The sequence below is a fragment of the Pelodiscus sinensis genome, chromosome 28 (genome assembly GCF_052426305.1).
Source record: "Pelodiscus sinensis isolate ZL-2025 chromosome 28, ASM5242630v1, whole genome shotgun sequence".
NCBI lineage: Eukaryota > Metazoa > Chordata > Testudines > Trionychidae > Pelodiscus > Pelodiscus sinensis.
This window is the reverse complement of record NC_143079.1, coordinates 5,637,195-6,194,031: the sequence shown is the minus strand read 5'-3', so window position 1 is coordinate 6,194,031 and position 556,837 is coordinate 5,637,195. Positions and strand designations below refer to the sequence as shown.

General features: G+C 56.1%; 15 protein-coding genes and 1 pseudogene across 39 annotated transcripts in view; 7 read left to right on the top strand and 9 right to left on the bottom strand.

Annotated features, from left to right (window-relative positions):
- LOC102446965 (uncharacterized) overlaps positions 1-27,357 on the top strand; it is a 30,948-nt gene extending 3,591 nt beyond the window's left edge. Inside the window, exons 3-32 of the mRNA XM_075910692.2 lie at positions 1-315; positions 640-718; positions 2,065-2,213; positions 2,539-2,634; positions 5,039-5,092; positions 5,965-6,036; positions 6,124-6,150; positions 6,575-6,619; positions 7,061-7,114; positions 7,324-7,386; positions 8,334-8,399; positions 9,214-9,276; positions 9,847-9,879; positions 10,693-10,755; positions 10,846-10,908; positions 11,385-11,447; positions 13,185-13,247; positions 13,933-13,983; positions 14,469-14,504; positions 14,821-14,883; positions 15,664-15,726; positions 16,145-16,180; positions 16,807-16,843; positions 17,749-18,248; positions 18,720-18,819; positions 20,987-21,655; positions 22,491-22,593; positions 23,242-23,501; positions 24,652-24,681; positions 25,915-27,357. The exon at positions 1-315 is cut by the window's left edge and continues 2 nt beyond it. Of these exons, the coding sequence (XP_075766807.2) occupies positions 1-315; positions 640-718; positions 2,065-2,213; positions 2,539-2,634; positions 5,039-5,092; positions 5,965-6,036; positions 6,124-6,150; positions 6,575-6,619; positions 7,061-7,114; positions 7,324-7,386; positions 8,334-8,399; positions 9,214-9,276; positions 9,847-9,879; positions 10,693-10,755; positions 10,846-10,908; positions 11,385-11,447; positions 13,185-13,247; positions 13,933-13,983; positions 14,469-14,504; positions 14,821-14,883; positions 15,664-15,726; positions 16,145-16,180; positions 16,807-16,843; positions 17,749-18,248; positions 18,720-18,819; positions 20,987-21,655; positions 22,491-22,593; positions 23,242-23,501; positions 24,652-24,681; positions 25,915-26,174 (3,576 nt within the window). The 3' untranslated portion in view covers positions 26,175-27,357. The remainder of the gene's footprint in view (positions 316-639; positions 719-2,064; positions 2,214-2,538; positions 2,635-5,038; positions 5,093-5,964; positions 6,037-6,123; positions 6,151-6,574; positions 6,620-7,060; positions 7,115-7,323; positions 7,387-8,333; positions 8,400-9,213; positions 9,277-9,846; positions 9,880-10,692; positions 10,756-10,845; positions 10,909-11,384; positions 11,448-13,184; positions 13,248-13,932; positions 13,984-14,468; positions 14,505-14,820; positions 14,884-15,663; positions 15,727-16,144; positions 16,181-16,806; positions 16,844-17,748; positions 18,249-18,719; positions 18,820-20,986; positions 21,656-22,490; positions 22,594-23,241; positions 23,502-24,651; positions 24,682-25,914) is intronic.
- Positions 27,358-34,694: 7,337 nt separating this feature from the next.
- On the bottom strand, positions 34,695-40,857 carry LOC102460880 (surfactant protein C-like). The gene is made up of 6 exons (XM_075910817.2): positions 40,788-40,857; positions 39,772-40,074; positions 38,992-39,129; positions 37,820-37,933; positions 35,950-36,068; positions 34,695-34,796 (listed from the first exon to the last, which is right to left on the bottom strand). Exons 1-5 carry the CDS (start codon positions 40,827-40,829, stop codon positions 35,964-35,966), a joined length of 702 nt encoding a protein of 233 aa, XP_075766932.2. The 5' UTR covers positions 40,830-40,857; the 3' UTR covers positions 34,695-34,796; positions 35,950-35,963.
- A 7,413-nt stretch (positions 40,858-48,270) lies between these two features.
- SFTPC (surfactant protein C) lies at positions 48,271-53,421 on the bottom strand. The gene is made up of 6 exons (XM_075910818.2): positions 53,070-53,421; positions 52,722-52,868; positions 51,401-51,541; positions 50,762-50,872; positions 49,844-49,970; positions 48,271-48,551 (listed from the first exon to the last, which is right to left on the bottom strand). The coding sequence occupies exons 1-5, from the start codon at positions 53,250-53,252 to the stop codon at positions 49,854-49,856; spliced, it is 699 nt and encodes a 232-aa protein (XP_075766933.2). The 5' UTR covers positions 53,253-53,421; the 3' UTR covers positions 48,271-48,551; positions 49,844-49,853.
- A 2,287-nt stretch (positions 53,422-55,708) lies between these two features.
- Positions 55,709-67,451, top strand: LGI3 (leucine rich repeat LGI family member 3). Its single transcript, XM_075910816.2, has 8 exons — positions 55,709-56,359; positions 59,473-59,544; positions 59,815-59,886; positions 60,112-60,183; positions 61,266-61,337; positions 61,799-61,968; positions 62,115-62,279; positions 63,889-67,451. Exons 1-8 carry the CDS (start codon positions 56,148-56,150, stop codon positions 64,704-64,706), a joined length of 1,653 nt encoding a protein of 550 aa, XP_075766931.1. The 5' UTR covers positions 55,709-56,147; the 3' UTR covers positions 64,707-67,451.
- Positions 67,452-75,942: 8,491 nt separating this feature from the next.
- Positions 75,943-88,658, top strand: REEP4 (receptor accessory protein 4). 2 transcript variants are annotated; one of them, XM_075910654.2, is made up of 9 exons: positions 75,943-76,213; positions 81,369-81,441; positions 83,264-83,340; positions 83,808-83,928; positions 84,611-84,724; positions 85,592-85,724; positions 86,789-86,973; positions 87,209-87,282; positions 88,119-88,658. In XM_075910654.2, exons 1-8 carry the CDS (start codon positions 76,182-76,184, stop codon positions 87,272-87,274), a joined length of 801 nt encoding a protein of 266 aa, XP_075766769.2. In that variant the 5' UTR covers positions 75,943-76,181; the 3' UTR covers positions 87,275-87,282; positions 88,119-88,658. The 2 variants fall into 2 exon arrangements, with proteins under 2 accessions (XP_075766769.2, XP_089629893.1); XM_089773767.1 differs by lacking the exon at positions 75,943-76,213 and having other exon boundaries at positions 76,761-81,441.
- A 9,113-nt stretch (positions 88,659-97,771) lies between these two features.
- HR (HR lysine demethylase and nuclear receptor corepressor) lies at positions 97,772-151,853 on the top strand. Of its 6 annotated transcripts, none has more exons than XM_089773745.1 (20): positions 97,772-98,159; positions 99,771-99,943; positions 123,447-124,454; positions 129,512-130,481; positions 134,734-134,929; positions 138,832-139,061; positions 139,309-139,458; positions 140,389-140,484; positions 141,463-141,584; positions 142,063-142,144; positions 142,525-142,685; positions 143,784-143,990; positions 144,265-144,436; positions 145,094-145,169; positions 147,344-147,474; positions 147,973-148,092; positions 148,372-148,511; positions 149,737-149,913; positions 150,354-150,476; positions 151,127-151,853. In XM_089773745.1, the coding sequence occupies exons 3-20, from the start codon at positions 123,498-123,500 to the stop codon at positions 151,187-151,189; spliced, it is 4,173 nt and encodes a 1,390-aa protein (XP_089629871.1). In that variant the 5' UTR covers positions 97,772-98,159; positions 99,771-99,943; positions 123,447-123,497; the 3' UTR covers positions 151,190-151,853. The 6 variants fall into 6 exon arrangements, with proteins under 6 accessions (XP_089629871.1, XP_089629870.1, XP_089629872.1 ...); XM_089773744.1 differs by having other exon boundaries at positions 99,756-99,943; XM_089773746.1 differs by lacking the exon at positions 97,772-98,159 and adding an exon at positions 98,617-98,634 and having other exon boundaries at positions 99,756-99,943.
- A 3,351-nt stretch (positions 151,854-155,204) lies between these two features.
- On the top strand, positions 155,205-162,960 carry NUDT18 (nudix hydrolase 18). Its single transcript, XM_075911047.2, has 4 exons — positions 155,205-155,282; positions 156,161-156,321; positions 159,555-159,768; positions 160,414-162,960. Exons 2-4 carry the CDS (start codon positions 156,163-156,165, stop codon positions 161,019-161,021), a joined length of 981 nt encoding a protein of 326 aa, XP_075767162.2. The 5' UTR covers positions 155,205-155,282; positions 156,161-156,162; the 3' UTR covers positions 161,022-162,960.
- Positions 162,961-164,166: 1,206 nt separating this feature from the next.
- On the bottom strand, positions 164,167-186,217 carry FHIP2B (FHF complex subunit HOOK interacting protein 2B). 2 transcript variants are annotated; one of them, XR_016347995.1, is made up of 18 exons: positions 186,063-186,217; positions 185,283-185,361; positions 182,485-182,654; positions 179,169-179,273; positions 178,117-178,239; positions 176,371-176,616; positions 175,680-175,876; positions 175,193-175,301; positions 173,337-173,413; positions 171,584-171,779; positions 169,848-170,017; positions 169,628-169,765; positions 168,576-168,666; positions 168,036-168,179; positions 167,276-167,416; positions 167,006-167,106; positions 165,262-166,619; positions 164,167-165,126 (listed from the first exon to the last, which is right to left on the bottom strand). XR_016347995.1 is itself a non-coding variant. In XM_089773732.1 (17 exons), exons 1-17 carry the CDS (start codon positions 186,105-186,107, stop codon positions 166,514-166,516), a joined length of 2,238 nt encoding a protein of 745 aa, XP_089629858.1. In that variant the 5' UTR covers positions 186,108-186,217; the 3' UTR covers positions 164,167-166,513. The 2 variants fall into 2 exon arrangements, 1 of the variants encoding a protein (XP_089629858.1); XM_089773732.1 differs by having other exon boundaries at positions 164,167-166,619.
- A 473-nt stretch (positions 186,218-186,690) lies between these two features.
- Positions 186,691-216,868, bottom strand: LOC102461513 (actin filament-associated protein 1-like 2). 4 transcript variants are annotated; one of them, XM_075911028.2, is made up of 17 exons: positions 215,666-216,530; positions 203,081-203,209; positions 201,608-201,811; positions 200,785-200,861; positions 198,688-198,778; positions 197,975-198,183; positions 196,359-196,538; positions 195,056-195,151; positions 194,491-194,590; positions 193,177-193,388; positions 192,798-192,919; positions 192,239-192,359; positions 192,026-192,104; positions 191,523-191,672; positions 190,732-190,883; positions 189,340-189,450; positions 186,691-189,220 (listed from the first exon to the last, which is right to left on the bottom strand). In XM_075911028.2, the coding sequence occupies exons 1-17, from the start codon at positions 215,787-215,789 to the stop codon at positions 189,194-189,196; spliced, it is 2,184 nt and encodes a 727-aa protein (XP_075767143.2). In that variant the 5' UTR covers positions 215,790-216,530; the 3' UTR covers positions 186,691-189,193. The 4 variants fall into 4 exon arrangements, with proteins under 4 accessions (XP_075767143.2, XP_075767142.2, XP_075767144.2 ...); XM_075911027.2 differs by having other exon boundaries at positions 186,692-189,220; positions 192,026-192,107; positions 215,666-216,529; XM_075911029.2 differs by lacking the exon at positions 215,666-216,530 and adding an exon at positions 216,736-216,868 and having other exon boundaries at positions 186,695-189,220; positions 192,026-192,107.
- A 180-nt stretch (positions 216,869-217,048) lies between these two features.
- On the bottom strand, positions 217,049-218,643 carry LOC149521324 (histone H2A.V pseudogene; annotated as a pseudogene).
- Positions 218,644-218,787: 144 nt separating this feature from the next.
- DMTN (dematin actin binding protein) lies at positions 218,788-267,166 on the bottom strand. 8 transcript variants are annotated; one of them, XM_075911039.2, is made up of 16 exons: positions 260,759-261,239; positions 237,216-237,279; positions 235,950-236,004; positions 232,663-232,737; positions 231,838-231,993; positions 231,653-231,697; positions 231,463-231,571; positions 231,038-231,094; positions 230,768-230,920; positions 230,331-230,440; positions 229,325-229,430; positions 228,892-228,956; positions 228,152-228,201; positions 225,189-225,255; positions 224,887-224,967; positions 218,788-221,279 (listed from the first exon to the last, which is right to left on the bottom strand). In XM_075911039.2, exons 3-16 carry the CDS (start codon positions 235,965-235,967, stop codon positions 221,166-221,168), a joined length of 1,206 nt encoding a protein of 401 aa, XP_075767154.2. In that variant the 5' UTR covers positions 235,968-236,004; positions 237,216-237,279; positions 260,759-261,239; the 3' UTR covers positions 218,788-221,165. The 8 variants fall into 8 exon arrangements, with proteins under 8 accessions (XP_075767154.2, XP_075767155.2, XP_075767153.1 ...); XM_075911040.2 differs by lacking the exon at positions 228,892-228,956 and having other exon boundaries at positions 260,759-261,242; XM_075911035.2 differs by lacking the exons at positions 218,788-221,279; positions 224,887-224,967; positions 225,189-225,255; positions 260,759-261,239 and adding exons at positions 226,076-226,881; positions 267,062-267,166 and having other exon boundaries at positions 228,153-228,201.
- Positions 267,167-277,236: 10,070 nt separating this feature from the next.
- FGF17 (fibroblast growth factor 17) lies at positions 277,237-302,807 on the bottom strand. 4 transcript variants are annotated; one of them, XM_014579751.4, is made up of 6 exons: positions 302,631-302,806; positions 297,271-298,072; positions 297,084-297,120; positions 288,115-288,292; positions 281,894-282,000; positions 277,237-279,777 (listed from the first exon to the last, which is right to left on the bottom strand). In XM_014579751.4, exons 2-6 carry the CDS (start codon positions 297,300-297,302, stop codon positions 279,481-279,483), a joined length of 651 nt encoding a protein of 216 aa, XP_014435237.1. In that variant the 5' UTR covers positions 297,303-298,072; positions 302,631-302,806; the 3' UTR covers positions 277,237-279,480. The 4 variants fall into 4 exon arrangements, with proteins under 4 accessions (XP_014435237.1, XP_014435238.1, XP_075767075.2 ...); XM_014579752.4 differs by having other exon boundaries at positions 288,115-288,259; XM_075910960.2 differs by lacking the exon at positions 297,271-298,072 and having other exon boundaries at positions 302,631-302,807.
- An 11,987-nt stretch (positions 302,808-314,794) lies between these two features.
- On the bottom strand, positions 314,795-328,578 carry NPM2 (nucleophosmin/nucleoplasmin 2). Of its 4 annotated transcripts, none has more exons than XM_006135545.5 (9): positions 325,698-328,578; positions 324,117-324,202; positions 323,397-323,516; positions 321,398-321,491; positions 320,050-320,186; positions 319,313-319,341; positions 317,559-317,595; positions 316,623-316,694; positions 314,795-314,899 (listed from the first exon to the last, which is right to left on the bottom strand). In XM_006135545.5, the coding sequence occupies exons 1-8, from the start codon at positions 325,942-325,944 to the stop codon at positions 316,650-316,652; spliced, it is 795 nt and encodes a 264-aa protein (XP_006135607.3). In that variant the 5' UTR covers positions 325,945-328,578; the 3' UTR covers positions 314,795-314,899; positions 316,623-316,649. The 4 variants fall into 4 exon arrangements, with proteins under 4 accessions (XP_006135607.3, XP_014435242.3, XP_014435243.3 ...); XM_014579756.4 differs by having other exon boundaries at positions 319,313-319,338; XM_014579757.4 differs by lacking the exon at positions 319,313-319,341.
- Positions 328,579-330,950: 2,372 nt separating this feature from the next.
- Positions 330,951-337,292, top strand: PBDC1 (polysaccharide biosynthesis domain containing 1). Of its 2 annotated transcripts, XM_075910828.2 has the most exons (7): positions 330,951-331,038; positions 332,250-332,315; positions 333,474-333,497; positions 333,572-333,631; positions 335,310-335,450; positions 335,825-335,936; positions 336,894-337,292. In XM_075910828.2, exons 1-7 carry the CDS (start codon positions 331,006-331,008, stop codon positions 337,013-337,015), a joined length of 558 nt encoding a protein of 185 aa, XP_075766943.1. In that variant the 5' UTR covers positions 330,951-331,005; the 3' UTR covers positions 337,016-337,292. The 2 variants fall into 2 exon arrangements, with proteins under 2 accessions (XP_075766943.1, XP_075766944.1); XM_075910829.2 differs by lacking the exon at positions 333,474-333,497.
- A 644-nt stretch (positions 337,293-337,936) lies between these two features.
- Positions 337,937-424,033, bottom strand: XPO7 (exportin 7). Its single transcript, XM_089773813.1, has 28 exons — positions 423,797-424,033; positions 382,929-383,075; positions 379,573-379,666; positions 376,614-376,780; positions 373,963-374,055; positions 371,713-371,817; positions 369,121-369,286; positions 368,139-368,212; positions 364,161-364,280; positions 362,626-362,766; positions 361,019-361,197; positions 360,002-360,195; positions 358,413-358,518; positions 356,992-357,127; positions 355,603-355,676; positions 354,473-354,553; positions 353,246-353,309; positions 351,954-352,062; positions 351,393-351,499; positions 350,826-350,914; positions 349,440-349,547; positions 347,926-348,008; positions 346,927-347,141; positions 344,882-345,020; positions 343,331-343,491; positions 341,384-341,482; positions 340,958-341,085; positions 337,937-339,463 (listed from the first exon to the last, which is right to left on the bottom strand). Exons 1-28 carry the CDS (start codon positions 424,016-424,018, stop codon positions 339,370-339,372), a joined length of 3,495 nt encoding a protein of 1,164 aa, XP_089629939.1. The 5' UTR covers positions 424,019-424,033; the 3' UTR covers positions 337,937-339,369.
- Positions 424,034-451,127: 27,094 nt separating this feature from the next.
- On the top strand, positions 451,128-471,566 carry DOK2 (docking protein 2). The gene is made up of 5 exons (XM_075910677.2): positions 451,128-451,373; positions 460,643-460,939; positions 461,817-461,913; positions 468,233-468,414; positions 470,227-471,566. Exons 1-5 carry the CDS (start codon positions 451,311-451,313, stop codon positions 471,160-471,162), a joined length of 1,575 nt encoding a protein of 524 aa, XP_075766792.2. The 5' UTR covers positions 451,128-451,310; the 3' UTR covers positions 471,163-471,566.
- The last annotated feature ends 85,271 nt before the right edge of the window (positions 471,567-556,837 follow it).

Genomic DNA, 556,837 nt, shown 5'->3' with positions numbered 1-556,837 from the left:
ACATGCCCCGTGCACCTGCTTGTCGGCCTGGACGTCACCGATTACCAACAGTCCGGCCTGCACCAGTACCTGGAAGGCATCGTCCGGGAGCTGTTCTCCCTGAGCCGGGTCAGCTGCACCCTGCTCAACATCACCCTAAGCATCCAGAGCATGGATCAGAGTGGCCAGGTCCTCTTCCAAAGCAGCCTGGCCAGGTACCAGCCCGAGGCCTTGCAGCAGCTGCGCAGGGCACACGCCTTCCGGCGCACCTACCTGAACCAGCCCGCCCTGGCAAGATTCCTGGAGACCAGCAGACGCCTGCCGGAGACTCACCAGGTAGAGCCGGAGCTGGGCCCCGCGCCGCATGGGCACATCCTGCAGGGCCAGGACACCCTCGGCGGGCTCCCTTCCTCGGCCAGTCCAACCCCCTTGCGGCTGGTCCCCTGCTCAGAGTCCTTTGTCCCATCCTGGGAGCTCAGGAGAGGGTTCACCTGGTCGGTACCTGGGGCATTGGGTTCCAGCGGGTACGTGCAGCAGAACCAGCTGCTGGGTGGGGCTGGGGGGTCCCACGCTGGGGCACAGCAGCTGGCTCTGCCTTGGGTCCTGCTTCCTCCACCGCGGCCCGGAGGCTGATGTGTCCCAAACGTCCCTGTGGCCCAGGTGCTGCTCCTGTTCACGGATGGGCTGGACGATGACGTGAGGAGGCTGGAGGAGACGTCGGCTGCTCTGTGGGCGCAAGGTGTGTGGGTGGATGACACGACTGCCTGGCGCCCGGTGGGCAGATCTGCAGGGGAAGAGGTTTTCAGAAAGTTAGCCTGGGGGGCAGCCAGGCCTCAGGAGGGGACTCGGCACAGGGGCACTGATGGCATGTGGGGATCGCAGGACCATGGTGTCTGTTCCTCCCTCATCCCGGGGACTTGCGTTCTTCTCTCCATCGCACCTGGCTCCTTGGTGCCACGTTTTACCCAGGCCCCATGGCACTGAGCCCTCCCCTCTGAGGATCTCAAAGCACTCTGCAAACATTTAAGTACTCCTTCACACCATGCACAGTCAATCTGTGGAACTCCTTGCCAGAGGATGTTGTGAAGACCAAGACGGTAACGGGGTTCAAAAAAGAGCCGGATTAATTCATGGAGAATTGGTCCATCCATGGCTATTAGTCAGGCTGGGCAGGAATGGTGCCCCTAGCCTCAGTTTGCCAGAGGCTGGGAATGGGCGACAGGGGAGGGATCACTCGATGATTCCCTGTTCTGTTCATTCCCTCTGGGGCACCTGGCATTGGCCGCTTGGCTAGATGGACCTTTGGTCTCACCCAGTCTGGCCGTTTATGTCCTTCCCTTCCCTGTGAGGCGGGCTGTGTTATTGCCTGCACCCCATGGATGGAGAAACTCCGGCATGGACAGATTAAGGGACAGATGCAGACAGGCGGGTATGCGCCCCATGGCGTCAAGTCACCTCACTCGGCAGTTTTCAAACTTTTTTTCTCACGACCCAGTTGAAGAAAATTGTCGATGCCAGTGACGCAACCGAGCTATTTCTTTTGATTCGAGTACGAGCTCCGGGGCGGGGCCGGGAAGGAGGGGTTTGGGGCTCAGGACTGGGGATTGGGGTGCTGGGTTGGGCCCTGGCTCACCTCCAGCTGCGGGGATTGTGAGGCTGCATCCCGCCTGCCCTGGCGCCTCGGCGTGCGCGGCGCCCTGGCAGCAGCTCTGAGTCCTGGGCAGAGAGGTGCAAGCGGCTCTTATGCTGCTTTTGCACACAGGCACCGTCCTCCCCCGCTCTCATGGGCCGGGAACCGGCCAATGGGAGTGTGGAGCCGGTGCTCAGCGGGAGGGCCATGCATGGACCCCTCCCCGTCTAGGGGCTGGACCGGCTGCTGCCCACTTCTGGGGTGGAGTGCGGTTCAGGGTGCCAGGACAGACAGGGCACCTGCCTTAGTCACCTGGTCCCCCTATAACAAAGCCACCCAGGGCCTGGCATTGCACGCCCCAGAACTTTGAAAACTACGGCCCTACCTCCTCCCCCCGCCGCACTTTGTAGCCCACGTGCCCCCCTGAGCCCGGCTCTGCCCCATTCCCGTCCTAGGCCGGCTCCACGCCCTGGTGACCCTGGCGATGAACAATGCGACCCGTGTGGAGGAGCTGCAGCTCCTTGAGTTCGGGCGCCCGCTGGGGCAGATCCAGCAGCTGCGCATGGAGAACCCGGAGAGCAGCAGCCTCTTGGCTCAGGAGCTGGTAAGGAAGGGTCCCTTGCCAGCAGGTTGGACTCCACCCTGGCAGGGAGCTGGGATACTGAGCCACTGGGTGCCGGCGTCTGACCCTTCCGGCAGAGGGTGGTCGTGACAAGACGGCCCGGGGGGGTGTTCCTGGGGACGGGCACTGACCGACTGGCCTCGGCCGCACGGCAGCTGCTCTGTAGCCAGAGGAGCCTGTCCTCCTAGCACCTGTGGTGGGTCAGACTGCAGCCCCACTGAGCCTCGCACCGGGCCCCTGGGGACGCCTGCCCCCACCACAGTGCCCCGCCCAGGCTGTGCTGCTGATTGTCTCGGTCCCGCTGCAGCTGGCTGTGTCGGAGCGGAAATGCTGCCACCCCTGCTCTTGCACCTGCATGGGACTGCCAGGCCTGCAAGGCCCCGCGGGCGCTCCAGGGTACAAGGTAAAACGCTCGCCGGGGGGCGCCAGCCCTGGGGGCGGGGGGCAGGCAGGGCTGCCACATTCAGCCTCAGGGGGCGTTCCTGTCTAGTGCTTTGCACCGGGCTCCAGCCGGAGTGGGAGGCTGTGTGGAGAACTTGGGGTTCGGCATGGAGGGGTGCCGCACTGAGGACCCAGCTCACCAGGTTCTGTGACAAAGCCATGCTCCTGCTACCCTTTTCCACCCCTGTGCGGAACGCATTTTTATGTGCCCTGAGGCATGCGCGGATGCGCACCACCGGGAGGAGCACAACACCCAGCAGGGGGCGCTCTGCTAGTCAGCTGGGTGGGGCTGGAATTTCTCCAGAGCGGCCGCCCAAGCGCCCAGCTTGCCGGGAACACTGCTGCAAAGCCCCGCACGGCACGTGCCGCCCCTGGGTAGCAAGTGACCCCTGCAGATGAAGCTCGCCATGACTGGGTGCAAACGGCTCTGCCCAGCTGGCTGGCACAGCTGCGCCTGTGCAGCGGCACCCACAGCGCGGCCAGTGCAAAACCAGCCTGTGCCGACGAGCCCTGGGAAAGGGCATGTTCCCCGCGACGTGCCGTTTGCGCTTACTCACTGGGCTGAGGAGTCAGGATGAGGCCAGCTGTTTGCACATCTGGATCCGCAGCAGAGCCCGGGGGAGTGATCTAGGGGCGCGAGAGCATTTTTGTTTGCTGTGTTTCTGAGCAGAGATTATGATGTTCTCTTTCCCTTCCAGTCAGGAGAAATCTCCTGGTGTATCCAACCCACTTTCCTATTGGTCTGACCCAGCTGGGCCCTTGTCAACTTGGCCTCTGCGGTTTTTGAGCTCTGCTAGCTGGGGTGGTGTCAACTGGAGTCACCAGACACTGGAGCTGGTCTTGAACCACACAGCTGTAGCGATAAATACTTAGTACTCCCCAGCCAGGCCTTTCTTCTGGAGATCTCAAATCACTTTACAAACAGGATGGTTTCACTAATGGAGAAACTGAGGCACAGAGACAAAATACAGGACTATGCAGCACTTTAAAGACTAACAAGATGGTTTATTAGGTGATGAGCTTTCGTGGGCCAGACCCACTTCTTCAGATCAAATAGTGGAAGAAAATAGTCACAACCATATATACCAAAGGATACAATTAAAAAAAAGTGAACACATATGAAAAGGGAGATGCGGGGGGGGGGGGGGGAGGTAAATGTCTGTGAGCTAATGGTATTAGAGGTGATAATTGGGGAAGCTACCTTCCTAATGGGTAAGATAGTTGGTGTTTTTGTTGAGACCGAAACATAGAGTGTCGAATTTTAGCATGAATGACAGTTCAGAGGATTCCCTTTCAAGTGCAGATTTAAAAGGCTTCTGAAGCAGGATGCAGGTAATTAAGTTGTTGAGACAGTGTCCTTTCTGGTTAAAATGGCAAGAAACTGTTTTTTCTTTGTGATCCTGTCTAATATCTGTTTTGTGGGCGTTGATCCTTTGGCAAAGTGTCTGAGACATTTGTCCAATGTACAAAGCAGACGGACACTTTCAGCACATGACAGCATAAATTATATTTCTGGATGTGCAGGAATATGTATTCTTGATCTTATAACTCACTTGGTTAGGTCCAATAATGGTGTCAGCAGAGTGAATATGTGGACAAAGCTGGCAGCGGGGTTTGTTGCAAGGGAAGGTACCAGGGTTGGTATTAGTGTGGTATGTCCTGTGGTTGTTGGTATTTGATCTGAGGAAGTGGGTCTGGCCCACGAAAGCTCATCATCTAATAAACCATCTTGTTAGTCTTTAAAGTGCTGCATAGTCCTGTGTTTTGTTTCAGCTACCCCAGACTAACACGGCTACATTTCTATCACTGAGGCACAGAGATTTGCCTACGGCTACTACACTGCACTCTGTCCTAGGCTTCCGAAGCACTTTGCTCTAACCATTAGACGGCACTCCCTCAGAGCTGAGGATATAGAATTTTGGAATCCTAGGGCTAGCAGAGAGCTCAGGAGGTCACTGAGCCCAACCCTTTGCCCAAAGCAGGGCCAGTCCCAACTAAATCAGTCCATATAAACCTCCCTGACTCCCACAGCCTTGGATCGAGAGAACGCCCCTCCAGGGTCAAGCCTAAAACTGGGACTCTGACTCCCAAACCGTGGAGCTGAGAAGGGAACCCCCCAACTCCTGATTTAAAGACCCTTTACTCCATCCACTAGACCACACTTCCCTCTTCGTCCCCCCATCCTACAGGCCACGACTCCCGGCTCCCAGCCCTGTGCACAGTCCACTGCCCCACTCTTGTCCCCTGAGTTGACTCCCCCATTAGGCCGTTGCACACAGAACAGCTGGTGCTTCACCCAGAGTCCTCCCTGCCACCCCAACTCCTGGGCTGCCTTCTGCTCAAACCTTCTGCTCTCTTGGCCCTAGGGGAAGAAGGGAGCCAGGGGGCTGGTTGGAGACCACGGGCACTACGGACACAGCGTGAGTAGAACTCGTCTGTCTCTGACATGCGCCCGGGAGAGGCGGCTCCCTGATGCCAGGCTGGGCCCCACTTTGTAGAAAGGGGGGGTGCCTGGGACGTGCCCCCCACACCCAGATCAGGGTTGATAGCCCCTTTCCGGGGTGGGAAGGCCGCCGGGCGTGGCTGTTGGCATCTACTGGGTTGCAGAGCCCGGGCCACAGAGATCCGGTCCTCTCCTGGCATCGTGTATCGGAACAGCCCAGCGGCGGGGCTCTGCCTGGCTTTGCCTGGCCTGCTGCAGACCCCAGAGCGTGCCCCCCTCGATCACAGCTTGGTGGCAGGGGAGCTTTGGAAACCAGCGCGACCAGAAAGCCGAGGAGCAGGCGGGAGTCTCCCATGGGCTGGGCATGGCCTTCGAAACCGGCTGCCTCTGCCATCCGGCGCAGCCCGGAGGCCTGGGTGCCAGCGATCAGCCAGAGCCCAGGGCGGGTCTGTGTCCTGGAGATTGGGTGGCTGTTTCCCAAATCCGAGTGATGGGTTCCCCCCACTTTCCACGCTCACTCTGCCCCACGGGCCCCACTGCCCCAGGCTCACACCAGCCTCAGAAGCCCGCTGCCCCATGGCCCTGGACCGCCCCAGCTCAGCCCGTTGAGCACTCTGCCCTATGGCATGGGCCAGCCCAGGCTCTAACAGCATCCACCCCGATACCCGGCCTGGGTTCCCCTTGGCTTAGCTCTCTCCCATCGTCACTCCTGCACCCTCGCCCTTTCCCCAGCTAGACCCAGCTGGCTCTGGGCGACTCCCAGCCCCCCCCGCTCCGTGCTGCTTACGTCCCAAGCCCCCTTTGCCATGGCAGCACTTGAAGGCCTCTCCTTTCCAATCCCGCTTTCAGGGGGAGCAGGGGCCGCGGGGGCTCCACGGAAGCTGGGGGACCCAGGGATGCCCAGGCCAGTGCGGAGCCAAGGTAAGATGCCGGACCATCCTTGGCAGCTGCTTTCCCTTTGGTTAGAGATTCCTCCGTCTCACTGGCTTCCTCTCTCTCTCGCTTCAGGGACTGATGGGATACCCTGGAGAGCAGGTACAGAGGCCTCGGGGTGCGCAGAACCGAACAGGCAGCTGCCATGGATGCCACAGAGCCAGGCCAGGGCTCGGCTTTGTGGCACATCTGCCCAGGACCAAGTCTTGCCAGCCACACTCCCACCCGGAGCGGCTCCCCGCACCCACTCCGACCCGGCCCCCCGGGTGCGCGCCCCTGGGGCCAGGCGGAAAAGCTGGGCCGTGGCCGGAGCTCGTGGCTGCACGGAGTGAATGGGAAAGAGGAGGGGCCGGGCAAGGAACCGTGGGAGGGGAGGAGACTCGGGTCGTGGCTGGAATGGGCAGGGACCACGAGGCACCCTCTCTGCTAAGATGCCAGCGGCTGGGAAGGCCTGACCCCCAGAGAGGGCTGCGTCTGGGCCACCTGTCCTGGGTAGTGTCCAGGGCTAATGCCGATCTCTTTCCAGGGAGCTCCTGGGGACGCCGGATATGACGGCGTCGCTGGGGAGGAGGTGAGCTGCTTCGGGGACTGATGTCCCGCAGCCAAGCCGGGCAGCCCCAGGTCCCTGCACCACCCTGATCCTGGGGCCAGGCTTGCTGTGCGCTCCCTAAAACAATCCCCTCCCCCCCCCCGTGTCACCCACCAACACCTGGGGAAGTGACCGTCCTCTGCCCCCCGGAGCGAACGCCACTGCTGGAGCAAAACGCCCCCCCCCCCCAGAGCCTCTGGCTCCTGCCCTGTCCTCTGGCAGACTCCTGGCCTCTGGGGGTTGGGCACCGGGGGAAGCGGCAGCGCCCAGCGCCGGCTCGGTTTGGCGCGTCCCCTATCGGGCGGCAGAGAATCGGCCCCTGGAGCCCGATTGTCCATTTCAGCACCCCCGGAGCACAGCGGGCAGCAGCCACGACTGAAGGGCAGCGGGGTTCACCCCTCTCCCGGGTTCTCTCCTTCCCAGGGGGAAGCTGGCCCGCTTGGGAATCCAGGGACGAAAGGATCCCGCGGGAGACAGGTGAGTGGGCAGCGCGGCAGGGCGGGCCAAGAAGGAGGAGGAGGTCCCAGGCCCCTGTGCCTCACGCCCCCTGCCCCCTGCTCTCGGGCCCCTGGTCCTGCCACCCCCCATCTCCTTGTGGGGAAAGTCCCCTTGGGAAAGAGCCGCTCGCCTCTGGGTTCTGTCTGCTGGCACCACCCTGCTAATCCCTTCCTCCCGCCTTGATCCAGGGACGGAAAGGCTCCCAGGGTGGCCATGGTGACGCGGGGCCTCCAGGATCCCCCGGCGATGCTGTAAGTTTGGGGGAAAAGGGGGGTTGGCCATTACAGGTTCTGTGGGCGGTGACTCCTGTCCGCTCCCTGGCCCCCTGGGTGTAACGAGTTTGGTGGGTCTCAGTCACCTGGCGTTTGACACTTGCTGGCCACCTCCAGGGAGGCGCTCAGGGCTGGTCTGGCTGCAGAGGAGACGGGGCGGTTTCCAGAGTCCTGCTGGGAATCAGCAGAACTCCAGGCCTCCCGCCGCAAGGGCAGTGAATCTGGCTCCTTCCACCCGTGCTGGTTCGCCCACGTTGCCTCGCTCTGCGGAGTGAGAGGCCTGCGGAGGGCCTAGCTGGGACCTGGGGTGGGCGAAGGCACCGACCCGGAGCCAAGAGGGCAGCTCCGTCATGCTGGGCACCCTGCCATTGGCAGCCAGCCCTTGCCTTGGCCAATGGGCAACCATGGCTAGCGCGTGGGCGGCGTGGGTGGCCCTCCCTCGTCACAATCGATCACGTGCGCTAACGCTGACCCCCAGGATTCGGTTCAATTCGCTCAGCCCCGGCTTGCTGGCGATTTCCAAACCAGCAGAAACGCTTTAATCGTTCCTCGCCGGATAGGACCCCCGTCCACGTCAACTCACAGTCAAAAGAAACATCGACATCGGTTGTACAATAGCAACGCCCTTGGCTGGCCTCCTCCCCGCCTCCGCTCCCACCCTGCGGCCCATCCCTACTCCTCTCCTTCCCTCCCCGCCCTTCCAGAGCATCATAAACCGGCTGCTTCCCCCCTCCCCACGCCTCCCCCGCCCTCGCCGCCTGAACGTTGCGAATCAGCCACTTCGTGGGGCGCCGGAGGGCTGGGGGGAGGAGGGGAGGATGGGGAAGGGGACAGAGGGGGTGTGCACAAAGCGGAAGGGGAGAACCGAATGCTGAGGTGATCGGGTGGGATGGGTGCGCTCGCCCCCTCTCACTCCTGCTCCGCAGGGAAATCCTGGGAGAAGCAACCCAGAGCGCGGCGCTCCCGGCAGGAAAGGAGAACGAGGCAGCCAGGTAACGGCAGGGAACCCGTCCCGACCCCCCTCCTCCGCTGCCCCGTTCGCTGCACCTCCCGAGAACCACAGGGCGGCATCTGGGCCACTCTCGGCTCAGAGCCCAGCCAGAGGTACCGACTGGAGCAGGAGGCAGGGCAGTGAGCTGGCCCGGCTAGCAACGGCTGAACCCTGGTCGCATGGCAGGGAGCCCATCACAGGCCCGGGGCCGGAGTCTCTCTGCCTCTCCCGTTTGCTGGCCCAGGGGGACTCCTCCAGCTCCAGGGATCCGGCCCGCTAATGGCCGGTCATCGGAAACCGTCTGGAGCTTTTGCTCAGAGCAGAAATGTCCTCGCTGGCTGAGCCCCACAATCTCCCTGGTGCCCGGCATTCCCCTTCCCTTCCCGCCCTGCCCCTGCCCGTTGGCGCGCCGGGGAGCGGATTGTTCTGCGGGGAGGGGGCAGTGCCCGTGGGTGGGTTTGCAGGGGGCGAGGCGGGGGAGCGAGGGCTTAAGGCGATCAGCGTGTTCGGGGAGAAGGGACGCCGGGTCATCACGGCGAGGTCTGTGCTGCCTCCGCCGTTAAGGCGTGCTCCCGGGAAGGCGCGTGCGGGGCCCCCTGGCTCGCCGCCCACTGTGGAGCCGGGCGGGGACTCGGCACGGGTGTAAATGGCGGCACGATGGAGAATCGGGCCCCTGGTGAGGGGGCGGGGAGGGAGCTTGCAGCAAGCGCTCCCGGTGCCTGCAGGAGGGATGTGCGCGCGAGGGCGCAGCGCGGGGCAATCCGCCTTTCCTCACAGCTTGTTCGGCGTCTCCGTCTGTTCCCTCTGCTGCACAGGGGGCGCCGGGACCGGAGGGCAGCCCAGGGCCGCCTGGCTCACAGGGGCCGACTGCAGACCCGGTACGTTGCGCTCCCCTCCAGTGCGGGGGGGATGCCCACGGTCTGTCCTAGGCCCCGAACTTCCCAGCAGCGCCCCTGTCCCCAAACCTGTCACCGAGGCCTCAGCCCCTAGGCGGGGAAGGTGGGAAGAGCCGTTGGCTCCTTCCCTAGCGCGTGTCTGGCATCTGGGCCCCTCCACCCAGCGCCTCGTCCCGTTTCCATGGGGCAGGGAGGCCCATGCGACAAAGCCATGACAGTCCTGGGCTGGGTCTGAGCCCCAATCTAGGGCCTGCTGGGGTTTCACCTCAGAGAGCCCATCCCTGGCTTCACCGGGGCCAGACACCCTCTGGCCCCACGGAGCCCTGTCCTGCGCTGAGACCTCCATTCCCAAGCAGGGCAGGGCGGGGCAAAGGGCACCCCCTCCCCGAGAACTCCCCCCTCACCCAGCCCCCCAGAGTCTGCCTCTGGGGTCAGAAGTGGCTTTGGAAACCATCTCTCTCTCGTTTCTGCCTGAGGCCCCTGGGCCGAGCACAGTGAGGGCTCAAGGGGGGGGGGGACCATGTAGTAAAGAAACGTCTGTTTTCTCCCCAGAGCACGTGTCTGAAGGGGCAGAAAGGAGCCCAGGTGGGAACCGATAGCGAAACATCCCTGCTACCCCCCAGAGGGAGGGTGTGAAAGGGTTCACTCGCCGCTGCAGCGCCTCCTGCTGGCTCTCCTGGGAATTAGCTCTGCAAGCCAGTGCGCCCACTTCTGGGTCGCGCCACAGTCGCCTCTGCTCCAGGAGCCACGGCCCTCCCGCGACCAGGAGTCCTGTTCATGACGCAGCCCTCGGGCCGTGTCTCCGCCCTTCCGCCCAGCCACTTCCCCTCAGGGACAACTGGCGGGGCAGGGGAGACCTGGGCCCACCCACTGCTCCGGGTCCCAGCCCAGGGCCCTGGAGATGGCCACCACTTGCTGTGTCCCCTCTAACACCTCTGTTCATTACCCCAGGCCACTTCCTAGCTCCCAGCATCCTCTCCAGCCTGACCTGAGCCTGGGAATCCCTGCAGCTCCTCCCCAGCCCGCATTAGCAGCACCGCTCTGTTCCAGACGCTGGCCCATCTTCCTCCCCCTAAGCACCTGAGCATCCCTCCCAGAGCGCCAGGCACCTCCTGAAGCTGCTCTGCCCTGCAGCTCTTCTTATAGAGGCCTGCCGGGCCCTGATTGGCTGATCTTCTCAGCCCTTCTCCGATTGGCTGCCTGTTGTGCCGCCTCCCTAGTGTTCTGTTAACCCCTCAGAGCCCAGTATGGGGCAGGTGCTTCATCACGGAAAGAAATATCCTTAGTGTACAGGTGGGGAAACTGGCCAAGGCCACAGCGAGGCCGTGGGATCGCTGGGGACGTCTGAGTCCGATCCCGCAGCTGCCTCCAGACCGACCCTTCCTGGTCTCTCCATAGGGCTGGAGGGGCGGCGCCGGTCCCCCAGGCGCCGCCGGGGAGAAGGGCTACCAAGGTGCACAGGTGAGGCCAGCTGGATCCGCCCGTGGGCACGTACCGCCGGCAGTCCGCATGGGTCCCGCACTGCATCTCCCTCTGCTATTTGTGTTCCAGGGGCTGCGAGGTCCCCGAGGGACGAAGGGCGCGGCAGGACACCCGGGGTGCCGGGGAGCTCAGGTGCCGGCTCTGGACTCCCCTACCCCCACACTTTACAGTTGGCCGGAGAAGAGATGAGGACTGTGAAACCGGGCGGAGGTTCTCCTCCGGTGCCGGCATCCAGCCATCCCCCGGCCCGGCAGCCGCCCCACAGTGCTGGGGGCAGAGTGTGGTGTCAATGGTTCCCCTTTAATTGCTCACGTTGTCCCGGGGATCTTTGCTGCAGGCTCCGGGCATTTGCTCTGCCAGTGAAAAGCCTCCACGCCACAGGGCCCCGGCCCTGCTGGAAAATGGTCCCCGTTGGTAAGGACTTCGGTCTGCCCTGCCCAGGCAGCATGGCTCCACCTAGACCCCTAGCCATGGGTCCTTCTTGCCTCTCCCCCAGCAGGCGGGCTGAGCTGAGCGAGTTGCTGGCCATTGCCCGGGGACGTTCGATTTAGCTCCTAGGGAGCTGGTGCCGGTGGGCGTTTGCGGAGCTCCCTTTGTCTTTTGCCTAGGGGCTTTCCGGAGACGTGGGGCCCCCCGGGATCACCGGCCCCGCTGGCCCCAAGGGCGTGAAGGTCAGTGAGATCGTGGTGCGTTGCATATCAAGGGGCAGCCTGCAGGTTCTCGGCACCGGGGGCGGCAGCTCCGTCTGCAAGGGCTGCAGAGCCCTGCATGATCCCATGGTCCAACGAGGGCATGTTGGGGGTGGGGTGGCCTGGCGGGGACCCCCCGACCCTGCACCCCGTCTACAGCCAGATGAGACTCCGCCAGCCAGTAGAATAGGGAGGGGTTATTGCTTCTGTGAGTAGGGTTACCAGGTAGACTCCCCCAAAATACCGGACACACTTGATCATGGGCGAGGGGGGGAAGGGACCAGCCGGGAGGGAGGCGGGGCTGGTGGCAGAGGTCGGGGGCCACAGGGCTGGCTGGGAGGAAGGGGGGCGGGAGGCGGGGCTGGAGGGGGTGTCAGGGACCGCGGTGCTGGGTGGGAGGAAGGGGGGTTGCGGGGGGGGGGGCGGGAGGCGGGGCTGGTGGGGGGGGTCGGGGGCCGCGGGGCTGGCGGGGGGAGTGGGCGGGGGCTGCAGGGCTAGCCGGGAGGAAGGGGGGTGGGAGGAGGGGGGCCGGAGGAAGGGGGGCGGGAAGCAGAGCTAGGGGGGCCCAGGGGAGCTGGATGGGAGGAGGGGGGCCGGAGGAAGGGGGGTGGGAAGCAGAGCTAGGGGGGCCCAGGGGAGCTGGATGGGAGGAGGGGGGCCGGAGGAAGGGGGGTGGGAAGCAGAGCTAGGGGGGCCCAGGGGAGCTGGATGGGAGGAGGGGGGCCGGAGGAAGGGGGGCGGGAAGCAGAGCTAGGGGGGCCCAGGGGAGCTGGATGGGAGGAGGGGGGCCGGAGGAAGGGGGGCGGGAAGCAGAGCTAGGGGGGCCCAGGGGAGCTGGATGGGAGGAGGGGGGCCGGAGGAAGGGGGGCGGGAAGCAGAGCTGGCGGGGGGGGGGGTACAACCACTGGCAGCAGCCCGAGTCCAACGGGCCGCGCTCCCTCTAGTTGCTAGTAGAAGCCGGGTGGGGGCGGGAGGAGGGGCTGGGAGCCACGTCCCCCCACCCTGCCCCACCCGGCTTTTGCGTGCGACCACAGGGCTCCCAGCGCCAATGGCGGCCCCGCCTCCCAGTCGCTCCCCCGCCCCCGCCAGGCTTCCGTCCGGCGCCCAGCCGGGAATTCAGAAAATACCGACATTGCACATTGCACCTGTCCGGTATTTTGTGAAGTTTTCTACCGGCCAGAGGGTGCAAATACCGGACTGTCCACTAGAAAACCGGACACTCGGCGACCCTATCTGCGAGGCACAGCCCAGCCCGGGTTCGATGTGGGCATCCGAGTGAGGGGCCAGGTAGCCTCAGACCCCTGGGGGGGGGGTCCACAGGCCCTCGAGCCCCCAGTACTCAGCTTAGTCTCTTCTCTTCATGTTTTCCCAGCCAAGACAAGCCTCGTCCTCAAACCATCCCCTTCCTTTGTTCAAACTCCTTCCCTCTCCGGGGAGAACCGGTTGGGCCATGGTCTACACATGGGGGTCCTCAGGGCGACCCCCCGCTGGGCAGTGCTTACAGACAGAGGCCAGTAGGGGTCATCCACAGCCGACAGCCCAAGCATAGTGACCAGCGTGTGGGCCGTACCCCCACTACATCACAGGGGGACATTAATTAGCTCAGGGTTTGGGGGGGAGCCCCTGAACTTCTCATCCCCACCCACGTTTTCCTGGGCACAGCATTCCCTGTTGGTCTGTTAGCACTTCCCCGGAGCTGGCAGCTTCTTTCTCTTCCAGGGGGAGGCCGGAGAAAGAGGCGAGAAGGGGGACGTAGGATCTCTGGGGCTCAAGGGGGCGCTGGTGAGTTGCAAGTGAGGAATGCTGGCCTTGCTCCGGCACAGGTGTTTCTCCTGGTGCCGGTCTTGGGAGAATGGAGCTCCTGGCCGGAGGCTGCAGCAGATGGGAGCTGAGCCATGTTCCCGCTACTCTTTTCCATCCTTGTGCGGAATAAATTTTATGTGCACCTAGTGCGAATGTGCACTACCTAGTGGAAGCAAAACCTAGCAGTGGGCCTCTGCTAATCAGCTGGGCGGCATTTGACTCTCTCCTGGGAGGCCGCACAAGCACCCAACTCACAGGAAACACCGGAGTGAATGTTCCCATCCCTGCCTTCTCAGCTGTTCCCCTTTCAGCCCCCAGTGGCTGTGGGAGCCCCTCCAAAATGCATTGCAGCCGCCCAGCGCCCATGTGGAGGGACCTAGGACCTGAGTGTTGGGTGAAATGCTCCTGTCTCTTAACGTGGCTCGGCTTGGGAGAGAAAATTCTCCTCCACCCCTGGCTGGGTGCCTGGGAAAGCATCTGTTATGTGGCCATACTGCCCTCTCAATTGTCCCCAGGCAGCCCCCAGCAGCGGGAAATTCCCAGGCCAGGTACTTTCCCGCTAGGAGGGGGAGAGAGAGCAGGCCCAGGGAGCAAGCCGGCGAGCCAGTAAGGGTCAGAGGCTCTGGATATGGGTAGGTCCCACCGTATTTATGTGTTTTCCTAGGGGGACAATGGATGTGATAGACGAGGCGCTCCAGGGAGGCAGGGCCCAAAGGTAATCGGTGCCACTGGCAACTCAGGAACATTCCCCCCCACCGACACCCCATGCACTTTGCACTTTCACTGCGGAGCCTGATTCAGGTTTCACCGACGCGGGTGTAGATCCGCAGCTGCTCCACTGAGCTCATGAAAGCAGCGCAAAGGAGCAGCCCCTGCAGTTGGGCGCGGGGCCCAGAGCTGCTGCTGGGCGCGGGCGAGCCCTGGGAGGCGGCTGCATTTCGGCGTGAGCGGGGGAAGCTGTTCCGGAGCGCGGCGTGTGCGGCGCTTCGGGATTCTACCAGAGCGAGGGCGGAAGGGGCCTTATTGCAAAGCCTCGGGCGGGTGACCTCGCGTTCCTCGTGGTTCTTCTCCTCCCGCCCTGCTGAGTTCAAACCTCTCCCTCGCGACCCAGCTCTCTCGGCTGCTCGGGGGTCCCAGGGCCCCGGCAGCTTCCCCTCCGGTCCCTGGAGGCGTTCACCTCTCTCCTGCTTTCTTGTGTAGGGCGCCGGAGGAGGCCGCGGAGAGCCTGGAGCTCAGGTGAGCGGAGAGCCGGAGGTGCCCTCTTTGCTCGAGGGCTGCTGCCATCAGCCCGCGGCTACGGCCGGGAGGGGCCGGCTGAGCACTGCCACTTGGCGGTGACGGCGGCAGGACGAGGGGGCAGCACCCAGGTCCAGCTGGGACTCGCCGTCCCTCGACCCCGGCGGTGGAGGCCTGGGGGCTGGCGGGGTTGCTACGCAGGCTCTCAGAGGGCAGGCTGGGAGGCACCGGTGTAGGCGGGGTGTGAGGGATGTGTCCCTCCCCCCACCCCCCGACTGCTGCCTCACCCTGCCTGTCCCTTTCCTTCTGTTCCCAGGGGCAAAGAGGCACCAAGGGGCCCCGGGGGGACAAAGGCGGGAAAGGCCGGCGCGGGTCCAGGGTGAGTACGGTGCGGCCGTGGCCCCCCCCCAGTCAGGCTCCCTTCCGGCGCCCGGCGGCCACGCCACAGAAATGCCCATCTCTCCTCTGCCCCCTCGCCCCGCTCCCGAGGCCTCGTGCCCTCCCACGGTCTTGTTCAAAGCCGGCTTTGCCAGCAAACCCAGCTGGACTTAGGTGAGCAGCCCCCCCAGGAAAGCACCTCTGTCCCCCCCCCCCAACGCACCAGTCCCCTGCTCCCAGTATAGCCCTCTGCCCTGGTCTGTAGGTGCCCATGAGCAGCCTGGGCTCTGGAGCGGGGGAGGGGGACGAGTGGCCTCTCACCGTGGATCTAGCGCCTCCTGCTGGCTGAGTTTAGCGCCGGGGTCTCATTCGTTAAAGAACATAAGAACGGCCAGACTGGGTCAGACCAATGGTCCATCCAGCCCAGTGTCCCGTCAGCCGACAGTGGCCAACAGCAGATGCCCCAGAGGGGGGGAACCCAACAGGGAATCCTCACCTCCACCTCACCCACCTCCAGAGAAACAGAGGCTAGGGGCACCATTTTTACCCATCCTGGCTAATAGCCATTGATGGACCGAACCTCCATGAATCTAGCTCTTTTTTGAACCCTGTTAAAGTCCTGGTCTTCACCACATCCTCTGGCAAGGAGTTCCACAGGTTGACTGTGCGCTGAGTGAAGGAAAACTTCCTTTTGTTCTTTCCCTGCCTGGGGGCAGTTTTTCCTGTCCCCTGCCTTGCTGCCTGGCAGGTTCGCATTCTCTTACTGCCCACCACCTTTCAGGGGCCAGCGGGGAGAAAAGGAGACCACGGGGCGCGGGGCAGCGTGGGACCACCAGGAGAGATGGTAGGATCCCGCCGCACGGAGTTCTTGTGGGGGATGGCGTGTGGAGGTGGGTCTGGGGGTACCACGAGCCAGCAGCTGTGGCTGGGCTTTTAAAAGGCCTGGCTGATTTATTTCTGGCTATTGATAGCCCTGCTTTTCCTGCTGAGACAAGGGTCACCAATCCTCATGCTTCTGGGCATAAAGGGATCACGGTCAGGAAGAAACCCACGTGCCACCTGGCCCAGTTAGGTGCATCAGAGATCTGTTTCTCTGGGGAACTGGATAGAGGCCTTTGCGGGGGGGGGGGGGGGGAGATTGGCCCTGGTGGGAGTGGGGTGTGCGGTGACCCTACCACTCTGAGTGTCCCCCCTCCCCTGAGGCTTTCTCAGGAAGGTTTCTCACTGACTTTTCATTCTCTACTTTTCCTTTCTGCTCCGAGGGTCTGCGGGGGTTACCTGGCGTGCCCCTCTTTAAGGTAAGGGGTTCTCTCGCTATGCAGTCATAGCTTTGAATCAGCACCAGCTGCCCCCCGACTCCCCTGGCCCGCCCCCCGACTCCCCTGAGGACCCGTGAGATGTCCCGCTAGGAGAAGCTGTGGATGGCGCTGGCCTCTGAGAGGCAGGAGGATGCAACAGGGTTCCACCCACCCCACTGCTTGTGTGCTGAGTGTTTGCGGCTGCATCTTTCATCAGCTCCTCCGGCCCGGGGCAAGCTGGTTTTGGGGGGCTGGATTTGCCAAGAATCGCCCTGGGTGGATCTCAGCCTGAGGCGGCAGGCAGCTGGGTCAGTCTGAATGGGCACATGCAGGCGGCGCTAGGTGTCTAGGCAGAATTTGGGTAAGTGCCCCTAGGATACAAGATCTTACGGGAACGGCTCCCTCCCCTTCGGCAGGAGGCGCTTGCAAAAGACCTCAACACCCTTACAGAGAAACCTGGGGCTAGCTGGGTCTATTGCATCACTTCCCCGGGGGTCAGTCCCTCCGGGCCCACAGGCCTCCCTGCGTCCCTGGGGAGGCGGGGGGAGCAGGGAGCCCAATTGGCCTGGAAAGAAAAGACCAGGAACAAAGCTAGAACTGACCCGGCTTCCTGCTCTCCCTTCCAGCCCTGTGAACTCATTGCTTCTTTCCGAGCCAGCTGCGGTAAGCGTGCCCTTCTGAATGCTTCGGGAGCGTTGGCAGGGCCGGACGAGGAGGTCTGCTCCAGAGAGCACAGCGAAACCAGCAGCACGAACCCTACGGCCTGAGACACACAGTTTGCCTGTGGCAGGGACAGACAGACTGGATGGATGTATATAGCAGGGACAGACGGACGTGCTGGGTGTGTGGGTGGATGGACGGATGTGGCAGGGACAGATGGATGTGCTGGGTGCGTGGGTGGATGGATGGATGTGGCAGGGACAGACGGACGTGCTGGGTGCATGGGTGGATGGATGGATGTGGCAGGGACAGACGGACGTGCTGGGTGCGTGAGTGGATGGATGTATGTAGCAGGGATAGACGGACATGCTGCATGCATGGGTGGGTGGATGGATAGATGGATGGATGGAGAGATGTAGCAGGAACTGACAGACTTGCCAGGTGGGTGGAGGAATGGACAGGTGGATGTGGCAGGGACAGATGGATGTGGCAATTCAGAGAGTGATTTCCAGAACACGCTGCAGGGACAATGTATTCTGAGTGGCTAGAATTTCATCTAATTCCACCTCATTGTGGAGCATCTTTTCCAATCGTTTTACGGCCAAACACTGAGTGATGGACGGACGGGCAGATGTAGCAGGGACAGACAGATGTGCTGGGTGGGTGGATGGATGGACGGATGGATGTGGCAGGGATTGAGGGACATGCTGTATGGGTGGACGGACATGGGAGGGACAGACGGACGTGCTGGGAGGGTGGAGGTGGCAGGGACATTATGGGATGTAAAGGCAGGTTCACCCTGACCCCAGCCTGGCTTGCTCTCTGAACGGGCAGGGCTCTGTACCGCTCCAACGTGCAGCGCCAGGGACGGACGTCCCGGTGTCTCTGCTTTTTCCTTCTCCGTGCAGACCGCGACGCCCAGGCCTGCCCGCTCTTCCCCACCGAGCTGGCCCTGGTGGTGGAGCGCTCCGCCGACGTCACCCCCGCCGAGTTCGGCCGCATGAAAGACATCCTGGCCTCGCTCCTCCAGGACCTGAGCCTCTCCCAGGGCAACTGCCCTGCCGGGGCCCGCGTGGCCGTGCTCTCCTACGCCTCCGCCCCCACCTACCTGCTGCGTTTCGCGGAGGTGCAGAGCAAGGGGCCGCTCCTGCGGCTGGTGAGGAGCCTGTCCCACGTGCGCTCCACCCAGAGGGGCCGCCTGGCCACCGCCATGAGCTTCGTGGGCCGCCACACCTTCAAGAGGGTGAGGCCGGCCCTGCTGGGCAGCAAGGTGGCCGTGTTCCTGACCAGCGGCCGGGGCCAGGCCCTGGAGGGCATCGGCAAGGTTGCCCTGGAATATGTAGCTCTGGGCATCATCCCGGTGGTGGTAACCTTCAACTCCCTGCCCGTGGTGGAGCAGGCGTTCCAGGTGAGCCGGCTGGGCCCAGGTAGGAACCTACAACCTGCCTCGTCCAGGCCATAATGTGTCATCCACCCACCCCTCCTGCATTAGGCAACTTATGGGAGCCCCTACCCCCACCCCGCAGAGAGGACCCAGCGTGAAGTCCTCTTGGGTGGCTGGGCCATGGGAGGATAACAACCTACTACAGCTACCAGCTCTGTAGCTCCCCAGGTGGGAGAGTGATGCACTGCAGTGCGGAAGGCCCCGGATTCCTGCTGGCAGCTTAGGGAAATGGGAGGTTAGAGGCCTGTCACCTCTAAAACTGCACCCCCTTGTGCCGATGGCTTTTGGCCACCGTGTGACGCACTGGCTTTGCGCATCTCCACGGATGTTTGGAGGTGTGTCCGCGGCCTGGTAAAGCGTGGGGTTCCTGGGCCAGGCAGTCGCGGGGCCAAATCACCCCTCATTTACACCCTGTCCATCTGCCTCTCCTGCCAGATGGACGAGAAGTTCAGAGTGGTCCAGCTGCCGGTGGCAGACTCATCCCGGGATGCGGAGGCGCTTCGGGAAGCCGTGTTCCTCTGCACACTCTGCTTTGGTGAGGGCTTCACTACTCCCTGGGGGTCTTGGCTAAGAATCTGCCCACGCTGCAAGGAAAGAACCGTGGCAGGCCAGGGTCAGCCGTGTCGGGCTCACAGGGGTAGGCCTTGGGTTAGCTGCTACCCTAGTAATCAGTAGGAAACGGAGCCCAGAGTCACCTCAGTGGCCTTTCAGGCTACGTCTACTCTGCAGGCTTCTTGCACAAGAAGCTTTTTGCGGAAGGGATCTACCACAAAAACTTCTTGAGCAAAAGCGCATCCACACTGCAAAAGCGCATCAGAAAAGCGATGTGCTTTTGCGCAAGAGAGCGTCCGGACTGCATGGACACACTCTCGCAAGCAGGAGCAGCCCGAGGCCGGCTGCAGCAGCTGGTGCCTCAGGTGGGCCGCGCGATCCGCGCCCCCGCCTGCATGGCCGTCAATGGCCGTAACATCATCATCGGGCGCCCGGGCCAGCGATGCTCTAGGCAACTGCCTAGTTCACCTAGGCTCATGGGCCACCCCTGCTCGCAAGAAAGCTCTGATGGCCATTCACAGAACAGCCACCAGGGCACCTGTGCATCTTCCGATAGTCTGGTTTTGTGCAAAACCCCCGTTTCCCATCCACACGCACCTTTTTGTGCAATAACTCTTGCGCAACAAGGCGTTAATCCTCGTAGAAAGAGGAATACCTACACCGCAGAAAGCCCTCTGCGCAGTCGATTCTCTGCACATTTTCTTGCGCAAACAAGTGCTTGAGGTGTGGACGCTCCGCGAGTTTTTTTGCGCCAAAACATCTGGTTTTGCGCAATGACTCTGCGGTGTAGACTTAGCCTCAGCGGGAGCTGGTCTGCTCCCTGGGATTCACGTCCCCTGCCCCACGATCATATTAGTCTCTTTGGCTACGTCTAGACTACATGGCTCCGTATAAATAAAATAGTTTATTTAAATGAAGCGGAGATTATTTAAATCCCTGCTTCTTTGACTTTGCCAAATAAACTATTTTACGTGGCTCCATCAAGAGAGCCGTGTAGTCTAGATGTACCTTCCGTGTTACAAGTTGTGACTTAGTGTGGGTACCTTGCTGGTTGCTATGCTGGGGCTGTGGGTGACCCCCACTGGCTGCTGCCTGTAGCACGGCCCAGCAGGACAGGGGATGAGTCACTAGGCAAAAAGGGTCTCTCAACCTGTCCGACCAGCTACCCCCCAGGGAGAGAAACAAAGGAAGGTGCAATGCCGCTCCTGGCTGAGGGGCAGGGCTGGAAGTGAGGGTATGTCTACACTACCCCGCTAGTTCGAACTAGGAGGGTAATGTAGGCATACCGAACTTGCTAATGAAGCCCGGGATTTGAATTTCCCGGGCTTCATTAGCATAAAGCCGGCGCCGCCATTTTTAAAAGCCGGCTAGTGCGAACCCTGTGCCGCGCGGCTACACGTGGCACGGGCTAGATAGTTCGGATTAGGCTTCCTAATCCGAACTATCTGTACGCCTCGTGGAACGAAGCCTAATCCGAACTATCTAGTCCGTGCCGTGTGTAGCCGCGCGGCACGGGGTTCGCACTAGCCGGCTTTTAAAAATGGCGGCGCCGGCTTTATGCTAATGAAGCCCGGGAAATTCAAATCCCGGGCTTCATTAGCAAGTTCGGTATGCATACATTACCCCCCTAGTTCGAACTAGGGGGGTAGTGTAGACATACCCTGAGTGAGTTAGTTTCTGTCTGGGATCATGGAGGAGACAGCCTAGGGAAAGCAGCTGGGATTTAGGGGCCCAGTCTCCCCCATCTCAAGGGGGACTGAGGCATCCTAGCCCCAGTTCCTGTAACCAGATTACACCTGTGCTGTGCTGTATCCTGGAGGAGCAATAAACTCCCTCTATTCTACTGGCTGGTGGAGTCTGTCCGTGCCATTACGGGGGTGCAGGAGACGGAAAAACCCCGACGCGCCGTCACACGAGTCCAGGAAAGTTAAGCAGCTTGCTTACGGGATCCCACAGAGTCTGTAGAAGAGCCAGGGACTGAACCCAGAGCTCTGGAGACCTCGCCCAGGGCTGTGCCCCACAAGGCCGTTCTGCCTTCCCTCCCTTTAGCCCGTTCCCACAACCGATGGTCCCCCGCTTGTGGGCGTGTCTCAGCGATGGCTTCAGGAAAGCCACATGCTCACTTTCTGTCCCCCTGCCCTGCCCCCCAGATCTGTGCAACCCTGGCAACTGCAGGAAGGAGTCCCCGCTGGGCCTGGACCTGGATTTGGCTCTGCTGGTGGATAACTCCCCCCTCGGCCTGCCCGCCGGGAGCATGGGGCGGGTTTCCCATCTCTTCAGCAGCGTCCTGAGCCAGCTGACGGTCTCCTCCCGCCCCGAGCAGCCTGAGGGTGGGACCCGTGTCTGTCTGGTGCTGACAGGGCCTTCCCGGGCTCCCCGCGCGCTGCGAGAGGACTTGTGGGAGTTTCCCTTCACCCACCATGGCTCCAGGGAGAGGATCGAAGAGCACCTGCAGCTCTCCCTGGTTGTCAGGGAGGCAGCGGTGCCGGCCAGCCAAGCTGTGGCCTGGACCCTGCGCCGGGCGTTCCGGGAGAGCCCTTCGCACCGGCTCCGGGTGCTCTTTGCCATGGTTACCGGGGAAACCGACCTGTGGGACCAGGAGATGCTGCCGGAGCTGTCCCGCTTTGCCCAGTGCGGGGTGTTTGCCATGTTCGTCCTAGCCCTGGGCCAGGAGGGGGCTGGCCGGCAGGACGGGATCGGACCGGAACCGCTGGCTCTGCCGGCGTGGAGATACCACTTCCTGCGGCTTGGCTCAGTCCAGGAGCCGGAAATGGAGTATGCCGAGAGGATGCTTCTGGGCTTCCTGAGGAACCTTCTGGGTGAGTGACAGCTGGGGCTTGGAGATGGGGAGTTCCCATCTGCCATGGAGACCACGCACCCCTTCCTCCGCCAGCCACGGTCCAGACTGTGGCAGTCACGGGCAAAGGGCAACGATCCATCGGCGACCTCCTGCCCCACAGCGTGTGCCTTGAGCTGAGGGAGTAACCTCTGCTAGCTGGTGGCAGTAGTAGGCAATTATCTTCTGTATGAAACAGCCACTAGAGGGGGCTGTGACGCACTTAGTCAGCGTGAGACTAGGACGCGGGGGGGGGGGGGGACTGTCTGCTCTGTAACCCGGGTTCCCCTACGCTGGGGTGTGTGATTCCTACTGACTCACCCACATGTGGATTGGCCCAGACACCTAGTCCCAGCCTGAGCAGGTAACAAGGCTCTTCCCAGGGGAGAGACAAAGGAAGGGAGGTGGAGACGGCACCTGGCTGGGGGCAGGGCCTGGGAGCTGGGCAGCTTTTGGCTGGGATGACATGAAGAGAGGAGACTAAGCTGAGTACTGAGCGGTCAGGGGTCTGTGGGCCCCCACCCCAAGGGGTCTGGGGCGTCCTGGCCCTGGCTCCTGTAACCGCATTACGTCTGTGCCGTGCCGTATCCCGGAGAAGCAGTAAACCCTCGATTCTACTGGCTGGCAGAGTCTCCGCTTGCTGCGGACGGGGGTGCAGGATCGGGGGGCTCCCCAATGCGCCGTCACAGAGACACGGGGCTTTCTGAGCACTCCCAGGACTGAGGCTAGAGGCAGCGAGTCGCACAGGTGGGGCTGGCCAGGCTGGGAGACGGAGCGGAGGCCCCGCTCATTGCTGACCTGTTTGTTGTGCTTTACAGTGGAAAGCCGACGGCATCCCCCGGAACACGCCGCGTGGTGTCAGACGGAGCTCTCCCCCACCCGGCCTCATGCCACGCCTCCACCGCCCACCCGCCCAGACAGGTGCGTGGCACATGGTGATCCTGCCTCTTCCTACGTGGCAGGAACGCGGCAGGGGACTGCACCCCGGCTCAGCCACCCTACGGCTGCGTTCCAGGCTGGGCCCCCTGCCCTCCATCTCACGCGTGGCAGCTGGATGCAGCTGCCCAGTGGCATGCTTACTTCCTCTGCCGCTGGCGGAAACGTGGTTCTCCGGGTAGGGCCGCTAGTCCCCAGCCAGCAGGGCGCTCTCCCCAGATCTGGCTCCCAGAACCGGGGATGTAAGCAAGTGCACAGACTGGAATAAGAGCAAGGCTTGAAACATCACCAGGGACCTGGGAGAGGGGAGGCTGGGAGGACACAGGCAGGGAGGGGAGTGATACTGCATGCCGGGCTCCTGGGATTGTTTCGTTAATACTGTGAGGCCACCAGGGTTACTGGAGGCGGCCAGACGCCTGCCCAGCGCTAATGCGTCACATCACGTTGGTTCTCTCTGTCTGGGAGACAGCGCCTGCCCCTACAGGGTCTCAGCATTTACACAGCACTCTCCAATCCGGATGTGGGCCCAGAAGCATCGTCCGCACTCCTGACCCGGCCTTCCAGAGTCGCCGTTTTCAGGAGCCTCGCCAGCCAACCTGGGCCTGCCAGTGAAGAGCGGATTGTTCTTTGCAGGGTCCGCACACCCAGCACTGAGCCTCCAGGCGGGACGGAGACATCCACCCCCAGTCCCAGCGAGGGGAGAGGTGTTGTGGAGAGCAGAGATCCATGCATCCTGGACAAAGACCGCGGCGTGAAGTGCACCAACTACTCCTTGCTGTGGTACTACCGCGTGGACACGGGTTCCTGCGAGCGCTTCTGGTACGGTGGCTGCAGAGGCAACGCCAACCGGTTCAACAGCGAGCAGGACTGCATCCGGGTGTGCATTGACCGAAGTACGTGGTATCCGGAGGGGAGCGTGGCCCTGTCTTGGGGAGATGGCACCAATTCAGTTCACTTTCTCGCCTGTAAGGCCAGGCCAGAGGTTGGGCAAAGGCAGTGCGGGATCGCGGGGGATTGGATCGCTCTGCTTCCTTGGCTATGCAGCCTGTTATCTCGCCTTGCGGCTGTCTTGCCAAGCCTAATTTCCAGAATCCATTGCGGCGGCGGCTCAGCTGTTTTCAGCATTCCGCCCATGACAGGTTCTTCTCCAAGAGCTTTGACTGAATTCTGGCTCCACCCAGGAACACGGTTCGGGACTGTCCTCGCTGTAGTCAGCAGCTTTGCTTCTCAGCCACGGTGCTAATGACTTCATGTGCTCTTCCTCCAAGCAGAGAGATGTGGTGAAGAGCAGGACTTCAATGGGGTTCAAAAAGAACTAGATCCATTCCTGGGGGTGGGGTCCATCACTTCTTACTAGCCAGGATGGGGAGGCATGGTGTCTCTAGCCTCTGTTTGTCAGAGGCTGGGATTGGGTGACAGGAGACAGATTACCTGATGATTCCCTGTTCGGTTCACTCTCTCTGGGGCACCTGGCATTGGCCACTGGTGGAAGACAGGACGGTGGGCTAGTTGGACCTTTGGTCTGATCCATGATGGCCGTTTTTATGTTCTTCGTCCTGGCTGATACTTTCACAGGGAGTTTGCTGTGGCTGGGGCTTGGCCTCACCTGGGTCAGGTGTATCCCCACCTCCTCGGTGAAGGGACGGAGTCTCAGGGGTCACATGGTGGGAGGGTGTGACTCAGAATTGGGCCTGCTAAGGACGATAAGGGGAACGTGAGTTCAGCTACCTCCTCCCATCACAGGACCACTTGGAATCTTTCCCTTCACCTGGAGAGGCGGAGCTCCCGCGGGTGCACTCCTCCTTAAAGGGCCAGGTCACCCTTTGAGAGAGGTCCTGGTGCAGAACCCTGTTGCGTTGCTGCCACGGTCGAATACACCACGTCCTCTGGGCCAGCACAAGCTGAGCCCAAACCTGCCGCCACTCCAGCGGCTGAGATTGCTCCTTCCTGAGTGCAGGGCGGGGGGGACTGAAGCGAGACTGCATTGGCTCTGTTGCCGCTCCCCTCGGGATGCTCTGACCATTGTGCCTCTCTTGGATACAGGCTCGGGGGAAGAGAAGAACTTGACTCAAGGTAAGCGCTTTGTGGAAGGACCGAGGCTGGGCCCTGGCCCCCTTTGCAGCGGGTCTCATGAGCTGAGCTGCCCTGCGGGAGGGGCCGTCTGGAAACCTGGCGCAGGGTTTTCCGGGGAAGTAGGGCACTGAGCATGTGGACTGTTGTCAGACGGGGGGTCGGGACCCCCTAGGAGTTTGCAAGATTATTACACAGCGGTGGGGGGGGGTTGGCCCCCCTGACTCACCAGTACAAAAGTCTGAGGCCACTAGCTAGTGGGCGTCCCTCTGGGGAAATCCAGTGTTTTGCAGCAAGGGGCCCCTCAGAGTTTGGAGGTTCCGTCGGGCTAGGCACACGGGGAAATACGGTCCGGCCGGTTGGTCCCTGCCACGGGGGGATCTCCAGTGAACCCCCTCCGTGCTCTGGGATCCTTCAGCGTGAAGCGAGGCAAGACCTGCGGCCCTCGGAGCTCGTGTAACCCTGTGCATGGGAGAATGCCCAGCTGGGGAAGGCAAGCCCTAGCCCCGCCTCTTCCACCGGAGGCCCCGCCCCTTCTGCAGCCTCTCCCGTGGAGCCAAGCCTGGCCCCTACTGCAGTGACTGGCCCCCGTCCCAGGTCACAGCCCCCAGCCCCTGAACATCCCCACGCCCTTTAGTCTTCCCCATCACAGCAGATGGCATGGCCTCACCTGTCCCAGCCAGCTGGAGACTGGGCACCATGCCATAGCCCGGTCCTTCCCCACTAGCCAGGAGGCCAGGCAGCGACGCTGCGGCCACAGCCATCCCAGCCAGGCAGCGTGTGGGCAGTTTTGGGAAGGTAATGCCTTCCCTTGCCTGTATTACCCACCGCCCATGTGTATAACCCCTTGGTTAGTACCTATTACAGGTCCCCTTCTGGGCTATCCACAGGGGTATGAATCCGTGGCAATCCCAGCCAGCAAAAAACCTGCAGAAGTTTCTTTTTTTACCGCTGGAAATCCCTGGTCAATGGTGCCTCTGATCTTTTCCATCCATGTGTGGAATAATTTTATGTGCACCACGGCCTGTATGAATGTGCACCACCAATAGAAACAAAACAACCTTGCTGTGAGCGCTCTTGCTAATCAGCTGCGGGGGGAGGAGGGGAATGTGAATCTTTCCTGAGAGGCTGCACAAGCCAGTCTGTCCCTGGAGTGTCTAGCTGGGCCCTGAGAGCAGCACCCCATGAGTTCTCCGACTGTATCACGAGCTCTCTGCCGCCTGTTGTGTTTTGCAGCGGTGTGCCTGGAGGACAAAGACGTGGGCCCCTGCCACTCCTTCACCTTGAAGTGGTTCTTTGACAAGACCGAGCCTGCACACTGCTCCCGCTTTTGGTACGGGGGCTGTGAAGGGAACCGGAACCGGTTTGAGACCCAGGAGCTGTGCGAATCCCTCTGCCTGCCCTTAGTAGGGCAGAGGCTGCTGCCACGGCCCCCAGAGGAGGCTGTGCAGGCTGACGAGTCCAGGCCTGGCTGTGCGACAGGGGCAGGCGTGTGAGGCACCTCCCGGAGAGAGCGAGGAGGAGGGGGTGCCTGTCGTCTCCTGCCATGCAATCCGGTTCCGCTGCTGCCCGTTCTCTGCCCCTGAACTGCCAGCCCCCCGCATGCCCAGGGCACATGTTGCATGGAAGCCGGGGCTTTTCACATGCTGTGCGCTAACTCTCTGCTCCCACTCTCCCCCGGCCTGCAGCCAGCTGGTTTGCACAGTCTTCTGCTTGCAGAGACTGGGGCTCCCTGCCCATCAGCAGCCCCCGGGGCGAGCTGGGACGCCACGTCCCAGTTTCAAAGGCCGCTCTGCTGAGAGATCCCGAAGCATCTCCCCCTTCCCACCCAGCCTGGCCTCCAGCCTCAAATCCCATCTTGCTCCTCATTCGTGTACACGGCTTGTCCAGGCGGCTGCGCTGGGAGGCAGGCAGGACTCCCAACATGTGCAAGGAACAGGCCCTGGGCTGGATCAGGCTTCCGGGGCTCTTGGGGTTACCCCCCGTTCTTCATTTTGGGGTTCGTCCCCAGAGGAGCCCGGCTGATCTGGATGGAACAGAAGCAAGCGAAACACCCTGTGGGGTGGGAAGGAGAGTTTGATTTGATTCAAACCCACCCTACATGAATCCGCATGGCACTGAGCCGGCACCTGGAAAAATGCACAAATATGTGAGGATCAGATTTTCCAAATAGCCGGGCACCGGACAAGTCTCGGGAGGGGTCTCCGTGCTAGTCTGTACCCACATAACAACCCGCAGCCCTGGGGCACCTCAGGTTTATTTGGGCATAATCCATCCTGGGCAAAAAACCCACCTTTGCTCTGACGAAGTGGGGGTGTTGCCCACGAAAGCTGACGCCCAAATAAATCAGTTCGTCTTTAAGGTGCCACAGGGCTCCTTGTTGCTTTTGTGCCTCGGACAGCTCCCACTAAGACCCTTCAGGAAGGATCTGGCCTTCCGCCCTCCTGAGGATCTGGCCCGTTCTCTGTCCTGGAAGCCCATTTTGCGCGTGCCGACAAAGGAGGCTGTTGCACGTCTTGCTGCCTGACTTGCCCGCCTGTTTTTTGCAAGTGCAGCTGCCCAACCGGAGCACGGGGCTGGAACTCAGACCCTCCCCCTTGCCAGAGGCGAGGCTGCTGCAGGCTAGGGTCTGAAAACATCCAATGGTATTTTTAACCAAATAAACCCCTGGTTAACCTCGCAGGTGCGGCCGGGTGGCAGACGCGGGGGCGTGGGGATCGGGGTGGAAGGGGCTGCGCCACTCTTGATTTCTCAGGCTGCCTCCGTCTGCCCAGCAGAAGAAGGTGCAAGAAGGGAGAGGGCATGTCCCACCTGCCCCAGGAGCGGGAACTCGGGGGCATGGGATGAAAAGGAAGAGAGGCGGTGGCTCTGGGATGTATTCCCGGCGGTGAGGAAGCCACCGTTGGTGGGATATTGTCTCACGGTGATGTGAGGGAGTCTTAGTGCTTGAATCGCTATAAGTCACCCGAGCTGGGGCAAGCAGGCAGGGGAGGACACCCCCGCGTTGGCCAAGGAGCTAACCCAGAGGGACCCCCCTACATCTCTGCTGTCTGCCCAGTCCTTGGGCTGTAGAGAGGGGGTGAAGCGCCCAAACCCACAGTGGCAGGGGCGGCTCGCAGGGCAGCTAAGCACCACGGCCGGGGACCACGCAAGCCCAGGCTGTGTGGGAGGCAAACCGGAGAGCGAGGGCACACAACACCCGCCTGTGCCAGGGCAAAATCGAGATCTTCCCCTGGTGAAACTGTCCTGAGTACGGAGGACTGCTCGCCCACCCTGGCGGGGGCCCAGGCCATTAGAGAACAGGGTCGTTAAAGAACAGGGTCCCATCTCCCCACCACCTGGCTTTCCTTCTACCCCAGCAGCTGCAGACGTCCCCCGCAGAATGGGAGCCCCATTTCCCTGGATACAGCAGGGAGCGAACGGTGCTGTGACGGGGGCTCGTTCGCGGCTCATGCAGCTCTCCTCCGCGCCTGGGCAAGTCCCTAGGAAACTTGTTGGGGGTGGGAAGGAAAACACCATCCGGCTCCGTAGCTCCAGGGGCAGGAGGGATCCAGCCTGCTGGGGATCCCGGCTGCCTCTAGGTTTCTTCCCCCCGCCCCTTCCCCTGACTGCTTTGGATGCTCAGCCTCCAGGGTCAGGTCTGCGAAATGCTGGCGACCATTCAGATCTTGTAAAGAAACGCACGCCCCCTTGCGGCTTCCAGAACCCTTCCTCTTTCCCCAACATGGGATGCCTGAGCACTACCGGGTCCCTCTGTCCTCTGTCTGGCCTGCCTGGCTCCTTCGTAGGCCTGGAGCCCTTTGGGGCAGGGACGGTCTCTCGCTAGATGGCTGAACAGTGCCCAGCACCGCAAGGCCCTGCTTTCGGCTGGTGGCGCCTCTGGATGCTAGTAGAATATTGCTACTGCGGCAGCCACGGGCAACCGGGGCTCGTGCATGGGCTGCAGGCGTGATCAGCGGGCCCAAGATTGTTGTAATCAAGGCGGTCTCCCGGGACGGGGCAGTTTTGTTCCCTTCACTGGCATCCCTAGATTGTGGAGGGGGGGGGCACCGACTGGATTGTAGCAGCGCTGGGATTGGCTGCCGAGGGGGCGCCCGGCTCTCACAGCGCTGTGTGTGATCCGCACGCCCCTCCCTCCACCCGCCCTGACTGTACGTGTCACGTTAGTAACACCGGTAGGAAAAAAAAAACAACCGACGTGGCTGGAAAGCAGCGGAATCTGTCAACCTTGTGCGTGGGCAACAGTAACCAAATGTCTCGTGGGTCACACACCCCGCCCCGGACCGCACACTGCTCTGTGGGGACGGAGGGATGAAGAACATGAGCCCTGGAGCAGGTGGAGACACGCGACCTTTCAGTCCTCTCCTGTCATGCTTAAAACCAAGAAGCCGGGTGACTTTGGAATAGAGTGTGTTCCTGTCTCTGCTACTGACCTACTAGGTGACCTTGGGCACATCTCTTCCCCTCTGCTTCCCCACAGCTGTTGCACCCCTTCACCAACTCTGCCTGAGCTCTGTGGAGGGTCCAGCTAGGCCAGGGCATGCTGGCCCGTGACCTCCACCCAGCTGAAAGCTCCATTTTCTGCGTGCCCAGCCCATAGCAGGGAGGTCTCTGCTCCTTAACCCCACCGAGCCGAGGCTGGAGGGGGCAGAAGGGACAAGGCAGCAGGTCCTGCTCCGTGGGCAAAAAGGCATGACCTGCTAGCGAGGATGCCATCACCTAATCTATTATTCAAGAGCCACTGGGGCTGTCGTGCCGCTCTGAGTTAGTGTAAATCCGCCATCAATTATGTAACCCTTTTACAGTTCAGTGCCAGTCCAACCAGATCAGACAATAACCTGGTAAGTCAGGCAGGCGGAGTTGGCCCGACCAGAGCCTTTGGTACCAGGGACCCATGCTGTGCCCACTACAGCTGCCTGGCTGCCATGAGGGAAGGCCAGCCGATCCCCCCCGAATATGTGTTGATTATCGTAAATTGTGAAATCCACACTGGTCCAACTTCAGTGGCCACTTTCTTTTTGGAAACCCCTTTCTTCTGCATGCTGATGAGATCTATTTTTGGTACCTGCCCCTATTTTTGGTAGCTGTCTACACTGCCCCTCCTTGCGCAAGAAAAACCCTCTTGCGCAATGCCGTTACGCCAATTATTTTCAGGAATAACAGAATACAAACACGCACCTTCCTGTAAGTTACATTTTTGCACTTCCAGTAGGAAATTAAGATGTATTACTAGCAGTGAGCGATGAGGTTACAGTGCTTGTGTGTTTGTTTAAGGGCTCTATATTACAGATTTACAATTATTCCTTGGTATCTAATGACAAACCTGCAAAAAGCACATAGTCACCCTTATAGAAGTCACACATTGAAGTCAAAGGAACACGTGTTCTAGGACGTGTGTAACTCTTTCACATAAAACCAGGCAGTCACTCTGGCTACATCTAGACTGGCATGATTTTCTGCAAATGCTTTTAACGGAAAAGTTTTCCGTTAAAAGCATTTGCGGAAAAGAGCTTCTAGATTGGCACGGACGCTTTTCCGCAAAAGCACTTTTTGCGGAAAAGCGTCTGTGCCAATCAAGACGTGCTTTTGCACAAAAAAGCCCCGATCGCCATTTCAGCCATCGGGGCTTTTTTGCGCAAAACAGTACTGTGCTGGCTACATTGGCTTTTGCCTGAGCATAGTATTTCTGCAAGAAGCACTGATTTCTTACAGTAGGAAGTCAGTGTTCTTGCGGAAATTCAAGCGGCCAGTGTAGACAGCTGGCAAGTTTTTCCGCAAAAGCAGCTGATTTTGCGGAAAAACTTGCCAGTCTAGACACAGCCCTTGGTAAAACACATTTTAAATACTTGGTTGCACTGTGTGTGGGGAGGGAGGGCGACTGCCCCACACTGGCCAGAAGGGGTTAATGCAGGCTGGAGGGAGCTTGCACAGAGATCTGGACAACTAGAGAGAGGCTTTTTAGTAGCCAATCAGGGTGTGGCTTGCTGGGACAGCCCTGTATATAAGGAGCTGCCCAGTGAAGAGACTCAGTTAGGTCCTGACTGGGGAAGGTGCAGGGCATGGCTCCTAGAACAGCACTTGCATGAGAGCGGTGCTGGGCAGGGTCGAGGGGCTAGCGAGGGAGGCCCCAGACTGAGACCTGCCAGGCTGCAGCCTTGCCACTAGGGCAGGAGGGTGCAAAGGGTCACAAGGAAAGCGGCCCAGGGAGCAAGAGGCAGTGAAGAGGAATAGAGGGGGACAGGACCCTGCAGAGTGGGTGGGCCTGGGTCCCTCTTTGCATCCCACCTTGCCGCCAAGGCGTGGCCCATACAAACCGTGGCTTGCTCCTGAGACAGAGGGGCTAGGTTTAGAGGCCACAGTCAGCCACAGTGGCAGCCACATGAACGACTGTCAAGAAACCCCCGGAAGGGGTGTCCAGAGGGCAGTGTCCTGAAGAGGATGCTGAAGTCTGGGAGTAGGATTGCCAGATTTAACAAAAAATACCGAACACCCTCCCCCGCAAAAAAAAAAAAATACCTGGGAAAAAATTCTGCTGAGAAAAAAAAAAGGGGGGGGGGGAGAGATCAAAGTTATTGAGAGGGGGGGAAAAAAAAAGATGCTGTTCCTTTAAATGGCCCGTGCTCCTCCGCCAGACGCAGCAGGGGAAAATTGTCGCCTCCCGGCTTCCATCCGAGGGAAACAGGAAATTTCGGACATTTTGCATGTCTGGTATTTTCTGTTTTCTTTACCGGATGGGGGACCCAAATAATGGACAGTCCAGGTGGAAACCGGACACCTGGTACCCCTGCCTGGGAGTGATGCGGGTCCAGACTTAGAGCTGTATGGCCAAAAGATACAGCAAGATTCTAGTGTAACTAGACCACCCCCGCGTGGGTACCAGGCTGCGAAGGGCCTGCCCAGTGCCGTGTGTTGAGTTGCTTGCGACACATCAGTCTAGGGCAGGGCTCCCCGACCTTTGCAAGCACGAGATCACTTTTTGAATTTAAGTGCAATCCAGGATCTACCTCAAATCCAAACATGCTTGCCCCGCCCCTTCTCCAAGGCCCCGCCTCTACTCACTCCATCCTTCCTCCCTCCCCCATCCTCACGCACTGCTATCAGGCTGGGGGGCAGAGGGCTGGGGTACGGGGGAGGGGAGTACGGACTCTGATCTTGGGCTAATGGATCCAGAGTGCGGGAGGGGCTCTGAGCTGAGGTGGTTGAACAGCCGAGGGGCTCAGGGTACGGGCTCTGGGAGGGGTGCAGGGGGACTTGGGCCTAAGGCAGGGTTTTGGGGCGGGGCAGGAGGGGCTCAGGATTGGGGCCGAGGTTTGGATGCAGGCTCTAGCTGGGCACTGCTTACCACAGGTGGCTTCTGGGGGGTGGTGCAGAGGGCTAAGGCAGGCTCACCTCTGCTCCCAAAAGCAGCCAGCAAACTCTCTCCATCCCTGCCCCCCCTCCGTGGAGAGGGGGTACAGGGTGGAGGGAGGGGCACCCTGATATCACCACCCCCTTCTCTTCTTTCTGTGCCTTGCACAGCAAGCAGGAGGCTCCCAGGGGTGAAAGGCAGCTCCAAGGCAGAGGAACACCTAAGTGCCGGCAGTTGATAGATTCCTGGCCGAATCCCTATCAAAGACTCCAAAATCCACCGTCGATCCCGATCGACTGGTTGGTGGCCACTGGCACAGTGTGTTCTCAAGGCTACTTTTTTATCCATTGAGGTATACATGAATCGTCTAGGCAAAAGGCTTTCCGCCTTGGTTAATGATATGGCTGTGTTATAGCACACCAGGAGAGTACCGTTTTACGAGTCTATTTACAAGAGACAAAATGGCATAATCCATTACCTTTAATTTGAAATCACATTTGGAGTTACATGAAAATTCTTGTATTAATCTCTCTCTCTATATATATATATATAAAAAGTTTTTCCTGCTGGATGACAGAATGACGTCAACAGGCTCTCAGCGAAGTGAAAGCGGCCGGGTGGAGAAGAGGGGGAAGGTGAGCGCAGCAAGCAGAGGGCACAGGCCCCTAGATCCCCCTTTAAAATGTGAATATATGATGTGTATGAATCTTTAGTGACAATACAAAATACTGTCGGAACAATCCCCCGAGATTAGGGTTGCCAGGTATCCGGTTTTGAACCAGACAGTCCAGTTTTGAGCTTTCTGTTCGGGAAACAAATTGAGAAAATGGAAATGTCGGGTGTTTTCTAAATAAGATGGAATGTCGATTGCGATGTCATGTCAAGTGTCTCCGGTATTTTTGTTCAAACCATCTGGCAACCCTACGCGCGATAGCAGGAAATGAAATAAGTGTTTACAGAGGTCGAGGGCACATGCAGATTGGTTAAAAAAAATTACATTCCAGTGGAAAATAGGGCAAGAGAACAGCAGCTAAAGACGCTGTCAAGGATACTGTGTTGAATTCCTTCCCCTTATCTCACCAGCAGGCCTGTCGTGTCTAGCTCCCCTGCTCTGGAGTTGCAGCACCAAGCTGAATTCATCTTGACCTATAGACTGACCGTGTAATTTACTTGGATTTATGGAGTGACTCGCTATGCTAGCCGTCAGTGTTAAAATGACATGATGTTAGAAGGACCCGAATCCTTATTCAGTCCAAATGGCAATTTTCTTTAATTCTGTTCCCTTCCAACCCAAGGGATCACTTCCACAGCCCTGACTTGCCTTTGCACCTTTCCTGGGCACGTTGACCAATGTCACAGCCCGACAAGGAGCAGGAACTAAAGACGCTTATCACCGTGCACACCGTGTGTTGCACAATCTAAGTCACGTTCAGGCTTCCAGGATGGTTTTTTGGTCCCAGGTAAATAGCAGCCAGACTCAAAAACATTTTGCTTTTTCTCCTTGGGATGATAAAAAGTCAAACTGACAAGGGGACCTTTGTGAAAATGAAGTAGAAGGTCCCAGTCCCGTTCCTCCCGGGCGGGCGTCCAGAGCACAGATGCCATCAGTGGATTTGGCAAGGAGTATTTTGGTTAGCTTGGATCGAGCATCAGCATTTTTTAAATTCTCCATGAAGTGGAATTCCTGCTCCACTAAGCTCTAAAGCAACACAGCTGGGGGTCCTGGGAGCCTTAGAAGCCCCCAGGGATACACCTGGTGGGCTACTCTAGACAGGGATCTTGTAGGGTCTCTAGCTCCGGCAATTCCCACAACTTCCAGGCTGCCAGCTTCCCATCAACCCACTAGGCAGGCAGCTGAGGAGCTGGGATCTGGGTAACCCAAGGACCCCAGCAGCCTGCCAGGTGGCCAGGCCTTCCAAGGAGCCAGGCAGGTGAGCGGTGAAGCAGCCAAGCGGGTTTTTCAGGGAATCCTGCCCGGCAGGCAGAGGAAGTGGTTTCAGCGAACTTGGACTCGCGCACGCTCATGCTGGAAGAAGAGCATTCACCGCTGGAGTTAATCCGGAATAGCAATTCTAGACTCACGCTCCAGGTAGACAAGCCCTGAGCCTGATGAGACGTGCCTGCTGCCATTGCTCTGGCCTCGCTGTGCTAGTCCCCACCCTCCCGGCCCCGGCTGTGAGGGCAGATGAAGACGCCGCATCTCCTTACCCAGAGAGGGGCTGGCGAGGGATTGCAGGTACCACTTGCCAAAGAGACATCTGACTCTCCCAGTGGCAAGCACATCTCTCCCGCTGGAACGTCCCTCGCCAGCGCCCGCTGCAGCCAATGCAAACCCAGCCCACGCACAGCCGCCACTTCTAGCAGGGGCCCGATGGCCCCTCGTCTCATGGGCACGGTTCCTCCGTCTGGGTTCCCCTGAGTCAGGAAAGCAGCTAAGCACCCCCCTGAGTCCCCTTGAACATAGGGGAACTTAGGCGCGTGCTTTGTGCTTTCCTGACTCGGGGCCAGCACGAGAGCCAGCTGCACCCTCATCCCCCCCAGGTACAGAGTCAGCACAGCCAAGCCCCCCCCCAGGTGCAGAGTCAGCACAGCCAAGCCCCCCTCCAGGTGCAGACTCAGCACAGCCAAGGCCCCCCCCAGGTGCAGAGTCAGCACAGCCAAGCCCCCCCCCCCCCCCAGGTGCAGAGTCAGCCAAGGCTGGGCTTTGGCTGAGCATGGGGTGCTGGGCGCCCGGCGGAAGCAAGGGCAGTCAGGAGATGCTCCCTCGATCCTGCAAAGCAAACATGGGGAGGAGAGGGTGTGACAAATGATCCCTATGAACTTCCCGAGCTGTAAGTGTCACTTCACCCTGGCCCCCCCCCCCCCCCCCCCCGCCTTATCTCCCTCATTGCTGCTTTTAGAGACAGATTTCCAGGGGCCCACAGGGCAGTGAGGGAGGGATGTAATAGTGGAGTCGATTAACCAATAAGGAAAAGTGTATAGGTTCATGCTACAGACGACACGCATTTCCCTCCTCCCCTCGCCCGTGAATTGTTCAGCAGGCTGGCCAGCAGCTCGGCTCAGTCCTGCTTGCAACGGGGCCGGGACCTACCCCCGCTGCGGCGCTGCATTTAAAGCGTATTAGGAGCCAGGCCGGCCCAGTTCAGTTCCGGCTCGTGCTGGGACCAGGAGCTCACAACCCTCCCTAGACGGGGGCTGCTGCCACCCCGTGCTGCTGCCTCTCTATCAGAGGTAGCAGCACGGGGCACCAGGCAGACCAGCTCCCCTCATGGACCAGCACCTGCCTGGCACCCAAACTGCTGCCTCTGATACAGAAGCAGCAGCGTGGAGTGGGAGGGGGCCCCCCCCCGGGAGCTGCCAGCCCCGCCCCCGGGGACCATAGAATAGTCGACTAACCAATCAGAATTCTTGAGGTTACTCAACTTTTCAATGAACCGATATTTCACATCCCTTGAGTGAGGTTCTCCTGGGGAGCTAATGGTCCCGGCTGCCTTAGCCAATGTCCCCTTATTCTAATACACCGACAGGAGTGTCTACCAAAGCAGCAGTGTGTGGACTCTAGACCCTCCCCGGGGTGCTACGGGGCCTGCTCGCATCTCCCACTCCGAGCTGTCGCGCTCTCCCAGGGTGGGTGCTGGGGGGTCGTATCTCCTTGTCTCCACGGGAGCATGAGGCATTCACTCCCCTTGCCGCAGGCAGGCCCCCTTGCCAGTTGCCTGCTGACTCTGTTCCGGGGACCTCGGGGAAGCCTGTTCCAGCCCTTCCAGGCTGCCACACTTGCCGGCGTGGCCTGGCTGTGAAACATTCTCTCCTTTGCTTGCCCATCAGCCATGGTGCCCCGGCGCCAGCCCCCCAACACCCCTTCGCAACATGTGATTGTTCAGCCATGCAGCCCAACCGGTCTCATCCCCGTTGCTACTCACCCCCTGAGCCTTTGCTAAGCCCAGTGGATGGGAACGTTGCTGCAGAGGATGTTAATTGTGGTGCCCAGGATGGAGCGAACAGCCAGGGGCACGGAGAATTCTTCCTCCTCCTCTTCCTCCTGCTCGGGAGTCAGGATAAGTGACCTGAGCTACATTAGGAAATAATAGAATGTAACCCCCCTCCACCCGCACAACCTTGGCAGCCCCGCAACTGTCTCCTCATGCCCATTAAACTCCCATCCCTCCTTCCCACATGGCCATTGCTTCTGAAGCAACAAAGCCTTTCTAGCAACGCTGCCCTGGCTGGAGATATACAGGCCATCAGAACGATAGTTCTAGGTCGTTTAATAAGACCTAGAACTATCTGAATACTAGCCGGTGAGGGTAAAGTCATTTTGCGTAGATTATACTTATAGGAAACTTCAAGAAATTAAATAGCTGCCATAGATTTTTTTTTTATTAACGTGCTTGCAAAAGGGAAGTAAAAGAACAGTTTTGAATTGGCAGGATTTCAACTTCAAACATGATTCGTTTCATTGGATGAGAACCATCCCTAGTAAACTCGAATCAGGAAATCAAAGCTTCCGTTACTCTTTTGAACTCTTTTGCGATTTGTAACTAAACGTTTTCTTTGCACTAAAATGACAGTTGACTAGGCGACTCGGTTTGAATTTTGTTAGCATGACCTTTTTCCGGTGAAAAACAAAAACAATTATTTAAACCTTTCACCCAGCATATTCCAGTGTAAAACATAGTGCATTCCGGCTAAGTTAAGTGGCAGGATTGTTTATGCAAAATTTGAAGTATGGCTTTGTTTGGGATATTCACTCTTCAAAACATATAATAGATAAATGTGGAAGGCAGCGGGGGACTAGTGGTTATAGCAGATGATGAAAGATTCAGGACTCACTTCAGCTGTGTGGCCTAATAGACCAAGCAAAGGCCTGGTAGTCCAGATTTCTGTGTTCTATTTTTCACTCTGCCACTCGCTCACCGAAGCACTCGACTCATCAGTATTTCTCTTCATCATCAAACACCTCCCCCCACCTTAGGACTTTGAGTGTCAAGCAGCATTAGCGAAGTATTTCCATACCCTCATATATCACATGCTTTATGAAGGCCATTCGCTCTTACTCACAACAGCTGGTGAATGTAAAAGATCCAAACTAGAGGAACAATTAAACTCCAGAGGCTATTGTGGAATTACTGGAAGTGTTAGGGCCAAATTTCCACCCCCGCCTGCATCAAGCGGAATGTGTGTGTACAAAGGAGAGTGACTGTGAGCATGCTCACAAACACCCCAGCAACTAGACACGCACTAGCCTGTTTTGCACGTGCAGCTGTTTTTGCTGGCCCAGCTGATGACTGTGCATAACACCAGGTGTCCAATGGACCATCCAGTGCAATTTTGATGCTTGGGGTCTAAATACCCTCTTAGCTTTGTTATCTGTTTATCTTCCACCCTCCACATTCTCTGTTGGCCTCAGATTCAGCATTGCTTGAGTGCAAGGTTCCCCATTCATTACCTTTCTATCCTGCATGGTTCACACTGAGTCCTTGTCTACACTACTGCGGGCCATTGACCTAAGTTACACAGCTCCAGCTACTTACAAACGTAACGGAACGCGGCACAATTGGATCTGCTTCCCGTGGAATCATCACGGCGGTAAGTCCACAGCTGATGCTCCCCCGTCAATCTGCCCCCTCTTCTCGTTTTGGTCCAGTACGGGAATTGATGGGAGAGCGCTCGGCGGTTGATTTATCATGTCTATACTAGACGTGATAAATCGACCTCCGCTGGATTGATCGCTACCCGCGGACCCAGCCCATAGTGAAGACATGCTCTCAGTGTGCCTTCCGGGCTGCTCACCTGGAGATGCTGGTGGAAGGCTTTGGCAATAGCATCCAGGCCCAGAATGTTCTCCTGGTCCATCCTGGTGAGGTAGCAGGCTCGGCCTTGCCAGGATCTGTAGCCGATCAGCAGCTGTTTGCAGATAGAGCATGTGGTGATTCCCCACAGCTAACCCGCCCTCCCACACTGCACGCCGTCCAGGGCATTCTCTCTCTGTGCTCCTCTCGTTTGCTGAGCCCAGGCGCCTCCTGGACCCTCCCCAGGCCTTTCTTTGTGCCCTCAGCTCGAGATAGTTGGTGCCTCACCCCAAACCCGAGCCAAGGCGTGGGGGCTGGCTAGAGGGGAAACCAAGATGAAAACCAGGGCGCTGAACTCAAACTCCTCTTCTGATTATGCTGGTCTCCCCTGCGCCCACTTCTGCCACCTTCCGTTTCCGTTTCCGTTTCCGTTTCGCTTGGGCCAATCAAGACAACGCACCCCCTTCTCCCCTCGCAGCCCTGCCTCTCGCCCCAGTCTCTCCCTCTCGCACTTGGCTCTTCTCTCGGTTCACGATCGTCCTGTGGAGCTGGGTCTCCTGCATCTCCGGCAGGGCCCATCCCCTCCTCACCCCTTCAGCCCTGCCTCATGACAGAGGAAGGGGAGGCCAAGGCAGGAGTCCCGTGGGCCGACAGGGGCTCACCCCTGCTTGTCCGGAGCGCTGCAAGACGAAGACCTTTCTCCCAGGGACTGACCACCCCGGCTTCCGTGCGGGGGCGTGATGCAGCCTTGCTGATCCGTTCTGATTTTGACGGGCGCCCGGCAGAGCCTAACGGCTTCTCCGGACGCCGTGGGTTCTAACGCAGCTTCGCCACGTTTGTGCGCGGATGCCACGGCCACGCCGGGGTGAAAAACAGCCGCACTCATGGGCAATGGGGGAAGGCAGGGCTGGGGGAGGCAACCCCCCAACCCCGCCCCTTCTGCCCAGGCCCTGCCCCCCAGCACCATGGAGAGGAAGGTGGGTGCCCGGCCCCAACCTTCCGGGCATGGAGTAGGCGTTCGGGGGGCGGAGAGTGGGCGGGGCAACGCCTCCCCCTGCCTCGCATACCCACTGCCCCAGCCTCAGTCCCTGGACAGGAGGCCCCAATATGGTCCCGCCCTTGGGCCTGCCCATTCTGAACCGCGCCCCCGCCCAGCACGCGCTCCCGGCTTACGTTACTGTAGTCATACACCACCGTGCCCGGGCCGCTGGTCCCGGCATCCACGTAGAAAGTCGCCACCTCTTCTTCCCAGTCCATGAGCTGCAGTCGAGACCCTTCCCCCTCCAGCCCCTCAATGGTCATTTGCAAAACCTAGGAGGAGATCGCTGAGCCTGAGGAGTGGTCACTGAGAGCGCCGGGGGGCGGGAAGGGGAAGAGATGAGATCCCCTGGCATCCACCACAGCCAGCACAGACTGCCATTTCAACGGGCCCAGGGATGTTTTGTAGCTTCTCTTCCTTTCTCAGCTACCGCTGGTAATCAGCCCTGTTCCCTCTCTTAAGGCTGGCTGGGATCTTACAATCTACTGCAGTATTATGTCACACAATGCACTGTCAACCTGTGGAACTCCTTGCCAGAGGATGTTGTGCAGGCCAGGACTTTAACAGGGTTCAAAAAAGAGCTGGATAAATTCATGGAGGTTCAGTCCATCGGTGGCTATTAGCCAGGATGGGCAGGGAGGGTGTCTCTAGCCTCTGTTAGAAGCTGGGAATGGGTGACAGGGGAGGGATCACTGGATGGTTCCTGGTTCTGTTCGCTCCCTCTGGTGGCCCTGGCATTGGCCGCTGTCGGCAGATGGACCTTTGGTCTGACCCAGCCTGGCCATGCTTAGTTCTCTTTGCACCTACACAAGACGGCATCTCCGGTCAGCTACACCGATCGCCGTTGGGTCTGTGCCTGGCTGCCGTGTGCCGCCCCTGTGCCCAGCATCGCCTGCGCCCCACCCCTGACTTACAGCCTCCGTGTGCTCCTGGGTCACGTGCAGGCCCAGCAGCAGGGCTCCCAGGACCACCACCACGATCAGCACAATGACCACCACGATGATCAGGAGCCGCTTGATGTGCACGGGGCAGCCGGGGAGCTTGGGCAGCCGACAGAGCAGCTTGGGGAGGCAGCAGAGGGCTGTTTTCCAGGCGCCGCAGCAGCAGCTGCAACAGGCCTTGCAGCCGGGGCAGCCGGGGCAGCAATTCGGGCAGCCGGGGCAGCTGGGGCAGAAGCTGGGGCAGCAGTTCATCTCTGGATCCAGAGCATGGTAGGGCTGGGGGCACAAGCAAACCCAGGGAGAGGTCACGGCAGGGGAATGGAGAAGGGAGCCGGAGGAGGTGAAGGGGCATGAAGATGCGAGCCGGGGGAAGGAGGCAGGACCGGGGTGAGGGGGAGAGACAGAGAGAAACGCTGTACAGGGAGCGATCTGGGACCGGGCGGGACCATGGTTTTAAGGAGCAGCAGACAGCCACCTGCCATGCCCCCGGTCGTGCTTTGCAGAGCCGCCAGCTCGGTCCCAGCCTGTGGCTGACTGTAGGCAAGATAATTCCCTGCTAGCGCCGGAGCGCCTGCTTGCCGGGCAGTAGCATGGGCTGAGCCAGTAGGATCCCAGCCCTTCTTCTCCCTGGGGCCCCCCGTTCATGTACCCGGGAGAGCGGCTAGGGTGGCCGCATGTCAGAAACGGTGGGTGACTCTCAGCCGGCTCTGCGTCTCCACAGGCATCGGGGGAACCAAGGACGCGGATGCCATGTCCTACACGTCGTCATGGCAAGAACAGAGACCCCCACCCCGGGCCAGGCACCCACAGATGCAGAGACAGAGCCCCACGGACGCACCGGCCCGCCCTTGCCCAGCTGGGGGAATAGAATCCGCTGCTGGCCCATAACCGCGGCCACGTCCGAGCGGCGAGGCATGTGGCCGCTTTCAGGTAACTTTTGCCTTTTGCTAAAACCCAGCCCCAGAAGGGGGGGCGTGAGGCTGTCTTACCATAGGGTCCCCCGTTAGAGCCTTCTCCATGCTGACCTCCATCTTGTGGCTTCTCCTGAGGCGCCCAGCCCTGCCCATCGACTGTAGGACAGAGAGAGACTTAAATAGGGAACCTGAGGGAAGCCAAGGTGAGGGGGGAAGGGAAGCTGGCGTTCCCCAGGCCCTCCCGGCTCCACATCAAGTGTTTAATTCCCTTCGGATTTGTTTGTGAACCTGTTTCCCGGGGCCCTTCAGAGGCAGGTCTCCGATAAGCCCCGGGCCCGTGGCCGGTGAGAGGCTCCAAGGACTCTTGTCTCCGGGCACGTGGGCCTTTGAGCGCCCGAGAGCCGCAACCGCAGGGGTTGCGAGGCCAGAGTCCCTCCGGCTCCGAGGGGCTGGCGGGAGTCTCCGGCCCGCCAGTGTGGCCAGAGCCAGGCTTGGCTCGGAGCCCCGCGCCTCTGAGCCCCTCTGGCACCGGAAGGTGCTTCAGAGGTTCAAAGCGAGAGCCGCACATCAAAGGCCTTTGGCGAAAGCCCTCGCCGGGAGCGCCTGGCCCTCGCGGAGGGGGGGCCGCCAGGGGAGGGGCCGTGTGCAAACGCCAGCACTTCCAAGAAGTGTTCGCACCCGCGCCTTGCCCAATTTCTGCAGGGGGCAACCCCAGGGGAGACGGAAACCGTCTGGGGCCTGCGCCGCTGCATCCTCATGCTGCCACAGCAGCAGTTCCCTGCTCCAGCGTAGGTGGCCACCCGGACACCCCGTGGGAGCGGGTGAAGGAAGGAAGCTTGAGGTGGAGCAAGACTTTCCGCTGGGGAGCCTGGCGGGATGCACGGCCCAGCGAGGCGGCACAGAGACAAACGCGTCCCTGGGTGGACGACCAGCACATGGTCCCACACGTCCCTACTGACAGGGGCCGTGGGCGACGTCTAGGCGTTGTGACATGAACCCGCCGAAGGGCCGGTCCTATGAGCCGGGAAAGGTCTCGGCTTGAGACTTGCCAAGCTCCTAGGGCGAAATCAAAACTCTGACCAAGTGGGTCTTTGCCCAGGAACGCTGATGCTCCAACACTTCTGTTAGTCTCTAAGGTGCCACAGGACCCCTCGCCGCTCTTATCAAAACTCCCGCTAACTTCAGGGTGGTGGCCCCGTTTTGGAGAGTTAGTTAGGTGTTGCTGGGCTAGGCCCAACTGTGACGACGCGTCGGGATTTTCCCATCTCCTGCACCCCCGAAATGGCATGAACAGACTCCACCAGCCAGTAGAATGGAGGTTGTTTATTGCTCCTCCAGCACAGCGCAGCACAGGTGTAATCTGGTTACAGGAACTGGGGCTAAGAGGCCTCAGTGCCCCCCTTGAGATAGGGGAGTCCCAGCCCCCCTCCCCAGCTCCTTCTTCCCTGCCTTCCAGCCAGGAACTAACTAACCCTCCACCAGCCCTGCCCCCCAGCCAGGGCAGCATTCCACCTCCCTTTGTTTCTCCCCATGGGGGGCCGCAGGTCAGACAGGTTTTTGAGTCACCTTTGCATAGTGAGGTTTTCCCTGCTGGGTCTTGCTCCAGACAGCAGAGGTCACCACAGCCCAGCAAGTACCCCCACTACGTCACCACAGCCCAGCAAGTACCCCCACTATGTCACACCAACTCATTCAGCAACCTCAATGGCATTTTCCAAAGTGATTTAGGCATTGACGCCCCATTGATGGCTATGGGAATTTTGGCTTCTAAATGCCCATATTCCATTAGAAAATGTGATCCAGGTTCCTAAATCAGGTAGATTTTGCAACCTTTCAAAATCTGGGCCTTCACCCTTAGAGTGTGACTGGCCTCCAGCCAACCCGGACCTCACCTCTGGCCTTCGCTTAGTTGCTGTTCTAATCCATCGATCGGTATCAATGCTGCCGTCCATCACTGGTATCTGAGCACCTTTCACACCAAATCAATATCACCTGCAAAGCCCCCCTGGATTTCATGGAGTCTTCTGCACTTCCTCTTTTTTCTGGGGCTGTGTCCAGACTCAGGGGTTTTTTCGGGAAAAGTAGCCTTTTCCCGAAAAAACTTCCCCTGCGTCCAGACTCAAGCCGCGTTCTTTCGAAATAATTTCGAAATACCGCGTTCTTTCAATGGCGGTAAACCTCGTTTCACGAGGAAGAACGCCTTCTTTTGAAAGTTCCTCTTTCGAAAGAAGGCGTTCTTCAATGTAAATAGGGCTTCCTCGAAAGAGAGCATCCAGACTCGCTGGGTGCTCTCTTTCGAAAAAGCGGATTGCTCTTTCGAAAGATCCGCCTGCAGTCTAGACGCGATCTTTCGAAAGAGGCTCTTTCGAAAGATGCTTTCGAAAGAGCCTCTTTCGAAAGAAGCCTGCAGTCTAGACATAGCCTGGGTGAAAAACGATTTCGGAAAGGGATTTTGGGTTTCAAGCCTTTTTCAATTGGCTTTTGGGTCGATTTGTTCCCGTGTAGGGTTTTAGCTGCTAGCAGCATTCCCTGTAAGCTGTGCGAGAGATTCAGAGGCCGTCCAGCTGATTAGCAGAGAGCCCACAGCTAGATTTTGTGTTTCTTCTGGTGGTGCACATTCACACATGCCTCGGTGCACAGAGAGAAATTTATTCCACACCTGTGCACATGGATGGAAAAGATTAAAGGGACCCTTGGTTGCTAGTGATTTATTTGGTAGATGGGAGGGTTAGTGTTGGGGTTTGGGATATGAGGTGGGGTCAGTGTTAGGATTTCGGGATAGAAGCGATGATCCGGTTTTGGGGGGTCTGCGTTGGGGTTTGGAGGTAGTAGGCAGTGTCCGTTGTACAGCGAAGAGGCCTTTTCAAGGGGGAAGGTTTGGCAGCGTTTCCTGCAGAGGGTCAGACTTTCTGAATTTGTTTGGTTTTCTTTGGGGCTTTGTGTCCTGGTCGGAGACAGAGAATAAACAGAGAACGGTTTATCTCCGGCTCTCCCCTGCTCCGCCCTGGGCGGCGAGAGCTGCAGTGCCCTGGTGGAGCCCAGCTGCTGCCGCGGGTCAGATCAAAACCCAGTTCTTGGTGTAGCCGGGGCTTGGTGCATTGATTGCTTTTAACAGCGAGAGCGAGGCCGTGGGAGCTGGTTGGGGCCAGTGGAGGGACTTCAGTCCAGGAGCCGAGGAGAGGAGGCTGCTGCATCTCTCCTAGCTGGACCCTGTGCTGCATCCTCTCGTTCGGGGCCAGTGCGTTACCGAGATCCAGCCTGCAGGGGCTGAATGCAGAGAACCAGCCTGGAGCTGGGGCCAGGGCCGCATGGTGGCTGCCCGGCTGTTCCCAGGGCGGGCCGCATGGCAGCTGGAGCCAGGGCTGCGATGAGGCTGCTCCTGGGGCCAGGGCCCCCTGCACCCCTCTTCCCCTCTCCCTGCCCTCTGGCTCTGAGCCCCCGGCCCTCTTCAGCCCCCTGCCAGCTGCATGGCTCCCCACGTTGCTGCCCCAGCTGCAAATCCTGGGGGCTGGCAGCAGCTTCCCTCTGCCCCAGGCAGGGACTTGCAGCCGCCCGGAGGGGAGCAGCCCGGGGCTGCCCCTGCCCTGCACACAGGCTGCCCGGAGCAGCGCTCCCGGGGGAGGGGGGAGGTCTCAAATTCTCCCCACGATGGGGGGTGCAGCCTGGGAGCTGGGCTTGAAGTCCCAGCTAGCAGGGTGGGGGCAGGCTGGGGGTCTCTGCACTGGGACAGTCCCTCGGGGAGCAGCGCCCCATCCGAACAAGCGCCCGTGACCTCCATACCCGCTGGGCTCCTGGATGGAGAATCTTTGCTCAGCGGGAGGCCGTTTCCTAGTGAGCTGGAGGGGAACGGCAGGCCTGCCTGGACCCGCGTGTCACCCCATCCCCCCGCTGAGCAAGGGGCCCAGCAATTCCAGGGGTGACATCTCCCACCTCCCGTGGAAGGCGGGACGCCGCCCCGGCCACCTCCCCGAAACGTTTCCCCTTCCTGAGCGGCCTCGCAAGCCCAGCTGCTCCCTGGCCGGTGCTCCGGCCGCTCCCCCGGAGCTGGGCCTGGGATCGCGACTGCCCACCAGAGCTGGAGACACGCCACAGGAATCGGTGGCACATTCCTCATCCTGGAGAGAGTCCTCAGCATCCTCATCGGCTCCGTTTGCGGCAGGGAGCCCGCCCCGGCCCCTCTCCTCCCCCCACACCCGCCCCACCGCGGGAGCATGTTCCTGATCGTCCGCCCCATCGTGTCACCTCTGCGGAGGCCAGGCGGGGCCGCCTGCAGCCGGGGACGTCAAAGAACGGAGCTGAGCCCGGGCCTCGGTGGCTTGGGGCGGCCACACGTGGACACGCGGGGATGCTGCTGCCACGTCTCCCAGCACGGAGCAGGGCAGCTCGCTTCCCGGGCCGTAGAGCGAGCGATCGGACGCTTCCCCGGCCCGCAGGCATCCTCGGGAGACCTGCAGAGAGCAGCCGGAGAACGTTCCCTGAACCAGTCCCGCAGCAGCGCTCTTAGACACCCCCATCCCCTTTCCGTTTACAAAGGGGCCGGGCCAGAGAACCCGCCAGAGCCCTCGGTGTGTTGCTGCAGGGGGTAGCTACACTCCCTGTTAGAAGCATACCCCGTAAGTCCAGGCTGAATGGGTGCAGCTACAACGCCCCACTGGCACGACTCCTGTGGCCAGTCCCAGGGGTCAAAGGGCTAGTGGCTGTTTTCCAGGCTTCTTCCACCTGCAGCTGGGCCCTGAGCTCTCGTTTAACTGGCCAGTCGGGGGTAGGAAACTGGGGCGTGGCCCCCTTCTCCTTGCGTGGGATCCGCCAGCTTTAGGCAAGATTTGACTCTGCCCGCCAGCTTCCCCCGACCCTGTTAGCGTTCAGCCTCTGGCTAGCTCCATCCGACGCTACAGCGGCCACGTTCCAGGAGGGGACCGCATGAAAAATTCCTGTTCCATTGCCTGTTTCCTAAAGCAGCTGGCTAGGCTGCGGTGTGGGCTCTGAATGCCCCGGAGCTCAGGATGCACAGCCCCACGGCCGTGCTTTCCGCTGGGTAGCTAATGGGGAGTCTCTGTCCTTGGCAGCTGTTCTTGTGTTCCCTTGCCAGGGCTGCAGAGCGAGGCTGTTACACGGCTGTGCAGCTCCAGTGTAATCCCTCCGTAAGCGTGCTGTAGGAGTGTGTGCGCACGCCCGCCGTGCAACACGTGCGCACACCCGGCTCTGCACGCACTCACTCATACAGGCACGCAGGACACCACTGTTGTACACATATGTATGCCAGCCTGCCTGCTTACGCACACCCAAAGGTGTGCATGCTATAGTACACGCACTCACTTGCATGCACACAGGCACACACAAAGTGCTGGGTGAGCACTGCACACACACACACACACACACACACACACACGCATGCGTGCTTATGTAACCCACACACCTAGCCTGTGTCTACATTGGCATCCCTTTCCGGAAAAGGGATGCTAATGAGACACTTTGGAATAGCAAAGTCCGCGGGGGATTTAAATATCCCCCGCGGTATTTGCATTAACATGGCTGCTGCTTTTTTCCGGCTTGGGGATAAGCCGGAGAAAAGCGGCAGTCTAGACGTGATTCTCCGGAAAATAAGCCCTTTTCCGGAGGATCTTTTATTCCTACTTGAAAGAGATCTCATCAGCACAGGCTGGGAGCCAGCTGGCTTTTAGCTCAGGGGGTAGAGTCTCCGATACTCAGCTCTAGAGGACTCAGGTTCAAATCTGTCTGGTAGTAGTTACACTCACACTCATATACACACATTCCTGTGCATGGCCCCCCCCCCATGTGCAGATAAGCATGCCCAAACACACCTATCTACACACACATACACAGAGTCATGTGTGGAAACATACACACACACTGGGATGTCTATGCTGAGTCTCCCTGTTGTTCCTCTACCCACGGCGGGCCTGGGAGCAAGCCAAGTCATTTCTCACTGGATTCAGTAATGAAAGGGGAACAGCTGGAGCTTTCTGCAGGGGATGTTTCTCCTGACTCTGACAGTTTCCCTGTAGGCCGTGTGCTTGTGCAGCCCCGCAGGAGAGTCAGATGCCACCCAACTGATGAGCAGAGAGCCCACAGTGAGGTTTTGTGTTTCTCCTGGTGGTGCACATTCGCCCATGCCTGGGTGCACAGAGAAAAAATATTCCACACATGGATGGAAATGATCAGAGGGAATAGCGGAGAGCTTCCTGTGCGTGGTGACCCAGCCTGCTCAGCACCCACTCAGCTTGCAGGGTAGGTTTGTGCATGGTTGGGGCAGCGGCTGGGCCGTATGATCCCCATCTCGAGAGTCCTGTACCAGCACCAGGTGGCCTTGATGCTGCAGAAAGAGCCTGGTGCATCACAGAGAGATTAGAAGTACAGGGACACGGGAGTCACTGCAACGGATCTGTCTGCCCACCCACCAAGGACAGTGTGTCCCGGTGTTCACAGTGGACAGTACTGGCTGCTAGAGGGAACACAACAATGCTGTGTGTGTGCAATGCTCTGTGTGTGTGGGTACACATGTGCAATGCTCTCTGTGTATATGTGTGCAATGCTGTATGTGTGGGTACACATGTGCAATGCTCTCTGTGTGTATGTGTGCAATGCTGTATGTGTGGGTACACATGTGCAATGCTGTATGTGTGGGTGCACATGTGCAATGCTGCATGTGTGTGTGCAATGCTCTGTGTGTGTGGGTACACATGTGCAATGCTTTCTGTGTATATGTGTGCAATGCTGTATGTGTGTATATGTGCAATGCTCTGTGTGTGGGGGTACACGTGCAATGCTGTGTGTGTGCATGCTCTGTGTGTGTATATTGCACATGTGCAATGCTGTATGTGTGTGTGTGCAATGCTCAGTGTGTGTGGGTGCACATGAGCAAATGCTGTGTGTGTGTGTGTGTGTGTGTGTGTATTTATATTTCTCCCCGCCCCCAGAACACACTTAGTCCCCACAGAACAAGATTTTCTTATCCCAGATTGAGGGTAACAGCACAGCTGGGGGTTTTCCATTTGTTTCTTGGGGAATTCCGTGTCTAAATCCCTATGGTAAGGCTGCAAATCTCGGCCCCGGTTATTATCGATCCTATAATCACCCTGCCTGCGTACAAAGCCAGCTCCAGGATCGATGCAATAACCGGATGCATTGTCTGTGTCCCAGCTGCACTGAAATTTGCCTAGTGATCATGCATGGCCAGGGACAATCCGCTTGTGCAGAGGGGCCAGCACATGGTCCAGGCACTGATGTCCTTTTAGCCCTCTTAGGAGGTGCCCTGGCCCATGGTCAGCTGGCAGGTCAGTAGCAGAGCTGACCCCCAGTCCAGTGTTCTAGCCACTAGCCATCACTGCCTCTCCCTAAGTGTGAATTTCCCAGCATTCCAGCCCGGTGGGCTGAGCGCCCGTTTCCGTGTTCTGAGCCCAAAACTGAGCCGTTCCGATTACATCAGTGCCATAGGGCAGGGTCCAGGAGGGATAGGTCAAATCTCCCCGCAAGGAGAATCCAGGAAGCCGCAGGTGGATTCGGGGGGTTTTACTCTTCAGACAGAAGCAGACACTCGTAGGTGAAAATCTTGTTTTATTGCAAGTGCCACCCGGAAATTCCCAGCTGCTTTGAACGGCAAGAAAACAAAAGCGTTGCAGCGGTTTGGAGACCCCGCAGCCACCTGCCCGCCGGCCCTCGGCCAGCGCCGGAGCCCGCTGCCCAGCACGGAGGGTGTGCGGAAGGGCAGCATCGTCGTAAGAGAGAAGCCCCAGGCTGCGGAGAGGTCGCTGGCTGTCGGGGCACCGGGCCCACCTGGGAAGCGATGGCAGGAAGGCAAAGCTCAGACAGCACGGGGACCTGCAAGGTAAATGGAGGTGCGTGAGGCATTCGGGCTGTGACTAATGTGGCTCAAAGAAACCTACACAGAGAAAGCCACCTCCTCTGTTGTCTGTCTCTCTGCTTTTTATTTGCTCGATGGCCATGCCCATGTTCCCAGTTGAGGTTGGGGGCTGCATTGCGCAAGGGGCTGTACAGAAGGTCCGTGCCCCAAAAGAGCTCGCAGGCGAAAGGAAATGCCCTTATCCCCATTTCTCAGATGGGAGAACTGAGGCAAAGAGGCTACATCTAGACTGCAGGCTTCTTGTGCAAGAAGCTTTTATCGGAAGAGATCTTGTGCAAAAACGTCTTGCACAAGAGTGCATCTACACTGCAAAAGCGCCACGAAAAAGCGATGCGCTTTTGTGCAAGAGAGCATCCAGACCGCATGGACGCTCTCTCAAAAGTAAGCTCTAATTGCTATGCACAGAATGGCCACCAGAGCACCTGTGCTTTTTCCTTTTTCCTCCTTTTGCGCAAAAAGCCCCTCTGCCCCGTCCACACACGCCTTTTTGCGAAAGAGCTCTTATGCAAAAAGACGCTCTTCCTCGCAGAATGAGGAACACCTATGCCGGAAAAAGCCTCCTTTTTTTCGATTTTTTTGCACAAAAACACATTTGAAGTGTGGACAACATTTTTTCGAAAAAACTCTGTAGTGTAGACATAGCCAGAGAGAATAAGGGTTGGATTTTTGGGGGGATTTCAGTGAGAGTCTGGAGCCGTCAGACTGGGCTTAGCACAGGGAATGCTGTTCTCCGCAGGCCAGTGTCCGAACCACAAGGCTACCGTGTGGCATTTGGACACTTCCCACGCCAGGTAGGAAAGCCAGGCCTTTCCCTCAGCCACCTTCCCAGCCAGAGGAACAAGCCAAAGGGCTGCCAGAAAGCCATTCCCTGCATCCCTTGGATTTTCAAGCCTGATTCCACCCGGGCCCACGTCAGACTTGGCAGCGATGCTGCTAAGGGGACGGCGAAAGGCTGCGAGAGCCTCCAGCCTGCTGAGTCTGCGCCGAGCGGGTGGAAGTCTTGCGGCTTTTCCCAGCCGGCTGGAGATATTCTGCATCCTGCTTGCCCGGAGCCTGGTGCTCCAGATTGGATGCTTGGGACGGGATTTGGTTGATCTCCGGTAAAGGACTTGTTGCCTTTACAACTCTGTGCATGGGCGGTGGGGAGAGCTTTTTGCAACTGTGTGTGGGTGACAGACAGACAGACAGCACTGACAGACAGTAAACCCGGCTCCCCTTCCGATACGGAGCTGCGTTGCTGCTCACCCACCTGAGCCTGTCTAGGCCCAGTAGATGGGAACGTTGCTGCAGAGGATATTAACAGTGGTGCCCAACGCGGAGCGATTGGCCTGGGGTGCTGGAAACCCGCCCTCCTCCGGCTCTTCACTCGGTCCGAGCTAGGTCAAGAAATAATAGTTAGATGCGCACTGCTCCCCCACCACCGCCCCATTACAGGAACGGTCAATGTTAATCGTTACAGACGGGCTGTCGTCCTTTTGTTTTCCTGCGGTGGCAACTGAGCTTCGGTACTTGGGAACAGCCAAGGAAGTATCCTGGGCCGTGGCAGGACAGCCAAACCATCCACCACTCTTATCCCCTACGCGCAGGGTTCCCTGTATGCTGGGCACTTGTGCAGCCACACAGAAGAGATTCAAATCCACCCCGCTGATTCGCAGAGCCCCCACAGCGAGGTGGTGTGTCTCTCCTGGTGGTGCACATTTGCACGTGCCTTGGTGCGTAGAAAAAAATGTTATTCCACACCTGGATGGAGAAAGGCGCGCGAGGATTGAAAAAAATTAGAAAAAATGAGAGGGAATAATGCTCATTAGCAACACTCCCCTTGCTCAAACAATAGATGAGCCTTCCTTGCCAATACATTGATCCATCTGGCACAGGAGAGAGGCAGCATCGCCTAGCAGTGAAAGCAGGGAGGCGAGGGGTAGACAGCGGCCCCCGCGGGCTCCCGGCCGCAGCCACTGCAGGCAATGCCAGCTCTGCGCCGGGAAATGCTCCCCGGTTGCTTCCTTCCTGGGTTTGTCTCTAGGACTGATTCCCGGGGGAGCTCAGCCCGCCGGTGCGACGGTCTCCCAGGGACTCCGAGCGGCCTCCGCCGGGTTTTCATCTCTCACAAACGTCTCACGGCCCTTCCCCGCGCTCTCCTCTGCCCCCTTTGGCCCCGGCCGCTCACCTGGCGGTGCTGAAAGGCTTTGGCAATGGCATCCAGGCCTGGAATGTTCTCCGGGTCCATCCGGCGGAGGTAGCAGGCCCGGCCCGGCCAGGATCGGTAGCCGATCAGCAGCTGTTTGCAGGCGGAGCAGAGGGTGACGTTAAACCCTGGCAGATCCCCGGGAGCCAAATCACCCTGCAAACCGGCCCCTTCTGTTTCCCCCACTGTGCCCCTCTCCGTCCCCTCTGCTCAGCCCGGCAGCCTCCTGCCCCCTCCACTGGAGAAGGGCCGGGCCGATGTGTCCCTGTCCGCAGCGTGGGGGGCTGGGTCGCTGGAAACGGGATCCAAGCCTCCTTGGAGATTGCATTTGCAAGACCAAAACCCACGGTGGGACTCGGAACACCCCAAACCTGGGGCACGCGCAGATCTTGGGGTTTACGCTGCTCGTCTCTGGGGTGCAGCACTGGGACCTCTGGGTACCTCTGGGATGGCGATGTGGGCCCGGCGGAAAGTAACCCCGGCTCCTCTACCGCTCATGCGAGGTCGCTTCCAGCGATTCCAGCCTGCGGCTAGCCGGGTCCCAGCCTGCCTGAGGTCTGAGCCGAGCCGGGGACGCTCCCCGGAGCCCTCACCCAGCTTTGCCCCGTTGGCCCTGCTTACGTGGCGGTAGTCGTAGACCACGGTGGCTGACGAGTTGATCCCTGCCGTGACGTAGAAAGTGCCGGTCTTTTCTTTCCCGCGTATGGAGAGCTGCTGCGGGGACCCTTCCCCGTCCAGGCTCTGGATAGTCATTCGCAACACCTAGGGGGCAAGGACACCCCCGGGGTGAGGTGTGTGCGGCGGGGAGCCGGAGCCAGAGCCGTTCATTGCTTATACCATAGGCGCCAGGTGAAGACCCAGCTGGGGAAGGCAAGCCCCAGCCCCGCCCGTTCTTCCTGAGGCCCCGCCCCTCCTGCCTGAGGCCCCGCCCCTTCAGCATCCCCCCCCCCGCCCCCAAATCCCTCCCACCCCCAGCCCGATCTAAGGTTGCCAGGTGTCTGGTTTTCACCTGGACAGTTCGGTATTTTGGCCTTCTGTCTGGTAAAAAAAAACTCAGAGAATACTGGACATGTAAAGGCGTTTGTGAGGGCAGGGGAGCGAGAAGGGCAGGAATTTAAAGCTGCAGTGACCTTTTTTTTTTTTTTGCTTAACAACTTTGGTCTCCCCCTTTTTTTTTCCTCAGAAGAATTTTTTCCCAGTGGTTGGTTGGTTTTTTTTTTGGCGGAGGGGAGGGTTTCGATATTTTTTTGTTAAACCATCTGGCAAACCTAGCCCGATCCTTCCTGGCCGCATGGAGGGCCGGGGATGCCGCGCTACCGCCCAGTGCTCCCAGGCAGCGGGGGAGCCGAGCTGCCCCAGCCCTCCTGGGTCGCCGGGGCACGGGGGCAGCTTTGGGAAGGCAGGGCCTGCCTGAGGACGCGCCTCTGAAGATGCGCCGTTTCCCTTCGCCCCTGCTGAGTCCGTGCCGGCAAAGAGACGGGAGGTGTCTGAGGCCCGGCTGGACAAAGCCCCGGTTGAGATGGTTGAATCGGGGTTAGTCCTGCTTTGGGCAGGGGGTGAGGTGACCTCCTGAGGTTCCAAGGAACCCCAGAAATTTTGCTGAGGTCGGTCATTGCTTTGACCACAGACCCTAGTCCTCCAACGGCCCAGCCTCCTCTGGGGTTCCCTCTGCTTGTCCACACCCCCACCGGCTCCCACGGAGGTGCTGGAGCAGCCTCTTCTCCCGGCTGCTCCGGCGTCTTAGCTCGGGCGCATTTCCCCCGCTGCCTGAGCTCCAGGCGTGGCTGCACCAGCCCCATGCGGTGGCCGCCCGCTGTGCCCGGCGGCATCTGCTTCTGGCGCATTGGCGCATTGCCCCTCCGCACCAGGCCTGGCTCCGAGCAGCCCCCCCCCCGCGCGGGCGCCTGGCGGGAGGGGACCCGTGTTTTAACGCCCCACTTACAGTCTCCGTGTGCTTCTCGGACAAACGCAGCCCCATGAGGAGGAAGCCCAGCACCACCACCACGATGACCACGACCACCACCACCACGATCAAGAGTTTCTTGAGGCGAGAAGCGAAGCCGGGGACCCTCGGGGTGGCGGTGTAGTCCTGTGGGAACGGAGAAAAACGCTGACAGCAAGCAGAACGGGGGGGGGGGGAGGGGTGTATGCTGGAGAGAAAGGACCCCCCTCCCCAGTCGTTATTACTTATATTAACGTAGCATTTTGGAGCCCCGGTTGTGGCCCTGCACCCCGTTGCGCTAGGTGCTGTACAAACGCAAAACCGCCCAGCCTGTGTTCATTGCCGTACCGGCGGGGCCTCTATCAGCGCCTCCTTGGTGCTCACATCCATCTTGTTCTGTGGACTCCGCCGTGCTCCGTCGTGGCTGGAGAAGGGCTTATATAAGGGGCTTGAGCTAGTGGAGGAGCAGAGGGCAAGCGGGCGGAGGAGCGGTGGGACACTGGCGTTCCCCAGGCCCTCCCGGCTCCACATCAAGTGTTTAATTCCCTTCGGATTTGTTTGTGAACCTGTTTCCCGGGGCCCTTCAGAGGCAGGTCTCCGATAAGCCCCGGGCCCGTGGCCGGTGAGAGGCTCCAAGGACTCTTGTCTCCGGGCACGTGGGCCTTTGAGCGCCCGAGAGCCGCAACCGCAGGGGTTGCGAGGCCAGAGTCCCTCCGGCTCCGAGGGGCTGGCGGGAGTCTCCGGCCCGCCAGTGTGGCCAGAGCCAGGCTTGGCTCGGAGCCCCGCGCCTCTGAGCCCCTCTGGCACCGGAAGGTGCTTCTGATGTTCAAAGCGAGAGCCGCACATCAAAGGCCTTTGGTGAGAGCCCTCGCCGGGAGCGCCTGGCCCTCGCGGAGGGGGGGGGGCGCTGGGGTCCTTGGGGGAGTCACATTCTGCCCAGTGTGTTGAACCCGGTGTGGGGTCCAGCCCTGGAGGGGTCCCCTCGGCGCCTCCACGTGTCGCGCTTAGAGACAGGCCTGAGCCAGAGCGCGGAGCCGCTGAGGGCTTTGCCATGGGCTCTCCAGCCTGGCCTGAAATCACTGCTGGGGGGGGGGGGGGGGCTTTGGGAGGGGTCGGCTGCAGCTGGTGGAGATGAGCCGGTTTCTACAGCTGGCAGGGCGGGGGGGGGGGGGGAAGCAGGTGCCTCGTGAGGCGCCAGCTGTTCCCCTAGAATTGGGACCCCTTTGCCGCTGCTCCGGGCGGCTCTGCCGGTCTCCACGCCCGGCTCGCCCTGCCCCTGGCTGCTGCTGACAATGGGACAGGAGGCTCAGCAGAACGTGCCCCCTGCGTTTTCCTTGCCCCCCAGGGCGGCCCCCTGCATCCTGCCCTGCTCACACACGGAGCAGCGATGAACCCTAGATCCAGCCCCTCACTCCATAGCCTGTCCCTTTGCCCCTCCTGCCCCATGGGAGTTCAGTGACAACCTGCCAATCTCTGCTCTCCCTAGGCGCAGGAAAGAAGGGTGTGGGGGGCGCTGGTCCCACCGCTGGCTCCTCCGGCCCCCAGTCCTAGCCTCCAGGCTCCTGTCAGCCCCACGCACTTGCCAGCCCCCTGGGGTCTCGCTGGCTCCACGGGCTCTGCCAGGCCTCGGGGTCCTGCCTCCATCAGCCCCACAGGCTCTGCCGGGCCTCAGGGTCCTGCCTCCACCAGCCCCACGGGCTCTGCCGGGCCTCGGGGTCCTGCCTCCACCAGCCCCACGGGCTCTGCCGGGCCCCGGGGTCCTGCCTCCACCAGCCCCACGGGCTCTGCCAGGCCTCGGGGTCCTGCCTCCACCAGCCCCACGGGCTCTGCCAGGCCTCGGGGTCCTGCCTCCACCAGCCCCACGGGCTCTGCCGGGCCTCGGGGTCCTGCCTCCACCAGCCCCACGGGCTCTGCCGGGCCTTGGGGTCCTGCCTCCACCAGCCCCACGGGCTCTGCCGGGCCTCAGGGTCCCACTGCCCACTGGCCCCACCAGCTCCGGGGTCCCGCCGTCGGCCCAGGGCTCTGCAGCTGCCCCCAGCTCTCCCGGACCGGACGCCGTTTGCAGCGGTGGAATCCGGTCCGGGAGAGTTGGCAGCCGGATCTCAGCCGGGGTGGTGGGGGGCGGGGTGCAGCTCAGCACCCCCACCCCAAAAGGCGTTCCAGCCCCACTTCCTCCCCTGCCCTGCCCGGTCCCCCAGCCCCTTGTTTGTGTGTTGTCAGTGCCCTGGCCGGGGCGCCAGCTGCAGAGCTGAGACTGCCTCTGTGGAGCCAGGAGACGGCCGTGCCTGGGACCGGAGCCACTGCTGGCTGGTGCCGCTCGCCGCTCGTCATGAATTATCCAGGAGGCTCCGCAAGGACGTGTGGGACGGGGGGGGGGGGCAGGGGAGGTGGCTGCCAGGGCGATGGGGGAGGGGATCGGCGGTAGGTCGAATGCTGCGGGGCAGAGGTGAAGGAAATGGGCAGGCAGGGAGCAGGGAGGGCAGCTGGTGACCCCTGCTTCACGGGGAGGATCCTGCTGCAGGTGCAGGCCTCAGTGTGTGTGTGGGGGGGGGGGGCGTGATGGGGAGGGTGAGTCGGCGAGGGCCAGAAGCCAGCGGACGAGGCTGTGTGGTAACTGCCCTACCCTGCACTCCGGATACGCACAAGAGCACTCGGTGCACACTCGTGCACGTGCACACGTGTTCACGCACACGAGTGCTCCGGCCTCCGTGCATGTGTCCACACATGCACCCACAGAACATGCATAGCCCAGTTGTACAGGCACACAAGCACCCACAGAATGAGCAAGCTCAGGCTCGTGCAAGCACACACAAACACACAGAAGCTCACAGTCCCATCCAGACACAATCCAGGCATGCGCCATCAGGTAGACCCCCCGCACCTGCGAAGGACCCACACCATCCTATATTTGTGTACACACCACATTGCCACGAACACGCTACAAACATTACCACAGCCTTCTTGCACGTGTCTTTTCACTTTTCGCACGCACAGATGCACGTATGTGTTCATACATGCACGCAGAATTCACACCTGGGACACACACCCACACACTGGCACGTGCAGCACGTGCACCCCTGCAAGCGCGGGAGTGCGGGCAGCTCACACTCGTGCACACCCTAGTGTGCACAATGGGCTCACGCCCTCCCCGTGCACCGACGAGATCCCCAGCAGCGACAGAACTTAGACGAATCACTCGGCAGCAAAACACTCCTGCTCCACCCCCCCTCTGGCAGCTGAGTGTGGTGCTCTGCAGAGCAGCAAGATGGACTGTAGCATCCTCGCTCCCCGGATTGCTCCGGCTCTTGGCTGTAGCTCCCGGCCTTGACAGCCAGGCCAGGGGCGCCGGGAGGGGTCCAGGGCAGAACTGAAGCAACGGTCCGGGGGGGTTCTTCTCCTGGAGGTGGGGGAGGCCAGGTCAGGGCGATGGCTGAGCTGCAGCCAGGCAAAGTGATGCAGCGGGGGCGAGTCCTTGCCTTCCTCCTGCTGAGCCTGGCCTACCTCTGGCTGCCGGCGGGCTCCAAGCGAGCCCCCAAGCTGCCCCTGTGTCCCCCCAGCTGCTCCTGCACCCGGGACACTGCCTTCTGCATCGACGCCAAGGCGGTGCCCAGGAACCTGCCCCCAGACGTCATCTCCCTGTGAGTAGCGGCCGAGCCGCCGGGAGCGGGGCAGGGGGGATCGCGGGTGGGATACGGGGGGGTAGGGGAGCCTCTGCTGGGGTGAGGGAGAAAGCGGGGGGTATCTGCGGGCTGAGGGTCCTTGATGCTCTTGGGGGTTCCCCAAAAGGCAGCACATTCTCTGGGGGTGCAAGAGGATGGGGTGGTTGTGGGTTGGCTAACACAGACGGGGGGATTCCAGGGGGTATCTATGTGATGTGTGTTCAGTAATAACCCGCTGGGTGCATGCAGGTTGTCGGGACTATCCTGGAGCTGCTAGTTTGCATGAGATCACCGCGCCTGCACGGCCTTGTTGGGGGTCTCTGCCCCTCGGGGTGGGGGTCGTTTTCTTTTAGCGCGTGGCCTGTGGCGGTGTGTGTGGCGGTGCACGTCTGGCTGCGTGAGCACGGGGACGGGGGTTGTATGCCCGCACATCGTGTGCACCCTGGGAGTCTTTGATCATCCGGGACGTGCACAGAGGTGCGATGTGTGCGTTGTGCAAATGAATTCAATGTATTCACAAATGGAAGTGTGTGTATGCTGGTGCAAGAGCAGTGTGTGTGTGCGTGCTGGTGCAAGGGCAGTAAGTGTGTGTGCATGCTGGTGCAAGAGCAGTAAGCGTGTGCGTGTTCTGGTGCAAGAGCAGTAAGCGTGTGTATGCATGCTGGTGCAAGAGCAGTAAGCGTGTGCGTGTTCTGGTGCAAGGGCAGTAAGCGTGTGCGTGTTCTGGTGCAAGGGCAGTAAGCGTGTGCGTGTGTGTAGGGAGAGGGAGACACAAACACTTTTCTCCCTGTGTTGCCACCTCCTGGGCAGCTCCCCAGCACAGCCCTAGGCAGCCCTTTCCTTCCACTGTGTTCATCACAGCTGATTCTCACTAAGCACTAGGTCCTGACTGGGCCCTTTGCCGTGGCATCGGGCCACCCCCAGAGACCTTGCAGCGCCCCTCCCTGCGCCCGTGGGTCTCCCCTTCCCTGGCCGGGGTGGAAGCCGGGCAGAACGAGACGCAGTCTCCTCTGTTCTGCGCCCATCCCTGCTGGATCTCTGCAGGGCCCTGCTGGGACAGACCTTTTTTTCCATCGCCAGGGCGGGGAAGGGCGGCTTGTGCTCAGGGTGTGTTCGATGTGTGTGGGGCGGTGCCCCTGTCTATTTGTCTGGGGTGTGCATCTGCTGCATGGCACGTGCAGGTGCGTTGTGTGTGTGCGTGTGAGTGTGTGTGCATCTGTGTGTGTGAGTGTGCATGAGTGTGCGTCTCTGTGTGTGCATCTGTGTGTGAGTGTGTGCACGCGTGTGTGAGTGTGTACGTGTGAGTGTGCATCTGTGTGAGTATGTGTGTGTGTGCATGTGTGAGAGTGTGCATGTGCGTGTGAGTGTTCATCTGTGTTTGTGTGTGTGAATGTGCGTGTGAGTGTGTGTGTGTGTGTGTGAGTGTGCGCACAGGACATGCATCAGGCCTGCCCCCGCCCCCTGCCGAGCTCCCATCCTGACCTCGAATAGAGATGGGCTGGGCCCAGCTGCAAACCCCATTTCTGCTCCCCCCCTTGTCCCTGGCTTGACCCGTTCAAGTCCTAGGGCCGGGGGGGGGGGGGCAGGGGGATTTGTGTGCACATAGGGGCCCCGGAAGCAGCTCCCCTGGACACCTGCTGGCCCCCTTCTTGAATTGTCTGCAGGGGCCCCCCCTTCCTGCACCCGCTGGCTCCGCTGCCCTCCCAGCCCCCTCACTAGGGCCTGGGGCAGGGGAGTGTGGGACAAAGGCAGGTCCCCCATTGTATTAGCAATTCGACCCCCACCCACAACCACTGAGCGTCACGCCCCTCTCCCCAGCTCCCGCCGGTTTCTTTCCAGCCCTTGTTCTCGGATTGCACTGACTGTCCCAGGCCGGCCAGCTCCGCAGCGGAATGGGCCAATGGGCTTGTGAAGGGGTGCCAAGGGCTGCAGGGCTGGAACCAGTGTTCTCTGCAAGCTGAGCGCTTGGGCGGCCACTCTGGAGAGATGCCAGTGCTGTCCAGCTGAGTAGCAAAGCGCCCCCAGCCAGGTTTGTGTGTCTCCTGGTGGTGCACATCTGCACATGCCTCGGTGCGTGGAACAAAATTTATTCCGCTTGCGGATGGAAAAAAATGGGACACTGGCTGTAATCACAGCAAAAAAAGAGAAGGCTTTTTCAATATATCTCCTCTGCCAGGGAGAGAGGGCAGATATCCTCCGCCCCCGGAAAGGCCGTGCCTGGCTCCCAGAGCAATCATTGGAACACACCAAGCTAGGAGTGGGGTAACGGGATTGCAGATCAGGGCTGAGTGATGGTGGAGCTCTGGTCTGGGAGAGCAGGGGGATTGTGGACCAGCATTGAAGGCATTGGCTGAGTGACATGGGAGGCTTCCGCGGCACATACTGGTTGAACTGGGCAGTAAATGCTTCCCCCCCCCGCCCCGCCCGCAGGGATTTCAAGATTTCTGCCTTTTCCTTGTCCTGAATCAGCACCCAAAGTGAAAATCGTGACCGTTTTTGCAAGCCGGAGGAGCTGCCGAGCGTTTCCAGTCGCTCTGGGGAAATGGAGCCTTTTGATTTCCACTGGGCATCCGTGCCCAGTCTAGACGCGCTTTTGCGCAAGAAAGCTCCGATCGCCATTTTAGCCATCGGGCTTTCTTGCGCAAAAAATTAAGGTGCCTGTCCACACTGGCCCTCTTGCGCAAGAGGGCTTGTCCCTGTGCGGGAGCGTGAAAGTATTTGCACAAGAAGCACTGATTTTGTACATTCCAAAGTCAGTGCTCTTGCGCAAATTCAAGCGGCCAGTGGAGACAGCTGGCAAGTTTTTGCACAACATCTTGCCAGTCTAGACGCACCCACAGTGTTTTACATTGCCAGTCCTCTTCGGGGTTCCGTTGTTACTTCTGGTCCGGCGGAAAACATTCACGTCGGGGCTGATGTGACTAGCAGGGACTGTCCCATCGTAACCCCTTCTCCCCCCCCCCCCCCATTGCAGTGGGTTGCGATAGGACAGTACCTGTAGGAAATGTAAGTTACTCCCCCCCCCCCCCGTCACTAGCACCCTCCTCCTGGACTGGTCCTGAACTTTTCTGTCTCCCTTTCCTTCCCCGCAGGACCATGGTGAACGCAGCCTTTACCGAAATCAAAGCCGCGGCCTTCGCTCACCTCCCCCTCCTGCAGTTCCTGTACGTCTCTGGGTTTCTCACTGGCACGGGGGCCTCAGGGCGGGGGGCACAGGCCGTGGGCGGTTCACTCCTGGCCACGGGGAAGGACCAGGCGGCAGGGCCGAGCCGCCACGGGCAGGGTTAGAACTCACGGCCTGCGTCTGGAGGCTTGGCTGCCCCACGGGGGAGAGGGATCCCCCTGTGTCATTCCCAGCCCAGCAGCCCCAACGTGGCCCCGCGGGGCTGGAGACGGCGGCCCCCGGAGCTGATGTCTCGCCCTTCCCTTGGCAGCCTGCTGAACTCCAACAAGCTGACGCTGATCAGGGACGACGCCTTCGCCGGCCTCTCCCAGCTGCAGTATCTGTACGTGCGCCGGGCTGGGGGTTTGCCTGGGGGGCTTGTTGGGGGCGTTGCAGGGAAGGTGCCATCTCTGGTTGGGGTCGGGGGGAGTCGCTGTATCCCAGCCCGGGGATGTCTCCAATCTGGGGGGGTCACCCCAGGATAAGGGGAGCTGAGTCCCTGGGGCTGCTTGGCAGCACCCCCTGTCCGGGAGCAGAGGCTGTGACCTGTCCCCATTTCTTCCCGCAGGTTCATTGAGAACAACGACATCCGCTCCCTGTCAAAATTCACCTTCCGAGGGCTGAAATCCCTGGCACACCTGTGAGTACGACCTGGGTCTGTGGGCACAGCACGCCTTGCACGAGAGTACGGGTAGTGTGCAACTAGCACACCCCATGGGCACGGCACGCTTTGCACGAGAGTACGGGTAGTGTGCAACTAGCACACCCTGTGGGCATGGCACGCTTTGCACGAGAGTACGGGTAGCGTGCAACTAGCACACCCTGTGGGCATGGCACGCTTTGCACGGGACGATGGGTAGTGTGCAACTAGCACACCCTGTGGGCACAGCACACTTTGCACGGGACTGTGAGTAGTGTGCAACTAGCACACCCTGTGGGCATGGCACGCTTTGCACGGGACAATGGGTAGTGTGCAACTAGCACACCCTGTGGGCATGGCACTCTTTGCATGGGACAGTGGGTAGCGTGCAACTAGCACACCCTGTGGGCATGGCACGCTTTGCACGGGACAGTGGGTAGCGTGCAACTAGCACACCCTGTGGGCACGGCACGCTTTGCACAGGACTGTGAGTAGTGTGCAAGTAGCACACCCTGTGGGCATGGCACGCTTTGCATGGGACGATGGGTAGTATGCAACTAGCACACCCTGTGGGCATGGCATGCTTTGCACGGGACGATGGGTAGTGTGCAACTAGCACACCCTGTGGGCACGGCACGCTTTGCACGGGACTATGAGTAGTGTGCAACTAGCACACCCTGTGGGCATGGCACGCTTTGCACGCGACAGTGGGTAGAGTGCACCTAACACACCCCATGGGCACGGCACGCTTTGCACAGAGCTGTGAGCAGAGAGCACCCTGCACTTCCCTAGGCACACGGCGTTCCCATGAGCAGTCCCCTGGGCGCGCAGGGCGCACCTCGCAGGCACATGGGAGCGCAGCACACCTCACCCAGCACTGGGGCTAGCACGCCCGGCCTGCCCGGCCCAGGAGTACACCGGGTCCGTGTGTGTGAGTGTCACAGGGAGCCGACCAACCCGCCTCTCTGGCTTTGGGGCAGGAGTCGGGGCGGGGGCTGTCACTGGGCACAGGCAGTGCTGGCTTGGGGACCCTCCCCTGGGTCTGCCCCCCGGCACTCCAGTCTCTCTCTTCTCCCCTGCAGATCTTTAGCCAACAACAACCTGCAGACGCTGCCCAGAGAGATCTTCGCGCCCCTGGACATCCTGAGTGACCTGTAAGGCCCAGCCCCGGTCTCCCTCCAGCACTAGGGGCCGGTCACTGTGGGGAACTCTGTTCCAGGCTGTGTAGAGTCAGCCAGCCCGGGACCTCGATTCTGGGCCGGGCTGAGGTCTTCTCAGCAGTGCAACCTGCCCCTTGATCTCCTGCCTGCCCCGGTGCCTCCCCCCGTCCTGGCCAGCGCCCAGCTCCCTAGCCTGGGCCGGAGGGTGTCACTGTCCACACGCCCCTGGGGGCTGGGCTTAGAGCACAGGAGGGAGCAGAAGGATGGGTCTCTTGAACGGGGCACAAGGGGCCCCCGCACACCAGCTCCCTCCAGGGCTGGGTCCTTTTCCTTCTCCAGGCCTGGGCTGCCAGCACCAGCTCTGGGGTTCCCCAGCTGGTTTGGGGGTGCTGGAGGGGCGGGGTCCCGTTGCTCACGTGACCTGTGCTGCCTTGTCACCCCTCCGCCCCGCCCAGGGACCTCAGGGGCAACGCTTTGACCTGCGACTGCCAGATCAAGTGGCTGGCGGAGTGGGTGGAGCGGACCAACGCCACGGTGCCGGCCGTCTTCTGCAGCAGCCCCGCCCGCTACAAGGGGCAGAACATCCGGGACCTGGCCCTCGAGGACTTCGACTGCGTCACGACAGGTGGGCGGGGCCGCTGCTCTCCCGGCTTCCCTAGGCTGGGGAGGGGGTGGACGGGGTCAGTTCCCCTGGACGTGGAGGTAACGCTGCCCCGGTCAGCGGGCTGGGGGGGCCACTGAGGTCCTCACCCCTGGCCCCTTCCCTCCCAGACTTCGTGGTGCACCAGGTCCTGCCGTTCCAGTCGGTGTCAGCTGAGCCCTTCACCTACAGCAGTGACCTCTACGTGGCTCTGGCCCAGCCCAGCGCCAGCAGCTGCACCGTCCTGAAGTGGGACTACGTGGAGCGCAAGCTGCGGGACTTCGACCGCATCCCCGGTAAGCTGCAGCCACGGGGACCGAGACGTCCCGCCGGGGCCCGGTGCTTCCCCGGAAGCCAGGGCCGGGAGGCTGTTGGGGAGACCAGAAGGACCAGCCCGGCCCCGTCAGTACGGGGTGTGGACGTTTGCAATCCACGTCTCACGGCGCGGGGAAAAGCACAGGGCACGGTCGCCTCCCTGGCGTGGCTCCGGGCAGGTTCCGGAGACGCTCTGGGCCCCCCTCGGGGTACACGGTGCAGCGCTTAGAGGCGGAGGCCCCTTGCGATTCCAGGCCATGCGTGCCGGGGCAGGTGTGCGGGTGCAGGAGTCCGTGGGAGAGTCTCCCGTGTCTGCGTGCACACGGGTAGGAGCCTCCGTGAGTGATACAGCATCATAGACGTGTCGGGCTGCAAGAGGATTGGTCCCTTCTTGCGCGGAGGCAGGACCAAGTAACCCTGGAGCATCCCTGACGGGGATTTGTCCAACCTCTTCTGAGAGGCCTCCAGCGATGGGGATTCCACCACCTGCTGGGAAACCCATTCTAGGGGAGGGTGTGGAATTCCCGTCACTAAGCAGGTGTGTGCAAAGGTGCATGGTGTATGTGTGTGCAAGCAGGTGTGTTCCAAGGCGTGTGGTCTGTGTGCAAGCAGGTGTGTGGTGTGTGCGTGCAAACAGGTGTGTTCCAAGGCATGTGGTCTGTGTGTGTGCAAGCGGGTGTGTGCAGAAGCATGTGTGCAAGCAGGTGTGCAGAGGTGTGTGGGTGTGCAAGCAGGTGTGTGCAGATGTGTGTGCAAGCAGGTGTGTGCAGAAGCATGTGTGCAAGCAGGTGTGTGCAGAGGGGTGTGTGTGTGTGTGTGTGTGTGTGCGTGTATGTCCAAGCAGGTGTGTGTGCAAGCAGGTGTGTGCAGAGATGCGTGGTGGGTGTGTGCAGAGGTGTGTGTGGTGTGTGCACAAGCAGGTGTGTGCAGAGGTGTGTGGTGTGTGTGCAAGCAGGCGCACTAGCGCTGCTCACCGGCACTTACCTCCACTGGCCACTGGAAACTGCTCCAGGGCTATTCTACTGGGGCTTCATCCCTCCAGGTGGGCACCGAAATCCAGTCCTGGTTCTCCGCCTCTCCTCAGCCTCCAGGAAGTGCCTGGGTCTGAGACAGACACAAGTGAAAACTGTCTTAGTGCCAACAGGGAGAGGGACCCTCCAGCCCCCTTCACTTCTGGTAGGAAAAGCTGGAACCGGATTTCTCTGCTCACCTGGCATGGACTCTGGGTGCAACCCTGGTGAGGACGAGAGTCCGGACTGGATCTCCGTGGCGCCCGGACTGGGCTCTGGGTTCAGCCCTGAGGAGGATGAGAGCCCGGACTGGATCTCCCTGGCGCCCGGACTGGGCTCTGGGTTCAGCCCTGAGGAGGATGGGAGCCTGGACTGGATCTCCCTGGCACCCGGACTGGACTCTGGGTTCAGCCCTGGGGAGGATGAGAGCCCGGACTGGATCTTGCTGGCCCCCGGACTGGGCTCTGGGTTCAGCCCTGGGGAGGACGAGAGCCCGGACTGGATGGACTCGGTGCAGGCTGTATCTGACACACGCAGAATGCTCCCTGCTGACTCAGCCCCTCTCTCCTCCCCCTCGCAGCTCACTCGGCCGTGCACTGCAAGCCCATCGTGGTGCAGTCCCAGCTGTACGTGGTGGTGGCTCAGCTCTTCGGCGGCTCCTACATCTACCGCTGGGACACCACCGTGGACAAGTTCGTCAAGATCCAGGACATGGACAGCAGGACGATCCGCAAGCCCAACGACATCGAGGCCTTCCAGATCGACGGCGAGTGGTACTTCGCCATCGCCGACAGCTCCAAGGCCGGCTCCACCAGCCTCTACCGCTGGCACCAGAACGGCTTCTACTCCCAGCAGGCCCTGCACCCCTGGCACCGCGACACCGACGTGGAGTACGTGGAGGGCGAGGGCAAGCCCCGGCTCATCATCTCCAGCAGCTCCCAGGCCCCCGTCATCTACCAGTGGAGCCGGGCCCAGAAGCAGTTCGTGCCGCAGGGGGAGGTGGGCGAGGTGATGGACGTGCAGATGGTCAAGCACTTTCGGGTCAAGAGGGACCATTTCCTCTGCCTCAGCCGCTACATCGGGGACTCCAAGGTGGTCCGGTGGGAGGGGCAGCACTTCACCGAGCTGCAGACCCTGCCCTCGCGGGGCTCCATGGTCATGCAGCCCTTCCTGGCGGCCCAGCGGCAGTACATGGTGCTGGGCAGCGACTTCTCCTTCACCCACGTGTACCTCTGGGACGGCGAGAAGCAGAAGTTCGTCCGGTTCCAGGAGCTCTCCGTCCAAGCGCCCCGGGCCTTCTGCTACGTCCCCGTGCAGGGCATGGACCTCCTGCTGGCCCCCAGCTTCAAGAGCAGCACGCTGGTCTACAGGCACGTGGTGGTGGATCTCAGCTTATAGGGGGGCCCTACGGCCTGCCCGGCTCCTTGCCTCCCCGCCTAGGCGCTCTGCAGAGCAAACTCCCTGGGAGCATCGCTGCTCCCCAGCCTAAGGCTTCCCCTCTGTGGCCACGCTCGGCCCGTCGGCCCCCTGCGCACTCCCTGCCCCTCCCCGGGTAGACCCAGCTCCGTAGAGACGTGCATATCCGTGCACTCGTCCCCGTGCGTGTTTGCACCACAGCTGTCCCGCCACAGAGAAACCCGGACGCACGCACACTGCGGTGTCCCATCCGTCCCTCCCGCCTGCACCCCAGGTGTGCCCCTTCGGCCTCCTCGCCCTGCCGGATTCCTCTAGTTCACCCTGTGCACCCGTGTGAACAAACACACCTGGCTACTACGCCCCTTGCCCCCACTGCCCTCTCCTGCATAGAGTCTTCCATTCCTGCCCCCTACCCCGCCGGGCATGGACCGTGTGCACCCTCAGGCCAGGCCGGTGCACAGCCACGCACACACGTCCCTCCCCCCACCCGTGTGCACGGTCTGACCTGTGAACCCAGATACGGTGCACCTGGCCGTGATACCTCCCCCACCCACACAGACACCCCTGGATCCATCACCCGGCCACTCCCTACAGCCCCCTCCATCCGGCCTGGAAGAAGGAAGTCCCTTGGCGTGACTCCCCATGAGCCCTTCCTGCAGCCCTGTAGCCCTCCGCCACGGTCAGGCTGTAGGGCTGGCTCTGCGCGGCTGCACCGCTCCTCCACCCAACCCCCGTCGGCTCCCGCAGCCGGCGTCCAGGTCGAGGGCTGCCCAGAGGTGTGCCCAGGGGTACGGGCAGCCCAGCTGGTCCCAGCAGGCCCAGGGAGCTGCCCTTCCAGGCCTGCCAGGAGCGTGTGGAAGTAGAGTGGCACCCTCTGTACCCCCCTCATTTTACTCCATTGACTTGCTTTGCTTCCCCTCAGACATTGTCTGTCAAGCTGCAGGGGGTAACAATGTCTAGTGGTTAGTGCAAAAGACCAGGGCTCAGGAGACCCGGGTTCTAGGCTTGGCACTTTTTCTGACCTGCAGCATGACTTTGGGTAAGGTGCTGTGCCTCAGTTTCCCCTTCTGTATAATGGTGGGGGGACTGTTGCTCACCCTCCTTTGTGATCTGCACACAGGAAAAGCTAACAAGAGCGTGCTAGTTCCCAGGTCCGGGCCGTGAACTCGGGTGCGTATGTCCCAGTGTGCAAATCCAGGGCCAGAAAACATGCACTAGTGCACATGTCGCTCCCAGGCACAAGGCCACAGCAGAAATCGAGTGCATCCGCTCCAGCGCACAATCCGGCTGCTTCTGCACCAGTGGGTTTGTCAGGCGGGGCGCCTGGGCGGCTCCGGGGAAAGGCGCCTGTGCGGCCGGGACGAGGGAGGGGATTTCTGCCGTGCCGGTCGTCTGGTGTGCACGCACGTGGCTCAGGTTAAATAGCCCCCGGGCGGGGGGAGGGGAGGGACTCCGTGCGAGGGGGGCTGGAGAGGAGGAAGCCGCGGGGTTCCCGAATGCCTGGCCGTTGAGTCACATGGGTGACACCCACTGCAAAATGCCCCTGGCTCTCTAGCGCCTCACGGGGGCTGGGAGCCAGGGCCCCAGCTGGCTCTGTGATTCTGCGCATCCCCGGGACAGTGGGGGCTGGTTCCCTGGGCCCAGTGGGCTGACACCTTCCTTGAGCTGGGGACGCGACCCTGCCCCATCTCACTTCCTCGCAGGGCAGACACCGGAGGGATCTGTTCCCATCCCCTCTCCGCGGGGATCTCCGGGCCTCGTGCAGCCAAGTTCTCAAAGTGGGGGAAGGGAGCTTTCTGGTGGGTCCGAAACACCAGTGCAAAGTACCTCTGGTAGCTGGTTAGGTGCTTCATCCCCTGGCAGGCTCGCCGGGCTCCTGTTTCCTGTTGCCCTTCTGCTTATGCGGCCGTACCGCCGAGGCACAGACTAGCCCCCTCTCTTGCAGTTGGTTTCTGCAGCTCCTGTCCTCCACATCCTTCAGGTGCCTCGTTCCTATTGAAATCAATAAGCGGGAGGCACCTTTGAGGCTCTGGGTCTCTGTCCCTCCTTTCCCTCAACCAGTTTGAGCAGGAAGAGCCGAGGACGGGCTCTGGGTCGCCACCTCCTGCCTGCGAGCGTGGTTTCCCAGAGGAGATAAAAGCCTACTATTGCCGCTAGCGGCAGGAATCATCCCCTTGGCCCACATGCCTGTGTTTCTAGCGCTGCCGGCTCCTGGTTCCGACCCTGCTGGCTGTCACGGGGAAGGGCAGGCAGTTACCTGGGAGCAGGGGTACCGGAAAGGAAGGGTGGTCAGCAGGTGAGGGTTCCCTGATGGAGAATGAGGCTTGAATTCTTCAGGCACGAGGGCGCCTCCCCTGTCCTCAGCATCTCACCCCTGAGCAGCAGGGCCCCCGTCTCGAAGCTGCCTTCTCCCTCAGCTCCTGGATCCTCCCCCTTGGAGTGAGAGGCAGCCCTCGGGCAGAGCAGGGGGGGGCTGCTCTGAGGGTGCAGTGACCCCATCCGCAGTTGGGGCAAGGAGCAGGCTCATTCGCCATCTGCTGGGGACCGGTGGCCGGGACGGCCTGGCCCCTTCCTGTGTTCTCTCAGCAGCTGCCTCCTCTGGCCTGGACCCCCCCTCTCGGCCACGCGGCCCCCTCCCCCAACCCCTCCGAGCGGGGCGCTCTCTGCCTCCGAGGTGTAACCACGTGCAAAGCTCTCTGGAAATGCTTCCAAAAATAAACACACTGTGACGCCTGCCGGCCTCTGTCTGAACCACCCACCGGGCGGTGGGGCCGGGGCTAGCGCCTGGGGGTGTGTCTGCGGGGGTGTGAATGCACAGCCTAACGAGGGTGTTACAAACCTGGCGTCTTCTCCCTGTCATCCCGGGGTAGCCCCCCCTCCGAAGCCCAGGTCCGGCACGAACCCCCCTCCCCCAATCTCCTAATCCCCCCTCTCCTTAATCCCAGAATTTCCTTCCCACTAATCCCTGGCCCTGGTGAGCAGGAAGGAGGCTCAGGGAGAAGATACCTGGCCCCACACACACCAACCGCCCCCTTCCATTGGATCCCCAACCGAGGGGGAAGGTTGCGGGTTCTGTCGTTGCCTCTGCCCAATGCTCTTTCCATAGCCCCAGGGGACAGCTGGGCCGATTCTCCTGGCCTGAAATGTCCCTGACGGCCACCCACGGGTGCGTATAGAAACATGGCCAGGAAGTCACAGCTGGACTCCCGCCCCCTCCCCCCCCCGCCCTCGTTAGCATCTGACACGTTGCCAGCGGGGACTCAGCCGTGCGTGGACGGCCTTTGAACTCTGGGTCAGCCACACGTCCAACCCAGCGCACGGGGCAAACTCCTGCCTGACAGACACCTTCTGACTCAGTCCAGTCCACCCCTCTGTTACTACCCCTGCCCTCACTGTCCTGTAGACGCCCCTTCCCTCTGTCTGACATCGTGCCCGTCAGGCGGGAGCCGGGTGCCGTCAGGAATCGCGTCAGGAGGCAATACGTTCGCTGTAACGACCGGGAGTGCCCGGCCTGGCCCTGCGCAAGCAGCTGACGGAGTGACGGGGCTGAGAGGCAGCCCGGGGCCCTTCACGCCAGCTGACAGAGAACAGCCCCCCCATTGGTCATTATTACTGTTATAAGGCCCGACCCCAAGCCCCTTGAAATCAAGGGGACGCCCATCCACCCTGGCCCAGTCGTTGTGTCTGTGCGTTAAGGGTTCACTGGCTGGGGCTCTCGCGGCCGGCCAGGCGGCTGTGCGGAGCAAGGGGCAGGTCCTGTTTGGTCGTCCCAGCCGCCCACGGTGATTTCCCCAAACTGGCTCGTCCCATAGAGCCCCCACCGCCTCTGATTACAGATCAGCGACAGAGGCTGGCACAGGTGGACAGTCAGAGGGACGGTCTCTGGGGAAGCCCAGCCTACCTTTAGCTTTCGCCCACAGCCATTTGATTCAATAGGATTGATTATGGCGTGGGGCCCCTCCCGCACCCCAGCACCCGGAGGAAGGGGCTTCTCCGGTGTCTTATACAATCAGACTGTACCATGGAAAAACATCCGCGGGGTTTTCCCCAGACAAAGAACCGGGACGGCAGGCTCAGCGCACCAGGACACTGTATACACCAGCGGCTCAGACACGGTGGCAACGGGATCACCCCAGGAGCTGGGTGGTCCCAGCCGATTCCACCCCAGGGCTGAGTCCATAGTGCACCGTAACGCCTTTGCACAAACAGCTGCCTCTAGGCTGGTGTTTCCAGATGGGGCTTGTAAGGGAGCTAGGATCCACCTATCAGAGCGAGTCCCTTGGGAAAGCCCAGGCTTAACGAGCACAAGGGCTGCCTCCCGTTTGCACCAGGGATGGACTTTCACCGGGGCTGCCTGTGTTTCCATCCCCATGCCCCAGGCCTGAGCCTACCTTAAATCCCGTGTGAACTGAGGCGAGTTTACCACGCCCTTCCCCCCGCCCCGAATAGCACCATTCAGCTGGGCTCACAGCTTCCTGGCCAACGGAAAGGGGAATTGCTTGCTGGGCGTAAAGCTCCTAGGTCAAATTAATTCCCGGTATAACGGGCGTCTTCTCTGTCACATCCAGGAGGAATCGCGGTCCCGCAGAAATTAAAGAGTTCAGACTAAGTTCAGTTCGGACTAAGGGGGATTTAAAAATGGCGGCGCCCGGGAACATGCAAATGAAGCCCGGGATATTTAAATCCCGGGCTTCATTTGCAACTCCGCTTGCCCTAACTACCCTACCTAGCTCGAACTAATGAGCTAGTGTAGACGTACCCTAAGGTGCTACAGGACTGCTCGTTGATATAAAAATAATGTACATCAGGATCCTTTGGGCATGAGCCAATACACGCTTATGTGCAATGCCAGCGCTGCAGGGGGCTGTTACTTGGGACGCTGTCCTATTATTTTGATATGGGAGCCTTCCAAACATACCAGGGTGCAGGCGACTTGGCTACCGATGCCACTCAGCGATCAAACACCAGCCACGTCCTTCTCACAACCCGGTTTTCCTGTCACTGTCTAGGCACCACAATCTGACTGTGATCATGTGAGAGACTCAACAGCGCATGTTCTCCTCCTTTGCCATGTACATTTTCACGGTGTCCCTGTTTGGTAGGGATTATCATCCGCCCTTTGCATGGGGGGGAAACCAAGGCACAGAGTACTTCACCAGTTCAGCAAAGCATTTAACTTTAATCCTGTACTTAAATCCCACTCACTTTAAAGAGAAGCCCATGCTTTGGTGAATTGGGGCCATAGATTTTAATTGGCATTGAAAGATCACCGGGCCTTAAGATCAGAGGCAGATCGAGGAGTACAACTCGGAGCTACAGAATCTCCATCTGCAAGCCTTCAAAAATCATGAGATTTCCAAAAATATCAGTACGCTTTAGGCTCCTTTTCTTTGTCCACTGGTTTTGGGGTGCGCTTAGGTCACGTTTCCAAGCTGTTCTCTGTAACCAATAGGGCCCGGAACTTGCTTTTATTTTTAGGGCAAGGCATGGGTCTCACCTAATCCTATGACTCCAGAGGCTGCTGCGTAAAGGAAAACATCAGCTGTAGCAAGACTTGACAATGCTAGATCTACCGAGTCCCAGGGCTGCGTTCCAACCGGAAGGCCATTCCGCCTTTTGCTTGTGTGGCCCACAAGAACCTGGGCATCTCTCTAGCACTGCCCGAGAACTACACACAAGTGCCTACATTGGGTGCCCTTTTGACTTCTTCACGGCCCAAAGGCAGCCCCTCCCGCTGCCTGGTGCTACAGCCGCCTTCTTTTCCATTCCGTGCCCTGCGCATCTTGTGTCATTCTCCCGCTGCATTGTGGGAGCCCTGGCCAAAATGCGATTTGCATCCACCAATCAGATCCCGCGTAGATTGTTTCTTTCCTTTGAGTGCTGGAACATGCACACGCGCTACTTGTGTGCATGCGTCAAGTGCCTTCCCCGACGGGCCAAACAGCCACCCGATGCGCTCCAGGTGCTGTGGTTTCGTACGGAGCCCTGTTGTGGTTCCCAAAGAACTCAGAGTGGAACAGGCAAACGGACATCCATAGACTCATAGAATCCGAGGGCGGGCAGAGACCTCAGGGCAGTGAGTCCAACCCCCTGCCCAAGGCAGGACCAACCCCAACTCAATCAACCCAGCCAGGGCTCTGTCAAGCCAGGACTTAAACACCTCCAGGGATGGAGATTCTACCCCCTCCCTCGGGAACCCAGCCCAGTGCTTCCCCACCCGCCTAGGGAAAGAGTTTTTCCTAATTTCCAACCTAGACCTCCCCCACTGTAACTTGAGCCCATTGCTCCTTGTTCTGCCATCCGCCACCACTGAGAACAGCCTCTCTCCATCCTCTTTGGAACCCCCCTTCTGGAAGTTGCAGGCTGCTCTCAAATCCCCCCTCACTCTTCTCTTCTGCAGACTAAACAAGCCCAAATCCCTCAGCCTCTCCTCGTAAGCCGTGCGCTCCAGCCCCCAGTGGCACCGTGGCAACAAACCGTCTCGTGTCCATGCTCCCTTCCTCAAGAATCCCCGAGGCCTAGAGGAGCAAGCGTCCGTGGGGAGGGGGAGCTGCGTCGCTTGGAGCTCTCCCAATGGGCGATATTGATTTTCTGCTCTGCGAAGCGGTGAACGGGCCAGTTTCCCTTCCCTGGGTTTTTGTGCCGGAGGCTTGTGACCTCTGAGGCTTGTTTGGCTCTGAGCCAGCCCGGGGGAAAGCGCTGTGCCGGCCTGCTCTAGCCCCGGGGGTTATATCAGGGCCAACTGCTGAGCCATCATTTGGTTCATTCACGTCGGTTTCCCGAGGGCTCCACTGTACAACGGGAGGCCGAAATCCTGTGCCAGGAAAGCGCCCATGGAAAATTCCGCTGGGGCGATATTAACCCCTCCCTGCCAGCATGCCTCTCCCCATGTACGCACACACCGACGCCAGTGGAGCTGGAACAGATTTTAGGGCAGGGGTGCTAGGCTGTGCCTAGCACCTTACCCTGTGCATGTCCCTCACCCCCTCAGGCCAGGGCAACAGCTGGGGGTGGCTGCAGAACCCTGGGCGCAGGGCCAACGGGTGGGACGCCAGGGCCTGCAGTGAAGCTCCCAGCGGTCAGGGCCCTGGGGCCGACCCCTTCAGTGGCCAGGAACCCCAGATGCAGCAGGGCTGGCGGCTGGGACTCCAGGCAGCAGCAGGGCCCCCAGGAGTGGGCTGGTAGCTGGGATGCTGGCATGGGGCAAATTCGGGGGGTGCTGTTGCACCCCTCTGCACCTCTATTCCTGCACCTATGACTCTCGCTGTGGACAACTACAACCCTGAGAAGGACAGGCCCAGGAAATCCCATCGGCCTAGCAGTCCATCATGGAGCATAATCTACAACAGTGTTTCTCAAACTGTGCTCCGGGGAACAGAGTTCAAAATGGCCGCTTTTTTTTTTTTTTTTTGCTCAATGACTTTCCCTGGTCCTTTTTTTTTTTGCTCAACAAAAAAAAATCCTTGGTGTTCCTCATAAAATAAATATTCTTTGGTTCTTCGGTCTTAAAAAGTTTAAGAAACACTGATCTACACTGAAGGCCACGGTGGCCAATTCTTCGGGGCTCCCCTTTCCAGCCCTCGGACGCCGCGTTCATAGCAGAGAGCGATCAGTGACCTAGCTCTGCAGACCCCAGCTCTGTCGGGGCAGGAGAGAGGGTGGGAATGCCATACAGAGGGGGCTTCCACTCTTCTTAAGCCGAGGGGGCGCTGGCTCTCCACGAGCCGTAAGGGCCCTGTTGTCACATACCCAGCCCCTCCGCGGGTATGAGCAGGAGTATCTCTACTGACCGTAGGGATGCCAGGGTCATTTACACCAGCTGGGCATCTGCTGCAGCAGGCGTACGGAGGAGATTAAAGGGGACTCTTCTGAAATAAACATCCTAGGTCAGATTCACCCCTTGGCGATCTCTGGTGGGTTTGCCATTACGTCAGGGATGAGCCGAGGCCCCGCGCTCGGTTAAATATTGTTTGTGGAGTCCTGCGCTTGCACGTGCTTTGTAGGCGTGCAGAGATGACGTCCAAGATGAACTGGCCAGCAACAGGCCCAGCTTCTAGGCTCCGCACTGCCCCTGCCCCAAGCACTAACCCTTCACTCCCGTTGGCTGGGAACCTGCTGTCGGCTCCTTCTAGGACGCAGCAGGGTCTGCGGTGCCAGGAGAGGCAGGAAGCTGCCTTAGCTCCTCCGCTGCCCGGGTGCCGCTTGAGGTCAGCTCCTCCTGCCCCAGCCCTGCCCCCCCCATAGCCAGAGCCCCCGCCTGCACCCCAAAGCTCTCCTCCTCAGCCCCACGCCGCAGCCCACACGCTGGTCACATTCTGTCGGGTCGCGGCATCAACGATTTTCTTCCACGGGGCCACGAGAAAAAAAGTGTGAAAACTGCTGGTGTAGGACCCGGCCTGAGCGGTAACCTCCTGTCGCTCCGTTGAAGTCAGTGACCCCAGCTGAGGATCTAGGCCGGTTCCTGGAAGGGCGTTTGGCAGGAATGGCTGGAAGGAGGGATCCGCGAAGGAACAGAGGGAGGTTGGCTTGGTTCTATGCACTTGAGGAGGGAGGCGAATCTCACACACACACACACACACACACACACACACACATACACCCTGGTCAGTTTCACTTTTCCTTCTCATTCCTTTCACCTACACACACACACACACACACACACACACACACACACACACACACACACACACACACACACCCTCGAGCTGGTCAGTTTCACTTTTCTTTCTCATCCGTTTCACCTACAGGAGTGTGACAGGAGACTCAAATCCAGGAAGACCCTTCACAGAGACATCTTCACTGCAGGGCCGCTGTTCCCGGAGCCGGCCCCCCGCCCGCTGATGGCCTACTGGGACTGGGGCCAGGGCCAGGGCCAGGTAGCTCCACACCCTGCCACCCCAGGAGCTGGCAGCTGGGGCTGAGTACCCCAAGGGGGTTGGTACCAACTCTGACTCCTGCACCCCCAAACCTCCCAGCCCCCTGTCCTCAGCCCCCACCCAACCCCCAACTCTGACTCCTGCGCCCCGCACACCTCCCTGCCCTGAAGGACCCCAGCAACGCCCAGTAAGTCTTCTAGTTCATGACTAACTCTGGGCCCCTTCATTTGGCTCTGTTCATGTCCCAGGCGCTCGCAGACATGAATGCATTAAACCACCCCACACAAGGAGGCAGGTAAACAGCGACTGCATTTCACCCGCAGGGGAAACTGAGGCACAGAGCATGCAATGAGTTCCTAGGAGGCGTCACTGCCAGCACTGGGTTTGCCACCCAGGTCACTTGATTCGCCCTTGCCCTGGCAATTCGAGGAAGCTGCTTCTGCTTTTTAAAAACCGGCAGTTGGTGTTGCCTGGCAACAGCCCAGCCTTCCTTAAAGCCACAAGGCACCGAAATCTCTGGTCCTGAATCAGCAAAATCTTTACACCAGTGCTTAGCTTTGCGGGCACATTTACATCCCGTTGCTGAGCAGTAACTTTTTAGTTTCTCTTTAGGGAGAAACGCTTGCAAAGGTGACCCGAGTGCACCCTTCCAGCTCCAAAGCCAGAAGGCAACCAAAGAGAATGATAGCTTTAAAAACTCAGGATCCCAGGGGAGGAGGCCGACCCCGGTTTTTTGCATCTGGCCAAGTGGGTTTTTGCCCACAAAATGTCCAAATAAATTGGTTCATCTCTATGGTGCTACTGGACTCCTCGTTGCTTTTGCGGCTCCAGATTCCCCCAGAGACTCCTCCGACACCTGGGCTTTTGATGGCTCAGTGCTGGCACTGCTAGGAGGTGCCAAAGTTTTCTAGGGTTGGAGACACGGGTGCATCCTTGGCTCTGTGGACCCATGATTTGGGTTTAGCTACAGACTCACTTCTGCAAAAGCAGGCATTGGAAAAGGCACAGGAAAGAGCAACAAAAATAACAAGGGGTTTGGAACCTGCGCCAAATGCAGAGAGATTAAAAAGACTTGGACTTTTCAGCTTAAAACAAAGAGACCAAGGGGGGATATGAAATATAAAATCATGGCTGGTGTGGAGAAAGTGAATAGGGAAATATTATTTACTTGTTCCCATAATGTAAGCACTGGGGCTGTGTCGAGACTGCAGGTTTTTTTCGAAAAAAGTAGCCTTTTTTCAAAACAACTTCACCTGCGTCTAGACTACAGCTGTGTTCTTTCGAAATTAAATCAAAAGATTTTCTTTCGACGGCGGTACTCCTCATTTTACGAGGAATAACGCCTGTTTTCGAAAGTGCTCTTTCGAAAAAAGGTGCTATGTAACGCAAATGGTGCTTTTTTGAAAGAGAGTACCCAGACTGCCTGGGTGCTCTCTTTCGGAAAAGCAGCTTGCTTTTTCAAAAGTACTGATTGTCGTCTAGATGCTCTTTTTCGAAAGAAGCTTTTTCGAAAGTATCTTTCGAAAAAGCTTCTTTTGAAAGAGGCTTGCAGTCTAGACGTAGCGTAGGGGTCACCAAATGGAACGAATAGGTAGCAGGTTTAAAACAAACAAAAGGAAGTTTTTCTTCATGCAGCGCACAGTCAACGTGCAGGCCCGTATGCGGCAGTGTGTGTGTGTGGAAGGTACAAACGCACCCCCCCCCATGGCCGTTGAAGTAAGTGTGAGACTGCAGTGGCGCATTGCCCCAGCCTCCCTCCCCCGTGCTCTGGCCAGGGGAAAGCTGGGTCTGATTCCCCCACCCCACCCAGGAGTGAGGCCAAGGACAGGGCAGGGCTGCGGGGCCGGGGCATCCACCAGCCCCTCACATGGTGCGCACACCCTCCCACAGAAATTCCTGATCTGTGGAACTCCTTGCCAGAGGATGTGGCGAACGCCAGGACTTTAACAAGGTTCAAAAAAGAACTAGATAAATCCATGGAGGCTAGGTCCAGCGATACGTATGAGCCAGGATGGGCAGGGATGGTGTCCCTGGATGATTCCCTGTTCTGGGACCACTGGATGATTCCCTGTTCTGTTCACTCCCTCTGGGGCATTGGCAGAAGACAGGACAGGGGGCTGGATGGACCACAGGGTTCTCTGGTTTTGGGGCCCATCAGTTTTTGAGGGGGGTAGCAAAAGACCCCCCCCCCCAGGTCAGGTAGAAGGGCCACAGACGCAGGTACAGAGACGTTCTGCGCTCCTAGGTCTGGCACAGCGAGGCCCCTTTAAGGAGCAGCCTGCGCCGTCCCTGCGCGCACGCAGCCCTGGGGTTGGGCAGCCGGCTGCGCCCTGCGACATTCAAGCGCCTGCAAACTCCGCCCGCGCGGGGCGCGCACCGGGGGTGGGGGCCAGGCAGCCCGGCCCGCTCCGCCCCCCAGCTCGGCTGCGCAGGGAAGCAGCCGCCGGGCTTTGCCGAGCCCCCCTCCTGCGCACCGAGCATCCCAGAGCGCAGCAGCGCGGGGCGCAGAGCTCGGCCGCGCAGCCCGGGGGAGCAGCCTGCGCCCTCCCCTCCAGCCAGCTGGCCCCGTGGCTGGTGCGCCATGGTGTCCTGGATCATCTGCCGCGTGGTGGTGTGAGTATGGCCCGCCAGCCAGCGTGGGAGCTGGAGGGGACGGGCTCCTGTGTGAAACAGCCCTGGACGCTGGGATGGTCCCTATCCAATCAGGAAATCCGCCCCCCCCCAGCTGTGGGCCTGGTGTGTGGCTCGGACCCCAGTGGGGTGGGCGGTGAGGTTCCCCCTTAGACCCAACCTGGCATCCCTCCGCCAGTGTTTCCGGGGGAATGTGAAGTTGTGGCATCTAGTAGCCTCCACAAAACCGATGCAGCCGCTTCTGTGTGGGAAGGAGAATGGGAAGGGGGTGCTGGCTGCGTAGGGGGTGTGTGTGTGTGGGGGGGGGGGGGTTCTAGCTACTTTGGGAGCAAACCCCACATGCATGGGTCACAGAACTGTGTAGAATAGTGGTAGAAATGTAGCCGTGTTAGTCTGGTGTAGCTGAAACAAAACACAGAACTATGCAGCACTTTAAAGACTAACAAGATGGTTTATTAGATGATGAGCTTTCGTGGGCCACACACACACAGAAGTGTGTGTGTGTGTGGGGGGGGTCTCTTAACTTCCTCAGAAGCGCTCTTGTCACTCATCCTCTCTAGACCAGTAAACCCGAGGAGTAGGCCCAGGAAAGCTTGGGCCCAAATAATTTTGTTAAAACTTAAAAAAAAATCACAAATCGTCCAGTAGCGCTGTAAAGATTAACCAAAAGTGCTGCCAGACTGGGTGGTGTTTTTTTTAAGTTTTTCCTTTTACAGACTAACTCGGCTACCCCTCTGAAATGTTGTGATCAAGTTATTTAACAAGTTTTAAAGTGCCCCAGGACTCCTGGCTGTTTTCGCAAAGAGACCAACCCTCTGACGCTCTAGAACAGTTTCTCAACTGGTTTTAATGCCTGGGATTGGCTTGCTCCTTCTGAAACTGTGTCAGGGAGTTCACCTGGGCCCGGGCCAGTCCTCCGCTGAAAAGCACTGGTCTAGGAGTCCCACCTGGAGTAAACAGTATGGAGAGGGGCCTAGGCTGGGACAGGGGCAGAGGTCAACCCGGCTGAGGCTTGTATCTGTGACCTCAGGCTGGGTGTTTTCAGGCATGAGGGTCAGACCTCCAAGGGAGAAACGTAGCAATGTAGGACTGGAAGGCACCGGGAGAGGTCATCCAGTCTACCCCATCCGTCTGTGCCGAGGCCAGACCTGGAAAACCTTGTGTCCCTGACAGGCGCGCTCCTGTCCGGTTTGTCCCCTTCAGCTTTTGTCTGTCCAGTGTGAGATGCCTCGTTTATCTTTCCTCTGCCTCTAGGGCTGGCTTGAAATCAATTATAATATTGGGAGGGCAGCTGGGTTTGCGAGCCATCCGGCGCATCCTCGGCACTTTAGCCAGCATGTGGCGCTGACTGCCTGCAGACCTGCTGTATAGGTCTGTGCCTGATGGGTCTCCGAGACCCCCTTTGAAACAGCTTCTGAGCTGTCCATTCTTGGGACTCAGCCTTGGGGGGGGGGGAGGGTCTAGTCTTGCCCCTGCTACTGAGCTGCTGGTGACCTTGGGCAAGTCACTTGGCCTCAGTATCCCGTCCCACCACGTTTCCTGACTGTGTAGCTGCTTCGCTGTCTCTGTATGTATGTGCAACTCCTTTCCCAACTGGATTCCAGTCTCTGCCGGTTTTAGGCATACAAACAACTGCTGCAAAGTGGGATCGGCTGCACGGGTTCTGCTGTTGGGAAATCCGTTTCAAGGCGGGTGCAAGGGGCGTTCCAGATTGTGTGCCAAAAGGAACGTGTGTTTAACAGCTGACGTAACCGTTAACACACCTGTTCCACACAACGCCGGCTGGGGCGGAGCCAAACGTCTCCAGTGCTAATAGCCAATCCAGTTCTTTCAATGCCCCCTCCCCTGCCTCGCCCCAAGCGGGGGGTCAGATGCTGAAGCCGGGACAAATGTTTTTCCAAATGGACTTTTTGTCTTGGTGACGTCTGTTGTGACTTGCTAAATGCTTCACTCCTGGAGTTACAGCCGGGCGGTGGAGTCTGCCTTCAACTTGGCACCTTTCGCCTCTAGACCTAGCAGAGCTCCCTAGGCCCTGGAATTTAGGGTCTCTCCTGTCCCCTTTGGGTGCCTGCTGGTTATTTGGCGCTGCTTCCTAAAATAAGGACAAGCCGTCCGTGCTGTGACATTCCCCAGCGTGTGATCCGGCTGGGGTCCTGGCCTTTGGGCAGATGTGCCAGCTAATCTGGCAGGAATCTCGTTAGGAATGGAGCGCTCTCTCGCAGCCGTTCCTTATGTAGCATTATCCCCGTAATCTGCTTGGCTGGCCAAAGCCCTGCATGTCTGAGTGTGTGTGCGGCAGGACGTCACCCGCCCGTCAGTCCGTTTCCCATCTGGTAAGCAGTGAGTCATGGGCCGGCCTCCTGGCAGGGCCCCAAAGGCCCGGGATGCCCATGTGAGCTGGTGTGTCTGAGTCGACGAATAAACTGGGGGCCGGGGCTTGGGGGAGCTGCCAAAACACAAGTTGCTGGGCCCCTGGTGGGAGCTGGAGAATGCAGTGGGGACCTCGTCTGTCGGGGGATTTTAGCTCCATCAGGGCAAACGCACCGAGGGATGGGGGGCGGGTGGTGTGGGTGCAAGCTACGGACCCCTGTGTAAGGTGTGGGAATAGTGACGGGGCGGAACGTGTGCCCCCCCTGCAGCCAGTGGTGCCCACGAGCCCGTCGAGAAGGCTGCTTCTTTTCTATGTTGTGGGCCCCACCGAGACAGGAGCTGCAGTTTCCTGAGCCGTGGGGGAAGCTCTCGGGTCCGAGTCCGCTGGGCCAGGGCCGCTTGTGGGTTGATCTTTAACCCGGATGCTGCCGCAGACACAGGGAGGTAGCTCTGAGTTGGCCCTCCTGGCTGTGGTGTGTGCAGACAGGATGCTCAGGGCTGGGGGGGTAGAGGAGAGCGTTTCCTCCCTGAAGGACCGTGGCCAGTGGATTTGGGCCCTCTCCGTTAGCGCTCGGCCTCGCTGGGGCTGGGGTGGGCTGGGCCGTGTACAGTAGGGATGTTAGGGTGGGATGCCGGAGCTCGTGGCCAGGGGTTGCTGCCGGGGAGCGTTTTGGCAACAGCTAATGGCTGTGGCTACACGAATGCCAAAAGACAGGTTCTCGGACATCCCATGTGTACGGCATTTCGTGCCGCCCCCAGGGCGTCATGCCGTGACTCCAAAGCAGGGCTGGGGGAGGGCGTTTCCCCCCCCCCCCGGCTTCTCTGCCTTGCGATGGGCTGGCAGGCAGACCCCGTGCCCGGGCGTGTAGGGACTGGCGGGCCTGCTCGGGAGGCTGCGGGAGTAACCGTGTGCAAACAGGCCCGCGGCCGACCCGTGTTCAAACGTGTTTTTCCTGCCAGTGCGGGCCGACTCCTGGTTTCCACTCTCCCCGGGCGGGTGTGGCTGCGTGGGGGGGCGGAGCTGGGCTACAGACCATGTTGGGATGGGTTGCCGGGGTGGGGCTGCCCCGGAGCCCCCTCATCAGGGAGCTAGGAGAGGCTGGTAGCTAAGCACGTCCGCCCTGGTGGATGGGCACAGAAGGGCCCGTGTGTTCTGGCTGGGCCGGCAGAGTCGGGGTGCGTGCCATGGGCTTAGGTCAGCCAAGCATTTCCGCCGGCGGCCTGGAGCTCGTGCCCTGCTGCTAGCGGACACAGCTCTGGAATAGGACTTGGGTTACCTGATGGCAAGTCACTTCGCCACCTTCTCCTCCCCCTCCCCGTGCCTCAGTTTCCCCACATAGTGGGGGTGGGGTAAATTATACTGACCTGGCTTGTTTAAAAACGCTGGGAGCTCTACAGATGATGGCTGATCCCTGCCCAGTCAGGCAATATTAGCAGTGCACAGAGCCCCGTGGTCACCCATCGTACCGCCAGCCCTTCTGCTTCTCCTGATGGACGTGTCTTCCTCAGGTCAGCTCCCCCCCGCCCGCAGCTCCAGGCCATCCGGGGGAATCAGAAGACGGCCTGACAGGGTGCTCGCAGCAGCCCTCGGTCCGCGCCGCAGGCAGGGGGCCGCTCCAGCCTGGCCGGCCTGCCCCACACGCCCTGGGCGTGTCACCGGTTAACACTTTCAATGGGATTTTACCCCTCTCGATCCGGCAGGTGGTGCAGCGGGGGCTGGGCTTGGGGGGACTTCTTTGTCGTGTTCTCCAAAACCCAGATCTCTCCTGACCGAGACGCGTGGAAACAACGGGGAAGATGCAGCTACTGCTGGGGGGGAGGCGGTCGTTCTCTCAGGCCGGTTCCTGCTGCCCGCGCAGCTCTGCAGCCTTGGTCAGACTCTGCTGTTGATCACTGCAGCCCCTGCTTGGCCCGCTGCAGCCACGTTACCGGAGCGCCTCTCCGCTCCCTGCTCCCCATTTCCTGCCCTTCCGCATCCTTCCCTTCTGCACTTCAGCAGCTTGCAGCCTGGAAGGCCACGTTACTGGAGACCCCCCCCCCCCCGTTCCCTGTCTCCCTGCTCCCCATTCCCTGCCCTCTGTGGGGTCTGCTTCCCCAGGGCTGTGCCTTGCCCCACGAGCTGGCTAGGGGTAGCCAGGGGTCCCCAGTGCGTGGGAAGTTGTCGGGGTCCGGTTCCGGTGAGGGAGTGCTGCCGGATGCCACCCTGGGATTTAGCTGCAGCCGGTCGGACTGGCTTGGCTTGCGTAGCCTGGGGCCGGGGCGGCACGTTTGGGAGCCACGCTCCAGGTGTGTGTCACGGGCGCAGGGAGGGGGACACGATCCAGAGAGACTACGCCACAGCACCACGGGGGGGGGGGGGGAGCCGGAAATGCTTCCTGCCTCCCAGACTTGAGGGCGTGCTTGGGAAATAGGGCCTGAAATCGGCCTCCCCGTTGAAGGGAGTTGGGAGCCCAGAGCTGGGCAGTGGCTGTGGCCCGTAGCGGATGTGCCTGTGCCCTCTGGCTAATGACCGGCTTGGCTGGTATCTGTCACAGGGCTGGGGCCGCCTGGGAGGGTGTCACAGGGAGCCAGCCTGGATACCGGCTCTGCCTTCCCTGGCTCTTCAGCCGCCACCACCGGTGTGTTTCCCGAGTGCCTGAGGTGGCAGCATGGTGCTGGAGGCCGTGAAGACGAAGCTGCGGCGCAAATTCAGGCGGTGGTGCTTCTCCCTGCTGCGCCTGCTGTACGTGTGGTGGCCGTCCTGGCTCACCCTCTCTCTCTGTTACAGGCTGGTGTTCGGGATGCTCTACCCGGCCTATGCCTCCTACAAGGCGGTGAAAACCAAGAACATCCGGGAATACGTGAGTGTGAGGAGCGGGGAGGCCTCTGAGAGAGACGGTGTCAAGCATGGGAGGGTGTGACCCAAGGGAAGGGGGCCAGGGAGGCAGCTCACCTGGGGAGCGTTGGGCCAGATATTCTGATTTCCTTCCCCCCCACTCCCCCAGCTGCTGGGCACAGGAGTGCGTAGTCGGCAGTGTTCTCTCTCATTTTTTCATGTTCTGGTGCGGAATGAATTTTATGATGTGCACCAATATGGAGAGGTTGTGAGATCACCTCTATACAGGAGGCCCCCGACTTGCGATGCGATTGGTTTGGGGGGGAGTGGGTCGTCGTAACTCTAACCCTCATTTACGATGGGCGCCATTGTAAATGCGGGCCGAGGACGTACGTCGGGGGTTTTCAGCCCCTTCCTCACTTACAAAAATGGTTGTAAGCGTGGGGGGTCGGAACTCGGTCGGTCGCAAGTCGGCGGCCTCCTGTATTGGTGCACGTAACCCAATTCATTCTGCATGTGGACGGTCTGTGGCGGGGGTGGGGCTGAGAGGTTCGCCGTGTGGGAGGGGGCTCAGGGCAGGAGGTCAAGGTGGAGATGTGGGAGGGGGCTCAGGTTTGGGGGGGTGGGCTTTAGGAAGGAACTTGGGCAATGGAGGGGACCTGGGTGGGGGGCAGGAGACGGGTGTGGGGCACTTCTCTGGGGCAGTCCTGTTTGGTGGTGGGAAGGAACAGGTTCATCTGCAGGCACCGCCTCTGCAGCTCCCATTGGCTGCAATTCCTGGCCAATGGGAGCTGCGGGAACAGAGCTTCCAGACACTCATGGTGATGTGGCTCTGTCCGGGGGAGGGGAGGGAAGGGCAGCGCATGGAGCCACCACACCCGCCAGGAAGGGCTGACCTAGAACTCAGCTTCATAGGGGCTGCAGCCCCTAATGCTCCTTCCTTAATGCAGCTGCTCTGGGGCTGGAGGAGGGGACCTCTTCCTCTGGTTGTGGCTGCTCCATGCAGGGCTTATTAGGCAGCTGTGCAGCCGGGCAGCTTAGCGGGAACCTGGTGTAGGGATGCAGAAAGGGTTAACAGACACGAACGGTGTAACCGACCACACTCCTGCCGGTTAAACGGGCCCTGTGGGCTGCCGGCTCGCGGGAGTTTCACCGTTAACTGGAACCGACGAGCATCAGCTGATTGGCTAACTGGTTAGACTCCTGCATCCCTACTGCACAGTTGCTGGGAGCAGGACTGGGTGTGGAGAGGGTGCGGCTGTTGCTTTGCTCCCTGCTCTGTGCGCCTGTCTCCCGCTTGTGCCGTGGGGCTGGCGACCCGTGTGACGCTGTGGGGTGATGAGGATGGGTAAAGCACCATGCATGTGACTTCCAAAGGGGCTGAATTTCTATGCCTCTAATCTCACGGGCCAGTGGGAGATTCTCCTGTAAGAGCCGTGGCCCCTCCAGCAGCAAAGTGGCGTTCTGACCAGCAGTCGCTGTAAGCTGAGCACTTGGGTAGCTGCCCAGGAGAGAATCAGGTGCCTCCCTGCTGATGAGCAGAGCACCCACATAGGTTTCTTCTGGTGGTGCACATCTGCTTGCGCCTACGTGCACACAACAAAACTTATTCTGCACAGGGACTGGAAAAAATTAGAGGGAACATTGACCGCTGCAGGGGTGGGGAACTGTGTCTGGGGACTTGGACCCAAGAGCAGGCAATGTGCCCCATCCTTCTTCTGTAGGGCGGGTCAGGCTACCACAGGGCTCGCATGGCAGCCCGTCCCTCCCTTCCCCGGCTGGCTCTGAGCCCTGCTGCAGGGCTGGCGTGGGTCTGTGCTGGCTAACCTACCCCCCCGTCCCTGCAGGTCCGCTGGATGATGTACTGGATTGTGTTCGCGCTCTTTATGGCCACAGAGACGATCACGGATACCTTCATTTCCTGGTAGGCACCAGCCTTAAGTGCCCTTTCTGGGTGGCTTCCCAGCCAGAGGCCCTCTGCCCCGCACAGCGCCCGTGGCAGGGCCGTATCCCATACGAGGGGCTGTTGCTATTGGGCGGTGTCGCTGGGGCATGCCTATGAGCTCTCTGCAGGAAGCTGGGCCGGGTTTATGGCCTGTCTCTCCCCCCTGGCTGCTTGTCTGCCCGCCCAGATCCTCGCCCGTGCTGTGGGATGTGGCCTGCACGTGCCCCCGAAGGAGAGCAGGCCCCTCTGAGCCACTGCCCTGCACCACGGGAGGGAAAGAAGAACCCCATCCACGCCCTTCCAGTCCCCCGCCCGGCGTCCGGTCTCCTGCCTTGGCAGGCTGCGGGGCACGTGCTGTCATGCTCACGCTCTTGCCCCCCACCCCGCGGACTGCTGAGCGGAGCGCTCTGGGGCCCCCCCTCACGGCCGCGTGCTCCATCCGTCAGGTTCCCCTTCTACTACGAGATCAAGGTGGCGTTCGTGGTGTGGCTGCTCTCCCCCTACACCAAGGGAGCCAGCCTGCTCTACCGGAAGTTCGTGCACCCCACGCTGTCCCGCCGAGAGAAGGTAACGGGCCACGGGCCTCCACGCTCGCACCTCTGGGGTTCCCCACCCTCCCTCCCTCACGGGGCTGCATGGTCTGCCCTTAAAGGGAGGGGCCGGCCGGCCGTGCTGAATGGAGGCTCCCGGCAACCCCAGCACCTCCAGTCCTGGCCACCTCTATAGCACACACCAGAGACTCTTCCCTCAGGGCTTTCTGCCTCCGGCTAGAGTTTCCAAGTTTCACAAAAAACCCAAAAACTCGGGGACCAAAGTTGTTGAGCAAAAAAGAGTCCCTGCGCCTTTAAATCCCTCGCCAGACGTCCGGTATTTTCTGTTTGGTTTTTTTTACCGGACAGAAGCCGCAAATACCGGACACCTGGCAACCCTGCCTCCAGCCCGTACCTTCTGGTTGAGCTAGAGCCAGGGGTTCCCAAACTTTTCGGCATCACGCCCCCTTTTTGATATTTGAGAAACCCTCACGCCCGCCCCCCCCCAAATAGCAGCAAAACTTGTTGAGAAAAAAAAAGGAACTGACTGGGGCCAAAAAACAAAAATAAATAGCAGTGACACTTTGGGGTGGGGGGGCTGAGTCGCCTTGTGTCACCCCTGTTGGCTCCGGACTCCGCTGGCCGAGCTGGGGGGGTTCCCGCTGCCCTTGTGCCTCAGAGCAGGCTGACCCGGGCCCCACTATGCCGTGTCTCTGCAGGATATCGACCTGTACATCACCCAGGCTAAGGAGCGTGGCTACGAGACCATGGTGAGCTTCGGCAGGAAAGGCCTCAACATCGCGGCCACGGCGGCCGTCCAAGCTGCGGCCAAGGTACCTGCTCCTCCCTGGGTAGAGACCAGCACGGCTGGCAGATGCCCCGAGAGACTCTCTTGGGGGGCTCGGCGCCCCCACATCCGGGCAGGCGCAGTGCTCCACAGCGCCCCTGAATTACACTGATTCCCCGTGATGGCGAGGTTGGCTTGACCCCCGTGTCTAGCCGGAAACTCGCTGGGTTTCCTGTTTACCCAGGTGCTTATTAATCTGGATTCCTCGGTGCTCTCCTGTAACCTCCCCCAGTGCCAGAGGCAAGTGACAGGTGCCTTAGACACCTTGCACCATGGGGAAAATAGTCACGCCTGGCTTCCCAGGAGCCTCTGGCCCCGTTTCAACACAGGCTGAGCGCCTGCTTGGCCACCCAGGAGAGAGTCCAATGCTGCCCCGCTGCTTAACAGAGCGCCAGCAGCCTGTGTTTCTATTAGTGGTGCACATCCGCACATGCCTCAGTGCACGCATCAAAATTTATTCCACACGTGGATGATTAAAAATGAGCAAGGGAACGTAGCCCAGGACTGGCACACGCCTGGTGAAGTGTTTTGAGACCTCGTGGTGAAATGTGCCAGTTAAGTGCCTGTGTTTACGTAGTAAATGCCAATGTGACCCCTGTTAAGGCGGGTGAGACAATTCTGCACACACATGTTGGGGTTCTGGGCTCTACCCAGCGCTTCCTGAAGCTTCCAGAAAGGCTGTAGCCCCTGCAGGAGAGGCCTGGCCGTGGCGTGACTAACCCCTTGCCCCTCTCCGCCTGGGCGTAGTTGCCACGGCCGACCGAGACTCTCCGAGCTGCAGCTGCCGCGTGGTGTGTGCCTCTGGCGCCGGGTCCCTGACCTGGTCTCTCCCCCTTTCCCATTTGCCGGGCAGAGCCAAGGAGCCCTGGCCGGGCGTCTGCGCAGCTTCAGCATGCAGGACCTGCGGGCGCTCCCCGACGACGCCCCCGTGCACTACGAGGACCCCTTGTACCTGGAGGAGCAGGAGGCCAGGAGGCGGCCGATGGGTGAGAACGCGGAGGCGGGAGGACTGAGTCCAGGCTCTGCTAAGGAGCTGGGCTGGGCTTCGCCTCCAAGAGGGGAGGTGGACTAGGCTGGGGAGGGGAGGGGCAGCACGTTTGGGGGGGGTTCTTGGGCAAAGGGGAGGCGTGGAGGAGAAAGGGGAGAGGGCGCACTGAGAGGGAACGAGGGGCCAGACTCCTGATGTCCGGGGTGTGCGACCCCCAGCGTCCCTCGGCCCAGGAGAGAGGGAAGGGGCGACTTAGGAAGCCCTGGGGTGGGCTGAGCCGGGTTCCAGAGCTGCTCAGAACGGTGCAGCTGGCCTGAAGGGAACCACCGTTCTTGTTGATCTCAGTGGCTGTGGGAGCAGTCCCTGCCGGGCCGGTGGGCGGAGGAAGGGAAGGTGGCTTTGGCCGAGGCCTGGGACTGAGCTGGGAAGCTGGGTTTTATTCCTGGCATCAGGGTGCTGGGCGAGCCACTCCTGCTGTCTGCCAGCCTCAGTTTCCCCACCTGCAGCACGCTGGGTTACTTGGGGTCACTAAAGCACCATGTGCTGAGAGGAGGTGCTAGAGAAGAGCCAGAACTGAAGCCCACCAGGGAGACAGCAGTGTCCTGGAAGGCAGCGCGGCCTAGTGGTTCAAGCACTGGGATTCAGGAGGCCTGCGTTCTGCTGGTTTTTCTGTGTGACCTGGGGCAACTCACTGCAGTGCTGTGCCTCAGTTTCCCCATCTGTAAAATGGGGGAGGGAGGGGGAATGGCCCTGACCTCCTTTGGTGGGCGGGCAGCCCACCGGCCCACGCAGGGCATCTCTCTGAATGGCTCCTCCTGCCCTTAGTCGGCACGACAACCTGAGCTCTCCACGTGGCCCTGGCTCTCCGGAGCTCCTGTCCCACAGCCGTGCGAGGGCAGAGGCGCTGGGCACGAGCCTGTGGGACTCGGCAGCTGTGGCAAGAGCCCCTCGCGGCAGGAGGTGGGGGGTTCAGGGCCTGCCCTCTTGCCAGCGTGGCCCTTGTGATGGGATCCACTCCCGTGCCTGACTCAGCCTTGGGCTTTCCCCTCCGCCACCCAACAGCTTACAGGACCGCCTCGGCCGGCCGGCTGCCAGGGCGCGAGAGCGACACGGAGGAAGAGGAGTGCTGGTCGGACTCCCAGGTCCCTCCCGAGGCTCAGCCCCGCAGCCGGGACGTCGCGCTGACCAAGCCGCTCTCCCGGAGCCAGAGCCTGCGCGTGGGGAAGAAGAGAGCCCAAGGCAAAGAGGTGAGGGAGCCGACAGGCCGCGTCCTGCCTCCCTGTCCCAGGAGACCTGTGGGCCGGGGAACTGGGCCGGTGACTCCCCCTGCGCTTGGGCGCTAGGCAGGGCTGTGCCCTCCGGGGGGGAGGGGGACGTGATGTCGCCAGGGTGGTTTCCAAAGGGCCCCGTAGCTGCTTGGCGCGTGGGGAGAGGGGGGCAGGTGCATCGGCGGAGGCCTGACTCATTTCTCCTCCCCTGCAGGGCCCGTCCAGGCTGGTGCGGGGCCGGGTGAGGAAGAAGGCCGTGCAGCCGGAGCAGGACAGCTAGTCGGCCCCGTAAGAGCGCTGCTCCGCCAGGCACTCCTACCCTGATGGGGTTTGCTGCTGCACCGGGGGCAGCACCGGCCTCCGTGGTGCCACTTGCTGCCAGGCGCCCGGCAGAGAAGAGGGCTGCCTCTCAGGGGGCCCCCGTACAGCACACTGCAAATGTTGTGTCCCCGTCCCTGTCCCCCCAACCCCACTGCGCTGTCCCAGGAGCCGCCTCTCCGCCCGCGGCTGCATCGCCCCCCTACACCGCGCCGGGCCTGCTGCGCTCTGTCCCGGAGCCGCCTCTCCACCCGCGGCTGCATCGCCCTCCTACACCGCGCCGGGCCTGCTGCGCTCTGTCCCGGAGCCGCCTCTCCGCCCGCGGCTGCATCGCCCCCGTACACCGCGCCAGGCCTGCTGCGCTCCCTGCGCAGGGCGTCTGTCTCGCCCCCCCGCCCTCCTGCTGTTTGGCTGGCCCCAGCAGGACTCCCCGGGGCTGGGTTAGCAGCACTTCAGACCCTGGAGCCCTTCTGTGCGACTTCACCTGTCGCCAGGGACCAGACCCCCCGAGGGCCTCCCACGATCTGCTCCAGCTCCCCCAACCCCTCCTCTTGCTGGGCTCCCCAGCATGGCTCCGGCATCCCCCCCGCTGGTCCCGTCGGGCGACGGCTCTTCTTTCGCTCCGGTGTCTCTGCTGCCCGCCGTTGCCCGGCCCCGCTTGCAGGGAGCGGCAGACTGGGCCGTGCCCGGGAGGGTCACAGGCGTGTCCCGTCCACTCTGCCTGGTTCGGGGGGCACTTACCAGGGGAGTCGTTGGCGGATGCCTTGTGGATTCTGGGTGACTCTTTCCGGCCCCTCTGTTGTCAGGGGCCCAGCCAGGCACGATGGTGGCCGGAACAACTGGCGCGTTGAGCCGAGCGGTTGTGGGAGCCGTCGCCTCTCCAGAGATCTGTGCCTTGGGTCAGACGATCCACCTCTGAACGGAGCCTGCGCCGTGAGCCCAGCGGCTCCCTCAGTGACTCCTGGTGACCTCCTCTAACCATCCCAGCCTTATCCAGAGGCAGAGGTGCGGTGAGAACTTCCCCTTTGTCAGCTGCACGGAACCAAAGACCTCTGGTGCCAAAAATCCACGTGCCCCCCCCTTTCCTGAGGACAACACGGCGCTGGGAGCCGGTCCCCTCCCTGCCCCACATGGACTTCTGTAGCCACCGCCATCTTCCCAGACTGCCCCTCAGGGTCAGACCCTCGGCAGCCTGGCCTCAAATCCTTGTTACTTGAAAACGGGAGGGGCTGAGGGCTCTCTAAGCCCCCCTTCCCCTCCCGTGTCTTTCCTCCTCAGCTGATTTTTATGTTAGACCCTCGTTGACAGAGCTTTTGTATATTTAAATACACGAATGTGTGACATGAGCCGGTCTGGGTGTTTGTTTCGAGTTGATAACTGTCCCCCTCAAGAACAAAGCGCAGAAAATCAGGGGTAGCAGGCTTCAGGTCCTAGCGGTGGGCTACTTTAGCAGCCTCTCACCAAACTAAGCGATTGGGCAACTAAATGGCAAATGAAATTTAATGTTGATCAATGTAAAAATAATACACATTGGAAAAAATAATCCCAACTCTACCTACAGTATGATGGGGACTAATTTAGCTACAGCTATTCAAGAGGGAGATCTTGGCGTCGTTGTGGATAGCTCTCTGAAACCATCCACGCAGTGGGCACCAGCAGTCAAAAAAGCAAACAATGTTAGGAGTCCTTAAAAAGGGGATAGAGAAATAAGACAGAACATATCTTATCGCCTCTGTATAAAACCATGGTATGCCCACATCTTGAGTACTGCATACAGATGTGGTCGCCTCATCTCAAAAAAGATATATTAGCATTGGAAAAGGTTCAGAAAAGAGCAACAGAAATGATTAGGGTCACCCGGGTCCCATATGAAGAGAGGTTAAAAGACTTGGACTTTTCAGCTTAGAAAATAGGAGACTAGGGGGATAGAATAGAGATCTATCAAATCATGACTGGTGTGGAAAAAATGAATAAGGAAGTTATTTACTTACTCCCACAATATAAGAACTAGGGTCACCAAATGAAATGAATAGGCAGCAGGTTTAAAACAAACAAAAGGAAGTTTTTCTTCACTCAGCGCACAGTCAACCTGTGGAACTCCTTGCCAGAGGATGCAGTGAAGACTAGGACTTTAACAGGGTTTAAAAAAGAGCTAGATAGTTTCATGGATGTTGGTCCATCAATGGCTATTAGTAGGAATGGGACTGAAATGCTGCTGGCTGTTTAGACAGGGTGCTGCCCTGGGGCTGGATTTGGGGAATGAAATGTTAGTCTGAATCGGGGGTGGGCAATAAGCGAGCCTGATGCAGTTTGCCAGGGTTAGCCCCTGTTGGGCTGCCAGATGCTTTATTTACCTGCACGGCTGCAGGTACAGCCGCATGCAGCTCCCATTGGCTGCAGTTCACTGTGCCCGGCCAATAGGAGCTGCGAGAAGTGGCACGGGCCGGGCCACCCCTTCCCACAGCTGCCATTGGCCGGGAGCTGCTAACCACAGCCAATGGGAGCTGTGAGCATCCATCCCTGAGGAGGCGCAGGCAATAAAGCATTTGGCGGGCCGCTCTAAAGAGTCATCAAAGCAAATCCACCATCCTGGGCAGAGAGAGACAAATGTGCTACTGGGTTTCTTTATAGTACGGCCACACAATAATGGCTACGTGAGCATGGGATGGAACTGCTGCTTTGGGTTGCAAAGGGCCTTTGGCAAAGTCCTTCAAACGAGCTGGCTGAGGAAGCGAAATAGCCCTGGAACTGAGGCGGAGCCCAGCCCTACACTAGAAAGTGGCTAATGATAGACATGAGAGTAGGGATGAATGCTTAATTGTTAGAGTGGCATAGGGCAATGGGGGAAGGGGGTTGGAATTAGGGATCCCCCTCACTTTTTCCATCAATGTGTGGAATACATTTTATGTGCACCAAGGCATGTGCAGATGTGCACCACCCAACACCTGCTGCTGGCTGTGGGCACTCTGCAAATCAACTGGGTGGCACCTGAATCTTTCCTGGACAGCCACCCAAATGCTTGGCTTTCAGGGGACACTGGTTGGGGTCCCCTCTAGCACAGAGGTCATAGGAGCTTTTGGATGAGGACTCTGTTTATACAGCACCTGGTACAGTGGAGCCCTGGTTTGTGCCTGGGGCTCTTATGCAAAACCATGGTCATTTGGAAAAAAGGATGAGCCAGGAGGTGGCAGAGTGTGCAAATGACAGAAGGATGCTGTAGGAATTGGGGCAGGGGTGCGCACAATATAAATTTCCAGAAGCCTAGAAAAATGGAGAGAGAAAGGCAAGAGCAGGACTTTCCATCCACAGAGCATACGCATCAGAGGAGTTGGGTTGTGGGGCTGTAGGAAGATGAACGGCGAGGAGGTAGAGCAACTATTCCTCTTTATTCTCACAATACAAGGCAAAGGGGGGGGGGATTTAATAAAACCGAAAGGCAACACATTTAAAACTGATGCAAGAAAATTCTCCTGGTTGTATAATTGGCCTGCGGAACACTCTGCCACAAGGTTCTTGCTCCAGGCCACGTTAGCGGTCAACGAATTGGACCCTTACGGAGTCGATGAGAACAGCCTCAGCAACGGGAAGGCAAGTTACAGAAACAGGAGAGACCAAAAACTTCTCTGCTTCAGGGCACAAGCCGACCACTGACTTTCTTCCTGACCACCGTCACTTTTGGGGGCAGTGGATTTTATAATTCCCCTGCAGGCGGTTTCTTGCACCTTCCCATGAAGGCCAGAGGCAGGAGAGCAGCCTGAACGGAGCACAGCGTGGATCACCCTTCCTGTGCCATGCGGGAGCCGGGGTTTGTGAGTTTCTTAGCCCTAAACGTGTGGCTGACCACAGAGGGGGCGAGGGAGGGAGCAGCCACGGCCTTGTCTCAGCAGCTGCCGAGGCCTGCGCGGGGAGGGGAAGAGAGGGCCGGCGCTTGTGGGGTGCTGTTTTTGGTTGGGTGCAGCAAGTCTGATGCTCTGAGAGCTGCTGCTCTGCAGTAGGGAGACGTGGGGGTTGGGGGGCGGCTGTTCATGTTGGGGAAGGGGGGAGCATCGCTCGGTGCTGATGGTGTTTGGTGGGGATGAACGGGAGCCTGGCTCCGAGGCCCAGGAGGGCTTCAGCCCCGGCAGTATTTCAAGCTAGCAACTGGGCTGCGGGATGCCGGCCGTGGTCCGGGGGTGGCTGGGAAGCTGGGCGGTGCAGCTATCGCTCCCCCAAAGGGCTGCCTTGCCCTGGACAACCCCACCCATTTGCCTTCCCCCGGATCCCGGCCGAGTCCCAGCAGTGGGTTGGGGCGGTGGAGACGGGCCGCGTCCCTGGCTGCAGTAGGGGTGAGTTCCCACGGTGTGGCAGTAGCAGGCTCCTCCCTGCCAAACGCTGCTTTGGGGAAAGGGGCGGGAGGGGAGGTCCAAGGAGCAGGGAGGGAGCCTTGCAGAAATCGAGGCCGGGGGGCCTGGGGCTGGGGGGCCGGGCCCTCGTTCCAAGCTGGAGAGGGCAGGGTGGGGGGAGCCGGCTTCTCTTTGCAGCTCCTCGCCTGGCCTGGGAGAAGCGGGGCCCGCCCGGCAGTGACTGACTGCCTGGATTAGGGGGTTAGGCTCTCGGAGGGTTTGGGGGGCCCCGTACGTCGGTCTGGGAGCGGGCCAGCTCCTTGCCCCACCAGCCGATCCAGGAGCTGCCCAGGTTGCTCTCTGCCCGCCCCTTACCAATGGGCACGACCGGTGCCCTAGAAAACAGTCCGTGTGCGAGCCCAACACGGCAGCTTCCGGGCCCTCTGCAATGTGCAGCTGAGGCTGGGGAGGGGCGGGGAGGCGGGTGGCTGCAGGTGGGGCAGCATGGGATTCTGGGTAACACAGGGTGGCGCTGAGGTCGGGCAGGGGTGCTGGGGACTTCTGGGTAACAGCCCAGCCCCCCCAGGCTTGTTTGCAAATTAGTGCAGGTCTGGGGGGCTGCCGGAGCTCACCTAGTGGGTACCTGGCCTCCTGGGGGAGGGGGGAGGGCAGGTTTTCTGGGTCTTCTGGTCTGTGATGCCGAAGCTGGACTCCTGGCGCTTCCCCCTTATGCCCCATGCGTCAGGCCTGGCCTCTGGGGACAGCCTGGTCCAAGCCTCCTTCCTCCCTCCCCCTTGCCTACCTCCACCCTCGCCTCGGGGGCAGCCCCTGGAGCTGCAGCGGAATGGGGCGCCCCAGTCTCCCCTCCCTGTGTGGACTGGCAGGGCTGCCCCGGGGTCACCTTCCCTTCCTTCTCTGTCCCACGCCAATGCAGGATCGTGCCTGGGGCGTGGTCCTGTCTGTCCGAATGCGCCAGCCTGGGGCTTCTCACCGTTCCCTGGGCAAGGAGCTGTCACCATCCATAGTGCTCGCTGCGGGAGGGGGGGGGCGGCTTTCCTGGACCCGCTCCTCCTTCCCTTCTGGGCCCTCCGTTCTGTTTCATCCCCCCTCCCCGGCCGTGCGGAGTCCTGCCCTCGAGGGGCCGGGCACCCCAGGGCGTGGTGGGCCTGGCTTAGTGCTGGCCGGCCGGGTCCCTGCCCCACGGAGGCAGCAATCCGCTGAGGGAAGCGGTAGGCAGCCTGCGGAAGGGGCACTGAGGCACAGCCAGCGGGGGGGGGGGGCCCCGGCGGGCATTTTGGTTCTCTCCCCATCAGTCACTGCCCCCCCGTTCCCGCCCCCTCCGTGCCCTGGCCAGCCCTCTGTGCCACTTCCTCCCTCCAGCGCGGCCCTGAGGAGCCCTGCGTGGCTCAGCCACCACGGCGTCCCGACTCGCACCGACTGCATGTCCCAGCCCGCCGGGCGCAGAGCCAGCCTTCTCCTGAAAGCCGGGCGCCGCGCTGCCTCTGGCCTGCTCTCTCCAGCCGGGATGGCGGGGGGCTCGGTTGCTTGCGAGCGCCAAAGAGGGTGACCCCGCCGGCTGGCCGGAGGGAAGTCACAGTCCGGCCGCTGTTATGTGGGGCAGGGCCGGGGCGCGCGGCGGGGGGCCTGTGCAGCCAGTGGGCGTTGGAGCGGATTAGAGGCAGGTGCCTGGATTAGCCGTGTAAAATGTCCTGGGGACGATTACGGGCGGAAGGCCAGGGAGCGGGGGGGCTGGAGGTTGCCTGTAAGCTTGTTCAATCTGCTTAGGCAGCGCAGTGGCTGCGAGGCTACGGCGCAGGGAGGAGGAAGTGGAAACAGGCCTTCGCGTTCCAGGGCTGGTTCGTCAGCCCGGCGGGTTTGCAAGCCTCTGGCTCCTAAAGGGTTAAAGGGTGACCCTGGGTCCGCCGTGTCTCTCCCAGCTGGGCGACTCCATTCCCTTGGCTCGTGAAACCCGGGTGCTGCGGCGGGTTAGGGTTCGGCTTCCAGCTCCCCGTATTGATTCTATTAGGGCACCAGACCCGCCCTGCCTGGGGGCCTGATTCTGAGAACATCCTGCTCACATCACTGCAGGAGAAACTGCAGGGTAACCACGGACTCACAGCCGCTGGCGGGTTTGGGCCACAGGGCCCCTAGGGGCGTTTCTCCGGATGTTTCAGCTTCAGGAGCCTCAGGAAGAAAAGTGGGAGCATGAGCCCCATTTTACAGATGGGGAAACTGAGGCAGGGAGCCGTCAGGAGGCACAGCTGGGAATGGAACCCAGGAGTCCTGGCTCCCGTACCCCCTTTACTGTAACTACTAGGACCTCCTCCCCGCACCCAGGAACAGAAGCCGCAGTCCAACGCCGACTCCCTGCTGCTGGGATTGCTAGAGACCCTCTCGCGCCCCTCGGCAGGAGAAGCCCCTGAGCAGGACACAGACCCCAGTGAGGTTCCTTCTCCAGGAAGGGCTGGTCAAAGCCTGCCCATTGCCCCCCACAGCCCCGCTGGGGGGGGCTACCTAGGGGGGGACTCACCCGCCAGTGCTGCGGAGGACAGAGCCCGGGGGACCCTCCCCCCACCCTTGCCCCATGCCAGACACTGAGACCAGCAGCATCAGCTCGTTGGCCGGGGCCCGTTCGCAGTCAGCAAAGCCTTAATCTCCCCCTTGGCGCGTGGCCAGCGGAGCAATTGTCAGGCTGACCTGAGCTCGCCCAACCCCGGAGCCGTTTCTTTCCGGCCACCCAACCTGCTGCCAGGTTCCCATCTGCCCCGGGCGGCCTCAGCGGGACCGGCAGGGCCTATGTGCGGGGACAGGGGCTGCCCTCTCCTTCCAGCGATGCCAGGAGACTTTCGGCCGGGGCCGGCTAGCCCCCAGCGTGGGGGGGTAGGTGATGTGCCAAGTGCGTCTCCACATGCTGCCTGCTCCCCTCGGGGTCCTAACCCTCAGCCCTCTCCCTGGCCAGCGTGGGGTGTCCCTCGGCCGTGACCCCGGCTCTGTCTGAGCCGACGCTGCCGCTTACCCCCAGCTACCCAGTGGCCGCCCCCAACCCGCCACCCCCCAAACTCATTTCGCTCCTTCCTCACGGATTCCAGGGCCAGGCCTCCTCTGGCCTGGCTTCCTGCAGCCGTTCGTTGGATCTGAGCTCAGGGCCAGGATACCTCCCTCTGCCGCACCCCTTTGCTCCCTCGCCATGCGTCAGCCCCTCCGCAAGCCCCGTGCCGGGGCGTTCCCGCAGGCCACTACTCTTTGAGCCTAGGGCTGCTCACGGCTCGCTAATCAGCTTCCCGGGCGCTCGGTCCCGGAGTGAACGTACTAGGACAGGGGCTTCCAATGTCTTACATGCAGCCCCCTGCAGAGCGGTGGCCCCTGGGGGCCCCTTGGACGCTGTGATCCCTTCAGGGGTCCGCGGGCCTCTGGTCAAAACCCACGCACAGGTGCTGGGCCTGCCTTGGCAGCTTCGTGCTACGCCCTGTCTCTCGCCGGCCAGGCTGCTGCGCCAGCTTCCGCCCGCAGCTCCGGCAGCCAGTCGGCATGGACGAGGGGCAGAGAAGCCAAGCCTGGCCCCCAGGAGTCCTAGCGGGGACCCCTGCAGGGGTGGGGTTCCCTGCCCGCACACTGCCTGGCCTTGGCACGGAAAGGCCGGATTTCTCAATCGCTCCCTCCTCCCCTGTGACCTTTCCAGGCGAGGGAATTGGCTGGCTTCCCTGTCCTGTTAACGCTTCATGGACGGAAATGCAGGGCTGGTCAGGGCTCGGGGCGAGGTGGGGGAGGGACACTACAGGCAGGAACCTCCCTGCCCTGCATTCGTGTCAGGTGGAAAGGGATCACTCATAAAGCCGGTGTCACACTGGCCTCAGGCATGAAAAGAGACAGGCCAGCTGCTCCAGTGCCCTGGTTATTGTGGTATGGTTATGATGGAGCTCCCACTGCGCTAGATGCTGGAGTGAGGGACCGTCCCTGCCTCAAAGGGCCCGTGGATAGATTAGGGAGAGAGAGGAGATGTTATTCTCCCAATTTACAGGTGGGAAACTGAGGCCTAGACAGGTGATGTGACTTGCCCAAGGACACCCGCAGACTCTGTGGCAGAGACAGGGAATAGACTCCAGGTCTCCCCATTCATTGTCCAGTGCTGCCTCTGAAAGATGGCGCCTCTTTCCTTGCTTCTTGGATGGAAGCCCCTGTATCCACAACCAGAGTTTTGGAAACCTTCTCCAGGCATGTCCCCCCGCACCGAGGGTCGTGGGGACTGTCTAAAGCAGCCTCATTCCTGCCTCTCGCTTAGCTTGGTTCGAAGAGTCCCACAACCCGGCTCAGGCTGCTGCTTAAGAGGATGGAGATGGGGCAGCTCCTGGTGGACGAGGAGGACGTGGCTAAGCAGGAGCAGGTGTCGGGAGTGAGGGTGGTGGGGGGAAGGGGGAGCGTTCACAGGCTGATGCCGGCTGCATCATGCTCCCCCAGTAGGCCCTGTTCTTCTGAGAGGGAGGGCTGTGCCGTTCCCTGGGGAGCAGGAACACCGTGCGAGCCCTGCCCTGGCTGGTTACTGACCGTCCTTGGCTCTGATGTACTCTGGCAGGCGGGGGGGCGAGGCTGGGCCCGGCGACGGGAGCCAGAGGAACGGGACGCTCTGTCCTCTTGGCACCGCCGAAGGTAAGGAGGGTTCGCTGGGTCTGGACTGGGTGGGTGCGGTTTTGTGGCCCGCCGGGGGCCGGAGGTCAGACAGGTGTCCAACCGCTCTCGTGGCTACTGCCGTCGGGAACTAGCCACGTCATTCCGAAACGGTGAATAATCGTGTGAGCCAACCAGCCGCGCTCAGCCGGCCAAAGAGCCACCCGTGGCCAGCGTGCCGGACTCCACGGGACGGTCCCGTCTGACCGTACGCCCTGCGGGGCTGGGGTTGCCGCGTGGGGAGGGGCCGTGCTGCGTGGATCCCCCTCACCTGCCCCGCTGGGCCCTGGGAGGTGGGCTGCTTGAAGGTGGGCTGTGCCAAGACCAAGCTAGCCTGGGGGTGGCAATAATTTCTGATGGGGGGGCACTCCATGGATTTGGTAAGAGGTCATAGCGGCACTCTGCCATGATATTAATGGAGAGGTGTAGGCTGGAGGTTGGGTGCAGAAGGGAGCTCGGGGGAAGGATTGGGGTGCTGGAGGGGGTGTGGGATCTGGAAGGGAATTTGGGTGAAGGAGGGGGTTGAGACCTGGGATAGGGAGCCGGGGTGCAGGGTGCAGGAGGGGGTATGGGTGCAGGAGAAGGGGTGCGGAGAGTTTGGGTTACATGGGGTAGGGATGCAGGAGAGGGGCAGACGGTTGGGGGGAGAGAGGGGCTGGGGTGTCGGAGGCAGGCTTTGGCTGGGATTCCTCAGCCGGGGTCCCTGCCTTCCACACCCCTGCACCGGCTGCATGCATGGCTGAGGCCGAAGCCTGTGAGCCCATAGAGGGGTGGGGTACTTCGTGTGCTGCCTGTCCTGCGAACAAGCAGCTCCCATTGGCCGAAAACTGGCCAACGGGAGCTGTAAGATTTTGCTGGGGGTGGGGACAGTGTGCAATGTCTTCCCCCCCCCCCCTCCCCCCCCCCCGCAGGCTCGCAGGATTCAGAGAGCTGCTCTGAGCACAAGCGAGAGCGGGGCAGGCAGGCAGCCTGGCGGAGGCTCCTGCGGGCCGGGTCTGGCCCACGGGCCGTATTTTGCCCACCCCTAGTTCTCACCCAGCTGGGGGCAAGGCCACGGGTTATAACGACCAGCAGGCGATGCCACGGCCACGCAGACACCTCTCTGGCGACAGGGCCTGGCCAGCCACCGGCAGACAAAGATTCTGCTTCCCGAGCGGGTCTCTGAACAGGCCGTCCAGTCTCTTGACAGCTGAGCCGGCCTTTGGTCCCACTGGGCTGCCGTGACCCCGCATCCTGGGGGTAAACATGCAGCTGCAGCTGGCCGGGCGGCCGCATTCCAGGCCGGCCGGATCGCAGTGCACCGGGCTGGTACTCGCCCCTGCGCTGATACGCTGGCACCAGAGGTCAGTGATGGGGAGGGAGATCGGGGGGTTGTTTATTCATTAACAGGCTAGATCTCTGCTGGACTCTTAGCTCGCGGAGGAGCTGGCGGCCATGGGCCCACGGAAGTTACCAGCCAGGACTGCCGGGTGCCGCCCCCAGCCAGCAAGCCACAGTGCGCTTGGCACATCCCTCCCTTAACGCTGTCGCTGCTGGGCCTGCCGCCCGGCTGAGCAACCAGCGAGCTGCGGGAGAGCCGAGAGCCTGCCTTGTGCGGCTTTACTCTGCTCCCAGGGAGAGCGGGGCCTTGCTCCCGACTGCCCCTGCGCCCTGCCGGGGTACTCCTGGGGGCTCTGACGGCAGATCCAGGCACCGGCTGGCAGCATGGAGGGGTTGACTTGACAGCCCTGCCGGGCTGGGGAGAGTTTCGGCAGCCGCAAGGCTTGGACTGCCGGGGAGACGGGTCAGCCTATGGCAGGGCTGTTGCAACCGGCTCACCCCTCGGAGGGCTCAGCCAAGGGGGAAGCGAAGCCATCAGCCTGGGTCAGCGCAGAGCCTCCGTGAGACCTTCCCTCCCCCCTTATCCTGCCTGGTCCCTGCGCCCTCTGCCTATTTTAACCCTTCGGATGCTGCACGCCAGCCCCTTTCCCCTCCCCTGGCGGCTGCCTCCCTGCGGAGCCCGTCAGCGACCCAGGTGCGAGGGAAGGGCCTTTGCCTGCACGCTCCGTGGGATCATTTCGGGGGGACAGGGGTGACTCAGGGCTATTAAAAGGCGACTTGTGCCTGACCTGCCCCAGTTTGGATAGGACAAAGTCCTCCCCCCCCCCCCCCCAGCCTGACCCAGGAGGTGCGGCCGACCCACGGGAGGGGAGGGGGAGCAGTGTGCAGATAGGACAGGGTGACTTGAAGGGGGTGTAACATTACGGCCTGCCCCTTTAAGGGCTCCGGGGCCAGCCTGCCCTCTTCAGCTACCAGACCCCGGCGGGAAAGGGCCAGGTACCTGCAAGCCACCGGCCAGGTGTGCCCGGGGAGGGCCACGGCTTTGGAGCTCCCAGGGGCTGGGCGCGGGCGACTGTCCTCGCGGCAGAGGAGGCCGCGCGAGGGGCTGAACCCGTTGGGGGGGGGCCCTGCTCTGCGGGGTGTTTGCCCAAGTTTTGTGTTGGAGTGAAGAGGAGCCAGCGTGTGAACTGGGGGCTGCCGCGTCCGCCTGGGGACCCCTCAAAGGGGCAGCTCCCACCCAACCAGTTTCCTTCCTGCCTCTGGCCCGAGGCGTTTTCTGCCCCCAATGGCGCCGCGCTTGCAGGGGGGCGTCTGGGGAAAGGGCAGGCCTGGGCCGGGCGAGGAGCTGGGCAGTGCCAGGTGGAGGCCATGGCGGTGTACACCTCTTCAGCATCCCATCTCCCCTGGCCCCTGCTCTCCCTTTCCCCCACGGCGCCTTCCTCCGCTCTGCCCCCAGAAGGAAGTGACCCCCCCCATCCATCTCCTCCCCCCTCTGTCTGGACGCCCAGAGCAGGAGCTGAGGGAGAGCGGCTCAGAATCTGGATCGTGTCCCTAGAGAGGCTGGTTCCAACGGTGACGGCATGGCTCCCCCCCCTCCATGCACCGTGCAGGCTGGTCCTCAGTAGCCCCCCCCATCCAGATCTTTGCACCCCCGTGGGGGCGTTTGCAGGCAGGGCTAAGTCTCCTGCGATGCCCAAAAGGGTGGAGGAAGAGACAGAAGCAGACAGGAATTCGAGCCAAATGCCTCTCTCACCAGATGGACAGGGTCCTAGCCCATATACAGCCCCGAGGGAGCCCCCAGCCCCACCTGAGACTGGCCCAGACCCGACGAGCCCCCGCCCGGGGAGCCTGCTGTCCCCATCTGACATTGGCACCGGAGCCTGGCTTGGATTCCCTCACTCAGAGCGCGTCCAACCAGGCCTCGCTGGCTCTCGCTGTCCCTCCCTCACCTCGCCTGCCTCTCCCCCCTCCTTTCTCTCCCTTTCTCCACAGTCCCCCCCCTTCCCCCTCTTGCCTGAGTCAGCTGCTGCCATTCAGAGGCCATGTGAGCCTGCACACACATGGCTCGCAGCACAGCACAGAGCTGTATTTTTAGCAGACGGTATCAAAAGCATAATTATGTCTGTTGTTTAAATGCAGCCTCTTTGTTGGCAGCGTGCAGAGCCTTCGGCTGGCTCCCAGGCTGTGCTACCGAGGAGGAGGGCTACGGGAAACCCAAGCCACGGCTGCTCTGAGGCTGCCCCCACCCAGGGGGGGCCAGGTGGCCCCGCTTAGACGTCCCCTCTCCAGGATCTGGGGCTACGGATCTGGGGCTGCCTTCTGTTCAGGTAAGTGTGAGAACTTAACTCCTTCTGCAGGACCAGCTGGTGGGGCAGGGGGCGGGGAGGAAGGATGAGCGAGTGACAACTCCCAAAAAGTTTCTTCCGGCAGCTAAGAAGTCCAAGCGCCCAGGCCAGGCGTGTGCCAGCTGTAGGTTCCTCAGAAGGACGTGGGCAGGGGACGAGGGGCGATGGAGAGACAGAGAGGAGGCTGTAGGGGTTTGTCCAAGAGGCGATGTGAGAGGCAGGCTGGTTTGGAGGGGGGTTTCTCGGCAGGGGGCAAGGTTGAAAGGTGGCGTGAGGGGGATGTGAGCGGAGGGTTGGTGGGTAAAGGCGTCTGTCTTCTGCCCTGGGAAGGGGAACCTACATTCCTCTTCCAGCCCCTTTTCTCCTGTCTGGGGATCCCTGTCCCCAAACACCACAAAAATACGCTCGCAGGAGGGCACCGGCCTGGGCAGCATGAGGGCTGTACCTATCGTCCTAAAAGCAAGAGCCTTCAGGGACCGGAATGAGGTTCCGCTTAGGTTCATGAGCCGCCTGGCTGGGAGATCCAGGAGACGGACGGGTTAGCTAGCTCTGTGGAGTCTGAAGAGTATGCATTCCTGCTGGGTCCCAGGCAGACTGGGACTGGGGAAACTGAAGGCTTTATTTTTTTTTTTTTAAAGTCTGTGTTTATAAAGCGCAGCTGGTGTAGCCGTGCAGCGGGACCGGTCTCTGGTGGTAGCGTTAATTCACAATGATATTGAATACTCTGAATTGCTACAGTCCACCCTTGCATCTCTCTAAGCCATGGGTTCCCAAACTGGGGGGCGTGCCCGCTTGGGGGGCGTGATGAAATTCGGGGGAGGGGCAAGGCTTTGCTGCTATTTTTTGGGGAAGAGGGCGTGAGGGTTTCTCAAAAATCAAAAAGTTTGGGAACCATGGCTCTAAGCGCTTTATAAAGTGTAACCCGCCAGCCTCCCCGTGCAGTCGGTCAGCCTGACTATCCTCATGTGACAAGCAGGAGAAACTGAGGCACCGCCCAGGGAAGTAACATGCCCCCGGGCCTGAGCAGTAGAGCTGGAAAGAGAACCCAAGGCATGTGATCTAGCCCCTAGGCACCACTCCCTTAGCAGGGCTGGGAACAGGAAGCAGGCATAGGGAAGCCACTACTCCTGCTCTTACCACTAGAGTCGCGCTTCACAATCTTTGCCCTGCTGGGGCCCTCTGGGGTGTCACTCCCATTTGGAAAGGCTGCAGTAATCATGGTCATAACCCCGTGGCACCGATTTCCAATTCTCCCCCACATCCTGTAGGGTAAACTGAGGCAGCCCTAAATGTGCCTCAGTTTACCTTACACACCCCGAGAGCCAGGCCCGTCCTGGCTGGAGATCTGGGCTTTGAAACACGCACTTCTAGAGTTGGGACGAGGACCCAGCACTCCGGATGCCCCATCCCTTGCTCTAACCACTACTCATCAGCACCCCTGGGGCCCAGTTGCCCATGTGGCCTTCTTCCTAATGCTCTCTAGGGGACGGCCTCTGGACTGGACGGCGTCCCAGGGACAGGCGATCAGGGGTGACTGTCAGAGGGGAGGGGAGGCCCGTGGCTCCCCAGCACCACCCCTCTCCCTCAACATGCTCCTATGGCAGAAAGGCTCGGCGTGAGCTCAGGAAGCTGCCTCAGTGGCTGTTCCCTGTTGGACATGAGTTTCAGCGCTGCTTGTGATTCCAACCAGGGCTCGGCATAAGGCCCGGCGGGGGCCGTTTCTGTTTCTGACAGGCTTTTGCTATCCCCGAAGAGGGGCTGTGGAGGGGCAGAAAGGTCTGATCTGGATGGGGGGAAACGCTGCAAGAAATCCAGAGCGGATAGCAGTCGATGGCTGGAGGAAAAGTCACCCAGGGAACACTAGCCATGAACTGTGTCCGAGAGTCCACCCTGAGACCCCATACTCTGGGAGGAGCTTAGAATCATAGACTCAGAGAACACTAGAACGGGAAGGGACCTCGAGAAGTCATCAAGTCCAGTCCCCGGCCCTCACGGCAGGACCAAGCACCAGCTAGATCAGGGCTACTCAACTTTGGAAGCCCCGGGGGCCACAGTGATACTGACAGCGCATGACGAGGGCTGCAACTTAAGTCTGGTTGCATAGACATGCAAATATAGATGCAAATCAATGCAAATAGCTTCTTTCACACTGACGGGCATGAAAACAAAGACGTAGTCAAGACAGCACCACACGCAGGCCCCGTTTAAGTCAGTTCTGCTGATATTATTAAAATGCAACATGGACCTGATTTCCACCCGTAGGACAGCACTTTTAATGAGCAATGACAGTCCAGGAATGGAACTACTAAAACACATCGCCACAGAAAACCGTTCTATTGATGCTTTTTTGTCTTGGCTCCCACCCGCGGGCCATGTGGTGAGCCCCTGTGTAAACCCAAACTGCACTGCGGGCTGCAAACAAACGGGCCGTGGGCCGCGTGTTGAGTAGCCCTGATCCAGATCATCCCTGGCAGGTGTCTGTCCAACCCGCTCTGAAATATCTCCGGTGATGGAGATTCCACAACCCCCCGGCAATTTATTCCAGTGTTTGACCACCCTGACCGGCAGGAAGTTTTTCCTAATGTCCAACCTAAACCTCCCCCGCTGCAATTTAAACCCCTTGCTTCTTGTCCTGTCCTCAGAGGCCAAGGAGAACAATTCCCCCCCCCCCTTCATAACACCCTTTTAGGTTCCAGAAAACTGCTACCATGTCCCGTCTCGGTCTCCTCTTTTCCAAGCTCAGCATCTCCCATGCACGGATGGAGCTGAGCTGTGGAATTCAGTCCCACTCTGATGGGGAAGATAAATGCTCAGGGCCGTGGCCACCCAGGGGCTTGGCTTACTGGTGTTTAACCTTGTCTGCATGTGAGAGCTCGGTACAGCAGAGAGCCGGGCACCTGGATAGGAAATGAGGGCTTCCCTGCTGGTAGCGCAGGCAGATAATGAATCCCTGGTGAGAAATGATGCCTGTGTCCATCTGTCTAATCACCGTACACGCTACCTTTCGCTGTAGGTTCTCGTCCTTCTGTCCGTCTGCCGGGGGTCTGACCCCAGGTGCTCCTGCTTTCTCTCTGAGGTTCCACGCCGCCCGAGGGAGAGCTGTGAGCACCTCTGTCCCTTTAGCTCCCCTGGCTCAGCCCCACAAGGCTTGGAGTCCTGACCCTTTCCCCACAGGATCTCTCTGAATTTCTCTCCCTCTCTGGCTGGAAGCCGGCCACATGCCCCACACGAGGCGTCACGCCAGAGACAGCAATGGCATGTTGGCATGAAACTGACGTTGCCGTTCGCCTGCTTTGGAACCCGGATATAAACCAGCTGCTAATTGGTTTCAGCTGATGCCAAGAGGGGCAGAGGGGGGGTGACATAGTTAGGATCTGAACGCACGCAACAGGCAGGCAATTAGCGTGGATCAGAGCTTGCCTGTGCTAGGAGCTGTTCTGATCTCCCTCCCGGCCAGCCCTCTGCTACATACAGGTGCTAATTGGCCCCAGTGTTGACTCTCTGAGCAAGGAGGCCAAGGAATAAATACACCATGGAGCAAATTCTCTGCCCTGCACCCCAATGGGAGTCCTATAGGGCCGCACGCAGCATTTGGGGGAAGAGGCATTTCTTGATGCTGCTTCACTAAAGGCTCCCCAGGGCTGTCTCCTCCCAGTGGGACGTGGATTGAGACCCAGCAACTCGGTACACAGAGGGGTGGCTAAAAAAAACAAATGACATTTTACCCTGTGCTGGACTGGAAGCTATCACCTGGTGCTCCAAGCAGGGCAGCAATGGCATTTTTTCCATTTCATGGGAAATGCCACCACTGAGGATTTTTCCCATTCTGGAATGAAATGAAAATTTAAAAAAAAAAATTCCCAATGAACATTTGCTTTGTGTGACTCAAAATGTTTCATTCCCGTTTTGACTTTTTTAAACCAAAACAAAAACCAGAAAACAAAACGTCCTGTTGTATTTGGATCATGAACTTTCTTCACAAAGTGAAACAAAACCCCGATGCCGAAATGCCCTCCAATGGAACGCTCTGTTGCATTTGATTGCCCTCTGGGCGAAATGTGGGAACAGACCCCCTGCCCCGTGAAAAGTTTCATTTCCCACAAACCCGCCTGCCTCTCCCGACGGGATCAACCCCCCAGGAAAGGAAAGGCTGCCTAGTGCTGGGAACCAGGAGAGACCGGCCCTGTGGTTGGGTGACGGTTCCCAGTGCCCTTCAGAGCCCAGAAGTAAATGGGTTGTGGATCGGGACGTGTGGGGCAAATCCCCAAAGCAGAGGACTTCACTCCCACTGCCGGGAGACAAAGCCAGAGAAAACGGCAGCCGTTCTGTGCCCTCTAGCAACCGGCCCATAGTGGCAGTTGGTGGCTGGTTTTTTTCCATGGAGAAAGGCAGGAGCTGGCTGGGATCAATGTTTCCTCTAATCTTTTCCATCCATGTGCAGAATAAATGTTGTTACGTGCACCGAGGCCTGTGTGAATGTGCACCACCAGTAGGGACAAAAACTGATCAGCTGGGCAGCACTGGACTCTCTCCTGCGTGGCGCCCAAGCGCTCAGCTTACAGGGAACATTGGCTGGGAGGCTGACTTTTCCCAGGTTGATGCCTTGGGGATTTGCAATTGTGACCTAGCTGGTCACTGGCGTGGGGCAGAAAAGGAGCCAGCCTGGGGATTGCTGGCAGGATACCCCCACGGGGCAGGTGCAGCTCCGTCGCTGCTCTCCTGTAAGTCTTGAGCATCTTCCTCTGCCCCGGGCCGGGAGCGGGGCTGACCGGCAAGCCCGGAGTTAAAGGAAGGGGGATGTGCCTGGTGGAGGCGTCCCCTGGCCCAGCTGGGGTCGCAGAGCGCAAGGGCACACGGCAGTCTCTGGAGACCTGCCATTGATTTCCCAGTGGGCTGGCAACCTCCAGCGAGGGAAACAGCCCAGGGCTCGTGGCTGGCCAAGCTCCACCCGTGGCCCTGGCTGGCTTTCTAAGCCCTCCATCCCCAGGGGAACTTTTAATTGCATCAAAGTATTGGAGCCCAGTTAATGCTACTTAGCTCCATAAACAGGAGTCCCCCGCTGGGCAGGGGCAAGGGAGGGACATGCTCACCGGGGACGGGCTGTTGGAGAAGGGCATTTCATTGCCCCTCCCTTTCCCACCGCGCTGCCCTGGGGCTCAGAGGAAGGGCGCCCCGGAATCTCGCCCGAGTGGCGCCCTTCTCGAGCACCCGGGGCGCATCCTGCTTCTGCTGGGATGCTGCAGGTCGTCTGCCACCCTCCCCCCATTCCTGGAGCCCCCTTTTTCCTCTCTGCCGTGGCGCGTGGCTCCACCACGGGGCTGGGATTCTGTGGTTAGAATGCGCTAGAGACTCCAGACTGGGGGACTCAGACCATGAGGGAGGAGGGGTCTGCCTGGTGGGAGGGAACCAGGGAAAGGAAAGGGGTCCCAGCTGTGTCCTAGGGAGCCGTGTGTCCCGGGAAAGCCCTTGCTGGCCCTGCCCTGGGCCCTCTCCTGGCTCTGCAGAGCCCCGTCTCCCCACCGCGCAGCATGGGGGTTGCAGTGCCCGGGGATGCCCGTGGCAGGAGCCCGTGCTTTGGAAACTCCCGCAGATACCCTGGCGCCGCGCGCACGGCCGAGGGGCCGACGGGTGGTAGACAGGTGGGCGGGTCTCCTTGCCTGGCATGGGGGAGGCGGGCAGGGATTTAGGCAGGAGATAATTGCTGCTGGGACGTGGCTCGTAAGGCCCGTGGAGCTGGTGTGGGCAGTGATGGAGGCAGGGGGGCACCTGGAACACGAGGGGGGGAGCCTGCCCCTTTCCCAAGTGCTTGGCTCACCACACTTGGCGCTGGCTTTTGGGAACCGGGGCGGAGCAAGAAACTGGAGGCGGGGGGAGCTGCGGTAGCCGAGGGCCCTTGGCGCGGGCAGTGTCTGCTGGCCCAGAGGAGGCGGTGAGCGTGTCCTACCGGCCTGGGGGCGGGGTCACAAAAGGGTGACTTGGCTGTTAATAGGTGCTAACCTAATGAAACTCGTTCCTTTTGGTGCCTTTACCTTCTGTGTCTCTGCCTTTATCCATGCTCATCCCTTTAAGTGAGGCAAAGTTTCTGATTGGACTCATCCCTTTAAGAGGCACTATGCCTTTAACCAAGCTCATCCCTTTAAGAGGCACCATCCCTTTAAAAGGCATCAGGCTCATCCCTTTAAGAGGCACCAGGTTCATCTCTTTAACAGGCACCATCCCTTTAAGAGGCACCGGGTTCATCCCTTTAAGAGGCACCATCCCTTTAAGAGGCACTATCCCTTTAAGAGGCTACTGAACACCTGATTCTAGCAGGGTTTTTGTGACTTATCAGTTGCTTCCTATGAAAACAAATCACACTGTCCTTCTCATCTCAGCCCCATCTGCTGTCCGTCCCTCTGTTCTTGTGCTGATCCGCGACTGGGTGTCTCTTGCAACTTGGGGCCTCTTGGCCAGATGTAGAGGAAAAGGGTGGGGGGGCGGGGGTACAGAAATAGCCATCCATCTCCCTACAGAAAGGGATGAATGTGGAACTGGCCAGGGATTCCAGGACTCCTGTGCCCTCTTGGAGGAGAACATGAACTATTGGAGCCAGGCCTGTGTGTGTGTGTGGGTGTGGGTGTGGGTGTGTGGGTGCGCGCAAAGGGTGTGAAAGCACCCCCCACGGTCCCCCAAGTAAGCATGTTCCAGCCAGCCAGGAGAAGTCTGGGTCTGATTTCCCCGCTTACCTGGGGGACCATGGAGGGTCCATTCACACCCTTGCAGTCCATATTGACAAAAAAAAGCACATACACACCAGACATTCCTGCGTACGGGCCAGGGAGTGGCAGGCAACCTGTAGCCCACTGGGGTTCTCTGTGTGGCACTTTGTGTACTGTTGCCCACGCGCAGGGTGGTCAGAACACACGGGTTTCTGTCTGCGTCGGGTTTTTTCCTAAGGGTGTGACAAAAGAGACCCACACGTAAAGCCAGGGCAGGTGAAGGGGGATGCGTGCAGATGGCACACGACCTTGCGAGAGCCGCGTGGATCCTCTGCGTCCAATCAGCGCGCTGCTATGGTTCTGTCGGCCTAATCTGCACGTTCTAGGGACGCCGGCGCCGTGAGCAGAACCGCCCGATCCCAGGACAGCATCTTGGAGGCGACCATGGTACAGCCCACGGAGATGAAGGAAGGGGGGACTCATGCAGCCCACTCCCTGAGCTGTTGGTTAGAACGGGAGGGCGGGACACTGTGCACAGGACGTGTGGTTTTGTTCTCAGTGCTGTGAGGGAGTGACTTTCCATGGTTAGTTTGGTGACACTGGGTGCCAGGACTGTCGAATTCCCTTCTCAGTTTGCAAGGGGGTGTCGCCTCTTGGTTAGGGTGGAGGCATTAGGGGTCAGGAGCCCAAGTTCTGTTCCTAATTCTGCCACCGACTCGCCATGTGGCCTTTGGCACGTCCCTTCATCGCCCCATCCCGATTTCCCCATCGGTAAAAGGAGGATCATGACGCTTCCCAGGGTGCTGGGAAGACAAACCCATCAAGGTTGCATCAGTGTTACCCATCTGCTTTGTCCCTGTGCCATCCTCAACCCACCGCCCCACGTTCTCCCCCCCCTGCAGCTCCGGCGGTGGGAGCCTCCTTGTGCGGCTCCCAGTCAGCAGCTGTCCAGGGCGAGCGAGCTGTGCCATCAGCCAGAACTGAAGGGGAGTGAAGCTGCCAGAGCAGTTGGGCTGTGGCCCTAATTCCCAGAAAGCTACTCGTGTGGGAGTGGATGTCCTCCCATGCCCTCCGCTCCGCTGCAGCGCTTAGACTCCTGGAGGTTTGACGTTTTCAAGCACCGGGCGCAGATTAGCAAGCGCTTTCCTCTCCCGCCTCAGCTGGTGTTCAGAGGGAGACGGGGAGGGAGGTCCCTTTTCCTCTTCCTCCTGCCCTTCCTCTCCCTGCCCCCTTCATCTTCATCACCTCCATAGCCTCAGGTAGGTCCATGCTGGGCTGATTTCCAAGGTGAGGGTGTGGGTTTGGCTTTCTGGCAGGGATCTGCTCACGGGGTGTTTGGAAAAATTAAGCAAAAGGAAGGGAGAGGGAGGGGGAATCGTACGGAGAGAGAAAATGAAGGCGCCGTGAGCAAGAGTGCCCTGGACAAGGCGCTCGGGCAGTAAGTGAGCTGGATGTGCTGGGGGGCAGAGGGGGAGGGGGGGAATCTCTGGTGAGGACACAGAGGCGGGGGAGAGACTGACCTAAGAGACGAGCTGCTGCTGAGATGATGTTCTCTAGGTCTGGCCCCAAAGTGCCGGGGCAGGGGGGGCTGTGCTGGGGGGGGACAGACATGCACCTCTCCTCTGCAGAGCCAAGTTTGGAGTGCAAGGGGGGCCCGTCGATCCCGGGGGGGGGGGAGGTGATGCTGGAGGGGGATGTGGTGGGTCGGTTCAGGTCAAGCCAGGCTCAGTGGCTACTTCATCCTTCCCAGGCGTCTCTAATGAGCGTGCTGTAATAACGAGCCCGCCTTTTGCATTAGAAGCGTCAGGGTCAGAGATGGGCACGAGGGCTGGATTTTCCCTTTCCCTCCCCCACACCTGGTTCCTCCTTTCTACGGTCCGCTCCCCAAAGCGCAGCCTGGAAGCAGCAGCGCCCGGGCAGGTTAGCGGCCCTGGCATCCCTCATCCGTGCCAGGAGGGCGTTTCCTGCCGGACAGTGCCAGCTCACCTTTGCAACTCACCACTGTCGTGCAGCGTGCGAGCCCCGACCCTGCACACGCCCCGTGTTCGTGCCAAGGGGTGAGGCAGGCCGGGGTCACAGAGGTGTCTCATTTGGGAGCTGGCCTAGTCCCTGTGCAGCTACAATGCCAGTCACTAGGTCGTCTCTGCCTGTTCCCTGCGTACTCTGGTTTGCATGGGCCCAATTCAGCCCCGGAGCAGGGGGCCCAGCGCCCGTGACTGTCGCAAGGGCTAGGCCTGCTCACCCAGGGAGGGGCTGGACCCTCTCGGTCTCTGCTTCCGAGAAGCTGCCCCGCCCATGAGAACAAAACCTTCCCACTTGCTGCCTCCCGCTCAGCAACCCCCAGAGGCTTGGCAGAACTGAGGCCCAGGGCAAGGCTGTTCACAGCCAACCCCACGCCCCCAGGCAGGGCCCACTTGCGCGTTCCTGGTCAGATCCTGAGTGGCTTTGGACTGTGACGCCACGTGGGGGTTCCCCCAGATCCTGCACCCCGTCTGCAGCAAGAACAGTCTCCGCCAGCCAGAGAATCGAGGGTTTACTGCTCCTCCAGGATACGGCACAGCACAGACGTGATGTGGCTGCAGGAGTCAGGGCCAGGAAGCCTCAGATCCCTTGAGTTAAGGGGGGGTCCATCACCCCCCTCGACCTCCAGCTCTCAGGTTAGGCTCACGCCCTCCTGTTTCCCAGCCAGCAACTGATCCTCCCAAACCTCCTGTTGTCTCTCCCCTGGGAATCCCCTGTTATCAGCTCGGGCTGAGCCCATGTGTCTGGGTTAATACACATGTGGGTGAGTCAGTGGGGTTCACACGTCACAGCGCAGGGGGACCCTGGGTTACAGAGCAGACAGCCCCCCCCACTGCGCCACAAATGGAGACACCTCTGGGCAGGTGACCCTCCTGGGCTCCCCGTGGGTTTGCTGGAGACCCGCTGTGTGCAGGAGGTGGAAGGGACCCCGCTGGGGCTGGCCCGGGTGGTGTTCAGAAGGATTTGCTGGTGATTTGGCTCTGAGCCGCGGGTTGGCTTTTCCCTCCTCGGAGGGTGGGAACGTGTGGGCGGGGCTCGCCTCGGGGGATAGTTAGTGGAGGGCATGTTCTTCCCTGATGCAAACGGGAACTCTGCTTACGCCAACGGCAGAGGTGCCCAGATAGACCGAGGAGAAATCTGGTCTGGTTCCCGCCCGCCTCTTGGAACCCCCCGTGCTGTATGGCTGGGGGGTAGGATACCCTGGGGAGGCGGCGCTGTGTTTCCAACGGGCCGTCGAGGAACGGAGACATGGGACCCTGCTAAGTTTCCTAAGGAGCAGCCCCGAGGCGAGGCGCTGCCATCCGAATCCCAACGTGTGTGGTGGGAAAGTCGATGGTCAGGTGCGACGGTGGAGGTGGCCTTCCGCAGTCAGCTGTGCCCGTGGCCCCATTACATCAGAACGGCCAGACTGGGTCAGACTAACGATCCATCCAGCCCAGTGTCCTGTCTGCTGACAGTGGCCAATGCCCCCGAGGGAGGGAACAGGACAGGGGATCACCAAGTAATTCCCTCCCCTGTCCCCTACCTCCAGCCTCTGACAAACAGCAGCTAGGGACACCATTCCTGCCCATCCTGGCTAATACGTATTGATGGACCTATCCTCCATGAATTGATCTAGTTCTTTCTGGAACCCTGTTAAAGTCCTGGTCTTCACAACATCCTCTGGCAAGGAGTTCCACAGGTTGACTGTGCGCTGTGTGACACCCAGACAGACCCTAGTGCCCAGCAAGTGAGTGGGGAATCTAGTACCCAAGGGAGCCTCTTCCATACCCCAGCCATGTGGCCTTGGGGAGAACACTGCAGAGAGGAGTGAGCCAACGTTTCCGGTTGCAGAAGCTGCCCAAGCCAGGACCTCTGGACGTCCAGAGAACGTGCCCGTGTTTCGGCTGGATTCCTTCCGCTCTGTGGTCATGGGCATCCCATCCCTTCCTCTCAGCCTTACCCCACATCTGCTCCTCATCCGCTTGTCTCCCTGCCCTTCCCCTAGAGCGGCTCTCCTCCTAACTCACCCCCACCCCCCCCCAACACTGTGGCCGTTTGCTGCCATCACGTTCACGCTGCATGTGGGCTCTTCCCCTTCCCCCATGCAGACTCCGTCCTGTCCGGTCGTTTGTAAGCTGGGCTCGTCTGTGTCTGTGCTTGGCAGGATGGGGGCTCATTTTTCTGTGGTTCTTTGGCACCTGTCGTAGGACAGTCCATTTTTTAACCAGGTCCCTGGTGGTGTTCGGGCTTGCATGGCTCTCAAGATCTCATTTCCCCTCCCCACCTGGTTTTGTCCCCGCCGACAAACCCTGCAGAGCCTGGGGAATTGGCACTGGAGGTGTGGAGCCCTGTCGCAACCCCTCCTCCATCCTGCCCTCGTCCCACCTTTCCGGGAGAACCGAACTCCCTGGAGCCAGGCGTGTGACTGGAGGGAGAGCGGAGAGAGTGAGAGAACGTCTCCCTTGCCATCTTGCCCTCCAAAGAAGGAGGCATCGATGCCTCCAGCCGGTACCTGCTGCTCTCCCTGGTCTCTGGCCTTCCCTTTTGCTGGGCTCGTGACTCTGGGAGCAACAAGAACCACAAGGGCCAGGCCACGGGGCCGTAAGGGCAGGCCTGCTGGCAGATAGTCGCTGAGTCGTGGCTTGTCTTCACCAAACGCACGTCCACGCGCATCCACCGCACCGCTGCGTGGTCAGAGACTCGGAGCGCCTCCTGGCACGGCCTCTCCTGCAGCTCTGAGGGCGTGGGGGGCCCCTGCAGCTCTGAGGGTGTGTGTGGGGGGCCCTTGCAGCTCCGAGGGCGTGGGGGGGGCCCTGCAGCTCTGAGGGCGTGAGGGGGAGGACTTGCAGCTCCGAGGGCATGGGGGGGCCTTGCAGCTCCGAAGGCGTGGGGGGGGGGGGACCATGCAGCTCTGAGGGCATGGGGGGGCCTTGCAGCTCTGAAGGCGTGGGGGGGGGACTGCAGCTCTGAGGGCATGGGGGGACCATGCAGCTCTGAGGGCGTGAGGGGGATGGGGCACTGCAGCTCCGATGGCGTGGGGGGCGCTGCAGCTCTGACTGTGTGTGTGGGGGGGGGGTGCGGTGCACTGGTGAGTGCAGGCCTGGGGCAAGAAAGTTGGTGGGGAAGGAATCCAAGATTATCTGGCTCCAACTCTTTGCTCAGTCATCAAAGGGCTTGGCCGAGGGGCCATGAGCGTCAGCGTCTTGTCCTTCCTGGCAGGGGGCTGGTGATCATTTTTTGTTTTCATCCCTTTTCTGTTGGGTCTGAGTCACTGTATTTGTTTCACCCTTCGTCGGGGACAGCTCAGCCTCCGGGAGGTAGGGCCGCCTGCTGCGGGCCCGCGTCCAAAGGCAGGCCCAAGCCGGGTCCGACATACCCCCCAGGCATGCGCGCTACCCAGCCAGCAAACGCGCGTGTGCCGCGGCATGTCCGTGCGGGTGCCCGCACCGGGCCTGACGCAGACACGCAGGTACACAAGGTGCCCCTGTGCATGGCAGGACACACATGGGCAGGCACGCCGCTGGGTACACAGTGTCCTGCAGACCCAGACTGGCCCACGTGGGTACCTCCTGCCGTGTGTCTGCGTGCAAATATTGGGCACGTGCGTGCGGTTTCTCGCGTCTTATTTATTCACGTGCTTGGTGCGCGTGATGTGCTGGGAGGTTCTGCGGGCGCAAAATACAACAGGTTGCGGGCCGAATCGCTTTACAGTCTCAGTGGGAATCCAGAGTGAGGCCGGTAGAGCGGTCCCGGTTCTTGACCTGACGGACGTGCACACGCCTGCCTGGACCCGTGAAGAGCTGGGCTGCTTATTTCATACCAAGAGGTTTTTCTCCTCTTTCCCGAGGATGCACTGGAGTGCTGGGGGTGTAGCGAGGGGAGGTGGGTTTTGGTTACGGGGTGTGGGTTATGCCTGCGTTGCGAGAAGGCCGGTTGGCAATACCCGCTGGGTATGTTGCTAGGGGGTGCACAGCCATTTGGGGCACGGCTAGGGGATGGCGATGGTCCTTTCGGAGCATTGCTAGCTAATTTGTGCGGATCTGAGGACAGGTGGTTGCTATGGGAACTGGATTGAGTTCCCCTCTTGCTCTCGCCCCCTTAGATGCTCCGTGGCCCCGTGCGAGGCCCAGAACCCCCCTTCCCGCCGGCCTCCCCTCCTTCCCCAGCGCTCTGGGCCCGAGCCCCGATTCAGGAAGGGTTAACAATAATGTTGCTCCTCACACACTAGGCCAGACCACACAGCAGCTGCGGAGCTTTGAGGAGGCGGCCGTGGCCTGATGTTAATCACGCTGCTCAGCCCACGGCCGTGTCCTCCCGTCACCCCCCCCAGAGTGCTGTTTGCCAAAGGCCTCCCCTGCACCTCGGGACGTCCAGGCTGTGGGTGAGAGAGAACTTTCCCCCAGGGGTGACGGCGCAGAGGAGGCGGAGGAGATGGGGGGGCGTGTAGAGGCTTGGCTGTCATGTTTATATAACGTATTGGGGGGGGAAGGAGAGGAACCCCCCCCACTTACATAAACTCAACAGTAACTCTCACAGCGAGTCTGACACGATTTCCTGTCCGATACGCTGAGCTCCGGGCACTTCCGTGTGTGTGTGGAGCAGACAACCGCAGCCTTGTCTGCGCCCAGGGTTTCCAAAAAAATACCGGACAAAAATTTGTCAAGAAAAAAAAAACAACAACACCGGGGAGTAACCAGGGAGACCTCAGGGTGCGGGGGGAGGGAGGATTCGGGAGGTCGGGCCAAAATGCAGTCGCAGCCCCTTAATTGCCGCATGTCCCAAGCAGGCTTCCATCGGGCACCGAGCCGGGCCCGGGAAAAGCAGAAAAACGTAATTTGAAAATACCGGACATTTATATGTCTGGTATTTTCTCAATTTGCTTACTGGACACAACGTCCAAATACCGGACTGTCTGGTTCAATACGGGACCCCTGGCAGCCCTAGGACCGCTCCGCCTGGAGAGGGAAGGTCCCCACGATGCTTTCTGGACGCGCTGGGGTTTGCGCTGGGCTTCTGTATTCCCTGCTGCTCGAGAGGCTTCCCAACAGTAACTGCTACGCTCCCACCCAGAAGTAGCTGCCTTTTCCCAGCCCCTTCTGTCCAGAGGAGCAAAGAGCTACGGTTTCCTGCGGCAAGAGAGGCCCGAAAGAAACACCAGAGATTTATTATGATTCTGTCTTAGCATGAGCCGCAAGTATGGGCGTGTGTTCCTGGTGCCTGTGTGAATATTTGTCAAAGTTCAGGCGTATGGCAGTGCTCATGGGAATAAACGCTGTGTGTGTGAGAGAGAAACGATGCGTTTATAAGATGCGTATGTGTTATGTGCACGTCCCTCTACCTGTGTGTGAGTGGGCCTGCGTGTTTGTATGTACATATGCCTGGGTGACCGTGCCTGGGTGTGGGGATTTCTCGTGTGCGTGTGTGTACACACGGATGTCTCTGCATGGGCAGGTTGGCGGGTGCTGTGTTGCGCCTGGAGGGTTGTACTAGGCACTGCACAAACACAGCACAAAAAGGCCAGATGGTGGCTGTGTATCGATACAGGCACAGCCGCTTGTGCACGGCCGCACAGTGTGTAGAGGGGTGTGAATGGCAAAAAGGGCCAGGAAAACATTTCATGCATTGGACTGGCTGTGATGTTTCCTTCTTCTGTACTCCCACGCATCCGCTAGCCCTCCCTGCACTTTCCTTGGCACGGGGGCAGATGATGCCTCTTAAGACACCCTTCATAACTGTCTCATGGTCTTGATTAAAAATCCCGAGCTGCCAGAATCTCCTTTAAAACCACACGCTTTCTTTCCGTCCCAATAGTATGGTGAGATGCTAAGGTTTGGTGCATGGCAGCTCCGTTCTTGTAAGAGGAAGCCCTGCTACCCGACTAGAAGGCACTTTGAGGGTGGAGGGGGTGAAGTTTTCCTCTTGGCGGTGTTGGATTTGGGGTGCTTCAGGAAAGGAACGGCATGGAGGGGATGGGAGCAAAGGATCTTGGTTTAATGGGATACAGACAAGGACTGGGCAAAACCAAAGGCAGGCGTGGGGGTTTGCAAAGCGTTACGGGCTGCAAAATGAAAGGTCGTATGGGGGGGGGCTCATTTCCAGGTCCCGTTTAACGTCACCCTAGTTCTCCAGGAAAGCGGGTTTGGTCATTCCAGGTTCTGCCCAGCTTGCTGGAGATGGGGGGATGCTGGAATTGGGGTGCACACCACAGCACATGTGACCGCACCCCATTTGCTGGGGACCCCATTAGGGGAAAATTCTTTATTCTTGGAGAGCGAGCTTCTCTTGAATCCCACACCATACCCCCAGTCCAAACACAGGGCTGCAGTTTGTCAATTTGCTTTGTCTTTATAATAGGGCTGCTCCAAACCCAAGATTCCCCTACCCCGAAGTGTGCAGGGAGGAACGGGGTGGCAGGGGTGTTGCGGAGATGCAGCCCTGGAGGTTTTTAAGAACAGGTTGTTACAAACCCCTGCCACCCCGTTCCTCGGTTAGCTTAGTCCTGCCACCCATGGGGCTCGGTTAGCTTAGTCCTGTCTCAGCTGGGGGCAGGGGCGGGCAATGTAGCCTCTTAAGGTCACCAGCCCCGTGGCCGTGTGACCATTGCGGTTTGGGCCTGTTTCTTGCTCCATGCGGCGGGCCAAAGGGCCAATGGCTTGCCAACCACGCGGGGAATCTGGGAGCAAACCCGCATGAGCTTCTGCGGGAAAAGGCCCGAGAGAAACTTGCAGGTTCCGCTGAATGCGGCTGGCACCGAAATGGCTGGGGGGCAGGGCGATGAACTCGGATCCGAACCTGTCCCCACCCACGTGGGTTTCTAGGGAAGGGAGTGTGGGACGAAGGCCCCGTTGGGATTAGAAGAGCCGGTCTCCTGTCTGCCCCCTGTATCCCGAGGGAGAGCAGGCCGCGGGCGTTGGAAGGGGAGAGTTTTGGTGCTGACGAACGACAGGGTTTTACAAGGGATGTGGAATCTTCCCCGTCCCACGGTTCCCGTGGTCATTCCCACACCCTGTCCTTCAACGTCCCCTTTCATCCTAGCCCGGCCTCCTCCCCCCGACCCGCCTGTGCCCCCCCGTGCGAGCTCGAGCATCCCGGCCCTTCCCCCTTCTGCACCCGGCGCCCACGATGCCCTTTCCCCCCCGTTCTGGGGTGGCGGCGCTCGGCTGTGCTGACGGCGAGGCTCTCGGGTTCCGCTTTGCCCACGGCAGGGTGTGGCCTCCGGAAGGCGAGATCTGGCCCAGCCCGCTTCTCTCATCAGGAGCCAACACCTGGGAGCTGAGCCGGGCGGCTGGGGCTGGGAAGAAAAGGAGCTTTCACGGTGAGTAACCGAGCACGCCTGCCCCAGGTTGGCACCGAGGCCAGGTGCACGCCATGCCGACGCGGCCTTGGCCGGCGCTCCCAGAGGCAGGGAGGAGCACCCTGCCGTTTGCTCCGGCGTCCCCTCATTAGTCGGGATGAGTAATTGGAGGAGGAGTCTTTTCTGGGACGGCGCCCTCAGAGGCTCCGAGCTCCCTTCTCTGCAGGTGGCTGGAGTTCGGGGAGCAGCGCTCCTCACACCGCTCCTCTCTTGGCCAGGAGATCTGGATGGCCCTTGGGCACGAGGGAGTCCTCTCTCTCTTCCACCGGTGCCTTCGCAGGACTTTCCCTAGAGCAGCTCCTTCCCCATAGCTCACCACTCCAGAACACGCTCGGTGAGACACTTTATCAAAGGACGCTTGGAAGGAACAACACGGAGAGTCCAAAACTAATGGATCAAGAAATCCAGCTCCAGAATTCAGAGAAGAACCTCCAAGGAGCGCTCCGGGTAGCTTTCTGCCTGCTTCAAATCCCGGAGCCAGACCCTTTCAGTCAGAGGCCCTAGAAGGTCCCCGTTCGTCTTGCTTCTCGAGGACACCAACCTTGGCGTCGGTCTGTATTGTGACGCCACGGAGCACCAAGCCCTGGCTTCCGGATCGGTGGAAACGGCAGCCGGTCCATCGCGGAGCACCACGTCCTGCCCCCTGGGATATGACCAAGGTGGGAACGATCGTGCCTGGCGCGCTCTAAAGGGGTCAGCCCAGGTGATTCCTAGCGCCGATAGGCGGGACGGGGCGGGCGACGGAGCCGTTTTGCGTTTAGATTCGGGGTTCAGAGGAACGCTGTAGGGCTGGTGCTTTGGTGGGCTCTGTTTCTGCTCTCCCAGCCGGCCGGGACCGGGCTCCGGGCAGGGCTGCGGGGTGTCCTGGGGGTCACTGTGCGCTGAGCGAGAGTCCAGGCTGAACCATGACCAAAGTCGGCTCTTGGCCCAGGTGAGGTCGGGGGTGGGGGCAGAAGATGGGGGGAGGTTGCTCGGCACCTGTGTGGCGCACACCTGTCCTGCCGCTGACCGGGGCTCAGCCCAGGACTGCAGCCACCGTGTAAACTCTGCGGGGCAGGCTCGGCTGAGGGAGAGACTCTGCCCACGCTGACGCGGGGCCCAGCAAACAGGGCGGTGAAATGGATTCTGTGGCATATCGAATTGAGAGCCGGAGCCGGTGCCCGTGTCTCCTGCATCTGCCAGGGACAATGCCGGGGGTGGGGGGGGGGGGTAAGCCAGTGAAGCCCAAGGTCTACGCACAGCCATTCCTGGCATCTCCCCCCCAACAGCTGTGTCTGAGAGCTTCTCTTCCCCCCCTCCTCCCCACTTCTGCTGGGACCCCTGGGGTTGCTGCAAAGTGCACCCAAGCCACTGGCAGGGGTGGCTTGGCTACTGCCCCTGAGGTCCCGGAATCTCCCCCAAATCCAGTCCAGCTTTCCCCCTCTCCATTCCCCCAGAAGAGCCCCCTCAGTATCAGGGAGAGCCCCCTCCCCTTCCGCCCCATCTCCACATCCTTTTAACTCCACTGGACGGGGGGCTCTGGAGCGGCGGTTCTTAAATGACGGGTCGGGACCCCAGGCTGGGTGGTGGGACGTCGGGCGCTGGGTCTTGTTGTTGCAAGGGGCGGGTCCGGTGAGCAGTGGGGAGGGGGGTAAGGCAGCTCCCTGCCTGGCCCGGCACCGCAGACTGTGCTGTGCCCCAGAAACAGCCGGCAGCAGGCCCAGCTCCCAGGTGGTGGGTGTGGGGGGGAGCGCACAGGGGTCCGCGCGCGGCTCCTGCCCCGAGTACTAGCCCCACGCTCCCGTTGGCTGGGAACCTGCTGCCGGCTGCTTCTGGGGCGCAGCAGGGTCTGCAGGAAGCATGTTGCAGCAGTGCAGCAGGGGTGCTGGCCGGGAGTCGCTCGAGGTCAGCCCCTCCTGCCCCTGCCCTGGCCCCCAAAGCCAGAGCCCCCGCCCTGCCTCCCAAAGCCAGAGCCCCCTCCTGCCTCCCAAAGCCAGAGCCCCCGCCCTGCCCCCCAAAGCCAGAGCCCCCTCCTGCCCCCCAAAGCTCCCGTCCTCGGTCCCCCCCGCAGTCACATCCTCTTGGATTTGCGGCATCAACAGTTTTCTTCAACTGGGTCATGAGAAAGAAAGTTTGAAAACGGCAGCTCTGGGGGACAAGGCTGCGGGGCAGCAAGGAGGGCTGTCCTTGCCGAATGGGGCAGGCGGACAGGCTGGCGTGACCGTCTCTCGGGCTCTGTGCCCAGCCGGCTGTGTCCGCCCCTGCTACAGCCGAGTAGGTCGGAGCTGGCCGGTGTGTTCTTCCCCGGGCAGAGGTCGGCCCCGCGTGCGAGAACAGCGATTCGGAGGAGCCCTTTGTGTGATCCCAGGGCAAGGCAGGAATCCCACGAGGCCGGAACGGCCCGGGAGCATGTTGGCCAAGGGGGAGGCGTAGCCTGGGGTGGGGAACGTACAGCACGAACATACGGCCCCTGGCTAGCCAGGAGGCTCCCCCAAACCCGCTTCCCAGGCGCCCACATCCACGCACAGAACCCCTCATGTTTGACGCCACCCCAGAGCCTCAGGGGCCCCCCAAAATCAACTAGCCTGGGTCCCGCAGGCTCTGGTGCACGAAGGGAATGTGGGGAGAGTCTTCCTGCTTCTCAGTCACGTCAGAGATGTTGGGTTTTTTGTTTTACTTCTCACTTTTGTGTGGCCCCCGACTGATTATTCTGCAGCCCCCGACCCAACCAAGGTTCCCCACCCCTGGCGTAGCCAGACTCTTGAGTATTGCCTTGCGGGCTTTCTCGCTCTGTGCCCCAGTTCGGGGGGCACCGTCTGCCCACGGTTATTGTGCCCCAGAAGCAGCTGCATTTCACTAGCGGCTGCCGAGCCGGGGTTACACAGATCCCACTGTGCATTTCACTAGCGGCTGCCGAGCCGGGGTTACACGGATCCCGCTGTGCATTTCACTAGCGGCTGCTGAGCCGGGGTTACACGGATCCCGCTGTGCATTTCACTAGTGGCTGCTGAGCCAGGGTTACACGGATCCCGCTGTGCATTTCACTAGTGGCTGCCGAGCCGGGGTTACACGGATCCATCTGTGCTTTTCACTAGTGGCTACTGAGCCGGGGTTACACGGATCCCGCTGTGCATTTCACTAGTGGTTGCCGAGCCGGGGTTACACGGATCCCGCTGTGCATTTCACTAGCGGCTGCCGAGCCGGGGTTACACGGATCCCGCTGTGCATTTCACTAGCGGCTGCCGAGCCGGGGTTACACGGATCCCGCTGTGCATTTCACTAGCGGCTGCTGAGCCGGGGTTACACGGATCCCGCTGTGCATTTCACTAGCGGCTGCCGAGCCGGGGTTACACGGATCCCGCTGTGCATTTCACTAGCGGCTGCTGAGCCGGGGTTACACGGATCCCGCTGTGCATTTCACTAGCGGCTGCCGAGCCGGGGTTACACGGATCCTGCTGTGCATTTCACTAGTGGCTGCCGAGCCGGGGTTACACGGATCCCGCTGTGCATTTCACTAGTGGCTGCCGAGCCGGGGTTACACGGATCCCGCTGTGCATTTCACTAGTGGCTGCTGAGCCAGGGTTACACGGATCCCGCTGTGCATTTCACTAGTGGCTGCCGAGCCGGGGTTACACGGATCCCGCTGTGCATTTCACTAGTGGCTGCCGAGCCGGGGTTACACGGATCCCTCTGTGCATTTCACTAGTGGCTGCTGAGCCAGGGTTACATGGATCCCGCTGTGCATTTCACTAGTGGCTGCTGAGCCGGGGTTACACGGATCCCGCTGTGCATTTCACTAGTGGCTGCTGAGCCAGGGTTACACGGATCCCTCTGTGCATTTCACTAGTGGCTGCTGAGCCAGGGTTACATGGATCCCGCTGTGCATTTCACTAGTGGCTGCTGAGCCAGGGTTACACGGATCCCGCTGTGCATTTCACTAGTGGCTGCTGAGCCGGGGTTACACGGATCCCTCTGTGCATTTCACTAGTGGCTGCTGAGCCGGGGTTACACGGATCCCGCTGTGCATTTCACTAGTGGCTGCTGAGCCAGGGTTACACGGATCCCTCTGTGCATTTCACTAGTGGCTGCTGAGCCAGGGTTACATGGATCCCGCTGTGCATTTCACTAGTGGCTGCTGAGCCAGGGTTACACGGATCCCGCTGTGCATTTCACTAGCGGCTGCTGGTTTCTGACGCTTTGCCCGTGGCGGCACGGGCGGGTCGCTCTGCCAAGGGTGTGGCGGAGCCCCTCCGGGAAGTACGTCTCCCGGGGAATTTCTATCGGCAGGGCCTCTCGGAAGCTGACCGGAGTCTGGAGCAGCTCTTCCCTGGGTAACCCGCCTGCTTCTGGGAAATCCCAGCAGCCTTGCCTGGGGGGGATACATGGGTGGGGCACGCAGACTCCCTGGCACTGGGAGTCGGAATCTGCCTCTCTCCGTGCCAGCGGGGGTGGATCTGAGCTGCTCGGTGCCCGCCGGCTCCGTTGGCACCCGAGGTGCTGCAGAAGGGAGCCTGTGGTATCAATGGGGTGTCTGTATGCGCAGACAGCTGGTCTGGGAGAATGGGAGTCTGGGGGGGACTCATGTTCAGAGCTTCCTGCTTCAGCAAAATGCTTTCTCCAGCTCCTCCGCCCACCCCCGCCCCATGGCTCCTGGCCAGCTGCCTGACGCCTCTTGCTCTCAGGCTGGGGTTATTCATGCGTCTGCAGCTCGCTGGCAGGCCATGCAGTGGGGCTGAGCTCTGGGAGCCCAGGAGGGGGTGGGGGCTTCAGTTGGTCCTTCCTCTGCCCATGCTCTGGGGATGGCCTCGTAAAGCACAAGCAGGCCGCACGCAGCGGCACCGGTTTACAGGGGCAACAACAGGCTGCAAATGTTGCAAGAAGTATCGCCTCATCTAGCCAGGGGGGAGCTACGTATTGGGATTCATGGGTTCCGGTCCCAGTGCTACCAAATCAGTGTGCCGTGCCTCAGTTTACCCATTCGGCAGGTAGCGATGGTAGGGGTGCAGGGAAGCCGTTCTCGAGGCTCCTGAAGCGCAGCGTGTTGGTATATGCTATTCTCTAGGGCTGTGTCTAGACTGGCCACTTTTTCCGGAAAAGCAGCCGCTTTTCCGGAAAAACTTGCCAGCTGTCTACACTGGCCGCTCGAATTTCCACAAAAGCACTGACGCTCTCATGTAAGATTGTCAGTGTTTTTGTGGAAATACGATGCTGCTCCCGTTCGGGCAAAAGTCTTTTTCCGAAAAACTTTAGCGCAAAAGGGCCAGTGTAGACAGCAGAGATTTATTTTCCGCAAAAAAGCCCCGATCGCGAAAATGGCAATCGGGGCTTTTCTGCGGAAAAGCGCGTCTAGATTGGCCACGGACGCTTTTCCGCCAGAAGTGCTTTTGCGGAAAAGCATCCTGCCAATCTAGACACGCTTTTCCAAAAATGCTTTTAACGGAAAACTTTTCCATTAGACGCATTTCCGGAAAATCATGCCAGTGTAGACGTAGCCTAGATGTGTAGGGGGGATTAATCAAATACCAGCCTCACAAGGTTACGTTCGGGTTGCAGTGCGGCCCCAGCGTGTCATGCTCCGAGGATTGCATGACTCCCTCCAACTCGACCCCCTCCGCCTCTTCCCCCCACGCACCTTGTTGCTAGGGACGATGGAAAGGCTAAGCAGGGAGGTGTCCGCCTCCTCTCTAACCTTCCTTTTCCTCCCACTTGCCTGCTGGGCTGAGTGGTTCTGTGGCTAGAACTCGAAAGCGTGAGTCAGGAGAACTGGGCTTTGTTCCCAGCCAGGGAGGGAGAGGGTGAGCTGGGCTCTAGGTTCTGCTTCCAACGTGGCTATTGATTTGGGGTGCGCGAGTCATGGCCGCGCCGTGCCTCAGTTTCCCCCCACCTGTGAACGTGGCTCTACTTTCGCGGCACACGTCAACTGTTCTGCGATCTGGTGGGCGGGACAAATCATGTGCTATTTATTCCTGCCCACCTCGCCGGGCCCGCCAGTCACTCGGACACACGGCTCCCGTCAGAGCCGCTCTCTGCCCCACAGAGGGGAAGGACTAGCTCCCCGCAGCGGGTGAGGGGGTCCCCGCTTCTGGGGTCCTGAGCGCCACAGGGGCCTGCGTGTGCTCTGGGCCAAGGACGCTCCCTGGTGCCATGGGACTGCAGCGCGGATGGAGGTTGTGCAGCAGAAGGTGGTGTGAACCCACGCCCTGGGGGAGAGTGTGTGTGTGTGTGTGAGTGAGAGAGAGAGAGAGAGAGAGAGAGAGAGAGAGAGAGAGAGAGAGTGTGTGTGTGTGTGTGTGAGAGAGAGAGAGAGAGAGAGAGAGAGTGTGTGTGTGTGTGTGTGTGTGTGAGAGAGAGAGAGAGGAAGAGGGAGAGTGTGTGTGTGTGTGTGTGTGTGTGTGAGAGAGAGAGAGAGAGGGAGAGGGAGAGTGTGTGTGTGTGTGTGTGTGTGTGTGTGTGAGAGAGAGAGAGAGAGTGTGTGTGTGTGTGTGTGTGTGAGAGAGAGAGAGAGAGAGTGTGTGTGTGTGTGTGAGAGAGAGAGAGAGAGAGAGAGAGAGAGTGTGTGTGTGTGTGTGTGTGTGTGAGAGAGAGAGAGAGAGAGAGAGAGAGAGAGTGTGTGTGTGTGTGTGTGTGTGTGTGAGAGAGAGAGAGAGAGAGGGAGAGGGAGAGTGTGTGTGTGTGTGTGTGTGTGTGAGAGAGAGAGAGAGAGAGAGAGAGAGAGTGTGTGTGTGTGTGTGTGTGTGTGAGAGAGAGAGAGAGAGAGAGAGAGAGAGTGTGTGTGTGTGTGTGTGTGTGTGTGAGAGAGAGAGAGAGAGAGGGAGAGGGAGAGTGTGTGTGTGTGTGTGTGTGTGTGAGAGAGAGAGAGAGAGAGAGAGAGAGAGAGAGCTAGCTGCTCTGCATGGGCAGCTTCAGTTCCAGGGTGGGGAAGTTACAAAACATTTTGCTCTGGTCCAGCGGAGCGATTCCTCCACATTCCCTGTGCAGGGCAGGGGAGAGGCCAGACAGACCCTCCTCCGCCTCTCACAGTGGTGACAAGGGGTCCCGAGGAGGGGGCAGGTCACAGAGGGAGTTAGGAGGTGGAGGCAGGGGCGGGCGGGGGGGGGGCCACTAGAAATCAGACCTGGGCCAGAGCTGCCCAGTTTGGGTGTGGATCTGAACTTCCCCAAGTGTTGGAGCTGTGGGAGTTGGGACCAGATCCCTCTCTGTTAGAAAGCGGGGGGGGGGGCCTGTAGCCACAGAGTCCTTGTCAAAGGGGTGGAAGGAGGAGGAAAGGCTCGTGAAGTGGCTCTGGGATGTGGCCTCCTGTCTGCCCCCCGCCCTTTCGCGCACTGGGGCAACGGAGCCCCACATGTCCTGGTCCTCCCTCTCCCTCCCAGCTGCTGAGACCTTCCGGCCCGAGCCGGGAGCGCAGCCCGGCCCTGCCCTGCTCCTCAGGCTGAGCTTTGTTTGCCCGCAGGTCCCAGCGCCCCCGGGAGGGCAGCCATGACCACATGACGGGGAACACGCCATGGCAAGCGACGCCGAGAGCAGGGAGGCTGCGCCGAGATGGAAGAGCCCTCAGGAAGGCGACCGCGACACCCAGGCCCTGGAGAGCATGGTCGGGGCGGCGCACTGGAGCAGACGTGCGGGGCGAGGGCTCCCTTCCCACGGCTGTCGGGACGGGACGGATCCCAGCTGCGTCCCTGGGCCCGGCTCAGCGCTGCGCCCCGGGGAGAAGGCCCCGTGGTGGCGGACCGCCGAAGGGGCGAAGGACTTCCCTCCGTGTCTGAGGTGGGGCCGAGAGCTCCTCGGCGGGCCGGAGCCGGCGCTGGACTCTCCGTACCCCACGGCCGTGGAAGCGGCTTTCTCCAAGCGCGTGGAGGCCCTGCTGCCCGGGAGGATGCACCCGAAGGAGGCTCCCGAGTTCCCGCTCCACTCTGAGCCCGAGAACGGGGAGGTAGCTATCCCCTGGGCGGCGCAGGGTACAGACGGGCCTGGCCCCATGTGGGCAGAAGGGGGCCTGTACGGCCATGCTTACCACAGCTACCCCCTGCCCCTGTCTGGGCTGGAAAACCAAAGTCCGGCTGCCGCTGGCAAACCGTACCGGCTGTCTGAGGAAGACTCCCTTCACTCCACCAGCCCCTGCGGGGACCGCGCGGGCGACCCGCCTGCCTTCCGCCACCTGGGCACCCACTGCCCCTTCCTGCTTGAGGCCAAGCTGGCAGAGAGGAACCCCTTCCTGGCTTCCTCCCTTGTCCCGGCAAGCACTCCGGCTGAGCCTGCCTACGGCAATAGCTTGGCCAGCCTCGCCCTGGCTCGCCAGGCCCAGGACTGCTCCTCTGTCTTGGGAGAGGCCCCGTACGTGGACCCAGACTGGCATCTGGCACCTTACCCGCGCCCATGGAGCCAGCCTGTGTACCTGGCACCCCCTCCGAGAACAAAGACCCCAGCTGCTTTCGGAAGCTGTTCCAGCTCAGGGAACAAGGTAAGTGCTTGGCATCTATGCAGCTACTGCTCTTTGTGTTACAGGGGCACCGGGAGGGAGGCTCCAGCTGACAGCCATGTGCTAGGCATTGTGTACACACACACACACACACACACACACACACACACACACACACGCTTTGAACATCTGGCCATAAGAGACAGGTCCCTGCCCCAGAGACTTTCCAGTCTAGATTGACAGGGAAAAGTAGAGTTCTACCCATTTCATAGATGGGGAAACTGAGGTGCAGCATGGTTAATTAGGAACTGGATCCCAGTCCACTCCCCTAACGTTGAATCCATCCTAGGAAGGCCCCTTGGTTCCTCAGTCTATTGCACACTCCTGGGGCGTGTGCAGAAAGGGGAGGGCGGAGGCAGGTGATGTGGCCGAGGAAGAGGCAGATCTATGGGGGGCAGGGGGTTAGCTCTCAGCTGCACGGCACCTCGGAACCGTGTGTATCCCCAGGCTGAATCGGGAAGGTCCGTGTTGGTGTCGTTAGGTAGGAGACAGCCTGGATTACGCCTCTGGGATCAGCTGGATGACAGAGGCTGTTCACCAGGGCTACTCACCGCCACTGTGGCACCCAGGGTCGGCCCCGCCGCGCTGAGCAAGGGACGGGACAAAAGAGGGTTAGATGCCTGTGACGTCTCCCCAGGAGCGGCCGCCAGCCGGTCACTTAGCGCCTCTGTTGGTTTGCAGTGTCTGCAGGCGGGGGGCTAGCTGCTGGTGGGGCTGAGTGCCCCAGGGGTGTGCGCCCCGGGGGAGGAGGCCATGCCGGGAGCAGGGGGTTGGAAGGGATGGGTGCCTCTTGGAGGGCGTGAGTCCGGCTCATGCCCAGCTGCTGGATTGATGGGACCCGCGGAGTCTTGTGTGGGGAGATGCTGATGCTGGAGGCTGCAGACGGGTGATGCTGCCCCCCACCCCACCCCAACGCAAGCGCTTCAGGCTTTTCAGGTTGTGACCCGCTCCCCAGCAGGGTCCTAGGCCCTGGATTCTGAGTCCTTGCTGACCCCGGTCAGACTCACCAGTGTGTTGATAGCGGCGGGGCTCAGACTGGAGCCAGAGCCAGGGCGTAGCGAGCCGTGCAGCCGCGCTCGGAGGCAGGGTGCTACAGGGGCCCGGACCAGATGCGGGTGTTCGGAGGAACCGAGGGAACATGGCCTCCAGCGGTCCCAGGGCGGGGCAGCCCAAGGAGCATCCCTCAGGGATGTTCTAGGTAGATGAGGAGTGAGAGATGCCCCCATGCGTAGTGGTCCCCATCCCTTCGGCCTGCTGGCGTGACACAGACTGAGGGTGAATTTCTGAGTCACACTGACGGGCCCGTGCGGCTACTCTCAGGGTGCTGCTGTATTGCGAGAGACCGTCTGGCAATGCCGCATTTCAGGAGGGAGGTGGGGAAGTTGGGAAAGTCCAGAGAAGAGCAAGAAACGTGGTTCAAGGCCTAGAAGATGTGACAAATGAGGGAAGAGCGAAAGAACTGAGTTTGTTTAGTCAGGAAAAGAGAAGATGGAGAGGGGAGGTGAGAGCCGCTTTCAAGTACCTGGGGTGTTTACAAGGAGGAGGGAGAAAAATTGTTCTCCTTGATGTCTGGTGATAGGACGAGAAGCAATGGGCTTAGACTGCAGCGAGGGAGGTTTAGGTTGGACATTAGGAAAAACTTCCTGCCTGTCAGGGTGGTGAAACACCGGAATAAATTGCCTAGGGGGGTTGTGGAGTCTCCATCCCTGGAGATACTCAAGAGCAGGTTGGACAGACACCTGTCAGGGATGGTCTAGATCAGCGGTGGCCAACCCGCGGCTCGCGCAGGAAAAAATGGCGGCTCCTGACGAAACCGGGATAAATCTGGAACCGTTCAGGTTGGCTGCTCTCACGGCCGGGCCGTTCTGCTCATGGCCCCCAGCGGGCTCTGCCATAGCCTGCACGTGCAGGCCGGGTCGCACTCAGCGTCCCAGTCTGCATGGGCTAGCAGCCGGCCGCTGAGCGCAGGCGGCGGTGCCTCCGGCTCTGGGACCTGGGCATAAGGTTAGAAGTGGGGGGCGGGGATTGGGTTAGAGCGGGAGGGAGATGCCTGGCTCTGGAGAAGGGGAGGGGAGGAAGATTGGGGGGGGTGCGCGTGGCGTCCCGGCATCCCGGCCAGCACATGCTCAAGGCCGGCTGCTCAGTGCATGTGCCCAGCGCCTGGGGAGCAGCGACGGCGGCAACAGCAGCTCTGCTCCAGAACGGGCATAAGATTGGGGGGAGGGGGATTGGGTTAGAGCTGGGGGAGGGGAGGGGGATTGGGTTAGAGTGAGGAGGGGGGCCTGGCTCTGGGGGAGGGGAGGGGGATTGGGTTAGAGTGGGGGGGCTGGCTCTGGGGGAGGGAAGGGGGATTGGGTTAGAGCGGGGGGAGGATTGGGTGAGGGAAGGGGTATTGGGGCCCTAGATCTGGGGGAGAGGAGGAGGATTGGGTTAAAGTGGGGGGCAGCCCTGGCTCTGGGGAAGGGGAGGGGAGGGGGAATTGAGCTAGAGCGGGGGGAGGGGGGCTGGTTCTGGAGGAGGGGAGGTAAGAGGAGGGGGAGTGGGTTAGAGCGAGGGTGCCTGGCTCTGGGGGAGAGGAGGGGAGAGGAGGGAAGGGGAGGGGGGGGAGTGAGTTAGAGTGGGGAGGAGGCCCTGGCTCGGGGCGGGGAGGGGAGGGGATGGGATGGGAGGGGGAGTGGCTCTGGGGGAGAGGAGGGGGAGTGGGTTAGAGTGGGGAGGAGGCCCTGGCTCGGGGCGGGGAGGGGAGGGGAGGAGACGGGATGGGAGGGGGAGTGGCTCTGGGGGAGGAAGGGGAGGGGGAGTGGGTTAGAGTGGGGAGGGGAGGAGCCCTGGCTCTGGGGGAGGGGAGGGGAGGGGACGGGATGGGAGGGGGAGTGGCTCTGGGGGAGGGGGGGGAGAGGAGGGGGAGTGGGTTAGAGTGGGGAGGAGGCGGGGCCTGGCTCGGGGTGGGGGGAGGGGAGGGGGGGACGGGATGGGAGGGGGAGTGGCTCTGGGGGAGAGGAGGGGGAGTGGGTTAGAGTGGGGAGGAGGCCCTGGCTCGGGGCGGGGAGGGGACGGGATGGGAGGAGGAGTGGCTCTGGGGGAGGGGAGGGGAGAGGAGGGGGAGTGGGTTAGAGTGGGGAGGAGGCCCTGGCTCGGGGCGGGGCAGGGAGGGGAGGGGACGGGATGGGGATTGGCTTAGAGCGGAGCGGGGAGGGAGCAGGAATCCCAGTATTTCGTGCCAGCTCCAACTTCTCAGGAAGCACACACTGTCGTGGGGGGTAGAGGAAGAGCGCGTGTTTCCTGAGAAGTTGGAGCTGGCCTGCAGTCCCGGGACTTCCCCCCCCCACACACACCCTGCACAGGAAGGCAGCAGGGGGAAGGGCCGAGCGACAGACCCGGTGTTTCAGGAAGCCTGCCAGCGGTTTATGGGAGGGGAGGGAAAGAGCAGCCCGCACGCTTCCTGAGATCCGGGATCCCCAGGTACCAGCCGAGCTGTCCCTGTCCCCTCCCCCTGGCCAGACCCTCCCCCCACCTGCCCCAGCCCCCACCAGCACCTTGCCCCGGCATTCAGTCCCCTGCCCCCACCAGCACAGTTGGGGTCACATTCACGAGGCTTGGCGTTTTTTGGAGGGGTTGTTTTTTGCATCTCGTTTGTGTGGCCCCGACTGACTTTTCTGTGGGTCAGTGACCCCTGACTCGAAACAGGTTCCCTGCCCCTCTCAGAAATAAAGAAACACTGAAACCTTTTGTGTTTGACATAATACTTTATTTAAAAATGAAGCCTGGCCAACAAGCCCCCAATTGGGGCCAAGCCCTCCCCCCTCATCTGGCCGCAGCATCATAACACGCCTGCACTCCCCCAGCCTCCAAACCTGAGCCTGTCATACACTGCAACCCCCTGTCCAGAGCCTCTCACATCCCCAAAACTCCTGCACCCCCACAGCCCCAGTCTTCTGCCACAACACGCCTGCACCATCACACACTGCAAATCTGTGTCCTGAGCCCATCATACTCCCAACCTCCCTGCCCTGAGCCCCTCACACGCCCCAGACCAAACCCTTGCACCCTAACAGCCACAAGCCTGTGGCTTGCTCAGCACCCCAGCCCTCCACCTGACCTCAACACTGCCCAGCCGGGAACCCCTCCCTGGCGTACCGGCACCTATTTTCCCCCAGCGGGGCTGGGGTTTTTTTTTCTGCTCAACAACTTTCCAAAGAGTACGTGGCTCTTTGCACTCTGTCCACCACTGTTTTGGCTTTTCGACTCTAACGGGGTGACCACTCCTGATCTACCTGGTGCTTGGTCCTGCCGTGAGGGCAGGGGACTGGACTCAATGACCTCTCGAGGTCCCTTCCGGTTCTAGCGTTCTATGACACAGACTCCAGCCAAGCATGGCAGCTCCCGGGTGTTTCTGACTCCCCTTTGCTGCCCCGGGTGAGTCCTGGGTTAACACCTCCATCTGTCACGCCGGGATAACGACATTACTGACCTGCCTAGGGGCCGTGAGGATTAATCCGCTGATGATGGCAAAGCCCGGGGGAACGGAAAAGCTTTGCGTACGTGCCACGTAAAGCTTGGGGCCCAGACTCATTCTTTCCTCAGTCCGCGAGGGTTTAACCTAAGGAAGGGCTCGAGTATTATTTATCCTTATTCCCGTAGTGCCCGGCGGGCCCCAGGCAAAATCAGGGGCCCCATTATGGTGGATGCTGTGCAGACACATAAGAGACTGGACCTGCCCTACTGAGTTGATCATCCAAACAGACCAGAGACACAAAGTGAGGCAGAAAGGAAGGAGTATTGTCCCCATGATACCAGTGGGGAAACCGAGGCACAGAGGCTGCTCAGATCCCAGCCAAGGCAGATGTGGGAGCGAAGCCCGTCTCACTCGTGGGACGTGCCGGGGTGTCACGGAGTCGAGGGCAGAGCCACGCAGCCGGGGTCCCAGCCCGGGGCTTGGAGCATAAGCCCTCGTACCCTCCGCCATTAGCGCGTGCGCCCGCAGGGCCTGCGCATCTTGCTCCTCCCCCCCACTCAGTGCTTTGCTGTCCCCCCTCTAGGAGGTGCACCCGAAGGAGGACCCTGGCTTTCCTCCTTCAGGTAAGGACCTGGCCCCGGGGCCTGATCGGGCGCTGCCGCGGCTGCTCGGCCCGTACGAGGCGGGGAAGGCGGCGTGGGATGGAGAGCGCGAGACGGAGCTGAGCTGCGTGGAGCCCACGCAGAAGGAAGCGGAGCAGGTGGGGAGGGTGGCCCTGGCCCCTCCCAGCCACGAACCCCGTCCCGCCGGTCACGGCCAAGCGGTCCAGCCGCTGTTCTACCTGAAGCACAAGGTGGCAGAGAGTGTGTGGGCCGGCCGGCCGCTGGGCCTGGCTTATCCTCTCTGCCAAGCGCCCGCCGGGCCCTCCGAGTCCAAAGACGAAAGCCTCGTGCACCAAAGCCTGCAGCCTGGCTCCCCAGCAGGACCTCCCCTCGCCGACAGGTCCCAGCCCCCGGCAGGGCTCCCATCCGGGAGGGGGCTGCTTCCGGCGCAGGCGTTCCCCTGCGAATGCGCCTCCTGGGCCAGCTCCCCGAGATGCTGCAAGAGGTGCCAGGGGGCCGTCCGCACCTTTGGCGCCAGGAATGAGAGGCCCGGGCCGTACCCAGAAGCGGATGGAGCCTTGGGAGGCCGTGGTGCCCAGAGGGGCAAGGTCTCCTTGCTGGCCTGCCCTCCCAGCAATCACACCAAGCTGAAGAAGACCTGGCTGACCCGGCACTCGGAGCAGTTCGGCCTGGCCCAGGAGGGCTTGCCCCTGCGGTTCAAAGCTTTCAAGCGGGAAGGCCAGGAGAGCGCAGAAGGAGCTGGCCAAGCCGGCAAACGGGCAGCTAAGCGGGCTCACAGCCACGCCGCCGGGGAGGCGCTCTGCGGCCCCGGGGGCAGCTGTCCAGCAAAGCGCAGCTCACAGGCGGCCGGCAGCGAGGCGCCCATCCCCCCGAGGAGCGATCGCGAGGGCCTGGAGCAGGGAGACGTGAAAGCAGACGCAGGAGAGGAAGGTGAGAGGGGTGGGACTGGTGTAGCCAAGCGGGGGTGCTAGGCCGAGGGGGGGCTGGTAGGGGGCTAATTGTAGCTCTTTGGCTGCCCCATCGGTGCGCAAGAGCCGCCTTGGTGAGCGGACGTGGTCTGCCGAGCTGAGCACGTTGGCACAGGCTGGGCCACATTCAGGGATAACTTGCCTTGGGCAGGAGACTTCCGATGGTGACAAGGGCCGTGCGATACCTTGGCTGTGTGGGCGGCTGGATGAAGGATAAAATTCAGTTCCCACTCCGTGGTCACTGAGAAACACACACACACACATACCCACATGCACACACACACTCACACGCACACACATACCCACATGCACACACACACTCGCGCGCACACACATACCCACATGCACACACACACTCGCGCGCACACACATACCCACATGCGCGCGCACACTCGCGCGCACACACATACCCACATGCGCACACACACTCGCGCACACACACATACCCACATGCGCACACACACTCGCGCACACACACATACCCACATGCGTGCACACACTCGCGCACACACATACCCACATGCACACACACACTCGCGCGCACACACATACCCACATGCGCACACACACTCGCGCACACACACATACCCACATGCGCACACACACTCGCGCACACACACATACCCACATGCGCACACACACTCGCGCACACACACATACCCACATGCGCACACACACTCGCGCACACACACATACCCACATGCACACACACACTCGCGCACACACACATACCCACATGCACACACACACTCGCGCGCACACACATACCCACATGCGTGCACACACTCGCGCACACACATACCCACATGCACACACACACTCGCGCACACACACATACCCACATGCGTGCACACACTCGCGCACACACACATACCCACATGCGCACACACACTCACGCACACACACATACCCACATGCGCACACACACTCACGCACACACACATACCCACATGCGCGCACACACTCGCGTGCACACACATACCCACGTGCGCGCACACACTCGCGCACACACACATACCCACGTGCGCGCACACACTCGCGCACACACACATACCCACGTGCGCGCACACACTCGCGCACACACACATACCCACGTGCGCACACACACACTCGCGCACACACACATACCCACATGCGCGCACACAGTCGCGCATACACACATACCCACATGCGCGCACACACTCGCGCACACACACATACCCACATGCGCACACACACTCGCGCACACACACATACCCACATGCGCACACACACACTCGCGCACACACACATACCCACATGCGCACACACACTCGCGCACACACACATACCCACATGCGCGCACACATACCCACATGCACACACACACTCGCGCACACACACATACCCACATGCGCACACACACTCGTGCACACACACATACCCACATGCGCGCACACACACTCGCGCACACACACATACCCACATGCGCACACACACTCGCGCGCACACACATACCCACACTCGCGCACACACACATACCCACATGCGCACACACACACTCGCGCACACACACATACCCACATGCGCACACACACTCGCGCACACACACATACCCACATGCGCACACACACTCGCGCACACACACATACCCACATGCGCGCACACACACTCGCGCACACACACATACCCACATGCACACACACACTCGCGCACACACACATACCCACATGCGCACACACACTCGCACACACACACATACCCACATGCACACACACATACCCACATGCACACACACACTCGCGCACACACACATACCCACATGCGCACACACACTCGCGCACACACACATACCCACATGCACACACACACTCGCGCACACACACATACCCACGTGCACACACACACATACATACCCACATGCGTGCACACACACATACCCACATGCACGCACACACTCGCGCACACACACATACCCACATGCACACACACATACCCACATGCGCACACACACTCGTGCACACACACATACCCACATGCGCACACACACTCGTGCACACACACATACCCACATGCGCACACACACACTCGCGCACACACACATACCCACATGCACACACACACTCGCGCACACACACACCCACATGCGCACACACACTCGCGCACACACACATACCCACATGCACACACACATACCCACGCGCACACACACATACCCACATGCGCGCGCACACTCACGCACACACACATACCCACATGCGCGCACACACTCGCGCACACACACATACCCACATGCGCACACACACTCGCGCACACACACATACCCACATGCACACACACATTCGCACACACACACATACCCACATGCACACACACACTCGCACGCACACACATACATACCCACATGCACACACACACACATACTCACATGCGCTCACACACTCACTCACACATACATACCCACATACACACACACACACACACACACACACGCAGACACTCATCCACACATGCTCTCTTTCATACACACACACACACTCACGTGCACACACTTGCACCCCCCACATACACATGCACACATGCATACACACACAGCTACTCATACACACACTCACACACACATGCATACTCATGTTCACACACACAGATACTCATACACACACTCTTGCACACAGTCATGCACACATACTCACGCACACACACGTACTTGCACACACACTCACGTGTACACACACACACACACACACACACAGCAGGTACACAAGAATGCAAAAGCACCCCTTGGCCAAACACACATGCCTGAAAACTACGGGTTCATGTCCATAGACACACACAGGCGTGCTCCAGCACAGGAAGACAGACAAGAGTAAAGTCCAGGATTTGGAAGAGCTTTGCCTTGGCTCTTTGTTATGGAGGGAGCCAGGAGAAATGGGACTTTGTCCCTAAATCCTTGTTCATAGATGCCCGGTGGGGGAGGGGGGAAGCTAAAATGTCTCCCCAAATCTCCCACCTCCCACAACAGCTCGAATGCTTCAGAAGGTGGGAGATTTGGGGAGGGCAGGATCCAGGAATTCTTCCCAGGGCTTCCTGCCACCCCCTCTGCATGGGAGACGGCATTCCAACCCGTTCGGACGCGGTCCCTGCCCCGAAGAGCATACAGGGCAAATTAACATGGTGCAATAGGAGTCGGTCATTAAAAGGCGAGGGGGTGGGGCAGGCACGGGGAACACAATCAGCACGAGTCCTTCGGGGCCGGGGGTCATGTTTTCCGGGGTGTTTGTGCAGCACCTGGCGTAGCGGAGGGCCAGCTGTGCACAGCTGGCAAGGCACAAATAAGAGCAATCGTGGGCGGACACCGCCTCGTGGTTCTTGGAGGGGTTTGAATACAGCTGGGGGCTGGGGGAAGCCTTACTTTGGGGGGGGGGGGTTCCTTTGCCTTCTGGTTCCGGAGCTTTTAGGGTCACGTGCTCTAGCCGCCCTCCCTTTCTGCCCCCCCCCCCATCCCAAATTCTAGAGAGTGACCGTGCGGTTTTGTTTTACGTGCAAGCTGAGACTCAGAATTTCTGGAGCTCGAGTGGGGGGCAGAGGATGCTGCTGGAGGGCAGGCCTCAAAGATGCTCCTGGAAGGAGGAGAAAGAGGACCGAGCGGGGAAGGAGGCCAAGTCAGAGATGGCAGCAGCTCTGGAGAAAGGAGGGCCAGGAAAGCCGCCCAGTTTGAGTCTGATGCTCAGGGCATGCTGGGGAGCCAATGAGATGGGAGAGGACCCAGCTGCAGTAGCGGGAGGAAGGAGCTAGCTAGCATCAGAGGCCCCCGGATCTTGTGTGGGCCCCTGGATTCGTCCATCGCCCTGTGAGTGACCTACCTCTCCACCGTGGTGCAGCCGCACCTCGCACTGTGCCCGACTCCTCCAGGAATCCCAGCCCCCCTGGGCCACGCTCCTGTCTTGGGAGGCCAGTGGGGTTGGCCCCAAGGTGGATGGGGACCGTCCAGCCGGCCCGGTCGTCTCTCCTGGTTTCCCCAGGGAAGGAGGGGAGCGTGGGGATGGCGCGGTAGGAGACGGGGCAGAATTAGGCTTGGGTGCAGCTGGGGACCGGCCCCGGCGCGACCAGACACTCCGCTGCTTTCTGTAAGCGCAGCGGGGACAAGCGTCCCTTGGCCGCGCTGCAGAGTGCGACACACGCGCCGACCGCAGCGAGGAGTCGTGGCCGGTGTCTCGGTCGCAGGGGCTGGATCTCCCGCCGTGTCGTTTCCCCAGGGCGCCTGAGCTGCAGCGGAGCGGCGGCCGGGGAGCTGCTGGAGAAGCGATACCTGCAGAGCGTGCCGTGCGGGGCCCTGCCCGACAGCATCGAGAGGTGCTGCGTGTGTGCCGCCCGGGACGGGGCGGGCTCTGTGTCCCGGGAGGAGGAGGAAGGACCGGCGGAAACCTTCTGCAGGCTCCTGCACTTCCGGAGGTGAGCACCGACGCGCGGCTGCCCTCTTCCGAGCAGCACCCCAGGGGCTGGCTAGGGCTGTGATTTGGGAGGGCATGGGGGCTGCTATTGGCAGCAGCCCCTCCTCCCCCTGGGGGCTTTTGCTCTCTCCTGCAGCGCCTCCAAGCAGGGCATTTCTATCTGAGGGTAGAAGCGGGTGTTAAGCCTCCAAAGGGGACGCTGGGTTGGGATGGGAAGTTGCTAAACAAAGAGATCAGCAGGGCAGCCGAGTTATCTCCCTAGGGACGTGGGGAGTCCCATTGTTGGACATTTAACCCCAGACTGTGGAAGGCCCTGGAGGATCTGATATAGAGACCAGCCCTGCCTTTAGCTGGCCGCATCTTTGGGACAGGGCCTGCCTTTGTCTGTGTTGCCCAGAACCCACCACCATTGCTCCTGGTCTGTGCCTCGAGCTCCAACCTACCCGGGTCATACGAATAGCGGCCAGGCCATCTCGACTCCTCTGCGCCTCCGTCCCGCCGCTGCAGTCCTGTCCATCACCTCCTGCTCCTGCCAGCTGGCCTGGCTGTGCTGGTGAGAAAGAAACGGGCATAAAATGCCAGGCCAGGTAGCAAACGCTGAGGCTGAGGATGCTGCGCATCCCGGCAGCGAATGCTGATCTGCATCCGTGGACACCGTCAAAGCACGGTAGGGAAAGGGGGGCAGTGCCCCCTTTTATCTCTCCAATGGCACCCTCCCCACACACACACTTCTGTAGAGCCTTATACACCTGCCATCACCGGAGAGCTCCCAACTTCAAGCAGCCGAGGTTACTCGGTGTTTGGTTGGGAGCGTTTAGGGATGTTCCCCAGTCTGGCACCCTGGGGGCCTGCAAGAGAGCTTAAAAACTTTGCCTCTATGGCCCTGGTTACAAAAAACTTCCCCCCGGAATGACAGTGCACAGATTTTGGGGTGGTCGCTGTCACCATCAAATGATTTTTATCCCAAAATACCAGGGGCGAACCAGCGGGTACGCCAAAATCTTTTGCCCTAAAAGAGCTTGGAAAAAAAAAGAGAAAAACAAGCAGCAGTCTCTGGTAGCTGAACTCTCTGTTTGAGGCCTGCAGACAGACAGACAGACAGACCTCCAGTACCTTCCAGGACACAAGAGTCAAATCATCACCTTAAAAAAAGTGCTTTTTATTACAAAACAAAAGATAAACTTGAGAACGCAGACTGGGTGGTGAGACGATACAGAGCAACTAAGGAAAACAAAACACAGAGGAAAATCTCTGGGCACAATTCTGGATGGTAAATGGGGAGGGGAGGCAGAGAGTCATATAGCGCAGTTCAAACTGAACCACAAAATACAGAAAAATTACCCTGAACACGACTAGAGTCACTTTTTTCCCTTTCTTCTCTGTTCACTCCAGTTCCGTGTTCTGAATTCCTTGGAAGCCTGGTAGTCCTGCCTGGGTTGAAATCATTGTGTGTCAACTCCTAGTTTAACTCTCCCACACTAAGAAAGCAGGCAAGGAATCTAGATCCAATTCAAATTTCAGCTCTCTATCTCAGTTGGTTCTCCCTGGCCGACACCCTTGCTAGCTACCTTGGTTTAACCCCTTAGTCACCCGGTGCTGATCAGTGCTCCTCCTGTCCATTACAGGAGCCCTCTGGCCAAAACCAGAAGGGGTGCGGTTGGTACAGTCGGGGCTGCTGTGCTGTCTGAAGAGGCTGTAACTGGGGAAAGGGGGTGGCTTGCCAGCTGGTGTGCTAAACAGCACCATCAGATCTTTGAGTCAGCATGTTCGCTCCAACATGTAGCCTGATGCCAGCTCTGTTGTGGGACAGCGGGTGACTCTAAAAAGGACGTCGGGGTCCTGGCTGACAACGAGCTAAACGTGAACTCCCACAACCAGCTGTGAGCAGAAGGACCAGCACAGTCATTGGGCATGTTACCAGGGGAATGTCCAGTTGGCGTCAGGTCACTGTATCTCTGTCTTTGATGCTAGCACGGCCACTGGAATCCCGAGTCCTGTTCAGGGTTCCACAACTCAGGAGTGCTGATCAGTTGGAGAGAGGACTCAGGAAAGAGCCACGGGAAACGTTAACCAGGATGCTCCCCCTACGGCCCGTGGACCGTACGTGGCCTGCCAGAGCATTTCATAAGGCCTGTGGCTGGTTCACCGTGCCGTGCGAACGGCTGGGTCATTCACATTGCCTTGCTGTGTTTAGAACAGTCTGCTTTGCACCCGCGTGTGAACGGCTTGATTGTGATGTCCAGTATTATCCGTCTCACGACACAGATAGACAGATAATACTGGACATCACTATCAAGCTGACCTTCCAACAAGCTGACCTTCCAGTATAAATCAAGACCAGTGACTTGAAATCGTATTAAAAGACGTAGCATCTGTGTGGCCCCCGCAAGGTTGCGCTTAGAGTGAGGGGGCCCTGTTATGGGACCCACTGAAAGAAAGGCTCTCCAGTCACGCAGATCCAGATTTTACGGGGTTCTAGGCCTGGGCGTGGAAGCGAGACACATTTAGACTGGAGATAAGGGGCACGTTTTTAATCGAGAGGGTGATTAACCCTTGGAACACTTTGCTCGGCGCTGTGGTGGATTCTCCATCCCTGGGCATTTTAAAACCGATGCTTTGCTAATAGATTTGCTCTGGTTCAGTCCGGAGTTAATTCAGGGACGGTCTCTGGCCTGCATTAGGCCAGGCAGGGGAGCTCCTCAGGTTTGATCATCTCTGAGTCTGGGAAGTGTGGGTAGGGTTGCCAGGTGTCCGGTATTCAACCGGACAGTCCGGATTTTGGGCCCTCTGTCCGGTAAAAAATTCAGAAAATACCGGACATGTGCAATATCCAGTATTGTCTGGTTTTCCAGCTGGGTGCCTGACAGAAGCCTGGCGGGGGCGGGGGAGTGGCTGGGAGGGGGCGCGATTGGAGCTTGGAGCTTCTGGTTGCGTCTGACGTAGGAGTGACGCCTTGGGGAGGAGGGGAAGCCCCGTCCGTGCTCCTGAGCGCTGGTCAAGTGCATTGTGGAGCCGGAGCCGGACTCGCTCGCGCTTCGCCGGGACCACGTGCGGGATGGGCAGCGCCCTGGGATCTGCATGTGCCCGGGTCAGACCTGCTCCCCGCCGGCTGATTCTCTCCCCTCCCATTCCCCTCCCCCCCCCGGCCAGCCCCACTCCCCCCAACCCCTCCCGACCAGCCCTGCTTCCTGCCGGCCGGTTCTCCTCTCGATCTCCCCCGGCCAGCCCCACTCCCCATGACCAGCCCTGCGTCCCGCCAGCCGCCCCCCCATCTCCCCTGGCCAGCCCCGCTCCCCCCAACTCTCCCCCACCAGCCCTGCTTCCCGTCCCCCCTTCCTCCCGGCCAGCCCCGCTCCCCCCAACTCTTCCCCACCAGCCCTGCTTCCCGTCCCCCCTTCCTCCCGGCCAGCCCCGCTCCCCCCAACTCTCCCCCACCAGCCCTGCTTCCCGTCCCCCCTCCTCCCGGCCAGCCCCACTCCCCCCAACTCTCCTCACCAGCCCTGCTTCCCGTCCCCCCCCTTTCTCCCGGCCAGCCCTGCTCCCCCCAACTCTCCCCCACCAGCCCTGCTACCCGTCCCCCCCCTTCCTCCTGGCCAGCCCCGCTCCCCCCAACTCTCCTCCACCAGCCCTGCTACCCATCCCCCCCCATTCCTCCCGGCCAGCCCCACTTCCCTCCCAGCCGGTCCCTTCCCATCAAGTGTGTCCGGTATTTTTTCCGAAGCTACCTGGTAACCCTAAGTGTGGGTTGAGCTTACGGGAGCATTAGCCCTTCAGGGAACCTGGCTGGGGAACGCCACGGCCTCCTTCCGGCCCCAGGTCGCTGACCCCCTTGGCTGCATCGGGGCTCGCCCCCCCCAGTAGCTCTCTGTGACCATGGCTGAGCTCTCTCCGTGCTGCTTCTAGGCTGGCGCTGCGGGACAGTGGCGAGCTGAGCGTGGACGGGTTTTCCACGCTGGACGAAGCCGAGGGCGAGAGCTTGTGCCTGAGGATCTCCAGCCGGGAGAGGAGGGACAAGGACGTCGGCACCAGCCTCGGCCTGGCCAAGTATCTCCTCTCTGTCCTGGGCGACCAGTTCTGTGAGGCCATCAGGCGCGACAAAGAGGCCAGGCTGTGGGCCCAGGGGGAAAGTAAAAGTGAGTCGGACGCCCCGGGGCTGGGCGCAGGAGATGCTGGCGTGGGACACGGCGGGGTTGGGTTCCACGTGGGCTCGACGCTCCCTTGCCTGGGGTCACCATTCACGCCCCACACGTGTGAAACATAAGCTGGGAATCGTGATTTTTGTTGCACGGAGCCCCCGCTGGGCTTGAGTCTCCCGTGCGAGAGCAGGGGCTGGGTCCTGGAGCGGGGGGCCGGCGGCTGAAGGTGTTTGTTCCCTCGCAGGGGTAGCAGCCTGGCGGCGAGGGAAAGGCAGCCTGCAGGCCTGCGATGTCTGCCACCGCGGCCTCTTCAACGCCCACTGGAGCTGCTCCAGCTGCGGGTTCCAGCTGTGCCCAGCATGCTACCGGACTGAGAGAGAGCGAGCCAGCCCAGGTACTTGGCCCAGCAGCGGGGAGTGAATTTGGGGGGAGGGGGAGCAGGCTTGAGTCGGCTATGGCCATTCAAGCCATTCGTAAGAACAGGGGGGCCACCAAATGAAATGAATCGGTAGCAGGTTTAAAGCAAACAAAAGGAAGTTGTTCTTCACACGACACACTGTTAACCTGTGGAACTCCTTGCCAGAGGATGTTGTGAATGCCAGGACTTTAACAGGGTTCAAAAAACGAACAAACTAACAAAGAAAACCAACAACTAGATAAATTCATGGAGGTTCGGTCCATCAATACTTATTAGCCAGGAGGGGTAGGGACGGTGCCCCTAGCCTCTGTTTGTCAAAGGCTGGGAATGGGCGACGGGAAGGATCACTGGATGATTCCCTGTTCTGTTCACTCCCTCTGGGGCATCTGGCCACTGTCGGACGACAGGATGTGGGGCTCGACGGACCTTTGGTCAGACTCAATCTGGCCGCTCTTCTGTTCTTATGAAAGCATTTAGCACATTGTACGGTAGCTCACCAGAGACGCTCCCAACTCAGGCAGCCGAGGGTGCAAGGTGAGCCGGTATGTGATTGCCAACCCGAATGTGCCAATAGGCCCTGTATATAATGGACTGGGGTAGCCCCCCAGATCCAAACGTTGGGGAGGGGGCTCCCATTATCAGCCTGTTTGCCCCGCGACCCTGGCATGGCTCTGGGTACGGACAAGCCCTTAGGCTACCAGTGGGGAGATTAAATCTTTACTGGGCGGGCAGAGGGCCCAAGCTGCCCAGCTTGTAACTGGATTTCAGCCTCCCCCTCATCCAGGGTCTGAGTTGGGAGCCGTCTCGAAATTCCCCGGCTGAAGAGTTTCAGGGGGGCTGGGGCGAGGGGCGGGGCAGTTAGCCAGCTCTCGGCAGTGCCTGGAGCCGGGTGGTTTCTCTCTCTAGCCCGGCCAGAGGAGTCCGCGCCGTCGGCCAGGTGTGCCCAAGGGCAGGGCCATGGCATCCTGTCCCTCGTCCCCGCACAGTTCATCCCCACCCATGGTGAGTTGCCCCCCGGCGCGTCCCCGGGCAGGCTTATGGCGGGAGAAGCTGGAGTGGAGAGACCGAGGCAGGCTCCTCACTCCTGTGCTTCCTGCTCGGTACAGGACATGGGAAAGGAGCCATCTCATCAAATGCTCCTTGCACTGTTCCCTGCAGCCTCCCTCCCCCCGCCCCTGCCTGCACTGCCACCCTGCTCCCTGCAGCGCCTCCTGCTGGGGGAGGCTGGGGCTGCAGTAGCTGGGCACTGCCCCCCCCCCAGTCAATACTCCCACCCTGTTCCCTGCAGCGCCTCCTGCTGGGGGAGGCTGGGGCTGCAGTAGCTGGGCACTCCCCCCCCAGTCAATACTCCCACCCTGCTCCCTGCAGCGCCTCCTGCTGGGGGAGGCTGGGGCTGCAGTAGCTGGGCACTCTCCCCCAGTCAATACTCCCACCCTGCTCCCTGCAGTGCCTCCTGCTGGGGGAGGCTGGGGCTGCAGTAGCTGGGCACTCCCCCCTCCCCCAGTCAATACTCCCACCCTGTTCCCTGCAGCGCCTCCTGCTGGGGGAGGCTGGGGCTGCAGTAGCTGGGCACTCCCCCCCCAGTCAATACTCCCACCCTGTTCCCTGCAGCGCCTCCTGCTGGGGGAGGCTGGGGCTGCAGTAGCTGGGCACTTCCCCCCCAGTCAATACTCCCACCCTGCTCCCTGCAGTGCCTCCTGCTGGGGGAGGCTGGGGCTGCAGTAGCTGGGCACTCCCCCCCCCCCAGTCAATACTCCCACCCTGATCCCTGCAGTGCCTCCTGCTGGGGGCGGCTGGAGCTGCAGCCCCACGGCTGTCCTGCAGACCGAGCTCCCGCCCCCTCCCTGGCCCCGGTGCCTGGGTGCGGATCCCCTGTGGCGCTTTGCACTGGGCCCGCCAGGGAGGGAGCTGCGTTGCCCAGCCGGGCCGTCTCCTCTCAGTCCTGCCGCCGCCTCTCACCCGTCTCCATCCTCCCCCCAGTCCTGGCCGAGCTCTGGCAGCGGATGCACGAAGTCCGGGTGAAGTTTGACATCGACTCGCGCTGCCCCTGCCGAGTGAGCGTCTTGAGCAAGAGCCTGACGGACGACGCGGGGGGCGGGCAGGTATGGGGGGGGGAAAGCAGCCAGAGTGGGGCCTGTTGGGACAGAATGGGGGGGCAGGGAGATCGGGGGGGGGATGAAAAAGGAGCTGGCTGAGCAGGACACACCCGGCTTGGCATTGACCGGGGGGCGGGGGGCTGGGAGCAGGCCCAGGCGGCAGGGGGGTATCCCTCGAAACTCGGGGCCCCTGGCACGCACGGGGGAGCAGCAGTGTGAGGGTTGCTATGGCTGGGGGTCTGGATCTCTCTCCTGGACAGGTCCCCCCAACAGGGCTGCTCTGGTCTCTGAGAGAAAGGGGCAGCCCCCGATCACAGACCCCCGCCTGCCGTGCTCCGTGGTGTCGCTGCCTTGACTCACAGCTCGATGCCGGGGGGGATGGCGCCCGGGGGCCCCCTTCCCTGGGAGGCAGCCTCGGGGGGGCAGGGCGGGAGATGGTCCTGTGTAGGGCGCCCCCATGGACCCCTCCCTCTGGCTGTTTCAGAAGGAGGGGACGGGGACCAAGACGCCTTCGCTCCGACCTGCCACCAACGGAGAAGCCGACGGGTGGAGGGCGGTCAAGGAAGGTAGGTCTGGTGCCCGCATCGCTGGACTCGGGCACTCGGTGCGGCCGGGAGCCAACCCGCCCTCCTCTGTGGCCCCTGGGAGACGGTGAGGGGGCGGCAGGCTCGTGGGCCGTGGCACCCCGGGGGGAGAGACGACCCTGGGTGTTCCCCAGGGCACACGGGAAGGGGTAGGGCTTGGGAGGGAGGGGAGCTGAGGGCAGGACAGTGGTGCATTGTCAGGGCTCTAGGGGCAGGGCAGCGAGGGGAGCCCGGGGTGGAATGGGGCCTGCTCTGTGCCGGGGGGGGGCATCGGGGGCTTGCGGCTCTACCCCTGTGGGATACCCAGCTCAGAGTCCCCCGGGGCGAGGACTTCAGCGTCGTGTCCCTCCAACCCCCCGCAGAAAGCCCAGACGCGGGCCACCCGTCCGGCGAGCCGGGCCCCAAGGGCGCAGTGCCGACCGCCACGCTCTGCGAGCTGCTGACCTCCACGGCCGTCCGGCTGTGCTTGGGCCAGAACGGCGTCCGCATGGCCTTCGCGCCCGTCGCCCCCGCCTTGCCCAGCGTGAGTACAGGCCGCTGCCGGGCCCTCTCGGGTCCGTAAGGGCGTGAAACCTTAACTGGGAATCAGCGGGGGCTGGAGCAGGCGGGCAGGGGGCCCGCCATGGACATGGGCCGTTCTCATCCGGAGCCTATGGGGCGCCACGCAGGCAGGGGCTGGGGGCTGCTACAGTCGGACTAGACCGGTCCCCATCCTGGATCCCACTGAGCTAACCGGTTAGACGTGAGGCTGGCCTAATGTTTACCCAGTTCACTGGTTCCCTGGGATTGCACGCCCCTAGTTCTCAGAGACGCTGGGGGTCCCCTCCCGCGTCCGAGCCCCAGACCTGAGCTCTGCAACTCAGGCCGCACAATGAGGGGCAGGCGGGGGGCTGGATTCAGCTCCAATCCCAGCTCCGACTTGCCTGCCCCAGATGCACGACCCCAGGCCACCGAGGCTGCGCCGCGCGGCGAGACGGGCTCCGACGGGGCTTTGCTCGCTCCGGGGGGCAGCCGGCAGAGTCTGCTCGCACCTGAGCCGGCACAAAAGGCCGCAAAGGGAGGGAGCTGTGTGACGGCGCGTTGGGGGTCCCCCGTCTCCTGCACCCCGAAATGGCACAAACAGACTGCACCAGCCAGTGGAATAGAGGAAGTTTATTGCCTCTCCAGGATACAGCACAGCACAGATGGAATCTGGTCACAGAGCTGGGCTAGGATGCCTCAGGCCCCCTTGAGATGGGGGAGACTGGGCCCCTAAACTCCAGCCCCTTTCCCTAGGCTGTCTCCTCCATGCTCCCAGACAGCCACTAAACTCACTCTCCTCCAGCCCTGCCCCCCAGCCAGGGCAGCATCCACCTTCCTTTGTTCCTCTCCATGGGGGGTGTCTGGCCATACTGGTTTGCATAGTGACTCATCCTGTTTTGCTGGGTCGTGGTACCCACGGCAGCCAGTGGGGGTTACCCCAGAGCCAGCAGCATAGAAACCAGCCAGGTACCCCCACTACGTCACAGCCTGCCTTTGGGGGAGGCCCCTCACTCCTCTTCCTCCCCAGCCCCCGGGAAAGGGGGATTGGGGCAGGAAGGGCGTGGGGGAGACGCTGGGCTTTCAGCCTTTGCCCTCGCAGGACGACCGGCTCACCAACATCCTGGACAGCATCATCGCGCAGGTGGTGGAGCGGAAGATCCAGGCGGAACAGGAGCTGAGGAGCCCGGGCCCCCCTGAACTGCCGGTCTGCCACTCCCTCCTGGCCCCGGGGGGGCTCCTCTGGCTGCACGACCCGGCCCACTCCCACAACTACACGCTGTTCCCGCAGCACTGGGCGCAGGGCCAGGTGGGGACGCAACGCCAGCCCCTGTCTGCTCGGTCCCGGCCCAGCCCCCCGTGCGCCAGGGTCCCACCGTGCCGCGGGCTTGTTCTAGGGGGCAGGGGCTTGGTCCGCTCCTCCACCAGGGCAGCTTTCGGAGGGTCCCCTGTGGGAGGGCTGGGAGCAAGCTTGTCACCCCCCACATTCCATTCTGCCCCCCTCCTGTCTCCCCGGGGTGACCTCTCCTGCACACTCTCCAGGCATGCTCCAGCTGGTAACCCTGTGCTGCCCCCCCCCGCAGCCTGTCTTGGTTTCAGGGCTGCAGAAGACGCTGCAGGGAAGCCTGTGGGAGCCGGAGTCCTTCTGCCGTGAGCAGCAGGGACGGGAGGTGCAGGCGGTGACCCTGCGGAGTCAGCCGGGCCAGACCAGGATCAGCAGCCAGGACTTCTGGGACGGCTTTGCCTCCGGTGCCCGTAAGTGGCCGGGCGCCTGCCGGGGGGGGGGGGCAAGACCAGGAGCAACGAGGGGCTGGCGGGGCGCAGGGACGGCCGCACCGCAGCTTGGTGGCTCGTGAGAAAGGACAGGGCTGGGTGTCAGCCCGGTGCCTGGTAGACACAAGCCCACGTCACACACCCAGCTCTGGGGGCTCCCCTCCTTGATGGCCACCACAGAGGGGTCCAGGACTGACTCCCCTTGAAAGGGTCCCTTCCGGGCTGGGATGTGGCCGGTGGTGCACGAGTTTCCAGTCTCCAGCGCATGAGGGGAGAGAGGGGCGGATCTGGCTCCTTTCTGCAGCCCTAGAGCCCGGCTGAGTGTAAAAAGGCACCAGGAAACCCCGGTTCTTTATTACCCCTTCCCCCGTGCAGAGAGGAGAGACCCAGGCAAAACACAGGGCCTGGGCCGAGCACGGGGGGCTGCCTGCCCTGTGCCCTGGGCGAGCGTGGCCCCGGCTGCATGTGCAGGGGCGTTCGCCTGACGCTTGCCCCATCCCGGTGCCTGGAGCTACAGTAAGAATCAAGCTGGGGGAACCAGACAGGGTTGGGCTCTGCCAGGAGACACCGTGCTCCCCCCAGCCTGCCAACGCGGGAGACCCCGGGGGCTGTAAGACTCTGCTCTTCCCTTCTCTGCAGAACGCCTGGAGACAGAGAGCGGCGGGGGCCGGCCGCTCAAGCTGGAGAGCGGCTTTGGGGACATGCCAGCAGGCAGGTATGTGTACGGGGGGGGGGGGGCAGAGAGAAAGTTCCCCACTCGCCGGTGTCTGTCTCCACGCTGGCTCGCCCGTCCCTGCGTCTGCCTGTTTCCCCACTCGCCGGTGTCTGTCTCCACGCTGGCTCGCCCGTCCTCGCGTCCGCCTGTTTCCCCACTCGCCGGTGTCTGCCTCCACGCTGGCTCGCCCGTCCCCGCGTCCGCCTGTTTCCCCACTCGCCGGTGTCTGTCTCCACGCTGGCTCGCCCGTCCCCGCATCCGCCTGTTTCCCCACTCGCCGGTGTCTGTCTCCACGCTGGCTCGCCCGTCCCTGCGTCCGCCTGTCTCCCTTTTCACCTGGGCCCATCCTTGCCTCTGCATCCACTGCCTTCCCTCATCTCCTCCCCGCTTGGCAGACCTAGGACCCAACACTGCTTCTGCCCTTTGCGATCACTGTACGTATCGCTTCCCGTCTGAGGACTTCCACGCTGCTGAGGGACATTGACCAACCTGGGTAACCATCCTCTGATGCTGGCAATGAACATCCCCCGCATTTCAGATAGGGAAACTGAGGCATAGAGAGAGAGTTGGTGGAAGAGCTGGGAATCGCATTCCCAGCCCCTCCCTGCTCCAACCACTAGAATCCATTGCCCTTCTTGAGGTGAGAATGGAGCCCAGGAACCCCATCTCGACAGTCCCCTCCTTGGATCATTCGAACCGCGGCCTAAATGCCTGGGCGTCACAAACCGTCCGCTGGTTTCCCTCCCGTGGCTGGGGGCATCCCAAGTCCTGCCCGTGGCAGAGCCGAAGGCAGGGCCTGAAACAATGAAAGGACAAACCCCAAGGGTCTTGGTGCGTTCCACGCCCTCCTGGCTGACGTGGGTGTGCCACCCGGCCAGCCACAGAGCCCGGCTCATCCAGGCAGGCTCGGCCAGCTCTGTGGCTGTGTCAGATCTGTCCCGCACCTCGCTCGCCCGCGCGAATCCAGGCATAGGCATGCACATCACATTTCATTAGGGGTGTGCACCCGGAGAATATTTTTTTTAAGGCGAACATTTATTGAATACACAATCATAAAGGACATTATTTTTATTCATCAGACAAACTCAAGAAACTAAAACTTAACTAAACTTAAGTTTTTTACAATGAACAACTAAACTTTACTTAAAAGAGCAAAGCATGCGATTAAATTAAAACGCAAAGCCACTTTTTTTTGAGACATTAGGGTGTGCCTGGGCACACCCGGCACACCCCCTGCCCACGCCTATGAATCCAGGTGCGTCCCATTGCAGTTAGTGGTGTCTCCGTGGGTTAACTTGGAAAAGAAAATCCGGCCTGTGATTGTGGGTCGTACCATTTTCCACTGCTCTAAACCCCAGGTCCACTCGCTGCACCCACATGCCCTGGGGTGGGGGGGAGTTTCTTATCTTGGGTTAGCCAACGTGGGCCCAGGAGCAGGGAAGACCTTGCACATTGGGTTAGCGGCTCAAGATCAACCCCAGATCCGCCCCTAGGCTTCAGCAGGGGCTGAGCTGCTGTGTTTTCCCGGCTGGTTTAACTCAAGCTAGCTAGCCCCGGTAAGGCGGTGGGGCAGGAACGGGGCTCCTGCCCTTTGGCCTTGCGTGCCCTGTGCGTGCCCAGGCATGCCACACAGAGGACACCTCTGTGCACAGAATCTTGCTGTGGGGTCACGCTGGCAGGCCGGGGTGGCCTGGCTGGAATTGGAGTCCCTGAAGGAAACACCCGGCGAAGCTGCGTTAAGAATGTCCTTGCCATGTAACATAGTAGGGCTGCGTGAGATTTCTTCCGGGCCGGCTGCCTTCACAACATCATCTGGCAAGGAGTTCCACAGGTTGACTGCATTGGCTGAAGAAAAACTCCCTTTTGCTTGTTTTAAACCTGCTAGCTATTCATTTTGTTCGGTGACCCCCTGGTTCTTATGTTATGGGAACAAGAAAATAACTTTTCCTTATTCCCTTGCTCTATTCCTATCATGATTTTATAGAATTCTTGGGAAGGAAGTCCTTTTTTGGCCCCAGTCCTCCCTCCCCAATACCTGTTCCTGCAGGAGAGAGACTGAACGCCCAGGGCTGGCCCTCGGCTGGGCAAATCCCAGCAGAACAAGCCGGGGGCCTCAGAGGGGAGAGAGTCTGAACACGTCACTGGGGAGTTCCATGACTTCTCCTCTCCCGCAGGGCTGAAAACCTCTATGCCAGTCTGCCGCTGCTGGAATACTGCGGGCTGGACGGGAAGTTGAACTTAGCCTCGTACCTGCCGGGCGGCTGTGGTGGACAGTGGCTGAGCCCCCAGATCTGCGCCGCCTACGGTTGGTCCTGTTTGCCGCTTGCATTTCGAACGCCTGCTTGCATGCGGGCTGCCCGGGGGTCGCCAGGCAGGGCGAGCCGTGTCAGCGTCCCCTGAGAGGTGGGGAAACTGAGGCAGGCGCTTGGCCAAGGCCCCATGGACCTGGTGGAAAATAGGACCCAGGAATCCTGACTGTTAGTCCTGTGCCTTATCCTCTCTGCCTCGCTTTGATGCCTGTGTATTTACAAGAGGCTGCTGGCCTCAGACAGAGTCAATAGCTCTGCTTGGGTTCTTTTGTGGGGAGTTATGATATTCTCAGTACCGTCTATTACGCACGTTACGGTAGTGCCTAGAGACCCCAGCTGGACCTAGGTGCGGTATTCACGTGGGCCTGCTGGCGTTCTCCTTTTGGAAACAGCAGGGACTGGAAAGCAGCCTCTTCCGGCTCCGCTGAGGGGGCTGGCAGGCCCGTGCGTGAACGGAGCTGAATTCTCACAAGACATTTGCTCCGGCTTCCCAGGGGTGGCTCCTGAGGACAGGACCGTTGGGACCAAAAACCTGACCGTGGAGACGACAGATTCAATCAGCGTCTTGGTGCACGTCGGGGCGTACCCGCTGGACGGGCACAGTGCCCAGAAAGGTAGGGCGCAAGGCAATGTTCCCTCTAATCATTTCCACCCGTGTACGGATTTTTACCCTCCATGTGCAGAATAAAATATTTCTGTGCACCGAGGCCTCTGCGAATGTGCACCACCACTAGAAACACAAAACCGAGCTGTGGGCACTCTGCTAATCAGCTGGGCAACATTGGACTCTCTCCTAGTGCCCAAGTGCTCAGAGACTGCTGGTGCTAGGAGCTGACTGGGCTCGGATTGTGAGCAAACTACCCAGCCTAATAGCCCCTCCCTTTGTGCCACAGAGATTCTGCAGTGGGTGGAAGAGGATGCGGTTGATGAAATCCTTAAGGAGCGGCTTTGGGACGCTAGGAACCGAGCCGGAGCCCTGTGGCACATCTTCCGAGCGGAGGATGCTGATTGCATCAAGGAGTTCTTACAGAAGGTGAGTGATAGGTGTGGTCGCCTCTTCCCAAAAAAGATCTTTTAGTAGTGGGAAAGGTTCAGAAAATGGTGAAGGGTTTGGAACTGGAGCCATATGAAGAGCGATTAAAAAGAGGGGGACTTTTCAGCTTAGAAAAGAGGAGACTAAGGGGGGATGTGACAGAGCTCTATAAAATCATGATAGGAATGGAGCAAGGGAATAAGGAAAAGTTATTTTCTTGTTCCCATAACATAAGAACTAGGGGGTCACCGAACAAAATGAATAGGTAGCAGGTTTAAGACAAGCAAAAGGAAGTTTTTCTTCAGCTAATGCGGTCAACCTGTGGAACTCCTTGCCAGATGATGTTGTGAAGGCCAAGACTTTAACAGTGTTCAAAAAAGAGCTAGATAAATGCATGGGGGTTAGGTCTGTGGCGTAGTGAGGGTGTCTTGCTGGTTGCTGGGCTTGGGCAGTCGGCTGTGGGTGACCTCCACTGGCGGCTGTTTGGAGCACGGCCCAGCAGGACAGAGGATGAGTCACTAGGCAAGGGGCTCCCAACCTGTCTGACAGGTCGCCTCCCAGGGAGAGAGACAAAGGGAGGAAGGCGGGGTCCAACCCCTGGTGGGGGGCAGGGCTGGAAGAGAGTTTACTTTCTGTCTGGGAAGCAGGAGAGAAGGGGGCTGGCATTGTAGGGCCCAGCGACCCCCCATCTCAAGGGGGGGCCCTGAGGCCTCCTAGCCCCAGTTCCTGGAACCAGATTCCATCTGTGCTGTATCCTGGAGAAGCAATAAACTCCCCCTGTTCTACTGGCTGGCGGAGTCTGTTCGTGCCCCTACGGGGGTGCAGGAGTGGGGGAAACCCCAACGTGCCGTCACAGGGTCCATCAATGGCTGTTAGCCAGGATGGGCAGGGAGGGTTCCTGGCCTCTTGTTTGTCAGAGGCTGGGAAGGGGTGACAGGGGAGGGACCACTGGATGAGTCCCTGTTCTGTTCACTCCCTCTGGGGCATTGGCCACTGTGGGCAGACAGGACACTGGGCTAGATGGACCTTTGGGCTGACCCAGTCTGGCCACGCTGATGACCCTCGCGGGGGGCTGGGCCCAGAGTCCATTCCCAGAGGGTTTCTGAAATCTGTTCTTAGCACTGCACCCAGGATCTAGTGGGCACGTGCCCCGCCCAGCCCTGAGGTCTCTCAGCTGAGACCTGCCACACTCATCTCATGTCAGCTGCCCCCTTTCCCCTGGCAGGTGTGTAAAGCCTCAGGGCAGGACGGGGGAGAGCAGCTGGATCCGAGCGGCCGTGGGAGCTGCTACCTGGACGCGTCTCTGCGCCGGAGGCTGCGGGAGGAGTGTGGTGTGAGCGGCTGGACCCTGCTCCAGTTCCTGGGCGATGCCGTGCTGGTGCCGACGGGTGCGCCCCACCAGGTCAGGAGCCCAGCTCTGGTGCACGTTAGCCCTTGCCAACGGGCTGGGGATCGGGTGCTGCCCCCTTTGACCCTAGCCAGGGGGTCCTCTAGGAACATCTTGCATGTCTCGCCAGGAGTGCGCCAAGCACGTGACAAAGCGTCATTATCGCCGTTTGGCAGTTGGGGAAACTGAGGCACGGCGCGTGACAGCGACTTGCCCGAGGTCACCCAGCAACAGCGTTGGGAGTTGAACCCCAGTCTCCTAAGTCCCAGGACCTTATCCCCTGGGCCGTGCAACCTCCTAGGATGCCTTTTATCCATGCATTAATCAGCAAGCGCAAGGAAGCACCTTTCCCCTGCCTGGACACCCGCTCTCTCCTCCGGCAGGATGGGGCCTTCCCCTTCTGATGCTTCCCCTGTGGCTCCCTCATACGATCTCCCCCCCCCCCCCCCCGGCAGGTGCAGAGCCTCAGCAGCATCATCAGCGTCACACAGCGATTCCTGTCGCCAGAGAACGCCGCCCGCTCGGCCCGGCTCGCGGCCACGGACCCTGCCGGCATTGCACAGAGACTTCATGCACAGGTCAGGGGCTAACCTCCCCGCACAACCCCTCCCATCTCTCACAGGGGGGTGCCTGGCTCTGCTGGGTAGGGTCAGGAATAACTGTCCGAGCAGCTGTCTCAAGCTAAGCAGAATCCAGCCCGGTCAGCATGTGAATGGCAGAGACCAGCTGTTGGCGATTCGCTCTGAATCCAGGGTTCTAGGGGCCTACCAGGGTGCTGAAAACAGAGAGGGCCGGCCTGAGATACCAATGTGATTTTTGCAGGAGTCCAACTATGAACCTGGCCTCTGGCATGTCCAATGGGGTTACAACACTCTGCTTCCTTCCAACCCCCCCCGGCAGTTTCAGGTGTAAATGGGGTTGCTCTTTGCTTCCTGTTGTGCCGCGCTGATGTCCGTCAGTGGTTGTGTTCTGCCCCAGAGCTGGCTGCATTTTGGTCTGAGGCAAAGCAGCGTCTCTGATCGTGCCTGGCTTGGCTCTGGTGTGGGTCCGTCGATTTCAGCTCCGCTCCTCCTGCTTCCCACGGCCGGGAGTGGAGGGAGAGTCGGGCCCGTTGCAGGCAAAGTGCCGCAGGGTGCTTCGAGCTGCCGTGCTCGATAGAAATGGAAGGGGTGATGGGGATGCCCCAAGGAGCGTGTGCACCAGTGTCTGAACCCCCCTTCTCTTGCAGATGGACAGCCTGGTGTACGGTGCTGTGCGGGAGGCAGTGGGAACCCTGCAGGGTTACAATTAAGGCGCTAGCAGACGTGCAGCGCGGAAAGCCAGGCTGGCTTCGGACCAGGGCTCCAGGAGACAGAAGTGAGGCGAAGGGGGCTCAGGATTCCTGGGGAGCCACAGCTGCCCGTCGGGACGGGGAGTGGCTCTTTGGTGCTGGCTCAGACAGGCCGGGGCTGTCGGGCTGACGTGACCAGAGCGCGGGGTCCGAAGAGGAAGGTCTCCCGGACAACACGGAGCCCAAGCACGCTCGGGCCCCGCTGCTGCCTGGAGCACCGGGAAGGGCAGCAGCTGTGACGTGAGCAGGCAGGGCGGGATGAGCCGCCTGTGAGCCCGTCCTGGGCCGTGGCCCCCGGCATGTTCCACGCGGCCCCGGCCCGGAGCCCTCGGCGGATCGGACAGCCTGCCAGCTGCGTGGGGGTCCCTGGCCGCCATTCTGCACTGAGCGCTCATCCGGCAGGGCCCGGCTCGCCGGACGTCACCCCGGTGCTCGCTCCGACGGCGCCCGCCCACCCCGGCGTTGTCACGTTTGGTGCTTCCTTCGGTGATGTCACGCCCCAGGGCTCGTGCTGCAGCAGGGACGCTGGCAGGGCGCCGTCCCCGCAGACGCTCTCAGGGGGGCCACGGGGCACCAAGGAAATAAACGGCTGAGACGAGTCTCTGCGGAGACACGGCCGCCGTCACGTGCAGAGTCCGTGTCTGTTGAATTCTCTCTCCCGCTCTCCCCTTTGCAGGTGGCTTGGGGCAGGGCAGGAGGGGCGGGGGTCTAACCATGGGCACTGGATCCGAGCCAGCAGCCAGCAACGCTTGAGACCCAGATCTCGCTCGGCCTTCCCCACCTCTCCCTGGTCCCCGCTGCCGGCTGCCTGAGAATCCACACCATGGCTGGGCATTAAAACTGGGGCAGTGGGTATCCTGGGCCCTGCCAGTGTGGGAAGCTTGGTTAGGGGGGTAGTGAGCTGTGGGAGGGGGGCGTTTCTGAGGGGTTTGTCTATTGGGAGCAGCCCCCCACTCTTCCAGCTGGCCCCCCGGATTCTCTCTCCAGGCCCGGGAGATCCCAGCAGGCAGACTGGCGTGACCCCTTTCCGATCTCACCGGGGGCTGCAGGAGGTGACCCCGCAGCCCTCTGGTTTATTCCGCTCTCCTGCCTGCGCCCCTCCGGGCTGCGCTCTCATTGCTGGGCACGGGGGCTGAGCGAGCTAAGTGGGGTGAGATCGGGCAGCAGCCGCCCAGCCTGCTGGACGGGTGGTCCCTCCCCGCAGGCGTAACAAAGGCAGGAGGCGGGGGCTCACGCCCTCGGATGTCACCGCCCAAGGAGAGCACATATCTGGGCTCTCCCTGGAGCTTGGGGACCAGAGCGGAAATGGGGCAAGGCCTGGAGTCCCCAGGCGGCTGTGGCTTGGGGGTACGTTTGCCCCAGTCCATTATTACAAGGGACGTCCCTTATTTTTCATCTCTGGACGACACGCTCGGGTTGCGGAGCGCTGCTCCAAGCAGCGAGATACCCCGGGAAGCGTGGTGCTGCTCATAACAATGATTGATCCTCAGAGGAAGGGTGGGGCAGGGTGCTAAGAAACCAATCCCTTCATTTTGAATTGCAAAGTTGGCGACCCTGCTTGAGGTGGGAAGCTGCACCGGGAGGGCGGGAGGCTACCCGGCCCTGCCTCGGTTTCCCTATCTGTCACACGCCCAGGCAGCCCCAGCTTGGGCAAAGCAACAGAGCCGCTCTCCTCCTGCAGCGCCCGTGCCTTGCCGGAGGGCCTGTTCCCATCTGTTCTCTGCTGCACCAGTCGGTAGAGATGCCCCCTCTCTCCACAGACCAGGGCCACCCTCCCCACGCAGGACCCGGGCGGCTGCTTAGTGCTTTCCGAAGGTCGTGGCGGGCGTGAGGCTGCTCTGCTGGTGCAGGCGTGGGACGGGGCTGGTCGGCTTAGAACACCCTCCCCGACCCAAACTCGTGGCTGTGCCCGTTAACGCGAGTCAGGGCCTCCACCCAGGCACCGAGGAGCTGGTCGCGTAGGCAGCAGGGGCGTGACACTCGCTCGGCTGCCCTCCTGCCTGTTGGCACCGTGTGGGGTGCCCCAGTGGGACGATGCTGAGACGTCGCCGGGGGAGTGGGGGGAGCCTGGCGTTTGCTGCACCTCCCAGTGTGGGGCGGATCACTGTGCTCAGGCTGTATTTGGTGCCGCACATCCTGGGCTTGGCCTCACCCCCGGCACTGACTCGGGATTCGGCGCGTGCCTGGATGATGTTGCACCAGGGCTGTGTTCCGGGCCCCGTGGCTCAGGGCTCGTTTGGCCGCAATCACCCAGAAGCTTTGCCCTGTGGTCCCTGTGCTGACCCCGGGACGCCTGCACTTGGAGCCCGGCCTCTCCACAGCAATGCCCATAATTCTCTGCCCAAAACACTCCCCTTGTGAGGGTCCATTTCCCATGGCCATGAACCCGTATCACAGATGGGGCTTTCGGTGGGCAGCCCCTGGGACGGGATGGTGCATTCTGGCGAGAGCAACAAGCGAGGCCCTCAGAGCTGTGGGAGGGAAGCGGTGTCTAGTGGTCAGAGCGGGGGGGGGGGGGGGCCTGCCTGGGAGTCAGGGCTCAGCTCTGATGTCTACCTCGTGGGATGAGTGTTGTGTAGTGAGCAGAGCCGGGGCTGGGCTCGGAGTCAGAAGCTCTGGGCTCTGGTCCCATCTCTCCCCGACCGGGTGGGGTCAGCAATCCTGAGCAGCCTCCCGGAGGGCGAACCCACTGATGTCTGCGAAGCACTTGGAGATCTTGGACCAGGAAGGGCTGGCCTGGGGCCCATGTCAGATTTCCCCGTCTGCTGTGCCGGACATGGGGCCCCTGGACAATGCTTCACAGAGCCTGCCCTGTCCGTCCTGTCTGCCAAGCCAGACTCACAGCCTTTGGGAGCTCAGAGAGGATGGGGGAATCCCGTCTCTCCTCCCTGTTCTTGCAGGCCACTCCAGGGCTCCTTCCAGCGCTCGACTCCGCCTGCAAGTCAGGCGCTGCGGCTCCTCCGCACCCGCAGCCCGCCAGCTAAAAGAAACGGCCCTGGTTCCGCCCTGCAGATGAGTGAGAGCTGAGAGTTTAGCCGGCCAGGCAGGGTCAGCCCGGGTCAGGGAGGGATCAAGCAGCCAATCCCCGCAGATTAAGAGCCGGTCATTTCAGGCTGCTGTGAATTAGACCCTGTCAAGTGAGGCGCTGGGGTAAGTTTAGACCAGATGCTCCGCTTGGCTGCTGGCCAGCTGAACGCTGCTCTGCTTGGCTGGGCCACACGCTCTCCCTGCTTTCCACAGGCCTCTCCCGTCGCTTGTGACTCTGGGTGGGAGGCCAGATAGTTCCCTTTTTCCAGGAGACAAAGACACCCTTTGAGTGAGCAAAAAGCCTCCGAAACTCTCCCGGCTCCAGGCATTGGAGGGGGGTGTCCAGGGTTCAGGGAGCTTCCCCTACGAGGTGGATACATCAAACCCAGCCCTGCGTGGAACCCCGTCGCTGCCTGCAGCTAGTCAGTGCCATGAGTTTGATGGGGCTCAGGCCAGTTCCCGCTCATGATTGATGGGGTTCCCCCAGCGCCTAGGCACCCGTCCTGGCTCAGGACCAGTGTTCCCCGTAAGCCGAGTGCTTGGGCAGCCGCCCGGGCGAGATTCAAATGCCGCCCAGCGGAGTAGCAGAGCGCCCCCAGCCGGCAGCCTGGGTTTCTACCTACGGAGCACGTCCGCACATGCCTCGGTGCACGGAACAAAACTTATTCCACACATAAGAAAAAATGAGGGGCTGGCATTGCCCTCTGATACCCTGAGGGAGGGGGCTGGCACTGCCCCAATGCCCCGGGGGGGGGCTGCCCTATGGCAGGGGTCCAGGGTGCCCCGCCCTCCACGTCGCTACGGAGGTGCCCAGAGCAGGACATCGCGAGCCCTTGGAGGGGGGTGGGGGGGTGACGCGGCCCCTTTAAGAAGAGGCTCCTCCTCCCCGCCTGGGCCGGCTGAGTGACCGCCCCTCCTGCCCAATGGAAGGGGAGGGGCGGGCCCCAGCCGGCCAATGGCAGCTGAGCGTTGCCAGCCTCTTCCGGGGTGGGAGGGGAAGGGAGCGGAGGCCGCCGGGGAAAGTGGAGTAAGTGGGGGGGAGCCAGGGGGGCTCCCGACTCCTCCTGCCTCAGTCCCCGGGGCCCGGCCCCGCCCCCTGCCCGGGCCCCCCAGCCCCCCCATTGTCTCCCCAGCCCCCCCCGCTCTAGGGGCCCCCCAGCCCCCCATTGTCTCCCCAGCCCCCCCCGCTCTAGGGGCCCCCCAGCCCCCCATTGTCTCCCCAGCCCCCCCCGCTCTAGGGGCCCCCCAGCCCCCCCATTGTCTCCCCAGCCCCCCCGCTCTAGGGGCCCCCCAGCCCCCCCATTGTCTCCCCAGCCCCCCCGCTCTAGGGGCCCCCCAGCCCCCCCATTGTCTCCCCAGCCCCCCCCGCTCTGGGGGCCCCCCAGCCCCCCCATTGTCTCCCCAGCCCCCCCGCTCTAGGGGCCCCCCAGCCCCCCCATTGTCTCCCCAGCCCCCCCGCTCTAGGGGCCCCCCAGCCCCCCCATTGTCTCCCCAGCCCCCCCCGCTCTAGGGGCCCCCCAGCCCCCCCATTGTCTCCCCAGCTCTGGGGGGGGTCCCCCAGCCCGTTCCTGCCCCTTAAGCCCCAGCTCTCAGAGCCCCCCCTTTTTCTTGCTGACCCCCATGAGAGATGGGGGGGTGCAAGGGGGCGGGGCTATTTGGGGCTCAACCCCCCCCCCCCATCCCAGCTGGCCCCAGTGCGCTGGAGCCTTTGCTCCCCCCGCCCCCCCATGACCCCCTTCCTGGTGTGGAGTATTGGGGTGCAGGAAGACAGCTGCCCCCCCAGCATCTGTACCCCTTGGGCCCCCCCATTTCAAGGGCGCTCAGGTCACCCTGCTCCCGTCCCCACAGCCCCCTGGTCCCTCCTGTTGGGTGTCTGACCTGTGGGGGGGGGTTGGGGTGTTGCAGCCATGGCCTCCGGGGCTCCGGCGGAGGAGCTGGACGCCGTGCTGAGTGGCAGAGGCTGGGAGGTGCAGGAGCGGTACGACTCGGCCCCCGCGTCCACTCACCCTGTCAGAGTGCGGAAGACCGTCTGCTACATCGTTTTGGCCGTCCTGCTGAACGACCAGGTGAGGGAGCCCCACGGCGCTAGCTACGGCTTGGGGTTCTCCTATGGTGCCCATCACCGTGGCATCGAGTCGCTGCAGGGTGAACGTCCACAGTCCAGAAAGTGCTGCACATCCGGCTCCTTTCAAGCTGTCTCAGTTTGGGTCCCCCGAATCACTGGCCACTCTTGGAAATCTTGGCCTGTGGTTTTAAATTAACTAGCACTTTGTTTCAAAGCACTTTTACAAAGGTGAGGGAAGTATTCTCTGCACATTACCTCTGGGGAAACCGAGGCGCACAGAGAGGTGAGATGATGTGCTCAACATCACAGTGAGTCAGTAGCACAACATAGAGTGAAACCCAACTTCTTTGCCTGTGTTACTAACAACTAAATCGAACAAAGCTCCAACAACGAAGGCACTAGACTAGTAACTTTTGATGGTATAGTGTCATCTGCTAGATGTGTGATTTCTTTTTTTGGCTGGGATGGGTTGTTTTAAATGAGTAATCAGGAAACCTTGATTTAAAGAATAGATTTTAATATAATTGTGCATTTGTATGTTTTAGTTACTTTCCTAACAAAAGGTTGAGTCTCATTGGTTGGTGAAGATGAAAACATTGATTTGCAGCTAAATACAGTCTTTAAATAAACACGATTCTTTTTGCTACCCTGGAGAATATTTGTTTTAACAATTCTGTAGCGTAACATACCTCTTAGGGTTGTCAATTAATGTGCATTAATGCCTGTGATTAATGCAGAGCAGAATTAACACGTTAATCGTTTAAACATGCATTAATCGCAGGTGTTTCCACGGCGCTGCCTCTTTGAAACGCCACGGCTGCGTTTCAAAGGGGCAGAACAAGTGGAGCCCAGGATAAGCTGTGTGGCGCTGCCCCGAGCCCACAGTCAGCTGTGTGGTGCTGACCCTTTGAAAAACTGCTGCGGAGTTTCAAAGGGGCAGCGCTGCATGAAGCCCAGGGTCAGCTGGGGATTCCAGCTGATCCTGGACTCCCATGGTGCTGCCCCTTTAAATGCCCCTTTGGAACGCCACGGCAGAATTTCAAAGGGGCAGCGCACCATGGAGCCCGGGATCAGCTGGAGTCTTCTTATTGTTTAACAGCGCGATTAATCGCGATTAATTTTTTAAATCTCTTGACAGAGCTAATACCTTTAGAAGTGGGTCTTTGCCCACGAAAGCTTCTGCTCCTACACTTCGGTTACTCTATAAGGTGCCACAGGACTCCTCGCCGCTTTTGCAGATTCAGACTAACACGGCGACCCCTCTGATACTCAATACCTTTATTGAAATTCTTAATTCTTTTCAGCTGAACATTGACTTCATACAGCTATGGAACTTTACTGTGCTGAAAAAAATAGTTTTTTTAACCATTGTAGCTTAAATGAAACAAGCAAAGACAGTTTCCTTTGTCAAATCTTTTTAAAAGTGTTCTTTATCTTTGTAGTGGTTGATGTTTAACTCAGTACCATACTGGAGTTGCTTTTTTTATTTGTTTCTCTCTGTTGCTGTCTGTGTATTCAAGTTCCAAACGAGGTGCATGGTCAACACTGAGGTTCTATTGTATTAGAAAGTGTTTTTCAACAACTGGGTCCAGTCCCCGAGGTACAATTGAGAAGCAGCAGGCCGGTCCCTCACATCAAAAAAGATTGGAAATGATGTCCCAGTTGATTTGATTTTGTTGCTTGTAATTTGTGTCAAGCTCTGTTTGGACAGAAATTGGAATTCAAGTACAAACACACAAAAAAGCATTTTGTAATTTTTTTGGTTAGTTACATAAAACTTCCTTAAATGAGTTGGTTACAGAATTGGGGGGAGGGGGAGAGAATATCAAAACATAATTTTGTATTTCAAATCAGCTAATTTAGTGAACAAAGGAATATCTGTTAATTAACCAAAGTGATCTTTTTCGGGTCCCACTTCCTTTTGAATTTGTAGCTTTCTTCTGCACACCTAGGCTACGTCTAGACTGGCATGATTTTCCATTAAAAGCATTTGCGGAAAAGAGTGTCCAGATTGGCACGGACACTTTCCTGCAAAAGCACTTTTTGCGGAAAAGCATCCGTGCCAGTCTAGACGTGCTTTTGCGCAAAAAAGCCCCGATGGCCATTTTCGCGATCGGGGCTTTTTTGCTCAGAACAAATCTGAGCTGTCTACACTGGCCCTTTTGTGCAAAAGGACTTTTGCCCGAATGGGAGCAGCATAGTATTTCCGCAAGAAGCACTGATTTCTTACATGAGATCGTCAGTGTTCTTGCGGAAATTCAAGCGGTCAGTGTAGACAGCTGGAAATTTTTCCGCAAAAGCAGCTGCTTTTGTGGAAAAACTTGCCAGTCTAGACACAGCCCTAGAGTGTATTCCTAGATTGGATAGGGGGAAAGAAGTTGTCATACTCTGAGCACTCCTGGTTGGTTTCTTCACTTTAAGCTTTGAACTGTAGTCAGTGACTTATTTTCAATTTTAATTAAAGATTATCAAAAGCTAGGTTAGAATATCAGCAAACTCTGGTTGCAGTTGCTTAACCAATGACTTTCCGTACTTTGACTTCGTTTTAAAGCATGGCAGCAAACTTGTAATACCTAATGCGGTTTTTAATTTAATTGATTTTTTTAAGAGCAAAGGAAGACTAGGCCTTTTATTTTAGGTCATCATGATTTCATATTACATTTTTTATTGAGGTTTATCGTTAAAAAGAAATGTATGTAAGTTAAAATCTCATTTAAATGTCTCATTTTTTTCATTTTATTTTTCTAATCAATTTTATTCCCCTTGGTTTTTGCAGCATTTCTGTGGGCAGACGCCCTAATGTAAATGCAGATTATCCTGGGCAAAGAGTCCTTTTGCCTTCTTTTGCTGACAGCAAACACACAAACTGTGCAAGCAAAAGCACATTTTTTGCCAGGATAATCGGCATCTCCACTAGCGAGCATGATGCTACTGGCCAAACCTAACAGCCTGTCCGGCCCATTGGAGCTAAGAAACAATACCTCATGATGACGATGCACCTGGTTTGACTCCTTTTCTAGCCAGTTTCACATTCTAGTTGTCAGGTGCTAGTCCAAAGTGCTTGGTGGCGGATGTTCAGTAGGGGGATGTATTAGGGATGAAAAATCCCGATGAATCAGTTCACCTACCGGTTATCCGGTTCACCCAGCATTCAGCCTGTTAACTGACTACATGGGGTCGCAGCGCTGGCCCTGGGGCCGGTGGTGTGACCTGGGATTTTTCCCTGGCTCCCAGAACGAGGTGCTGATGATGCAGGAGGCCAAGCAGGAGTGCTACGGGACGTGGTACCTGCCTGCTGGGCGGATGGAGCCCAACGAGACCATCGTGGAGGCCATGAAGCGGGAGGTGAAGGAGGAGACGGGGCTGGAGTGCGAGCCCCTCACCCTGCTGGCCGTGGAGGAGAGAGGCCCCATCTGGATTCGCTTCGTCTTCCTCGCGCGGCCAACTGGTGCTTCCCCCCTCCCCCCGTGGGGCTTGGGGGCTAAAATGGGGGAGGGCTGCAGGCAACAAGCTCGGCCCCTGGGGCTGAAGCCTCCTGGCTGTCCCCCTGGAATGAACCAAAGGAGCGTCCCATGTGGAGCTGCGCCCGGCCCCCTGGCTCCAGCTCGGAGCAGAACGAAAAGGGAAGGCGCCTTCAAGGCCTTCTCCTCCCCCTGCCCCCGTCCCTGTAAGCTGCCTCGGGTGGGGTTGCGCCATTGCTTCTGGGTGGGGGGGGCCGCAGGGAAGATGGGGGCTGGGTGGGGGGAACGGCAGCTCTTGGTGGTAAGGAGCATGACACGGCCCTTGCAGCTAGCCTCAGCTGCTGCTCGTCAATTACAGCCCTGCTAGCTCAGAGAAGGGGTCCGTGTCTCCCGGCTCCGCCATTGGCGCTACGACTTTTTGCAGGGAAGATGGAGGGGCAGCCAAGGATGTTTTAAACTAGGGATGCGAATGGGTAGCCGGTTAACCAGTTACCTGCGAAGCATCTCCCTTAACTGCTTGGTTCCTCCCTCCCCCAGACACGTATCCTCCCCGCCACCCCCTTCTGAGCCCTGGGCCGCTCGGCGTGCAAGGAGCTCAGCTCCCCGCTGGGTGTTGTCTGTTCTCTGCCTAGGCGGGACCTTGAAGACGCCCCAGGACGCAGATGCTGAATCCCTGCAAGCCCGGTGGTGGGACCGAGAATCTCCAGCCCTTCCTCTGCGAGCCCGGGACATCCTGCCCCTCATGGACCTCGCCATGCGGTACCGAGACAGCCCGTCCCACCCAGCCACCTTGCCGGAGGAGATGCCCTGTGCCCTGGTCTGCCAGCGGCTCCTGGCTGCGTTTGCCAATGAAGCTGGTGACTTGTGGGTGCTGCTGAGCGCCGTGGGGGCCCCCCACTTGCCGGTGTGCGCGTGCACTGCCTCCCCCGGCCAAATCCAACCCAGCTTGCTGGGGGCGGCCGCTCAGCTGCTGCAGGAGCACAGCCTGCTCCCCCACCCGGCTGTGCAGGCCCACGGGGTGCTAGGGGTGCAGCATCAGGGCAAGAGCGCTGGGAAGGCCGACGGCGTTTGCTTCAACGTGCTGCTGGCGGTGACGGGGGCTGGCGGGGGCGCCCGGGAGACGCCGCCCGAGCTGCACGGAGGGAGCTTGTGGTGGTGGAAGATCGAGGAGAGCAGCTTGCGAAGCCGCATCCTCCAGCGACTCAGCTCCGCCGCCGTCGTCCCAGTTCGCAGCTACTGACGCTGGCGAGCGGTGCCGGGGGCTGCTACGGGGAAACAGGCACCGGCCGGCCCACGGCCACAAAGCAAAGGGGGGCAAAGAACAGGAGCCCGGCTCCCAGTCATGGGCTCATTCGCTAGGATCTGCTACGTGGCTTCTTCCACCCTTTCCTAGGGCAGGGGCAGAGAGCGGAGGCCGCTGACCCACAGGAAAATCAGCCGGGGGCCGCACACCAGTGAGAGGCAAAAAATCAAACTGATCCCTCGCTGACGTGGCCCCCGGCTGGGGAGACAGACGCTCCCCACGTTCCCCTCGTGCGCCTGGGGAGGGGGGTAGCCTAGTAGGTTGTATGTGCCCCAGCGTGGACTCCCCAATGCTTTGGGGGAGCCCTACGCCTCGGGAGCCAAACGGGTGCAGCTCCCCGGCCTTAGGTTCCTCACCCCGGTGCTGGGTGTCAGTAGCAAACCCTCTGACCATCCCTGGGGAACCGCACTGGGCCATGGATGGAGAGGTGTCGCTCGCGCCCTGGGAGCTGCTGCTGAAATCCCGCACGGTCTTGGGTTCAGCAGCCTTCAGAGACATGCACCAGCCCTGAGGCTTGGTCACTGGTCCGCCCGTTCCCTGTCACCCCGCAGCCCTCCCAGGGGAGGTGCCCGCAAGCCCGTTTCCCCCGCCCTGCGAAGGAAGGGTGAGCGGGACCCCTCGCTGCACCCAGGGGCAGGGGGTGGCAGCCCCCTGATGGGGAAGGGGGGGGCTTTTCAGGCCTTGACCTGACGTGTCCTTTGGGCAGCGGGCGGCTCCTCCAGCTGACTGAGCGCCAGGGTCCCAGGCTCTTGCCTTTCATGTCCTCGAGGCAGGACACAGCGAGCCGGCCAGGGTAGCTTGTTTACAGCTGGGACTCGCAAATAAAAGTGGCCGTGTCTCTGGAGGGCCGGGTGCCGTTCCTTGCCGGGATTAAAGCCGGGCTGTGTTTGGAAGCACCACGCAAAGTTTATTAGACATGGCAAAGGTGACGCGCAGGCCAGGCCAGCTGGAAGGCAGCAGCACGTCCCTGTTTCTTTCGCTCCCTGCTCCGGGCTAAGCACATGTTGCCCTCCCTTGGAAAGTACCTTATGTACAGCCAAACCTCATGCTGCAATCAGGCTGATGGTGTTTCCCTGGGTGGGTGGGGAAACTGAGGCACAAAGGAGGACGTGGCTGGCGTAAGCTCATGCAGCTGGTGGGTGGCAGAGCTGGGAGCCTGGGTGGAGCCGCTGGGACCCCAGGGATGGAGGCTGAACTGCGTTGGACTCTTTGTGGGGCTTTCAGCTTCATAGCTGGGCAAGCTGCTCTGGGACCAGAGGGCCCCCCCCCCCCCCATTTCTGCAAGGCCTGAGCCGGTCGGATTGTTACCGGTTATGGGAGGCCAGGCGGTGGAGCCGATGTTCCAGATCTCCTTTGGTTCCGAGCATGCTTGGAACCAGAACATCTGTCCTAACTCTGCGCCCATCTAGCATAGCCCTCCTGCTGCAGGCAATGCCAGGTTGTGCCAGTCTCCAGAACAGGCCTCGCTAGGCCCAGCCCTGGTTCCACTTAGCAGGGCACAGGCAGTGAGACAGTGAGAGCCCCACAACAGAGAGATTCGCTTTGTCCCCTGCGCCTCCCGTTCGGCAGCAGGAAGCCCAGGGCCTTTCAGCCGCCTTGGCAGCACTTACTGAGCCTGGTCCACCCAGCTCCTTCCGCCGCTGGGCGCTGCCTCCTCATTCCTAGCCTGCTCCTGCGCTGCTGCATGCCGGAGCCAGCCCAGGCTCCAGAACAGAGACGGAACTCGCTCATTTCATTTCCCTGCCACCTCTGCTCGAACCAGAAATGAAACTTTTGGTGAATTAAAAAGTTGGGGGGAAAAAATTGGGGGCTGAAACAGGGCGGCTTGTGAGCATTTATCACTTTCATGTTCCAAATAAAGGCTGTTGCAACATGACAGCTTGTGTCCAATCAAAACATTTCATTTTTTTAAAGTTTTTTTAAACTGTTTTGGGAGGGAAAAACAGCAGAGCCCGGGAATGCCGATTTCCCCAACGTGTTTCAATGTTCTGGTCAACCTTTGCCCAGCTCTCCTGCAGCGCGCAGGCGAGGGACCTGCAGGCCAATGCTGGGCAGGCAAAGGCCCGTGTCTCCTTCTCCGGCCGGGCTGTTCTCTGTCCCCGGCTGTTTGTCACTGTGTCCGTTCTGAGCGTGCATTTGCTGCTCCAGTGCTGTGCCTGACGCCAGGCCCTGGATTAAGCCTGAAAGCTAAACAAGGTGTTTGTGCGGCAAACGCGACGCACGGCAAGCGAGTGCCAGAGGAGTCTGGAACGGAGAACGGCAGCAGGGACAGGAGGGGAAAGAAGGAGCGTTCCTGCTGAGTGCCTATGCCGGCCCTGCTTTTCTGCAAAACCTCACTGGCTCAAGCCGCACCCTGCAAAGCAGCCCTTCGCGCTGTCTAAATATGGAAGCAGGTGCTTGTGTTTCCAAAAACCTCAGTGGCTGGGTTCAATCTCCAATGGGACTGTGCCTGAGCCAAGAGGGGAACGGGCAGACACGGAGCGTGTGCAGGCCCAGGGCGGGGTGTCTAGTAGGCACCACATGAAAGGGGCCTGACGTCAGGGCAGCTGCTGGTTGGGGCTCTCTAAGGGGGGGCATTTCAACTGTAGGCCCATCCCGCTTGGAAACTGTCGCTGGCTACGGCCGTGCCTGTGCCCTGCTCTTGGCACTACATGGACCTCGCAATAAAATCAACCCCCCAGCTAGACTGAGGAACCAGCCCAGGATCGGCATTACTGACCCTGCAGCGGCTCGCTTACTCACCCAATGCTGCACCTACCTCTGCGCCAGGGCCTCCCCTTTGTCCGCCTTTCTTAGGAGCAAGTATTTAAACCTGCCCAGCCTCAATGCTAGTCTTACTCAAACCCTGCCCGGTGCGGGTCTGCCCCCATCCGTCGCAAGAGGGCACCTGTTGTATTTCAGCCCTGCTCCAGGCCAGGAAGCATGTAAGGACCGAAAGATACTGCCACAGGGGGGTAAGTACCAGCCTGGTTTACAGAAAGGGAAACTGAGGCCAGAGCCAGTGACTTGCACAGCGCTGCTGCAAAAGACCCCTCTCTGATTGTGGGAGAAGAGGCTTGTAAAGGGAAGAGGAGCTCACAGGTTCAAATGTGTCAAGACAGCACTTTATTGCCACAGGAGGAGTCGGGATGTGTCTGTGTGCGGCCGCACCGGGCCAGTGCAGCAGCTGGTCGAGTTGCACAACAGCCACTGCAAAGTGCATCATTCCGCAGAGGGTGCTGTAACATTTGCTAATCCACCGTCCCCGCTTCCCATAAATAACCCAAAACCCCACTGCCCCAGGCAGCCCGGCGTGGTCGCTCAGCGGCACTACAGGACCGAAAGCCCCTCTGCCGAGAATGCTTAGAGCATATTTAGCTGCTCTATGTCTCTGATGGCCAAGAATCTGATTCGTTTCTAGGTCCCGGCAAGCTCCAGCAGGCACGGAGCCGCCCTCGCTACCATTAAATGGGGCTTTGCCAACCCCAGGGTGCCCCTAAGCATCCACCCTGCGCTGAATACTAATGTCAAGAACCCAGCTGTGGGGAGATGGGCCACAAGGGGGGGCTGAGCACTTGTTAGGGTAGCACCTCGGAGCAAACATGATTAGGCCCCGTTGGGCCAGGTGCTGCCCAGACCCAGTAATTTGTGTCGCCTCTGGGGGCTGATGGGGCTTGTGCCCTAGTCCCCGGAGCCCTTTCACTGCCAGTGAGGACCAGGGTCTCGCGGGGAAGAGCGGCTCCAGGGAGCCCCGGGGCAGCACGAGGCTACGGCTGGCTGCAGTGCGTAGCGCTTCCCCCTGGCGCCCCAGGCAAGCCGACAGCAGGCAGGAGCCGGTCAGAGGGGAATTCGGGGGAGCGGGGTTTAGTGCCGGGCTCTACCCCGCTGGCCTCTCCAAGGGCTGCTCTCCGGGACAGCTGGGAGGGAAGCTCCTGTTCTCTAGAGGGGGCCGAGCTTCCTTTCACAGGGCCGCTTGCTTGGGCCGGTGCTCTGCAGGGCTGGGCTCGGCCCTGGCCTGCTGAGCAAAAACCCGGCGCCTTCCAGAGGACAGGGCAGAGTGTGCCTGCCTGCCGGGGGCTCCGCCAGCGCGGCCAGGGGGCCGGACGAGGAGCAACCGTACCCGTGTGGGCCCCGACGGAAAGGAGCAGCTGGAGCCAGTTCCGAGTGTGGGGGAACGGACCCTTCCTGCTCTACAGGCCCACCCGCAGCCTGGCCCCGAGAGCGGCGGACGCCCTGAAAGCCTGTGGAATGGAAAGGGCCCCGGCCTGACGCCCGTCTCAGCCCCGTGCTTTGTGCCCAGGCCAAAGGGAGGTGGGCCGGGGCCCTGCTTTATCCCTCCCTGGCAGGACTTAGCCCAGGGCTGCCCCGCAGCCTGGCTCCTCCCCTGCAGTCAAGGAGGGACGGTCTGGGCACGAGGCTCTTCCCCCGCCCAGCGTGCCAGGGCTGGCGTCCCCCACAAGGCCCGGCCCAGGCCCATACTCCGCACTCGGGGGTGACCAGACCCTGCGGGGCCACATGCAGCAGGGAGCGGCGCCCCCACGGGGAGGCTGCACTCATGCCCACTAGGCTATGAAAGCCGGGGTGGCCCCCGCCCGCCCTGCCTTCGCTACCTGCAGGGGGATCCCGCCTCTAGGAACAAGGCCAGTCGAGCTCGGCCGGGGGGTGGTCTGACTTAGCCCCCACCCTTGGAGCTGTAGCCTGCCTCCTACAGCCAGCGCCGGCTGTTCTGGGGCCCGTCCGGGATGCGAGAGCAGCCCACTTCCCTGTACCAGGCCCGAGGGCGCTCGCCATCCCACCAGGCCCGAGCTGCTGCCCTGGGCCTTCCTCCTGCTCTCCGCCCCGCCAGGCGCTTGGAGCAGGGCTGTAAATCCTGCCGCCTGGATTGTGGGCACCGGTAACGTTCTGTCCATGCTGCCGGCTGCAGGTAGAGACAGGAGAAGGCCTCTCCCTGCCCCACGGCTCGGAACGGCGGCCAAGAAAGCAGGCCAGGTGGGTGACGTGGCAGCTCGCTCGTCCCCGCCCGGCTTGGGAGCCGAACACTGAGCCTGTTCCTTCCCCCGGCGTCTTGGTTTCGTAACCCAGGCAGCCGCGAGTTCGAGGGGAGCCTCGAAAGTGAGCGAGAGGCGGAGGCTGCGGAGAGCAGCTGCCCGCTGCGGTTCCCCGTTGCTCCCTGGAGAGGGGCTGGCGGATGGTTTGAGTTTGGGAGGGGCTGGCAGCCGCAGGGAAGGTCCTGCACAGCCGAGAGCTCTGGGCGGCGGGGGGGGGGGGGGGGGCAGTTCAGCCAGAGGCCAGTGATGCAGGAAGGTCTCGGCCCGGCTGGGGGAGGCGGAGAAAGGGGAGGACGTGGGGACTGGTGCCACCGCCCCAAGCCGTGAGCAAACCTCTCCCTCCCTGCCGTGCGCGCTGGTCTTCTCCCCACGGAGCAGGTGAGGGGGCCGGGGCGGCTGGGCTCACGCTGGGCCCTCGGGGGGGAATTTCACAAAGGCGACGGCTGCCAGCTCCTTACAAAACTCCTCCAGCACCACCACTCCCTGCAAGAGGGTCACGTGATCCATCCTGCAAGGGAACCAAAGCAGCTGCTGAGTGGGGCTCGGCCTGGGGGGAAACGGGGCATCTGGCCTGGACAGCAGGGTGCTCAGCACCCTAACAGACCCTTGTGCAGAACAGTGGGAGCCTCCCCCGCATCCCACGTCTCTCCCGGCCTCCCAGAAAGCTTGGCAGCGCCTGGGGCTTGTGGTGCTACCAAGCACCCGAGACCGACGGCGCCTCACTCCCTGCCCCCCACAGGTATCAAGGAGCCGGAGGGGGGCCCATGCTCCCTGTGCTGAGACGCAGACGAGTCTCTGGCGTTACAGGGCCCTGCGGGTTAGCGGCGGCTCAGACAGCCACGCTGGGTCTGCAGGGCACCGGCTGACGTAGCCCAGGCAAGTAGAGGCACTCACTGCTCTTCAGGGGCCAGCCCCATTAACTGTCTCCGCACCAGCAGCAGCTTAGCTGGGAACTGGGCCACCCGCTGGATCCTCTGCATCAGGTCTCCGATCACCTGGGGGCGAGGAGGAAGAGGATCAGCTCCATCCAGCCCCCAGGTCCGGGCAGCGCCGCATGGGCTGAAATGGGCAGTTTTCTGACCTCCCCCTCCCCCTGAGTTGCACACGGACACTAGACAGACCCCTGCCTCCTCCCTCCCCGTCCCTGGCATAGGGGGAAGTTACCCGGATGAGTACGGAGAAGAGCGTCCGGCAGCCAGGGGCCAGGTTCAGGTAGGGGTCCAGGAGGTATTCGTGGAGGTGCGGGTGTGGGAAGAGGGCCAGGCGGGACAGCACAGACGTCACCTGGAGGTTCAGTCCGTAGGGCTGCAGGACAGACAGACGAACAGAAAATCGCTCCCTTGCAGGGCCTTCCCGAGGCAGCAGGAGCGGCCTGGCTCGGACGTGGCCGTGGGGTCCTGTCCCCCTCGTCCAGTTGAAAATGAGCCTCTGAGATTACCTCCCAGAGAGGCAGTTCTCTGGTTATTTCAGAATCCCCCCTCCCCGAACCCTCGTCAGGATCGGGGCCTGCTCCAGAGAGCTCACAGTCTATTGCCGGGGACCCTGCTGGACTAAGCGCCTATCGGCTTTTGCAGCAGGGATGTGAGCGGGTAACCGGTTACCTGCGGCGCATCACCCGCGCCAGGTCTGCACAGCTGGGTGCTACTCCCCGTCCTGCTGAGTCTCAGCTTCAGGGCGACGGCCGCAGTTCCCCACCCAGGGCTGACCTGGCTGAATGGGCGTCCAGGATCCCAGTCCTGTGTTGTGGTCAGTGGCCTCAGCATGGCTGGGTGTTCGCTGGTTACGTCCAGGAGGAAGCCCGGCCCTGAGCAGGCCCCCGGCAGAGCAAAGTGCCGCCTCTGCCCCCACCCTCCGGCTGGCTCTGGGATTTCCCCAGGGAAGCCCGACTGGGGGGCTGAGAACGAGGCTGCGGTTTTCACCCTACCTGATCCAGGATCCGGGTCATCCGGTCGAACAGCACCTTCAGGAAGTGGCCCTCGTAAAACGCTGCGTGGGGGTCACACGCCTCCAGGGGTCTTGGAGCCCGAGGCCAGTTCCAGGAGGACACGTTGGCGCAGCATTCCTGAAACTGACAGGAGAGGGAAGGGGCGAGGGCGGACACAGAGCTTTAGCAATGCAGAGCGGCCTGCTCTCAGCCCCAGGACTGGGCAGAAGGCAGCCAGAAGCCCCAGCCGACGGGGCAGGAGGCAGACAGGCGCAGCGCCGGCAACGCAGCTGGCACTGGGAAGGATCACAGGAGTCGTGTCTCCACGTGGCACGGGACGGGGCATCCCCAGGCTGATGGGAGCGTTGAGGGAAGACGCGGAGGGACAGGAAAGACTTCAACCGCTGGCCGCTCTGTTTGGGCAGAGGGCTTAGCTGGGCCTGGCACAGTCAGCACAGGGCTGATCACGGGGAGGAATTAAGAGAAAGGGGGTGGGGGCAACAGAGAACTCAGGGGCTACAGGCCCCATCCATGACCTACCAGCCCTAAAGCATCGTGCACATACGTGTCGTAGCCTGCCTCCTCCAGGCAGGACGAGGTCTTGGCCTCGTCGGGAACCAGGCCCAGGAAACTGAAAGAGAGAAGCCATCAGGAGCTGGTACTCGGCTCCACATCCCCGGGGTGCCCAGACGGAGATGTGGGAGGTGCCTGGCCTATGGGGCTCATGTCCCAGGCTCCTCACATAGCCTCTCCACTACGGCGTTTACCCTGTACCATGGCTGGAAAGTTCCTTCGGTTACTCTCTGGGCTTGCAGAACCGCTCTTGGGTTTCAGGAAGCTACCCAGGCACAAGCTCTGAAGCGGCAGTGAACTCCGCAGGCTCACTAGGTTGCTCCAAGCCGCCTAGCAGGGCTGGACAGCCAATGGCCAGGAGCTTTAGGCTAATAAAAGCTCTAGGGCTGGTTTCCTGGTCACCAGGTACCCTCAAAAAACCCACTGGAGATGGAGAGCTCAAGAAGGTGCAAGCGCAGGGAGGTGTGGAAGGACCGCTGGCATGGCCTAGGAGACAGAGCTCCGGCTTGCTCCAGAAGGCTTATGCATGGGATAGGATGCAAGCCGACCAAATCACAGGGAGTTTATCAGAAGTTTTGGTAATTTCGAACTGGCTTTCCTTCCCAGCTGGAGACCCACCCTCCCAAAAAAACGTGGTTCCTGAAATGAAAGTTGTGAAATTGACAGGCTGGCAGCCATGAAACTGACCAAAAAGTCAGTTTCACTTCCCTGAGTGGCAGGGCTCCTCCCACACCTCCCAGCCCTGGCCTGTTCCCTGCAGCAGGGGCTCCTGGGGCAGTTGCCACACAATGGGGATTCTCCCTGGCCCTGTGCTGCCAGAGCGGCAGCGGAGCAGGAGCCCTGGGGATCATGAATTGCACTGAGTTCTTCTCTACCTTGCCCTTCATGCATCTGGCTCCCCGAAGATGCTCCCCGCCCCGGCCATGTGGATGGGAGGGAGGGGCAAAGAGGTGCTGGACACTGAGCGCAGGGTCTGTAATTCACGATTCTTAGCCCCGGCAGCCCAGGGAAAGCCCCACCTGAGAACAATCTCATTCACTTCGGTCGTCTCGCTAGGCCGGGCAGGCCCCCGCGGAGAGGGCGACGTTGGCTTTTTCGACGTCCGGAGGCCTGTATCTGGAAAGCCATCGGTGAAATAGGGATCCTCCTCCAGCTCCCTGCAAGGCCAGGAACAGGAGTTACAGCTGCAGCCCCAGCCTGTGCCGCCGGGTTCTGCGCTCCCGCCGGGCGCCCACTCACAGAGCATCCTCCTCGTGTTCCTGCTCCTGGCTGCTCCGCTCCTCCTGCCCCGGCGGGCTGTGCAGGATGTAGCTCCGCCCCTCCAGGTTTCTCAGCACCAGGCTGTACACGATGTGCTCGTGCGGCTTCCGCAGCAGCTCCTCGAACAGCCGCAGGGTCGTGAGGCTGATCTGCAGGGACAGAGCCCCGGGTCAGCGGGGAGACAGGCTGTAAAACTCCCCGGAAAAGCAGCTAGAAAGCCCTGCAGCAGGGATACCGCAGATCATAATCCCTTCTCGGGTGCAGTTAGCTGGGGGCGGGGCCTTCAGACGCGACCTTAGAAACAAGGGATCCTGTCTGCTGGGAGAGGACATTAAAGATGGCCGAGGGGCTGGCCACAGCGTTCCATGTGCACGCTGGCTACACCCCAGAGGTGGTCGCATTCCATGGGTGCTGTAAGTCTGGAGCAGCTGAAGCAGGGATGTTAAATATCAGTTAATTGAACAGTTGAGTAACCTCAGGAATTCTTATTCGACTATTCCATAGTCCCCAGGGGCAGGGCCAGTGTGCGACAGTCCCACTCCTGAGGAGCCCCCGGCCACTCCGTGCTGTTGACTCTGTATCAGAGGCAGCAGCGCGGGGTGCCAGTGGGTGCTGGTCTGCAAGGGGAGTCAGTTTAAAAACCAGCTTCCCTTGCAGACCGACTGACTGTTGCCCTGATACAGAGGCAGCAGTGTGGGGTGGCAGCAGCCCCTGTTCGGGCGTGTGGGGGAGAGGAGTTGCACTTCCGGACCCAGTGCAAACCGGACCTGATCTGTGCTGCCTGCCCACCCTGCTCCTAATGCACTTTAAAGGCAGAGCCGCAGCAGGGGCGGGTCCCAGCCCCACTGCAAACCAGGACTGAGCCGGGCTGCTGGCCAGCCTGCTAAACAATTTACTGGCGGGGGGGAGAAATAGGTCTGGTCTATAGCATTAACCGATACGCATTTGTTTATTGGTTCATCGACTCCACTATTACATCCCTAGCTTGAAGCGGTTTGGGATCCTTCTAGACAAAAGATACCGCGCCAGTTAGTAACATCCCACAGCACGTCCCCAATTCTACAGGGATCGCTTCGTGTGTACAAGTCTCCCAGGGATCGCTGGGTTAGTCTGTAACTTTAAAAACACCTTTTAAAAAAAATCAACGGGGAGCCCTGTGGTACCTTAACGACAAACGAAAATCCAGAGGTAGGATCACCAGCTTCATGGGCACAATGCACTTCTGCAGAGGGGGTGCGCTTGCGTGCAGCCATCCCATGTGAAGTGGGTTGTGCCCACGAAAGCGCGTGACCCTCCCTGTCTCCAAGGGGCCACAGGACCACTCGCTGGTTTTTTAAAAGGCGTTTTTTGGGATCACTTCATTCAGCTGCGCAGAAACGCTGCCTGGCTACTCGGGGCAGAGTGTGACAAACCCTGCAGTGGAACAAAACCGTCTGGGGACGTGAGAAAGGCCGAACGCGACGGCCTGGCCTGGCACTAGGGCAGGACACCTCAACTCCTACCAGGGTGTCCGAGAATCTCTAATGATCTCAAGGAGCGGGCCCTTGGGTCTGCAGGAAGAGCAGTTTCCCTACTTGCAATACCCAGAGGGAGGGGCGTTAGTGAGAGCCCAGTCTGGGGTCCCATGGGGAAGGGGGGAGGAGAGAGGCAGAGCCCTGGGAGGCTACAGACAGGCGGAGCCCTGGGAGGCTACAGACAGGCGGAGCCGGCCTCACCTCATCAGACAGGTGGTTGCAGTGCTTTATCAACTGAGCACGGAGGAGATGCTGCTGCGGAGAGTCAGGGACGGCTTCTGGCTGCCTCTCTGTGCCCAGCAGGAACTCCACCAGCGTCCGGAGCAGGGCAGGAGCGCCGATCTGCCTCACTATGGCGGTCAGCATTGCGGTGGAGGTGAGGATGCCAAGTTCTGACCTGCCAAATAAAGGGGGAGGAGGAGAGAGAGAAAGAGAAAAGGGACTGAAGCTCCCCTCCATGCAGCTGCGTAGAGCACATGTGCATGGGAGCACACCTCCACTCAGGGGACTTCACAATCGCCCTCGCTGTGGGGGCCAGCAGCAGGACAGGGAAACCGAGGCACAGGGCCAAGACATGACAGAGCTAAGAACAGGACCCAGGACTTCCCGCTCCTCAGTCTTTGCTCAGTCCCTGCAGCATCCTGACGTCCGGGGCAGTAAGAGACCTCAGCCAAAGTGAGAACAAAGCAGCGGAAGAGCTGAACGGCCATTCCAGCTCCCGAGGAGAGAGCACCTCTCCAGACACACGCACAGGCCACCGCAGCAGACGGCAGGAGCATGAAGAGAGGCAACAAAACCCAGAGCCAGGCTAGAGAGGGCAGTTCAGGGGTGATGCATTTGGGAGTTTGCTGCGCTGGCACAGAGAGCAACCCGCAATAATACCGCAGGCCTGGAAACGCTGAGAAATGCCAACCTCCCTCCTTCCAGGGGCCAGCCCTGCGAGCTGCAGGAGGCCAGAACTGGCCACAGCACTACCCAGTCCTAGGGGGAGGGGGGCAGTAAGGCACATGGCTCTGAATGACATCTGAAGCCATTAGACCACTGCCAAACCACCCCGCCACAGGGCGGACTCGGCTCTTCCTTAAGGCGTTTTGTTTTACAGCCCCTGCCTCTCCCCAGCATGCTCAGCTGGGCCCTGCCTTTCCCGCTGCGGGACCTCCCTGGCTTCCCAGACTCCAATCTCCCAGCTTGGCTGGCAAGGCTAGAATCTCCCCGGGGGAATGTTCCATTTGCCGGCAGGGGTTTTACTTTAGTGTAGAACAGGGGTTTTTTTGGTTTTTTTAAAGAGACAGTCTAACTTCTGACACAGTTAAGGGCGCTGTGCACCCCTCTTTAGGGATGCAAGCGACTAATCGACTATCCGATAAGCAAAAGCTGATTGGACAGATGACACACTAGTCAACTAGTGACTTCCCCCCCTTGCTGCCTCTATCACAAAGAGGCAGGAAGAGAAGGGGGTGCCGGTTCCCCCCAGCTCCAGCTCCAGCTCCGTGGGAGGGGGCAGCAGCCACCTTTGTAATGTGCCAGTGTCCCTGCTGGGGCTCTTGTACATTTCAAAGGCGGAACGCGCTAGTTCTTACTGACTAATCGAATAATCGATGGAAATGCCATCGACTATTCGATGAGTTAATTAATCAAAATTGAACAGCCCTACCCTTTTTATCTACCGCACCCGTCCTTCCACGATCACAAAGCACTTTTCCCGTGGGAATTATTTAAACCTCGTGAGCCTGAATGCAACATTAACTCCATTCTACAGATGGGCAAAGCGAGGCGCCCAAGCAGTGACTAACGCCAGCCCCAACCAGAGACAGACCCCAGGAGTACAGACTCCCCAGTTCCGACTTTCAACACAAGACTAACCACCTCCCGCTCTCTCAGCCCTGCTATGGGTGCCATACCCGCCAGTTTACACAGTGACCTGGTGACCAGCCTGTGCGACACGTGTACTCACATCTGCAAGAGCTGTGGCTGCAGGATGCCCCGGAAAAGCTTTTCACCAATGGCCTCTGTTACAGCATCTGCAACGACCTGCGGGTCACAGACAGAGAGTCAGTAACGAGCGATGAGCTACCAGCTCCCGGGCGTGCCCAAGACTCCTCTAATCCCCTCCTGCGTGACAAGAGCAGAGACTCTGCTGCTCCGTCAAGTTTCTCTTGGTGGGCAGGGTCACTGGCACACGGGGACGCCTGCACTGACACGGGTGCTGCGTGCGCACACACAGCTCTGGGATCCAGAGACCCAGGGACTCCTATGAAAGGAAAGCACTGCCCGGCAGCTACACGCTGGAGACAGAACACGCTGGAGCCTTCTTAAATGGGTTCAACCACAAGCCGCTAGATGGGTCACCCAGGATGGCTCCCACTTGTAGCCTGTCCCTGCAGGAACGGAACGACCCTGCTGTGACCGCAGTGTGTGCATATTGTGATTTTGCAGCTGTGTGCAGCAGCCATGCATCATGGTGACCATCCCATCATGCAAGGCCTGCGATGTCGTCACACCCTGATGCGGTTTCTCAGAGCTCTGCAGCTGTCTGGCAAGCTGGGCCATGTCTCCACTTGTCACACCAGAGACGGATCTGGCGTTTGATTGAGCAGGTCGAGTAAAGACCTGCTAAATCGAATGCCGAGGCTGCCTCCTGTTGGCACAGTAGTGAGGAGTAAGGGAAGCAGACAGGAGCATTTTCTCCCATCGACCTCCCTCTATGAAGACAGTGCCAAGCTCGGCTTAAGGTATGTTCACTCCAGCTACCTTATTTCCATAACTGGAGTTGCATAGTGTAAGCCGACCTTCTGCGTCTAGCATAGACCTGGCCCTGGACTCAGAGCCCTGATGAAATTTGAGGCTGCCCTAACACAGTTTGAGGACACGTGGCAAAGCCCAAATCCAGGATGTAAGGGTCCAAGAGCCACAGGAGTTGGTAGATCTCAAACACACAATGTAGGTTGTCTTCTCCAAGGAGAATTTTAGCCGTGATAAGACACGGCTGTTTCCTAAATGGCTTATCTACCCCCGCAGGCTGCAGTTTAGATGTCGACTAGCAGTGACCTAATGACGTTGTCTACTAAATACAGGAAGAGCCCAGGTGACCTAGTCTGAGTTCTAGCAGAGATCTGAGCCAGGCCAGCTAACGCTGATAGCAGCTCATAAGCTAAAGGACACAAGATATTTAGCTGTAGATGGGACAAGTGTAACTCAGCCAGTTTTCAGTTCACTCATGTAAGTCAGTGGCTCTTCAGATGGGCCCGAAACCGCATCTAGGGCTGGACTAAAACGTCCGGTTAGGAATCCTTAAATATCAGGCTCCCCAGTATGTAAATGCCTAGAAAGGATACCTGAGCCTGGACGAAGCTCTGGTGACTGCTGGGACAGCAGAGATGGGAATTGGAATTCTCCGCAATGACTCTCAATCCTTTCAGGCTGCCGTTGTACCCCGTGGGGTCGGATTTGTCTTGCGTCCCCCCGCGTTTCACCTCACTTAAACACTCCGGCCTCACAACATCAGCCATGAAACTGCCCGAAGTGACAGGCCACTTGCTTTCTCGTTTTTACCACGTCATTATAACACAAATCAATTGCACCGTACAGCTTGCACTTGGCGTTTCTGTGTGCGGAGCAGTATAAGCAAATATAAACCTGTATGGAACCGTAGTGCCTACTGACCTAGCTAGTGCTGCGTTCGTAGCCCATGGTAAAACTAGGCAAACAACTGATCGAGTGCTGTACCCTGGGGAAGACGTCTGGGTACCCCTGGCTGGGAACCACTGATCCAAGCCAATAAGCAATGGGGAGGAGTCACTTGTTTCTTACCGGGTGGGCTTCTCTCACGAGGTGATCACAGTAATCCAGCCAGCTGAAGAAAGCATCCAGGCTCGCCTTCCCTGGGAAAGACCCCTTGTCGGCAGCCTTGTTCTGCAACCTGCAAGGAGATCAATAGACGGGGTAGGAATCAACTCCAAAGCATCATGCCAGGGCAATGGTACATCGGGGGAGAAACCTCCTCTCTGGAGTGACAGCTGCCTCCCCTCTGCCTTTACTTGGTATAGAACCATAGAGACGGAAGAGACCCGAGGGATTAGCACGGCCAGCCATTCCCATCCCAGGGGCCATGACCCACCAGGAACGGGGGTGGTGACCACTGCCCAGATCCCTGGGAGCCGGGGTGCAGCCCCTGGAGAACAGGTCTCTCTAGTCGTCTCTGGGCCCAATACTTCCAGGTAGGTGCTCAGCTGGTCAGGCCATTCCGCTGCGATGAGGCTGGGAACATACTGAGCCCAGGGTCTCCACAGCGTCCTACCTCCAGCTGGCTCTCTCCAGGGAGAGGACGTCTGCAGGGTCAGCCGAGGCAGGGACGGCGCTGTACAGCTCACACAGGCGCTCGGCCACCAGGCAGCTCAAGGCGCTGTTCTGTACCAGGTACGTGGCAGCTGCCTGCTGGGCCACGCTGATGAGAAGCAGCAAGTTCTCCTGAGCCTTCAGTGCAACCCTGCTCTTCTGCCCAAGGGGAGACACGCACACGTTACCGGCCGTACCGCGCCGGCTTATTCCCCTCCCCAGCGCAGCAGGGACCGAACACGGCACCATGCAGCAGCGTTCCCTCCTCGCCGCCTGCGCCCCTCCGCTCTCCCCTCCGAACACGGCACCGTGCAGCAGCGTTCCCTCCTCGCCGCCTGCGCCCCTCCGCTTTCCCCTCCACAGCGCAGCAGGGACCGAACACGGCACTGTGCAGCACTGTTCCCTCCTCGCCGGCTGCGCCCCTCCGCTCTCCCCTCCGAACACGGCACCGTGCAGCAGTGTTCCCTCCTCGCCGCCTGCGCCCCTCCGCTCTCCCCTCCGAACACGGCACTATGCAGCACCATTCCCTCCTCGCCGCCTGCACCCCCCCGCTTTCCCCTCCCCAGCGCAGCGGGGACCGAACACGGCACCGTGCAGCAGCGTTCCCTCCTCGCCGCCTGCGCCCCCCCGCTTTCCCCTCCCCAGACCCGTACCTGGCTCTTGCACAGGGTGATTAAAGACGTGATCAGATTGTTTTCACTATTCAGAGGGGAGGAGCTGGAGAGAGGCTTCTTTGGTTTCCCTGCCAGGCTGGCGCAGGCTGCGTCTCCCCAGGGGTGCTCTGGAGACGCGGCCAGGGCTCCGTTGGCAGCGACGGGCTCTCCCTGGCTGCTGCCGGCTTCTCCCTGTGGGCAGCAGAGCTGACGGGAAGGCTTCTGCCCCCTTAGAAGATCCTTGCCCTTGGGGATAGAGAATCGCAGAACACTAGAACTGGGAGAGACCTCGCGAGGTCGTCGAGTCCAGTCGCCCGCCCCCGCGGCAGGACCACGCACAGGGCCCAGAGACAGGCCAGAGAGCCGTTCGCACTGACACACGTGGGGCTAAGGCCAGGGACCGACGCCGAGGCGCAGACCCACAAAGCTCAGGAGGTGCAGCGCATCCCCGGGCACCCGGCAAACGCACCCAGCAGCACTCCGCTGAGCGGGGAACACCACACCACGGCCCATTTCGAGGGAGGATTCCAACCCCCGTGGCAAATATTAACCCTCGCCACTCCGCCGTGGGCTGCAGGGACGTAGCCATCACCCCTCCGTCCCCGGCGGCGGAGCACAGCGGCGGAGGAGATGGGTCTGAGATCATGCAGCGGGCGGGGGCGATGGCGCTAAGAAGAGAGCCCAGGAACCCTCTGCTCTAGGCCACCGACTGGAGAATGAAGCCTCCTCGTCACAGAACAGGCCCAGCAGTGTCGTGTGGACGACACCCGCCTGCCAGCCCCCAGGAAACGGCTGAGCAGCCAAGACCCATGGCCCCTTTGGGAAGCTACCGACAGGGGGCCAATTGGTGCCAACCGCACTGGCTGTTTTCATGGCCTCACGTCTCCTGCTCCCCCCCCCCAAATATGTCAGATTGGAACTACCCAGGTCCCTCCTCTCTCCCCCTGCAAAGATGTCAGATTAGAACTACCCAGGTCCTCACCTCCCCACCCCCCCCAAAGATGTCAAATTGGAACTACCCAGGTCCTTCCTCTCTCCCCCGTAAAGATGTCAAATTAGAACTACCCAGGTTCCCCCCCCCCCACAAAGATGTCAGATTGAAACTACCCAGGTCCCCCCCAAAAGATGTCAGGTTGGAACTACCCAGGTCCCCCCCCAAATATGTCAGTTTGGAACTACCCAGGTCCCCCCCCCCCCCCAAGATGTCAAATTGGAACTACCCAGGTCCCCCCGCAAAGATGTCAAATTGGAACTACCCAGTCCCCCAGGTCCCCCCGCAAAGATGTCAAATTGGAACTACCCAGGTCCCCCCACAAAGATGTCAGATTAGAATTACCCAGGTCCTCACCTCCCCACCCCCACAAAGATGTCAAATTGGAACTACCCAGGTCCTTCCTCTCTCCCCCGTAAAGATGTCAAATTAGAACTACCCAGGTGTCCCGCACCCCCCCCACAAAGATGTCAGATTGGCACTACCCAGATCCCCGCCAGCACCGGATGAGACACTTTCCCTAATGCGGAGGAATCCAGCAGGATTTCAGCTGTGCAGGAGCGCAGAGTCCTCCCCAGCCACGCGGCTCTGCGGCAGCGAGGCGAGAGCCAAGCGCCTGCGGAAAGCCCCCGAAACAGAGACCTGCCCCCCTGCCTAGCAGATCAGCCCACTGGGCCTTGCAGCCAGCCGCTGGGCATGGCCAAGACCTGCCGTACGGCCGTGATGGCGGGCAGGCGCCACGGCGGGCTCCTTACCTCCAGGATGTACGTGAGCAGGGCGGGGTCCTGCTTGATCTTTGCACACAGAACCGCAGCAAACTGCACCTCTTCCCTCTCAGTCGCCGAGCCGAGCGCGTCGCTGCCGAGCTGAAGGAGCTTCTGGGAAGGCGACAGGGCGGTCAGCCTCTCCGGTGAGGAAAGGGGGCAGGACGGAGCTTACGCAGTGCTGCAAGGGGGGCGCTGCCATCGGGGGTGGGCATCCTTCCTGCCTCACTGGAGGCCACTGGGCGCGCTCCCCAGGGATGCGCGCCTGTATCTGTCATACGGACCCTGCAGTCCCCATTGTGGTGGAGTAACATCAAAGGAAAGTATTCACCATTGCCCTGTTCCCTGTCTGGTGACCTACACCACTAGCAACGGGGTATCCGTATGGTCACGTTTCACAGCCACTCCACGCTGGTGTACACTGCACAAGGGGCATGTGGGACGAAGTGGGGACTGTGGGGACTGTATTCACTCTGTTCGCTTATTGCGTTGCATGGGACTTCTGCTGGTCTGTAGTAACTTCTGGGTGTGTGCCTCAGTTTCCCTGGGCACTGCACCACTATCTAGATGGGGATGGGACTTCTGGGTGTGACTCACTGAGGGAGGATGCTGCGGCCAGCACGCGAGGCTCACGGTAACCTGAGGGGTGTGTGACCAGACAAAGGAGCCGGCGGGGCTAGGACCAGTCGCGGACTGTGAGTTAGTCTCAACTAGCTTAGGATGCAGGGAGAGGGCCCAGGGTCCTGGCTCTGGGCTGCCCACTCCCCAAGATGGATGGTACTGGCTGTGCTGACAGGTCTGTGCTACGCTGTATCCCTGGGAACCAATCAGCCTTCTGCTCTACCTGTTGACCGAGAGTCACAGCTGGCTGTGGAGGGGGATGCAGGACCTGGTGATCCCCACACCTCAGTGACAGCACGGTATTGGGAACCGGGCCCTCCACGGGGTCCACGCTACCATCATTGGCCATCGCCCCACAAAGTGAGGAAAAGCACAAGGAGCCCTCTTTACAGCTCCTGGAGCGAGCCAGGAGCAGTGCTCACCTGGACAGGTCTGTGCACATTCAGGTAGTGCAAGAGCGGATGCTGCACTTGTCCCAGGACTCGGCTGAAGAAGAGAAACACCTGCGGCCTCATGCCGGGTGGATACTGCGAGGAGAGACAGAGGCCAACTGTCAGTCAAGCGATATCCCCTTCAGTGCCACAGACAACATGCGACAAAGGCCCATCGCTCTGCCACTGATGGTAAATATGTGTAACGTGGCAGAGGTAAGAACTGCCAGCATCTAGCAATACGCACCCGCCACCCTATGGCCAGGGGGTCCGACCAGTTCTGAAGCAGTAGCCACTATAGCGAACTAGCCACACTCAACCGGCCCAATAGCCACATTGCTTAAGCCAACCACGGGCCAAACAGCCCCATGTAGCTAGCGTGTTGGACTCCACGGCCCTACAGCTAGTTCAGAAGGCTACAACACCGCAAGGGTATTAAAGTTGACGCGGACAGAGAAATCCCAAGAAGAGAGGGTCTGAAGCTCTCAGAGAACAAAAGATTCAGTTTATCATTAATTTTCTCTCCTTTCTGGCATCAGATCATTTAGGATGGCTACCCGGTCTCTGCTGCAGGCAACCGCTATGAAAAGCGTGTGACACACGCGAACTGGAGATCTGCTGACCTGGGAGACCATTAAGAGGAATGCTCTGGGATAAAGTTAAGACCAAGACCTAGGTTTGGTTTACAAAGGAGGTTTTCCCAAACACACACATTTTCACAACCCAAACACTGGTTTGGTTTAGGAAGTAAATTTTTCCCAGCAGCACTGGAAACACAACCATCTGAGCACTGAAAAACCAGCAGGGAATGGTAATGAAATTGACCATCCCAGCGCAGCACAATGCCTAAAAATCCCCAAGCAGCGCAAACTTATATATATGCTTTTGAAAGTTTGTACGTCAGTCTGTCTGTTCAAGAATTCCTCAGAGGACCACTAGGACAGCCAAATTGGGTAGGCAGCTTCCTCTTCTCCCGACTTAAAGCCAGGTCAGAGTTTGGTTGTGCCAGGAAAACAGGATGTGCCTGGAATGGGACTTTTTTCCATAACATGGAAAGGGAGGGGGCTGATTGGAGGGAGAGCTACATGGAGAGTGACCACGGGGGGAAGCCGCACCTGCAGAAGAGTGGCCAACTGGGGATGGGGTTTCCACACAGCCAGCCACCGGACAGGGTAAGTGCCCCCCCCACTCAAAACTGTGGCATCTGGGGGGACATCACCCACCAGACCTGCCACCACAGCCCCCAGGACTGGGCAGCGTAGCCCGGCCTCCCCCAGGAGGCACACTCCCCGCTCCTGGAGGAGAAGCTGGGAACTGGCCCAGCCCCGAACTACCTGCAGGCCAGGGTGTGCGGGGGGAGATGCAGGAAGCCAGGGCCAGCCCCCCTCAGCTCTGGCCCACCAGAGGAGCCACTGGTCAGAACAGGGCCACCCTCACTGCCACAGGTGGTCCCATAAGCCGCCTCCCCCCCAGCCTCCCAACCCCCTGCCCTGAGCCCCCTTGCCCTCAGCCCTGCACCTTTACCCCCCGTCCTCATCCCCACCCCCCCAACTCTCCCAGCTCTCACTCCTGGATCCCCAACCACTACGCTGAGCCCTCCACCCCCTGCCCTAACTCCAGCACCCTCCACCCCCCCCCAGCCCTGCCCTGACTTCTGCACCCCCACCCAACCCCCACACATCGAACCCTGTGCTGACTTTCCCACCTCCTGCCCTCCACCCCCTGCCCTGAGGATCCCCAGCCGCTACTCTGAGCCACCCCACACCAGGCCCTGTGCCCCCATCCCCTGCTCTCAGTTCAGCAACCTCCAACCCCTTCCCTCAGCCCCCCCACTGCTTCCCTGACTCCTGCACCCCTACCCCCCACCTAGAGCCGCCACACACCCCTCCCAACCCCCTGCTCTGACTCCTGTACCCTCCAGCTCCTGCCCTGAGGCCCCCCAACCCTCTCCCCAATACAATAATTTAAATACAGCACGTACATTTACCTTTGAATTAAAAAAAAAAAATCCAGCCATTACTACAGTGAAGGACTCGAGCAACACCAGGTAAACCTGCTAGTAAACAATACTTTTCCCTTCTAATCAATCTTTTAAGTGTCTCACAAACAGTTAATTAATTCTCTCACTGGGTATTTATTTACATTGCTTAATGAACGTCACTTACATAAATTAAGCTTCTCAGTTGCGTTCTGGTGAAAAAAATCAATGTGATTATTTTCCCATTTTCAACAGGTTAGTGATTCCAAAGGCCTGTACGATGATGACATGGAAAACCCAAGAATGGAGGACAGTAGAGATAAAGGGTAGCCATTGCAGAATGCAACTGACTTTCATAAACATGTGATAAAAACTAGTATTTCCAGTTCATGTTTCCTTGTTTTTGTGTTTGGAAAACAAAAAGAGACTATTTCTAGCCCAATAAGCCAAGTTATTATTAGTAACATAGGCCAGGAGGATACAATAGTAAGCTTTTGATATTTATTCTGAGAGAGTCCTTTTAAAAACCCATCTCTCCTGCAAATCAAAGGACAGATCCTGCGCCCCTCAATCATGTAAATACTTGTACAGGGAGTATTCACCCGAGCAAACCCGGCTCATATCAGCAATGCGGCATACGGGAAAACATTTTCAAAAGTGCCTATGGGGCTTAGGAGCCCAAGTCCCATTTCCAAAGTGATTCAGGTGCATGGGCACCTAACGATACGTCTGTACAAGTGCTGCAGCGATAGTGTAGACGTGCTACAGTGACAGAAATGGCTTTGCAGTTTAAGAAGTAGGTGAACAGAAATTTTTTTCCAGCCGCCTGACGTTGCCCACTCCCAGGAGGAGGCTGCCTTAACTACATCACTCAAGGGTGTGGATTTTTCCACACCCCTGAGTGATGCTGCTGGGTCATCCTAGCTTTTTGGTACAGATCTGGCCTTAGTCTCACTGAAAGTCAATGGGATTTAGGCATCTCAGCTGTTGCGTGACTAGAATTTGGAAGGCGTATCTACCATGTATTGAAAGGGTAGCGTAGACAAGGCACTGTGTCTAATAAGATGCTCTCCCCCTCCAAATCCTAGTCTGGACAAGGCCTACATGGCTTCCGAAACGGGGACTTTAGACTCCTCACTCACCAAGATGCTTTGGGAAATTTTACCCTGATCTTAATTCCTTAAGACGACACAGCTTCTTTGCTGTGAACCAGTCAGTGTTTAGAGTCACTGGAGTCATCCGCTAAAGGAGTTCCGCCCCTAACGCAACCAGTGGTGTTTGTCTGGGGCTTGCGTGGGGCTGCCGAGGGGAGTAACCCGGTGTACGCACCTCTGCTTTCCCCAGAGTGCTGAGGGTCTCCAAGATTTTGTGCTGCAGCAGGTATTCCAAGCAAGGCCCCGTCTCCCCTGCCGGTTGTTGCTTCTCCTCATACACCAGAATGTCCAGCATCTGTTTCAGGCGCCAGGGGATATCCGTCTCCCTAACTGGGGTGTTTTCATCTACAGAGAAGGCAGATATTAAATCCCAATCCAAACACGCTCCATGATGGGCAAACACAGACGTACGGCTTCGTGCCATACGATCATCAAACCTATGCAGGCCCTTCTAGCCCACAGCACGGCACAGACACGCCCATCAGAACTCCGGGATGACACGTGGCAGCTCTTTTAATAGCGCACCGCATGCCCTGGGATTGGCACAGCCACGAGGATGCGGCAATGCTAGAATAGTTCGGGCCGGAAGTGAGCAGCAAGCATCCAACAGAAGCCGTAAGGGGTAGTAGTCAGCATGTGATTACCCGCAAATTCAGCCAGGACACTGGAGCCAACCCTGTACACTTGTAAAAACAACAAGGGTTTGCTAAATCTGCTAGTGGCCAGGACTCCAGGTTTCCGTCTCAGCTGGAAAGCAGCGCCTCCCAGCGGGGCAGCTGGTCGGGTGTTGTGTCCGTGTGTCCTTAGTGCAGGGGTAGGCCCAAGCGGATCAGCTGACAGGATTAGGGTGATAGTTCATGAGGGATGATGAGACTGGCACATGGGGTAGGACAGTAACAGGCCTTACACTAGGATGCTGGATAATGTTTATTTTAGTAAAACACTTTATCCGTTACATGGTTACTAAAATACTCAGGGGGCGGGGCCGGCAGCCAGTGAGGTCCTGGCCCCACTCCCCGGGAACCCCCTGCCACAACCCTGATACAGAGGCAGCAGCATGGGGCCGCAGCAGCCCGTCTGCAGGGGGGACCCAAACTCCCCATGGACAGAGGCTGCTCTGGCATCCCACGGGGGGCCCAAGCTCCCCACAGACAGCCTCCTCCCCAGCCCCGATACAGAGGCAGCAAGGACATGTATGTGTGTAGTCATTTAGATTAACCAATAAGCCCATGCTAATGGGTTAATTGTTTAAACAACTATACGCTAACATCCCTACTGCACACTAACCGAGACCCAAGAGAAACAAACACTAAGGAAAAAAAATCAGGCAAAGCCGACACTGTTCCTAATTCCTACGAGGGATGTTAAACCAGTCAACAGGTTAAATGATTGTGTTTAACCGGTTAACAGTTTTAACCAAAGTCCCGCCACCCGGCCCCATAGCTGCCATCAGTTAACCAGTCAACATACCAGCCATCCTCATCCTTACCGGTTAACATGCCTAATTCCTACTACAGGTATTACGACACAGGGCACTGTTCCACCGAGTGACCTTTTAGAAAGGTTTTTTCTACATTCTAAAGAACAGGGAAAGGCTCCAAAATGGTGAATTTAAAACCGTCCCCTCCTTGTAACAGAAAAACAAGCCGGTGATTTCTTTTCAGGGACTGGTAGAACCCAGAGGACGTTAAGAAAAGCAACATTTTAAAAAATGAACATGCTCCTTCACCTGAGATTTTTTTTTTAAGCAAATTTTAGCTTTGGGGAAATTTTAACAGGTATAAAGCCAACAATTCATTGTGTCCCAGGCCTAATGTTTGTGGGATTTTTTAACCTGAAAATTCTATTTTCCTTCTATCCTCCCAACCTTTCCCCTTGGTCTCCACGCTGTAATTTTCACGTAGATTTTGATCTCGGCAGCACCCCAAGACGCTGCTTTCTAAATGGAATATTGCAGTAACGCGAAGCGGCAGCGTTAGAACAGAGCAGCCCTGGCCTAGTTAAGAGCAAAGGTCGGTTCTCATACTTGGGAGTCTAAAGTTACACTCGTAAATGCGTGTTTAGGTATTTAAGTAAAGGTAGGGGACCAAGGCGCTCTCAGTACACCAGGATAATCCTGCCTCCCAACTGCAAAGCAGTACAACTCCCTCGAGTGTGGATGCAGTGACACCGTTGCTAGATTACCCGGGTTCTCGGGTCCTTCAGACAGGCAGCTAGGGGTGCGTGCGGGCCCAAGGAAGTGGATTGCAAGGTGTGGAGGGTGCAGGAGGCAGGGCAGGGAGGTGGCCAGTGGAGTTTGGACAGATGGACGGACAGACAAGCACACAAACTCTCCCAAAGACGTAGCAGGTCACTGTACGCACGTGAAAGGCGGTAGCAGTATCGCTTATCTGTCAAAAAACCCCTAAGTACAAAATCTCGGCGTAGCTCAGACCTGATTTCGAATCGCGTCTAAGAAATGCCGGCCACAGCATCGAGAGCAGCCCAGCCCGTCTCAAAACTTGGATCAACAGAGACATTATTATAAGGCCGTGGCCCGGAACGTCAGACACCTCCAAACGCCCTAGGCCACGAGCCCCACAGCCCACCCGGGGTGGGGGAAGCAGCAACGTCCGCCTGCCACGTACACAACAGAGTGCAGATATCTTAACGGTTGCAGGCAACATTTCCCCCGGCAGCGTTTTGCCTTCCCACTCGTGGGGCCTGAGGAAGAGGAGGGTGGGGCAATAACATTTTGCTTTACTTTCGGCCACAGCTCTCACAGTGGTCCCTACCCATTGGCGAATTAATCACGACCGCGCCGCTCCTTGCCCGCGTGCGTCTCATTTCTCTGTATTGCGGCTGCTGGCTTGTGCCGAAGGTGCTCCGAGCACCCACTGGCAGAGCTGAGAAGACATCCCAGGCGAGGCCAGGCTCCCGGCCAGCGCTGGGAACTGGACCCAGGCGTCCTGAGTCCCTGCCTCCCCCACCTACCTGTGGTCTCTATGTAGTAGTGAGTGAGCCCCTTCCAGTGCTCGGTGAACGCCTCCAGCAGGTCAAGGCTGGGTTCTTGCTGCGGAGAGGGAGAGGGGTCAGTCAAGCGCTAGAGCCCTTTGGAAAGGGCATGTTCATATCCACCCACGCGCCCTGCTCACAGGAGGGTCCCTCCTCCTGACCCCCCTGCCACCCCAAGCATTCTGTTCCCCCGGAACCCCCTCCCAAAACACGGGGGCAGAGAGGTGCGAACTGGTCCCCCCCCCAGCCCCCACTCCACATCTCCTGGGACACCTCTCTGCCCTCTATCCTGGGACATGCCCGCTCCCCAAGCCCCCAGTGGCACCTTGGGTCCGTCCTGGGCAACCTGGCCCTATAGGATCCCCTCCCCCGCAAGTCCTAGTCCCCTATAGGCCTCATCTCCTAACACCCAAGGGGAGCCAACCCCGACCCTGCCCCATCTCGTCACCCCAGTGGCACAAAGGGGTGCGTGTCCACCCTAGGTGTTCACCCCACGTACCCCAGTCCTCAGAGGGAGCCCCCAACCCCGATTCTCGAGGCTCCCCCATCTCCTGATCCCAACCACATCGGGGGGGCATCCTAGGAGCCCCCCAGCCTAGCCAGGGGGCACCCCCCCAAAGTCCCAGCCCCACACGCTCCCCCATCTCCTGATCCCAACCACATCGGGGGGGGCCCATCCTAGGAGCCCCCCAGCCTAGCCAGGGGGCGCCCCAGCCCCAGGGCCCCCCCCAGCCCCTGAGCCCCGGCCCGGCCGCTCACCTGCCCCACCGCCTGCTGCAGCAGCGCGCCCAGGCGGCCGAGCATGGCGGGGGGGGCGCGGGGCCCGGCCCGGCCCGAGCAGGCGGAAGGTTCCGTGCGGCCCGGCGGGGGGCGGGGCGGCCAGGCCGCTCCCGGGGCGGGGCCACGGGGCAGGGGGCGGGGCCGCCGAGGCCGTGGCTCGGGGGGGGCAGAGGCGGGAGGGTATTGGGGGCGGGGCAGAGGAGTATGGGGGAGCTGGGGGGGAGGGAGGGGTGGGAGAGTGGGGGGCAGAGAGTGGGGGAGCTGGGGGGGAGGGAGGGGATGTATGGGGGAGCTGGGGGGGAGGGAGGGGTATGGGAGAGTGGGGGGCAGAGGAGTATGGGGGAGCTGGGGGAGGAAGGGGTATGGGGGAGCTGGGGGGGAGGGAGGTGTATGGGGGAGTGGGGGACAGAGGAGTATGGGGGAGCTGGGGGGGAGGGAGGGGTATGGGGGAGCTGGGGTCATGAGGATATGGGGCAGGAGGGTATGGGGGAACGGGGGGCAGAGAAGTATGGGGGAGCTGGGGCAGATGGATATGGGGAGCTGGAGGCAGGAGGGGTATAGGGGCGCGGGGGGCAGGAGTATGGGGGAGCTGGGGCCAGACAGGTATGGGGGAGCTGGGGGCAGAGGAGTACGGAGGAGTTGGAGGAAGAGGGCAGGAGCCCACAGGGTGACCTCTCCCCCTTTTTTAAAAATATATATTTTTTTAAAAATCACGAAAGGGGCACGCCTCGGTGCAAGCAGCCAGTGGCCACTTGTGCCATTTACACCATTGCCAGAGGGCAGCAGAACTGTGTCCTTGAGAGAAAAATCCACAGCTGAGACAGGAAATCATGTTTCCCTCAAGCACCCTTTAAAAGAACGGGCTCTCCCCTTTTCCAGGGGGTTTCCCTTGACTTCTCACAGGAAGTCTCATTTTTAAACTTGAAGTGATGGTGGGGTGGGACAGGGGAACTGGGGGTCCAGCCATTTCATGCACAGGCTTTTTTCACCTCTGGATTGTAATTTCACCATGGATCAAATCCTCCATGTCTGTTGAACCTCGGCTGTGTTCCTGGTCAATATTTCCCCATTGCAAAGTCTCGGCACAAATCAGATGCAAGCAAACATCTCCAAGCATCATGCATTTTGCAAGGTAAAAGGTGGGGTTTGAAATGTTTATTTGGCATGATAATGTGTTAAAAACAACTCAAAACCCAGCAACAACAAACAAAGAAGATCCCCCCCCATATAACCCCACATCTTTCTGAATTAACGAGTTACACAATGGACTTTTAAAGGCCCACTGTCAACATTTCCCTCCTCCCCATTTAAAATTTGGTAAGAGCCTGTTTTTAAAAAACTCAAGAACATTAGAAAAATATTTCTACAATTACAAAACAAAATCCGATGCAAAAAGTTGCTTTTCAACAGTGTTTGCAACCCAAACTTTGCAGCACTATGCAATGGAAATCAACTGTCTCTTGCTTTAGGCTACAGTCAAGTTCCCATACCCCGATCCTGTAATTTCGGTCTGCATGAGTAAGCCCCTGTAAAACCCACAGGGTGATGGTGCAGTGAGTCCCTCTCTACGCTCTGCTGAGGATGGGAACCTCTTATAGCGGCCCAGCAGAAGCGACTCGGCATTTTAGCTCCAGAGGGTCCGTTTCAATCCCAGGTGTGCTGGGGTTGCTGTCACACTGGGCCCAAGTGCAGGAGGGTCCTATGCAGGCAGCTTTGACTGCTGATCAGAGCTGGAAAATGCAACTGACTATGGTGACATGACATTGGTTCCCGTTGTCCGCAACTTGGCCGAAGAACATAAATAACGAGTTCTCTGTGTTTTGAAAAAGTCTCGTCAGCTCCTACGGGGTTAGTGGAACACAGGGCGCTAGTTTATTTACAACATAGTACCTTGGAGCTCAGTGGGTCCCCTGTGAAGATACATGTAATCACTGTCCCTGTTTTGACACTATTCTCACTCTTGTGCCGCTTGCTGTAATGACATTTGCGGCCGGTCGGCCTCGGCCGTCAATATTCACTGAGCACCTGAGATGTCAAGCTTGGGAGAAAGTGACTAACCAGCACTGGGTTGGGTTGGAATCTCCATCCCTGGAGGTTTTGAAGGCCCGGCTTGGCAAACCCTGGGTGGATGACTGAGTTGGGGTTGGCCCTGCTTTGGGCAGGGGGCTGGACTCGATGACTCCTGAGGTCTCTGCCAGTCCTAGATTCTAACCAGACTTTGCCCTTGCTCTGTTGCTGTTTCCAGCAGCGGATCGAATTGCTTTAGGTAAGTGGCCCAGCGTCATGAGGCCTGTTTGATAGAGGGAGAAGCCGAGGGAGGCAGAGGGGGAAAGACTTGTCCAAGGTTGTGGAGTGGCACTGCTGAGGACAAAACCTAGTCCTCTGAACTGCCTGCCCTGTGCTTGATTCACTACACTGGTCGGCATCTACATCCTGCACAGGGTGTTAGCTCACTGGACACTGATACTGGACGGTTAGTTTCCAAAACGAAGTGCATTTCCTGTTTCTAAATGGCTAATGAAACGACGGTGTCTCCTAGCAGAGCCTGTGATCACTGCGGACCACTTTAAAAGCAGCTGCCACATTTCTTAGTCCCCACTAACGTCCCTTCTCCTTTCAGTCCCAGCACGCGGACTCCACACACACCTCCCAACAGCCTCCTCCCCGTTTGACTCTTGGGTGCAGGGCCGGCGCCCCCAGATAGAAGCACTCAGCTGAGATCAGACACGCCCTGCTGCAAAATGCACGGGATGTTATCAAAGAGCGGCATCCTTCCATCCCGACTTGTGATTCTCACACCAAAAATAGGGCAGCCACCTCTCTGGAGCCCGGGAATGTGATGTTTGCTATGAAGACGAGTGGAGGAGAGCCATGAAAGACTCTGAAGGACTCAAGAACACACGGCTAGACAGCCCCTATGACAATCCTGTCCGTTTCAAAGGACAAAAGGCGTTCTCCTAACATGGATCACTACGGTAAAAAACAACAAAAGAGCGATACAGCGTTTCTCCTGCATGGTCCACACGCAGCGTTCACGGTATAGACACAGCCGCAGTCAGCTGGGCTCTGTACAGTGCAAGGCCACCTGCCTTTGGCAACGAAGGGGCCGGCTACATGGCAGACTTCAGCTCCCATTCCTGAAGGAGAAGGACGGAGAAAGGCCAGTGACTCCCCTCTCCTGGGGCGGGCGTTACGCAAGCCAGGCCTGTCCCCCGCCCGCGCCCCTCTCCCCAGCCCGGGGGACGTCCCTCGGTACCTTTCTCTTCTGCAGAACCTTCCCCTTTTCAATGACCACCACGGAGGGGACGCGCCGCAGCGCGCTCTTGGTGGAGGTGGTGCGCTTCAGCAGCGGTGTCAGGAAGGAAGCCTGCGGAGAAGAGAGGCGGACGTGGGACCCCTGACCCTCACTGCCTCGCCCGCAGAGACTCTAGGGCCGGGCCTGCTCGGTCTCTGGTCAGACATCTCCCCGCCGCACCTCCCTGCTTTGCCTCAAGCACACTTTATCTCAGGGCCAGTCCTCAAATCCTCCGAGCAGGCCAGCAGGCACCCCCTCTGGCAGGGCTCCAGGGGAGGGGGCAGGGTCTCTGCTTTTTAGCCTGTGCACAACACCCCCCAGGGGTCCTCCTGCCCCTCCTGGGCAATTTAAAACCCCCTTGGGGCCCCGGCTGCCACCGCCACTAGCGCCCCGGCACGTCCCTGTGGCCCTGGGCGGTGTGTGCACCTTCCACCAGATGGTTCAACGCAGCCACCCCGGGCCCCACACTTTGGGGCCCCTCCACCCTTCCTCTGGATGAGATGGTCCCCCATCCTTAGGTTGGCCCGCGGGGTCCCGGGCGGGCTGGGCCTGGCAGCAGGGGTCAGGCCCCCCTGCTCTCCCCGCGGTGGTGGGGAGACCCGCAGCCGTGCGCTCCGCTCTGCCGCCATCTTCCCAGCCAGGCTGCACTGGGGCGGGGGGACGCTCCGCTCCCCACTGCCGTGGAGAAGCAGAGCAGCCGGGCTGGCCTGGGAGAGGGGGGCGGAGCAGAGGCTGCTGCGTCGCTCCGCTTTCCCGCAGCTCCCATCGCCGCAGTGAGGGCGGGGTGGCCCGACCCCTGCTTCCGCCCCGCGCCAGGCCCCCCGGTAATCACCAAAGCCGCGTCCCTCGGGAAGGGGGCTTGAAGGAACGGGTGCAATGGGGGGGGCCGGACTCGGGGGAAGGGTACGGACACCCCCCAGGGGCGGCAGGGACTCAGCAGCCATGCCTGGGCCAGACTGTGGGACTGCTCGGGCCGTGAGTGAGAGAGCCCGGTCCAACGGCAGGGGAGAAAGACCTACGCTGGACCCGCCCTTCTCAAGGAACAGGAGAGAAGCAGCCGAATGAGGGAGACAAGAAGACGCTGGGGAAGAGAGGGGAGAAGGGAAAGGCAGGAAGCTGCAGGAAAATCCCTGCTGATTCTCTCTCTCTCTCTCTTTCTCTCTCTCTCACACACACACACACACACACACACACACCCACACACACACACACACACACACACACACACACACACACACACACACACACACACACACACACACACACACACACACCCCCCCCCCCCCCCCCACCTCGGAGCTGGTGGCAGTGGCTATGTGGCCCACACACACACACACACACACACACCCTTACCTCGGAGCTGGTGGCAGTGGCTATGTGGCCCTTCAGAGACCTGCCGATGTCTAGCAGGTTCATCTCCGAGCCGGCCTTCAGCCTGGCTTTCACCCGGCACGCCCTCTCCAGCTGCCCCACCGTCTCCTCCAGCTTGGGAAAGGCTCTTTTACCTGCAAAACAACATGCGGGTGGTGCGGCGGCAGATCGTGGGCCCACGTGGCAGGCTGAAGGCCCAATCCTGCCACTGCAAGTTACAGCCATGCCCCGAGAGTCACAGGACACCCGTGGGTCAAACAGTGAATAAGGAAAAGTTATTTACTTACTCCCACAATATAAGAACGGGGGTCACCCAATGAAATGAATAGGCAGCAGGTTTAAAACAAACCAAAGGAAGTTTTTCTTCACTCAGCGCACAGGTAACCTGTGGAACTCCTCGCCAGAGGATGTGGTGAAGACTAGGACTTTAACAGGGTTCAAAAGAGAGCTAGATAGATTCCTGGAGGTTAGGTCCATCAATGGCTATTAGCCAGGATGGGTAGGAACGGTGTCCCTAGCCTCTGTGTGTCTGGGATTGGATGACAGGAGAGGGATCATGTGAGGATTCCCTGTTGTGTTCCCTCCCTCTGGGGCATCTGGCATTGGCCACTGTGGGCAGAAACGATTCCGGGCTGGATGGACCTTTGTTCTGACCCAGTCTGGCCGTTCTTGTGCTCTCCTCGCCCGCTCTTGCACTAGGTAACTCATGCTGGCCCCTGCCAGAGGGGCACGGTGGGGTCAGCAGCCTGCCTGAGGCTGTGCAGCGACCGTACCGATGAAGAAATCCAAGCTGTCGGGAGCAGCTTTCCTCTCGGGCGGCGTCAGCGTCCGCTGGGACTGGAAAAAATCCCGGTTCCTCAGCTCTGGGGCCACCTGGACCCGCTGCTCGCTCGGAGCCTTGCCCGGGCTGGCTGGAGGTGTGGCTGGAAGAGCGCGGGAAGGAAGGGCTGTGTGACCGGGAGCACTCGGACAGGCTGAACCAACCTCGGCGTGTGGCCCAGGGGGATCCTGGACATGCCCGAGGCTAAGGGGGTGGGGCGCTCTGGAGCAGGCAATGCGAAGCAGAAGGGCACCGGTCTATGCAGCCCGCTAGCGCCAGCCTGCCCCAGGAAGGCAGTGATGCCCTCTCAGCCCGTGCCGCGGCGCGTGGGAGCCGAGCGGCGCTGGCACGTGGCCTCTCTCGGAGTGCGTGCCACGCGTGGCTGCTGTCGGACGCAGAGCCTGCCCCCTCGGGCCGCCACGGCCTTGCCACGCAGCAAGAGGGACTCTCGCTCACCGGTCTCCTCCGGGGCCCGGCCGGGAAGGGCAGACAGGAGCCTCTGCGGCTGGTCTTGGGAGGCTTTGTCCAAGCGCTGCTGCTGCAAAGAGAAGCCAGTGAGGAGCCGGTAGACGGTCCAGCCGGGCGCGCTGGCCCAGATCCCCTTGGGGGTGGCTCAGTCCGGCTGCCCTACGGCTTTGCCGGCCCAGGGCCTGGCTGTGTGGCGGTTACCAGCTGGCGCAGTAAATCCGCGTTGGAGTAGATGGGGCTGGGGTGCGTTGCCGGCGGGAGCTGCCCAAAGGGGTCGTCCATGTAGGTGTTGGGGGTCGGGAATCTGCGCAGCAGCAGGGCCCTGCGGGCAGAGCAAAGAGGCAGCCCCATGACACTGGGCACCCGTGGAGGGGGAGGGGGGTACTTTCCATGCTTAGCACCCGGGGGCCGTGAGCTCTGCGAGCCAGACGCAGTAGAGTCTGACGACTGCCATCTGGCTGCCCTATGCCTCTGAGCAGTAAATTCAGGGATCCGGACTCAACACGGGATGTCTCCAACATGGCTAGCACATGCTTCCGTCATGCACTAGTAACAGGCTCCCTGTGCCAGATGCAGGAGCAGCCAGATCCTGTGTACGGGGGCCCTGTCGCTGGAAAGACGCTGCCAGGGCCCCTGCCTTAGCAGAGGGGGAAGGAAAATGGGACGACAGCTAAGAAAGGGAGGCCAGCCTAAAGACATGGGGGAGGGGCTCTGAATGGGCGCGGGGTCTTGGGGGCCAGAGGGCTCGGGTTCTCCTTACCCCACAGGGGCAGAGTTGGGGGCCTCCCCAAGCACCGAGGTTTCATACGTGGAGGTTGATTCTGCTCCCTTCTCCCTCTGCAGGATCTTCAGCCAGACGTCCCTCTCGTCGTCCGAGTGGGTCTGCACCGGAGAAGGGGATGGAGCTCAGTTATCTCCTTGGGGCCAGAATCATCAGGGAGGGGCCAGCGAGAGGCCCTCCTCTGGGGACCGGCATCAGCTGGGCAGCGAGAAGGGCAGGACAAGAACTAGGAGCGACTGGGCACATGCCTGTCTACTGGTGGTGCACATCCGCACATGCCTTGGTGCACACATATTTATTCCGCGCATGGATGGCAATAGAGGGAATACGGGCCGGTTCGCGCAGCAGCACCACACACCTGCAGGACAACGACCTCTCTGCCTTGCTGGCTGAGGTAGATGTGACGGCGCTGGCCTGCGTCGGCCCCTGGGCTCACGTCGCTGCTCGCCAGCGGCACAGCGTATTCGGGGCTCTCGGTGCAGCCGGGGTCTCTGAACATCCGCACGGCGCCCTGCTCCACCCGGCACCAGAGCTTCTGCCACTGGCCGTTCCGCTGCACGTCCAGGAACCCTGCAAAGCGTCTCGTTAGGGGACGTCCTGCCCCCGCCTCCGCCATCGGGGAGAGGGCTCCGCAGTGCCCCACCCAGCACGGACCGCAGCTGCTGCCTCCGGAGCTCAGGAAAGCCTGGGGCTGAGGGCACGGGCTGTGTGTGCAGTTACCCCCATTGCATTGCCAATGCACCAGCCCCATGGCTGTTCTAGTGCTGGATCACCCCCCCCCCCCAGCTCTGCCAATGCACCAGCCTCCCCCCCAGGCTGTTCCAAACCTGGATCACCCCCCCAGCTCTGCCAATGCACCAGCCCCATGGCTATTCTAGTACTGGATCACCCCCCCCCCAGCTCTGCCAATGCACCAGCCCCATGGCTGTTCTAGTGCTGGATCACCCCCCCCCCCAGCTCTGCCAATGCACCAGCCCCATGGCTGTTCTAGTGCTGTATCACCCCCCCCCCCAGCTCTGCCAATGCACCAGCCCCATGGCTGTTCTAGTGCTGTATCACCCCCCCCCCCCCAGCTCTGCCAATGCACCAGCCCCATGGCTGTTCTAGTGCTGTATCACCCCCCCCCCCAGCTCTGCCAATGCACCAGCCCCATGGCTGTTCTAGTGCTGGATCACCCCCCCCCCCAGCTCTGCCAATGCACCAGCCCCATGGCTGTTCTAGTGCTGGATCACCCCCCCCCCCAGCTCTGCCAATGCACCAGCCCCATGGCTGTTCTAGTGCTGGATCACCCCCCCCCCAGCTCTGCCAATGCACCAGCCCCATGGCTGTTCTAGTGCTGGATCACCCCCCCCCCAGCTCTGCCAATGCACCAGCCCCATGGCTGTTCTAGTGTTGGATCACCCCCCCAGCTCTGCCAATGCACCAGCCCCATGGCTGTTCTAGTGCTGGATCACCCCCCCCCCAGCTCTGCCAATGCACCAGCCCCATGGCTGTATAGTGCTGGATCACCCCCCCCCAGCTCTGCCAATGCACCAAACCCCAGCTGTTCCAGCCCTGGAACACTTCCCCCTCTCCCCGCCAGCTCTGCCAATCCTCCAGCCCCCCGGCTGTTCCTGCCGTGGGTCCCGCAGGCAGGCGGCTCAGAACGGTGTCAGGCCGGGCCATGCCGCACCTCCTTTCGTTGGCTCGCCACTTGGCAGGCAGCCGGCTGCAGCGGGGCTGCCCGGGGAATTCTCCTCCTCGGAATCGGAGCCAGGCTGGGAACCAATCCCCTGAGAGAGACACGGGTGCCACAGGCTGTGATGGCTGGGCCGAGGGGAGTGGACAAGCAGGGGGAGTTTTCCCAGGCATGGGGGGAAGAGAGGGGGAAGCCTCATCACATGGGACCTTTCAAACCGCCCATGGCCTCACAAGGGCGTCTACCTCCCTCGAATTCTGCGGGCCACGCTGTGCCCTCAGGCCCAACTCCCCAGCAATGGGACCCCATATGGGCACCTCCCGTGGGTAGCAGCCGGCTGGGCCTGTTGTGGAAGGAGCCGCTGAGGACAGGGTGGGGTAGCAGGGCCTGGGAGTCAAGGTCTAGTCTCTTCTCTGCCACTGACTCACTGCGTGTCCGTGGCTATGTGATGTCCTCCCGTGCCTCAGTTTCCCTGCTGGAACAACGATGCTCACTTGGGTGGGGAGAGGGGCCGGGTCAGCACTCCAGGGTCCCAGAAACGGCTAAGGACCCTACTCACCTGGTGGGAGTCCCTGCCCTGGTCCGAGCTGGCCGCTGCTGGGGAGCTGGGGGCAGACAGCCTGCTGAGAGGAGAGCTGCTCACCTCCTCCATCACCTGCGAGAACGGGGCAGCATTACAGCCCCCGAAGGGGCAGCTGGGGGTCCTGCCCCCCAGGCGCAGCAGGAGCCCAGCCCCCTCAGCAGCAGAGTCACATCCCGGGGGTTGGAGCCCCCTTGTTTCTGCCACCCCCTTGGGAAACGCTGGGTGGGGATGCACCGCAGCCTGGGGAGAGGGGGCGCAGGCTGCCCCCCCCCAGCACAACTCCCCATGGCTGCTGTGGGAGGCTCCTGCAAACAACGGTCAGCACCCAGCTCGGCCTGCAGGGGGAGCCAGGCTACAACTTATGGACCCGACAGTGCCCCTCACCTCCCCCCAGCCACAGAGGGGAGGGGGCAGCGCAGGCCCCTGATTGGACAGTGGGTCCCACCCCCCGCAGAGGGGAGGGGGCAGCGCAGGATCCTGATTGGACAGTGAGTCCAACCCCCCACAGCAGGAGGGGGCAGCGCAGGCCCCTGATTGGACAGTGAGTCCTACCCCCCACAGAGGGGAGGGGGCAGTGCAGGACCCTGATTGGACAGTGGATCTCACCCCCTGCAGAGGGGAGGGGGCAGAACAGGCCCCTGATTGGACAGTGGGTCCCACCCCCCACAGAGGGGAGGGGGCAGCGCAGGATCCTGATTGGACAGTGGGTCCCACCCCCCGCAGAGGGGAGGGGGCAGCGCAGGATCCTGATTGGACAGTGGGTCCCACCCCCCGCAGAGGGGAGGGGGCAGCGCAGGATCCTGATTGGACAGTGAGTCCTACCCCCCGCAGAGGGGAGGGGGCAGCGCAGGATCCTGATTGGACAGTGGGTCCAACCCCCCACAGCAGGAGGGGGCAGCACAGGCCCCTGATTGGACAGTGAGTCCAACCCCCCACAGCAGGAGGGGGCAGCGCAGGCCCCTGATTGGACAGTGAGTCCTACCCCCCACAGAGGGGAGGGGGCAGTGCAGGACCCTGATTGGACAGTGGATCTCACCCCCTGCAGAGGGGAGGGGGCAGAACAGGCCCCTGATTGGACAGTGGGTCCCACCCCCCACAGAGGGGAGGGGGCAGCGCAGGATCCTGATTGGACAGTGGGTCCCACCCCCCGCAGAGGGTCTCCGACCCCACAGTGCCCCCCCTCCGGGGCTCCTGGGGTGGGGGAAGGGCCACGCTCCACCCTCCCGCTGCCCACGGCCCCCTCCGTGCCCAGCGCTGCCAGGGTGTAACACCTCCAAACCTTCCTCCAGTCCTCGGCCTGCTGGCGGCTCTGGAAACCCATCACCAGCCCCTCCGACGCCGCCCCCGTGATCTTCAGCACGTGCTGCATCTTCTTGCCGCGCTTGGCCTTGTAGGCCACGCGGCAGCCCCGCAGGTCCAGCTCCAGCACGGGCTGCAGGTCCTTGGCGCACTTGTAGCACTGCGGCGGCACAGGGCACGGCTCAGACAGCGCCCTGGCCAGAGAGCCTGGCCCGGGGCAACCCGGAGCCTCCCGCTGGGGCGCTGGAGCTCAAGGTGGAAGAGCAGAGGTCTTGAGGGGGGTCTGCAGGGTTAGGGATGGGAGGTCGGGATCTGGGGTCTTCGGGGTTGTGAGTTTAGGGTGTCACGGTTGGGGGGACATGGGTTCACAGTTGGGTCAGGATTGGGGGATGGAGTTCAGGGTTCAGGGTGTGGGAGGATGGGGGTGCAGGACAGGGGGACAAGGTTAGGTATTCAGGAGGTCAGAGTCGGGGGGATGGAAGTTAGAAGTTCCTGATGCAGGAGGATGGAGGTTCAGGGTTGGGGTTTAGGAGTGAGGATTGGGGGACAGGAGTTTAGTATCGGGGGCTTAGGGGTGAAGATGAGGGTGGGAGTTAGGGATCTAGGAGGGCAGGGTGGGGGGATGGGGGTTCAGGATGTGGAAGGATAGGGGTTTAGGGATGAGGATGGGGGGGGAATGGGGATTAAGGAGGGCAGGGTGGAGGCTGGAGATTGGGGTTCAGGATATGGGGGTTTAGGGATGAGGATGGGGGTTAGGGATTTAGGCGGGCTGGGCTGGGGGTTAGGAGTTCAGGATGCAGGGGGATGGGGGTTTAGGGGAGAGGATGGGGGTTAGGGATTTAGGAGGGCTGGGCTGGGGGATGGGGGTTTAGGGATGAGGATGGGGGTTAGGGATTTAGAAGGGCTGGGGGTTAGGGGTTCAGGATGTGGGGGATGGGGGTTTAGGGATTTAGGAGGGCTGGGCTGGGGGTTAGGGGTTCAGGATGTGGGGGATGGGGGTTTAGGGGAGAGGATGGGGGTTAGGGATTTAGGAGGGCAGGGCTGGGGGTTCAGGATGTGGGGGATGGGGGTTTAGGGGAGAGGATGGGGGTTAGGGATTTAGAAGGGCTGGGAGTTAGGGGTTCAGGATGTGGGGGATGGGGGTTTAGGGGAGAGGATGGGGGTTAGGGATTTAGGAGGGCAGGGCTGGGGGTTCAGGATGTGGGGGATGGGGGTTTAGGGGAGAGGATGGGGGTTAGGGATTTAGAAGGGCTGGGGGTTAGGGGTTCGGGATGGGGGTTTAGGGGAGAGGATGGGGGTTAGGGATTTAGGAGGGCAGGGCTGGGGGTTCAGGATGTGGGGGGATGGGGGTGCAGGGTCTGCAGGTCTGGGGCGTAGGGCACTTGCCGGCTCAGGGCAGCGGATGCCTCTACCACTCTGTTTATTCTCCAGCTCTTCCCCACGCCCACCTCCACTTCCCTGCTGTCTTTGCCCTGAGGCACCGGCCGCCAGGCCCTCTCCTGCACCGGCCTGTCCCCAACCCGGCCACCTGGTCTCCTCAGCAGGGGCGAGGGAAGCCCTGTCTCCTCCTGGCAGTGCCCCCGCCCCGCTGCTCACCAGCAGGGCGTGCTCCCGGATGATGAACAGCTGCTTGGCCCACTGCCCCAGCCAGCGTTTCCTCCAGAGGAAGCCGCAGAGCTGGGCCTCGGGGCGCGCGGGGGCCTCGGCGGCGGGTGGCCACTGGATGTAGTGCGCCCGGTCCTTCACGCAGTCGTCGTCCTCGCCGTACGACTCGTAGTGGCTGCTGTCAGTGTCCCCGCCACCCGCTGCGCACACAGACGGATGGCGCTCAGCAGGCGCCTGGCCAAGGAGATGCAGGGGGGGCCCGTCGGGAAGGGGCTGGGAAGGGGGCGCGTGCCTTGCCGCCGGAGCCACGCAAGGAGCCTTGGGAAGTTTCAACGCCAGTTCCCACACGGAGGGGGGAGGGCAGCAGATGTGTCACGGGCACTGTTCCCTCTAACCGTTTTCTTCCGTGTGCGGAATATTTTTTTTCTAGGCAGGTGCGAGTGTGCACCACCAACAGAAACACAAAGCGACCTGCAGGTGCTCTGCCCATCCTCTGGGCGGCACTGGAAACTCTCCGGAGCGGCCGCCCACGCGCCCACGTACAGGGAACGCCGGCAGGGAGAGAGGAACCCCAGGCGTGCAAAGTGCAGCGGGGGTGCCCCGTGCGAGAGCTGGGCAGCACACCCGGCCCAGCCTCCCCAGCTGCTGTACCCTGGTCCCTCCTGCAGATTGCAGCGAGCCAGGGGTGCCACGGGGCTGGTTACCTGGGCTCACGTGTCCCCCCGGGCTGATGGGTTCTGCCTCCTCGTAGGAGTCCTCAGCGGGCAGGCTGGGCAGGGTGCCCAATGGCTTGGTCTAGAAAGAGCAGGGAGAGCTCAACACAGCACGCAGGGCATGGGGGAGGCAGGATCAGGGTCCGTCGGGGACGGGGGGCTCTGCCTGCCAGCCCCCTGGGAGCTCAGGAGAGGGCCCAGGAGCTGTGTATGCCCCCCCTCCCCAGAGCAGTTGCTCTTTCCCCCTCTCTCCGTTTCAGGCTGCGGGGGGCTCGGAGCCCACCTGGATCCCCCCCAGCCTGCCCTCGCCCTGCTCCCGGGGCCTGGGCAGAGCGTCTGCCGCTTGGAGTCCCGCATCTGGCCAGGACTGAGATGAAAGAGCCTTTGATGCCCGCGGCTCGGATTTCTGCTTCCTTCCCGGCTCACATGCCCCTCGAGCGGCCTCTCTGCTTACTCGGCCTCTGCTGCCTTCACGCTGGGGAGCTCCCAAATTCGCTGCTTCTGAAACCCGTCAGCGGCCTGTCGCTCTGGCCCAGGACGCTGCCAATAGCCTCCCGGGGGTGGTTCTCCGCCCCCCGGCTCCTGCGACCTCATCTGGAGCCCACGTTGTCCTGCCCCCCACCACTCCCGCCGGCCCGGGGGAGGCGGCTGCGGCACTCGGCTGGCGCTGCGTGGCTGCTCCGAGGGGCGCGGGGAAACGCCAGGGCGGCGCCCGAGCCCCCCGCCGCACAAGCAAGGCCGGGTCCCGCCGCTTCCGCAGGGCTCCGCGGCCTGGGAACACGCCGCGTCTCTGCTGCGCACGGCGGGCAGCTCCCCGGCCGCAGCCAACGAAACCGGTGCCTGCCATGCAACATGCCACGGGACATCCCCCCCGCTGAGGCCTGCAGCGCCATGTGCCATTCGCCGCAGGCTCTGCCCCTCGGGCAACGCGACACGTCCTGCAGCGTGCAACGCGACACGTCTTGCAGCGTGCAACGCGACACGTCCTGCAGCGTGCAACGCGACTCGTCCTGCAGCGTGCAACGCGACACGTCCTGCAGCGGGCAACGCGACACGTCTTGCAGCGTGCAACGCGCCACGTCCTGCAGCGTGCAACGCGACACGTCCTGCAGCGTGCAACGCGACACGTCTTGCAGCGTGCAATGCGACACGTCTTGCAGCGTGCAACGCGACACATCCTGCAGCGTGCAACGCGACACGTCCTGCAGCGTGCAACGCGCCACGTCCTGCAGCGTGCAACGCGACAGGTCCTGCAGCGTGCAACGCGACAGGTCCTGCAGCGTGCAACGCGCCACGTCCTGCAGCGTGCAACGCGACACGTCCTCTTGCATGTGCATGTGCGACCGAGGGTGCGGCGCGTGTCCCTCCCTGCAATGCAGCGCACCCGCGTCGGCCGCATCCTGCGCCTCTCTTGCCCCCGCAGGACAACGGCCCCGATTCTGCACATCCCCGGAGGCAAGAAAACGCGCCCAGGGATCCTGCCCGCGGGTGGGTTGCTCCTCGGGCACGTGATACCGAGTGGGGGGGAGCGGAGACCCCTGCACACCCCTCTCTGGACAGCTCCCAGTTTGTGCTGCAGGCGCTCTTGGGCCTTTCCGCTTCCTCAGTGATCTCATGGCCAAACCATCTGCTCTTGTGGGCTGGGCCCAGGGCCCAAGGAGAGCCCTTCCTCAGGCGGGGCAGTGGGGCAGGGAGGCCTCTAATCCCCTCTCAGCCTGTCACCCCAAACCCCAGCCATGGAGGCCTTGGGATCGGCGACACCCCTTGACAGCTGGGAGACCAAGCAGCAGAATCCGGCCGCCCTCATCGGTGACACGTCGCCCCCACTCCCCTGCCTGCAGCCCGCGCTGGTCTGGTCGTGGGGACAAACCTCCCCGCAGCCCTTCTTGGCCTGCCTGGCTCCCCCCGGGCTGGGGACGGCGCTCGCGCCGGGAAGCTCCGAGGAATGACACGCAGCCCGGGCCCGGCTGGACAGGCAGAGCTGGCAGGCTGCATGGGAACATTCCTCGCCACGCTCCCTGCGCCAAGCGGGCAGCGAGGCCTGGGATCTGGGCCGGGGCTCCCTCTCCCGGCGCGCCCCAGACTTACGCCACCCGGGGAGCACTGGCCGTTGGCGGTGGGCGGGTCCCACTCTCCCCTTCCCGGCGGCTCTGGGGACGACATCGCTGCCGAGAAAGATCACGGTTAAGAACGTTTCGAGGGGGGCCCGTTGCAGCCGGGAGCCCCCGTGCGGGTGCCGCGGGGTGCCGGGGCTGTGCCCAACGGGGGCCAAAACGCCGCGCCAACGCGTCAGACCCAGCACCTGGAGCTGGAGAAGCCAGATCCAGCTCCCTGGGAGCCAACGCAAGCGAGGCGAGGCCCAAGCATTGGGGATCGTCCCGCCGGCGTCACTAAGGGACCCCGGCTTGCAAATCTGCTCCCTGAGGCTGGGCCCCCCGGATTCTTGGGCCTCCCCACAGTGCAGGGAGCCCCAGGGGCTCTACAGCCACGGGCGGCACGGACGTGCCCCTTGGGGTCCCCGCTGTCGGGCTTCGGTGCTTTGCAGCCGGGCTGAGCCTCTAGACTGGGTGGCTGCCTTGTGAGCACCCTGCAGCCAAAGCAGAGTCCTGCCTCCATCCCAAGGGCCGACATTTCAAACACGCCCGGGGCCAGGCCCACGTGTGTCTCAGCTGAACTCAGAGCCACCCGGCCCGATTCTGATCTTATGCATGGGGGGCTCGGGCATGGGCGGCTGGTGAGGGCCCAGCTGGGGAAGGCAAGCCCGCCCCCTAGCCCCAACCCCGCCCCTTCTGCCTGAGGCCCCGCCCCTGGAGCCAAGCCCCGCCCACCCCCAGCCAGATCCTTCCTGGCCACCTGGAGAGCCGAGCTGTGGCCACGGCCCCAGTCCTCCCCAGCGCCCATGTGCTCGGACCTGCCCTGGAGTCACTGCGCTCCCCGGCGCCGTCCCCGAGAGCAGGGCCTGGCCTGACGTCTAGGACGACCTCCCGCTCTTCGCCCGCCTCCTCTCCCGGCCGCCGCTCACCTTGGCGCGGGCTCCGGCCCGCCGGCGTGGGGACGGCGCTGCTCCCCGAGGAGGGCGGGATGCAGCGCATGATCATGTACTCTGCATCCTCTGCTGCAGGGAAAGAGGCGACGCGGGGTCACGGGCGGGGGCGGGAAGCAGACAGGTGGGGGAGCAAAGCCCCGGGATCGGGCTGCTGCTCCGGATGGGGTCGGATGCCTGGGCGGGCAGGTGCTGGGGGCTTCCAGATACTCCCCCATGGCCCTCAGATCCTGGAGCCTCGGACAGGGACTGGTCCAAGCCTGAGTCCAGAAACGGCTCGTCCGTCTCCGCGAGGCTGCAGGCATACAGGGGGCGGAGCATTGCGGCTCCTTGCACCCGCCCTCGGTGGGCTCCGGGAGGCTGGGGCTGCGTGTCACCCGCCCTCCCTGTGTTCTGGGACCAGGGAGCCCAGGGCCACGGGCCTTCCTCCCGCCGCATGGTGCAGGGGGCGTGGCCTGAGCAGAAGGGGCGGGGCTGGGGACGTGCCCGATCTGTGAAGAGCTGGAGGGAGCAGGTTGCAGCCACCCCACTGGCGGATATCCACCCCCCCGGGCAAAGGAGGGATGTGAAAAATCGTTGAATCTGGTAACCGTGTAACCGGTTCCCTGCACCGGGGGCTCTGCCGTGTAAAGCTTTGCTTCCGGCTGCAGAGTCCGCGGTGAAACCCTCCTGGGTGCAGGGCTCTGCCAGCCCCTGCCGGCCTGGCTCCCAGGGGGCGGAGCAGGGAGCCGGCTCTGGGGCAGGAGTGTAACCGATACCATTAACCAACAAGCATCAGCTTATCAATGAAACGCCTCCAGCATGGGTTCCCACTGGGGGGCGTGAAGAAATTCCAGGGGGGCGCGAGGTGACTCAGCCCCCCCCATCAAGTTTTCTGCCCCGGTCAGTTCTTTTTTGTTTTTTTGGTGATAAACAAGTTTGGCTGCTATTTTGGGGGGGGGGGCGTGAGGGTTTTTCAAAAATCAAAAAGGGGGGTGTGATGCCGAAAAGTTTGGGAACCCCTGGGCTACAGGCCCCCATCCCCAGGGCAAACCCACAGTGCAGCCGGGACGCAGACCGGGGTCAGGTGACGACTGGGGCATAGGTCGGAAAAGGGACTCGACGGAACCAGCTCCCGGCAGGCGCCGAGGGGCAATCTCATTGGCCCAGAGCGCGCCCGGCTGGATAATGAAAGATCCAGAGAGCCCAACCCAAAGGAGCCGGCCAGTCTCCCGGGAGCCCGGCGCGCCCGTGGAAACGGCAGGTTCCCTCTTGTGGGGCTAGCGGGATACGGCCGCCCCCGTGGGTCGTGGGCACCGTGTCACCTGTCTCCGAAGCCCCCCGCGGCAGCAGGGTACATACACGGAGGGCGCTGCAGCCTGGCCAGCAGCTCCGCGAGGGATTTCTTCTTGGCCTGAGCAAGGGAGCTGAGGCTCTCCCGGTCCAGGATCAGCAGGAAGGCCTCTAGGTCCGAGAGGAGCGTGTCCAGATCTGCAGGCGACACAAGGAGCCGGGCAGTTCCCCGGGGAGCCCCACTCGGTCACGCCAGGGCCGGGTGCCGATCGAGCCGACCCCCGGCCAATGCCCTAGAGCCACCCCGCTGAGTGCTCGGCGCTCTGGGCAGGTCAACGCGCCGGGGTGTTTCCAAGAGCCTTTCAACCTGGACAAGGAGCAGAGAAAAGGCCCTTTGCCCTCCCGCTGGCTATGGCCTGCTCTCCGGCCCAGAACCGGCTCCTTGTGTCCACGGGCCATCTGGGGCCGGTCGGCCGCGTTGCTCCATCTCCTGCACCTGACCCCGCCGCGCCGCACAAGCCTGCTATTCAGAGAGGGACACAAGAGGTGCCCAGAGCCGCTGGGGGAGGGGGGCGGGGGGCAGAAGGGGGCGACAAGGAGAGAAGAAGCAGCCGCGGGAGACTGAAGGCCCTTTATGTCTGCGCTAAAAGAGCAGGCTTGTCTGGGGTCTGGGCTCTTTGAGAGGAGAGATGAATGTGGGGTTTGACTGGCAGGAGGCGCCTTTAACTCCGTGTGTCCTGACGGGCAGCGAGCGAGTCCCCCGTCCCCGGGCTGGCAGCGGAGCGCCCCCGGCAGGCAGGCAGGCAGGGCGAAGCTGCAGAGGCCGCTGGCAAGTTCTCTGGCGACCTCTTTCCTTTTGTTCCCAGCATCCCGGGGCTAGTGAGGCATCGTCACCCAGGCTGCAGCCTGGAGGCGGCCTCTGTACCCCTCCCTTCCCGGGACCCCCTCTCTCCGACAGCGGGGCAATTGTGCCCTGCCAGCGTCCGCTCGCCGGCGTCCCACGCCCGCAAAGGAGGGAGGGGACAAGGGGAAGGAGGGAAGCCGACACCGCAGCTAGCAGCCGGGCTGGTGAAGGCTGGTGCGTTCCCTGTGCAATGCAGAGCGTTCGCCCGCCGCCCCCGCGCACAGCTTGGGGAGAGGAAGAAAAGCCCCCGACCGGCCGAGAACAAAGGCAAAGCCCAGGGCGAGCCGGGCCGACTGGCTGCCCCTCTGTTACGAGGGGGAAACCGAGGCACTGAGCGAGGTGGCATCTTGCTCAGTGCGGGACAGCGAGTAAGGGACAGAGCTGGGAAGGGAGGCGTTGCTCCCTGCTCTAGCCACTAGGCAACACTGCCTCCCAGAACAGGGCGAAGGACCCAGGGGTCTGATTTCTCCTTTCGCCCAGCCCCTCACTGAATGAACCCAGGAGTCCTGCCTCCCAGGCCCACACCCCCCAAGCCTGCTCTGCAGAGGGACCGAGCGCCCGCCGCTCCCACGGACACCCGCTGAATCTGTGGGCCCTCAGCACCCAAAGCCTAGGACTTTGGGGGTTGGGTTTGCTCGTCCCCGCCCGGCTTTGCCCCGTGGCCAGTGGCAGCCCCTCGTTCCAGACAGTCTGGCCCCGGGGGCAGGCCCAGAAAGGGGCCGGGGGCTTGAGCCGAAGCCTGGGAATCCGCCCTCGCCAGGCGATGGCTGGGTCGGTGCCTTCTGAACCCCGTTTGAACCCCGGCTCGGGTCACAAGCTCCGTGAGCCACCAGCAGGGACCCGACACAGGCCCACAAAGGGGCGCGGTGTCTGCCCTACGTCCCCGCACCAATTCTCTGTGTCACACAACGCAAGGGGGGCTCCCCCCCAGTCAGTTTACCACCCCCCCTGCCCTCTGCTCCGGGGGCCTGACATCACCGGCCGACCCCTCCTCACCGTGCTGCCCCAGCCCCACTTCCCGCCCCGCGGAGCCCCGGGCTGGGCTGCCCATGTTCCCGTCCGGGAGGGGGCCACGCCGGCCGCCCCCTCCCGCACCCGCCCCGCCGTGCATCTGGAAACGCTTTGCCTCTGCCTTCTCGGCACGGCTCCGGACGGCCCCAGGCTCACTCCCCGCTCCCAGCTGTGCTAAAACGTTGCAGGCCCCGCTGACGACACCCGCTGGTTCTTGGCCCGGGGCCCAGGCGGCCTTTTCGTTGTTCCCCCCCCAGCCCGGAGGCTCCCTCGTCGGCTCCCTTGAACGGAAAGCTGCAATTTGCCACCTGGAAGAGTTGGGTGCGGGGCATGCGACCCCGTTCTGCCCTGCCAGGGCAAGCCCCACCTCCGGCCTCCTCAGCTCCCCCACCGGAGACTCCCCCTCAACCCCCCCCTTGGTCCCACCCAAAGAGGGAGTCCTCCGCCCCCCCATGGGACCCCCCTCATTCCCCCCCCCTCGGTCCCACCCAAAGAGGGAGTCCTCCGCCCCCCCGGGGAACCCCCCTCAGCCCCCCCCTCGGTCCCACCCAAAGAGGGAGTCCTCCTCTCCCCCGGGGAACCCCCCTCAGCCCCCCCCTCGGTCCCACCCAAAGAGGGAGTCCTCCGCCCCCCCATGGGACCCCCCTCAGCCCCCCCCTTGGTCCCACCCAAAGAGGGAGTCCTCCGCCCCCCCAGGGAACCCCCCTCAGCCCCCCCCTCGGTCCCACCCAAAGAGGGAGTCCTCCGCCCCCCCAGGGAACCCTCCTCAGCCCCCCCCTCGGTCCCACCCAAAGAGGGAGTCCTCCGCCCCCCCAGGGAACCCTCCTCAGCCCCCCCCTCGGTCCCACCCAAAGAGGGAGTCCTCCGCCCCCCCAGGGAACCCCCCTCAGCCCCCCCCTCGGTCCCACCCAAAGAGGGAGTCCTCCGCCCCCCCAGGGAACCCTCCTCAGCCCCCCCCTCGGTCCCACCCAAAGAGGGAGTCCTCCGCCCCCCCAGGGAACCCTCCTCAGCCCCCCCCTCGGTCCCACCCAAAGAGGGAGTCCTCCGCCCCCCCAGGGAACCCCCCTCAGCCCCCCCTCGGTCCCACCCAAAGAGGGAGTCCTCCGCCCCCCCGGGGAACCCCCCTCAGCCCCCCCCGGAGACTCCCCCCTCGGTCCCACCCAAAGAGGGAGTCCTCCGCCCCCCCAGGGAACCCCCCTCAGCCCCCCCCTCGGTCCCACCCAAAGAGGGAGTCCTCCGCCCCCCCGGGAAACCCCCCTCAGCCCCCCCCTCGGTCCCACCCAAAGAGGGAGTCCTCCGCCCCCCCAGGAACCTTCCTGCCCCTGCAGGGGAGTGGGACAGGGCCAGACCCCAACTGACTCTATGCCCTGGGTCTCCCCCCCGGAGGGGACGAGCCACAAGGCAGCCCAGGGGCCCTGCTCCCCACGGCGGGCATGGGGCCCACTGCTCTCTGGACCCTTCGGCGCCAGGAGGAAGTGCCGGGTTATGGGGCCTGCGGGCAGAGCTGTGCTCACCCCAGGCCTTTGTCTCTGGGTCTGAGGGGCAGGGTAGAAGATGGCTCCCCATGGCTCTTCCCTGGGGAGTCGCTGGACACATCATGGTCAACAACAGCTCCCACAGACCCCCCCCCCCCACACACAACCCCGGAGAGGGGCCCCAGCCCCCGAGGGGGAGGCAGCAAGACTTTTACAGGCCCCAGACACACCCCACTGCCCCCCCCGGCACACAGTACACCGCCCCCAGACACACCCCACTGCCCCCCCCCCCAGCACACGGTACAGCGCCCCCAGACACACCCCACTGCCCCCCCCCCGGCACACGGTACAGCGCCCCCAGACACACCCCACTGCCCCCCCCGGCACACGGTACAGCGCCCCCAGACACACCCCACTGCCCCCCCCGGCACACGGTACAGCGCCCCCAGACACACCCCACTGCCCCCCCCCGGCACACGGTACAGCGCCCCCAGACACACCCCACTGCCCCCCCCGGCACACGGTACAGCGCCCCCAGACACACCGCACTGCCCCCCCCGGCACACGGTACAGCGCCCCCAGACACACCGTACTGACCCCCCGGCACACGGTACAGCGCCCCCAGACACACCCCACTGCCCCCCCCCCCTGGCACACGGTACAGCGCCCCCAGACACACCGCACTGCCCCCCCCGGCACACGGTACAGCGCCCCCAGACACACCGTACTGACCCCCCGGCACACGGTACAGCGCCCCCAGACACACGGTACAGCGCCCCCAGACACACCCCACTGCCCCCCCCCGGCACACGGTACAGCGCCCCCAGACACACCGTACTGACCCCCCGGCACACGGTACAGCGCCCCCAGACACACCGCACTGCCCCCCCCGGCACACGGTACAGCGCCCCCAGACACACCGCACTGCCCCCCCCGGCACACGGTACAGCGCCCCCAGACACACCGTACTGACCCCCCGGCACACGGTACAGCGCCCCCAGACACACCCCACTGCCGCCCCCCCGGCACACGGTACAGCGCCCCCAGACACACCGCACTGCCCCCCCCGGCACACGGTACAGCGCCCCCAGACACACCGTACTGACCCCCCGGCACACGGTACAGCGCCCCCAGACACACCGCACTGCCCCCCCCGGCACACGGTACAGCGCCCCCAGACACACCGTACTGACCCCCCGGCACACGGTACAGCGCCCCCAGACACACCCCACTGCCCCCCCCCGGCACACGGTACAGCGCCCCCAGACACACCCCACTGCCCCCCCCCGGCACACGGTACAGCGCCCCCAGACACACCCCACTGCCCTCCCCCCGGCACACGGTACAGCGCCCCCAGACACACCCCACTGCCCCCCCCCCCCCCCCGGCACACGGTACAGCGCCCCCAGACACACCCCACTGCCCTCCCCCCGGCACACGGTACAGCGCCCCCAGACACACCGCACTGCCCCCCCCGGCACACGGTACAGCGCCCCCAGACACACCGTACTGACCCCCCGGCACACGGTACAGCGCCCCCAGACACACCACACTGCCCCCCCCCCCCGGCACACGGTACAGCGCCCCCAGACACACCGCACTGCCCCCCCCCCCGGCACACGGTACAGCGCCCCCAGACACACCCCACTGCCCTCCCCCCGGCACACGGTACAGCGCCCCCAGACTCACCGCACTGCCCCCCCCGGCACACGGTACAGCGCCCCCAGACACACCGCACTGCCCCCCCCGGCACACGGTACAGTGCCCCCAGACACACCGCACTGCCCCCCCCCTCCCGGCACACGGTACAGCGCCCCCAGACACACCGCCTGGAACCCAGGTGGAGGCTCAGGGAGATGCTCCTCCACAGGCTCGCGGCGGCCCTGGGAGGTCACCCCCTGGGAGCCAGGCACAAGGGCAAGGGAGGGGAGAGATTGCATCACGTCCCTCCTCTGCCCTGGCCTGGCACGGCGGGAGGTGGGGCAGGCAGTTTCTCAGCAGCGAGTCTATCAGACGCAGCCGCCCTGCCCGCTGCTTGGCACAGAGCCCTGGAGACGAAGGCTCCATCCTCACACACCAGCCGGGATGAGCAGCGCCCACAGCTAGGGTTTTGCTTCTACTGGTGGTGCACATTCCCACCTGCCTCGGCGCACATTAAAAAATTATTCCACACGCGGCTGGACAAGATGAGAGGGAACACTGGCGCCAACTCACACCCCATGCTCCATTTCCAAACAATGAACGAAATCTACCAGGGAGATTTCATCCCTGTGGGAAACCGGGAGCAGCTGTCCCCCATGGGACGTTATCTGGCTATTCTGAAGGGGTTCATCCCACTTCCTTTGGGGGCTACTCTACAGCCTCCCAGGGCGTGTGCAGCCTGTACTTCTCTTGGTGCCGCAGGGCACAGAACAAAGTGTATCACTAGAGGGACCCCTGGCAGACACACAAACACTGGCTTTGAGCTAGGGCAGGTTGGCCCATGGCAGCACAGGCAGTGGGACGGGCTAGCCTCCCAAATCACGATCTACAAGCCTCTGCGGCTATCCGGCTCCGTTCAGCACCGGCCCCGCCAACGCAAGCAAATGCATGGGCACGTGACCTGGAACTACGTGGACAAACCAACAGATATTTCCTCTGATCCTGTCCAGCCACATGTGGAATAATTTTTTACTGTGCGCCAAGGCACGTGCGAAGGTGCACCACCATAGACACCCAGGGGCACCTGCTTCTGCTCTTGCCGGTGCCCTTTTCCAGTGCCCCTCTGCACTCACGCTCTCCAGCGGCAGACCGGGTTGCAGTGCAGGGCAGGCTGCTGCCTCCGGGCCGCGGGAACGGCAGACCCTGTGGTGTGACAACGGGGCCTTGCTCGGCGCACGCAGCGTAGGGAAACGGGCTGGCTGCGTCACAGGATGGCCAAGCCGAGGGGGAGGCTCCGACGGCTCCCAAACTCCTGTGCTGCCGGGAAAGCCTGATCCGGGGCTGCCGGGTGCGCAGAAGCGAGACGGCCCCCGCTCCCCGCCCATCTCCCGAGCCCTGGCTCATAAAACAGAAGGACTCACTGTGCTGTATCCTCCCACCACAGCCCGGCGCGGCAGGCTGCGGATCTGGGGTCCCGTGCTCCTCCCGGGGCCAGGAAAGCCGAAGTCCTGTTTCACCCAGGCATTCCAGTTTCCGATCCGGCCACGCCGGTCAGGAACACAGAACGGCGTGTCTGCCCCTCCCCGCCCACTCCCTGACCCGCAGGTCGGGCCACGCAGCTGTTCGAGCGAGGAACTGGCCCCACCCATCTCCCCTCTCTGCCGTGCTAGAGGGGACCGACCGGCCTTCTGGATCAGTATCCCTGCTACTCCAGATGGGCCCCTTGGTAGCCACCACTCCTTGCTGCCCCAGGCCAACCAACAGGGGAGGGGTAGCACATTGGTTTGAGCATCAGCCTGCTAAATAGAGGGTTGTGAGCTCAATCCTTGAGGGAACCATTTAGGGATCTGGGGCAAATCTGTGAGGGATGGTGCTTGGTCCTGCTATGAAGGCAGGGGACTACACTAGATGACCTCTCAAGGTCCCTTCCAGCACTAAGACAGGTACAGGCAGTCCCCTGGTTACATGGATCTGACTTATGTCGGACCCCTACTTAAGAACAGGGTGAGGGAACCCCACACTAGCTGCACCCCTCCCCCCCCAGCAGGCTGCAGTGGTCCCACTGCCTGCATCCTCCATGGTGAGAAAAGCCACTCCGTGTCTCCCTGGTCTGTGGGGGGGGTGCAGCTAGTGCACCCCCCCCCCCCCCCCAGCAGACAAGGCTTTTCTGGCCGACGCCTGGGGCAGAGCAGCTGGGATGCTGCTGGGTTGGTCCAGTAGCGCCGAGGGTCAGTGCTACCAGACCAACCCAGCAGCACCCCAGCTGCTCTACCCCAGGTGTCCACAAGTCAGCCACTGCTGAAACTGATCAGCAGCTGATTCCAGGAAGCCCGGGGCAAAGCAGCTCTGCCTCGGGCTTCCTGGAGTCAGCCGCTGGTCAGTTTCAGCAGCGGCTGAATCAGGGACACCTGGGGTACAATATGTACCAGTTCCGACTTACATACAAATTCAACTTAAGAACAAACCTACAGTCCCTATCTTGTACGTAACCCGGGGACTTCCTGTATATCAGTGAGGAAAAAACTATAAGGCTGTGTCTAGACTGGCCAGATTTTCCGGAAAATCAGCCGCTTTTCCAGAAAATCTTGCCAGCTGTCTACACTAGCCACTTGAATTTCCGCAAAAGCACTGACTTCCTACTGTCTGAAATCAGTGCTTCTTGCGGAAATACTATGCTGCTCCTGTTCAGGCAAAAGTCCCTTTTGCGCAAAGCTTTTGCGCAAAAGGGCCAGTGTAGACAGCTCAGATTTGTTTTCCACAAAAATGCCCCGATCGTGAAAATGGCGATCGGGGCTTTTTTGAGGAAAAGCGCGTCTAGACTGGGCACGGACGCTTTTCCGCAAAAAGTGCTTTTGCGGAAAAGCGTCCGTGCCAATCTAGATGCTCTTTTCCAAAAATGCTTTTAACAGAAAACTTTTCCGTTAAAAGCATTTCCGGAAAATCATGCCAGTCTAGACGCAGCCTAAGGGTGCATCTAGACTGGCAAGATTTTGTGCAAAATCTTGCCGCATGTCTACACTGGCCACGAGTATTTGCGCAAGAACACTGACTTTGTACTGTACAAAATCAGTGGTTCTTGCGCAAATACTTTGATGCTCCCGCTCAGGGATAAGCCCTCTTGCGCAAGAGGGCCAGTGTAGACAGGCAAGTTAATTTCTTGCACAAGAAAGCCCGATGGCTAAAATGGCCATCGGAGCTTTCTTGCACAACAGAGTGTCTACACTGGCACAGATGCTTTTGCGCAAAAGATGTCTTTTGCGCAAAAGCATCCGTGCCAGTGTAGACGCTCTCTTGCGCAAATACTTTTAATGGAAAAACCTTTCCGTTAAAAGTATTTGTGCGAAATCATGCCAGTCTAGATGCAGCCTAAATGTTTGAAGGCAAACTGATCCCTCTCAGAGGGTATATCTAGACTATAGGCTTCTGTCGACAAAGAGCATCTAGACAACATAAGGTTCTGCTGACAAAGGAAGTCGCTTTGTAGACATGACAGTGTAGACTCAAAGGAGGGGTGTAGATGCAATAACACCTTCTGTCGACAGAACTCTGTCAACAAGAGGCGTTATTCCTCGTAGAATGAGGTTTACTGCCGAGTTATGTCGACAGAACTTGGCAGTAGTGTAGACACAGGTAGGCTACGTCTACACTGGAATAGTATCAGAGGGGTAGCCGTGTTAGTCTGAATCTGCAAAAGCGACGAGGAGTCCTGTGGCACCTTAGAGACTAACTGAAGTGTAGGAGCATAAGCTTTCGTGGGCAAAGACCCACTTCGTCAGATGCATGATACACTGGAATTATTTTCCAAAAATGCTTAAAATGGAACAGTTTTCCGTTATAAGTATTTCCGGAAAAAGAGCGTCTACATTGGTAGGATGCTTTTCCGGAAAAGCCTTTTTTCCAGAAAAGTGTCCGTGGCCAATGTAGACGTGCTTTTCCGGAAAAAAGCCCCGATCACCATTTTCACGATCGGGGCTTTTTTCCGGAAAAGACTACTGTGCTGTCTACACTGGCCCTTTTCCGGAACAGTTTTCCAGAAAACGGACTTTTGCCCAAGCGGGAACTGCATAGTTTTTCCGGAAAAGCAGCTGATTTCTTATAGTAGATTGTCAGTGCTTTTCCAGAAATTCAAGGGGCCAGTGTAGACAGCTCACAGCTTATTCTGGAAAAGTGGCTGATTTTCCGGAATAAGTGGCCCAGTGTAGACACAGCCATATAGTTTTGTCGACAAAACCCTGTAGTCTAGACTCACCCTGAGAGGGAACGTGTGTGTTTTGCCTTTATACTTCTCTTTCCCTTTGAGTCTGTTCTCTCTTGTTAGCATTACTAAAGCGAGCAGCAACAAGCTTCTCTATGAGACAGGTATATCTCCATATATGTATTAAGCCCTTGTCTCCAGCGCTCCAGAGCTGTGCCAGGCGACGCCTCAGGAAGCACGTGGGGGAACGCGGAGCTCCATGTAAACAGCTGGGGATGCCACGGGGCTGTAAACGGCCCAGGTCCCGGGAGAGCCAGCGGGGCGGTTTTAGGGGGAACAAGCCCCTGGGTGAGCTGCGCCCTGTTCTCGGCCCCACGAGTGCCGGCAGTGGTGGGGTTGCCAGCTCCCTGCCTTCGCGCAACCCCCGGCAGGGCTGGGCAGGCAGCGAGCAGCTCGGGGAAGGGGCCAAGGGGAGAGGAGCACAAAGCAGCCGGCGACACAGCAAGGGGGGAACGGAACAGAAGAGAGAGGCGGGCAGGCAGCCAGCACAGGGGCTGCTGGGCTCTCCCATGGGGTGGCGGAGGGAGGCCTGGCTCCCCTTATCCGGCCCAGATTGGACTCCCTCCCTCTGTATAAATCACCCGGCGGGGCCGCCCCCCCTCACATTCTCAGACCCCCAGGGCCACATCTGCGGCTCACGTGTGCAAAAGTCTCCGCGGCCGCCCGGCTGCCTCGTCCATCCTGTTCCCCGGCCTGCCCGCCCCCTGGGTCGTGGGCCTGGGCAGCCAGTACCCGCACCTGCCCCGGGGGCATGGCAGGGCAGGGCACTGGGACAAAGGGAGGGTTGCTCAGAGAAGGGGAGGGCGCGGGCGCAGGGGCAGGCAGGGGCTGTGCAAACCGTCACTGCCTGGAGAAGAGAAACCATCTGGGCGGGAGATGGGTTAGCAACGCAGGAGGGGATCCAAACATCTGGACTTCCCTAGAAACAAAGCAAGGGGGGAAGGGAGGGGCGGATGGCTAATTCCCTGCACCTTGTCCAGGGGCAGCAGGGTGCTGGGAAGGGGAGGGATGGGGGGTTACTGATTTGTGGGAATCCAGGTGGGAGAATTCGGGCCAGGCTGGCATCCCAGTGCGAGCTCCTCCAGCGCAGATGCAGGGAGTCCCCGGGAAGAGTTGGGGATCCAGCCCGGCTGTGCCAGGCCAGGCGGGGCCCATGCCCTGAGCACTCCCTCCTGCTCCCCGCCTCCCCGTCCCACCCCCCGCCGAGTCTGAATTCCTCAGTGATGACAGCCCCTCTGCTGCGCTCTCCTCTCCCAGCACCGCTCCTCCTCCCCACCCGGCGGCCCCATCCCCCCTCAGCTCTTCCCCCTCCCGCACGGTGATGTAGCCCCAGAACCCCATGCTCAGCCGGCGGGCACCCACAGCGCCAAGCGAGAAGCCCAGCTCGGACAGCACCTGTCCTGCCATTAACTCCCCCCCCCCCCACACACGAGTCCAGGATGGTCCCCCACAAGCTGGTTCAGGGCTCTCCGGTTGCCTGGCCCCCAGGGAGCAGCGTGGGGCAGGAGCACGTGGCAGGGGATGAGTCAGCGAGGGCACCCCGGGCTTTGCAGCCGTGCGCACCCCTATGCGGGTGCCTGTGCCGCGGGACCGCCCCCGCTTTGTCACGTGGGCCTGCGGGGGGGGGGTGCACCCGGGGGGGCCGTCGCAGTGGCGGGAGGCGCCCGCGCAGGCTCAGATGCGCGAGCACATGGCGGCGTGCGTGTCTGCTTCCGCCCGGGGGGCGGGGGGGAGCCCCCTGGCTGCAGAACCCCGGGGCTCTCCACCGCGCCCCCGGCAAGGCGCCAGCCCCAGACGCCTCGGGCCAAGGAAACGCTGCGGAGATCGAACACAGCGCCCTCGGTTACCATGGCGAGAAAGAGCCGTGGGAGGTAAACACATCAGGCCCCCCCCTTCCCGTCTCCCCCTGCCACAGGGCGCCCTGTCCCCGTGCCCGGCTCCCATGGCCAGTAGTCCCCTTCCTGGTTACCCAGCGGCCCACCGCCATGGAGCTGGAAGGGCCAGAGGGTGCAGGGAAAGGCACATGGGAGTAAGGTCCTAACAGGGCTGGGCCACTGTCCTGGCAGAGTCCCCAGGAGATGTGCCCGGAAGGCATGAGCCCACATGCAGGAGAGGTGAGCGGAGCACTCCAGGGAAAGGGGGGGTCATGCTACTGCCCTGGGCTGCTGCGGGGGCTTCCCTCGCCCGGCCCCCGACTGCCTGGGACCAGCCTCGAACGCCTCCTCTTTAAAGCAGCACAAAAGCCCGTGTCACCGGTGTGGGCGGAGGGACCAGTCGGCCAGCATGGCTCAGAGCAGAGGGGACGGAGCCTCCTTGCGTATGCAAAGGCGTCACTGTCATCTCGTCCCCTTCTCCTGAACTGTCTGCTCCTCCGTGCGTCACCATCTCAGCTTGGGCAGACTCAGGTTTTATCCTGCATGTCTGTGCAGCACCTCACACAGCGGGGCCCGATCCTTAACCGAGACCTCGGCTGCTATTTCCGCGAGCGAACCCCCACAGACCTCAAAGGAGATCAAGGCCCCACTCCGCTGAGCACAGAATAAGAGACGGTCCCTGCTCGAAAAGAGCTCACCAGCTAACAGGACAAGATAAAGGATAGGAGGGGAAACTGAGGCACAGAGAGATGATGTGACATGACCAAGGTCAGCCAGCAGACAATAAGGAGTCCTGGCTCCCAGCCTAGTGCTCTATCCACTCAACCGCACTGCCAAATAATAACTGCCTAACTTTCAGAGGGAACCAAAACTTGAAGATGGGTCTGGCTTTGAGGTGACCCCAAGGGTACGTGTAAAACCCAGGGCATTGCACGCGTGCTAGAAGTGTGCACTATTGCACGGAAACAACACACACATGTCCCGTGTGCCATAGAGCTCAGCGTCCCAGGCACCAGTGCAGGTCTGCTGCCCCCAGCCAGCTCCGTAGGTGGGGCTCTCTCTTAGCCGGCTCCCACACATGGTCACATCAGAGCCTCGTGGGACAGAGCCAGCCCGGTCCCGGCAACCTTTGCACAGTGCAGCAATGTCGGGACGCAGCGAGCCCCCATCGGCGGCGCAGGCCCAGCCAAAGCAGGGTGGGGGAGAAAAGGTGAAGGAAGAGGGATGGAGCATCCTCAGGGATGGGACAAGCTGCCAGAAATACAGATGCTGGGGCAAGGCTCAGAGCCGAGTGCACAAAGCAGGCAGAACCAACCCCAGCTGGGGCCTCGGACAGTCCTTTAACGGGTCAGCCGGGATCGGGATGTGACTCCCACCTCCCTGCCAGGTAAAGTCTCCTCCCGCACGATCAGCCCCTCGGCAACAGCAGGGAGGGATGGGAGAGCCCCTGCATGAGGGACCCCCGAGACCCTCTGTTCCCTGCGCCACACTGACCCCATTCCCAGGGAAGTTGCTTCCCTCCATCTCCGTGGCTCCCGGCCTGGACTCCAGATTCCAAGAGCAGTGCTGGCCAACGGCGCGATGACTCATCAGGCGAAGGGATAAGGGAGGAAGACATGGCAGTTACAGGAATCCCCTCTGCGTTCCCAAGCAGCAGAGAGAAGGGCCGGTCCAGGCCCGGGGCACGGCTCTCAGCCGGGAAGTCCCCGTCCCCGTCCCCCTCCCCACCAAATTCCCCGGAGCACAGAACCAGCCGGGAGGGCTTTCAAAGGAGCCAGCGCAGCCGAGAGGGGCATCCCCACCGGCCCGGCCGCACCGCTGCATGTATGTGAAAGCCTGGCTGGCAGGGAACACGCAACGGGCACTCACACACACAGGAAGGGAACACGCAACCCGCCGCCTAGACACACATGCTGCTAGCATGTGTGGGGCGGCCAGCCATGGCGCGGGAACAATTCGCATCCTGGGGGAGCGGAGACGTTGAACTAAACTGTAACATCCCCTCCCCCCCTTGTATGGGATGGCAACCACATCAAGCCGGGGGTGCTGCCTCCCCCACAATTACACAAATAAACAAGCACAATTACCCAGACACACAAATACAAATACATACACATACACAATTACACAAACACACACCCACACAAATACACAAACACACACACAAACGATACAGACACAGACACACACACACACACATTCACACAAATGCACAGACACAGACACACACAAACACACACACACAGACACACACAAACACACACACACACAAATGCAGACACAGACACACAAACACACACACATTCACACAATGCACAGACACACACACACAGATACAAATGCACAGACACAGACACACAAACACACACACACAAATGCACAGACACACACACACAAACACACACACACACACACACACACACACACAAATGCACATTGACAGACACACACACACAAACCCGCACCCCTAGTTCCAGCACCTCTGGGTGCCAGGAAGCCCCCCCCCAGCACCCCCCTCGCCCCAGGCGGGGCCCCGGGCCGGCCGCAGCGCAGGGGCGCGGTACCTTTCTGCTTCTCCATGGCGGTGGCTGCCGGGGGGCGCTGGGGCAGGCTCCGGCCGCCCTCTCCTCCGCGAGCCCCGGCCCCAGCGCAGCCCATGCCGGGAGGGGAGGGGAGGGGGAGCCCGGGATTCCTGCACGAAGGGCCGGCCCCAGCGGCAGCCGCCTTCGCAGACGTGCCGGAGCATCGCTGCCCCCTGGCGGGCGAGGGCGGTCCTGCCACGGGGCGCCGGGCCCTACAGCTCCGAGGAGCCGCTGGGGGCTGGGGCTGGGGCCGAGCCCGGTCCACGTGCAGTGTGGACACGGGCCATGCCCCGGGCCCGAGGCAGAAGGTCCGTGCGATGCAGCAGGGGCCTGGGGACACAGGTCCGCAAGGACTGGTTGCAGTGCAGGGCCGGGCGGGGGCAGGACTCCGGGTTTGCTGGCTCTGCCATTAGCCTGCTCTTGCTGTGTGACCTGGAGCACGTCACTTCCCTGGCCCGGGCCTGTGACAGGGGACTCTGTTGGGTCTCCCAGCTGGCGTGGGAGGAGGCGGGATGGCTCCTTGAACCCCCTAGTCGCATAGCCCAGCGGAAGAAGCAACTTCCCGTTTCTTACAGGCCCTGTCCTGCTGCAGCCCGGGGCCCTGGCGGCTCTGCCAACCGCTCCCTGCTGGCGTTTGCCCCCGCTTCCTTTCCCCTCTGCGCGACCCCCACCCGCCTGAGTTGGTTGACCCGGGTTCGAAGGGCTCCTGCCCTGTCTCAGCGCAGTGCAGACTGACCCTGCAGGTGTGGGAGAGAGAGGGGAGGGGGCCCACATGATAGCGGCTGGGAAATGCATCCAAATGGGAAACCCTGAGAAGGCCGGGGGATCGATACGGACAACGGGACACTTCCGGCGTGTCTACACGGCAGCTGCCCGGGTAGGCAGACTCGCTCTAGTGGGGCTTGAGCAAGCATGCTAAACCCAGCAGTGTGGACATGATGGTTTGGACTGCCAGCTCTGGCGCTCACACCTAGGAGGCCAGGGACCTAAGAGGGAGTGTTTCCTAGTGCTTAGAGCAGTAGGTGTAGCAGTCAGGGACTCCTGGGGTTCTTACACCTCACGCTTGGAGCTCATACTGCCAGCCCTCCAACTTGGGACACAATTGGTGCCTGAAAATTGGGTCGTATGTTTTTTTTCTTCTCATATCTAGTCAGTTGTCTATGCACGTCCATTTAACCATTTCTTAAAAAATTCCACGCACCCCTGTATTCTTCTGTCCCGGTTCCAGTACAGTGACAGGGAGGCAGAGGGCTGGTTCAAACTCCTTTCTGTGCCGTTTTTTGCTGTCCCTTCCTTCCAATTAGGGGGATGAGGGATGACCCCTCTGCCGGCGGGGGTGGCTTTAATAAGGGAATCCAGCCCGTCATCCCCACGAATAGCAGGCTGCATGTGCCAGGAGCGATACCCATTCCTTTGAGATCCTCGAGGCGTTACCTGCCCGTGCCAGAGAGATACGCAAGAATTGCAGCACTGTGCACAGTCCGGTAGCGCTGACTCGCCCATAGCTCTGCGCGTCTTCAAGGGTCCGAGGATACGAGCCACTGGGAGCTGCCGTCCTGCTCTTTGTGAGCGAGAAACTGCCTAGGCCTTTCCTCTGTCCTCTCCGGCCGCGGTGCTGCCGCCACCAGGGGAGACCCCATCCCTGAACCGTCGTCCCTTGGAAACGCAACTCCGCTGTGGGACCAGGCGTTGGGAAGCCAGAACCAGCATCGGAAGGGGACTCGGGCAGGCAAACCAGAGGGGCTGCCGGGAGGCATTTGCCACCCATGGAACGTGGTCGAGTGGAGGCCAGCGGGGAGAGCAGACTCGAGAGCAAAATCAACCACCTGGACTGCTGGGCTCAGTGCCTGGACGCTCTTGGGCATTCATGGCTCTTTGGCTCTCACTTTCCCCGCCTATCACCTCGGATTAAAAATATCCCCGAGGGGTGTGGGAGGGAGGCCGAATTTCGCCAGGCCGGTACAATGCTTGTCTGCAAGGTGATCGTTCACACCACTCTAAAGCTAACAGGAATAAAACCAGGGGCGGCAGGTGTTGAATAAAGCCATTTCACCTTTAATTAGAAGCAAAAAACCACTCACATGGAATCTCTGACACCAGCAAAAATTAAACAGAGGAAGTGAATCACTGTATTCAAATCAGAAAAAAAATCCATATTCCTATATATATATTTATAGATATGTCGTCTGTATCAGTAGCAGTGAAAGGCAAGTATGGGCCACGGATTTCCCAATAAATTACATTCTTTACATCCCGACAGAGTGTGCGGAGAGGGCCACTGGGATGGGGAAGCGTGAGTGCGTGGGGCTCGGGCCAGCACTGGGGAGCAGTGGGGTGCACAGTAGAAAAAGGATCCAGCGGGGGAGCTGGAAGGAGCAGCAGTTCAGGAAATCCTTTGGCGAATGGGGTGGGAAGCAGGTCCCCTATTCGACGGCTGGTTATTTTAAAAAGACCCCAAAGCCCAGGGCATTTTTAGCTCCATGGGTTTGCTCCTGCAGGCCTGGGAGGTGCCGCGGCCCAGATGGGATGGGGGGGATCTGACCCCTGCGCTCTCCTGCCCCCCATGAGGAACTCCCCCAGATGTCAGTGTGCCAGAGTCACCACGGATCAGCGCCACGCCGATCTCTGCCGGGCACGGCACGGGCCTGGCTTTCCGTCTAGAGCCTCTGCCGTGGCATCCCCTCTGCTCCTTCACCCTGCACTGGCTACGGCCTCCCCCTCGCCGGCAGGGAGGCATCTAACCAGGCTCGGAAGTGTTGCCGCTACCTAAGGAAATTCCACCCGTGGGCACCGAGAGAGCCGGCTTGTCTGAGACCTCCTGGGCCTACCGGCCCCATCTGCTGAGAGTCCCTCCTGCCGTCTATTTGGGGTATGTCCTACAGTGCCCGGTCTCAGGGCCAGCTTCCCCTGGACCAACCGGCTCTCGGCACCCTGTGGGAGTGTCCCCTTTAACGCCGGCGGGGCTAACTAGCCTCGGTGACCAGCTCACCCGCAGCAGGCAGGTCTGGTTGTCACTGGGCATCTCTTGTCAGCCCTCTCGTCACCAGGAGCGTGGCCAGGGGACAGCCCGGCATTGGTGGCAGTGTGCTGCTGGCACGGATCCCACTGAGGGCTCAGGGCCGGCAGAGACGGGGAGGGGGACACCCGAGCTGAGAGGACCGAGGGGGGTGGCTGCCGGGGATCGCCTGCCAGGCGGGGGGTGTTTCTAGACTCTGGGCTCAAGCCCAGGCAAACTCCTCTGTCAAACTTGGGCAGGGCCTTGGGGTCAGTGGGGAGGGAGCAAAAACATCAGCTACTAGGACTGAAAGAGTGGAGTACAGCACACCCCTCCCCCAGAGGCAGCTGCAAGAGGTGGGGGGGGCTGTGGGTTGAGAGCCTGGGTTGTGGGGTTAGAACGAGGGACCGAGCCGAGGGGGGGACGGGTGGGAGTGGGAGACCGAGATGACCGCAGGGGGTTGGTTCTCGTGCTCTAGTGAGGGATCCTTGGCCCCCCCCCCAGCTTCGCCGAGGGGGGCCTGATTCTGATGAAAGGGCCCCTGCTCTGGGGCGGGGGGGCTGCTCATAAAGTTGTCTCCCTTTGGGGCCTACGCTAAGCAAATGGCAGCCCCGAGGCCGAGTGGCCACTCCGGACCAGCCACCTCAGGGTTACGGCCGTGCCGATGTCACACGTCCCCTGGCCAGTGTCCACAGGGAGGGGGGCTGGCCCCGAGAGGAGCAGTGGGGGGGGAACAGGGTGCTGAAGAGGGGGAGCCAGCCAGGGCCAAGCAGCCCCGATTTTCCCCCGCCTAAACCAACGGGCTCTGCTGGTGTGTCCCTGCCCTGCTGAGCCGGGGGAGCAAAGCCAGAACCCCTCCGGCGGCTACGGCCCCTGTCCCGGCTGAACCAGCCCCGGCCCCGCGAGGGACACTGATAATCGGCCCCTCAGACGTCCCGACACCCACCCGGCCCATGGATTAGGCCCGCGAGAGAGAGCGCCCAGAGGGGAAAGCGACCGCTGCTCCCCGTCTCCCCTCGCCTTGCCCCCTCCCTCCCCTCTCTGGCCTCCCCCCTCTGCATCCAGCTCCGCCTGGGACCGGCTGGGCCTGCTTTGGGTCTGCTTGCTCCTCCTGCCCCCTCAGTCCACTCTCCCTCCCCTGGCTCCATGGCGAGGTTTGCCCCAGACTGAGTCGCTCACGTGGGATTGGCACGGGCCTGGCCCGCTGTCCCCTGGCTGCGTGGGGGAAGGTGTGGGCAGGGAGAGGCTCTCCGGTGCCTCCACCCCAGGAAGGGGCAATACTGGGACCGAGGGATCAACTTGCCTGAGGGGCGTCGGGGAGGGGAGGCAGGTGTTAAGACCGGCGGCTCAGGAGCCCTAAAGCAGCTGCGATGCGAGATTGGGTTGGACAGTAGCTGAGCTCAGGGCATGGGCTGGCTCAGAAGAGGAACGCTTTCTTCTTCAGGTCGTTGCGCTTCCACAGGGCCAGCTTGCAGAACTCCTCCGGGGACATCTCGAAGACGCGCAGGAAATCCTCCGGGGACAGGTGCCGCTGGAGGGAGAAGAACAGTGGGAGCTCAGCACGGGTCGCTCTGGGCGCAGGTATGTGCACGCGCCACCTCGGAGTGCATGGGTGCCAGAGCGGTGCGCCTGTGCACACAAAATCGTGTGTGCGTACGCATCAGATCTGTGTGTGTGGCAGATCTCTGTGGGTGTGTCTACACAGCAGGGCTTAACTCGGAATAGGCTACTCTAATTGCGTCGCTTACGTCGAAATAGCTTATTTCGAAATGGGGAGTGTCTACACAGCACTGATTTCGAAATGCCCTTCTTCCTCGCACAAGGAGGGTTACAGGAGTCGGAGTAAGAAGTCCTCCAGCTTGACAGTATTTTGACGTTTTTTCGAAATAACTCCCGGCTGCGTAGACGCGGACTACGTTATTTCAAAAGAATGTTGCTGTGTAGACGTACCCTGTGTGTGGGCATGCATGGTTGACATGTGTGCCAAGTCAGTGTATATGCACACACAAAATCTCTGTGTGTGTATATGCGTGTGCGCACGCATGCACGCATCAGATCTGTGTGTGTATGTCTATACAGCAGTGTAACTTTGGAATAATGGACGTTATTCCGAAATAGCATAGTCCGCGTTTACAGAGCAGGCAGGTATTTCAGCATGTCAAAATGTTGAGCTGGAAGACTGTTTACTCCAACTCCTGTAACCCACATTGTAGGAGGAGTAAGGGAAGTCGGAAGAAGAGAGCTTGATTTCAAAGTAAGTGCTGTGTAGATGTGCCCAAATTTGAAATAAGCAATTTCGACTTAAGCTACACAATTAGCGTAGCTCAAGTTGCGTAGCTTATTTTGAGTTAAGCCCTGCTGTGTAGATGTACCCTGTGTATGCCAGGTCATTGTGTGTGCACATGCACACAATCTTTCTGTGTATGTGTGCATTTGTGTGTGTCCCAGATCTGTGTGTGTGCATGCATGTTTGACATGTGTGCCAGGTCAGTGTATATGCACACACAAAATCTCTCTCTCTGTATATGTGTGTGTGCTTGTGTGCACCAGAACTGTGTGCGTGCATCAGTTCATATTTTGCATGTGCGTGTGCACACGTCAGATCAGTCAGTGTGTGCATGCCCCAGATCTGTGCATGTAGGTACTTGCCCCCAGTCAGTGACTGCAGGTGACTGACTGATCAGTGTGTTTGCACGCGCGTGTGTGAAGTCAGTTTGTGTATGCACGTGTTTGTGCCAGATCAGTGTGTGCATGTGAATACACACATGCACGTACCACTGTGTTTTGCTAGGAAAATTCTATTTTCCATTTTGAATCAAATTTTCATGTCAGTTTTTTAAATTGTATACAGCTTTTCACAAAATCAAAATGAAACTATTTCATTGAAACAAAACATTTTGATCAGCCTAAAAACAAACAAACAAAAAAAAACCCTGGAATTTAGTTTTGCAAGAAATTCCATTTTTTTTTGTTTTCACTGTGTTTTTGGTATAGATTTTTTGTAAATGGTAGTATTTCCCTCAAGATGGAAAATCTGTTTCCCATTCAATCCTAGTACAAACCCTCAGACTAGATGGCTGTGTCTACACTGGCCACTTATTCCGGAAAAGCAGCTGCTTTTCCGGAATAACTTGCCAGCTGTCTACACTAGCCCCTTGAATTTCTGGAAAAGCACTGACGATCTACTGTAAAATTGTCAGTGTTTTTCCGGAAAAACTATGCTGCTCCTGTTCGGGCAAAAGTCCTTTTCCGGAAAAACTGTTCCGGAAAAACACCAGTGTAGACAGCACAGTAGTCTTTTCCGCAAAAAAGCCCCGATCGCGAAAATGACGATCGGGGCTTTTTTGCGGAAAAGCGCGTCTACATTGGCCACGGACGCTTTTCCGGAAAAAGTGCTTTTCTGGAAAAGCATCCTGCCAATGTAGACGCGCTTTTTTCGGAAATACTTATAATGGAAAACTGTTCCGTTTTAAGCATTTCCGGAAAAGGGTGCCAGTGTAGACGTAGCCGATATGTCTACACACAGAAATTGCGTTAGTTGAGCTTAAATTGGTTTAAAAACGATTTAGTTAAACGAATGCAAAGCCCAGGGTAGACTCTCTAATTTTGCCTTTACATGTTACAGCGGTTTAGCCTACCCTGCAAATTTACAGGCACAAATGAAAACAACGCAAGCTAAGTTTAAAGCAATGCAAGGCCTTGTCTACATAGGAAGGTTTAAACTGGTTTAGTTAAATCAGTGCAAACCTCCGCGAAGCCGCTTTCTGATTTCAGTTTCTGAATGGCTTATTTGGAACGAGAGTAAACCTGTCACAACAAATCAGTTTAAGCGAAACTGATCCCAGCCCCTACCACAGCATCCGGCCAGAGATCTGTGGCTGATTCACAATAGCCGTTTCCATTCCCACGTTAGGCTGGACCACTGCACCCCACCCACGTGGACAAGCCCCACACAGCTAGCTCGGGGATGTCTAGTCACACCTCGGCTACCCCGCTGCCACGTGGAGTGGAGACGAGGGTGCTAGAGATTCTCTTCGGGCACCTGCAGGCGCTGAGCACTCCTGGGCGGCGGAGTTCCCGACCGCACCCTGCAAGTGCCCACTCTGGGCGCTGCCCGTGGTGTTTGCTGGGCCTGGCACTCCCCACATGCAGCCACGGGGTGAAGGCCCCGAGCTTCAGTGCAGAAGAGGGAAAGCGAGGGAGGGGGGAAGCCTGTGGATGGGGTGGTGATGGGGGGGGTCCAAGTCCAGGAGCCATAATGCATTCATTCTCTCCTCCCCCTCCCCATCTCCTCTGTCTATTTCTGCAGCTGCTTTACCCAGCAACCCCTCAGCTCCAGCATCCTCCATGGCACTGCCCTCCTCAGCTCCAGCGTCCCCCCATGGCACTGCCCCCCTCAGCTCCAGCATCCTCCATGGCACTGCCCCCCTCAGCTCCAGCATCCCCCCCGGCACAGCCCTTCTCAGCTCAAGCATCCCCCACGGCACAGCCCCCCTCAGCTCCAATATCCCCTCATGGCACAGCCCCCCTCAGCTCCTGCATTCACTACAGCACAGCCCCCTCGGCTCCAGCATCCTTCATGGCACAGCCCCCCTCAGCTCCAGCATCCTCCACGGCACTGCCCTCCTCAGCTCCAGCGTCCCCCCATGGCACTGCCCCCCTCAGCTCCAGCATCCTCCATGGCACTGCCCCCGTCAGCTCCAGCATCCTCCATGGAACTGCCCCCCTCAGCTCCATAATCCCCCCCGGCACAGCCCTTCTCAGCTCAAGCATGCTCCATGGCACAGCTCCCCTCAGCTCCAGCATCCCCCCATGGCACTGCCCCCGTCAGCTCCAACATCCTCCATGGAACTGCCCCCCTCAGCTCCAGCATCCCCCACGGCACAGCCCTTCTCAGCTCAAGCATGCTCCATGGCACAGCCCCCCTCAGCTCCAATATCCCCCCATGGCACTGCCCCCGTCAGCTCCAACATCCTCCATGGCACTGCCCCCCTCAGCTCCAGCATCCTTCATGGCATAGCCCCCCTCAGCTCCTGCATTCACTACAGCACAGCCCCCTCGGCTCCAGCACTGGGATCTGTCAGCAGTGGTTTCCTGGGTCCCTCTCTCCGCTGGGCGCAGGCGCTGCAGGGCCGTACCTCTAGTCTTGTCCTGTCCACGCCTGGAGGCAGTTTCACACGACCCCTGTTCGTCACCACCAGCACCTCGTAGGGGTAAATCTGAGAAGCAGGAAGCAGGCAGCTAAACAGCCGGGTTCCTTGAAATGCCAGTGCCCACTCCATCCGCCCCCACCCCCCAGCTCGGCCTGCAGTGCAGGGGGCCCCTCCCCCCGCAAACCCGCAGGCACCAGCCAGGGCAGGGAGCAAGGAAACGTGTGAGCAGGGGCCCTGCACGCTGGCCCCGGGCTGCCGCGTCTCCAGGCCTGCGCTGCGGCTCTCACCTTCTGCTCCAGCATGCTGGGCAGGGAGTTCCCTCTGTCCATCCTGCCCCGCTGGCCGTTCTGCAGGGAGCAAAACCCACAGTCAGTGCGGGCGGGCAGACGGGCCTTCCCACGCCGAGTCCCACCAACTCTGCCAGAGATCCCTGCCAGCCCCCGGGTGATGGGCTGCAGCCAGGCTCTCTGCACCCACCCGAGCTCCTAAATCCCTGTCGACCCTCTCTCCCACCCGAGCTCCTAAATCCCTCTCTACTGTCTCTCCCATACCCGAGCTCCTAAATCCCTCTCTACTGTCTCTCTCCCACCCGAGCTCCTAAATCCCTCTCTACTGTCTCTCCCATACCCGAGCTCCTAAATCCCTCTCTACTGTCTCTCCCATACCCGAGCTCCTAAATCCCTCTCCACTGTCTCTCTCCCACCCGAGCTCCTAAATCCCTCTCTACTGTCTCTCTCCCACCCGAGCTCCTAAATCCCTCTCTACTGTCTCTCTCCCACCCGAGCTCCTAAATCCCTCTCTACTGTCTCTCTCCCACCCGAGCTCCTAAATCCCTCTCTACTGTCTCTCTCCCACCCGAGCTCCTAAATCCCTCTCTACTGTCTCTCCCATACCCGAGCTCCTAAATCCCTCTCTACTGTCTCTCTCCCACCCAAGCTCCTAAATCCCTCTCCACTGTCTCTCTCCCACCCGAGCTCCTAAATCCCTCTCTACTGTCTCTCTCCCACCCGAGCTCCTAAATCCCTCTCTACTGTCTCTCTCCCACTCCTAAATCCCTCTCCACTGTCTCTCTCCCACCCGAGCTCCTAAATCCCTCTCTACTGTCTCTCTCCCACTCCTAAATCCCTCTCCACTGTCTCTCTCCCACCCGAACTCCTAAATCCCTCTCTACTGTCTCTCTCCCACACCCTAGCTCTTACATCCCTGTCTCTCTTGTCTCTCTCCCACCCGAGCTCCTAAATCCCTCTCTACTGTCTCTCTCCCACCCGAGCTCCTAAATCCCTCTCTACTGTCTCTCTCCCACTCCTAAATCCCTCTCCACTGTCTCTCTCCCACCCGAGCTCCTAAATCCCTCTCTACTGTCTCTCTCCCACCCGAGCTCCTAAATCCCTCTCTACTGTCTCTCTCCCACTCCTAAATCCCTCTCTACTGTCTCTCTCCCACTCCTAAATCCCTCTCCACTGTCTCTCTCCCACCCGAGCTCCTAAATCCCTCTCTACTGTCTCTCTCCCACACCCTAGCTCTTACATCCCTGTCTCTCTTGTCTCTCTCCCACCCGAGCTCCTAAATCCCTCTCCACTGTCTCTCTCCCACCCGAGCTCCTAAATCCCTCTCCACTGTCTCTCTCTCCCACACCGTGAGCACCGTCTCCCTCTCTCCCTACCTCCCCGGCCCATCCTGCCTCTTTGGGTTTCTCTGTCTCCGTCCGTCCGTCTCTCCTCCAGCACTGCCCGCCCCCTCCCTGCCCCGCCACCCTGCCCCAGTCTCTGTCGGCCCCATTGGTCCGGTCTGAGTCTCGGCACCAGCAGCCCCCGCGCTGCTGAGCTCTGTCTCCCTGGCGGCCGGTGCCAGCCAGGCGGGGTTGGCAGAGGCTGAGCCTGCAGCGGAAGGGAGGGGCACTTCTCCCCCTGCCTTCCCGAAGATACATCCGAGCTCCCAGCGTCTCCCCTCCAGCCGCAGGGCACGCGCCTACCTGCAGGCCTGTAAAACACAAAGAAAAGGGCTCAGAGAACCCCAGCTCCAGCCGCTCCTCTTCCCCGACGAGACCCCCCCCCCCAGCTGTGAGTGCAGGGCCCGCGGGCCCCAGCTCGTTAAGCACCAGGGGCGGGACCCTCGTCCCACGAGGGCAGCGGAAGCCTCCTGGGTTTCACAGAAGCAGCAGCGCTTATCCCGGTGGAGGATTTGGCCTGGGATCTCTTACTCAGAGGGGAGGCCCGAATTTAACCCTCCGTGGACGCACATCCCAACATCAAATGATAAAGGGCAGTGGCCGCACAGGTGCTGGCAACCATTGGCGTGAGTCACTGCCCAGCCAGCAGCGATGGGGTCACGGCCAAGGATCCCGCTAATGTTTCCAGCCATGTGCGGAATACATTTTGTGTATGTGCACCGAGGCATGAGTGGATGTGCACCACCAACAGAAACACATGCTGCCAGGTTGCGGGTGCTCTGCTAACCAGCGGGGAGGCATTTGAATCTCTCCTGGGGGGCCGCACAAGCGCTCGGCTTAGAGGGAACTCTGCTCACAGCTGGTCTTCAGCACACCCTGCATCAAGCAGGCGCCGGGGACAGGCTGGGAGCAAAGAGCCTCAAACGGGCACAGCCTGGCAGCAGCCGGGTCGGCTTCCGCCACCCCCTGCTCAGCTACTGTGTTGTGCCCAATGTCTAGGGGTAGGGGGGAAGGCTTTTCCACCATCCAGCCAGCCCTGGGCCTCGCTGCTGGGGCTGCCAGGTGGACCCTGTGCAGTTGGGAAGTGGGACCGAGACTCGGCAGCTCAGGAAGGGCTTCCCGACAGCTGTCCAATGTCGGCTCCTGCCTGTGACCATCCTAGATCTCTGTCTCCAGCCCTCTCTGAGGCCACCCAGACCAAACCCACCTGTCCCTCCCCGGCGTAAGTGGGGCAGCTAACTCAACAGCCTGTGGGGCTGGGCGAGAGATGACGAGAGGACACCAGGCACAGAGCCCAGCTGTGGGTCTGGCCTACGGGGCGTGCTGCACAGTGGCCCTGTGGGGCTGAGGCGAGCAAGCGTTTCATCCCGCCGACTCGGAACAGCCTGGCTGGGTCCCCAGTGGAGTCACCCGACTAGACACCCGCCCCCCCGGGATTGTCCCTTGTGCCGTGGGCTTCTAAGAACGTCAGAACGGCCAGGCTGGGTCGGCCCAAAGGGCCGTCCTGCCCAGTGGCCTGTCTGCCCACAGGGGCCAATGCCGGGGCCCCGGAGGGAGGGGTCACAGCAGGCCATCCTCTTACCTGGGCTCTCCTTCTCGCTGCTGGCTGAGCTGAACTCTGCTGACTGCAGCTGCAAACAGAATTCAGACGGGGTCAGCTCTCAGGGCAGCTCTGCCTTTGGGAGGGGCGGAAACGGACGCAAGACGCTACGGGAAGGTGGGGAGACGGGCCAGACTGAGAGCTCCAGGAACGTGGGGCCCCTCTGTCCCCACAGAGCAGCTGCGCCCCAGAGGGCCACCCTGCAAGCGTCCCCCTGCGCTGCCCTCCACCCTGCCTTAGGGGGTCCTCCCGGGGGAACGCGGAGCCTGGGCCTGGCGCCTAGGAGCTCTGTCTCTCTGGGCTGAGACCCAACACACTCATTTCACACAAGACTGCCAGCAGCCGCAAAGTAACGACTCCCAGGCCCTGCTGAGGCAGACCAGTGGCCCAAAGGCCCAGGGCCCTGGGGCCCCTCCCCAGCAGGGCTCGGAGCCAGCTGCTCCCATGGGTTGATTGGCTTCGGCTCTCAATTCCCGGCAACCCCTCTTCCTGCCCTGACCCAGCGGGCGGCATTACCCAGCACTTAGCCCGGCCTGGGGCACGAGCCGCAGCTGGGGCACAGTCCCCGCCCGGCCGAGGTGGAGCGGTCCAGGTGGGAGCTGAACACCGAATGCAGCCGGATAAGAACATCACGCGGAAAACGCCAGACTCCTTGGGGTTTTGCGGGCAGGAGAAGCGAGGGGAGGGCGAAGAGGGGACCTGCCGGGGCCCGGGGCCTTACCCTGGCGAGGGTACTTCTCCCGTAGGCCGGAAGGGTGGAGGATCTGGAGTTCCCAATGTGCAGAGCTGAGAAAGAGCAAGAGGCCAGGTCACCTCTGGGCTGATGGTTACTGCGGCAATCCTGGTGCAGCGGGGATGGCAGCCCCATGGCGCCGCTCTGGCCTCTCCCAGCAGGGGGCGCTGCAGGCCGAGGGACAGGTGCCCTGGCTGGGGGGGAGGGGCGGGGGGAGTTGTGGGCTCCTCCCCTCCCAGCCTCTAACAAATAATAAACCCAGCACCCGGAACCGTCCGAAAAGCAGGTCCCCGGGCGGGCACGGGCTGGAATCTGAGCTGCTCCTGGGGCTGCCGGGAAAGGCCTGGGGAGAGGGTCTGAGCATCAGAGAAGGGGACGAGCAGAGGGGGGCAGGTCTGGGTCACCGCCCAGCCCCACTCACAGGTGTGGAAGGGCGTTCGGTCTGGGAGCGAGCGGGTTTTCCTCCGGATGGGGATAGATTTCTCCATCTCCTCCTTCAGGATCAGCTTCCCGAGGTTTGAGGTGACCTGAGGAAAAGGAGCATCCAGGGTCAGGTAGCACTCAGTGCTGGGAGACAGCCCCCCGCAGCTCCAGCATCCTCCACAACACAGCCCCCTTCAGCTCCAGCATCCTCCATGACACAGCCCCCTTCAGCTCCAGCATCCTCCGTGATGCAGCCCCCTTCAGCTCCAGCATCCTCCATGACACAGCCCCCCTCAGCTCCAGCATCCTCCACAACACAGCCCCCAGCTCCAGCATCCTCCATGTCACAGCCCCCCTCATCTCCAGCATCCTCCATGACACAGCCCCCCTCAGCTCCAGCATCCTCCACAACACAGCCCCCAGCTCCAGCATCCTCCATGACACAGCCCCCTTCAGCTCCAGCATCCTCTGTGATGCAGCCCCCTTCAGCTCCAGCATCCTCCATGACACAGCCCCCCTCAGCTCCAGCATCCTCCACAACACAGCCCCCAGCTCCAGCATCCTCCATGACATAACCCTCCTCCACCTCCAGCATCCTCCATGTCACAGCCCCCTCAGCTCTAGCATCCTCCATGTCACAGCCCCCCTCATCTCCAGCATCTCCATGACAGCCCTCCTCCAGCTCCAGAATCCTCCGTGACGCAGCCCCCTCAGCTCCAGCATCCTCCATGACACAGCCCCCTAGCTCCAGAATCCTCCATGACACAGCCCCCCTCAGCTCCGGCATCCTCCATGACACAGCCCCCTAGCTCCAGAATCCTCCATGACGCAGCCCTCCTCTAGCTCCAGCATCCTCTATGATGCAGCCCCCTCCAGCTCCAGCATCCCCCAGGGCACAGCTCCCCTCGAATCCCAACATGCTCCAAGCTGAAGCCTCCTCCAGTCCCAGCACAGTCGCGGGCTCAGTCACTCCTGGGGCCCCAGCCCTGCTGAGTCCACCCTACCTTACTCAGCTCCTCTTTCTGGAGTTCCCGCAGGTTGGTCATTTCCTCTGTGAGATCCTCGTCCTCCTCCACGCCTCTCTTGGAGGCCATCCGCCGCCTCCACTCCTTCTCTGGGGAGCCAAGGAGGGTGTCAGGGGGCCGGGGCAGAGCAAGGGAGCAGGGAGGCGGAGGCGGCTGGGAAGGATCCAGCCAACTCCGCTGGGGAAGTGCCGGGAGGCAGCATGCCGCACCCCAACAGCTGGGCCACCCCCAGGGGCCCTTCCACGACCCCGAGCAGCCAGGGCCCCGCGGGGTGTCCTACCCCCGGGCCCCCTCCGTCGCCATAACGGGGCCTCGCTGCTGACTCAGAGCAGCACGCCCGCTGTCCTCGGCCGTCTCCCATCTCGGGGCTGAGCCGGGGCCACACGCGGCAGGGACCGCCCCCCGCCACCCCCTACCTACGACTGCCAGGGAGGGAGGGCAGGGCCAGTAATCCGTCTCGATCTTGGCTGGCTGGTTGGGGTCCGGGGGCTGGGCTGCTGGGAACTTGGAGGACTCAATGATCTGGTCTTCTCTCAGGTGTTTGCTCAGCGGGGCTCCGGCCGCGGGCTCTGCAATGGAGGGACAGGGAACGGAGGGCTGGTCTCCCCGTCTCCTTCAGGCCCCTCCCCCCCGTCCGGCGCCCCGAGATGCCTGCGCAGCAGGGCGCAGAAAGCGGCCGCCCTCACCTCTCTGCTTGTAGATCGGCGGCTTCTTGTATATGTTCAGCTCCATGGTGTTGGTCTCTGGGGAAGGGCAACGGGAGGATGAGACGTGGCAGAGACGGAGCCAGTCCCCCACGGCCATTGGCCCCAGCATGGGCAGCCGCGGCTGAGTGTCCCCCTCCCTCCTAGGCCCACTGGTGGGGGAGGCTCTGGGAGGAAGGACCGATGGGGCCCAGCCCCCCAGCTGGGTCTGCGGGCCGGCTCCGGGCTCCCCTGGCTCAGGCTGGTGACGGGGGGAAGGCACCAGAGTAGGAGCAGAGACGGGGTCTGGTTTGGGTCTCTGGTTGGGTCAGTGGAGCCCTGAAGTTGGGGCCCTGCTCCCTCGCACCCCATCCCCCAGTGGGGAGCCGTGGGGCGCCCCAGGCGGGGCGGGGGAGGAGCTGCCGTACCAGGTCGGTGGAAATGGTGCACTCCGCTCCGGGCTGTGCTGCTGGTCCGGCGACTCGCTGCCTGAGAGGCACTTCCGAGGGCCTTGTTCTCCGTCCAGTCCCGGATGACCTGGGAACAGAGCCAGGGTCAGCGGCCGCCCGGGCAGGCCAGCGCAGGGCCGGGCGGGAGGCGCGGAGGGACGGTACTCACTTCTGGAGAAGGAGGAGGGGAGATGGACTTGGGGGACAGGGATCGCTGTGGGAGGAAGCAGAGAGAGAGACGCCAGTGACCGGACTCCTCCTGAGCTACACGGCAAAGAGTTCAGACACAGCCCCCCCTCGCCAGGCGGGAGCTCCCCCCCCCGGGAGCCTACCACCCCAGGGACCCTCCCTCACCTCTCGGCTCCTCGGCAGCTCCACGTGCTCCATGAGGGAGTAGGTGAAATGGGGCTCGTAGATCATTAGGTCCGGGCGCTCGATGTCCAGGATCGCCTTGTCCTTGGGAAGTGCCGCCAGGTCCTTGTAGCCCAGCACCTCGTTGTCCATTCTGGCCTGCGAGGGCGGCAAAGCGGCTCCACACACAGAGAAGCAGGCGTCCGAGCCTTGGCCTAGGGCCCGCGGCTCTTTCCGCGTGGGGCTCAGGCCTCCCCGCCCCAAAGGGCTGCTCCTCGCTTTAGGGATGGAGAAACACACGGCAGGGGGAGGGGCTTGCCTAGCTCACGGATCAGGAATCCAGGACCCCTTACTCCCATTGCCTTACTCTAAGCACTAGGCCAGACTCTCCTCCCAGCAGGGGTGACTGGTGCCTGTGGGGGAGGGGGAGCAGGGAGGGGACATGGGGGACACCCCATTTAGGGTGACAATGTTGGTGGCGGGAAAGGGAGGCGGTGCACCTCGTGAAGAAGTTCCCTGTAAGCTGGGTGCTTGGGCGGCCACTCAGGAGCGATTCAAACGCCGCCCAGAGCTAGGTTTGTTGTGTCGCCCGGTGGTGCACATTCACATGTGCGCCATGCACAACATTTATTCTGCACACGGTGGAAAGGATTAGAGGGAACATTGCTCCCATGTGCTACTGAAAGTCGCCCACGCCTCCCAGAGCCAGGTACAGGACCCAGGAGTCCTCACTCCCCTTCCCTTGCTTTAATCACGCTATTAAGCTGCCCCACAGGACGTTTGGGTGACCTCCCCCCCGGAAGGAGACATGACGTGTCCGGCACTCACCACGATGCTGGAGGGCGACCCTGGGACGCTGGACCCGCGGGAGGAACAGACGCTCCCGGGTGAGGTCAAAGATTGCTGGGAAGGAGGGAGAGATCTCGGTGAGTTTCTTTCTCTGCCATTGGCTTCATCAGCGTAGTCAACAGGGCAAGGCAAAAGAAACCCCAGCTAAGCTGCCCAGGAGCTGAGCGCCCGAGAGACACACGGACAGGCAGTAATACCAAGGGAAGCAGCCATCTGCTGACCCTCACTCCCTTCTGGGGGGGAGCGACGCTCCCAAACCCACCAGCCCTCTCCCCTGCCCTGCTTGGCGGTGCCCTTTGGATACGTCCGCTTGGCTAGCTCTGGCGTTGGAGGGGGAAGGCCATGATGCTGAGTGCAGCGTGTGTGTGCGCACCCACGCACCTGCACCTGCGTTCAGGGGAGGGGTGTTTGCACGGCACATCGCTGTGTGTGGGTGCCTGGATGTATCCACGTGCAACTCTGTGTGTGTGGGCGCCTTGAGACTACGTGTGCACGTGTGCGCATGTGCGAATGAGTGTGTGTGTGTGTGTGTATGTGTGTGTGTGTGTGTGTGTGTGTGTGTGTGTGTTCCCACCTCTGCATTTTTAGGACGGGCTGGAGATCAGTGGAACTGACTCCCAGAGAAGAGGGCCTTGATCCTCAGGGCAACACCTGGGAAATGCAGAAGGACATCAGCTCTCTGGTAGCCCCCTTCCTTGGCAGTCTGCTGCCTCATGCTCTCAGGTTTAGCTGTGGAGCTGGGGGTAGGAGGGGCGGGGCTGTAAACCTCTGGAACTCTCTGCCACTGGATACTATCAAGGCGGAGAGCACAGCAGCACTCCAAAAGGCGTGGAGGTGTGTATGAGTCATAAGAACATCGACAGCTACATTAGACGGGGGAAAAGAGAGGAGATAGAAACATCATGCTTCAGGGCACAGACCAGCCTCTAATGCAGGACTACTCAACACACGGCCCATCTGTTTGCGGCCTGCGATGCAATTTGGGTTTACGCGGGGCTCGACGTGCGGCATGAGGGTGGGAGCCAAAACAAAAAAGCATCAATAGAATGGTCTTCTGTGGCGATGCGTTTTAGTAGTTCCATTCCTGGACTGTCATTGCTCAGTAAAAGTGCTGTCCTATGGGTGGAAATTGGGTCAATAGTACATTTTATTAATATCAGCAGAACTGACTTAAATGGGGCCTGGGTGTTGTGTAGCCTTGCCTTAACCTTTGTATTCACACATGTCAGTGTGAAAGAAGCTATTTGCATAGATTTGCATAGATTTGCATATCTATGCAACCGCACTTCGGTTGCGGCTCTCGGCATGCGCTGTGAGTATCATTGTGGCCCCGGGGCTTCCAAAGTTGAGCAGCCCTGATCTAATGGATGAGGGTCAGGAAGAATCTTCCAGGTTATTCTATAACTGCCCAGTGGGGTTTTTTTCCCCTTCCTCGGAAGCGGCAGGGGCTGGCCGCTGACGGAGCCAGGATGACTGCGTACAGATGTGGTCTCCTCACCTCAAAAAAGATATTTTGGCCTTGGAAAGGGTTCAGAAAAGGGCAACTAAAATGATGAGGGGTTTGGAACGGGTCCCGTATGCGGAGAGGTTAAAGTGACTGGGACTTTTCAGTTTAGAAAAGAGGAGACTGAGGGGGGATATGATAGAGGTCTATAAAATCATGAGTGGTGTGGAGAGGGTGGATAAAGAAAAGTTATTTATTAGTTCCCTAAATAGAAGAACTAGAGGACACCAAAAGAAATTAATGGGTAGCAGGTTTAAAACTAATAAAAGAAAGTTCTTCTTCACACAGCGTGTAGTCAACCTGTGGAACTCCTTGCCAGAGGAGGCTGTGAAGGCTAGGACTATAATAGAGTTTAAAGAGAAGCTAGTTAATTTCATGGAGGTTAGGTCCATAAAAGGCTATTAGCCAGGGGATTGAAATGGTGTTCCTGGCCTCTGTTTGTCAGAGGCTGGAGAGGGATGGCAGGAGACAAATCGCTTGATCATTGTCTTTGGTCCACCCTCTCTGGGGTACCTAGCACTAGCCACCGTCGGCAGACAGGATACTGGGCTAGATGGACCTTTGGTCTGACCCAGTCCGGCCGTTCTTATGTTCTTCTGATGCTGGGCTAGAGGTTGGCCTAAGACTCGTGGGGGGAAGGCTGGACTCAAGGACGACGACCCCCCTTGAACCTGGAGAACCTGTGAGCTGCAGCGCCCCCCAAACCACAAACCACGTCCAACTCCCACTCGGCCGGCACTGGGCAGGCGTTGCCGTGCAGTCTGCAGCTCCCGCCCGGACAGCGCGGCTGGGTCTCAGACTCCCGCCGCCCAGGGGGAGCCATGTCTAGGGGTGTCGGTGGTTAACCGGTGACCAGGCTGGACTGTGGTAGCTCCCGCCCGCCCTTGGCACAGCACGGTGGGTCCGGCCCGATCAGTCCCCGCCCGCGACAGGCCCCCAGCCCGGCGGAGCAGCCTCGCCTACTGCAGGCCCCGCCCGGCTGACGCAGCCCCCCGCCCACCCCCATTCAGCGGAGGAAAGGAAACGTTTCGCGGGTTAACTGATCACACAGGAGCAGAGGGTTTGACACCGGCATGTCGGTGGGGCAGGGCAGTGCGGTCTGCCAGCAGCTTCAGCAGGTGTGACCACGAGGGGGTGCTGTCTGCCCGAACTCGGGCGAGCCGGGGCGGCGCCCCTGGAGCAGGGAATGGAGCGGGGAGAGGAATCGACCCTGCTCCTTCCCTTCTCTGGTCACAGCAGCTGCGCCCCCCAGCCCCCAGCGAGTGCCGTTAACCGCATGCGACGGAGCGGGCTTGCCTGGCCCCGCGCTGCCTTTGCCAGCTCCCCCCTCGCCCTGCTCCGGAACTGACCCCTGCCCATCACCCGGCAGGGGATGCTCCCGGTGCTGTCCTGCCATTGCACCCCGCGCCATGCCGGCTCCCTTGCCCTCTGTCCCGGGCATTCCCTGCAGCCGGGGCCCTAAATCTCTCTGCAGAGATGGCCAGCGATGGAGGCCTGCTGGTGCCACCAGCTCTGAGCTGTGGACACCGGCCTGCTAGCGAGCAGACTGACCCCTCCTGTGAGTGGCTCACGGGCCCCAGCCCCAAACAGAGATGGGCGGGGCTTGCATTGTCCCCCTGGAGGTGCAGGGCTCCTGGGTTCCAGGACGGGGCCACAGCCCAGCGTGCCGACCCCCCCCGCCCCACCGCCTTGGGCAGGCTCTCAGGGGGCGACTGCCAAAAGGGGGGCTGCGGGGCCCAAGGGGCTAACCCAATTCATTTACCTTCTGTAACTTTTCCATGCCGGCGTCTGCGGGAATCTGGGTCACGCACAGAGTCCTGCGGGGGAGGGGGGAGAAAGATTCGTTAGCAGCAATCCGTCAGAGCAGAGGCATCCTGCATCCACCCCCCCCTTCCCCCCCCCCGCCCGCTCTCCGGCGTCCTGGCCACAGCGCAGGGGAGCAGCCCAGCCGGCTGCTGCTTGGTCCCGGGGTGGCACAAAGCGGACGCCAGGGCGTGGCCCGGCAGGTCGCCCTCCGCCAGGCTGCGCCTGAGACCAAGCGGGGGCAGGAGCCGGTCGGGATTGCCACAGGCCGCTCGGGCCCGCACGCAGCCCTAGTGGGTGGGGGCTGGAGGGATAAAGGGGGGCAGCTGGGATCGTGTGTACGGGGGGGGGGGGATCCAGCAGAGGCACCCGGCTCAGACCCGTCCGATGGGATGTAAAACCCTGTTTCATTGGGTCAATGTGATGGTTCATAGAATCATAGAATCATAGAATAATAGGACTGGAAGGGACCTCGAGAGGTCATCGAGTCCAGCCCCCTGCCCTCAAGGCAGGACCAAGCTCCATCTACACCATCCCTGACAGATGTCTATCTAACCTGATAACTGGGGAACTTGGTTAACTGGGGAACCAAATAAAGGGGGTGGAAGTGGGGGGCTCCGCTGGGCTGGAGCGACCCATCCCCCCCGCCACGACCTGGCTGCACCCCCTTTCCCCCTCGCCATGGACAAGAGCTGGGGGGACTGCCTGTGGGGAGGGGGGCCGGCTGGGCCCCTCTGCCATGGACCGGCAGCCGCTGCCTGTGGTGGGCCCAGCCCCCTGGCCACAGCCGGTAGGGAATTGCTCCAGCCAGGGACAGCCTCACCCATTGAGGTTAACCTGATAAAGGCCTCAGCAGTTAACCCTTCACATCCCTAGGCTGCAGGCAGCCCTGGAGCAGGGCCTGTCCTTGGCTCCTTGGGGCTGCTGCCCCCCGGGGGTCTCGCCTCGCCCGTGACTGGGCAGAGCCGGCTGCCTTCAGGCATCTGATGCTAATGCAAAGTGAGGTGCACTCGGCAGGGCGCTGAAATATTCATGGCCAGCTCCGCGGGCGGCTGCCGGGTGAAGGGGACAAGGCTGGGAAGGGGAAGGGGGGGGGGCATTGTCAGCCGGGGGGGCACTCGCAGAGCTGAACCAAGGCGGTTCTGGTCTAGGTCCCACTGGCCAGCCCCTGGGCTTGGCCCGTCTCTCCTGGAGGCAGAGGAGACGCTGGCCAGGAGTTACATACCAGCCAGTCTGTGTTTCCACATCCCTCTGGGCTCCTAGGCTGGGCTACGGATCCGATGCTCCCTCTGCAGCGGGGGAAAGAGAAGGGGGGAGGTGAGGGCTCTGCACACCCAGACACTGAATGCTGCTTCCCCCTTCGTGCCTCTCCCGCGGTCCGGTCGCTTAGCCGCAGACCCCTGAGCCGCCCCCGGGCACGGCGGAGGAGCCCCCGGTGCCCCGCGGTTTCCGCTTTTGTTCGCTGGCACCCAGCTGGCCAAGACGGTCCGGTCCCCGGGACCCACCCGCCTCCGGATTTACCGCCCGCGTGTCACCTGCAAACGGGACCAGGGATGATTCACGACCCGCTCAGTCACCAGCCCCCCCCCCCGCCGGGACATTCTGGGACCTCTCCGTTAGCCGAGGCTTTGAGCTAACCCACCCCTACGCGCCCAGCCTGGCATGGGGGCGACGGCTTGGTTTGGAGCCCACCCAGCCCCGCCGGGCTCAGCACGCCGAGAGAGAGCTCTCCCGTCTCTCGGTGTGGGGGGCCTGGCAGTGCTGGGGGCAGCCTACAGGGATCCCAGCCAGCCGGGCTCCCCGCCAAGCAGGCCCCTCCGCGGCCCAGGCTCCCCATGCGCGGCACAGAAGGATCGTGGCCCTTGTTTGGAGCTATTGTTCCCGGGCCGACGCGCCGTGACAGCGAGCGCTTTTGGCCGCCTCCCAAGCTTTCGGCAGCGACGCAGACACGCTCGCGCTCCTGCTCCGGCTCTGCCCACCTCCCCCTCCACGGTCCCGTCGGCGAGGGCTTTCCAGGAAGCCCCTGGGGCGGCGGACGCACAGCTGGGGAGCAGCTCAGTCCCTCCGCAGCCGGGGCAGCCTGCGCTTCGGGGCGCAGCCCTGCCACCTCCGGCCTTGTCAGTTAGGAAATGCTTGTGTGAACCCGGCATCTCTTCCTGCTCCCCCTCCTTTGGGAAACCCCCTGCTGCCCGGGGGCCAGTCCCTTCACCCCCCCACTCACCGGGAGAGGGGGGAGGCTCTGATGTGCTACTCTGGTGCCTACTGATGTCTCCACACCCCAGCCTCTGACAGTGCCCCCTAACCTGACTGCTCGGTGGGGCTCCACTACCCCCAGCTTTGGGCTCCGCCCCCCACCCAGCATCATCCCTGTCAGGGGCTACTGTGACCCCCCCATGTCCCCAGATTAGTAGCCAGTTCTGGAAGTTGCCAGGCCTCGTCGGTCAGCTTTGGATCTTGGTGTGGGTCCCATTAAGCCGTGGGTCAGACTAGCGGCTCCGGTTCTGATCCATCTCTGGGGGCTGGGGCGCCCTCCCCGCCGCCTGGCAGCCCCACTCCCCACCAGAACGGTATCAGCACCAAGAGCCGGCCCCCCACTGCCCCCCTCCCCCGGAGTGGCTCTTGTCCTGAGCGCTGAAACCCGACCCTCGCCCTCCAGACGCACTTGCCAGCCGGAGACAGCTCTGATCGATATTCCCCCGACCCTCTGCCTGGACAAGGCGTCCGGGCCAGGCGAGGAGGGGGAACGGCGCACGCCAGCTGCAACGCAGCCTCTAGCCTCCCTGGGCTGCAGAGTCTGGGGCGGGGCGGTTTGCCCAGCTATTACACACCCCCTCCAGCACCCCCACTCCTCACTCATGGGGTGCCAGAGGCCGTCAGCTTGTCAGGGCTCACGCCCTGAGCAGAAATCGTAGCTGCTGGCATGTGGCACGTCAGGCAGAGACGCCACATGCTCCAGCCTTCCTGGGTTCCATCGGATCCTGCTGCCGGAGGGAGGGCCCAGCAGGCCCCCCAAACGAGGAGCCAATCCTGCCCCGTCCTCCTCCAAACTCTGGGAACCAGCCTCCAAACCAAGCAGGGTTAACCGCAAGCTGAATGCTTGGGCGGCCACCCAGGAGAGATTCGGGGGCCGCCCAGCTGCTTAGCAAAGCGCCCACAGCATGTGTTTCTATTGGTGGTGCACATCGGCGCAGGCCTCAGTGCACAGAACAAAATTTATTCTGCACACCGCTGGGAAAAAATCGAGGGGACACGGAAACCAAGCCCAGTTCTATGGCTGTCAGAGGACGCCCTGCGGCCTAAGCAAAGGACTGGGGGTCAGGATCCCCGGGGGCCTCTGACACAGGCTTGTCAACCTTTTCTGAAGTGGCCCCTCATTCTGCTGGTCTTGACTTTTGGAGGGCCGGAAGCCACTTGGTGAAACCCCAAAGCACCCAAAATCAGGGGTCTCCTTTCTTCCGTGCCTCGATTTCCCCATCTGTAAAAGGGAGACGATGCCACGGCCCTATGGCGGGGGCCTGGGAGGGTACGTTCTGGTCCCCCTGCCCACGAGGGCTCCGGACGGGCTGGCCCCTGTCTGACAGCCTGGAAGGGACTCCCCTGGCCCTGAAGCATGAAGCTCAGGAGGTTCATTTACCTGCCTGTCCCAGCCCCTCCTGCTGTGGCTGCAGCTAAGCGCTGAGTCCTGCCCTCCAGCGGGCCGGGGGGGGGACGGGGACGACAATGGGTTTGTTGTTCAGCGGCCTCCCTTAGCCCGGCAGAGTCAAACAGACTCTGCTCCGTCTGGCTTCAATGGGCAGCAGGAGCTCGTCTCTCCTTCACGGGCCGCAGCCTCTGCCCTGCCTCGGGCAGCGGGTCCCGCACCGGGGCCCAGCGCGGAAGGCTGCTCTCCCCAGCGACTGTCGGCCTGGCGCTGGCAACCAGGGCAGAGCTAATTCAGCCTTTTGTCCGGCCGGCGGGCTGGGGTGAGGAGGCCTCGGCGGCGGGGAGCTAGGGCAGTGGCCTGGCTGCAGTCAGCGCTACCGAGCAAAGAACCCAGCGCCGCAGGGTGGGGTACTGGGGCGGGGCAAGGGGAGGGGTTGCAGTCCCCTCTTGTGGTTTTCTTGCTTCATCCGAAAATCCCCTTTCGGGCAGCAGAGGGGAGAGAGCAAAAACCCCTCACGCTCCGAAGGGGGAGGGTCTGCAACCAGCGTCTTGCCACTGCGGCTTTCGTCCTGATGGGTCGCTGAGATGCGGCCACCTCTGGGGTGGAGGGTGACATGCACCTCGCTGCACCGCGGCGATAGCTGGGACCACGCCGCTTTAGGCGCCGGTATAAGGAGACTCTTCCACACCCGCACGGGGGCTCATGGTTCCAGGAGGGCTCGCGCGCCGTAAGTTGACGCAGCTCATAGATGGTTTTACCCAAAAATCTACCGCCACCCCCACTGGGCTTGTAGCCTTGGTCCTTGAAGAGCCCTGGGGTTGCCAACCTGAGGCTTACAGCACTCAGCCGTCGCTTCCAGACATGGAAGATGGCAGGAAGGTCCCGCAAAGCCTGGCGCATCCTCTCGTCACTGGAACTCAACCTAGTGTGATACGTTCCCCGACCTCTTCCATCAGGGCTCGTCGGTCTCACTGGGAATCTCCCCCCTTTGGGCCAGAAACCATCCGGTTTTGGTGCTGTGCGGCCAGAAGCCAAGGCAGCCGAGGCAGAAATGCAGCTTTGGTCAGGCAGCCGCACCCTGAGCCCATTCCAGATGGGCCCCCAAATCCAGCCCCACTTCTTCTCCCCTGCCCAAGGGCTGCACCCAGGCCCTCTCTGCATCTGGGATGGGGGCGCTTCCTAGGGACGGGGCTGTGAGCCTTCATTCATGAGCGCCTGCAAAAGCCCAGCGAAACCCTGCATGGCTGGCGCCAGAGAGGGCAAAGGACTGTTTCATCCACCCGTGAAAGCCTCTTTCTCTCAGGGTGGCAGCCCTGCACAGCAGGGAGCATGCGGGAGCTCGATAAGGGTGTATTGTAGGGACCAGGCCGGCTGAGAGCACAGGATACATGAGCTCAGACTTTCCACAGGCACCGCGGCCGGCAAAGCCAGGGGTGGAGTCCTTGGCTCCCTGGGAATGGCATTAGCAGAGGCCTTGCTCTCCTGCCACTGGGCCGGGCTGTGAGCAGACAAGGAGAGCCCTTGGAAATCCCAGGCCACCGGCGGTGAAGGGGATCAGGGCGCAGGTGGGCGCTCACACAGATTGCAAGGGGGCAGGGCTGTGGAAGCTCGGGAACCACAAATGCCCTGGCGGTAGCCTTGGGGAGGGTCAGGCTCATGGGTTTCCCAGTCTGTTGCACCACCCCCTGGATGAGCCCAAATTCTGCTGGGCCCGGGAGCAAAGCAGTGTCTGTGGAGACCCACACGGACAGGAGGGACTCGTGCCCATCGCTCTGTGCAGCCAAACCAGGCCCAGCATAACCATCAGCCAGGTCCTATGTAGCACATGAAGCCACGTTCACGGGGGTGATCCAAGGGACGCCACGTTCCACGTGTCCACTGGACATAACCCAGACAAAGTCACGGCCTGCAGATCCACTGAGGACAGTCCCATCTCACGGATTCACTGGGGACGATCCACACCCTGCGTACCCCCCAGGGACAATCCACAGGAAGCCACATGTTCAGTGGGAATGATCCACGGGAAGCCTCTTCCCCTGGCCACAATCCATGCGAAGCAACCCCACCTGTGTCCAAGGAGAACAATCCACGGGAAGCCAAGCCCCACACATTCAGTAAGGGCGAGCCACGTGGAGCCACATCCCACAGATTCAATAAGAACAAACCACATGAAGCTACGTCCCATGTATGCACAACTCAGGCCAAGCCACGTGAAACCACGTCTCCAGTCCCCCTAAAGCCACATCCTGCATAATCAATGGGAAAGAACCACATGAAGCTAGATCCCAGGTATCCACTGGGGAGAATCTGTGAAGGCACATCCCACATATCAACACCTATCTAATGCCAGGTAAGGTGCAGAATTCTCTGCCCGGTGCGCCTCCATGGATGTTCCAGGTGAGTGCAGGGCACTGCCTTCAGGCTCACGTGTCTCAAGTGGTCCGTGCCTGGCCGAAAAACAGGATGAGCCACTGTCCTGGCGTTTGATGCTCAGTATTCTTATGGGCCAGGAGAGAAGCCGGAAGGAAGTCAAGGTAGGGATGTAAGAGTGGAGTCGATTAACCGATAAGCAAAAGTTTATAGGTTCATGCTATAGACTACCCCTCTCCCCTCCCCAGTAAATTGTTCAGCAGGCTGGCCAGCAGCCCAGCTAAGCCCTGGCTTGCAACGGGGCTGGGACCCACCCCCACTGCGGCTCTGGGGCCGGGACCCATTCCCGCTGCGGCTCTGCATTTAAAGTGTATTAGAAGCCAGCTGGGCAGGCAGCCCGGCTCAGTTCCGGCTCTAGGAGCTCAGACCCCCCCTAGATGGGGGCTGCTGCCACTCTGCACTGCTGCCTCTCTGTCAGAGGTAGCAGCACAGGGCGACGGGCAGACCGGCTCCCCTCGCAGACCAGCACCCACCTGGCACCCTGCGCTGCTGCCTCTGATACAGAGGCAGCAGCACGGAGAGGCTGGGGGCTACTTGGGAGTAGCCAGAGCGCACTGGCTGCCGGCCCCGCCCCCGGGGACCATCGAATAGTCGAGTATCTGATAAGAATTCTTGAGGTTATTCGACTTTTCAATGACCCGATATTGACCATCCCTAAGTCAGGGTGAGGGAGGGAGGCCAGGCAAGACAGAGCAGGTCTTGGTCGTATGGAGCACTCAGCGGAGGCTGGAAACACCTCACCTCCCTTTACTGAAGGGCCAGGCACCTCTCAGTGCCGGGTGACGGGAGTCACGTCTGGCTGAGTTGGAACGTTTCGACACGGCCGTCAGAAGCAGCTGCTTGGCCCTTACCGGCAGACAGCCCCGGCGGTATTTTGAGATGATAATAAGAATCACAGAGAACATTGGTCTCCCTCCCCGGCTACCGCCCCTGTGCCGGCAGCTGCCAAGTCCCATGCCCAGGGTTTCTCTCCTCCTCGGGTCCCCCGGGACCCTTAGCTGCGTCCTAGCTGGCAGCAGCCTGCAGCTCTGCCCACCCGGGAAAGACAGGCTCCTTCGGAGATGTGGCAGCTGCTTAGGAACATTTCAGACGCTCCCTTGTGCAATAGCAGCGTCTGGGCTGCACGCCTCCCGAGCCACCCGCCTGCTGGCCTGCCAGCAACAGACCACTGCAAGGCGCGGCTGGGCTCTGCGTGCGCCCTGAGCCATGTGTCAGGATGTCAGTGACTAGCTGACAAGCAAAAGCTTATCAGATAGTCGACTAGTCCCTCGACTAGTCGCTTCCCCCTCCCCTTGCTGCCTCTGTCAGAGACACCAAGGGGGAGGCAGGAGCCGGCGCTGGGGGGGGGGGGGGACGGCTTAAAAGCCGGTTCCCCCCAGCACTATCTCCGTCGGGGACAGGAGAGTAGCAGGAACCAGACTCGAGCCGGGAATCAGCGGATTTCCCAGCTCGCGCCCCGTCCCAGACACTGCTCCTCCGCTTTTTAAAATGTACGAAGAGCCTGCCAGCTCTTAATCCATTTAAAAATCGGAAGCGCAGCGGGGAGGATCCCAGCACGAGCCGGGACAGCTGATTCCCATCTCATGCTGGGCCCCCCCGCTGCACTGTAGCCTTTTAAATATACTAAGAGCTAAGAGCCTGCAGCTCCCCCCCTTATCGACTAATCAATGGAAAATCCATCGACTAGTCGATTAGTCAATGAACCTATCTTTAACATCCCTAGTCGTGTGCCAATTCCCTGCGCCCAGGCCCCCAGCCTGCGATATATACATCTAGCCCTGCAGGGCGAGGGAGAGCCAGACCGCGACGCACACAGAGGGAGTTGGCCAAGAAAGGAGCAAGCAGTGAGGTTAGCGAGAGCTGCAAGGAGAGCATGAGGCAAAGGGATACCTGGGCAGAGGGGTGTGTGAGACAGGACAGGGGACACACTGCAGGCGGAGAGAGAGATCCAAAGCAGGAGGCGGGCAGAGCTGAATCTGTCCCTTTCACCTACCGCCGTCACCTCCCGCGGCCGAGCCCCCTCCCTTCCGGGGCACTTCATCAGAACAGGCTTATCTGCAGCACGCAGCTGTGCCCCCACCCAAATCTGCAGCCAGTCTCTCCATAGCAACCTCCAATCTCCCCGGGCCGGTGATGCCAGCCGCTGGGGCTCTGCTTGGCAGCCAGTCGGAGAACACACGCGCTGGCTGCTTGCTGGGGCCAGCGGCGATAAGGCCGCATCCGCCCCGTGTTTGGGAGTCTCACGCAGGCGGCCGGGGGGTTGGGATCCAGGGAGCAAAGCCATCCCCTCGCCACAGGGGCTGGGGCTGGAAGCAGAAAGCCAGGCTGGGGGCAACCGAGCAGGGTCGGCCCCTGCCCAGCTCTGAGCGATGGGCTTGAGCCAGTGCCAGCGGGAGTCGAAAGCCCCGGCAACGCCCGGTGCCCAAGCCTGTGCTCTTCTGCACGGCTTGCTCCTTGGGGAGCTGGGGGGCTGGCCTGACCCCGCTGGGGAAGCAGCACCGGGCAGGCAGGACCCAGCGCTGAGCCCAGGCAGACGGGGGGTGCTGCAGGTGGGAACGGGGAAGCGCCTGGAGGAACCGGCCCCTCCTCAGCATCTCCCATTCCTGAGCCTTCAATGCTTGGGTGTGGCCAATCGGCAGCGCCCCCCCCCCCCCCCCAGTGCGGTCGGTGCCCATTGTCCCCCGCTGCTGGCTGGAGGCTTGTGCCCGGTCCTCAGGGACACGGACCATGAGCCACACGGGTGACCTGAAGGCTCTATTCCACCTCGGTATAACACATGCCCGGAGGAAACTCCAGCCGCCTGTCTGCTGAGCCGTGTGGCCCAGGAACCCCAGCGGCTGCACCGGCTCCCACCCAACAGCTCTGTCCTGGCACTCGGAGACACACTGAGAGACGCCCCTGCCTCCCACCAAAATCACAGACCCCCGCTGGAGAAGTCCAAGTCCTTCTCAGTCGGTAAGGGGATTATCGACTTCCCACTGGACCACAGGGCAGCACAAATGTCCCCCTTGTACAGGGAGGAGGGGGAAACTGAGGCACAGAAGACTAAGCGATTGGCCCTAGCTCATGCAGGAAGTCTGGGGGAAAGCAGGGAGCCAAACGTACAGCCTCCCCGCAAGTCCTGGAGTAGGGCCTAACCACTAGACCAGCCTGCCACAGCGGCCCTAGTCTGCTGGAAGTGTGACAGTGCTGACCGGCGGGGGAGATTCCTCTGCAGGACACAGACCCTACCCAGGCGCTGGCTTCAGACTCCGGAACTCACCGCCACAAGATACGGGAGCACCCGGCCTTGCCGAGCTCAGAAATAAATGCAAAACTCTGCCAGCCTGCTTTGACTTCGATTGTGGGCTCTCTGGGGCGGGGGCCGTCTTGGTCCCTCTGTGCAGCGCCGTGCGCGGCGGGGGATCCGCCCACGACCGCGGTGCTCAGGTGCGCCAGGGATCCGAAGCACAGAAACCGCCAGGGCGAGCTTTCCTGCAGCACGCTCGTCTCGCACACAGCCCGCGCGGCAAGCGCTGTGTTCAGCGGGACTCACTTGGGCCAGAGGTGGGGGAAAGTGCACCGGATTCCAGCTTGGGGGGGGGGGAGGAGGATCCCCCAACGCTCCCCCCGGCCTGGGGCACACACACAGAAGAGGATTCGAGAACAGAGCGGCCTTGAGACATGCCAGGCCAGTGCCCTTTCCGAACACAATGCGGGACGGGGGCGGGGGGGGGGGGGACTGGGGGCAGGAGGGGCTCAGTGCACAAGGCTGGGCTGACATGGGCGATTTAGGAGGCTGGCTCCCCCCCCCCGGCTCCAGGAAATCCGGGGTTTGACTTTTCACAACAGCCAAGCATGGCGCTTTGCAGCAGGCTGTGGGAAAGGGGCCAGGGCAGGAGGAGACGCCCCTGCTGGAGAGAGGGGGGGAGGGGTGTAATGCCTGGCTCGTTCACACCTCTTCCTTCCTGCTCACCTTCTCCCCCTCTTCTTCTCCTCCTTTCTCCTTCCCTTCCCCCCGTCCCAGCGCCCCCCCGTCTCCCTCGCCCTTCCTCATCCGGACTCTTCCTCTGTGTCTTTCTCTCCATCTCTCATTGTTTCTCTCCCCTGGCATTTCCCCCTCCCGCGCGCTGCGGCCTCATGTGAGGGTTGCTATGGAAAAGACTCACAGCCATAAATAAGCCAGGGATATGCTAGGTCACAAGTTCCTGAAACAGACGGGGAGCAAGGCCTGCGAGCCAAGAATGCACATGGCCGGGTGGGGGGGAGAGGGCTGGGGAAGCACGCCCCGCCCTGCGGGACGCCCCACCCGGCCTAGGGGAACAGCCTGGAGAGAGGCTTAGGACCCGCCGTTCGGCTCCCCCGGCCTCCTTGCTGAGAGCCCCCCACTGAAACACCAGCCGCGCCCCTCCGCTTCAACCTCGCCCCATCCCAGCGCTCCTGCCTGCCCCACAGGGATGCTGGGGGCCAGCTCGGTCGACCCCCCTCTCCCTAGGGCAGAGGAGAGACCGGGGCTTCCAATTCTGCTGTCTCAGCGTCTGGGCTGCCCTCCAGCCTCCTCCGCTCTGCCCCAGGGGGACTTAGCGCCGATATCCTGGGGGGGGAGGGAAAGCGGATATTATCCATTGTGAGCCTGCACCTGCAAGGGATGCAGCTGCCTTCTAAAGCCCCTGCCACCCCGAGCGCTCACAGCCCTGCCCATGCCCTGCTGTTCCCGTGGGGGAGGGGGGGAGGTGCAGGTGGGAAACTGAGGCTCTGAGGGAGGAAGCGACATGCCATGGGTCACTCGGTAAGCCAGTGGCAAAGCACCCACCAAACTCCCATCAGCCGGGTGCACGCAAGCCCTGCTGCAGACGGTAGAGGCGGAGCCCACGCAATTTACAGCGTGACCAGAAATCAGGAGTCCTGACACACATGGCAATCCAGGCCTCTCCTTTCCCCAACAGGCCACGCTCCCAGCCTGTCCACATCTGCCCTCTTTTCTCAAACAGGTCCCTGGCCTCTTAAAAAATACATGGGTGCACGCCAGGTCACACGTCCTCTCCACCCCATTTGTTCATCCCAACTCAGCTACCTGCCACGGCTGCTTCCTGGCCCTCAGCTGGGACCCCGTCGTTACTAACAGGTTTGTCCTCCCAACCTGCCCCTGCAGTAGGACTGACCCACTACCCCCATTTTACAGATGGGCAACCAAGGCACAAAGAGACTGACTTGGAAGTCTGTAACAGAACCAGGAGCTAAGCCGAGCTCTCCAGAATGTCTGTCTAGCGCCTTAATCACTCAGAGCATGCAGCTTCCTCCTGGCAGGAGAAGAACCAGGGCTGGGTTTCTGCGCCTGTGTGGAACAAGCTCTGGGTGTGGCTCCTGGAGGAAGAGAATTGACCATGTAGATGCTCCCTGAGTTAAAGGGACTCCATTTTTACCTTCCCGCTGCAGTAGCCAGTCCCCACTTCATTCTCAGGTTAGGGGCCTCTCTTCTGTCCTGGTGTGTCCCTATCCTGGAGGGATAAGGAGGGGTGGGTTTTTCTCCATTTCTTTCTCCTCCCCCTCTCTCCTCTTTTTCTGCTTTATAATTCAACCTGGCTGTATCTAGACTGGCCAGTTTTTCCAGAAAATCAGCTGCTTTTCTGGAAAAACTTGCCAGCTGTTTACACTGGCTGCTTGAATTTCCGCAAAAGCACTGACTTCCTACTGTCTGAAATCAGTGATTTTTGCGGAAATACTATGCTGCTCCCGTTCGGGCAAAAGTCCCTTTTGCGCAAAACTTTTGTGCAAAAGGGCCAGTGTAGACAGCTCAGATTTGTTTTGCGCAAAAAAACCCCGATGGCGAAAATGGCGATCGGGGCTTTTTTGCGCAAAAGCGCATCTAGATTGGCACAGACACTTTTCCGCAAAAAAGTGCTTTTGCGAAAAAGAGTCCATGCCAATCTAGACACTCTGTTCCGAAAATGCTTTTAACGGAAAAGTTTTCCATTAAAAGCATTTCTGGAAAATCATGCCAGTCTAGACCTAGCCTCTATGCCTCTTGCTCCATATTTGTCACCTGAAAAAGTGGGTTGTGCCCACAAAAGCTCATGATGCTATTAATATATTTTTTGTTAGTTTCTAAGGGTGTGTCTACACAGCACCCTAAACTCGAAATAAGATTCTATTTCAAAATAGCCTTTTTTGAAATTGGGCATGTCTACATGTAACCATCACCAGGTGGATTCAAACCTGGGACTTTGGCAGCTGAGTATGGAAGCCTCTACCCTCTGAGCTAAAAGCCAGCTGGCTCCCAGCCCATGTTGTAGAGGTCTTTTGGTCTTAACTTTTGCTGTGGTCTAGGTACCACTTGCATTGCTCAGTAACCACATTAGGGCTGCGTCTAGACAGGCATGATTTTCTGCAAATGCTTTTAACAGAAAAGTTTTCCTGTTAAAAGCATTTGTGGAAAAGAGCGTCTAGATTGGCACGGATGCTTTTCCACAAAAGCACTTTTTGCAGAAAAGCGTCCGTGCCAATCTAGATGCGGTTTTGCGCAAGAAAGCCCCGATCGCCATTTTCGCCATCGGGGCTTTTTTGCGCAAAAAGGTTCTCAGCTGTCTACACTGGCCCTCTTGCGCCAAAGCATTTGCGCAAGGGGGCTTTTTCCTGAATGGGAGAGTCTTTGTATCTGCGGAAGAACACTGACAATCTTACATGAGATCGTCCGTGTTCTTGCGCAAATTCAAAGCGGCCAGTGTAGACAGCTGGCAAGTTTTTCCGCAAAAGCAGCTGCTTTTGCGGAAAAACTTGCCAGTCTAGATGCAGCCTAGGTGTGTGGGTTACATACACCGCACCAAATTTCAGAATAATGCCCTATTTCGAGACATCCCTTAACCCTCATGGAGGGTTACAGGGATGCAGAACTAGCAGGCCTGTTATTTTGAAGTAAGAGGTGGCTTGTTAAGATTTGGGGTAGCTATTTTGGGATCATAGAATCCCAGGGCTAGAAGAGACCTCAGGAGTCATTGAGTCCAGCCCCCTGCCCAAGGCAGGACCAACCCCAACTCAATCATCCCAGCCAGGGCTCTGTCAAGCCAAGACTTCAAAACCTCCAGGGATGGAGATTCCACCCCCTCCCTAGGGAACCCATCCCAGTGCTTCCTCACCCTCCTAGGGAAAGAGTTTTTCCTAATCTCCAACCTAGACCTCCCCCACTGCTACTTGAGACCATTGCTCCTTGTTCTGCCACCTGCCACCACTGAGAACAGCCTCTCTCCATCCTCTTTGGAACGTCCCCTCAAGAAGTTGCAGGCTGCTCTCAAATCCCCCCTCACTCTTCTCTTCTGCAGACTAAACAAGCCCAAATCCCTTAGCCTCTCCTCATACGTCAAGTGTTCCATCCCTCTAATTATTTTGGTTGCCCTCCACTGGACCCTCTGCAATGCGTCCACGTCCTTTCTGTAGTGGGGACCCACGACTGGATGCAACACTCCAGATGTGGCCTCACTCGTGCCAAATAATGGGGAATAATCACGTCTATAGATCTGCTGGCAATGCTCCTCCTAATGCACCCTAATACGCCATTAGCCTCCTTGGCTACAAGGGTGCCCTGTTGACTCATATCCAGCTTCTCATCCACTGTCATCCCCAGGTCCTTTTCTGTAGAACTGCTACCTAGCCAGTCAGCCCCCAGCCTGCAGCAATACTTGGGATTCTTCCGTCCCAAGTGCAGGACTCTGCGCTTGTCCTTGTTGAACCTCATCAGATTTCTTGTGGCCCAATCCTCTAATCTGTCTAGGTCACTTTGGACCCTACCCCTACCCTCCAATGTATCTACTTCTCCCCCTAACTTAGTGTCATCTGCAAACTTGCTGAAGTGCAATCCATCCCCTCATCCAGGTCATTAATGAAGATGTTGAACAAAACCAGCCCTAGAACCGATCCTTGGGGGACGCTGCTAAAAACCGACCGCCAACCTGACATTGAGCCGTTGATCACTACCTGCTGGGCCTGACAATTCAGCCAGCTTTCTATCCATCTTACAGTCCATTTATCCAATCCAGACTTCCTCAACTTGCTGGCAAGAATATTGTGGGAGACCGTATCAAAAGCCTTGCTAAAGTCAAGGGATATCACATCCACCGCCTTCCCCATGTCCACAGAGCCAGTTATCTCATCAGAGAAGCTAATCAGATTGGTCAGGCACGACTTGCCCCTCGTGAATCCGTGTTGACTATTCCTGATCACATTCCCCTCTTCCCCTACCTCTGGTATCCTGAAATAGTCGCAGTGTAGACATCCCCTAAGGTCAGGGGTGGGCAATAATTTTTGCCTGGGGTCCACGTCACGAATTTTTGAAGTAGCTCCGGGCCACTCCTGAAGGGGCAGGGCCTAAACAGGAAGGGGGCGGGGCTACCCCACCCCCAGACCATGATTGGTCTGGGGGTTGGGGAGCCTCTTTGCCCCCCCTTCCCGCTAGGCACCCATGTCCTGGAAGAGGCTTGGCACACTTCCCCACCCCCAGGCACGTTCTCTTCACCCCCCCCTCAACAAAAAGTGGGGGCCTTAATTCGCGCCAGGTGGCTGCAGAGGAGGAAGCTGTAGTGGAGTCAGGACACAGGACTTTCCCCCACTTTGCTGTCTCCAGCACTGAGTCAGTCTAGGCTACAGCTCCCCCTGGTGCCACCAGCCTCCGGGGTCCCTGTGAGACCCTGGGCTTCTGGCTAAAAGGCTGTGCTCTGTGCACAGCCCCCTCCCGCCCCAGCCAACCCCATTAGAGACGCAGCCCTAGCAATGAAACCTTAATGCTGAGAGCGAGCTGTGCTAATGGCATGTCCATTACCATCCAGGCAGCAATCGGCTCACTCTGGCCGCAGCGGGAGGAGATGCTTATGGGCTCTCTGCCTTCACGGCCATTTGTGCAGCACCATCCATCACACCCTCTGTCCTGCTTTCTCTAGGACAGGTCGGCCCCGCCGAACCAGCCCCATTAGAATGATAGGCCTGGTTGCTAGAGCACGGCTCCCCCCACACCGGGCTGCGGGCAGGCCCTCACACCAAGCGAGGAGAGCATAGCTCATAGCCAAGAGGCGCCTCTCCCTTTGGTTTCTGCTCTCCCTTTCCCGGTAGCCGTGCTTCCCAGGGAGCTACAGGTAGGGTGCCAGATGGTTTAACAAAAAATTCCAAACATCCCCTCCCCACCCAATAAAAAAACCACTGGGAAAAAATTCTGTTGAGAAAAAAAAAGGGGAGACCAAAGTTGTTGAGCAAAAAAAAAAAGAAGGGGGGGACGGGCGCTGTGCCTTTAAATAGCCTCACCCCCCACCCCCCGCCCGATGCAGCAGGGGAAAATTGTCTCTGCCGGGCTTCCGTGCGAGGGAAACAGGAAATACTGGACATTTCACATGTTTTTTTACGGGGCAAGGAACCCAAACAGCAGATAAGTCCGGGTGAAAACCGGACACCTGGCAACCCTAGCGACAGGCACAGGACAGCTCAGCTGAGGCACAGTCTGGGCCCACAGAGCAGCAAGGAACGGCTGCCGAGGGCAGAGCATCGCGCACCTGGCTGCTGCCTGGCTGAGCCGCTAGAGGACGGACAGGAAATGACTCACGTTTCCTCCGCAGCCGCAGAGCACCACACTGGCTGATGCTAAACAGGACAGGACAGGGGAGGTGTGGGGCTGGGCAAAGGGGCTCCCGCAGTGGGTTGGAGGCCCTGTCTGGTGGTTTGGGCTTGGCCACCCTGTTTAGTGGCAACTTGGGCAGCTGGCATGACTCGGGCGAGCTAGGGATTGGTGTGGGGGGCAGTGGAAGCTGTAAACTGAGCACTGGGGCAGCCACCCAGGAAGGATTCAAATGCTGCCCAGCTGATTAGCAGTGTGCCCACAGCCTGTGTTTCTACTGGTGGTGCACATGTGCACCTACCTCGGTGCACCGAACAAAATTTGTCCCGCACATGGGTGAAGTGGGGGGGGGGGAATAGCGGGCACACTGCTTAGGGGCCCACATTCCTGACTATGATGCGGATGCTCCGTGGGACCGTATGGAGTTGGGTATCCCAGTCCGCAGCTTCTGGGATTCCTATGGAGGCTTGGTCCTATGTGCCTGGTGCAACTGCTTTGCTAGAAGAAGAGCAGCGAGGTGACGGTAGCCCCAGGGGAGACGTGGAAACGAGACCCGTAACTTGCGGGTTTCTCAGCCTCTGTCTCCTCCTTTGTCCAGCTTCTCTTCCCGGGCCCCCCGTGGGTGTGTCGGAATAAGGCCGCGGGGGAGGCTTGCCAGGCTATTGACAATCTATTCCTTCTAGACCGGTTAGCAGCCCCTGGCAGAGGTGCCCACTGCCAAAAGCTGGCTCGTTAACATTAAAACGTGGGCTAGCAGCCGAAAACTAGGCAGCCAGCAGGGCGGATTTTTTTCCTCCAGCAGAGCGGGTCAGAGCTGAGGCTGCTCACTCCCTGGAAGGAGCTGGGGAATGGGGCAGGGAAGAGCAGCTCCCTCCAAACTGGCTCAGCCAGGCAGGCTGCTGCAAAGCACACGAGCCACAGGGAAGGTTTCTAGGCGAGTGCTGGGTGGGCCTCACAAGGTCCCTGCCCTCAGCCATCAAACAGGCTCCGGCCAGGAGCCGCCCAGGTCAAGGGAGCGGCTCCATTCAACAAGCTTCTTGGTATTCAGCGAATTTTGTGTCTGTGGCTGCTCCCAGGTCAGGCTCCCAGGAGAGGAGCTCGTGCGCATTGCTCGCGCTAGCTAACGCCTCGTCTCTCCCCCTTTGCTACAGCAGCACAGGACTGGGCGGGGGAGCAGCTGAAGGCGAGGGCGCATGGAGCTGTCTCAGCAGGTGACGCCGGCATGACTGAGATCCCGGCCCGCCCGGTCCCAGGATCAGCTGCCCCGCTAGAAGGGCGAGCCCGGTTCTCCGCTCCACCCCTCACCTTGGGCAAATCGGTCCCCGCCTCTCTGTGCCTCAGTTTCCCCAGCTGTAAAACGGGCACCCCGATACTGCCCTTTCTCCGTGCCTGCCCTTGACGGGGCACTTTGAGATGTGGAGCTGAGTGGAGCCCCCTTTCCAGCACGCCTGGCAGACAGGGTTCGGGGACCTGAGACTCGGAGGGCTATTTGCAACCAGGCTAAAATGCAGCAGGGTCCCCTGGCTTCTGAGCGCTAGCAGGACGCAGCCGCCAGCGCCCCGCAGGTCTAGGAAGAGCAGCACCAGTTTGCCGCATCTGGGTCATTTGTCCAGAAGCACCAGGGTCACGCGGCAGGCGACGGAGCAGGGGATCTTCGCATTTAAACAGGCTGTTCTCCCCGGGATCGCACAGTGCTGCGGCACGTGTAACCCCACCCACCTAGTGGCCATAGGCTGGGAGCCAGCTGGCTCTGAGCTCTAGGGTAGCGGCTCCTCTACTAAACTCCCCAGGTTCAAATCTGCCTGGTGGTGGTTATACATGCACCAACTATCACCAGTCTCCTTGCTTGAGGGGAGTTACTTCCTCCAGATCCGGTGCTGTCGTTTGTCCCCTGGGAAGGGGAACAGAGTGTGTCAGACAGACACAGCAGGCCAAGTTAGTCTCCACCCTGCTGGTACCAACACAATTGTGTGGCCGGGCTGGCTTGCCTGGGGCTGGCTTGCCTGGGGCCAGGCAGGCCCTGTGTGCTGGAGAGACTGTGGCAGTGGTGGAGCAGGGCAAGGAAAAGGCTCACGTGATATGTAATCTGGACTCAGAATGGGATTAGCCAGATCACAGTGTGTGCAAAGGGGTGGGGGAGACCTTGCTGGAGAGCATCTCCTGGCGCAGAAGGAAACAGGCTTAAGAGATGGCGCAGAGGGGATGGAAGGGTCCTGGCCCAGGCTGCACGGGGAGAGGCGTACACACATATGTGGGGCTAATGGCTGTGACTGCAGCAAGGCAGGGAGCAGCTGCCCTGCACCTCAGACCCCAGCAAACACAGGAGAGGTTGATGCTCCCTCTTTGTGTCCTGACAGCTTGTTCCCTACGTCATCTTCCTCCATGAGCTACCCTCAGACCAGACCTGAGCCAGCAGTGGGGTGGAAACTTTTTAAGGGGGGGAGGGTACTGTGTCTCCACTACTCCACCCACTCTCCACCCCCAGCTGAGGCTAGCAGAAGAGCCTCAGTGCATGGGGACAGCAGCTGGAACCCCGGGAACCCAAGGGTGCCACTGCAGCACCCTCCCCGCCATCCCTAGTTCCTGTGCCTATGCCAGCTGGAGCCCTGCTAGGGGTTATCACATTCCCATGGGGGCCCTGACAGTCCATAAGGATGGTCCGCTCTGCGCACGTCCTCCCTGGGGCGCCGGGAGGCTGCCCCCTTCTTCCCAAACTGAGGAAAACCCCCCCAAATCCCACCACCCCTTCTGCCCTGGTCGCCACCAGCCCCACAGAGACTGAAAGGCTGCTGCCATCCCGGTAAGCCAGCAGGCATCCTGGTTCCCAGCTCAGCCAGCCATCCGTGGGCCGCCGCCCGCCCGCACCTCCCGGGGAGGCTGCCCCTCTGCAGGCAGCCGCCTCAAAGCAGCTTAGATCTCTCGCCTCATCCCCAGCCATAGCAACCGCCCTGCCTGCTGCTGCGGAGACGCAAAGGCAAGGCTGGAGACAGGCCGCGGCGCGAACAGCTCTGGGCCGCTGGGCCCACACCACGGAAGAGACTGGGCGGGGAGGAGACGGACCAGCTGCCTCCCTCTGCCCTGGCTTACAACCACCTGTCGGCAAAGCCGCTCTCTGGGCTGACCCCGCCCTGCCTCCGAGGTAGGCAGAGCTGGCCTGCTTCCCACACGTCTCCCTCGGGAGCCGCCCGGGGCTCTGAAAAACAAGACAGGGAATGATTCTTCAGCAGGGCGTGTTCCCCCGCAGGCCCTTTCCTGCTCCAAGCACAGACGCAAGAGACAAAGCCGAGCTGTCCCCTTGTCCCTGGGTTACTGTTACAAAGCGTTTACCCGGTGCTGGAGACGCACACGGGGAGCCACAATGAGGCCCATGTCGTCCTACCTGGGCGCCCGCAGCGCTAAGCCACTGAGTCTGTCCGGGACAGAATGAGACAATCACGGGATTGGGAGAGACCTCGAGAGTCATCGAGTGCAGTCCCCTGCCCTCACGGCAGGACCAAGCCCCATCTAGACCATCCCTGACCGGTGTCTGTCCAGCCTGCTCTTCAATATCTCCAGAGATGGAGATTCCACAACCCCCCTAGGCAATTTATTCCAGTGTTTAGCCACCCTGACAGGGAGGAACTTTTCCCTAATGTCCAACCTCAACCTCCCTTGCTGCAGTTTAAGCCCATTGCTTCTCGTCAGAGGTCAAGGAGAACAATTTTTCTCCCTCCTCCTCGTAACAACCTGCTGTGTACATGAAGACCCTACCATGGCCCCTCTCCGTCTTCTCTTCTCCAGACTAAACAAACCCTCTTTTTTCAGCCTTGCCTCACAGCTCTTGTTTTCTAAAGTTTTCATCGTTTTTGTGGCTCTTCTCTAGACTTTCTCCAGTTTGCCCCCCTCTTTCCTGAAATGTGGCGCTCTGGATAGGGATGTTAAATCTCCGTTAATTGAAAAGTCGAGTAACCTTAAGAATTCGTATCGATTAGTCGACTATTCTATCGTCCCCGGGGGCGGGGCTGGCAGCCAAATGCGCTCTGGCCCCACTACGTTGCTGCCTCTATATCAGAGGCAGCAGCGCAGGGTGCCAGGTGGGTGCTGGTCCACGAGGGGAGCCGGTCCGCCTGTCGCCCTGTGCTGCTACCTCTGATAAAGAGGCAGCAGCGGCGGGGTGGCAGGAGCCCCTGTCTAGGGTGGGTCTGAGCTCCTGGACCCAGCATGAGCCAGAACTGAGCCGGGCTGCCTGCCCACCTGGCTTCTAATACACGTTAATACAGAGCTGCAGCAGGGGTAGGTCCCTGCCCCATTGCAAGCCAGGACTGAGCCGGGCTGCTGGCCAGCCTGCTGAACAATTTACTGGCAAGGGGAGGAGGGAAATGCGTGTCGTCTGTAGCATTAACCTACAAGCTTTCGCTTATCCGTTAATCAGTGAATCGACTACACTATTACATCCCTAGCCCAGAAATGGACGCAATACTCTTTTGCAACAGTGGTACACTGCTGTCTCCTATTTAGCTTGATCCCTTTCTGCCGTGCTCCTTCCTAGGCAGTCAGACAGACGTACACACATACACACGAGGGCCTGTCTTCCCCCGGTATGACGGCCGAATCCGATGCTGCTCCCTTCTCCCGGGGTTGGATACAGCAGTCCCCACTGCCTCTGGAGCAGACGGGATGAGCAGAGTTCAACACCCCCCATGGCACCGCAGAGTCGAGCCGTGACTCTCTCATAGGCCGGGGGCTGTTCCTGAGCTTTGCTGACCCTGCCCACACCCAGCAGGGATGGGCTGCTTTCAGAGTGGGGCAGGAGGGCGCGGTGTCTCAGCCACCAACGGCCAAACAAGGCAGGCGTTCCCCCGAGAGAGAAGTCAGAGCAAACCACGTGCAAGTTACGTTGCCAGGCGAGAGCCAGGGGGTCTCCTGCATTTCCCCGGGCCTCTCTCATGCTGGGTGCAAAGGGGCTCTCTGGCCAGCGCTGTGCGTTTGCAGCATGTGCTGCGCCGAGGGGCCGGGAGCTGAGGATGCAGTTTTTTGACCCACAGATGGAAAGCCAGAAGGGGCAGAGGGAGGCTGGGGGCAAAGGAACGGAGCCTTCCTACCAGCTGGGCATGTCCACCCCGCCTGCAAGGAGCCACCGAAACAAACCGTCGGTAAAGCCCCTAATAACCCAGGAGGAGGGAGGCCAAGCTCCTTGCAGAGTTGGGTCCTATCCACTCCACTCTGATGAGCGCCTGCATCCTCCTCCCAGAGCCAGGACAACAAATGCATACATATTGGCACACCCTGGGGGACTCGGAGGGGGAAGGGCCCTTCCCTTCCGTACCAGCAACCCAGCTGGGCCGCAGAGCCCTGGTCCGGGGGGGGGGGGGGGAGCTAGACACAGCACTTCCAACCGTCCCGCTCAGTTTCCTGCCAGCAGGACTGTACCAACCCCCTGGTTCGGAGCTCCCAGCGACCTGGAAGTCGCTGGCATCCCAGCCCAGACCTGGAGCCAAAACAAAGCTCCAGAGCCAAGACTTAGGAGTGGCCAGAGGAGTTTGTGGCTGGAACTCAGATCTGCCAACCAGGGGAACAGGCGTTTCCCTTGGGCGTCCCTAATGCGCCTGCCCCCAGAGCTGCTAAGCACCATTCAGACAATGTTTGAAACCCTAAGGCCGGTACCTGAGCGGGCTGGCCCCACGGCGGTGTCACATTACTGAATTGGAGGGAAGCAGCTAGATCGCTGCTGCACCCCTAGGTGGGGGTGTTGGCCCCAGAAATTGGTATAAAAGGGAGCCATGTGGGGTATTGAATGGGAGCTTATCGTTTGTTGATCTTATGTACGCTATTTATGTGAGTGTATAATGTCTATGTGTGTAGGTAGGAATCTGTAATCTGTGTGGAAGCTGAATATTTCTGTGAATGTGGTTAAGCATGGCTATGGACAGGCTGAGTAGCAAAGCCCTGTGGAACAATGGCTCTCAATGGGCTATGGACACACCCAAAGAATGGGATTTGTCACCTGAGGGCAGCCAGCAGGGAACATAGAGATTGGCCTCTGACCAGGTGACTTGCTGCATACAAGAAGAGGCCAGGAAGGAGTATAAAGAGGCCATGTGGTCGATGCCATTTTGTTCTCAGCTCAGCACTTCATCCCAGAGGCAGCACTGCAGGGATTGAAGAGCCCGGAAGACCTGTGGACCCATCCTGACCCTAGGATGTGCAACAAGAACTTTTAAACCAGCAGCTGTAACATCTCTGCTAGAGCCTGCATCGAGGACTGGGAGATTCGGTGCATGTAACGTACTATCCTTTAACAACCTTACTCTCATGCTTTTCTTTCTTGTGTTAATAAACCTTTAGTTGTTAGATGCTAAAGGATTGGCCCAGCGTGATTTGTGGGTAAGGTCCAGAGGGTAAATTGACCAGGGATCTGTGGCTGGTTTCTTGGAACCGGACAGAACTTGTTCGGGCTAGGTGGGATTGGGTGTTAGGACCCCCCACCTGTGTATGAGGTCTGGGGCCATCTGGGGCACGGATATTGCTGGGGTGTCGGAGGGGTTTTGCTCGTGAGGCTTCAGGCAGGTTGCTGAAGCGCTCTATGGGACTGGTTTGTGGCCTGTTTGGAGAGGTCACCAGTCTGGGGGCTGTAAGGAGCCCCGGATTTGAGCAATTCGCCCTGAGCGGACGCCCTCAGCTGTGCCCAGACACGGCCCGGTCCGTCACAGGCGGCTCTCTGGGTCCGTGCTTCGAGCCTGACGAGAATCACCCCATCTGGGCAGCGATCCTAAATTCCCCCTCCACCGCTAGCATCCCTGCTGTTCTAGGGCAGGAAGCCTTGGGTGTCCAGACCCAGCTGCCATAGGATGGGTGGGACAGATGGGCCTATGGAAGCGTGATCCCATCCTCTCCAAAATCTGCAATACCCGCCCTGTCCTTGTGCCCCCACGGTGTAGGGGCTGGAACTCCCCTAGATCTCAGCCCTGCCCCGCAGGGGAACCCTCTCTAGAGCTAGTCCGTGGCTGTTAACCTCCCCTTACGGGGAGCTACAGGGAGCAAATTAGGGCCAACTGCAGGCGGAATTTGGGGACTTGTCCTGCTAGGAACAGAACTGAGACCCTATAAACTCATTGCACCTGGGGGCTATCCAATAGGAAGGGCTTGTGGTCACTGCTGCTCTGGAAGCAAAAACCTACGTCTCTTCTGAGGCGTTTTCCTCCTGACCCCACACGGTACCTTCTAGGCCTGCCTGTTGCCTACTTCCTTCTCCACAGCCCTCCCCGGCTGGCGCTACAGAGGGTGCCGGCCTTGGCGCTGCCTCCTCTACCTCATTCACTCCCTGCACAGAGGAGCTGGCCCCGAGACTCATTCCTGGTTTGGCCTGGGAGCTGGATGCTCTTGGATGAGCTTCTGCGCTTCCTGATGACCCAAGGGGCGCTGGAAGCATCTGCAGAGGCCTGGAACTGCATTGCAACTTGCCTCTGTAGGGAGCGGGCGGCCAGGCGGGAGCCTGCAGCTGCGGGAGGGGAGATGGGCAGTGCTGGAGGCGGTGTGCCTGCCGGGTAGCTTGCCGGCTAGTCACAAAAATGTGTGCCTGTAGAAAACGGACCTTAAAGGCCCGGACCTCCTGCTTTTCTGTACCCGCCTGGCATGGACTCTGGAGGCAGCCCGGAGAGGAGGTTAAGAACTGGAGCGGGTGTCCGAGCCCGCCGGGAATGAGCACAAGGGAGCTGGGGAACCCGTGGGTCAAACACAAGCCCCCAGAACATCTGAATTCCTCACTGGGTCTGGAACCTGTTGTGTGTAGGGTTACCAGGTGAGTTAAAAAAAATACCGGACACACTTGATCTCAGATGGGAGGTGGGCAGGGCTGGCCGGGAGGAGGGGGGGCAGCGGCCGGTGGGAAGCAGGGTTGGCAAGGTTAGGAGGAGGTGTTGGGTGCAGTGGGGCTGGCCGCGGGAGATCGGGAGGAGGAAGGGAGAACTGGCCACCGGAAGCAGGGCTGGCGGGGGCAGTGGGGCTGGCTGGGGAAGATCAGGAGGAGAAGTGGGGGAGAACTGACCAGCCGGGAGGGGGGCGGGGGGAGCACGAATCGGCCGGCAGGGAGCTGGACTGATCCCAGGGCGCTGCCTGTCCTGGTGAAGCACGAGGGAGTCTGGGTGCGGCGCCACAACCCGCTAGAACAGCGCTCGGGAGCACGGACGGGGCTTCCCTTCCTCCCCAAGGTGTATCACACAACCAGAGGCTCCCAGCGCCAATCGCGCCCCGCCTCCCCGCCACTCCCCTTGCCCCCACGAGGCTTCCCGCGGGCGCCCAGCCGGAAAACCAGAAAATACCGGCCATTGCACATGTTCGGTATTATCTGAATCTTTTACCGGACAGAGCCCCAAAATCCGGACTTTCCGGTTGAAGATCAGACACCTGGCAACCCTAGTTGTGTGTCCTACGGTCCAGCTGCAGGGCCAGGCCAGTTTAGTCACCTCTGCGTGAAAATGCCCTGAGCACAAAAAGGCTAAAACCAAAACATTCGAAGCAGCCTCTCCAAGCAGTAACACCGGCTCAGCCCAGCACGACGCCCTTAGCAGAGCCCAGCCAGACAGCTCTTCTTAACCAGCGCCCGGCTGGCTCCAAAGCCCTGGCTTAAACACACTGCCACCCGAGGGCCGAACGTCACGCGACCAGCACAACACACCTGCCCCACCTCACCAGCGCACCCCAGGGGCTGCATGCACCACAGCTGTCTCCGGGGCCCGTGTTTTGGAAGCCGCTTACGGAACATGCACGTTTTGTCATATGCAGCAGCGATGATCCGGGCAGCGGAAGGCAAGCCCCCTCCCTTAGCAAGTCTGTCCCCTTTCCAGGTGCCCACGAGGAGGGGGAAAAGAGCAAAGAACAAACAGCCAGGGAAGGAAGGAAGGAAGGAGAAAGCAAAGCAAGAAGAGGGGGAGGAAGGGAAGAGAGGAGGAGGGAGAGCTGATGCTATTAACAACCTACCAGCTGAATGCTAGTCCCGGCCGGTTCTGCACACTGCTGCAGGCTGGGTTAGTCCTGGGCACAGGCACAGAGTGGAACAGCATCTGCCTGGAATGTGCCTCCTCCCGCCCCTCAACCCTGCCGAGCCATGGCAGGGGTCAAGCACGAGCAGACAGGCCTCTCGACTCACCCAGCTGGGGCTACGGCAGCCTCTTCCAGGAATCCCGCATGGTTTCTCAGCCCGAAAAACAAGCCGTGAAATGATAACAACAACAAGCCCCAGGAGCCTAGAGGACAGCTCCCCTGCCCTCGCTGGCTGCAAAACGCCGCTCCTTCCCCTCCTTCTGCCGCTGGCTCGGGAAGATCACAGCGAACCCTCAGCCGGCTGCCCTCGCCGACTAGAGCTGCCGTGCGGCTGGCGTGTATCTGACAGCATGACAGGCGTGTGTGTGTGTGTGTGTGTGTGTGTATCTCCCAGCCCCAGAGGCCGTGCCTGCAAAGTATGGAGTGGTGATAACAGTGTGGATTTAGAGAGCCCGTCAGAGCGTGTGTGCATGTGTGCGCGCGCGCCTGTGTGCACCTCCCCACCTCTGCTGCTGGCTCAGTCTGTTTCGGAACAAGAGGAGAATTAACCAGCATCATGACGAAGCAGTATTTGCGAGAGGTGGCTGCTCTCCATCTTGCTCTCTCTCTCTCTCTCTGTTCAGTTTTGTTGCTACCAATCAAAATGAAATCAAGAAGCGAGGATCAGTGCGCTCGGTCCCGGTGCCAACACTAACATGGCAAAGGGGAAACGAGAGGAGTGGGTGGGGGAGCAAGGCATAGAATCCCCTTCCTGCCCCCCAGAAAACTCAGCACACAATGTAAAGCAGCCAGGCTGACAGTCAGGCAGTCGCCCTGCAGAAATGGCTTTGCTCCAGCTGGCTGTAGCTGATGGATAGTCTATGTCTAGACGTGAGGGTCCCTTTGGGGAATGCAAACTGGTTTCGGGGGGCTGCCAAGCAAAGCCAGCATGAGACTCCCGTGGCATCCCTAATGCCAGGCCTGGCTTGTATCAGTTGTCACACAGGTGGGCTGTGGCATTTTTAAAAGCATGTTGGGGGTGGGGTGGTCCAGAAAGAAAAAGGTTGAGAAGCCCGGGCCTAGACTCACGTCACCCCACCTGGCCAACGGCTGGAGTGCAGCTGCCTCTGGGGTGGAGTGTGACAATAACGCCTTAGCATGGTCACTGTACTTGTTCAGACATTAGAGACCGAGTCTCTGGCTTTGCATCCCAACGCCCCCAAAGCCCTAGGGGGGTTGGATTGGGAAGGAGGCGGCACAGCCCTCACTAAGGAAGCAGAATTCAGAGCCCATGGTGCAATTTGGCACGGACACCCCTGCTCGTGGAAAAGATGCCGCAGGATCTATACTGGCCATAAGTGTCCTGGGGCTTGGTGTCACAGCCAGGGCTGGTTTAAGACATGGACTAGCCGGGCAGCTGCCCAGGGCGTCAACCTGTGCTGCCATCAGGCGCTGCGCGCCCGGATCGCAGGCTGCAGCAGCTCCCAGCGGCCACCCTGCAGCGGCCGCCCGGGGTGGGGGCCGCATTAACCCCCACAGCACTGGCCAGCAGCACCCTTCCCCCTGTAGCCATGGGGCCATGCACGGCCAGGGTGGCCCCGGGCTGCGCGCCAGCGGCGGTAGCCAGGCTGGGCCGGGCCAGGCTGGGCACGTGCGTCTTGCAGCTGCCAGGTCCGTGCGCCCTCCCCCACACGCCTGGCGGGGCCACACATGCGCCCTCCCCCAACCCGGGGAGCAATTAAACTGTCTGCCCGGGGCACCGGAATGGCTCGGTCCGGCCCTGGTCACAGCTGACCCAAGAGGCAGCACGTCCAACAAAGAATCCTAGAACACTAGAACTGGAAGGCACCTAGAGAGGTAAGTCCAGCCCCCTGCCCTCGCGGCAGGACCAAGCACCATCTAGATCACGCTGACAGGTGTCTGTCTAACCTGCTCTTCAATGTCTCCGGTGACAGAGACTCCACAACCCGCTAGGCAATGTATTCCCATGCTAAACCAACCCAACAGGCAGGAAGTTTTTCCTAATGTCCCACCTAAACCTCCCTGGCTGCAGTTTAAGCCCCTTGCTGCTTGTCCTATCCTCAGAGGTGAAGCAGAATAATTTTCCTCCCTCCCAACAGCCTTTTTGGTACAGTGTGAGTCTGGGAAACCCATTCACTGCTGGCCCGGAACGAAGGAACCCGGGTCCTGCTATTCCAGATCACATGCCGGCTGGGGACCCTGCAGACACTCCCTGCCAGGGTGGAAACATTAATAGCCTCATTTTCAGAGGTGCCCACAGCTCTCATCCATTGCAGGTAGCATAATGGGGGCTCACTAACTATGACAAGCAGGCCCTAAGGTCTCCAGAATACCCCTCATGGATTCACAGAGCCAGGAGGCTGCTCCGCCTAGCAGGGTGAAGTGCCCTCTGACCTTCCTGAGCCTCTGACTTAGTGATGCCATGTTCCCAAATAAATCCAAGGGCTCCCCCTTCCGGAGTTTCTTTGCAACAGCTGCTTAATCATCAGCAGCAGGTTGCAAGTCCAAAATTGTCCACTGGACAACACAGCTGTCCCACCAGCTGGGGGAGAGCAAAGCCCAGCTAGAACGGCACAGAACTGGTGCGGGGAGGTAGGACGTGGCTCAGAAATGAAGTGGTCACTGGCTAATCTACAGCGGTGAGGGGCGGAGGCAGGTGTTCCTGATCTGACTACGAGAACCAGCTGTCCTAAGAGTGCCATGCGGAAATGGAGTGTATTGGAGGTGGGAGGAGATGGCTCAAGGGTGCAGCACCCCAGGCTCCCCCATTTGCAGTCAGGGTGTGCAGGGACAACACGAGAGAGTCACCGAGGATAACAACCCCACATAGCGTTTCTCTGGCACCTTTTATCCAGAGCCTTCTGCAAAGGGTAGAAATGATTCAGCAGCCCTACTGAGGCGCTGGTGGGAATAGAACCCAGGCAGTCTCACGCCCGCGCTGTCACCCCACGCCTCCCGCCGCCCCCAAATAGCCACCACTGTCCTGGCTCACACCCTGCTGCTCCATCACAGGCCTCCCTACCCCATCGCCACCCAGAGCCCCATAAACGCTCAATCGTCGCCTGTTGCATGACTCCCGTGCTCAAGCCAGCCCCATTTCTCACACGTTAAGAATGGCGCGACCTCCATGAATGCCTGGTCGGTAAGAGGAGCTAATGATCTCAGCCGGGAAATCAAAGCAGGAAACTTCAACCCAGTCCCTCCCGTTCCATCCAACCAGACTCTGACTCCATCGGGACAGGGTCCAGGCATGCACGGCCTGTCTCAGAGCTGTCCGCCCCGGCGCCGTAGCTCTCGGGTTCCTTACCATTCCGGCGCCGGGCAGGGCCACCCGGCGATCTCAGGCCGCTCTGTGGGCGCTGGCTCGCTTTCCTCGCAGAGAGCCCGGAGGCAGTGCCAAGGATCAGCAGCGGGGTCTCCGGGGAGCAAACAACGAAGCCAACGCAGCTTCAGCTACCCGCAGAAATCTTCCGGGGGATGCGTCTGATCAGACAGCCTCATCTCCACACCCGTCACCTAGGCCCCGGGGGCGTCGAAACACAGAGCTCACCCAAACCCTTTGGGGAGCGGGGGGGGAGATGGATTCTTAGGCGAGGACTCGCAGCAGCCGAGGCCTGGTGCTGGGAGGCATTGCTCAGTAGATATTTACAGTAGAGGGGCAGACAGGCATACTGTCACAATCATGTGCTCTCTCCGGAACAACCCATGCACACCCTGTCCCAGCTCCACACTTACCCCATCAACGACACACCATCAGTCCTACCCTCCCGTCACCCTTGTAGCTGGATTAACCCATACAGCATTTGCCCTGCCATAGGAGAACCCCCCCCGACCAGCACGATGGAACCCTTGGTCCCCCCCAGTCTAGGATCTATGCCCTCCACATCTGGACTCTGGCCTCCCTTGCACAAGCCAGAAACGCAGCCCCCTTGGCTTGGCCACGGCAGCGCGGCCGGGGGAGCGGGGGCGCTGGGTGGGAAGGGGGAAGGCAGCGGGAGAGGCCGCCGAGAGGCGCAGCGGCCGACTGGACCTACCTTCCAGGCAGCGGGTCCCTAGCTGCAGGCAGGTTCGCCCTTCCCGGCTCCGAGCATCTTCTCCTCGCCACCGCGCGTTGCTACGGCGACCGGCCTCCCTCAGCCGCTCAGGAGCAGCAGCAGCAGAGCAGGAGGCAAAGGATAATTTGCAGCGGCAGCTTCCTTATTCCTCCCTCAGGCCCCCTCCTGGGCTGCTTGGCACCGGAGCGGCGGTGGGACGAGAATTCAGCCAGGGCCCCTGGGCTTTTTGGAAAGGGGGCGGATTCCTCCCTGTCCCCAGGAGCAGTAGGGAAATGAGACCTCCCTCCACAGCCCCATGCACCTGGACGAGCTGCAAATCTAGGCTCGGGGCTCCCCACGTTGGCCCAGGGAGCCTCCCCAAACGCACCTTCCCCACCCCGAGCTTTAACCGGGTAGGCCCAACTCCTCCGAACCGGCGCCACGGTGTTGCCATGGCGAGGATTATGCTAGCGCATGCTTCACGGCCTAATTGGTACAGAAGCGTCCTGTGAACAGCCAAGGCACCCGTTTTCCCTCTCATCCGCCCACCCCCACAATTTCTCCAAGGGGCAACGGTCTGGTGGGGGTCTGCCTGTCGCTCAGACCACCGACACCCCCCTGGCCGTGCTGCTGTGACACACACAGAGGATGCTTTGCCGCAGTTTTCCTGCCTCCCCTTCTCCCCCAGTTTATTCATTGTGGCGCAGGCCTGGGGTGTGTTGCTCTCACAACTGTGCAGGAGTCATCCCTGGGCGCACACACACACCCCAGCTTCGGTAGCAGTGGTGCTGCCTGCTCAGGGTTTCATCCCCTCTCCCCCCCCCCCGTTTTTCTCCCTTTGCCTGAGAGGCGGCAGGAGTCTGAGAGAGGAGACCCGGCAGGATGGATCCTGGGCAGGCGACGAGCGAGAGTGTGAGACTGTCCCTGACAAACTCAGCACACCCTGCCAGCCCCGCACCGCCTTCCCCGGGGCGTTCCCCGATCCCTCAGAGATGAAGGCGCTTGCCATAGCTCTGCTGCCCTCGGGGACCGGGGTCCCACCGCCCCCACCCAGACGCTCTCTGTGGGAAGCTCAGCCCTTAACGGCACCGTCCCCAGGACCACAAGCGCGTGGCCCTGGGCTGGTTTCATCCCTGTGTCGCCCCCTCGACCCTCCATGCCTGTGTTGGTCTCATTCCCTGCCGCTCCCTCTCCGCCTGCCCTGAATTTTCTTTTAATTGTCAATGCAAACATCTGTTCGGGTTACCTGCAGTGCGTGTGCCACCTGCTTGTTGCACTGTTAGGTTAGTGCCAGGGTGGGGAACCTTTTTTGGGTCAGGGGCCACTCACCCCCAGGAAAAACCCCATATCGCCACTGACATGGCCCCCGACTGAGAAAGACCCAGTCCCAGAGGTTCCCGAATGCTGGGAGGGGACACTGAGTCTCGGGGGATGGATCCAGGCAAGCCAGGGCCTTATGTTCCTCACTGGGTTAATGCATGGGAACCAAAAAGCCAGTGACTGGGCCCAGGGCCCCCATGTACACCGTCCAAACACCATGCCTGGAATTCCCTGTCCCCGGGACAGATGCCCTGGGGAGTTCCTGATCTTTGCAGGAAGGGAAAAATCCCAGACACCTTCCCCTAACAACCAGCCAAACAGGCGATGGAATTAATCGTCTCTGCCGTTCCAGCCCACGGAGGCTGTAAAACGCGGGTGCCCCCAGTGGCCTGAGGCGGGTAGGCCACGCAGTCTGTGCAGCTAGCTGCTTCTGCAAAGCCTGAGACAGGGGTGAGGGACTCCAGGTGCCCGTGCATGCAAAATGCAGCAGCCAATTGCCATGCAGTGTACAGGGGCAATTCACCAGGGTGAGTAGACACATCGGAACCACCCCCCCACCGGAGACACCCAGCAAAGCCTGGAGTTTCTATTCTGCATGACCGTTTCTGTCCAGCCCCCAAAACACATCTGATCTGTGCCTCTTTGCGTGCATCTTTGATCCTTTTAAATGTCGCTCCAAACCGGGAGCCGTTCTAGGGCTCCTAGGGCGCGGGGGAAGCCAGTAACAGAATCAGGAAGGGAACCCAGGAGTCCCTGCCAGCAGTACTGGACTCTCAGGCCTGATTTCCCCATCGCCCTGTACCTAGTGCGGTTGTTTCCAAAGCGAGCGCAGAGGGCTGCCATTCGGAGTTAGCAGCGCGTCGCACTCAGGGGGTGCTTGCATCTGGCCCGCGGCCTCCCTTGCCCTGGCTGTCAGCCTGCGCCACGGTTATTCTTTACCCCCACTAAGGGGCAGCTTTCAGCACCCGGCATCAAGTTACTAATACATTAAAGAGCAGTGCACTTACGCCCTCCACTAGATCTCCTACGTCTTGTCAAGGACACGCTAGACTCACCCTGGTGGCTGGGCCCGCTGGGATCTGAAGCACACTCATGCGATGGCACCCTTTCCCGGGCCGGGGCGGAAGAGAGCTCCTGCCTCCCTTGTCTGAGTCGCAAACCTGTTTGGTTCAGCTGGAGCAGGCGCTGCTGAGCCGGCCTAAACATTAACGTCGTCATTAACACACAGGGAGAGGTCAAAGAGGGGAGTGAGCGGTGGAGGAACAGAGCACTGGTATGGTTACCCCAGTGCCTCTGTCCCTAGGGCTGTTAGGTGACATGAGTGGGTTTTACCCAGGAAAGCTGATGCCCTAATCCAAGGGTTCCCAACCTGGGGTGCGCGTACCCCCAGGGGGTATGAGAAGCTTGTCAAGGGGATATGGGGAATATCTGGTAACTAGATTATCCTAATTGAAATATTTCAGAAGTAATAGTGTTAGTGAAAAAGGTTGTGGATTCTGGAGTCTAGAATTCATTTCCTTTCATATTGAATAGGGGGTATGGGAAGGTTTACTAAAAGCCAAGAGGGTACGGGGACCGAAAAAGGTTGGGAACCCCTTCCTAATCAATGTTAGTCTCCAAGGGTGTGTTTGCACAGCAACGTTATTTCGGAATAACGGCCATTATTCCAAACTAACGATGCACGCGTCTACCCGGTAATTCCATTATAGCAAAATGATTTTGAAATAACGGACAGCTTATTCCAACTTCTGTAAACCTCGTGCTATGAAGACTAACTATTCCAAATAGCTATTTCAATGGTCTATTCCAAAATAGCGCTCCACTACCGCTATTTCGAAATAGCCCCTCACCAGGGCCATGCTAAGATATTCCTCCTGGGGCTCTAAATTGAGAGAGCATGTCTACTTTAGGGAAGCCGGCCTCGGACTCATTTTGAGGCTTCCCTGCGGTGTAGGTGTACTATTTCGAAATAAGATATTCCGGAATAGCTTATTCCGAAATAACTGTGCAGTGTAGACATAAGCCCAAGGTGCCCTGGGCTCTGGGGCTACGTCTAGACTGGCATGATTTTCTGGAAATGCTTTTAACAGAAAAGCTCATCTAGATTGGCAGGACGCTTTTCCGGAAAAGCACTTTTTGCGGAAAAGCGTCCGTGCCAATCTAGACGCGCTTTTCCGCAAAAAAGCCCCGATCGCCATTTTCGCGATCGGGGCTTTTTTGCAGAAAACAGTACTGTGCTGTCTACACTGGCCCTTTTCCGGAACAGTTTTCTGGAAAAAGACTTTTGCCCGAACGGGAGCAGCATAGTTTTTCCAGAAAAGCACTGATGATTTTACATTAGCTCGTCAGTGCTTTTGCGGAAATTCAAGCGGCCAGTGTAGACAGCTGGCAAGTTTTTCCGGAAAAGCGGCTGATTTTCCGGAATAACTTGCCAGTGTAGACACAGCCTGGTTGTTTTGGCAGATACAGACTATCATGGCTCCCCGTCTGAGACCAGGCTGATGAAAACTCAGGAGCCCCGAGTGATAACGGGTTCCCAGTGAAGCAGCGTCAATTGCACTACACAATCTCAGTGATAATTAGCCGTGGGACAAGGTACAACCCTGGAGACCCACATTCCGAGCTCCCAAAGTTCACGGGCGCTTGGATCTGGCTTTTCCTACTCCCCACGTCCATGCTCAGAGTCAAAGGGCTGGGTAGGAGATGCCCAGTTCCCAGAGTGCCTGGAGGACCTGGCCTGGGCCTTTCCCCTCCAGTCAGGGTCCCTCTCTCTGATCGATTCCCTGGCGGAACGGTATCCTTGCACGCTGGGGGGAAGGGTGCACAGCCTGGATCCAGTCCCTGTGGGCATGTCGGTGGGAGTGGATCGGGGCTGCTGCTTGCGTCCTATCCATGCCAGGGTCTCTGGCAGTTCTGCTCCCCCTTTAGCATTCGCTCCCCACCCCCGGTGCTGCTCATGTTGAGTCTAGCCAGCGATAGAAGTGGAGGGGACTGAGAGGGGCGCCCCTTAAATATCAGCCTGTCCCTCCGCCATGGGTGTGTTTGCTCCCCAGGTACCAGCTGAGTCTGGCCTGCGGCCACGCGCTGCCCTTTGCACCGATGCAAACCAAATACAAACCAGGCTGCTCCAGTGGTGCTTTCGACTCGCTCCTCACGTGCTTTGCCCCGGGGGGAGATGTCTGTACAAGGTGCGGGGCAGTCAGGAGCTGGGTCCTGCCTGACTAAGCCCCACGGCCCCAATCTAAGCTGAACACCTCTCTGCCCCACCAAATTCAGCTCCCAGGCCAAAGTGCCCTCAAACTGGGACTCCGCAGGGTCCCTCGGTCTAGTGCTGGAGCTGGGATTGCCTTTCCTCGGAGGCTGCCTTTCCCAGGAGCAAGTGGGGCAGAACGAGAGGCAGGTTACGTCCTGCAAACTCTCCTTATCAGGCCTGGTTCTTGCGAGCCCGGAACCGGGGCAGGTTCAGCGCGGGGGTCCGTCTGTTCCAGCCCCGTCTCCACCCCCAGCGCTCAGGGTGGGTGGCCTCAGGGGAGACGCTCCTGGGGTTCAGGCTCATCTCTAATTTGCCTCGCCGGCATCTGCTCTTTCATTCCGACCGCGCCGGCCTCCCCGACTCGCATTCCCAGACTCCCTGCCCCACTAACTTTATTAATTGCATGAGAGGTGCATTATTACTTCCCCTTCCAGCGAGTTAATCTCACCAGCACTGAGACCCTTCCATCCCCAGCTGGGTCCCAACACCCCCCCCCCCCGCTCCACACGCCCCTCCCTGCACACACACACACACACACACACACACACACACACACACAGACGCGCACAAGACCTTTCAAGCTACCAGCCAGCGTCGGCGAGGAACTAAGCAGACGGATGAGAAAAGACATTTTGCTTTTAACGTGGGGGCCATCATGCTTTGCAGGATGCAGCCAGGGTAGGATATCCTTGACTGCACTTTTTGCACAGACACACATTCCAGTCTCCTCCCCTCCAGCCCCCGCCCCCTCCTCTCCCCAAGTCTCACCTCAAAAAACAAGAAAGAAACAGTGTGAGTTTTTTCTTCCCCAGCCATAATTAAAAAGGACTCACCCTTCAGACTCCATTCTATACGGGGAGGTCAAGAAGAATAAGAAGGGAGGGGGGAGGAATAAAATAAAAGGGGGGAAGGGGCTGGAAAGAAGAAAAAAATTAAAGCAGAGATTATACAAAGGGACCTCCCCCCACCTTTGAAACTCTGGCTAAATAGGGGTGTGCGTGGGGGGGGAGGGAATGGGGAGGCAAAACCAGCCCTTTTAAAGCCTTCTGAGTTTAAAGAATGTCTCGAATTCCTGTGGAAACAAGAACCAAACTCTATGAGGCCGAAGGGAAAAGAAAACCCACAGCCCCTAAAACAGCCCCTGTGCTAATTCTCTGACTGTCACACCTGGGAGCAGACTCCTGGCCTTATTGTTAGCCAGTAATTACTGGGTGTTGCATTTCTCTCCTGCTTTAAAGCTTCATTTAACTCAAACTGTTATAATTTTCCCTTTTTCCACCCTCTCTCCCTCCCCCACACCCTACCTCAGCGGCATCCCTGCCGCATTATATTTGTGGCGCTTTGTAAATGGCTCTTTTTAGACCCAGTTAAAGGATTAAGATTCTTCATCCCCGTCCGTCCCGGCATTGTGAGAAGGAAAAGCAATTACAGGGAGCAGTTGGGCGACGCGGGTCGGGTGGCGGTGGAAGAAGCAACGCGGCTGCCGCGGTTGGTTGGGGGTGTCCATGGGACCCATTGCAAGCCACCTCGCCGACCGGACCCCTTCAGGGTCTAATGGCTGCCATTGACTTCAAAGGGAATCCTGAGCATAAGCGGCGAGTTGTATGGGCCCGTGGGGCCATGCTCCACCAATATTCCAGACTACGAGCCTGGCTCCATCAATGTTTGCTCTTGTATGTTCAGAGCCGTCCTGTCCATAGGATGGACCAGGACAACCCTGTGTTTTGGGGAGCCCAGTGCTTCAGGGGGCCTGAAAGGTTCGTGGGGGGACCAAGCACAGTGATCTGGCTCCATTCTGCCTCTTCCCACCCCTGCCCTTGCTCCAGCCCTTTCCCCCACATTCAACCCCGTCTCCACCTTGCCTCTTTCCGGCTTCCAACCCCTCTCCCAAGCATGCCAGGACCAGCAGGCTGGGGCCCTGGCCACTCACTGCTGCTACTGCCAGGCCTCCCGCTAACTCTGCAGGCCACCTTGGCTAGGTCTACGCTCGCGGCTTCTTGCATGAGAAATATGCAAATGACGCTAAGCGTGGAATATCGCCAAGCCTCATTTGCATACCTAATGAGCCACCATTTTTGCAAAAGAGGCTTTTGCGCCAGAAGGAGCTGTCTACACCGCCCCTTCTTGCGCACGAAAAACCCTCTTGCACAATGCAGAAAAGCGTCCTGCCAATCTAGACGCGCTTTTCCAAAAATGCTTTTAACAGAAAACTTGTCCGTTAAAAGCATTTCTGGAAAATCATGCCAGTGTAGACGGAGCCCTGGAGTATTGCGTCCAGTTCTGGGCACCACATTTCAGGAAAGATGTGGAGAAACTGGAGAGGGTCCAGAGAAGAGCAACAAGAATGATTCGAGGTCTAGAAAACATGAGCTATGAGGGAAGGCTGAAGGAGCTGGGCTTGTTTAGTTTAGAAAAGAGAAGACCCAGAGGGGATGCAATTGCAGCTTTCGAGTATCTAAAAGGATGTTACAAAGAGGAGGGAGAAAATTGTTCTCTTCAACTTCTAAGGCTAGGACAAGCAGCAATGGGCTTACATGGCAGCAAGGGAGGTTTAGGTTGCGTGGCAGAGCTCTGGCGAAGAGCGCTCAGCCTCAGAGGCTCGCTGTATCCTACCACACGGCCTCTTTCTCCTTGCTAGATGCAGGGTTCACAGCCAACTGAGCCATACTCATCACAGGCTGGTCCATAAAATGGGGGCAAACCCCCTATATAGTCCTGGCCTCCCTATCCAGGGAGGGACTCTGTACTTGTGTGGGGAGGGTTGGGGGAAACTCACACCCACCCACTACTCCAGGGCTATGTCTACACTCACGGCTTTATGCGTGAGAAAGATGCAAATGAGGCTAAGCACAGAATATCCCCAAGCCTTATTTGCATACCTAATGAGCTATCATTTTTGCAGCAGAGGCTCTTGCGCCAGAAGGAGCTGTCTACACTGCCCCACCTTGCGCAAGAAAACCCCTCTTGCGCAATGCCGCTACCCCGATTATTTTCAGGAAGAACAGCCTTGCGCAAGAGGGTTTTTCTTGTGCAAGACGGGGCACTGTAGACTGCTCCTTCTGGTGCAAGAGCCTCTTCTGCAAAAAATGGAGGCTCATTAGGTATGCTAATGAGGCTCAGCAATATTCCATGCTTAGCCTCATTTGCATATTTCTCACACAAGAAACCACAAGTGTAGACACAGCCCAGGTTCCAGGGACAATAAGGCATCAATGATAGACGGGGTTTGTTCCACTCCCCACCTGGAAACTACTTCCCCCAAATAATCCCTCCCAGAACCTTTCCTCTGGTACCTTTCCTGCTCCTCCAACACACTCTGCCAAACTCCCATATCTCACTCCCTCGCCTCCTCTCCCTGCTCAGTATTTTGACTCCTTCCTTCCTCCACACGTGCCCCAGAGCTAATGGAAGAGAAGCCCTTTTAAACCAGTCTCAACTGGTTCTTGATTGGCCCCAGGAGGTCTGATTAGCCTGACTCCCTGGTCTCTAATTAGCACTAATTAGGTGTTCTCACTGGCCTGATTGACCAGACTGCTTCTGGAAAGTTCCTGCTGGTTCTAGGCCAGCCTCTGCCAGTTTACCCAGGGAACAGAGACCTCCTTAATCTAGGCCTCACATACCTCCCTTGGAGTGCTCTTCTCTAGCCCTCTAACCTGACCCTGTCACAGCTGGACCTTAGAAAAACTTCCTACCGCTCAGGGTGGTTAAACCCTGGAATACATTGCCTAGGGAGGTTGCGGAATCTCCATCCCTGGAGATATTTGAGAGCAGGTTAAACAGACACCTGTCAGGGATGATGTAGATGGTGCTTGGTCCTGCCATGAGTGCAGGGGACTGGTCGTGATGGCCTCTCTAGGTCCCTTCCCGTGTATATAATACAGGCAGTCCTCGGGTTACATGGATCCGACTTACATCGGATCCCTACTTACAAACGGGGTGAGGCAACCCAGTACTAGCTGCTTCCCCCCAGCAGACCAGGGAGACATGAAGCTAGCGCCCCCCCTCCCTCCCCCAGCAGACCAGGGAGACATGAAGCTAGCGCCCCTCCTCCCCCCCCCAGCAGACCAGGGAGATGCAGAGCGGCTTTTCTCAGCAGACACCTCAGCTTGAGAATAAAGGACTGAGGGAAGTGAGGTGTGGGAGAATAAAACTGAGCTCTGGAGAAATGTTTGGCTAGAGTTTCCCCTACAATATGTACCAGTTCCGACTTACATACAAATTCAACTTAAGAACAAACCTACAGTCCCTATCTTGTACGTAACCCGGGGACTGCCTGTACTATTAGAGTGTTCTATAATTCTAGGATGCTCTAATGATCCCTTCCGGCGTAAGCACTATGACTTTCTGACATCGCAAACCGCGAGAAGCCAGAACCTCGGATGTTCATTTTGCTGTTCACAGACGGGCTTCCTAGCCCGGCGGTGAAACCCACAGAACCCTTTTCACTGCGGCGTGCACCATTACCAAGGTGGGTGGGGCTGCCGCCGCAGCGACACGTGTCTTCACTTCCCTGGTGTAGCCAACGCCGGCGGGTGGGAACTGGCATTTCACCAGGGTTTCCCGACACCACGCCTGACCTCAGCAATCTGGAGCTGCGCTCAGACCTCGCAGCACCCACCCGAAGGTGGGAGACTGCCAAGTCGGGATCTGCTTCGCCTGCTTTCCTTGGCTAATTAAACAGGCAATTAACATTTAAAATAAATATGATTAACGATAATAATTATTACTGTAGTGCCTAGGGTGGCAGGCAGTGCACGGACACAGAACGAAGCAATGGTCCCTGTCCACAAGGCGTGCACAAGCCGCCCCTTTGAGTACATTTTTCTGTGCGTCCCTTGCTCTTAGACTCGCAGGGGGATCTGCAGTTTGGGCTCCAGAGCACCCCTGCGGGGCTTGCTTTCCCCCCTCCCTGCACCACGGCAGGGAAGAGAGCCCCATGTCCCTGGCAACATGAGCATGGCATCTCTGCAGGGGACGCTGGAGATGGGTGTGCAGCATCAGCCCCCTCCCCCCACTGAGCATGGTGTGCAAGCCTTCCTCCCAGGCACACACGGTGTCCCCTCCCTGAGAGTCACATTTCGACATCCCAGGCGCCTGCCCATGCACAGACACACACGGCGCGCAAATCCCCTGGGACAGCACCTCCCCCTTGGGATCACGGCCCGGCGGCGTCACCCTGAGGGTGCCCACTGGGGCCCCCGGGCCTCCAAGGGGGGTAGGGAGGAAGGGCTGGACAGGAAGCAGCGCAAAGCTCCCTTTTGTGTGGGCACGGAAGCCACCTCGCTTTGCTCCTAATGCGCCGCTGATTGATTGGAGTCTAATGTTTCCCCATCAGGTGCTGTCTCCCCAGCCATGGCCCCTCTGGCCTCCGTTCGAAGGGCCGGAGTCAGTTTCCAGCCCGGGAACAAGAAGAGGCATTATCACCTTTGGGCGGACTGGCTGGTCCTCTTCTGGACTCCCCTCCTCTCTGCTCCTTCCCCCACATCCCCACTTTCAGTCAGCCCCTTTGATCTCACAGAAGTCCCTCTGCATCTAAGGAGGGGCCAGGTATTCAGCCTGACCCGGCTACAGCTCAGTGCCAGGAAGTGGCTTTTCCTGGTTCTATGCCTTAAAGAGATCCGGGCATGTAGCAGCTCGCTCAAGCTTTGGTTAAAAGCCCTCTCTCCCGCCAAAACATTGGTTTTTTTAAATCACAGGATTGACTTAAAAAATCATGAGAGTTTTTAAAAATTGTTTTCAATGTGCTTGTTCTTTCGAATCGTTGGGGGGGGGTTCGCATTTTTGTGGTCTGATCCGCTGCTACAAAAGCGTATTTACTTAACAAACTCTGACATAGCGGGACCACATGAGTCAGGGAGCTGGGGCTTTCCCCTCTGTGCACAGCCAAACGCAAAAGTGTCACTAGCAGCCCGGGCTGACGGCTTGTCGACGTCCGTGGGACTTTTGTATCCGCTTAACTTGCAGCATGCGCTTAGGGTTGCCAAGTGTCCGGTTTTGAATCAGACAGTCCAGCATTCGAGCTTTCTGTTCGGGAAACAAATTGAGACCCATGACCCGTGAGCCAGAAAACTGCACTCAGTCAAACTCAGTAAGTGTAGAGAAACTAGTGCGCTGTGCATACCAGTGCATTGTGTGTACTAGTGCATTTTCCATACTCGTGCATTGTGCATACCAGTGCATTGTGTGTACTAGTGAATTTTGCATATTAGTTCATTGTGTGTATTAGTGCACTGTGCATACTAGTGCATTTTGCATACCAGTGCATTGTGCATATTAGTGTACTGTGCGTACTAGTGCATTTTGCATACTAGGGTATTGTGCATACTAGTGCATTTGCATACTAGGGCATTGTGCATACTAGTGCACTGTGCATATTAGTGTACTGTGCGTACTAGTGCATTTTGCGTATTAGTGCACTGTGCATACTAGTGCATTTTGCATACTAGGGCATTGTGCGTAGTAGTGCACTGTGCATACTAGTGCACTGTGCATACCAGTGCATTGTGCATATTAGTGTACTGTGCATACTAGTGCATTTTGCATACTAGGGCATTGTGCGTATTAGTGCACTGTGCATACCAGTGCATTGTGCATATTAGTGTACTGTGCGTACTAGTGCATTTTGCATACTAGAACATTGTGCGTACTAGTGCATTGGGCTGTAAGCCAGGATGGAGCAAGAGCAGAATCACTCCATACTTGAGATTTCCCCCACCCCGTGGCACTTCAAATCAGTAACCTCGCCCGTGAATGCTCATTCAAGGTCACGGCGTGCGGCAGGGCCGGAGACAGGAATAGAAGCCAGACCTCTTAACAGTTCCAATCACAAAACCACCTTTCCTCTCCGGTAACATGAGGCCGTGCGGAGAAACGGGGCGAGCGTGACGGGGGCGGGGGCGCTGGAAAGCTGATCGGATTCATTGATTGGCAAGTAGAGTGAACCCGGCGCTAGCTTCCCAAGCGGCAGTGTGGGCTGGCGGCGACAGTGCCACACGTGGAAATACCGAGACCTGGTTGCACTGTCAGCTGTGCTGCTGATCTTCTGGGTGACCTTCTTCGGGGCCTCAGGCTCCCGCCCCCCCTCCTAACCCCCGCTCTTAGTGTGATCTGCCTACCTGGGCTGGAGGGGGCGAAAAGCACCGAGGTGTCTCAGTAGTCGGGGGCAAACCCCACACTGTGTCCTTAGCCTGTGACTGCCAGAGGCTGGGAAGGGGTGACAGGGGAGGGATCACTCCCTCTGGGGCACCCTGTATTGGCCGCTGTCAGGAGCCAGGATCCGGGGCTAGCTGGACCATTGGTCTGACCTAGGACGGCCGTTCTAATACCCAGTCCCTTTAACTTGCAAACCACACCGGCTCCCAAAGGCCTGCCTTACTTGTGAAAATGGGACCGAGGCCCCTACATCACACAGGGATTTTTAAAAATTGTGTCCTAAGCTCTTTGCAAAGGCGCCACTTCGGGATGTGGGGGGAGGCAGCAGCTGTGTGCTCCAGGACGCAGTTCGCTTTTCATCCCATTCCCCGGATGCTAATGCAAAGATCCATCTAGCCCCGTGCCCTGTCTGCCAACAGTGGCCAATACCAGATGCCCCAGAGGGAGGGAACACAACAGGTAATCATCACACAATCCCTCTCCTGTCATCCCTTTCCAGACAAACAGAGGCTAGGGACACCAGTCCCACCCATCTTGGCAAATAGCTTCCATGAATCTATCTGGCTCTTTTTTGAACCCCGTTAAAGTCCTAGTCTTCACCACATCCTCTGGCGAGGAGTTCCACAGGTTGACTGTGCGCTGAGTGAAGAAAAACATCCTTCTGTTGGTTTTAAACCTGCTGCCTATTTGGTTTTTGCCACGCGTGCGGTTTATCTAACTCTTTACACTTTGCTCCATTGGGGAAGTGGAGCTAGACCGGCCCTCTGGTCTCCACGCCAGCAGAGCGACACATCTCAAAACAGCCCCCCAAACCAAATAGAAAGAAAATACCCAAGACGTTAATTTTTATTCATTTTAGTTTTTGGTTATTTTTTTAAAAACCCAAAGTCTAAAGGTTTAGGCCTAAAGCGACAGCAGTCGACTCCTTAAGGAAATAACGAAATGGATTAAAACAAGCCCTAAAAGTAGTTTCTCTTGATCTGAAAGGGAATCCTGGGTCACTTGCTGGCTAGTCCAATAGGGGTTCCTCGTTCTATTCTCTTTGGGAGTGGGAGCGTGGGTGGGAATTTGGTCTCTCGAAACAAGAGGAACCACCCTGACAGGGGGCAGAAGGAAAGTCAAACCCCCGTGATAAAATAAATAAAAGAAAGAGGCTTGTGACAAGCTGAAAACAAGTGCTGGCTCCTCTCAGTCCCAGAACCCTCTTCCCTTGGGTAATAACTCCCCAGGAGGGAAAAGACGGCCCAGTGCTTAGGGGGCTAAGTCAGAACTCTGGAGACCTGGTTTCTGTTCCCTGGTCTTTCCTCCTCCTTCCTGGCTGGGCGACCTTGGGAAAGCCATTGCGAGCAGGTCTATGCCACGGTCACTGGGCGCTTCCCCCTCGGATGTAGCAAACCCGCTTCCCCAAGCCGCTGAGGGAAGAATTCTTTCACCGACTCAGCTGCTGGGGGGCGAGATCCACTGAACGAGTGTCCTGGGGATGCACATTTTTTCTACCCCCCTGCAGGGGTGGCAGGTTTGCAGAAATGGTGGTGAGGCTCAGAATGCCCAGAGCTCGCAGCCCTCCCGGACTCAGACGGCCTGCCCCACACCTGCCTACGGCTCTGGGAGGAAATGTTAGGTGGGGACGGGACTGGGGTGCAGGGGGGTTACAGGCCCTGGGAGGGAGTTTGGGGGCAGGGGGAGCTCTGTGGTGGGACAAAGAGGGGTGCAGGCTTTGGGAGGGAGGTTCGGTGCAGGAGGGGGTGAGGGGTTGGGCTCTGGGAGGGGATAAGGGGGGCAGACTGGGAAGGAGTTTGGGGGCTGGAGGGGGTGAGGGTGTAGGCTCTGGGAGAGAGTGGGGTGAGTGCAGGGAGGGTGGGGGATGCATGGGCTGGGAGACACGCCGGGGGGCGCATGGGGGCAGGAGGCAGCATTGAGGGACACTGGGACGGCAGACAGGGCTGGGGGAAGAGACCGGACCCCAAACTTCAGTGTAGCAGGCCTGCGGGCCCATATAACTCACTGCCTATGTCCCCCGTGTGACCTAGACGGGCCAATCTACATTTTACATACAAACCAGGCCTTAGTCTCTCTGTGGCTCTGTTCCCCCTCTGTCCACAGGAGCTCATAGCACCGCCCTGCCTGGTGGGAGACGGGTACGTGACAGATTGCAAGGGACTGCAGTAATGGGGCCAGCTAAGCACCATAGACAGACAGACCGACATCTACCACCCCTCTGACAGGGCAGAATGATCGCACCCCCTCTGCTGCTCTACCGACCCCCGAGTCCTCTGGAGTCATTGGTGCCGGGGGCCATGTGGACCGGCAATTTGTTTTACTAAATACACGTGGGAGAAAAAAGGCCCGTTCGGTCATCCGCATTGCAAGGCAGGATCCTTCCCTGCGGTCCAGGCAGCAGTCTCGTCCCACTGTGTCCCGCGGGCTAACAGATCTCACCCGTCAGAACCCTTGATCTTAGCCCAACCCGCTGCCAGGCCTGGTCTCTGGGAGGGCTGATGCGGAGGGCCGGGTCAGACCCAGAAGTCTCCGAAACAAATTGGCTTCTGCTGCCGTCCCAACAGGGGCTGTTGCACCGAAGGGCCGGGTGTTGAATTTTGGGAGTTGTTCCGGGGAAGGTGGGTAGGGGGGCTGCTCTAGAACAAAGGGGAATCCTGCCCGGGTTATATCTATGTACAAAAAACACCTTCTGTCCCCTGCCTGACGCCTGTGTTAATATTGCTTTGTGCCTAGGAGAATCCAAGTATAAAAATAGAGCATCTTTGTTTAAAAAAAATACAGGGTGATGGGGTGGCAACGTGCAGCACGATGGATGTGCACGGGGATGGGCAGGAAACCCGGCCCTGTGCAACGCGGGGTAGCGGTGATCGTGACATGTGCAAGAGAATCAGTCCTACGTCCAGAAGGGGGCAGCGGAGCGGGTCGGCGTGAGGGGAGGCAGACGGCACGGGCCTAGGTGCGGCGTGGGGCAGCGGCGTGGCTCTAGCCGTGGGGAGGGCAGATAGCACCTCCCTTCGCCCCGCAGGGGCCGGCAGCGCCATGCCAAGCCCGGGGGGGGGGCAGTGGGCACTACGTGAGGGGCCGGGGGGCGCGGGTGCGCTTGGTCCGGCGCGTCGGGGAGGAGGACCCCACGAACTCAAACTGCTTCTGCCGCTCGGCGTTGTTGGGGAAGGGCAGCTGGCCACGGTAGAGGCGCTTGATGAAGTGCGCCTCCTGCTGGTTCTGGCGGCTCTTGGTGGCTTTCCGCGGGCGACCCTTGCGCGTGAAGGCCATGTACCAGCCCTCGTGGCGGGCGTTCTGGAAGGCCGTGTAGTTGTTCTCCAGCACGATCTCCGTGAAGATGCAGTCTTTGCTCTTGCCGTTGGGCTGAAGGGATGGAAGGGGGAGACGGGAGGTTAATCCAGCTGGGAAAAGGTGAGGATGGGTTTGATCCTAGGCCACTTCTTTTTGCCCGAATCGAGGCCCGGAAGGATCTAGCAGCAAGAGGAGGTGCTGGGTGGCCAAACATCATGGAAGCCTGGGGAGTTTCCCAGGCCCACCGGCAAGCGGTATGAGGGGAACCCGGACTCTCTGCCCCATTCAGGGCATGGCCGCTGTTCAGAGGAGGCTAGACAATGCTCATCAGGGAGCAGTTTCTGGGCTCCAAGGGCAACTGGACCGTGACTCACCAAATTCATAGGATCACAGAAATACTGGGCTGGAAGGGACCTTGAGTGGTCACCCAGCCCAGCCCCCTCTCTGAGGCAGGGCTGAGCCAACCTAGACCCCCCCTCTGAGCTACTGTCAAAAGCGTCCAATGCTGGGGATTTCACAACCTCCTTTGAAAGCCTGCCCACGCTACGGGGAACCTCAAAATGAGTCCGAGGCAGGCTGCATTAACGTGGGCGCGTCACCTCGGACTCAGAGCCCCAGGAAGCACTGTATTACTTCCAATGACTCTGGAGAGTCATTATTGCATCCACATGACCCTATTTCGAAAGAAGTGTTATTTCACAAGGAAAGCAGCAGCACAGATTTCCAAATAACGGGCTTGGTTGTGTGGCTGCTGCGCTTGTTATTTCAAAAGAATGGGGGTTATGTGGAAATAACTCCCGAGTGCAGACCAGGGCTCTGTGGAGGCCCAGCCTGCTGGGTAACTGCGGGAGCACAGCTGGGGTGAACCAGCGTAGCTGCGTTGACTTTAATGGAGATAGTTCAGTGTTTCTTAAACTTTTTAAGACCGAGGAACACCAAACAATTTTTTTATATGAGAAACACCATGAATTTTTTGTTGAGCAAAAAAGAAAAGAGGTTTGGGGGGGGGGAAGGGTCATGGGGAAGTTATTGAGCAAAAAAAAAAAAAGTCGCCTGTCTCTTTAAGGGCGGCCATTTGGAATTCTGTTGTTCTCCGCGGCACACCCGACTGCCTCGCGCACACACAGTTTAAGAAACACTGAGGGTATGTCTACACTACCCCGCTAGTTCGAACTAGCAGGGTAATGTAGGCATACCGCACTTGCAAATGAAGCCCGGGATTTGAATTTCCCGGGCTTCATTTGCATAAGCCGGGTGCCGCCATTTTTAAATGCCGGCAGTTCGAACCCTGTGCCGCGCGGCTACACGCGGCACGGAGTAGCTAGTTCGGATTAGGCTTCCTAATCCGAACTAGCTGTACTCCTCATTCCACTTCTCCAAAGGATTAATGCCCACAAAACAGATATCAGACAAGATCACAAAGAGAAAACAGTTTCTTGCCACTTTAACCAGAAAGGACACTCTCTAAATGACTTAGCCACCTGCATTCTGCTACAAAGACCTTTTACATCTGCACTTGAAAGGGAATCCTCTGAACTGTCATTCATGTTAAAATTCGACACTTGCCAACAAGGACTTAACAAGAATTTGAACTTTCTCACCCATTACCAAGACAGTTTCCCCAATTATCACCTGTAATACCATTAACTCACAAACATCCCACTCTCCCTACCTTTAATATCAGCAATTCACAGACACTTACCTTCCTTCCTCCCCCTTCCCACCCCCCGCATCCCCCTTCTGTTCTGCAATGTGATTTGTCCTTTTCATATTTGTTCATTTTTTTTAATTGTATCCTTTGGTATATATGGTTGTGACTACTTTCTTCCACTATTTGATCTGAGGAAGTGGGTTTTGCCCACGAAAGCTCATCATCTAATAAACCATCTTGTTAGTCTTTAAAGTGCTACATTGTCCTGCATTTTGCTTCCTCTGAGATGGATTCCAATAAGACAGACGAGAGATGCGATAGATTCAGGCACTGGAGGCCAGCAGGGCCCGATCCTTCATAGATAACAGGCCACTGCATTTATTTCACCCCATTATCCATGAAGAGATGGGGATGCCACCACTTCCCCCAGCGGGGTTCCACCCCTGGATACAGTTAGAAAGCCAGCTTCCATGACCGGGGTGGGGATAAGGCACGGAATTGGGGGGGGGGGAGCACGGATCCCTGTCTGTGACTCACTTTTCCAATGAGCTTCCCCCTCTTGCTCATGCAGATGTATTTCTGGCTCTCGGCTCCCTTGATGCGGACCCGGCTCCCGAAGGTGTCTGTCTCCACAATCAGCTTTGCTGCAGGGAGGAGAGAAAGAGAGAGAGAGGGAGAAAACCAAAACTCCTTCTACCGGTGCTTGGGGGGGTGACGGCCAACCTGCACGCCGGGGGTTGGTGCATGCGCTCAAACTCAAGAGCCAAATGGGTCAAACTACCAGGAGTTAAATGATCTCAGCTCTGCAGCACACATAACCTAGGGAACCTGGCGGGCACTGATGCAGTTTTCCGCCCTACCACATACTCCAAGAGACACAGGGCACAGCTCCATAAGGAGCTGCAGGCTGACACTCGGCTCAGGGAGATGGAGCTGGGCTAGAGTGCGAACAGCGAACCTCCCCGAGTACCCACCCATCTCAGACCACAGGCACGAGTTTGGGGTGGCTAGATGTTCACGCCGCTGTGCTCATGCTCTGCTTTTAGCATGTCTGCACCATCAGAGTTAGCATGAGTGAGTCCCCTGGAGCTAGAGGTTTGTGTAGAAGTGTGTAGGCCCCCTCGCCCTCTGTGTGCTTTCTTGCACCAGGGGGAGACCAGCTGTGCCCCCTCAAAGAGGAGCGATGGGGACAGATCTCATTAAATTGTCGCGGCACCCAAGGCTTTCCCCTCACTAGCTAATGGGGCCAAGAGACAGAAATCTGAGTAACCGGAAGGCTTGAGTAAAGAGTGAGTTGGCAGTTATATCCTGCCATGTCCAGCAAGCAGTCATCCACTGCCTCTGCCCCCCGTAACGATCAACAAACCCTTCATGAAATCCTAGAACTGGACAGGACCTCGATAGGCCCTCAAGACCAGTCCCCTGCCCTCATGGCAGGACCAAGCACTGTCTAGATCAGCGGTGCACAATCCGTGAGTCGCAGCGCTTTGATCTGGGCCGGCTGGTATTTTCTTTTCCTGGCTCAGCCCCCGACATACACTTGGCGGGGATGGGGGGGAGCGCTTAAAAGGGGTCATAAAATTTTCATGTCATGTTTTTTTTTTTGGCTCAACAAAAAATGATCCTTTTTTCTTTTCTTTTTTTTAAATGCCCAACAAAAATTTTCCCGGCTCTGGGGGTCATGAATGAACAACGGTTGAGCACCATTGGTCTAGATCCGCCCTGAGAGAGGCCTTGCCAACCTGCTCCGAAATATCTCCGGTGATGGAGATTCATGGGGGCATGTGATGAAAAACGGCCACTGCCACGAGCCCATAGTGTCAAAACACACAGCGAAGAAAAGGTTAAAGTGGCAAAAATGCGGTGAGGGCGCAGGATGATTGGCGCTGCAGACTGCGTGCCGCTTGTCGCCGGCGCGGTTTAATTGCCTGAGAGTCCATTCCACATGCTTTAATGAGAACACTTGGGGGCCGAGGCGTTCCAGACCAAACTAGGAATATCCTTGCAACCCAAGAGCTAGCCTGCACCTGCGTTTAATTATCTGTTGCCTGCACCGGTGGGTGTTTAATTAATCTGGAGAAAGATCTGGAAAGCGCAGGGCCTGGAAGCTGGGCAGTGGGGCTCTTTTAACCTCTGTCTTGCTTGAAACAGCCTTTCCTTTTTTCACGGAAATCACAGGTTTTTAGTAAGGAAATTAGGGGGCGTCTTCTGAGGTTCTTTGAGACAATTCCCAATGCCTAAGACCACATCAACGGGGAAGGGGAGATTGTAGGAGCAAAATAGCCCATGAATAAGTGTCGTACGCTGCAGGAGGGCTTTGACTGCTCTGAAAAATAGAATCCTTGGGTAGAAGAGACCTCAGGAGTCATGAAATCCAGCCCCCTGTCCAAGGCAGGACCAACCCCAACTCAATCATCCCAGCCAGGGCTTTGTCAAGCCGGGACTTCAAAACCTCAAGGGATGGAAATTCCACCGTCTCCCTAGGGAACCCATCCCAGTGCTTCCCCACCCTCCTAGGGAATGCTGTTCTTGGAGGCCCAGAATAAGGTCTCTGAACCGCGGAGTGGTAGTATTACTGTAGGGCTTAGGAATCTCAGAAGCACCACACCATGGGGCAAGGACACACGTCCCTAACAGTATGTCTACGCTACAGAGTTTTGTCGGGAAAATGGCCATTTTTCCAACAAAACTTGAGGAACGCCCACACTGCAATTGTGCTCTTCTGCAAGAAAATCGAAAGAACAGAGGGGTTTTTTCCAGCATCGGTCATCCTCATTCTGTGAGGAAGAAGAATGAGGGGAGGAGGGAGTTCTTTCGGAAGAGGAGGAAAGAGGAAAAAGCACAGGTGCCCTGGTGGCCACTCCGCCCATAGCAATCGCAGCTCACATGCGAGGGAGCGTCCATTCAGTGCGGATGCTCTCTTTTGAAAAAGCAGATCGCTTTTCCGATGCACTTTTGCAGTGTGGACGCGCTTTTTCGGAAGACATTTTTTCGGAAGATCTCTTGAAGGGAAAAGCTTGAAGACCTGACCTGGGTTTATTCTAAAGGCTCAGAAGCCAGATGGCAAATAATAAGAACCCCAAATATAGTCATTAAAACCCCCCCATGATTTTTAACCCAAGCTCATAATTTTTTGGGGGGGGGGGCTTAAGATGTGCGCACTCCAAACTCCGGGATCCTTTTCTATTATGGAACCCTTTGGAGGTGGGAATTATTTCGGAGTACTTGTGGGATGGGCACGCTGCACCCAGGCTCTCCAAAAGTGACTTCCGAGGCGCTCGGTTTGCAGGTTAGGCCCTCTGGGGAAGGGTGAATGGCAGCCTAAGAAAACCGCAAGCTATTGTCCCGAGCCGTGAAACCTCAGTTATGCAGTTGCCTTTCCTTCCGGCTGTCTGTTCCCAGAAGAGCAACCCATCCTGCTGCCCTATGGTGTGCCCAGGCAGGGTTACAGGGACTTGACACTGTGCATATGGCCCTGATCTAGGAACTAGTAGAAACGATCAAACAACCAGAGCTCTTGGGTTTTAGGACCTAGCGGTTTGGTATCTAGTTCCTTTGCCTTTCAACCCCCTTTGCCTGTCCAATCCGCACGGGCACAACCGCCATGCGTATATAAAGGGGCCACGAATCATTTCAGAGCTGGAAACTAGACGGTGTCCAATCAGAGGAGCAGGCTGTGCCAGGCAGCCGACTGGGATGGAGCTAGATACATTGATGAACAAGATGAAATGATGCATTGGCAGGTGATGACCCAGGAGGTCCCTTCCAGGCCTGGGTGCCTAGAACCAATACACTGTATGTCCCAATTCCTGATGGGTTCCTAGCCAAAATTCCCTCCTCTGCAGCGTTAGCCCATCTCTCGTTACAACCTCTAAGGAAAAGCCTCTACCCACACTTGGAGGAGGAACAGAATCTAATTTTAGTGCAGCAAAACAGCATGCCTGCCTCCGACCACTCGACTGTTACAGCTGAGTTAGGGGAGCTAGTGTTTTGCTGGGCCGCTGGGGAATTATGGATTGAATCCTGCTCCGGGTTCCTTCCTTGACTGGAGCGGGGCTGGCTCTAGATAGAAAACCCACAATCCAGCTCCCTGATTAGGTGATAGGCCACTGACTTTAATGGGAGTTGGCCCGATTCCTCAGCAAGTGCAGAAATTGGCACCTGGAGCTTAAAAACCATCCCAAGCTCGCACCAAGGTTTCTTTGCCAATTCTCAGATCTGCCGCACTCTGGGGAAAACAAACGTTCGCCTTTCTGTTTGTAATGAGACTGTTTCAATCAAGCAGGACGATAAAGGTTTTTAGCAGCTCTCCTTGATATGGCCATAGCTACCCCGCCACCAGCTTCCTGGGCAAGACTCATTCTTCTGTTCTCGTCTGATCTCGAACAATTCCTCAATAAACATTTCCCCGCTCTGGGAGAAGTTTTAATCATTATGTTTTGTCCTGCAAAGGAGTCTTCCTTTTATCGGCTGGCATTTTGAAAAAAAAAGATCCTTTTCAAGCCATTCATCTCTCTGCCAACCCTTAAAATAATTTGAAAAACCTCAAAACAAATTGAGCTGCCTGGCGCTTCATTTGTGACACAGAATCTTGAAATCTTCATCCGGTGGTCAGAACAAACTGCAACCATCTGATTGTATATTCTAACAGACCCTCCATGTGATCTTACTCATGCCCCCACAGAAGCGAAAGGCTACGTCTACACGGCAGGTTTCTTGCACAAGAACTTTTTGCACAAGAGTTCTTGCGCAAAAAGTTCTTGAGCAAGACTGTGTCCGCACTACCATGTGCTTTTGCACAAGAGCATCCATGGCAGCATGGGTGCTCTCTTGCACAAGAAACCCCTATCCCTGTCCACATGTGCCTTGTAGAAGGCTTATTCCTTGTAGAAAGAGGAATAACTCTTGCGCAAAAAGCCCTGTGTTCTTACAATTTACTGTACTTTTTCTTGTGCAAGAACAGGCTTCTAGTGTGGACGCGCCACATGTTTTTGCGCACAACCAGCCATTTTTGCGCACAAACTCTGCAGTGTAGACGTAGCCAAAGGGTGTGGGACCTAGGGGTATTTTAAACCCAATTCAAGCTTTTCTCTTTGATTTAATCTGGTAGTTGAATGTATTAATCTTCAGTGCAGTTGCCCACATGTGTGTACCTGGAGTCCAACAAGATCTCAACGCAGTGTGTTTCTGATCAGATTTATGTTTAGCCCCCAAATAAACTGATCAGAATATAAATTAAGCAAGAGTTGCATGTAACTATTGTCTCTAAGGTTGTGCTCAATCGTTACTGTAACGAGCTGTTGTACGTCGGAAGCATCACAGTCTTTGATCACAATCAGAACTTTGCCTGTAGCCTCTACAAGAGACATTTCCACAGCCAGGAAATATAAACAACAATCCACGTATTTTGTTAGCTTCTCACATTGGAAGATGAAATCCTCAAGTTTGACTTTTGTCATTGAATGCAAAGGGGTCAAGATTTCACCCCAAGATTCAGTCCCAAGCATACTCGGGGCGGACGGGAGTGGCTGTAGCAAGCCTGTTTTGTATATTAGATCAGACTCGCTTTAAAAATTGTCGCCGCAAGTTCCTGGATATACCAATTGCCAATAAATCATCTTTTGGTTTCTAATACAGGTTGAACCTCTCTAATCCGGCACCCTCGGGACTTGATTGGTGCTGAACCAGAGAATTTGCCAACCTGTGGGAGTGTGATAGTGTCTAGCAGCATTACCAACACTGCTGCTGCTTGCTGGACTGTTAGCAGGGTAAATTGGAGCGAAATAAGAGCACAGAACACTACACATAAACACACTTTATGGGACTGTGGGAAACTTGGCCACATCCCTCATGAGCATCCTTCTGGCCAACTGACATCACGTCGGACCATGGATGCTGCCAGACCAGAGAGGTTCAGCCTGTAGATAGCAGAGTTCAGCTGGCTGCATGGCCGTGTGGCTATGAAACTGGCGAAACTGGAAGGTCTAGTCTCAGTCTCTTTCTTGGGGATATATATCAAAGCAAGAGCTGTGCCTCTTCTTACCCCATGCCAGGGACACTAGTTCTCTGTCCTGTTAAGTGTTTCAAAGCTCTCCCCAGGTGCAGGCACAGCACTGTTATCCCCATTTTATAGACAGAGAAGCCGAGACAGGGACAGGGTTGCGGCACAGGGATGTGCTGGCAATGGAGGGAGTAAAACCGGGGAGACAACTTTGGCACCCCTGTTCTAGACACTAGGTCTCCTTCCTTCTCAGATGCTCTGCTCTATAGGGGAAGCAACGTTCCTGCCCAGAGAAAGACCCAAGACTTCTAATGTTCAGCCCAACCCCTGCTCTCAACACGGAATCCCATTCCCTTCCCAGAGCGGGTATGAGAACCCAGGTGCATACACGGCTTGTCTCCTGCTCTACCCACTAGACCAGGCTGCTTCTTGATTATTATTATTTGCGTTGTGATAGCACCGAGGAGCCCCAGACGTGGCCCCCCGTTGTGGCAGGTGCCGCACAGACGCAGAACAAAGAGGCGGTCTCTGCCTCAAGGAGTTTACAGTCTAACCCCAGCAGTGCGACTCGCCCTGGTGTTAGAACTGGTCTCTCTGGCCGGGTCCAGATGTGGAATCTTTGCACGGCCGGCAACCACTTCCAGGCGTGGCCGATAGAGCCATCACTCAGAATTGGCCAGTCTCTTTTCACCCCAGATGGCTGAGATCCGGCCAGGTGCTCAGGGGGGAGGGGGGTGGGGTATCTCCAACTCCTTACCGAATTTGTTGCCATCCTCTGCCGTGGCGGTGATCCTTTTGCCGTTCACCTGGACGTGTTTGCCACTGGTCCGGCTGTAGAGCTGGTACTCTCTGATCTGCCTTCGGCTCAGCTGGTCTGTCATGGCGCCCTGGTCCCTCACGTACTGGTTAAAATTAGGAGACGGTTGATTCTCCCCCTTTGTTTACAAAGGGAAAAATAAAATGGATTTGTTTTGGACAGCCCCACAGACATGGCGAGGATATGGAGCTGGGAGCCATCCCGGGCAGGGGTCTGTGACCCTGGGGAGCACGCCATGTGTCAGGAGACAACACAGAGAGCAGGGGATGGAGTTTGGTCCTAGAGGGGAGGTCCCATACAGCTGGAAATGAGACCCCCCCTGGAGTCTGTGGACAGGGTCACTGCATTCCACGCACGCTTGTGTATAGATTTTAGATTCCGAGACATCATGGGGTGCAGAGGGGTGGGGATACGCCCCTTACGTCCCTGCTTTGGCTCCTTCCCAAGTAGATAGTGACCTAACGTCATTACCGCCTGCTGGCTGTGCACTGACGGATGTGAGGTGAGTGCTCTATCCGGTGCCCCTAACACCAGTCACCCATGTTCTCACTATTCTTTTTCATCCATTGGCGGAATAAATTTTGTGTGTGCACCGAGGCCTGTGTGAACGTGCACCACCGGTGGAAATCAAACCCCTAGCTGTGGGTGCTCTGCTCGTCAGCTGGGCGGCATTTGAATCTCTCCTGAGTGGCTGCACAAACCCACAGCTTGCAGGGAACGCTGCTTGCGACCCCAGATGGATCTAGCCAGCAGCCTCAACAGAGGGCGGCATGGGGCCTGAACACCCCGCTCCCCTCTGACATACAGAGAGGCTGAATCTGGGGTGAGGCTGGGGACAGACTTTGCCGGGGTCTGGGTCCCTGGAAGGGGCGTGGCCTCGGGCAGAAGGGGCGGGGCTAGAGACAGCCAGAGCTGCCCAGACCGTGGTGTCGGGGCTCTGGCAGCGATTTAAAGGGCCCAGTAACCACTGTTGACATCACAGCAACAGCCTAGAGTCCCAGGCTTTTAAAAATCGCCCACCCCTTGCCCTCCCCCGCCGGCAGCCCTGTGTGTGGGTGTCAGCTCATACTGCCGCCCCCCACCCTGCTCCCGCCCATAGGCTCCCTCCTAAGAAGAGATCAACCGGTGCCTCTCTCTAGCCACATGCCTGCCTAGGCAAGACCCGCCCTCCCCCCCCGCCATGCCTCCTGCCCCCTCGGAGCGCCAGCCCGCTGGGCAGCAGTATCTCCTGTTTCCATTACTTCTTGGGATTGGTAAGAGCCCTGTGCCTCGCCACCCCCAAAGTCCTGCTCGGCTGGGGTAGCAACCCGATTGCTATGGGGAAAACAAGTCTCCTTCGGTGTCTGCAGAAACGTGACCCCCATCGAGGATCATCTTCTCTCCACCGGTTTGTCAGTCTCTCCATGCGTCTGCTTATCTACTAGAACCGTCTCTCCACCACATAACACATCATCTGTGTCTGTCCATCCATCCAATATAATGCTCTAATATAAACCTTCCATCTACCGTAAATAACCATCACCCATATGCCCACAATAACACTGTCCCCACACACCCTGTATCTATCTGTCCCCATACACCACTCCTATCTATCCAGCCAGCCGGCACTACAATTGATAGGTACTTCCCCCCCATTTCTTTTTCTGTTACAAATTCTGAGCGTCCCCCTTCCCCCCACCCCACTCAATCTCCTCTGAAGAAGTGGGTTTTGCCCACAAAAGCTCATGCTACTCTGTGTATATTTTGATAGTCTCTAGGTAAGGTGCCACACTTGTGGTTTCTATCGATCTCGATTGCGTATTTGCGTTAGCGAAGCAGGCAGGAGCCCCGGTGCTGGAGCAGAACCCATGGTGTCAGGCGCTGTACAAACCCTGAACCAAAAGACAGTCCCTGCCCTAACGAGCTTCCAGCCTCCGTGTCTATTTTCCATGCCCATCGTCGTGGCCTCTGGCCACCTTAGGAATGGGATTCTTCAGACACAGGGCTGGGTAGCTCCACTGGGGAGAAAGGAGAAGAGATGAAGTAGTAAAGACACCCCCCCCCCGCCCGACTCTCGCTGTCGTTAGTGACCACAGACCACGGGCGGAAGGTGGGCAAATAGGTGTCCAGTATTTTCTCAATTTTTTTTACCAGACAGGAGACAAAAATATTGGGCTGTCCAGGTCAATACCTGACAACCCTATCTCAGCACCCCCCAGCGCCGCTCTCAGCACCCCCCAGCGCCGCTCTCCGCACCCCCCAGCGCCGCTCTCAGCCAGATGGATTTCCAGCACCCCAGCCAGTGCTGTCCGTAGTACCCCAGCATCACCCAGAGCCTCACTGCTCCCCCAAGATCCTGAGTAGGGGAAGGGTTAAGTGAGGGAGACCCAGGTTCACTGGCAAGGGTCCCACCCCCACACGCTGCAGAGGAAGGGGAACAGCCCTGCTCCAGGTCCCTGCCAATCTTCCTTCCTGACCCCTGATCAGCCAGCCAAGCACCCGGGGGGGAGAACGTTCCAGCCACCGAGCCCTGGCCCTCCCCGTCCTCGGTCCAGTCTCTAGCTGTGGCCATCCCTGACGCTACCGAGGACTGGAAAAAGCCAGACCGCACTGGGAGAGGAAACAAATCCCTTCCCGACCCCGCCAGGCAGCTGGCTGAAACCCTGAAGCATTAGCGTGTAGGCACGTACGGCAGACTGGAAGTGAACCCTGCCCCCACCATCACAGGCAAAACCGTCTGCACTTGCACACAAGAGCCACCGGGACAGAAATGCTTCAAAACCCAGGCCAATCCCAAACCATCCGCCAGCCTTGGTGAGCCAAGCCCCCTCTCGTAGGTGGGAATTCCCAGCCAGTCCCTACAAAGGAGTAAAACCGCGACATTACCCCAAGTTCGCTTGAACGTGCTTCCTCATTAACGTTCCCTGTAAGCTGGGTGTGTGTGCGGCTGCTCGGGAGAGATTCCAATGCCGCCCAGTTGTTTTTACGGGTGGTGCCCATCTACACATGCCTCGGTGCACAGAACAAAATTATTCCACACCTGGATGGAAAAAATCTGCATGCGGCAGCTAGAAAAGATGAGAGGGAACATTGTTCCCCCACCATAGCAATTCGTACTGCTGTGGGAAGCTCATTCTACTCTATGGCTCAGCCCTCAGTGATACGGGACTCAGAATGGGCAGAATCCTGCTCCGGTGGCTGTAAATGAAGTCAAGTGTTGAACCCACAGTGCGGGACTCACAGCTGGAAGCTCCACGTATGTGTGAGAAGCAACTAGACGTCCATGTCACACCCTGTAACAAGCAGGACGACAACCACCTGGGGCAGCAGACTTTCCTTTTAGTTTCAATCGCAGTGAGGTTCCCTGCCCCAAATTTTGCTTTCAGCCTCAGAGCCACAAAACGCAACGTGGAACTTGGGGTCCGACCTCTCCGGTCTCGTTGGCTGCTGGTGTCCAAGAGGATCGACTCGATCCCATACACCAGCTCACATGTGCTCCAAACCCGGCCTGAGCCACCTGGAAAGTTTCCTAAACTGTAGCAAACAGGACAACAAACTGAATTTTTCTGTCCCAGCAGAGACCCAGAGAAGACTGATGTGTTTGTGGCTCTGCATGCAAACCTTTTGTGCCGCTCTGGCTACATGCATGTGTGTCAAAGCATATAGACTGAATCCCCTTCTCCCCCCGCCCCTCAAAGTTACAAAGGAGAGGGAAAAATTCTGCTCAGATACACTTAGGTTGCAACCCCACTGGCCGCAAGCCATTATGGAGACTATGTGAGAGCAGAATCTATAGCTCAGCCTTTCACGTTTACACTGGTATAACTGTTAACTCCAGCAGCATTACTCCGGATTTACACCAGTGTAACTCACAGCGGAATCAGCTCCCTCGGAAAGGCGGTTACATAAAGTGTGTATTGTACCTAAGCAGGCTTTGTGACTTATGCTAATGCCCTGGCAGAAACACACGTGCATTATTGTATGGTAAATACCAACTAATTACAACAGCCATGCTGGTGAACTACAATGCTGATAATCCTCACTCCCTACCATGGATACAGAGCTATCAGGCAGCAGTTAAACTTCAATCACTGTCTTTAACTATGCATTTTATTGGTACGAGAAGGGGTCATTTTATCTCTATGCAAGTGGAATAGGAAGGCTGGATTTCAAGAGCTAAGACAGATTTTCAAGACTCCTTAAGAGATTTTGACACGCAATTCAGGTGGTCACATTTTTTAAACAAGAAGTGGCTTTTTTGACTAAAATAAATTTCCCACAAACATCTATATATTTTGCTTAAAATGACTGAGGGTTTCAATTTTAAAATACAAAAAACATTCTTGGGGGCAAATATTCAGTTTTTGGTTAAAAAAATTGATACAAAGATTTTTTTTTTGGTGAGGGTTCCAGCAAAAAAATTGGAGGATAATTTTCAAAACCTGAACTTGTTACCACCAACAGAAAATGTGCCAAAACCAGTCATCAGAAGCTGGAAAAAAAATCTTTGCTGTTGGAAATATTTCTACAAAAATTAGAAAAAAAATATTGAAATACTTGGATTTTTGAAGCAGCTGGAGTTCAAATCTCTTAGCCTTGTAAAGATTTCAACCAGAATGTAGATCTTTAGCTTGCACTCGACACATAGGTAAATCCATCTGTAGCCATGTAATGTTCCCTATTGCCTTCAGTGGAAGACCACTGATTGAAATCAGCTGGGGTAAATCAGGCCAGGATTTCACCCAGCTAAGAACAGAGATCTTAAATGCCTATTGCTAAGCTGGCTCTCAGTCAGGTGTGCATTTTGTCTTTGACTTCAGATGAAGCAGGCTCATGCCCTGTCTTTGTATCACTTTAATCTGCCCCAAATTTCTCTGAGAGCTGAGCAAAGATTTTCTGTAGTACCAACTTCAGCTCATCAGAAACACCCACAGAGCAGTGACAGACCACTGCGTTGACACAGAAGTTCTTGTGGCAAAAGGAAAAGGGTTCTGGTCTGTGGCCAAGGGTCCCAGTGTTACACATAATAAACAATAATAAAAGCTGATAATAGGTACTAAGTGCTCTTATCAGCTTCAGTTAGCATGGACACTAATTGACAATTTCTTTCCCCTTTTTCCCCCCCAATTCTTTTTCCTTCTCTCCCCAACCCATTTCCTCCCTATGCTATTTATTTGAAAACTGGACACCTTAAACTCCAAACATCTGAAGAAGTGGGTTGTGCCCACAAAAACTCATGATGCCAACTACATGTTTTGTTCATCTCTAAAGTGCTGCAGGACTAGTCGTTGTTTTTTAAGTTTTCCAAGTTACAGGCTAACACGGCTGTTCCCTCAGAGACTTAAACACAGAGGCTGCGTCTAGACTGGCATGATTTTCCGGAAATGCTTTTAACGGAAAAGTTTTCCGTTAAAAGCATTTTCGGAAAAGAGCGTCTAGATTGGCACGGACGCTTTTCCACAAAAGTATTTTTTGCGGAAAAGCGTCTGTGCCAATCTAGACACGCTTTTGCGCAAAAAAGCCCTGATCGCCATTTTCGCAATCGGGGCTTTTTTGCGCAAAACAAACCTGAGCTGTCTACACTGGTAAACTTTTGCACAAAAGGGACTTTTGCCCAAACGGGAGCAGCATAGTATTTCCGCAAAAAAGCACTGATTTCTTACAGTAGGAAGTCAGTGCTTTTCCGGAAATTCAAGTGGCCAGTGTAGACAGCTGGCAAGTTTTTCCGGAAAAGCGGCTGATTTTCCGGAAAAACTGGCCAGTCTAGACACAGCCTGATTGTCTCTCCCTATATGAATATCTTCTCTCCACCCAATCTGCACTATATGGTGTGTTTCAGATACCTTCTTGTGACCTTATTACCAGAATTTTCAGACAGGCTCAAAACCCACCGTCAAGCCCAGATTTTCCAAAGACCTCCGCTTTCATTAAAGCTGCGTTTCTCAGACTGTGGGTCCTGACCCCCAGGAGGGTCATGAGCAACTTAGAGGGGGATCGCGAGCAACTTAGAGGGGGGGTCGCGGTATCACAAAGTTTGAGAACCCCTGCATTAAGGCACCTAAACAGGGGGTTGATTTTTCCGGAAGACTCAGCGTGAGACAGTTTTGCATATCCGGCCTAAGTCTCTGTAACCTTACATTACGGTCATGTGTCCTATCGGGGTTCAAAATAGTTAACAAAGGGTTAATTGATGGCTAATAGATGCTTTCCTACAGGAAAGAGTCCAACAGGATGAAAGGTGGCTTATAATCACGGCTTACAACCCCCATCTGTGGACGTTCTTATGAAAACGCCCATGTTGTAGACTGCTCATTCCGTCCCAGGCTTGTAACAGCTATTAATGTATCGATCCCACATAAAACACGTCGAAATGGTCCCCTATAGTCTGACTATCGTATTTATCGGGAGGCATGGAAGGCCAGCGCATTCGCAGCAGACTCGGGGGTGCAACGCGAGCTGGGCGTCCTGAGGCGAGCAGTTTCCCGGCCGATAGTGAACACTCGTGCAAGCGCTCACCAGCACGAATGAGGCTTGCACGCCGCATCCCCAGGGAGGGTGAAGCCGAGCGCTTTCCCGGGGAGCTAGCCTCCGAGCGCGGGTGTTCGGACGCGGCCAGTCATTTTGAACGCCTCTGTTTCTCGGGGCGCAACAGGAGACGCTTTAAAGGGCCCTCGCTCTCAGATGGGTGCTCAGCCCTGTCTGGGGATCAGGACCCTTTCACGTCACCCACGCAGAGCGCCCAGAGTCACTTCTGAAAAGTTGGGTGTGGCACGGACGCCATCAGGTGAATGGGCCCTCCCAGGCCCTGTACACGTCTAGGGCCAGCGCCTGGCACTCAGCCCCATGCCGGATCAGACCCTTTGGCAAAGAAGCAATTTTCTTCTTTTGACTCAGGCTGGCTTTTGGATCCGGGCCCCCCTCCTCGCCCACCCTTGCTGCCCCTTCCTAGCCCTGTTGCTGTCTGGCCCCATCCATCAGGCTTCATAGCATCGGGCAGGCCCTGTGTGAACCCTACACAGCGTGGGGGAGGGATGAGCAAGGTAGAAGTGGAGTGACTACAGCTGCCCCTTTTAGATCTTCCAAATGCTTCTTGCTTTTTTTTGGCTCTGCTTCTTTCTCCCCTTGAGTGCTCTTTTCTTTCTCATTGCTTATTCCAGCTCACAGGTCAAAACCTCCCCCACACCCCCACACCCCCCTCCCCTCCGCCACTTCGCCCCCATCTCCTTCACAAAGGAGGGGCTAGGAAAGATCACAGCCAACATCTACGGGGGATCTTCACAGGTCTTTAGTGTGGCCGCTGGGGGGAATCGGCCCCTTGCTGCTGCCAAAGGAACTGGTGATCAGCCGCCCCCCCCCCACCCGGGACAGCTGTTCATCACACAGGAGCTCAAGCATGGCCCTGGCCTTTGCCGGCTTCCCCCCCCCCCATCTCGCCCCCCGCCCCGCTGTACACCCTCGGTGGGGGAAAGCACCACCTCACCTTTCACAGCATCATCAGAGGACCCTCCCCGCCCCCAAAGGGGGCCATAAAACCAGGCCCGACACCATTGTGCTAATTTCTGCTCCGTTCCATGCTGCATGTAGGAGCCTTTTTGTGTGTGTGTGTGTGGGGGGGGGGGGCTCTTGGGTCTCACTTCCTGCCAGGGCTGCGCTTTAGAGCCTTTGGGGGTGTTTCGGTCCCCATCAAAGGCAGCGGCTCCCTTCCCCTCTTGTTTTCAAAGTGCGAAAGGCCCGGCCTGAGTGGATGAGGGGCAGCCGAGGGCTGGCCTGTTCCAGCGGGCTGGAGGCGAGCGGAGAGGGTGCTGGTATGGAAGAGTGCATTTTAATAGCCCTGGCTTTTATTGAGCTCACCAAAAGGGACGGTGCATGTGCAAAAGGAATGGGAAAGGGGGGGAGGGGGAGTGACACCCCAAGCCACAGTGAGCCGCTCTGACTTTGCATTTCAAACCCACAGGCCTGATCCTGCTTCCGCTCTGGCGGGTGTCAATCTGGAGTCACTCCGCTGCCACGCCTGGGCCCAGTCCCTGGCGTACCGCTCGGCAGTGCTTGACTTACAGCCCCGTGGATCTGGCCCGGTGGGGTCATGGTGGTATAAAATGGGCATGAGAGGAGGGTTGGGCCCCCAGAGTCTCTCCCGCGTATAGTTCTGCAATCAGGCATGTCCCTTCAAAGGGCAGCATGGGAGCCAAATCTACAGGGTTCATAGACAGCACAATGCATGCAGGATGTAGGCATCAGGACCCTGAAAATAGCTACACCCCGGAGCAATCCCACCGATCTTACTTGTCTATTACACTTACACCTAACCAGACAATTTCCAAGACCCTTAAAATAATAATGGCCCTGAACTTCCTGAGAAGTAACGTTTCTCACATGCACAGAGCCACTGAGTTCACTGGGCCAGATTCTGCTCCCAGTATAACTGCATTGGTTACTACACTGAGTGATGCTGGTCTGCAACTAGAATCTATCCCCTCAGTTTCCTTACATGACTAACGTTATCCCCACAAGCAAAGGCATTTGCAGGAGAGCGCTCGCTCCTTAACTTCGAAAGCTACAACAGGTTTCAGAACGTGAGTAGAATAAACCGGTGTTCTCAGCCGTCGCAAAATGGAATACACAGGTAAAACTTTGATTCTGGTTGAGAGGACATTAGCTAATTGATTTTCAAGCAACACACACAGCCCAATACATCCCACCTTTAGGATTAAAGCAAATGCACCGCAGGGGGAGAAAAAAGCAATTACTCTAGTTTCCAAAAGAGCTTTGGGCACTTTGGGTTTCAATGCTATTGCAACCGTGCACTTTTAAACAACCTGGTTTTGTCGCAAAGCCAGAACCCCACAAGTAAATCTCAAAAGCCCATAACCTGATTTTTTCCCGTTGGGGTGGGGGGGGTTAGTAAAATAGACAATCTGTTGCAAACATACCTGGGTTTGACAGGAGAGCATTAAGAGCTGGAAACATCTGTATTTGGAAACAAAAGAGAGAGAAAAAATACACAGGGTTTTGTTTGGGAGGGTGAGTCTGTCTACCACTAGTACACTATTGATTAAACCTTGTTGCAAATAATTTGGAACAAAAGTAGCTGGGAGGAAAGAAAAGAAAAGCGCTTACATGGAAAGGTTTTGGAGGCTGACGTGCTGCATGTCGCTTGCCAAAATTTAAAAAAAAAGAGAGATAAATACATAAAATGAAGAAAATCAGTTCTGAGCTGGACTCTCTCCAAAAATCCCTTAAAGCTGGCTCATTCCTGGGGGGTGAAGGTAAGGAGTTGTGCTCCCCTCCTTTGCAGTCAGAAACCCCCCAGGAAAGGAGGTGTCAGAAACACCCCCCCCACACACACACACACACACAGTTCTTGCACCTTTAAAACCACATGGGATCAGAAAGTGCCTGGAACAAAAATTGATAACAGTGCATGGAGAAGGCTGGAGCAGCGCATCCGTGTTCTTCCTTCCTTTCCTTTCTAAGCGTTACCAAGGTCCGTGCCGTGCTTGAAGAACCCTCCTAGCATCCAAGTTTGTTTCATCCATTTCCCCCTTGCCTCCCCACCCCGCCCGGCCCCAAAATAGAAACCTCACTGCTTTCCACAGTTTATTCACTGGGTTGCATCTCTCCTTCTGCCTGGGCGCTGCCTCCTCCTACATGGGAAGGTGGCTCCAGGCAAGGCGCTCCCATCTGGGGAGGAGAAGGCACTGGAGAGGCACAGGCTGCAGTAAGTCCCAAGCTTGGCTCCAGCCGCAAGGTTACATGAGGAAGCAGAGGCTTGCTTGCAGTCTCTTGCTGGCACCTCACATGCGTCAGTCCTGGGATCTGGGAAGAGTTTCTGCAGATAGAGGCAGAACCTTCCTTTCTGGCTTCCCTGCAAGTCATTCAGCAGCTGGAGAGGGAAGGAGGAACCTCACCTAGCAGGAGCCTGTGAGGGAGGAGAAAGAGGGTGGGGGAGGCAGCTTGGCCGAGCGGCTTGCTGTGTCCCCAAATTGGAGAAGCCGACCTGAATTAACAGAAGTGAGGGGAGGGGGATGGACTCAGCCAGCCCCCCCGCAGCAGCACACACCTGGCCCGGGGGGCGGGGATGCATCCAGGAGAGTGGCTACCCGCTGGCGCCTGGCCCGAAAAGCCACCCGTGCATGGAAGCAGGGCGCACGGTGTTCGGTATGATGCAGTCGCAGCGGGTGGCTGGTGACGTGTGCTTAAGACCAGGGGTTTGCAAAGTGAGGGTTATGACCCAGGGGCTGTGGAATGTCAGGCCCTGGGTCTCGTGGCTGCAGGGGGATCCGGTGAGCAGTGGGGGGCTAAGGCATCTCCCTGCCTGGCCTGGCACCGCCGACTGCGCTGCACCCCAGAAGCAGCCGGCAGCAGGCCCAGCTCCTTGGTGTGTGTGTGTGGGGGGTGTGTGTGGGAGGGGGAGAGCACACAGGGGTGCAGCAGAGTCTGCAGTGCAAGGAGAAGCAGGAAGCTCCCTTAGCATCCCGTCCCCCCCGCCCCGCTGCCCAAGAGCATCTCCGAATGCAGGCGCGGGGCAAAGAGCGCGGCTTCGCCCCTGCCAGCCTGCACGCAGAGACGCCCCCCGAGGCGGGTGCGCCTCCGGGTTCAGCTGAACGGCCAGCAACCCGCTGCAGAGGGGTTCGCCGTCCCCGGCTTTGAAAGGCCCTTTCTTGCCGGGTGGGGTGGGTGATGGGCTGGCTTGCAGCTCTAGCGAGTGGCCCAACCCAGGTGGCCTTGGGGAACCCTCCCCCAGGGGTTGTGCCCAAGAAGAGCCCCGGGGCCGCGCCGGGGAAGTCCAGCTACGGCCTCCACAGGGCGGAGGCGGAGCAGTAGCCAGTTCTTTGCTTATCTCTGTCCGGAGCCGCCTCCGGGGGCGATGGGGTTGGTTACAGTGCGTCCATTTGGCCTCACCGCCCCAGTCCCACTCGGTGGCCGCCTGCCATTGATTGTAAGAAGCAAGCAACTGCGTTTGCCTGGCCAGGGAGAGGTACACTCCCTTCTCTGTACCCCCCCAGAGTCCTTGCTGCCCCCCCTCACCCAGGCCCTCCCTGCTCCCCTGGAACGTGGAGACTGGCAGAAGCGGGGAGCGTCTGGGAAGCCCAGCTTGCACCTGCCCCCGCATTCTGTCACCTCCCTCCGACTGCGCTCTGCCCGGACCCCTGTGCCCAGGTGCGGGTGTGTGGGGCTGGCACACTCAGGAAGGGCTAAAAGGGCCCAGAAGGGAGCCCGGTGCTACAAAAGCTGTCATAAAGGAACTCAAATCCAGGACGGAGACGAACTGAAACATAGATAATCCCTTTAGGGGAGACCCCCTCCCGCACTGAAAGCCTCCGGGCGGAGCTCAGAACTTGGTCTCTGCCAGGATCCATCCCTAGCTCCAGGAGGCCGTGTGTGTAGTGGTAAGAGGGGCTGCAAGTCAGAACTCTTTGGAGTGCCTTTCCTAGCTGCTCTGCCACCGAGTCACTGCCAGACCTCAGGAAAGTCCCTTTACCTCCCTGTTCTTTGGTCCTGTTAAACGGGGACACAGGAGGAACATGAGACTTCATTGGGTAATATTTGGTGACTGCTTTTATATCCTGGCTCAAAAGATGCTGTATTCATCGTCGCCACCTGGAAACACCATGTGCGAAACGCATCGCTAAAGAAATCCTGAGCCTTTCTGACCGGGGGGTTGTTTTACAGCTAGATCTCTCCGTCACCGTTTCTAAGAAGGTTACCAGAATTACAGAATAGTTACAGCGTAACGTTGCCTGTCAGTAGGCAATTGTCACGGTGTCATGCAGCCGGAAGGGTTATCTTCTTGGCGGAGTTACTTATTATTACCCCTTGAATTCCTACACACAAGTGGAAGCCGTGTTGATGAATTATGCACTGTTGTCCTTCCAAGCCGGATATTGGCCTGGCCAGCTCTCTGAAGTAAGTATGAAGAAGCAGAACCCCTCCCTGCGATAGCACCGTAATGATACTGCCGTCCGAGTGTCCTCGTTATGAAGCGTGATAGGACCAGAGTGAGGGGGATCGAGAACCATTCTGACCCCTTCTGGAACACCGGGGGCATGACACCCTGCCCACCTGCAGCCAGGGACCTTCTAGGCCCGATGAGCACCCCATCCTACATTGGCACTTTGCAATCCATTGCATGAGCTCCTTGGGAGGCTGCCGGGGGGCTCTGGAAACATCAGTCGATTCATGCAAGGCAGTAGCGGAGTCACTTCCTTGCCGGCCTGACACCCGCTCATGAGCCCCGCCAGCTAACAGTTCCCCGCCTTTCCCGGCAGTTCCCTGCGGTGACCAATCCCGGATACTTCAGAGGAAGGCATAAAACGCCCCACAGGAGGCAGGGTGACCATGTGGCCCCATGGAGCAGGAATCTGGCCTCACATCAGAGGACTAAGGGCTTGATCTCTTCAGGCTCCATTTGCTCCAGCGCTTGGCTATTAAGGTGATAAGTGCCTTCTAAATACCTTTGATGGGTATCTAGGTAAGGCCCTCTTTTCAGTCCCAAAGTGCTGCCTCCTGTAGCTGAGCACTGTTAAAACACAGCTGCCTTTTGCCCCAGAAGTAGCTACATTTCTAAATACCTAAAAGGGTGTCACAAAGAGGAGGGAAAACAATTGTTCTCAATCTCAGAGGACAGGACAAGAAGCAATGGGCTGAAACTGCAGCAAGGGAGGTTGAGGTTGGACATTAGGAAAAGCTTCACTGTCAGGGTGGTGAAACACTGGGATAGATTGCCTGGTGAGGTTTTGGAATCTCCATTACTGGAGATATTCAAGAGCAGGTTAGACAGACACTGTCAGGGTGGTTAAACACTAGCCCAAGTGGAGCATAGGTCACCTACAAGTCTCCTCCACTTCACTCTGTCTCAAGACAAAACTTCAGGAGTACCCCTGTTGTCGTCCTTCAATCTCAGTAGATCTTCTCCACGCTGTCCGAGGTCTTCCTCTTTTGTGTTTTCCTTGCGGGTTCCATGTGAGAGCTTGACGGACTACGCTGGACGATGGTTTTCTGAGAATGTGGCCTAGCCAGCCCCACTTTCGTCTCTTAATTTTTTGAGAATTAAACACTGGAATAAATTGCCTAGGGAGGTTGTGGAATCTCCATCACCGGAGATATTTAAGAGCAGGTTGGACAGACACCTCCCGGGGATGATCTCGGCCAGTGTTTCTTAAACTTTTTGAGACCGAGGAACACCAAACAATGTCTTTTTTAAATGAGGCACACCAAGGATTTTTTGTGGAGCACATAAAAAAAAAGGATGGAGGGAAGTTATTGAGCAAAAAAAAAAAAAAAAAAAAAAAAAAAAGTCACCTGCCTCTTTAAGGGCGGCCATTTTGAACTCTGTTGTTCTCCGTGGCACACCTCGGTGTGCTGCGGAACATAGTTTAAGAAACACTGATCTAGCTGATGCTTGGTCCTGCGGGGAGGGCAGGGGACTGGACTCGAGGACCTCTCGAGGTTCCCTCCCAGTTCTATGACAGTTCACTGGTGGACTTGCCCTCTGTTTACTAAGCACTTTGGGATGAAAGTTGCGAGGGACACATGAATGTCTTACTGTTGCTTCCAAGGGGTCCTGCCAGACCCCAGAAAGAGGTGCGAGGCGAAGCTGTCAGCTGCCAAGGCTGGGTCTGGAGGCCATGGAAGGAGACTGGGATGTCGGGGCTCCCTGCGTGACTATCACTGCGCCCCCCTCATTCAACTCATCCGCTGAAGTGGGTTTTACTCACGACAGCTCGGGAGACAATATATTCGTTAGCCTCGCAGGCGCCACAGGACTGTGCATTGCTTTTACTGTTCCCCCCCGCTCCTTTTCCTCCCTCTTACAGCTTGTCCGTGCTGCTGAGTCGGTCCCTGGCTGAACAGGGCCACGAAGAGCTGGGTGAGAGGCTGCATTGCCGAGCGCAGCCCAGGACGAATCCCGCCCAGTCTCACGTCCCCTAAGCCCATTCTTCCCACGTATTGTGTGTAGACAAGCCCCGGCGGCTCCTTCCCCTCCTTGCGTTCTAATGGAGTCTCGGCTCTTCGGGGCAGGACCTGTTCATCCCTGGAAGTTGCCACAGAGCTGAGCACAGGGGTTCTGCTCAGGGCTTCTAGGCAGAGCCGTAATAGGGATGCTCATGAGTCATGGGTGTGCTCTGTGCCTCAGTTTCTCCAAGTGCAAACTGGAGGGTATGAGACGCTGCCCCTCACAGCAGAAGAAGACTCTTGGAAGAGATGAACACAGGCCTTGCCAACAGAGGGCCTGTGCCCATTGCTAGCCCCTCGTGTAGCCAGGCAGCTTATCCTGGTTCCAAGCAGGGCTAAACCGTGCAGCTGCAAATAACTCACCCTCCTTTTACATCTGGGGAAACTGAGGCAAGAAGATGCACGTAACTTGTTCCAGGTTGCTCATTAAAGCAGCAAGAGAGCTGGGAGAAGAGCCCCAGGCTCCCAAGTGGTAACGCAGTGTGCTGCTCACTAGGCAGCACTGCCTTCCCTAGTTTTACCTGACTCCACTCGGCGTTTGCACAAGGGCAGCTCTGCTGGTATCTGCCATCAGGGTCTGAAACCTGCCGTGCAGATCTGGCCACAGGACGGTTCGCTGGGTGGAAATTCGTGAGGGGCAGAGGATTTTGTGGGGCTCTCCCCCCCCCATGCTGGAGGAACCCTGCAGAGGGTGCTGAGCAGGGCTAGGAGCATGCCGGCCTCCCCTCCCTTTTGAAGTTTCCGCATTGGAGAGAGAGGTGATTTGGTGCTAACGACCCAAATTAAGCTCACCTGGTGCTCTCTCACCTCCCCCCTTCTGGAAGGCCCCCAACTAACAAAATGCTGCTTCTAATAAACAAAAGTGTTGATCTTGCCCCTGGCTGGTGTGTGTAATGGGGGAGCAGCCGCTCTCCCGCTTCTTTCCTAGGCTACCCCGTGGGATTGCTTTGTCTCGGGTGCTGATTCCCGGGGGAAGAGGTGCTAATATCACCTAGGGAACTGACTGGCAGCAGCTTATCTGGGATCAGCTCCTGCCCTTCCTCCCCGGCCATGTGCACATCAGCTGCCTGGGATGGACTGGAACAAGGAAGGGAGCAAATGGCCCATAGAGATACCCCAGGAACGCACAAAGTGGTAGACATGGCTGTGTCTCTCCCTCACTCCCAGGGGGTGAGGAAGGGGGAGGGGGCTTCCCTTGAAAATCCCAGGAAGGAGGAAGTGTGTGTGGGGGTGTTATGTGTTTGGGAGGGAGTGGTGTCTAGTGGTTACAGCAGGGGGGAACTGGTGGCCCAGTTTCTGGGCTGTGCCAAGGACTCGCTATGGACCTGCAGCTCTGTGCCTCAGTTTCCCCATCTGTAAAATGGGGATACCCATCTTGATGTCCCACACGAGCAGTTATTTCAAAGTGCACGGAGATGCTCAGAAGGAGGGAGCTGGGAGGGCACAAAAGAGTTGGCTATTGCTTTTCTCACAGGTGTGCACTGTCAGAACCTGGATGGTGGTGGGGATGGTCTGGCTGGGCAGGTGTTCCCCCCAGACTGTTACCCCTGTGGGTCAGGAACTCCCCCAGCACCTCCTGTAACTGATGCTTTGGACTGTAGTTTGACTGATGGCGACACACATTGGTTTGCACGTCCGGGTGCACACATGTGGCACATCGATTTGCATACATGTGGCACATCGCTCACCGATTTGCACACATGTTGCACGTGGGTTTGCACACATGGAGCGGTTGCAATACAATTGCATGCACACCGGTGCCTTTTGTCTGCAAGAGCATGGAACGCACTTGGTTTCCTGCCACCTCTCCTTGTCAAAGTCAGACCTTTTGAGGACAGTTTCCCCGCTCTTCACCCCCGAGCTGGTGTTCACTCTGGGTGGCTAACAGCCCCCCAGTAATGCTAACAGCCCCACTGGCTGAGCCCCGCATGGGGGTGCATGGCAGAGCCTTGAGGCAAACCCAGGAGCCCACTGACCCACCATACTCACCATGCAGCACTGGTTTAAAGGGGCTGCTGTCGGGATCTGGGGCTAACCGTCCTCATTGTTTCAGGATCCCAACTTCCTCTGTCTCTGGACTGGTGGCTGTGCTGGTTGCATTGCAGAGAGGGGAGTGGGTTTCTCCAGGGCTGCTGTCTGAAAGATGAGAGGCTGTAGCTTGGAAGTGCGGGGCACCTGGAATTCGGGTCTGTCGAAAAAAGCCAGGGAGTCTCTGCAGGGTAACCTGGAAAAGGTGAGCCGTGCTCCGTGTAAGCTAAGCACTTGGGCAGCCACCCAGGAGAAATTCAGATGCTGCCCAACTGATTAGCAGTGCCCCTAGTCAGCAGCCTGTGTTTCTACGGGTGGTGCACACCGGCACATGCATTGGTGCGCAGAACAAAATTTATTCCACACATGTATGGGGTGGGGAATTAGAGGGAACATTGGTGCTGAGCCCTTCAGCCATGCCCCAACTGGTGTGTGACCATCCTTCTATTGTCCGGACAATGCTAATGAACTTCTGCATCAGGCAATGGGGGGGGGGGGGCTCCGTTCTACGGCTGTGGGAGCCCAAGGCATCGAAAGCCTGTGTGAGTTCTTACACAGAGCCCATCACCATGGTATCTGGGCACGTAAGGGCCTGCCGCAGCTAGGTGGCACCAGATGAAGTCAGTGAGCAAGCCTGGCCCCGGGTGGTCTGCAGGGGGCACTGTTTGTCACGGGGGGGGGGGGGAGGTTACACACTCAAGCACTGGGGGCCGTCAGAGATGGGACGGTGGAATAGAAGGCCCCTCGGTCCACGGGGATTCCAGCCTGGGCCATGAGTCTGATGTGGCCTGGCAGGAAAGGGGCTACACTGGCCTACAGGGGCTCATTGGCCTGCCCCCACGTCCCAGGGTCACCTGCCGGCTCCTGCACTGTGACCATGCAGCTGGCAAGTCCGACACGGCGCAAACAGCTGTAGGTAGGAGCTGGAGCCACCTCGGACCATTATTAATGGCCGTGCCGAGACACCGGAGCCCCCCGAGGGCAGGGAACCTGTCCTCACCCGCCTCCGGGGCTCTGTTTGCCTTCAATCAAGAACAGCCGGCATCAAAGCATCCCCAATGAAAACAGATGTCAACAGCTCCCGCTTGATGAGCTCTCCCCGGTCCACTCCCCTCCCTCCCCCCTGCCTTAGCCATGGGCTTCTCCCGTAAAACCAGTGTGTTTGTAGAGCTGATGCTTGCAAACAGAGTCCCTGGCTCTGGGGAGTGGTCCTTCCATCATCACTGCCGGCTCCCAGGGGGTCCCGCAGGGAAGGAATGGGGCAGAGAGGGGAAAGCAGCCAGCTGGGGCAACAGCCTTGGAGCCAAGGGGATGGCAGGACGTTGATGACAAGGGCCGGGGGGGAGGGGGACGCAGGGGATGGAGCAAGGGGGGATCGCAAGAGGGCTCAGTAAGGGAGAGGTGTGCCAGGAGTCCCTCTCTATCTCCCTCTCAGACAACAACTGCTGAGGCATGCAATCTGGAAAGAGAGGGAGAGAACCCAGGGAAGAAAGAAAGAAAGAAAGAAAGAAAGAAAGAAAGAAAGAAAGAAAGAAAGAAAGAAAGAAAGAAAGAAAGTTCTTCACACAGCACATAGTCAACCTGTGGAACTCCTTGCCAGAGGAGGCTGTGAAGGCTAGGACTAGAACAGGGTTTAAAAGAGAACTAGATACATTCATGGAGGTTAAGTCCATCAATGGCTGTTAGCCAGGATGGGTAAGGAATGGTGTCCCCAGCCTCTGTTTGTCAGAGGGTGGAGATGGATGGCAGGAGAGAGATCGCTTGATCATTACCTGTTCGGTTCACTCCCTCTGGGGCACCTGGCCTTGGCCACTGTGGGCAGACAGGACACTGGGCTGGATGGACCTTTGGTCTGACCCAGTCTGGCCGTTCTTATGTTCCTTTGGAAAGAAAGAAAGAGAAAGAGGAGGTCTGAGGTCTGTGCCATCACCTCTGCTGTTAGGCTAGAAGTGACATGAAGCCTGTACGATGTGGCAGGACTTGGGAACCTGTTTTGGGTTGGGGGCCGCTGACCCACGGAAAAAACAGGCGGGCGGGAGGCAGCGGGGAGGGAGTGCCAGCACGGGCTCCCCAATGCTGCAGGTGGGGGAGGAGCTCTGCACCCCAGGGGCCGGATCCTGGCAAGCCAGGGACCGCATCTGGCCTTTGGGCCTTAGGTTCCCCCCCCCCCCCCCCGCCCCGATGTAGAGGCACGTAGGTTTCTGCGGCTGCTGTTTGCCTGCACTGGAGCTGTTGGTAGCTTGCAGAGGGCTCCCTGGCTCCCCACTGCAGAGCCCGGGAAGACTTTGCCCCGTCTGAGTAGCCAGGGGTGGGGGCTCTTGCGATGAAGCAGGGATCAGGGCACTGGGATCTGCAGCTCTCCCCTGCCCGTCTCTGGAGACGCTGGCTCTGAGCCACCCCGCAGAGCTGGCCAGCCAAGGAGCGAAGTGGAGGCGGGCGACGGAGCGGGGTGCGAGTGTGCCTGCCAGCTGCCGAGACCTCGGAGCGATAGGCCGGGCAGGGGGAGTCTCTGCTCAAGGCTGCTGTTCGCGTGGATCCTCTGGGCACGTGGGGACTCTTATCGGCGGCTGGCGCACTTGGCGGGCAGTGCCGGGGAGGCCAGCGTGCAGGAGTCAGTGGGGCTGATAACAACAGCCGGAGGGAGAGACAGGGCAGGGGACGGACGCCCACAGCGCAACCCGAGGAAAGAGCCCCCTGCACTATTCAATGCAGCCAATCGCAGGGGAGAGCCAAGGGCCAAAACTCTCAGGGCAGCCAATCAAAGGGGAGAGCCAAGGGCCAAAACTCTCAGGGCAGCCAATCAAAGGGGAGAGCCAAGGGCCAAATTTCTCAGTGCGGCCAATCAAAGGGGAGAGCCAAGGGCCAAATTTCTCAGGGCAGCCAATCAAAGGGGAGAGCCAAGGGCCAAAACTCTCAGGGCAGCCAATCAAAGGGGAGAGCCAAGGGCCAAAACTCTCAGGGCAGCCAATCAAAGGGGAGAGCCAAGGGCCAAATTTCTCAGTGTGGCCAATCGAAGGGGAGAGCCAAGGGCCAAAACTCTCAGTGCGGCCAATCAAAGGGGAGAGCCAAGGGCCAAATTTCTCAGTGCGGCCAATCAAAGGGGAGAGCCAAGGGCCAAATTTCTCAGTGCGGCCAATCAAAGGGGAGAGCCAAGGGCCAAATTTCTCAGTGCGGCCAATCGCAGGGGAGAGCCAAGAGCCAAATTTCTCAGGGCGGCCAATCGAAGGGGAGAGCCAAGGGCCAAATTTCTCAGTGCGGCCAATCAAAGGGGAGAGCCAAGGGCCAAATTTCTCAGTGCGGCCAATCAAAGGGGAGAGCCAGATCCTCCCCCGCCCACCCCTGCAGCTGGTCCATAGCGTCTAGTCCTCCCATTTTGATTTAAAGACGTCACCATTTCCACTGGCTTCAATCTGCCAGGGACCCATGCCCCATGCTGGGACAGAAGGCAAACCCCTCGCCCGCCCCCACCGCCAAGATCCCCTCAAAGCCCCATGCGCTCTGCCAACCTGACCTAGGGGAAAAGTCCTTCCTGGCCCCAAATCTGGCCACGTTTGACCCTCAGCTTGTGGGTATGACCCCTCCCCCCTTCTGATCCCTGAGCAAGGACTCTCTAGTAATTCGGAGCCTCGCCCCGCACGGTGTCCCCTCTCCAGCCTGGAGATATTGTCTAATAGAGGCATAGAGGGGCCTCGCTGTATCCCCACCCCCTGTAACTTATCTAGTTCAATCGTGAAACAGCTCTCTCTGCTCTGCCCCTGGCCTGGCCTGAGTTTCTCTTTAGTGGACACAGAAGATCAGACCTGCACAGAGTATTCCAGAGATCTGCCGAGTGCCTGCACCAACCTGGTATCTACGGGAGCTGGCTCGCCTCCCTGGACTGCAGCTGACTTTTCCCAGGCCACATCACATAGCCGGCCTGGGATCGACACACGTCTTCTCCTCCTCTGCCACTGGTGAGTCCCCGTCTTATGGAAAACGCCTTCCGGCTGGTCCTGACGGGCATGACTTGGCGCTGTTACGTTTCACCCCAGGCTCAGATTCCTCCAGCTGCCCAGCGTGTCTGGAGAAGGAGCCGGCAACGAGACCCCATCTGGACGCTGGGTTAGGCAGAGTGAGATTCCCCTACAGTGCTGCCCCGCCCGTACCAGCCGCCCGGCGGGGTGAACTTCCCCCCAGCGGTGCCCCGCCCGTGCCAGCCGTCCAGTGGGGTGAACTTCCCCCCAGCGGTGCCCCGCCCGTGCCAGCCGTCCAGTGGGGTGAACTTCCCCCCAGCGGTGCCCCGCCCGTGCCAGCCGTCCAGTGGGGTGAACTTCCCCCCCAGTGGTGCCCCGCCCGTACCAGCCGTCCAGTGGGGTGAACTTCCCCCCAGCGGTGCCCCGCCCGTGCCAGCCGTCCAGTGGGGTGAACTTCCCCCCAGCGGTGCCCCGCCCGTGCCAGCCGTCCAGCGGGGTGAACTTCCCCCCAGCGGTGCCCTGCCCGTGCCAGCCGTCCAGTGGGGTGAACTTCCCCCCAGCGGTGCCCCGCCCGTGCCAGCCGTCCAGCGGGGTGAACTTCCCCCCAGCGGTGCCCCGCCTGTGCCAGCCGTCCAGCGGGGTGAACTTCCCCCCAGCGGTGCCCCGCCCATGCCAGCCGCCCGGCGGGGTGAACTTCCCCCCAGCGGTGCCCCGCCCGTGCCAGCCGCCCGGCGGGGTGAACTTCCCCCCAGCGGTGCCCCGCCCGTGCCAGCCGTCCAGCAGCATCCCACAGTGTCGTCTGTGGCGTGAACATGCCCACTGAGTCACTGCTCCTGGGTGCCTCTCTCAACCCGCAGGCGGCGAGCGGCTGCCGTCGTCCTCATCTCGCTTCCCCCAGCTGCCTGTCCTCTCGCAGCCGCCCGGCTCCAGGGAGAGCTTGGGGAGAGGCCCGAGTAGCTCAGTGGGGTCCCCCATGAGGACGTTGAGGGGCCAGGAGGGCCCCCCACAGTGAAGCCGGGCCGTGGACCTCCGTGGGCAACTGCTGTGACTCCCCCTCGCAGCCTCCATCCCTGGGGAGGGGAGAACGTGGGGCGGGGGGCTTCATTCCAGCATTTATGGCATCCCCATTTGTCTGCCTCGGGATGTGTGACCCCCACCCCCTGACAGCTGGGCTCCATCTTCACAGGGGCCCTTCGCACGGCCCTGCCCCCTCCAGCCTTTGATCTCCCCTCGCCGGCGGGGCTGGGACGGATCGTTGTCGGCAGCAGGGCAGTGCCAGGGGGCTGCTGGGGCGTGCCAGCCTGGGCTGAGGCCCGGAAGGGCCATGCTGGGACAGCTGGATTAGCAGAGGCCTGCTGACACGCCAGGCCGCCCGGCGAGACCAGACCACGGCGCTTGGGAAGGATTCGCTGTAGCTCAAACTGGCCCCCTCTCCAAGCCGGGTCCCCTCTCCCCAGCTCACACCGGGGCTTGTCTCCTGTAGCCCAGTCCAAACAACACCGCTCGGGAGCACCCTGGATCGGGGCCGCAGGGGCCCTTGGAGATGTAAATAGCCCCCCCAGCTCAGGTCAGACTGCGCAGAGGAAAGAGCCTCATTAAGCCGCATCTCTCTCTCCCAGCAGCCTGGGCCCACTGCATCCAGTAGAGCGTTGTGTGCCGGAGCCACGGGGATCCCCGGCTTCCCAGGGGGCTGGCTTTGCTGGTGGGGGGAGCCCGCTGCTGGCTCGCTTGGGTCCGCTGCGCCGTCCTGTCTCGCGTTCCTCGCCCCAGGGCAAAGGACAAGCTGAGCCGCTGCGTTTTCCCCGAGGGTAAGGCCTGAGGCTGGAGCTGGGGGACTCTGCACCCCTACCCCGCTCATTCATGATCTCTTTACCTCCCTCCCCCGCCCCTCCAGGGATGGCCGCAAGCCCTGGTGGTTCACCCCCCCCCCCCAGGTCCGCTCGCCCTGCCACACACCTGGCGGAGAATTAAAGCTGGCCATTGTGGAAGGGTTTGCTGTCCTCTCGGAGCCAATCTCGCAGCACAGCGGTTTCCCACCATGCTCCCGAGAGGCGGCAGACCTGCCACAAATACCTGCTAACTCCAGAGCAAGGCCAGGTCAATGGGTTACAATTGTCTCTCCTGCTGCTCGGTAATCCGCTATTGTCTCCTATTCACAGCCACACTTGTTACGCTGGGGACAGACTGTGTGTGTGTTGGGGGAGGAGAGGGGGTTTCTCCTAAGGGGACTTCGGAGCCAGCTGCTCCAGCAGTGGCTTTTAAGAGAGGCATCTGCCTCGGCAGAGAAACTCTAGAGCATGGGGGGGTGGAAAGCTGGGCTGGCCTCCCCCGGTGAACGTTTTACACGTCGAGCCACCTCAAAGCACTTTGCGAACCGCACCACTAAGCCCATCCGTCACTGCAGTGCACCCAGCTCTGGGGTGCAACCTCACAGCCGAGTCACACACAGGAAGGCGGCCGCAGGGGCCAGTTAGGCCAAAATTGGGGGGTGTAAACACCTGGGAGGGGATTTGAAGGGCAGGGTAGGTCAGGCTGGCAGCCAAAGCGTAAGGCAGGACCCCCAGGTTCATTTTACCAAAGCAGAAACGGACACAGAGCAGGGCATGTGCCTGAAATGGCTTCAGAGTGGACAGGTTGGGGCTGCATGTCCCTTCGGCTCCCGCTGCTTTAAGACCAGCCCTGAGCTCCTAGGCTACAGTCTAGTCTGGCCTCATTTTCCACAAATGCTTTTAACGGAAAAGTTTTCCGTTAAAAGCATTTGCGGAAAAGAGCGTCTAGATTGGCAGGACGCTTTTCCACAAACGCACTTTTTGCAGAAAAGCATCTGTGCCAATCTAAATGCACTTTTGCGCAAAAAAGCATGGGAGCAGCATAGTATTTCCGCAAGAAGCACTGATTTCTTACAGGAGATCATCAGTGTTCTTGTGGAAAGTCAAGCGGCCAGTCTAGACACAGCCCTAGAGTCAGGGCCAGTGTTCCCCCTAGGCTGAGTGCTTGGGCAGCTGCCCAGGAGAGATTCAAACACTGCCCAGCTGTTTGGCAGGGCAGCCGCAGCTGGCACCATGTGCTTCTACTGGTGGTGCACATGCCTCAGTGCACAAATTTATTCTGCACATGGATGGAAAAAAAATAGAAAAGAATTCTTTACTGAGTCCCTGAAATGGGCCGGGGGCGGGGAGGGGTTGCCACTGGGGGAGGATCTGGTGTCTAGGGGAGAGAGAGATGCTCCAGGTGCCAGGAGGGGGTCCAGGCTGCCGGAAGCTCTAGATGGGGTTAGCTAACCCCAACCCTGCCCGATCTTGCTTATTAAAGATCTGGTAGTGCCTTGGCTGGAACGTCACCCAGCTGGCTCCAGGGACCCAGGACTGCCCTGTGCAACAGGTCCACGGCATGGCCGGGGGAGGGGGGGGGACACGCGCTAAGGAGCCAGCCGGGGCAGGGGGAAGCCAGGACGGGGGGAGGGGGGGGAGGGGGGAAGATGGGCACGGATGCACTGCAGAAAGCGACCGAGGGCAGAGTCCCGCGAGCCCGGCTCAGGCGGGGGCTGGAACATGGGAGCGCCGGCAGGCAGGCCGGAGACCCTGCTGGGGGTAGGTGGCAGAACCCGGACTCAGCTGCCCCAGGGTTTGTAGCCCGGCTAAAAGGCCCAGCTCACCCGACCCCCCCAGGATGCAGCAGCACCCTTCTTCCCCAAGCGGGGGGGAGGGGCATCCCTGCCCGCCAAGGACCACCCAGCAGCCTGAGCCATCCATCTCTGGGGCCGCGGAGCTTTTATAGCCCTGGACAAATTGGGAGCTGGGCCAGTACAGCAGCCTCAGCCTCTTCCTGCCCCCCCTGCCTGTCGCCACCTCCGCCAGGCTCCCTGCAGCCAGGCCCCAGCTCCAAGGAGCGGCCCCTCATTAGCTCCCCCCCCCCACCACAATGTGTGTGTGTGTGGGGGGGACCTGCTCCGGCAAGAGCAGCTGGGCAGAGACCACCCTGCAGCCAGCTCGTTCCACGCAGGCCGGCGAGGGGCTCGGACCAGGCAGAGCAGGGTCAGCGGGAGGCCAGGGATGGCCAAGGGGCGGGCGGCAAGCGCCCCGGGGTCCCCAGCTCGGGCAGGACGAGCCCTGGCGCAGGAGAACGGCAGCCAGCCAGTGTCGGCCCGGGAGCGCATTGCTCCTGCCGCAGTCCCTTCCCTCGGTACCGCTCCCAGGGAGGTCACGTCTGCCCCACGCCCCTGCCCCCAGGCGGGCCTCTGGGGCAGGCCACTGAGCCCATGGGCCCTGTTCTAGGGGTGGTCCTTCCTAGCTGCACCCGCTGTGGGACCCACAGCCCCTGGGAAAAGCCAGCACCCCCCCCCCTCTCAGTCTCATCCCCAGTCACTACCAGCACTGCCCCCTCCCCTTAGTTTCTGGCTGAAGCAGATGCTGCCCCAGTCCTGACAAAGACGAAGGGGAGAGAAGTCTAGATTGTTAATGGCCGGAGCTGGCTCCAGGGGAAGGAGGAAGCTGGCAGGTGAGGGGAGAAGCCAGCGCCAGTCCTGTGAGCAGATGGGCACCCCTCTGGGGCTCGCATGCATCTGGCCATGCAAGGGCGACATTTCTGAACAAGCGGAGGTGCTGGGCCCGGGGCTGCTGCATCCCTGCTGGTTCCCATCCTAGGCAGGGCCCTGTTTGGTTGCAGGGCTCTCCGCGCCCCCATGATACAAGTTGTTCCAGCAGGATACAGCCGTGAGGAGCAAGGCCGGCTCCCTGGCGCAAGCTGGCTCTGAGGGGAGTTGGAGGCGAGCCACAGGGCCACGTTCCTGCCACGGCAGAGGGGCTCTCTCCCTGGGAAAGGAGAGAGGGGGACAGCCGCCCCCTCAGACCCCTACACAGAGATGCCGCTTCATTTACTCGGCTTGGAAAAGGCGGGCCCCTGAACATCCGTGCCCTTCAGGAGCCGGGCCGCCAGCTAACCAGAAAGCTGCTGACCGGCTCTTTCCTTTTGCAGTGCTGTCCTCTACAGCTCCAGAGCAGAACTACGCTGCCCCAGCACGGCCACCCCAGCGGAGCAGCTGCCAAGCTGCTCGACGGTCAGACGCCAGCGCAGGACTCCGGGCGCCGTTGCTCAGCCTGCAGAGGCAGAGTCTAGAACGGGGCTGCTCAACCTGCGGCCTGGTTTGGGTTTACCAGGGGCTCGACCCGCGGCCGGGAGCCCACACAAAACAAGTAGACAGTACAATGCACTTCTGTTGCTGTAACTGCGAACACACACATTCCTGGACTGTCATTGCTTATTAAAAGTGCCGGCAGAGGAGTGGAAATCGGGTCAATGTTGCATTTTATTAATACCAGCAGAACTGACTTAAATGGGGCCTGCGTGTTGTGCCGTCTTGCCCGTTAATGTGACAAGCTATTGCACGTCTAGGCAGCCACACGTAAGTTGCAGCCCTCGGCATGTGCTGCGAGTATCACCGTGGCCTCCGGGGCTTCCCAAGTTGAGTAGCCCTGCTCTAGAAGGTTCAGCCAGGGTGGCGGAGGAGAGCCGGGGGCGGCTCATGGGAGGTTTCAACGGTGTTCACTGGGTCTTACACAGAGCCCTGTTGCTGTTCATGCCGCTCCGCATGATTTGAGGGGGAAGCCTTCGGTATTCTTACCCCAAGACCCTGTAGAAGAGGAGCCGTGGCCCTGGAGCACTTACCCCAAGACCCTGTGGAAGAGGAGCCATGGCCCTGGAGCACTTTACCCCAAGACCCTGTAGAAGAGGAGCCGTGGCCCTGGAGCACTTTACCCCAAGACCCTGTAGAAGAGGGGCCGTGGCCCTGGAGCACTTACCCCAAGACCCTGTAGAAGAGGAGCCGTGGCCCTGGAGCACTTACCCCAAGACCCTGTGGAAGAGGAGCCGTGGCCCTGGAGCACTTACCCCAAGACCCTGTGGAAGAGGAGCCGTGGCCCTGGAGCACTTTACCCCAAGACCCTGTGGAAGAGGAGCCGTGGCCCTGGAGCACTTTACCCCAAGACCCTGTGGAAGAGGAGCCGTGGCCCTGGAGCACTTACCCCAAGACCCTGTGGAAGAGGAGCCGTGGCCCTGGAGCACTTACCCCAAGACCCTGTGGAAGAGGAGCCGTGGCCCTGGAGCACTTACCCCAAGACCCTGTAGAAGAGGAGCCGTGGCCCTGGAGCACTTACCCCAAGACCCTGTAGAAGAGGAGCCGTGGCCCTGGAGCACTTACCCCAAGACCCTGTAGAAGAGGAGCCGTGGCCCTGGAGCACTTTACCCCAAGACCCTGTAGAAGAGGAGCCGTGGCCCCTGGAGCACTTACCCCAAGACCCTGTGGAAGAGGAGCCGTGGCCCTGGAGCACAGCACCTGCTTCTTTGGCCTAATCCTGGGAGGGGTGCAAGTGCTGCATTTGAAGCTCTAGCAGAAGGGCGGGATGCCTGCAGGAGTAGGTCAGCTGAGGTACTCAGCCCTTGTCCTGCCGCGGGTTTGCCTAAACCCCCTTCCCACGTATGCCTGCCAGCCCCACGCTCTGGCGAGACCGAGCAGCATGGACCAGCCGCAGGCGTGCGGCCGAGACCCAACAATGGCTAGAATTTGAAGCTGCCGAATGTAAAAAGAAAATCATCTGAGCTTAGTCGTGGGGCTTTGAATCCAGCCTGAAATTCAGGCACCTTAAAACCCCTGCTCCGTCCAGGTGCCTCACCCTCTCCCCGGCTTACGAAGGAAGCGAAATCCAGGGTGCAAAATGAAAAGCACTTTTATTTTTTCTGAAGACATGAACAGAAAACAGCACAAAAACCCCCCAACACAAAACAAAACTCTTTGGTCTCTTCCGCGCCAGGCCCTAGAAGGCAAGTGGAAACGGACGTCAGATCTTAGCACGGAATCGGGGTAAAGCCCTGGAGAACTTCTGTGCTGAGGCGCTCTCCAGAGAGAAGCCGGGAGTTTGGGCCACCCCCCAAGTCCCCTGGCCCCGATTTCAGTGGGTTGAGAGCCCGCATGTGGGAGGAGCACTGGGGGAGAATTACAGTGCGAGAACCACCCTGAGTCAGGGCCTAGTGGCAGGGCCTCCGAGGTCCATGCTTATTCTGCCAAGCCATTTTCCTGACAGCCAGTTACTGCGCCAGTAGCTTCCTGCCTGAAGGATTCTATTGTGTGTTATCCCCGTGGGCTGAGATCCCTGGTCCTCTCCTTGAATACCCTCCTCCAGCCGGGGGCGTTTGCTTAGCCATTTACCCACCCAACTCCCCAAGAAGGAGCATAGAATCGTAGGACTGGAAGGAACCCTGAGGGGTCATCCAGTCCAGCCCCCTGCCCTCACGGCAGGACCAAGCACCCTCTAGAATAGATCATCCCTGATAACAGGTCTGTCTAATCTGCTCTTCCCAATCCACAACCACTCCCGGCAATTTACTCCAGTGTTTCACCACCCTGTCAATTAGGACGTTTTTCCTAATGTCCAACCTCAACCACCCTTGCTGCAGTTTAAGCCCCTGGCTTCCTGTCCTGTCCGAGGTGAAGAAGGTTTCTCTTCCCTCCTTGTGACACCCTTTTAGGTACTTGGAAAAAAAGTGACGTTCCCCCAGAATCTCCTCTTTTCCAGACTCAACAAACGTCATTTGTTTCCCCCAGTCTTGCCTCATAGCTCTAGACCTTGAATCATTTTTGTTCTTCTCTGGACCATCTCCCATTCCTCTACATCTTCCCTGAAACATGGTGCCCAGAACTAGACAATACTCCGATTGAAGCCTCATCAACACCGAGTAGAGCAGAAGAACGACTTCTCCTGGCTTGTCTACAACACTCCTGTTAAGACATCGCAGCAGGGGGCCCATTAACTCATATTTCGCTTTGTCCACTAAGCCCTCCAGAGCCCTTTCCACATTATGCCTCCGTAAGCAGTCACTCTCCAGGTTGGACAACGGATTGCTCCTTCCTAAGTGCAGGATTTTGCATTTGTCCTTACTTAAATTTCACCCTATTTACTTCAGACCACTCTTCCAGTCTGTCCTGACTGTTCTGACTCATCACCCTAGCTTCCAAAGCATTTGCATCCCTTCCCTGTTTGGTATCGTCTGCAAGATTTACATGTACTCTCCATACCATTATCTAAGTCATTGATGAAGAAACTGAACAGAACCGATCCCAGAACAGATTCCTGCTGATCCCCACTGATTCTGCCCTTGCAGCATGAATGTGAACCACTGACAACTACTCCCCGAGAACGGTTTTCCAATCCGTTATACACTTCGCTTATACTAGCTCTATTGAGGTTGCATTTCCCTAGTTTGCGAGCAGGTCATGGGAGACTGTACCAAAAGCCTTATTCAAGTCAAGATATACCCAGTCTACCACCTCCCCCCCATAAGGTATGTTGCCCTGTCAAAGCCTGGTGCAGCCAGAATTTGCCCCACGTGCGGACACCGGAGCCTCAAGATGCTGCCCCAAATCCCTGCCTTCATGGGAACCTGGGACAGATATGGGTCGCTCCATGGCAGGGTGCGGTAGAACCAACATCTCGGTGGCCGCTGTGCCCAGCCGGCCGGTGGTTTGCATAACAGTCTTACCTCACAGAGAGCTGACTGCAGATCAGTCTATTTCTTTGTTGCCGACTTTCTCCCTCTGACCGTTCCTCTTCCCTGCAAAGGGAACAAAGACCGGCTATTGCTAGTTCCACAGCCCGGTAGCTAGGTACCCCTCGATTTCATGGCCTTGTTCCCTAGGCCAAGACGTTACTTCAGAGCTACTCTGCTCATGGAAGCTATTCGAGCTGGACAGCAAGAGCCCATTCACGAGGACAGGCCATCCTTGCTACAAGTCCAAGATACGTTCCAAAAAAACCTTCTAGCAAAATAACATAAAGCGGGGAATTTTTTTTTCCCCACAGCTGACTTCCATTTGTGCAAATTAGGGTGTGGGGGTTTTTTTGCGTGACTTAAGAGCAAGGAATAGGAGGACATATAGCACATCTGTTCCTGCAAGTATCAATGACAGTAGCGCAGAACGGATGTATACCGGGGCGACATAGTGGGCATGACCTGTATGCTGATCTAAGCCCAAGATAATTATCCATATGCCTGTTGGTTCTCTCTCCCTGTCAGGAGGGTGTTTTCATGTCTGCCTGCCCTGTTCCAGGGCTTATCAGCTAACTGGAAGCAGACAGGGGCATGTGACAGACACTCGCCAGCTGCTAGAATATTTGGTACTTGCTGACAATGAGGGGTGTAGGTCCTTCGCAAATGACTCGGCCTGAGCATGACTTGTGCTAAAAGCCAGTTTCCCTTTGAGTAATTCTGGTCAGCCAGCTCTAGACAGAGCCAAGCGGCGACAAAGCAGCAACCCATGAAATGGACACGCGAGCCCCGGGCGGAATTCAGCCACAGCCTTAAAAGCTTCAAAAGAGGTTTCTGTGCTGAAGCGGGTCCCCAGCCAGCGTTCAATGCTATTCACGGGTCTCCCGCCACCTGTCCCTTGGGCCCAGGCATCAGCGCTCGGCTTCCTACCTTGCTGAGAAAGGCGTCGTCGTCCGAAGGGGTGCTGCTGCTCGGAAGAGAAGCACGAGGTTAGAGCCACGCCTGGGAGCTTAGGCCGTAAACTCACAGAACTAGATCCTGCGCTCCTGCCGCTCGCTGGAACAATCCCGCCGCTAGCGATTAGGTTCTAAGGCGCTTAGACCTCGCTGATGGCTTTGGGCATGGGCGACGGGGTAAGGACATGCCAGTGTCAACTTCCCATAGCATCTCACAGGACAGTTATCATAGCATCACAGACCACGAGAGCAGGAAGGGACCTCGAGAGGTCAGTGAGTCCAGGCCCCTGCCCTCATGGCAGGACCCAGTAGCGTCTAGGCCATACCTGACAGATGCCTATCTAGCCTTCTCAAATATCTCCAGAGATGGAGCTTCCACAACCTCCCTACGCAGCTTATCCCAGTGTTTAACCACCCTGACAGTGAGGAAGTTTTCCCTAATGCCCAACTAAACCTCCCTTGCTGCAATTTAAGCCAATTGCCTCATGTCTCATCCTCAGAGGCCAAGAACAATTTTTCTCCTTCCGACACCCTTTTAGATACCTGAAAACCGCTATCATGTTCCCTTCTCTGTCTTCTCTTTTCCAAACAAAAGAAACCCAGACCTTTTAGTCTTCCCTCCTAGCTCGTGTTTTCTAAATCTTAGCAATTTGTTGCTCTTCTCTGGACTCTCTCCAGTTTCTCCACATCTTTCTTGAAATGCGGTGCCCAGAACTGGACACAATACTCCAGCTGAGGCCTAATCAGTGCAGAGCAGAGCAGAAGAATGACTTCTCGTGTCTTGCTCAACACTCCTGTTAATGCAGCCCAGAATCACGTTTGCTTTTTTTGCAACAGCATCACACTGTGACTCATATTTAGCTTGTGGTCCACTCTGACCCCTAGATCCCTTTCTGCCGTACTCCTTCCTAGACAGTCGCTTCCCATTCTGTGCGAGAGAAACGGATTGTTCCTTCCCAAGTGGAGCACTTTGCATTTTTCCTTATTAAACATCATCCTATTTGCCTCAGACCATTTCTCCAGTTTGTCCAGGTCGTTTTGAATTTTGACCCTCTCCTCCCAAGCACTTGCCACCCCTCCCAGCTTGGGATCATCTGCAAATTTAATAAGCGTACTTTCTATGCCGATATCTAAATCGTTGATGAAGATATCGAACTGAACTGGTCCCAAAATAAACCCTGCGGAACCCCAGCGGTGATGCCCTTCCAGCAGGATTGTGAACTGTAAATAACTACACTCAGAGAACTCTTTACCCTTTGCTCTTTACCAGAGAGTTAGGCCCGGCAGCGTCCATGCCCAGTCAAAAAGGCTGTTACATTCGGGTTGACCTGGAGGTCAGTCAATATCACCATTCCCTCCCCCCCCCCGGCCTATGGTATTCTAGTACTCCCCTCTTGCCACGAGCTCGTTAGCTTCCACTTCTCTGGAGGTCAATCTGACAGCATCCCTACCATCTCATGGAGGGTGCTATCCAGAGCCCTGCACGGATACAAAATTGGTACCCGCCTCGGCAGAAATGACCCATCGATCTTAGCAGCCACCCCCCTGCAGAGACGGATCCCAGTGGAGAGAAAGCAGATCGCTGCGAATTTGCAAGGTTCTAGACACAAAACGTATACCCACATCCGCAAAACGGCACCGCGGATGCAGCTACCAAGTGGGTATCTGCGATTTGCAGGGCTCGAGATTCCCAGCCACGCCCCCCGTCCCCCCGCTGATCGTACTCACTTCTCTTCCTCCTTCTCCATCTTCTTCTTCTGGGAAGAAGACGGACGCAGTTAAACCTGATGAGCTGAGCACAAGTTCTAAGTGGCGGGAGGGGAAGGGACGTTGTCTTGTGAACCGCCCGTAATCCTCCCACATAGGAAGAACCGCATCGCTTGTCCCGATAGCAGGGAAATGGGTAAAGAGGAGCTGTAGCAGCATGAAAACTGGCCCATCCATGCAGGACTTTCCCCAACGAAGAGAGGGGTCCAAGCACCACCTAGTATATTCCAGAGAGACTTGTGACTTAGCAGCGCTATGCCCGTCACTGAAATGCAGCCACCTCTGGGCTATAGCACAGCGAATAAACCTTTAGTAATATTATGCCCCAGGTTAGGGGACCCCCACGTGAGGGGCTCTGTCACTTTGATGGGCAGGAAAGAACACAGATACAAAACCACTCTCTGTTCTGGAATTTAGCTAAGGTGCTAAGTTTTCTGCAGGATTCGCATGGTCTTCAGTGGCCACAAGCACCCCGGAGTCTCATGTGAGAGAGACTGCCTCCAGCAGAGACTGGTTCATTGGATGAGCCAGAGAGATCTTGCCAGGCTCAGGTGGCTAGCTCACTCTACTCTTCCACGAGTCGCTGCCGCACCGGGGGACAGACACGGTGTTTCACCAGGGAATTAGTGGTGCCACCAGGCAGGAACTGGGCCGTGCGACTGACAGCGGGAGCCCCCAGCCAGCCCGTTCGTGCGTACCTTGGCAATGTTACCCCTCTTGTTGGGTGCTGCATGCTTGATGGGTTTGGGGGGAGACTCCTCTTGCGAGGATTCTTCCTCAGCCACCTCCTCTTCCTCCTCCTCCTCCTCTTCATCCCAGGAGAGATCTGGTATCACTGCAAAGCAGAGCAGCCGTGGCTCAGAGCAGGTCACACGCCACCAGAGCAGCTAGCCACGCCGTAGCCTCTCGGGGTATGTCTACAGAGCGTGGCTATTTCCGGATACCGGAAGCATAGCTGCCCTGTGGCTTGACTTAACCCGCCCGTTATTTTGAACTATTTTCAAAGTACCAGGCGTGCTATTTCGGCTTCCCTGTAACCCTCGTTCCACAGGAGGAGACGGGATGTCTCGAAATCGGGTGTTATTTCGAAATCAGGCACTGTGTAGATGCGCCCAATTTCAAAAGAAGCTATTTCGAAATAGCATCGAGGGAAGAGACCCCCTTTGCGTAGCACACGTTGAGGATCTTACTTCGAGTTCAGGGTGCTGTGTAGACACCTCCTCGGTGACCAGCTGCGGGAGTCCCACTTCAGGGCTATGTCTACACTTGTGGCTTCTTGCGCGAGTAATATGCAAATCAGGCTAAGCGTGGAATATCGCCAAGCCTCATTTGCATACCGAATGAACCACCATTTTTTTCAGAAGAGGCTCTTGCGCAAGAAGGAGCATCTACACTGTCCCTACTTGCGCAAGAAAAACCTCCTTGTGCAACGCCGTTACACCTATTGCTTTTCAGGAAGAACGGCATTGCGCGAGAGGGGTTTTCTTGCGCAAGAAGGGGCAGGGTAGACGCTCCTTCTTGCGCAAGAGCCTCTTCTGAAAAAAAATGGTGGCTCATTCGGTATGCAAATGAGGCTCGGCAATATTCCACGCTTAGCCTCATTTGCATATTACTCACGCAAGAAGCCGCGAGTGTAGACATAGCCCAGGGGTTATCCTAGCTCCGGAGTAGAGCCAGCCCGACAAGCTGTGGTGCGTTACGGCGGAGACGTGCCCTGCTCCAAGGAGTGGGTGTCCGGGTTCTAACTTGAGCCAGGATGGGCCCCGCAAGAACGAGTCCCCGCTCCCGGAGCTCCCTGGCCAGCTGCCCCGCCTGGAAGGGGCAGGGCCAAGGGGAGGGAACCTGCGGTTAAGAGGCCCGCGGCGCCCCGGCTCGGACAGCGGGAGCTTGTGGCTTTCCTGAGCCTGGAGATGGGGGAGTCACTGAACTGCATGGAGCCTAAGGAGGTGCCGGCTCCTGGGTAGGTCTTGGAGCCCGCAGGAGCCAGAGGGCACTGCACTGACACCAGGGCCCAGACCCCGCTCTCCCCTCGCGGTGCGGGCTTACACGTCACGTGCTGTCCGGTGATGTAGACGGGGCCAGAGCCAGCTCGCAGCCGGAAGGTGACGGGCGGCGTCAGCTCAACCCCCACCATGGTGGCCTGCAAGAGAAGTGTTATACGACGGGCCTTCCCGTGGGCGGCGGGCGGAAGAGGCAGGGGACGGCAAACTGCTTGGCGGCCCCCTCTCCACCCACATTCTGGCTCCGCCCCCCCATTCAGCACAGCTCCCCCGGTCTCCTGGGGCTGCCCGGGCTTCACCTTCCCTGCGCTCCGAGGCTGGGAGGGTGCCCGCCTGCCCGCCCTCCCCATGCTGGGGGCAGGGAGGCCAGGGCACCTCACCTGTGTTCGGGGGAAGGGGGCGCTGCCCCTACAGTCGGGGAGGGGGCATGGCTCCCGAGAGGGGCGGGGGGGGGGCAGGGCTGGGGGCTAGCCTCCCCCAGCCCTAGGTTTCCAACTGCCCACTTTCCCTGCAGACAAACGCCAGAGCCTGGCAAGACGCCCTCTGCAATTCTTCCCCCCCCCCCCCCCGGTTTGTGCATTGTCGGGGCTGAATTTTCTAGGTCCTGGCCTGCTGGGGACGCTCCCCCACGCCAGCGAGGGTCTCTAAGCTCTGTGTTGAGACCCAGCTGGGAGCTGTACCTGGGTCACAGCCCTGACTCTGCCACAGCGCCTCCTGCTGGCCAGTCCGGGATTAGCACGGGATCGCCTGCCAGCACCTGGCTTCCCCCCCAGCTCTCCTCCCACGTGGCCTCGGCCCCCACGTCTCTTGCAGACTGTGATGCCCCTTCCCCTGGGTCGGGCCCCGCAGCAGCCCCCCTGTTCTGGGGTCCTCCTCTCCCATGCAACCCACCACGTGCCTCAGTGCCCCACTGAGGTTCAGCCTCTAGCCCTGGCTTCCCTCCGGGGCAGAACTGGCCACTTCATCATTGGCCTGAGGGAGTTGGACCTGCCACCGATTCCTGCCCTGGCTGCTCCTCTGCAGCCCTAGTACCTCCCTGTCCCCGGTCACCAGGCCTCAGCCTGAGCTCTCCTGGCTCCCCCCCGCACTGCTCTATCCAAGGCACCCTGCTAGCCGGCAGCTAGGTCCCTCTCCCTCCAAAGCAGGAGAGACACTGAGCTCCTCCTGTCCAGGAGCCCTCCTTGTAGGGCCCAGCCAGGCCCTGATTGGCTGCCTCATGCCTGCTTGTGATTGGTCCCCAGGGCTGTTTTCATCCTTGCCTTGCCAATACAGGGCAACCGACCTGTCAAGTTGGAAAACAGGTTTGCTTTGAGGCCTGGCAGGATCCTCAAGCACGGTCTTCGGGAAGGCGGAAACGAGGGCACACTTATTTTGGCAGGAGCGGGCGGCTGCGCAGGTGCACTCAGCCTTCAGTTCATGCACTTCCCCTCCCTCCCGTTTGCTATTCCAGCCTGTCCACCACCCAGGGCAGCACTCCTGCTTGCACCAAGCCTGGCCTTTCTAGCAAGCAGAGTCTCGCTCCAGGAGTCATTCCCAGCTGGGCTGGGTGTTTTGCTTGATCAGAGCTAATCCCAGGTCCGTGTCCCCCTGTCCTCCCGCAGAGTCCATTATGGGTACGTCTAGACTGCAAGCTTCTTCCGAAAGAGCATCCGCACCGCAAAACCGGACCGAAAAAGCCATCAGCTTTTGCGCAAGAGAGCGTCCAGACTGCATGGACGCCTCTCGAGAGAAAGCCCCGACTGCTATGCACAGAATGAGCACCGGGGCACCTGGGCTTTTTTCGGTTGCCTCTTTTCGAAAAATGTCCCTGTTCTGCATCCACACACGCCTTTTTTCAAAAGAGCTCTTTCGAAAATAGCGTTCTTCCTCGTAATCTGATGTTTACCGATGTCGAAAACCCTCCCTGCGTTCTCTCGATTTAATTTCGAAAGAACGCGATCGCAGTGTGGACGCAGGTGAAGTTTTTTCAGAAAAACAATGTAGTCGAGACGTACCCTGAAAGACTCCTCTCTCCCATATGCCATCGTGCCCCCCGCGGCACTCACCATGGGCAGTACTGAAGGTTTCAGAGTTGCTAGGGGCACGGGCGTGGTATCCTTGCTGTCCTCCGAGGGGACAATCTCCACAACATTGAACTCGTCTTTGGCTCGCTCACCTAGGCAGATCTTTGGGGGAGAGCAGGAGTCGTCAGCTTTTAGTAAGAGAATTCCAGCCATGTTGGCAAAGGCTCCATCGTTAGACTTCTCTCCCCCCACCCGCCCAAACCCAGATCGGGTTCCAGTCAAGTCTATAGTGCTCTAGGATTGGCCCCAGCCAGGTTCTGAGGACCATCTCTTGCGGGTAGCTGGCCCAGGAGGTCTGGAAAGGAGTCAGCACCCGCCCCCCCCAAGCTGTCCAGTTTGATGGGCTCAGGAGGTGTCCTGGTGTTTTGTACGCCAGAGGTGGCAAACCTTCTAAAGCAGGGGTGGGGAACTTCAGGCCTCGCATCCCCCAGCTTGCCTGGATCAGGACCCCGAGGGCTGCAGGCCTGGAGCACATAAACCCGCCCTCAGCTCTGGTCAACAAGCACGAATGAGGCAAGCGAGTAATGAGCCAGGCTCTTCTCTGCCTGCAGCGTTTGCATCCTCGGCGGTTCCAGGACCTAGGCCGGGGAAACGTCTTCTCCGCCCCTCTAGATTAGCTTCCAAGGACAGCAGACGTTCAGCTACCTGTTCAGCCCCAGCCCCACCCGCTGCCCAGAGAACCTCTCCGAGCAAGGCACTTACCGTCCGCAGGGCCAGCTGCTGCTCATACTTCCACTTCTGCGGGATCTGGAACGTGTAGGTTTGCTTCTCACGGCTTAGTTCACACCCTGTGGCGGAGGCAGAGGCCTCGTCAGGCCGGCTCAGCTGAGAACGTGCTGAGCCGTGTCTAAGCCAGGCACCGACGATGGGGCCAAAAGGGAGGGGTGGACCTAAGGGAAACCTCCCGGACCTAAGTGCCTTCAGCCTAGAGGTGGCAATTGGACTCCCTCCAAGCTCCTCTTGGCTTCCTGCTCCTGTTTCTAGAGCCAAAATCGTCCCATGGAGCCGTCACAAGCCTCGGCCAACCGGTGCCAAGAACCACTTAAGACGCAGGGGAAAGAGTTCATGTCCTAAGAGGGGCACCTGGCATTGGCCATTGTCGACCGATAGGCTAGATGGGCATTTGGTCTGACCCAAGACGGCCGCTCTTCTGGTCTTAGCTTGGGGAGAGAGGAATGGGGCTAAAAGTAATCTGGCAGCTCCATGCAGAGCTAGCCAAGAGGAGACTGTGCCAAGAGGATTTTCAAAGCTAGCCAAGAGGAGAGACTGTACCTGACGGCCTTAAGAAGCGGAGCCCATCCTCTTCCCTAGAGGAGAGCTCTCCAGATACTCCCTCCAGAGCTACCAAGGTTCCCGTTGATTTGTCAGAGGCAGAGAATCATCACCCCTTGGAAACGTGCTTTCGTTTCAGCGGGGGGCTACGATTGGCCGGGGAGTCTTGCAAGACTCTTCCTGGAATAGCCCAAAGCCACCCCGTTGGGACAGCTTGTATTGCAGTCGCAGAGAAGACACGGGCAAGTCGGGGCTCTGCTGTGCTAGGAGGACAACACATGGCACTCCCTGCCCTCCGCAGTGTGTAGCCCTGCTCAGTGGTTCACGTTTTCGAGATTAACCCCTTTCCAATGTCGGATCTGTCTTGTGTACTCCCCAAGTCTGGGGGACGGACAGCTCAGTGGTTTGTGCATTGGCCTGCTAACCCCAGGGTTGTGAGTTCAATCCTTGAGGAGGCCATTTAGGGCTCTTGGGCAAATCTGTCAGGGATGGTGCTTAGTCCTGCTGTAAGGGCACAGGACTAGACTCCAGGTCCCTTCCAGCTCTATGAGATAGGTATATCTGCAGATATTAAGTCTCACCTCACTTACAAATGACTTGCTTGCAGGAACCAGAGCAAATACAAAAAAGGCCATGGCACATTAATACTGAGAAATTGCTGCTCATGGTCTCATTTCCACCATGTAATTAAACACCAATGGACCAGCATCTAATATTATTTCTAATATAATATTTCAGTGGCCAGCTCACAGAGCACGAGAAACAAGTCACTGTCTGTACAAAACATTAGTTTGCACGGGCTTCGCCGGTGCTTTTTATGGAGCCTGCTGTAAAACCAAGCAAGTGTCTGAATGAGTTGATGTCCTCCCGGAAGACCTCTGGCTTCCCCACGGGGAACACGTACCCTGATTGAGAACCACTGGGCTAGCCAACAAGATGCAACCGGACAGGCAAAAAAAGCAGGTGGGAGGCAGGACAAGCCCCAGGGATAGTCATGAGACAGGTTCTTACCCCAGATGAGAGACACCGGCTTCTCAGATTTACTGTCGCTGTTCGTACTGCTGTTCAGAGCCATGGGTGCTAGGAGGGAAGGAAGAAAGCAACACTCAGAACAGAGCCTTTCCCACAGCACTGAGACGGGAGTTGAGTTTTCCATGGAGTTTAGGCCAAATGGAAGCATTAGCTGGTTTAGTCTGATCTCCTGCATCCTACAGGCCAGTCTTAAGCCACTGAACTCCGGATCGGAAGAGTCCACCATTCCCTCCTGTCCTAGTTTGTTCCAACAGTTAACACCCTCCCGGTTAGCTTGGGCCTTGTTTCCAACTGGAATTTTTCTGCTTCTAGCCCCAGATTCCTGTTACACCTTTCTGCAAAGGATTACAGAGCCAGAGGACCGAATATTTTCCCCCCAAAAAACTTAAACACTCAGGAAGTTACCGCTCACTCTTCTTTTTGAGAAACTAAAGAAAAAGTCTCTCGTCGAGAGATTCAAAGAGCACGCTCCTCAGTCCTCCAGTCAGTATGGTTCTTCCCTGCACCATTTCGAGCTTTTCAACACTCTCCCTCCCCTCTGTATTTTGGAAGCTTTAAGACGTTTACAGATCCTTGCTGTGTAAATAACAGAAACCAAACCAATAGCTGAAAAAGCAAGTTTTGGTTTAGAGAGGAACATAGCTATCAGAGCCCTATTTAACAGGCTGTTATCCGACTGTAGAGGGAGTATTGTTACATCTGAGTTACAGAGATTTTGTTAAATTGTGCAACGTCTCTGAGCGCACCATCATCTTTTGTAACACCAGAATGGATAAAAGTCTTAGAGGGGTTGCCGTGCTACTCTGTAACTTTAGAACCAATGAGTAGTTCTGTGGCATCTTAGGGTGTGTCTAGACTACACGGCTCTCTCGACAGAGCCATGTAGATGAGGCAGGACGACAAAGGAAAATGAAGCAGCGATTTAAATAATCGCCACATCAATTTACATCAAAATGGCCACCGTGCTGTGCCAATCAGCTCTTTGTCGGCACAGCGCGGCAGTCTAGACTGGGATTTGCTGACCCCAGAACCCTTTGTTGTCAGATCCTTTATGCCTCATGAAACAGAGCCATGTAGTCTAGACATACCCTTAGAGACTAACAGAAAATATATATAGTATCACGAGTGTTCGTGGGTAAAACCCCCTTCAGCCAAAGAAACTTGCACAGACAGACACCACCTTCCTCTGCAAGTGCAAACAGATGGCCGTTCCCAAAGATAAAGTGAAAAATCCATCACAATCGTCATACTACACAGACTACAGTGAGATTACGTCACATCAAAAGCTCAGAATGGGATACACCCAGCCCATTTCATTAGCATCACTAGCATGGGTTCTGCAATTGGCAGGGAAACACTTTTCGCTGTTCTACAGCTCTCTTGGTTTCTGTTGTTTCCACTCCAACTCATCCGAGGAAGGGAGTTCTACCCACCAAAGCTCATGCTTCTCTTTGCATTTTTTGTTACTCCCTAAGGTATAAATTAAATTAATGGAGATTGCCTATATCTCTTAGAACTGGAAGGGACCTTGAAAGGTCATTGAGTCCAGTCCCCTGCCTTCTCAGCAGGACCAAGTACCATCCCTGATGAATTTTTTCCTCAAATCCCTAAATGGCCTCTGTAAGGATTGAACTCACAACCCTGGGTTTAGCAGGCCAATGCTCAAACCACTGAGCTATCCCTCCCCCCATAAGGTGCCACAGGATTGCTTGTTTTTTTGTTTTTGTTTTTTTACCAGAACTGGGGTCACATTTCCTCACCCTGGCACCAGCAGGTCCTCTTTGCAGCAGGATCACTACAAACTGTAGCAGCTGTTATTTATTAGCAGAGGAAACAGAGAGCAACTGGACTACTCCCAAACACTTCCCAGGTCTGGCTGTCCATGGTGCCAAGCAACTACAGAGCCCCTGGCTGCCCTGGAAGTCAGATCCCAAACATCCAGAGCTGTGCTACTGACGAGCCAGGATTTAACAAGAGACTCATCACTTTCAGTGCTTGCTAAGAGGGAGCTGCTCTTGGGCCAATGAAGTCAGAACCGGACTTTCCCCAGCACTGGCAAGAGATGTAGGGTAAGTAACAGTGTCATTTCATCACTTGTGGCCTAGTTATTCCCTCCAACCAACCCAGCTGCAAAGGTCAAGTCAGAATCCTACCCCAGCCATCAACGGAGTTGTGAGCCTGATCCCTTTCAGTTCTTACAGCCACCTCACCACTGGTCGCACATTAGAGCGGTGGTTTTCAATCTATGGGTCGTGGAATGTCGGGCGCTGGGTCTCGTGGCTGCAGGGGGATGAGGTGAGCAGTGGGGGGCTAAGGCAGCTCCCTGCCTGTCCTGGTACTGCGGACAGTGCTGCGCCCCAGAAGCAGCCAGCGGCAGGCCTAGCTCTTGGGGAGGGGGTGGTGGTGGAGACTAACTCTGCACTCCCACTGGGAGCATGCTGCTGGCTGCTTTAGGGTCTGCAGTGCCAAGTGAGACAAGAAGCTGCTTTAGCCCCCCCCCCCGCACCGCTGACCGTGAGCTGCTCGAGGTGAACCCCCCCCTGCTCCAGCCCTGCTCCTCCCACCAAGCCAGAGCCCCCTCCTACAGTCCAAAGCTCCCATCTTCAGTCTCAATCTGGAGCCCACATTCCAGTCATGGTCTATGTCAGGTCATGGGATCAACAATTTTCTTCAACCGGGTCAGGAGAAAGAGTTTGAAACCCTCTGCCTCAGAGAACAGCAAAGTACGATCTCCCACAAGGGATTTAGGACACACAATACAGCACCCCCAAACTGCACCTCTCCAACAGACACACACCTTGCTACCTGCAAGAGGAAGCTTTCAAAGCAAAGCATTTGCTAACAACTGCATTTAATAACTCACTTACCAAGCACAACCTCATTCACACAACTTAAAACAGTCTTCTAAAGGGGCCAGGACTAGCACCCCCAGCAAACAGAGATCTACCTGCTCAAGCTGCTTATAAAGATAGAACAGGTGAGTGAACTCAATACTTCACCCAATTAGGCTCAGCCTTGTGGCTGGCAGCAGAAATGTGGCCTTAAGGAGGAACAGCCCTTTACCTTTCACAGAGAAAAAGCTTCACAATCTCAGCCTGGCCAAACACAACGGTGGAAATAAAATCTTGATCATTAGCACCTGGCAGATCTCCAGCACTTTTCATGTTGCAAAGGCATTGCAGATAGGAATGCTGAAACCACTGATCAAAATCCCAGGTCTCCCGCAAGAGAGGGATTTAAAACCACCAATCCAGGCCTCTGCCCTGTAACCTGATTTGCATGCGAATAAGAGTCTCTGTGGAGCAGTTTGCAAGATCCAGGCCTAGTAAGTCACTTCTTTCCTAATGCATTTAAGTTTTAGAGAATGAGCCCAGAATCAGACATGCATGAGCAAAAACAGTGGGACGTTAGGCTGTTAGCAGTGGTGTAACCTTTGCAGTCTAGTAGTTATGGTGGTGAACCAGAAGATTCGAGTTCTAATCCTGGCTCTGTTGCTGGGTGAGTTTATGTAAGTCACTTTCTGTCTCTTTTGCCACTTTATGGCTACGTCTAGACTGGCATGATTTTCCGCAAATGCTTTTAATGGAAAACTTTTCCTTTAAAAGCATTTGCGGAAAAGAGCGTCTAGATTGGCACGGACGCTTTTCCGCAAAATAACTTTTTGCGGAAAAGTGTCTGTGCCAATCTAGATGCACTTTTGCACAAAAAAGCCCCGATCATCATTTTTGCGATCGGGGCTTTTTTGCGCAAAACAAATCTGAGCTGTCTACACTGGCCCTTTTGCCCGAACGAGAGCAGCATAGTATTTCCGCAAGAAGCACTGATTTCTTACAGGAGATCATCAGTGTTCTTGCGGAAATTCAAGCGGCCAGTGTAGACAGCTGGCAAGTTTTTCTGCAAAAGCAGCTGCTTTTGCGGAAAAACTTGCCAGGCTAGACACAGCCTATCTGTCTTGTTTATTTGACTCTGAGCAGGAACGGTCTCTTACACTAACTCTACCTACAATACAGCTGCTAGCGCATAAGCGGGGTTGGCACCCCTAAGTTCTACTGTAAAACAACTGACAGAAGTGGGTTGTGCTCACAAAAGCTCATGATCCCATCTAAATTTTTTGTTAGTTTCTAAGGTGCTGCAGGACTAGGTTTTGAACCAGACAGTCCACTATCCACTATTTGAGCTTTCTGTTCGGGAAGCAAACTGAGAAAATAGAAATGTCCGGTATTTTCTAAATAAAATGTAATGTAGATTGTGATGTCATGTCAAGTGTATCTGATATTTTTGTTGAAACCGTCTAGCAACCCTATGCAGGACTATTTGCTGTTTTTAAAGTTTTTTCAGTTACAGACTAACACGGCTATCCCTCTGAAACCTAGATAACAATAATAATTAGATTTGTAAACTCGCAAAGTCAGGAGCTGTGTTAATTTTTAATGCATGGCACCATAGCCTAAGCACCAAATCACACATAGTCATAAATAATAATAATTGTTTATAAATGGATCCTGTTGTGTGACTGGTTTTTCCTTCTACTTTCTACTATTTGTCAACCTGACAGGAAGCTGGACAATAACAGTTCACTCCCTTGCTGGATTTGCTGTGCACATGCACCCAGCACAGATTTTACTGTCCTTCATCATGTGACTGGCCATATTTAGGATATTTTTAGACAACCCCAAAACACGATCTGTGCCTCTGTCCAAGACTTTGTCCCACACAGTGACCTGCAGGAGCTACGCTGTTATTGGGAGCAAAGCTGTAGGCTCGGAAGTGTTGGAATAGGTTGCAGGGCAGGTCTGAAGAGGTGCTGTGGCTAGTGCACTGGCTTGGGGCCTGAGAATCTCTGCTGCTGGGTAACTTTGGGCAAGTCAAGTCTCGGTCCTTTGCCTCAGTTTCCCCACCTGTAAAATGGGGTTCACGGGACAGGCCTCCTGTGGCAAGTGCTCTGAGTGCTGCCCAATGCTCCCTGCCAGCTGGGCGTGAGTGCCAGGGAGCTGGGACTTTGGGGGGGAGGGGGAGGCTCCCTGGGATGGGGGAGGGGGGACTGGCAGCTTGGTGTCCCGGGGCAGAGAGAGAGCAGCTCCCAGGCTGTGATGCGCTGGAGCTGCCGCCAGAGGGCGCCTCCGTACGGCGCAGGTGCCTGCCCGGAGGGACGCACAGCCGGGACCGCCCCTGCTGCGCATGCGTCACCCCTCGGAGGGCGGCTGTGCGCATGCTCAGTGACCACAGCGGCAGCTTCCGGTGTGGGCGGAAGGGAAAGGATGGAGGGGGGTCAGAGGTCACAGGCAGCATGGCCGCTGCAGGAGGCGGTTTGGGGGCCCTGGTAAGGAAAAGGGGGAAGGTTCGAGCTCGGGGGGGAGGGTTCGAATTCGGGGGTGGGAGGGGGGAGGGGCCGAGAGGGGGTTCGAGCTCGGCGGGGGAGGGGGGGCCGAGGGGTGGGGGGGGGGGGGGGGTTCGAACTCGGGGGCCGAGGGGGGGGTTCGAACTCGGGGGGGGGGGGGAGGGGGGGGCCGGGGAGGGGGGGAGGGGGGGGGTTCGAGCTCGGGGCCGAGGGGGGGTTCGAACTCGGGGGGGGGGGGGGGGGGGCCGGGGGGGGAGGGGCCGGGGGGGGGGGTTCGAGCTCGGGGGTGGGAGGGGCCGGGGGGGGGTTCGAACTCGGGGGGGGGGAGGGGGGGGGGGGTCCTGGGGGTGGCTGAGCCCCAGGTGGGGCTGGAGGAAGTTTAACGTGTGCGGCAGGGTAGCTGATGTGCAGGGGGGTGATTAGGGGCCCTGGAGAGGGGGGGGGCTCAGCCCCCCCTTGGGGGGTACGTGGGGCCGATCTGCAGAGCCCTTGGAAGTTAGGATCCTGGGGGAACAAACCCCGGGGGGGGGGGGCTAGAACTGTGGAAGCGCAGAACGGGGGGGGACTTTGATGCCTCACGGGAGCACCTTCTGGGGACTCCTCTCCTAGGACGCCGTCCGTCCGTATGGCCCATCCCTGTTCTCTGCCCCCCGAAGGCACGTGCTCTGAGTGTGACTTTTTACTGGGTTGAGCTCCATTGTCTTGTAACCCCTCTGGCACTATAAAGGGGAGAATAGTGAGTATCCTCACCTGCTCCCCCCAACCCATGATATCACCAGGCACGTGTGTGTGGGTCTAGGGGGCTGCTCTTGGCAGTGAGGAGTAAAAAGGGTCTCTGCACTCCTAGGGGTGCATGCCCTGTACAACTGCGCTCAGATTTTACATTGCGACCTTTGACCCCTCCTTTGTGAATGAAAAACACTTCAGAGCAAAAAACAAAAGACAGGACTATGCAGCACTTTAAAGACTAACAAGATGGATTATTAGGTGATGAGCTTTTGTGGGCCAGACTTCAGAGCAAGGATTTGGTACGGGGCACGCACCCTGCTGGTGCTCGTTTGACTCCTTTGGGATTTGCCATTTGGTTGTGCTGATTGGTTTCAATACAACTTAAACCCGTTCCAGGTTCTCTCTCTCTCTGTGGTTCCATTTGTGGTGCTAATAGCAGCCACCTCTCTCTGTTTCATGTGCAGGGAGCCAGTGAAGCTGTGGCAGCAGCCCAGGCATTGTCCCTGCCGGCTGAAGCTTACGGCAATGATGTGAGTATTCCCACAAAGGGACTGTCTGCAAGGCCCAAGAAGGGTATTGAACAGCGGCAGCACTTAGTTTTACATTCCCTGATGAGGAGTCGTTACTCCATGAAACAGGCCTCAGGGATATTGGATCTCAGAGTTGTTCTAAGCTGTGTTTTCCAGCTTTTTTAAACTTTCCAGCCCTTAAGTTTGATGCCATCTTAAATGAAACCAAAGATTCACCTGTGGCAGTAGGATTGGTGGATGGACATGGGAATGCTTGCCTTGTTGATGCCCGTATACATACACAATAGGGATGTTAATGGGTAATTGGTTAACCATAGGGCCCTGCTGGCAGGATCCCTGGCGGCCCGACTGACAGGATCCCGGCAGCTGTGGGCAGCAGACCTTAAACAACCCCTTCCTCTGTGGCCAGGCCACGCAGGGCCAGGTCAGATCAGATCAGATCAGCCCCCTGGGCGGGGTGGGGCCAGAACAGTTCATGGCCAGCAGATAACCAGTTAAACATTTTAACTTTTTTGGGCAGTTTTTAAATCTCTAGTACCCAGAGTATTTCAGCCTCTGTTGCTGGCAAATGGGCACTGCTCATCAGTGCTGCATTCACATCAGACCTCATCCTGTTAATTAATTTACTTTCTGGTTTAAATTCTAACTACAGTCTGCTTCCACTATGAATTTAACCATGTTGGATCTGGTTACAAAACATGGAAGTGGCTAAAACCTGGTATCAAGTAGCTTATTCTTGCCTGGGTGAACAAGAAAAAAATACTACCCATGTTAGGGAGGAACAACACATTTAGACACGATTTGGGCAGAAACCTATAAACATTCCATTTTTGTAATATAGTCGGGGCTTAGGTTTCTCCTTTGGTTTCATTTGTCTTTGTTCTTTTCCACTTCCTGTCTGTCAGTATGTATCACAGCGTCCATGTTCCACCCCAAGGTGACTGAATTTTATTGGTCGTGAAAATGTCATTTATGCATAGTTTGAAATGCACCTTAAATTGATAAAGCACATTACATGAAGGCAGCCCTAGAATGATGAAATTGTATCTCCTCCAGCTGATATTACTCTTGCAGCCTTCCCCCCTTTGAGACAGGATGTGGGAAAGAACATGAACAGATGAAATCGTAGGGGAAACCTAAGCTCTGTCTGTGTTACAGAAACTGTCATCTGCCAACGCTAAGGTAACGGAAGGCGATGGACACAGAATGAGGTCAGCCTGTCTGTTGATGTCACGGCTTTTTCTCTTTGTCTGCAGCCCAACATTGAAATGATCTGGGCCATGAAAGCGTACCAGCACGCTGAAGTCTATTTTAACGTAAGTCCATGGGAATAGCAGAAACAGATGTAGCAGTATCAGAGGGGTAGCCATGTTCGTCTGAATCGGCGAGAACAACGAGAAGTCCTATGGCACCTTATAGACTAACAGATTTATTGGAGCATAAACTTTCGTGGGCAAAGACACATATGACGAAGTGGGTCTTTGTCCACGAAAGCTTATGCTCCAATAAAGATGTAGCAATGGGGCTGAGATGCAGGCATTTCAGGCTTTTTATTTTAATAGGGGGTTATTTTCTGATATTCTCCTTGGAATAAGCCACTACCTGACGGGCATATTTCACAGAGCCTCGGACTGAAATAGCAGAAGGGGGCTGAAAATCAGGATTGAGGGGAACCCGGAGCTGGAATAAGGAGTGCTGTAGACACTGAAAGCCAGTTTTTCTAGTCCTTGAGTTGTTCTTTCCGTGGGCACTGGCAGCGAAGACTGAGATGTGGTAACTTCAGGAAAGTGACTGTCAGTGAGGGAAAGGGATTGTATATTGGGTTGTAAGATTTTCCTTTAGCAATGGCTTGATCTAATGGGGTTTGTGTGTGGAGAAAGCAACACAACATGTAGAGATAAGCAACCTCCTACCAAATGTGGGGTTGGGGAATGACAGGATAGCGGCTCGTTTCAGACTCCTGTCTGAACCTGCCAGACTGCCTGGGTAGCGCTGAGCCCTGAGGAAGGCAGGGCTCTTGCTGGTCTAATGACGGGACAAGATTAAAGCCCAAAGCAGGGGCAGGGATCAGTGAGCTCTGCCACGGACAGGTCCAGGTCTCGTGAAGGTTGGGCTTTCCCCAGCTCCTAGGAACGGCAGCCCTCAGGCATAGGCCAAACGTGCACAGAGATGGCTGACTCTTTAAAAGTCACGTCAGCCATTTGCAGCCCTACTTGCTTTAACTCCCAGGACTACCGTAGTGTGGCTTGAAGCAGGCGGCGTGACTACTAGGCATTGCTGCTATTGCTCCTGGAAGGAACAGAATGGCAGGGCCTGGACCTCAGACAGGCCTGCTGGGGTCATCATGGTTGACTGCCGGGGGACTGCAGCCCAATCTGAGAACGTGGACCCTCGAGAGAAGGGACAACATGGGGCAGAGCCTGGAGGAGGTGCAGTCAGTGGTAACTGAACGACACTTGGGAAAAGTGCTCAGTACAAAGAACATTGCAGAAGAGCTCCAGGTGTTGGGTGAAGGGCCTCTCTGAAAATCTGACTAAGACTAGAGATGATCTGCATTGAAGTGGGTGTCACTGGGGGCATGTCTAGACTACTTGCCTCTGCTGACAGCGGCATGTAAATTAGAGCTACTGACAGTCAATGAAGCGGGGATTTAAATATCTCCGCTTCATTAGAATAAAAATGGCCTCCATGTTGTGCTGGCTCAACAGCTGAGCTGGCACAATGCGGTGGCCATTTTTATTCTAATGAAGTGGGGATATTTAAATTCCTGCTTCATTGACTATGTTGGTATGTCTAATTTACATGCCTGTCAGCAGAGGCATGTAGTCTAGACATACCCTGGCTGTGGTTCACTGAGATTTGGGGGGGAGGGGAGAAGAGAAGAGAGTGAGTTACCACCATATTTGAAAGCCTTCCCATTCAGCCAAAATGCTCTGGTGATCCATCCCTCTGCTGCTTGCCTTGCTCAGTCTGATTCTCAGGTTTCCCTTCCAGCTTATTTCCTCTGTTGACCCCAAGTTCCTGAAACTTACAAAAGTCGATGACCAGATCTATGCTGAGTTCAGGAAAAGCTTTGGGGACCTCAAGATCGACGTGCTTGACCCAGAGGAGCTCAAATCGGAGCCCGCCAAAGCGGTCAGTGCACTATGTACAAGTAGCATGGTCCTTTGACTCTAGCGGGCCCAGGAGATAGCAGTGAGCTTCTGGAGCTGAGGGGAGGAGAAGTCCCCCTCTGTGGAGAGCATTTGTCTGGCCAGAGGGGGACTGGATGGTGGTATCCCCTTCTTTAGCTCAGGAGTAAAACACGAGCAATGGTGCTTTCACATCCAGTCTCTTGTCAGGCATTGGATGCTGTGAAAGGGAGAACGGAGATCAGAGAAATAAACTCTGGCTGCTGTGTAGTGCAAGCAGCCTACCTGCTAGCCTCTTGCACCCGTGCTCCCTGCTAGAGGCCACAGGTAAACGGGGCCCCCAGAAAGAAGGCTGAAAGCGATCTGTGCTTGCTCTAGAAATGGCGCCCCTTCTGTATGCAGTTTGATGGGGTAGTTGAAGACTTCAACTATGGCACCCTGCTTCGCCTAGACTGCAGTAAGGACTACACAGAGGAGAACACGATATTTGGTGAGTAGGCGCCTGTGGACCCCTCCTCTTCCGAAACTGCTGTAGGAGTGGCAGGCTCCCTGGCACAAAGCACTGGGCTGGATCAGGGTCTCTGGACGCTGGAGAGCTGGGAAATCCTAGCTCCAGGATTGATTATGCAGCCCCAGGCTGGATATAACAGGGCTCCCAAACTCTGGGTGTAGAAATCCCATCCCAGGCTCCCAGCTCTGCAGCAGGAACCAGGGAAACAGAGCCCCAGAAAGGCAGGAATGTCACTTTCACATTGTGTGGCTAGGACCCTTTATTTGGGCGTTTCCCGAATTACATTTTTAGGCATCTCTAGATTGGAGAGAAATGCTGAATGAAGAGAAACACACAGAGCTTTCAAACATGGTGGTAATGAAGTTACCAGTCCCTCCACATCTCACACTGGTTTGGTTCCAAACTGGTCCTGAACCAAACCCCCTGAGATTAGATCCAATAATGTACTTTGTGGTGATAGGGATGTGAATCTAACCAGTAAGCCTCACTCTTAATAGGTGAGGCTTACTGGTTACAGTTAACAGGTGGGGGCTGCTCCAGTGGGGAGAGCTCCCCCCCACCTTGCCCTGTTTAATGGGTTAACTGGTTAACTAATTAAATGAGATTTTACATCCCTAATGGGAAACAGTTGTTTGAGAATCAGCTCATGCACATTGCTGCTACAGGCCTGTGTAATAGCTGAATTGATCCTACTTCCTCTCAGGGGAGCGTTGTTCTCTGCTGTGACTGTCCTATCAGGGGCTGAGCTGTAGTTGGGAAACCTACTACTGGCTCTGCCAGAGTGCTCACTGCCCAGTCTTGCCGTAGTGGCTTGAATAGAGTTATGTTCAATTACATCTCTGCTCCTTTGTGGCTGCTGGGGTGTGTCGGAGCAGCCTAGCATCAGACAATGCAGAGAAGGGGGAATCTGCTCTAAACATGCTTTTTTCCCGTCAGTCACCAGGATCCAGTTCTTTGCTATTGAAACTGCTCGCAACCGAGAGGGCTATAACAACGCTGTTTACAGCCGTGCCATGGACACACAGTCTGCTGCTGCAGAGACAGGAGGATCTGCATGAGGCTGGGATAGAATTTGTCACTCTACTAGCCAGCCAGCCACGGGCAGGAAGATTCCCTGCTGCCCTGAGGATTAATAGAAACTGCCATAATTAAATGGACTCTTGCATAGGGGAGGGAGAGGCACATGCATTCATGGTGGAGGGATAAAGAGAACAAAGCAAGACTCAGAACACTTTGGGCTTGGACAACTTGGTTTCACTGCATTGCAGTGCTCTTATGGCAGCATTTCTGCCATGTTAATGACCAAACAGCCTGTAAATAAATGTCAGTATGCTGCCCTAGCTTAATTCCTGCAACAAGGGGAGTGGGAAGGGGTTTGCGGAGCTGCATCGCTGTCAGAGGGCAGAGTTCTACATGAGTTCATGACAGCAGCAGCGTTACTGTAGGAAAAACTCAGCCCTGAATGATCCTGGTTCCTCTGGGGAGAGGCTATAAGGCCTAGATGGACCTGCTAACTACTCTATAGGATTACATCTGACAGGTTTTGGACTGCGATTCTGCATCAAATGAATGAGCTCTTGCCTTAATCTTGGTGCTGTTAACAGCCAGGGGCCAGCATGAGTTCAGGGCATGTTTCATACTTTGAGTAGGCACTGGCCAGCGGGTGACTTGGTGTGGAACATGCGTTTCCTGGGAGATAGGGGCAGCAGGAAGTACAACAGAAGGTCATGTATTGTACAGCTACTGGTCCTACCTTGGCTACAGCAGCTCTGGGGTTAAATCCTTCAATCTAACATACAGGTCCAGGCAGCAGTACGAAGTGAAACTAACAGTTGCTGCATCTGACCTGCAAGACTTCAAACAAAACTAAGCTAGTGGAGGACGAGCTGTTAAGACTTCCAGCCCTGCTGGAGGGTCCTTCCTAATAGGAACCCCCATCAGGGGGGAGTGGAGGTGATCAAGATGGAAAAAGGCACAGCTCAGTAGAAACCATTGAAGTTTATTTGCAGTCACAATGCTTACACTGTATGCAGCAAACACCCTTACAAGTCAACCAGCAATCTGCTCACACAAAAAAAGGACCCAACACACAATCGCCAGAGGAAAGGAAAAAAAAATGGAGTTGGTGATGTTGGGGATATCGAAATAAAACCTAAGGACAGTGTCTGTGAGTTAGAACTGAGCTAGAGATGCACACAACTAGCAGCAACAATAGTGGAAAAGTACAAGGCCAATGGGTTTTCCCCTCCCCCCATAACTTTCTTCAGTAAGTAAATTTTATATCCAAAACATTTAATATGGTGATTTAGAAAAATGGATTTGGTTTAAGGGGGGGGTCCTGGGTACTTCATGCTATGCAGACCTTGTTATTAAGAACCCTCCATGGTGGTAGCGTCAACAGAAATCCTATGGTCTTGGCTGTGTCATACATTCAGGAGTGCACAGTGTAGCGACACCGGCACTACCAAGGGAAGACGATGCAGTTCTTCTGCTCACTGGGAGCACCAGTGCTAGGACAAGCCCTGCTGTTAGACAGCTGCTGATCCACCTGCACTTCCAGCTTTCCAGAATGGGCAAGAAAGGGACATTTTACAGTGAAAAGGAAAAAAGGGGGGGAGGGGCTGTGGAGGGGAGAACGTGCGGCATGCACCAGTCCAGCGATTCCCCACATGGTGAGAGGCAAAGGCCTGAAGGCGACTGACAACAGGACAGCATTTACTGTTACACAGGGCGGAGGGGAGACACCCATGAGCTAGCACAGCTGGATGGCTTAGAGTTCCTAATAACAAGGGGCAAACGGTAACAGGAAGTTGTCATTTAAAGGGGCTTATAAGAAAAAATATACATTTGGAATTTTACATTTTTTTTTGCTTCTCTCTACACTTGTCACTAAATATATCTCTGCACTTTCACACCCCCTTGCCTAGGAAAGCTTCAGGCCAGCATGAGACACACCTTCCTCACTCACATACACAACCCTCACTTCAGCATTGGTGCACTAGACTCTGTAAAAATTTCAATCATACTTTTTTTTTTTTTAACTGAGTCAATATAAACCTTGTTCAAAATGTTATGAAAAAATGTACATGTTTATACAAGGCAGGCTGCAGCAGAGTGCTAGGGTTCCACCCAGACATTCGGGTCGTAGGGAGCTGCTGGATTCTCACCCCCGGCCTATGCCCTTCCACCCCCTCCCAAGGAAACACAAGCACCCTGCCCTGGTGAGCTTTAACATCCCTCCTGTTCCCTCCTCCCTTGGACGTGGAGTACAGCCCCCAACTGAGCACCGCAGCCCAACGCTAGGGAAGAGCAGGGATCAGAAACGCCCTCTTATCTTTCCATCGGAAACGTTAACCCCTCTGGTCCAGGCCAAAGAGATGCTGCTCTGTACAGGTGGAGTCGGGGGAAGGTGTCAGCTCATCATGTCGTTGCTGTTCACGCCGTAGGTGGAGTTTTTCATAGAGTCGTTCACTTCTCGCCGGAACGCAGACAGGTTCTGAGTGAACCTACAGAGCACAGGGGTGTGAGAGCAGGGCGCTGGGGGCCGCTTGCCAGCACTTCGAGGGTTAGACCACACTTCTCCCCTTTATAACTTAGCTGTAGCCAGGAGGTTCCCACACCCAGCCCATCACACTAATTCTGGGACAGCTGGAGCTGTGGTTGCTGCTCTAGCATTAAGCGAACAGGCTACTGCCGAAGGCCTGGGGCTCCCTGACTGCATTTGGCCGCTCAGCCGTGTCAGGCTCAGCATTGCCACTGACGGGTGGGAGGGACCTCGTGCCAGGGACTGCTGGCCCTGCAGGATCCAGGGAGCAGAGAGAAGGTAGCGGAGGAGCAGGGAACACGTCTGCCAGTGTGACAATGGAGCTGGCAAGCGCCCAGCCATTCCCTCTACACCAGGGTACAACACGTGCGTGTCTGCTGCACACACACAGGGGCCTGGGTTTTGCCACCGGTGGGGACCAGGGACAGCAGAAGCCGTAGAGGGCACTTAGCCCTGCTCCCACCCCACAGAGCAGATGGCACGGTAGGACCCTGCAGCCCTGCTTTCTGCGTGGGAGATGCAGGGGGAACTCAGACTGTCATGCCTGAGTGCAAGGGGGGAGCCAGGGATCTGGGCTGTGTCTGCACCTCAGCACTGGGAAGCCTGTTTGCCTTTGAGCTGCTGCTTTTAAAAGAATTGTAACAGAGGCAGGGGGTCGGCCCTTAGCTCCAGAGGGCTCCTGGGTAGGTGCTCAGGCTTCTAAACCCCGGGAGCTGGCGTTACACCAAGGAATTGAAGAGTTTACTCAGGGGACGGGGAACATGCCCCTCACTGACCTGACTCCTGATTCGGGATGTGCACGGGTAACTGATTACCCAGCAAGAATCACCCGTGGCAGGTGACAGGTCACTGTGGGCAGAGGGCTGCTCGGCCCCAACGGGTCTCTGTGTAGAGCTGCTGGCTCTCAGCGCACATGGGGCTGCTAGTGTGATTTGCCACTTCTGGCCCCATGCAAGGCCAGCAGGTCCCTCCTCCCCCGAGCAGGATGGCCGCCAGCCCTTCCTTTGATCAGTTAACTGGTTAAACACTATGTTTAACCAGGGAACCAATTAAACATCCCTGCTCCCAACAAGTAAAGGAACTCCAAATACCTTCGCTGGCCTGGCGCAGGCTCCAGCCCCGAGGGAGGCTGGGGGGTGCCGAGACTAACTGCAGGCTGGATCCAAGTAAGCCGGGGGCCAGATCTAGCTTGTGGGCCGGAGGTTCCCCACTTCACTCCCATGTTGGCCATGTAGCACTTGGCCCCCAAATGGCAAGAAATGCTCAAGGCATGGCCACCCACCACACTGTGCACCAACGTGCCCAGGCCAAAGGGGCCCTCTTCCATGGTGGGTGGGGGGCCCTGCCACGTGGCGCAGGTTCACTGCCCATATAGTGGCCCCCTTGCTGGGGAGCGGTCGGCCGTGCTGCTGGGTTGCAAATATGGTTCTTTGGCCAAGGGATTTTCCATACTGACCTGTCTCTATTCTTGGTTAGCAGGTTGCGTTCAATGCCTTCCATGAGGTTCTCGAAGCAGAGGTGCATCGCCTGCTGCTTTTCGGGGGGCTGGCTGTTCACTATGCTGTTCCGCAAGTCGGAGAAATACTGGCGGGAGACAAGCGAAGGGAGAGGAGAGGGCTGAACATGTGCTGAGTGTTCCGGATGGGTTCTTAGACTTGGCACGGCTCTTCCCCCGCCAGACATCATCTTAAGCATGATGCCGGCAAGTGCCATGCAAGCTTCCCTGTTCAATGCACTGCCCTCAGCCACTCCAGGCCTGGCGTCCACCCCCCAGCTCAGCTCCGGTACCCCTTGTTCATTGCTAGGCTGCCAGGCTGGGCTCCAGTCCTTGGGTCATGCCTGATTAAAGCCAGCTTAACCCAGCAAGAGGGGCTGGGCCTACCTTTTCATTGAGTAATATCAAGCCCAGCAGAGGTCGAGACATGGACCACTGATTCCTGCAGTCCTCAAAAATGATGATATTCAGCACCGTTGACAGCATCTGGAGAGAGAGGGGGAGATCAAGAGGCTGTTTCCTCCAACCCACCTTTTGCCCTGGCAGGATGGGCCAGTATTTATCATCCCATCCCGCTCCCACTCCATCAGAATGGACTGTGTGAGCACAGCATGCTCTTCTCAGGGGGCCTCTGTCCTCACCAGCCCTGGGTGGGCACTCTCCTTACTGTACCCGGAGGTCAGATCTCGAGGCTAGAGAGATTACTCCCGGTCCGCGCAACGCTTCCTGGGCCTGCCTCCTATCTGTGCTCTCACATGGGGGCGGGGAGCAGTAGCAGCTCCCAGGAGATCACAGCTAAGTCGGATGCAGGAATGTGTACAGCAGCTAAATGCCATGCGGGGCTCCATGGCAGGAAGCCCCTCTTGTCCCCAAGCAGAAGGGATCCCTGGCTAGGAACCCCCTGAAACTAGATGCCTACAAGAGCTGAAACGGGGAGAGCAGGCCCTTCAATCCATTGAAAGCCTCGTCTCTGCCACACGCCCCGTCTTCCCCTCCGTAGTCTGCGAGGCCACGTCAGAACCAGACTCCAAAGTAAGCCCAAGATCTTAACCCCCGGGAGTCAAACAAGCAGTTTCCAGTCTCTGCTTGCAGCAGACCAAGGCTCTGGTTTGTGCCACAGCAACTCCCTCGAACCAAACACAAAGCCCGATTCTTTTTCTGGCCAGCTCTGCTAAGAGGGGGCAGCCTGAGCAGTCCTTGAAGTCGAGCTCTTGTCTCACTTGAGGGGCTGGGTGGCCACATGGGATCGCAGCGTGCTGCTGGCAGGGTGGCAATTTGGAAGCAAGCATGTGTTGGCGGGGGAAGGGACGCACTGGGGACAAGCGTTTCACCAAAAGGGGTGGGCGAACAGATCCCCAGCAGACGCACAGCACGGCACCCGGCAGATGAACAGACACAGAACGGGAGAAGCCTGACAGCAAGTGGCGAAATCCGTCTACACGTGAGCGGAGCTGTGATTGAAAAGCACTAGCAGACTAGTGTTACAGCTCGCACTACAGATCTTACACGTCAGTCACGGCCAGCAAAGAGGGAACTGGCCCGTTTGGTGTTCACCTTGGGCAATGGGAAGAGCGGTGAGAGGCAGATGACAGAGGTGCTAACAGGAACAAAACCAGATTATTAAATCCATCCTGCAGAGGTGATTATGAACTCCAGGCCTACGGGCACTCAGGCAACATTTGCTAAGGTAACAGACACAGCTGGAGTAGAAAAAGCGAAAGTCTCAAGGCAGGGGGAAATCCTGGCCATTGCCTCATTAAGCAGCAGGGCTGTGTTGTTTCTGGTCTCTTGCAAACACTTATCCAGCCTCCTGAAGCTTTCTAGCCTCTTTTGAATTGGCTGGTGTGTTAAAATAGCGCAAGCTCGCGGCAGGCAGATATAGCTGAAGCCAGAAAAGTACTTGGTACCAGTACGTCGCACAACACAGGTTCTACCTGTTGGGGTATTTTAAAATTATGCTTAAAAGGTTTTGGCTATCTCTTTCAAACTGAAGTTTAAAACCAGTGCATACTGTACACGCCACCCTCTGGCCTAGAGTCGCCCGCCCCGAAGCACAGTTCTCAGTTCTGGGAGATCAGCTATGCAGCATGCGAGAGGTGTTGTCTGAACGCAGGGTGGGAAGGCCCAATCTACTGATGGCTAAGACTGCACCAATCCCGCTGGCTTCAGGCATGTCCCTAGCCCCTCTGGGCTTCAGCTATGAGGCAGAGGTAGCGGGGCTGAGGATGGAAAAGAGACCCACAGAATAGTTCGGGCGACCCCTTGTTTGGCCACCAGATGGAGCCAGCGCCCTGCAACCAGCCCACCTCCCTCTCGCCGGTCCCTCCCCTCTACCTGTTGAATCATCTCGGGGTGCTGCTGCATGATGTGCAGGAACCGGTCGCTCTCCTGGCTCAGGGGAGTGGTCCTCTTCTTAGTGCTGCGAGACAGCTGCTTGAAGAGATACGTCACAATGTGGTCCAAGCAGGAGCAGCAGCCTGTGCAAACCATAGTGTCTGAGGAGGACAACAAGGGAACACAGTGGGACACGAGCATTTCCCTCCATGCCGCCCTTCCCTGACGGGCCCCCTCTCCGCCTGGCCAGCCCTTCTCCCTCCGAGACCTACCCAGAGAGCACTAATCCTCAACCCGCCAGCTGACGCACTAACAATTCTCCTGCGGCCAAGCCCACCGTGACTGAGGAGGCGAAGCAAAACGGTGCCCTTGTGAGCTCTCCGTGCCCTAGTCACGTGGGCAGGACACAGGAAGGCACGTGTTCACCTGTGTTTGCACCTGGCGAGGGGCTCCCAACATGGCTCCCTTGTTTCTCATGTAACAGGCCGGGGTTGAGCACTTGATGCTCTCAGCCGCCTGCTCTTACAATCTGGGTTGTGGAAGATTAAGCTGCACATTCAACCCCCACACCCTGTTGTACACAAGCAGCTCTTCCTCTTTAACAGACTCATCTGGAAGGAGCAGACACCATGCTGAGGGCCCTCAACGTTTAAGAGGATGCTACAAAAATTAATTCTGGTGCCAAGGGATCCGTGTGGGTATGGGCACCATTAGCAGCGGCTTTACAAACATAAAACCAGACATTCCAAGACATGCAGATAACTTCCCAAAGTAACAGTGACCTTACTGACACCCTCCCTACCCCTTCTGTCCACCATGTGTCACGTTAAGGCTGAGCACAGAATCAAGTAATGGGAGATTCGCTGCAGTCAACGGTGCTCCCGTCCGGATGTGTAGGCCGGGTAGGGGCCTGAGGTTCTAAGTTGTTTGGGACTATCTTGTGTGCAGAGCACCATGAATACTCACTGAGCTAAACTAACGCTCAGCCTGCCCATCTACAGATCTCTACTTTTCAGAGCTAGATTTTCTATTACCTGTTACCCACTGCTCTGTGCACATTTAAAGGATTCAACAGAATTCCCCTTCCATCCTGGGTATGAATTAGGGAGGACTGCCAGCACAGGAAGGTTAATAGATGTCCTCATGTTCTCCTCCGTGGACTCATTTCAATCATCTTTACAGACAATGTGCCTCTATTTTCGTCCTGGGTTAAGGCACTGCTCTGGGTTCTCCCATCCCAGCTCTACCTCCTTGGATAAGTCACTTAAACCTCTCTGTGCCTCAGTTCTCCAGCTCTAAAATGGGACAAAAACTCTCATCTCTTGTCTATTTAAATCGAGAGTTCCTCGGGGCAGTGTGAGCAATGCCATGCTGGGGACAGCCGTCTCTGGTGGCCTTATTCAATCATTCTGTGCCAAGGAAATTAAAGCCTCCTTAATCTGCATCATAAATAGTTCTTAAAATTAGTATAAACGTAAACTAGAGTTTACTAAAATCCTCCATTCCCCAGAGAGCCCATTTTATGTACCCCAAAAGCACATTGCTGGTTACCTAGTGCAGTGAGACCTTCTGAAATGGAAGAAAGAATATACATGATTACGTGGGGCTCTAGACTGGCTATAAAGTTCATGTGGTCCTGGGTGAGAACTTCCAGTAAGGAATAATAGGACTGGCTGAGTTTGGGGTAATCCTGCGGAGAGAAAGAGAGCAAAGAGATTTTAGGATCTAATGGTTAATTCAGAATCAAGCACAAGACTTCCTCAGAGCAAAGCAAGTTGAATCACATCCCTTTCAACCCACTTTTCAACCAATTGGATGTTGCTCATGGAGAGAGTCTACTTCACTTAGTGTTTATGCAGACATTCCCCATGGACAGCGTATGTGCTCTACATTTACATTTTTAGGTCATCACCATTATGTGCTCTCAGCATCACACACGTGGATCCAGCCACGTTTCTTTCATTAGTGTAATGCTGGAATCTCTTTTTTCCATCCAGTTTTTGGCTTGGTGGATTAGTCGGCTGGACATTCGGCCTTCTGCTCTGGTGGGTCAGTGGCAACGTACCAGTCAGAAAACCCCATGTGAGCCCTTGGGGTCTGTTGTAGGAACTGGCTGTTGTAGGAAGTTTAGCGAGTGCCCGGGCCTGAGTAACAACGCAAACTCTCACCAACCCCGCAGACGCTGTGGTCAGACACGTCAGCACAGGCAGGGGTCTTTTACAAGCCCTGCAGTAAGCAGAGAATACTGTACTCTAGAGTACTTGCACGGGGCTGGCCTTTAACAAGACTGTTCGGATTGCTGATGTGCTGAGTTCTGCCCACGGCCTCACTGGGAAGGGAAAGTCTCCGTCTGCATGAAGTGTTCTTCAGAGAAGGGATTATTTGGGTCACTGCTCTACAGAGACTTGCCAACGCCCAATGCCAGGAGGGAAGAGAAGCTGCAGGGTAACACAAGCCCCCTAGGGAAATGGGGCTGGTGAGGAGGAATGGGGCTGTTTCCATACAGGGCTCTGGGCATGCAGCAGATTGTGGTAAATATTCAGTAGTTCCAGCTCATTCAGAATCTTTGGTAAACACAAGCCTGGGGGAAAGGCAGGAGCTCGCTCATTTGTATGGTTCAGATAGTCCTTCAAAAGCCACCAGTTCAATTCCCCAGGCTGCACCCGTCACCCTTTTAATCCACCTTTCCCTCCAGGCAGATCTTACTGCAGTCTGGAGTCGGAGCCCCCCTGCTGAAGAACACAGGGATGCTATACAATGGATACCAGCAGCCCTGGCCCTTGTCCCAGCTTCAACAAGTCTGCACGGTCTGCTTTTCAAGAGCAGAGGGAGATCGTGGTGTGTAAGGGGACCTGGCAGGGGCTGGGGCAGCTGGGAGGGACCCTAGACACATTTGGAAAAGGGAAAGACAGCCTAGAAGGTTGTCGCTTCCCTGTTGTCAAATTAACTCCTTCAAGCTCAGCAGCTCAGCATTGGTGCTGATGGCACTTGTCATTAGGACATCCCTACGACAAACACCCAAACTCCAGCGTCTCCCTCGCTACAGTGCAGCTGGGTTTTCGCTTTGGCATCTGACTACATCATGGCAGCTTATGGGGAGAGGATAGAACAAGTAGAGCTCCTGTTTGTCAGAGTGAGGAGCAGCCGTCTCAGGAGCAAGACACCGAGGACAGGTCTACACTGGGCCTGGAAAGTCGGCTTGAGCTACGCAGCTCCAGCAAACGCTCCCATCTGCTTTCCTTGCTCCTCACCAAAGGAGGAGGACTGGACGCTGGTGGGAGCTGCCCTCTGCGTTCCATTTATGGGTCTATACTAGACCCACTAAATCGAACGCTAGAAGAACAACCTCTGGAGTGTCGGTCTTCCAGCAAGCACAGACGTGCCCTGAACAATCATTTCATAGGGACGCACACTCATGGAATTGTCATTAGCCAATTGTGGGGGCCGTTGGGCAGAGACAGAAAAGCGGCTGTTCCAGCAGAAAACAGCGTCTCCACTGCGGAGCTAAGTCGGCACACAGGGAACGGGCTCTGCCATTGGCACATCGCTTGGGATTAGACGAGGTCTGGAGGTTAATCACAGGCGGGCTGGCTTACCAGAAGATCGCTGTGCGGGATGGAGAGCAGGAGCTTAATGAAGGTTTGCAAGGCGTTGTCGAGCGCATCGTCCCCGTACAGACGGAAGACACCAAAGTTGACGTAGCTGCCGCTTAGCGCGGCTTTCAGCATAGAGAAGCAGATGGAAATCCCCTTGAGCTTCAAGGCATAGACTTGATCCTTTGGGACCTCCCCTAGTGTTAGGATACGATTCCCTGCGCAAGCACAGAAGGAGACTTAGTATCCCAGCCCTGCTTCCAGCCCCCATCTCAGGGTGTTACTGCCCTGGGGAAGGCCGGGGGGGCAGCAAAGTTGTGAGTGACCATGGAGAAAGAAAATGGACACTTGGTGCTGAAACTCCGGGCCAGTTTTGTGAGCAAAGCTTAGAGGGGCCATGTGCCCTGTTCTATGATGCGGTGTGTCCCAACAGGAACTGGTTAGCAGCATGGCTCTTTACCCCCTTATGCTCACACCACGCCGTTGGGAACTGGACGGGATGACTGAGTTGGGGCTGGTCCTCCTTTGGGCAGGGGGCTGGACTCGATGACTCCTGCGGTCTCTGCCCGCCCTGGGATTCTATGACTTGGTCTGCCTGGCTGAATGCGAGTGGCTTTGCAGGGTGGAACAGGGCAGTGTTAATGGCTCCCCTTAGTGGTAGGATCCAGTCCCCAAGGAACCCCCAACTCCACACAGAAAGGCCTTTGCTCATGTGCAGCTCAGCCCAGCTACTGCTTGGGCCTCCACCCGAAGACCTGTGTGCTGTCCTCTCCCTTTCTCCATGCCAGGCAAGATCCCGGAGCCCTCACCCCTGCTTGTCTAGCATCACGCCTTAGAGAGAATCCTCCTGTATCTCACTAAGAACCTTTCCAGTTACCTCACCCTGCATCCCACCCCAGTCTCCTCCTCAAGTCCCCAGGCAGCAGTGACAAGGGCACCAGCCTCCGCTCCCCGAGTGACCAGCGGCGAGGAGCTACGTCAGGGCAGAAGCCGGGGACTCACCATATGTAGTTATCATTTTACTCGTTTCCCGGAAGAGCAGGATGCCGTTTGGCGAGGACACATCGAACTGCAGCCTTTGGGACCTAGAAGGGGGAACAGAGCCAAGTCAACTCACCGCTGCTCACACAGAAGCGCAAAGGGACAAGGCGTGCCAGCCTGCTCTGCTGATCTATGCGGTGGCACCCTTGTGTTAAGGGCCACTTGCGGGAGCTCAGATGGTTGCCCCAGGCAGGGGTAACGGTGGCACTAGGCCATACAGGACAGAACATTGTCACAGAGCTGCTGACTCCAAAGAAAAGGCCTGTACGTCACAAATCTTAAGACTAGTACGATTCATACGTGCCAGAAAACCCGGCTCAGCAATAACTGCTGTGACTGTGCACACCATGTATGCCGACACACAAGGAGCATCTTGGAAGCCAGCCTTCTAGCAAGGTCTCGCAGTGCTGGGACTAATGCCTGTCCATCACATGATGTAGGCACTTGGCAATTCTATAGGCTGCTTCCCTCCATGTGAAGATGTTTTCAAATGGAAACACAGGAAGGGAATCTTTTCGTCTAGCTCTCACCTCATAAGGGGAGATTCAATAACTGCGGGGACTTTAAGTCTTGGCTCGACAAAGCCCTGGTTGGTCGATTTAGTTGGGATTGGTCCTGCCTTGGGCAGGGGGCTGGACTCGATGACTCCTGAGGTCTCTTCCAGCCCTAGGATTCTACTTCAGTAACTGAGCCAGAGGTTATGGGGCGAGGTGAGGTCTGCAGTCTATAGCGTGCAGGAGGTCACTGGACAATCATGGCGATCCCTTCTGATGTCAAAGTCTGAGGATTTGTCCTTTCACAAATCTCTTGTCTACGGTAAACAGCAGCACAATATGGATCCTTGAGAATATTAAAGCCACTGTGTGTCTGTTCAAGTCTAGTTTCCTTCTTGGATGGCTACAACACCGCTTAGCAGTGCTCTTGCATAGAGAGCTCTGATCACTTGGCAGTACCCCAGAGCCAAAGTCTGGCGATCTTTCACTCTCTCATTAGGCAGCTTCCAACCTTTCTGAACAGTGGCAGAGAGAAATCAATCTGCTTGCAAAAAGAACCATTGTCATCTGACCACCACATGGCACAGAACTTATTTTCACTGCATGTTTTTAAATTAACGTAAATTTCTCGGATGTCATGGTGATGGGTTCCAGAAAGAGGTACTCCAATAAACAAACAAGCAGCTTCTGAGCTTGTCCCTTTACACATTCTCTTCCGCTCAGAGCTTACGGAGGACAGCTCTTTGATTCAACCGCTCATAATGCATAAGTCACATGTAAACGATTATATTTGCCTCCTTGCTAAAAGAGTTGCTGCTTTTTTTTTTAAGTTTTTTTTAAGGGCAACTTGCAAAGCATAAACAGAGGGAAATGGAAGAGACATAACAGGGCTGCAAAGAATATTTTCAAGCCCCAAACTAAAGGGTGAGACAGTGAAGAGACAGGAATTCCCATTTGCTTTTGGATGTTGGAGTCTCATACCTGTTATGCACCAACTCTGCCATCAGTTTGAGCACAGGTGTAGTGCAGGCTGGGTCATGGTACCACAATTCAATCGCCCGCTGTAGAATTGGCATGTAGGATGGATAGCTGCAATTCAGAAGCTAAGGAGCTTTCTTGTTTTAGTTGGGAAGAAAAGGTCAACAGTTTAAAAACTCTTGCCCTAGCTCCAGGCTTTGGAGAGAAGCTCTCTTGCTACTGACCTCTGTCTGGGCCTATGGTCTTACTTTCCAGGAGAACAGTCATTTGTTTCCATTTAACCGATTATTTGGCTGGCAACATTCATTTAGTTAGTACAAAAACATCAATCTATGGCTGAAAAAGTCTTGGGGGAAACAACAGGATTGCCTGCATCCGCTGCTGCCAAAGCTAGCTGTGATCATGTTGCATACACTTTTTCCAAGCCACCTGCCCCATGATAAAGGCATGTGGCCTCCACCAGGAAGAACACAACAGACACTTGGGCTATGTCTACACTGCACAGTTATTTTGGAATAAGCTATTCCGGACTAGTTATTCTGAAATAGCGTATTTCGAAATAGCACGTCTACACTGCAGGGGAGACTCAAAATGAGTCCGAGGCCGGCTTCCCTAATGTAGACGTGCTCTCTCCATTTAGAGCCCCAGGAGGAATAAATTAGCCCTGGGGAGGGGCTATTTCGAAATAGCAGCAGTGGAGCGTCTACACACGCCTTATTTCGAAATAGGCATTATTCTCCACAGAATGAGATTTACAGAAGATGGAGTAAGTCGTCCATTATTTCGAAATAACGGAAGTGCTGTGCAGACGCTCGCATAACTTTGCTGTGTAGACATACCCTTGGAGGCCATGTGTTACTCCATTTGGAGGTCCCCGAGGTGAACAGGTTACTTCCCAACTCCTGCCAGCTCTAGAGAGCAAGAGGTGTAGGGTGGCATTTTCACAGCCGCCTAAAGGAGCTAGGTGTCCAACTGCCATTATAAGCCAGGGGAATTTGGGTGCCTAGTGCCTTTAGGCCCATGTAGAATTCAACCCTAAGCCTTAGAACTGATTTCTAGTCTCCTTTGTGGAAGGATGCAACACACGAAGCCACAAACAGGGTTCCCAAAGGAGTTTCTCTCAAAGCTTGAGAGAAATGCAACAGGAGCTGCCAATTTTCTTGCCTATAAAGAGAACTACAAATCAAGAGTTAACTGAATGCAGAATGAACCAGGTGCTCCACGGGTTCAAACCCCGCATCTTGGCAGGCAGCTCGATTAGACAGCCCGGTGGTCCTAGGATTCTGGGAGCAGCAGCCCCGAACCACTTATCCCTCCGTTCTACTGTACGGGTGGCTAAAGCCTTTAGTCCTCTGTTGTGGCCAGGGGGATTGTTTAGGGTGAGGATACATCCACTCAAACAGCATCATAAAGCTGGTCTTGGCATTGAAGGCAAAGGCTATTCCCCTCAGGTCTCTCACAAGGCCGACCAAGGTCCTCTAAATTGTGAAGGGAGAGATACAGTACATGTTAAGTGACACTCTGACACTTCCCACCCCCTCCCCGCCTCCACTAGCCCATCACCCTTCCAACCAAGAGGCACGGAGCGTTTCTTTGGTGGCCTCTGGTCTCAAAAATTGGACATTCCTTTTCCCTACGCAACAGGAATGCACCCAAGTTAAGCCAAGGCAAGGAGGGTACTGAGAAGCGTCACTGGTTAAAGCCGCGCAGCTATTCTGGGTGCAGGAGACCCTTCCCCAAATGTCTGGATCTCTTCTAGTGATCATTTTCCCTCTTCCCAAGAGATCAGGGTCTCCCCAACCGTGGCTACCACCTCCCAAACACTGGGAATTATTCAAACTTCCTTTTTAGCGCTTTAAGGTCATGGGTGACAAGGCCCCTGTTGGAAAAGGAGTGCCGACAGAGTCCCAAGGCACTGATTAACCCAAGATTTTGTCTCACTCAATTCGGACTTACTTTTGCCTCTTGTTCATTGAAAGTGTTTGTGCTGAACATCTGTGCCACGGCCTCGAATGCAGCGGTGAGGGGCAGCATGAACTGTTCATACTGATCCTCATCTTCCCCTGAAAGAGAAGAGGGAAATTGGCAACTTCCACCCAGGTGCCACATGTCACAGCACAGTGCTGGGAAGTGAAAGAAAGGCACTAATTTGAGGGAGCCCGCGTTCCCCTGGCTAAAGATGGTACTTTTATCAACCCCTGCCAGGGACAAAAGACTGGGGGTGCAGAGAGAACTTTGCAGAATCAAGACTGCACGTGGATTTGTCTGTAAGAGTCAGCTCGTGAAGGAAAATTTGGCCCTATTAGTGGCCTGCCTCTCTCTCTTACGAGTACAGACTATCACTGCAATCCCTCCCCCTCAAGACTCCTCTCCCTTCCTGGCGGGGCGAGTGCCGTTTTACTGGCGAAGCCACCACCTTCCACAGGGAAAGTAAGCAGAACATTTAAGAGCCCTGTGAACAAGCTGGCAACCCAACTTCCCCGCTCCTCTCAGGTCTGTAAGAATGGGGTGCAGTACCTAAGTCCACCATGAGGAGGCGCCCAAGTGCAGTGTAGAAAGTAGTCCGACATCGCATGTCAGTCAGGTTGGACTGATTGTTAATACCCAGGAATGAAAAGTGCTCACTCTGTCAATGAAAAAGCAAAGTTAACAGTGAGTGGCTGGGTGACAAGGCTCATTGGTTAGAGGCCCACGGGCACTGAGGGGCCTGGATTGCTTGGACTCGTACTCTGTTCTTTCAAGAGCCTTGGCAGGACTGAGCCACTGTTTGCTTTGCTAAGCACTTTACTGCTGCAGCTAACCTAAAAAAATAAAGCCACGAGAGGGCCACTCTCCCTGGTATTACAGAGATACGGTTAACAGGCATCCTTTGCTTTTTGTCTGAGGATTCTGACGTGCTTTATAATCACTTAAGTCTTGCTTTGCCTCCAAAGAGAGATGAATTTCCCCATATGTAAAATGGGGATGGTAAAAGGCCACACAGAGAGTGTGTGTAAAAGGAGCCCCAATTTTCAGGCCATTGCTCTAACCATTAGATCTGCCTCTCACTCAGGGATTTCTAGGTGTCATCATATCCAGCCACCTTTCCTCCCAGTGGAAGCCAGGATTACACTTTAATGCAATATTATTGATTAATTTCCAGTAAAGGACCAGATCCAGGGCCCTCCAGAGAGAACCCTTGAGTGCTGTTATAACTAGTGTTGATTCTGAAAATTATCTTTGAGTTAATACCCCAGAACTGCATGAGAACACACTGCATTGCTGGAGGACCACCCGTATGGGCAGACCTGCAAGTCTGAGTCCTGGTCCCTGTGGCAGCTAAACACCCCTTGGACCTTTTCCCTAAAGGTAGTCTATTAGATAGGAATGTGACCAGGGTGTTAGAATGTTATTACATGCCATCTCCCTGAAATTCCCAAAGCAGGGCCTCACAGCTCCACACATTCTTAGCCAGAATTAGTTGTATTTTGGTGAGGGGTGTGACAGAGTGTCTTTGAGACACAGAAAAAAAAAGAGAGAGACTGATTCCTGTATTATGTTTGTACAGAAGCAGGAATCATTTGGCTGAGAGGGACTATATAATTCTGACATCCTGGATTTAAAGTAGAGGCTTAAGAAAGAGGCAGAGAATGGAGATCATAATCGTAACAGTCTCTTGTGAAGCAAGTATTCAGGAAACCTGCAGTTACACTTCAGAAGAGCGCCTGCATGTGAGAACATAAAGGCCTGGTTCTTGCTTTAGCCTGCCTACAGGCACCTTCATGTAAGAGTTTGTTACAAGAGAGGCTGGAAGGGAATGAAAGACTTACCGTGTGATTGTTCAGCATGAACTGTACTGCGCTCAGTTTCACCAGTTTCCTAACACTACTGTATGTAGAAAGGGTGTTAAGGAAACAGCAAGCAGAACCAGCCAGTCCCTGGATGGTTCCAAGTGCCTGCAAAGCGCATACAAGGGAATGCTTCCTGGAGTACGTACACGTTTTACAAAATGCTTTCAGGCCCTGTGAAGTTTCTCAGCCACCGTTTTTTCTCTAACCAGCTCCTATTACCAAGGACTCGTCTATACCAACAGTTGGTGCACAGCAAGCTGGAGTGTCTATCTATAATAGCCTTCCATGCTGTAAGTGTCTGTGTGGATCCTGCTATCATGCATTACGAGTTCTGGAGTGCACTGGATCTATTCTGCTTCGAAAGAGGAAGATGCACATTTCACCCCACTGCAGAATCCCACTTCATTTTCAACTTGTTTTGGAAGGAAGAGGTAACCCCAACCTGTACTATGGTCTTCAATGCCTCGGCAGCACACAAATGAAGGCTGTGGGCTATAAGATACGAAGCAGCCATAATCCTTAGTTATAAAGTTGACAATGTAACAGCCCTCTACTGGGATTCTTTGCAACCAGGTGAAAAGGTCTGTGCTCTCTTGGCTACTCAAAAGTACTTTTTCATGTAATGCACAATCAACCTGTGGAACTCCTTGCCAGAGGATGTTGTGATGGCCAGGACTTGAACAGGGTTCAAAAAAACATCTAAATTCATGGAAGTAGGTCCTTCATCAATGGCTATTAGCCGCGATGGGTAGAAATGGTGTCCCTAGCCTCTGTTCTGTTCATTCCCTCTGGGGCCATCTAGCCTTGGCCACTGTCAGCAGACAGGATACTGGGCTAGATGAACCTTTGGTCTGACTCAGTGCAGTCACTTATGTATGAAGGTGTTTCGGGGTTACGTGGAAAAATGGAAATCTGGGGGTTTGTTTTTTAAAATAAGCCAAGTTCACATGGAATCACAGCACAAACCTGGGAGAGTGGAAACGACAGTCACGCCCAGTATTATGTGGCTGGAATTTTTGTCTGGAGATGCCGCTCTCCAGCTCTAGGAAGTTGCCGGCGAATTGACAGACCTACTGGAAGATTAGCTCGGTGGATGGCAATAACTAATGAACTTATGCAAAATGATCCCATTTCATCTGAACACACTGGTGTGGCGTCCCCCAAATTCCACTGTGACACGCCCAGGCTCTTTACAGAAAAGGATATCCAATGGAGAGATCGTTGAGAAGCTGCAGCGTCTTGGAGGTGATTGGTTCGCATCGACCCCAATACTTCAAGTTGGTGATGCTACAGGAAAGGAGAAGAACAACAGGTCAGAGGGACGGTTTGACTCTCCTTTCTTGCAAGGTAGAACTGTCCATCAAACGTCACCCAATTCCATCTCCACCCTCCAAAAAAGTCACAGACATCACAAGCCACAAAATATTGGTATAAAATTACTGTACTTACATTTGGTTGACTAGAAAATTATCCTTCAGATAATCTTCACTACTTGGGTCCCAAGCTACACTGGCCCATACCCAGGCCCTTGGAATTCTGTGGCACTCCAGGGCTGATTTCTGCAGCAAGGGTAAGAGAATTCTGCGGCAGTGACAACATGCAGACTATGCAACTCTGCACCTGCACCATCCACTGTCAGCTGCAGAATTCTAGTAGCCCTTGCTTCTTCCAGGAGAGCCATGTAACCCCCTGTGGATGGGCAAGAGTGGACAGGCACCTCGTACACCAAGGCAAAAAAGACGCTAGAGGAGTGCAGGAAGCCGATGGCCATGTGCATCCAGGCGCACGGCACTGGGCTTCAGCCTTGGAGGTATGGAAGGGGTTCAGAGTCTAACGGGGATGGCCAGAAAGACAGGAGAAAACCCCGCTGACGTGTTCAATCCAGAGGAAGCTCCTAAGCAACAGGCCACGAGGGGGCAGTCTAGTGAAGTGGAAGAGGTTTAAGAACGGTACTGGCGCTATTTTGAACTGCCTACTGCTATTTGTAGTCCCCTCCCCACTGTGGTCTCTAGGCTTGTGATTAGCAATAACGACGTGGCGATGTACGATAACGGAGATTGCCCCTTGTAACGATGATGGCAGAAGCCCAATTAAGGGGGCACTGAAAAGAGGATCCATTATCCTGGTGTAGCTGCAGGGGATTCCATTTGTGTGTCTCCATGACGCAGTAAAATACATAAATCCTGGATGCTGTACAGGACCTAAACCTCTGGCCACGGCCTATAATGCCCTCCAATAGCCAGAGGCTCCCCTCTCAGTCTGAACAACACTCTCTTATAGTGAGGTTGTCCCAGTTACTCCTGGCATCCCTGATGCCTGCAAGCAGAACTACTTACATTTTCCCTATGAAGACGCTCAGGACCATGGTCTCGTCACTCAATCCCAGGACCTCGGAGAGACGGCGGTACAGCTGGAGGGGAAAGAGCAACACAAAAGTTAACAAGAAGTCAATGGAATTAGTGGCATTTTTGCTGGAAGAAGGTAGGACTCTACTGGGGACGCAGCCTGAATTTAAAAATAGCTAATTCGTTTCCCCGAACACTAGGGTCTCCAAGCAGTTAAGCAGGGAGAACGTTTGATCCCCAGCCTACTTTTATGAAATGGCCTGATAGCTCTTCAGAGAAGGTTCCTGCCCTGAGGCACTCGCATTCTTACTCAGACCCCTACTCTACATGGGGTAACAGGTTAACAAAAGCAGAACATGTTGTTGACCTGTAAGATTTTCATCCTCTTTTTCATTCCAGACAAGTTCATCCCCAGCTGGGCTCTCAGCAGCTAGAGATGCTATATACAAAATCGGGGCATTCGTTTTCTCTCTGAAGACGCAGCCCCATAGCTCTGACACTAACACAGCTATGAGCAGAGTGCAACAAACGCCCCACCTCATATCCCTGGGATCTGACATGCTCCCAAGCCCCCTGCAGCTCCAGAAGCAAGAGTGTCTCACTGGGGCTTTAACCCACGTCCCTGGCCAATTGGGAATTATGGGTTATTAGAATGACAGAAAATTTTTAGAAAGAAGATGGGACAGTTTCTCTCAACTCTCTTTAAGAACCAAGTACCCCAATGTTAACATCCAGTGTACGCTGAGAGGGGGGACATAGCAGGAAAACTGAGAGGGGCCCTTTTTCATTAACCCTCCCTTGTCTTCAAAAACTGCCCTCTTTGGCAGCCAACACGTCACATTTCACCTCAGTGCCAAGTCTAGAGGATCTTCAGAATGTCTAGGAAACAATCCAGTAAGTTTTAACTAAACGTCAGAACCACACCCCAGCCCTAACACCTCTGAGGTACTGATATAGCTCCCATTCTCCTAAGCACTGTGAGGCACTCAGCTCCTAATGCATTTTTCCCCTTTGACACTCCTGTGAACTAGGGCAAGGCTATTATCTACCATTATTTAGATGGGAAACTGAGGCATGGCAAAGTTAAGTGACTTGCCCAAGGTCACACCGGAAGCCTGTGATGGAACAGAGATATGAACCCTGGTCCTCCAAGACCTAGAGTAGTGCCCTAATCAGACATCTTAATGAAAAGCAGTGCCAAAGTGTACTGCTGAAGCTGTAAGTGTAAAACGGGGTATGTGGAAAGCAGGAGGGATGGGAGCTTCTGATAAGCTCTTATAACACAAGAGCAAATTAAGATCTAGCAGCTCATATGCCAAAAGAAGTGAAGGCATTACCGGAGCCAGCAATGCCTCAAGGCTGCAGGGGAGAAGGAATTACCTTGGAGGATTTCTGCACCTGATCTCCAATATAGATCTTTCGGAACTGCTCAAAGAAGCTCAGCATGGCAAGCTCCAGTTTCTCGTTCCCAGCCTGTGCCAGGCGAGAGTCTGTCAGGTTCATCAACTGCAATACCCTGAAAGGAGGGAAAGAAGAAGTAGTGACAGATCTATCAACAGCTCCAGGAGGACAAGAAATACCAGCCTGGCTGAACACTGAGAAGGGAGCGCAGAAGAGTGGTATCAGGCAGGTGGTATAATTTCCAAGCTGCGTATGGCTGAGAATAGGGATGTAAGTGGCTAGTCAACTACCCAGTAAGCCTAGGCTTATCAGGTAGTTGAGTCACTGCTCCACTAGTCGCTCCGCCCCGCCCCCCCTGCTGCCTCTGTATCAGAGGAAGCGGGGGGGGGGAGGGAGGAGAGGTGGCTTAAAAGTTGGTTCCCCCTAGAATCATCTCCCCAGGGGGGCAGGGGAGGTAGAGGCACAGTGGGGAACCTGGGGCGAGCGGGGACCCAAGCGGTTCCTGCTTGCTCCCGTTCCAACTGCCGTGCTTCTGCGTTTGACGTGTAGCAGCAGTCGGAACCGGGGCGAGCAGGGACTGCTTGAGTCTCTACTCGCCCCGGGTTCCCCACTACTCTTCTGCCTTTTTAAATGCAGTAAGAGCTGTGGGTGGCACTTGCTACATTTAAAAGGCAGAGGTGCAGCCAGGATGGCAAGTCCCCCACCTCACCCCTTATCGACTATTTGATTAGCTGATTAATCGAAATTTAACATCCCTAGTTTACATGACCAACTTTGATAAAGTCTCAGATTAATTAAGTCCTCTTTCTCCTGCTTGATCCCAGAGAAGCAGTATTAGGCTTATGTTCTACATGGCATTTTGCTTATCTTAGGATTGTTTAAGAGCCATGCACTGCATATTAATTACCCATACCACACAAATCAGCAATTATGATTACAGTTCTGGCTACAAAAAATGTACAAGTGCCTCCCTGTGTAAGAATTCCATCTGCTGTAGGAAACTGGGGTATTCACAAGATATGTACTATCAAAGCCATTTTGGTTCGTATAAAAAAACCTCTCATCCCCAAAAAGAACCAAGACACACCGGGTTCTACTCTGCAGCGGATGTTTAAACAAGTAGGAAAAATTCCACTCTCACATACTCTCCCCTTTGATTATTTAGATCCCTTGCCAAACAGATAGAGACATTCAGGTTTAAACAGATCCCAACAGACATTTGCTCAGTGAGTCTAGCCGGTGCTATCAATGTCTTTGTGCACAAGGGCCGATTCCATCCAGTTATTTATAGTGAGAGTAAGAAAAGAGGGATGGGAGAACACCCTCTAGAGAATTACTACCCCGCAGCCACAAGAACGGGACAGTGCTTAGTGTAGCTAGAAAGCATCCAGCATGCCTACCGACAAACCAGCTCGCCGTCCATGGCATCCTGCTCATCTGTGCTGGCGAACGAAACCCTGCCACCGATCACTGACCCGATGATATAGACAAGCCACGTCAGACGCCCTGAAGCCAACAGATGACATCAGAAACAAACACTTGACAGGCAACATGGTAGTGAGAGAAAGGGATTCTTTGGGTTTTTCTCCAGCAAAGCCAAGGCTCATGAAGAAAGCTTAAAAGAGCTTATTTTATTCTACCGATCAAGAAGCTACAGTTACGTCAGTACCAGCTGAACCTCTCTAGTCCAGCACTCTCTGGTTTGGCAACATCCATGGTCTGGCATGATTTTAGTTAGCTGGGTGTCCACTTATCATGGGTGTGGCCGAGTTTCCTGTAGTCCCATAAAGTTTGTCTACAGCCACCAGGCCTGCTCTCAGTGTTCTGTGCTGTTATTTAGCTCTAATTTACCCCGAAATGTCTTCTAAGAGCCCAGTAAGTAGTAGAAGTGTTGGTGATGTTGCTAGACAACATCCATTTTCCGTGGTTCAGAAAATTCTTTGGCTCGGCACTGGTCAGGTGTTGGGAGGTGAAGAACTAGTCGACTATCCGATAAGCAAATGGACAGTCTTCTAGTCACTTCCCCTCCCTTGCTGCCTCTATTAAATAGAGGCAGCAAGGGTGGGGGAAGAACAGGAGGGTATGTCAAAGCAGCAGCACCACATGGAGTCCTGGGTCAGCTGCTCCTTGCGGCGCTGCCACTTTGAATGCCACGGGGAGCCCGGTGTCAGGCTCCTCGAAGCATTTCAAAGCAGCAGCACCTCGTGGAGCCCGGAATCAGCTGAGTCCCTAGCTGACCCCAGGCGCCGCACAGGGATGCTGCTTTGAAATGCTGCGAGGAGCCGGATGCTGGGAGCACTACACTTGAAAGGCAGAGGCACTCTATTGACTAATCGAATAGTCAATACAAAAATGTATCGACTATTCGATTAGTCAATTACCCTCTATTTAACATCCTTAGTCAGGTGCCAAAGGTGCTGGACTAGAGAGGTTCAACCTGTATTACTTGATTCTCCATTTAGTGGAAGATAGGCCACAGTTCTGATCCTGGAAATTGTACCTATTTGCTTCAGAGCATCGTTTCTAGCTGCAGTGTGCTGTCCTCATAAGATCACCCTCACCCCATGACATTCCTTTAATACAAGACCATGTTCTGTAGGCTTCTGGAAACATTGCATATGTGCAAAGAGGAGTACTCATCCTCTGAAAGCACACAAGGCTGGTATGACAGACACACTCAAGTCCTCACCATCTGAAGTTTCACAGGTTGAACCTCCGTGGTCCAGGACTCTCTGGTCCAGCAACATCAGAGGTCCATCAGGGAAAAGGAGTTAAAGTAAAAACCTGGCCCTCTAACTGAAACCATAACACCCCTATAAAACAGGCTGAATATGTCCAAGCCCCTTGCTCATTTTCACAAGAGAATAACTGTAGGAGTGGGTCTCTCTGGACAGGATTCGATGGGGGAAGCAGGTTTCTGGAACTGTAGTTTTTTGAAAGGGGCAAATTGACCAGGGCTCCCTGGCCACTGCTCTTGGACTGCACTCACCTTCCTGCACGGCGATGTCCATGGGGCTGGCAGTGGCGCTCTGTAGCAGCTCCTGGTAAGTCTGGGCTGACTGGTCAAAGAGCTGCACCAGGAGAGCACAGGTCTTTTCGTACTCACACCGGCCAATGGTGGACAGCTGATCTAACTGCTGTTGCACAAGGCCGGTGTCGTCTAGTGGATCTTCCAAACCATCTCTGCGTGGGCAGAAAACAGCATTATAAATGAAGCTTAGTATCCGTGCTAGCCTGACCCTCAACAAGCTTATTTCCCCCATGGAAGACACTTCTCCTAGGCACACGGCTATTTTAAAACCTGATCATCTGAATCTTTGCCTCTGGTAGCTCTCATGATGGAGCACTGCACAGACTGATGGAATACAACCGAGTGTTCATCACTAGTGTCCTCTTGTTTTATGGGCACAGGACTAATAGAGCTGAAAGGGCCATCACAGGTTTATGACAATATTTGCCCAGGGTTTTAAACAAAGCACTTTACGTGTTTAAGAAATACCAAGTATTATGGCATCTGGTTGTCGTCGTGCTTTAGTGTTTCCCATCTTTCATATTTTGGTTTTCTTCCATCCAATAAATTAACTCTAATTAAAATACACTGCAAATATAAAAGGATGACACATCCCTCCTGAGACATTTCACTGACAAAGCAAAACATCCTAAGACTGGAGTCAATACTACGCATCTAATTCCAAAAACTAGGGATGTGAAAGGTTACTGGTTCCAGTTAACCAGTGGGGGCTGGAGCAGCTCCTCGCCATGCTGTGGGCAGGGGGTTGCTCCAGCCCCACAGGGCCAGCTGTGGACAGGGGCGTTTTAGCCCAGCCAGGCTGGAGCAGCCCCCTGCCTGCCTCCCCTTAATCAGTGAGCCGGTTAAACGCTACATTTAATTGCTTAATCAATTAAATAGGATTTGACATCCCGACCAAAGACCCTTGCAAGATTTTCCCTTATGTGCTGTAGGCACTGAAGTAGAAATGCTTGTGCCTTTTCAGGCTTCCCTTACCTCAGTATGATGTGCACAGACTCCAGCCTGGAAGTGATGTATGCTTTCGTGACTTCTGGAGTGTATGTTTCTAGCATATGCGGCTCTGTGGCTTTAACATATGGCACAGATGCTGCCAGCCGCTGCCACAGGCTTAGGAGATAATGTACGCTGTTTGGTGCAAACTCCCAGTGCTGCAGGTACCAAGACAGAGAAAGCAAAGGAAGCCAGTGAGTTTAGGATCTTGCAGAATGTTACGTTTGTCTTGAACCGTCTGCCAGTAGGAGAGCATCTTAGATTGTCAGGGGCTTATCCAGGATGCTTTAATGCTCCGTTTTCCTCGGCAGCGCTGAATTTAAATCAGCCCCTGAATTCCAAGAGTGCCTAAAGGAAGAAAACTGTTCAGCAAAGGAGCCAGGGATAGGCCAAAATAAGCTTGCATGAGATGGAGCTGAGCTGAAGCCTTCAGGCCCCAGTGCAGGTCTGAAAATACCTGCTTGTAGGGTTGGCCCTCCCTCAACTCGAACAGCCTTGCTTCTTTCTCTCCTCATTCTTCTGAGCATGGTAGTGCAGCGAGGAAACCATGCCCTAGTACTGCGACAACACAGGCAGAGCAAAAGTCAGCCCCTGCTGAGCTCCATCTCTCTTAGGGCTTGCTATGCACGGGCTCTCTAGAGCTGTCCCTTCAGTGCTCTTCACATGCCACAGCTCAGGGGAAGTCCCAAGAGAAGGGCTGTCAAACTCTGCCGCACTAGACTTTCAATGCTGGAGACCTGGCGTAAAACGGGGTTTTTTTTTTTAAACCATTTGGGCAGCCTGGTCCAACCCTGCTGCTGGGCTCCTGCATGAGAACACAAGACCCTCCATCTGTCCTGAAGGGAAGTGACACAGCGGCACAGCAACATGCAGAATTACTGACATTTACATTACAAACGGCAATATTGCAACACACTTCTGGTTTGATGAAGCACCCATAATGCAATTTAGTCCCTCACCTGGAGCCAGGCACACACAGCTTGCCTGCTTTTTAATATCTTAAACTGTTTTATTCAGTTCTCTTGGAACTATCAAACACACCCAATCCTCACTCAAGCTGTAAAATTCAACTGCTCCTATTTGCCTCCACTAAACCCCTTCATTTACAAGCCATCTCAACAACATTGCATATTGCTAAAAGCTACATACACTCCAATGGTCTACAAATCAAAGCTGCCAGTGTGCAGTAGTTTCCATGGAAGAATTTTTAAAATGTCATTTTATTGTGTACAGAGATGTAGTTGTATGCTGCACAACAGCGGAAAGGACTGCACGATACTGATTGAATCACCCTCTACACTACATTTTAATGAAGGGTTGATGCACTACACTAAAAGAGCCATGAATCAGCCACTGCTACTGACGGAACAAGGAAAAACTCCAGGGCTGTAATTACAACCCTCCCCTCAAGTACTTTGCAGCCAAAGTTCATAGTATGATCAATACTGACTCTGCCATTACAAAGCCTGAGTGGATGCCGCAGCCTCGTTGCTACTGGGCCTGACAAATTGGCATAGCTCCTGCAAAGAAGGGGAAGTCCTCCACTGTGAGAGGTTCCAATAAGGCCAAATGTCAGGAATTCCCACCTGCAGACTGGTCACGGTGAAGTTGGCAATGAGTCGGATGACCTCAGGGTAGTTTTCCACCTTCACCAGCTCTCCCAGTTGATAGTTGCTTTTCAATCGTGCCAGCAATCTGCAGAACTCATGGTAATTGTTCGGGTCTGACAAACTCTGGGGAGGAAGAGAACCAACAGTATGTCAAATAGTAAGCCAGATAGCACTGTCTAGTGGTCTATCAGCACACAGAGATGGGAGTTAGGAGACCTGGGTTTTATTCCCAACTCTGCCAGGCCATGTCTACACTAGGAAATTATTTCAAATTTACTAAATGTGACTTCTGGTCTCCTGATTTAACAAATTCGAACTTGCACATCCTCACCACAGGGAAGCATCGAAATGAGTCTGAGGCATCGCGTCTACCTTAACAGAACCTACTTCGAACTCAGAGCCCCACAAAGCACTCTGGGGAGCTGCAGGAGGCCTCCTGGAGGCCAATTAGTTTGTATTAGTAGCACCGGAGTGTTATTTCGGACTTACGAGTTCTAAATTAGCGTTATTCTTCATGAAAAGCAGGAGTACAGAGTTCAAATTCCGCAGCCCCTCATTTTGGAATAATGGGTTTGGTAGTGTGGATGCACCACTTACAAATTCGAATGGGGGGGGCAGAGGGGTTATTTTAGATTAAGGTCCTAGTGTGGACCAGGCCCCACTGATTTGCTTCATGATTTGGCAAATTATTTCATCATTCCATGCCTCAGATCCCCATTTCTAAAAGAAGGGGTAGTGCTTGCCCACCTCTACTTCCTTGGATATCCTTACATGGACTGTGTTGTGTAAGTGTAAAAGTATGATCCCTCAAAGCCACACAGTATAGATGACCCAGCTGAAATGCACCCTATCATTGGCAGGTCTTGGAACGTACCTAAAACATTAGTCTGGACCATATATAATTCACAGTGGCAAACTACACAAGGTGTAAACAACTAGGCTCAAGTATCACTCTTGAAAATCTCCTTTCAACACAGATAATCAGTGATATTTAAGAACTTTTGATTGAGAGTGCAAGACTGAAGAACAGTAGGTAAAGATGACAGACATCATCTTAGTCTTTCTTTCTTGCTCAGTGCAAGATTGTTTCTGTAAACACATTTTCAGCATTTTTGTCCAATTAAACTCTTACTTCTCTATTCAATAGTGGGGTAAACTCCAACACCATTAGTCTCCCAAGCTTTAATGGGAGTCAGAGCTGTTCCATATATTTCATTCCACTTTGATACATATCACACTAAACAATTCGCTTCCATCTCTGGGGTTTACACTTTTTAAACCTTCACCTCTGACTGTTTATTCTCTCCTTTACCTTTTAGTTTCCCACTTAAATGAACTATACACATTGAGTTCATTAAACATTTTAGTTCTTCTCTGATGTTTTGTCACCTTCTTCTACATTTACCTCGTCATGAAGGGCCCAGGACAGAAGAGTAGTTTAGGGAAGCAAATGTAGCAAATGCAATAAATTGTAGAAATAATACTGTTAAGAAATACCTGGCTTGCCCTATGCTCACCTGTGGGTTTTCCAGTATCCGTTTAACACCATCAACGAGATGAGACAGGAACTTTGCTCTCTCTGCATTATTAAAAAGGGATCTGCGGACAGACGCTATCTGGACTAAACAGGACAAGACCTAAAAGGAAGCAAAAGGAATAAAATGGAAAGGCTTCATTCCAACTGAAGGGAATGGTCTGAGTTGTTTGCCCTTTCCAGAGGTAGTAGTTCATTTAAGTGTTCTCTTTACTCCTTAGCAATCAAACTCAGCTGCTATAGTTCAAAGTGTGGTTTACAACCTCAAAAACCACCTCTAAATGTTCTCCCCATGAAAAGAGAAAACCAGGAGAAATCCAGTGGAAACAAGCAGCAGGGAGTAAGACACTAGCAGCATGGGGATCGCCTCTCCAGCTCCATGGCTTAATGAATAACCAGTTTAGGAAGGCCCTTCAAGCCTTAAACTCCATGACTATATTACAGTCTCCACGCCTTGGCCATGTGGTGACAGAAATAAAGGATTTCCCCAAATGGTGAAAGCAAAAGTGCAGGTTGTGCTCTCACCTCACTACGGTCATCTGTCGTTGTGCACAACAAAGGAGGACTTCACCAATACGGGTGGTGGGAGGAAACCCTGCCAGCCTCTCCACAGAAGAGAGTTTAATAGGTCTAGGGCAGGCATGTCAAACAGGCCTCTGGCGGCCGCATGGATGAACATTTTGTGTGGCCCGCCACTACCTTTTTATTAAAGAATAAAGTGCGGCCCGCTGGCCGCTCGGAGCACGTGGCTGAGTGCAGATCGCAGCCGGCCAACTGGCCGTTCTGCGCACGGCACCACAGTGACTGCTCCCGGCTGGCCAGGCTGCTCTGCGCTCCAGCACATGCTCATGGCCGGCCGGCCGCTCTGCACAGGCATCAAGCGCCTGCTCACAGCTGGCCGCTGTGCTCACGCTGCCCCAGCGCCTGAGGAAGAAATGTGGGGGTCGGCGGTGGCTTCGGGACCCAGGCATTAGGTTGAGGGGCGGAGGGGGGAGAGCTGGGAGTGCCTGACTCTGGGGGGGGGGGGGGGAGAGACACTAGGTGTGGGGGATCTGGGGATGCCTGGCTCTGGGGGAGGGTGGAGGCATTAGGTTGGGGGGCCTGGCTCTGGGGGGAGGCATTGGGTTAGAGGGGTGTGTGTGCCTAGCTCTGGGGGAGGGATGAGGCATTCGGTTAGAGCGGTGGGGGGGCGGCTCTGGGGGAGCGGAGGGGGATTGGGTTAGAACAGGGGTATGGGAGTGCCTGGCTCTGGGGGAGAGGACGGGGATATTTTGTTAACATTTTATTTATTCCCAAATAAAAATCACAAAATGTATATTAATTTTATATCAATAAATACATATTTTTTTGCAATTGCACGAATATTATGTTTATGCAAAATCTCAAACTTACAAAGCATCTGAAATTTTCACAGAAGCCTGTTCTATTTGATTAACCACGGTCTATACTTGTTTTGATTTCAACAAAACAAGTTATGTATCATCTAAAAAAAATTAAAAAGTACTTTCAATTTACATTTAAATTAAAAATTATTTTATATGGGCAAACAACAATTTTACACATCAAATTATTGTATTGTATTAAAACAAGACCTGGAAAATTATAAAATATATTTAAAACATAATCTATAATAATAAATAATTACGACTTTCCAATAGAAGTACATTTTCTTTGGTGGCCCTGAAAGCTATCAGCTTTCGTTTGTGCAGCCCTCAGTAGGTTTCAAGTTTGACATGCCTGGTCCAGGGTCAGAGAAGGAAGAATGGCAAGGTGCACATTTGTTTACATTAGAGTGCTCCCGTCTCAACCACTATTACGTTTAAGCCGAAGGTAGATTCCAAAGATGGAGTTATGCAAGTGAATCCATTGCCACACTGCTGAATGGGATTATGAACACTGCAAGCAAATTAATTATAGACTCTCCGCACTAAGAGAAGCCCTGGTTTACCAACCTGTCATAGAACTACCTGTTCTGCTGTTAACGCTCCTCTGGTTCTTGCTACCTCGCACTTAATGATCAAAGCTCAGAGCAATTACTTGTGTAAGGGTACATCTACACAGCAATGTTATTTCAAAATAACTTAGCCTGCGTCTACACAGCAGGCAGTTATTTTGAAATAAAGTCAAGATACTGTCAAGCTGGAGGACTTCTTACTCTGGCTCCTGTACTTCTCATTGTATGAGGAGCATGGGAAGTCGGAGGAAGAGTGCTCTATTGCGAAATAAGTGCTGTGTAAATGCTCCCAATTTCAAAATAAGCTATGCAATTGACATACCTCGAAATAAGCCACGCAAATTCAGATAAGCCCAGATGAGTAGATGCTTAACAGTGTGATTTTTTTAAAACTCTCTCGAATTTCAGAGAGGCTTGAATCTCAAACTTGGCTAGCACTAGATAATGAAGTGACCAGCTCTGTCCTACCTCTCCTAGAAATTTATTTTTGAAGAAAGATTCTCCCTTCTCCAGCCAGAGTTAAGAAATGTTTCCATTGCAGCATATGTCTACATTAACTAGGAAAAATATTTAGACACTTAAATACTGTGAGATACATAAGCAACTAGCCCAGTTGTACCAATTCTGAAATATTTAGTGCTTTTAAGGGAAACTATCTACCAACAGAGAACTATGTAAGTTGCTCCCCTCCCTCTCTCTGCCTGTAATGACCAACATTGTTAATAACCAATTTTTAAGATTTAATGATTTGCTGGGCTTCTCCCGGAGCAGCACCTGAAAGGTATTTACAGAATCTGCTTTCTACCATGCCACATTCACACACAGATCAGAACAACTTCCAAGGGAGAATCATCTTACCATGGGACTCTTGCTGACTGAGTCAGGATTTGGATTTGAATGCTTTATACACATTGGTTGTGTCTACACTGGCCACTTATTCCGGAAAATCAGCCGCTTTTCTGGAATAACTTGCCAGCTGTCTACACTGGCCCCTTGAATTTCTGGAAAAGCACTGACGATCTACTGTAAGAAATCAGCTGCTTTTCCGGAAATACTATGCTGCTCCCGTTCGGGCAAAAGTCCTTTTTCTGGAAAACTGTTCTGGAAAAGGGCCAGTGTAGACAGCACAGTAGTGTTTTCCGCAAAAAAGCCCCGATCGCGAAAATGACGATTGGGGCTTTTTTGCGGAAAAGCGCGTCTACATTGGCCACGGATGCTTTTCCGGAAAAGTGCTTTTCCGGAAAAGCATCCTGCCAATGTAGACACGCTTTTTCCGGAAATACTTATAACGGAAAACTGTTCCGTTTTAAGCATTTCCGGAAAAGGGTGCCAGTGTAGACATAGCCATTGAGTCTGGCTGGCTGCAGAGTGAGCAGCTCTACGCACCAACTCAATTATTGGATCAGATCACCCGGTTGCTGGTTGGCAATAATATTTTAACAGAAAACATCCAGTCACGTGAATTCTTTATTTGGGTTGATGCTACTGGCCCTTTCTTGTCTAATGGATAGAAAATGGGACTCGGGGGTCAGTCTCTTGGGTTCTTCTCCCAAATGTGGCACCAACTTGCCGTGTGATTTTGGGCAAGTCATTTCAACTCTTGTTGCTTTCCCTCCTATAAAATGGCAATGCCATCCCTTGGCTCTCTCCTAGGCAGTGAGGACGGTACATTCGCTGAGAGCACTTGGATAGTCTCTAACAGGCCTGGCAAGAGATGGGCAGTACAATATTTCCAACCAATGGGGACTGCTTCTTAATCCACTCAAACCACTGGAGATACCAAAACTACCAGCACTAAAGAACTGGGCACAGCCTCCCTTTTGGTCTTTAGGGCATAATACTATACTATCAAAATAAGCATCTGTTCTGAAGCATCCTACATCATTTTACATCAAAAGGCCAGTATCTCAGGCCCATATGTCAATGATGTCCCTAGTTATGGCTCTCCCGGTGCTGTAAATGCTTTCTAGTATTAGGTTTCATAAGAACCATGAACTCTGAACTCACCAGCGGTGAAAACGATGGAGGGATGGAATGATACAGGTCAAAAAACAACTGTAGGGTCGAGGAATCCAAGAATGCTGAAACAGACAGAAAGGAGCACCTTACTATGGACATCTGCATGATTGCATCCTATGGAGTACTTTGCTTCCTTTAAATGCCCTGCTATATTTCTCTAACGTAATACGTGTATTTCTGGAAGAGACGGCTCTAGAGCACAGCACTAGAATTCTCTAACTGTATCATTCTTTCTAGCGTAAAGAGGGTGCAGACAAGCATAAAATGGTCTTTGTAAGCAATCTGTGACTGCAGAGTGACTGCTAAGGAATATGACGATGTCAAGGATGTGCTACACAAAGCTAGAAAAAGAGAAGTGTCTCCAGGTGTCCCTAAGCCCCTGACTACCAGCAGCTGGGACTGGATGAAAGGGCACAAATCACTCAAAGTTGCCCTGTTTTTTCTTTCCTTCTGGCACTGTCCACTAGGCTAGACAGACCACTGGTCTGACAGTACAACTGCTATGTCCTTAAGTGACAAGAGCAGAAGCTCTGCCAAAGAGCACAACATTTTCTTCACAATTGCCTAGTCAGGGAATCTCATTTTTAAAGGGAGTGGTATGAAAGCAGCTCTGGATTTCAGAACGGACAGGGCTCCATTCTGGCTTATTTACTTCTCTTTTATGAGAAGTGTAATGGAAACCTCCCCACTCCCCCCAAGCTTGCCACATAAGACAAATTTTTAATTTCTGAAATCTACAAGAGCCTAGGATTGACGGGGCAGAAGGAACGGTATTTTTGTGGTTTTGGACCAGCCTATACTAGCAACACGAATCACGTCTGTAATTGGGTTAGGGGACAATTGGTTTGCACACTTGGTTCTCTGACAAAGATCAATTTATCTATTGTAGACAAAGCCTTGGCCAGCCACAAGAGTCTCATTTGGCACCTTGAAGATTAGCCTGTTTCCCTTCCCCCATCAGGAGCATTACCTGATCTCCAACTAGTTGGGATCTGTACCGTGCAGAGATCATCTGAGGACTCATCTGTTGATGTGCCAATGAAATCAAAGTTCAGGCAGTTGTGTGTGAGCTTGAGTAGCTGCATGAGCAGGCCGTGTTGGCTTTCATCATTCAAGTTCAGGTTCTTCCCTGAAGCCTGCAGAGCACATTGGATAAAAACAAACAACGTGGTGCCTGAACCGGGAGCATAATTTCATTTGAACAGGATGTAACATTCGTAAGTATCATGTGCCACCTTCATGTCTAGGTTGTGAGGCCACCTCCGACCCCCGAAATATCCCTGGGGCCCCCGCTTTACAAGGAATCTGTACTTGAGTTTTTAGACCTTAGATAGAGGATGGATAGTGTTTTCCTGTGTTCCTAATCTGATGGGTCTTCCAGAATAATTACAGTCTGGCAAGCATGGCTGCTTTTCTACTGCACAAGGAGGACTGAGTGAAAAGGAAGCACTATCTGCTTGATATGCATTTAGCAGCAGAGGATACTGTTACTTCACCAGACCCTCTGGTAGGGAAATAAGCGCATTCCCTTTGTTGCAAAAATGATCTAAATCAACCCTACTCCAGGTTCAAAACTCAGGGACTAGACAAGGTTGCATCTGACAAAGTGGGTCTTTGCCCATGAAAGCTTCTGCTCCAACACTTTGGTTAGTCTATAAGGTGCCACAGGACTCCTCGCCGCTTTTGAAGGATTCTGAAGCAACACAAGATGTTTAGTGGGTTTGTGATGCTAGATCAGCTCATAGCTGTTGTATAGCAGCACGAGACACAAACCAGCAGTTGCTCTATGCTTTTCATAGAGAAATTGAGCTACTTCTACCCTAACTCTGCCACAAAGCAATCTGAGCAGTTGCAATGGGGCTCAATGCAGTTTCACTGATTGCTGAAACTGTCCGTCACCCCCAGTCCAGAATGTCTCCCAGTTTATGACCGTGATGTAGACAATCTTAGCAGCCCAATCCTTTGCCCCCTCCAAAGGAAAACAACTAGAGTCACTGGAGGGTCACCTTGGAAACATCTGGTGTTTTACATAGAAGCTTGTGCAAGCAGCCAAACAGAGAAAGGAATAACTGGGGTAATGGGCATTAGTCACAGGAAAATAAGGGCATTAAATGGGACAATAGAAATCATCACAATTTGTCCTTAGAATTGGGACATTGTGGAAGACAAAAGCAGGATGATTGAGAGGTAAAGACATATAAAACTGGAGGCTGTATCCCCAATGAGTCATGTCATTCAAGCCTCCAAGTTTCATTTCCCCTTGAGGGACAAATCACAAATAAATCATGCAGGCACGTGGCACACACAAGTGAATTCTAGGTAACATTTTACATTTCGTTATGAACCCGTGGTAACATTAAAAGGGAAAAAGTCAAGCTAGACAGACCTCGTTAAAACCCAAACTCTTTACGTGTAAGACTAGCAGAACCAGAACCAGGAATTGTTCAGTGTGAAAGATTTTTCCAGATACAACCTGTTTTTTTCCTATTTATGAAATTTGTTTACTTTGATACTTCAGTCAGTTTGAAGACTCGGGGGGGGGGGGGGGAGGGGGGAGCTGAAAAAACAATCACTCCACTTCTTTAGATGAGTAAAACTGATGAATTTCCCACTGTTTCTAGTCAGTGTCATTGCCCCATTTTCACACACTGGCACAACACTAGTTGTGTTGATGTTCCAACAGGATTTCGCCACCGAGTGGATCTTGGGACCCTGTAGATCCTTTTCTTGTTTGGTACAGAAATCAGATGTGGAGTCAGGATTTAAAAACAGTGTAATTGCTTTTCATACAGCAGTGTTATGTTCCTGAATAGAGGTGGTAACAAACTGTGCAAGGCAACTCTCCCTGGCAGAAAAACCCTTGCTAAGGCACTGATTCCCTATCCCAAGAAGCACTTGCCTCAGGCTTATGCCTGTAGGACTCTCACCAAACTGTACATGCCTGTGCATCTTTTCCTTCTTCACTTTACCCCTAGGAAACCACTAGTCCAAGGCTCCCTTGGAACTACCTGGTTGAGGAAAGGTGGTAGGGCCATTAACCTTTCTTTTGTGCAGCTACTCAGCAGCACAAAGGAATTTTGGCAGGACCTAACAACCAAGACAAGGGCCTTGTCCACACTAGAATGTCATATCTGCTTTAATTACAATTCCCTTAGGGGACCCAATTATATCACTATAATAGGGTTTTATACCAGTTCCTGTACGGAATGGGGAAATAAGCTGTCCAAAGTGTTTTCATTTGAAAATTTAAAAAAAGATCATAAAATTTCTATCTTCGGTATATATTAAAGTGAACACACAAAACCTAAATCAGAACCTGAATTCCTGACAGGAAAATCAGACTGTCCTATAACCTTTCCTATGAATGAACAGCTTCTCGACTTCTGTAGTAGAGACACGCTAAGAAGTGAAAGGTAGGAATCTAGTCTAATAGTTTCCCCAAAGGCAGGAGTGCAAAAAAACTGCCAAATATTGAAATGACGAGTTCCAATGGAGTTACAGCAGGAAGGAGTTTACCCCTACATTTGATGCAGCATTTTGACAAGAACTGCAGTATCTCTACCTGTTTCAGTAAATTGCAGGAAAGCGTGAAGATATCAAATAAGGATGAATCTCGAAACGAAGAAGCTATTTTCCTGTGCTTGGTCAGGGGGTGAGTGGTGTCCGCCTGGGTAGAGAGACAAGTAACTTTTAGAACCAATTTACAGGAAGGAAACAAAGCAAATATAATTCACAGGAACACTGTGAATAAAACATGACTGGCACACCGAGGCATTCCTCCCCTATAATTGCATTGCCTCGGTTGATTAAACCAAAGGGACGTTCTCCAATTGTATTACATTCTATTAACATAAAATAATGGTTTCTGTACTACCATTAGCTCTTATTGAACTGTTGATAAAACTAGATTACCCGTCTAGGGTACTAAGTTAGAACAATGTTCCTAAACTGTTTAACCACACAGTTCTGCCTCAAGCAAAACCAAGTTTACTTGAGCTAGTTTTAAAGCAGGATTATGGGTAGCATTTTCAACAGCATCTAAGTGATTTAGGAGCCTGAAGCCCATTTCCAAGAACTTAAGCTGCTAATGTTTAAATAACTTTTGAAAATGGAATGTAGGTAACATTTTCAGAAGTACCCGATATCTAGTGTGGGTAACAACATCCAAGGCTGATGAAAACAATCAGCCTTAGGGTTTCAGTAACTTTGTTGCCTGAGTAACCAATGAAGCCAAATCCCAAGAAGTGATGTAAGTTTAAACCAAACACAATGGGTGGAAATAGATTCTGTTCAGAGCAGACCTTGCAGGCTCCTAAACAAAACGTGTCCTGATTTTCAGAGAAGCTGAACTTCACTGACTTCAGTGCGAGAAGTGGGTGCTTTGCACAATTTTAGACACCAAAATGGGAAAGTTCTGGCCTATATTTCCTGTATCTAATAGACTACAAACAATCATTTTTAATTAAGTTGTTCAATGCCATGGTAGAATTTCTCAGTTTGGAAGCCAGGATTATTTTCAAGTGTTTGCACATATATTAGCAAAAGCAAAGTTAGTTTCCCTATTAACGAGAACTTAAAAGGCTAAAACAAAAGTAATTAATATTGGCCCTTTCAGCAAAAGTCTAGATTATTTATCTTCTAAACAAAGGGCCCTGGGGAAAACTGCTCTTTAGTCCCAAACAAAAGAGTTCGCCGAAACAGACAAGGTCAGGCCTCCGGGTTCTCCTCGGCCCAACCAGCGCACTGCACCTAGCCTGCCTACTAGGCTCTGCTGCCAAGTCTGGGGCTTCCCATTCCCGGGCTAGCTGTGGGGCTCCACTGCTGGGCATGGCTCCTGTGGCCAGCAGGACTTGGCTGCCGGCTGGGCTTCACTCGCGGCCACCAGCCCCACACGCTGCCCGCCACCAGACCTGCTGTGCTCTCAGCCTGCAACCTCCGTGGTCCTAGAATGTTGTTAGACCAGAGGTTCAACCTGTAGTAAAATCTGAGTCATGACTAGAAAATAAATTGGGCTTTAAGAGCTTATGACTTTTTCGTTCATGCTTAGATGTGACCAATTAATGTCTCTAGCCCCAGCTTTTCAAATAAATACCAAAGCAGCAAGATCTAGCAGAAACCTAACCGTGGGACTGAAAGACAAACTCCAGAGTCCTAGTCCTGTTTATGCCACTGATTCAAATGTATGCTTGGTCAAGTTACTTAACTCATGTTTCCCTTCCTGCCCTGCCAGCCTCTCCCTCAAAAGTGTTTGAAATATGAATATTATATAATTACCTTCCCACAAATGCTGGCAGGTTCAGTCAGTATTTGTAAGGAGCACTGAACGTGTAACGTGCTATGTATTCAGAAAGGAAACTTACAAAATTTGCCAAATGTATTATGTTGATATCCTATATTTACAGCCCCATGAAGGAGTTATTGGAATGACAGACAAGGCAAAGAAGGATTATTAATTTTAAAAAAAACGAGAATGCACAAAGTTAAAAGAATGCATAGGAATGGAGGACAAAAGATGCTAATGATGCTTTGCTAATTCATGCGGTGGGGCTTTATCCTCACAGACAGGAGATAGTACTGGGCACAAACCCATTTGCTATTTTACTGCTGCTTCATTTTTATTATGGAGCATTACATCCAGGCACTGGAGAAGATGAGAGATGCTAAAAGAACAGGAGATGGCAAAGAAATCCTTAGATCAGAGGAAATATAATATCTTACCGCAAAAGCATAGGATTGCATAAAAAAATTAAAATCGGCACACAACACACACACACACAGAAGAACAATACAAATGAGAAAATTGGACACTTACTTCACTGAAGAAGGCTGTAGCACTTACTTGATTAATTTCATTCGTTAGCTGAGACAGGATTGTCACTCCTATGATGCAGTGTTCTACGCTATCCTGATGAGAGAATGAAAGGGAAAAGGAGGAGGAGGAGGAGGAGGAAGAATTAGCATTAACCTGGTCTCACCAGATTTCATTATAACTCTGAAATCCTTCTGCCATGTAGAAGGACGTACTAGATCATATGTCTGGCTAGATGTGCTATGTCTTCAGAGCACAGTGACTGGAAAATATTCAAGCACAACTTTTTAAAAATACCCAGGAGTTCTATATTTAGATGCATTTTTTAAAAACTATTCATATCATGTACAATTTGATATATGTGTCAGGCTCTCAGCAGCTAACAATGCCTATGGAGCGCTCAAACAACAACATATAGCTGTTATTGAATAGCTTATCTATCTACTCTCAATCACATTTTTGGTGCCTATTTACTGCTGATTCTTCAAAGACGGAATTACATTGATGGAATCAATGGCAAAGGTAAGTGCATGATTGCAAAGGTAAGTTCACTCCTGTGGCAGGAGTCAAGCATGCTGCAGTCTTGGTGGGGAAAAGGCTGTGATCACAGGCCTTTGTCTCAAGCATCAACATGATACTATGCAGCAGTAGCCAGGAATCTGCACTGAACCCATGACCCTGAACCAAATACAGCCTTCATTTCACCACACTTTGGGGGAGAGAGTTGAGGACTGAGTGATAAGGATGTTAAATTTAGATCAATAGGCTAATTGAATAATCGATGCAAATTGCATTGACTATTCAATTAGTCAATAAGGGCACCTCCCCCTTTGAAGTGCAGCAATAGCCCCAGGGCTGTTGCTACACTTTAAAGATGAAAGCGCTACGGGGAGCACGGAGCCAGGAGGGGACTCAAACAGTCCCCGTTGGCCCCGTGTTTCCTGCGGCGTTTCAAAGCGGCAGCGTTGCATAGAGCCTGGCAGCACTGCTGCTTTGAAACACCGTGTGGAGCCTGATGCCGGGCTCCACAGCTGGCCCCGGGCTGCACGCGGTGTTTCAAAGGGGCAGTGCAGCATGGAGACCAGGGTCTGGCCCCAGGCTCCACGCGGCACTGCCGCTTTGAAGCACTCCCTCTTGTCCCCCTCCTGCCCTCGTTGCCTCTTTCTGATAGAGGTGGAGGGAGTAACTAGTCGTTCACATCCCTACTGAGCGAAAATCAACAGGATTGTCTCAAAACCCCAGAAACCATGTGAGCAGAGAGTTTTGGGAAAGTTGCAATCCTTCAGTACTGTAATATTTTCTGGATAGCATTTCTTCAATTTTACTTTTCAGGAACAGTTTGTAAGTGCTGAGATCCCGTTCTTGTCACACCATTCAAATACCTATCCAAAATCAAACAATCTCACCACCCCCATATAAAAGTACCATTCAAGTTCCTTTCCTTTTCGATCACTGCAGCTAGGGACTCTGGGGTTATTTACTACTACTCTGCCATCTTCCTCTAACTTGTGGATGTTTTACTGTCAAAAAGTTATATTGGAAAAAAAGCCAGTGTGATTTTATTCCTTGCTAACCTTCCCAGGAAGAGAGTCTCAGATTGGGACCAACTGCTGAAAAAGTTCACTCTTCTGCCTGTAAAGCTAAACTCACGTGGGCCGGGTCTGTCTTATGACAAGGTCTTATGTCCACCCAATGGGTCCAACTGTAATTCTAACAGCACCCTGAGATCTCAGTGTAAATATTTGCTAATAACCATGTTTATGAGAAGGGTTGTTTCTACAGATATGTCTAGTTAATGTCCCAGATAAAATTCGTGAAGATCTTCTATAACCAACCCCCTTCCTCCCTCACACGTCACACACATACTCTTAAAACCTTCCTTTGTCACACCGCCAACTCATATCTTGCACTCTGCAGCCAATGAGTTGTAGCCAGTCCTCTTCACTGAAGCTATCTTGGCCAGGCAGAGCAATGAGAGGTTCCTGGAAAGTTCGCCTCTTTTCTTAGTAGTATTACTCTGATGGCTGTCCAGGGAATCCCAGGCAGAGCATGAAAAGACTCACCCACCCATCAGCACAGCGGCTTAAAGGACTGAGGTTGGTATAGCCAAAATTCATGACCTAAAAAAACCACTCACCCAAATTGAAGGCCCTGATGGTCCTGGGTTAGTACTAAAAGAACGGTACTTCAAGAAACCAACCAATCTGTCAAGCGCAGTAACACAGCTGCAAGTGAGATGATATGCCCTCACTTGAATGGGAACCCATCGTGTTTTTCATTTTGGATGGATCATTTGGATTCGGGGTTTAAAGAGGAATTACATACCAAGTTCTGCCACAGTATTAAATACTTATAGCACACCAGGAGTGCCAGGCACTGAACAGAAATCAAAATGACAGTCCCCTACCCTGAACTTATAATCACACATGGGACAGTTGTCAAGACAGGTCAATTTCTAGATTTATCATCTCTGACAGGCCATAAATACCAGAACTCTTGAGTAACAACAGCTAATGCAGTGGAAATGGAAGACTAGCTGTACACTTGCCCTGGTTCTCAGGGCATTTTATGGAAACTCAAGCATAACAAAAATACTCCAATCACACCAGGCTTTTGGCTCTCCCCCCACCTTGTTTTTCAAAAATGCCCCTGACCTGTAAAAACCTTGTGACATCTGTGATCACATTTCTGAAGACATATTCATCCTTCTGACAGTCAAACCAGCCCAACTTTGTGATCCTGGCATATAACTGAATTAGTGCTTGCGTTACAAAAGTTGCCAACTTTGGCCTGGTGGCAAGGTAGTTAAGCACGTAGTTCCCTGCAAGACAAAAAATAAAAATAAGGAAATTCCTAGAGAAAGAGACCATTAAGTTGGACATAAGCTTGTGAATTTACATTAAGGAAAATATCTTTAAGAAGCTACACCAAAACACAGGAACCCATCACCATGTTGGAAAGTATGGAAGTGCAAGTATAGTATCCAGACAGCTGTAAAGGACATATATTTTTGACAGAGTAGTCATACAACAATATGCCAAGAATTTGGAGGCTCTAGCTATATGAAACTGTGGATAGAACAATTTTTTCCCCATACACACAAGTGTGTTATTTTTGTATTAAGAGTTCAGTGCTGTGTGAGAACACACGTCTGGTGAGAACTGCTGAAAGGTTTCAGAACCGTTCCTCAGACATCAGAGCATTCCATTGTCCAGTGAGAAAGGAGAAGCTGGCTAACTCCGGCTGGTTAAAGGAGCACTGACACGCTGTCTCAGGGACCTCAGACAGCAAGTCATTTTGCTATCCCCCTCCAGCATCCAGTGTGACAATCTGGGGGGCAACAATAGCTGGTTGTCACACCTTCAGCCTCTCAATCCCAGGGCTCTGCCAGCCCTCACTCAGGTTTGCAGGTTAACAACTCCCTGAGTTAGAAAGATTACCCGTGGTTTCTTTCCTGGTGTGCTGGCTCCAAGAGGTCTCCCCACACAAGTTTATTTTTCATCCCCTTTCCGCCTGTATTTCCTTTTGATTCTCACATGTAAACAGGACCTCCTTTTATTTATGTGTCAAACATTGTAAAGCCCAGCACAAAGGAGATAGGTGAGTCCACTTTAGAATTCCAACAAGCCTGCCCGGGACACACATTCTACAACATCTTTAGTACATACATACAACTTCTCAAATACCATCCGTCCATACATCACACAACTATAATAAGGACCTATCTGCTGTAAGCTTCCATTTAACACCTCCCATCCCCTTTTTGGGCAAACACCATGAAAGCAGCATGTTTGGAGCAGAGAGTTTGTCAGGCTGGTGAGAGTTGCTATTACTGAACAGTGAATCCTTTGCCTGCTGGTACGAAGAGGTTCTTTTGGGTCAGAACCACACAAAGCAGATACCACAGTTACTCCCGCAACAAGAGACACTAATCAGAGACACTTCTGCTCCATCCCATGAGATTGACCCCAGCAGGAATGACTGCAAATGACAAGTGGAGTCCCACAAAGCAGTGGTCCCCACACGGTGCTCATGGGTGCCATGGCACCTGCCGGGGCATTTATGTGCACCCGCGGAATGATTTGGGCTGGTCCCACCCCCGGGCGCTGGGCAGCCCCGAAAGGTTGGGGACCACTGCCACAAAGCATTCTCAACTCAAACTTAATCTGTTCTTCTCTGCCTGGTGGGTCTTGAGCATATGCTCGGGGTCCAACTGTCATATTTGGGGTTGGGAAGGAATTTTCCCATAGGTCAGATTGGTAGAGAGGTTTTGCACTTTTTGCCTTGTTTTTCAGCATGGGGCGAGAGTGATTGACAGGTTTATGCTAATGTAAATGGTGAATTCTAACTTGAAGTCTTGAAACCATGATCTGAGGATTTCAGTAGCTCGGCCAGAGGTGATAGGTCTGTTTCAGGAATGGGTGGGTGAGGTTCTGTGACCTGCAATGTGCAGGAGGGCAGTCCCTTCTGATCTTAAAGTTTATGAATCTATATTCTTGAAAGAGACTGCCCATGTATCCTATTCATTCTCCTTTCCTAAAAGGAACGCATCAGTGCAACCAGATCTGCTCTTATTTGCTCATGCAAATCACTATTCCTAAAACAGAACATTCAGAAATCTGCCGTCATAATTGGGGTTTAATTTCAGTCCTGAATGACTAGAATCCTGGATTTTCCAAATAGCTTTCCACCTTGGCCCACTCTTTAGACCTGGCCAAGACTAGAGTTGTGGCTGAGCTCTTTTGTCCCTTTGACAGTAGCAGAGCTGTGAAACTCAGTTCAAGGCAATTTCACAATCAAACATGGAAGTTATCCCCACTCTGGGTCACAGGCAAAAACTAAACTTTAGCTGGTATCTGTCTTCAATACTTGTCCTGGGAGATAATGAACAGCAAGTACCCTACTACACATGCACACAAAGAGAACCAGCACAGGAGAACAAAGACGGGCAAATACAAAATAGACATCTTTCTAATAATTGGATTCAATCAAGTAACAAGTAGTGGAGACAAAAGAACTAGGAGATCAACAGTGAAATTCATGAAGAATGGAGATAGAAATGTAGCCGTGTTAGTCTGGTGTAGCTGAAACAAAACACAGGACTATGTAGCACTTTAAAGACTAACAAGATGGTTTATTAAGTGATGAGCTTTCGTGGACCAGACCCACTTCCACAGATCAAATAGTGGAAGAAGTGACAATTTTCTTCCACTATTTGATCTGAGGAAGTGGGTCTGGCCCACGAAAGCTCATCACCTAATAAACCATCTTGTTAGTCTTTAAAGTGCTACATAGTCCTGTGTTTTGTTTCATGAAGAACTGAATTATCTTAAAACTTGTTCATCCATAAGGCCACAAATTTGTGATTACTTAGATAGATATTATCCAGGTCCAATCTGGCAATCAAATCCAGTAGACTCTGGGCTAAGAAAAGACCTTGTTTGACAGCAAAGCTGTCTTTTCACTCTACATTTTAGGACAATATGTTCAAAAATCCTAGTAGCTCCTAGAAAGACTTCCTGTCACATTGCAGTACTATGAATTAGTCGCTATCCACACTATTTGCCTGCTATGCTAGTGGCTTGGCCACAGAAAAGAAAAGCTTCTACTTACGAATGTCTATTCGCTGTTCCAAGGGCAGAGGGTTGTTTGTGCGTGACACAAGTTTTGTAAGGCATGTAGCTGCCAGTAATTGGGAGTAGGACGACTGTAAAGAAAAAACACAACAAGCAGTCGTTTAATGCAAGTTTTACTACAAAAGAGGCCTAAGTAGAAGATAGGATGGCTGTGCTACATTTACTCAATAGTTTTCAGCTCTGGAAACTTGGGTTTTATTATTAGCTTAGTTCACAAGTCGAAATGCTCTGGACTATCTTAGCTCCTTGCTTCCGTATACACCAAGTTTATCTACAATATTTTAAAGAGAGAGAATATAGAAGGAAAAAGATAACAGGGTGATAGCTGCAGCAGCGTAACACCTACACACTCCCACGCAGGGGTGGAGAGGGTTATGACAAGCTCGAAGGAACAAGTGCCAATAGCAATATGGTACTATGGCTCTAAGTCAAAGGAAAGCAAGTGGGCTATTGTGATGGGATCACAGAGTGATGGGGCAGGACAGTACTCACACAAAGACTATTTGTCCTAAGAGGTCACATTTGGGAAGGGAGGAAGCTTAGTTATAAAGATGCAAATTCAGATTCACAGCATCAATGATTTCTCCATTAGCACAGCAGCCAGTTCACCCTAGTTCTGGGGACTGGGCATGTTAACTAGCATCACATTAGCTTGAAAGCAGAGTTTTCCTTTTCATAATTTCTCTCTGAGCCATGGGAAAGTGTTAATACATGCTCAATCCTAGATTTTAAACAAACACTTGTCTCTAATGTTGTATAATACAGAACAGCACTTGGACCAATGGACATTACTAACTAACTTAATCCAGGGAATAGGATACAGATAATGTGAGTGAACCATCAGAAATCCTAGGCTGTATGAGAGTCTACAAACTGCAAGCATTTCTTGTGTTAAATAATACCCTGTACTACACAAAGGTTTTGCCTCTATAACCTATTCCAAGAATGGAAGAGACCAGAAACACATTTACAGTAATATGCCCAAAGAGAGTTTAATGTGAGTCAGATCATCCAATTTGTGCATCAGCTTTACAAAATAGCAAATTGCCACAGATTACAGATACATAATGGGTTATAATCAAAGTAATAAAAACTGGGCATCACAGATTTTTCCATTAAAACTGATCCCTTCTTCTTTCCTTGTGCTAGTCGCTGGTTCCTCCATGGAAGAGAGAAGTGCAATTTGAAACCCAAAGGTTAATTTATTTTCAATTCCAAAGACATTAAAAAGCCTCCACCCAAAAACCTCACAATGTAAAGAGAGAGAAAAATTCAGCTTGTGTATGTTTACTGGGACTACGCTGCACCATCCCCCATCTCTTTCAGGATCCTTTGAGACAGGATGGCTAATGGTTCCTGATTTTTGTGAATTGATCTAATAGACTCAAAGGGCTGGATGCACATTGGGCCAGAAGTCAAACCTCAAAAGGCTCTGTGACCAAGCAATTTTAAGCATGATTTATCCTGCCACAAAGTGAATGAAGCGATCACATACAAGGAAAAAGAAGGTATTGTGAAAATAAAATTTAGATGGGGATGAAAAACACATTGACAATAAATCCTAACATAAGATTAATTCTGAAGTTCATGTTCTTGTTTCCTATGCTTGAAATTGTTGCTAGATTGCTTTGAGGACACCATTGGAGAGGCTAGCTTTTGCTTTAAAGAGATTCTTAGTAGTAAGCCAAAATAGCCCAAAGCAGACTCTGCTGTTTTAATCTCCCCTCCCCACCCGAGTCTCAGATCTCATGCAGGGATTTTAACTGTTCATCATTCCTTCCAAGCTGAACTCCGAAAGCAATGGAAACAAGAGAACTTGTCTTTAAGAATTAACACTGTATTCTTAGATCAGGCTGCATAATGGACTGGCCCATAAGATTAATCAAGAACCAACTTATCAAAAGACAGTTTCTTTTCATATGATTGACACTATTGGTGTATATAGATGCATGAACAAAACTGGAACGATTGTGCAATAGTATCTCCTCTGCTGGAAGGAACACGTTAGCCCAAATTCGCACTATTTTCTAGCATGGCGCTAGAGCTACACTTTGTATTCCCACTCTCAATAACTCCGCCCATGCCTCATCTCCCCCACAACTCTCCCCAAGACTACAACTATGCTAGCTCACATCTGGACCACACTTCTTAACTGTGTTTAAGCATATTTATTTTTGTAGTTTAGATAGGGCTTTAGGATCAAAGCAGAATTCCTCAAAAGGGAAACCTTAGCAGGGGTCTCCAACCTTTCTATGCTTGAGATCACTTTTTGAATGTAAGTGCAATCCAAGATCTACCTGAAACCCAAATACCCTTGCTCTGCGTCCTTTGTGCCCTTTCTCCGAGACCCCGCCCCTGCTCACTCCACCCTTCCTTCCACTAGGTTGGGGCAGAGGGTTGGGATGCAGGCTCTGGCCTTGGATTAAGGGATTGGGAGTGTGAGAGGGGTTCTGAGCTGCAAGCAGTTGACGTGTCAGAGGGGGTTCTAGGTGCAGGCTCTGGGAGAGCATTTAGATGCAGGGGTGCTTGGCTCTAGGGCAGGGGCATGGGATGTAGGAGGGGGTTTATGACTGGGGTAGGGTTTCAGGATGTGGGCTCCAGCTGGGCCCTGTTTAGGTGGCTCCTGGGTGGTGGTGCAGTAGGGCTAAGGCAGGCTCACTCCTGCCCTGGCCCTGTACCGCTCCCAAAAGCAGCCAGCAATCTCTGCTCTGTGGAGATAGGATATAAAGTGGGAGACTAGGCACCCTGACATCAGCACCCTTCCTCTGCCTTCTGTGCAGGGCCGGCCAAGCAGGAGGCTTGCAGGGGAAGGAACAGCTCCAAGGCAAAGTGCAGGAGATGGGCAGCTGAAGAGCCAGCACTTGATACTGACTGGTTTGGCCATGAGGCTATCACCTGTCAAAGGCTCCAAGACTGACCAGTAGATCCTGATCTATTGGTTGGTGATCACTGCCTTAGCGGATACATTCCCATTTTTTCTAAACCCAGGGTGTCCAACCAATTCTGAAGCAGTAGCCACGATAGTGGCAACTTCTATAGTGAACTAGCCACATTATTCTGAAAATGTAAATAATTGTGTCAGCCAACTAGCCACACAGAACTGGCCAAATAGCCACATGTGGCTAGTGCATTGGACACCATGATTCTAAACTAAGTGAAGAAATGCAGTCGTATAACTGATTAATTCTGGTTTGTAAATAGTATGTTCTAGTTTACTGGGCATGCAGTGCCTATAGTGCCCCGGTGCGTCCCTGTTTCATTCAGTGCGTTGACCCAAAATGCCCAGTTTGAATGCCAGCGGTCTCGATCTGACAATTATTTTTTTCTACATACACTTCCTCTTTCAAGGAGGAGCTGGCACTTGCTCAAGCAGTCCGGGCTGTTGGTGAACTCGACCAAGGCTTTTTCTGCCTGCAGCCGTGTCGTGGTGTCTGTAGTTTCATATAGCTGCTTGCACAGGTTCTCTAGCTGGGCTAGGCTCTGGAACGGAACAAACACAGGAAAAACAATCTGTTAAAACAGCGCCCTTTCAGGTAGCGACTCAGCCATTTTTAAGGAATGGGTATGTTGAACTTAAACCTGGCTTTTCAGCCTATGCTACTTTTTTAGATGTTTCATGGTCATCTTCACCTGAATGAGGCATCAAACAATTGCTGTGGGATGGGCACAAGAAGTCTCCCCACACCACGACCCTGTCCAAAAGTAACAGATATCCTGCCAGACAGCCTACCTTAGAATGTGTCTTGCATCACCTCTCCACTCCACCCTGGCATATTTCAAGAGAGTTAATTTCAGGGCTCTGCTGCTCACTCCCATGAGTTTAACTTTTAGCCAGAGTGTTTTTTTCCTAATTTATTGAGGAAGGTCAGGTGCCCAGGTTCTGTTCCCCTTTCTACCACCTGCTTCTTTTGTGAAATCGCAGAACAATTTTGTGTCTCTGGCCCCAATCCTGCAATAAGCTCCAAGCAGCTGGAGTCATATGCCTGCATTGGGACCCCACTGACTTCAATGGGGTCTGCCCACCAAGCAATGACAGGATCAGTTTCCTCACCTGCAAAATAGGGATGCAAACTTACCTGTGATGCAGGCTTACCAAGATGCTAAAGCCTTTAGGTTGTAAGTCACAGACCTTTTTATAGAAGTTACGCAATCACCATGCACATCTATTAGGACACGGATGTGATGGGGAAGAGAATGGCAATCTTGAAAAGTAAAGCAGCCTGTACCACCACGGGACCCCAGTTGTTGTTCTGTGGCCAACACTGCTTCTCTATCCACTCCTAAAACCTCCCCACATCCTTCAGTTATTAATGCTCCCATCACATCAGCCTTTCAAGAAATAAATTACAGAGCTACCTCCAGGAGCATCATTAACAAAGTTCCAAATACCAGCTATCGCAGGGGCATTTTCACAATCGTTTTTGCTGATGTTTCTGCTTTCAGAGCGCGTGTGTGCACCCCCCCCCCCCCCCCCCAGCTAGATACATTCATGGAGGTTAGGTCCATAAAAGGCTATTAGCCAGGGGATAAAATGGCGTCCCTGGCCTCTGTTTGTCAAAGGCTGGAGAAGGATAGAAGGAGACAAATTGCTTGATCATTGTCTTCAGTCCACCCCCTCTGGGGCACCTAGCACTAGCCACTGTCGGCAGACAGGCTACTGGGCTAGATGGACCTTTGGTCTGACCCGGTATGGCCGTTCTGATGTAAGCTTTCCATTACACCCAATCCAACACTGGCCAGGTATCAGGAGTAACTAGGTGTCTTGTTGAACAGGTGGCTGTCTAATAGCATCACGTATTGCTGCTAAAACAGCTTGCCCGCCTGAACATATCTCTGAATGTATCTTCTGAGTTGGTGACCTTCCGACCCCGCTACTATTTATTGTCATTCTTCCCACTAAACTTTTGTCTTCACTTTCTGAACAAAGTACTCAGAACAAACTTCTCTATCAGAACACACTAAAACCTCTCTACTAAGAAGGTCCTTGAAATTATGCTGAAATTACTTAAAAGTACAGTTTGTAGTAGCACAGCTTTCCCTTCACCATACATGTCCTCCTCTTCCACGGTAGGACTGGAAGCATTCTGTGCTTCATAAACATTTTTAATTTGTTTGCTACCAAAGGATTTCTAATATTAAATTTTCAACTTCTTTTCTTCTCATGTTCCAAGTGTTTGTGCCTGGGGCCGAAGGATCAGAAACAGAGAACACGGCATTACAGAGATGTTTTATCAGGGGAGGAACTCAGTAGGGGCATGTCTACACTACAGAGTTTTGTCGGAAAAACAGCCGTTTTTCCAACAAAACCTGAGTTATGTGCACACTGCAATCACGTTCTTCTGAAAGTAAATCGAAAGAACAGAGGGGTTTTTCCAGCATTGGTAATCTTCTTTCTACGAGAAAGAAGCCTTTTTCCAAAAGAGCTCTTTCAGGAAAAGGCGTGTGTGGACGGGGAAGAAGGAGTTCTTTCGAAAGAAGAGGAAAGAGGAAAAAGCACAAGTGCCCTGGTGGCCACTCCGTCCATAGTAATCACAGCTTAAATGCGAGATAGCATCCACACTGAATGGATGCTATCTTTCAAAAAAGCAGATCGCTTTTCCGATGTGCTTGTGTGTGTGGATGCTCTTTCAGAAGAAGTTTTTTCAGAAGATCTCTTCTGAAAAAAGGTTCTTCCAAAGGAAACCTGCAGTCTAGACATAGCCCAGGACAGGGGACAACAGAAAGAGCTTCTTGACGGATGAGAGATGGGATTAGTAAAAAAGACTGAATGCTTGAGAATGAAAACCCAACATGTTATTCCAAATACATTTATAAAGCCTTTGGCAGTATGTCTCCTAACCCTCCCCCTCAGCCCAGATAGCTCATTTAAGCAATAAATCTGAGCTGCAGGTTTAGTTTAAGGTTTTGGGTTTGATCTATGACAGCCCTATAAGGCTTGAGTCCTGCTTGCTGGATAAACCCTCTCTTCACATTCAATACTGACACACTGTGGTCAGCAGAGGCACTCCAATTGGAGTAACACCACCTCCAGTAAAGAAAGACTTGCCAGCAAGACATTCTCTATGAAAGGCTCTCAAATTTCCTCCTGCCTCCATCCCATAATCCAAAACCGACAATATCTGTGCAAGTCCCATCTACTTACTCAGACTTTGTCTGCACTTACATGTTTAAAGTGCATTTGCTGCAGCGCTTTAAACTCTTAAGTGTGGCCACAGCATCAGTGTTGGGAAGAGAAGTCCACAAGGAGAGTGGCTCCCAGTGCTGTAGCCTGGTTTATACGGACACTGTACAGATCCGTAACTTGCTGTGCTCAGGGAGGGGGGAAGAGAAGGGTGTCAAGTGTTTTTTCATACCCATGGGCCCGAAAGTTATAGCACTGCAAAGTGCCAGTATAGACTTAGGTCATGTGGATTGACACTGCGGAGATCGACCTTCTGGCGTTCTATCTAGTGGGTCTAATAAAGATCCACTAGATCAAACACTGAGGATGCCCACGTCAGTGCGTACTTCTACTCCTCGCAAGGAGTAAGGGAGGCCAACGGGAGTATTTCTCCTGCTAACCTCTCGAGGTGGGGATGTCGCTAAAATTTAAACTAAAGGTACATCAACTCCAGCTATGTAATTAACATAGCAGGAGTTGCGTATCTTTATTTGAATTTACCCCTAGCATAGGCCTGACCTCAGCCTCAGGTTCCTGCAGAAGGAAAGGCACAACAACAAATGAAGCGTTTGAATTTTATCTCCTCTCTCTCTGGTTCTAGAAGATTTTTTTAAAATCAATTCTGTGACTTTCTATTTGAAATAAAAGCAACCTAGAACTCATATGGGTTATATATTTCAATACAGTTTCCCTGCAAAAGTGGCCTCTGACTGGTCTACTTTAGAAAAGTGGCACTGGTGTGAATAAATTAATAGTAAAAAACCACCAATGCATACTCCTAGCATACAAGTACTTAAACTGCTTTAAAACTCACTTTAATGGATTTAGCTTAATTCACTACATTCACCAATTTACACTGATTTATCTTAAGGAAGACTTAAAGTGGTTTAAGTACATCTATGGAGGTTTGTACTGGTGGAACTGATTTAATTTTAAATCAATTTAATACTGCTAGTGCAACTTTTCTAATACACATTAGCCCTACCCACAATGACTTCAGTTTGTATTTGTCAATGGTGAGCTTTTGTTTTTAAAAATATCTCTATGTGTTTATTACCTGTAGTTGAGCAAAAAACTGTTGGTTCTTTTAACAGTCTAAGTTTAGTTTCCTTGAAACAAAAGTTGTCCCTGTGCTCTCAAGCACATGGACATGTGCAATGCTGTGTCTGCTGTAAAAATTGCTTGCTTCACCTGCACATCTCAGATCAAGATTAAGACTAAGCTTTGAGGTAGCTCTAATCTGGTAGGAGAACAACACTGGCTCCCTTCACAGGCAAATGCTCTAACAGCCTCAGAGATCTGTTTTGCAGCTTCTCAAATAATCAAGAGGAAATTTCCACGAATTAAATCCTAGAAGTATTGTGAATCTTGTAAAAGCTACTTCGTTTCTAAGTTTTAAGTGGCTCTTCTTTACCTCATACCCAAAACTAACAGCCAAGAAATGGTCTGGTAGCACTTTATGGACTAACAAAACATGTAGATGGTATCATAAGCTTTCGTGGGCACAGCCCACTTAAGAAATAGGCTGTGCCCAAGAACGCTCATGATACCACCTACATATTTTGTTAGTCTATAAAGTGCTACCAGACCATTTGTTGTTTTTTAAGTTTAGCCAAAACTAACAATTCAAGAGGTTTAATTCCAGAGACACAGTTCTGCCTAAGGCTCTACGGAACAAGAGAATCACACAAATCCCAAGCACCTTACCAAATGAGAAATCTAGGATATATTGGCATAGAGTTTAAAATTAGGACTAATGTGTTCAGTAAGAACACATTGCAGTAAGAGATAAGGTAAGCAGCAATGAGGACAGCTTTATTACAGTACAATCCAACTGGTATATCCCAATGGGGAAAAAAAGGAACATACCAATTAAGCAATCAAAGGCTCAATGGGAATGTGTTATTGTGGAAGATGTTCACTTATTTCCACGAATTGCGTTATAAGTAATGTTCACAGCATACAACAAGACTAGCTTACTGCGTGATACCAGTCAGGTCACTAATATCGCTGATGTTCAAACCAAAGGCGGCTAGCAACAACCACTACCTTAAAGCACATTACACTGGATTAACACAAGCCCTCCTTCCCACTTCGGAAACCTGGGTACAGGCTGTGGCGCAAGGCGCAAGTATAAAGAGTTAGGTCATTCCACAGTGCACTCTGAAACAATGCAGAAGAATCATTCATTTTGGCTCAAGAGAAATAAAGCAACGGAGTAGCAGCGAATGCATTTGAGTGCTTCACTAGAGGTATATGGGGAGAGCTTGCCAAGCTCCTGTTCATATTATGCCTTACCTCAGAGCACTCTCACTGTGCTGTTTTCACAAGCACCACGATAGTTAAGAGTTCAAGACTAGAAGGAGGCATCATACCTAGTCTGACCTCCCATGTAGGACAGGTCACCAGCACCACCCAGCCACCTCCACCCCACTAAACCAAACCACTCAAATTAGACCAAAATATTACAGCCCTCAGGAGACTAAATTATCCGTGCCATAGGCAGAGAACAGGAGAAATGGAGCTGTACCAATTCTTGAGGCCCCTGCAACGGCAAGTTCCAAATATGATTTAATTTACTTGTAAGTCACAGTAACATTGTTCAGGGGTCTATCACAATGTACAAAAACACTACTGGTAAGTGACAGGTCTTGCTTAAATGATCTTGCCAAGGATTTAAAAATCTGGATGAAATTCTAGCCCCATTAACATCAATGAGACTTTTGCTAGTGACTTCCATGGAGACAGAATTACATAAATCCTTGGTGAGTACTTTTTTTTTGATTCTTTATGATTAATGAGGTAGATCTGAAAGTTACACATTTTTAAAAGTTAAAAGCATTAGGACTGCATAATCTGGCCTTTCCTAGTTTTGTTGGAGGCCCAGTGGGAGTAAGAAAAAAGGTTTATTTTTGTATTAACATCTTCATTTTAGGGGTACAGATGTTCAGTTTTTAAACACAGGCTTCCTTTATTTCATGTGTTAATAAGTCAATTAAGTTAAAATAGGTGTTACCATTTTTACTCCAAAGAGTTTTAATCTCCTCATTACATATCATTTCCCTCTTGCCTTTTGTGAGAGCTTTGCGCTTATTCTGCAAATATCACAGACTTCCAGTCTAGACAGGACAAGTGTTTTTAAGACACTAAACAAAAAAACTTAAGAATGAGGGAGGTGGTTCTGTTACTTGATAAGAATCCCTTATGCACTTCAGTTTACCTCTGATATCTGCCTGTCTTTCTGCAGGCTTCTAAGTCAAGGGAGGCAGTAAGGGGGAACCACGCAGGAACCTAAACAATGAGGTAAGATACTAGTTATTTATCATTGGTAAGACAACAAGTAAATGGAAAGATGCTATTTTCCAGATGATAGGCAGAGCTGGACTGTCAATGGTGAAAGCCTAGAGATAGAAAGAGTTTATAGACAGTAAAGGATGGGGATACTGATACCTCGAGACAGGGTGCTAACAGAGAAACTGCACCAAACACACTTCAATCTCAGCTAGAGATGGAGGTAACAGGTGAGTAAAGCTTACTAAAGCATGCAAGAGAAGATTACGGCTTAGATAAGAGGAAATACATGGACAAGTCTTTGCTTTAACCCATCTCTACGACTACCCTGTATCTTTGGGCTAATAAATACACAGCTTCTTCAAAGCGGAGTCACTGAGTTGCTAGTCACAGGCTCCCAGAGAGGGAAAGGGCTTACATGTGACAAACACAGCTGAGCCTGTTGTAAACTTGGTAAACAGGGGACTGCAGCTCAGAGACAGGCTAGGAGTGGGAAGACTACACGGTTCCACTCAGACAGGTACGAAGAGAGTGAAAACTGTCAAAGGGTGCATGGAAAGAGATCTCAAAGCACAGCTTGCTTCATGTCTGGACTGCCCCCAAATCTTGCATCCTTACAAATTTTAATGAGATGGCCTTCTGGTCTATTTTACAGTCAACTTTTTCATACTTTATAGATTGCCTGTAACTTACTCTAGTACCAGGGTATGTTGGCAGGATCGCTCATTAGATACAATACCTTAATGCAGGGCTACTCAACATGTGGCCCGCAGGCTGCATGCAGCCCACAGCCTGTTTGTTTGCGGCCCATGGTGCAGTTTGGGTTTATGCGGGCTCGCGACACGGCCCGCAGGTGGGATCTTTTGAACACGGCCTCCACTGGGAACACACTCCACAATGGTGAGGCCTCTCTCAGGCAGGGTGAGCAATGAAAGATGCAAGCAGACGGGCTGGCTGGAACAGATGGGTACAGGGTGTCGGTGTTTCTAGCCCCCAGGGAGGAGGTGCGGGGAGCGCCAGGGCATGGGTGAAAGAAGCTATTTGCATATATATTTGCATGTACATGCAACCACACTTAAGTTGTGGCCCTCAGCATGTGCTGTGAGTATCATAGTGGCCCCCGGGGTTTCCAAAGTTGAGTAGTCCTGCCTTAATGGGCACCAAAATAACCAATGCAGAACAGGGCAAGTGAAGGATAGAGGGGATGCTTTTACTTGGCAAATCCTTGCATTTGTTAGAATCAATGCTAGAATAGTAGTTTTATTGTTAAAAAGCTCAGATACCCAGAAAACATCCACCGATGGCAGTACTCCAATCAGATCATATTCTCTGATGAAAATCTTACAGGCTCTAATTTTAGAAGAGTTTCACTAATGCTCTCACAGTGGTATAGTAATTACATGAATAAATGGACTCTCAACAGCCCCTGCTGCATTCTAGGTTTGCAGCGGTGAATCTTAAGCGAACCTTATTCTTTGTGCCTTACTTTCCTCATTTGTAAAATGAACACCGTATTACAGGCAGTCCCCGACTTACGCGGATCTGACTTATGTCGGATCCACACTTACGAACGGGGCTCTCTCGCCCTGGAGCTCGCAGGCAGCGGTCCCGCCACTTCGACCTCCGGGGCGAGAAAAGCTGGTCCGGGTGCCCCTGGTCTGCTGGGGACCGTCTCCAGCAGACCAGGGACACCTGGAGCAAAGCCTCAGAGGCGCGGGACCCCTCCGCCTCCCCGGCTTTGCTCCGGGTGTCCCTGGTCTGCTAGAGACGGTCCCCAGCAGACCAGAGGCACCGGGAGCAAAGCCGGGGAGGCGGAGGGGTCCCGCGCCTCTGAGGCTTTGCTCTGGAAAAGCCTCAGAGGCACGGGACTCTGCCGCTGCTGCTGCTTTGCTCCCGGTGCCTCTGGTCTGCTGGGGACCGTCTCCAGCAGACCAGGGACACGGGGAGCAAAGCCGCAGCGGCGGCGGGGTCCCGCGCCTCTGAGGCTTTGCCAGAGCAAAGTCTCAGAGGCGCAGCACCCCGCCGCCGCTGCGGCTTTGCTCCCCGTGTCCCTGGTCTGCTGGCGGGGGGGGGGGGGCGCACAGCTAGTGCCCCCCCCCCCCCCCAGCAGACCAGGCTTTTGTTGTGGACCCTGGGGTAGAGCAGCTGGGGTGCTGCCAGGTTGGTCCTGCAGTGACCTATCTGGCAGCCCAGCTGTTCTGTCCCAGGCTCGAGATTCAGCCACTGTTGAAACTGATCAGTGGCTGATTCCAGAAAGCTGGGGGCAGAGCAATTCTGCCTCCAGCTTCCTGTAGTCAGCCCCTGGTCAGTTTCAGCAGCAGCGGCTGAATCTGGAGCCAGTTCCGACTTACATACAAATTCAACTTAAGAACAAACCTATAGTCCCTATCTTGTACGTAACCCGGGGACTGCCTGTATTCAGCTAACTTGTTTGGGAGAAAATAGACTGTAATGAAAAATTAATGTTAGCCAAATGATTGCTGAGACACACAACTAGTTCAGCCATTACAACAGAGTACAGGTGAATATGTTCGCTAGCACAAATAAAGCACTTCCACACAAAAGTCAGAATAGAAATTTTAGATGCTCTGTTGTTGAAATGCTTGACTAAGAAGTTAGCAGGATGTCACTAGCCGTAACAAAGAGGGAGGACCTTTGTGCAGGTTGTTCCTTCCTGTCCCACATTGTGGTTTCTGGAACTTTTTGCTGTACTGAAAATGTTGTCGTCTCAATTCAGTTTCTTTAGAAACTGATATAATAATCACAGCATAAAGAAACTTTAGGCAAGAGCAAGATGACTTCTAAACAAGGCCCTAGTATTTTATACTAATTTCAAAGGAGCAGGAACATGGAAGTTGCTGAAAAGGACTGAGCTGGCGTACACCTATATCATAGAAAGGTGCACTTTGCTACACAGAATGCAAAATAAATCGGTTAAGGCCCGCCTACTACTACCACACTCAGTTATCAAATATCCGCATGCCAGGAGATAGAATGGTGTCTAATAGGAGAATGCCCTCTGAATTCTAAGTATATATTACACGTGTTCTCTGCAACACAAGGACTCACCTGTCAAACCGGCTCTTGTACCTTGTTTTGGAAAGCTAGAGTCTAACAGATATGTTTCCATCATAAATACTAGTGGCTCAGCAACTGTAATTCAGGCAAATTGCGTAGAGAGCAGGACAAGTACACATAATGCTAGGGCTGAGAGCTGTGAAGTTCTGCCCAGAACTCTGAATCCAGAGATCTTACTCTAGGTCGAGTAGCATATTAGATCACTAGTGAGTTTTAGACAGACAACTACCCATAAACTTTTGCCGACTAATACGTTATACAGAAGACTGCTTTATCAGTCCAGGATACATTGAGAATAATGAAACAAATCGGAAAACTCAAAGGCTTGAGCTCCTCAAACAAGGCTCAAGTTAGAATTGAAAGTTAGCATTTACATTTCAGCTTCATAAGCAAATAGTTTTTAATCCCTCAGATTTGAGGAACTGCTGTGCTGAGATCACATTTTCCTCCCTTACTAAGTCTGAAAGCAGAACAGATTAAAGATGTAATTAAATTAAAAACAGGGAAATCTGAGGACATTTAACAATGGATTCCTCTTTGGCCTAAAATGCAAGCGTGATGTCGAGTCGGGTACCCCCCGATCCTGCACCCCATCTGCAGCAAGAACAGACTCCACCTGCCAGTAGAATCGAGGGTTTATTGCTTCTCCAGGATACAGCACGGCACAGACGTGATGTGGTTACAGGAGCCAGGGCCAGGATGCCTCAGACCCCTTGGTTTGGGGTTCATCACCCCTAGCTCCTCAGCCCTCCACTCATCAGGCTGTTCCCTTCATGTTTCCCAACCAGCAACTGCCCCTTCTCCTGAACACTCACTTCCTTAGTTCTCTCGCTGACCAGTCTGACCAGCTGGGTCTTTGTCTACATGACTTAGGCAGCCCACCTGCTGGGCAGTGCTCAGAGGCAGAGGCCAGTAGGGGTCATCCAGAGCCCAAGCACAGCAACCAGCAAGGTAGGGACACTACATCACCACATGTGGGTGAGTCAGTGGGAATCACACCTCACAGTGCAGGGAGGCACCGGGTTACAGAGCCGACAGCCCCCTCACTACGCCATAGCAAGACTGCCTTCTCTCAATCCAGTGTCAGAAAGCAGCACCAACAAAACATTCTAAAGGGACAAATTCCTAAAACCACCAAGCTACTTAAGGTGCAGCACGTTATCTGCACAGCTTTCCTTAATGCTTGATCTATCAGTTCCACTATTTTTTCAGGTGAAATTCTCTGTTTATGTTTATTCCAGTAACACGGATCACACCACCCTGCCATTAAGAGTCTCATTTTTTACTACAAGTCTATTTCACTCACTTAATTGGCCTGGCAAAACTGACTTCCTACAGAAGTCTGATCATGTAAGTTCTCAGTCCAGAAGCTAATACTCTTTAAAAATGATTAAGTGGATTGTAAAATTGCAAGATGTGCTAAGAAGTGGTAGTTCTAGTCTGCTCCCGAAGAGCATATCTGTTCAAGAAAGCTGTAAAAGTAAGGAAATCCACAACAATTCTGCCTTCCACTCCCCTGAGCACCATAGCCCATTAGAAATGCCAATCCTGGAGCTGAAGGTACACAAGAATAAAAAAGTCTGTAATCCTTTCCTAAGCAACTGACCCACTTCCAGGACAATTTAGAACAGTCTTCTGAACATCCAGAAGGCATCTTTCATTGTCCTGTTTTAAAAACCTGAACAGATGGGGATTCTACAATCTCCCTTGAAAAACTATTCCAGATCTTCAACTCTGCAGCGTAAGTCCATTACTCCTTCAGCAGAGCAAGGACAACTGATCTCAGTCCTCTTTATAGACAGTCCTTAACATATCTGAATACGGGTATCAGGTCCCTCCTCAGTCTTAATGTCTCAGGACTAAACATGTCTCCCTCCCCTTTTTAAAAAAAACCTTTCCTCCTAGGTCAGGTTTTCTAAACCTATCAGTTTTCTTGTTCTCTTTTAGGCTCTGATTTGTCCACAGCTTTCCTGAAATGCAGTGCCTAGAACTGCATACATCAGCCCCGCTGAGCTCTCTCCCTGCAGAGTACAGGGACAATTACTTCTTGCATCTTACACTCAACTCTTCCCTTAATAAATCCAAGAATTCTATTTTTGTTTTTTGCAGCTGCATCACATTGTTGACTCCTGTTCAATTTGGGACCCACTATAAACCCCATTTATTTTTCAGTAGTACTAGCACATAACCAGTTATCCCCCAGTTTGTAGCTGTGTCTTTCATTTTTCCTTCCCAAGTGAAGTACTTTGCACTTAGCTATTTAAGTTCATCATTGTGATTTCAAATCAATTCTCCAGTTTCTGTAAATTGTTTTGAATTTTAATCCTATCCTCCAGCATGCATGCTTGCAGCCCCTTTCATCTTGGTGTCATCTATCCATTACCTGAGCCATTAATGAAAATATGACTAGCACTGGATCCAGAATTGATCCTGCAACACATCGTCCCAGTGAATCACAGAACCATAGAACACTAGAACTGGAAGGGACTTCGATAGGTCATCGAGTCCAGTTCCCTGTCCTCACGGCAGGACCAAGCACCATCTAGACCAGTGTTTCTCAACAAGTGGTACAAGTATTCTTAGGGGTACTCGAGAGAAGTCTGGGGAGGGGGGAGGGTACATCAACACAACTGAAAATTGGAGAAAACTGCATTTTTTTTTAAGTTTTACAGTGTTTTATTATTTTTGTACTTTTTACACCCCAAAATTTCATTACCCACTACAATTAAGTAGTTTAAACAAACGTGTTGCAATGGTAGAAAATTTGTGTCTCTGAAAACTGTAGGTACTGGGGGTACTTATTGTTAAAGGGGGATACTTTATTTTAAAAGGTTGAGAAACACTAGTCTAGATTATCCCTGATAGATATTTAACGCTCTTAAATATCTACAGAGATGGAGATTCCACAACCTCCCTAGGCAATTTATTCCAGCGTTTAGCCACCCTGACAGGTAGGAAGTTTTTCTTAATTTCCAACCTAAACCTCCCTTGCTGCAGTTTAAGCCCACTGCTTCTTGTTCTATCCTCTAAAGAACTAAAGAGAACGAAGAGAACAATATTTCTCCCACCTCCTTGTAACACTCTTTTAGGTACTTGAAAACCACTATCATGTCGCCTCAGTCTTTTCTAAACTAAACTAGCCCAATTCTTTCAGTCTTCCCTCACTGTATCATTGATAGCAACTTGGAATATGGTTGTTCAAAAAGTTCTGTACGCATCTTATTACAATTTCATCTAGATCACATTTCCCTAATTTGCTTATGATACCGTCAGGTGGGACTGTACCAAAAGCCTTACTAAAAATCAAGAGGTGATATCTCTGTCAAAGAAGAAAATTAGGTTGGTTTGGCATGATATATTCTTGACAAAGACATGATAACTATTCCTTTTACGGTAACTCCATTATCTGCCTGGTGCTTACAACTTTAATAATTCTTTCCTGTATTTTTCCAGGTATCCAAATTAGACTGATTGGTCTTTAATTCCAAGTCACTCTCTGTTCCCCTTAAAGTTAGGTAGTATGTTTACCATTCTTAAGTATCTGGAACTTCAACCCTCCTCCAGGAATTCTCAAAGGCCACTGCATTTCATCAGACCCTGCAGATTTGAATACATCTAACATAAGTATTCTTTAACCAGTTCTTTCCCTATTTTGGCTTGCATTCCTTCCCCCGGGTTGTTAATATTAGATGGTGTGCTGTAATACCACTGATCCCACCAGCTGAGCTAGCTAGATATTTCTTTAACCAGTTCTTTCCCTATTTTGGCTTGCATTCCTTCCCCCGGGTAGTTAATATTAGATGATGCGCTACTACCTACCTGCCCTTAAATGCTTGATGTAGTTAATCATTATTAATATTTTTAGTGAGGAGCAAAATGGGCATTAAACACCTCAACCTTCTTCGTATCATCAGTTATTAGGTCTTCTTTACTGCTAATTAGAGGACCTTCAAATTCCTTCATCTTTGTCTTGCACCTAATGTATTTCTTACTGCTTTTTATGTTCCTAGCTAGATTTAACTCATTTGTGTCATAGCTTTTCTCCAAGATCTTAGTAAAATGACAATTATTTCCATAACAATGGTCCAGATTCTCTGCTGCTGTCAGTATAGCCCCACTGACTTTAATAGCACTACAACAATATACACAGTCCTTCAGATTTGTGTACGTGTGAACTATTAAACACTGATCTAACATTGTACATGTAAAGTTCAAACCAAAAAGATATACTTAAAAAACATGAGCCAACTATATATAGTTTCACACTACTGTCTGTTCTCTAATATTTTGTTAGAGTCCTGGATGCTTCCCTTCCTGCTTAATGAATGGCCTCTCTGCCTGCTGGCAAACACTGATTCTTCTCCTCTAATATTCTGAACTTGGTTGAAATAAACAATAGCTCCTTTTGTTTAATACCATGACAAATTATCATTGTTTGTACATAAAACATGAACAGTGTCAGCCCAACACTCAGACAAAGGTTTGTTAGCGAACTGCCTCAGAACCATAAACAAACATAGGAGTGGTTGAGAAAAATCCTAGTTATTCCACCTGCTTTCAATCTTAAAAAGTTTCTCAAAAATGAAACAGAAAACAAAAAGCTATGGAATCAGGTGCTCCACAATCAAACTTTTGGGGTAAGTTTCATGCTGGGCTGCTGATGTACTGTTAATTAAAAGATATGCTAGCCCATCACTGTAACAGTGCATTTCATATTATTTCTGGAAATATGTTAATGAATATGCACAACTTGATTAGGGTTCATGCAAAATTATTCTTGTAAGATATCATGGGAAAGCTTGTAATCTGCTGAATATGTATGTGTTATTTGTGTGTAGGGATGTAAAAGGTTAATCGATTAACTGGTTACCTCTAAGCATTAGTCTTACCGGCAAGCTTTAACAGGAAGGCCCGGCCCACAGTATGGCAGGGCTGAAACAGCACTCCCCCACCCATGGTGGGCTGGCCATCAAGACCCCTGCTGCTGGGGGGCTAGCAGCTATCTGATGGTTAAGCAGTTAAAATTATATTGTTTAACCAGTTAACTTTTTTACCAGGTATTTATTTCTCTATTTGTGTTCATGTATCATTCCTGCATTGGAAGTTAGGAATATGAAGTATAAATCAAATTACCAATCTAGATGTGCTAAGTGAGGGCCTTTAGTAGTACTCAAGGAGCTTAATGACCCAGTACTCAAGACAATGATCTACAAATAGTCTTGTTCTTCCTGAAAGTCAAGGCTATGGTTTGTCCTGCCAAGACATGGGGCCAGGTCATCTGATGCTGGAACCCATTTTGGATGCTGTACTTGTCCGCCAGGTGTATGAAAAGTTTTAAACTGAACACAAAGGGTTCCCACCTTTGGCAACAGAGATATAAAGATGGGAAACCAAACAACAGGGGTACCAGATGCCATGACACCTTGGTTTACCATCTAAGATGTTCACTGCAACCACTTGGAATTGAATATTCAGAAGGATCAGGCCTAAGTTGGGAGGTTTCCCCGCTTGTGAGAAAAGATTATTACAGTTACTATCAGAATAAGGAACTGCATGTAACAAGTTTCTTAGATTATGATGCTTAGCTGGGGTATTTTGTTTTATTTTGCTTAGTAACTTACTTTGATCTGTCTGCTCTTACTTGCAACCACTTAAATGTTATTTTTTGTAACCAATACAAATCCCTTCTATTTATTAATAAACCCACTGTAAATAATTGTTACCTGGGGTCAGGGGACAACAGCTGTGCCTCTCTTTCACTGATAAAGAGAGCAAACAACTTATGAGCTTGATCTGTATACATTTTTTATGCAGTCAGATGGATTTATCTGGGGTTCTGGACCCCTGGGGATGTGAATCTGGGTGCTAGGTCAAGTTCTTTGACTGTGCCATTGCTGAAGGAGACTGGAGAGTATAGCACAGCAGGACAGGAGAGTGGGGCACTCCAGAGAGCAGGTAGGTGCGCTCAGTGGTATTACAGTACATCAAGCGACAATCCCAAGGGGAATCTCTGTGCCTGAACCCATCCCAACCACAACCGCCTGATTAGAACCAATATTGCAGGTGGCAGTATCATAGCTATAATAAATAGATGTCTACCTGCTAAGGAATGAACGATGTAGGCTGGCTGGAGCAGAGAGGGAAAAGATTTTGTGTGAGTCTGCAATGAAGATGGAAGCCATGAGTTCCAGGGAACACACCTGCATTTGCTCTAATCCTGAGAGTGCACTAAAAACAGAATTGTTATTGCAGTGGTGCAAGGGTTAGCTGCCTCAGAATGATTCCATCTGAGAACCTAGGACTGTGTTCAGGTTGGTTCAACTTCTATGATCAGTGTGCTAGCTCTGATCACATTCCTGAGAGTAGGTCTACTTTAACTGGAAATTACACCTGCCCGCATTAGTGGAGATATGCCCATAATCACTCTACACCTCCTAACCCGATGTTGTGATGTGTAACAAATGTACAAGCAGAGGTTTACAGAGCAAAGAAAAATAAAGATTTGATTGACTTAAAACTAGAACAATAGGCAGAAATATTATCACTAGCCAACCGCCGAAGAGTGAGCAAAAACTGTTCTCTTTGGAGATGAAAGTTAACACACTATGATGCCATTTACCCCACAAGCCTTCCTTTCCACTCTGGAAGCCTAAGTTCGAACTGAGCCTAGGTACTTTTAGCCTCTGAAGGACAATAGGTCCATACCCAGAAATTCATAGTGTAATTTGGAACAAAGAGGAATTAGAAATCCTTCTTTTCAGAGTAGTTAAGCACCGAAATAAATTGCCTAGGGAGTAGAGATGTAAATACCCAGTAAAAAGTTAATCTGTTAAATGATATAATTTTAATCATTTCACCGATTAACTATGGACAGCTGGTAGGCTCTAGCAGCAGGGGTCCTGCCGGCCCTGCTACAGGTGGCAGGGGCTGCTTTGGTTCCGTCAGTCTGCTGTGGGTGGGCGGGCTTGCTCCTGCTGGCTGGGCCCTCCAGTTACCAAGTAAGCATGCCCATAAGGCTCTGGGTAGCTAGTTAACCATTTAACCTTTTACCTCCTAGTAGGGAGGTTGCAGAATCTCCATCACTGGAGATTAAGAGCAGTTTAGATGAACCCCGTTAGGGATGATCTATGGTGCTTAGTCCTCACATGACTGCAGGGGACTGGACATGTTGACCTCTGGAAGTTCATTCCAGTTCTAAGACTCTATGATATTCAGGAGAAACAGGAGGTGTATGAGAAAGCGTGCATAGCCTTGGTAAAATAACCTGATGCTTCCTTAGCTTGCCCAAAGTATCTACTATGTCCCTCCTGCACCTGCTGGGGGAATCCTTTACAGCCCATATACAGAAATACCAAAGCACAACAGGGCAACTGAAGGATGGAGTGGATGGCTGAACTTGGAATGTCCTTATATTTGTCAGATTTTAGTCTGTGAATGGTAATATTGTTTTTTAATTGAATGTGCTCAAACAGCCAGAAAACATTCACAGTATACTAATCCAATCAAATGACTGTCTCTGATGAAAATCTTTTAGGTATTATTTTAGGGAGATCCTCACTGATGGATATTTCTCCTCACATTTTAACTAGACCACATATTACATTAATAAACAGAACATTTTCGCTGTCCCAATGCTGTATTCGAAATCTGCAATATCACCATATTCTTCAGTGATGGAATACTCACATTTCTTCTCCCTCCTTCAGCAGAGACCAAGAGAAATCAGACTAACTAGCTTTCCTCTAGCAGCAAGTAACTAATTTTCTGACTGCCACATGATCTGGTGTTAGAGGTAACAAACGGGTGGGGACTTTTAAACTTCAGATATTAGGCAAAATCTACTGTTTTTACCAAGATAAAAATACCGTGTAGCACAGCGATTATGCAGAGAAGGGACCCTGTATATATTAGATAAGGGCTAAAAGCATGAGACAGCAAAGTATTTAAATGCTAAAATGATAGTCGAGCTCTACAATTTAAACACAAACAATACTAAAATGAGTGGGAAGGTGCCTAAGTAGAAGGGAATCTACAGGACAGAGGATGTAAAAAAAAGTTACAAAACCACATTTATGTCCATTACACCTTTCATCCAAGAAATTCTCTTTATAAACACTGAACCTCACAGCACGCTTGAGATTGGAATCTATTCATTTAACAGGCAGAGTAGTTAACTGACAGTGTCAAATGGAAGAGAATCCAAGAATCCTCCTTGCTCGTGTTCTTCTGTTCTAGCCTGGAGATGACACTTGTATGTAGCCAGAAACTACTTTGCAAAAAAGTCAGAACAACTTAGGTTGCCAATTTGGACACACAAAAGAGAGAAACCGAGTCACTGAAAGTAGTAAGGAGGTCATCAACTCTCTCTTGCAAATGCAGAATTGTTCCCGCAAGTTTATCTGCATTCCCAGGATGTAAAATTCAAAATCCTAATACTTGGAGTAGTGTAAACTACTCTGTTGTAAACACACTACTTAGAGACCTACATATCCTGTGTCAGGATGGGGAACCTCCAGACCATGGGCTACATGCGCTTCATCAGGGTTAGCTGCTAGCAGGCTGCAAGATGGATTGCTTACTGAATGCCCTGCAGCTCCCAGTTGAAGTGGTTCAACATTCCTGGCCAATGGGAGCTATGGGAAGCGGTGGCCTCAAATGCAGGTTCCCTACCCTGTCCTATGTAGGAAGGGCAAAATGTCAAATCTTTTATATTTCACACTGTTAAGTAAGGCCATAAGACAGCCTGACACTTCAGTCATTTCTTAGACAAAGTACTTGTTATAACTTCATGTTTAAAAGTCTCTGATCTAGAGGTGAATTTTTTATATGGCCACACCTCATGACAACACAGGACACAAGATGAAAAAGCAAACCACACTCACATACACACTTGCTAACAACTCTGCATAGTTTTTCTGATTAAGTACTTAACTCATTAAGCTTTTCCATTTTACAGTAAATTAAGTTTTCCCCCCTTAGTCTTCCCAGTTATCTGTGTCACACACAAATGATCAGAATTACAATTCATTTGTAAACATGCATTTTATTGCATATACTGAAGAATTTTCATGTTACACAGGGTATTATCTAAATCTGGGGGTGAAACTGATTCTTCTAAGATTCATAAGTGAAATGTAATAATAGTGTATTGAGCTAGTAGCTATTCACACTCCTCAGTCCTGACTAGGGATGAGAATGGTTAACCGGTTAGCGTCAACATTCACTGGTAGTGATGCTTACAAGTTACAGTTATCTGGCGGGGGAGGGGGGAAGCAGCAACACACGGGGGGATTGGAGGGGAAGGGTAGGCTGCTACAACCTTGCCAGAGCAGGCTCTGGCTGCACAGGTGGGTGTGCTCCAGCTGGGCTGATTAAACAAGATTTTACATCCCTAGTCCTGACTTACTTCTAAAGCATACAGTCTGAGTAGAACTAGCTGTAAAGAAAGTGACTACAGCTCTTTCCCCACTTTGACTGTGTCTATTCTTTATTAACTCATCACCCTGATATAAAAGAGAAGACACATGGGATTCTGTAGGAGTTACACAATTTTAACAGGTTTGTTTGTACCTTACAAATATGCTGAGAAACAATTTTTTTGCTCTGCTCACCCATATTCCCATTAAACTTCATAACATTTAAATGGTGAGTTTTAACTGACAGAGTCCCCATCAGTGCCCTGAGATCCTCTAATGCAACGGTTCTCAAACTTTTTGAGCTTCGGATCCCTTTACATATGTAAAAATGTATGCGGAGCCCCAGCGGTCCACTGATTTTATGTGTTGTACCTATCAATGTTTTCAGTTTGTCAACCTTGCGGAGCCCCTGGAGATGAGGCAGAGCACAGTTTGAGAAACACTGCTCTAATGAAAGATATTGTACAAGTGGAAATTTCATTAGAAAAGCAATAATCTGCTGAATGTGTATATTCCATTTGTGTGCACGTATTATTCCTGTATTTGAAGTTAGAAACAAAGTATAAACCTGTTTACTAATCTAGATGCGTTAAGTGAAGGCCATTAGTATTACTAAAGGAACATAATAGCCCGGTACCTGGGACAATGATTTCTGAATAATCTTACTCTTCCTGCAAGGTTTGTACTGCTAAGATATGGGGAAAGGTCTGGAACCCATTTTGGATGCTGTACTTGTCCACCGAGTGTGTGAAAAGTTTAAACTGAACACCGAAGAGTTCCCGCTTCTGGCAAAAGAGGTGTAAGGATGGGAAAGCAAACAATAGGGGTGGCTGCCAGATGCCAGGACATGTCTGCTAAACACCCCAGATGACTATGGGAAACAGTGAAGACTGAACTGGGGAAGGATCAGGCTGCAAGGCTTCCCAGCTTGTGAGAAAAGAGGACTAGCAGGGTTCCCTGTAAGGTGCATGCCCAAGAATTTCAGTCCCACCTACGTCCTCAGCAGAACCAAGCAGCTGCAACCCCAACTGCTCCCAAGGGCAAGACCAGAGGACTAAAAATAGCACCACGACCCCAGCTCAAGTCACAGCACATTGTGTGTGCTTCCCCGTGTTCCAGGACTAGAGCCTGGGCCGCAGTGCTATTTTTAGTACCATGGATCCGGCCCCAGCAGCCGCCATACAGCCACGGCCCAAACTGCTCTCGGGGGTTGGGCCATGTGACAGGCAGGTGCCCCGTGTGCTAGGACTAGAGCCAGGCCACGGTGCAACTACTCCTGGGCCAAAGCTGCGGTACTAAAATTAGCACTGTGGCCCTGGCTTCAGCCCCCGCACACAGGGCAGCTGCTTGCCATGCTGTCCCTCCCGGCAGATGCAGGTGTAAGGATGGCAGAAGGGAAGGGAAGGGAAGGGAAGGGAAGGGAAGGGAAGGGAAGGGGCAGGCAGAGAACTAAGGGGAAGATGGGGGCAAGGAGAGGGGGCTTGTGCTGAGGGAAAAGAAGGGGGCAAAGACAGGAGAAGAAAGGGGGTGGCATCAAGGGGCAGAGTGGAGGAGAGACAAATGCCAGGGGGTCAAGAAGAGACAATTACGGGACGGGGGGGGGGGAAGGTGTCAGTGGGGCTAGGAGAGGGAAGGAGACAGGGTCATGCTGGGAGAGGAGAGGGAAGAGACAATGGGGGCAAGAGAAAGGAAGAGGAGAGAGGAGGAGTGGGTGTCGGGAAAAGAGGGATTGAAATGGGATGTGGACATGAGGAAGGTGGGGGATGGAGCAAGTCATGTGTGAGGGTGGAGAAGGTGGTGAGGGGAACTGGGGCAAAGGGTGGTGAGGGGATGGGCACCTGGAAGAGGGCAAGGGGGACAGGTGTTGGGAAGGCAGGGGCAGTGAGGGAAGGGGAAGCACCAGGAGTGTGGAGGTGCCAGGGTGACTGTGGGGGTGAAGCATTTGGTGACCCCCCTAGTTCTGACGTTATGGGTACAAGTAAATAATTTTTCCGTATTCACTTTCTCCATACCTGTCATGATTTTATAGAGCTCTATCATATCCCCCCTTAGTCTCCTCTAATGGATCATCCATTTCTAAAGAGTATGGTGGTATCTGTCTTTTTTTTAAATGGAATTGTTGACAAAGATTCAGTGAGAATTGCCTCAGTACTGATGAAAAGCCAAACATTTTGGGCCTTGATATTCTTTTTAAATCCACTACTCAGGGATCTAAAGATAGGTGCCCAAGTGTGAGCTTCAAAAAATCTGGCTGTCCAGCAATCTGTTGAATTCAGCAGAAGCTGCTGGTTCTCAGCACGTTTGAAATATCAACCACTGAATTGGACACCTGACTCTGGTACCCATTATTTTAAATCTTGGCCGCCATGCTTTCCCAGTGGAGCTCACAGAGTGATAAAGCATAAACAAAGTTGAGAGAAAGCACAGAAGTAAAAGCATTCCCATTTTCCATACAGCAAATATAAATAGCATGTGATCATCTTCAAATGAGAAATGCCCCCAAGAAAACAGCTACCGAAAAGGAGAAATAGCTGTGGAATTGATCCTATATTACATGGTTGCTTAAGCAACACTCTTTGCATACAAGGGCTGCGATAAGCTTTAAGCAGGTTTACTTCAATGGAGTCTGATTTAACCGTGCTGACAGGACCCATTTCAGATAACTGAGGAAACGTATGCTACGTTTGGCACCAAGATGGCAGAGCCAGAAAGCACGCAGAAGTGCATGCAACCTAATGATTTTAGGAGAACCTGACTTAGACACCTAAAATGGACTGATTGGTACATCTCAAGGTCAACACAAATCCCTCCTGATGTCTTTCAGGCTCCCCTTCAGATATTTGCACTGCAGTAGTCAGAGATGGTAAACTGTATGAGACATACATTGATTTCAAGGCACCTCCCTCCTCCAGCCTAACACATACAAAATCTCTGGCTCAAGAATCTAACATGTTTAGTGCTGTTATTTTTGTCCAAAGTCTTCCAATAGATGTTAACATCCATTCTCAGATTTCCATGTGTGTTGTAATCTAGGTCACAGTTTGCAAACAGAGAGTACAGTGTGTGCAATGGGATTTTCTTTATACGTGTGCTATCAATCCCTATGATCAGACAACATGCCTTAGAAGTATTAATGCCAAGGCAGGAGGTGAGGAAAAAATGGAGCTGAGTAATAAATTGTGTGTAGAAAATTAGTCACTACTAGGGGATGTTAGGAAGCATGTAATTTGGTAATCATGTCGCTGACAATTTTTGTTGGTTACACAATTAACCGATATGTGGCTCTGCATTGAAAGGAGCTTGAGAGCTGGTGGGCAAGCATGCTTGTTCAGTCCTGGCTCATGCCAGGTCTTTAAATTCAGAGCTCCAGCAGGGGCAGCTGCCGGACCCGGCCAGAGCTGGGACCGAGCCAGCATGCCTGCCTACTGGCTCCCAAAATACTTTAACTGGAGATCTGCGGCATGGGGTTGTGGTGTGTGTGTAGCCGGTAGCATTAACCGATAAGCATCTGCTTATTGGTTAATCGTTTAATCGGCTACACTATAACATCCCTTGTCACTACACTACCAGTTTTATATAAATCAGAGCTAGGGATGTGAAAGTGTAATTGTGTACACAGTTAACCAATGAGCTGTTACCTTCAGTTATACGCAGGTTCCTGACACACAGGGGGAGCCAGCTTAAAAGCTGACTCCCTATGCACATCGACTCTTGGGAGCTGATTAACACCCCATCCCCATGTGCATCCACTGAATTTTTTTAGCAGTCACACGATTACTTAGTTAAATGCATTTTAACATCTCTAGTCAGGGTCCACACAAGAGAAAGTATAGCTGGCATTTCGAAGTAAGGAGGACAGGGACTCTCCCATATAGGAGTTTGCGTTTGCAGGGAAAGCAATGTCACCATTTCAGCAAATGAACACTGTACATTTTTATCTGAGACGGGGACACATTTATTACTCATGGAAGTAACACTAGCTTTGCAGCTTCAAGTGCATGTAAGACTCGGGAGAAATGAAAAACAGGCTATCCCGTTCTTGATACATTTCAACAGACCTCACCAGGACAGAACCTAGGTATCATGAAAAAGTTTGTGCTCACTGGGACAGTTAGGATAACAGAGATCCTCTTGAGACCGTCACCTGATGTGCTGATCACATGACTGAGTCTGCCTACCTGCCCTCTGGGACACCCCATCACCCTGCCCTGCTGGGCCACAAGCTCTGGTCTCCCCAGGCAAAGGCACAGAGTTGGAATAACTGCCACCCTGCAGAGTAACACAGACACTGACAAGGGCTCATCTCTGGGAGGGGTCAGTTACAGGGACTTAATAGCATCCAGGAGCCCAGCCCCCCAAAAGACCAAACTCCCAAATAAATGGTCTTACTCTCATAAAGACAATCCCTGCTATGAGGAGTTTACAGTCTAAAGAACAAGAATGTGAGAGTTTAAGTACAGGCAGTCCCCGGGTTACGTACAAGATAGGGACTGTAGGTTTGTTCTTAAGTTGAATTTGTATGCAAGTCGGAACTGGTACATATTGTAGGGGAAACTCTAGCCAAACATTTCTCCAGAGCTCAGTTTTATTCTCCCACACCTCATTTCCCTCAGTCCTTTATTCTCAAGCTGAGGTGTCTGCTGAGAAAAGCCGCTCCGCATCTCCCTGGTCTGCTGGGGAGGGACGCTAGCTTCGCGTCTCCCTGGTCTGCTGGGGGGAAGCAGCTAGCGCGTGGTTGCCTCACCCCGTTTGTAAGTAGGGATCCGATGTAAGTCGGATCCATGTAACCCGGGGACTGCCTGTAGTAGTTGAAACTGCTGGCATGCAACAGTAGAAAGCATTCAATAAACTAGTCAGATGCAAACAAACATTGCAGCATAATTTCACTGAGGCTCAGCTATGTTTTTCCAATAAAGGACAACAGTTTGTTACAGGGTAGTCAAAGGAGGAAAGATAACCATAGGCCTAGTTTAGTAACATAAAGGCATGCCTTCAGTGAGGCTATGTCTACACTCGCGGATCCTTGCACGAGTAATATGCAAATGAGGCTAAGCATGGAATATCGCCAAGCCTCATTTGCATACCTAATGAGCCATTTTTTTCAAAAGAGACTTTTGTGCAAGAAGGAGCATCTACACTGCCCCTTTCTTGCGCAAGAAAAACCCTCTTGCACAATGCCTTCTTTCTGAAAAGTAATAGGTGTAACGGCGTTGCGCAAGAGGGTTTTTCTTGCGCAAGAGCTTCTTCTGAAAAAAATGGTGGCTCGGCGATATTCCACACTTGCCTCATTCGTATATTACTCACCCAAGAAGCCGCGAGTGTAGACATAGCCTGAGTGTGTGATGCTTATGGTAGTGGCACTTACCTACTCAAATTGCTTTTCAATTTGCAAGTGCAAACAATAATGAATAAAAAAGAGGGATGGCAAAGGCCCATTTAGCCCCACAAAATGAAATGGATAAAGATAAACCCGCCTAGGAAGGAGCAGATCAACTGATTTCCAAAATTCTGTTGGACCCGAGACAACATACATTTCAGCCTGTTGTGTGTTTCCAGTTTTGTGCAATACTCAGAAATAGAAAGATCCAAATATACAGAGACTCTGCAAGCCTGACTCAAATCACAGTCCTTTTAATGCAGCAGTAACCTGAACCACTGCATAACCTTCCCACCTGCAAATCTGCGGATATCTGCATCACAGATGCGTGGACCATGTTTGTACATCATGGACCGGATGTAAATACACATTTTGTATCCATACAACAGTCTGTGTGTAAGTACCCCAAGAATTATGAGAGGAAAAGGACCCCTTCCAATTTACCCTCTATTTTAGAAGCTTATGAAGCAAGAGAACTACCATGTGGAATATGAATGTTTCTTAGTTGCACTTATATAGTCTAAGAGCTTTAATCGGGTTAAAAGTTTTACATGAAGAGAGTCTGACAGTCCTGGCTCTTGCAGACTAATTTTTAGATTATCAATACAAATAATTTAGGACAAAATTAAAAATATACCTCATTGCAAGGCACAAAGATGTACAGATAGTAGTAAGCGCCTTCAGAAGAACAATGTTTGTCCAAGGTCTATGGTTATAATACCCACTTCAAACTTTTTGATGCTGCTTGTTATGTGAAAGAGAGAGACTTCCAGAGGCAAACCAGATATAAATCACAATGTTTTCTTTGAACAGTGACTCTGATAGATATGACTTCGTTTTACAAAGGGAAGTCTGAGTGTAAACGACTATCCATTTGACCAATAAGCGGATGCTTATCGGTTAACAGTGTCTGTTTCGCTCTGCGAAGCAGCCTTCGCAAGGGCTGCCGGCTCTGCTCCCGGAGAGGTGGATTCGCTGTGGCAGCGAAGCCTGCTCCCCACTCCGCTTCTAGGGAGGAGGCTCCGCTGCAGCTCCCCAGGAGCCAGGGCCGGTAGGGGATGACAATCCAACTGAGGGCTCTGCAGCACGAAGCTAAGCTTTACAGCAGGGCTACTCAACACGTGACCTGTGGGCCATTTGTTTGCAGCCCACGATGTGGTTTGGGTTTACACAGGGCTCAACACAGCCCACAGGTGGGAGCCAAAACAAAAATGTCGCCAATATCATGCTCTTCTGTTGATATGCGTTTTAGTAGTTAAATTTCTGGACTATCATTGCTCATTAAAAGTGCTGTCATATGGTTGGAAATAGGGAAATATTGCATTTTATTAACATCAATAGATCTGACTTAAATCAGGTCTGTGTGTTGCACAGTCTTGTCTTAATCTTGTATTCATGCCCATCAGTGTGAAATAAGCTATTTGCATATATCTGCATGTATATGCAGCCACACTTAAGCTGTGGCCCTCAGCATGTGCTGTGAGTATCACTGTGGCCCCCGAGGCTTCCAAAGTTCAGTAGCCCTGCTTTGCACTGCAGAGCCTGCTGCACAGGTAACCATGTAACTGCTAAGATTTTCAGCGATTACAGTTACCCTATTGCACTATTTTTACATGGCTTCTGAGACCAACAAAATGATTTGGAGACATCTTTACACCACTGTGGCCACTGAACTAGGAGGAGGAAAGTCAAATTGTTATTTTCCTTTGCTTTTTTGATGTGTGGTTAATAGACAACCTTACTCAATAAAACTGATTTTAACCAATTCATTCCTGTAGGAATTAGGAGTTTGCGCTTCTTCCATATTTCTGCTCATTACAACGGATTAAGATCAACTATCATTTCCAACTGCACTGTCTCAAGGCAAGAGGTACAGCCATTGTGAGCATCACTTGAAACCAAAGATACCATCAATCTGTAGAAGTCAAGCTCTGTTTTGCTTGTTAATAACCACGTTTTACTGCCCAAAATGTGTAAAGTGGTTGGAAATAGGGATGTTAAAAGTTGGTTAAACAGGTAACCGTGTAACTGCTGGAAATCTCAGCAGTTACACATTGCGGGCTCTATAGTACAAAGCTTAAATAAGCTTTCTACTGAAGAGCCTGCAGCGAGGCCTCCCTGGAAGCAGAGCCGGCAACCCTTTGTTGCCCTACTGCAATGAAGCCACCTCCCCAGGAGCCAGCTGAGTGTAACCAACTCCATTAACCGATAAGCATCAGCTTGCTGGTTAAACCGTTAGTTGGTTACACTCTAACAACCCTAGTTGGAAACATTTTTTAGATTTTCCTATTAAAAAGAAACTTGTTCCTGAGACATCTAACCATTAAAAGCCTTTTAGAGAATAGGTTTGATTTTTAGAAAAATCCAGATACATATTGCTTTTTAGACACCTGATGTGGCAGGGCTGGAAGAAGATGTGCAACTATTGTTTCCAGAACTCAAAATTGGACAAATACTGCACGAATCACTTCTTGTGGTCTCTTAACCATAGACTTGACACATCAGAGCCTGGGATAGAATCACCATTTACAAGCACAAAGAGCAGCTATGAAACAACAGTTTATCTTGACTGACAGATGTAAACTATATTCATATAAAATGCCCTAACAAATCAGGAGTGAGATAAGGTTATATTCTGAATGGTAAAAAGGCAAAACAATCGCTGGGATGCTTCATCTGAGAATACCATAGTTCCAAAAATCCTACTCTTCAGTTAGGTTTTAACCAAATCAGGTTTTTTTTTTGTAAACACAGCCAGAAGTCTTGTAGGGGTGAACTGCTTCTCAAATTACAGGTCTATTTTCCCCATCAGCCTCTCTTTTTGCCATAAAAAAGGAAAAAGTTAAAAAAACAAAACTTTTCAGCATCACTGTGCTGGGAACAGAGACAGGAATGGAAGGAAGAATTTCAATCGTCTTTGTAAATGGTAAAAGGAGATGAGTCAGCTACAGTACAAGCTGAACCTCGCTCGTCCATCATGCTCTGGACCAGACCAGTTCCAAAGGAGAGTTTTCCAAATCACGGAAGGTCAGTGTTTTCTGCAGCATTGCCTACACTTCCACTGCTTACTGTGCTTTTAGAGGACATTTAGGGGTAAATTAGAGGTAAATTAGAGCTAAACAGCAGCAGAGACACGGAGAGCCAGGACTAGCAGCTGTAAACAAACTTTATGGGACCGCGGGAAACTTGGTCACACCCATGAAAGGTAGACATCCGGTAACTAAAATCATTCTGGATAATGGATGATTCTGCATAAGAGTTCTGGACAAGAGAGGTTCAACCTGTACTAGTAAAGCTTGCTGCCATGAAGAAACAAGCTGGCTTTCAACTTCCTGCTATACATTTCACAGCCATTGATACACAGTTCACATTGGTGACTGGCAGTATGCCTCAGACATTCAAGACTTTACAGAAGTAGTATTTATTTAAATAGGAACACATTCCCAATAAGCAAAGTAGTAAATCAAGCACTCTGCACTGACAAACCCGCACCATACACTATGCAGATTCCTTAGGCATGCAAAGCTGCTCTCATATCCCTGTTTAACTCCCTGCTTCCACCCCAAAAAGCCACCCCTCCGAGATGTAGGGATGTTAAATATCAGTTAGATGAATAGTCGATTAACCTCATGAATTCTTTAAATGCAGGGAGGCAGCGGGAGTAGGTCCTGGACCCGGAGCAAGCCAGGTCTGAGCCAGGCTGCTGGCCAGCCTGCTAAAAAAATTTACTGGCAGGGGACAGGAGGGGAAGAATGCCTGTAGTCTATAGCATTAACCTCTAAACTTTTGCTTCACTGTTAAGCCACTACACCATTACATCTTTACTGAGATGCGTACTGAGTTCCCAGTGAACCCTCTGTAGGTACCTCAGTGTAAAGCCTCCATGGAACTTGCTATCTCTTCATCCGCAAAACTTCAGAAACTCAGTAAAGCCTGAAAACTTTATCTTTAACTCACTGATTTAACTAGAAAAGCAACAATGAGCAGTCCTGTGACACCTTAGGGCAGTGTTTCCCAATTGGTGCTCCGCAGAACCCTGGGGTTCCGCAAAACGAAAATAAGGGTTCAGTGAAAACTTGGCATTCCCCCGCCCCCTCTTAAAGAGACAGAGCCTTTTTGCAGCAGGATCCGGCGGGTCTTTTTTATTTTTGCTTGACAAATTGCGCAGTGGGTCTTTTGGGGGGGGGGGGGGGGTGTCGTCAAATTTTACCCTAGCAACCCTAGGGGTTCCTTGAAATTCTTTCAAGATGAAAAGGGTTCCGTGGCCAAATAAAATTGGGGTTCCGTGGCCAAATAAAATTGGGAAACACTGCCTTAGAGACTAACAAATACGTATGTCATGAGCTTTTGTGGAACTGGAGTGGGAATTACAGAATCCAGAGTATATAGGCACTTCAGAACATTATCCTTCTCTGATTTCATCTTTCCCAGTGTTCTCAATTACAATGTCTTTTTACTATAACTCCTGCAATCATCAAGTGCACAAACATATTCAGCTAATGATATAAGAGCCCAGAGCTTCCAAATAGGAAATTAAGCCAAAACACTTGGATTATAGAGAAATAACACTTTACTTCTCCCTAATGTGAATATAGAAAACAACCACCACCACCCCTATTTCAAAGGGATAGGTTATTGGACAGATCAATAAAGAGAGAACCATCCATTAAGTGCAAAAAGTGCCACTGCAGGAGAGAAATAAAACCTTTACAGATACAAAAGCATAGTGTAGAAGGTAACTGGATGAAGAGCTCATTTTACTGCAACAGATGAAAAGGAAGACGGGATTAAGAAATGGCTCTGAAGTGTGCAGCATTTCACTAACTGGAAAATGGTGGCTACTGTTTTTATAGTGATCTTACCAACATAAAAGTGTACTGTCTACTGATAACTGCAATAAGATAAACTTATAAAAACATATCCAAGAATATAAGGGTTTTTTAAATCAACTTAAGTCACTTATTGGATGGATTTGTTGGACACTGTGGTAGTTACACAATGCATAAAGAGCGTTAGCAGGTTTGGCAATTTCCCAGGAAAAACTAGTTTAGGACAAGGCACTGGTAAATACCTTTTTAAACAGGAAAAAACTGGTAAAAAAATCAATCCCATTAGTGTCCAGAAAGCACAGAATGGAGCTTTTCACACTGATATAGCAGGGCCTCTTCCTCAGTTTTGAATTTAAATATCCAAAGTTGGTCTTTACAGAATGCAGCATGACCAAATGGACCTGGACCGGTAGCCTCCAATTCTGTATGATGATTGCTTAGTGCTTCAGAGTCTCCAACTCTGTATTATCTCATTTTCATTTAATTAAAAGTTTGACATGTCAATATAATATTGAAAAAATAAATGAGTCCTAACACACATTAACTTCCGTGAGAAAATACTGAATGACAAGTGCGTTGTGCCCACAAAAGCTCATGATACCATCTACATTTTTTGTTAGTCTCTAGGACTCTAAGGACTATTCACTGTTATTTTAAGTTTTTTTTCAAAACAAACAAACTTTCTGATGTTCAGTGTTAGAGCTACATATGAAGGTAACATCCACACAGTTTTTATTTATACATTAATCTACAAATCTATAGCCATATATAACCACAATCTGAACATGGTAACTAAAGTTAAATATAATGTGAAGTGTATTAAGAAATGTTTAAAATAGGGGACTAATTAATTTTTCCTGGGGTGGCAAAAAAACCCCGTTATTTTACCTGGTAAAAATCATGTCAAGTAAATCCCATCCCATCCCTGGGCTTTGGAAAAGAGCTACATAAAGTGTAGAAAAATACATGGGTTCCTTTCTGCAGAGGTAATACTGTATTTTAAGAGGCAACCTAGAAATCTGAAGAATGCACTTTGTTATCTTACTCTATTTCTCCTCATCCAGGGAAAATTATTTTGCTGAGACACTCAAAAACATAAAGCAGTGGTTCCCAACCTTTTTGAGCATGCGGACCCCTTTTCAATCTGTTACAATTTTACGGACCCCCCCCTAAGGGGAGCGGTGGGAAGCAGCAGCTAGCACATCCCTTGGCCCACGCTGCTTCCTCAGCTCTTGTTCCCATCTGTCCCCTGCCCATCCACGGAGGATACGGTGAGGGGGCTCTCGTGGCCAAAGGCAGCTTCTGCCCTGGCACTCTGCCCCTGGCCGGGCATGGAGCCCTGGGGGAGAGAAAAAAAAGAAAAGGAAAAGTAAGGATTGGGCCCACCATGGGACTGAGGGGGAAGAGGGGGAAGGGAGAGGGTTGGAACATAAATGACACTGCAGCTGGCAGCAGGAGGACAAATGGTACTGTATCAAGATCCCATCCCAATGGCAGGAGGCAGCATGCGAGCAGTCAATCACAAATGGTGACCCTGGGTGAGACTCAACTGGCAGAAAGTCCCAGGCTCATGGTAGGCCCAATCCTTACTTTTCTTTTCCTTTCCTAAACTTTCTATGGACCATGGATCACAGGTTGGGAACCACTGGTATATGGGAATATGGTATCAATGTAACGGATTAAAACTCTAATAGCATTAACAGTTACAAAGACAATGTACATTTTCTAGCATTTGTGAATTGAGACACTTCATGTCAGTGTAAAATCATAGAAATGAACTATTCATAAAATATTTCAAGAGCTTTATATTTTTGCATACATTTTCACGACTAACACAGAATTGCACAGAAAGCTTTGACTGCAAATGCCTTCCAGTCCAGTCACTACAGATTATTCAGATTGCTTAAAAAAAAAAAAAAGAGGCACATGGCTGTCAAGTGGCCTAAAGTTTCAATTTATAAAGCAACCTAGCACCTTCGTGTGTGCCACAGGCCAGAGAATTAAACCCAAGGCTGTACAAGTGATTACTGAAACATCTTAACCAGAACAGTCTCAGTATATGTGACTTCAAAAGGGAATGGGGCTCAAAAGACTCTGGAGAGGGATTGGAGCTCCTTGTTTTCATCCTAGATTTTACGCCAAATCATTGGGTAGTCTTGAACTAGTACGTTGGCCACTCTCAGTTTTGTGTCTTCTGTAAGATGGGGAGTGTAACCTTTCCCTGCCTCTTTGTAAAGCACTTTAAATACGTGCAGCTCTTAGTGCATGAAGTTTTATAAGGAGAAGAGACAAGGGAGTAGAATAATTCCATGACAAGGCGTGGAGAGGGGAGCAAGAAGATTTTCAATCTAAGAAAAAGCTTTTTTAAAAAGACTTTGGGTAAGAGGAGTGGCTTTATAAAGTGCATGATTCTTCCATATATCTGAGAAAAACGCATTAATAGAGATTTGCACTTGGGCAGTTGAAGCATGAAATGGAGTTGGGAACAGTGTAATTATTACTGGCCATGTTGTCATTATCTGCCTGTTTGTCTGTCTAAATACATGCATAGTATCTTACACCTATGCCCCTCGGCTGACAAAAATGGGATTTTCAAAGGCACCCAACTCTCATTTGAAAAGTCTTTCATTACACAGGTCTCAGAAGTAGCCATGTTAGTCTGTTTCAGTAAAAATGTCAAGTTGGCACCTTAAAGACTAACAATTTTATTATGGCATAAGCATTCATGAGTTGCAACTCACTTTATTAGATGCATGAAGGGAAAAAACATGTAGCAGGGAGTGTTTCAAGTGTTATAAATAGACACAAATCAGATATCAAGAAAGATAACATACAAAAACCAGTGGGAGAACACTAACTTCCCTTCAGCTGGAGATGGTGAAAATAGGCTTCCAGGTCACTGCAGAATTGTATCATGTGTATGGGGGATGATGGGGCAGTCTCCCCAATATAGGACAGACTCTTTTGCCAAGCTAAGTATGTGGTTGGACAGATTAACAATGTTAGGTGAGTTGAGGGTACCATAACTGTAGTTCTCTTTAGCGTGTAGGAGTTTAGATAATTTATTGTCCTTTCTCTTCTGCAGGGAAGTAAAGTGAGTGATGTGGATAAATGAACACAAATCAGGCACCAGGAATGGCGAAACACAAAACATAAGAATAAATGTAAAATAATGTACATTAGAAAACATAATCCCAACTATACATACACACAATATGATTGGCACTAATTTGGCTAAAACTACTCAAGAGAGACCTTGGAGTCATTGTGGATTATTCTCTGAAAACACCCACTAAGTGTGCAGCGGCCATCAAAAAAGAAAACAGAATGTTAGGAGTAATTAAAAAAGGAATAGAAAATAAGACAGAAAATATCTTCTTGACTCTATATAAAACCATGGTACGCCCACTTCCTGAATACTGCATATAGATGTGGTCGCCTCATCTCAAAAAAGATATATTGGCATTGGAAAAGTAACAAAAGGGCAACAAAAATTATTAGGGGTTTGGAACGGGTCCCATATGAAAAGAGATTAAAAAGACTTGTACTTTTCAGCTTTGAAAAGAGGAGACTAAGGGGGATATGATAGAGGTCTATAAAATCATGACTGTGTGGAAAAAGTGAATAAGGAAAAGTTATTAACTTATTCCCACAATATAAGAACTAGGAGTCACCAAATGAAATTAATAGGCAGCGGGTTTAAAACCAACAAAAGGAAGTTTTTCTTCACTCAACGCACAGTCAACCTGTGGAACTCCTTGCCAAAGGATGAGGTGAAGGCTAGAACTTTAACAGGGTTAAAAAAAAGATACACATTCATAGGGTGCATCTAGACTGGCAAGATTTTGCTTTTGTGCAAAAACTTGCCAGCTGTCTACACTGGCCGCTTGAATTTGTGCAAGAGCACTGACATTCTAATGTAAGAATTCAGTGCTTCTTGCGCAAATACTTTAACGCTCCTGCTCAGGAATAAGCCCTCTTGCGCAAGAGGGCCAGTGTGGACAGGCACCTTAATTTTTTTGCGCAAGAAAGCCCGATGGCTAAAATGGCCACCAGAGCTTTCTTGCGCAAAAGCTTTTCCGTTAAAAGTATTTCCGCAAAATCATGCCAGTCTAGACGTAGCCATAGAGGTTAGGTCCATCAACGGCTATTAGCCAGGATGGGAAGGAATGGTGTCCCTAGCCTCTGTTTCTCTGGAAGTGGGTGACAGGGGAGGGATCACGGGAGGGATCACGTGAGGATTACTTGTTGTGATCCCTCCCTCTGGGGCATCTGGTACTGGCCACTGTTGGAAGACAGGATACTGGGTTAGATGGACCTTTGGTCTGACCCAATATGGCTGTTCTTATGTTCTTACTTCTGCCTGTCCTTCTATACAACTTTGTTTGATTTATGTTGTTCCTGTGTTTTAATACAATATATATATATTTTAAATCATCTTTAGCAACAGGGGCAGGGAGGGAAGGGGAGTGTGTCTCAAATTTTAAGACCTCCTGATCTGGAGTACGCAATCTTTACCTTTTCCTCTTTTTAACTATTTTTAATTCAAGTGGTCTACACATGAGCAGTCCAAATCACCTACGAAACTAGGTGGAAGGAAGGGCGTTCACAGCTGAACTTCATCTGTTAACAGAAAGTTGCATTTCAATGCTGTAATGGCTTGTATTACTAAGGACACCTCATTGTTTGAGCAGGCTATGGGTTTAGGTGTATGCCACATACAGGGCAATTTGGCAGTTTTTTTAAAACTCTGCAGCCAGTGTATTAGGCACAAACCTCACAAACACTATAACACTCACTAAAATGGCACAGCATCAACACAAAGCTGTGATGTAAAACAAAGTGCTGCTTTCCTGATACAAAAAGTGATGTGAAGCAGTACATTTCATTCCATGACCAGCTGTGGCTAACCAAGTTTGCAGCTGATGTGAGACAACCCAGACCAGTGACAGGTAACAAGATACCATGTTTGATACAGAGCGTATGTCTACACTGCAATGAAAAAAGTTGACCCAGATCAGCTGATCCAGGTTCCCAGGACTCAGGCTGCTTGGCTATAAAACTAGTGTAGATGCTCTGGCTATCTGATTAGAGCTCTGGAGCCTTCCCTTCTTATGTTTCAGCATCTGGCCTCTATGGGCACTCTGCTAATCAGCTGGGCAGATTTAACTCTCCTCTGAGTGGCAGCACAAGCACACAGCTTATAGGGAACACTGCCTGTGACATGACCTCATTTTTCTAGAGCCTAGTAAGTGAATAAAAAGTGGTAAGTAACTGAATGGGTACATTCACTATACCCACTGTATGTATGTCATCACAGAAGTGTCAAGGGTCTGAATGCCTTAAACAGCATGTACAGCACCTGCCTTATTTCTCAAAATGCTTTTGGCTTTCAAAATCTACCACAAAGGAAAAAAGCTGGTTGGGCCCAATCCTGAAAGGCAATAACTGCCTCCAGCATACTGCTGAGCACCTTCAGTTTCCATTGAGAACAATGGGACTGGAGGATGCTCAATATCACCCAAAATCAAGTCCACTGTCAATGGGAAAGATTCATGTTTTCAAACTGACTATATAAAAAAACCCCACAGCACCACAGTATCTCACAAAGTTACATTAGTTATAGGGAGCAGGGAACAGACTTCAGATGTCTGCTTCCATATCAAGATAAAACAAGATGTCAAGCTGCAGCCTTGACTTGAGCAGAGATGCTCTGCAAGTGGGATGGTACTAACTACCTTCCCCCAAAGTGTTATTAATCTGTACCATCGCTTGTAGGAAGTAGTCTGCGCTTAGGTTAAGGGGGAAAAAATAACCAGAATCCTGATCTGTCACCTACCTTATAGCAAAGCTGTGGATCTTTCATCATATGCACTCAGAATAATGCAAGCCAACAGACACTACAGGTTGAGTTGTTATCCTTGTACTATACTTCAACTTATGTCAAAATAGCGTACGTAATATTTTCTCCACAACAAGCTTGCTTAATCTCGGTAGGCAAATCAAGAACTTGGTGATCAATAGCAAACAAATGTAACCAGAAAGCATCGTTAGTTGCACAATAAATATCTATTTAACTAGGGATGTTAAAGAGCGATTAATGAGGTAACCATGTCATTGTTAAAAATCTTAGCAGTTACATGGTTACCGGCTGTGGGCTCTGCAGTACAAAGCTTATACCGCAGAGCCTTCAGCGCAGCTGGCTCCCTGGGAGTGGGGCCATCAGCCAGTGTGCATTGGGAGCTGGCTTCTGGCTGTCAGCCCCACTCCCAAGAGCCAGCTGCACTGTGGACACTCCAATATATGCTTTATATGAGGGGTGGCCAACCTGAGGCTCACGAGCCACATGCGGCTCTTCAAAGGAAAAATTGCAGCTCCTGCACCCGCGGCTCTTCTCATGGTCCCCAGCTCTGACCCTTTTTCCCCTTGCCGGGCAGTGCGCCGCTTGGCGCAGCGAGAGCTGACAGTGCGGCCGATAGAAGCCTGCTTGGGCTACACGCAGCTCTTAAAGGGGCAGCAGGTTTTTTTTTGGTTCAACTTTTTTCCATCGGTTCTTTGCGTTGTATCCACCACTATTTTGGGTTGGCCACACCTGCTTTATACAGAGGAGCCTGCAGTGCAGGGTGGCAGCCAGCTCCCAGCACACAACAGGTCCCGGCCCCAATCCCAGCACACAACCGTTACGGTAGCTGATAAATTCATGCTTATCAGTTAGCCACTTGAACAGTTATACTGTTACATCCCTGTATTTAACACAACCAAACCTGAGAATACAGAGTATCATAGGCATTTACGTGGCACCCACCATTACAGTACATGGGTTTGCTTTGTAGGATTCAGCGAAGATCAGTACAGTGATCATATACTTATGGTTACGTAGTAAAGCCACATTTTCTGGATTCATTTAGTTTTATGGATGTGAACATGTAACAGGTTAACAGAATAATGCATACTGGGTACTGGTAACCGGTACCCAGGAGCAGCCTGCTGTGGGAGGACAGCTGCCCCAGGGGGGTGGGAGCTGGTGGCAACTCATCCCCAGATAGTCAGTTAACCAGTTAAATGTTGAGTTAACTGGTTAAATATTAGTAGGGATGTAAAATCCCTATTAATCAGTTAACCTAAGTACTTCACGAAATGGCCCTGCGAGGCTGCAACTCTTCTACAAATCTTATTCAAGTCCAATTTGGGTCACAATTATGCAATTTCTCAGGAATCATTTCCCTCAAAACACAACCCTCCCACTTAATTTAGACACAAAAAAAAAAAAAAAAAAAAAACCACACCACACCCCATACCACAACAACCCCATCCTGAAAGTACCACAATTAGATGGCATTGGAAAATGCAGAGAGCCTGTTAGGGGTCAAGTTTGAGGTACAATGAGAACTTTATAGAATCTATATATTTTAAACTTGTACTAGCCGAGCTGTGTTGGGAGGACTGCACAGCCCCTGTCCACAGCATACATGGCTAAATTCAGAGCTCTAAGGTTAAGTATCCCCTTCAATTGACTTGAAAATGGAAATTCAAGAGACTAAGTCACACACACAAAAATCACAGATGATTTACAAGTGTCTCCTTGACTCACACAGCTGACTCAAAACAGCACACTACATTTTGCCTTTTAAATCTGCCAGCAACACAGTACTTTTTTGTACTTTGCTATAAGAAGTCTGAGCATTAGACTCATAAAAACCAACTGCAGTACATCATGACACGCTGCCCAAAACCAAGGACAACAGGATGATATGAACAGGAAATAAAATGATTTGCTGTGTTAGAGGGCTCAGTGTGCTCTTAATACTCCCCTAATAGAGTTAGTGTTGGATATTAGAGAGAACACAGTCTGTTAAAAAACAGAGGGCTGGGAGTTCAGACTCCCGAGTTCTAGTCTCTTCTCTGACACTCACTTGTTGCAGGGTCTCATTATTTCATTACACTGGGTTTTTTGTCATCTGTAACATAGGTCTCAATCACAGAGGGGAGGCAAGACCTAATTCTGAAGAGTGCGTTGAAATCTTTTGATAAATTATAGAAATTATAGAAGCTTTTCCTACCTAGAAATGGAAGGCAAGATTCTGAACCCATTGAAATAAATGGTGAAGCTTCCCACTGATAATGATGGGGACAGGATTTCACCAAATTCTTCTTCTCAACAGGTTACTAATGAGCATGAAAAATGCCAACAACTGTCTAATGACACAGTTGTCTGAACAGATGATAGAGGGAGCATGTGCCTTCAAATATGGTGCCTCTGAGATCAGCTGTCTCTTACAAGAGGTGTTTTACCTGCTTTCTAGGAGTAGCACATTCCACAAGACAAGCCATCAGAGCAGGCTAAGAGGCAGGGATATGGTCCCCCAAGCGGAGAAGGAGCGGGTGCTTGAGCTTCCCTGTTTACTTTCAGACTTAACGCTGCAATAACTATATTAGTAGCATCAAAAAGTTACATATCTGAATCCATGAACTCTTGGGTTCCATTTACAATGCCACAGCCATCCACTTGCCGTAAAGATAGCCAGTAATTCTGTTGCTCAGTGGCTTAAGAGTAAAATAAAAATTGAATTTGTGAAAGGAAAGCTGACACTGTTATTTTAAGTTGTACTGTGTATTTTTCTCCTGGTTCCTGAGCAGATCTCAAACTATTCTGGGACAAATTCTTCACAAAAGCTGAGACGCAGTCCAATGACATGCTTAAGGTAAAAGCATGGACTAAAAAAAACAAACCAAACCAAAAAACATCCCAATCTGTTGTTGGACAGTGGGCTAAATTGTGATTATTTTACCAAGAAAGCATGAGGTTATAAAAAATAGCAAATAGGAAATACACCTCTAATCATCAAGGTTTCTTTTGGGGCAAAATACCTTACATCTTTTCAAAGCCACATTAAATTGTGTTTGACCCAAGACTGTCCTTTTGGAATTCAGAAATATACGAACAAAATTCAGGAGCTATTACAGGCAGTCCCCGAGTTACGTGGATCTGACTTACGTCGGATCCCTACATACAAACGGGGCTTTTCTCGCTGCAGAGGACGCGGGCGGCTGGACCACTCAGACGCGCAGCGGTCCCGCCGCCTGCGTCCTCCGCGGCGAGAAAAGCTGCTCCGCGTCTCCCTAGTCTGCTGGAGGGCCCTCCCCCCCCAGCAGACCAGGGAGATGCGGAGCAAAGCTGCAGAGGACGCGGGCAGCGGGACCGCGGCGCGTCTCGGCGGTCCCGCCGCCCGCGTCTCCCTGGTCTGCTGGGGGGGGGGGGGCGCAGCTAGTGCGCCTCCCCCCCCCAGCAGACCAGGCTTTTCTCGCCGACGCCTGGGGTAGAGCAGCTGGGGCGCTGCTGGGTTGGTCCCGCAGCGCTGCTCCTTGGCGCTACTGGACCAACCTGGCAGCACTCCAGCTGCTCTGCCCCAGGCGTCCCCAAGTCAGCCGCTGCTGAAACTGACCAGGGAAAGATTGTTTGGTTATTTCATTTGCCAAAGGTAATTGAAGCAGATATTTATGAAGTCATTGGGAGGTAAAAGCTATCTCCAATTCAACAGATTAGTCATTAATATTGGGAGGATTTCCTTGCCATGCTGTATTAGTAGGAGAACATCTCCAGACAGACATTTACATTGTTTTATTTAACTAAAACAACATTCTGTATTCTGGATATTTTTCTTCAACAACAAACATAATTTTAAAAAAAAAAATCTATATGCTTGTTTTGTTAACTAAAACAGAGACTCTGTGTACACAAATTTGCAGAAGAACAATAGGGCTGAGGTCTGTTATTTCTCACCTCTATATATTATTTATTTTAAAACATTTTTACTGTTAACAAGCATGTTATCTCTGGATATACAAATCCATAGTTTGAGAACTGCAAAACTAAGTATTTCTGATGGTATCTTCTAGACTGAGCACTGACTCCCATTGGGTAGACAGAAAGATTAACCTAAATAATCTATACATAAGCCTCTGGAACCCCATAAAATTGGGTCCCTAATACATGAACTATTGGAAGTAATTTACAAAACTTTTCTTAAACATTACATGAATACATTGTCTCAAATTTATAATCCCTATTCCATGATGAGATATCTTTGAGCTATACCGTATCTGAATCGAAACTATGTTTAGATTGTTTGAGGAAAAAACCTTTTTATCAAAAAATCTGATTTAAATCAAAAATCCAATTTTTTACACAAAATCATTGATTTTTATCCACCCTCCCTACATTCCATATTTTATGGGATAGAGTTATTTTTATTGATTTTGGTTCTCTCAACTCTGTTCCTCCATTCATTCAAAGGACAGATGTTATCAGAATGTCTCCAATCACATTTTCCAACAGTTTCCAATACAACTTTGAGATGCGAGGGCTATAGCTCATAATCAAAGACAATATTTCAACCTCCCTGTGATGGGCCGCCCACGGCCCGCACGCTGGACAGCCAGGACCGCCAGGAGATGAGCGGGGCCACTGGCAGAACACCCCCGCGCCCCGGGGCTGCCGGAGAATGGCAGCGGGGCTGGAACCTGCCATCACGCCTGCGCTGTAGGGAGGCCGCAGGCCCCTCCCATGGGGTGGCGCAAGGAGGGGCCGGCGCCATGAGTGGCAGCTGGGACGTGGCTGGGAAAGCCGCTGCGTCACTGGGGGGGAGGGCGGGACCTCCGGCCCGCGTAGGAACCGGCGGGCTTTCAAAAGGGCCCGCCGGCATAGAGCAGGGGGACAACCTCCTCCATGGCAGGTAGAGGAGGACCGGGGCAAAGGACGGACCGGGTGCACACCCAAGACTGGCAGGCGGCCCGGCCCTGGCCCTGGTGCCCCCGGGATGGCCCCCACAGCTGGCGGGCGGCCAGCCCAGGGTCTTAGGTCGGGCAGGACAACCCTCGCTGTCCCCGGGGGGGGCGACCTGGCAGGGACAAGACCAGGGAACGGATCTCCAGGAGAAGCATCGCGGAGCACCCCGAGCAACGAACAGCAGACTCTCGGTAGGCACAGGGGGCCAGCAGGGGCCCCCCCACCGTCTGCCGTGCAGGGGCGATGGTGAACCCCTGCACTTAGGGCCCCAGACTGGGCCCCGGAGAGAGGGTGGGCCCGGGTCTCCTTCCCACTACCCCTTTACCTCACAACCCCCTCCATCTCAGAATGCATGCAAATGTGCGGTTGCACCGGCCAGACGCCCGGGAGAGGGTTGGCCAGGTTAGCCTCTCGGAGAGGCCAAACTCGGGATGCAGAGGGCCCCCCTCCGCTAAGCTGGGGCACAGACGGCGGGTCTGCTGAATCCCACTCCCCCCCCCCGTGCTCCGCGGGGGGGGGGGGTGATCGCACCCCACCTACCGGGCCTGGAACCGGGAACGAAGGGGTTTGCTGAGCCCCCCTACTTGACCGGTAGGGGGTGATCGCACCCTGCGACTCGTCCACACTCCCTCAACATTTGCTTCTCACCAATGAGCTTCAAGGGTCTGGCTCCACATATGAATTCATCTTAAGGCACAAATGCAGGTTTCTTCTGAGTCAGGAAGTTTGCCAATTTCAATTTATTGAAGCCAGTTTAATTAGAAGTTACTATCAGACGGTTAACGTCCCTTTACTGTTGTCCGTATCACTTAAAAATAGGTCTTTTCATATGCAAGAGTTCAGTTAAATTCTATCAAGTGACAAGTCACTATGAAGATACCCTTACAGCACCCAACCTGTTACATTTCAAGGACAAAATATCTTGCACTATAAACATACAGGTCACCCATTATAGGTTATAACAGCAAATTCTAGAGAAAAAATACAGCCAATCTGTTCCCCTGGGAGAAAAAAAAACAACTCTTACCACTATTTTCCCCACAAAGCTAATTCTAATGATCTCTTCATCTCCTGTTTCCATCACATATATTGGAGATGGGATGACACTCAGACTGAAAAGAGCAGGTAGAAACATTAACCCCGTGTTCAACAACCTGTCGATCGCGATCGACAGGTCAATTGGCAAGCCCGGACCAGTCAATAGTGAGGTGTTCGGGGGGCCCACATACACATCCTCCCACCCCGAAGAAGCCCCACTACCTACCTCCAGCAATGAGGGAGGTAGTGCCAGATTCTTGCAGGATGGACGGAAGTCCAGCAGCTGTGCGCTACTTCTGGGGTTTGAGGAAGTACACAAGCTGCTCCCCCTCCCCCAAACAGCTGACGCCGTACCACAAAGCAGGTCTGTGGGGCGCCAGGGACACACTGCTCTCGGGGGAGGTAGGAGTCCCCAGAGGAAGCGCAGGTCGGGGCTTCCCTTCTTCATGCAGGGGGAAAGGGGGGAAGAAGGGGTGTTAGAAGTCCCGAGAAGAGGCACGCAACACGGACTTCCCTCCTCTGCGAGGGAGGAGTCCCCAGAGGACGCGTGGGCTGGGGACTCCCTGTCCCCTGCAGCAGAACACACTGGCATCCTGTCCTCTGACCCTCTGTCCCCTGCCGCAGAACCCACAGGCACCCCGTCCCTACTACTATGTCCTCTGCTCCACCACCACAGTTGGGGCCACAGTGAGGGGGGTGAGTATGGAGCAACCGGCTGAAATCTACTCGCCAGGGGCGAGTAGATTCAGTGGTTTGTTGAGCCCTGATTATAACACTTCTGAATGCCCCCCCCCCGACCCTAGATCTGAACCTATCATAAACTGGAACCCCCTGTCCTGAGCCTCTCACATCCCCAAATTCCTGCAGCCCCTCATCTTCAGTCTTCTGCCACAACACTCCTGCACCATCCACACACCTTCAAATCTGCACCATCCATACACTGCCCATCTTACTCCCAATCTCCCCGCCCTGAGCCCCTCACATACTCCACCTCAAACTCCTGCACCCTCACATTCACATGCATGTGGGTTGCTCAGTACCCCAACCCTCCCCATCCTGGAGCCCTCTCCCTGAGCCAGCATCCCCTTATCCACCTCTTCCTGCATCCAAATTCCCTCCCTGACCCTGCACCTCTCACCCCTTCCCACACCCAAATCCCTCATTCCCACCCCAGAGCCCACACATCCTGCCTCAACCCAGTGAAGGTATGGCTACACTGCAGGAGATTTTCCGGTATTCCAGAGGTATCCCGGAAAAACTCTTCTGTGTCCAGAGATGCATTTGTTCTTCCGCTTTTTTTTAGCGGAACAGCAAACATGACATTTTGGTAACCCCTGTATTCCTCGTTCCATGAGGAATAAGGGGGCGTCCAAAAGAAGGTTTTTTTCTGACATTTGGCCCAATCTAGACAGAATCGGAAAAAAAAGCAGCAGTGTACCAGTACCCTGAGAGTGTATAAGGGCTGGGGATAGCAAGTGATGGAGAGGAGAACAGAAGGCGGGGCTTCAAGGAGGGGGTGGGGTTTTGGGGGGAGATGGATGGGGCGGTTGATCTTGGCTTGTTCTGACATTTAAGAGTGACCTTGGACGTAAAAAGGCTGGAGACCACTGCATTAACCCAACCAAAGGCAGGAAGGGAAGAGTATCTGTGCCAGTATTCTAGATCACACAACTTTCTACAGTCACACACAAGGATACAGAATTCTTTGCTACTGTATTATTATTGTTACAGTTCTTTTCATTCTGCTAGTTTTTAAGGTGCCTCAGAACTCTTCACTTTTTCACAGATCCAGACTAACAAGACTACCCCCCTCTGAGACTTGAGACCCTGTACAGTAATTCTGAAGACCTGTCCAACAGAAAACTATCCCAACTGGCGTTGACTGTGTGAACTGCTGACAGAAAAGTAGGATTTTCTACATTCACAAAGTTCCATTAAAAACACACACACACCCACACCCACCCACCCACCATTACAAAACATGATGCTACAATCCTTCAGCTGTGGTCTCAAATACCTCAACTCTGCTCCCATTTTCATCAATTTGCATCCTACTGTAAACTTAATAGCTCTAGTATTAGTTATAAATAAATCTACACTTATTAACATGCAAGTTTATAAGGGGGGACATGATAGCGGTTTTCAAATATCTAAAAGGGTGTCACAAGGAGGAAGGCGAAAATTTGTTCCTCTTGGTTTCTGAGGACAGGACAAGGAGTAATGGGCTTAAAGTGCAGCAGAGGAGGTTTAGATTGGACTTAATAGCTCTAGTATTAGTTATAAATAAATCTACACTTATTAACATGCAAGTTTATAAGGGGGGACATGATAGCGGTTTTCAAATATCTAAAAGGGTGTCACAAGGAGGAAGGCGAAAATTTGTTCCTCTTGGTTTCTGAGGACAGGACAAGGAGTAATGGGCTTAAAGTGCAGCAGAGGAGGTTTAGATTGGACATTAGGAAAAAATTCCTAACTGTCAGGGTGGTCAAATATTGGAATAAATTGCCAAGGGAGGTGGTGGAATCTCCCTCTCTGGAGATATTTAAGAACAGGTTAGATAGACATCTGTCAGGGATGGTGTAGACGGAGCTTGATCCTGCCTTGAGGGCGGGGGGCTGGACTCGATGACCTCTCGAGGTCCCTTCCAGTCCTATTATTCTATGATTCTATGATTCTAAGTTTAAATGACTAACTCTGGAGAGTCAATATTTAATAACTGGACTGAAAGTTTGACAAAATATGGCCATGCTGCTGCTAGTCTTGTATACTAAATCCTGTATTACCCAGTTAAGAGTTATCCGAAACTCCCTATTATCCAAAACAGAAAGAAGTCTTAAGTTATATAGTACAAGGAAAATGCGCTCACTCACCCAAACTTATAGTCAACATCTCTGAGACATCTGGATTATCAAGTGTGCTCCACAGCCTTCAGTAATCATAGTTTATAACACTGTCCAACCCGGCCTACCCTCAAAATACCAATCAAATGGATCAACATTAGAAGTAAAGTGTTGGTTTAATTTTTTTAAAAAGCACTACAAGAAAACAGGTACAGAATCCACTTGTCTCATCAGTGATTTTCCCCTAGCCATAAAAAACTGGCGCTCCTGAGGCAGCTAAAGGAAGCTGGAAGAGCCTCTTCAGAGATGGTGCTTTACTTTTTTGTCCCAAAAGAAAATCAGAAGACAAAAATAAAATGAAAAAAAAAACAAAACAAATAAAATCATCTAGTTATAGCTATAGAATTTGTCCATTAGTGCTAGTTAAGAGTTGCACTTACGCCTTCTGATAAATCTCCTGTAGCTTGGTGACAGGTTAACAGTACTTGCAAGTGAAATCTTCATTGGAGTGGAACATCTTGAAGCCTCTTATGTTAAACTTTAACTAGAGAACCTAAAGCTAGCAATATTATGTTCTTATGGCCCCAAATTCCATTTGCTTTACCCAATATTTAAAGAAGAAAAAGCCTGTTTTTAAATGACAAGCACAGAAGACACACCAGATCCTCTGGTCTATCCATATAGCAGAGTCACAGGTTAAGTTGCAAAGCTGATGTGTCACTAATAACAAACCAAAGAATACAGCTGTTCTCTAGTGTCTTTATCACACGTCAATTGTTTAGCAACACAGCAATCCCCAATAGATCATCTAGGTTGCATTTGATAAGATTATTTCAACACCACCAGACAACCTGAGAATTACACAGGCTATATTCCGAGTTAATAAACTACTCACCCTTGTGGTTTGTAGAGGTACCAGACACAGAATACATGTAACAGTTTTTTTTGGTAAAATATATATAACATTTTTACTCTGATATCATGCATTTATCTTGATGAAAAAAAACACATTACTTCCTCCAGTGTACTTATTTCTACCATTCACACTACAATATTTCTAATTCCAGAATGAGTTCTTTACAATGTTCTTCACGAAACTGTGGCTGTATAAATTGTTAACAGGGGCACCGTCAGCTTATATTTGGTTCAAAGTTTAAATTCTGTAAAAATTCTAAATTTATCAACACATGGTTTTATTTTGAATCCAACTGAAACCATTTTAAAATAAACATTTCCCACTCAGTATTTGAAATGTAAACATTACAAAAGAAAGACCCTGAAAAAGAAACTGGATAGTACACAAAAATGAAAGTGACTACACTGATTTTGTGTGTCCCAGCAAAGAAGTCAGAAGCTAAAGAACACGTCACCCACGTGAACTGGAATTCTGATGCTTCAATTTTGAATAACTTATGGTCCTTTCAGACACTTTCTCAGAGCAAAGCACCCAGCTACAGGAGCTCTTGGGCTGTTGCTGCTGTCCCTTGCTGGTACCTAAGAGCTATAGTGGAGCAGAGGCTGCATACCATTAACAGGGTGCAACCCACACACTCACCAGCTGCTACCTAGAGTGAAGTCTGTGCTCATACACGTATGATTTTTAATTTGAGGATGCCTTCTAATTAAATGTTTAAAATGAGCCACTTTAAAGCTTGCTTTGAAACCTTCAAAAAACAAACAAACAAACCACCAATACCATCTAGTTAAAAAAAACAACACACCCTTGGTCTGTTAGTTAACACTACCACTTCCCACCACTGCTATGTTCTTCAAATATATCACTGAAGTTCAAGATGGAAAGTTAACTATCAGGTGAGCTGCTCCAAATCCTGGCCACTGTTTCTCATTGCTGACACATCTCAGGGACTCATCCAATCTGTAGAACATACATTCATGTGTATTTCCACAGCTTCCCTTGTGAGACTAGGCCACAGCATGGCATCTGTCAAAGTCAGAAAGTTTCTTCCCGACAGTCAAGCTACATTTTCCCTTTCTAGATTTCATCCCATGGCTTCTGTCAATTAAGCCCAGAATCCAACTGTAGGATGTATTTATCACCTCATTCTCAAAACTGTATGAACTTCATATCAGCAGACATTTCATTTACCTGGTTATGGGTGACAAATAGTCCAGGCCATGGTGTCAGACCCAAAACCACGACTTCTGCCATGTCAATACAGAAGGTCCCTCAGCTCTTCTCACTTTGGGGTTGGCAGCCCCTTACTACTTTTAACCAGAAAGGGAGTGTACACCAGAAGGGCTTAGAGTACAGCCAAAAGTTTCCAGTCTTCTCTGCCTACAAAATAACCCAGGAAGCCCTTCAAAGCTACGCTCTAGGTAATCCTGACTCCAGTGTCCTTTCGGGCACTATTCCCCGGAGCAAAGCACCCAGCTGCAGGAGCTGATGGCAGACTGCGGGACGGGGGAAAAGGAGGCTCCAACCCTGGATGACTCCCCCCGAAACGCCCCACCTCGTGAACAGCTTTGCCGGGATAGAGTCCTTGGGAGGCTGCTGCCCACCAGGGCCCTGCTAACCAGCTGCGGCTCCTGGGCGGCGGCTGCTGGTCCCCAGGAGCTGAAGGGGAGCAGAAGCTGCAGGCAGGTAACTTGTGGTGCAGCCTCCACCCTCAGCAGCTGCTGCTGCCTTGGGTAGCTCCCCCCCCAATTCGGCTCGCTCCCCCCACACTCGGGGCTGTCCCCCCCACCCAGGTTCGGCTCACCCCTCCCGCCAGGATCGGGGCTGCCCTCCCAAGTTTGCCCCCCCAGGCTCAAGGCTGCCCCCCCCAGCTTGGCTCACCCCCCCCTCCAGGATCGGGGCTGCCCCCCCCAAGTTTGCCCCCCCAGGCTCAAGGCTGCCCCCCCCAAGCTGGGCTCACCCCCCCTCCAGGATCGGGGCTGCCCTCCCAAGTTTGCCCCCCCAGGCTCAAGGCTGCCCCCCCCCAAGCTTGGCTCACCCCTCCCTCCAGGATCGGGGCTGCCCCCCCAAGTTTGCCCCCCCAGGCTCAAGGCTGCCCCCCCCCAAGCTTGGCTCACCCCCCCTCCAGGATCGGGGCTGCCCCCCCAAGTTTGCCCCCCCAGGCTCAAGGCTGCCCCCCCCAAGCTTGGCTCACCCCCCCTCCAGGATCGGGGCTGCCCCCCCAAGTTTGCCCCCCCAGGCTCAAGGCTGCCCCCCCCAAGCTTGGCTCACCCCCCCTCCAGGATCGGGGCTGCCCCCCCAAGTTTGCCCCCCCAGGCTCAAGGCTGCCCCCCCCAGCTTGGCTCACCCCCCCTCCAGGATCGGGGCTGCCCCCCCAGTTTGCCCCCCCAGGCTCAAGGCTGCCCCCCCCAGCTTGGCTCACCCCCCCTCCAGGTTCAGGGTTGCCCCCCCCCCCGGCCTCTCTCCTGCCTCCCAGCCTCTACCACGGGGGTATTTCGGGGGGGGGGCATTAATGCTCAAGCCCCGCCCACTGGGGGTATTCATGCCCCCAAATGCCCCGCCCCCCCCCGACGCCGCCTGCAGCTGGGGGAGGCCTCAGGCCGCGATGGGCCCCCCCTCCGGGAGGGCCCCCCCGCCCCGCACGGGCCCCTCAGCCCCGGCAGCGGCCCGCGCGCGCGCCCCCCCCCGGGCCCCGCCGCCCCCTCCCCCGCGCGCCTGCCCGCCCGCCTCACCTGCACATGATCCGCCATTTTGCTCCATTCATGCTCCTCTCTCCTGCCCCCCCGCCCCGGCCGGGCCGCCGCGCCTGCGCGCTGAGCCTCCCCGCGCACGCACTTTGCGTAAGCGGCGCCGCAGCCGGCCCTGGGCGGCGGGGCTTCGAGAATGGCGCGGGCCGCTGCGGCGGCGTAAGCGACGCGGCAACGTCGGCGGCGGAGCGGAGAGGGGAGGGGGCCGCGGCCGGGGCTTTGTTGACATGGCTCTTAAAGGGGCCGCGCGCCGCACGGCCAGCGCCGGAGCAACCGGCCGGCCCGTGTCCGGGGCACGGCCCTGGCACTGCATCCGACCGTGCACTGCACCCCCAGCCCGCCCCGAGCCAGGGACACGGCCCTTGCACTGCATCCGACCGTGCACTGCACCCCCAGCCAGCCCCGAGCCAGGGGCACGGCCCTGGCACTGCATCCGACCGTGCACTGCACCCCCAGCCCGCCCCGAGCCAGGGACACGGCCCTGGCACTGCATCCGACCGTGCACTGCTCCCCCAGCCCGCCCCGAGCCAGGGACACGGCCCTGGCACTGCATCCGACCGTGCACTGCACCCCCAGCCCGCCCAGAGCCAGGGACACGGCCCTTGCACTGCATCCGACCGTGCACTGCACCCCCAGCCAGCCCCGAGCCAGGGACACGGCCCTTGCACTGCATCCGACCGTGCACTGCACCCCCAGCCAGCCCCGAGCCAGGGGCACGGCCCTTGCACTGCATCCGACCGTGCACTGCACCCCCAGCCAGCCCCGAGCCAGGGGCACGGCCCTTGCACTGCATCCGACCGTGCACTGCACCCCCAGCCAGCCCCGAGCCAGGGACACGGCCCTTGCACTGCATCCGACCGTGCACTGCACCCCCAGCCAGCCCCGAGCCAGGGACACGGCCCTTGCACTGCATCCGACCGTGCACTGCACCCCCAGCCAGCCCCGAGCCAGGGACACGGCCCTTGCACTGCATCCGACCGTGCACTGCACCCCCAGCCAGCCCCGAGCCAGGGACACGGCCCTGGCACTGCATCCGACCGTGCACTGCACCCCCAGCCCGCCCCGAACCAGGGACACGGCCCTTGCACTGCATCCGACCGTGCACTGCACCCCCAGCCAGCCCCTGCACCCCCAGCCCGCCCCGAGCCAGGGACACGGCCCTTGCACTGCATCCGACCGTGCACTGCACCCCCAGCCAGCCCCGAGCCAGGGACACGGCCCTTGCACTGCATCCGACCGTGCACTGCTCCCCCAGCCCGCCCCGAGCCAGGGACACGGCCCTTGCACTGCATCCGACCGTGCACTGCACCCCCAGCCCGCCCCGAGCCAGGGGCACGGCCCTTGCACTGCATCCGACCGTGCACTGCACCCCCAGCCCGCCCCGAGCCAGGGGCACGGCCCTTGCACTGCATCCGACCGTGCACTGCACCCCGAGCCAGCCCCGAGCCAGGGGCACGGCCCTTGCACTGCATCCGACCGTGCACTGCACCCCCAGCCCGCCCCGAGCCAGGGACACGGCCCTGGCACTGCATCCGACCGTGCACTGCACCCCCAGCCCGCCCCGAGCCAGGGACACGGCCCTGGCACTGCATCCGACCGTGCACTGCACCCCCAGCCCGCCCCGTGTGCGGGGCACGGCCCTTGCACTGCATCCAACCGTGCACTGCACCCCCAGCCCGCCCCGAGCCAGGGACACGGCCCTTGCACTGCATCCGACCATGCACTGCACCCCCAGCTCGCCCCGAGCCAGGGACACGGCCCTTGCACTGCATCCGACCATGCACTGCACCCCCAGCCCGCCCCAAGCCAGGGACACGGCCCTTGCACTGCATCTGACCGTGCACTGCAGCCCCAGCCCGCCCCGAGCCAGGGGCACGGCCCTTCCCCTGCATCCGACCGTGCACTGCACCCCCAGCCCGCCCCGAGCCAGGGACACGGCCCTTGCACTGCATCCGACTGTGCACTGCACCCCCAGCCCGCCCCGTGTGCGGGGCACGGCCCTTGCACTGCATCTGACCGTGCACTGCACCCCCAGCCCGCCTCGAGCCAGGGACACGGCCCTTGCACTGCATCCGACCATGCACTGCACCCCCAGCTCGCCCCGAGCCAGGGACACGGCCCTTGCACTGCATCCGACCATGCACTGCACCCCCAGCCCGCCCCAAGCCAGGGACACGGCCCTTGCACTGCATCTGACCGTGCACTGCAGCCCCAGCCCGCCCCGAGCCAGGGGCACGGCCCTTCCCCTGCATCCGACCGTGCACTGCACCCCCAGCCCGCCCCGAGCCAGGGACACGGCCCTTGCACTGCATCCGACTGTGCACTGCACCCCCAGCCCACCCCGTGTGCGGGGCACGGCCCTTGCACTGCATCTGACCGTGCACTGCACCCCCAGCCCGCCTCGAGCCAGGGACACGGCCCTTGCACTGCATCCGACCATGCACTGCACCCCCAGCTCGCCCCGAGCCAGGGACACGGCCCTTGCACTGCATCCGACCGTGCACTGCACCCCCAGCCCGCCCAGAGCCAGGGACACGGCCCTGGCACTGCATCCGACCATGCACTGCACCCCCAACCCGCCCCGAGCCAGGGACACGGCCCTTCCCCTGCATCCGACCATGCACTGCACCCCCAGCTCGCCCCGTGCCAGGGACCCGGCCCTTCCTCTGCATCCAACCGTGCACTGCACCCCCAGCCCGCCCCGAGCCAGGGACACGGCCCTTGCACTGCATCTGACCGTGCACTGCACCCCCAGCCCGCCCCGAGCCAGGGACACGGCCCTTGCACTGCATCCGACCGTGCACTGCACCCCCAGCCCGCCCCGAGCCAGGGACACGGCCCTGGCACTGCATCCGACCGTGCACTGCACCCCCAGCCCGCCCCGAGCCAGGGACATGGCCCTTGCACTGCATCGGACCGTGCACTGCACCCCCAGCTAGCCCCGAGCCAGGGATATGGCCCTTGCACTGCATCCGACCATGCACTGCACCCCCAGCTCGCCCCGAGCCGGGGACACAGCCCTTGCACTGCATTGGACCGTCCACTGCACCCCCAGCTAGCCCTGTGCCAGGGACACGGCCCTTCCTCTGCATCGGACTGTGCACTGCTCCCCCAGCTAGCCCCGTGCCAGGGACATGGCCCTTCCTCTGCATCTGACCGTGCACTGCTCCCCCAGCTAGCCCCGAGCCAGGGACACACCCCTTGCACTGCATCGGACCGTGCACTGCACCCCCAGCTAGCCCTGTGCCAGGGACATGGCCCTTCCTCTGCATCGGACTGTGCACTGCTCCCCCAGCTAGTCCTGTGCCAGGATACTGCCCTCACACTGCATCTGACCATGCACTGCTCCTCCAGCTAGCTCGATACCAAGGACACTGCCTTGCTACAATATCTGGCCCTGCCCTGAATCCCCCTGTCTGCCTCATGCTGGGGCACTGCTCTGTCATTGCAGCTGATCCTGCCTACCCACCTGCCTCATTCCAGGGGCACTGTCTTTCCACTGCATCTTACCGTACACTTCACCTCCAGCTAGCCCTGTGCCAGGGGCTCTGCCTTGCTACTGCATCTCCTTCTGTCCTGCACTCTATATACAGGTGTGTGGCTGAGACACTGACCTTACACTGTATCTGACCGTGCACTGCACCGCCCACTTCAGCCCCAAGCTGAGACACCCCCTCTCATACACAGATCTTGTAAGGTATCTTAGTCCTCACCTATATGCTATCCTATAGGCTCCTCACTCAACAACATCCTGACCTGTACCTCTCTTCCCTCAACTTCCACTTCTGCCTACCCCAGGTTGTTTAATGTACTTTACCATGCCCTACAGAGAGTACACCTGGAGTATTGTGTCCATTTCTGGGCCCCCCACTATAGAAAGGATGAGGACGCATTGGAGAGGGTCCAGTGGAGGGCGACCAAAACGATTAGGGGGCTGGAGTGCACGACCTATGAGGAGAGGCTGAGGGAGTTGGGTCTGTTTAGTCTGCAGAAGCGAAGAGCGAGGGGGGATTTGATAGCAGCCTTCAACTTCCTGAAGGGAGGTTCCAAAGAGGATGGAGAGAGGCTGTTCTCAGTGGTGGCCGATGGCAGAACGAGGAGCAATGGGCTCAAGTTGCAGTGGGGGAGGTCTCGGTTGGATATTAGGAAAAACTATTTCCCTAGGCGGGTGGGGAAGCGCTGGGCTGGGTTCCCTAGGGAGGGGGTGGATTCTCCATCCCTGGAGGTTTTTAAGTCCTGGCTTGACAAAGCCCTGGCTGGGTTGATTGAGTTGGGGTTGGCCCTGCTTTGGGCCTTGATGACTCCTGAGGTCTCTTCCAGCTGTAGGATTCTATGATTCCTCCCCTTGCTATCCAGTGCTACACTGCTCCTCTAGGCTGATTTTCAGGACCCAACCTATTTTCCAGTCCTGGGGCCCTACCAAACTCTAAGACAGCCTAAGGCTACGTCCACACTGCGGCAGTTTTTCGGAAGAGGAAATGCAAATCTCACACTCATTTGCATATCTTGCACTCTCATTTGCATACTTTCTTCCGATCCTTTTGGCGGAAGAGGTTTTTGCAATAAAAAGCCTTGTGTAGATGGGGCCATTGGGCGGGACAACCCCGTTTTGCGCAAGATCCCCTTTTCCGCAAAAAATAGGTTTACAGGATCTAGTGCAAAACGGGATTGTCCCGACATATGGCCCCGTCTACACGGGGACTTATCGCAAAAACCTCTTTCGCCAAAAGGATCGGAACAGAATATGCAAATGAGAGCACGAGATTTATAAATGAGTGCGAGATTTGCATTTCCTCTTCCGAAAAGCTGCCGGAGTGTAGACATAGCCTAACTGTGCCTCGCAACTTCCAGTCCAAACTGTTTATATGGAAAAGTCTCTTAGTGTTGTTTATTTGTATAGGAACATACATCTACTCCCTCTCAGAGCCATTCCTCTGCCTAAAGTCAACTGTGATCAGCTTTATGTAGCTTATGAAGTCACTAGCAGATGTACCTGGTGTTGCTTGGATCCTTAACTATAGTAATGTTTTTTGGGGGGTGGTGGGTGGGGATTAAAAGGAATATGTACATGCTTTATTTTAATGAAGGGGCTCAGGACAGGGGTGGGGGTGCATGAGGTGGGGCAGGAGGTTGTGTGGGGGTGCTTAGAGCAGGGAGTGTAGGGCAGTGTTTCTTGAACTTTTTAAGCCCGAGGAACACCAAACAATTTTTTTTATGAGGAACACCCAGGGGAAAAGTTATTGAGCAAAAAAAAAAAAATAAAAAAAAAAGTTGCCTGCCCCTTTAAGAACGACTCCGTTGTTCTCCACAGCACGCCTCCGACTGCTTAAGAAACACTGGTGTCGGGTGTTGGAGTCAGAGCAGGGGGTGGGGGGCTCACAACATGGGACAGGGTGCAGGAGCGAGGGCAGAGGGCTGGGAGATGCAGGACTCTGGGCAGGGGGCTGGGAGTCTGTGGGGAGGGACTTACTGGGGCCATTTATAGCGGCTCTGCTCTGGCAGTGGCTCCCCCCGGGGGAGGGCTGGAGCTGCACTCTCCAGCTGGTGGCTTCTCCCGGGGTCACAGGGATGCGAGGGCCAGCCATGGCCTCTAGCTGCCTCCCCTAGCCACCAGCCTGTCTGCGGGGGGGAGGGGAGGCAGGGCTCCACAGGCTGGCCCTGGCCTCCAATTGCCCCTACCCCCTGCCCTACAGCTGATCCAGGAGAGTGGGGCTCTGGGGGCCGACCCCAGCCTCCACCAGCCCCCGCCTTCAGCCTGGGGAGGGGCTTCCAGGGGCTGGACCTGGCCTGCAGCTGACCCCCTCCCTGCAGCTGCTTGGCAGGGGGGGCAGCCTCAGCAGGGAAGCTGGGGTGGGGACCCACAATCTGGCACTGTTTGGGGCAGGGGGCCACTTACCTGGTCCAATGGCTGGCCAAATGAGGCCCTGTCCCCAGCTGGCCACTCCTCTGTGGGTCTGGCTGTCCCCAGTGGTCACTCTGCATATAGCTCTCCCTCCGATCAGCTCCCTCCCTTTCCATGTTATGGAAAACAGTCCCATTCCAGGCATGTCCTGTTTTCCTGGCACAACCAACCGCATACCTTGCTGAACGTTAGAAAAGGAAGCTGCCTACTGAATTTGGTGGGCCTCGCGCTTACTGTTTAGGAGGCGCTCTGGAACAAACGGACTCACAGACAGACAGACGCACTCTAAAATATAGCGAGAGATTATAAATCCGAGAAGCGTTATCAACTGGTTCGGGGCCTAGGCTGGCACTCTCTCTTACGTCGATTCCGTTACATACGTGGTATCGCCATGCCAAGCATTTCAGATCCCTATCAGCAACAAAGAACATGCCTAGAAAGAAAAGGGATTTTTACTCTTTGATCTGCCCTATTCTCTTCTTTCCCTCCCCTTCCCCAACACACACATTGGCGCCTTTCAACCAAATCATGACTCCACAGACAGGGAAGATGCAAACTTTGGTGCCCTCTCATGGTTCCAGATTGAATATCGGCTCCTAGGCAAGATGCTTGTATCACTCTGTCAACAGTCTCAGCTGGGGAAGGAACAGATGACAGCCCAGCTGAGCTGGCTCATGCAGTGATGGAGATGCACCAGTAGATAGAGGTTTCATATAGCTCCTGATAAAAGAATAAACGTCGGGCATTTCTATGTGCAAAAGGGCAGTAGCTCATGATGTCAGCGTAGGACTCCCTGGGGAAAAAGCTCAGGAATGATGTTCAGAAGTGGTTGCTTGCAGCCAAAATTTCACACGCTGCTTGTCATTTTCGGTGTCTCTGTCTGGATGCCTGATCAGAGACATCTTGTGCCTGGGCATTTGCAACCGACAATCTCCTGCATCGGAGTTGTGGGTGCTCACCAGCACTGGAAGTCCAGCACTGAGGAATCTCAGATGGGGCCCTCCAAAGCGGAGGCCACGCCTGAAAATGTCGGCTCTACCCTAAGCAGAGGCTTTGTCGCCCCCCACGCTGAGCTGCTTGTAGCTTTCCCTAAGTCTCACTGTTGTAAAGCAAAAGGCAACCGATTATCCAGCTCTCTCTCTAGGCCCCAGTGCGCTATCCAGATGCCATAAACACAACCCAGAGGTGCAGCTGAAAATCAGGCTTTCACTCCTCCCATGCCTTATGCCACTTTCTAAAGTGCATCTCCTCCCTTTCTCATTTCCCTTCCTCTCTAATGAGTTTAGAGTCAGTCCTTTGGTTGCTGGGTCTTGGCAGGATTTTGCTGTATAGCCATGTCCTTTATGTCTCTGGCTGGTTTTTTACATTGAAAATGCTCTGTCTTTGCTCTTCATTGCATGGCATTTATAAGCACATTGGGGCAGGCACCCTGCAAATAGATTTCGGGAACGGCATCTCTATTTTCACTCCTTTCTTGGCCTCCCTTTTCTGCCTCATGTCAGGTTTGCAGGGCACGCCGGGCCGAACTGGCACTTGGAAGCGGTGAGCAGAGGTATATTATTGATGTGGGTGAAGGCGAGACGGAGGCTTTGATCTTCAGAGCTTGTACAACTCACCTACGGTCTGTGGTAGCCCCCACAAGAAGCTCTGACCTTTTGCATTCTTGGCGGCCCCAGAAATCTTCTTAGCTCTGGAGATAGCCTGCTAGCAATGCAAACCCTCCACGCTTTGAACGTCTGTACTACCCCGCCGGCCTGTGCCTACAACTCACGCCTCCACTGACACAGATGAGTAGTTCCTTCCCGCCGGTTTCTGATCTCCTTTCCTTACTCTTTCTTCTGGGAAAGTTCTCCAAAGAACTGCACAGCCCCGCATCCAGCTGCCTTCCCTCCTCCTCCGAGCGCTAGGATCACTCCAACTGCCCCGAATGACCTTGATCCGGGGGCCTGCAGGAACTTGGAAAGTCAAAACAAAGTGAAGGGCCAGCCAATTCCTCCTTTGATCTGAGCAGCTTGGCAGGAAGGAGGCTGGCCTCAATTATCAAGTCCCTTTCTAATCAAAAGCTGGACTGGAGGCCAGGGGCTTAACCCACCAGGCAGCGTCAGGGAAAAGAAGAGCAGCTGTTCGCCCAGGTCTGCCAGGCCTGCTGTCACGGCCACACCTGCTCTCGCCGAGGGTCCCACCTGCACATCTCATCTGCCGCAGAGATAAATACAAGCAGCGGGAGGGGGTTTTGTGCCTTCCCTGCAGCAATTGTGCCGGGAGCTGAGCAGCTGGAGCGCTCCGGGGCTGCATCCAGCCGTGAGCTTCACATCAAGTGTGCAAAGACGGCTGGGGCAGATTTCAGCAAAGTGCGGACAGAGGCAAAAGGGCAGCATCATGAGGACGGCAGGTTGGAGAAAGAAAGGAACCAGGCTGCCAATGCATGCAGGGACTAAAACCTCGTGCCAGGAGTAGCGCGTGAGGGAAGTGCTAGTCAGTGCGGACATGAATCACAGGCAGGACCACAGCGAGGGTGAGGGAGAAGGAAGGGGCCAGGAGGAAAGATAAAGGGAGGAGACAGAGAAAATCCCATCGCTTGGTCCAGCACCCTCAGGACCTGACCGGGAATGAGGGATTTTGCTGGATCAGAGGAGGTCTTTTCTGGCCCCCTGCTTAACCACCCTTCCCTCAGCTCATATGGAAACAGAAGAATGGCCACACTGAGTCAGACCAAAGGTCCATCCAGCCCAGTGTCCTGTCTGCCGACAGTGGCCAGTGCCAGATACCCCAGAGGGAGTGAACAGAACATCAAGTGATTCCTCCCCTGTCGCCCATTCCCAGCCTCTGACAAACAGAGACTAGGGACACCATTCCTACCTCTCCTGGCTAATCGCCATTGATGGACCTATCCTCCTTGAATTTATCTAGTTTTTTTTTTAACCCTGTTGAAGTGCTGGCCTTCACAACATCCTCTGGCAAGGAGTTCCACAGGTTGACTGTGCACTGAGTGAAGAAAAAAGCGCACAGTTTGCTGCATTCCTTACTCTGGCTGGGGAGTGCAGGGGGCAGACAAACCTGGACCTGCCCCAGCTGAGGCACATGTACCCTTCCCCCAGTTGTTCCTGCAGGAGCTACAGCAGCCATGGAGAGGTGCTTCTCACCTGGCTTCAAGCTGCTGAGGTGAGAGGAGGCTGAAGCCTAGCCCCACCCTGGAGCATTGATTGAAATGAAGTATGGACATTTCCATTGTATTTTCCAAACACTCCAAATGAATTGCGTGAAGGACTTGAGCCACAGAGGGTAAATCTTCTTGGAACATGTCCATGTTTCGTACATAGGGTCAGATCCGAGCTGAGCAAAGTCAATGGAGTGGTGCTGGCTTGCCACAGTTGGGGATCTGGTACTTTTAAATGTCGTTACGTAGGCACTGGGGAGACCAGAGTTCCTCAACTGTGGGGTCCTGACCCCAAAGGGAGTTGCAGGGAGAACTCAAGGTTGTTTCAGGAGGGTCACGGGATTTCCACCCTGACTTCTGCGCTGCCTTCAGAGCGGTAGCTGTAATGCCAGCCGAGTGCCCAGCACTGAATGCAGCGCTTGGCCAGCAGCAGTGCCGACGTCAGGGTGGCAATACCATGCCCATGTCACCCTGACCTCTGTGCTGCTGCTTCCCATGCTGGGTGGCCAGACAGTGGCGGCTGCTGCAGAAGTCAGGGTGATACCACCATACCATCTCACTTCTGCGCTGCTGCTGGCAGCTGCTCTGCCTCCAGAGCTGGGCTCTCTGGCCAGCAGCCGCCACTCTCCAGCAGCCCAGCTCTGAAGGCAGCGTAGAAGTAAGGGTACCAGAGCCGCAGCCCCCCTACACTGGCCTTGTGACCTCCCCAATTCCTTTTCGGGTCAGGGCCCCGACAATGACAACACTGAGACATTTCAGATTTAAACAGCTGAAATCGGGAAATTTACCATTTTAAAAATCTTCTGACCGTGAAATTGACCAACCTGGAGTGTGAATGTGGAAGGGCAAGAAACTCCCAAGCTGACTCTGCTGCCCTTGGCTTGCCTGAGGAAGGAGGGTTAGGACGGGCCCATATCCAGCATGCCCTACCCCCATGCCTTTCATTTAGTGCCATTCCCAGGGACCACTCTCCGCTCAGTGCTATGGAAGCAGCCAAATGGCCATGGACTGCTTCCGAACACTGCAGGAACACAGCTGTCCTCCGGCACACTCCAGCCTCACCCTCACCCTCACAATGTGCTGCTCTCTCGGGCACTCCCACTCTTAGACCCGCCGCAGAGGGGGCAGAATTCCACCCTGTGTAGAGAGGCCAACACAGACCCGGGCATCTCTTCAGTTCCATGTAGTTCCTGCCGTGCAAAGGGCCAGGGTCAGCGCCGGATTTATGCACGAGCTAAGTAAGCTGCAATGTAGGGCCTCAGATTAGGAGGGGGCCTCTAAATCCCCCCCCAAATGACTAGTTTTTGGTGGCATCCTCGCCTATGCTATGCGAATATAAAACTTTATTCGTTCCATTTTCACTGTCCTTTCGGTTAGAATAATTCACATGTTTTTAGTAATGCTGCGGGGCCTCAAACTGGACGTGGTACAGGGCCTCAGCAGGTCTTCAACCTGCCTGGCCAGCCTGAGGGCTGTGCTTAAAAGAAGGGCAGGCTGCCTCTCCTTCTCTGCGCAGGGGAATGTCACTCACCGCCTGCATTTTAGTGCTCCCCATTCTGCCAGGGGACAGAGGCCTCTGCTGAGGTGACCAGTGTGGAGACGCTCCAGGGTTGGGTTCTAGGGGAAAGAGAATTGGTGTGCATGTAGGGGTGGGGAGTACAGGACCGGCCAGATTTCCCACTAACTTAGCCTGGGGGAGATGGAGGAGACGCTCAGAGCTGGATGGATGCATTTCAGGGTTCCCAGGTTCTCTGTGTCCCCCTGCAGAGCACTAGAAGCAGGACAGCCCTAGCCAGTGGCTGCAGGGTCCCAGACCCACCTCTTGTTGGAGGGTGGGAGCGAGAGAGAGGGAGCAGAGCAGGCCAGCAAGAGGAGCACCTAGCTGAAAGGAGGCTGTGTCTGGTTTGCAAGCACTCAAGGAAAGAAATGGACAAGCGGTGAAAGATGCGTCCTGTGAGACCTGTAAGTGTTTATATCCTATCTGCAGCATGCATACAAATTCCAGCCAGTTTCCGGGAAGAGAAGAGCCTCGCTCTCATGTATATTTTAAATAATTCCAAAGAACTTTGTTCCTCGCTATGTCCAGCTGGTGAGGGAATGGGATCACCTGCAGCGGTAACATTTTGCCTGGCTCTAGAGCCTTCCAGCAGAGCCCACTGCAAACATTAGGGCTGTGTCTACACAGCACCCCTTTTCCGGAAAAGGGATGTAGATTAGACCCTTCGGAATAGCAAAATCCGGGGGGGATTTAAATATCCCCCGCGGGATTTGCATTTACATGGCTGCCGCTTTTTTCCGGCTTGGGGATAAGCCGGAGAAAAGCGCCAGTCTAGACGTGATTCTCTGGAAAATAAGCCCTTTTCCGGAGGATCTCTTATTCCTACTTTCAAAGGAATAAGAGATCCTCTGGAAAAGGGCTTATTTTCCGGAGAATCACGTCTAGACTGGCGCTTTTCTCCGGCTTATCCCCAAGCCGGAAAAAAGCGGCAGCCATGTAAATGCAAATCCCGCGGGGGATATTTAAATCCCCCGCGGAATTTGCAATTGCGATGTGCTACATTAGCATCCCTTTTCCGGAAGGGTGCCAGTGTAGACACAGCCTAGCTGATTCAGCCTCACAGGAGCATAGCATTATCGCCATTTTACAGATGGGGAAACTGAGTCACTGGGCAGGCAAGTGACTTGCCCAAGGTCATTCCGTCATGAGCAGAGACACAATAGGCCCTCTCGATATGGGCCAGGTTCCTTGGTCAGCAAACTTTGCCCTTTCCTTAGGTGCCTAAATCAAGGCTGAAGCTCTTCTGAAAACGTGGATCTGGCTGAATATTCTGGTATCTGTCTCCAGGGTAACCACATCTGGAATATCATGTTCAGTTCTGGGCACCACATTCCCAGACGTGCGTCGAGGGACTGGAAGGATTTCAGAGACGACTGACAAGGAGCTGAAGAAAGATTAAAGGAACTAAAGCCATTCAAGGCAAGGGCTGAAAGGGGGCCTGGTAGCAGGATGACAATATTGGAGGGTTGTGAATTCCCAGAATGTGTGTGTGGGTGGGTGTTTACTAGGATGCAAAGAATTAACTAGGAGGGATGGTGTGAGGCAGATGGGGAGAAGACGCCACCGAGTGCAGTGTGAGGGCGCCCATCTGATGTCTGGCGCGCTCATAAATTCTCTGCTTTTGCTCCCTTGCCTGTGTCTAACACTTCACCCACAGTTCTATGCCTGATTGGCTTTCCCTCCAAAGTTAGTAACCCCCTCTTAATTCATGGGGCAGGGTGGCCCAATGGCAAGAGGCCAGAACTTACCCCTATTTCTGGGGTAGTGTTCCCCAATGGCTACAGTCTGTGACTCACCCCTAGGTGCAGCAGTGCAGGTCCAGGGTCAGAATCAAAACTCATCCCTCCTCGCGGGGTGGTGCAGTCCCCTCTCAAGAGACAAGAGATAGGGAAGGGTTTACAGCACCCCAATGGGGAGGCGGTCCAGGCTCTCCTACTCCTCTGGACCCCAGCCCAGGACCTGTTAGTGACTTTCTCTAGCCACTGAGTCAGCAGGGAAAAGCTCCAACCGAAACTCGCTAACTCCCCAGCGTTGGCTCACCCACCAGGTAGCCGTCGCCTTCCCTGGGCTGCTTTCTGTATCAACTCCATCATGAATCGCCATCTTCCCTCCTTTGTCTGAGATCTGGCTGCTCCTGCTCAGCTTCTGGAACCCGCGCGATCTCCAGGAGCGTCTGGCCTCTAGCCTGTGTGGCAGCACCTCAGCATTCAGGCAGTCACTGCGGTTTGCCTGGTGCTGGCAAGGCACGTCCTCTCCCTCCAGCTGCCAGCCCCAACTGAGCTGAGCTGCTCCCTTTTATAGTTGTGCCACTCGAGCGTGCCCAGTAAGGCAAAGGGGGTGTGGCTTTCTCAGCCCTCGGAGCTGTGTTAACCCCCTCCTGCCCAGTGTGGGGAGCGTGCACCCCGTCACAAACGGGATTACAGTTATGACTTGTACTGCGGTAGCCCGAGAGCCGGCCGTCCCGTTGTGTTAGGCGCAGATGAAATATACAGCAAAGAGACAGTCCGTGCTGCATAGAGACGCAAGAACTAGGAAAGGGGAAATCGGGACAGGGTGAGCTCCATCAGGAGGGCTGGGAGCCCAATCAGTGGGGATTAAACTAGGGAAGAATCCTGCCGCGGCAGGGAAAGGGATTGGATAATGTAATTAGGTCTCTTCTGCCGCGTTCCATTCCCTGCGCTAATGGAGAGCATGTGGATCCCCACTTGGCAATGTCCTTGCAGTGAATCCCCAGTATATTAAGACCAGCACCAGGTTCTCCCACACTTCTTGGGCCATCATGGCTCTGGGGCGGGTTGGGTTACAGAGATCCCCCTTGAGACTGTCTCTTGATGGGCTGATCATACCACTGAGCCTGCCTGCCCTCCGGGGCGCCCCACCACCCTGCGCTGCTGAGCTAGAAGTTCTGATCCCCCCCCCAGCAAAGGCCCGGAGGTGGGGGTTACAGCCCCCCAGCAGAGGAACACAGACACTCATAACAGCCCAGGTCTGGGAGGGTTCGGTCACGGGGACCTGACGCAGCCCCCTGGCGCACAACTCCAAGAGGATCAACCCCCCAGATAAATCCATCTTACTCTGCGTAGAAGTTTTACACATAGCAAGCTTATGCATCTCCCCTTCATCAATGAAAGAACATAAGAACAGCCACACTGGGTCAGAGCAGCAGTCCATCCACCCCAGTATCCTTTTGCTGAAAGTGGCCAATACTAGATGCCCCAGAGGGAGGGATCGCAACAGGTAATCCTCATATGATCCCTTCCCTGTCACCCACCTTCACACAAACCGAGGCAAAGGACACCATTCCTACCCATCCTGGCTAATAGCCATTGATGGACCTAACCTCCAGGAATCTATCTAGCTCTTTTTTGAACCCTGTTAAAGTCCTAGCCGTCACACCGTCCTCTGGCAAGGAGTTCCACAGATTGACTGTGCGCTGAGTGAAGAAAAACTTCCTTCCATTTGTTTTAAACCTGCTGCCTATTAGTTTCATTTGGTGACTCCTAGTTGTTATATTGTGGGAACAAGTAAATAACTTTTCCTCATTCACTTTTTCCACACCAGTCATGATTTTATAGACCTCTATCCTATCCTCCCTTAGTCTCCTCTTTCCTAAACTGAAAAGTCCCAGTCTTTTTAATCTCTCTTCATACAGGACCTGTTTCAAACCTCTAATCATTTTTGTTGCCCTTTTCTGAATCTTTTCCAATGCCAATATATCTTTTTTGAGATGAGGCGACTGCGTCTGCATGCAGTATTCAAGATGTGGGTGTCCCATGGTTTTATACAGCGGCAATAAAATATTTTGTTTTCTATCCCTTTTTAAATGACTCCTAACGTTCTGTTTGCTTTTTTGATGGCCGCTGCCCCCTGCGTGGATGTTATCAGAGAACTATCCACAATGACTCCAAGATCTCTCTCTGGAGTAGTTGTTTCAGAGATCTGCAGGTAGGGGCTAGGGGTTATGGCTCACCATTGAACACATCTCAGCAGAAGATTTTTAGGTTCTTGTCCCAGTTCAGGTTACAAGGGAGAGAGAAAGCCCAGAGAGCAGTCTCAGAAGGGGAGCCTCGGGGCACGTGACAAGGGCACTCAAACTGAGAACAATACCAATTCATTCACATCTTTATTAAAACCAATGAGAGTAACCAGCATCAGCGAGCATAAAGTTATCAGCACAGACTACAATCTTAGGACTCCCTGGGGGTATGTCTACACTACCCCGCTAGTTCGAACTAGGAGGGTAATGTAGGCATACCGCACTTGCAAATGAAGCCCGGGATTTGAATTTCCCGGGCTTCATTTGCATAAACTGGGCGCCGCCATTTTTAAATCCCTGCTCGTTCGAACCCCGTGCCGCACGGCTACACGCGGCACGAACTAGGTAGTTCGGAATAGGCGTCCTAGTCCGAACTACCTTTACTCCTCGTGGAATGAGGAGGTAGACATACCCTGGGTGTGTCTAGACTACATGGCTCCATCGACGGAGCCATGTAAATTAGTTTATTCGGCATAGTCAAAGAAGCAGAGATTTAAATAATCCCCGCTTCATTAAAATAAACATGGCCGCCGCACTGTGCCAATGATCAGCTGATCTGGCACAGCATGGCAGTCTAGACGCGGCACGGTTGACAAAGGAAGCCTTTGTCGACCGCGCCGGTACACCTCGTTTCATAAGGCATTACTTTCTAGGGGAATGTCTACATTGCATTCCCCTTTTGAGAGAGGAATGCAAATGCAGCCGAGCAAAATTGCAAATGCAAATGAAGTGCGAATTTACAAATATTTGCATAATCATTTACTTCATTTGCATAATGGCTTCCGGGCACTTTTTTGAAATATCCTATTTCGAAACCCCTCCCCACCATCTATACGGGGTTGTTTAGAAAAAAAAACCCTTCTTTCGAAATAACCCTTACTCCTCAAAAAATGAGGTTTAAGGGTTATTTCGAAAGAAGGTTGTTTTTAAATAACCCCATGTAGGCGGTGTTTTTTTTTCAAAATAGGGTATTTCCTGTAGCTCTCCCACCCGCTGCCTGAGAGATTCCACCAGCAGGCACCTTTCACAACGGTTGTTTCCCCCAGCCTGGAGATCACTCAGTGGGAATTGCAAGCCACAAATACAGCAAGACCACACCAGGACCTGGGTAGAGGCATCCATGCTCAGGTTCTCTGTCTGGATACAGGCACAGGTGGAGGAGACAGGGCCCATTGTAAGCTCAGGGCTCAGGGTCGGGGGTCTCAGTGGACCCCCTTGATTTTCATGCACACCTGCTCCTGGGTGGCCAGCCTGGCAGCTCTCCTGCCCTAGCTGGCCACTTTCCTGTGCCTAGTGCGGAGATCGTGGATGAGGTCCACGATGTCCGCACTAGCCCAGGCGGGTGCCCGCCTCTTGCGGTCCCGGGCAAGCTCCCGGGAGCCGCCAGCCTGGTCCCGGGAAGAGGGGGAGGGCTGGGGGGCATCGGGTGGGTGGCTCGATCCGTGCCAGGTGCAGGGTCTGCTGGCTGGGTGCTGGCAGGCTTGCACCTGGCATGGGCACCGTAGCCAGCCCGTGCCCCTTTAAGGGGTCTGGGGCCGGGAGCGGGCCAGACGAGTTTCCCTGGTGTTGGCCAGAGTGGCCACCAGGGAAACCTGGGAAGGGCTAGCCTCCCACTAGTTCGAATTAAGGGGCTACACAGCCCTTAATTCGAACTAGTAAGTTCGAACTAGGCTTAATCCTCGTAAAATGAGGTTTACCTAGTTCGAACTAAGCGCTCCGTTAGTTCGAATTAAGTTCGAACTAACGGAGCGCTAGTGTAGCGCCTATGAAAGTTAGTTCGAACTAACGTCTGTTAGTTCGAACTAACTTTGTAGTGCAGACATACCCTTAGAGTCTGTTTGTTCCTCAGGGTTTTTCATGTATCTTCTCGAGGTGGGGAGCAGCCTGTGAATCCAGCTGAAGATCATTGTTGTTTGTGTCCCATCCCTTCAGTGGAATTTCCCCAGGGTGGGAAGCCTTTGTTTAATTCTCCCCACCCCACCTCTGTGGAAAAGTACAAAATTCAAGATGGATTCCAGTACCAGGTGGCGTAGTCACATGTCTCTGTAGGACCAATCACAACCTAGGCTACCAGGAAAAACAAGACTCTCAGATCATTGCCTTGAGCACCGGGCCATTAAATTCCCTAAGAACTGCTAATGGCCTTCATTAGCATATCTAGATATATAGCTGGCTGTATACTTCATAACTCTAACTTTGCAAGCACTCAGTGTCAAAGGACACTTCCATGTTCTCAGGAAGGGGGTGTTTTGGAAGAAGTTACAGTCTGGTAGCCCCCTGAAGAGCTCTGGTTGTAGATCCCGGCTCTTGTGTGACCTGCAGCTGGGCTTAAAGGGACAGTGCCCTGGGATGACCACTTTTTTCCCCCTTCCCTGATTGCTCCCGAGGATCCTTATTCCAAACACCTACAGCAGGAGGAGCTCACACTGCCTTCACATGCCAGTGCCCTATGCCAGCAGGGATTATAGTTTTCTGTAGGGGCGGACAGCCCCGAGCACAGCGTGGTCTCTACCATCCCGCACGAACGCTCCCAATTATTATCAGAAAGAAAGTGACAAAATAATAATAAAAAAAGTTCCCGTCTGTTTGATTTCCTTGCGCCTGATGCGAATGGGGACCAAACAGCTGCCCGAGAGCCAAACCCAGGGCTGGCTCGAGCCATTCCTGCACCCAGGGCAGTGGGCATGCAATGCATGTGCGGCCCCGCCCCCAGCGGGCTGCACACCTTACAGCTGCCATCAGGCGCCCCCCATAAGTTGGTGCCCTGGACAGCTGCCCGGCTAGCCCCCCCCTTAATCCGGCCCTAGCCAAACCTGTGAGTCTGGCTCTGCTATGGGCCACATGGGGACATGGGATTCAAGCGTCCCCACCTTTTCGGAAGGCTCAGGTTCAGGAGCCGAGCTTGGGGGTTCAGGCCTAGTGGGGAGGACTCTCCCCTGCAGTTAAAATGAAATGCACCAAAGATTCATGAGGTCTGCAGTGCAAGTCCTCCCCTCCCCCCCGCAGATAGCAAAGTGGAACCTTCCGTATTCGGGCTGCCTGATTGGCTGAAAGCAGCTACATGCCTTATCATAGTTGTCACAAGGGCCGGGGGGAGGAGGGGTACAGGGAGCTGCCCAGATGGCTGTAATGCTCCTCCTCCAGCATCCCTTCCCTTGGCTCGCATTGGGACAGGCTGCTGGGCTTAAATTCACGCAAGCAGGAACCCCAGCAGCTTGGCATCCACCTGCCCATGGAGGGGACTAATCCCATCAGAATGCCCCCTGTCCCACTGAAGGCAGCCGTTATTCCTGGGACTTACCCACATGGTGAAGCGATTCTGGTCTCATAGTTGATCCATCTGGGTGGTGAGCAATGTTCCCTCTCATTTTTTCCGTCCATGTGCAGAATAAGTTTTGTTCTGTGCACCCTGGCATGTGCAGAGGTGCACCACCAGTAGAAACACAGGCTGCTGGGTGTGGGCGCTGTAGGCGCTCTGCCAATCAGCTGGGTGGCACTGGGATTTCTCCTGGGTGGCTGCCCGAGCGCTCAGCTTACAAGGGAACACAGGTGTTGAGGGAACGTGGACCATACATCTCCAAAATTCCCATGCTTGGAGAGCCCATGCATGTGCAGAATAAATTTTGTTGTGTGCACCGAGGCATGTGCAGATGCGCACCACCCGAGAAACACAATGGTTGGCTGAGGGTGTTCTGCTAATCAGCTGGGTGGCACCTAAATCTCCCCTGGGCAGCCGCCCAAGCACTTCGCTTACAGGGAACCCTGCTACCGACCTGGGAGGATGGGGCTGTGGCAAGCGAGCGTGGCGTTCAGCTACAACGGAAGCAGAGCGTGCCACAGAATATCAATGCCCAATCCTGAGCGACTGTCGGAGGGAGCGTAGAACCCATCCTGCCTTGGGGCGTTGCCCGAGCCCGGCCTGTGGGAACGGATTTCTAGGCGCAGTCAGACTCGAATCCGAGCGATATGATTGTTATTAAACAGCGAGCAGTCCAGTCGCAAATGTAGAAAAAAACATCTGGTACCGTGAGCAGTCGTGGGTGAAACCCCCTTCCTCCAATGAGGGTTCTCATTGTCAGTGGGACGGAGAACCAGGGGAGGGTGAATTGGCCACTAGAGGGTGCTCCGGCAGACGCAGACGGACACCTTCGGGGGAACCGGTGCTTAGTTCATGCAAAGTGCCTACCACTGGCTTCCGCTTGACCCCTGCCCTCCTTTCTCCATGGGCCCCCGTGGGCCAGCAGGGAATCCCACGCCGGGAGCCCACGTGTGCCCTTGCTCCCCTTGGGTCTCTCTCGTAAATGTCGCCTGAGGCCGGGTGGGTCCTCAAAGCACCACCCACGGCACCCAGTTCAATCAAGTCCCACTGCATCAAACGTCCATGCCCTGTTGCCACTGTCCGCGACAGGCTTCGCTGCAGCAGGTGGGAGAACTCGGCCTGCTCCTGCCGGCCTGGCCCTGCTCTGGCTGGGTCTCCGGCCTCCAGGAAGTGAAGCCGGTGGCCCCCAGGCCGGGACATTTGCTTTCTCCTGCTTTGCATGACATCTGCTGCCCCTTTTCCATGGAACCCCCTCGTTAACCTGCTCTGACGTGCTGGCAGCAGGGACGAGGGGGCTGTTGCTTTAAAGCTCATAAGGAAAGGGTGAGGCCGGTGCTGAGCGTCGATGCAAGCAACACAAAGAGAGCACAGAGTAAGAGGGAGAGCAGTGACCATGGCCACCCCCTCTCCTGGGAGCTCACAGCCCTGGGCTTTGAGGCTCTTTGCAATCTGAACACAGCTGGGCAGCTGATCTCTGCCGTCCTAATGGATCAAACAAACCTTCTGCCCCTGAAGGAGCCCCTCTCTAATCCAGATGGACCTGTGGATGCCAGGCAATGTTCCCTCTAAACTTTCCCATGCATGTGCAGACTTGTTCCAGCCATGTGCGGAATAATTTTTCCATGCGCACCAAGGCATGTGCAAATGTGCACCCCCACTAGAAACACAAGCCTAGCTCTGGGCACTCTGCTGATCAGCTGGGCGGCATTGGAATTCCCCCCGAACGGCCGCCCAAGCGCTCAGCTTTCAGGGAGCGCTGAGCTCAGGGCACCTTGGGGTATCATGCAGAAACATGGGCACCCAGAGACCATCCAGGAAGACTGGGGCAGAGTGGGAGAAGCGGATGCTGACCCAGCCTGCTGCCTGGGCCTTTTCAGATAATGAAATAAAGCCAAAGCCGTATAAGCGGTGTGCATGGGGTGTGGGTTGGAATTGGGTGGTATTCCTTTAAATAGGCCAAGAGCTTTCCAGCAGTGCACACTGTACTCTGCCTTTTAGAAGATGCCAGACATCAGCTAGTGCCCCGGTCTATTGTAACCCAGACTGTGTTGTTAGGCCTGGCATGTTTGTGCCCAGGTAGTAAATACAGCTCTTTGGGATCAAGCTGGGCCCCCTGTGGTGCCATCAGACTGTTCTTGTGGTGTAGCGAGTGTCTGTGTGTCAGTGTGTACAGTCTGTGCATGTGTAGCCTGTGGATCAAGGAGTACAATTGGTGGAGGGTGTGTGTGTGTCTCGGTGTGTCTGTGCATATAGCTTGGGTGTGTGACTGTGCCTGTCTGTGTGGTAGTGCATACAGCTTCAGTGTGTGTGTGTGTTAGTGCACACAGCCTCAGTGTATCAGTGTGCCTCTCGGTGTGTCAGTGATGTACACTCTGTGACTGTGTAGACTGTGGGTGAAGGAGTACAATCGGTGTGGGGGGGTGTCTCGGTGTGTCTGTGCATATGGCTTGGGTGTGTGACTGTGCCTGCCTGTATGGTAGTGCACACAGCCTCAGTGTGTCAGTGTGCCTCTCGGTGTGTCAGTGGTGTACAATCTGTGACTATATGGGTGAAGGAGTGCAATTGGTGTGCATGTGTGTCTCGGTGTGTCAGCGCTTACAGCTTGGGTATGTGACTGTGCCTGTCTGTATGGTAGTGCACACAGCCTCAGTGTATCAGTGTGCTTCTCGGTGTGTCAGTGGTGTACAATCTGTGACTATGTAGCCTGTGGGTGAAGGAGTGCAATCGGTGTGCATGTGTGTCTTGGTGTGTCAGCGCTTACAGCTTGGGTATGTGACTGTGCCTTTGGGTGTGTCGGTCTACAATGTGTACATGTGTAGCCTGTGGGTTAGAGAGCACAATGGCTGTGTGTCTGGTCTCGGTGTGTCTTGGTGTGTACAGTCTGTGCGTACAGCCTGAATGTATGCCAGTGTTCCTGTGCAGTCTGTCTGTGGACAGCAGCTACGCCTGTAGCTGCACTTTTTAGTAAGATCACAACACAGGAAGCTGAAGTGAGACATGTACATGTTTAGGAAAAAAACCCAACCCGACCGCACGTCACAGGGTTGTGAAGTGAGATCGGGAGCACGCCCAGCCCTGAAGGCAGAAGCAGGCAGGCGTGGGGGGGGGGAAGAGTTAACCCGGAGGGTGGAGAGCCAGGGCCCGTGGAGGGAGAGGTGATGAGCATGGGTGAGAGGTGGGAGGTGTGAAAGATCGAGCCGGATTGCAGGCCGGGGAGGGACAGGAAAGTCTGCGCGGCAGAGGGGCTGAGAGAGGATGCTAGAAGATGGACGAGGTGGCTGTGAAGCAGGGTTTGCTGTACCTCCAGCAGCAGCAGACCTTCGGGAAGGTAAGGACCCACGCTGGCGGCTGGGCCGGGTGGAGGCTGGTTGCTGAAGCTCTTCCCTGGGAACTCCCACGCGCTGCCGGGGGCCCCGGCTGCCTCCGTTCTGCACGGCACCTGTCACGGCTTCGCCATTTTGCCTTGCTGCAAAGCGGGACAGTTCGCAGTGCAGTGCTGGGTCCAGGCTGGGAGCGGCAGGAGCTCCATGCAGCCAGGGGGGTTTCTGCGGGGTTTCCCCGCCTCTCCTGGGAGACGAACCCCCACTTTGTCCTCGGTGCCTGCTACCAGCCCTCGGGGTGGTCGGGATGCCCTGGAGTCCTCACTGATCCGACTGCACCGGCCTCCCCTCTCCGCTGCCCCCACGGCTCAGCGGGGCACAGGCTGCGACTTGCAGCGTTTCCCCCCCTTGTCCTGCCCGAGACCCCAGGAGTGACACCTCCCCCCAGACAGCAGCCCCGGGGCAGGCTGGTCTCCGGCCCTTTCCATCTCTCCAGACCTGGCAAATGGGACTCCAGTCTCGCAGTACAGAGACAGGGACGGTCTGTGCTTGCTGAGGGGGTCGGGGTGCTTGGGGGGGGATTTGTCCCAGTGGCATCGATCCGGGGGCCTGATTGTGATTGGCACACACATGGGCTGGGCTTTACACAACAGCAGTTCTGGCCGGAGTCCCCCCGCCACGCCCCCGGCCTGACACATTGTGCTCCCCGCTTGCTCCTGCCTTCCAGGAGCCAGCTGCTTCTTTGGCTCAGCTCTGCCTTGCTGTGTCATGGCACCTCCCCTCCTGCGCCCCCCCCCCGTCCCCACCGCCCGCCCTCCTGCAGAGTGCCCCCCAGTTCCCCTCCCCCCGGGCTCTGTTCCGCTGCTGCTTTGCAGCATTTTAGGAGCTTTCCTACTTCCTGCCGAGTCTCTGAGCAGGTCTCAAGATGGCCTGGTTGCAGGATCCCGGCCGGGCTGGGGCTGCAAAGAACTCCCCAAAAGCAGAAGTCGGCACAGCTGGCTGACCCTGCCTTGCTGCCTTCTTAGTTCATGGAAAGGCTGCTCTGGAAATGCAGCGGTCAGGCCGAACCAGGGATGCAGGCCCCAGAGAACCGCCTGCCCTGTGGGGGAGAGGGGGGGAGTGGAGCTGTCAGGGGAGACGGGAGCACATCCGTGGAGAGACAGAACCGCAGAATCCGAGGGTGGGAACAAACCTCAAGAGGCATCAAGTCCAGCCCCCTGCCCAAGGCAGGACCAACCCACCTCAATCATCCCAGCCAGGGCTTGGTCAAGCCGAGACTTCAAAACCTCCAGGGATGGAGATTCCACCCCCTCCCTAGGGAACCCAGCCCAGCGCTTCCCCACCCGCCTAGGGAAAGAGTTTTTCCTAATTTCCAACCTAGACCTCCCCCACTGCAACTTGAGCCCATTGCTCCTCGTTCTGCCATCTGCCACCCCTGAGAACAGCCTCTCTCCATCCTCTTTGGAACCCCCCTTCAGGGAGTTGCAGGCTGCTGTCAAATCCCCCCGCACTCTTCTCTTCTGTAGATAAGACACCCCAACGGTGGGTCTACACGGCTGTAAAACCCCTCACGGCACTGGGTCGCTGAACTGGGCTCAGCTGAGTTGGGCTGGCGAGGCTAATAACAGCAATGTACTCATTCGGGCTCGGTCTGGAGCCAGGTGGGGTGGGGAGGGGGGTTCTGAGGCCTCCCTCCCGTAGGTCAAGTGGGAACCTCAACACTGAAATTTTGAAGCTCTGCAGCCAGAGCCCGGCAGCCCAATCAGCTGGCCCGTGCCAGCCGGGGCCTAGTCTTTTGCGGCAGGGTGGATGTATCCTGAGACATCTGGGCGTGAGCCGGGTGACACACGAGGTGCACGGTTAACAGAGTTGAGTCCTGACTGGGCTGCTGGGTCCAACCTCCCCATGGACTCTGGGAAGTTTCGAACTGGGGGCCGGAGCTGGCTGCTGGGTCCAGGTCTAGCTTCCGAAGAGAGTCAGGGGGCCGGATCCCCCACGGGTGTGAACTGGCGTCAGCGCCCTTTGGAAAGGACCCTGTGCAGCAGAGTCAGGAACATCAGATTCCCCTTTCTCCGCATTGACCGCAGTGTGAAAGCAATCAGGCCCCTGTGATGCAGCCGGAGACCGGGGGACTCAAGCTGTTATTAACAGAGGCGGTTCTTTCTCTTGTCCGTCCGTTGACCCATTGTACAGGTGAGATCTCCCTGGTCCGGCAACCTTGGGACCTGAGTGGTCCGGAGCAAGAGAGTTTGCCGGACCAGGGGAGGTCAGGCTCCAGGGCTCCCCTCCTGGCCTGCCAGATCCACCCAGCGCTGCTGCCCCTGGGCTGCCTGCTAGGGTCCGCTGCCCCCAGCATGGTGGGGCTCTGACTCTGCCCGCCAGCCCTGGGGCTGCCTATCCTCTGCGGGGGCTCTGCTCCAGCTGCCAGCCCTCCGGCCGGGCCCCGCTCATGGCTGCTGGCCCTGTGGGCTGCTGCGGGGGCTCTACTACTGGCTGCTGGCTGCTGGATGGGGTTCCCTGTCCCTCGTGGAGCTCCACGCTGGGCTGCCGGCTTGCTAGACCCACTGCACCCAGCTGCTGGCAGCCTCTCTAGCTTAGGCTCTCTAGTTCCTGCTGGCATGACAGAGGGAGGATTTCAGCCCCGATCCTGCCTTCAAGGGTCTGCTGAGTCCCACAAAACAAGCATGGTGCCTGAAGGGGGGCTGGTGTTCCTCTGCTATTTCCAAGTGGCTGCCTCCAGGATAGACAAGGGCACCCTTAGGGTAGGAAACTGGTTGTACTAGGAAACTGGTGCCTCGTGCTCGATGGCAGCCGGGGTGGCGGTGAGGACACGGGGACAGTTTTTTAGAGAAGTGATTTTATAATCTTCAGCAACACACTCATGAAAATATTTTAAAGGGGATTTTAAATTAAGGCCCCGTTGACTGACGCAGTAAATTCTGAAACTGACCGTATTGACCTGGGGTTGGCGCATGCCTGTTCAGTGACTACTCTGCCACTTGAATGGCTCTTTCATAGGTTCAGCGTCTGCTAATAGCACTGGCCGGCTTTGTCACTGTTAAGTTCTCTAGCTCCTCTGCAGAGGAGGCGGAGGCACAGACCAGGGACAGGAAGAGGCAGGCGGGCGGACATTAAGACCCAGCGGTGCCCCAAATTTTTGGGTGCCCTATGCTGCTGCATATTCTGTGTATGGGGAAGGACAGTTCTGAGGCTACGGCTATGCCCACACTACCAGGTTTTTGCGCAAAAACTGGCGGAGTGTCCACACCTCAAACGCATTTTTGCACACACAAAAAAAGAGAGTAAATCGACAGGACAGAGGGATGTTGCCGGTAAAGTTATTCTACTCCCCATGAAGAATACAGCCTCTCCCCGAGTTCTGAATGAGTTATGGACCAAACACTTGGCCGTAACTTGATCTGTTCATAACTTGGACCCTGTTGAGTTACATAGCGATCGCGCTGTTCGTAAGCGCGGGTCGTGTTCGTAACTCGGGGACCGCCTTTATGATTGCTCCATGGGAGCGTTGGTCATAAATGCGAACGGTCGTAATTCGACCATTTGCAACTTGGGGACCGGCTGTAACTCCTTTTTGCGCTACAGCTCTTGCCCAAAAAGGCCGGTGCGGACGCTCCGGAGGGGTTTCTTGCGCCAAAAGAGCCTATCCGAAAAAGCACAGGTGCTCTGATGGCCGTTCTGTTAATGACAATCAGAAGTTTCTTGCGCAAGAGAGTCCATGCAGTGTGGACGCTCTCTTGCACAAAAGCGCTTTTGAGGTGTGGACGCATTTTTGCACAAGAAATTTTTGCGGGAGATCGCTTCTTTCGCAAAAACCCTGCAGTGTAGACAGCCTGAGGCTGCTAACCCTCCAGGACTGTCTAAGAGGTGACGCTTGGCAATCGCGACCATAATATCATTTAATTTAACAACCCCATGGAAGGAAAAATACCACTGCAGCCCAACACTGCGGCATTTAATTTCAGAAAGGGGAACTACACACAAATGAGGCGGTTAGCTAAACAGAAATGAAAAGGTACAGGGCCAACAGTGAAATCCCTGAAGGCTGCATGGGCATTTCTTAAAAACACTATAACAGAGGCTCCACTGATGTCCCTAATTAAAACTCACACAAATAAAATCTAAAAAGCGCCACCCTGGCGAAACAACAACATAAAAGAAGCTTGGAGAGGCAAAAAGGCAGGAGGGGAAGTTAAACCCTAATGAGGGAAATAGAAAGGAGCATAAACTCTGGCAAATGAACTGTAAAAACATGATGAGGAAGGCCAAAAAAGAATGTGAAGAACAGCTAGCTCCAAACTGAAAAAGCAAGAGTAACATTTTATGCTAAGTCCGTTAAGAAGCAGGGAATTGACGTGCCTTTACCTGTGGTTCCGGTGGTGCCCACGTTTTTGGGTGCCCTACGCAGCCGTGTTATTTGTCTCTGCGTAGGAATGGCCCTGGAAGGGAGGAAGATCCCCATCCCTCCACCATCCTTTTTAGGTGACAAATCTGTGGGCCTGCCCTAGATTGAGGATGTTTTGGAACAAACTGAGAAATTCAACAGGAATAAATCACCAGGGCCAGATAACATTCACCCAAGCGTTCGGAAGGAACTCAAATACAAACTGACGGAACTACTAACAGGGGTCTGTAACCTACTGTTTAAATCTGCTTCTGTACCAAGTGACTGGAAGATCGTTAATATGATGCTGATTTTTAAAAAGGGCTCCATAGGAGAGCCATGCAATTGCAGGTTTCTTACCAGGGAAATTGGTTGAAACGATGATGAAGAATAATATTGGCGGACACCTAGATGATCATAATCTGTTGGGGAAGAGTCAATATAGTTTCTGTAAAGGGAAAGCTTCCTAACCAATCTACTAGAATTCTTTGAGGGGGTCAACAAGCATGTGGACAAGGGGGATCCAGTGAAACTTCAACTTCTGACCACCTGAGTTACAACATTTTTGTATCAGAGGAGTAGCCGTGTTAGTCTGAATCTGCAAAAGCGGCGAGGAGTCCTGTGGCACCTTGGGGTGTCCAGACTCAGGGGTTTTTTCGAAAAAAGTAGCCTTTTTTCGAAAAAACTTCACCTGCGTCTAGACTGCAGCCGTGTTCTTTTGAAATTAAATCGAAAGAACGCGGCTTTTCTTTCGACGGTGGTAAACCTCATTTCACGAGGAAGAACGCCTTCTTTCGAAAGTGCTCTTTCGAAAGAAGGCGTTCTTGAATGTAAATAGGGCTTCTTCGAAAGAGAGCATCCAGACTCACTGGGTGCTTTCTTTCGAAAAAGCGGCTTGCTTTTTCGAAAGTTCCGCGTGCAGTCTAGACGCTCTCTTTCGAAAGAGGCTTGCAGTCTAGACATAGCCTAACTGAAGTGTAGGAGCATAAGCTTTCGTGGGCAAAGACCCACTTTGTCAGATGCATGTAGTGGAAATTTCCAGAGGCAGGAATAAATATGCAGGCCAGGATCAGGCTGGAGATGACGAGGTGGATCCAATCAAGGAGGATGAGGCCACTTCTAGCAGCTGATCTGGAGGTGTGAATTCCAAGAGAGCAGAAGCTGCTTTTGTAGTTAGCGAGCCCATTCACAGTCTTTGTTTAATCCAGAGTTGATTGTGTCAAACTTGAAGATGAACTGTAGCTCAGCAGTTTCTCTTTGAAGTCTGGTCCTGAAGTTTTTTTGCTGCAGGATGGCTACTTTTAGATCTGCAATTGTGTGTCCAGGGAGATTGAAGTGTTCCCCTACAGGTTTTTGTATGTTGCCATTCCTAATATCAGATTTGTGTCCATTGATTCTTTTACGTAGGGACTGTCCAGTTTGGCCGATGTATATAGCAGTGGGGCATTGTTGGCACATGATGGCATATATTACGTTGGTAGATGTGCAGGAGAATGTACCAGTGACAGTATGGCTGATCTGGTTAGGTCCTGTGATGGTGTTGCTGGTGTATATATGTGGGCAGAGTTGGCACCGAGGTTTGTTGCAAGGATTGGTTCCTGAGTTCGAGTTATTATGGTGCGGGGTGTAGTTGCTGGTGAGAATATGCTTCAGGTTGGCGGGTTGTCTGTGGGCAAGGACCGGCCTACCTCCCAAGGCCTGTGAAAGCGAGGGATCATTGTCCAGGATGGGTTGTAGATCACTAATGATGCGTTGGAGAGGTTTTAGCTGGGGACTGTAGGTGATGGCCAGTGGTGTTCTGTTGGTTTCTTTCTTGGGCTTGTCCCGTAGCAGGAGGCTTCTGGGTACACGTCTGGCTCTGTTGATCTGTCTCCTCACTTCCTCGTGTGGGTATCGCAGTTTACAGAATGCTTGTTGAAGATCTTGTAGGTGTAGGTCTCTGTCTGAGGGGTTGGAGCATATGCGGTTGTACCTCAGTGCTTGGCTGTAAACAATGGATCGTGTGGTGTGTCCGGGATGGAAACTGGAGGCATGCAGGTAAGTATAGCGGTCGGTAGGTTTTCGGTATAGGGTGGTATTGATATGACCGTCACTTATTTGTATCGTGGTGTCCAGGAAATTTTTGTAAGTGCAGAAGGGGCCCTGACTTATGTCCTCGGCCTGCATTTACAATGGCGCATGGTGCCTATCGTAAATGAGGGTTCAAGTTATGACGCCCCCAACTTGCGACACTTCCCCAGGAACCAACCACATCGTACACTGGGGGCCGCCTGTACTTAGATTTCCAGAAAGCCCCTCCATAAAGGGATTTCACTCTTGGCCTTGTACCTTGTAATTTCTGTTTAACTAACTGCCTCATTTGTGTGTAGTTCCCCTTTCTGAAATTTCCAGACAAGGCCCCTCACCAAAGACTCTTAAGCAAAGTATGTTGTCATGGATAAGAGGGAAGGGCTCTCACGGACTGGTTACTGGTTAAAAGACAGGAAACAAAGGGTAGGAATAAATGGTCAGTTTTCAGACTAGAGAGCGGTAAAATGTGAGGTTCCTCAGGGTTTGTTCTGGGACCAATCCTATTCAACATATTCATAAATGATCTGGGAAAAGGGGTAAACGGTGAGGTGGCAAAATTTTCAGATGATACAAAAGTGCTCAAGATAGTCCAGCGCCAGGCAGACTGCGAAGAGCTACACCAGGATCTCTCAGAACTGGGTGACTGGCCAACAAAACGGCAGACGAAATGTAATGTTGATCAACGCAAAGCAATGCACATTGGAAAACATAATCCCAACGATACATAATCCCACGCTGTTACCACTCAAGAAAGAGATCTTGGAGTTGTTTTCTGAAAACAGCCACTCATTGTGTAGTGGCAGTCCAAAGAGCAAACAGAACGTTGCACTTCCTCCGCAAACAGGGGTAGCCCAGCAACTTGGGGACAGTGTGTACCCTCCGCAGCTGTAGGGCCATAATGGTACCGGGCCTTGCAGAGCAACTGCCTGTAATCCAGCGATGGGCCATTCAGCCTAGTGCGTGGGCTGCAGGAGTGGCCCTCCTCCGTCTCAGTGGGCTGCAAGGTCGTGACCAAGATGGCCTTCCGGGATAGGGCAGCTTTGCTCACTGCTCTGGTGTTTCTATAACTCGTGGGGGGAGCCGACGGAGCCGGAGCAGCGCTGGGATTGGCTGCAGAGGGAGCGGGCGGCTCTCACAGTGCGTGTGCAATCCGGACGCCCCTTGTGTCACGTGTCCTAGCTTTACGTGCGGTCACTTTTGCAATGTCGGTAGGAAAAAACCCCCACGTGGACAGAAACCAGCCGAATCTGGCACCCGTGCATGTCGGCAACGGTAAACAAAATGTCTCATGGGCCAGCCATAGAATCCTGATAGGCCACGTGCTATCTGTCTGTCTGCCCAGCTGTCTGTCCCCACACTCTATCTAGCTATGGATTTTACCCTGCTGCCCAGTGCCTTCTGCATACAGTCACTAGTAAAGTCTCTCATAGAGATGTAGCCGTGTTAGTCTGGTCTTGCTGAAACAAAAGACAGGGCTATGCAGCACTTTAAAGACTAACAAGATGGTTTATGAGGTGATGAGCTTTCGTGGGCCAGACCCGCTTCCACGGATCAAATTGTGGAAGACAATTGGCACGACCATAGATACCAAAGGGATACAATAAAAAAAACCGTGAACACATATAAAATAGACAAATCAGATTTTAGAATGGGGGTGCGTGTGTGAGGGGGAGATTAGTGTCTATGAGATAATGGTATTAGGGGTGATAATTGGGGAAGTTGCAGACTTTGTGGAGTCTCTGAGCCTTCAGGTTAACTTGACCTGCACCAACCTAACAGAAAGTCTGAATGAAAAGCGCCATTGGTATTTCTTGCCCAGCATGTGTGTTCAGAGCAGTCTGTGGAGGGGACGTACACACAGCAGCAGCCACCCCCAGAAGTGAGCCCACAAGCAAGGGGGCAAGAGATTTAGGCATGCTGGGTTTGGGCGAAAGTGCTAAGAATAGCCGTGTTGACAGGAGACAGGGCTTTGGCGCCGCTGCTTGGTCTGGTGCTTTGGCGCTGATGCTTCGGCTACCGACCTCTGTGCAGGTTTTTTAGCCTAGCCGTGCGAGCTGCCAACCAAGTCTCGGAGGCTCTCTGGCCGAGACTCAGCGTCCTTGTGGGTTGCCCAGGATGTCTGCAAGAGCCAGTGAAAAGGTGACACTAAAGGGGAAAATTTCAGAAGCCACGAAGGCCCAGCCGTGTCTAAATGCCTCGGGGGATCCGGAGCCAAGTGACTCTGGAATCCAAACCCCATTGATTGACAGTGCAATTTGGAATCTTAACTCACAGCTGGTTCTGAACTTGTGATCCTCGGGGCTCTTTTAAAAACGACCCTCCAGGCTGGTGGCGTGGACCACGCTTTCCCGGCCAAAAGAGGCGTGTTTGCGCAGTAGCTAGCGGGCGGTAAGCCCCAGCGGACTGAAGGCGCTGCAGATGTGCCGGTGATTTAGCTAGTGAGCATCAACGCAGGTGTGTTGCTCTACGGTTAAACTTCACTAGTTCCCCCCCGGTTAAAACCTGCCTGTGATTGTCTCCCTCGAGGGTTTGCACTGTGCGCACGCCTCGTTTGGCAGCGAGAAAAGCCTGTGGCGCTAGGTGTAAAAACACAACTTTTTTGTTTTTTGCCGTGGAGTTGTAGGCAAAGATTTCGTTTTCCAGTGAAAACAAACTGGTTGCCCTGGAGAGGCCGTTTGCAGCCCAGGCCTTGCAGCCGTGGGCTGCTGTCTGGACTCCAGGGAGTGAAACCGCCTAGGAACCCACAGGCAGAGCTGACTAACCCCCCGCATGTGTCTGTTCCTTTCGCCTCCCTCCCCCGGTCAGAAATGGAGGAAGTTCTGGGCCGTGCTGTACCGGGAGACCCCCTGCTCCTGCGCCTACCTGGAGCTCTACGAGGGCTCCGGGCCCCCCGCCCCCGAGAAGCCCAAGAAAGCAGAGAGCGGCAAGAAGCTCATTAAGCTGAGTAACTGCGTGCACGTGTCTGAGGCGAACGGGGACACCAGCAGCCCCAAGGAGACTGTCCCCTTCATCCTGGAGACCACGGACAAGCGCTACCTGCTGGCCACGGACAGCACCGAGGTGGCCCATTGGGTTGGCGCCCTCTGTGAGGTGGCCTTCGCGGTGAGTGTGCTGGTGGGGGGCGAGGACTTAAAGCGACTGGGACTTTTCAGTTTAGAAAAGAGGAGACTGAGGGGGGATAGGAAAGAGGTCTATAAAATCATGAGTGGGGTGGAGAGGGAGGATAAAGAAAAGTTATTTATTAGTTCCCTAAATAGAAGAACTAGAGGACACCAAATGAAATTAATGGGTAGCAGGTTTAAAATGAATAAAAGAAAGTTCTTCTTCACACAGCGTGTTGTCAACCTGTGGAACTCCTTGCCAGAGGAGGCTGTGAAGGCTAGGACTAGAACAGAGTTTAAAGAGAAGCTAGATAATTTCATGGAGGTTAGGTCCATAAAAGGCTATTAGCCAGGGGATAAAATGGTGTCCCTGGCCTCTGTTTGTCAGAGGCTGGAGAGGGATGGCAGGAGACAAATCGCTTGATCATTGTCTTCGGTCCACCCTCTCTGGGGCACCTGGTGCTGGCCACTGTTGGCAGACAGGATACTGGGCTAGATGGACCTTTGGTCTGACCCAGTACGGCCGTTCTTATGTTCTTATGTTTTTATGAGGAGGGGCCCTGAGGGGCAAGGGGAGGCCATGGATCTGGGGGGAGGCCTTCAGGGGGGTGGAAGGATGGAGCAGTGACTGTCTAGGGGGTTGCAGGCCCCGGGGAGGTCGGTGCTCCAAGAACCGGGGCTCCCGTGGAGTTGGGCGTGGCAAGATGGCCGCTGAAGTGTCCCCATGGTCCTCTCTCAGGCTGGCTCGGGGGTCCTCTCATCCCTTCCCAGGGCAACTGGAGCTCAGTGCTGGGGTGGAGACGCTCCATAGGCTCCGATCAGCGTGGCTGGCTCCGGGCTGCCCCGCACTCACCCCCTGCTCTTCCTTGGCGTTCCAGAGGAGCCGGGAGGAGCGGAAGGCGCCCGCGGGGAAGGACGGTCAACTGGGCTCGCTAGCCATGGAGGAGAACTCCCTCTACAGCTCCACGATCAAAGGTAAGGTGGCAACGGGCGCCCCGCGCTCTGATAGACCAGTGGTGGGCACCCTGCCACCCCCAGGCCGCACGCAGCCCCTCAGGGCTCCACTCCGGGCCAGCGAGACATTTTGTTGCCCACGCGCAGGGCAGATTCTGCTGGTTTCCGGCCACGTCGTTTTTTTTCCTACCGGTGTTCTTAAAGTGACAGGCACGTCCAGCCCAGGCAGGTGAAGGGAGGGGTGTGCGGATCACACACAGCACCGACTGTGAGAGCCGGGCGCCCCCTCTGCAGCCAGGCCCAGCGCTGCCACGGTTCAGTTGGCCGGCGCCCTGCACATTCTAGGGACGCCGGCGCTGTGAGCAAAACCCCCCATCTCCAGAGACTGTCTTGATTACCAGGAACTTGCCGGAGGTGTTCCCCACTGCTCCCTTTGACTGAACGCCGTCATTGGGAGCATTGGGAGGCGGTGCTCCCCCAAACCCCGTACCCCCACCCCCTCACACTCCTCCCCACTAAGACCCCAGCCAGCTCTGCGCCCTCCCTCCTGGCCAGACCCCCTTGCCTCCCGCTGAGCTGAAGGAGGGCCCCTCCTGCGGCCTGGTTTGCCCATCGCTGAGACAGACCGATGGTCGGCCGTGCACTGAGACGGCCGTGAGGAGGAAGACCTGTGGCCGTAGCCAGACAGGTGATGTGTGGCCAGCCGGACGAGCTGAACAGCCCCCGGGCGGAGGCGAGGCGCAGCCGCGATGCAGCCCCCCGCGGCGCGCGTCAAGTGGTTTGCTTTCTGTCGGAGAGGAAGCGAGGGAGCCGGGTGCCGTGGGGAGGATGGAGTAATAACACCCTGCCCCGATGGAACCCGCAACCACGGGCGAGGGTGACGCAGCCGTCACCCCCGAGCTCCAGGGCCTCCAGAGGGGCAGGGCCTCTCTCTAGCTCTTGCTACCACTGCTAGGAAATGTCAGCTCATGCTTCCCCTTTGCGAAGGGAGAGGCCCAGCTGCTTCCGACGCACTCACACGCGCAGGCGGGAGCGGAAGGTCCCTGCGCCCTGGGGGCCGTGAGCTCGAGTCCAGGGACGTCCGGACAAAGCGTCCGGTTGATTCCTCCGCGCGCAGGCTCACGCCTCTAGCCACAAGCACCCGCTTGGCTGCCGCTCGCGCCTTTGCCCCTGGCTCGCTCCTGCATCCAGAGCCGGCCTTAGTGGCAGGCGAGCCGGGCCGCCATTGTCAAGGGGCTGCCGAGAGAGCCAGTGTGAGGGGTGGCCCAACCTCCCGAATCTTCCCCCAGGTTTCCCTGGTTACTCCCCAACTGTTTTTTTTTTTGCTTGACAAATTTTCGTCCGGTATTTTTTTTTAATCCATCCGGCAACCTTACGGGTGAGCAAGGTGGTCGGTTAGGACTGGCCCTGCCTGCATCTAGCTGGACTCGGTTGCATCGTTCCGCATTCATCCCTCAGTCGCCAGGTGACTAGCATCCCCTGTGCATTTTGCCTTCCAAAGCCACCCGGTCCCATTTCTAAGTAGCATCCACCACTGACCGGTGCTCAGGGAGTAACCAAGCCAACCCAACGTGGACTAGAACCTAGCCCTAACCCTAGGGTTAGGGTTAGGGTTAGGGTTAGCAGCCTAGCAGTCCAGGGACAAGTGGCCGTCACTTCATTCATCCTGCCAACAACATGCCCCTGCCTCTTAACAAAGCAGCAAATCAACATCATGAGGAATCTTAATATAACACAACTTCCCAAGGGTCATTCCGTAGGACGCGTTTGGGCTCTTGGGCGGCGTTCCCTGCAAGCTGAGCACGTGGGTAGTGGCCCAGGAGAGATTCAGGTGCTGCCCTGCTGATTAGCAAAATGCCCACAGCCGGCAATCTGTGTGTCTCCTGGTGGTGCACATCCACACTTGCCTCAGTGCACGTAACAAAATTTATTCCTCACGTGGATGGAAAAATGGAGAGGGAACACTGCTCATAGGTGCACCCTTATTCATGTGCCTCTCCTACGCTGTTTTTTCCCTCCTACCTCTCCTCCCTGGCACATGAAGCTTTTGCTTGTTACATTCTGGGGTTCATGAATTCACCAGCCATCAGAAGCCCTTTGGAGAGCTGGGAATGCCTCTGAAACTGTTGCAGGCATCGCTGCAGCACGTCAGGGTCATGTCTACATTGCAAGCCACATCTCCAGAGAATCCAGGGCGCCAGTCTCAGAACACAGGCTGGGGTGCTAGACCAGGTTTTGGAGTGGGGTGGGGGGGTGCCGCATCCCCCTTTCCCCTGTCTGTATCCCTCACCATCCCCTAGAGCTGGCACCAGCCATCAGGATCCTGCATGTGGGGCCCGGAGGGGGAGCCCCTGGGCATGAGGCCAGTAGCAGAACTCCCAGTCGGGATCCCAGAGCTGAGCAGAGCATGGGGCTGGTGGCCTCGTGGGGCACTGAGGGCTGGGGGCAGGACCAAGCAGCGGGCTGGTGGCGGAGCTGAGCGGGGGGGGGAGGGCAGTAGCAGAGCCCTCATGCAGCAGAGGTACTGGGCCAGGGGCCAGGCCAGCCAGCAGGGGCCCAGCTGGAAGGCGGGGCGCCCCCGGAGAGAGCGGGGGATGGCACTCAGGCGGGGCGAACCCACCCGTCGGAGCCAGGAATCTGAGAGCATAGGGACGTTGCCAAGGCTACAACATGACACTGATTTAGCCAAAGGGCGGGGGGGAGGGGTACTAAACGTGGGTGCAAAGCTGAGCCTGGAGAGAGGAACTGCAGCTCCGGGGGGAAGGAGCAATTCCCGGGCGCACGGCCCCGGTCTCGCTGCTGCACGGCACTGTACCCCGATAAGAAGCACTGGGGAACGCAGCGGCCGCCCCGGGCCGCATTCGCTTGGCTATTGCTATTTGTGCATCTGAGTGCCTGGGAGCCCTCGCCACAGACCAGGGTCCCATGGTGCTAAGGGAAAGAACCCCCTGCACCGCTTTCCACCTTGCTGCTAACTTTGAATCTGAGGATGGCCGCAGCGGCAGCTCAGCCCTGCTCTCCGCAAGACGTGTCATGGAAAATCAGCTTCAAAAATAGCCCTCGTGTGCTTCCTGCTTTGCGGTTTGGCAGCACCGAGCCTTGCGCTGATAACCGGCCGCTCGCAACTGTCCGGACGCCTTCGAACCCTTATCTGTCTTGCACCGCTTCCCACCAGAGCCGCCCCCCCGGCAGGACACGCTGGCTCCCACGCCCCCCGGGTCCCGGGAACAGCCATGGCCCGGCTCCCCAGCCGGCAGGCCAAGGAGCGCAGCGGGTGGGTGGGGGGAGCTGAGTGAAGTGAGAGGCGCATCGGGTGGGGATGGGGGTGAGGCAGCCAGCAAGCGCATGAAAAGGGAAACGGAGGCACTGGTTACGCCACTGCCTCGCAGGGCGACCTTGGGCCAGTCACTTCTCTATGCCTCATGTTCCTCCTTTGTGCAACGTTAGTGAGTCAGCGCTGCGGTGGGCGTGGGGCTGGCCAGATGGAAGGCATGTATAGGGAAGGGTTTGAAATGCCGGGGTCAGAAGGGGCATTTCTCCCTCTGCCCCCGTCTAGTGCAGCTGATGCCAGCAAACCCATGAGCCGCCCGCCCAGGGTGCGGCTCAGCTGGCCCAGCCGTGCAGAGACCCTGGCCTGTTGCAAGCGTCCTGCTGCGTAGCCGCATCTCTGGCTCAAAGGCAGCCTTGAGTCCCACGGACCTGGGACCCCTTCTAGGGACGTGGGGAAGAAGCAGAGCCGGATTCTCCCACAGCCCGGCGAGAGCCCAGGGGGGTGCCGATCGCTGCAGCTCACGTTTGCCAATAGGGTTATCCGTGCAGGGCCCTCCGTAGAGCCCTAGAGCATCCCCCCCCCATTCCAGGGCATTGCTCTTGGCTCACCAGCTGAGCTCACCAGAATAGGCCTGCCCAGCACACTTGCGACATGCACACGCGTGTGTGTACACACACATTTGCACACCTCACCCCCTGGGAATATATCCAGGGACTCGCATGTGCAAACGCTTGCACCAATGCACTTGCCTGGGCCCCAGATGCGCAGGCAAACTCACAGGCATGTGCACACATGGGAGCAGGTGCCGCCTTTGTCTCACCCACAGGAAGCCTTTTATCTGCAGGATTCAATAGCAGCCCTGGCAGGGGAGGGAGAGCACAGGGCCAGATCCACGCCGGGTGCCCATCCAGGGGTGAATCCCAGGGTCTGATCCACGGCCCCTCTCCCGTGGCCTCATCTCCACCCGGTGTCTGTCTCCAGCTCCTTCCGCTGGCAGGGCGGCGGCCCCATGGCGAAGGGGCCGGTCTGTGCCCTGCAGCCGGAGGGCGCTGAGGTGCTCTGCTCGTAGCCAGTGACCAGCCAGGCTGCAGGGAGAGTTGGCGGGGCTAGATGATAGCGCTGGGAGACAGGCCTGTCCGGGGATGACCTGCGGGCAAGTGAGGTGCCAGGGGAGTGGGGGTGCTCTCGCTGGATTGGCAGCGCAGGGGGAGCTCTCCACTTGGCTGCCTTTTCATGGGGCTGCCAGGAGCAATGTTCCCGCTCTCCCTGCCCCCATCTGTGCGTGGAATAAATTTTGTGCTATGCACGGAGGCATGTGCAGATGCGCACCACCCACCAGGGCAGAGGCGGGGAATTTTGGGGGTCGGGGGGCACTGACCCAGCGAGAAATCAGTCAGGGGCCGCCCACGAGCGAGAGGCAACAAACCAAAACAAAACAAAACAACAACCAACCCGAAACGCCCTCCCCCTCACTGACACGTGGCCCTGACTAAGAAGGAGAAAGACATTTCCCTCGCACACCAGGGCCTACGGGGCCCAGCCCTGTAGCTTCTGTGTGCTCCACCCCGCGGTGGGGGGTCCGGAGCGCCGGGGGGAGGCCTCAGCCTCGAGGGCTGGCTCCATGCAAGCCGGGGGCCGCATGTGGCCCCTGGGCCAGACGTCCCCCACCCTGCACTAGGGCATAGGGCCCAGAGTGTCCTTTAGTGAGTGACCCGGCCCCTTCCCCCAGCACTGGGGGGCTTTTAGGGCGTCTGCCCCCCCTCGTATCCACGGAGCAAGCCCAGTGTGACTCTAGGGGAGTTGGGTCAGTTTGGATCCCACAGGTGCCGGGGGGCGGGAGGGGGGTGTCTGGAAGGTCTGAGTCAGAGGCCGGCCCCGGACGCAGCCACGTTCTGCCCCCGCAGAGCCGGGGGACACGAGGGCCCCGGGGAGGCCGCAGAGGCGCCGCACACCTGTGCTGAGCCCGAGGGGGAGGCGGCGGGAGCTTCTGCATCTGCCGTGCCCCTCGCATCCCCAGGAGCAGGAAGGATGTGGTGGGCTCATCTCGAGGAAAGCTGTGTCACGCCGGGGGTGGGGCCCCGGGGTGCAGCAGGGGACAGACAGGGGAACTGACACCTGTGGGTGATGGTGAAGGAGCCGCCGGGGGAGGCCGGCAGGCGGCAGCGAGGCGCATGGAGCCGGCAGGCCTCCTTCCCCGCCGGGGCCGCGTCCCCTCGCCGGGGCGCTGCCGACCTGTCGGAAAGCCCTTCCCCCCCCGCCTCCTCCGGGTGTGGCAGGGGACGAGGGATCTGATCAGCTGATCTGCCGTGCAAATGCCAGGGGGGTGCTGGGCCGCCAGACGGGCACACGGCCGGCAGCCTGGAAGGCGTGCACGGCTGGTGGGGGGGCCTGCCTCCGCCGGGGCCGCTCGAAATGGGGGAAGTGGGCTAGTGCGCGGGAGAGGCCGTCGGTGCCAGTGGCTGTCTGGGCGCTGGGGGGAAGATCTGGGGGGGGGGGGATCCAGGGGCGTCGGGGCTCCCTGCCCACCCAGGGACGTGTGGGGGCCTCTCCTGCTGCACCTCCCAGCCGGGAAGCCGTTGCCTTTTCGGAATGTTTTGCAGACGAGCCAGAGGGAGGAATTGGCCCCGTACCCCACCCCCCAGTGATAGGGCAGCTCTGGGCAGCACCTCACTACCATCTATCGGCCTCTGGCCTGCCACCTGCCACCTCCCAGGGCACGCCAGCTGCCACATCCCAGGACGTCACCCCCCGCTCTACCCATTGTACGACAGTGCCTCTGCCTCACACGGGCTGGATGGGGTCCCTCTCCTCCGGCCTGCCCAGTGGCGCGTTCTGCTCTGGGCTGGTTATGTAGGACGCAGCCAGGTCGGGTGGTAACCGGCCCCCCTCCACTGCCGGCCCTCCTTCTGCGGTTGTCACATCAGCAGATGACAGGACTGCCCGGGGATGTGTAATTGAGTTGCAGGGTCCCGGCGGTAGGGCGGAGAGGGGCTCGTGCATTCGTGCAAAGTGCACGAGGGGCCGTGCGGCACGGCCAGCTGGCTCACGCCTACACCCCTCCCTGTGCAGGGGCGCCCACGAGGGAGTTCCGCGTGGCAGTCCGGACCACGGAGTCCTCCGAGCGCTGCCAGCTGTGGGGCAGCTTCCTCCTGCGGGCTGAGGAGGAGGCGCTGGAGCTGTGGGACCTGCAGACGGGGAGCATGCTGTACGCCTGGCCGTACAGGTTCCTGCGGCGGTTCGGACGGGACAAGGTAACCGCAGGGCCGGCAGGAGGGAGCGCAGGGCGGGGGCCGGGGACCGGCAGATCAGGAAACGAAGCAGGAAATGTGAAAAAGTCAAGCAGCCTCCCGTCAAAATGGCCGGGTTTGGAGCAGCTGTCGGCTGGCTGGCGCTCCCCTGCCGGCGGCTGCTGCGCTTGCTGCCAGTGGGATCTGGGAGACCAGCGCTTCCCACAGCTGGCGCTCCTGCCCGCTCACTCCAGCCTCACCTACTGGGAGCAGGAGGCCTCTGCTTCCCCCCAGCCAGGAGCCTGCTAAACCTGGGGCCGTTTGTGAACTTCTCCAAGATAATACACGAGCACTCTCCCGCTGGGGGACGCTGAGCCTAGAGTAGCTGTGTCCCCTCTCATTTTTTCCCCATCCATGTGTGGAATAAATTTTATCGTGTGCACCGAGGTATGTGCGGGTGTGCACCACCAGTAGAAACACAGGCTGCTGGCTGGGGGCGCTCTGGCAATTATCTGGGCGGCATTGACATCTCTCCTGAGCGGCTGCCCAAGCGATCAGCTTACAGGCACCGCTGGCTGCGATGTCATCGATTCCTAGAACAGGAAGGGACCTCGAGAGTCAAGGCCAGTGCTCTGCCCTCCGGGCAAGACCAAGCATCGTCTAGATCGGGGTGGGCAATAGTTTTTGATGGGGGGCCACTCCAAGAATTTGGAAAGTGGTCGAGGGCCGCACGCTTCCTTGATATTAATGGAGATGCGGGGTTTGGGATGGAGGTTAGCTGCAGAAGGGAGGTTGGGGTAAGGGAGGGGGCTTGGTGAAGGAGGCGGTTGTGACCTGGGGCACTGGACTGGGGTGCCGGGGGTTGGATTTTGACTAAGGGCAGGGAATTGGGGTGCAGGAGGGGGTACAGGGGATTGAGGTGCAGGGGTTTGGGTTGTGAGCTAGGGCAGGAGAGGACTGTGGTCTGGGGCAGGGGGTTTGGGTGCTGGATCTGGGAGGGGATATGGGTGCAAGAGGGGGGCAGAGGAATTGGGTATGTGGAGTAGGAGAGCAGGAGTGGGGGGGGCAGAGGGTTTGCGGAGGGAAGGACTGGGGTGCCAGAGGCAGGCTCTGTCCAGGAAACTTACCAGCCCAGCACTTTCCTGAAGCAGCCTCCCTGTTTGCCCTGACCCTGCACAGGCTGCAGCCATGTGCTCTGTGACTAACTACAAGCCCGGGAAGGGGAGGGGGCGTGGTGCTTCTGGGCTGCCTGTTATTGAAACAGGCGGCTCCCATTGGTCAGTTTCTGGCCCCAAACCGGCCAATGGGATTGTGCCGGGGCGGGAATAGTTCCCAAAGCCTTCCCCCCTCTCCCCTCCAGGCTCACAGATTTGAAGACGAAACCGCCCGGCAGCCACGTTTCTGAGCGGCGTGCGGGTGGGGCGAGGCAAGTGGGGAGCTTGCCTGGGGCTCCCCGCTGCGTCCACGGGACGGAGCCGGTGGTTTGCCCAAGCCCCATCTCACTCATCTCTGATAGATGCCTCCTTGCACAAGCCAGCACCCTTGTAGGGAGATTGGGCCCCCTTTTGTGTCAAGGCCTGCGGGAGAGTTTTCTAGGGTACAAACCCTTCAGCGAGCGAGGCGAGAAAACCCTCCATACTGATGGGTGGGGTGTAGGTGAAATGGCCTTCAGTACAAGTCACCAGCGGGGTTTGACCCCGGCGCCTTCCATTCCCGAGCACTCGAGGGCAAGGAGAGGTAGTTGGCTGCGGTAGTAGGTTGTTATCCCGAATGGGGAGGGGATTGTGGAGGGTCGCGCAGGGAATCTGACCTTGCTTGGCTTTGCCCCTCTGCCAGGTGACCTTCTCCTTCGAAGCCGGCCGCAGATGCACCTCTGGAGAAGGCAACTTTGAGTTTGAGACGACGCAAGGCAACGAGATCTTCCAGGTCATCGAGTCAGCCATCAACGTGCAGAGGGGCCTCGGGGCCGACGAGCCGCGGTGGGGCAGCCCGGCGGACGACGCTTTCAGGGTTCCCGTGCCGGTTAGGACCCTGAGCCGAGCCAAGGAGGGCGAGGACAGGGTCGCCACGGGGGGGGCCCTGCTGCACCAAGCCAGCACCAAGTGCCTCTCCCTGGAGTCCAGCTTGGAGGGGAAACCAGCCAAGGGCAAATCCGTGAAGCCCACCACCAGCTGCCCCCTGTCCGGGGAGCCCACCCGCAGCTACACCGCCCCTGCTGACCCCGAGGTGCCCTACGCGGAGCCCCGCGACTCCATCCGGCTGAACCCGCAGGGCAGAGCCAAGACCATGGAGCGGGCGCGGAAGGCGGTGGCTCAGAACAAGGCGGCCCCCGAGTGCGAGTACGCCGTGCCCTTCGACACCATCGCCAAGTCCCTGATGAACTCCGAGTTTGGCAGCTTCCTGTGCGGCTTCGAGGAGCCGCAGGCCTCGTCCCCGCTGTACGACAGCATCGACGAGGTGGGCGCCAAGAAGCGGAACCACACGCTCCCGCACTCCAAGCCAGAGCACATTTACGATGAGCCCGAGGGCCTGCAGGCCCACTCCGTGTACGACGAGCCCGAGGAGGTCCGAGGCGAGGCCTGGAAGCTGCAGGCCACCGCGGAGGACCCTGTGGGCCACGAGTACCCCTACAACCCGCAGCGGGATGACTACTCCGTGCCCAAGAGGGCCGTGCCCATCCTATGCCCCGTCGCCGGGCCAGGGGACGACTGGCTCGGGGAGACGGAGTATGACAACGTGGCCCTGAAGTTCATGAAGAAGAACGCGCAGTGAGGGGGGGCGGAGGAGGAGAAAAAGGACTTTCCATGCTGCCGGGCCACTTGGCCCCGGGTTCTCGAGCCCGGGTGGAGACATGTCCAAGAGCCGTTGCTCTGCGGGGCGAATGCTGGGTCCGCCTGGTGCTGAAAGCCTGTTTGGGCCTAACTGTCCGGCAGGGGAGAATGAGAGAACCCAAGTACCTGGCCCTTGGGCCGAGACTGACTATACGCAGGGCAGGGTGCATGACTTGCTGTATATTGCTTGCTGCACTCACACGGTGGTGACAATTCATGTTTAAAGTACAAAAAACACTGCCCCCAAGGGCCGGGGTTACTCTTCCCTGCCCAGAAGGTGTCCCTGGGCATTGCTATTAAAAACCGCAGTCAAACCGGCGACATCCGGGGCCTCTTTCCCCCTGACATCCGTGTCTCTGGCCAGGCATGACGGGCGGCAGATCCTCCGGCCCCTCGTGTCGTCAGATCCCGGCCGATGGCTTTCTGGAAGTCGGGCGCGGGTGAAACACAAGCCCCTGGGGTCGATGCAGGGGAAGCTGGGTGCTCGCCGGCGGCCGTGCATGCGAAGGGCCAAGCAAGCGGTTCAGACCGTGGCACGGGCAGGACGCTGGCCAAGCTGGGGAGGCGCTCGGGTGATATTGGCCTGGGGGGACCCATTGCAATAGGCCCTCTCCTGCGGGCCATTGGACGCTGACTCGGGGGAGCCGGCCCCTGGCACAGCTCTGCCGCTTCCAGGGCCGCTGGGGCGCGTTCGAGTGCCATAGGGCTGCTCTGGCGCGTCCCTGGCCCGGCTGGTGCCAGGCATCACTCCCGGCGACGTTACAGGGGCTGCCTTTTCCCTGCCCCACTCCCTGGAGGGGGGACCCCCCTGCCTCTGAGGGTGGAGAGCAAGGCAAGGCAGGACTCGTCTTCAAGGAGCCCGGAAGATGCAGGTTTATTCCTGCGCGGGCAGCTCCCGGGCAGCCAGCCTGCCTCTCTCCCACAGGAGGGCAGTGTCGGCCCACGGTAGGGTGCCCGGCCCAGGTCTCCCACGCCCCTGGGGTTCCCGGGAACATGATTAAACATGAGGGTCTGAAAAAGAACCGACAGGAGGAAGGAAAAGGGGGGAAGGGAAACCCGAGTGGAATGGAGGTTCCTGTTCCCGAGAAAGGGGCCCAGGGGTCCGTGGGGCTGGCCCTGGGGCGGAGAAGAGCTTTCGGGGTCAGCGGTCTGACAAGGCCCTGGCTGGGGGGCGGCAGGGACGGCCAGCTGCAGGCTGGGACTCCAGGGCCGGGCCCGTCCCCAGCGGGCTGACCCCCGACGCCTGGCAGGGTTGGGGTGTGCCGCTTGGGCCGGAGTCCTGCTCCGCGGAAGGTGGGGGATGGGGACAGGTGGGTGCCCCTGAGGCTGGCTGGTGCCCCCCAGCGCTGACGGGGGAGGCTCTGCAAAATCCACCCTCCCCGCCAGTACATCGGTGCAGGGGGTTGGGCTGGGTGCTCAGCAGAGCAACCACCTTCCAGAAAGGGGGCAGCCCCGGAGCTCTCCAGCTTCCCTTGTGCTCCCCGTGCTCTGCCATCTGCTCCCATTCTCCAGGCTGCTGCCCCCCCCCGCACCTCTTCTGTGGAACTGGCTGAGTGGGGGGCTGGCAGGGGACAGGGGGAGGGGCTGGCTGAGTGAGGGGGCTGGCAGGGGACAGGGGGAGGGGCTGGTTGAGTGAGGGGGCTGGCAGATGATAGTGGGAGGGACTGGCTGAGTGTGGGGGGGGCTGGCTGAGTGGGAGGGGGTGGCAGGGGAGGGGGGGGCTGGCTGAGTGGGGGGGCTGGCAGGGGACAGGGGGAGGGGCTGGCTGAGTGAGGGGGCTGGCGGGTGATAGTGGGAGGGGCTGGCTGAGTGGGGGGGCTGGCAGGGGACAGGGGGAGGGGCTGGCTGAGTGAGGGGGCTGGCGGGTGATAGTGGGAGGGGCTGGCTGAGTGGGGGGGCTGGCAGGGGGGCAGGGGGAGGGGCTGGCTGAGTGGGGGGGCTGGCAGGGGACAATGGGAGGGGCTGGCTGATTGTGGGGCTGGCAGGGGACAGTGGGAGGGGCTGGCTGATTGTGGGGCTGGCAGGGGACAGTGGGAGGGGCTGGCTGATTGTGGGGCTGGCAGGGGACAGTGGGAGGGGATGGCTGAATAGCGGGGGCTGGTGGGTGATAGTGGGAGGGGCTGGCTGAGTGGGGGGGCTGGCAGGGGACAATGGGAGGGGCTGGCTGATTGTGGGGCTGGCAGGGGACAGTGGGAGGGGATGGCAGGAGAGGGAGGGGGTCTCTAATCCTCATCAGGAGGGGGACACAGTTCTGGAGCCAGGGGGAGGGTTGAGGGGTGGAAATCTCGTCTCGTGCCGGGCCCTGTGCAAAGGAACGGGAGGCGCCCAGAAAACAGAACGGAAGCAGGATCGTGCCCAAACGCAGCTGTTCCGCCGCACCCCATAGCTCCATGGGAGGAGCCACATCCCTGCCCCAATGCCCCTGCCAGTGCCAAACCACCAGCCAGAGGCCTCAGAGCCGTCTGAGCATCCAGGGTTTGGCTCTGTGACCATCTCAAATTGCAACCCTGTATAGACCGTCCTGGCCCCTCCAGCCCAGCAGGTCCCTGCAGAACCTCCCTGAATCTTCCTTTGCTCCCAGCGGGTCACCCCCTCTCTCCTAGGGGCGCCTGGCACCGGGGCCCAGCAGACTGGGGCAGGTTTCTAGCCCCTGCAAACCGGGTGTGTCAAGAGAAAAGCCCCCCAGCCTTCTTAGAGCCTTGCATCCACAGCTGCCTCTCCCTGGGCATGGGTTCCCCAAAGTGGAAATAGAACCCAAACGGCCTGACTTCCAGATCCTGCTCTAACCACTAGCCCCACTACCTCAAACGCCCAGCTCCTCCTCTTCTGAGCTAACCTGAGTTGCTGCCTCCATTTCCCCCAAGAACGAATGACAAAATAACGGCTTTTAAGTCAGCAGCTCTCAGAGTTGATTGCGTTGTGTGCTCCCCGGGGGACACCTGCCTTCCTATTTACACTCCGCTGTTTATGGTTTTAATTCAGCTTTTCCTCACAGTTTGTTCTTTGGGCCCCTGCAATTTCCTTTTTCTTTTTTTTTCCTACTAAAGTTTGTGTTTGTTTGTTTGCTTCAATCCATTATTCAACCAAACCCTCCCTTCGCAGGGATGTGTGACGTGCTTCAGCCCGTCTGGCTGTAGGTCAGGCCGGGGAAGGCAGCTGATAAGTTCAACTCTTCGGTGGCTAATGAATCCTGTTAGAAAAATGCACCAATAGTATTCAGCAGGTGTATAGCACTTCTCATTGCTCTCTACATGTTAACTAACTCAGCCTCAACCCTCAGGGCCCAAGATCAGTGTTGTTATCCTCATTCGACTGCTGGGGAAACTGAGGCACGGAGCCAGGCCGTGGCTTGCCCCTGGTCAGACTCTGACTCCATGGCAGAGCCTCCAGGGCTGGTTGAAGACATGCAGAGGCCTTAAGCGATGTCAAGTTGAAGAGGTCCCATAGCATGACCCCAAAATGCGCATTGTTCTAAAACAGTGTTTCTCAACCTTTTTTTATAATGTACCCCTTTAAAAAAATTATAAGTAACCCCAGGACCTACAGTTTTCAGACACACACATTTTTTTTCTACCATTGCAACACATTTGTTTAACCAACTTAATTGTAGCTGGGCGGGTGATGAAAGTTTTGGGTGTAAAAAGTACAAAAATAATAAAGCGCTGTAAAACTTAAAACAAAAATTCAGTTTTCTCCAAATTTTAGTTGTGTTGACGTACCCCCCAGATGTCTCTCGAGTACCCCTAAGGGTACTCGTACAACTGGTTGAGAAACACTGGTCCAACAGAAGGGACAATGAAAATAGAACAAATAAAGTTTTATTTTTAAATATCTCCCGGTACATAGGTGAGGATGCCACAGAAAGCTCGTCCTTTTTTGTAGTTAACGGCCCCTCATCATCTGAGGCCCTAAACTGTAGCTTATTTCAGTGATTTTCAAACTTTTTTTCTCATGACCCCGTTGAAGAAAATCGTTGATGCCGTGAACCCACAGAATGTGACTGGAGTGTGGGCTCTGGGGTGAGGCTGAGTAGGGGAGCTTTGGGGTGTAGGAGGGGGCTCCGGCTTTGTGGGGGGGACAGGGCTGGGGCAGGAGCGCTTCCAGGCAGCGGTGCAGTGGGGAGGGGCGGGGGGAGAGTGAGGCAACTTCCTGCCTCTCCTGGCACCGCAGACCCTGCTACGACCCAGAAGCAGGTTCCCGGCTAATGGAAGTGCAGAGTTCCTGGCCAATGGGAGCAGCTTTGCCACTGACTTGCTGTATGACCTTGGGCGTGTCACTTCAACCAAGATCCTCAAAGGCATTTAGGCACTTAACTGCTAATGTCAATGGGAGCAGCCTGCCTAAATACCTCCGCAGGATGAGCCTCCCCATTTCTGGGCTTTTATTTCCTCCCCCACCTTGTGGCTGTTTAGCTTGCTCTTTGTATGTACAGCACCGAGCGCAAGGGAACCCTGATCCCAACTGGGACCTCCAGGTGCTATTGGAATAGAAGACATAACAGTGGGAATCTTTCAATGGCTCCAACAGGTCCTTTGTCAAACGATATGAAAAGCTAATGCTGTTTGAAGTGGTGTGGTAGCCATCCTGGATGCAGGAGAGGGGAAAGACAAGGTGGATGAATCAGAGCTCTGGGTAAGCTCAGGATTTTGTCTCTTCCACCACCAGAAGTTGGTCCAATAACAGGTATTACTTCGCCCTCCTCCCCTTGTTAAGCCGTGAAGTGCCTAAATGCCTTTGAGGATCTTGGTTGATGTGACAGGCCCAAGGCCATGGAGCAAGTCAGTGGCAAAGCTAGGGATATGAGCCAAGTTTTCTGAATGACCATCCCTAGCAATTAAATGGCTCTATCTGTGCATTGGGGGCCCCATCCTCAGCTGGTTCATGGAAGTTCGGTCCAGGAGGGGTAGGAATGGTGCCCCTGGCCTCTGTTTGCCAGAGCCTGGGAAGGGGCGACAGGGAAGGGATCATGGATGAGTCCCTGTTCTGTTCACTCCCTCTGGGGCACCTGGCCTTGGCCGCAGTCGGCAGACAGGACACTGGGCCGGATGGACCTTTGCTCTGACCCCGTCTGACCGATCTTATGGTGTAAACCAGTTTTGTTTTGTTGGCTTTGTCTCCTCCCTCCCCTTTCACTTCACGGACTTCCGGGTCAGTCCCTGAGAGTTGAGCTCTGTATTTTTAGAAGTCTGGCTGGGCTCTGGGGAAGGTCGTGCCCGTTCCATGGAGTCCTCTTGTTGCCAGTGCACTGGCCTAGAGACACAGGTTTTCCTCCGTCAGCCAGGTTTTTTTTTTAAAGCCACTTTCCAGCTGCCTCTGAATTATAAATGAAACCTCAGCTGTATTGTCATGGTTATTTCAGCGCCTTGCTTCACAGGTGTAGGAGAGACCGCAGAGGTCCCGCATCACAACTTCAAGAGGCTTTGGGGGGAAAAACCATTTTTTCTTTACATCCAAGCTGAAAAAAACATTTTTTGGGGGTGGGGGGCTGGGGAGGGGAGGGCTTTTGTCTTCCTCCAGAGAAAGGAGCAGTGAGGATTTCATCACAATCCAGCTTTGATCTCAGCTCGGAAGAGTGGTGGGGCCAGCAGCCGTCCATGTCGGGGGAAATTACTGCCCGGGAGCTGGCAAAGAGGGCTCAGCCGGCATCCAGGGTTGTGTGGCAACAGCGCCTGCACACCTCATCCCAGATTTGGCTCGCACTGTGCCGGGACTGCACACACAGACCCCCTTCCCGAGGGAGCTCCTCTGAGATCGGTAGGTGCCTCGTTCCTATTGAAATCAATGGGAGCTAGAAATCTAAATACCTTAACATAGAACATCAGAACGCCGTACTGGGTCAGACCAAAGGTCCATCTAGCCCAGTAGCCTGTCTACCGACAGTGGCCAGCACCAGGTGCCCCAGAGAGGGTGGACCAAAGACAATGATCAAGCGATTTGTCTCCTGCCATCCCTCTCCAGCCTCTGACAGACAGAGGCCAGGGACACCATTTCTATCCCCTGGCTAATAGCCTTTTATGGACCTAACCTCCATGAAATTATCTAGCTTCTCTTTAAACTCTGTTCTAGTCCTAGCCTTCACAGCCTCCTCTGGCAAGGAGTTCCACAGGTTGACTACACGCTGTGTGAAGAAGAACTTTCTTTTATTAGTTTTAAACCTGCTACCCATTAATTTCATTTGGTGTCCTCTAGTTCTTCTATTTAGGGAACTAATAAATAACTTTTCTTTATCCACCCTCTCCACACCACTCATGATTTTATAGACCTCTATCCTATCCCCCCTCAGTCTCCTCTTTTCTAAACTGAAAAGTCCCAGTCGCTCTCCTCATATGGGACCCGTTCCAAACCCCTCATCATTTTAGATGCTCTTTTCTGAACCCTTTCCAAGGTCAAAATATCTTTTTTGAGGTGAGGAGGCCACATCTGTACACAGTATTCAAGCTGAAGTAGACAAGACAGACAACGGAAGGATTATTATCTCCATTTACCAATGAGGAAGCGTAACGCAAGCAGACCCTGGTTGTCTGCAGGTAGAATCGAACCTGGGACCGCTGGAGCTTAGTGCACAAGTCTCTCCTGCATGAGCTAAAAGCCAGCTGTCTCTCAGCAGGGCTGGCCTGAGCCTGTTTGCCGCCCCGGGCGCACAGCGCATGCGCTGCCCAGCCTGGCCTGGCCAGTGCTGCTGGTGCGTGCGCCGGGCTGTGCAGGGCCCCATGGCTATGGGGGGAAGGGTGCTGCTGGCCGGTGCTGCAGGTCCGGCACTGCAGGAGCCGGGCGCATGGTGCCTGATGGCAGCTGTAAGGGATGCTGCACATCCCTTACAGCTGCCATTAGGCGCCCCCCATCGGTTGGCGTCCTGGGCAGCTGCCCGGCTCGCACATGCCTCCGTCCAGCCCTGTCTCTCAGCTAAAGCACTAGAACAGACTCGTTATTCTCTCTGTAAGGCAGGAGTGGGGAGCCTTATATAAGAACATCAGAACGGCCAGACTGGGTCAGACCAAAGGTCCGTCCAGCCCAGTAGCCTGTCTGCCAACAGTGGCCAATAGCAGGTGCCCCAGAGGGAGTGAACAGAACAAGGAATCCTCACATGATCCCGCCTCTGTCATCCGTTTCCAGGCAAACAGAGGCTAGGGACACCATTCCTACCCATCCTGGCTAATAGCCATTGATGGACCTAACCGCCATGAATCTATCTGGCTCTTTTTTGAACCCTATTAAAATCCTGCTCTTCACACCACCCTCTAGCAAGGAGTTCCACAGGTTGACTGCTCTGAATGAAGACACAATCTTTTTGAGGTCAGGGGCCACTAACCCACAGAAAGATCAGTCAGGGGCCACACACAATTTGGAAGCCGAAAAAATAACCCCCCCCAAATCCCTCAAGATATGTCTACACTGCCACCCTAGTTCGAAGTAGGGTGGCTAATGTAGGCATTCGAACTTGCAAATGAAGCCCGGGATTTAAATATCCCGGGCTTCACTTGCATGTTCCCGGGCGGGCGCCATTTTTAAATGCCCTGTAGTTCGAACTACCTGCCCGCGGCTACACGCGGCACGGACTAGGTAGTTCAAATTAAAGCTCCTAATTCGAACTACCGTTATTCCTCAGTGCAATGCGTGTAGCCGTGGGCAGGTAGTTCGAACTACGGGGCCTTTAAAAATGGTGCCCGCCCGGGAACATGCAAATGAAGCCCGGGATATTTAAATCCCGGGCTTCATTTGCAAGTTCGAATGCCTCATTAGCCACCTAAGTTCGAACTAGGGTGGCAGTGTAGACATTCCCTCAGAGACAGCCCCTGACTGAGGAGAACGACTCTCCTCACATCCCCCTCAGACACCGGAGTCAGGGGGGCCAGGTGAGTAGATTTTGTGGGCTCTGGCCCTGTGGGTAGAAAGCGGAGGGGCTGGAACATTAGCACGGGCTCCCCAATGCGGGGCGGGGGGAGGGCGGGGAAGTCCCACGTCTCAGGGGCTGGATCCAGGCAAGCTGGGGGCCACATCTGGCCCCTGGGCCTTAGGTTTCCCACCCCTGCTGTAAGTGGTCTCAATGGAACGGTGCATCACAGCCAGTGAGGGCTACAGAGGCAAGGCACAGAAAGATTTAGACACCGGGGCTGTTCCTGTAGGGGGAGGTCGTTAACTGAGCTCCATTAGGGTTGGTACCAACGTAACTATTGGTAAAAAAAGAAATGGGTGTAGCACACCCTCCCTCACACAGGCTACGTCTACACTGCTAGTTTTTGCGACAGAAAATATGCTAATGAGGGACTCATTTGCATGAGTGGCGATCTCATTGCATATTTTCTGGGGCGGGGCAGGAGGGAAGCCTGAGGGCCAGAGTTGCTCGTGCGTCGCTGGGACCGTGCACGGGACGGGTAGCGCCCCAGAATCTGCGTACGCCTGGATCAATCCTGCTCCTTGCCAGCCGATTCTCCCCCCCCCTTCGCCCCTCAGCCAGCCCTGCTTCCCATCGGACAGTCCCTCCCCCCTGCACCCGATCTCCCCTGGCCAGCCCCACTGCCCCCGACCAGCCCTGCTTCCCGTCGGACAGTCCCTCCCCCCCGCACCCGATCTCCCCTGGCCAGCCCCGTTGCCCCCGACCAGCCCTACTTCCCGCTGGCTGGTTCTCCCGCCCCCCCCCGTCCTCCCGCTCTCTCCAGCCAGCTCCGCTCTCCCCAATCCCCTCTCGTCCAGACCTGCTTCCCGCCGGCAGGTCCCCCACCCCGATCTCCTGCAGGCAGCCCCACTGCCCCCAACCTCGCCCCCACTAGCTGGTCCCCCCCCACATCCTCCGGGCCAGCCCTGTTCCCCTCCCGGCCAGTGTCCCCCTCCCCCATCTGAGACCGAGTGTGTCTGGTATTTTTTTTGAAGCCACCTGGTAACCCTAGCCTCTATGGCATGAGCTAAAAGGCAGCTGCCTAGTCGCTAAGAGCAGGCTCCTTATTCTCTCTGTCAGGGTACGTCTACACAGCACCATTATTTCGAAATAACGGAGTCCGTGTCTACACAGCCGGCAGTTACTTTGAAATAACTCCTGTGACCCTCCTTGTGCAAGGAGCAAGGGAAGTCGGAGGACGAGAGCTCGATTTCGAAATCAGTGCTGTGTAGACGCCCCCCATTTTGAAATCAGCGACGCAATTGACGTCGCTCAAGTTGCAAAGCTTATTTCGGGTTAAGCCCTGCTGTGTAGACCCGCCCTTAGTTCTCAGTGTCACTAGACGGTGCACGCCACACCCAGCTGGTGCATGAGCGATACAGGCATCCTAGAAACAGCCTCTAAAGAGGCCGTTGTTACAGACTCTTTTCTGGCCACACCCAGACTTTCATGCACAGTGTTTGCAGCAGCCTTGCTGCTGGATTTCATTGCCGTTTCTCCATCGCGGTCTCCAGAGAAAACTGTGTCCTCAACCCCTTTCCCCTTTACACCACCCCCGGCCGCTGCTCTTCATGCTGCCTGATGCACCTCACAGCCCATGTATCCTCACTCAAAGGTTATTTTGTTTATTTGGTAAAATGACGGAAATCAGCAGGTTCCCAATTTTCCATTCTGTTCCTCGGACTCCGAGAGCTTTCATCCACTCTCTGCACAATCCCGCCCCGGACTGTGCATTTCTTATCTCTCCCCACCAGGTCCAGATTCAATTTCTCATCATAATAGAAACCGCAGGACCCCTGCGTAGGGTCTGGCCTTCCTGCCAATGGATTCTAGGGGCAGTCTGTCTCTGGCGGTCACTGTGGCTTTCTAAAGGTCCTCTTGGCCCAGACCCGGCTGGATCACGCCTGTCAAGTGGTAAAGACAGCAGAACGCCTGCCTGGATGAAAGAGAGAAGTTTGGAGAAGTTTGACGACCGACTTCTATCAACCAAGACTATTCTCTATGAAAGGACAGGACATGGAGAAGCCAAGACCTGGTAGGGGAGGAATAATTCATTGCATTTCTATCGCTCCTTCCATCTGAGCAGCACCCGGCTTTCCAGACACTAACGAGTGATTCCTCTGGACCCCCAGCCCACCAGGAAATTCAGTATCATCTCCCTCTGGTAGAGGTGGGTTCATCGGTGGTGCTGAATGTGGATAACTCAATGCTTTGTCTAGCCCTTAGGAGTCAATTTCCTACATTGTTTCGGGGGCCCTGTGAGCCAGGCGGGTGGAGTTGCTGCATTTTTCCAGTGGTGGCCTTCTGGGTTGAAAACTCCAATGTGGAGAGAGGAGGTGAGAAAGGGCGACAGCTCCAGGGTTTGGAGAAGGGCAGGGACAGGTATGTTCCGAGAAGAGAAAAAGAGATGCTGATCGTAGAACCACAGAGCGCTAGAACTGGGGTGGAAGGGATCACGAGAGGTCATCAAGTCCAGCCCCCCTGCTCTGGCAGTCAGCAGCGGTCCTCAAAATACTTTAGGAAGGAGGGGGAGGAACATTAGCCCCATTCTACTCGTGGGGAAACTGAGGCACAGGGCAGGAAGAATCATTTAAACTGATATTTGTGTCCCTTTAGCACTTAGGGGTCTCAATGGAGCTCAGGGCCCCATTGTACTAGGTGCTGCACAGACAGCAGGAAAGACAGCCCCCTGTCTCTGAGAGATCACTCCAGGCCCAATGACAGGGGGCAGGTGGGGAGGAGGCAGCTGCTCCGGGGCTTGGCAATACCAAGGGCAGCAGAGGAGGCTGGAGCCCTGGGCCCTTGGAATTACTGCTGGAGTGCCACGCGCATGTTCCAGACTAAGGGCTGCCCTGGCTCCGCCCCTTCCACCCGAGGCCCTGCCCTTCTGCCCGAGGCCCCGCCCCTTTTGCTGTAAAGATGGCGAAGGGTGGATTTATAGATTTCCTTCACTTTATAGATGGGAAACTGAGGCCCAGAAAGATGCAGCGACTTGCCCTGGGTGACACAGGAAATGGAGCCCTATCTTCTCAGTCCTGATTTGGTGGCCACAAGGGATGTGCTCACAGCCTTCAGACGCGTCTGATGCCTGTTCTTGCTCTCCAGCATCCAGACCACGCTGCCCCATAAGCAAGCAGGCCCCCTCAACGATAATTAAAGGGAGCCCGGCCAACGCATCACAGGACTCCGTCAACATCAATATCCGCCAGTGGGCAGGAATGAAACCGAAATGCGTCTCCGTGGGGGGAACCCCTCCTCCGTCCCCTGGCCGGGACTTGAAAAAAAGGCCTGAATTATTTATCCGCTCTTTCAATCAAATAAACTTTGAGGTGCTCGAGTTAATTTGCTCGATCCCGAGAACCCAGAGTGTGGTGTTTTAACAAGGCAAATGAAGAGCTTTATGTCTTACAGTGATTAATGTGTCATCTCCATCTACCCGGAGCAGAATCGAATGGGCTGGAAAACAAACATAGCCCCAGCAATCATGCTCTTGTCCAGCAGAGACCGGGGGGCAGGAAACAGCCCCGATCAGACCAAGGGAATAGACCTTCTTGATCTTTACGAAGGGTCAGCGTTTCAAAGGCGCCCAGCTTCCCTTTGGGTTGCTAAGCGAAGGGCAGATCGTCCATGCTGCACCCAACAGCTCTCATGGCGACACTTTGCATCCCATTTTCCAAGAGGTCGGTGCTCAGCATGCACCGGTAGTTTTGTTTGGATAATAATTCACCTGTATTGGCTCATTTTGGCGTCCTGGAAGGTTTGTCTGTGTGTATCTACCTGCCTGACAGGGGACAACTATCACAGACTGCAGCTTGTTTTCTTTTTTCTCAGGCATTTTTGGGGGACAAACGCTTGAGGTACCCCTGAGGTCTTAGGGGGGAAGTTCTGCAAGTGATCTCTTCCCTGGTTTTCTTGGAATACTTGGGTCCGGGTATTAGGATTTGGGGGGGGAGGGAGGTTTTTGTACCAAAGCCTGTAGAGACAAGATTTTGGGGTGCTCTTGTGGGCCCCCACTTCCGCATTTCTCGTGCCAGAGTGGGGAACAGCCTTGACACTCTGATAATTCTCTTCCAGGCTGCGAGGCACCCTGCCAGGGCAGGCGCTTACCCCGAAGGCTGCCACGCCGCCCCGTACGTGGACTTCTGAGAGCTCATCCCAGAGCAGGTCGGTGCTGGGCTCTCACTGCTAGCTGCAGGGCTGAGCCAGGAAATTCCAGGCTCACCAGCCCCAGGGAGGGTGGCCAGCACTTCCTTTGATCGGGGGCACCCAGAGAACGCAGTGAAGCCCTTTGTGGTAGTGGGATTGGCACACAGAGCGACACCCAGCAGAGACCAGCTCCTCCCTCGGCTTTGTGACTCAGCGGGTGAGCGGCTCTCTCTGGATTGCCTGCCACTCAGTTCCCGGTTTAGCTGCAGCAGCATGAGCGGCACGTGTCGCACGCTCTCTTGCACGAGGACACTGCTCACTCATTGTGATAGTCCTGGAAGATGTACCTGGCGCAGCTCGGGCCCTGAGCTCAAGTATGTTTTCTTTTTCTTCCTTTCAATCATTGCTTTGGGGGGAAAGGGGGCGGCTGGGGTCAGTTTGCAGGCTGCCCTGGGGAGAGAGGACAACCCCAGCCCTCTATCACGGCAGCGCCTCTCCATGGCCACTGCAGCTGCAGCAGGTACAGCCAGGAGAAGGGGGTGCTTATCCCCTAGCTGGAGGACAGACACATAGACAGACAAACTCTATGAAATATACAGGAGATAGCTGTCCCTTTCTCCAGCCCCGCCCCCTGCTTGCCCAGTGAAGTGATTAGCTGTCCCAGTCCCCATCTCTGCCCCCTTGCTGCCCCCTTGTGGTCACTCTGCAGTATCACTCCCTCCTGCCAGACCCCTCCCTTTCCATGTTATGGGAAACAATCTAATTCCCAGCACATCCCATTGTCCTGGCACAACCAAACCCTGGCCTGGCTTTAAGAGGAAGCTGCCTGCCAAATTTGGTGGCCCTGGCTCTTCTCGTTTAGGAGCAGTTCTCGAACAAACAGACTGACGGAAAGACAGATGGACAGATACACTTTTCTAAAATATATACTAAGACTACACCAAAAAGGAAGTTGGCCTGGTGTACACCCAGGAGCTAGAGTTCTGCTCCGGGCCACCTGTTTGCGATGGTACCTTAGGCAAATCCCCGAACCTCTTCACCTGCCGAACATCTGCTCAGATGGCCCTCTTCACTGCAGCCCTCGGGCGTGTCTAGCTTGGGGTCTGTGGTCCCGTGGTAACTCCAGTTAATTGGTGGCTAGCGGTGGGGCTGTAACAGCTAGTCTAGATGCTCTGTGAACTTGTGCAGGCAGGAACGAATGGGGGTGGAGTGGGTCGGCAGTTACAAATGTCCTTACGGACTAGAATTCACTGGCAAGCCGTCAAAACACAGTCACAACGCTGAGCTAGACGGGGCTGAGAGGGTTCACAGGCTTAATGTCTGAATGCGTACAGGGCTGTAGAAGCCCGGTTAGTTCAGACCCAATTTCACTGTATGTAAAGAAAAGTTTTATCGAGGCTTTTGGGGGACTGGGAGGGGCTAGTGTCAGAGAACTGGGAAATGACACTGATCCGTCGAGCTGCCTTGGACCCGCGGAGTAAACTTCAGGGCCACAGATGATGAGTAAATGTAGACTTACGGGCCTGGATTTGCTCTGGCTTATTCCAGTTTACACCAGGGTAGCTCCACTGAAACCAACAGGCCTGATTCTCGTTACACACAGTACAGTCACTTACACCAGTGTGCAGGGGTGTGAAAGCCCCCCCCTTGCTAGATAAGGACTTTCCAGTCATTTTACACCATTGTGACGGACTCTGTGAGGGGCAGGGTGTAAATCTCGTGTGTGCAAGAGGAGAAGCAAGGAGCGTGTGCTGGACGGGCTAATTCACCTTGTTGATTAGCGCACTAACGAACTCGCAGACAATGGCAATTAGGTTCCTTAACTCAGACATTGGCAACCAAATAAACAGATGCTCTCTCTAATTTCTCCCGCCTACCATCCCCCATGGGCAGGTTAAATACCTGACCTGTACCGGGAGCTTTAAGATGAGCGATCATCCTTTGTCCTTCTCTAGTAACTGTGCAGCTGAGGCTCTTAAAGCACTTTGTGCCATTCAAGCCTCCCGATCGTGCCATGAACTGGGTCTCTCCAGCCCCCCTCTGTCTGCAGATGGAGAAACTGAGGCCAGGAGGTGCAGGTGGAATTTTCAAAGCCACGTCTCGGTCTGGGATTTCATCTTTGCGTTGCAGTAGCACATCAGCCCCGCAGGAGCTCACAGGCTCAGTGCTCTGCAAAGAGAACAAGAAGACCCAGAGCGGAGGACCGAAGTCAAAGACGTCTCAGGCACGTTTACAGCTTGACTCAGCCTCTTGAGGAAGAGCCCTGGAAGCCCTGCCGCTCAGCCCTCAGCTCTGAGCAACGGCGATACCCGCCAGCCCTCTGTCGTCCGTCGAGGAGGCCACGTCCCGGTCCCCGGGATGGCCAAGATGCCCTGTCACTGGGGTATCTAAGCACCACGCGATCCCACGGATGCTTGACGCAGCCTTTCTAGTCGGCGAGTCAGGCGGGAGCAGGAGACACGGCGATGGGAACGCCCCACAGGTCGGGATGGCAGCAGAGAGTCGCCCGGGGAGAGCCCAATGGCACGGAGGCTGAGGTGTGGCCAGGTTGAATTTAGGAAATGCTTTTTCTTCTGATGCACACCCGCCTCCCCCGTCTCCATGGGTCTGTTTCTATGGCGATGTGGAATAACGGGTGTTAATTGCCACACGGGCTCGGCATGGGAAGCCTGGCCATTCCCAAGGCAGGGGGCACAAATTGTCGGTGGGGAGCCCGTGTGAGAGAGGACGTATTCCTCGGGCTGTGAAGGAAGAGCTCCATTCTCTCAGCGACGGACAGCGGGGGGTGGGAAGCAAAGCAAGGGAAGAGTCTTGATCCAGCAAGCAGGAGGGGAAAAACCAGCCGGTTGCCAAAGGCCCGGCCATCACCTGTTCCAACCCAGCAGCAGTCTGGGCAGGAAAACGGAGAGCAGATGACCTGCGTGGCTAAGTGTGGTCCATTTCCCTCTCTGGATGCCATCACCCTCAGAAGCAACCTCCTTCCAGGCAGCATCATTGGAAAAGGAGCACAAGCATTTGGCAAATGGGGTGATATGGTCCCGGCTTTCCATGCGGACCAATACCCCCCCCCCCCCAGACTCCAGCCACTAGGCCACACTGCGCTGCAAGGAAGGGCTGCTTTACAGACTTTAACCATTAGGCCACGCTGCCTCGGCATGGCAGCCCGACTCCAGTTGTCTTATCTTGCAATGTAAGCTGCCTGGGGCAGGGATTGTCTTTGATCTGTGTCCTGAGACTGAGTTCAGCAGGGCCCCCGCCCATGACTGGGTCCCTAGGCAGTGCAATGCAATAAATAAGAGCTGGAAGATTCAAAACCGGGATGCCGAGGGCGTTATGCGATTAACCATTAATCAGTAACGGATTAATCACCCACGCATCTTCTATTATCGCGTTGTATTAAATATGATGGCTATTTATTATTAATTGCTATTAACACAGCTCTCTCCTTGCCCCTCTCGCGGCCTCGTCTTCTCTCCCCAGCGTATTCCTGGCAGGTGCGATGCACAAATCGTGCATCTCCTCGGAGAGTTGCTGCTGTTATTTTTCTTCATTAAGAGAAGAAATGGCAACACCTTCCAGACTTTGCTTGGTCCAAAGCCATAAAGATCCTGTGGGCCCTAATGAGATTTGTACAACACCAGCCAGGCTATTAACAGAGCTAGTGGGAATCTACTAATCAAACAGAGGAGAGGTAACTACTCAGAGCCAGACAGAACCTTGGCTTTTCCTCCCGCGGCCAATTTCGCTCTTCTGCTCACCCCTCGCACACTCAGTCCCACACCTATTCCACGTGCTTGCACACTCACCGCTTGCACACACGGACATGCCCATAATGGGCACACACACCCTTTTTCACACTCACTCACTCATTTGTTCTGCTTACACAGACATGCTCGCATGCCCTCCCTCCCTGCTGTTTGTCACAAGCCCACAGGGAGAGCCGGCGGTGTGTGTATTTGGGGAGGCTGGGTGTAGAATAGGATGTGGGTGTGTGGGAGGGGTGATGGGGTGGACCAACCAAGACCCAACGCCCCTTGTTGGTGGCTTGTGGCCTTGTCACACCCCATCCCAGAATACCATAAAGAAGTCCTCCAAGGAGGCTTAAGTGTCTGCAGGAGGAAGCAGCCTATCAAGGACCAGGAAGGCCCTATAAAAGGAGCTGCAGGGCCAGAGTCAGGTCAGTGCTGCTGGAGATCTCAAGGAGAGAAGACCATGGATGACTGGCTGGCAGAGGGAGCGGCAGCACCACGGAGAGCTCCATGGGAGGTGCTATTGTGGACTATATCATGCACCCTGATAGAGCCCTGAGGTTCGGGCAAGGACAGTGTCTCCAGGAGGGGAAAGCCTGGAGGCACTACTGACCATCCGAGTGGGGAATAGATTGAGAGACCATACAGAGGGCACCACGACGGCCCTGGGAAACGTGTACCCCAGAAGGGTTTTGAGTGACTCCCACCAGCCTGTGCGACTCGGCCCGAGGGCTGAGCAGCCAAAAAAGGCGGAGGAACAGAGCGAGAGCAGGCCCACGTACGCGGCCAGACGTGGACGCTTGTGGGAGGTGAGTGCCGCCCCGTGTCAGGGGGAGACCAGCAAGGTTTGCTGTTAATCACCAGAGTTGTGTAGGGGCCCAGAGTCGAAGTAGCAGGGTGGGCTGCAGACCAGGACCGAGGGGCATGGATGAGACAAGAACTGTGTGTCCGGCGCTGAGCGATGGGAGAAGCTGCCTGCTTGGGACTTTATTATTATTCGTCCGTATTTGCCTTGTGGGAGCGCCTAGGAGCTCCGGCCTTGGGACACCGCCCCGTTGTGCCGGACGCCGCACACCCGCGGAGCACAAAGACGGTCCCCGTGGCAGAGACGTGCTGTTCCAGGCAGCAGGAGCCTCCCACGTGCCTCTTATCTCGGCGGTTGCATGATGCTCTCTCCCGTGGCTCGAGGACGTCGCTGGGGGGGCCCCCGACGGCCTGGCTGCCGGGAAACGGGTTAGACCCCGAAGCACGTTCGGCGCCAAGCCTGCGTGTTTGGCTGCCTGTCTGCCCAGAGCAAGGGAGCAGCCTGGCAGCCGGTTGTTGTCTCCTCGGCTGTGCGGGGAACGGTCTGACTGCAGAGCGGAACAGGTCGGGGTGCCCTTGCAGGAATTGGCCGAGTGCCTTGGCGAGAAGCCTGTTGAGTGTCCTCTGGCGGAAGCATGAGCCGTGCAGGAAAAAGGTGGGGGAGGGCCACTGTCTCCTTCCCCCTGCACGTTTCCCCAGATCCTGTCCTCCGGCAGCCTCTAGTGTCTCCTTGGCCAGGAGCAGGGACAAACCCGCAATGAAAACACCCCGGAACGAACCTCTTTGCACAGTCTGGTGTGGCAGGAGTCCAGGTGGAGGAGTTTGACCCGGGCCTGGATTTCTATAGGAGTCCAGAGTCTCCCCTATCCAGCCTCCACTGTTCCCAAATAGAAATCGGGGCCTGGATGCGCCCCGAGATTTTCCTCAGGGCTCCAACCCCCTCTTGCAGGGGGACCGGCAGGACTGGAACTCCTGTCTTCAGCCCCACAGATCCTTGACACGGCCAGGGGGAGCGCGGCGGCTGGTGCTAACGGACGCGAGCGGAGCTCTGCCAATAGATACCCGCTGCGGGTTTGGCCCTGCGGTGGCAAGGCCGGGACACCGGCGTGCCGAGGAAAGCTGCCGGGTCTGGGATTGGCGGTGACGGAGCCGAGAGGGGACCAGGGCGAGAGGATGCTAAAGGGGTCGAGTCCGTTTCTTACCCGCTCTGAGGCACCGGGCAAGGGGATGGTCTTTTGGGGAGACTCCACCCCATGGAGGAGGAGGGGAAAGTTTGCGGTGGTGGGTGTGGGAAAGGCAGGGGTGTGAAGCTACGTGAGGGCGTGGGGTGATAGAAGGAGGGAAATGGATCGGCAGACAGAGTCCAGGTGCAGGGGCCCCAGCTGTGCAAATTCTCGCGGGCGACAGCCCAGTCACCAGTCCACTCTGGTGCGAGCAACACACGCTGAGGGGCTGCACCTGCCATGGGCGGTGGGTGAACTTGGGGGTGGGGGAGGCTACTCCACGAACTCCGTCCCTGCCACCCAGGCCCCCGTTGGAGTCAAACACCCCCATGGTAGGGGCAGGCTACCTCCGCCCCAGCAGGTGGTGCACGGCCCCAGTATTCCCCAGCTAGAGCAAGGGTGGTGGCACGGGCAGGTGACATGCAATCCCAACCTTCCCCAGAGCATAGGAAGGATGGCCCCAGTCCCTGGAGGGCATGTGGTGTGTGGTCCCCCAGAGTGCAGCTGACATCTGGCCCTAGGAGGGCTGGTACTACAGCCCGAAGCCTCAGCAGATCTGAAACCCAGGCCACTCCGGGAGACTGGGGGAAACCCTCTGAAGTGGGGCAGGAGCTGGAGTGGAGGCAAGGGCCAGGCTGGCGGTTTGGGAAGACATTGCCTCCCCCTGCCTCTTCTACCCGTGGCCCCTGGCTCCCGCTCCAAGGAGCTTACAATCAACATAGACAAGAGAGAGGGACTGGTGGGGGAGAGATGCCCAAGGTCGCACAGCAGCTCAGTGGCAGAGCTGGGACCTGACCTCAGCTTTCTGGAGAGGGAGTCTGGAGACGGGGGTTCCAAGCTCCATGCTCACTCCAGCAATGTGCGAGTGAGTTCCACTGATCGCCTCGCTGGGCACCGTACCGATCCCACTTCCCCTGCCCTGCCTGGGTGGCAGTTGCATAAAGTGTTCTCCCCACCCCCAAAGAAAGCTGGCAAGATATTCTCTGCCAGCCTAGCTCCTGTGCCATCTACCCCCGAAACGTCCCAACTTGATACCCCCTGCGACTCTTCTTTGTTACGGGGGGGAAAAAAAAGATCATGCTTCATTCACAGCTCCTCGGCTTAATTATTTAAGAGCACGACTGAGCCAGAGCGAAAGCCGTATATTTGTGCCACAAAGAGATAGCTGTCAGCACCAGGCCCCGGGCCCAAATCACTCTTCCTATAGCTGCTCCGAGGGATCTGTCTGCAGCTGATAACGCCCCATCACTCTAATCCCCTCTTGCGGAGTGACCCTACAATGCATAAGAAACCGGGGTCTAATTCCCAGAGATTCTGCATGGCGCAGGGAGGGAGGGGAAAGAGGTGAGGAGGAGGGAACAGAGCTGGGAGTTACCCGTTGCCTTCTGCACTGTCTGCTGCTTGCTGGGATCTCCGGGGGAGATTTTTAAGCCCTTGATAGTCACCCAAAGCATTCAGGGGTCTACAAGAGCGGGAGGGACCTTCAAAGCAGCCGTTCAGCCTGAGAACCAGAGTGTAACTGAGGGTCTGCAGTTCACGGGGAATGGGCAGATATTCCCTGCTACCCAACAGCATCTGAGGAGAGGGTGGAGAATTAACTTCTTCAGCTATTGGTTTGAACGGAAACGTTCTGCTTTGGCAACGCTTTCCCTCCCAGCATCTCCCTCCACCTTCATTCCCACACAAATACAATTAATAAACCCACTGACGTGGCTAACAAACCATTCAACCAAGCAACAAAAATACCCCACCCGGAGGTATTTTCACTCCCCCTAAAAGGGAGGAGAAGCCAAAAGCTCCAGGAACGCCAGTACAGACTTTGCTGTTGCTCTCGATTTTACACGGAAGGCGCCCAGATACCACGGTGAGGGACAGCGGAATAAATGGATAGATAGTGGTTATACAGTTGTACAAATGTAGGGGCGGAGGGGACCTCAAGAAGCCATCAAATGTACAAGTCCTGGTGAGTCCGTGGGCAAAATACTCATGAGCAGCACAGTTTTAGCCCCCAATAGTCACCCAAAGCAAATTTTGAATTGTTCATTCGATTGTCCTATTCTAAATTCACCATTTGCATGCTGTTGCTTAGCTACCTAAATCCTCCAGTCGGGGGACTGAGGAAAAGAGACCATGTGACATGCAACTAACCAACACGGCAGCCCGTGTTTTACATATTCACAGCAAGCTGATTACGACGGAGTCCCAGATGGCGAGCTTCCCCCTCTGCCGCGGAGCAAGCGGACGACCTCTGACCCGCTCGGCTTCCAGGATCTCAGCAGTGCCCATGGGTCTTGCGCTAGGCCCTTGTCCGTCGGGGAAGTTTCTCCAAGAGGGAGGGGCAGGGGAATGTTCTGAAGACATTTGCATGTGTTTTGAATAGCAAATTAGCCGCACCTGGGAAGATGCGCACACGGAACTGCAGGTCATGCTGCTGAAGAACGTCTCTGTGTTTGCTTGGACTCCCCTGCCTGGCCGTATCCCCCCAATGTCTCGTTTGAGATGGTAAGCTCTTTGGGGCAGAGGCCTTCGGTGTGTTGTGTCTGTACGGTGCTTACCACCGCAGGGCCGTGGGCGCCCCCCATAGAGAGCACGAATAAATAATAACAAGGCTAAGAGGCCGGCAAGATGTGCACAGGTTTGAGAAGAGAAACCTTGGGCCACAACTGAGCCATGGACAGGCATGCCTAATGGTCAGAGCAATGGCAGCCAGGAATAACACTGAAGCTCAGAGTCAGGAAGAAGCAGCCAGAGCCAACATTCAGAGGTCGTAGCGTGAGGGAAGAGACCGTTTCTGGAATGCTGCCTGCTCCTGGGCTTAAGTAGGGCAGCTGGACCAATCAAGGGCCACGAAGGAAGCTGTCAATCTGGCCTGCCAAGGCGGTACTTCCTGTGGTGCTTAGCCATGCGATGATGCACATAGTCCCCTTGTGGCTGCTACGGAGCACTATGAAGAACTCAGCCACCCTGAAGGCCCAGGTTCTAGTCCCGGCAGAACCTCCCACCATCCTGCTGTGACTTTGGTCCCTCCCTGCCTCTTGCTACTGTCTGTGATGGTCTCTTACCAGATGACACCCCAAGTCACATGGTACAGTTCTTGGGGAAGGGTCCAGAGACCCAGTCCACAATGGACCTGCCCCTTTTGTAACCAATTGCAGCACAATTTTGGTTTGGCAGTGAATTGTGCTCAGATCCCACCGGGGTACGTGCCCATGTCTGGTGTAGTTCAACAGTAAATCGGGTGTTGCATCTTCCTAATTGCCCTCTAAAGCAGCAAGCGGGCATCAGGAGTCCTGTTGTCTCTTCCCGGTTCTGCCACTAAGCATGGGCCCGTCCTATCGCCTCCTGGGCCTTTGTTTCTCCACTTTGAGACTCACAGCTGTTGCATAATAATACCTGGCTCTTACTGGCCCTTTTCACCCATAGATCTCCCACTGCTTTGCATAGGAGGGCAGTATCATTTGCCCCCATTTTACAGATGGAGAAACTGAGGCACTGGGCGCTGACTTTAATTGCCCAAGCTTACCCAGCAGGCCTGGGCCACAGTCAGGAATAAAACCCACGCCTCCCGAGCCCCGGTCCATCGGGCCAGCCACGAGGCAATGCATCGTCTGCGCTGAGTGTGGTAGGGAGAGAAATTTGCAGCCCGAATTCAACTGCCGCCCGATCGACTGTGAGCGATCGGCTCCATTCTGCTGCGGGGGTGAGCAGGACAGAGATGAAGAGACACCCCTGAGCCCCCTCTGCTGTTTCCCGGGAGCTGCCAGACGGAATCAGTCCCAGCTAACTAAGGAGCCTGTCTCCAACAGTTGCCCAGCACTGGTTGCTTTAGAGCAGAGGTGGGCCAAATCAGGCCCGGGGGTCGGATCTGGCCCACCAAGCATTTCCCTCCAGCCCGCCCAGCTGATGAGGCTTACAGCCGGCAGCATGTGCTCAGCCATCCCTCCACCTTGCTCCGTCCTGCAGCCCATCTGGCCCCAGGATTCTCCTGCGAGCTGTGCTGGGGGGAGGGGAGAGCGCTGCAGTCAGTGTGCCCCCCGTCCCAGTGCCCCATCTCTGCAGAGCAGCAGTCGGGGGGAGAGAGACCCACAGCAGGGCTGCTCCAGTCTATGCACGGACAGTCAGGGATGCAGCGGAGCACCTGTCTTGAGAGGCAGCGCCCTGTTTCTAAGATTTCACTCACTCGCTCTCTTTCTCTGCAGCCCCAGCCTCCCCCTTTCCTCCTAAGGCGCCAGAGCCGGCCCGGGACTATGCACTAAAATTCATGAAGTGCCCCCCCTAAAATTATTGCCCACCCCTGCTTTAGAGGAAGGCAGAAGTCTCCCCAAAATGGGTACCTTGGCCACGTCTTCACCGCCCCATAACTTGAAATAAGCTGTGCAATTGGAGCGATGCAAATCGCGTCCCTGATTTCGGTCCAATTTCGAAAGAGCGTCTCTCCTCGTTTGGCACCGTCGACACAGCGCCCGATTTCGAAATCACCCGCGATTCCAAAACATCCCTCGCGCCTCGTGGAATGAGGTTTACGGGGATGCCGGCATAGCGCGCCCGAAATAGCAGGCTTGCTGTGAGGACGCGGGAGAGCTCTTTGGGGATACTCCCGGGTCCCGAAATAGTGCGGCAGTGTAGACGTAGCCTTAGGGGATAAACATCTCTGAACTACCTGCTCCCCCCCACCTCCGCATTATGAAGTCCCAACACTGGCCTGATTAGCAGTTTCTGCTTTAGCTGGTGTAATGCCCAGACACCAGGGTGATGGGCAGAACACAAGTAAGTGGCTGAGCTGGAAAGAGGAGCCGGGGATGCTGGGGTGGGTGGGGGAAGCCAAGGTCTGGATAGGAGAGGGGCTGTGGATCAGGGCTCTGATGCTGACACTAGTAGTGTGTGTGTGTGTGGGGGGGGAGGGGGGGGTTGGGCTAGCAGGGGGTGCAAATTGCTGGAAGTTTCCCCCTTGTTTGCAGCTGTCTGGTGACCTGAAGCGTGAAGGTTTCTCTTTCAGCCCATGGCTGCTTCAGCTCTTGAGAAGCAGCCAGAACTTCCACCACCGCTCGATTAAACTCCACCGGAGCATCTGGCCCGCTCCCGTGCGGCGCGATGGAGAAAGCCACGGCGGGGGCACCTGCTGGCCACAGAGCTCGTTAATCGAGGCCCCAGCGAGGGGCTGGGCGGGATGGAAGGCTGGAAAGAAAATCAATGGCAGAGAAGAGGGAGAGATTAAAGCCCAAGCCCCAGACAGAGCAGAGAGGTTTAACCTGATTAGGGAGTTCTCGGTTATTGTATTAGGCTGATTATAAATCATTGAGGAGCTCGGCTAATCAAAACAGAGATTGATTCGAAGCGGGAAGGGTCACTTCCTTCGGCGAGGGCCCTCACGGCGGCGGGCCGGCCCCCAGCACGGGGGGAAGTCCTGTCGGAGGATGACTCCCCGGGGGCCCTGCTGATGTTTTTGCTTCGTACGGTGCAGTCTGGTGGGGCAAGGGCCCAGCGTAGCCGGCAGCCCCCCCGCAACTGGGGGGGCAGGGCTGGGGCCGGGGGAGGCAGGGCTCTCCTGGCGCGTGGCAGGCCAGGGGAAGCAGGGCATGGCATGGGAGGCAGGCATGGGGCCAGTCCCCCGTGTGAGGCTCCAGGAGAGATTTGGTTCCTCAAACCTCCCGCCCTGGGCTGGAGCACGTGCGGTGGGAGCTGCCCTCACCCTGTCCGAGTGCCAGGCACGAGGGGCTAGGCCCGTAGCGGGTTTCCCCTCCCCTCCGGCAGCTCCAGCCCCCTCCTCAGGGCAGCCCCGGCCCCCTCCTCAGGGCAGCCCCGGTCCCCTCCTCAGGGCAGCCCCGGCCCCCTCCTCAGGGCAGCCCTGCTTTCTGCTACTGTCTCCTCGCATTCGGACTCGCCTCCTCTCCAGTGCGCCCCCCGCACGGCGGCCCAGTGCCAGGCGCCCAGGGGGCCGTATTGCGAGGGAACAAGCCCCTCCCACGCCCCTCGATTTGTGCCACCACGGGGAGCCGCCATTCTGAGAGGAGACCGCCACAGAAGGGCCTGGACTCTCTCCACCTGTCCTAACGCGCCCCTCCCTTCCCATGAGACAGGCAGAGGGGACGGGTGCCAAGCCCAGACAGAGCGGGGTGAAGGGGTCCACAGGCCCCAGGTCGCCCCCCCGGGCACTCCTTTCTGGCAGCTGCACATGCTACTCCCCCCTGGCTTGGGTACTCCCGCTTAGCACCTCAGCCTTCCGGCCAGGTCACTACATAGCAACCCCCACCTCCCAAGGCCACCCAGCCTCACGGGACAATTGGCCAGGCGCTGAGATAAGGCTTCCCTGCCCGCTCTCCAGAGACCACTATGGGTTCCAGCCAATGTTCCCTCTGATCTTTTCTATTCATGTGCGGAATACATTTTCCTACATGCACCGAGGCCTGTGCACCACCCATAGAAACACAGACCAAGCTGGGGGCACTCCGCTACTCAGCGGGGCGGCACTGGAATCTCTCCAGAGTGGCTGCCCAAGCGCTCAGCTTGCAGGGAACACTGGTTCCAGCCCTGGGGCGCCGGACTAGTAACCCGCCTCTGCTCACTTCCAACCTCCCTTGCTGTTTCCCTGGGCTCTCTCTGTCTCATGGCCTAGCTCTGGGGCTTCCTTTGCTCTCCCTTCTCAGCCTCTTGCCAGACCCCTCTCCAGAACACAACCCCTGGGCTTACTTTCCCCCTGGATATCCCAGCCAACTCCCTTTCCAGCTACAGAATCAATGCAGAGCTCGCCCAGTGCATGCTTTTTACCCCACAGCTGGGCTTTATTGGCACCCGGAGCCTGGCTCCCCTCCAGGTGCAGCTGCTAAGGGCCTGCATTAATCCACTGAGGGGTGGGGGGATCTGGCTGGTGTACCTGCTGGTCAGCAGGGCTGCTAGACCCGTTCAGTGCTTCCTTGCAGCTGTTCCCTATTCTCCTCCAGGCTGCCCATTTCAGCTAGGCCCAGAAATCCAGCCCCAGGCTAGCTGGCTCTCCCCGGGATGCCTCAGGGATCGACACCGGAACAGAGCTGCCTGTCAGCCTGGAACCATGGCGGCTCACGCTTGCAGCTGACGTGAGGGCCGTGGAGCGGTATGTAACGCTGGGGGGCCGTCGTGCACGATGGGGGGGCCAATCCAGACCGAGGCGAAGCAAACACAGCGAGGAACCAGAAAAGCAGCGCAGGCCTGCAGGGAGGGGGCTGGGAGCAGTGGCTCTGGAAAGGAGCCAGGGGCTCTTGTGGGCAAGCAATGGAAGGAGCTGGCCGGGTGATCCAAAGGGCCGATGCGGTGAATACCAGAGAGGAGCAGTGAATAGCAGCAGGGAGGTGATTCTACCTCCATCTCCAGCGCTGGTGAGATGGATGCAGGACTAGCGGGTTATGTCTACACTAGCAAGATCTTGTGCAAGAACATCTTGTGCAAGAACACGTCCACACTGCCACGGGCTTTTGCACAAGAACATCCATGGCAGTGTGGACGCTCTCCTGCGCAAGAAAGCTCTGATGGCCATTTTAGCTATAGAACTTTCTTGCACGAGAAACCCCTGCCGTGTGCGTCCACACTGCCCTCTTGTGCAAGAGAGTTTACACTTGTTAGAAAAGAGCGGTGTTCTTGTGCAAGAAGCCTTCTCTTCCCACACGGTAGTGTAAATCTTCTTGTGCAAGAGCAGGCGGGCAGTGTGGATGCTCTGGGGAAGAACGTCCGTTCTTGCGGAAGAACCCGCCAGAGTAGACGTAGCTCTGGTGTCCACATGGTTGCAAGGAGGCTGAAAAAGTGGAGAGGATGCAGAAAAAAGACACACGGAATAATCCGAGGGCTGGAGAAAAGGCCTTCTAGTGGCAGACGGAGCATTGCTCCTGTACCGATTATGCAAAGGAAGATAGATTGGTGACTTGTTCCCAGTGGCTAAGCACTTTCCTGGGAAGCTAGGACCTGCTACCATAGAGCAGAGGCAGGAAGGGCAGAAATCCGTGGCCGGAGGCTCAGTCTAGCCGTGTTCCAGCTGGGGGCAAGGCAAAAGTTTTTAACCGTGGGGATGATTAGCCAGCGGGCCAAGCGATCAAGGGAGCTGGTGGATCTTTCAGATTGTGCTGATGTCCTGTCAAGACGGGGTGGCTTTCTGGCAGAGACGCTGTAGCCAAACACAAAGCACTGGGCTCGGTAAAAGGCTGAAATTGCATGGTCTGTCCTCTCCCTGGTGTGCTCTGGCCTTAAAAGCCTTTGAGTCTCTGGCCTCCTTCCTGTGTCTGCATGCCGAGCCCGTAGCAGGACAGCACTGGAATGCAGGGCCCTCCCCCTCTCTCCGTCCCCGCCCACGGCTTCAAGTGTCATGGGCTGATGCCACGTTTCTTGGTGCCCTTCTGTCGATGGACGGCCCTACGCCTTGCACACGCCTTAGGCGCCACACCCTCCCCATGGGCTGTGCAACTGTCGCGAGCCTTTCGCTATGGACCAATGGGGAAACTGAGGCACGGGGCAGCGGTGCAACTATCTGGAGTCGAACCCGGGGATCGGGGGGGGGGGGGCGGGGCGGCTGTGCTTTGAGTGGTGGCTTTCCCGTGCAATCCGCCCTGACCTCCCATCACCGCAGGGGACTCCCGGGACTGGAGCGCGGGGGGCCCAGGCGTATGGCAGGCAGGGCTGTTCAGATCATCCGGAGCAGTCCCTGACTGAGGGCCTGAAGCTGATCCAGCCCCTACTGGTGAGTGGTTAACCAGAACTGGTTAACCAGTTAACCCTTTCACATCCCTAGCAGAAACTAATTGTGGCAAAGTGGGTCTTGGCTTTGTAGGGTTGCCAGGTGTCTGGTATTGATGTGGACAGCCCGGTATTTTCGCCTCCTGTCCAGTAAAAAAATCCAGAAAATACCAGACACTTAAAGTGTCTGGTATTTTCTGAATCTTTTCCCCCTTCCAGGAGGTGAAAATACTGGAAACCTGGCAACCTTACACATACTCAGCAACTGCCCCCCCTACCTTCCCCGCCCGCTTACCTGGTTCTGCAGGGGAGCTGCCTTCTGGCTTGGATCAAGAAAACAAGATGGGTACCGGCAAAAAGCCTAAAGGCTTTTCTTAAAGGGGCCATGCTGTTTTATTTTTTTTGTTTAATAACACTGGGGGGAGGGGTGTTTTTTGCTCAACAACTTTGGTCTCCCTCCCCCAGCTTCTTTTTTTCCTCAACAGAACTTTTTCCCCCTGCTGTTTTTTTTTCCTGGGGGAGGTGGGGGGGGGCGTGTTCGGTATTTTTGGTTAAACCGTCTGCAACCCTATGGCTTTGTGAGGTGGGGATCCCCGGCTCTGGAAACACCCACAGAGCGGACTGCAATTGTCACTAGGCCTCTCGGCAGTGACACTGGCACCTGGCCCCCTCTGTACCTCTTTGGCCCCCAAGTCCTGTCTGCTAGAGGACTGTCCGTCGCGGGAAGCCACTGCTGAGCCAGTCGAATTAATCCAGAGACGTGTCAGGGGAGGGGCCGGGGCAACAGGAGAAGGGTGGGTGAGGAGCTGGGCGGGTGTGGCGGCTTGAGGAGACACGGGAAGGCAGGATGAGGTGGCGGTGGCGGGATGGGGTGGAGGAAGACGTGTTGGGCAGACTGGAGCAAGGCAGGGAGGGGCCTTTCGGCCATGATGGAGGCAGGCACCGATTCTGAGACGACCCCCAGAATTGAGACGCTGGCTGGGCTCACAGGACATGTCCCCAGGAGACGGCAGAGCTGGGGATCCAGCACCAGGCCCACGCACCACGAAGCGCTCTGGGGGGGGCATGGAAGGGAGCATGGTCCTAGTGCTGCCAGTCTGGGGGGTAAACTCTCCTTCTGGCAAAGCCCGGCTCCGGCCCACGAGGCCGGCTGGGCCCAGCGTAAGCTCCTCCGGTGCTCAGCATCCCGCAGAGGTGCCGTCTGATTCCCTGCCCCTGCGTTAGTGGCTTCGGTTAAATTAATTGGCAATAACCAGAGGTTCATAAAAAAAGCCGGACAGGTGTTTCCCCGGAAGAGACGCTGCGTTTCCTTCCCGCCGCATTGATCCCACAGCCGCCTCAGGTCACTTAGCAGCCTCTGGGCGGTGTGATTAGATAACTGACGAACACCTATTGATCCGGCGGCTGCTGTAAAGACTCGGACGTAGGAAGGGTGCAGCCGTTCTCGTTCTTCACGCTCCGCTCTGCCGCCTCATCTCTTTGGGGGCTTTGCTGGCTGGTTAGATGGGGAGGACATGCTGGGCTTGGACATCCCCCCTGCCCTGTGGGTCTAAGGTGTAGCATGATTTGTATTCTAGCCATTCCTAGAGAGCACAGCTGAGCAGACAGGGTATGGGAGCGGGGCTTAACAGACCTGGAGAAACTCAGCCCTGCACTCCCTGTGGGACCGTAGGCAAAACTCTTGTCTCTTTTTGTGCAGCTGCTCCATCTGGACAATCACCCCGGTCTGTCTCGCCTAGTTAGATGGTGTGCTCTTTGGGGCACCGGGGGGTCCTGATCTCGGCTGGGCTGGCGGGGTGGGACTGTCACGGACATGGGGCACGTTTCCTGGGTCACTTGAAACTGGTCTGAGCTAAGCGTTAGGGATGTAAAAGAGTGTTACAATGTGAACCGGTTAATTGCGCTGGTTAACCACCCGCGGTGGGGCAGGCTGGGCGCTGGTTAACCGGCTACTCGAATGCATCCCTAGCTCAGACCGGAGACCAATCCCGTGTTGAGCCTTCAGGAGGCAGGGAATGGGCGACCGTCGACGGGAGCTAGCAGACCTCTTTCCACCTGTCGTTTTGAAGGAATCATGTCGGTTATCCACCCGCCCTGGTGGGCTCTGCCATTGCGTCTCTGTCTTTTCGCAGCCGGTGGCAAGGAAAGGCCCTAGCTTGGGCCGACTGGGTGCTTTTAAGAAGCAGGAGAATCCCGTCCTCTTCCCGGTGCCAGGCCACCAGGGTGACCAGTGGGGGCTGCCTAAGTCAGCATCCTCAGCAACCTCAACTCCACGGCTCAATTGGTTCTTCCTGCTGCTGCTTTCCCACCTGTTTCCCCATCAACGGGGCATGGCCGAGCTGCCAGACCGGACCGTAGTGCTTGGCCAGGATGTGCCACGGCTCTCCAAGCCCCGTGAGGCTCCCGTGTCCGGGCCACATGAGACAAGCCGGGATGCTGTACAGCACTTCTTCGCCTGCTCGCCGGTTCATAGCCACCTGCTCTGCCCTTCCTCTGACACCGGGGAAGGAGACTGATTGCCGGAGCCCCGGAAGGTTGCCAATCAGTGGGGCTGCAGTCGGATAAGATCAGGGCCCCAGACTGATGAGAGAGCATTAAGCAGCCCTCTGATTGATAGGGGGATAGCTGGTAATCAATGCAATCAGCTCTTTGGGAATCAATTAAGGGGAGTGAGGTCAGCGCTGGAAATAGAAAGGCTGGTAATCAGCGAGGCTGCAGCAAGGCAGGGATCTGGAGGGGAGGAGTGGTCCAAGGCATCCAGCCATATGGGGGTTAAAGAAACCAGTCTGGTTGCTGCTGCTAAGCTGCCTTTTGCCATGTGCCCCAGCAGGGCTGTCCTTAGGATTTCTGGGGCGTGACGGGATTATTCAACTCGTGCCCGAGGGCAGCGAGGGGCAGGGAGTGTGGTGGGTTTGTTTTTTTTTTTGGTTTTTGGGTTTTTTTTGTTTTGTTTTTTTAGAGATGGGATTTTTATGATCTTCAGCAACACACGAATGAAATATTGTTCAAGCAAAATTGAAACAAAGGTTCTGCAGACTCACAAGGTACATCTATCTGACGTTCTTTTTTCAAAAGGAGAGATGCAAATTCAACGCTAATTTGCATATCTTCTGATCGCTTTTTCAAAAGCAGTTTTTTTTTTTTTGGAAAGTGAAAGCAGTTTAAATGGGGGGGGGGGGGGTTCAAAAGAACCTCCCCTTTTTCAAAAGACCCCTGTACACCTCATTTTTAAACTGCTTTCACTTTTTAAAAAACCGTCTTCGAAAAAGCGATCGGAAGAAGATATGCAAATCTGGTGCTAGTTTGCATATCTCCTTTCGAAAAAAGAATGTTGGCAAGATGTACCCACAGTAAATTGAGAAACGAACAGGATGGAGCTGGGGGTGGCAAATGCCGGTAAAGTGGTTTCGTTGCCAGTTGAATGGCTCTTTCGCAGGTTCAGTGTCTGCTAATAGCTCTGGCCGGCTTTGTCATTGGCACGTTCACTAGATCCTCTCTGGAGGAAGTGGCGCCCCAGAGCAGAGATAGGAAGAGGGAGGTGGGTGGACATTAAGACCCAGCGCTGCCCCAGATTTTCAGGTGCCCGACGCTGCTGAGTATTCTGCATATGGCTCTGTGCACGGATTCTGGAAGAAGTTCGGAAATCCCTCACACTGGCTGTAATCAGGGTGGGTAAAATGAGGCCTTGCACCCAAACGCAGGAATGAATTCCTCTCCCAAGCCCTGATTTGAAGTACAAAAGCACCAATATTTGGTCAAATATTGGAATAAATTGCCAAGGGAGGTGGTGGAATCTCCCTGTCTGGAGATATTTAAGAACAGGTTAGATAGACATCTCAGGGATGGTGTAGACGGAGCTTGATCCTGCCTTGAGGGCGGGGGGTGGACTCGATGACCTCTTGAGGTCCCTTCCAGTCCTATTATTCTATGATTCTATGATTCTATGAAGACAAAGGAGCAGTCGGACAGAATCAAGAACAGGGCTCGTCTGGGAGTGTCTACACCGCGTTCCTCTTTCGAGAGAGGAATGCAAATGCAGACAAACGAAATTGCAAGTGAAGCGTGGATTTGAATGTCCTGTGCTTTATTTGCATAATCGTGGCCAGCCACTTTTTTGAAATACCCTATTTTGAGGTTAAAAAAACCACTGTTTAGATGCAGTTATTTCAAGAAAAAACCCTTCTTTCGAAATAACCTTTAATCCTCATTTTATAAGGAGTAAGGGTTATTTCCAAAGGATTTTTTCTCCAAATAACTGCATCTAAACAGCTTTTTTTATCTCGAAATAGGATATTTCAAAAAAGCAGCTGGCCGCAATTATGCAAATGAAGCGTGGGAAATTCAAATCCGTGCTTCATTTTGCAATTTTGTTTGTCTGCATTTGCATTCCTCTCTCGACAGAGGAACGCGGTGTGGACATACCCACCCGGTGGCGGGCTGAGCTGCCTCGGAAGAAAAGGAAAGAAATCTCACCTAATAGACAGTTCTAGTGTAACCTGGCCAGACAGGTGGTTACGTCCTGACCTCAGCCAGCCAGTGACTGCTTCGTGCCCTGAAGCAGGATGGTTTATGCCCTTTATAAATGTGCATCCGCACTGGTGTAATTGCAGGTGATCTGATTATCCTTACAAGCAAAAGCACAGCTCGCACGTGGCAGTGTGGACGTGTTCTTGCGCAAGAAGCCGCCAGTGTAGACAGCCTAAGAGTTTCCTCCCATGAGCAGAATGAATTTTGTGTTGTGCACCAGTACTGAGTTCATGCGGCTTGTTTGGATGTGCCACTGTGGCACCCAAGTTATTAATGAAGATCTTATAAGCCTTTCCCTTTTCTCTCCGCTGCCATGTCTCCTCCCCTTGCTCCATCAGCTCCCCTGGTGCCTGCTGCCCCCCAGCTCCTCACCCTCCTCTGCTGTCCTGACTCCTGCCCTTCTCACTGCCCTCAGCCCTCCTGCAATCTGCCCCCCTCCACCAGCCCTTCTCTGCCCCCTGTGCCCACTTCTCCAGTAGCCCCACTGTGATCATGTGAGCTACCCCTCCTCATCCCCTCTCCTAACACCTCCCTCTACACACCTGCCCTGCCTCTCTCCTCTGGGGCCAATCCCTCCCCTCACCACTCTGCCCCCATTCCCCTCATGCCCCTCTGTGCCCTCACACATGACTTGCTCCATCCCCACCTCTCTCATGCCCACCCCTTCTTTCAAGCTTTCTCCCAGCACCTCCCCCTCCCCCCTCTAGCCCCCAATGCCCTTCCCCTCTCCTCTCCTAGCATCACCCTGTCCCCCCTCCCACTGACACCTCCCCTCCTGCCCTTTTCCTCATTGTCTGCACTTGGCCCCCGAGCATTTCTCTCCTCCATGTTGTCCCTTGGTGCCTTCCCCTTTCTTCCCCCTCCCCCTCCACACAAGCCCCTTCCTCTTCCACCCCTTCCCATATTTTCCCCCTCCCCCTCCACACAAGCCCCTCCCCTTACCTTACCTTCTGCCTTCCACTTTGCAGTGCTGGAGTCTGCGCGCGGGCCCCAGACTCCGAACCCGGAGCTAGGCCACTCGGCGCAACGCTGAGCCATTTTAAAGTCTCGGGCCGTGATGTCACGTCACGCCCCAGCATCTTCCCGCTTGCCTGTAAACGCTGCGCATGGTGGCAGCAGCCGGAAAGGGGGAGCCGGACTGAAAGCTGCCCACAGCAGGGATGGGCCGGGGCTGGCGGGGACGCTCTGGGGCCGGGGTGGGAGGACACGCGGGGGGGTCGGCAGGTGGGGGCTGGGGCCCGTTCCAGGCAGGGCTGGGGGAGAGACCCAGCTCCAAATATTGCTGGAGCAGGGCCCCCGGCTCTGAATATTGCTGGAGCATGTGCACCACGAGCCATAGAACTCGCCGCCCATATTGGGACTGCAAGAAGCTTTAGGGGGACCTCAATGAACTTCTCAGAACAACGGGAGGGGAGGGGGGCAGCTCGCTGGCCTCCCTCTCCCAGCAGGCAGGGGGACTAGATGCCCGAGGAAGGACAGCAGAATTCTGGTCTGCAGCACGTTCCACCCGGTTTGAGGAGCCACGTTGGTCCTGGTTGCGGTCCAGTTCCTCTTCGGCAGAAGAGGGTGCGGGCCGGGCGCGGGACGGCCGTGTCGGTGGTCTTGCTTTGCTTCAACGGCGTCCGGGGATAATGGGAGTTCTCGGCTAATTGTTTCCATAGTTCACCGCTCCGTTAGCCTGGAATCTCTTTCGCGCGGTGGTTCTAGTGCTGAATATTTGACGAAGGATCAAATAACAATCCGCTGTATTAAAGCGGCAGAGGATGGAGCCCAGGAGGGTAGTTCAGCTCTCCGGATACGGCACAAGCCTCCTACACTTTCATTATGGAAATACCATTAAAGGTATCCGCCTGATCCTAATGATGACTAAGGGGGAAATACAATAACCATCTACAAGCATTTAGAGTGGTGTCCATCCCAACAAGGAGGGGAGGCCTCCTGGGTATAACCCAGCATAATGATGAGATTAAGCAGAGGAAAAATGTAGGCTTGAATCAGAAGGAAGATTTGCAGTGAGGTCCGATTCGGGGTGGGATGAAGCCGTAGGGAACAGGCTGTGGAGAACAATCCTGCATTTGTGGAATCAGACTCCTAGGGCTGGCAAAGACCACGGGAGTCATCAAGTCCGAGTCCAACTCAATCATCCCAGCCAGGGCTTTGTCAAGCCGGGACTTAAACGCCTTTGTGGCTGGAGATTCCACCCCCTCCCTAGGGAACCCATCCCAGCGCTTCCCCACCCGCCTAGGGAAAGAGTTTTTCCTGCTATCCAACCTCGACCTCCCCCACTGCAACTTGAGCCCATTGCTCCTCGTTCTGCCATCTGCCCCCACTGAGAACAGCCTCTCTCCAGCCTCTTTGGAACCCCCCTTCAGGGAGTTGAAGGCTGCAATCAAACCCCCTTCACTCTTCTCTTCTGCAGACTCAACAAACCCAAATCCCTCAGCGTCTGCTCATAAATCATGTGATCCAGCCCCCTCATCACTTTTGTTGCCCTCCGCTGAACTCTCTTCAATGCTCCCACTTCCTTTCTATAATGGGGGTCCCAAAATTGGACACAATACTCCAGATGTGGCCTCACCAGTGCCAAATAAACATCATTGGTTAGATCCCTCCAAAATTTTCTCCATCCTCTTGATTTCTGTGATTTTCTTACTTTTTTCTTACTAACTTGGAGTCTTGTGTCCAGTTCTGGGCCCCACACTTCAAGAAAGATGTGGAGAAATTGGAGACGGTCCAGAGAAGAGTAACAAAAAATGATTCAAGGTCTAGAGAACATGAGCTAGGAGGGAAGACGGAAAGAATTGGGCTTCTTTAGTTTGGAAAAGAGAAGACAGAGAGGCTGCGATAGCAATTTTCAAGTATCTAAAAGGGTGTTACAGGGAGGAAAGGAGAATTTTTAATTTTATTTTTCTGATAGGACAAGAAGCAACAGGCTTAAATTGCAACAAGGGAGGTTTAGGTTGGACATTAGGGAAAACTTCCTCACTGCCAGGGTGGTTAAACACTGGAATAAATTACCTAGGGAGGTTGTGGAATCTCCATCACTGGGGATATTTAAGAGCAGGTTGGACAGACACCTGTCAGAGATGATCTAGATGGTGCTTGGTCCTGCCGTGAGGGCAGGGGACTGAACTTGGTGACCTCTCGAGGTCCCTTCCAGTTCCAGTGTTCTAGGATTCTACTTTGTAGAAGATCCCAGGGCTGGCCAAGATCTTTGTCCCAGCTGACTGTCCTGCCTCCCGTTCAACCCCATTCATGCTGGATAAGGGAGTGGTTCTTGGCTTGGGAGGCATGAGAAAGTCCAGGCATGTAGGTGTTGCTGATTCCCCTTGGCTCTGTGGCTAGAAGGGAGGGTCCTATAGCATCCTGCTCCTGGATGTTTCTCCCTGAAGAGCTTTTGCTTCCTCTTCTGTTCGCAGGGTGAAACGCCATCAAGTGTTCACCTAGCGGGCCTGAGTGTTGGCAGGCGAGTGATGAATGTGGTGTGGGATGCTGGTGGAAGAACCAGCAGGGGGTGCTGGAATTGATTTATCCCCAGGAGTGTGAACTGCAGTGAAACCCTCCCAATGCACAAGTGCCGGTGCTAGCAAAGCTACCGTACGTGCAAGGCTGCTGCCACGGAACAGAACTTCCGGGAGCTCATGCCACCAGACCAGCACAAACGGCGCCGGAGCATGGACACCGGGCTCCAGAGACCCATACGAGAAAGAGGCAGGGTAGCCCACCGTACCTGCCAGTGCAGGATGGATCCCTTTGGTACTCTCTGAGAAGAAGGTCCCTTCACAGCTGTTTTGCTTGCGTGGCACAGGAGGCAAATGTGTTCTATCATCGCCGCTAAGCAGGTGCAGGGAAACAGTGGTGCTTACCTGTGAGAAATGAAGTCTTGGAGTCAGGGTTCCTGGGGTCTGCAAAAGCCATGCAGTGATTGAGGACAAGTCAGCTCCTCTGTGTGTTTCTGTGAAATGGGCATAAGGGAGACCATAGGGTGCAGCAAAAATGTACGTGGACGCGTGGACCTATACGAGTGTGATGATTGTGCAAAATTCCAGGATATTTAACCTTTTAAATGTAGGCCTTTCTGGGTACCTCTAGAAGCAGGGCTATTTCGGGATACCGGCGATATCCCGAAATAGCTACCCCATGTCTTTTAAATGCGCCCGTTATTTCGAAATATTTTTCAAAATAAAGGGCACGCTATTCCAGAATCCCTGTAACCCTTGTTCCACGAGGGTTAAGAGGTCTTGAAATAATACATTATTTTGAAATTTAGCGCTGTGTAGATGCGCCAGTTTTCCAAATAAGCTATTTCAAAATACTCAGTTTGCACTATTTCGATTGTATCTTATTTCGAGTTGAGGGTCCTATGTAGATGCACCCTCTCTGGATTATTTCATAATAACCCCCCTTAGGTTGAAATAACAAGCGTAGCGTCCACCTACCAAGCCCGTTATTCTGAAATAACGGGCCTTTTATTTGGAAATGGGCACTCCTGCTTTCCTCAGAATAGCACATATTTTGAAATAGCAGTAGTGTCAATGCTCCAGTACTGCTATTTCAAAATAAGGACTCCCCAGAGTCACTCAGAGTAATTACTCCCTAGTGCTTCCTGGGGCTCTAAGTTGAGGTGGCGCGTCTATATTACCAGAGCCTTGCCTTGGACTCATTTTGAGGCTTCCTCGTAGTGTGGAGGCGCTATTTCGATTGTTATTTCAGGAGTTATTAAATCGATTTTTGTTATTTTGAAGTAGTTTCCCAGTGTAGACATGCTCTGGAAGGCCACGCCACACGTACAAAGCTGACCAGATTTTCAAAAGGCGTCTGTGCATCGTTACGAATCGATATAATGAGACGCCAGAGAGCCATTTACAGCATACGTTTTATTGGTCTTTCAGAACAGAAACGTTTATTTTTGAGCGCCATCTACTGGCACCGTTATCCAGGAACTATTTACCTCTAGAGGGATGCAGAACACTTCTATCTCACAATGTTGGGTGGTGAGTGCATTGGAAAGTCTTTCAGGTGCTGTAACAGGCTGGCACTCACCTTACATGAGCGCCCCCATCGGGTTGCTTGTGTGTATCTGCACGGCCTCAGTCTTCAGCCTTTTTGGCTACTAAGCCCTCCGGCCTAGTCACGCTACTGTGTGCAATACAACCCCCTTCCAGGGTGCATATCTATCAGGGGCCCATCTTGGCACCCTCTTTGAGTGTCCCTCTTAGTCTCTTAAAAATGAGGTTTACAAGATCTGTTGAAAAAGGCTTTATTTTTGACAGATCCACATCTAGACTGCCGTTTTTTCAACTGCCTCAGGCAACCAATCACCCATGGTCTTCCCTCCAGGAGCTCTGTACTGCAACTGACTGCTGCTGTGCTTTGCTGCTCCTTTTATATGCTTTGCTGGCTGCTGATTGGCTGGTTTCTCCACCGCCACTCTAGCCCTGCTTGGAGGACTTCTCTATGCCCTTTTCTATGGCCGGGACTGCCCCATTACAGGTCCTTAAAAGGCAGCTTGAACTCTTTTGAAAACCTGGCTTGTGTGTGTCTCTGTGGCAGCAGATATGCTGGGTATGTTTCCATTTGCTTAATGTGCAGTGTTTTTACAAAAATAATCTAGTGTATGGTTTAAAGAGATTCCCTGTGTTCAGAACTTGTCAGCAATGGAATATAAATATCGCTAACAGCCTCCATTTACACCCACCTGCCTAGACCATGATGTGTAAGCCAGAAGAAGTAAAAATGTATCCTCCGTGCTCATCTGCTGCTGACAGCAATAATTACACAGTAAACGAGGCTTCTAAAATGCGTCCGTTTCCGACCCCAATCAAGACTCTGTGTTTCCTTTATGGGACATAATGATAATGCAAGGAACCTACGCAATGGAATAAAGCGATGGGTGGGCCCCTAGCTGTGTGTGGGTCTAGCGAGTTGTTTCTAACGCATTGATCATCGTGATGTCAGCAGGACTATGAAGCCGTGGCTTCTACCAGGGTGATTTCCAAATCTGCATGAATGAGACTTTGAGTGTCTCCTTGTGAGATGCACGTCAAAATCCTCGCTCCTTAAAGTCAATTACAACGGAGGGAGCTATCTCTTTTAACGGCGCGAGATGTGGGTGATTCTCCGTGTCTCCCAGGTTCGACACCACTGTTGTTCTCTTCAAGGAGGCCAGGCCAGACTTAAGCCTGATTCTCCCTTCACACAGGTGTGTTTGTCCTTGCGAAACCCACATGGATCCTTGGACTCAGGACTTGATATGTGCGGGGAGTAAGAGAGGTTGATTTTTCCTGTATTTAGTTTCTAACCATACACAGCCCTTCCAGATGCTGCCAGAACAGCACATGGAAAGAACATAAGAATGGTCATATTGAGTCAGACCAAAGGTACATCTGGCACATCTTCCAACAGTGGCCAATGCCAGGTGCCACCAGAGGGAGTGAACAGAACCGGGAATAATCATCAAATTATCCATTCCTGTTGCCCATTCCCAGCTCCCGACAAAGAGAGGCTAGGGACACTATTCCTACCCATTGATGGACCTACCCTCCATGAATTTATCTAGCTCTTTTTTGACAGTCTTGGCCTTTACAACATCCTTTGGCAAGGAGTTCCACAGGTTGACACTGCATTGCATGAAGAAATACTTCCTTTTGTTTGCTTCAAACCTTCTACCTATTAATTTCATTTGGTGACCCCTAGTTCTTGGGTTATGGGAACAAATGAATACCTTTTCCTTATTCATTTCCTCCACACCACTCATGATTTTATAGACCTCTCACAAAAGAGGAGACTAATGGGAGATATGAAAGCTGAAAAGTCCCAGTCTTTTTAATCTCATGAGGCACCCTTTCCAAACCACTAAAAATTTTTGTGGCTCTTTTCTGAACTTTTCCAATGCAAATAATTCAAAATGACCTTAGCAAGTTAGAGAAATGGTCAGAGGTAAACAGGATGAAGTTTAATAAAGAGAAATGCAAAGTGCTCCACTTAGGAAGGAACAATCAGTTCCATACATACAAGATGGGAAGCGACTGTCTAGGAAGGAGCATGGCGGAAAGGGATCTAGGGGTCATAGTGGACCACAAGTTGAATATGAGTCAACAGTGTGATGCTGTTGCAAAAAAAGCAAATATGATTCTAGGTTGTATCAACAGGTGTGTTGTAAGCAAAACTAGTGAAGTCATTCTGCCGCTCTACTCTGCACTAGTTAGGCCTCAGCTGGAGTACTGTGTCCAGTTCTGGGCGCCACATTTCAAGAAAGATGTGGAGAAATTGGAAAGGGTACAGAGAAGAGCGACAAGAATGATTAAAGGTCTAGAGAACATGACCTATGATGCCAGGCTTCATGAACTGGGCTTGTTTAGTTTGGAAAGAAGATTAAGGGGGGACATGATAGCGGTTTTCAAATATCTAAAAGGGTGTCACAAGGAGGAAGGAGAAAATTTGTTCCTCTTGGTTACTGAGGACAGGACAAGGAGTAATGGGCTTAAAGTGCAGCAGGGGAGGTTTAGATTGGACATTAGGAAAAAATTCCTAACTGTCAGGGTGGTCAAATATTGGAATAAATTGCCAAGGGAGGTGGTGGAATCTCCCTCTCTGGAGATATTTAAGAACAGGTTAGATAGACATCTGTCAGGGATGGTGTAGACGGAGCTTGGTCCTGCCTTGAGGGCGGGGGGCTGGACTCGATGACCTCTCGAGGTCCCTTCCAGTCCTATGATTCTATGAAATATAGAATCATAGAATACTAGGACTGGAAGGGACCTCGAGAGGTCATCGAGTCCAGTCCCCTGCCCTCATGGCAGGACTAAGTACTGTCTAGACCATCCCTGATAGACATTTATCTAACCTACTCTTAATTCCACAACCTCCCTGGGCAATTTATTCCAGTGTTTGACCACCCTGACAGGTAGGAACTTTTTCCCAATGTCAAACCTCAACCTCCCTTGCTGCAGTTTAAGCCCATTGCTTGTTGTTCTATCCTCAGCGGCCAAGATGAACAAGTTTTCTCCCTCCTCCTTATGACACCCTTTTAGATACCTGAAAACTGCTATCATGTCCCTCCTCCGTCTTCTCTTTTCTGAACTAAACAAACCCAGTTCTTCCAGCCTTCCTTTTCTGAGCTGAGGTGACCACATCTGTACGCAGTATTCAAGCTGTGGGTGTACCATGGCTGTATGATATTTTCTGCCCTATTCTCTATCCTTTTTTGATTCCTTACACTGTTTGCTTTTTTGACTGCTGCTGCCCACTGAGTGGATGTTTTCGGAGAACTATCCACAATGACTCCAAGCTCTCTCTCTCGTCGCAGTAGCTATGGCTGAGTTTGCATGTGTGAGTGAGCCTTTTTGCACATGCAAAACAGACAACTGTGCATGCCAAAGGGGAACCGCATTTACAAGTGCTCGGCAGGCTAAGCCAAGGCAGATCTTGCACGTGCGGTCGGAATACAGTTTGCTGTTGCCTTTTGAGGGTCACCCTTTGCGAAATGGAGCCGCGGAGGCAGCACAAACAGGACCAAACCTGGCTATTCAGCAAGCACGCGTCAGGGCTTTCCATGAGCGGCGGGGGAGATTTCAGCTGTGCGTCTGGCTTACACTGAACTCCTAGGGAGGTTGCAGGGCAATGCACGTGTTTCCTGAACCACCTGGTATCCCGGGTGGTTCAGGAAGGCAGCTAATAGTAATGTGAGGAGTTTAGGAGAGAGGTGGAGAGCAGCATTCCCTCTAATTTCCCCCCCCCCCCGTGTATGGAATAAATTTTGTCATGTGCGCCAAGGCATGTGCAGTAGTGCACCCCCAAGAAACACATGCTGATGCTGTGGACACGCTGCTAATCAGCCGGGAGGCCGCTTAGAGGGAACCCTCGTGGGGGAGGACGGGTCCTGGCTAGAAGGACCTTGACTGGCGGATTCGGAACCTGAATCTGCCCTGTATCCTTCCAGAAACAATTGGGGATCTGAAACCGGCCCTGTCCTGTGGACCTTCCCTGCCCCTTCTGTGGCTTTTCCCAGCCCCCTCTCTCGGAAGGTGGCAGCCGAGCGGATCAACACGGGGCCAGAGCGGTGCAAACAGACCTGCTAATTCAGCACTGGCATTCCCCTGCACACGGCCGGCCTGCTCCTCGGGCCCGGCGCTGGCACGCTGGCTGCGTGTGTACAGTTATTAAAATCCTATTACCCTGCCTCTCTCCCGCGTCCCTCTGCAGAACAGCCGCCTTCCCAGGGCTGCACACTCATCTCATTAGCCAGGGAGCCAGGAAGAGGCAGAGTTTCCACCCTGCTGCTCTCAGTTATCTGTGTGAAAGGGGAGCCAATTACCAGCAGCTGGTGAGAGCCTAAAATTATTATTAATTTCTAACAAAGCATATGCTTTGTGTTAACAATCCTCGGTGGGGTGGCAAGAGGGCCAATATCAGCCAGATGGCTCCACATGCAACGGGAATGATTAATGCATCACACGGCAGCCTAATCAGGGAGCTCTGGCAGGGGGCTGGAGGGCAGGGATGGGAAGGAGAGGGGAGCAGGGATGCGAGGAGACGCGGGCGCCGTGGGAAGGCCCCGCTAGGCCAAAGCAAGGGGCTGGGCCAGAACTCGCTTGGCGAGAATCGAGTCCTCTGCTGGTGCAGTTCGGGCAGGGCGAGGCAGCAGGCTGGGTTACTTGCTGGCTTTATGAGGGGTGGGGCATAAAAGGCCAGATGTGGCCCCCGGCTTACCTGGATCCGGCCCCCGAGGCTTGGAGCTCCCCCACCAGCATTAGGGAGCCAGTGTTGGCTCTCCACCCGCTCCCGCACCCCCCACCCCCTCGACCCCCCAATCCTTTCCTGCACCCTCCCACCTTCCCAGACGCTGCACCCCCCAACTCTCTCCTGCACCCTCTGTCCTGCCCAGACCCTGTACCCCCACCCCACTCCTGCACCCTCCCACCTTCCCAGACCCCCTAGCCCCCCAACCCTGTCCTGCACTCTCCTCCTGCCCGAAGCCTGCACCCTACCGCCCTCCCAGACACCCCCAAACCTCTCCTGCATCCTCCCTCCTGCCCAGATCCTGCACCCCCACCCCACTCCCACACCCTCCCACCTTCCCAGACCTCCTAGCCCCCCAACCCTGTCCTGTACCCTCCCTCCTGCCTAAACCCTGCACCCCCACCCCTAGGATTGCCAGGTGGGTTGTGAACCGGACAGTCTAGTATTTGAGCTTTCTGTTCGGGAAACAAACTGAGAAACTAGAAATGTCGGGTATTTTCTAAATCAGCTGGAATGTCGATTGCGATGTCATGTCAAGTGTGTCCGGTATTTTTGTTGAAACCATCTGGCAGTGCTACCCACCCCGCTGCTGCACACTCCCCCCTCCCACACCCCCAACCCTCTCCTGCACCCTCCCAGACCCACCAGCCCGCTTCTGCACCCTCCTTCCTGCCCAGACCTCACACTTCAAGCCTGCTTCCTGGTAGCCCCCTCCCACACACTGAACCCCAGAGCCTAGGGGAGCCCACAAAATCTACTACCCTGGGTTCCCCCCGGGCTCTGGTGTGTGCTTCTCAGTTGGGGCCATGTCAGTGAGGTTTTGTTGTGTGTACAACCCCCGGCTGACTTTACTGTGGCCCGACTCCCAAAAGGTTCCCCACCTCTGGTTTATGGGATCACGGCGACATCTCCCCAGACGCCCGGCGCCTCCCAGTCAGCGCTGGGAACGGGCCCGAGGAAGCAAGGCGAGCTGCGGAGAGTGTGCCCTCTGAGGTCTCTTCTGACCTAGGGGGCAAGTCATTTCTGCGCCTTGTGCCTCAGTTTCCCCCCTGACTCAGTCTGATGCCTTCGCCCTACACCTCTCTCTGAGATGCTTGGCTGGAAGCCACTAGAGAGATTCCCAAGCCTGCTGTACAAAGGCAAGGCACGGTTTTGCATACTCGACTGCGAGACGCTATTTCTTGCCATTGAAGGAGGTGGCAATCCCCTGCTGTGTCCTAGAATTGCTGCAGGATGGAGAGGCCTAGGCCTTTGCTATCTTTCATCCATCCCTCTCTGTCCCCAACCACCAATTTGCCCTCTACTCTTTTTCATCCATGTGTGGATTTCTTCCATCCATGTGAGGAATAGTTTTATGTGCACCAAGGCACATGCGAATGTGCACCACAAGACCAAAACCGAGCTGTGGGCGCTTGGCTAATCAACTGGGCAGCGTTTGGATCTTTCTTGAGTGACCACGAGAACACGATGCTTACAGGGAACACTGCCAACCACAACTTCCAGATTAATGGGATGTTAAGTGGACTGGCACTCAGGAAACTGCAATTAGATTCTGGTCTCTGCTACTGTGAGAACTTGGGTAAATTCCTTAGCCTCCTTGTGCCTCAGTTCTCCATCTGTAAAATGGGCATAATAGATGAGCAATACACTAAAGAGATTGTGAGGTGCTCAGATTGTCCCTGGGTAAATACTATGGAAGGTTCTCGACAGGGAAATAGCAGCAGCCACTGTCTTTCACGAATCCCACTCTGATAACCCAGAAAATCGGTCTGCAAGTTGTTTTTTGAAGTTTGACTCAGGCTCAGCGAGCTCTGAACTGGGTTTGGAAGCAATCGCAGCAAACCGGCTAATTGAACCCATGTGCTGGAGGGAGAGTTTGGGGACGTGCGCAGCCTAGTGGGAAGGGATGGCGTAGAGCCGGGAGCGACCTGGGACGTGTGGCGTCACATCGGTCTCAGGTGTTCATCCAAGGCCTGCAGTGCATGAGCACCAGGTGTGCCCCTCTTGGTCCATAACACACACGAGGGAAGAGACTGCCAGAGGCGGTTCGAGAACAGCTGCTTGATGAATATCCCCAGGTGCCTCCGTGAGGAGATGCTTGCAGAAAGGGGTTTGCATCCCATTGGGAATGTGGGAGTAACAGGAACGCCTCCCCTTGTGCTCAGGACCATGTGTGTCTTGATTGGACTTTTCAGCTTGGAAAAAAGTCGACTAAGGAGGGAGATGATAGAGGTCTAGCAAATCAAGACTGGTGCAGAGAAAGCAAATAAGGAAAATGTATTCACTCCCTCCCATAACGTAAGAATTAGGGGGTCATCAAATGAAATTAATAGGTAGCAGGTTTACAACAAACAAAAGGACGTATTTCTTCGCACAACGCACAGCCAACCTGTGGAACTCCTTGCTAGAGGATGTTGTGAAGGGCAACTTTAACAGGACGGTAGCAGGGTTCAAAAAAGAGCTGGATACATTCATGGAGGATAGGTGTCTCTAGCTGCTGGTTGTCAGAAGCTGGAAATGGGTGACGTGAGGGATCATGTGGTGATTGACTGTCCTGTTCACTCCCTCTGGGGCACCTGGCATTGGCCACTTTTGGAAGACAAACGCCGGGCTGGATGGACCTTTGGTCTGACCCAGTCTGGCCGCGCTTATGCAGGAGCTGCTAATAGGGAATGATAGCTGTAGCCTAAATCATTATACTCCCATGTGCCTTTCACTGGGAATCTCCGAGTTGTACAAACAACAGTTACTTCAGTCTCCACAAAACCCCCACCTCCCACAGTGAGGTAGGAGGGCAACACCAATCCTGTCTTACAGATGGGGAAACTGAGGCACGGAGCCTTGACTTGTCTGAGGTTACGTGGCAGAGCCTGGAATAAAAACCAGGTTTCTTCAATCCCAGCCCCGTTTCAGCAGCCTGCCAGGATTATAACCTGTTAATTTTCCTTCGGAGGTAGACAAATTGTATTTCTATCCTAGGGTATGTCCACACTTGAGTCCTCCTTTGAGGGAGGAATGCAAATGTAGACGTCCGAAATCGAAAATGAAGCGGGGATTGAGAGATCCTGCACTTCGTTTGCATAATCGTGGACTGCCGCTTTTCTGCATTTGCGCTATTTTGGGACATCAAACTCGATCCTCGCGGGGTTATTTGGAGAGAGAACCCTTCCCTCGAAATAAGCCTTCCTCCTCATTTTTTGAAGAGGAAAGGTTATTTCGAGGGAAGGGTTTTCTCTCGAAATAACTCCACTTTTTTTCCCACGAAATAGCGCTATTTTGCAATAGCGCTATTATTACGTGATTATGCAAATGAAGCGGGGATATTTAAATCCCCGCTTCATTTGCAATTTTGGATGTCTACATTTGCATGCCTTCCTCGAAGGAGGAATACAGTGTAGACGTACCCCTGGGCTGTGTCTAGACTGGCAAGTTTTTCTGCAGAAAACGCTGCTTTTGTAGAAAAACTTGCCAGCTGTCTACACTGGCCACTTGAGTTTCTGCAAGGACACTGACTTCCTACTGTCTGAAATCAGTGCTTCTTGCGGAAATGCTATGCTGCTCCCATGTGGGCAAAGCCCTCTTGCGCAAATGCTTTTGCGCAAGAGGGCCAGTGTAGACAACGCGGTATTGTTTTGCGCAAAAAAGCCCTTATCACGAAAATGGCGATCGGGGCTTTCTTGTGCAAAACCACGTCTAGATTGGCACGGACGCTTTTCCGCAAAAGTGCTTTTGTGGAAAAGCGTCCGTGCCAATCTAGACGCTCTTTTCCGCAAATGCTTTTAACGGAAAACTTTTCCGTTAAAAGCATTTGCGGAAAATCAGGCCAGTCTAGATGCAGCCCTCGAGTCTGGGAAACTGAGCTATAACCACTTGGCATGCGCATCAGGAGAATCTTCTTTTTGCCTTGTAACTGAGCCCCGGGGAACTCAAAGGTTTGGGTGTGTTGGGGGGTAACTCAAGCAGGTGTGAACAGGCGCAGCGACACCAAAGACAGCCCCTGGAGTCTCTCCGAAGCCCCAATGGCGGCTTGTGTCTCTCAGCGTGGGGGAAGGGGAGAAAAGGCAAGACCTCTGGTCTCTGTCTCGTCTCTTTTTTGAGCCTGCGGGCCCTGACAAAACATCAGCCTGAACGGATTGGCAAGAGGGTCTCCAGCCGTCAGCCGTTCCAGAGAGGAGGAGCAATTAGTTGTAATTACCGTGCCGGGTTTCCAGCCCGCTAGCGGAATAGGCACAAATTGCATATTTATATTAAGGGGGGGGGGAAGCACTTGCTCTAATGTTCTGCTTGTGCATCAACAAGTGATTGGGGAGAGGGGCGGGCAGGCAGGAGCGGCTGAGAGCAGGCCAAGTGCGCTGGTTCCCAGCGGCAGAGCAAGGGAGGGGAAGGGACTGCTCCAGACTGGTTGCCTCTGGGTGCTTCCAGTCGTGCTAGGGCCGGGGTGGAGAAGGCACGGCCCGTGGGCCGGATTTGGCCCTCCAAGGCGTTTGATCCAGCCCACGGCCTGCCCTGCCCCCAGGCCTCTTGGGGTCTGGGGGGGGGGCAGGGGAGTGCATTGAAGTCATTTGCTGTTCAAAGCAGCTGGTGGCTCCCTCCTTCCACCAGGGACGTGCTGTGCCTAGAAGGAGCCACCAGCTGTTTTGAACAGCTAACGACTTCGCACACTCCCCGCCTCCAGGTCCCAATTGGCCTGCGGGCAGGGGCGTGTGCAAAGTCTCCTCCCACAGGACCTAGAGGGACCCGCCCCTGCCCCCCGAGGCCCCGCCCCTTCAGAGGGGCTGGATAGGGTTGCCAGGTGTCTGGTATTGACCCGGACAGTCTGATATTTTCACCTCCTGTCCGGTAAAAATATTCAGAAAATACCAGACACCGAAAATGTCCGGTACTTTCTGATTTTTTTTTTTTTTTTTTTTCCCTGGACAGGAGGTGAAAATCCCAGGCTGTCTGATTCAATATGGAGGCAGCCTGGCATTGCAAAAATGATTGTGCTAGGGCGGCTGGCAAAGTGAGTCTGGTCTCCACCTGGTTCTCTTGGCTCAGCCGTGAGGTGACACGTCATTTGGGGTCCGCTGTGGAGGAGGGTCTGTTTTTGGTGGCTGGCTGTGCCAGGGGACATCTCTGTGTTGGCCTGTGGGTGCATGTGTGTGTCTCGAAGAAGCAGACGTGTGGGACCTAGAAAAACATCTAGTTCCCCTCCTTGCGGGGAGGGCACAGCAGGACTGCCTCCCAAAGCACATATTCCATGTGCCCTTGCCAGCTATAAGTATCCCCGGCAATGTGCCAGGTGGGGGCAAGTTTTGGGGGTTGTCAGTCAGCATCCCCCCCCACACACACCCGCCCGGACTAACCCTGAGCTGGCAAATGCATAAACAGCTCGATTATTTCACCCCAGCCTTGGGTCCAAATCCCCCTCCCCCCGAGACGCCAGCATCCGGCAGCCGCTGCACGCAGGTGGCAGGGAGGTAGAGTGGCAGCAGCCGCTGTCTCTCCCCATCACGCTTCCTGGCAAGGCGAAAGGGCAATCACAGAGGCTGATTAGTGGAGTGAGGGTTCTCCTGATTAGCCTGTGATTGCACCATCCAGGAACATCTTGTTTGTGTCTCCTGCATCGCAAGCTGGTGCTAGAGAGCGAGGCCGGTCGGCCCTCGCGTTGCCCGCGGATGCTGTCCTGGGGCCGGTGGCTGCGTCGTGTCCCTTTGTTCCTTCCACGTACCACGTGGGGGGTGATCTGCATGGGGCGGGTGCAGGAGCGTTCTCCAGAGTTCCCGCGGACTGGACCGACCCTCCTCCTTTCTCTCCAGCCCGTTTCTCAGCCTCTCTTCAGATGAGGCCAATCCAAAGTGCCCAGTTTCCTGGGGGGGGGGGGGGGGCAGGGGCTGAACTCCAGATCCGAGTCCTGGCCTCCAGGCGTGCCAGGTGCTGTTGTAACCCCCACACCTAGTGTGGTTCACTGTCCCATGTGGTGGCACGTTGACCACTTACAGCAGTGGTTCCCCAACTTTTTGGCATCACGCCTCCTTTTTGATTTTTGAGAAACCCTCACCCCCCCTCCCCTGCAAAATAGCAGCAAAACTTGTTGAGCAAAAAAAAACCTGCACCCCCCCCCCCCCGGAATTTCTTCATGCCCCCCCCCAGGGGTGCACACCCCCCACTTTGGGAACCCATGACTTACAGTGAGAGATAAGAACAAGGGAACTCTACAGTCTAAGCTGAGGGCCAGCTGGCTTCATAGCTCAAGCTGTAAAGGCTCCTATGCTGAGGTTCCCCAATTCAAATCCACCGGGTGGTGGTTACAGATGCTTTGGAGAAAGTCCAGCAGAAGGCGAATGAATGTGAGTAGGTGGCTGGAGCACACGACTTAGGAGGTGCAGTTGAGGGATTGGGGCTTGTTTAGTCTGCAGAAGAGTGAGGGGGGATTTGATAGCTGCCTGGACCTGTCCAAACAAGAGTTAAGCAACGCTGTCCTACCTCACAGGGGTGTAGTGAGGCCACCTGCTTCCACTGCTGAAGACCTGACTGTTTCCTTAGCTCTGTGGTTCTCATGGTGGTCCATGGTGACTTTTTGGGTGGTTGACAGGAACATTGTCCAAAGTCACCTGGTGTGAACTGACGCTGCCGTTAGGCTGTTTTATGCCGTGTTTGCAGGCACGCAGCGCGTCATCCATAGCGTCACCTGAAACGCAACCGCGTTGTGTTGTCCGTAACTTCCGTCTGAGGCTCTGAGCGTCCGTGCTGAGCGGTTGCTGTGTCGTTCGTTCTGTGCTACGTGTGCTGGAGGTGGTCCACGAAAATTTTTGGAGTGGCCTGGTGGTCCGTGAACTGAAACGAGTTGAGAACCACTGCCTGAGCTAGGATGAGACCTCCTAAGTCCGCATGATGGGTAACGGTCCCAACGCACCAGCTGCTCAACCGTTCCCCAGCGAAGGCGCTCCAAGAGCGATGTGGCGGAGGTCAGTGAGGCAGTGGTGCAGATATTTATGAAGCTCTCTCTCCCTCTGTGATTTCTTTGCATTTTTCAATTTTTCCACACATTAACTCTGCCAGTATTTTGAAGACACCCTTCATAGGAAGGACGTATCGCTAACTGTAGCTACAAAACTCCATGGCAGCGCACCATAATTCTCAGGCAAATAAGAGGCCAAGATCTTCTTGGTCCAAGAATCTAATAGCCTGAGGGTAAAATCTTGAGCTTTTTAGCTTGTTGTCACTCAAAGGTCCCCGTGACTCCATGGTTCTGTTTCTCCTTCTCTGTTGTGTTTAGGATCATTTGCTCTTTGATTCTGTATAAATCCATGGTACACCCACATCTTGCATATGGCACGCAGAGGTATTATCTCCAAAAAAGATATCTTGGCACTAGAAAAAAAGTTCAGCAAAAGACAACAAAAATAATGAAGGGGGTAAGGAACAGCTGCCAGATGACGAGAGATTAGTAAAACTGGGATTTTTCAGCTTGAAGAAGAGATGACTAAGGGGGATATGATAGAGGTCTATAAAATCATGAGTGGTGTGGAGAAAGTGAATAAGGAAAAGTTATTTACTTGTTCCCATAGCATAAGAACTAGGGGGTCACCAAATAAAATTAATAGGTGGCAGGTTGAAAACAAACAAAAGGAAGTTTTTCTTCATGCAGTGCATAGCCTGTGGAACTCCTTGCCACAGGATGTTGTAAAGGCCAGGACTTTAACAGGGTTCAAAAAAGAACTAGATAAATTCATGGAGGACAGGTCCATCTATGGCTACAGGATACGGAGCTAGATGGGCCTTTGATTTGATCCAGTATGCCGTTCTCATGTTCCCTTTTATTTCCGGGCTGGGCAGATTGTGCAGAGAATGAAAGGCCTTTTCCTCCTTGCTCCAGCTGTTGCCAGGGGATTTGTGTGGTCCTGAGCCATCTGTAAACACTTTGGCACACGCGGTTATGAAAAGCAGGGAGCGCAAAGTGCCTCTCTGCTTCCTTAACTTGCCCTGTGAAATTACTTTGATGGGAGTTAATCTGGTCTGAAGCAGTTTCCTTTTGAAATGCTTCCAACTGCTCCCCAAATGGCGGGTGTGTGCCGAAAGCAGTATTCATGTCCAGCTACTCCTAGAGCATGCGCTGAGCTCTCGGGGATATCACACAGCTATTGTTATGCTGGTTGCTGACTCACCCTGGCAGGGATGGGCAGCTTTGGGGGACTTCTGATCTGGGCACAAGCAGTACTGGGGTGTGAGACCTCAATGAGGATAGAGACCTATCACACGGGGTGTTGTACCAACACACAATAAAGGGCAGTTCTTGGCACTGCAGTTTACAGTCTAAATAGGGGAGGCTGCATAATCCCCAAGTTAGAGCTGGGAATACAGAGAGGAAGGATGGAATTTTCAAGGCTTTGCCTTGGAGTTACGGCGAGGCTGAACGTTTCTGAAATCCCCCTCAAAGTGATTTGACCAAGGTCATCTAGGCAGTCAGTGGCAGGGCTAGGACCTGAAACTAGGGCTCCCTTGTTCTTTAATCACAAGGCAGCTCAGCTGCTAGCCCCACGCACCTCATGTGCGGAGCAATTGTGAACAGAACGGCTCACACAATGCGTAGCCGCAGCAGCAGCATCGGAACGCAGCATGTTTGAGCCTTGGCTGAAGTTGGGGGGAAAAGTCGGGGGAGGAGAAATTCGTGAGCCTGTTCAAATCACATAGCTCAAATCAAGTCTGATGAATCTTTCTGGGGTATAATAGCTGCTCTCTGAGTCAGTGCCTGTAATGGGAGAGGTGGAGTCGGCTGTAGTTTTATGGAGGGTGAGCTGCAAATATTTGGTTATGAATAGGAGCAATTATTCGAGCGGGGGCATGCTACTTAATAAGGGGTGTCCGTTGTGGTTTCACGAGGATCCTTCCTAGCAGAGGTGTAAGATCCCTTTGTACATCTAGGCCAAACCCTTATGGGATGGTGTCGGGGCGGCAGCGAGGCTGGGATCAACAGAGCCCTACAGGAAGGGGAGAAGGCACTTGATTCATGAGTCTGGATCATGGGAGCAGCCAGGGAGGCATTCAGCAATCCTGCTGGAAGGTGCAGCTCCTGTCTGGAAAGCTACAGGAACCACGCCCAGATCCTGGAGAGCATGAGAGAGAGATTCTGTCTATGGGGGTTCTATTGGAGCAGCCCACCGAATTGCAGAGCAGGGGAAGGACTCTATTCAGGAGTCGAGGATGATCCAAAGGCCGCTAGAGAGACGGACTCTTGTAAACTTTTCTACAAGGCGACCGCTGCTGATGCTTCTCTCCCTTGTCTTTGCTCCCTCCCTCGCTGGCCCTGCTAACCTCTCCCTGGTTCTGTCTGCCCCTCCTCTCTCCCTTTCCATGGGTGCGGATGCACCAAACTCATTCCCACCTCAGCTGCATTTTACCACCATTGCCAGCAAGGAAGTAACCCGTTAAACGGGAGATTCACTTCCCGTTTAATCGGTTAACCAATCAAGGGAGGCCGGAGCAGCCCCTGCCTGCACGCCTGCCCCCTCCTGGGTCTGCCACACACAGGGGCTGTTCCGGGTGCTCAGAGCAGTCCCTGTCTGTGACGCGCCTGGGCCCACAGTGGACAGTGCCCACGGTAGGTGGGGAGCTGTTCCAGCCCCTACCAGTTAACCAGAACCAGTATGTATCACCCGTTAAGGCTGATGCTTATCGGTTCACCGTTCACATCAAGCCGGTGTCTAAGCCCCCAACTGTGCTGCGGTTCCAGAGCCGCAAAAGGGCCTGGTTACTTCGGCGGGAGGGTCTGGGGGGCTGAGGGTGGCTTGGTGGTTCTTTGCCCTTCCAGCTGGTGTAGCAAAGTGGCCAGTGGCCAGCTGAGCCCTGCGTGAGGGTCCCACGTGCATGAGGGTGAAGTTACGGCGAGGTGGGCCCTGGCAGGAAGCCCTGGGGTTGGGCGTTCTGATATCTCCAGGCAGAGAGGAGCTTGGACGAAGGGGAAGAGGTTTCGTTGCTGTGTAAAGAGTCACGAGAAGCAAAGCCCATGCCTCCCCCCCGTTCCTCCTTTCCAGGCTGACTCTCAGTCCTGGGGGGACAGGACAAGAGAGGACAGAGGAATTGTTGCTGCCGGACAGAGGCCAGTCCAATCCACCACTGCTCCAAAGCATGCAAAGTGGACAGAGCCGGCCTCCATGCCCAGCTGAATTAACGAATCCCCCGGAACAGGGGAGGAGGAGTCAGGCAGGAGACCTCTTGATGAAATGGAGTCAGGTCTCCGAACTTCCCGTGTAAAGTTGCTTTGAGATCCACAGCTGGTGAGCGCTAAGTAAGCGGGAGGTAGAAGATCTGCTACCCTTGGGACATGCCCATGGCTCGTCAGCCCTCAGGGGAGGAGGGAGGAGGTTCATCGGAGCTATTCAAATGCCCGCAGGGCTGCCCAGGAGCTTGAACGAGCACCACTGCAAGGCGGAAGTCGGGGAAGGTATTCCACCAACATCAACGCCCTGCAGAACTGCGTTCCCGCCATTGCTGCCCAGTGCGTATCCCCGACTGATTCGGGGATCTTCTACACTTCCGCAGGGCTCTCTCTGGGTTTAGCACACGAGTCTTTGCCGGGTATTTGATCCCCCAAGCATCCCAGCTGCTCCGGTGTGGGCATTGACATTGTAAAGAGGACTCGAGCCTTCTGCCAGGGCCCCCGCCAGGACTGCAGGAGGAGGAATATCCAGGTCTTAATTACGGTCCCTGTCAGCAGAGTTGATACCTGGTGACTTAATAATTTTGTCCAGGAGTCGGTGGCAGCAGTTAATTTTAATTAAAATCTGTCACCACGACTGTCTATTTTCTGCGTAAAAAAGCAAGTCCACATTATGCCTCAATTGGGTGAGCAGCGTCTGGGAAAGAGGGGGCAAATGCACAAAGGAAGGGGGCTAGGATAGCTGGGGGGGAGATCTGGGTGTGCAAGTGGGACACATGATCCCTCTCTTCCAGGTTGCTCGCATGATCCCAACCCAGGTCGGTAGAGGAGCAGGAGTCCTTGCGTATCAGGGCTAGGCAGGGTCTTGGCTTGCTGGCCTGTAGTTTGGCTGGAGTTTGGGGAAGTTGGGGATCTGTACCGGGATCCGGCCTTGGGGTGGTGCCGATGGAACTGTCTGCCTAGTGTCACCTGCCTCCTTGGTGGAGGGGGTGAGCTGTTCAGCCATGTCCGTCTGCTCGGATGGACTCTCATGCTGAGCGAGGGGGTTGCCAAATTACAGACGAGTTGTCATCTTAGCCACGTCACCAGTAGGAGCCAGCGCCAGCTGCTTCAGAAGAACGTGCAAGGAGCCTGCAGAAGCAATGGCATGCTTCTTCGACCCTAAAAATTCATTTTTTTTCTTCTGATTTTAAAAGAAATTCAAACATTTTTGTGGGCCCCTAAAAGTAGCGTGGGCCCTAGGCACTGTGCCGACTGTGCCTAATGGATAAGTTGGCCCAGTGCATGGGCCATGCGTCTTTATTTAGCCCTTGCTGCTGCGGCTGCTTTTTCCCCTCCGGTTCCCCGGTGGGAGTTCTGGTAGCACCATCATGCTGGCGGGGAGAGGGGAAGTTTCCAGAGAAAACTGAATCCCCCATCACTGGGAAACTGTTGGGCATGACCCATTCTCCCTTTCCTGCACCTCGTTCTTTGCCCTGCGGCTGGGCAGAGGCCAGGTGAATCAACACCTGGGGAAGGAGCAGAAGTGTGTTTTTTGTCTTGTTAGGGTCCCAGCTGCCTTTCCAGCTGGGCAGCGTTGTCTAGAGTCCGGCTGGTGCTGTACAAACTTCCCCTTTACTGCTCTGCCCGTACCCGGCCATCCTGCTGTGGGGCGCCCCCTACGAGCCCAGCCCTTCTCCTCCAGCCCCTACTTCCCTCCGCCCCAGCTGTGCTCATGCTCTTTCCTCCTACCATATCACACCCCTTGTTATTCCAGGCACAGCTCCTCAAATGCAGGGCCCTGCCCGGCACCCCCCTAACCTAACCCATTGCAGTCCGGTCCTGCCTGCTCTCCATCTCTGCTGATGCACCCAGGCTGTGTCTAGACTGGCAAGTTTTTCCGCAAAATCAGATGATTTTGCGGAAAAGCTTGCCAGCTGTCTACACTGGCCGCTTGAATTTCCGCAAGAACACGGACGATCTCATGTAAGATCGTCAGTGTTCTTGCAGAAATACTATGCTGCTCCCGTTCGGGCAAAAGTCTTTTTCCGAAAGACTTTTGCGCAAAAGGGCCAGTGTAGAAAGCACAGTAGTGTTTTCCGCAAAAAAGCCCCAATCGCGAAAATGGCAATCGGGGCTTTTTTGTGGAAAACCGCGTCTAGATTGGCCACAGACGCTTTTCCACAAAAAGTGCTTTCACAGAAAAGCATCCTGCCAATCTAGACGCGCTTTTCCGAAAATGCTTTTAACGGAAAACTTTTCCGCTAAAAGCATTTCTGGAAAATCATGCCAGTGTAGACGTAGCCACAGAGCGCCCCCTGCTTTTCTACATCTGCTTCTGGCCTGGGAAGAAAACAAGCAGCCACGAAGCTGGAAACTGCTGGGAAACGTGTGTGTGTGTGTGTGTGTGTGTGTGTGTGTGTGTGTGTGTGGTGGGGGGGGAGGGAGACAACTTGTCAGCAGAGGAAGCTTGCCCCGGGCCCCATGGCTTCACCGGAGAAAGGAGCTGTTCAGGCAGCAAGCACCACAGCCCTGGTCTTGTGGGAAGAGACCCAAGATGGCAGCATATTTAGGACCACCTGCTGTCCCCTCCGGTCTTGCCAGGGAGGGGAGTTCCACAAGTGCGCGAGAGGGTCCACGGAAGAGGGACGGAGAGGGGACGAAAGAGGGAGGGGAGAAGCGTCAGAGAGGGAGTGGGGAACTGAAAGAGAGAGCCAGAGAGGGGTGGGCGGGCAGGAGGGAGGAGGAAAAGCAGAAGTTGGCGCGAGAGGACAGAGTGAGAGGAGAGAGAAGGGGGCACAGGAGAGGAGCAAGGAGGAGGGAGAGGCGAGAGGGAAGATGGTGAAAGAGCAAACACAGGCAACCAAGAAAAGAACAAATGTGAGAGGGAAAGGAGAAGTCGGAGGCCGACCACGGTGGTGGTGGTGGCCGGTGGAGAACCTGGACAGACGGACACTGGGGGCGAACAGAAGGCTGGGAGTCAGCACCGACCCAGAACGGCTCGGCTCCCCCAGGAATTTCCTTCCTTGGTTTTTACCGAATGGCTGTTCTGTGGTCTGGTCTCCTGGCCCTGATACCCCACCTCCCGGCCCCAGGTCTTCACACCTCCTGGACGGACGCTGGCTTCCAGCAGCCACAGACAGCACCCGGGCCGCCGCCGCGCCATGATGGGAATGACCTGTCTGTGTTGCAGTCCCATAAAGCACACGTTGGAGTGATAATGGGGCGAGACGCGGACGAGTGTTATCTCGAAGATATATGGGTGCATTAAAAGATAGCCGAGGCGGTTACAGCTGCTGAAAAGATTGCCGTGGCGGAGCCCTCTCCCCCGGCAGCTGGCTCGCCTGCCATAAATCCCTCCCCCCGCTACCCCTCCTCAGGAAGGTGAACCTTAGAGATGATGGAGGGGGAAGGCTCAGTGCTGGGAGAGCCGTGTGGCTTTGGGGTGGAGCCGGAGGGGGCTGGCCGCAGCCTGGCTCTGCAGCAGGCCTTTCCCATGGCTGCATTATCCTTCCTTTAACCATCTGTTCACTGTGGTCCTGTGTGGACGGCGCTTTCCCTGTCGTCCGCCACCCCTCAGTTTCTCAGGGGGTCAGGAGACGGGAGAGGACTAGGGATGTAAAGGGTTAACTGGTTACCCGGCACGCCACAGCCGGAGCAGCCCCCGGCTTGCGGTGTGGTGCGGCAGGCCTGGCCCGACCTGAACAGCCGCTGTCTGTAACGCTGGGCTTGGCCCGGCCTGGCTGGAGAAGCCTGTGGCGTGGTGGTCCCAGCTGGGCTACAGCAGCACTCCGCCCCTCGAGTCTCCGGGCGCTCCGCCCCTCGAGTCGCCGGGCGCTCCGCCCCTCGAGTCGCCGGGCACACTGTGCCGCGGGCGAAGGGTCGCGCCAGCTAACCGGGGCCCACCGCACCGCGGCCTCCGCCTGCCGGATCCCGGTTAAACATCCCGAGACCCATGGAGGAACCTGGAAAGAGATGACCAGTCCAGGAGGCTGTTATGGGCCTGGCCTTGTTTCCAAGGTGAGAGGGTGAAAAGGTAACTGCTGTGGGCAGAAGTGTTTTCCCAGGTCCATGGGGTCCCTAGTAGGAATCTTAAGGGTTTAGCTGCCAAGGATGGATGGATGGGTGGCCTAGTGGTTTGGTGCTAGCCTGGCCTGCAGAGAGCTGGTTCGATTCTTTGCTTCAGCACCACGGGTGAGTTGCAGAGGCAAGTTGTGATGAGCCGGGAATTTTCTTCGCTTGTTATGTTGCATGTGAGTTCTACCGTCCTATAATAACCCTGTGTGCGTGCCTCAGTTTCCCTGGGCACTGTACTGTTACCTAGTTGGTGGTGGGAATTTCCGTGCGATGGCTTCCCCCATGTACACAGTGGCCAGTGCCCCTGGTGACCTGAGCCACGGCGGGGGTACAACCAGGTGACACTTTTTGCCCCAGAAGCAGGACAAAAGCCAGAGGATGAGTCTGGTGTGGGGCCTGGGACCAGGCGCTGGGAGTGGGTCACTCTTGGCTGGCTTGGGGTGCTGGGGAAGGGCCAGGGCCCCTGCTCTGGGCCCCCTCTCCCCAAGATGGACTCACAAACCTTCTGTTCTCCCTGCCGGCTGCGAGTCATGCCTGGCTGCGATGGGGTGCAGGGCCGGGGACTGCCCCCCACTTCAGCGACACGAGTGATTGGGAGTTGGGAGCCTGTGTGCGTTTGTGGATCCAGGGCTCCGTTCTCAATATGTAAAATGGGGAGAATGCTACTCCCTGGCCTCACTGGGTCTGGGGGAGATAAATACCCACCGTGGGCGAGGTGCTCGGATCATACAGTGATGGGAGCCAGGTAAGCATGTGAATAGATTTTAGGAAGAGCAGAGAGGGAGAGTCTTTTAGGGCTGCTAGGAGACGAGTTTTCACCCAACATCCTCTGGCAAGGAGTTCCACAGGTTGATTGTGCACTGAGTGAAGAAAAATTTCCTTTCATTTGTGTTAAACCTGCTACCTATTACTTTTATTCAGTGACTGTCCATTATTCGGGTCCCCGGTCTGGTTAAAAAACCCCCAGAAAATACCGAAATACCGGACATGTGAAATGTCTGGTATTTCCTGTTTCCCTCGGACGGAAGCCCAGCAGGGATAATTTTCCCCTGCCACATCTGGAAGGGGCGGGGGAGTGAGGAGTGCGGAGCCATTTAAAGGCACTGCACTCCCGCCTTTTTTTTTGCTTAACAACTTTGGTCTCCCTCTTTTTTTCCTCAACAGAATTTTTTCCTGGTGTTTTTTGGGGGGGGAAGGGTTTTTGGTATTTTTTGTTAAACCATCTGGCAACCCTACTTCTGTTCGGATGTTTCAGAGGGGGAGCTGGATTAGTCTGTAACTGGGATAACTTAAAAAACAACAAATAGTCCAGCAGCACCTTGGAGACGTACAAAAAATGTAGATGGGATCATGAGCTTTCGTGGGCACAACCCACTTCCAGAGCAGCTCACAGCTGAAACGCCAATCTCCTGGCAGACTGTCAGGAAACAGGCCAAGCACCCCAATCTGGTCGACTGTTCTAAGCTTAGACTTCACCAAGCCAGTAACATGTGTGCTCCTGGATCACCCGACCATAGAATCCAAGAATCCTAGGGCAGAGACCTCAGGAGTTCATCTGGTCCAACCCTCTGCTCAAAGCAGGAGCACCCCCAATTAAACCATCCCAGCCAGGGCTTGGTCAAGCCGGGACTTAAAACACCTCTAGGGATGGAGATTCCACCCCCTCCCTCAGGAACCCATCCCAGAGCTTCCCCACCCTCCTAGGGAAAGAGTTTTTTGATACAGACCTCCCCCAGTGCAACTTGAGCCCATTGCTCCTTGTTCTGCCATCTGCCCCCACTGAGAACAGCCTCTCTCCATCCCCTTTGCAACCGCCTTTCAGGGCGTTGAAGGCTGCTCTCAAATCCCCCCTCACTCTTCTGCAGACTAAATAAACTCAAATCCCTCAGCCTCATCTCATAAATCACATGTTCCAGCCCCCTCCTCATATTTGTTGCCCGCCACTGGACTGTCTCAAATGCACCCACATCCTTTCTGTAATGGGGGCCCCAGAACTGGACACAACACTCCAGAAGAGGCGTCACCAATGCTGAATAAAAGAGAGTAATTCCTTCCCTGGATCTGCCGGCCATGCTCCTACTAATGCAGCCCAATATGCCGTTAGCCTCCTTGGGTGACAAGGCGCCCTGTTGACTCATCTCCAGCTTCTCATCCACTGTATCCCAGGTCTTTTTCTGCAGAACTGCAGCTTAGCCAGTCAGTCCCCATAACCGTGTTTGGGATTCTTCCATCCCAAGTGCAGGACTCTGGAGTCACAAACATTCCACTTCGGGCTCTTCGCATCCGGAGACGCTGCATTTTGTGATCAAAGGTTATTTAGAAAGAATCATCTCATGTTAAATTACTCCTAATCCCCAAGGCTTGGTCACTTACCCCAGGTCAAATGGGTGCTCTGGATCTCGCCAAAGATAATTCTGAAACCAATTTCTCTAGTAAATTAAAGGTTTATTAGCTAAGAAAAAAAAATGCTTCTCCATTTACAGTTTCAAAGCCCCCGTCTCATCAGAGGAGCAATCTAATTACAGATACATATATAATGCCTTTGCTTCCAGCAATGCAAACGATCTTTCATTAGGGTGCATTAAGTTTAAACATCAAGTAAATACACCTTTGATCTAGGGTTAATTAAATACAAGGATATACATCCGAGAAGGCAACAGGCAAATGGGGTGCAAATGTAATGACCAACATATGCCATGTAAACGTAATGGGATGACTTCTCCTTTTGTTCTGTTCTAACATGTGAATTGGCCTGTGCCTAATAGCCCACTTAATGGGTTTGCTTGACATTCACACACAAGTGATTTGGCCTGATGGCTTGGATTGGAGCTGTTCTGTCAGCCTCACCGGGAGGACCACAGCTGGGTTCTATGGGAGGATGCCCAGCGGCGTAGACAGTGGCACCTCTACATCCCCCTTGGGCATCGGGAGGGCACCATTTGGAAGGGAGCCTGGGACACCCTATCACGCCCCCCTCCTCCCCTGCCTCTAAGTCCGTCCGACTCCCCGAAAGGCTTGGAGAAGCCCGTTGCTCATTGTCAGGTTTGCCAGCTGGTCCGTCGGGAGGAGGGGCGTCTTCCTCCGCATCCCACGTGTGGCTGGAGTGGAAACTAAATTTTGATTCTAGGGGAATCCTCCTCCCCCCTGCCCACAGACAACAGATAGAATCCTAGTCCGGGAAGAGGGGATCGAGAACTCGCCACGTCCAGGCCCCTGCACTCCTGGCGGAGGTTATCAAATGCCGAGTCGGGCAAGGCAGGAGCGGACTGGCAATCAGAGCCGGCCCAAGCGACGGGCTGATGGGGCTACCGCACAGGGCGTCCCATTGTAGGGGGCGCTGAGCGGGGCTTCCGGGCCGGGTGGGGCGGTACCGTGTATGCTCCGTGTGCCTGGGGTGGGGCCACGCATGCGCCCGGGGGTGGGGCCATGCATGCACTGGGAGCCCGGAGGCAGGGGGTGCTGCATATGTCGTACTCCCGAGGGCGGCGCCGCGCTCCTAGGGCCCGGGGCTCCTGGATGGCTCGCTGGCCATCAAAATAGGCCTGGGAAGGGCCCTCCCCATGACATCACCCCTGCATGCCCCTCAAGCCCCGCCCCCTTTCCCTGCATCACGTCCGGCATGCAGCACGTCCGGCATGCGGACGCAGAGCCGCTCGGAGTGCGGAGCAACGGTGGCCTGTCGCGAGTGCGGGCACTCAGGGCAGTCCAAGCCAGGACTGCTTTGCTGTCCCTCATCTAGGTAGACAAGCAAGTGGGGAACCCTGAGAACTGTCTGTCCGGGGTGGGGGTAGGGTCCCTTTAAGCATGGAGCTCACTTAGCCTCAGGCAGCAGCCCCACACACTAAGTCCTAACCTGATGCCCTGCCGGCACTGGTTCCGGCCAGCCTGAACTTTGGTTCAGGGTCCACTCAGTGTAAATGTGCTATTTTGAAATAGTTTGTGTGTGTAGATGTGTTATTTTGAATGAGCTTAATTCGAATTAACTATTTCAAATTAAGCTACTTGGAAATAGTGCTGTAGTGTAGACATACCCCTAGGGTTTTGTGTGTCTATGGGTGGTGCACATTCACACATGCTGCCGTGCACATAACAAAATGTATTCTGCACATGGCTGGAAAAAATCCACCAGTGGATGGAAAAGATTAGCGGGAACAGTGGATGTGGCCCAGTGGAAGGGCCCAGAATGCGAATCAATGACCTGGGTTCAAAATTCTCAGTTTCTCCCCTGACTTGCTGCTTAACCTTTGGCAAGTCCCTGTCCTGCTGCGTGCCTCAATTTCCCCTCCTTTGTTTGGTCAGTTGCTATATGCCTGTGCAGTGCCTAGAACAACAGGGCCCTGATTTTGGATGGCTTCCCCGGGCGCCATTGCAATCCAAATAATTATAATGCAACTTGTCTCCATGGGAGAATTCATAACGGCCCTCCGCCGTAGCAGCCCCGATGCTCCCAGACTAGATAAATCCAGCACTGCTGTGCTCTGTCGGCAGGCTGTCTGGCTTTGGACATACACGCAGCGTGTCATTGTCAACGGGGGGAGGGCGGCAGCACCGCTCGGTTTGTGTTTTGCATTTGCGCTCGTCATTAGCTGCTCGTTGCTCTGCCTTGCTGCCGTTCCCAGCCTGTGCATCCCTCCGGGTTAATGGCCATGACCCGCCAAGAAGAACAGACTCCGGAGAGGGCAGTGCGGAGATTCTGGGGGAAACGGTCACTCCGTCACGGAGGCAAAAAAAGGAAGAGGGGGAAAAGGCCCAAGAAGAATCAATCCGAGCGGGGAATGTGCCGTACTGGAGAGGGAGCAGCTGATGGAATGTGTGAACACATCCCGATTCCTAATCGACAGCTGCGGGGGCGGAGGGAGCCGTCCAGGGGATGGGAGCCCAGGACTCATCAACATTGTCCTCTTGAGTTGGAGCAGTTGTATAGCCCCGTCACGTGAGCCGTGGGGGCCCTAGGCTGCCGACCCAGCCCAGTAGCAGCCCTGCTGCGGGTCTTTTAACACAGTGTAGGCCGGAGTGGGCAAAATGTGGCCCACAAGCTGGATTTGGCCCACAAGCCTCCGGATCTGGCCCGCCACCATCCTGCGGCCCAGCGGGAGACTCAAGCAGGCTCACCGCCTGCCGTGCCCCCACACGCTGCTCAGAGCAGCTGGCTGCGGGGCCATGCACCGGGCGCCCATGCAGGGGTAGGGTGAGGGACGTGGCGTGCTGCCCCTGTCTCCAGAACAATTTCGCAGCTCTCATTGGCTAGAAAGCAGCCAATGGGAGCTGCCTAGACCAGGCTTGTGATGCAGGTAGCAGGCAGAGCCCCCCCCATGGTTGCTTTGAAGGGCATGCAGGGGCGTGGCGGGGCAGGAGGTCCTGCTGGGCTTCAGGCCAGGAGCCGCCTAAGGTAAGTGCCTCCTGGCCAGAGCCTGCACCTGGCACCCCATCCCCTCCCACCCCCCCAACTCCATGGCCCAGGTCACAAACCAAACCCTTTGCACCCCTGCTCCTGCACTGATACCCCCTCCCGAACCCCGCACTGCCTCCTGCTCCCCAATCAGAACCCCCTCCTTCACCCAAACCCCCTACCTCCTCCAGTAATATCATCAAGGGGGGCCCTTGACCACTTACCAAATTCTTGGGGTGACCCCCCTACAAATATCATTGTGTCCCCCCCCCCCGTCGGCATATGTCTAGTGACCAGTTCTCACAACTCATTCAAACTGCATCCCATTAGGCTGGTGCGAGTTCCTGTTGATACACACACACAAGCGCGGCCAGACTGGGTCAAACTAAAGCTCCGTCTAGCCCGGTATCCTGTCTGCCCACAGTGGCCAATGCCAGGTGCCCCAGAGGGAGGGAACAGAAGAGGTAATCACATGATCCCTCCCCTTTCATCCATTTCCAGACAAAGGGAGGCTAGGGATACCATTCCTACCCATCCTGGCTAATAGCCATTGATGAACCAAACCTCCATGAATCTATCTGGCTCTTTTTTGAACCCTGTTAAAGTCCTGCTCTTCACACCATCCTCTGGCAAGGAGTTCCACAGGTTGACTGTGCACCGAATGAAGAAAAATTTCCTTTTGTTTGTTTTAAACCTGCTACCTATTAATTTCATTTGGTGACCCCTAGTTCTTATATTATGGGATCAAGTGAATAGGTTTTCCACACCGGTCATGATTTTATAGCTCTCTATCATATCCCCCCTTAGTCTCCTCTTTCCTAAACTGAAAATCCAAGTCTTTTTAATCTCTCTTCATATGGGACCCATTCCAAACCCCTCATCATTTTTGTTGCCCTTTTCTGAACCTTTTCCAGCATCAATATATCTTTTTTGAGATGAGGCAACCACATCTGCACGCAGTATTCAAGATGTGGACGAACCATGGACTTATATAGAGGCAATAAGATATTCTCTGTCTTATTCTCCATCCCTTTTTTAATGACTCCTCACATTCCGTTTGCTTTTTTGACTGCTGCTGTCCACTGAGTGGATGTTTTCAGAGAACTATCCACAATGACTCCAAAGGTATGTCTACACTGCCACCCTAGTTCCAACTAGGGTGGCAGTGTAGACATACCCCAAGATCTCTCTTTTGAGTAGTTGTAGCCAAATTAGTCCCCATCATATTGTAGGTAGAGTTGGGATTATTTTTTCCAATGTGCATTACTTTACATTCATCAGCATTACATTTCATTTGCCATTTTGTTGACCAATCACTGTGTGGTGAGATCTTTCGGAAGCTCTTCACAGTCTGCAAACACAGAGCGGGTTTGTCTGACCTCTTGGGGACTGGGAGGGGCGAGCTAATGCTCCAGCTGGGCTCATGGGATGGGGGGGTGTTTGCCGAATGCTTGTTCCGTTCCCAGCAGACAGGGAGGGATCAGTATATTCCTTTCTCTGCAGTCAGCAGTGGATTTTATGCACCGGCTGTTTAAGCTTCTCCTGGCGTGCGTAGGCCTAATACACTTCACACCGGGTCTAGCACGCCTGGTTTTTCAGTGCTTGTATCCTGCCTCCACCATCAGCCCGGGAGCCCCACTGGTGACCCAGTTTCTGCTTTGCTCCGGGCTCCCCAACCCGCTCTAGAAATGGACCTCAGCCTCCCCCTCAGCCTCACACATCGCGGCCAAGACGCTTCTGTCGCCCCCCCCCGCAGCCCGTCCTCTCTGCCAGCACTCGACACAGCTCTGTTCTGAGGCCTCATTTGCCACCCCCCCCCCCCGGCTGCTACTTCCACCCTGGGAGCCCAGCCCCACCTGAATTTCGCCCTGCCGTGCGCTGTGCCGCTCCAGCCTTGCACGCCTCTGCCCAGACCTTTGACTCTCCCCCCTCTTATTGCAGACGGCAGAACGAGGAGCCTTGGTCTCAAGCTGCAGTGGGGGAGGTCGAGGTTGGACATTCGGAAAAACGGTTTCCCTAGGCGGGTGGGGAAGCGCTGGGCTGGGTTCCCTAGGGAGGGGATGGAATCTCCATCCCTAGAGGTTTTGAAGTCCCGGCTTGACAAAGCCCTGGCTGGGATGATTGAGTAGGGGTTGGTCCTGCCTTGGGCAGGGGGCTGGACTCGATGACTCCTGAGGTCTCTGCCCACCCTGGGACTCTGGTTTCAGGTCTGAAGTCTCCACCAAGCTCTGAGGATGCGTCTCTGCCAGGGAGCCTACCCATGGCCCGGAAGAAGGTTTCAAATCCCTTTGGCACCGCCAGCCAATGGTTCCCAGCCACTCCAGGTCAGGGAGGAGATCGGTGCCACGTGCTGCTTCCCGAGCCGTTCCTCCCCGCCGGGTGATACCATCTCGGGCAGGGAGCGCCGGGAGCGACAGAGGGCGCAGGGCGGGCAGGGAATCGTAGCATCCAATGGAGCCAGGAACCCTTCCCTGCAGAGCAGCCCGAGGGAATGTGCAAAACATGGGGAGTCCGGTCAGGGCCTGGCTCCACCCGCTGCGATTCACTCCCTGTCCAAAGGCGGTGGGTGAAGGCCTGGCTTGGGGAGGCAAGCCCCCGCCCTGCCCCTTTGGTGCCCACCAAAACCCAGCCCCCACTGTGGCCGCCGGCCTCTGCCCTGAGCCCCCAGCTCCCTCCAGAATGGCAGCTGCCCCCCACTCAAGGCGAGCGCACCCCATCCAGAGTCAGACAGATGTGCAGTCCCAGCTTGCCCGCTCCTGGATGCCAGAGCACCGGGCGGTCCCGGCTTCCCGTGCCACCCCCCTGCCCTGCTCTGGCCCCAGGAGCAGCCGAGCAGCTGCACCAAGCCCCCAGCCTTCCCAGCCGGCTGGAGCGTGGTGGGCGGGGCCACCCCATCTTTTTGGGAAGGCAACGTCTTCCCTTGCCTATATCACCCTCCACCCATGTCCCTGTCCCCGGCTTTAATTGGTGAATCACCGTGTCATCTCCTCTTGCCCCTCCGTTTCCCCCCCTGCACACTGAGGTGTTTCCCCAAGGTGCCAGTACTGGGGTTCTTTTGGCCTGCAGTTCTCTGGCTGGTCCGTGGGATGAGCAAACGGGGGAGGCGATGGACAGTGAGCGGGGTGTAGGGGTGGCGCTGAGTCTGCGGCAGCCCTGGGGACCTTTTTCAGCTCAGGGGGCCGTCGTCATCGGAGCGATCCGAACCGAGAGGATGGGAGGTTGAACGCCGAAGGCCTGAGATGGCGGGGGAAGGTCTGTGCTGCGTTGGCACTGCGGGGAGGGGACAGACACAGAGAGAGGGTCCAACAGTCAGTGAAAAGGGGGCGGTGAGGGGGGAACAGGGCAAGAAGGGACGGGGGGGGAGGTGACAGACGCAGAGAGAGGCTCCGACAGTCGGTGAAAAGGGGGCGGTGAGGGGGGAACAGGGCAGGAAGGGACAGGGGGGATGTGGAGGGAGGATGGGCTGAGAGAGGGACAACAAGTCCCCAGTAGTCGGAGTGCGGCGGCACGAGCCTGTCCCTTTAAGAGCCCACCCCGGAGCGCTCATGCGGGGGCCCTGTAAGAACCGGGCCGACAGCCCTTCCTTTTTCCTGCTGACCCAGCCGGGCCGGGTGATTCATGGCTCTGTCGAGGGGGAGTTATGCGCAAGGACGCGTGGATGGAAGTGAAGCAGAACTGCCTCTTAGCAAGCACCCGGCTGGATTTATGGAGCGGAGCTGGGCTGGCTGGACCTTTGGGGCTCTGGGGCGGCATCTCGGCACGGACCTCTCAGTGGCTTCTGACCGCTGGCAGCCCCCTGGATCCGCTTCTGCCTGTGTCTCGGGCAGCACGAACTGGGGCGTCCCGGCGGCTCCGCTCCTCTCCCTGCGAAATGCAGCCGCTTCTAGCTCAAACTACATCCCCCCCCATATCCTTCCCCTGGCTCCTGTCCCTGAGACGGGAAAGGGGGACTCCCCTTCCCGGGGCTCTGTGACCCCTCTGCCCCAGCGTCTCGCTCTGCTCGGGAGCTGGGCTTATTTATACCCCTCGTGGGCCTGGCTCTGTTCAATATCTTCATCAGCGATTTAGATGACGGCATAGAGAGTGCGCTTAGAAAGTTTGCAGATGATCCCAAGCTGGGAGGGGTGGCAACTGCTTTGGAGGAGAGGGTCATAATTCAAAATGATCTGGACAAACTGGAGAAGTGGTCTCAGGTAAATAGGATGAAGTTTAATAAGGACAAATGCAAAGTGCTTAGGGAGGAACAATCCGTTTCACACACACGGAATGGGAAGCGACTGTCTAGGAAGGAGAAATGCAGAAAGGGATCTAGGGCTCATAGTGGATCACAAGCTGAATTGGAGTCAGTAGTGTGACGCTGTTGCAAAAAAAGCCATCGGGTGCGTCTAGACTGGCAAGATTTTGCGCAAAAGCATCCGCTTTTGTGTAAAAACTTGCCAGCTGTCTACACTGGCTGCTTGAATTTGCGTAATAGCACTGACTTTGTAATGTACAAAATCGGTGCTTCTTGCGCAAATACTTTCCCACTCCCACTTGGGAAAAAGCCCTCTTGTGCAAGAATACTTGCTCAAGAGCGCCAGTGTAGACAGGGGAGAATTGTTTTGTGCAAAAAAGCCTCGATGGCTAAAATGGAGATCGGGGGTTACTAGCGCAAAATCGCGTCTAGACTGGCCATGGAAGCTTTTGCGCAAAAGCAAATCTTTTGCGCAAAGGCACTTGCCAATCTAAACGCGCTTTTGGGAAATACTTTTAATGGGAAAACTTTTCAGTTAAAAGTATTTCCAGAAAATCATGGCAGTCTAGATGCAGCCAACATGATTCTGGGAGGCATTAACAGGTGTGTTGTGAGCAAGACACGAGAAGTCATTCTTCCACTCTACTCTGCGCTGATAAGGCCTCAGTTGGGCTATGTCTACACTATGGCTTTTGCCGGAAGAGTCAATGCAAATGAATCGCTGATTGTCATTTTGTCGCACTTCATTTGCCCTGGGGAGGCTTAAGTCTCTTGAGTAAAAAGGGGCTTTTTGTGCAAAAAGGAAACGTTCACACTGCGTGTTTTTGCGCAAAAACCCCTTGCGCAAAAGCGGCTCGGAATAGATTATGCAAATGAAGCACGACAAAATGCTAATCAGTGCTTCATTTGCATTGCCTCTTCCAGCAAAAGCCATAGGGTAGACAAAGCCTTGAAGTATTGTGTCCAGTTCTGGGCACCACATTTCAAGAAAGATGTGGAGAAATTGGAGAAGGTCCAGAGAAGAGCAACAAGAATGATGAAAGGTCTAGAGAACATGAGCTATGAGGGAAGGCTGAGGAATTGGGCTTGTTTAGTTTGGAAAAGAGAAGATTGAGAGGGGACATGAGAGCGGTTTTTCAGGTATCTAAAAGGGTGTCACAGGGAGGAAGCAGGAAAACTGTTCTCCTTGGCCTCTGGTAATAGGACAAGAAGCAATGGGCTTAAATTGCAGCAAGGGAGGTTGAGGTTGGATATTAGGGAAAACTTCCTCACTGCCAGGGTGGTTAAACACCGGAATAAATTGCCTAGGGGGGTTGTGGAATCTCCATCCCTGGAGATATTGAAGAGCAGGTTGGACAGACACCTGTCAGGGATGGTCTAGATGGTGCTTGGTCCTGCCACGAGGGCAGGGGACTAGACTCTGTGACCTCTCAAGGGTCCTTCCAGTTCTAGTTTTGGGATGCATTAACGGGGTGCACCCTGCAAATTCTAGGGACATAAGCGCAATGAGAAAACCCCCCTATCCCAGGAGACCATCTTGGCTATGGTTAGGACAACCTGGTGGCCCACTGAGATAAAGGAGGGCCTCTCCTGTGGTCCGCCTGCTAGCTTAGGTTGCCCGTCGCTACCATGGCATGAGGAGTGCTAGTCACCGATCAGACCCCCATTGTGCTAGGTGCTGTACAAAGAGAGAACAGGGCTCTGGGCTCGGTAGGGCCCTGAGGGCTTCTGGGTAACAGAGAATGCAGTGCTGGGGGTCTGGGCAGGGCACGGGGGATTCTGGGTAATAGAAAAAGACATTTCCCTAGCTCTGCGGTTCTCAAACTTTTTTTCTCCTGACCCAGTTGAAGAAAATTGTTGAGGCCACGAGCCGACATAATGAGATCGGAGTGTGGGGCGGAAGAGGGAAGCTTTGGGGTGGGGGGGGGGGCTCTGGCTTCGGGGGGCAAGGCTGGGGTGGGAGGGGCTGACCTCTAGCTTCCTGCCTCCCCTGACCTTGCAGTCCTTGCTGCGCCCCCGAAACAGCCGGCAGCAGGTTCCCAGCCAATGGGAGGGTGGGGCTAGTGCTCGGGGCAGGGGCAGTGCAGGGAGCCCTGAGCGCTCTTCTGTTCTCCGCCCTCACCTAGGAGCCAGGCCTGTTGCCGGCCGCTTCTGGGGCGCAGCACAGTCTGTGGTGCCAGGCCGGGCAGGGAGCTGCCTCAGCCCCCCCGCTGCTCCCCTGATCCCCTTGCAGCCACGAGACCCAGCGCCCGACATCCCACCCCCCAGCCCGGGGTCATCACCCATCATTTGAAAACGCCTGGCCTAGACGGCCCCAGTGAGACCCCAGAAACACGGCCAATCTTTTGCTCCGGCTCTCAGCCCAGGGCAGGGGAGGAGGATTCGGGCTGCGTTTGCCTTTCTCCGGAAACCTCACAGCTGCCGCTTCTACGTGCCTGGAGTCTCCACCCCCGTCCGTCGACCCTGTGAGAGGAGAGGTGGGCGTCCCGCGTGCTCTTTCTCCTCCGCAGGGGGTCAGCAGCGCCGGGGGGTGCTACACCGGCCGTTCGCGCCTTGTGGCTGCTCTTCTCGCCGTCACTCGCACGAGCCTCCGTGTGTGTGCGCACAGCCCCCCGCACGCACCGACCGGGCGGCTGGGATGAGCATAAACCCGAGCGCGCGCTGCAGATGGGGAGCGTCGGCTTGAATGCGGGGCAGCGGATTAGGAGGCTGCCGAGTGCACCATGCCCCTCATCGGGGGGGGGGGGGGGGCTGCAATTCTAGCGGCGTGGGGGAGGCGCCGAATCCCCCGCCTGCCTGCGCACCCGTTTCCAGCTCCAGGGAGGCTGTGCTCTGTTGACAAAGGCTGCTGCCGTAGCGGGTGAATTTCACGCCTGGGAGCGGGGCTGTTGTGACAGCCCTACAAATTGCAAATCTCTATCCAGGCAGCACCAGGGCAAACTTCCCAGAGACTCGTGGCTCCCACCGGGCCCGGGAGAGAGCATCTCTGCGGACAAGGGGGAGGGGGGGTCTCCATTCAGTCCCTGCTCTGAATACCACCAAAGGAGAGCAATTAGGGACACAGGACTTGCCAGCCTGGGTTAGACCCAAGAGCCCCCTAGCCCAGTGTGATGTAGTGTTGGTACCTCGCTGGTTGCTAGGCTTGGGCTGCGGGTGACCCGCACTGGCTGCTGGCTGTACCACGCCCCAGCAGAGTAGCGGATGGGTCAGGTAGGTTACCTGTTCGACTGGTTACCTCCCAGGGAGAGGAACAAAGGGAGGAAGGCGGAGGGCAGCCCCTGGCTGGGGGGCAGGGCTGAAAGTTGGGCAGTTTCTGTCTGGTATCATGGAGGAAGCAGGGATTTAGGGGCCCAGGCTCCCCCATCTCAAGGGGGGCTGAGGCATCCTAGGCCTGCCCTGGAACCAGATTACACCTGTGCTGGGCTGTATCCTGGAGAAGCAATAAACTCCCTCTGTTCTACTGGCTGGTGGAGTCTGTTCGTGCCATTACGGGGGTGCAGGAGTGGGGGGAACCGTGCTGTGCCGTCACACCCAGTCTCTTGCCTCTGACAACAGCTTGCACCAGATGTATCAGAGGGAGGTGTAAGAACCCCGTCGTAGTCCAGGGGGGACCATCTGCCTCCCGCATACGTCTCCTGATCTTTAACAGCCAGAGAGCAGCTTGGCCTCGATGCACAGAGTTTAATACCCCTTGCAAAACGTTCAGCATCATTAGTTATGATAACTGGATATCCGTGGTCATCTTATAACTCTCCGGTCTCTTTCTGAATCGTTAGGCTTAGAGCCTGTTTTGGGGCTGGGTTTTCGGTGGGTCTCAGTTCTGTTTCGAATGAGATCAGATCTTATTTCTGTGTTTGCAGCAGGCTGCAGGCTACCAGCTGAATCCCACCCCCTCTGCATGGACCTGTACCCCTTCTGTGCCGTAAGGGTCTAACCTGTGTTCCCTGTACGCTGAGCTCTTGGGCAGCCACCCCAAAGAGATTCAGGTGCTGTCCAGCTGATTGGTAGAGCACCCATACCTGACCATCACTGGCAGCATGTGTTTCTATTTGTGGTGCACATCTGCACATGCCTCAGTGCACATAACAAAATTTATTCTGCACTGGTGTGGAAAAAATTAGAGGGAACATGGGGCCTTTTGCTGTTGTGTTTGATTGAAGTCGTCTTGAATAACTCTCCTTTTTAGTCCCCTCTGAATTTGCTGCTGCGTAACAGTTTCTGCTTCCTGAAGCCCCCTTGCTCCTGCAGTTCCAGTCATCTGCTGCTTTCACTGCAGGCCGCGTGCTCTGTAGCACGGTGGCTCTCAAAGTGTGGTCTGTGGCTGTCTTGCAGATTGGCTGTGGGCTTGGGATTTGCCCCCCTGCAGCAGGGAGCCTACGCTGGCCCCCCAGCTCCACCACCCCCTCTGCAAAGCTGGAGGGCGAGCGCCAGCTTCCTGCTCCGGGGGGATGGATCTAGCTCATGGGGGGAGGAACCGGCTCCGTGTGCTGCCACTCTCCCTCTTCCAGGCTGGGAGAACGGCAGCTCAGGGAAGTGTTGTCTGGAGGCTTTCCCTGCTGCTCCCATTGGCTGGAATTGCGGCCAATGGGAGCAGCATGGGGCGATGTCTGGGAGCAGCAGGAGGTGCAGAGCCAGGTAAGCCCTCTCCATCCCCTCATGCCCAGACCCTACACCCCCATCCTCCTCCCGCCTGTCCTCTCCCGGTAAGACTCCAGACCCCCACCCCACTCCTGCACCCTCCCTCCCAGCCAGCTCCTGCACCCCACCCCCTCCTGCACATCCTCTCCCGCCAAGACCCCTCCCCCACCCCCTCCTGCACCCTCCCTCCCAGCTAGATCCCACATCCCCACCCCACTCCTGCACCCTCCCTCCCAGCCAGCCCCTGCACCCCACCCCCTTCCGCACATCCTCTCCCACCAAGACCCCACCCCCACCCCCTCCTGCACCCTCCCTACCAGCCAGACCCGATACCTTCCCCTGCACTGCACCACCACCCAACCCCTCCCACACATCCTTTCCTGCCAAGACCCCAAACCTCCACCCCCTCCTGCACCCTCCCTCCCAGCCAGCCCCTGCACCCCCACCCCTCCCGCACATCCTCTCCCACCAAGACCCCACCCCCACCCCCTCCTGCACCCTCCCTCCCAGCCACATCCCGCCCCGCCCCCTGCACTGCACCCCACCCTAACCCCCTCCCACACATCCTCTCACGCCAAGACCCCCAAACCTCCACCCCCTCCTGCACCCTCCCTCCCAGCCACATCCCGCCCCGCCCCCTCTGCACCCATTTTGTCATCATGGGCGCTTGGCTGGTGGTCCATGGAAAGGTTTGCGTTGAGTGGGGTGGGCTGCTGGCCAAAAGCTATCGAGAGCCCGCCAGTCTGAGTCAGTGGGCTTAGACCGGCTTTGTATTGGCCCTCAGTCCTTTCGGGGCCCTGCGGGATACAAAGGGCACGGTTAGCTCCTTTATAAACTCCCTCCGAGATTTCTCTTTCCCAGAAAACCAGTCCTGGGCCTGACCCCTGGCTGGCATCCCCAGCGAGGTCAGTGTCTCACCAAGGGCCCTTCTCTCTGTTCATATCCATTACCCAGGCTTTGACCGCCTGCCCTTGCACTAAGTGCCTTTCTCCCCGCTCTGCCCTCGGAGCGCGCTGTGGCCTGGTGAGCATTACTGTAGCCATCATCTCCTTCCTGTCTCCTGACGTCCCATTAGCCACTGCCTCTTGCCCTCCGCCGGGGCTGGCTCCGCCTGGATTTTATGGCCCTTTCTCCTGAGTGCGGGCGGCTCCCACAATGCTTTCCCCGGCTTGGTGTTATCAGCAAATTTCCTAGTCAATTCCTAGTCTGCCTCCGGGGCTATTGATCCCAGCCACGCCCGCCGGCCCACCCTGCAGGGAAACGGTCCTTAGTCTCTTCGAACCTCTCCGGTCTGCAGCGTGCTCCCTCTGCCCAGCAGACCCCTCTCTACTCATGGCCATGTGGTTTTCATCCACAGCCAGCATCTGAGGCCTGATCCCCGGGGTCCTGAGGGCAGGGCCCAAACCTACCTGCTGCAGATGGCTCTGAAGTAGCCTGGGGTGTGTGGGATGGGCATGGCAGGTAGTGCTGGGGGTCTGTTTCTCCAGGGGACGTTGTAATTCACCAGCACGGGTGCTTGCTAACGAAGGCTCATTTGGAAGTAGCCCCAGGGTCCCTGTCGGGCTGTTTGGTGTCAGGTGGGCGCGGGTGCATTGGAGCGCTGTGCTAAGGGTGGGGAAGCACTGGGGTGGGTTCCCTAGGGAGGGGGTGGAATCTCCACCCCTAGAGGTTGTGAAGTCCCGGCTTGACCAAGTCCTGGCTGGGCTGATTGAGTTGGGGTTGGTCCGGCTTTGGGCAGGGGGCTGGATCACCAGACCATAGAATCATAGAACCCTACAGATGGAAGAGACTCAGGAGCCATCAAGTCCAACCCCCGGCTCAAAGCAGGATCAACCCAACTCAATCATCCCAGCCAGGGCTTGGTCAAGCAGGGACTTAAACACCTCTAGGGATGGAGATTCCACCCCCTCCCCAGGGAACCCATCCCAGCGCTTCCCCACCCGCCTAGGGAAATGGTTTTCCCTAATATCCCACCTAGACCTTCCCCACTGCAACTTGAGCCCGTTGCTCCTTGTTCTGCCACCTGCCCCCACTGAGAACAGCCTCTCTCCAGCCTCTTTGGAACCCCCCTATAGGTCGGTGAAGGCTGCTCTCAAATCCCCCCTCGCTCTTCTCTTCTGCAGACTAAACAAGCCCAACTCCCTCAGCCTCTCCTCATAAGCCGTGCGCCAGCCCCCTCATCATTTGTGTTGCCCTCCACAGGACCCTCCCCAATACGTCCACGTCCTTACTGTAAAGGGGGCTCCAGAACTGGACGCAAGACTCCCCTGTCGTCCATTCCCAGCCTCTGTCAAACAGGGGTTGGGGACTCCATCCCCACCTATCCTGGCTAACAACCATGGATGGATTTAACCTCCGTGAATTTATCGAGCTCTTTTCTGAACCCTGTTCAAGTCCTGGTCTTCACACCATCCTCTGGCGAGGAGTTCCACAGGTTGATTGTGCACTTAGTGAAGAAAACCTTCCTTTGGTTTGTTTTAAACCTGCTACCTATTCATTTCATTTGATGCCCCCTAGCTCTTGTGCGATGGGGACAAGTAAATCACTTTTCCTTATTCACTTTCTCCACACCAGTCATGATTTTACAGACCTCTATCGTATCCCCCCTTCGTCTCCTCTTTTCTAAGCTGAAAAGTCCCTGAGCCTGAAAATCCACCAGCCCAAGCCCCACGAGGCTGTCAGCCGATGTGGGCCGGCCACGGCTGTGCCATAGGTCTTCTACTGCAGTGTAGACACCCGCATCAAGTCCCTCCCTCCATCATCCTATTCCCTGCATCTCTCCCCATCTGGCTTACATGCTGGTGGGTACATCACCCCTGAGTCTGGGCCACGCCCCCCCTTAAAGGGCCAGCCCCCCCTTGACAAGCGACTAGCACAAGGAGACCCTGGCCTGACTCAGGTCTCTAAAGCACCACTGGACTGCACATGTTAATAATACCAGGGTTTCCTCTGGTTTTAACTCCTTTTCCCAAGCAGGGCAGCACCACGAGGCTGGAATTGTCCTGGGGAGGGGGGCGATTTTCCTGGGCCAGAAAGCCAGGGGTGGTCCGTGGTCTCTGAGCCATGCGCGGAGGAATAAAGACGCCAAACCTCCAAGAGGCAGAGCGAACGGCGTGTCCTCTGCTCTCTCCCGGCTCCTGCTCTCCACCTCCCCTCCCGGAGATGCCTCTCGATCTGCAGCATCCCAACCCCTGCTCACGTCTGTTTGTTTGCTTGCTTGCTTGTGGCTGCTGGCTCCCGCTTCCGCTGCGCCCCAGCTGGGAACAGACTGCAGGCTAAGACAGGCTGGCGAGAAAGGAGGACACGGCCTGCGCTCCGCTCAAGGCCACGCCGGCCCCTGGCCGGTCTTTGCACCGCGGCTCCCAGGCCAGCGCGATGGGGATCGTGGGTCCCCAGGCCGGGGCGGAAACGTGGAAGGAGGATGGGCTAGGGGAGGTGAAATGACAGAATTAGGGGCCGGGATCAGAGAGCGTCAGGGAATGGGACCCTCAAGGTCAGCTGTTTGCTTGGACGCTTCTGAGATTAGAGTCTGTCCCCCCCCAAACTCCCCCCCCCCCCGTTGGTGCTTGACTGGAATTTCGAGCAGCTTCTCACCGTCTCTCTGGGTGTGCGGGAGGGTGTGAGTATTGCAGGTGGCTGCTGGCTGAGGCTTCCCCCCTCCCCGCGGCGGGGAGCCTGCACTGGCACCCCACTCCCACGGCCCCTGCCTGCCTGCTGGGGGGGACTGCGTCTGGCTCATGGGGGAGGGAGCGGCTCTGCGCGCTGCCACTCCCACTCCCCCTCCCCCTCCTCCCCACTGGGAAAATAGAGCAGGGAAGCGGTGGGAGGCATGGAGCCAGGGAAGTGTCCCCCCCCCCACACCTCACGGCCAGAGCCCACATCCCCTCCCTGTTCTACACACCCCTTCCCACTGAGACCCTGGACCTGCACCCCACTGCTGCGCCTTCCCCCCCTGGGAACCCCACCCTGCTCCTGCCCCTCCCCCTGGAACCCCCCCTGCTCCTGCCCCTCCCCCCCGGAACCCTCCCTGCTCCTGCCCCTCCCTCCCCCTGGAACCCCCCCTGCTCCTGCCCCTCCCCCCCGGAACCCTCCCTGCTCCTGCCCCTCCCTCCCCCTGGAACCCTCCAGCTCCTGCCCCTCCCCCCCCTGGAACCCTCCCTGCTCCTGCCCCTCCCTCCCCCTGGAACCCCCCCTGCTCCTGCACCCTCCCTCCCCCTGGAACCCCCCCCTGCTCCTGCCCCTCCCTCCCCCTGGAACCCTCCCTGCTCCTGCACCCTCCCTCCCCCTGGAACCCCCCCCTGCTCCTGCCCCTCCCTCCCCCTGGAACCCTCCCTGCTCCTGCCCCTCCCTCCCCCTGGAACCCTCCCTGCTCCTGCCCCTCCCTCCCCCTGGAACCCTCCCTGCTCCTGTGCCCTTCCCCCTTGGAACCTCCCTCCCAGCCAGACCCCGCACTCCCAGTCCACTACAGCACCCTCCCTCCCACAGGGTACCCCTGCTGGGCATCCTACCACAAGAAGCTCTGTAGACCATGGTGTCATGCTGGGGGGCTGGATGGGGGCCCGTGGGGAGGTCTGTGTTGAGCAGGGTGGGCCGTGGGCCAAAAGGATGGAGAACCACTGGGTGTTCGTGTGTGCAATCTGTTCCTGTGTGCACACGTGTTCATGCGTGTGTACATATGGGGATAGCCTAGCCATGCACATGGGCGTGCGTGGAGGGGGATGACTACTTCCCGGTCCCGGCTGCACAGACGGCAAGCCCATCTGAAGCCGCTTCTGTGGGGCCTTCCTTCCCCAGCCCCCAGGATCCTACACAAAGTGGCAGCGCAAAGCTTAGGGCTGTTTCCTGTTGGCCGCGAGGCGCGTAATCCCCCTTTGAAAGGCGCCTCCGCCGCTTGATGCTTCCTGACATTAATATTATCATCTCCAACCAGCCACGGAGCCCGGCTGTCGCCTGCGATTAGGAGACCGACGCAGATTGGGGCGAGATTTCACAAGCGACTCGTTACTGCTGACTCCGGTTCCGCACGGCTTATATAACTCATCCTGCATAAACCTGTCACCAGCACGAGCAGTTCCTCCCTCGGAAACAGTGGCTGCGAAACACGGGAGAGAGCTGGCTGCTACCCCTTCCTCTGCACCCCTGCCCCTCCGCCATCCCTGCGCCCTCCCCTTCTCTCATGACTCTGAGCTTGGATCCTATTTCATTTGCAGCAGCAGGTCTCTCTGCCAGCGCCCCAGGGTGCTGGGGAAGAGGGGTGCTGAGCCAGGAGGAGTCTGGCTGTGATATGGCATGGTTCTGGGGAGACTCATGTCTCCTAGTTAGAGATGACGCTTGACTCCGGGCCTTGTTACCCCAGTGAAATATCCAATGTGGTCCCGGTGACCCAGCCCGGTGGAGTGTCTGGATTGCAATAGAACCCATGGCGGGCTGGAGAGAGTGGCATGAAATAAAACCTGGGTCTGGAACGGGTTTGGGCCCGCTTCATCGCTCAGCACCATGGACAGGGCCAGGCTGCCACTCAGCGTAGAGCCGTGGCTTCCAAACTTTTCTGCATCACGCCCCCTTTTTGAGTTTTGAGAAACCCGCACGCCCCGCCCCACCCAAGACAGCAGCAAAACATGTTGAGCTTAAAAAAAAAAAGGAACTGACGGGGGCCGAAAAACAAAAATAGCAGTAAAACTTGGGGGGAAGGGGATATTGATGGGGGGGGTGAAGAGGGGGCTGGGTCACCTCACGCCCCCCCGGAATTTCTTCACGCCCCCCCCAGGGGGAACACCCCCCAGTTTGGGAACCCATGGTGTAGAGGGAGGTGGGGCCTGTTGGACCCATCTCTGTAAACTACCCAGAAACTCCGGCCCCAGTTTCCTGGGCTGTGGCTTAACTCACTTTTGTTCTTGCCAAGGGCAGGATGAGACAGTCCCCAGAGGAACACCCGCTTCCGACTGTGCTAGATCCAGCTGTTGTGAGGTCAGCAAAGTGGACAGCATCCGAGGGATTACATAAGAACAGAAGGGCGGCCAGACGGGGTCAGACCCAAGGTCCGTCCAGCCCCGTGTCCTGTCTGCCCCAGAAGGAGTGAACAGAACAGGGACTCATCCAGTGATCCCACCCCTGTCACCCATTCCCAGTCTCTGACAAACAGGGGTAGGAGCACCATCCCTACCCAGGGGCGGCCTGGACTATAGGCGGACTTGGGGTGCCCAATGATGTCAGTCCATTGACGGCCCTGCAGGTAGGGGCACAGATCGCGTGTTCCTCCTGGAGCGCCAGCTGCCGCAGCCGGCCTCGGACCACTCCTGGCTAATAGCCATTGATGGATCTATCCTTCATGAATTTATCTAGTGCCTGTCTTGCCGTATACACGAGGTCCTTCAAGATGATCGCTCTGATTCCTTCTGACCTTAACCCTTAACGACTCTCTTACCTCTTTCTAGAAACAGAGAGCAAGCCACGTAAGGGAAAGCCCCGTGGAGTGGAAAGGGATGAAACCAACAGGGTGCAGTAGAAATCCTCTGTGCCGAGTTTCACGGGTGTGAAAGCCACTTCACCCCACACTACAGTGCAAAGGGACCGTTGAGTGCTCCCCAACCCGTATGGAAGGGAGGCTCTTATCTGCAACATGCAAACGAGGCCGGCCAAACCATCAAAACAAACTGAGAGTTTGAAATAAACCCAAACCTTGCCCCGTCTCAGTTGGAAACGGCTTTTTGTGTCAAAAGGTCTTTTAATTGCATTGAAAAAAAATCAAAGCGATTCAAGAGCTAATTGAGTTGTTTCCTTTCATCCCCAGTGAATTTCCCCCCCAACTTTTCGATTCACCAGCATGTTCAGATAATGTTTGTTTTCCTTTCAGCCTGACACAGGAAATTGAACGGAGGTTGAATGCATGAGAGAGAAAGGAGCCAGCATCGCTGCTGTCTGGCTTCCACTGCCTCTTGGGTTCCTTCATCCCTTTTTGGGGGCAAATCCTAGAGCTGCTGGGAGCACAGTCAGGCTTTACACTTCTTCTGGGAACCGCTGCCCACCCTCAAAGCGCGTCTTTCAACCTACGTGATAGACAGAGAGCGGTGCATGGGTGCGTGCACACACACAGCCTCTTTTTATTTACTGGTACTCCATCAGTGTTTCTGAGAGCATCCGCTCCCGAGGCCGGGATGCGTTTGCCCTTGGACGTGTCTTCTCCTTCCGCTTTCTTGTCTCACTAGGTCTCTGCTTACTGAGGGACTTTTAAAGTTTTTCTTCCCTGTTTACTCATCTCTACCTTCCTTTGTCTTCTCTTCCCTTAGCAGTTAAGGCATTAACTACTTCCCTTCCCTCCAGACACCATGGCTATGTCTACACCGGCATGATTTTCCGAAAATGCTTTTAACGGAAAAGTTTTCCGTTAAAAGCATTTTCGGAAAAATCGCATCTAGATTGGCAGGATGCTTTTCCGCAAAACCACTTTTTGCGGAAAAGTGTCCGTGGCCAATCTAGACGCGGTTTTCCGCAAAAAAGCCCCAATCGCCATTTTGCGGAAAACAGTACTATGCTGTCTGCACTGGCCCTTTTGCGCAAAAGTCTTTCGGAAAAAGACTTGCCCGAACGGGAGCAGCATAGTATTTCCGGAAAAGCACTGATGATTTTACATGAGATCGTCAGTGCTTTTCCGGAAATTCAAGCGGCCAGTGTAGACAGCTGGCAAGTTTTTCCGCAAAATCAGATGATTTTGCGGAAGAACTTGCCAGTCTAGACACAGCCCATGTGGACCACAAGCAAAGCTGTCTCTGCCGTTTGCTTTGCATTCCCATGGCATTCTGTCGCTACGGCGAAAGGTGTGTTATACTGGTTGTAGTCTAGACACTCTTGTTCGAAAGAGGCTTTTTCAAAAGAGGCTTGCAGTCTAGATGTAGCCGAAATTACATCCCTTTTTCGACAGAGGGATATAAATGAGGCACTTCGAAATTGCAAATGAAGCCGGGAGTTGAATTTCTGGTGCTTCATTTGCATTATCACATAATGGTGCTCTTTCAAACAAGTGCTATTTCGAAAGTAAAACCGCAGTCTAGACTCGGTTCTTTTGAAAAGGTTTACAGGATCTTTTGAAAAAGCCTTCCCTTTTCGAAAGAACCACGTCTAGACTGCAGTTTTACTTTTGAAATAGCGCTTTTTCGAAAGAGCGCCATTACGTGATTATGCAAATGAAGCACGGGAAATTCAAATCCAGGCTTCATTTGCAATTTCAAAGTGCCTAATTTATATCGTTCTGTCGAAAGAGGGATGTAATCTACGTCTAAACTGCAAGCCTCTTTTGAAAGAGGCTTTTTTGAAAGATACTTTCGAAAAAGCCTCTTTCGAAAAAGAACGTCTAGACTACAACCAGTACTTTCGAAAAAGCAAGCCGCTTTTTCAAAAGAGAGCACCCAGTCAGTCTGGATGCTCTCTTTCGAAAAAGCAGAGTTTGCGTTACAAACTTTGCATTACATTTCGAAAAAAAGGCGTCCTTCCTTGTAAAATGAGGTTTTCCGCTGTCGAAAAACTGCCGCGTTCTTTCGATTTACTTTCAAAAGACTGCAGCAGCAGTCTAGACACAGGGGAAGTTTTTTTTTTTAAAAAAAGGCCATTTTTTTTAAAAAAAAACCTTGTAGTCTGGACACACAAGGTGGCAAATAAGCTAGACAGCAGTGCTGTTTTGGGATATTTCCGGTATCCTGATATAGCTATTCCACATCTTTGAAACAAGCCTGTTATTTCAAAATAGCTTTTGAAATAATGGGCTCGCTATTCCAATGTCCCTGTAAACCACATTCCATGAGGATTAAGGGTACGTCTACACTGCGGTGCTATTTCAGGATACTTCTGCTATCCCAAAATAGCTATTCCGCATTTTTGAGACAAGCCCGTTATTTCAAAATATAACAGGCTTGCTATTCCGACGTTCCTGTAAACCTCTCTCCATGAGGATTAAGGGACATTTTGGAATAGTGTTTTATTTTGAAATTTGGCACTGGGTAGACAGCACCAAATTACAAAACAAGCTATTTTGAAATTAACTCGAAGTAAGTTACGCAATTTGCATAGCTCAAATTGCTTAATTTATTTCGAGCTAAGGGTGCCGTGTAGATGCACTCTAAGGGAGGTTTTGGAGTAGCACTTGATTTCAAAATCTGGTGCAGTGTGGATAGCGCCAAATTACTAAATAAGCTATTGCGAAATGCATTCAAAATAAGCTGTGTAATTTGCATAGCTCAAATTGCGTAGCTTATTTTGAGCAATGGGTGCAGTGTAGTCGCACCCGTGTTCTAGACAGATGATAGGCAGGTAGTTTGATTTGCTGCCAAGTAGGTTAGAAAGGCTGGTCTAGCAGATAGGTCCAGAGACTGGAAGTAAGAGATGGATGGTCTGTATTAGGGCACTAACTTAGAACTTCCGTTCAATTTCCAGTGTCCAGTTGAAATGAAAACAAAAACTATCTGAAAAAGTTGGTGAATCAAAAAGTTGGAAAAAAATTCATGGGGTGGGGTGTGAAAGGAAACAGCTCATTGTGATCTTGAATCTCTTTTGGTTGTATTGTTAAAAAAAATCAAAGATATTTTGAAACAAAAAGGTGTTTCCAATCGAGACGTGGTAAAGTTTGGGTTCATTTCAAACTCTTATCTTGGTTGGATTGTTTGGCTGACCCTGTTCGCTGACGTGGACGTGAGTTCACAAAACATGACAGCGGGGCTGAATCTGCATTTTTCACCAGAAAAAAATAATTTCATATGAAAAACGGAACCCAGCCCCTGTTGTGGAGCTCAGTTCAGGGGCATCCTTTGAGAGCCATGTTCCCTGTAAGCGGTGCGTGTGAAGATGCTGTTTTAACCCGAGGACTTTGTTGCTGCTCATTGTTCAGAGTCGTGGGCCTTCTCCACCCCACCGGTTCTCCCCTGCTGCTCAGAAAGCATCTTTTCTCCCTTTGCCCTCTGGGATTTCTGATTCCTCCGTCGCGGTGTTGTGCAGCTCCGCTGTGCCCTCCCCCTCTGGTGTGGAGTGACGTGGGGCTTGGTCGCCTGCTTGGGGGTGTGCTTTGCTGGTTCAATAGTGGGAAGATTGTTACAGCTGATGTATACCCAGGGTGCAGGTGTCTCTTCCACCCTGCCAGGGCAGTGCCTGCATTCCCATCGCTCTGCAGCGTGTGTGTGGGGAGGGGGGGGGGGACAGGATGCACAGATATGGGGCTGGGGGCAGGGTTGGGCTCAGGGGTGGTACGGCCAATCCGTAACCGTTCGGAATTGCACGAACGGGCTCTTTGCTCCAACAGCTGGTGCATCCCTCAATCCCTCCATTGCACAAGCCTCTGGGTACCTAAAAATAGGTGGAGTTCGGTTTTGGCTTCTCCAATGGAAGGGTCTGAGCTGGTCCTGGGAAGCTGTCCTTCTGCGGGGAGAGCAGAGCTGCTCTGTCTTTGGCTTCTCCCCACCCCCACCCGTGCGTCTGGCAAAGGGCTTTCCAGTGCGTTTGTAGGTGTGTGGAGAGAGGGGGGTGTGTATGTGTGTGTCCGGCATCACACAAGCTGCCTCCTCCCACTCACAACTCTCCCACTCCATCACATACAAGCCCCCATATGTGTCCCCTGCTGCCACAAACCACGCCCCTTACACGTGCTCACACACATGAATCCCCAGGGCCCAGCTGCACACAGGGGTCCCCACCTATGTGCACACACTCATTTGCCTTCCTGAACACACTCATGTCCATGTGCACACTAAGCACTCCTCTCCCACCCCATGCCCTGCACATCCACATGCCCAAACTGTCTCTAACACACACACACACACACACACACACACACACACACACACACACACACACAAATGCGTGCTCACACGCACACACAAACACGCACACACACATATGCGCGCACACACACACACATGCGCACACACACACACATGCGCACACATATATTTCGTGAAACACATGGATTCTTGCACATGTACTTTCACCCTTGCTCCTCCACTTCACTTCCTTCTGCCCCCCCCATACTCACTCACCCTGATGCCCACCCCACCCTTCTGGGGTGCTGGTGACAGAACAGCCCAAATCAATCTAAAGAGACAGCCCAGGACACCCATGCCCCAGAGAGCAAGGTGCCCGTGTTCCCAGTTACAAAGTCAATAGCTGCCGGAGGCCCCCGTCCGCCATGCCCTGCTGCTAGCATGGGGATTCCTGTCACTCCGGCATGAACGTGTCCTCCAGCAAATAGATCTGCTCAGATCTGATGTGGGTCTTCCAAGCGCCAGCCCTGATTTCTCTGGACAGCCGGAGCTGCAAGAAGGAGCTGCGAGGTTCACATTTTCCTTCCGAGCATCTCGCCAGGAGCGTGGGGGTCACCCCACGCATCGTGTCCGTGTCCTGCTGCTGGGAGCCAGTCTGGGCGTGCTAAATGGGGAGCGTTGTTTGGGGGTGCAAGGAGGGGGCTGAGCCTGGAAGGAACGCACATCCCTCGTCGGGCAGAATGGCTGCGTTTGACAACCACGGCGCCAGCTGGCCCCAGGGTGGTGGGATGTAGCAAGGAGCCCGTTACTCTGGGAATCGGCACTTGGCTGATTCCTGGTTATTCTACCGCTGATCTAATCACAGAATCTAGGATGGGCAGAGGCCTCAGCAGGCACCCGGTCCAGCCCCCTGCCCAAAGCAGGACCAACCCCAACTCAATCATCCCAGCCAGGGCTTTGTCAAGCCAGGACTTCAAAACCTTGCTAGTCTTGACCCTAATTCCTCTTCTGGCCAGTCTGTTAGGGTATGTCTACACTACCGCCCTAGTTCCAACTAGGGTGGTAGTGTAGACATACCCTTAGAGACCACGGGCAATGCTCCTCTTTCTCCTCCTGAGAAGCATCTCGGGGCCAGATTTTCCGCAGCTCAGCCCTCAGAAGCATGGGCAAATGTTCAAACCTGCACCCATTGTTTCGAGCACTGTTGAAAAGCTGGTCCTCTTTTCAGGCATCGCCAGTGAAAGCTGAGCTTCTCTGGCACTAGAAAACAAGTACCACAGAGCGCCTCGTTTAGCCTGGCCTACACTAGGGTGTGATTTTGAAATAAATCCCCTTATCATACAGTGTCTGGGACTCTGTAACGCTGAAATGCTGGCTGTTCCCTCTGGGGGGTGCTGTTGCCTCCTGCCGTGGCGCTCGGCTGACTTCTGCGCCACTCAGCCGGCCGCCGCCCGGGAGCAAGCAGCGCAAATAGCCATTTGGGCCCCACGCTCCCCATCCAGGAGGAGGAGGAGAAGAGAAAGAGAGATGGAGAGAGAGGCAGGAGACGGAGGAGAGCTGAGAGAGAGAGGCGGGGAGGCAGTAGGAGGAGGGGAGAGAGAGAGAGAGATGGAGCGAGAGACCAGAGGCTCAGGAGAGAAGACCAAGATAGAAAGGGAATAGGACGTGGAGGAGAGACCTGAAAATCCCGTTTTATGATGGGCTAATTGGCTAGTTTTGAAATTATAAGCGTCGTAGCTACACCACCAAGCCCGTTATTTTGAAATAATGGGCCACTTATTTTAAAATGGGTATGTCGAAGCAAAGACTTCACTCAGTTTACGCGGCTAAACAGAGAGTTTTATTGGCCAATAAAAGAAAGTGAGCCAAACGTGGTCCCAGCAAAGTCGGGCCCAGTAAAAGCTGCTAATACAATTAATTTTAGTATTTTTATACCCTTGACCAAACAGCCTGATGTTAGGACATCCAATTACAGAAATTATTAATTAAGCTAGGAAAATAAAGTCTTATTAACAAGTTGGTGGACAGGTACGAGGGAGTACCTTTCCTGTCTAAACCAGTTCAATTAACACATTTCAATAGCACATCTGTCTTGGCCTGGCACATGGGGTGATAGAAAGTTTACTTTGATCTACGTGCAAAGGCAAAAAGCTGAAATGGTTTCTGTTATGCAAGATGGCGTTTAGCTAAACATAAAATGGTTTTTACAGCTTCTACAACTACTTGTGCTTTCCTCGGGGAATAACGCTAATTTTGAAATAGTTATCTTGAAATAGCATTCGTGTGGATGCTCTGATGCTGCTCCCCAGAGTCATTCAAACTAATTACTCCCCGAAGCTTCCTGGGCCTGTAAGTCGAGGTAGCACGTCCACATTAATGGAGCCTGCCTCGGACTCATTGTGAGGCTTCCCTATAGTGTGAACATGCTATTTTGACTTTGTTATTAAATCGATTTTATCTATTTTGAAAATGTAGACACGCCCTTAAAGACTAAGTTCTGGTCTCCGCTATGCCTGGGATCAACTTTGCTGCGATCGATCCACTGGCCGTCAATTTACCATGCCTGCTTAGAGGTGATCAATCGATCTCTGAGTGCTCTGCTGTCGACATCGGTGCTCCACCAAGACGAGAAGAGTTGCCAACGTCAGTGGGAGAGCAGCCCTCGTCGACCTTACCGCAGGTCACGGTAAGTGTGTTGACTTCAGTTATGCAATTCGCATAGCTGAAATTATGTAGATTAGGTCAATGGTGGGGGCTAGTGTAGACTAGACGTAACATTTATTTGGGCCTAAGCTTTCATGGGCAAAATGCTGCTTCGTCAGGAATTTTATCTACACAAGCTTATGTCCAAATAAATCTGTTTTGTCTTTAAAGTGCCAAAGGACTCCTCATTGTTTTTGTGGATACAGACTAACACGGCTCCCCCTCTGATATTTGGCTCTAGGGGACCATTGCTGGAAGGCATAATATGCTATCAAACTGCAATAGATCAGCCTCCTATACTGTGAACAACACTCAGAGCAATCCCAGGGACATAAACACACCTCCTAAACTCTAGGAAGCAGTAACAGACACTATGGAGTTAAGGCTGCAATTCATTCCCATTATTAGCACAGTTTCAACCACCTGGAGAGCCGGACCAATAAAAGGCCTTGTGCAGAGAGGCAAAGCTGCTATTTGCAATGACTGAAACCAAAGCAAGGCGCACCCAAGCAAACTATGGCTTGGAGCCACTTCGGCTGCCCGCTAAAGCCAGTCAACAAAGGCCAGCTAATTTTTCGTGGGAAATTAGTTTTATTTTTCTTTCCCTTGACATTTTTTTCAGCAATAGCAACTACAGCAACAAATAGGGTTGCCAGATGGTTTAACAAAAAATACCGAACCCCCGCCCCCAAAAAACAGGAAAAAATTTTGTTGAGAAAAAAAAGGGGGGAGACCAACATTGTTGAAAAAAAAAAAAGGGCTCTGCGCCTTTAAATGACCCTGCGCTCCTCACTTCCCTGCCCCTGCCAGACGCGGCAGGGGAAAATTGTCCCCGGTGGGCTTCCCTCCGAGGGAAACAGGAAATGTTCTGGTTTTTGTACTGGACGGAGGACCCAAATAACGGACAGTCCAGGCAAAAACCGGACACCTGGCAACCCTAGCAACAAACGATTCAAAACCAAAAATGTTTTCTTTTTGTAAAAGATTTTTCGTGTTCCGTTACAAAAGTAACTATTTTTTAAAAACCAAAACTCAAACAATTGTATAGGAAATCCCAACATTTTATTTAACAAAATGATCAATTTTTGGTTTCTTGGGGTTTTACGGAAAACTCAAACTTTTCACCCCAAATGAGCACTTTTTTGTGACAATTTCCAGTTTGGGCAAAGAGCTGTTTTTCATCAACTAGTTTTTGGCCAGGGCTGCTGTCTACACTAGGCTCACTACACTAGGCTGTCTACACTAGGCTACACTGGGACCAGGAACTACTTACGGTTTAGTGCCTGACATACTTTGGAATCTAAAGATGTGGAAATGCACATCGGTTTATAAAGAAACGGAAGCAAAGCAAGTGTCTCACTCATGTTGACTTCAATGAGAATTAAATATCGAATTTGTTTAAGTGTTCTTGCCAATCCCATGAAGCCGCTCTGTCTCTTTCGGTACCTAAATATATTTCTAATTCTGGCCTTCTAGCTCTAGTCCCTTGCTTTGCAGAAAAAGAGGTCACAACATGACCCCAAAATCTATGGGTCTTGCCAGTGGGGGAAGGAGAAATGTTCTATGCTGCAATCTGTCAGAGCAGCTATTTGTGAATGAAGACAAGTGTTGCTCGTCCGTTAGAAAATGTGTCTGATATTCTCTTTGCCAGACACTAGCTGGAGAATGGGGAAGTGGCAGACAATTAAAATGAGGTGTTCGGGATTCATCTAGATGCTGTTCCTTTCTCTCAGATGTCTGTGTGTCTTGCAAGTGTAATTCTGAGAGTCCTCTCCTGGCTGCGGGTGTTATTCTCTTAATGGTCGTGTTCTCAAAAGGATTTTTACCCGGAAGTTACGGAGAGCTGTAATCAACCCTAGTGTTGTTTTTCATGTATGGGAATTGTGGAGTGTTAGTGCTCATGAATACTGCATCGTGCTGATTAGAGATGGGCTTTCCAGAAGCTCTATCAACACACCCCACAAGGAATAGTCCGTGACTGCCTCTGCCCCCAAGAATTTCCACGCTAGACAGACAATGGGAAGAGTGTAGCTGCTTTTTACAGAAGGGAAACCGAGGCACTAGAGCTGAACAGACTTGCCCACCGTCACACAGGAAGCCTGGGCCACGAGTCTTGTCTTGGAGTCCCCGAGCTCTCCGCGGATGCACCTCCGTTGGGGCCGGCAGTACCCCAATCTGTCCTGCAGCTGCCAAGGTGACTCCACTTCTGGGACCCCCATCTGTGGGTCTTCCTTCGCGCCTCAATCCCTTCTCCAGCTGCAGCAGGGTCTCCCCACTCTTAGCTCAGCTGATGCACCCCCCGGCTTCTCCTACCCCAGCCCCGCCACTCCAGCCCCACTAGTGCCGACTGGAAAGCCATGGGAACTGGGAACAGCAGGAGACACGGAGCCATGTGCATCCCTGGGGAGCAGTGCCTCGATCGCCCAGACCTGCACCTTCCTCCCGCCCGGTGCCCCTCACCCCCACTCTGCTCCTGCACCCCACCTCCCACCCAGCCTTCCCATTCCCAGCCCGCTCCTGCACCTCCTCTGCTCAGTCCCTGCACCCCTCTCCCTTCCGGCACCCCCTCCCACTCAGACCCTGCCCCCTCACTTTGCTCCTGCACGCCCCTCCCACCCAGACCCCGCACCCAAGCCTGCTTCCTGGCAGCCCCCTCCCACACACTGAACCCCTCGTTTTTGGCCCCACCCTGGAGCCTCGGTGAGCCCCCAGAATCTACTAGCCCAGCCCCCCCAGGCTCTGGTGTGTGAGGGGAACGTGGAGAGTTCCTGTCGGAGGCCATGCCAGTGAGGGGGGTTGGTTTTTTTGCTTCTCCCTTTTGTGCGGCTGATTTTTCTGTGGGTCAGCGGCCCCCGCCCCAAAGAAGGTTCCCCGCCTCTGTGTCTAGCAAGCGGCATGTCTATTTGCTGGACATCTCTTCCCCCATCTCTCCTCTTCCTTGGGACCTGTTGTCCCAATTTGA

Excerpts from the sequence above, each read along its gene's own strand:
- LOC102460880 (XM_075910817.2), bottom strand. The coding sequence starts at position 40,829 with ATGGAGGTCAGCATGGAGAAGGCTCTAACGGGGGACCCTATG. Across the intron at positions 40,075-40,787 it reads CTCTAACGGGGGACCCTATG|CCCTACCATGCTCTGGATCC; the intron begins GTAAGACAGCCT and ends TTGTGCCCCCAG. Across the intron at positions 36,069-37,819 it reads CCTTCCACCAGCATCTCCAG|GAGGAAGAGGAGGAGGAAGA; the intron begins GTGAGCAGCCCG and ends ACTCCCGAGCAG.
- SFTPC (XM_075910818.2), bottom strand. The coding sequence starts at position 53,252 with ATGTGGAGCCGGGAGGGCCTGGGGAACGCCAGTGTCCCACCGCTCCTC. Across the intron at positions 52,869-53,069 it reads CGCTGATAGAGGCCCCGCCG|GACTACACCGCCACCCCGAG; the intron begins GTACGGCAATGA and ends CCGTTCCCACAG. Across the intron at positions 51,542-52,721 it reads CCGAGAAGCACACGGAGACT|GTGTTGCGAATGACTATCCA; the intron begins GTAAGTGGGGCG and ends CTTGCCCCCTAG.
- LGI3 (XM_075910816.2), top strand. The coding sequence starts at position 56,148 with ATGGCTGAGCTGCAGCCAGGCAAAGTGATGCAGCGGGGGCGAGTCCTT. Across the intron at positions 59,887-60,111 it reads CTCTCCCAGCTGCAGTATCT|GTTCATTGAGAACAACGACA; the intron begins GTACGTGCGCCG and ends TTCTTCCCGCAG. Across the intron at positions 61,338-61,798 it reads CTGGACATCCTGAGTGACCT|GGACCTCAGGGGCAACGCTT; the intron begins GTAAGGCCCAGC and ends CGCCCCGCCCAG.
- REEP4 (XM_089773767.1), top strand. The coding sequence starts at position 81,250 with ATGGTGCTGGAGGCCGTGAAGACGAAGCTGCGGCGCAAATTCAGGCGG. Across the intron at positions 85,725-86,788 it reads GGCCAGGAGGCGGCCGATGG|CTTACAGGACCGCCTCGGCC; the intron begins GTGAGAACGCGG and ends GCCACCCAACAG. Across the intron at positions 86,974-87,208 it reads AGAGAGCCCAAGGCAAAGAG|GGCCCGTCCAGGCTGGTGCG; the intron begins GTGAGGGAGCCG and ends CCTCCCCTGCAG.
- HR (XM_089773745.1), top strand. The coding sequence starts at position 123,498 with ATGGCAAGCGACGCCGAGAGCAGGGAGGCTGCGCCGAGATGGAAGAGC. Across the intron at positions 130,482-134,733 it reads AGCAGACGCAGGAGAGGAAG|GGCGCCTGAGCTGCAGCGGA; the intron begins GTGAGAGGGGTG and ends TCGTTTCCCCAG. Across the intron at positions 139,459-140,388 it reads GAGAGAGCGAGCCAGCCCAG|CCCGGCCAGAGGAGTCCGCG; the intron begins GTACTTGGCCCA and ends TTCTCTCTCTAG.
- NUDT18 (XM_075911047.2), top strand. The coding sequence starts at position 156,163 with ATGGCCTCCGGGGCTCCGGCGGAGGAGCTGGACGCCGTGCTGAGTGGC. Across the intron at positions 156,322-159,554 it reads CCGTCCTGCTGAACGACCAG|AACGAGGTGCTGATGATGCA; the intron begins GTGAGGGAGCCC and ends CCTGGCTCCCAG. Across the intron at positions 159,769-160,413 it reads CTTCCTCGCGCGGCCAACTG|GCGGGACCTTGAAGACGCCC; the intron begins GTGCTTCCCCCC and ends TTCTCTGCCTAG.
- FHIP2B (XM_089773732.1), bottom strand. The coding sequence starts at position 186,107 with ATGCTCGGCCGCCTGGGCGCGCTGCTGCAGCAGGCGGTGGGGCAG. Across the intron at positions 178,240-179,168 it reads ATGTGCACAGACCTGTCCAG|AAGCTCCTTCAGCTCGGCAG; the intron begins GTGAGCACTGCT and ends TCGCCTTCCCAG. Across the intron at positions 168,180-168,575 it reads TGCACGATGCTTTAGGGCTG|TTTCAGGAATGCTGCGCCAA; the intron begins GTAGGTCATGGA and ends CTCTCCTGTCAG.
- LOC102461513 (XM_075911027.2), bottom strand. The coding sequence starts at position 215,789 with ATGTCTTCCTCCCTTATCCCTTCGCCTGATGAGTCATCGCGCCGTTGG. Across the intron at positions 198,779-200,784 it reads GCCAGTGCTCCCCGGGTGGC|ACCAAGCCATTGGGCACCCT; the intron begins GTAAGTCTGGGG and ends TGCTCTTTCTAG. Across the intron at positions 193,389-194,490 it reads TGGCGAGCCAACGAAAGGAG|GGTTCCTGGACGTGCAGCGG; the intron begins GTGCGGCATGGC and ends GACGCTTTGCAG.
- DMTN (XM_075911035.2), bottom strand. Across the intron at positions 231,095-231,462 it reads GCACCATTTCCACCGACCTG|AGACCAACACCATGGAGCTG; the intron begins GTACGGCAGCTC and ends GCCCTTCCCCAG. Across the intron at positions 230,921-231,037 it reads GCCGATCTACAAGCAGAGAG|AGCCCGCGGCCGGAGCCCCG; the intron begins GTGAGGGCGGCC and ends CCTCCATTGCAG.
- FGF17 (XM_075910960.2), bottom strand. The coding sequence starts at position 302,779 with ATGGGGGGGGGAGAGCCCCACAAAATCCTCTGCCCCTCACGAATTTCC. Across the intron at positions 288,293-297,083 it reads TGCTCTCCTGTCAAACCCAG|GGGGAGAATCAACCGTCTCC; the intron begins GTATGTTTGCAA and ends TTGTAAACAAAG. Across the intron at positions 279,778-281,893 it reads GGGGGAAGCTCATTGGAAAA|CCCAACGGCAAGAGCAAAGA; the intron begins GTGAGTCACAGA and ends CCATCCCTTCAG.
- NPM2 (XM_006135545.5), bottom strand. The coding sequence starts at position 325,944 with ATGGTGGACTCTTCCGATCCGGAGTTCAGTGGCTTAAGACTGGCCTGT. Across the intron at positions 320,187-321,397 it reads CACCGGACAGCACGTGACGT|TGATACCAGATCTCTCCTGG; the intron begins GTAAGCCCGCAC and ends TCTGCTTTGCAG. Across the intron at positions 319,342-320,049 it reads AGAGGGGTAACATTGCCAAG|AAGAAGAAGATGGAGAAGGA; the intron begins GTACGCACGAAC and ends TCTTCTTCCCAG.
- PBDC1 (XM_075910828.2), top strand. The coding sequence starts at position 331,006 with ATGGCCGCTGCAGGAGGCGGTTTGGGGGCCCTG. Across the intron at positions 331,039-332,249 it reads GAGGCGGTTTGGGGGCCCTG|GGAGCCAGTGAAGCTGTGGC; the intron begins GTAAGGAAAAGG and ends TTTCATGTGCAG. Across the intron at positions 332,316-333,473 it reads CTGAAGCTTACGGCAATGAT|AAACTGTCATCTGCCAACGC; the intron begins GTGAGTATTCCC and ends TCTGTGTTACAG.
- XPO7 (XM_089773813.1), bottom strand. The coding sequence starts at position 424,018 with ATGAAGAAGGGAAGCCCCGACCTGCGCTTCCTCTGGGGACTCCTACCT. Across the intron at positions 357,128-358,412 it reads GACGGCGAGCTGGTTTGTCG|GGTATTGCAGTTGATGAACC; the intron begins GTAGGCATGCTG and ends CCCTCCTTTCAG. Across the intron at positions 341,086-341,383 it reads TGATATTACTCAATGAAAAG|TATTTCTCCGACTTGCGGAA; the intron begins GTAGGCCCAGCC and ends GTCTCCCGCCAG.
- DOK2 (XM_075910677.2), top strand. The coding sequence starts at position 451,311 with ATGGACGAGGTGGCTGTGAAGCAGGGTTTGCTGTACCTCCAGCAGCAG. Across the intron at positions 460,940-461,816 it reads TCTGTGAGGTGGCCTTCGCG|AGGAGCCGGGAGGAGCGGAA; the intron begins GTGAGTGTGCTG and ends TTGGCGTTCCAG. Across the intron at positions 461,914-468,232 it reads CTACAGCTCCACGATCAAAG|GGGCGCCCACGAGGGAGTTC; the intron begins GTAAGGTGGCAA and ends CTCCCTGTGCAG.